This window comes from Podarcis tiliguerta (genome assembly GCF_965153285.1).
Source record: "Podarcis tiliguerta genome assembly, chromosome: 8".
Taxonomy (NCBI): domain Eukaryota; kingdom Metazoa; phylum Chordata; class Lepidosauria; order Squamata; family Lacertidae; genus Podarcis; species Podarcis tiliguerta.
The window spans coordinates 12,945,330-13,511,079 of record NC_139541.1 but is presented as its reverse complement, the minus strand read 5'-3'; the positions used below and the strand labels follow the sequence as shown (position 1 = coordinate 13,511,079).

General features: G+C 47.9%; 13 protein-coding genes, 8 long non-coding RNA genes and 1 pseudogene across 40 annotated transcripts; 10 read left to right on the top strand and 12 right to left on the bottom strand.

The window, feature by feature from the left end:
• Positions 1 to 5,076: 5,076 nt before the first annotated feature.
• NBL1 (NBL1, DAN family BMP antagonist) lies at positions 5,077 to 33,281 on the bottom strand. The gene is made up of 4 exons (XM_083454379.1): positions 32,371 to 33,281; positions 15,898 to 16,092; positions 8,447 to 8,558; positions 5,077 to 5,838 (listed from the first exon to the last, which is right to left on the bottom strand). The coding sequence occupies exons 2-4, from the start codon at positions 16,062 to 16,064 to the stop codon at positions 5,593 to 5,595; spliced, it is 525 nt and encodes a 174-aa protein (XP_083310505.1). The 5' UTR covers positions 16,065 to 16,092; positions 32,371 to 33,281; the 3' UTR covers positions 5,077 to 5,592.
• Positions 33,282 to 46,296: 13,015 nt separating this feature from the next.
• Positions 46,297 to 65,769, bottom strand: MICOS10 (mitochondrial contact site and cristae organizing system subunit 10). The gene is made up of 4 exons (XM_083454426.1): positions 65,634 to 65,769; positions 52,494 to 52,541; positions 50,017 to 50,126; positions 46,297 to 46,537 (listed from the first exon to the last, which is right to left on the bottom strand). Exons 1-4 carry the CDS (start codon positions 65,698 to 65,700, stop codon positions 46,529 to 46,531), a joined length of 234 nt encoding a protein of 77 aa, XP_083310552.1. The 5' UTR covers positions 65,701 to 65,769; the 3' UTR covers positions 46,297 to 46,528.
• A 2,490-nt stretch (positions 65,770 to 68,259) lies between these two features.
• LOC310683983 lies at positions 68,260 to 75,039 on the bottom strand. The gene is made up of 2 exons (XR_014514620.1): positions 74,979 to 75,039; positions 68,260 to 72,129 (listed from the first exon to the last, which is right to left on the bottom strand). It is a non-coding gene; the product is annotated as an uncharacterized lncRNA (long non-coding RNA).
• Positions 75,040 to 75,118: 79 nt separating this feature from the next.
• CAPZB (capping actin protein of muscle Z-line subunit beta) lies at positions 75,119 to 147,211 on the top strand. Of its 2 annotated transcripts, XM_083454279.1 has the most exons (10): positions 75,119 to 75,313; positions 101,302 to 101,391; positions 116,849 to 116,970; positions 121,625 to 121,738; positions 132,105 to 132,246; positions 133,099 to 133,215; positions 139,918 to 139,983; positions 143,365 to 143,441; positions 144,155 to 144,267; positions 146,168 to 147,211. In XM_083454279.1, exons 1-9 carry the CDS (start codon positions 75,311 to 75,313, stop codon positions 144,255 to 144,257), a joined length of 834 nt encoding a protein of 277 aa, XP_083310405.1. In that variant the 5' UTR covers positions 75,119 to 75,310; the 3' UTR covers positions 144,258 to 144,267; positions 146,168 to 147,211. The 2 variants fall into 2 exon arrangements, with proteins under 2 accessions (XP_083310405.1, XP_083310406.1); XM_083454280.1 differs by lacking the exon at positions 144,155 to 144,267 and having other exon boundaries at positions 75,133 to 75,313.
• On the top strand, positions 126,107 to 131,772 carry LOC310683980. Its single transcript, XR_014514617.1, has 2 exons — positions 126,107 to 128,154; positions 128,186 to 131,772. It is a non-coding gene; the product is annotated as an uncharacterized lncRNA (long non-coding RNA).
• Positions 147,212 to 149,701: 2,490 nt separating the features above from the next.
• Positions 149,702 to 166,074, bottom strand: SLC66A1 (solute carrier family 66 member 1). The gene is made up of 8 exons (XM_083454259.1): positions 165,906 to 166,074; positions 162,800 to 163,081; positions 160,994 to 161,123; positions 159,440 to 159,527; positions 156,416 to 156,573; positions 153,407 to 153,499; positions 150,970 to 151,155; positions 149,702 to 150,366 (listed from the first exon to the last, which is right to left on the bottom strand). Exons 2-8 carry the CDS (start codon positions 162,970 to 162,972, stop codon positions 150,268 to 150,270), a joined length of 927 nt encoding a protein of 308 aa, XP_083310385.1. The 5' UTR covers positions 162,973 to 163,081; positions 165,906 to 166,074; the 3' UTR covers positions 149,702 to 150,267.
• Positions 166,075 to 172,961: 6,887 nt separating this feature from the next.
• Positions 172,962 to 184,327, top strand: LOC310683798 (aflatoxin B1 aldehyde reductase member 4-like). The gene is made up of 7 exons (XM_083454185.1): positions 172,962 to 173,287; positions 176,475 to 176,662; positions 178,654 to 178,758; positions 180,032 to 180,128; positions 180,515 to 180,617; positions 181,750 to 181,879; positions 183,936 to 184,327. Exons 1-7 carry the CDS (start codon positions 172,993 to 172,995, stop codon positions 184,095 to 184,097), a joined length of 1,080 nt encoding a protein of 359 aa, XP_083310311.1. The 5' UTR covers positions 172,962 to 172,992; the 3' UTR covers positions 184,098 to 184,327.
• Positions 184,328 to 184,628: 301 nt separating this feature from the next.
• Positions 184,629 to 194,365, bottom strand: MRTO4 (MRT4 homolog, ribosome maturation factor). The gene is made up of 8 exons (XM_083454319.1): positions 194,170 to 194,365; positions 192,189 to 192,247; positions 191,756 to 191,859; positions 189,954 to 190,035; positions 189,250 to 189,317; positions 186,850 to 187,001; positions 186,110 to 186,186; positions 184,629 to 184,891 (listed from the first exon to the last, which is right to left on the bottom strand). The coding sequence occupies exons 1-8, from the start codon at positions 194,195 to 194,197 to the stop codon at positions 184,730 to 184,732; spliced, it is 732 nt and encodes a 243-aa protein (XP_083310445.1). The 5' UTR covers positions 194,198 to 194,365; the 3' UTR covers positions 184,629 to 184,729.
• An 897-nt stretch (positions 194,366 to 195,262) lies between these two features.
• EMC1 (ER membrane protein complex subunit 1) lies at positions 195,263 to 221,750 on the top strand. 2 transcript variants are annotated; one of them, XM_083453820.1, is made up of 22 exons: positions 195,263 to 195,521; positions 195,912 to 196,036; positions 196,787 to 196,852; positions 197,956 to 198,049; positions 199,259 to 199,387; positions 200,423 to 200,549; positions 202,131 to 202,280; positions 203,753 to 203,920; positions 204,940 to 205,011; positions 208,157 to 208,279; positions 209,301 to 209,397; positions 210,224 to 210,340; positions 211,259 to 211,458; positions 212,589 to 212,738; positions 213,555 to 213,716; positions 213,818 to 213,937; positions 214,824 to 214,961; positions 216,371 to 216,544; positions 217,403 to 217,613; positions 219,054 to 219,138; positions 220,155 to 220,284; positions 220,529 to 221,750. In XM_083453820.1, exons 1-22 carry the CDS (start codon positions 195,412 to 195,414, stop codon positions 220,706 to 220,708), a joined length of 2,928 nt encoding a protein of 975 aa, XP_083309946.1. In that variant the 5' UTR covers positions 195,263 to 195,411; the 3' UTR covers positions 220,709 to 221,750. The 2 variants fall into 2 exon arrangements, 1 of the variants encoding a protein (XP_083309946.1); XR_014514451.1 differs by having other exon boundaries at positions 195,336 to 195,521; positions 217,403 to 218,246; positions 218,624 to 219,138.
• A 1,172-nt stretch (positions 221,751 to 222,922) lies between these two features.
• On the top strand, positions 222,923 to 223,605 carry LOC310684019. The gene is made up of 2 exons (XR_014514658.1): positions 222,923 to 223,154; positions 223,192 to 223,605. It is a non-coding gene; the product is annotated as an uncharacterized lncRNA (long non-coding RNA).
• Positions 223,606 to 232,566: 8,961 nt separating this feature from the next.
• Positions 232,567 to 242,889, bottom strand: LOC310683919 (uncharacterized protein; the record flags this gene model as incomplete). Of its 2 annotated transcripts, XR_014514555.1 has the most annotated exons (5): positions 232,567 to 232,937; positions 233,249 to 233,364; positions 240,053 to 240,119; positions 240,417 to 240,559; positions 242,731 to 242,889. XR_014514555.1 is itself a non-coding variant. In XM_083454393.1 (4 exons), the coding sequence occupies 4 exons, from the start codon at positions 242,887 to 242,889 to the stop codon at positions 233,323 to 233,325; spliced, it is 411 nt and encodes a 136-aa protein (XP_083310519.1). In that variant the 3' UTR covers positions 233,097 to 233,322. The 2 variants fall into 2 exon arrangements, 1 of the variants encoding a protein (XP_083310519.1); XM_083454393.1 differs by lacking the exon at positions 232,567 to 232,937 and having other exon boundaries at positions 233,097 to 233,364.
• LOC310683933 (uncharacterized protein) lies at positions 233,363 to 235,391 on the bottom strand. Its single transcript, XM_083454420.1, has 3 exons — positions 235,103 to 235,391; positions 234,835 to 234,949; positions 233,363 to 233,971 (listed from the first exon to the last, which is right to left on the bottom strand). Exons 1-3 carry the CDS (start codon positions 235,180 to 235,182, stop codon positions 233,849 to 233,851), a joined length of 318 nt encoding a protein of 105 aa, XP_083310546.1. The 5' UTR covers positions 235,183 to 235,391; the 3' UTR covers positions 233,363 to 233,848.
• A 7,546-nt stretch (positions 242,890 to 250,435) lies between the features above and the next one.
• Positions 250,436 to 254,348, bottom strand: LOC310683994. The gene is made up of 3 exons (XR_014514632.1): positions 253,794 to 254,348; positions 252,135 to 252,601; positions 250,436 to 251,749 (listed from the first exon to the last, which is right to left on the bottom strand). It is a non-coding gene; the product is annotated as an uncharacterized lncRNA (long non-coding RNA).
• Positions 254,349 to 254,474: 126 nt separating this feature from the next.
• On the top strand, positions 254,475 to 408,847 carry UBR4 (ubiquitin protein ligase E3 component n-recognin 4). 14 transcript variants are annotated; one of them, XM_083453526.1, is made up of 107 exons: positions 254,475 to 254,727; positions 264,772 to 264,869; positions 265,133 to 265,236; positions 266,590 to 266,719; positions 267,065 to 267,201; positions 267,693 to 267,795; positions 268,262 to 268,403; positions 268,602 to 268,726; positions 269,806 to 269,930; positions 270,106 to 270,165; positions 271,225 to 271,415; positions 271,533 to 271,632; positions 271,727 to 271,864; positions 272,304 to 272,418; positions 272,926 to 273,113; positions 273,823 to 273,982; positions 275,114 to 275,202; positions 276,510 to 276,679; positions 277,580 to 277,862; positions 278,078 to 278,210; positions 279,594 to 279,673; positions 280,926 to 281,054; positions 282,372 to 282,554; positions 283,863 to 283,985; positions 284,995 to 285,224; positions 286,993 to 287,117; positions 287,379 to 287,476; positions 289,973 to 290,130; positions 290,953 to 291,162; positions 292,154 to 292,255; positions 293,215 to 293,315; positions 295,027 to 295,225; positions 296,399 to 296,587; positions 297,163 to 297,226; positions 298,440 to 298,631; positions 299,201 to 299,271; positions 299,463 to 299,610; positions 299,748 to 299,978; positions 300,908 to 301,078; positions 302,425 to 302,607; positions 303,891 to 304,049; positions 304,787 to 304,939; positions 305,390 to 305,617; positions 307,537 to 307,694; positions 308,321 to 308,492; positions 309,246 to 309,462; positions 312,050 to 312,213; positions 312,955 to 313,171; positions 314,639 to 314,855; positions 317,923 to 317,955; positions 321,978 to 322,041; positions 324,044 to 324,178; positions 328,657 to 328,831; positions 329,751 to 329,891; positions 330,722 to 330,843; positions 332,113 to 332,224; positions 333,432 to 333,562; positions 334,622 to 334,799; positions 335,628 to 335,732; positions 336,219 to 336,356; positions 338,097 to 338,271; positions 339,414 to 339,510; positions 340,631 to 340,738; positions 342,045 to 342,161; positions 344,783 to 344,992; positions 346,867 to 347,016; positions 348,379 to 348,606; positions 348,780 to 348,858; positions 349,529 to 349,771; positions 350,949 to 351,120; positions 351,770 to 351,914; positions 352,798 to 352,883; positions 353,422 to 353,509; positions 355,178 to 355,371; positions 357,210 to 357,449; positions 358,414 to 358,552; positions 358,642 to 358,767; positions 359,023 to 359,151; positions 360,975 to 361,318; positions 362,457 to 362,547; positions 364,289 to 364,373; positions 367,755 to 367,882; positions 369,759 to 369,888; positions 370,919 to 371,076; positions 371,788 to 371,897; positions 372,588 to 372,729; positions 374,082 to 374,163; positions 374,302 to 374,475; positions 375,580 to 375,701; positions 376,553 to 376,750; positions 377,659 to 377,739; positions 383,391 to 383,478; positions 385,308 to 385,453; positions 389,121 to 389,228; positions 389,486 to 389,605; positions 392,813 to 393,003; positions 393,910 to 394,083; positions 395,765 to 395,864; positions 397,837 to 398,055; positions 398,675 to 398,788; positions 401,113 to 401,255; positions 402,029 to 402,154; positions 402,414 to 402,608; positions 404,846 to 405,070; positions 407,010 to 407,100; positions 407,725 to 407,887; positions 408,420 to 408,847. In XM_083453526.1, exons 1-107 carry the CDS (start codon positions 254,567 to 254,569, stop codon positions 408,482 to 408,484), a joined length of 15,597 nt encoding a protein of 5,198 aa, XP_083309652.1. In that variant the 5' UTR covers positions 254,475 to 254,566; the 3' UTR covers positions 408,485 to 408,847. The 14 variants fall into 14 exon arrangements, with proteins under 14 accessions (XP_083309652.1, XP_083309665.1, XP_083309661.1 ...); XM_083453539.1 differs by having other exon boundaries at positions 254,476 to 254,727; positions 309,246 to 309,447; positions 336,225 to 336,356; positions 385,326 to 385,453; XM_083453535.1 differs by having other exon boundaries at positions 254,476 to 254,727; positions 309,246 to 309,447; positions 336,225 to 336,356.
• LOC310684023 lies at positions 399,474 to 401,105 on the bottom strand. Its single transcript, XR_014514662.1, has 2 exons — positions 400,931 to 401,105; positions 399,474 to 400,060 (listed from the first exon to the last, which is right to left on the bottom strand). It is a non-coding gene; the product is annotated as an uncharacterized lncRNA (long non-coding RNA).
• Positions 408,848 to 413,725: 4,878 nt separating the features above from the next.
• Positions 413,726 to 416,296, top strand: LOC310683968. The gene is made up of 2 exons (XR_014514602.1): positions 413,726 to 416,061; positions 416,101 to 416,296. It is a non-coding gene; the product is annotated as an uncharacterized lncRNA (long non-coding RNA).
• A 338-nt stretch (positions 416,297 to 416,634) lies between these two features.
• On the bottom strand, positions 416,635 to 434,290 carry LOC310683950. Of its 2 annotated transcripts, XR_014514579.1 has the most exons (5): positions 434,152 to 434,290; positions 422,918 to 423,159; positions 421,169 to 422,018; positions 419,867 to 420,438; positions 416,635 to 416,674 (listed from the first exon to the last, which is right to left on the bottom strand). It is a non-coding gene; the product is annotated as an uncharacterized lncRNA (long non-coding RNA). The 2 variants fall into 2 exon arrangements; XR_014514580.1 differs by lacking the exon at positions 416,635 to 416,674 and having other exon boundaries at positions 419,289 to 420,438.
• Positions 434,189 to 479,284, top strand: IFFO2 (intermediate filament family orphan 2; the record flags this gene model as incomplete). Of its 2 annotated transcripts, none has more annotated exons than XM_083454043.1 (9): positions 434,189 to 434,922; positions 458,498 to 458,558; positions 459,654 to 459,749; positions 462,014 to 462,154; positions 463,479 to 463,621; positions 467,259 to 467,379; positions 470,755 to 470,847; positions 471,563 to 471,693; positions 472,195 to 479,284. In XM_083454043.1, 9 exons carry the CDS (start codon positions 434,189 to 434,191, stop codon positions 472,298 to 472,300), a joined length of 1,626 nt encoding a protein of 541 aa, XP_083310169.1. In that variant the 3' UTR covers positions 472,301 to 479,284. The 2 variants fall into 2 exon arrangements, with proteins under 2 accessions (XP_083310169.1, XP_083310168.1); XM_083454042.1 differs by having other exon boundaries at positions 472,192 to 479,284.
• LOC310683884 (ras-related protein Rab-34-like) lies at positions 453,055 to 458,470 on the bottom strand (annotated as a pseudogene). Its single transcript has one exon. The product of its transcript is annotated as a ras-related protein Rab-34-like (transcript).
• Positions 472,996 to 555,727, bottom strand: LOC310683961. Its single transcript, XR_014514593.1, has 2 exons — positions 555,604 to 555,727; positions 472,996 to 473,459 (listed from the first exon to the last, which is right to left on the bottom strand). It is a non-coding gene; the product is annotated as an uncharacterized lncRNA (long non-coding RNA).
• ALDH4A1 (aldehyde dehydrogenase 4 family member A1) lies at positions 483,686 to 517,114 on the top strand. Its single transcript, XM_083454035.1, has 15 exons — positions 483,686 to 484,079; positions 487,410 to 487,503; positions 489,059 to 489,151; positions 490,131 to 490,178; positions 491,799 to 491,954; positions 493,946 to 494,095; positions 495,652 to 495,726; positions 497,708 to 497,895; positions 499,333 to 499,406; positions 500,884 to 501,080; positions 503,282 to 503,326; positions 511,640 to 511,792; positions 513,356 to 513,477; positions 514,358 to 514,476; positions 515,984 to 517,114. Exons 1-15 carry the CDS (start codon positions 484,039 to 484,041, stop codon positions 516,094 to 516,096), a joined length of 1,668 nt encoding a protein of 555 aa, XP_083310161.1. The 5' UTR covers positions 483,686 to 484,038; the 3' UTR covers positions 516,097 to 517,114.
• On the top strand, positions 526,233 to 536,732 carry TAS1R2 (taste 1 receptor member 2). Its single transcript, XM_083453414.1, has 5 exons — positions 526,233 to 526,503; positions 527,928 to 528,704; positions 530,147 to 530,359; positions 533,020 to 533,140; positions 535,331 to 536,732. Exons 1-5 carry the CDS (start codon positions 526,243 to 526,245, stop codon positions 536,257 to 536,259), a joined length of 2,301 nt encoding a protein of 766 aa, XP_083309540.1. The 5' UTR covers positions 526,233 to 526,242; the 3' UTR covers positions 536,260 to 536,732.
• Positions 555,728 to 565,750: the final 10,023 nt, after the last annotated feature.

The window sequence follows — 565,750 nt, the reverse complement described above, 5'->3', positions numbered from 1 at the left end:
AACATTGCCTACACGCGCCCCCCCAAAAAAAATCTGGAGGAGTTCCCCATTCCTTCATTAAAAGAAGGCAGAGTTGTGACCGGGGGTGGTGGAAGCGAAGGCAAGTGATGGTCTGGTTCAAGAATGGAGAACGTGCAGCCCTCCAGAATTTGCTGGGCTCCCGATCCCCGGAGCTCCAGCCAACATTGCCTTTGTTGTTGTTGTTGTTTAGTCGTTTAGTCGTGTCCGACTCTTTGTGACCCCATGGACCAGAGCGCGCCAGGCATTCCTGTCTTCAACTGCCTCCCGCAGTTTGGTCAAACTCATGCTGGTAGCTTAGAGAACACTGTCCAACCATCTCGTCCTCTGTCGTCTCCTTCTCCTTGTGCCCTCCATCTTTCCCAGCATCAGGGTCTTTTCCAGGGAGTCTTCTCTTCTCATGAGGTGGCCAAAGTATTGGAGCCTCAGCTTCAGGATCTGTCCTTCCAGTGAGCACTCAGGGCTGATTTCCTTCAGAATGGATAGGTTTGTTCTTCTTGCAGTCCATGGGACTCTCAAGAGTCTCCTCCAGCACCATAATTCAGAAGCACCAATTCTTTGGTGATCAGCCTTCTTTATGGTCCAGCTCTCACTTCCATACATCACTACTGGGAAAACCATAGCTTTAACTATACGGACCTTTGTTGGCAAGGTGATGTCTCTGCTTTTTAAGATGCTGGCTAGGTTTGTCATTGCCTAAAAAGGTAAAGGTACCCCTGCCCGTACGGGCCAGTCTTGCCAGACTCTAGGGTTCTGCGCTCATCTCACTCTATAGGCCGGGAGCCAGCGCTGTCCACAGACACCTCCGGGTCACGTGGCCAGCGTGACAAGCTGCATCTGGCGAGCCAGCGCAGCACACAGAACGCCGTTTACCTTCCCGCTGGTAAGCGGTCCCTATTTATCTACTTGCACTCGGAGGTGCTTTCGAACTGCTAGGTTGGCAGGCGCTGGGACCGAGCAACGGGAGCTCACCCCGCCGCGGGGATTCGAACCGCCGACCATGCGATCGGCAAGTCCTAGGCACTGAGGTTTTACGCACAGCGCCACCCGCGTCATTGCTTACCCACCCCCAAAAAAATATCTGGAGGAGTTCCACATTCCTTCATTAAAAGAAGGCAGAGTTGTGATGGGGAATAGCTAGGGGCAGCGAAGGCAAGTGATGGCCCAGCTCAGAAATGGGGACCTGTGCCTTCCATGCATTGTTGGGGCTCCAACTCACTCCAGACTCAGCCGGAATGGCCAACAGTCAGGCCTCGGGTTCTCCTATCCTGGCGTCGCAGGATGCAGCCTGGTCTGATCCGGCAAGGCCGTTAACGACGCTCTTACGAAACGAGCCTTGGCCCTTCTGCCGTTTTTATGGATGTTCTTGTCCTCCATTCAACCTGCGTTAACTCGCTCTCTCCTCGGATTTTTGCATCCTGCTCAAACCGCTCCAGGGCTGCCCCGGGGCTCTGGCCTCCCGTTTCCTGGAGAAGCAGACTCAGTGGCCTCTTGTAAATCTCTCCCTCCTTGCAGTAACTGAGAAACAAATCTGCCTGATCTAGAATCAGGCCTTTCCTGGCTGCAGGTGCCTGTTCGGCCACTGAGGTGCCAACCTTCCCCATTGGCAACCTCAAGCTCAAACTGCCTGTGCGTTAGGGATGGTGAAGCTGAGACCTTCCTGTTGTTCCCAAATCCTATTCCTGCTTCTCACTGGATCTGCTGCCTGAAGCTGCGGGGCGTTGGAGACCAGCAACGCCCTGAGGGCAGAGGTTCTCCTTCCCCGAACTAGACCAGTCGCTTGCCTTTATTGCCCCAGCTGCCTCTGCCACAACACTGGCCATCACTTGAGACTCCTTAGGTAAAGGTAAAGGGACCCCTGACCATTAGGTCCAGTCGCGACCGACTCTGGGGTTGCGGCGCTCATCTCGCTTTATTGGCCGAGGGAGCCGGTTTACAGCTTCCGGGCCACGTGGCCAGCATGACTAAGCAGCTTCTGGCGAACCAGAGCAGCGCACGGAAATGCCGTTTACCTTCCCGCCAGAGTGGTACCTATTTATCTACTTGCACTTTGACGTGCTTTCAAACTGCTAGGTTGGCAGGAGCAGGGACTGAGCAATGGGAGCTCACCCCGTCGAGGGGATTTGAACCTCTGACCTTCTGATCGGCAAGTCCTGGGCTCTGTGGTTTAACCCACAGCGCTTTAGGGTAGTGATAAAGTGGGATATCAAATCCAAACTCCCTTTCTTCTTCTTCTTCTTCTTCTTCTTCTTGCCTTTGTTCCCCCTCGCTACAGGCAACAGCAGTTCTGTTTCGCTGCTTGCAGCCTCCGGGAGCTCATGACGAGAACTTGTAGGAGCCAAGCAGGAGGAACCTCTTGGCTGCTCCGGAGGAGAGGAGTCCCGATTGTGTGTAGAAAGCCCTGCAGGATCAGGCCCTGAGTACAGGATCCTCTCCTCCAGCAGGTGCCCCATACAGGATCCAGTGACCATTGGGAGCCATAGCACATGCCTCCTTTTTTCCAGGACTGGGAGTCAAGGTGGCTTTCACATAAAACAGGAAAACTAACATAATCCTTAAAAAGTAATTCTACTCTAATAAAGATATATACATAGAAAGAACTATTAAAAAGAGCTGATAATCATCTCTCTTGGACTTGGTCCAAACCCACAGGGAGAAACTGAAATAGTATTATTATTATTATTATTATTATTATTATTATTAAATTTATATACCGCCGTATGCCCGCAGGTCTCAGGGCAGTTCACAAAATAAAATCACAATATAAAAACAGAAGATACACTATGACGAGGACTTGTAAACGGGTTCAACCTCTGGGAAAGACTTCTGCTTGAAACCTTAGAAAGGGCAGGGCCGCAGTAACTATTAGGCTAATGAAGCTGTAGCCTTAAGTCCTCATGATTTTTTAGGCCCTCAGTTCACGAGTTTAGCCATGAACTTGGTCCAGTCGCTCTTAGCCTTACCTTCTTTACAGGGTCGTCGTTTTGATGCCCGGGGGGCAGGGGGGAGAGAGAAAGGCAGAGAAATCCCTGTAACTCTGTGCTCTCTTGCACCCCCTGGAGACAGCTCCTGGCTACGCGCAGGTGTTTCGCAAGAGACACACCTTGACCTTAATCGGAAGAGATTCCTTCCATCAACATTAGTATCAACAAAATACTCCCTTTCCCATCCCACGGAGCTTCGCTAGTCCCAGAGTGCCACCTGGTGGCCATAGAGGGGGGGAAATGGGTTTGATTACATCCCAGATGCCTGTATGCCAATTAAAGTTTGGCAGGTAAACACAAGTTACCATATTTTTCGCTCTATAAGACGTACCAGACCACAAGACGCACCTAGTTTTTAGAGGAGGAAAACAAGAAAAAAAATATTCTGAATCCCAGAAGCCAGAACAGCAAGAGGGATCGCTGCACAGTGAAAGCAGCAATCCCTCTTGCTGTTCTGGCTTCTGGGATAGCTGCGCAGCCTGCATTCTCTCCGTAAGACACACACACATTTCCCCTTACTTTTTAGGAGGGAAAAAGTGAGTCTTATAGAGCAAAAAATACGGTAACTCCTCCCATTATGAGCCTACACCTCCCCTGGGGCATTTTCAGATCAGGAAGTGTGGGCAGCCAGGGAGGCTGCAGATCAGGAAACGTGCAGCTGGAGAGACCTCCTAATGACTGATGTTTAATGTATTTTTTATATTTTGTTGGAAGCCGCCCTGATAATAATAATAATAAGCTTGGATGATCGCCTCTCTCTTATGTGTCCAATTCTTCTGCCCCTTGTATGACACTATCTTAGACTCACGGAAGTTGTTGCACATGACCGACTTAAGTCTGTTACCCGCAGCGGGTCTACTCTGAGTAGGACTTAGAGGGAAGCAGCCCCACATAAATATTTGCTCTTGGATTTGCATTCTGAAAGGACTATATTTGTCTCGCTTGACAAAAGACCCGGAGTGAACGGTATGTGGATGTTGGATCTAATTTATTTAATTAAGAGGGATGAATAACACAACGATAAAGCTGGAAATATATATGACGTGTGTGTGTGTGTGTGTGAGAGAGAGAGAGATAGAGAGAGAGAGAGAGAGAGAGAGAGAGAAGCCATGAAGCGTGTTGTAGTCAGCAGAACAAGAGAGGCTGGGTGTATACAAAGGCAAGAGTTCGAATCTCACTCTAAACACTCAGTGATTAAGACGTTTAAAAATTCAAGGAAAGGTTGGGCAAGATGGCAGCCGCTTCATCCAATAATCTGACTCAGATTCAGATTATGTTAAATTCCCGTGGAAAGGGCTGTAGCTCGGTGGTAGTATCTGCTGTTGTAGGCAGAAGATCCCAGGTTCAAGCCCCAACACCTCCAAGTAAGTGTGGGAATGTCCTCTGCCTGAATTCCTGGAGAGCCGCTGCCGGTCAGTGTTGGCAATCCTAGGTTGGATGGACCAGTGGTCTGTCTTGGAATAAGACTACCTTCTGTGAACCTCCTCATTGATCCAGCCCTTTATCCATAACCATGAGAACTAGAATATTTAGGAAAACCAGGCCCCAGTGACAAGAGTGTCTGCTTTGCATTCAGAAAGTCCCTGGTTCAATCCCTGTCATCTCAGGTACAGCTGAAACCCTACTGAGCTGCTGCCGGTCAGCGTTGACAATATTGAGCTAGATCTGGCTCGCTAAAAATGGTCTAGAACCGACCCACCTGTTTCTTACCCCTCGCCCAGCGCTCTCCAATTAAATTTCCTTTGCTCCCTTCTATCTTCCGTTCATTAAAGTGCTGCTAGGAAGTCAAACAGGGGTAAGCAAAGTGGTGCCGTCCAGACTCCAGCTCCCAGCAGTCCCAGCCAGCATGGCCACTGTTCCAGAATGATGGGAGTTGGAGTCCAGCGACACCAGGAGCGACACGAGCTCGCCAGCCCCGCATTAAAAGAAGGCAGAGTTGTGATGGAGGTAGCCAGGGCCAGTGAAGGCAAGTGAGGGCAGAACTCAAACGTGCAAGAAATGTCTCGCTTCTGCTGCTAAAAAAGCACCAAAGGGGAGAGTCTCTTTTGTCAAAACGGGGTTTTTTTTTGGGGGGGGGGGGTTCCAGTCCGGCTCCTCCGAGATTGATCCTTGATTCCCCAGTGGCAGAACCGGACCCACGGCGTCTGTGGTTCCTACATTGCTAGTGGGTCCCATCCAAGTCTACAATTCTATATGTAGTCTTCACAGAGAAATGTCCTGATGGAAAGCCAGAAACCGAGAAGCCGTTTTGGATGTCTTTGTTTCGGGTGTCCGCCAGAGGAAAGGCCCCCAGAGACCTCTCTCTCATTTTGCCCCTCCCTCTTCCCTCCCCCCCCCCAAATATATTAGAGCAGTGTGCAATTTCGTCAGTGGCGCCCTCCCCCCCAACCACCCCCTCCCCCAATTCTCTCGCCGGTTGCCAGCTCGTCCCATTGGCCGCCCCCGGTGAAAGGTCCGCCTTCAGCTTGGCCTCTGCTTCCCCACGACCACGTTGTCAAGAGCAAAGCATGATGGGTATTTGAGAGGCGGGGGGGTAAGTCGTCAAGGCCTGGGCTGAAGGGGCAATTCACCCCCCCCCGAAGTTCGGAGGTCAGTCCTTGGCCTCCTCTTCATGGTGGTGGTGGTTGGAGGCCTCTTCTCCTGGGTGGTGGTGGCCGTAGGGGTGGGGGTGAGGACCCTCAGCCGGCAGGTTCTCGTCGCCGTTGACGTAGACGTTGAGGAGCGCCCCCTCTTGGCTCTGCTCCTTTCCACATGCCTGGCAGCTGCAATGGAGGATCTTCTCGACCAGTTTGTCCACCCTGGGGATGTCTTCATTGCTGGGGCAGTCCAGTGTCACCTGGGGGAAGGAGAAGACATCAGAACACACATGGGCCAATGGCCCATCCAGCCCAGCCTCCTGTTCTCACAGCAGTCAACCTGTAGGAACCCCTCAAGCAAGACCTGAACTCAAGACCCCTCTCCTCTCCTGGTATTCAGAAGCACTGCTGCCTCTTGCCGTACGTAGCTCTCAGGGCTAGCGGCCATCAGTGGCTGCCTCCTCCCGAAATTTGGCTCACGCTCTTTTTTCAGGGAGCCAACACAATCATCTAACATATAACACCAGTCCTGAAAGACCTACATTGGCTCCCAGGACGTTTCCGAGCACAATTCAAAGTGTTGGTGCTGACCTTGAAAGCCCTAAACAGCCTTGGCCCAGAAACCTGAAGGAGCGTCTCCACTCCCATCGTTCAGCCCGGACCCTGAGGTCCAGCTCCAAGGGCCTTCTGGTGGTTCCCTCATTGCGAGAAGTGAGGTTACAGGCATCTAGGCAGAGGACCTTCTCAGTGGTTGCACCCTCCCTGTGGAATGCCCTCCCATCAGATGTCAAGGGAATAAACAACTATCTGACTTTTAGAAGACATCTGAAGGCAGCCCTGTATAGAGAAGCTTTTAAATGTTTGATGTCTTACTGTGTTTTAATGTTTGATGTTTTATTGTATTTTAAATATTTTGTTGGAAGCCGCCCAGAGTGGCTGGGGAAACCCAGCCAGATGGGTGGGGTATAAATAATAATAATAATAATAATAATAATAATAATAATAATAATATATTATCATCATCTAAGAACATCATGAGCCCTGCTGTTGGGCCAGGTCAAAGTTTCATCTAGTCCAGCTTCCTAATCTAACAGGGACCAACAAGATGCCGCTTATGGGAAACCTGCAAACAGGATCTGACCATAAGAGCACGCTCGCCTTCCTGCTTTTTTGTAGCAACTGGTATTCAGAATAATTGCTGCCTCCAACCATACAAGCAGAGCATAGCGATCACAGTTAGTGAATTTCTCTAATCCTCTTTCTAAAGCCATTGCAGGTAGTACCCATCACAATGTCTTGTATGGACCTAAGGGCGAGGTCCAATAAGAAACTTAAGTCTGGCTACCAGATCAGTGGGCTACTTAGCCCTCATCCTGCACTGACATTGGCCAACCAGATGCAACAGCAACGTTCTTCCCACTTGTGATTCCCACTCTAGCCCCCTACTTGCTGCCCCACAGTGAATCCCCCCCTCCACACAAATATTCCATCTATATATTAATTGAAGAGGGGATGCTAATGGGTATTCAGCGAACAGCCCTTCTTGGACGATCGCCGCACAAATCCGCTCCACTTCCCAGTGGGGAGGAGTTGTGGTGGACCGTGTGGCCACCCACTCCCCACTGGGGGTGGGGGACTTTGTCTTCCGTTGCCTGGGGGATCCCAGCCACGTCAGAGCCCGGCCAGCCAATACGCTGGCCGGGGTGTGAGTGGCCAGAGCTGTTTAAACAGAGGAGCGAGCCAGAGGACTTCCTCTTTGGCTCACTACCTCAATCACCCTCCCTCCCTATTTTGCAGGTTAGGCAATGACCTTGCTATGGACTTCGGTTGGTCGCCTTGGTTGTCCGAGGGGCCTGGTAGGAATTTTTCCACTTGGCAAATTGGCAGTGGCCACTTGGTTTTCGCCTACCTCGTAGCAATCATCACAACTTTGTTAGGGTTGCGGTTAGGCACTGTTTGACCTTGTGGGGGGGAGGGGAGGTGTGGCCATCACCTGCCCCTCCATGCTTAAGGGTATTCCGTTAAAGGAATCCGGGGGTGTTGATCTAGTCCAGGGGTCTGCAACCTTTAAGACAAAAAGAGCCACTTGGACCCGTTTCTGAAGGGAAAAAAAACTGGGAGCCGCAAAACTCATCATTATAAAAATAACTTTTTTGTCACTTTTTTATTATTTCTTTGTTTGACCCCTCAGAATTACTCCTCCTCATAGAAATAAATGTTAAATTAACAAGTTATCTTTTTCTGTGTGTGTGTTCTTCACTCCCCTTCAAAATAGTGATCAGCGTACATGCCCCCTTTTAATGCAGTGACCAGCGTACATGCCCCTTACAATGTAGCATGTGGGCGGGCGGGAAGGTGACATCGGGACGGTGCGTGACTAACGCACGCACCGCCCCCATGCGATGTCACAGCCAGTATAGTGCCCGCCAAGTGGGGAGTGTCGGGGCGCACAATGCGCCTCCTCCCCTCGCTAGTATCCGCCCCAGAGCCGCAGCAAAGGTGTAAAAGAGCCACATGCGGCTCCGGAGCCGCAGGTTGCAGACCCCTGATCTAGTCTGAAGCCTGGCTGGGGGGCTAAGGCCTTGACACACCAGGTGGAGCTTGAGTTGGTTCACATCGACAGGGCTCCCCCTACTGGTGGCTTACCCTTACTGGACTTCCTGCACAATGGGCAGGAGTCAGATATAGTCAGGTCCAATCAATGCCTAAGCCAATACCGCTCACATTCTGTAATTTCAATAAAGTGGTGGCCAAAATTTGCCCAATAACATAAACCTAATATCTGTGTCCTTGTGTGAGTTATTTCCAACGGGGGGGTGGCAGCGAGGTCTCGACACGCCATTTTCCATCCTGAGCGGCATTACTTACCACTTCCCACATGGAGAGGGCTGGCATGCAGGAGTCGCAGTGCACCAGGGATTCAGTGGACTGTGGGAAGGTGTTGGGAACGCTGTAGCTGAAACACTGCCCCAAGCAGGCTCTGCGGACGAGAGGTGAAGATTAAAAAGGTAAAGGGACCCCTGACCATTAGGTCCAGCCATGACTGACTCTGGGGTTGCGGCGCTCATCTCGCTTTATTGGCCGAGGGAGCCGGCGTACAGCTTCCGGGTCATGTGGCCAGCATGACTAAGCCGCTTCTGGCGAACCAGAGCAGCACCATCACTTGCCTTCACTGCCCCTAGCTACCTCCATCACATCTCTGACTTCAGTTGTTTCTGGACTCCAACTCCCATCTACCCTCACCATTAGGCTTGCTGGTTTTTGACTGATGGAAGCTGAAGCCCAACAACAGCTCAAGGGCCATAGATTCCACATCCCTGTTTTACATCCCTGCTGCTGCATGAATGAAAACATAAGCAGAGGACTCTGAAACTCCCTCCTGCCAGCATCACTGGCATTGGTGAAACCTCTCCCGTAGGAATTTGAGGCATTTGCTTCTAGGCACAGGAAAAGGCTCTTTAATTCTCTCTTGACCACCATTGCACTGCCCTGAACTTAAGTGCACATAATGGAGAAGAAACAGGCATTTGGAGTCCTTCCCACTAGAAAATCCTGAGAGTCATCCACTTGGTTGCTAAGTCTGACCTTTAAGACATTGAACCGAAATGACTGAGAATTGTAAGTAAGCAACGAACTTTACTTTTCTTTCTTCTTCGCTCTCCACTCCCCTGCTTCCTACAATACTCTCTAAGGTGTATTAGGATACTTCCAATTATTGTGGATATTGCTTCTAATCTCCACTATGGGCCATGGCAAGCGGCCAAGGGACCTGGATGAGGCAATGCCTCCCCCGAGGCCCAAACAGTCCAAGATTGATACTTTTTTTCTTAACTGTAATAGAAACAATGAGGAAGTTAGCTACATGGTTGAAACTCACAATCGTTTTAATCCTTTAATTGACCTCGCAGCCGATATAGAAGTGGAGGGGGTGAACTCGAAGACAACGAATAATGCTAACGATAATGACAAAGAGGTGAGAGCCACCTCGAAGGGGGAGCCCGAGTTGGCCCTCGGCGATGGCATGGGACTCGATCATTTCCAATTAATAACCAGGACCCTGCGCTGCATCTTTAAGAGCATAAATGGGATCTCCATGCAGGTGGATAATCTCCACCAAAAGCTTGAGGCCCATTTGCTAGAGCTCCAGCTCAACCACACTCTGCCTCCGAGGGATTTAAAGAGACAGAGGTATACCTCCCTTATTAGACATGAAAGTGGTACTGGTGGTCACCTCCTAAAAACTCAATTGGACTCTCAATCTCTGATTTTACAACCAAACAAAATATGTCTAACTATACACAGCAGGGACCCCAGGTCCCCAAGGTGGAATAATTCGAGAGACGTCAAAGATCATCTGAGGCAACTCCTTCAGATTTGGCCTCCGCTAATAGACCTCAGTACAGTGAAACTTTTAAACTACCACCATCGGCTCCAAAAAGTATTGCTCTCCTTCCAGTCTCCAAAAATTCCCTCCATACTGGTTAGGCGTAAAGCGTTTCTGGCCACCTGGGGCATCTTCCCAACAAGAGTCTTTAATGACACCAGGATTAAACCTCTCTTCCGCAGCACCGTACAAAAAGGTAGCTGCCCGCCAGACAGGCGCAACTCAGTCTTGAAACTCAAGTTGTCCACCCGGGAACCTCACCCTCCCTCTCAGCCCAAGCTTCCTGGTTTATCTACTCCAGCAACAAAGAAGCATGACCAAAGCGGGCCCAGCCATCTGGATATCTCAGAGGAGAGGGACCTTATTTCATCCTATGGCGAGTTGCCATTAGTAGAACAGCAGGAAGTTATAAACAGGCTTGATACACTCAAGCAGCATCTTACACATGTACTTCAAGAGAAAATCTCCTCAAATCCTGGACATAGCAACCTATTAAATCAAAGGAAACCAGTTATGAAGGGGCTAACACCCCAGAAACCCCTGCCAAATACTGGGACTCCAATAACGGATGATTTGGCAGTCTGCCTGGCGGAAGCTCCTCATACACCGTCGCAACGCAGACCCCCTTCACCTCTACTAATAGATCTGCAATCAACTACCTCGTCCTCCGCCTTAAAGAGTAACGCGCCAAACACACCTCATCCTGGTAATCTGTCAATGTCCTATTCTTCTATGCCTGACCTGGAGTCTTCATTCAGTGCGGTCCAGTCAAATGACTCTATATCCTCGTCCTTTGCCAGTCAACCTCTTTTGGTAGAACCTCATTTATCCGCAACCTTTTCAAGCCAATATATAAACGTTAAGGAACCCACTGTGCAAAGAGACAACTCAGGTTTTACTGAAGACCCTGCTGGTCACATCAATCAACTCACCACCCCTTCGATACCTTCGGCAGTACCTCGCCTGGAGCTGTCTCAGACCCCTGGCAATGTCCTTCCCACCAGCAACCAGAGCAATTGACTAGCACATAGTCCCTCCTCAAATTGCTTTAATGTGCTATCCTGGAATGTGGCAGGATGGACGTCCAAACAGGATGACGGGGATATGAAAGAGTTTTTAGCGAAATTCCAGATTATGGGTATACAAGAGACCTGGTGCTTAGAATCTTCACCCCCCCCATCCCTACCGGGCTATGACGCCTTTGTGATTCCTGCGACCAAAACACACTTGTATGGGCGCCCTAGTGGAGGCCTGGTAACATTTGTTTCGCAGGAGCTTCAGCTTAATATCTCTCCTATCTTTTGGTTAGAGAGTAATTACATTCAAACTTTGCACATCACTAACAGCTCGCTTGGGGAATTCATATGTGTAAACTTGTACAATCCATCTACCTACTCCTCCTCTCATTCAAATCAGCTTTGGGAGGATTTAAGATTTATTCTAGATAAATCTGGGGCTGAATTTCCAAAGTCAGAGATCCTTATAATGGGGGACTTCAATGCCAGAATCGGAGCAGATATAAGCTTATTCACCGATAAGTCGCAATTATTCATAGAAGAGGAGTGGTTTCCTACGTGGAATTCACAGGACAAGACCATTAATAGGGCTGGCATCATACTGCTGGAGTTCACTATAAACTGTGGGCTGCACAGCTTGCACGGCACACCCAAAGACTGGTCCGGGGGATACTATACTTTTCTAGGATCTAGAGGGGCAAGTGTTATAGATTACATCTGGTCCTCCTCAGCATTTAATGATGAGGCATACTGTTTCAATGTGTTCAACAGAACCGAAAGTGACCACCTTCCAATTGCCATCTCCTTTCACCACACACAGCTGGGGCCTCCCAGCTCACCACACCCCCAGGATTCATTGACCTTGGCCCCCGGACGCAAGAAGTGGGACATCTACCTGGAGCAAGACATAAAAGTCCTCCTAAATTCCCCTGAGATCCTAGCCCTGAAAGCTCAGCTGTTAACAACGAATGTGAATCATTTCTCAATTTTCCAGCAAATTCTAGTCTACTTGCTCCCTTCGCTTACGAAACCTTCCCGTGCGATTCTATCCTGGAAGAATCAAACCTGGTTCGACCAAGAATGCAAACAGTGCAGAAGTAGGCTTAGATTTCTCCAGTCAGACATGAAATCAGACAGCACTCAGAGCAAAATCAGGGAGTTAGCCCAATTTCGTTCATACTATAAGAAGCTGCTCCAACATAAGAAATTGCTCTTTGCGAAAGAACGCTGGTCGGCTCTGTCAGTGGCCATTAAAACCCGTGACGACAAGAAATTTTGGAATTTAATTAATGCAGGTCTAAGACCCCCCTCATTCATTGTTAATAACATCACAGCAGCCAGCTGGCACTCTCACTTTGCTCAGCTGTATTCCACCTCAGATTCTGACGTAAATGTAGTCACCACCCTTCCAGCATCTGCCTTGCCCACCTGGGAGCCAGTCTCCCCAGAGAGATGTACTCAACTAATTAGCATGCTATCAGGGGATAAATCCCCGGGGGAGGATATGATACCACCTGAGGTATTCTTATCGAACCAGTCGTGGTGGGCCCCTATCTTAGCATCTCTCTTTACCACCATTAATGCTACTCTTAAGATTCCACCTAACTGGAAACAGAGCATAGTTATCCCAATACATAAAAAGGGGGACCCACAAGATCCGCGCAACTACCGACCTATCAGCCTGTTGGACATATCATACAAGGTTTACTCTAGATTCTTGCTAGAGAAATTAATTGAGTGGGCAGAAGAAACAAAGCTATTCCATCCGGAACAGGCTGGCTTCCGCAAAGGTCACAGCACATCTGGCCAATGTCTTGTTCTACTTACCCTGATTGATAAATACCTAAACAGGTTCAACTGCAAACTACACGCGGCTTTTGTGGACCTGACCTCCGCCTTTGACTCCATTCCCAGAGATAGGCTATGGCAGAAGCTTAGTCATACCAGCATAGATAAGAGACTCCTCCTCCTTCTTATGGAAATTCATAATGACATATCGGCCAGAGTAAAATTCGGCCCTCTGGGAGCTCTTTCTGATTCTTTTCCTCTGAATAAAGGGGTCAAACAGGGCTGCCTCTTGGCCCCTTTTCTATTCAATTTCTATATCAATGACATCGTCACAACTATGAAGGCCCTAAATCAATCTGCCCCCTCCTTACAACAGCTCAAGATCCCCATATTACTCTATGCGGACGACATGGTGATACTGTCATTAACCAAGCTGGGCTTAAACAACATGCTCAGAGGGCTCATGACATATTGTGATACCAACTCCCTTAAAATTAATTTCGCCAAAACCAAAATTCTTACTTTTGGCATGAAAACTCGGAAGTCACTCTGGAATTTTGAGGGCCATTCTATTGAACATTGTTCAGCATTCAAGTATTTGGGTATCATTTTTCAGCATGGGCTTAGCTGGTCAGCTCACCTAAATACAACCATCCTGGCTGCCCGCAGAACCATCAAAGCCTTGGAGAAATTCTACTATGCAAAAGGCGGCCAGCTGGTTCCACCAATCAGAAAAGCATTTATCAGCAAAGTCCTCCCGATGTTACTGTATGGGGTTGAAATCTGGGGGTGGAATTTAAAAACACTACAACGGCTGGAGATTCTACAAAACTCTTTTGCACGGAAGATACTGGGTCTCCCCAAGGGCTCGGTTGCAGCACAGTTAAGAACAGAACTGGGCCTCCCCTCCATTGTTGCGAGAGCCCACATTAGAATTATTAGCTTTTATTGTAAATTAATCAATGCCCCAGGTCCCCTACTAGCCAGGCAAGCCTTTTTAACGTGTTCTCAAAGCAATAAATGGTCCAAGGCCATGGTGACTATTACTGCACGCTACTCTCTCCCAAATCTTGACTCGCTGTCCTCTTGGGACAAACATAAAATCCGGGCCTGGATTCTTACAAGAGACGAGGCCATGGACCGGGCACAGTCCACCTCAGCTCGCCTCTCCATGTGGCTCCCTAAAGTGAAAGTGGTAAGATCACTTGCCAACTACTTGATAGACCTGACGGAGCCCAACTTGAGAAGAGCGTTTACTATGGCCCGCTTCCATTCTATACCCACGGCCTTCCTGCAGGGGATTTATTCTAAGACCCCTATTACCCAGCGTCTATGTCCATGCACAATGAATGAAGTAGAGGACTTCATACATTTCTTTTTCTACTGCCCTATTTATGAGCCAATAAGATCTAAGCTCCTCCTTTTGATCCCGTCCACCATTACATCTAAGGAAGACTGTTTGAAATCGCTTCTTGTGGACGCAAATCCCCAAATCTCACGTGGGGTGGCAATATTCATAGTGCAGGCTCTGAAACTCAGGGCTACTCTGACAGGGTAGCGTGCCCTAGACCTGGACCTGTTTTAATCTTTTTATTACTTTTAACTCAATATGCTGAGTCTGTTCTGGGGCCATTTTGTGCTTTATATATACCCGCATACTAGTTTTTGGGCGCTGGCTACTATATCTTTGCATTATTGTCTTTGGGTAACTTAAATGTCACTACGCCAGCCAAAACACCTGAATTTTGCTGGGTTGCTTGTCTCTAGTTTGTCTTTTTTCTTTTTTGTATTGTCTTATTTTGCTATGGCAGTTTGCTAATGCAATAAAGGTTTGATTGATTGATACATCCCTGCTATCTTGGGTTCTCAACATTTTTTACTTATTATTCTTTTGTTTCGAGCGTTTGATGTCATAAAATTTATATACTGCTTGACTGTAAAAACAACAACACCCACCTCAAAGCGATTTGCAAAAAGAATAAAACAATATTATCGGTAAAAACAGTTACTTACAACATTTTTAAAAATTAAATAAACTAAAAAACAGATTAGAATACATGTGGGTATTCTAGATATCTGGGTCGGCTTGCCTAAACAACAACAGCAACAAATTTTAGCAGCCACTGAAAGCAGTATAGAAAGTGAAAGAAAATAAAATTATTAAAGGTGCCTGTCTGATATCAATAGGCAGGGAGTTCCAAAGGCTGGGTGCTGCCACGTTAAAAAAATGAGTTCTTACAAATGTGGAACTATTAACAGTGCCATGTGTGCCACTTTTCATCACGGCGGAAAATTATAAATCGGTTTACAGCCACGATGCTTTTACTTGTGATACATTAACAGGAAGAGGCAGAAATTAATTTCCAGAGTCGTGCTGGCCAGAGCTGGTGGTGAAGGAACAGGTTTCTGTGCAGTCAGTTTGAAACTGACTCAAAGCCCCCCTTTTTCTTCTTTCTCCAAGAGAACATTTCTAAAATGCATTAACGAGCTGTTGAGCAAATGCATAACAAGAACACAGCTGTATAAACAAAGCTCTCTCCTTTATCAGTCACGGCAATGGATGACCTTGGCTGTTCCAGTGGAGTAGGGATGACATGTCTGGGTCTTATCTTACCACACACTGATGCACAGACCTAGTCCAGGAACAGCGCCAGAGGGTGTTCTTAGAGTTAGTGACCTCTTGCTCCAAGATAAGAGTATAGGAACAGGAATACACTTTTATGGTCAGAAGTACAGGAAGGAAAACCCTTTTATGGTGAAGAGTACCGGAGCAGGAACATCTGTGATGTCAACCTGCATGTACAAGCTGATGTGGCTGGATTCCTGGGGAAGGAGGGAGAGGGTGCCTGGAGGTTATATATACTGCATGAAATCTCTCATTTCTTTGGACTTGCTGTGGTCTGACCACGCAAGTGCCTTTCTGCTGTTCCGGAGAGCAGAAATAAAGAACTCTTTCTCTGAACCAACCCTCGGTGTCATTTGACTTCCTTCCTCCCGTCCGGGAGCAATGCTCACCCTACCAATTGGTAAAGTCCAATAAGGCTACAGTGGAAGTTGGGTGTGCGACACAGCTTGGGGAAGATGGCTATGGGAGATCTGGAGATGTTGGATCCATTGGCCCAGTACTGTACCTGTTCTGGATGGATTTGGACTCGCACCCACTGTGCCCAACGATCTGGGTGATGTTCTTCGCCTCGCACCAGGCGCTCTTGTCCGGAAAGAGGGCCAGCTTGCTAATGGGAGGAGGGGCTGCCAGGATCAAGGCCGGGACGAGGGTGGTCACCAGGAGCTTCAGCATCTTGGCCTTTTCCAATGAAATCCTAGAACTGGGGGAAAGGGGTTCAAGAAGGATAAGAAGCGTCAGAACACCAGAAGAATCGGCATTATATATGCATATCGTATCGTATTTTCTTGGAAGAAAAGCAATGACAAACCTGGACAGCATCTTAAAAAGTAGAGACATCACTTTGCCAACAAAGGTCTGTATAGTTAAAGCTATGGTTTTCCCAGTCGTGATGTATGGAAGTGAGAACTGGACCATCAAGAAGGCTGATCGCCGAAGAATTGATGCTTTCGAATTATGGTGCTGGAGGAGACTTTTGAGAGTCCCATGGACTGCTAGAAGATCAAACCGATCCATTCTGAAGGAAATCACCCCTGGAAGGACAGATCCTGAAGCTGAGGCTCCAATACTTTGGCCACCTCATGAGAAGAGAAGACTCCCTGGAAAAGACCCTGATGCTGGGAAAGATGGAGGGCACAAGGGGACGACAGAGGACGAGATGGCTGAACAGTGTTCTACCAGCATAAGTTGGACCAAACTGCGGGAGGCAGTGGAAGACAGGAGTGCCTGGCATGCTCTGGTCCAGGGGGTCACGAAGAGTTGGACACGACTAAACGACTAAACAACAACAATGAAGGACTTGATCGGGAGTCGACATGGGCGAGTGGGAATTGCTTGCTGGCGAGTGGATTAGGGGCATAAGAATAGAAGAAGAGTCCTGCTGATCTAGTCTAGCATCCTGTTCTCATAGGGCCCAACCAGATGCCTCTTCTGGGAAACCCGAGAGCAGGATTCAAACACAGAAGCAATTCTCCCCTGCTGGCAACTGGTGTTCGGAAGCATCTGTTATGCAGGGACAGGGCTGTAGCTCAGGGGCAGAGCATCTGATTTGCATACAGAAGGTCCCAGGTGCAGTCTCTGGCATCTCTAGAGACCCCCTGCCCCAAACCCCTGGAGAAACACCGCCAGTTAGTGTGTGCATGGGGCAGTTTTCCATGTTTCTAACAGAAAGCTGATATTTCAGAGTGTGGCCAGTAGGTGGAGCTCCAGGGCAAGACAAACTAGGAAGTTTGGGGTAAGAGGGTGGCCAACATAGGAGCCAACTCTTAGGGGTTGATGTCCCTTCACACCCCCCATAAAATATTTGAGGGGGCCGCCCCCCACTAAAAATTAATGAGCATTGCCATTCAAATAGTGTGCATGTGATGCATCTTGTGACCTTTTTTTAAAAAAATTAAAATATAACTTTATTGAATAATACAATCAATATTTAATAAAACAATAAAATTTCCAGACATATCTGAAAAAACACAATTATTTACATATTTGCCAAACATAAACTGTGAAAGAAGATAAAGAGTAAGAAGAAACGAAAAAAGGAAAATGCTGTTTTCCATAAACAGTAATTCCAGAATTACACTTACACACATTATAAAATACAAATCTTAATTAAAATATCTTAAAAGACTTCCACCACCTAAACCACACTTCTTCTGTTATTTAATTCTCCTTTACCTCTGCTCTTCACTTCCATCCCTTTAGATCCCTTAGGAACATCATGTGACCTATATGCAGGGTGGGGTTTACCTGCCCCCCTCAATATTTTATTCACGTTATTCAGTTTCAGGTTAAGAATGGACCTCCGGAATGAATTAAGTACTTAACCCGAGGTACCACTGTACAAGATATAGTAGACTTGGTAAACTCTCTGGCTCTCCTTGATTTTGCATGGTAACATCTCACACCATTTTCAACGTTTGCTCAGCTAACAAGACGTGTTTTTAAAAGGACTCGTTCATTATTTTTTTCTTGGCTTCACAAGCTCGTGCCCTTTAAAAAAACCAAACCAGCCACTTGCAAGTCTTTGCGTCGAGATGTCAAGCTGGGGTTCCCTGCACAGACTTGCCCCAAGAGGATTTCGTACTCCGCGTTGGCACGGGCAGAAAACCGGTCTCGGGTACACAAGCAAGATGCAACTGGGTACGCAAACAGACATGTATCGACACGGACTCTTGCCCAACCGCCCTTGTACGGCAGCCAAGGCGCAAAGCCATGAGCAGCCCTCAATCACCACCCTCCCAATCTTTCCCAGATCTCCCTTCCGTCTTGCGAGCTCAGACCCGCACGGACAGATGATGTAAGCAGGCCTGGAGCTTTCAGGGGAAAGAGGACAACATCGAAAGCAGCAACAACTACACCCAGGATGATCTGATGGAAATGTCGCCATACAGGCATTGGAAATGGCGTTGGGATTTTGCGCTAAGCGCATACCCTCCAACCTTTTTCTGATGAAAATAGCGACATCCTATTTTATTGTTGTTGTATTTATATTGTGCCCATCTGATTGGGTTGCCCCAGCCACTCTGGGCGGCTTCCAACATACAGTGGTACCTTGGGGTACATACGCTTCAGGTTACATATGCTTCAGGTTACAGACTCCGCTAACCCAGAAATAGTACCTCAGGTTAAGAACTTTGCTTCAGGATGAGAACAGAAATTGTGCTCTGGCAGTGCAGTGGCTGAAGGAGGCCTGATTAGCTAAATTGGTGCTTCAGGTTAAGAACAGTTTCAGGTTAAGTACGGACCTCCGGAACGAATTAAGTACTTAACCAGAGGTACCACTGTATATGGGACGTGGGTGGCTCTGTGGGTTAAACCACAGAGCTAGGACGTGCCGATCAGAAGGTCGGCGGTTCGAATCCCCGCAACGGGGTGAGCTCCCGTTGCTCGGTCCCAGCTCCTGCCAACCTAGCAGTTCAAAAGCACGTCAAAGTGCAAGTAGATAAATAGGTACCACTCCAGCGGGAAGGTAAACGGCATTTCCGTGCGCTGCTCTGATTCGCCAGAAGCAGCTTAGTCATGCTGGCCACATGACCTGGAAACTGTCGGCCAGTAAAACGAGATGAGCACCGCAACCCCAGAGTCGGCCACGACTGGACCTAATGGTCAGGGGTCCCTTTACCTTTACCTTACCACTGTATATATAAAACATAGTAAAACATTAATTTTTTTTTTTTTAATTCCCTATACAGGGCTGCCTTCAGACGTCTTCTAAAGGTTGTCTAGTTACTTATCTCCTTGACTTGGGGGTTGCATAACTCCACATCCTCCAACATTTCTCTGATGAAAATAGGGGCTGAAAGCGGGACATTCCAGGATCCGATCAAATCTGGGACTGTCCCTAGATTCAGGATCAATGTTAGAAACTGAGATAGAAAAGCTAGGAGCTAAATTGCACCTTAAACCTAGGTTACAGGAGCAACAACGGAATGTCTAGGCGAGCTTTTTTTTAATATCAAGAATACAAAGCTGAAAATGAACTGCAGCTGAAATCTTATATTCATTTTTCACATTGTCTAGTCCTCATCTGAAGACTGGGGGGGGGGGAGCTATACTTCCCCTGCCCACCCCCCTAATATTCTTAAGAGGATCTCTTCTCCAGTCTTCAGAGAGTAGCTGGAAGAGGAGTGGGGCAGGAAAAGGTCCTCTTTTCCTTCCACTCTGTAATAATAATAATAATAATAATAATAATAATAATAATAATAATAATAATATTTTATTTATATCCCGCCCTCCCCAGCCGAAGCCGGGCTCAGAGCGGCTAACAACAGTAAAAATAACACAGTTTACATAAAATCACAATCAATTAATCTGAAATCTTAGGCGCAGCACTGCTCCCAGAGCTCAGAAACTGCTCGCGCTAATGAAATTCCCGGTCGCGAAATGCGCCCAGAACAATGGGAGTTTCGAACGCTGTCCGGGATGCACCAAAAGTTTGTCTCGGGACAGATAAAATACAGGACTTCTTCAGGCCGCGGGTAGTTGGACTGTGGAACTCGCTGCAACAGGAAACGGTGACGGCCACCAACTTGGATGGCTTTAAAAGAGGATGAGGCGAATTCATGGAGGAAAGGACTATATCAGTGGCTACTGCTCTGTCTCGATGGACAGAGCAGTGATGCTTCTAAGTGACAGTTTCTAGAAGCCCTGGGAGGGTAGAGGGCTTTTATATTCAGTTCCTGCTTGAGAGCTTCTCAAAGACATCTGGTGGGCCACCATGAGAACAGGATTCTGGGCTAGATGGGCCCCTGGCCTGATCCTGTTGAAGACTCTGCTCATGCCCTTGAGCTTCTCCAGAAGGCCTTCTTTCCTAGCCCCAAGTGGAGGCCAGTCCAGTGGTACCTCGGGTTAGAGACGCTTCAGGTTACAGACTCTTCAGGTTACAGACTCCACTAACCTAGAAATAGTACCTCGGGTTAAGAACTTTACCTCAGGATGAGAACAGAAATAGCGCGGCGGCAGCGGGAGGCCCCATTAGCTAAAGTGGTTCCTCAGGTTAAGAACAGTTTCAGGTTAAGAACGAATTAATTTCGTAACCCGAGATACCACTGTCTTTAGGCTCAGATTTGGTGTGAAGGTTTCCTGTGCCGCTATCTCAGAGCTGCTAAAATATCCTCATTCTGAGGGCGTTTAATCCTGCAGGGAGTGTGGCGTCGTACATTATGCCACTTTAACTGTCATGGAGAATCCTGCGAATGGCAATTTCTGAACAGCGCTGATCTCACCAAGGGACAAACCCCAGCACCCAAACTACTCGCCAGAGTTGTGCAGGCACTAGTTATCTCCTTCTTGGACTACTGCAATGCGCTCTACGTGAGGCTACCTTTGAAGGTGACCCGGAAACTGCAACTAATCCAGAATGCGGCAGCTAGACTGGTGACTGGGAGCGGCCGCCGAGACCACATAACACTGGTCTTGAAAGACCTACATTGGCTCCCAGTACGTTTCTGAGCACAATTCAAAGTGTTGGTGCTGACCTTTAAAGCCCTAAACGGCCTCAGTCCAGTATATCTGAAGGAGCGTCTCCACCTCCATCGTTCTGCCCGGACGTTGAGGTCCAGCGCCGAGGGCCTTCTGGCAGTTCCCTCACTGTGAGAAGCAAAGCTACAGGGAACCAGGCAGAGGGCCTTTTCGGTAGTGGCACCGGCCCTGTGAAACGCCCTCCCACCAGATGTCAAGGAAATAAACAACTACCTGACTTTTAGAAGACATCAGGGAAGTTTTTAATGTGTGGCATTTTGATGTATTTTTAATCTTTGTTGGAAGCTGCCCAGAGTGGCTGGGGAAACCCAGCCAGATGGGCAGGGTACAAATAAATTATTATTATTATTATTATTATTATTATTATTATTATTATTATTATGGTTCCCAGGACTCTCCACGACTGTTAAAAGTGGTACAACAGGACTATAAACGCATTGTCTTTTGCCTCAGGATGTTTTGCTGCCTGAGGCAAAGGACAAGGTCCCCCTCCCCTCAATTTGACACCCAGAATGGCTGTTGGGGGGCAGTCCTCCATTTGAGGGCCTTTTGGGTCCCTTCCTACCCTACAATTCTCTGATTCTATGTCCTAAATAATGAAAACTTGACAGATGCCTTGATGTTGCTCATCAACAGTTAGCCACCAGCAAACCGGTCATAAATACTCCCTGTCGCGGTGAGATGTATTACATTTCCATTTAAAGGACAGATCTTCTTTCTAATCCTACATCGATATTTACAAATCAGCACGAGCAGATTTTATGCACAACAGTGCCCTCTTTTGTGCTTCAGGTTAAACATGTGCTGGACGGAACTGTTGTTGTTTAGTCGTGATCGACTCTTCGTGCCCCCTGGACCAGAGCACGCCAGGCACTCCTGTCTTCCACTGCCTCCCGCAGTTTGGTCCAACTTATGCTGGTAGAACACTGTCCAGCCATCTCGTCCTCTGTCGTCCCCTTGTGCCCTCCATCTTTCCCAGCATCAGGGTCTTTTCCAGGGAGTCTTCTCTTCTCATGAGGTGGCCAAAGTATTGGAGCCTCAGCTTCAGGATCTGTCCTTCCAGGGAGCACTCAGGGCTGATTTCCTTCAGAATGAGACTCCATGAGTCCATGAGACTCTCAAGAGTCTCCTCCAGCACCAGAATTCAAAAGCATCAATTCTTCGGCAATCGGCCTTCTTTGTGGTCCAGCTCTCACTTCTATACATCACTACTGGGAAAACAATGGCTTTTACTATACGGACCTTTGTTGGCAAGGTGATGTCTCTGCTTTTTAAGATGCTGTCTAGGTTTGTCATTCTTTTTCTCCCAAGAACTAGATAGTCTTAAAAGTGTCTGTGCAAAAGGCATAATCTCAGCGAGACGTTTTGCTTCTAGGGATGCTTCAGGAGAAAGCCAGGCTCTAAGCATCTCTCCAGCACTTCCCACGAACAACCTTTTAAAGGCGGTGCCATCAAATATTGATCAAATACTGGGGCTGCAGCTGGTAAGTGCCATGGATTTGCACGACGACCTGAAAGGATTTGGCAGGTAAAACACAATGGTGTTTAACGCACTGCAGTCTTTGACAGGCGACATGCAGCGGCATCTCACAGTATTCAAAGGGGCAACATGCAATGGCATTTAATATCGGGGAGGTGACAAGCAAATGCATTTAGTAAGTGACTGCACCTGATAGCTTAATGCTGGTAAATAAGAGGCAGCTAGAGTGCGTATTGGGGACGCGGGTGGCGCTGTGGGTTAAACCACAGAGCCTAGGGCTTGCCGATCAGAAGGTTGGCAGTTCGAATCCCCACGACGGGGTGAGCTCCCGTTGCTCAGTCCCTGCTCCTGCCAACCTAGCAGTTCGAAAGCACGTCAAAGTGCAAGTAGATAAATACTCCGGTGGGAAGGTAGACGGCATTTCCGTGCGCTGCTCTGGTTCGCCAGAAGCAGCTTAGTCATGCTAGCCACATGACCCGGAAGCTGTACGCCGGCTCCCTCGGCCAATAAAGCGAGATGAGCGCCGCAACCCCAGAGTCAGTCACGACTGGACCTAATGGTCAGTGGTCCCTTTACCTTTACCTTTAAGCATTTGAAAAATCTATTGAAACCAGACATTATAAGTTCATCTTAGGCTGGGTAGTTCTCAAGTCTCTGTGGCTTTGTTTAATGTTTTGTATTTTTCTCAGAAGGTTGATAAAGAATGTATAATTTACTATTCTGTGTATATTAATCGCCAGCATGTTGCATGAGTCACACTACTCATGCACTACTTTCCAGCAGAGTGTGTATTATACCAGATCACTTGCCTTTTGGACTAAACAGCCTTCCCCACACCTTGCTAAGACTCACACTACAAGAGTGACAGAAGGGGCAAAGCTGGGTTTCTAACAGACCTTATAAATTGCAGGAACGGAATCTCAAAACAAGAGATTAATCCAGATTAATTAACACAGGGTATGAGCACCACAGAAGCCGAGGATTAATTCCTCCCCCCAATTAAAAAAAAGTCACATTAGACTTCTTTTAATATGTCTACATATACTTGATTTTGCCGAACATCAGCAAATAAATCTCCATGCCATGCCTCAACCGGGTCCTTACGGGACGGAAATTCTTGACATCAGTCCCAGTTAATGTCGCCCTGCACAGCGTGAACCCAGCACGAAAACAAACCTTTTTAAAAAATAAAAATGTCAAAAAATAGATGGCCATCCATGCCCTCTGCTTTTATTTTTGTTTTAACTGCATTGATGAAGATGGAAGGAACCTAAATTTACATAGGCAATTGCCAAGAGACAATTGAAAGTTGCCTCCAACTAAGAATCAGAATGGGAAGAATTTTTATTTGAATCAGCCACTAGCACCAATTGCAATAAAATACAGTGTATTGAAGTTAGAGGTAAAAACTATGCAAAATACTTTCTGGAGGTTTACTAAGTTTTACTCAGAGTAGACACATTGAAGTTCATAGACCTCAGTTAGCCAGAGCCGTTCAATGGGTGTCTTCTATGTAGGATTAGCATTCGATGCAAACACCCAACAAATGTGCTCCTTATCAGAATTATTCCATTTCCACTCTTATGGAGCAAAGCTATGAAACACTTTTTAAAAGATGTGGGTGGAGATGAAAAATAAGTCACTATTGAGAATAGCACACAACACCACAAGAGACTTTTTGAAAATCAGGGGTCTCTGCGGCATTATAATGATGGCTAATCGCTTGCAAATTTTGGATGGTTTATAAAATGTAGACGCTGTCAGTGAAATTTGCAAAGAACCCACAACCAATCTTGCGTCTTCTCTTGCTTGAGGTTTTCCTGTTGTTGTTTTTCCCCCGTGCCACTTAATAAAGAGACCTGTGAAACTCCAAACCTTGCAGACTTTCCCATCACCTTAAATTGGCTCAGGAAAAGACAGTTTTATGGGCTGTAGAGGTTTAGGATAGACTTCATCGCCGCTGTGGAAGGGATTAGTGTGTGCCATTTGCGTAAACAGCAACCCCTGTAATCAGTTCTGGCAATGAAAGGTTGTACGTGCAAACAAGCATAGAACCATCAAATTGTAGAAGGGACTGCAAGGGTCATCTAGTCCAACCCTCTGCCATGAAGCAATCGTATATTCAGCTATTCTGTCACATTAAAAAAATAAAAATCAACCTACCTCGTAATCCTTCAAGCATACCAACTTGGGAAAGAGTTTTGCTGAAGCAAGTTAAGCTTTACAGTGGTAAAAGGTAAAGGTAAAGGTACCCCTGCCCGTACGGGCCAGTCGTGTCCGACTCTAGGGTTGTGCGCCCACCTCACTCAAGAGGCCGAGGGCCAGCGCTGTCTGGAGACACTTCCGGGTCACGTGGCCAGCGTGACAAAGCTGCATCTGGCGAGCCAGCGCAGCACACAGAACGCCGTTTACCTTCCCGCCAGTAAGCGGTCCCTATTTATCTACTTGCACCCAGGGGTGCTTTTGAACTGCTAGGTTGGCAGGCACTGGGACCAAGCAACGGGAGCGCACTCCGCTGCGGGGATTCGAACCGCCGACCATGCGATTGGCAAGTCCTAGGCTCTGAGGTTTTACCCACAGCGCCACCCGCGTTTACAGTGGTACCTCGGGTTAAGAACTTAATTCATTCTGGAGGTCCGTTTCTGAAACTGCGCTTAACCTGAGATACCACTTTAGCAGCTCTTCCCTCTTGCAATGCGAATTTGCAGCTCCCCACATATTCCCGGACTACAACTCCCATCATCTCCCCTCATTGTTGGCCATGCTGACTTAGGACCTGAAGGACCGCACTGGTTCTCCAGCCATGCCTGGGGATAAAGCCCTCAGAGATGGCTTGCTTGGACTGTGATACCTGGAGGTGCGGCTGGGTTCATGGTCCTCTGCGCTCTCAAAATCAACCCATCAGGCACCAGCGAAAGCTTATAGGCACACAATGCCCCAATGCCATCCTGCGGTTACTGCAGGGATCGCAGGATGAGAGGCCAACGTGGACCTTTGGCCCTCTCAGTCCGGCCTTCCCCCAAGCCGTGCCCCTCCTGGGGCCGTACCCCTTATCAACCCCGTTCCACAGTGGCGTAGCGTGGGTTGTCAGCACCCGGGGCAAGGCAAGTAATTTGCGCCCACCCCCCCCCCCCCGCTGCACTGTCCCTCCCCCAGATAGTCCCTCGCTCTGTCTCCGCACCGCACCGCACGCCTGGCACCCTCCCCTCCACAGTGGGTGGCGACCTGGTGGCTCGGATCGGATTCGCACAGCCAGCACTGCAGTGAGAGAGAGTGAGTGAGCCAGGTAGGGGCAGAGAGCTGCGAGTGCGAGCGCGCGCCCCCCCCCCAGATGTTGCGCCCAGTGCGGCCGGCCCCCCCTGCACCCCCCACGCTACGCCGCTGCCGTTCCCCACTCCCCCCACCTGCCTTTTCCCTGGCTGGGGTGTGTCTCTTGCCTCTTGCCCTACCACTGTCTCGCCAGAGTGGTCCATGCCCTGGTTATCTCCCACTTGGACAACTGCCATGTGCTCTACTATCTTTGAAGGTGATGGTGATGATGATGATGATGATGATTTATTTATACCCCGCCCATCTGGCTGGGCTTCCCCAGCCACTCTGGGCGACTTCCAACCAAATATTAAAGTACAGTAATACATCAAACATTAAAAGCTTCCCTAAACAGGGCTGCCTTCAGATGTCTTCTAAAAGTTTGGTAGTTGTTGTTCTCTTTGACATCTGGTGGGAGGGTGTTCCACAGGGCGGGTGCCACTACCGAGAAGGCCCTCTGCCTGGTTCCCTGTAACTTGGCTTCTTGCAGCGAGGGAACCGCCAGAAGGCCCTCGGCGCTGGACCTCAGTATCCGGGCTGGACGATGGGGGTGGAGACGCTCCTTCAGGTATACAGGACCGAGGCCGTTTAGGGCTTTAAAGGTCAGCACCAACACTTTGAATTGTGCTCAGAAACTTACTGGGAGCCAATGTACAGAAACCACAACTAATCCAGGATGTGGCAGCTAGACTGGCGACTGGAACCATTTAACACCAGTCCTACATGGTCTCCCAGTACGTTTCCGAGCACAATTCAAAGTGTTGGTGCTTGAAAGCCCGAAATGGCCTCGGTCCATCTCCACCCCCATCTGAGGTCCAGCGCCGAGGGCCTTCTGGCGGTTCCCTCACAGCGAGAAGTGAAGCTACAGGGAACCACGCAGAGGGCCTTCTCAGTAGTGGCACCTCCCTGTGGAACGCCCTCCCATCGGATGTCAAGGAAATAAACAACAATCTGACTTTTAAAAGACATCTGAAGACAGCCCTATTTTGGGAAGCTTCTCATGTCTGAGATGATGATGATGATGATGATGATGATGTTTTTGCTGAATTTTTGTCACCTAGAGTAGCTGGGGCAACCCAGTCAGATGGATGGGGTTTAAGAAATTTATTATTATTAATATTATGAGAGACCCGTATGTGCATGTGGATATATATAGGACCCTTGTGCTCTTAAGTGTGGTTGAAATATAGCCCAGTAAACAAAGGGAACAGTCATACCCATAGCTCCACCCACCTTTCCCTCTAGTCCCACCCACCTTCTGGATGTGGCCCCCAGAAATTCACCCAAGAGGGGATGTGGCTCTCAGGCTGAAAAATCCCCCACTCAGCCCCTGAGTCATGGGGGTGCAGAGATGGTGTGAATGAACTTAGCGCTTAGCTTATATTTTAATTGCTATTTTGTTAATTGCTATTTTGCATTGATTTGTTAACCCCGTGACTTGCTGTCATTGTGAGGTCTAGTTTATTTTTTAGTTGCTGTTTTGCTCAGATTGCAACTGCTTTATAGATAATTTGCGGATTATTTTATACAATGTATGCTGTATTCGCGAAGTGCTGGTATGTTTTATTATGCTACGGTTGTTTATTGGTTGTAAGCCGCTTTGAGATTCATTTGAACGAAAAGCGGCGTAAAGATACAATCAATCAAATCAAATCCATGTGTGCAAATCTAAGGCCAAATCTAAGTAGCATGGGGGGTGCAGGGGGGCAGGCCGCACCAGGCGCAACATCGGGGGGGGGGTGCTCGCACTCGCAGCTCTCTGCCCCTACCTGGCTCGCTCACTCTCTCTCACTGCAGTGCTGGCTGTGCGAATCCGATCCGAGCCGCCGGGTCGCCGCCCACTGTGGAGGGGGGGGTGCCAGGTGTGCGGTGCGGAGAGAGAGCGAGGGACTATCTGGGGGAGGGACAGTGCAGCGGAGGGCGCAAATTACTTGCCTTGCCCCGGGTTAGGGGGCGCAAATTACTTGCCTTGCCCCGGGTGCTGACAACCCGCGCTACGCCACTGGAACCGCTGGCCACCCACCCGTCCCACTCTCTTGGGATCAGCATCAAAGGAAGGAACAAGGAGAGATTTCTTGGGGTCATATAATGCTGAAGCCCAATGCCCCCAAAATTTAGCCCCCCTCCCCCAAGATGGTAAGAGATGACTGCGTGTCCCGGCCCCTTCTGGATAAAAGGGTCCCTCAATGAAGATGTCTTGCCCAAGGACACCCCAAATTCCGAGGCTGTCTCTTCTCCACCCAGCAAATGTGTGTGTGTGTGTGCTAGAGAAGAGGATACAATTTGGGCTGAACCAGACAGGTTGTCCCCCAGAAGTCCAGGAATATGATGAACGGGGTTTTGGGAAGCGATGCGGAGCAGCAAGAAATACATCAGAAATTAAAAGAAGGAGCTGTTCCAGTGAGATGTTGCTCTTGAGAACAATTGGATCCGAAATGCAGTTATATGGAAATACAGTGGTACCTCGGGTTACAGGCACTTCAGGTTACATACGCTTCAGGTTACAGACTCCGCTAACCCAGAAATAGTACCTCGGGTTAAGAACTTTGCTTCAGGATGAGAACAGAAATTGTGCTCTGGCAGCGCAGTGGCAGCAGGAGGCCCCATTAGCTAAAGTGATGCTTCAGGTTAAGAATAGTTTCAGGTTAAGAACGGACCTCCAGAACGAATTAAGTTCTTAATCCAAGGTACCACTATATACAGGTCCCCCATCTCTGCCCTAAAAATAAACTGAAAATCATTTCTAAGATGCAGAAAGGGATAAATCATGCGGGGGGGGGGGGCACAATCTTCCCTGCGAGGAAAAAAGAGGAAAGCATTTGACTTTCGCCTTTAAATTTTTTTTAGCAGGAAGGTGACTAAAGGAAAGAATAGATATTAGGGAGATTTTTCTGCTATTGTGAATAAAGAGAGCTTTTGCCCTCTCTCATAATACAAGAACTCAAAGCTACCGCCCAAGCCAAATCGGCGAGGTTAAGGGCAGATGCGAGAAAATCCTTGTTTGTGCGACACCAAATCAGCTGGTGGAACTCACTGCCACAAGATGCGCAGGTGGCTTTACAGACTTAGCTGGCTCTAAAGTCGGACTAGGCACCTTCATGGAGGAGAGAGAGGCTTACCAGCAAGGATTATACATGACCATTTAATTGAGCCTCAACACCTGGAGGCAGTCTATCTCCAAATGTCAAATACTGGAGGCATCTGACAAGCCACTATGGGGGGAAAGTTGAGGGTCTAGATCGGGGGGGGGGGGTAGTGATCTAGTCACTAGATGGATCTCTGGCCTGGATCCAGCAGGGATTTTTTCTATGTTCTTAAGAGGAAGCAACTCATATGACTTCACTGCACAGACTTTATAGCAAAGAAACACTTTTCTTTCTCATCTTCACTCGCGGTACAAGCCCATTATCTTACAAAGATGGAGTGTTGCCGGTACCCTGTTCATACTGGTAATTTGCCTGGGGTATGAACTGAACCCAGTAATGCTATGTTTTCGCGAAGTTTTTGATAGATAGCACAGTTACAGAATCTGACCTCACAAAATTAAGATCCTCAAAAGCCGGTTGTGTTGACCGGGTGTGTTTAAAAAATGGTTAGGCTGTGCTAGGGGGATTTTGTTCGACAATAAATATATGCAAACCCCAAGAACCGGCCATTGTGCGTGCTAAACCACCTTTCACAAAAGCTAGAAAGCCCAAATTAGGCGCAATGATTATCTCTGGGGGATGACTGAACCGAGGGAATGTTTTTGAAAATTCGGGAGTGATGTCTAAACCACCACCGCAACGTTCTACAACCTCATCGCTTTTCAATGGGGTTTCCCCACCGAAACTCCATCATAGGACCCAAATTTGGGGGGGTATTAAAATGGAGAAATACTTTGAAAGTTCCCTAGCCCTCAGGAATTTGGGGGAACTTTTAATTCACAACATTTTCGCTCTGATTCAAAGGGTGGGTGTTGATACAACTGAGGACAGATTTAGAAAGATAAAATCATCATCATCATCCCGCTGGGATTTTTCAGGGGAAACAGGAACTTCCCCAGCAAAGTCCTCTGGAAGGAATCTGGATGTATTTAGGAAAATATTGCCCCGGAGGTCAGAGGATGTGAAAAGATGTGAATACAAACTATATATTTTACGAGAAAGGTCAGAAGGCAGAAAGAGCCCTTCAAAGCCATCCTAGATTGCTTTTGTCAGTCAAACCCACTAAGAAAATCTATTACTGAGCAATTTGCGATGCCTTCAGATATGTGTTTTTCTACGGGGGTGCAAGCAAATGTCACTGGGTTTTTTTTAAACTGGTTTTGAAAGATCTTGTGGCAGCAAGACAGCAAATACTTCTAAGCATGCAGATTGGAACATATGCAACCTTTTAACTTTTCTTTGAAAATGGAAATCTTTTGTTTTCTCTTTGTTCAAGCTCTTCTCCCTCCCCTTTGCCCCCAACTCCCACCCCAAATGAATTAATTTCAGATTTCTTGGCTCAGTTATTCCCCCCCCCCCTTTTGAGGAAAAAAGAGAAGAAGAAAAACAGTTGGGGGAGAGAGAGAGAGACTTGATCAGAGAACGGGCACACACAAAAGAAATTTCCAAAATGCGATTCTTCACGGATTTGCTCCTTTCTTCGCAGGAGAGAGGAAAAGGTGGGAGGTGGAAATATTTTAATGACTCGAAAGCTATGCCCCCCCACCACACCCCGACTTCATCTGTAACTGATTTCTATTTGTGAGCTATTTCTCCTCTTTCAAACCATCAATCACAGCAGGGAAAAGGGGAGGAAAAGTCGGGATGGGGGGGAGAGAAGCGTAAAAATCTGGTCTTGATAAATGGAGAAAAAGAGAGAGACAGGTTTGCTTTCATTTCAGGCTCCCCCTGGAGGGTGGAGGAGAGGGGGGGGCTTTGCAAGGGTGTCTGATGGCTGCCACCTCTGCCTTTGCTGCTGGTAGCCTTGCAAATAAGGTAGCCTTGCAAATAAGTCCACAGAGATCACTAGCCTGCATGCCCGCCTGCCTTCCACACTTGAAATGGACAGGATGAAAAAGAAAGATAGAACACTATTCTTTTCCCTTTCACCAAGCCCCCCTCTCTGTGTGTGCCTCTTTCTCTCTCTAGCTGGTCGCCTAGGAGTGAGAGTTACTCACCCCAGAAGAGCAGGCTGAGTCACGGGCCTGGAAAGAGTTGTGTGGATTCCCAGAGATAGCTTCCCTCTGCGGCAACCAGAGGGACGGTTTGCGTGTTTGCCACAATTCAACACAGGACAAGGTGTGTGACAAAGTTCACCAGAGTTAGCCGGCTGGAGGAATTATAAACTCACTTAATGAAGGGAGCAGGGACGGGTGGATCGGTCCGTTTCAGTTTGTCGTTTTCAGAAAGGCCGCTGGATCAGACCAGTGGCTCATCTCGTTCAGGATCCTGTTCCCAGAGGTCAGCCTGTCACCTTTTTCCATATCAATTTGCCTTTTGGCGGGGGCCAGATGGGTGAAGTTTTCAATTTGCACCTGCAATTTAGCCTGCCACCAGTTTTGTCTAATGCGTGCATTTTTGCAAAGCAGTGCTCCCTAATACAATGCAAAATTGTATGTGATTTTTGCTAATAGAGGGATTTTACTAGACACTTTACCCTGGCCTGTGTTTTCTTCTCGTATGCGTCACTCAGCTGGAGAACCCCATTGCAAAATTTCAAAAAGCAATGAAATTGTCACCTGTCGTTCCACAAAGGATTTAATTCTTGTATCCTGCGCCTATTTTTCCTGCCACCCTGTGACTGTACTCTGTGTGTTGTTTATCAAATCAAATAAATGCATTCAAAGCGCAAACTCCGAAGGACGGACACATTTCGCTTGGCACCAGATTTTCTTGGAAAGCACAAATTTGCTAGTTTCACCTTTCAGTGCAGAATGAATCCTCCTGTTCCCTACTAAGGAAAAACTAGGGGATGGTTGGGTGTCAGCTGAAAAACAGTACAGAATCCACTGGAAAATATAATCTGCGGGTGCTTTGATATAGGCACATCGGCCACCAAGCAAAGGAAGATGCGGTACAGGTCATCACTGGTGGGTGGAGGAAAAGTGACGACCGCGTTCCACTTTTACTATATGTGTAGAAAGGTCCTGAAATGATGACCACCACCTACTTCCTTTCATATCTCTCCCTGTTCTAGCCTGACGGGGCAACTAAGCCACTCACACAACACCATCTGAGATGCATGAATCATGTTCATAAAGAAGCATCATGCCACAGATGTTCAAAAGCTGTTACGATAGGTTGGAAAACAGAGAACCTACATTATTAAAATCAGATGTGCGTTCTGGGTTTTTTTAAATGCCTTTTCATATCAACCTCAGAAGCACAGCACCAACAAAGTTCTACTCAGGAGTATACCCTTTGAAACTAATGGACCTACATTTGTCAATACCCATAGGGTCTTACTACGGAGTGCGACATGCTGGATACAACCCCACATTTTTATATTTTTTAAAAAGCAACAGTTGCTTTAATATCGATCTTTTTTCTTTATTTGTACGGCAAGTTTCACACACTGCATTAATGGTCGAAAATCTCCTGTCACTGAACCTGGCCAATGTCAGAATTGGCAAAACGTTCGGGTCACACAAGACACTTCATAAGTAAGCTAAATCTCAGCTACCCACAGGGAGCCAGAAGGGATACAAAATCATAGCAGAGAAGGCACCCAAAAATGGTTACTTACCATTAAATGGACTGGTCGGAGAGGTGTTCCATCAAAACGTCCTCTGATAATATTCTTGTCTCTTCTTTTTTTAAGGGGGGGGGCACTCAAAAATTAAAACACCTCATTATCCGGTAAAGTGTGGGCTCCGATTCCTAGCCTTTCTGTAAGCAAATTTCCTCCAGAGGTTTATTTCCAGTTCATCCCAAGCGTTTAAGGGAAACGCGGACGGGTATTTTTGCGGGGAGGCGGACAAGAAGACAATTCCTTGCAACCTGAACTTCAGCAAAACTTTTATCTCCTTCTCAGGAACGGAGGAAAAATAAATTATTTCCAAACCAGGCACTAGGATCAAAAAAGTCCGGGGGGGGGGGAACCCTCTAGTCCATTCAGAGTGACTTTTTTTCTCCCCCCTTGGTCAATAATTAAAAGTGTGGGGGGTGGAACTATTGAAAGCTTCACCACCACCCCTCCTCGAAAAAAAACCCCAAGTAAATCAGGGATCGGAGCAGAAAGAAGGCTAGGAAAAAGAGCGAGGAGGAACTCTTAAAAGCTGCTGCTGCTTTCAAAACAATATGCAGGCGTAATAATTATTTGGGGGGAGGCGGAAAAAGCCCAGTTATAATAAGTAGAGTTTTGCAGAGTGCGGCGCAGCTCCTGTGAAAGATCCAAGCTTCCTACAAATGCAAGAATTTCCAGCTCTGAAGAAGAAGAGGAGGAGGAGGGGGGAAAGAGGGGGGAGATTTGAACTTTCTCGGTGCTTTCTGGCTAGGCTCAAAAAAGGAAAGACAGCAGAGCTCTCCTCCTAGTAAATCAAACCCCCCCCCCCCCCGTCTCTCCTCCCTTTTTCTCCGGGTAAATCAACCAACCCCAGCCTTTGACTGCTCCCTGTTTTTTAAAAAAAGAAGAGGTGGTGTAGTTGTGGGAAGCAAATCCTCTCTGCTGCCTCTTCAGTGGAGCAAGATTATATTGTGAAAAGACAAGAATCAGCTAACCAGGACAAGGGGGGGAACGGGTGGCGATGGCTGGTGGTGATGGGAGATAGTGCCCTCACCCTGTTTTTCTTTTCTCTCTCTCTCTCTCAAGGGCGAGGTGGCTTTCCTGCTGTTGCAGCTCGCCCTGGAGACGGGCCAAGAAACTCCTGCAAAAGTGGCTGGGAAGGCAAAGGGGTCTGGACTCCACGGAAAACAAGAAATGAGGGAGGGAGAAATATGTGTGTGTGTGTAATTTCCTAGTCTTTTTTTTTTCTTTTCTTTTGAGGATGGGTTCTTTGGTCAGGGGGAGGCAAGGCTGGTAGAGCCTCCCTGGGCGGGGGCACTCTACCTGCCTTGCCGAACTATGGAACTCGGCTCCCAGAGGAGGTGACAACAGCCGGTGACTTGGGGTCAACTTTAAAAGACGATCGGGCAGATTCATGGGCAAGAAGGGGGCGATGGACGGCTATTAGCCACGATGGCTGTGCTCTGGGTGGGGGCAGCACATGCTTCTGAGTAGCAGATGCTAGAAACTGCAGGAAGGGTGCTCTGGTAATAATAATAATAATAATAATAATAATAATAATAATAATAATAATAATTTATTTATACCCTGCCCATCTGGCTTGGTTTCCCCAGCCACTCTGGGCGACTTCCAACAAAATATTAAAATACAATAACCTATTAAACATTAAAAGCTTCCCTAAACAGGGCTGCCTTCAGGTGTCTTCTGAAAGTTTGGTAGTTATTTTTCTCTTTGACATCTGGTGGGAGGGCATTCCACAGGGCAGGTGCCACTACCGAGAAGGCCCTCTGCCTGGTTCCCTGTAACTTGGATTCTCGCAGCAAGGGAACTGCCAGAAGGCCCTCGACACTGGACCTCAGTGTCCGGGCAGAACAATGGGGGTGGAGACACTCCTTCAGGTATACTGGGCTGAGGCCGTTTAGGGCTTTAAAGGTCAGCACCAACACTTTGAATTGTGCTCGGAAACGTACTGGGAGCCAATGTAGGTCTTTCAAGACCGGTGTTATGTGGTCTCGGCGGCCGCTCTCAGTCACCAGTCTAGCTGCCGCATTCTGGATTAGTTGTAGTTTCCAGGTCCCCTTCAAAGGTAGCCCCACATAGGGCGCATTGCAGTAGTCCAAGCGAGAGATAACTAGATGCTTGGATCCAGGATGCTGTGGTATTTTAAAGACATTACAGTACAGTAGTTGTTTACATTTTATTTTTAATTCTGATGCAATTCAATTTTTGAAAAAATGTTTGTCTTTTGTAGGTCTTTAGTCTTTTGTATTTTATCTGTCTTGCAAGCCATCTTGATCCCCCAGTTTGGGGGTAAACCAGAATAGTGACATTAATACTAATAACCCAGTCGGGCTCTTCTTACATTTCTTATCCCCAATAATGAGTAAAGGAAAACCTGCATGGGCAGAGGCCGTCTACTCCAAATGACAGGTGCGCTGGGGACAAATAACGAGGGAGGGATATTGCCCTCATTCCCCGCTGGTGAGCCTTCCAGAGGCACTTAGCCGAGCGCTGTCAGAAACAGTGTGCTAGAAAGAGTAGCTTCTTAAGTCTCCAGGTGTTCCTGGACTCCCAAGTCCCATCAGCCCCAGCTTGCATGGGCAGCGGTCAGTGATGACTGGAGCTGGGAGCCCAGTAGCATCTTGAGGTTCACAGGTTCCCACCGCCTTCCTTGAAAGATAGTAAGAGTTGTGATAGAGCTAGCGAGGGGCACTAAAGGCAAGTGATGGTCTAAATCAAGAATGGGGAACTAGCAGCCTTTCTGATGTTGCTAGACTCCAATTTCCATGAGCTCTAGCCCATCATAGCCAATGGTCTAGCAACATCTGGAGAGCCACAGGATCCCCATCCCGTCATTAAAAGATGGCAGAGTTGTGATCGAGGAAGCGAGGGGCACTAAAGGCAAGTGATTGTCCGCTTTAAGAATGGGAAACCGGAAGCTCTTCTGAAGTTGCTGAACTCCCAGTTTCCACAAGCTCCTGGAATCATGGTCCATGGTCCAGCAACAGGTTGATAACGACAGAGTTGTGATGCAGGAAGTGAGGGGCACTAAAGGCAAGTGATGGTCTAGTTCAATCATGGAGAACCTTCTGCCTTCGGGAGGTTGAACTCCGACTCCCCTGAGCTCCAGCCAACAGGCCAGCAACATCTGGAGGGCCACCAATTCCCCATCCTGTAACGATGGCAGAGTTGTGGTACAGCTAGCTAGGGGCTTTCACTTTCAGTGAAAGCTGGACCATAAAGAAGGCTGATTGCCGAAGAATTGATGCTTTTGAATTATGGTGCTGGAGGAGACTCTTGAGAGTCCCATGGACTGCAAGAAGATCCAACCTATCCATTCTGAAGGACATCAGCCCTGAGTGCTCACTGGAAGGACAGATCATGAAGATGAGGCTCCAATATTTTGGCCACCTCATGAGAAGAGAAGACTCCCTGGAAAAGACCCTAATGCTGGGAAAGATGGAGGGCACAAGGAGAAGGGGACGACAGAGGATGAGATGGCTGGACAGTGTTCTCGAAGCTACCAGCATGAGTTTGACCAAACTGTGGGAGGCAGTGGAAGACAGGAGTGCCTGGCGTGCTCTGGTCCAGGGGGTCACGAAGAGTCGGACACGACTAAACAACAACAGCTAGGGGCAGTAAAGGCAAGTGACGGTCTCTTTCAGTGACCTGCATCTCTCCTGAGGTCCCTGGAGACACCAACTCCATGTCCAGCCGGCATGGGCAACAGTCAGGGGTGACAGCGAGTCCCGTCAACATCTGGAGGGGTGCAAGTTGTCCAGCCTGGACAGAGGGAACACGGACCGAAGGGTTCTGTCAGAGCCTCGTCTTGCGCCATCTGCTTGGCAATTGGTTTTATCTGAGGCTCCGGCTCCCTGCGCCGCTGCCAGGGCTCTCTGAACATGTCAAGACGCAGCAGGGACCCGCGTGGGTGTGAGAGCTGGAAGGATTGGTACATGGGAGAACGAAAGGGGGGGAGAAGAGAAAGAAAATAAACTTTTTGTTGGGACTTGATCAGGGATCCGAAGGGCCTGACGGATAGAGGTTGCACACCTCGTTCTCAGAACGAACACCTGTGCAGGGAAAGAGGCAGCTGTGATGGGAGTGGTTTGAACATGGGAGAGCGGTGGATGTTTCGACAGGTGGGGGCATGAGCAGGCTGGCCGCTTCACCTCTTCACTCCCGGACACCCCCCTCGCTGAAGGTTTGTAAGCAGAGTTTGTGTGTTCACCTCCAAAGGATCCTTTAGCTATGAAGAACTTAATCCTTTAGGGTTAAGAACTTAATTTGTTCTGCAGGTCCGTTCTTTTTTTTATATATATATATAATATTTTATTAAGATTTTCACAAATTAACAAAGAAAAACAAACAAACAAAAAGAGAAAAAATACAAAAAAAAATGATTAAAAACAATTCCATCTTTCAAAGCATATCTTACATTAGCTTTTTTCTCGGACTTCCCCACACCTCCCCCCTTTGTATTCCAGTTCAATTGTTTGTTCAGCAAATCCTTTCCCTCTTTACCTTTATCTTAATTTTGGTCTTAATATTTTAACTTTACCTTTCCCTCTATTAACATTCCATTTTTTCCTAGTCTTTCAAACATTATTGCTAAAAACCCCTTAACTTCAATCCAACATCATTCCATCATTCATTATTGGAGGTCCGTTCTTAACCTGAAACTGTTCTTAACCTGAAGCACCACTTTAGCAAATGGGGCCTCCCGCTGCCACTGCCTGATTTCTGTTCTCATCCTGAAGCAAAGTTCTTAACCCGAGGTACTATTTCTGGGTTAGCGGAGTCTGTAACCTGAAGCGTCTGTAACCTGAGGCATCTGTAACCCGAGGTACCACTGTATTTATTCGTATTCTTCACAGCACACTTGTGGGCTTCCACTTGACACGACTGCTGTGGGATACTAGGCTGTTGGCACAATGCAGCAACCCAACCGCTTCTGGTCGAGAGATTCGCCAGGCAGATTTTAAACAGGCCTTCTTGTTTAAAAAGAGGCAGTGTGGTGTAGTGGTTAAGAGCAGTGGACTCGTAATCTGGTGAACTGGGTTCGCGTCTCCGCTCCTCCACATGCAGCTGCTGGGTGACCTTGGGCTAGTCACACTTTTCTGAAGTCTCTCAGCCTCACTCACCTCACAGAGTGTTTGTTGTGGGGGAGGAAGGGAAAGGAGAATGTTAGCCGCTTTGAGACTCCTTAAAGGCGGGATATCAAATCCAAACTCCTCCTCCTCTTCTTCTTCTTCTTCTTCTTCTTCTTCTTCTTCTTCTTCTTCTTCACCCAGTGCAACTATGGAACTCCCTCTCCTCAAGAGGTGGCGATGGCCTCCAGCTTGGATGGCTTTGAAAGAGGGTTGGGCAAATTCAGAGAGAACTACCAATGGCCAGCTGGCCACAAAGGCTATGCTTTGCCTCCATGGCTGGAAGCAGGAAATGATGCTGAAAGCCACAGGAGGGGAGGGGAGACTCGATTTCGGGTTCTGCAGGAGGGTTTCCCATAATGGGCATCTGTTTAAAGGGACCCCTGACCATTAGGTCCAGTCGTGGCCAACTCTGGGGTTGCAGTGCTCATCTCACTTTATCGGCCGAGGGAGCCGGCATACAGCTTCCGGGTCATGTGGCCAGCATGACTAAGCCGCTTCTGGCGAACCAGAGCAGTGCACGGAAACACCGTTTACCTTCCCGCCGGAGTGGTACCTATTTATCTACTTGCACTTGGACGTGCTTTCGGACTGCTAGGTTGGCAGGAGCAGGGACCGAGCAATGGGAGCTCACTCCATGGCAGGGATTCGAACCCCCGACCTTCTGATCAGCATGTCCTAGGCTTTGTGGTTTAACCCACAGCGCCACCCGCGTCTGGTTGGGTACTGTGAAAACAGGAGACTGGACTAGATGGGCCTTTCCATATGCTATTAACGCAGCCTGTCTGCCTGATCTCTCAGATGCTTCACTAGGCAGGTTCTTTGGCTGGATCATGTTTTTCCCAGCTTTGCCATTTTCTGGATGCGCACTCCCGCCTCCGTGGCATGAGGGAGCCTTGACAGCGGCTGCAGAAAGGCCTCCCCCCACCTCCCCCCGAAAAGCTGCTTTGGAAACATCTGGGCTCAGCGCACGATGTGGAATGTGCCTCAGCAGCGGGGTGCAAAAGCTGCTCTTCCTGAGGCCCCCCAAATGCAGCCTCCCACAGGTCAGAGCACAGGCAGCTGCTTCCTCCAACGCTGTCAACCTTTCTTTCGGGTGCCGGGGAGAGAAAGAGGGGGGGGGGACAGAGGTGTCCTTGCTGCACTCCTGTCCTTTGCCATTTTAGATTTTTTTTTGGGGGGGTGGGGAGGGAGACCAAGCTTGTAGATAAAATCCCAGGCTTGTGTGCGGCCCTTCCTTTGAAAATTAGATGCCTGCTTTAATTCCGTTGGGGATTTTATTTATTCTTTATCTATTCTTTACATTTTTTAAACGTTTATTTTTTTTATTTTTTTGTCGTTGTTGTTGTTTAGTTGTTCAGTCGTGTCTGACTCTTTGTGACCCCATGGACCAGAGCACGCCAGGCACTCCTGTCTTCCACTGCCACCCGCAGTTTGGTCAGATTCATGTTTGTAGCTTCGAGAACACTGTCTAACCATCTTGTCCTCTGTCGTCCCCTTCTCCTTGTGCCCTCCATCTTTCCCAACATCAGGGTCTTTTCCAGGGAGTCTTCTCTTCTCATGAGGTGGCCAAAGTATTGGAGCCTCAGCTTCACGATCTGTCCTTCCAGTGAGCACTCAGGGCTGATTTCCTTAAGAATGGATGCGTTTGATCTTCTTGCAATCCATGGGACTCTCAAGAGTCTCCTCCAGCACCATAATTCAAAAGCATCAATTCTTCGGCGATCAGCCTTCTTTATGGTCCAATTCTCACTTCCATACATCACTACTGGGAAAACCATAGCTTTTACTATACGGACCTTTGTTTTTTACAAACAACCAAAACACAAACAGTGAAACCAACTAGCCGGCTGATACATTGGGTATACATTATCAATAATAGCATATTCGAATCAACCATATGTACAATTTTATATACATTAACACTCCTCCATCCACAAGGTTTATTTAACTTTTAACATTTTAATTGCCCCAAATTGTTCAAACCTACCCAAATAATTCAATATCTTCTCAAACCAATCCTCCTCTTTCTCACTGACCTTAAACCCTTTCATTCTGTGTATCTTCAGTTAGATATTCTAAAGTTATAATATTATTCAGTCCCCCCCCCACTGGTTCACCCCTAGCTCTTCTGCATTTTTCCAATTACGCGCTATAACCTGTCTGGCTGCCGTTACCATCAATTTTACATTTATACCCCACCTTTCCTCCAAGAATCTTGAGTTGGAGTACACAGCTGCCCTTCCCACTCCCCTATTTCATTTAATAATAATGATAATAATTTATTATTTATACCCCGCACATCTGGCTGTTTTTCCCCGGCCACTCTGGGCGGCTTCCAACAGAACACTAAAATACAATAGCTTATTAAACATTAAAAGCTTCAGATGTCTTCTAAAAGTTTGGTAGTTATTTTTCTCTTTGACATCTTGTGGAAGGCGTTCCACAGGGTGGGAGCCACCACCAAGAAGGCCCTCTGCCCGGTTCCCTGTAACTTGGCTTCTCGCAGGAAAGGAACCGCCAGAAGGCCCTCGGTGCTGGACCTCAGTGTCCGGGCAGAACGATGGAGGTGGAAACTGGACCGAGGCCGTTTAGGGCTTTAAAGGTCATCACCAACACTTTGAATTGTGCTCGGAAACGTACTGGGAGCCAGTGTACGTCTTTCAAGACCAGTGTTATATGGTCTCGGTGGCTGCTCCCAGTCACCAGTCTAGCTGCTGCATTCTGGATTAATTGCAGTTTCCGGGTCACCTTCAAAGGTAGCCCCACATAGAGCGCATTGCAGTAGTCCAAGTGAGAGATAACTAGAGCATGCACCACTCTGGCCAGACAGTCTGCGGGCAGGTAGGCTCTCAGCCTGCGTACCAGATGGAGCTGGTAAACAGCTGCCCTGGACACAGAATTGACCTGTGCCTCCATGGACAACTGTGAGTCCTTCAAAGGTAGCCCCACATAGAGCGCATTGCAGTAGTCCAAGTGAGAGATAACTAGAGCATGCACCACTCTGGCCAGACAGTCTGCGGGCAGGTAGGCTCTCAGCCTGCGTACCAGATGGAGCTGGTAAACAGCTGCCCTGGACACAGAATTGACCTGTGCCTCCATGGACAACTGTGAGTCCAGAATGACTCCCAGGCTGTGCACCTGGTCCTTCAGGGGCAGTTACCTCATTCAGGAACAGGGACACAACAACCCTGCGCTGCGTGCCGCCTGTAGAGAGGTGTCTGTCAGGCCTGCATCAGATGGCTCCTAAAAGAAGGAGGGCATCGCTTTTCACGCAGAAGAGCTGTTTTGATAGGGAGATGCCCACAGATGAACTGTTAAAACCTGCTCTCCCTTCTTCTGCCCGCTCCCACCCGGCCAGTTTTGATCTGACTCACTTTGCAGGGAGTTCACACTGTGGGTGGCCCAGCAGAGGCCCCCCCCCCTGCCTGTGTCTGTCTCTCAGCGCATCGGAATGCGGCACATGCCTGCCCCGTTCCATGCTCCATGCGCCAAGGTTGGCATTGTGGCCGCCCTCTGGATGGAGAGATGTTTCCCCGCCCCTGATTCTCCCCCCTTCTTGCTAAATCCCTGCCATTTGGCAAGTCATGGCCAGGGCAAAGAGAACAGGGCGAGGCACCAGGGGAGGCCGGGGGCTGGCATGGATGCGGACGAGGCGTCCGTCATCGCTGCCGCCGGCTCGGAGAAAAGTTTTAATGTTTCCTTCCCGGCCTCAATCAGTTATGGCCCTTCTGCTGTCACCAGTTAATAACTGCCCTCCTGGCTCTGCGTATCAGGTCTGGCTGCCTCGAAAAGGATACTGTGGAGTCGGAAAGGGTTCAGAAAATTAGCAAGCAAAACGACCAAGGAGAGCAATTTCCCTGTGAGGAAAGGGACTTTTTAGCTTTGGGGGGCAAATCACAAGTGGCAACATGGAAAGTTTGTAACATGATGCATGGCCTTGGTAGGAAAACGTTTTTCTCCCTCTGTCTTAACACTTTTCAGTTGTTGGCATCTAAAATGAAACTGAATTCTGGAAGGATTCAAGATGATGATGATGATGATGATGATGATGATGATAATAATAATTTATTTGTACCCCGCCCATCTGGTTGGGTTTCCCCAGCCACTCTGGGCGGCTTCCAACAAAGATTAAAAATACATCAAAATGTCACACGTTAAAAACTTCCCTGAACAGGGCTGCCTTCAGATGTCTTCTAAATGTCAGGCAGTTGTTTATCTCTTTGACATCTGGTGGGAGGGCATTCCACAGGGCGGGCACCACTACCGAGAAGGCCCTATGCCTGGTTCCCTGTAGCTTTGCTTCTTACAGTGAGGGAACCGCCAGAAGGCCCTTGGAGCCCTCAGTGTCTGGGCAGAATGTTGGGGGTGGAGACGCTCCTTCAGGGATACTGGGCCGAGGCCGTTTAGGGCTTTCAAGGTCAGCACCAACACTTTGAATTGTGCTCGGAAACGTACTGGGAGCTAATGTAGGTCTTTCAGGACCGGTGGTATATGGTCTCGGCGACCGCTCCCAGTCACCAGTCTAGCTGCCACATTCTGGTTTAGTTGTAGTTTCCGGGTCCCCTTCAAAGGTAGTCCCACGTAGAGCGCATTGCAGTAGTCCAAGTGGGAGATAACCAGAGCATGCACCACTCTGGCAAGACAGTCCACAGGCAGGTAGGCTCTCAGCCTGCGTACCAGATGGAGCTGATAAACAGCTGCCCTGGACACAGAATTGACCTGCGCCTTCATGGACAGATAGATAAAGGGAAGTCCTTCACACAGAACATAATTAAACTGTGGAACTCACTCCCTCAGGAGACAGTGGTGACCACCAGTTGGAGGGCATTAAATGAGGATTAGGCAATTTAAGGTTATCAGAGGCTATTAGCGAAAATGACGTATGTTCTGCCTTCACTGTCAGAGGCCTCTGAATGCCCGTTTCTGGGAACTGCAGAGTGGCAGAGCACTGTTGCATTTAGACCTATTGAGGCATCTGGTTGGCCACTGTGAGATTAGGATGCTGAACTAGGTAAAGGGACCCCTGACCATTTGGTCCAGTCGTGGCCGACTCTGGGGTTGCGGCGCTCAACTCGCTTTATTGGCTGAGAGAGCCGGCGTACAGCTTCCGGGTCATGTGGCCAGCAGGACTAAGCCGCTTCTGGCGAACCAGAGCAGTGCACGGAAATGCCGTTTACCTTCCCACCGGAGTGGTACCTATTTATCTACTTGCACTTTGATGTGCTTTTGAACTGCTAGGTTGGCAGGAGCTGGGACCGAGCAACAGGAGCTCATCCTGTCGCGGGGATTCAAACCGCCAACCTTCTGATTGGCAAGTCCTAGGCTCTGTGGTTTAACCCACAGCGCCACCCTCGTCCCTAGGATGCTGAACTAGATAGGCCTTTTTTCTGTGACCCAGCAGGCTCATATTAAGCCTACCTCCAAATACATTGCCCTATGAAATCTCAAGTCCTTATTTCTTTTGCATTGATCCATGACCAAAATGCATTTAAAACTAGACTCACACCCCACCCCCAAACTGTTTTTTTAAAATAATAATTTGATTGCTGTCAATTAAAGGACACCTTCCGAGGTCAAATTTGTGCGCTCTGCTTTAAAGGCTGGGGGGGAGGAGTGCTATCAGTCTGCTTAAAAGCAAGGGGGCTGCTGGGAGAGAAGGAATCTGATTGCTTGCAGATGAAGCTATTTAGTAAACTCGGCATTCCTTTGGGCCCCGTAAAAAGAGAGTGCTGCCCTCCGCTCCGCCTTCCCATGCACGTTAATTGCTTTTGTTCCGACATCACAGCCCTGGTTGCATGCAGAGATGAGAACGTAGAGGGGATGCGGAGATACTCTGGCTCCCATTTGCGTTCCAAAAGGATGTTTTCCAAAGCCGGCAGCATCTGACGGAAAAACGCTGCGGTGGCGATAAAGGTAACAGAAACAGCCCTCCACGCAACAGACCTTTGGCACTGTGCTCAATGCAGGCAAGGTGCTCCTAAGCAAACTGAACAAATAATGCCTGAGTTTGGGGCAAGCTCATTCTTACATGTTTGGCAAATACTCACCGTGACCAACTCCCGCCCGGAAACCTATGTCCCCCCGCTGTGGAAGGACGGGTGGATCCAGAATTGAGCCTCCACAGTCACTTACGGAGACACCGTTAATACTGTGTTCATGGAAGACAATCTTACTTGGCCACAGGTGATCGCCAAAGACGACCACACACACATACAGAGTGGTTACAGATCTAGCATTTTTACATCTAGCTGTTGCTGGCCTGGACCCAATCCAAAACACAGGGCAGAGGAATGAGCATGGTGGAGTTCTTCCATGTTGGGGAGTGGGAATAGAGAAGAATCCTGCATCTAGAAAGCTAGCATGGCACCCCCTTCCTCTATGACAGGCTGCTTTTCCAGATGCAGGGCTTTCCACAAAGCCTATGGGATCATTCAGCTCGCCTGCCCATGTTCAACTTACTCCATAGTAGTAATCCAGAGACAAACCTCACGGCCCTGGGCAGCTGTGTGGTTAGGTTAGGTGCAAAGGAGGAGATCTAAGCATTTCCTCCAAGCCTCGGGGAAAGGGAATGACATCTCTCATTAGGGACTCAGGTTCGCTGGCGCTACAAAACTGCCCGAACGCTGCTAACCCTTGCCAGATCTGAATTGGGATCATAATGGCTGATTACAGAGGGGAGCGGCGCCAGGGTGGAGCTGTTCCCTATGTGCCCTGCCTGCGGGATTCCCTGGAGATAGGCACCCAGCAGGGCGCCTTGGGGAAGAAGCAGGATGTTGTGCTAGGCGGACTACCGGTCCGATCCTCAAAGGCTCCGCTTGCATTTTTACCCCAACTCTCTCTCTCTCTCTCTCTCTGCTGCAGGGGATTTGCACCCATCTTTCCTTCGCTCTCCAGATGGTAAAAACCAGAGAGATGGGCAAGCACTTCGTTGGAAGGGAATCATGGTTGCATTCTGGAGCTTGCTGAGGAATGCAAGGAATGGGGAAAGGCCGTGGCTTAGTGGCACAGCGCCAGCTCTGCAGGCAGAAGGTCCCAGGGTTCAAACCCTGGCATCTCCCTGCAGGGTTGGGAATGCCACCCCACCCTGCTGCCGTCTGAAACCCTGGGGAGCCACTGCCAGTCAGTGTAGACAGATTGATGAACCAAGGATCTGACTCAGCACAAGGAAAGCATCCGATGATCCTTCTCAACAAGCCATGATCAACTCAGCAGCACGTGAACCGGCCCTTCCCGAGACGGATCCACCAAAACGGCTTTCGTAGACGCAGAGGACCTCCACAGAAAGCAGATGCTCTCTGCAGCTGATCTGTGCTACTTCCATTCTGCCTCGGTCAGACCACACCTGGCGTCCTGTGCCCAGTTTTCTGGGTACCTCAATTTAAGGATATGGGCAAGCTGGAAAGTGTGCCAAAGAGAGCAACCAAGATGATCAAGGGTCTGGAAACTCAGCCTTATGAGGAACAGTTGAAGGAGCTGGGTATGTTCAGCCTGGGAAAGAGGAGAAGGAGCAGAGATATGACAGCCATCTTCCGATATCTCAAGGGCTGTCGCAGGACAGATGGAGCAAGCTTCTTTTCTCCTGCTCTGGAGGGTAGGACTCGAACCCACGGCTTCAAGTTACAAGAAAGGAGACTCTGAAATTCTATAATTCTCCTAAAGACAAAGTAATATTCTAGTGCTCATGGTTTTGAATAAAGGGCTAGTTTAAACAAGAAGCTGCCTTGCAGTGAGCCAGGCCCTTGGTTCATCTAGTCTATCCTAACCAGTAGCAGCTCTCCACGGTTTCAAATGGAAGACATTCCCAGCCCTACATGGGAGACGCTGCTGGGGATTGAACCTGGGACCTTCTGCATGCCAAGCAGGTGCTCTGCTACTAAGCTACGGCCCTCCCCTTAAGGCACAAATATATAGGCAGCTGCCTCATAGCAGTCGGACCCTCAACCCAACTAGCTTGGAACAGTCAATGCTGACAGGAGGCAGCAGCAGTAGCGACACTCCAGGGTTTGGCAGAGCTACGTCTCAGCCCTGTCTGCATGGCGGAGGCTGAAATCGGGTGCCTTTGGCATACGGAGTGGGTCAGAACATCAGAAGAGTTCTGCAGGAACCAGGCCAATGGCCCCTCTAGTCTGGCATCCTGCTCTCACAGTGCCCAACCGGATGGTGCCTACCTGAGGGTCTCCTGCTGGCTTTGAACACAAGAGCTCCCCTCCTGCGACTTCCAGCCACTGGAAGCAGCCTCTGAACGTGTCAGTTGCTGCAATCACAAGTCACAAGGGCCCTGCTCTTGAACTCAGCTCCTGCTTCCCACTTCAGGGAAAGTGACTGGCTGCTATGAGAACAGGATGCCGGATTAGGAGAGTGTTTGCCCTGATCCCATGTCCTCCTGTTATCTGGCACTGAGCTACAGGCCCCCATCTTCCTTCCCCATCAGTGCAAGACGCAGATGTCTCCAGCTAGACCCCACCCCCAGATCCTCTTCTATCTGCCTGCTCATTTATGAGTTTTGGTCTTTTTAAAGACAGTCGCTGCTGCTAAAGGACATCTCCAGACTACAGCAGAGATAAAGAGGGTGATCTATGGGGTGGGGCTGCTTTTCTTTAAACGCAAACTGTAAACTTCAGCGGGGGCTGATTGCAAGTGGGAGAGGAACAGAGGACAGCTGTCACGGGGGGGGGGGGGTGCCTTTCAAAGAGGAACTTAACCAGGTGGCCACAGCTGCTAGTTCAAACGGAAAAATAAGCCGTCCCACACATTCCCTTTCTACACAGAGCAGACGGCGCAGGAGGCAAGGGGGTGGACTCTCGTTTTTATTTCACTTTCCAGAACAGCACCTTCCCCTTTTTCGTTTCCAAAAGGGGGATTACAAAAAAAACGATATTCGGTTCCAGGTGTCGCGGGAAAAAAGAGCAACGGGCCGAACGCTTCCAAAGGCCGCTGCCTCAAGGCCGGGACGCTTCGACCTTCCCGGGGAATTGCCAAGGTGCCGCTGATCCTCTGGCAAAAGAGAGGCGTGGGACGGGCCTGCGTCACTGCTCCTGGTGGAAGGGGGGAAAAAGGCTTGCGGTTACTCATTTGGCCTTAGGGTTGCAGGTCTGTTCCTGCTGCAGAACTTTAACAGAAGAACATTAAGAGCCTGCTGGACCAGGCGAATGGCACAGCGGCCACCCAGACGCTTCCGTGGGAAACCCACAAGCAGAACCCAAGCACAAGAGCCCTCTCCCCATCTCTGGTTTCCAGCAACTGGTGTTTGGAAGCAGTGCTGCCTCCCATAGTGGAGGCAGCGCATAGCCATTGTGGCTAATAGCCATTGACAGCCCTCTCCTCCCCATGGATTTGTCCAATCCTCTCTCACAGCCATCCAAGAGTTACCTTTATATGAGAGGATCTCCCGCTCTGTAATAAATATTAATAATAATTTTTAATTTATACCCCACCCTCCTCCGCCAGAGCAGGGCTCAGGGCGGCTAACGCCAATAAAATTACATAATGGGGGGGGGGGGAGAGAAACCAATTTAAAATACAGGTTAAAAGCACAATTTAAAATGCAGCCTCATTTTAATAGTAGCCCATAGATCAAAACCATAAGGGGAGGGAAACATAAGGGTCAGACTGAGTCCAAACCAAAGGCCAGGCGGAACAGCTCTGTCTTGCAGGCCCTGCGGAAAGATGTCAAGTCCCGCAGGGCCCTGGTCTCTTGTGACCACAGCTATCCCCCTCCCCTTAGATCCCTGACATGAAGACTCCCTGGTCCCCAAGCACATAAGGGGAAATGGATCCCTGCGTCCAGAAAGTCTCAGCTTTAAGGAAAGGTGCTGTTGTGCTGCTGCTGCCTTTGCAAAGACATACTCAAAAGCCTACAGAGACAAATGCCTGGTGGCATTTCAGTAGAGCATGAGACTCTTAACCTCAGAGTCGTGGGTTTGACCCTCAGGTCGGGCAGGGGGTTCGACTAGATGACCCTCATGGTCACTTCCAACTCTACAATTCTATGATAAGAGCAAAAGAATACATTTTTTCTCCCTGCTCCCCCACAATTTGAAGAAAAAGAAGTGCTAATATATGTTTGTGTGTGTGTGACACAGAAACATAGAATTGTAGAGCTGGGATCCTTATCAACTCCTTCCTTCTGCTCCCTTATAGACAGTAATTAATTAATTTATTTTTTAGAAAGCAATAGGTTTTATGGAATGTAACAGACTCTGTAAACAGTGAATATAATATCTGAAGATCAAGAGAGTTTGTATTAGGTTGTTTGAGGGAGGGTGATGGAGGGGTTAATGAATTTCTATTCTTTAGCTCTCCGTTTGAATTGATTGTACCTGCAGTAATGAATTGTATTTCTATTTTTTACATAAAACAATTCCCCCCCAAAAAATACACCAAGCCCCAACATTAAGCGACGTAGAGTTGAGTGCACAGAGTCACAACTTGCCATACTAGAGGGCTTATTCATGCCCGAGGCTGTTCTGCGATTTGCTCCTCCATAAGAGAGGTTTTGTGCGTTTGTGGGAGGAAGGGAAACCACGAATAGAGTCTGTTATAAACTTTATACGGCCGTTTCGCAACATTGCGGGAAGCATGACGCAGTTTTGATGTGGACAGCTGAGTGGTCTGGAGGCCTCAATTCTTCGAGGGGGGGAGGAATGGTGAGGCTGCTAGATGGGTCTCTCCCCCTACCCCACTCCACCTATACCAGTCATCAAATTGGAATTAGCAACTTCTTCTCCCATCTGGAAGAAAGCCACAACCAATGCTTGCTGGGAGTTAAGTCATCAAACTAATTAGCACTGACAGTGTGCAAGGCCAGACAATTGAGGGCTGGACTGAGAGGTGGGCAGAATGTAGCTTAGAATCAACTGGCAGATCTCTGGGTAAATCTGCAATCGGAAGGCAGCAATGCTTCTGAATATCAGTTGATGGGAAACACATAAAGGTTGCATAAAGGTCCTGTTTGCAGAGGTATCTGGCTGGTCACTGAGAGAAGAGGATGCTAGACGAAAATGCTCTTCAGTTCTAGCAATAAGACTTTTGCACCAGGCTCTGGTTGGTAAATCTTGGGGTTCTAGCAAAAAAAAAAAAGGCAGGCAAGCACGAAGCTTGCCAATTTCCAAGAGGGAGGGAGGGAGGAGAAGCAATTGCCAAAGAAAATTCAAGGGAGAATTAGGTGGCAGGAAACCTGCAAGCAAGAAAGAGGCTAAGTTGGCTCAAGGGTGGTTTGGCTGAGAGGATGAAGAAAGAGAGAAGCAAAGGGAAAGGGGGTTTGGTAAATCAACAAGGGGGGGTGTAACCCCACTCTTGGCTGAGTAGGCCAGGAAGCTCTTGCAACCAAGCCCCATAGCTGTACTCTGGTTACATTTCCAGACTTATATCAGAAGAGACAGCACTTCAGAGCCCCCTAGCCAAAGAAAAGTGGCTGAACTAGATCTTACACGCTGGGGCTCAACTGAGACCAGGGTTTCCTGCTGCACCGTGGGAAAATGGCTGAATCAGAAACTGGGTTGTATCCAACTAAGTTAGAACAGGCTCACCGAAATGAATGAACCTAAATCAGGTCTGCCCATTAACTTCAGTGGGTCTGTTCTGAGCAGGGCTAGCACTGGATGCAACTCCCCAATCCACAACTTTCATAGTTCTAGTTGAGGGCTTAAATAGAGACCAGGGTTTCCTCACCCACTACAGGCGTGAAATTTATCCCCCAATTATTGCTGTTGCAAACGATCACGTTGACCACCTAGCACTCTTTTAAACTTTATGTATAATTGTCACAGACTTCTGCTCTCTTAATTTTCGTGACTGTTTGGTTCCACTGGTTACAATCGCCCCACCCCAAAGAGCCGTGTGCATTTCTGCCAAATGTGCAGAGCATTCGACTCCAGCATGTGAAAACCTTTGCTGCAAGACATCCATTTGTTTTCAAAAACAACAGTGACCCATGGCCCTTTTTTTAAGACGGCCGTCTGCTAGACCCACAAACCTCATACTCTCAACTGCACTGGTTGTTAAGTTAAAAGGGGGGGGGGGAATCTGGAAGGCTACCCGCTTTCCCCCGAGTTTAATATTTAATTTTAAAAATATTTATATGATTCTATGATTTGTATACTGCTGTGCCATAAAAAACATCAAAGTGGTTTAAAGCAATAAAAACACAGAACCATACAATAAAAACGTAAAGAAGTTAAAAACAGGGCATCAATTAACCACTGTGGAAACAAGTATTCTTGTTTGCCTGCATAGGCCTGGCAGAATAGAAAGGTTTTCAGCAGGCATTTAAAAGTTGGCACAGAAGGTGCCTGCTGTGCTTTTAGGAATTACTCCCTACCCCAGACCAAGCAAATATCTATAAGGTCACATTTTAAGCACATTTAAGAGACACTAAACTGTCATGGTTCCCCTAAAGAATTATGGGAAGCCTCCCGCAGTTTGGTCAAGCTCATGCTAGTAGCTTAGAGAATACTGACTTTTAATGTATTATGTGGATGCGACCGAAGAGAGGAGTTCTCAAAAGCAGACTCACCTTGACAAACCGCCCATGGAGAAGGTAAGGAGACCGGAAGTCATGCTGGCAGTTTGAATAAGCCATTCCTAAGCCCATTCCTGACCCGAGAGTGATGGGCCACGTCTTCCCTGGAACAAAAGAAGGTGGAAGGAAAGAGAAGGAGAGAAAGAGAGAGAACAGAGATGGAAGAAAAATGGGAATGTCACTATGAAATGTGGCCCGAATCAAGGTCCAGATAATTAGCAATGCTTCAACGAAACAAGAAATTCTGCAAGGGCATCAATGATAGCTGGTACAACAGCACAGTGAGAGGTTAAGGGACTGAACTCTGAATGGGGAAGTTCTTGGATCAAATTTGTTATGGGCCCACTGGTGGGTCTTAGGCAAGCAATTCTCAGGCTTAATTCTGAAACAGGGGGATATTACTGATAGGGATTTGCCTTATAGCAGAAATGGCCCTCCAGGCCTTGCTAAGTGGCCCCTGGAATTCTCCCCAGTTCTGTGCCCCATCAATAGCCCACTTGCCACTCTCCTTGAGTGCTTTTGCCTAGCTGGAATATGTCCTTGAACTGACTCTTGCTTGCCTGAATAGAGAGGCATTTGGGGAGGGAGGCTGCAGAAGCCTCAGGCTGGCCTACTAGATAAGAGATGAAAGCCATCAATTGCTTTGTCCACATTTGCATCTAAAGGTAAAGGTACCCCTGCCTGTACGGGCCAGTCGTGTCCGACTCTAGGGTTGTGCGCCCATCTCACTTAAGACGCCGGGGGCCAGCGCTGTCCGGAGACACTTCCAGGTAACGTGGCCAGCGTGACGAAGCTCCTCTGGCGAGCCAGCACCAGCGCAGCACACGGAAACGCCGTTTACCTTCCCGCTATAAAGTGGTACCTATTCATCTGCTTGCACTTAGGGGTGCTTTGGAACTGCTAGGTGGGCAGGAGCTGGGACCGAAAGACGGGAGCTCACCCCGCCGTGGGGATTTGAACCACCGACCGTACGATCAGCAAGTCCTAGGCGCTGAGGTTTTACCCACAGCGCCACCCGCGTCCCTACATTTGCACCTAGCCCTGCCCATTATTGACATGTGGTCCCCCCCCCCCCCCAGAAGACTGCCAGTGAGGGAATGGGGCACTTGGGCTGATAAAGGTTCCACACCCCCGCCCCGCAGGGCTATTGTAGGGATTGTAACTAGGTGGCACATGCAGACCACCATAACAAAATTATTATTTGTTTATTTCATTGATTGCATTGTATTTATATCCCACCTTTTTCTCCAAGGAGATCAAGGTGGCATACATGTCCCCCCCCCCCAATTTAATCCCCACAGCCAGTGTTTTAATCCCATAGTTTTAGGCACATTTTGCGACAGGGAATTTCATTAGCGGTAGCAGTTTCTGAGCGCCGGGCGCAGCGCTGAGCCTAAGATTTCAGATTACAACTGCAGAGTGGAAGGAAAGGAGGACCCTTTTCTTCCTCCCCACTTCCAGCTACTTTCCCTCCCCTGGTAAGGAAATAGGAGGAGGGAAGTGGCTCCAGTCACCTCTGGCTTGGCCCGCCTCCCACACACTGACAGCAGCCGACCCCTGACGGATTGCCCCCTCCAAAGGTGGCGAAGCAAGGGGAGGTTCCTCACCCTGGTTATAAAGAAATCCTCTTTCCACAGCTACCAGGTTGATCTTTTCAAGTGGCTCATCTCTGTTTGCAAATCCTAAAAACCTGCACCCCACCCTATCCCACAAAATGCATGGTGGAGTAAAACCTGTTTTAAAAATGGGTCACGGTGCTGGGCTTGGGGGTGGGGGTGGGGAACACGCAGATGGGCTCCACAGTGCTTGTTGTTTTTAAACAGAAGGAAGTTATTGCATAAATATATATTAAAAATGTTTATCAAGCTGCAAATGGCTGCTGGAAAGGGCTCTTCCCGTGCGCTCAAATCCCATCCTGATGTCAACAAGGCAGCTTTTATTTAGAGAAAGCAAATACCGCAGTACGTTGTGAGGAGGTTCTTTATTTAGAAGGGGCTACTAAACCTGCCTTTGAAACATAGGCTGCAAAACACACATAGAGTTACTAACACATCACTGGTCATCCCTAACACTGTGGCTGTGCTGGCGGGGGGCTCACAGGAGGTGGGGCTTCCAGCAACCGCTGGAGAGCCACCAGGTTGGGGAAATGGTTGAACTCGCCCAGTATTTCCAACTCTGGTCGGCAGTGGAGCTCCAGGATCTCAGGCACAGAAGTGTCTTCGTCATCAGCTGCCTACCTGATCTTTTTAACGGGAGGTGTTGGGGACTGAATCTGGGACCTTTTGCATGCAAACAAAGTGCTCTACTGCTAAGCTATGGGTCCCTGCTGCCCTGCCATCTTCATTGGCCGGCCAATATCCAAAAGCATAAAGGGAGGGATGGTGGCACAAGGTCCCCTCAGAATGGATGTCAGAAAGAGAAGAACCTAGGGCGGAAGAGGGGTATGCAGCTGGCGGCTACCCATCACTTACTTTTGAAGAAGATGACCGAGAAGACGACACCCAACCCAAAGCCAGCACCTGCAAGAGGAAGGAAAGAGTTAGCGGAGCCTGCCAGGCCTCCCCACATGGGGAAAATACTATTCGTTACAGGGCATAAGAAGATGCTGTCAGATGAGGCCAATAGCCCATCTAGTCCGGCATCCTGTTCTCACAGTGGCCAACCAGATGCTCCAGTAGGAAACACACAAGCAAGACTCAAATGCAACAGCCCTCTCCTCTCCCATGGTTTCCAGTGACTGGTATGCAGAACCACTGATGCCTCCAGCTGTGTAGGTAGAGCATAGCCATTGTGTCTAGGAACCATCAATAGCCTTAATCATCCGGAATCTGCCCAGTTCTCCAAGTTGGTGGCCATCACTGCCTCTCTCTTTCTTTCTTTTTTTTAAAAAGTGCACAAAAGCACAGCTACAGAAGGAAAAGGCTTATTAGCTTCTACTAGCAGAGACGGCAGGAACTGAAGCTGTGACCTTCCACATGCGAAGAAGGAGTGCCTGCCATTTTGCTACAGGCCTCCTAGGGATGCCTGATGCCAAATCGGGCCATTGGCCAAGCTAGCCCAGTCCTTGCTCTGCTTGCCAAAGGCTTCCCCAGGCCTTCTACCCAAGACTGAGCCATGGGACCTTCTACACACAGAGCATGTGTTCCTTCAGCCCTGAGCTGCGGTCCCTGGCAAGCTCTGGATTTAAACGTGGAGGCAGCGGACGGCCTTCAAAAATGTTCTCCAGATATTGATGGGCCCCCAAAATGTTCTGTGGGGCGCTAACTCAGCCCTGTGTCAACAGGATGGGGTTGCCTGGAAGGCCAGTTTATTCCCAAGTCAAGTGGCCCGGAGCCGTCTCGGAGGAAAACTGCTTCCTTTGCGGTCTCCCCGTCCTCTAGTGCTCATCGTGGCTTGGGAAGGTGGGAACCAAAGGGGGGCGCTTTGCTCTGCTTTTATTCCCTGTCTGCTTGTTTTCCTTGTAAGTGAGAGCTTTCATCTTTTATTGTTATGAAGTTAAAGGCTGGCCTGGAGGTGCTGGTCTTTAGTGGAAACAGCTGCCTGCTGCAGTCCCTTGATGTCCCCTCGGTCAGGTGGGAGGCCCTTCTGGAGCAGCGCCTTGCCCTCTTAAAAGGAAATTGAGCATGCAAGGCCCCAAACCGACATGGCTGGTTTATTGTTCATGGCAGCTGTAAAGCAAACACACTCTGCCCATGCTCTGGAACACTGTCCTGTCCCGAGGCTAAGCACTGGCACCCCCTCCTGCAGTAGAGTACCAAGCTCCATCTATATGTCAACGTTAGCCATAGATTTGGATTTGGAAGAAGATACCACAGAACAATACAGTGTGTGGATTTTGCAGGAAGTTCTTCCTGAGATTTTATTTAGATGGTATCTTACATAGCTTAGGTTAAGCTGAATCTATTACGGGAACTCATTTGTTTATCTTGGCAGCGGGGCACAGGGCAGACAAGATCTGAAATCATATTTAGATGGCGTGCCCCAGGATTGTGAGATGCTGCAAGTTGATTCCTGGCAGGATAGAAGAGATGGCAGGATATTATCCACCACAAAGATTATTAAGGAAAGCCCTGCTGGGTCAGGCAGTCCAGCATGACGTTTTCACCAGATGCCCCAAAGCAGCGGTTCTCAACCTGTGGGTCCCCAGATGTTGTTGGACTACAACTCCCATCATCCCTGAGCTCTGGCCTTGCTAGGGTGATGGGAGTTGTAGTTCAACAACATCTGGGGACCCACAGGTTGAGAAAGGCTGCCTCAAAAGGAAACCTGCAAGCTGGATTCCAGCACCAGAGCAGTCTCCCCTCCTGTAGTTTCCAGCAGAAGCATTGCTGCTTCCAACCATGGAGGCAGAGAATAGTCATCGCCTCCCTCATATTACAGAACATTTGACTGGTGTGATTGGATACTGCAACCAGTGTTACCACACAGCTAGAAGCATGTTTTTTGTGGGTTTGTAATTTTAAAATTAGAAAATAAATGTAATTTTAAAAAGATGCCCGGGGGGGGGGGGGCGGCAGGGCACACCTAGAGTTTGTAGTCAAGCAGGCATCAAGGCACGAATGACTATTAGCAACAACTGATGTCTCCCCACCCTACTCCAGCTTCCCCATGGAACAGCTGGTGTTGGGGGGTATGTGTGGAGAGGGTGTTTATGCTATTAAACCCAAATGACCATCTGCACAGATCCATCAAAAGCACAAACTGTTTGGCCTCCTTGACCCGTAGCTCAAACAAACTCCTTCCCTTGCTACACACTGCCTTTCCTTTATTTCTCGAGTACCATTGCTGGAAATCAGGCTGTTTAGAGAAAATAATTATTTCAACACGCAGAACTGGGGGAAGGGGGGGGGGACCGATGAGATGGGCGTTTGCTCAAACTGTCCAGCTCAGCAAGTCATGCTGCGGTCCAGGCTTAGACTTCCTGCTCAAGGATGGTTTCTCTCTCTCCCCCTCTGCCAACTTAAACAAGTTAGCTAATCAATGAGAAATGGTTTACATGGGAGATGAACTGTGCATCACGCGAACACCGACCTTTAAACAGTTGCTTCTGTTACCATTTTCCATCCTGTTAGGGGAAAAACCAATGTCCGATGATTGCCCGGAATACGATAACCACAGAGCTTGGGGGAGGGGACAACTAGATCATTCTAAGTAGATCAAACTGGGGCCCTCCAGATAGATGAGTTAGGAGTGAGCATAAGAGCCTGCAGAACACAGACATCATGGCTAGTAGCCATTGATAACCTTATCCTCCATGAATAGATTCAGAGCAAGATAGCATCTAAATAAAATCCTTGACCATGGGCTGTGTTGGGTGGGGCTGATGAGACCTGTAGCCCAGCAACATCTACAAGGGCACAGGGCTGGTGAAGGTTGGATCGGGTGAGGAAGATGTGCTGGATTCAATAAAGGGGCAGCTTCTTATGGGAATGGCCCCACAGCTCTGGGGCAGAGGCTGTGAGGGTCAGGGAATTTTGGTAGTTTTTCAAGAATGTCCTATCCAGCTTTCCATTGTAACCTGGAGGGCTGTAAAGACTGATGTCACATACCAAGGGTTATAATGGAGGGCACTGCCAGTCTTTATTGAGGAGAAAATGCGGCAAATGTTTCCCCTTCCCCTGTCTGCCCAACCAGCTGCTCAGTTCAAATAATTTCTCTCTAGGACAGTTTTGCCCTGCAATTCAACAGACACACACACACCCCAAATTCAAAGCACAAGCAGGAATTAAGATCTATGAAACTGTTGCTGTGGACAGTTCTTCATCCAACCAGGAGGTTGTTATGGTTCTGTGGTCATCTCCTTAATGTCGCCAAGAAAGCAAAGGGGAGTTTGAGTCAATCTTTCGAAGCCGTGTGTGTCCAACCCCACTGGGGGTTTTCCTAGACACAAACACTGCTGGAACAAATGAGTCTCATCCAAGTGAAGTCCCTAGAGGTGAAATGGCCAAGTTGCCAGTTTGGTTATGGACGGTACTGTACAAAGGGACCAGCAAAGAGGCAAAAAGCCACACCAGCCGATGGCTTTTGCCGTTTTGGGGCCTTGCATGCTCAATTTCCTTTTAAGAGGGCAAGGCGCTGCTCCAGAAGGGCCTCCCACCTGACCGAGGGGACATCGAGGGACTGCAGCAGGCAGCTGTTTCCACTAAAGACCGGCACCTCCAAGCCAGCCTTTAACTTCATAACAATAAAAGATGAAAGCTCTCACTTACAAGGAAAACAAACGGACAGGGGATAAAAGCCAAATATATTGCAGTCCCAGACCCCCTCCTGCTTCTCCCTCCCTCCCTCCCTCCCTCCAGAGCCAGGAAAGGCACAAGAGGAGGGGAAGACTCAAGGAAAGTGGTTTTCTTCTTTGAGATGTCTTCAGCCACTTGGCCTGGAGGAAATGGGCCTTCCGGGCAACCCCATCCAATTGACCCGGCACTGAGTTAGGGCCTCACACACCATTTGTGGGTCCCATCAATGCACGAGGAACGTTCCTGAACGAAACACGCTGAACTTTACCAACTTGGTGCTCTCCAGATGTTTTGGAGTACAATTCCCAGCCAGCACATTGGGAGAGCCTCAAATTGGATTTTGAAATCAGTTCAGCCTGGCTGTAACTTCTTTCCGCAATCCTTGGGGAGGCAAGAACTGTGCTTTTGTTCCCCACCCCATGCCAAATGCCAATCTTCTCTGCCACAGATTAATTTCACCTCCAAATTTTACTCTGTTGCACCATCCGTAAGTATTGCAAATGGAGCAATGACACAGAAAGATGAATTACATCCAAAGTTTTTCCCCAAACCAAAGGCACGTGCCACTGCCATATACAATGTCATTCCAATTTCATAAAAATTGGGTTTTTCCTTTAAGGCCTCTTGTCAATTCACCCCTTTCCTCCCACCTCTTCAAAAAATAAAAGATAGAAGACCCTTTTCCAATAGCTGCACTCCTGCCAAATGTCAGGTTTGAGGAGGCAATTACTCTACATTCTTTTAATATAAGAACTGGCCAAATGGACGTTATCACCTGTCCATATTTTAATGCAGACAAGTGAGATTTGCAACAAAATCATGCAATATCCTTCACCAAGGTGCTGCTACTCAGTGTTCTAGAAAGCCAGTTTTACCCTCTTTCAGTACACTCCACTCTGCATTTTCCCCACCATAATTTTTCCTTTACAACTGAAATTCAACATCCCTTGGCTGCTAAGTTTACTGCTTTGTACTGGGCTATTTGGGAGGAAGGTTGCCCCTTGGGGTTTCCTTTATAAAATATGTCTTGCACTTGTGTATTTATTGATGGCATTCATGATTCTCCCTCTCATTTAATCCCTGCAGCAACCCTGTGATGTAGTTTAAGCTGAGAGGCAGTGACTGGCCCTAAGGTCACACCCAGCGCGCTTCTTTGCCAGGTGGAAATTTGAACCCTGGTCTCTCAGGTCTTACTCCAACACTCTAACCACTGCAAATCTTGGGGTCCCCCCTGAGCATGCAGATATTTCTCTCTCTCTCTCCGCTACCATTTCTCTCTCTCTCCCCCCCCCCCCATCCCTGCATTTGCCACCAAAACTGGCTCTTCATACAGTTCTGATCAGCTTGACACTGATTTGGTCTTCCAAATCAGTCAAGTTCTGGAGACAGAAGGGCTGTTTGGAAGACTAATCCTAATCCCTCAGAGTCACCACGTATTTTCCAGTTTGGAGACTTATGCCAGCTAGTCAGAATTGGGTTTGAGAATGGAAGGAATACAGGGGCACAAGCAATTTCCCAGACTCTCTGCTCCAGCTTCAGACTTCAAAGCAACCCGCAGTATTATTTCACTCCCACAGAACCCATCCTCAAAGCTTTCCTTCTCCCCAGGCATCGGACCCCCACAGCTGCAGCTGTTGGGAAGCCAGACAACACCCCCCTTTATTGCCCCCCACTTATCCCACCGCTTATTAGATCAACAGATGCTGAATAAGACTTCTCCTAATTACCTTCCACCCACCTACAAGAAGAGAACAGATTGGTCTCTTAAGAGCCTAAGAAAAGCCTGCTGGCTCAGGCCAATGGCTCAATAATAATAATAATAATAATAATAATAATAATTTATACCCCGCCCATCTGGCTGGGCTTCCCCAGCCATTCTGGACGGCTTTCAACAAAATATTAAAATACAGTAATGCATCAAACATTAAAAACTTCCCTAAACGGGGCTGCCTTCAGATGTCCAGCATCCTGTTCTCAGTGGCCAACCCAAACGTGGAAGCTCCATTTAGCTAGGGTTGCCATATTTCAAAAAGTGAAAATCCTTTGCTCAAGGTTGTTTTCCCGGACATTTCCTTCTGAGTACTGCTTAAGGGGGCTGAATAATTCCAGATGTGTGGCAACCCTACATCTAGCTCTTATGATGTTAGGCCGTGAACCTGTCCAATGTGTATCTGAGTGGTTATCTCTGACTATAGAGGCAGAAAATCCCCTAAATTATAAACTGCAGGAAACTACAATCGAAGGTCAAGTTGATCACCTCCCCACCCTCAAAAGAAAATCCTTATAATTTAAAAAGCCGTATTTTGAAAGGAATAGTTAATAGTTTGAAGCATTTTATTCCAAGATGTCAAAACAAACAAAGGATTAGAGGCGAAAGGCACATGAGTGTCTTCTGGAGAGGAGCGGGCAATTTATGAACTTGCAGGCTGTTGCCAGTTCATGTACAGGCGTGGCTCTACATGACAACATGGCTTGCAAAGGAGTGGGTGCCCAGAAGGGAGCCATCAGATATGCCTTCCTGGAAAGGAGCAGTTTTCTCGAAGTCACTTGCCCAGCAACAAGTGGATTAAAGCGCCTTAGATCACTTCCTTCATTTAATTGTTTCAAAATCCACCACTATGACAACTTCAAAACAGGCAAACTTCACTGCTTTTGAAGGATGAGGAAGGGCTGTTTCAGCTTGCAGCTCCTTTTGTGGAAGTGGAGTGGAATTGTGCCCACCCCACCGAGGATGTGTTCAGCATACGTAACAGGGATGCCTTTCACATCACACTTCATCAGCAGAAGCTATCAAGTTCACTTCCCACCTCCAGTTATAACAGCAAAACAGGAGAGAGTTTTTCTCCAAGGCTCCTGAAAAGCTGAAACTTATTCTGGGTAGGAACTGGAGGCAAAGAGGGTTGTATCAAACAACAGAGTAGACTCATTGAAATTAATGGGCATAGCTTACCTAGGCCCATTCATTTCAATGGGTCCACTCCACTCTGAGTAGGATTAACATGAGATACAACCCAGAGTTTTCAGGCCAAATAAGGTTTTCAGTGTTAGCCCTACTCAGAGTCAGAGTAGACTCATTGAAATTAAAGCACTCAGGCCCACCAATTCCAGAGGGTCTACTGTGGGTAGGACTAAGATTGGACATAACTCTTTCCTTAAAAAAAAAAACCACAAAAACCCCCTCTGCAGGCACTTTGCACCTGCCCCAGTAGCAGCTTACCAGAAAGAGCAGCAAACGATACGGCAAATCAAGCACACACAACACTTTTTTCAGAGTTAGATGCCTGAAATTTAGATGTATCCCCATACAGAGAACAGTATACATCTGTAAAGCATGTTCTTGCGGATCATTTTATAAGAACATGTTTTACAGATGTATACCGTTCTATGTATGGGAATACAGATTTTCATAATGTATTTTCAGGATACTCTGGGGAAATCTTAAAAAATTGTTTCATTGCCTTGTTGCTTGTTTTCCTGAAGTTTTTGCAAGTCATGTTTTGCTTTAAAAAACAAAAAGAAAAAACATTTGTTGAATAAATATATTGAATTTTATTTATGAATGGCATTACATCTTAAGTATTTATCAGGCCTGCACGTTTGGATTCAGCAAAAAAGGAAATCAGAAAGTGTTCCCAGAGAATTATGTGGGCCCTGGTGGGTTTGGAATGCCACTGTCAACTAGGCAAAGCTCATTTATGCTTACCTCTGCAACTGCGGCCCTGGCTCTGTGCGTACATGTCATTAATTCCTGATACATGTGAAATAAGCATCACTGCTCCCTTTCACGCTCTGGGCCAAGTGCCTGTGCCTAAACACGACTCTGGCCCAGTTCAAGCAGGCGGTGAGAAACTCCCGCTGGGAAACCTCTGGCAGGGCTTCGGTTGGGAAAAATTGAGTCAATTGCCTTGCGCAATCCTCAGAACAAGGCGTGTGTTCAGTTCAAGCAAGAGCTGGGGGCATGCACGCCGACAGGGGATCTACATGCTCCTCTGTAGCAGTTTATTGTGAGGGCAGCCTGCAAACCTAAGATCTTTCCCCTGCTTATGTGCACAGGACATAAGAGGAGGCTGCAGGATCAGGCCAATGGTGCATCTAGTCCAGGCTCCTGTTCTCACAGCAGCCAAGCCAACGCCTGTGGGAAACCCTCAAGCAGGACAAGGGCAACAGCGTCAGATGCTGAATGGTTCCCTCACTGGCACAACAGGCCCCATCTCTCAATGGTTCCCTCATTATTGCAGCCTCACACAGAGGCAAGATCATCCGACTGTTTGCCACTTCTGTGGACTAATCAACCAGTATTCAGAAGTACTGATGTCTGTGACTGTGAAGGCAGAACATAACCATCATGGCTAGTTACTATAACAGATACTCTACCAGGTGAGACTACTGATCCACCCAGAACCAGGTTGGGCAAGCTTTGGCCCTGCAGATGTTGCTGAACTACATCTCCCAGCCTCAGCAAGGATGGCCAGCAGCCAAGGATGTAATGAGAGTTGTGGTTAAAAAGCATCTAGAACAGGCTTCCTCAAACTCGGCCCTCCAGATGTTTTGAGACTACAATTCCCATCATCCCTGACCACTGGTTCTGCTAGCTAGGGATCATGGAAGTTGTAGGCCAAAAAACATCTGGAGGGCTGACTTTGAGGAAGCTTGATCTAGAAGGCCAAAGGTTCCCCATCCTTGATATAAAACACCAGCAAGATAACACGTCTCTTTATGAAGATCTGCAAAAGGCTACTTCTTCCCAAGCTGTCTGTAGTAAAAACAGAAAAGAGGTGGGTGGGTAGCAAAGGGCAAACAAAGGCAAATGCAGTACTTAAGCTTGGTTACTGGTGGGGGTGAGGAGTAAGGTGTTAAACCAAATACCTTGTAGTAGGATGGACAGCTGCAGTACCAGCCACAAATAAGTCAAATGCTGACTTTTTAAATGGGACAGCTTCACATTGATGCAAGCTCTCACATTTCACAGAAGTCTTCATTACTCCATCTTACTGTGAACTCTGTGAAACCCAAGAGCTTAAACACACTCACATGTAACTCAGCAGCCTCGAAATTTGCTGTGCGCAAAGGAGCTCACCAAACCCACTTCTCAAGATGTAGAAGTATGCATATAAATGCAATAAATAAGCTCTTCTGCTTACCTGCTTAAGAAAGCTGGAGGGGCCAGACAGGTTGTCACCAACCAAGCATCCAGAGATCTCCAAATGGTCACAATTGGGCCTGTGCCAATCGCAAAATGAGCCTGGCACTTAGAGGATTTTGGGCACTGACCCACAGATACTTTGTTGTGTGATTATGCTTTGTTTTAAAGAAGTATGAATATGGAATTGCTCTAAGCTCTGACAATATCCATCATTACTTTGTAGATGGTTTATGAAAGGATTACAACAACTTCATGAAGGGGAAGTCTTATCAACCACTAAACTGCCCCTCCATCTTCCAACGCAATTTACCTATGACTGTCAGGTGCTAGGGACAAACATGGGCCACAGTTCAGTGGAAGAGCATGCGGTTCAATTCCCATCATCTCCAGGTAGGCTGGGAATGTCCCCTCTGAAATCTTGGAGAGCTGCTGTCAGTCAACATGGACAGCACTACCCTAGATAAAGCGGTTGCCTCAGTCAAAGGCAGCTTCCTATGTGTTCTAAAGGAAGGGCCATAGTTCAGTGGTGGGGTATCCGCTTTGCATTCAGAAGGTCCTGGGTTCAAATCTCCAGGAGGAATGGGAAAGAGTCCTGTCTGAGACCCAGATGTGACAGTCAGTGTACTGTGTACACTGTACCATCTAGTACAGTGTACTAGATGGACCAATGCTCTGTCTTGGAAGAAGGCAGATTTCTATCTTCCTAAGGATAGCCGATGCCTCCATACTCTCCTTGTGGGCTTTTTGGAGGCATCTAGTGGGCCACTGCTATGAACAGGATGATGGACCAGAGATGGTTTCTCTTTAGCCTGATCCGGCAAGATTCTACTTAGGTTGTTTATCAACCCAGAAACCTTCTTATCACATCCTCAATCCCTCTTACGAAGCATGAGACACCTGCTCATTTAAAATCAAATTAATACCTACCCAGAAGAAGCCAGAGGAGAAGAAAATTGCAACAGCAAGCACAAATCCGATTATTAACTCATTTGCAATTCAAACTGGATCATTGTTATTTCTTCTTGCTCTTCTTACCCACTCCACTTGCATGTAAACAAGTCTTATAACACAAAACTTAAAAGCACTTTCTCCCGGTATGGGAACGGGAGAGTTGGCTGCAAACAGAAACCTCAAAACCGCAGCCAACTCTGGGCGCAATATTACTGGGAACATGTTGCACAACTCTCATTTCAAAGGGGTTCATGCGAGGTTTTCAGTGTAGGAGTGCAGGAGGATCAAGACACATCGGGGGGCAGCCACCCTCCTACCTTGGGAAAGAGGGCAGAGTCCCAACCTCTTCTCACTAATGCTCATCAGTGACAACAAAAACAAATCAACTTAGTGACCCACAAAGCAAAACCAAGCCCGGATATGAGCACGCCAACGATTGGGCGAAGGACACATATTATATAGAATTTGTGGCTTCCAATGCAGATTGGCTGAGCTGAAATGATGGCATAGAATGTTCACAAACTTCCTAAGTGCTCAAGGAAGGGGAAATATTTTAATTTGGTTGGGATTAATATGATCACACAGGTCCTAAAGACAGTAATACCTTTGCAGGGCAGGTCAAAGACTGGAAAGAATCCCAAGAGGCAGCCAAGCTAAGAAAACCTTTTGACAAGATGGAGGTGATAGGAACCAGAGGCAAGAAGGGGCTGGTGGGGAATCAATTTTCCACATTAGTCTGAACTCATTCTCTGCTTGTACTAAGCTAGTAATTAAGTTCAGCTATTCCCAACTATTGCTTCCTTGTGTCTCAACACAGACCCACCCCTTCAGGTCTCCATTTCACAGCCATCAGTAGAGCCTGACTGCTGGATCAGGCCAAGGCCCAACTAGTACAGCATCCTGTTCTCACAGAGGCCTACCAAAGGCCTATAAGCAGGATACGAGAGCAACTGCCTTCTCTATCACCTACTGTGAGATGGGTTAGGCTAAATGCGATCCGCCCAAGGCAGAACTTCATAGCTGAGTTGGTATTTTAACCCAGATCTTCCCAGCAGAAATCCAAGATACACACAGTCTACTGTGCCAACATGGATCTCAGTTAGGCAGGTTCCTCCTCACATCACACCGCAGAAGAAATCCCAAACTCTCATCAACACCTCAGTCTCCTGCAAACTAAGTTCTACTCAGAGTAGGCCCCCTGAAATAAGTGAACTTGGTTAGTCACAGTTATTAATTTCAATGGGTTTACTCTAGTAGAACTCACATACAACCCATTCACATTGGATGTCGTCCCATTCCTGTGCCTCAGGTGGTCACCTTTTTGTTTGACAGATGTGCGTGTTTAACAGGTGTGGGTCAAGCAGAAACTCCATGGGGAAAACCTCTCCCCAATAGGTAGGTGTGTCCCCCAGATCAAACTTCACACTTGCGGTAAACTTGTTATTGTTAGGTGACCTTAGAAAAGCAACTCCCCTTTCACCCCCAAAACTGCAATATTGGGATAACACTGGACTACCTCACAGGCTTGTTGTAAAGCATTACAACAAGAGAATGTTAGGTGAAGCACTTTTTGAAATTCTGAAAGCTCTGTGAATGGTGACTACTAGGTAGCAAAATGATTTGTCACTGTGAGACAGGGGGTCTCTCTCTCATACATCACAAAGAATCCTCCAACTTTAGTCATACAGTGTATCCCCTGCAAAACCTTTGTCAAAGACAGCCTGGTTGTTCAGTATCAGAGGGGCTCAAATCCCCACTCAGTCATGAAGCTCACTGGGTGACCTTGGGCCAGTCACTGCCTCTCAGACTAACCTACCTCACACAAGGTTGTTGTGAGAATTAATGGGGGGTGGTATGTATGTCAATGTGAGCTCCTTGGAGAAAAAGATGGGATATAAATGCAATGCAACAAATAAAATAAATATAGGAAAGCCGGGGCACCACTGTGGTTGGAAGTGAACCCACCCCCTACCATCAATAACCTGCAATGGCCCCATCAACTAGGAATTGGGAGTGGTAGCTAAAATATAACACCACAGATCTACAGTTATTAGTTTTGATTTCACCTCTGCCAAGCCCAAGGGCAAACCAGGTGGCTTTAGGCAAATCACTCTCACAGCATTATCCGCACCCCCACCGTACAGGACTGATATAACAACTGCTGTGATGGTGTGTTCAAACGGCTAAATATTACAGAAACGATACATATATTGCTGTTATTTTGTAATTGAACGTTACCGCCCACTCTTGCAGGCGGCAGAAGCTCAAAGTCTTTCCCAGACTGGCTCACCTACAATCCTTTTATATGGATGTGCTGGGAATTGAACATGTGATGTCTGCCATGCAAAACAGGCGCTCAACCAATGAACTATGCCTCCACTAGACCTGTAAACACACCCTGACAGCATGATTCTTGTTACTGCTGAAGAAGACAATCCTTTTCAGTGTGCATTTTAGAAGTTTAACTGCAATGAAAGCTATTCAGCAGACAAAACACAATGAAACATTATTTGTGGCTCCACAGCTATTCAATTCCTACACACAAACTTTGACAGACTGTCTCCAGTGACAGGCCGCTGTATGGTCCAAGTGGAGCACATAGCTGCCAGGGTCAGCTCTACTATCCCACATTTCCCAGACAAAAATAGGGACACAGCACCATGGATCCCCATAATGCAGCTACAAACACTGGCAGTTCTATTCACAATATTTCTGAACACTCTTGTCTCCTCAAGGCAGCAGCAAACAACACAATATAGGGGGTTGCACCTTCTGAAGACTGGCTCCTGAGAGGTCAGCTGCAGGGTTTGGGTGGGCTTCAAAATTGCTTTGGGGAAAACTTTTGAAATGGATGTAAAAACTGGGGTCTGGCTTTTGCTGCCCAACTCCCCATGGGACTCGGAGTCCCCTAAGTCCATGATCGGTCAGAGAAGAATGAATGGAGGCAGGATCCGGTGGAAAGCAAGGCAGATATTTATTTTTCTTTTTAAGTGGGTTGCAATGTTTTGGGTGCATTGCAACTCTTTTAAAAATGCCTTTGAAAACTGCGTGCGTGCAGCACGACGATTTACTGGCAAGCCAGGCACCGACCCTCTAATCCTAAGGACATAGCTGCTAAATGCACAAGGCCTCACGCCAGGCGAGGATAACCTGAGATGCCTTAGAGCAATGGCTGCCCCTTCCTTGACCCAGGTCTTCCTTCCCCCTCAGCACCACACCGTAGACTCAGGGCGAGCCCCCTCCCGCTCCCTATTCCACAGCTCCCACCTTCGCCCCCTTACCCAGCTTGACGGCGGAGTCAGCCAAGCACCGGTCCCACTTCCTGCCCAAATCACCCTCCGACGCCATCTTGGCCACCGCCTCCTGCTCCCTCTGCGAGCTGCCACTCAGCCTTCCCGCCCGCCTCCTTAGGCGTAAGTCTCGCGAGAGGTACCGCTGCTGTAGCTGACAGCGGGCGGCTCTCGCGAGTGTCCAAAGAAGTTGAAGGGAGGGGGCGAAAGAGGTTTTCCGCTTCCGCGGCCTCCGCTTCCGCTGCCACACCCGGCAGAGCTGGCTCCCGTTGCCAAGGGTAACCTGGGGTAACCTTAGCAACCTGGGCCGGAGGCTTGACCTTGGGGCGGAAACCGGCTAGGCCCGAAAGAGAAAGGCTAGGACGAAGGACGCATCCTAGGCTGCAGGCCTCGCTTATTGTAATCTGCGGGCATCTTCCTCTCCAGAAGGCCCCGTGCCCTTCAGCGCGTCAGTTTTATTGTGTGATATTTGTTGTTGTTGTTTAGTCGTTCAGTCGTGTCCGACTCTTCGTGACCCCATGGACCAGAGCACGCCAGGCACTCCTGTCTTCCACTGCCACCCGCAGTTTGGTCAGATTCATTTTTGTAGCTTCGAGAACGCTGTCTAACCATCTCATCCTCTGTCGTCCCCTTCTCCTTGTGCCCTCAATCTTTCCCAACATCAGGGTCTTTTCCAGTGAGTCTTCTCTTCTCATGAGGTGGCCAAAGTATTGGAGCCTCAGCTTCATGATCTGTCCTTCCAGTGAGCACTCAGGGCTGATTTCCTTAAGAATGGATGCGTTTGATCTTCTTGCAGTCCATGGGACTCTCAAGAGTCTCCTCCAGCACCATAATTCAAAAGCGTCAATTCTTCGGCGATCAGCCTTCTTTATGGTCCAGCTCTCACTTCCATACATCACTACTGGGAAAACCATAGCTTTTACTATACGGACCTTTGTTGGCAAGGTGATGTCTCTACTTTTTAGAATGCTATCTAGCTTTGCCATTGCTTTCCTCCCAAGAAGCAGGCGTCTCTTAATTTCGTGGCTGCTGTCACCATCTGCAGTGATCATGGAACCCAAGAAAGTAAAATCTCTCCCTGCTTCCATTTCCTCCCCTTCTATTTGCCAGGGGGTGATGGAACCAGTGGCCATGATCTTCGTTTTTTTGATGTTGAGCTTCACACCATATTTTGCGCTCTCCTCTTTCACCCTCAATAAAAGGTTTTTTAATTCCTCCTCACTTTCTGCCATCAAGATTGTGTCATCTGCATATCTGAGGTTGTTGATATTTCTTCCAGCAATCTTAATTCCGGCTAGGGATTCATCCAGCCCAGCCTTTCGCATGATGAATTCTGCATATAAGTTAAATAAGCAGGGAGACAAAATACAGCCTTGTCGTACTCCTTTCCCAATTTTGAACCAATCAGTTGTTCCATATCCAGTTCTAACTGTAGCTTCTTGTCCCACATAGAGATTTCTCAGGAGACAGATGAGGTGATCAGGCACTCCCATTTCTTTAAGAACTTGCCATAGTTTGCTGTGATCGACACAGTCAAAGGCTTTTGCATAGTCAATGAAGCAGAAGTAGATGTCTTTCTGGAACTCTCTAGCTTTCTCCATAATCCAGCGCATGTTTGCAATTTGGTCTCTGGTTCCCCTGCCTCTTCTAAATCCAGCTTGCACTTCTGGGAGTTCTCGGTCCACATACTGCTTGAGCCTTCCTTGAAGAATTTTAAGCATAACCTTGCTAGCGTGTGAAATGAGTGCAATTGTGCGGTAGTTGGAGCATTCTTTAGCACTGCCCTTCTTTGGGATTGGGATGTAGACTGACCTTCTCCAATCATGGACCCCTTCATGGATCACTGCCTTGCCATGGCGAAGGGGCTTGAAGAACTCAGAGAAGCTATGAACTATGCCGAGCAGGGCACCCAAGATGAACAGGTCATAGTGGAGAGTTTTGACCAAACGTGATCCACCTGGAGTAGGAATCGGCAAGCCACTCCAGTATCCCTGCCAAGAAAACTCCATGGACAAAGACAACAGGTGTGATATTTACAAACCCCCTTTCCAAAGATATGAATGTAAATGCAGATCAAAAACAAACCCACCAAGTTACTTTGTTGTGCAAGGGCATAGGGTGGTTCTGGGTTCAACCCCCCCCCCAGCCGTGGAGCTCAATAGGTGAGGTAAGGCCAGCCACTTAGCCTACACTACCTCACAGGGTTGTTGTGAAGATTAAACAAATGTATGGGTGACAGGGGAGATTGTATGTTGCCCTGAGCTAGCTGGGGCTGGGGGGTTAAATAAAAAGATATACATTCAATTACATATTCCTGCTTTTTTCTGTTGCATATATATTCATATTTTAAATAAACAGTAAAAACAATATCCTTAGCTTCAGTTTGACATACATATGGCAGAGAAGAGTGATGTGCAAATTAAGCTGCAATTGTTGGTGTTAACGAAAAGGAAGTTACAAATATACAAAGAATGTTCTTACTTGTATCTCTGAAACGGTGGGGAGTGTGCGTGGATGGGTGGGGTGTAAATAATAAATTATGTTCATCATCATCATCATTATTATTGCCCTCCCCGCCTCTTGGTTTCGTATACATAATATAATACAATATAATATAATATATATTCATTCTTTATTTAATCAAAAGTATATATTCCAGTAACATATTAAAATAACAAAATTAAAAGGAAACTGCAACTGCATGATAATTAAAAATGAACACGCAAAATACAATTTGGGTCAGTGCATTCACAATGCACAATGAACTATTACTGCTATTGGAGGGTAATAACATGCCATTTAAAAAAAAATTGTAAATATCAAGACATTCTCAAGGTCTTATGCTATCCTCACTGGCTGCTGATGGTAGTAACCAATCAGACAAACACTGACCCACCAAGTCTGTACCTAGGGTTGCCACACCTTCAGGACTGACCTGCAGTCTCCAGGTTTGCCTGTCTCCTCCACAGCTCCCGCAGGTGGCAAGGGAAGGTCTTGAATATCCAGGTAGGTGAGAGAGCCTTTAAATTATGATGATGATAACTGTGGACACAACTTGCAAGCTTTAGCCTGGTTGGAGCCACCTACAAATTATGGCATAGGCTCTAATGGTGGGGGATTCTGCTCTTCTGCTCCCTCCCAACTCCCAATTAACCTCCGTCTCCAGGGCTTAGTGATGTGAGGAAGCGCAAAGGAAGAAAAACCAAGTTGGGCTCAAGGGGAGGATAGGGTTATGAGGGTGCATGCATGCCTGGCATGGGACTTGCCCCATGTGACATGGCAACACCGCTTGTACCACAGGACAGGACCATCACCATGTGGAACCTCGTGCCAATCTGGTTGCACCCTTTCCAGCACAGCCTACTCTCAGCTGGATTTGTGTGATGACATAACCGTGGTAATATACCAACAGTATACCAGTTTAAATGTATCTCTCAGTCTCACTGAGAATGATTTCATTCTTGAATATGTATCGTATTATCCCAAAGAACTTCTCTTCCCCCCACCCGTGGTCTCTGGCAGTCATCATGCATTAGATTCCCCAGGGTGCAAAATTCTATTTGAGAGGTATGGAAAACATCCCATCTAATTGTTTCCTAAGTCTGACTTTTTTCTTTTTTTGGTGAATTCCGTCTGCTGCTTTTTAATCCGGGAGTCGCCAGGCTATCAAAGAGCAGTCTGGAAGACGTTTTCCATTAGCAGCCTTGAATCCATTTCCCACCTCCTGGGAAAGAAAGTTGATGGCAGAGCAAAAAATGTATACAAGAGGTCATGGTCGTCCCCCCCCCCCCCCCGTTCAGTTGCCATGGACACACACCAGCAATTAAACCCATCCGATGCAATTGTGGATATTTATTATCAGATGACGCTGTTTCCAAATCCTCCCCGCCGCCATCTCATGACTTTTACAAGCACTTTTCATAATGCCGAGCCTGATAAATAAATAAGGAAAAAGGAGAGGAATTTTTAAGGGCAAGAGGGGAGTCAGGGGGGAACCAGGTTCATAGCATGATAGTGAGTAAGCTTTTAAAGAAGCCACATTCACAGTGCTTAGTAAATAACAAGTTAACCACTCTGTCACGTCCACACCATACATTTAAAGCACTCTTGTACCACTTTAACAGGAATGGCTTCCCCCAAATTATCCTGGGGACTGTAGAGCTGAGATTTGTTAGTAGGGTTCCTGTTTCCCTCACTGAGCGACAAATCCCAGAGTGGTTTAACCACCAGTCCCTCTTTCAAGGAACTCTGGTCCCAGTTAATAATCCATCTGATGACTTCTGCACTAGCTGCAGTTTCCAAACAGTCTTTGGGAGTAGCCCCATGTGCAGTAATTTAACCTACAGGCTACCAGGGCGCACTATGATCTAATGCCAGTGGGGCCTCAGAGACTGATCTTAAAGGACAGATGGGAAACCTTGTCATGCATGGATCTGACCTGTCCCATAGCTTAACATTTGGGGGTTACTGAGTTAAAGAGAGCTCTCCTTTGTTTAAGGCCAGTGGTTATGGCTTCTTTCCACATGCAGTGAATCTTTGGGAGATCTGCCGCAAACCCCACAGACTTTAAAAAACCCTTTTAAAGAAGAAATCCTGGCTCACTGTGATGAAATGCTTTCCAATGCTCATAAAGACAGCATCTCCCCCCTCCCCCGCCCCACCTTTCCTGTAACATAGAGAGAGGAAGTGCATGTGTGGGAATTGATTGTCACTGCCCATGCGATCCAAAAGACCCCTTATTGAATGCATATGGGGTGCCTTTGCGAACAGGTTGAGTGCTATCAAGCTAATTTCTTTGGCTAGGTTTGTTGGTATGCTTGTAACTTTGAGATGTAGTATCTAATAAGGTGCTTTATATGGAGCTAGACCATTGATGTGACTGCTTTTGGAGTACAGCGTACAGTTCTGGTCACCTCAAAAAGGATATTGCAGAGTTGGAAAAGATTCAGAAAAGGCAGCTCAAAATGATCAGGAGCAACTTCCCTACAAAGAACGGTTGCAGCATTTGGGACATTTTAGTTTAGAGAAAAAGCAACAGAATTAGTCATGACATGACATGGAGAAGGTGCATATAAGTTTTTGTCCCTCTCTCATAATGACAGAACTTGTAGACACTGCCTGGGATTCATCTTGGACCTCCATTCTCCTTTATAACAGAATACTTTAAAAAAAAAATCATAAGCCAAGCGTACGGGGTGGGAAATCTCTTAGGATTTTCTCTTTTGGCTCGATTCAGTCTGCCCCCCACCCCATGGAAGGTGGTACTCCATGTGTGTTCAAAAGGCCGTAGAGATTCCTGAATGCTTCGTTAGTCCACGTAGCATCATTTCCTTAATCATTATTTAGTACACATCCAGAGTTCAAGGCAAGGATGTTTTCCCCTCCTTTATGGCTCAGAGACAAGCACTGGGGTGGTGGTGGTGGAAGGCGGGGGTTTGTATTTGCTCTTAAGAAGAGGTATAAAAAGGATCAAACAGCTGCTTTTCGTTTTTGCCCCAAATATTTGCATTTAAGTTCACCGGCCAAAAAATGTTTGCGCTCTCCAGCCTCCGAGAGAACATGGTCTGAAATGAGGACCAGCTGCATGCACGTGGATGTTTATGGCAGGGCCCGTTTGGAAATGAGCACATTTGTTTGGTGGGAAAGAGGATGGAGTGAACGCCTAGGGCGATGCGTTGTAGGACGTGGGGTGGGGGAGACCTCTGCGTGGAGGGAATGAAAGCTTAAGGCTCACAGGGTGGTAAATGAGCACAGACAGCTGGATGAGGCTGAGTACCAAGTAATCAAGATCAGGAACGCAGAAAGCTCTTTTGCACATAAGAAGCTCTCCTAAACATAATAAGAGCCTGCTGGATCAGGCCAATTGCTCATCTAGGCATAGAATCATAAGAGTTTGGAGGGACCCTGAGGATCATCTAGTAGTCCAACCTCCTTTGCAGCTGTTCCTTACGGGGATCAAAACTGCAACCTGGGTGTTATCACCCAACTGAGCTATCCAGTAGATGTGCCTCTCCCACATCTTTTTCCATGGGCGTAGCCAGGATTTGGGTTGGGAGGGGGGCAGCCAAAGTTGTTGAGTTGTTCTTTTAGGAAATCAAAGTTGCGGGGGACAAGCTTCTGCTGGGGGGCAGGGATAATTGAATACTTTCAATGCTTTTCAATAATATTTGCTACACCCATGTTTTGTTCTCACAGTGGCCAACCTCTGGGAAATGGTCAGTTAGGATTAGAGCACAAGAGCACTCTCCCCTTCTGTGGTTTACAGCAACTGGTATTCCAGCAACTGTGGAGGCAGAGGACATAGGTATTATCCACTGACAGCCCTTTGAATATGTCTAATCCACTTTTACAACCATACAAACCAGTGGCCATCGCTGCCTCTTGTGGGAGTGAGTTCCATTGTTTAACTACGCGCTGCGTGAAGGAGAGCTTCCTTTTTTCCGTCTTGTATCTTCTGATATTCAGCTTCACTGTGTGTCCACCAGTTCTAGCGTTATGAGAGAGGGAGACAAGGTTCTCTGTACCTGCATTCCCCGTGCCATGCATCATTTTATGCTATCATGTCACCCCCTGCTTGCCTTTTCTCTAAACTAAAAAGATCTCAGGAGCCCACTTCACCGTAACACAAAGCAGGGCCTTCAGTGTCGCTGCTCCTCTGCTGTGGAACAGCAACCCTGCCAAGAAACCACAGGCGATCACTTTTTAAAAAAACAACTGAAGGCACTTCTGTTCCAACAGGCCTTCGCAGCTGGATAAACGGGTCTCTGCCACGGGTGTCTTCTTTATACTGTACGTATTGCTTTTAATGTTATCTGTGTTCATTCCAGCAGTTTTAAAGCTGTCTTTATTGCATTTTGAACGTCACCTTGAGATGTGTGTGTGGAAGGTAAGGAAAAAGAGAAGGTAATTCAGCGGTAAAGGATGATGGGAACAAGCATAGATTGTAGTGCAACAAACATCGGGGGGGGGGGGACTAATTTGTCTACCCTTGGTGTGGGTAGTAATGAGCTAGATGGATCAATGGTCTCCAGGGGTGAAACTAGGCTTTATTTCACCCGGGTCAAAGACCCAGTTTAGTACACCCACCCCTACGCATTTGCGTACTCACACACACAGGCTGGAGGTGTCACCAGGGGCAAAAAACCCAGCTAGCCCCCATGTAGCTATGGCTCTACCTGACTCTGTGCAAGGCTGTTTCTTATGAACAACATTCTTCTTTGATGCTGCGATTTAAACCATGCCCTTAATGTGTCGTTGCACATCAGCAACCTGGAAGATATCTGGAGGGCACCACCTTGGCTATCCTTGGTGTGGACAACAGTGAGCTACATGGCCTGACTTGGCGCAAAGCTGTTTCTTATGATCAACATTTTCCTCTGAAGCTGTGATTTAATCCATGCACCTATGCGCTGGTGCGCATCAGTAACCCGGAAGAAAGGGGGAAAGACTTGAACCGAGAACTGTCAGCATGCACCAGTAACGGGATTAATTTTAGGGAAACCTCTAGGTCAAAACAGAAGGCAGGCGCAGTGAGAGAGGGGGCAGGGTGAATCCATGGAACAATAGAGGAACAGAAAGGCTGTCCTCCATCCATAGCAGTGGGCATTTTACCAATTCCGCGAGAGCAGGCAGCCTTTCTGCTCCCAGCCACAAAGCAGCCTGCCGTAACACAATTCACAGTGAGATCAAAGCAGTTCTCCAGCCTGCAGGACCCGTGTGTTTGATGTGATGTCTGTGGAAAAACTGAAACAGTTCTCCCCCGGGGACATGCGGTTCCTGTTACAGCTCCAATATATCGGAATACCCCGTCCCATCCACGTCAAATACTGTACTGCAGCAGCTCTGATTCTGTTATCTGTCCAGGAAATGTCTTTAAATTCTGCTGAAAGTGCAACAGTTTCTACAGTGCTCGTCTCACTTCCTGGTTATGGGGAAAGCACATACAGTGGTACCTCGGGTTATATATGCTTTAGGTTACATACACTTCAGGTTACAGACTCCGCTAACCCAGAAATAGCATCTCGGGTTAGAACTTTGCTTCAGGATGAGAACAGAAATCGTGCTCCGGCGGTGTGGCAGCAGCAGGAGCCACATTAGCTAAAGTCGTGCTTCAGGATAAGAACGGACCCCCGGAACGAATTAAGTACTTAACCTGTGGTACCACTGTAATAGGAAGACAGGGTAGGGTGGTATATAGAGTTGCCAACGGAGCAAGGCAGAGGCTGGCTGCCCCACTCTCATGCCTTGATTTGCAGAAATCAGGTGCTGAAGCGCCATGAATATTGCAACTACAGTAGTCTAATTGTGAGGTTACTAATGTATGGACTGCTATGGCAAGCCTCTCTCTGCTGAGGAACAGTCATAGTGGACACATCAACCAAAGTTGGAATCGTGTATTCTGAGCTGCTGAGGTCACCTGGGCCTCTGACAAGTGATGGATCTAGGAGCACCCCAAAACTACGAAACTGCAGAAGGAGTGCAAGCCCTCATTGCTGGTAAACAACCCTATTAGGACTATATAAACAAAGGAAGTGGCCACATACTGAGTCAAACATTTGGTTCCTCTAGATCAGCATTGTTGAGTGGCAGCAGCTCTCCGGGGTTTGAGGCAGGGATGTTGCCAGCCCTACCTGGAGATGCTGGAGATCCAATCTTGGATGCTTTGCATGGAAAGCTGATGGCCTTCCATCAGGTCTCCTCCTTCTCAAGATTCACAGTTGTAATAGTACCACTCCTGCTTAAACCCACAGGTTTAGGATGTAGGAAAACTGAAGAAGGGCGTAGAATGTCTCTTTGGGGTGACCCAGCAGGCTCATATTATTATTTTGTTTTGAATTCCCCAAGGAATATAACAGCCATGACATTTAGGAAAAGAACCTCCAAGCTCAGGAGCAGTCTACCCTCTCTGAACCTCCTGTTGGGATCAAGCAGTGGGGGGAGGCACCCTTTGCTTTTAAACTCTGGGTAAATGTTGCAGATTAAGGGGAAGCAGGCTCTTCCCACCTTGAGTCAACCCCCCACCCGCACAATTTCATGCTTTCCCCTCTCTCTATTACCCACCAGTTGGTCTCTCCCTTCCCAAACCCTCCTCCCGCTCCAGCTAGCAAATGGTCTCTCCCTCCCAAGTCCTTCCTTTCTTGCTTTGGATTTCCCCTTCCCCTCTTCAGCATAATGGTCTCTCCCACGCCTTTGCGCTCACTCTCCCCCCTCATTAGCCCTCCCAATGGACTCTACCTCCCAAACCCTTCGTGTCCCCTTGTCCTGAGATCCCCCTCCCCTCTTTAAACCAAATGGTCCCTCCCACAACCTACGCCTGCTCCCCCTTTCCATTCATACCCAAAATGGTCTCTCCCACTCCTTCCCGCGCCGCGCGCCGCCTCCAGCTCCATACTTGGCGATGGCCGGCGAGCCGCCTTCTGGTTGGCTGACGAGCTGAGGGGCGGCGGCGGCGGTTCCTATTCTCGCGCGCTCGCGCGCCGCTGACCCGGATGCGCTACTGCTAGGCAACGGCGGAAGTGGCAAAAAGAAGAAGAAGAAGGGAGGCGGTGGAGGAGGGCTGCGGCCTGGCTCAGAATTCGGAGAGGCCGGACGGAGGGACTGAAGAGCCGCCGTCGTAGCCGCCCCCGCCCCCCCGCCACTGCTGAGAGGCCCCGTCCCGAGGAGGCATCATGGTAAGAAGACGGCGACTCCTGTGGGGAAGTGGGGAGCCGCTTCCTGTGAGGGAAAGGCCGGCCTGGGTCCTCTTGGGGGAGGGGCCACTGCTGAGGGGAGCGGGGGGGGCGGAGAATCCAGGTGTCACTGGGAGGGCTCAGGGGGGAGTTGTTGGTGCTCCCTGTCTGGGGTGAAAAGGGGACAGGCAGGGGTTACAGCTCGGGGGCGGGGGAGCCAGGTGGCTGCTGGTAGGGTAATCGGGGTGGTGGTGTCGAGGGGGTTATTTGTGCTTCTGGCCAGGATCAGGGTGGTGAGGCCGGGGGATAAAAGCCAGGACCCGATCTGGTTCTGGAGCAGGGCTGGGTGCGGGAGAGAAAAAGTTATTTGCACTCCCTGTCGGGTCCTGGAAGTGGGAAGGGAGGAAGGGCCGGTCTGAGGCCTCCTGGGGGAGCGGCCACTGTGGGGGGGGGGAGAGGGGACTGGGGAGGAAAGAAGACTCCAGGTGTCACTTTCGGCGGTTAACTGCGCTTCCTGTCAGGATCTGGGCTGGAGTAAAAAGTGGGGAGGCGTTGTAGATACGCTGGAGGGGGGAGTAGGAGGAGTCAGATGTGCATTTGTATTTTTGGGGAGATGAATCGGGTAGTGGTGGCTTGAGGAGAGTGATTTGTTCTTCCTGTCAGGGTCCGGGTTGGAGTAAAGAGAGGAAAGGGGCCGGGTGTGGCTCTGGGGGAGAGGCAAGGCCTGGGCGGGGGAAATGGGAAGAGGGTGTATCTGTCAAGAAGGGAAGTTCCTCCCCGTGTTGCTTTTTCTCCCCGCCCCACTGCATGCTGAATTGGTGGGGGTGGGGGAGAGAGAGAAAAGGACAGATAGAGGACTGTAGGGTGCAGCTTGTTTTTGTGGTGACACCATGTAGCCAAAGCTACATGTGAAGGTGGAAGGCCATGCAGGAGGCAGTGGTGGTGTTGAGGTCAAGAGGGCAAGTAGGATGGCAATGCCTGTGGTTGTGGGTTTATTAGCTGGTGAGAAAGAATAGTATAAGAGAGATGGGATTGGGGGGTGGAGCTGGTGTGAGATGCAGTGATTGTTGGGGAATACACCGAGTAGGCAATGTTAGAAACTCAGATACATAAGCTAGGTGCCAAATGGTGCCTTAAATCTAGGTTACAGTAGCCGCAACAGAATGTTTGCCAGCATGTTGAACTAGATGACACTTGGGGTCCCTTTCAACATTACAGTTCTACAATTCTATGATCTCAGCTACATTGCTTGACTATAGTTTGCTCTTAGAACAGTTCACTTGTCCCAGTATGCAAGAAGGTGAAACACACAACAGTGGAAAAGGTATTAACTATGGACTAAGGCAGAGGCTCTCCTGCCAACCTAGCAGTTCGAAAGCACGTCAGGTGCAAGTAGATAAATAGGTACTGCTCCAGCGCGAAGGTAAATGGTGTTCCCGTGCGGTGCTCTGGTTCGCCAGAAGCGGCTTTGTCATGCTGGCCACATGACCCGGAAGCTGTCTGCGGACAAACGGCGGCTCTCTCGGCCTATAGAGTGAGATGTGTGCCGCAACCCCAGAGTCGTCTGCGAGTAGACCTAATGGTCAGGAGTCCCTTTACCTTTAAGGCAGAGTCATGAGTTCCATTTGGGTGGCCTGCAGCACAGTGAAATATATCTGTCCTCAGCCCTGCACTGGTGATAGGGAACTAAGATGCCCAGCAAGGGATCCATGATTCACATGGCAACACAGAAGCACATGACACTGGCTCAATGGAGATTTCAGTCGCTACCTGGCACCCAGAAATCTCCACATAGTCACAATTCGACCACCTCCAATAGCAAAATGCACCTGGCTCCCAGGGTATTTTGAACACCTTGAGTAGGAGACAACTGGGGGTTTCCATGAGTGGGTGAAAAATAACAGTAAAAAAGAAAATTACCCATAGCCTCCTTTACATGATAACATGGTTGTAGACCTGGCTGTTAGGCAGTTGCTTGTAAATGGGAAGGACTTAACAATGTAGTTTTAAAGGGGCATCCTAATTCTTCTTGCACTTGGAGTTTTCCTGACCAGGACACTTGGAAATCGCTTCAGGTAGAGCATTGGCCTGGTGTCGGTGGAACTACAGCTTACCTGTAGAAAGTGGCAGTGTGCTCCAATTGTCTACGATGTCTCTTCACTATCTCATATCCCTTTCTTGGTCAACCTGGCACCCCCCAGATGTTTTGGACTACAGATTCCATTAGCTGTGCTGGCTGGGGCTGATGGGAGTTGTAGTCCAGAACATTTGTTGTGGAGTGGGGGGATGTTGACGAAGACTGTTGTATCTGCTGGGCTCGGTCGAAGGAGTTTTGGTGGGAAACACAGGCACGGCTTGTCTCATTGAGTCATAAAGGTGGGGCATTTCTGCAGCGACGCTGTGGTTTGGTAGCTGTCACTGTGGTCTCTAAGACAGTAGGAGGACCTTCCACTAGCAAACACCGTATGGCACTCAGCAAATGTCATGGCTTTCCTCTTTCAAAGGGAGCTGTTGTAGTGTGCATAATCTCCTGGAAACCTGAGGTGGTGATGGTGTGAACAGATTGCAGATTGGTACAAAAGTGTGCCAGCTCGTGCACAGGTCCCTTTGAATGACTGGGCAATCCATGTAGCAAATCTCTCTCAAGTTACTAATTCATTCTGTGTGATGGCTTGCTCTGCGCAATTAACTTAACTGTATGGCTGCCCTTACAGAGAGCAAAAAAGGGCTCTTTAATTAAGCTGCTTGCTAGTCTGCTATATGTGAAGTGGTCTTATACAGAGCCAGACCCATCTAGCTGAGTATTATTTATTCTGACTGGCAGCAGCTCTCCAAGATCTCAGGCTGAGAGTCTTGCCAGTGACTGACTTTAACTGAAGGCCTATTAACTCCTTTAACTGGAGATGCCAGGTGACAGGTCTTGAGCCTGATAACACCTGCGTACAAAGCAAATGTTCCTCCCTGAATTTGGGGATTAGGTTTGGTGGTATAGGAGGAAGGAGCCAGAACTTCCAGTTGCTGGAAACTGGATGTTTGTGGGCCTGCTGTTGGAACATCTAGTTGCCCCCTCTGAGAACAGGAGGCTGGACTAGCTGGGCAACTGATCTGATCCATAGGGCATCTTCTCTCCTGTTCTTATGTTCTGCTCATGGTTAGGTAACCAGCTGTCATTATCATTTTTTCAGTTATACGTAGCTTTTTGACGTGTCCAATACAGCTCACAACACAAACAGCTATGTAACAGCAAAAATATACATTGAAACATGTCAGTGCCTGAGTTGTGAGTAGACCTGTAGTCTGGAAAGTCTGTGTTAGGTGGAAAGATAAAACATCCTTTCCTGTCTCATATCTGCCAGATTTAGTTCAAGAAACAAGCCTGTTTCTGTTTCATATAATTTTGCACTAGTTCTGTTATCACCTGTCCTATATGAGTATACTTGGGCACACTGACTGACTTGTGGGGCTAACAAACCTGTTAGGGTATTTCCATATAATGTAAAAAATGCTATGCATTCATTCCACCCTGCTATCCTCAAAGCTGGGTATGTGCACATCAAAACATAAGAAATGCCCTTCTGTTAGATTAGGCCAAATGCCCACCTGTTCCAGCATCCTTTTCACTCAGTGGCCAGGCAGGTGCCTATGGACGTGAGTACAACAGTGCTCTCCCCCAACATGTGATTCTTAGAAACATTTTCAGAGGCATACTTACTCTGTCTCCCTCAGATGTGGGGGCATGAAGTATATAGTCATGCATAAAATAGTTATGCCTACTGATAGCACAAGCACTTGGAATTGTCTGGAAATGATGCGTTTTCATACCTAACAGTTGGCATTCGGGGCATAATGTTAACTTCATGATGCAGGGCAGATCTTTTGCACAGAACCCGGGGCTGTTGGTAGTTAATGAGGAAGTTGTCCTTTCACACACTTGCATCTTCCTTGGGATGGTGGCGGGCAGATTGTTCCGGGATCAGCCAAGTGTGTGCACTTATGCTTACAGAATTTCTGACTGCTGGGTACACATAACAGAGGTGTAGTGGTTAAGAGCGGTAGTCTCGTAATCTGGGGAACCGGGTTCGTGTCTCCGCTCCTCCACATGCAGCTGCTGGGTGACCTTGGGCCAGTCACACTTCTCTGAAGTCTCTCAGCCCCACTCACCTCACAGAGTGTTTGTTGGGGGGGAGGAAGGGAAAGGAGATTGTTAGCCGCTTTGAGACTCCTGAAGGGGAGTGAAAGGCGGGATATCAAATCCAAACTCTTCTTCTTCTTCTTCTTACCTGAGTTCTGTTTGTGCGAACTTACAGACATCCAGGCTACACAGGAACACTTGGCCATGTTAAGAAGGGTTGCAAGTTAAGTCAAACGTAGGCAGATGTTGAAATTTTACAGACCATCAAAATTTTAGGGGGGTGTCGTTTCATTTTGAGGAGCAGGTATGTCTGCCTAATGCACTTTTTAAAATAAAAAAAGTAAAGCTTCCTTTTGTGTGAATTGCTGGCGGCTCCCTACTGAACTTGCAGGAGAATCAAATGCCTGGGTAAACAGGAACGTTTTTAGTCATGAAAGTCAATAATGAGGGAGACAGACTTTCCTTGTTAGGCAGGGCATTCCACAAATGGGAAACCAACACTGAAAAGGCCATATCCTTGCTGACCACCAACTTTGGAAACCCCCTGTGGTGGTGTTACCAACAAGGCCTCTTCTGCTGTTTGTAGGGTTTGCAATTGTGAGAATCGGGAAGACATCTTTACTTGCATCCCCAGCCTTTTAGGGATTTGTATGCTAGGACTAATACCAATTGAGCCCAGTAGCTTGCTGACAGCTGGTGCAGTGCTTCCAGGACACATGGTCCATTGACCTGCCCTAGTTATTGGCTAGCAATCATGTTCTCTCCTAGCTGTGGCCTTTGGACCATCTTCAAGAGCAGCCCACATAGGAAGCATTACTGTAGTCCAGATGATAGGTCACCTAGCATGGACAACTGAGACCAGGCTGTCCCAATCTAGGAATGGCTGCAGCTGGTGAATCAGCCCAACCTAGTGGTAAGTACTCCTAGCCACAGGAGCCCCTTGAGACTCCAGTGACACATGGGAATTCAGTATTCCAAGAATACGAACCTGTGCCTTCAGGGGGACTGCAGCCCTGTAGGACAGGTCATAAACTTAATTCCATGACCAAGACATGGGAACCACCCATGCACAGTAACTCCATCTTATCAGGATTTAGCCTCAGTTTATTAGTCTCCATTCAGCCGTTCGCTGTCCCTAGATAACGGTCCAACACCTTCACAGCCTCTTCTGTCAGATGGAGAGAGAGAACTGTGTGTTGTGAGCATACTGGCCGCACTTCACTCTGAATCCCTGGGTGGTATTTCCCAGCTGTTTCATATAGATCTCTAAAGCCATATTGCTGAGCAACCAACTCCTAGTCCTACTTTCTGGGAGCGACCTTGAAGGTAGGAGCTGAACCACTGCAAGATAGTGTTTCCACCTCCCAGCTCTCTGTGTGGCTTCAGAAGAACACCATGGTCATTGGAATCAAAAGTTGCCGAGGGGCCAAGGAGAACCAACAGGGTTGCATTCCCCCTTGCTCTTCCCTAATAGAGGTCATCAGGGCGACCAAGTTTAGTAGGTCGCAAACACCCTTACAAGAAGAAGAAGAAGAGGAGGAGGAGGAGTTTGGATTTGATATCCCGCTTTATCACTACCCTAAGGAGTCTCAAAGAGGTCAACAATCTCCTTTCCCTTCCTCCCTCACAACAAACACTCTGTGAGGTGAGTGGGGCTGAGAGACTTCAGAGAAGTGTGATGAGCCCAAGGTCACCCAGCAGCTGCATGTGGAGGAGCGGGGAATCAAACCCGGTTCACCAGATTACGAGTCCACCGCTCCTAACCACTACACCACACTGGCTCTTACAAATGGCATATTGCAATATTTCTCTCATTGCACTGTATAGTGGTTTCTGGTAAGCTTGTTCCACACTCCTAACCACTACCTTTCTTTCTTTCTTTCTTTCTTTCTTTCTTTCTTTCTTTCTTTCTTTAACTGAGTGTGCTAAGTCTTGAGCATGACAGTTACCTGGTTTTGGCATGCACTTCTAGTAGAAGCAATACGGCATTCATTGCCCAGGCAGTAAAACTTAAGCATACAGTATAATGTGGCGCTTGTCTATTTTTAGAGTGCTTGATACTGTACTTGCCCATAGGAATGGCTCCTTTTGGAGGAGATGGGGGCTGTCAGCAGGCGTTGCTTCTGTTTCTCTCCTCCTCCCCAGCTGACTTGGCACCCTAGAAATGGAGAGTGAGGAAGTGTTCCAAGGAAGAGGCGCCAAGTCCCATGGGTGTTCTCTGCTCCTGTCTAGACCAAGAGTGTAGTTACCCTCGTGTGGCATATTCATTTTCTTCATTATTCTGCCCTTCATCAGGGTTTTTTTTAATAAAAAAAAGCTATTGATTTATTGCATTTATATCCCACCTTTTTCTCCAAGAAGGGTACATGGCTCTCCTTCTTCTTATATAATCCCCACAACAGCCCTGTTGGGTAGGTTAGGCTGAGAGGTAGTGACTGGCCCAAGGTCAGTGAGCTTCGTGGTCTAGTAGGGATTCAATCCGAGGTGTTCTAAATAAAGCAGGTGGCCATTCCACTTCTGCTTAAAAACTTCCAATGAAGGAGAATCCACCACCTTCCATTCCACTGCAATGTGCAGCTGTAGTCAAGTCTTGATGTTCACAGGCTGATAATAGTGGCAAAGACCATCTCTGACCAGGGGGGAGCTGCTGTTGGTGTGCTAGCCGGCGAAAAGCACTTTGTCCTGCGAATGCGCTGGCAGTGATTGTCACAGTTGCCTTGGTGCGTGTGAATTTTCAGTGCACAAAACATCTTCGTCTGTACCAGTTCTTCTCCAAAGTGTGTGCTGGAGTACAACAAAGCACCTCAAAGTTGTATTTGAGCATTCACAGCACTGCCTATAAAGAAGGCTGCTGCTGCAACTCTGTGTGAGTCTTTGCCTTAAGTGTACCGCTTCCCTTTGTTTGCCAGCTTTTAATTCCACAGAAATGTTTCCCATTGAGTGTTGGGGGGAGGGATAGTACCTCTGGTGGGGGACACATTGTGTGCTTGCAGAAGTACAAAAAAACTGCAAGGAGGGCTCAGTGAGGTAATAGCCCTCATCAGCTCTTTGTCCCCAAACCTAGTATTCATATATGCTAATAGCGAACTCATTCCCAGAATGTGGGTTGTGGATGTTGTTAGACTCATTAGCCTGCCCTTCGCCACAGGTGCCAGGGTGGGGTCAACAATGTAAAATATAATATTAAAAGCAGCACACAAGGTATTAGCAGCTTGAGGGAACTCTAAGTTCCCACATTTCCATCTGCAGTTATAACAGAAAAAGTAAAAACAAATGATAATTTAAAAATCTGATATTAATTATTAAACTGCATTAATATGAGCATTCCAAATAGGTATCTAAATGGAATTGATAGTTAAAAGCTATGTGTTCAGACCTGGAAAGGACAGTGAGATTTTAAAATGGCTGGATGACTGATGGTGAACATTTGTGCTTACACACAAGTCCCTTGGTCACTATAACGGCTTGCAGAACCCACCTTTCCTGGCTATTTGTTAGTTCCTATGCCACAGAAGCATCGGTGAAAATCAAGGATTTCCCAAGACAAAGTGAATATGAACAATATCTCCACAACACATGCCCAGCACATAATATGCCTCAAAAAGGCATTTTCAGTGTTACACTGCCAACATATATCTTAACTTACAAAATTCTTTTGGGAACCTTGTGTTTATGGGTCATGTCAAAGTGGGTGGTCAGGAATGCCTTTTACCACCTTAGGCTGGTCTTTCAGAAGATAGAACTACTGTGGTCACTCATGCTTCAGTAACAACCGGGTTGGGACTTCTGCTGCAATGTGTTTCACATGTGGCTATCATTTGGAAACCTCCACTGGCCTAGTATGTGGCTGCCAGAGTATTGGGCTGGGCAAAATGTACTGTGCATAAGAAGAACTTACCACTGGCCCATCTTGTCCAGCATCCTGTTCTCACAGTGGCCAACCAGATGCCCTTGTGAGAAACTCTCAAGCAGAATCTGGGCATAAGAGCCCTCTCTCCTCCTGTGGCTTCCAGCAACATTCAGAAGCATTTCTGCCTCTGTGGAGGCAGAGCATAACTCTGGTGGAAACACGCGTGTGACCTGTTCACTTGTGGTGCCACTGTTGTGGAATGCCCTCTTGAAAGAAGCCTGTCTGGCTCTGTTGCTGGTGCTCTTCTGTAGCAGCACTCTTGAAAGCTAAAGTTTGTTTTATTTTTTGTAAAGTCTTGGGTGGAAGCCTAGTTGGGTAATGAATTTTGCCTCCCTACAGTTTGGGTTCTTTGCTGACTCTCATAATGTGCAGTTCAAGGTGGCCCCTATAAGGAGTAGCAGTAAGTTGCAGAGAGCTCTCAGCATGTTCCTAGAACTTCTTTTGCAAGATTCAGTAAGGAGCATAAGGAAGAACTTCCTGACAGTAAGAGTTTTTTGACAGTGGAACAGACTCTCCTTCATGGGAGGTTTTTAAACAGAGATTGGATAGCCATCTGCCAGGGATTCTTTAGCTGTGATTCCTGTCTTGCAGGGGGTTGGACTAGATGACCCTTGGGATTCCTTCTAACCCTATAGTTCTATGATTTTATAAGCCTCTGCACAAGAGAATTCCTTGTCACCAATTGAAAAGTAGAGGGCACTTTTAAATTTGAATGTGGGTTCAAACCATGTCCCTACTGCAGACAGGCAAAGCCATTTTACGGCCCAGGGGCCCAGTCCATAGAATAGGAGCTGACAGAAAGCACTGTGAATCTGAAAGACTGTTATGCTTGTGAGCACAACTAACCCACTAACCACAATAATGACTGGTAAATAAGTCCTAAAATTTCAGAACTGAAGCTTGTACATTTGTCCCAAATTGGTAAGAAAAACTAAATCCTGAGGGAAGTGGGTGGTGTGGTGGTTTGAAACACTGAGTCAGGATTCAGAGAGCTGTAGTTACATCCATGTGGCCTTTGTACTTTGAGGTGGTCCCTGCTGCTTCCCTCCTGGGGGGGGGGGGGTTGTCCAACTTTCAACTTGAGGATGCTAATTAAGTGAGGAGGCTGCAGCAAACTGCACTTTAAAGCAGTGTCTGGGCATTCTGGAGAAATCGACCAATTCCGTCCAGCATGGTTGGTGTGCCCACCCACTTGAATCAGGGTTCTGAAACAAGGAACAAGTTTTGAACTTGGAGTGGTCCTTTGCTTTATGGAGCTCTTAACGCATTCCAGCTTTACAGATGTTTGTGGCATCGCTAGGGCTTCCAGATCCCTTCCTAGCTAGCCCTGTACTACTCTTCCTAGCCATAAAGCAGCTAGCTGCATGTGGTACCTCCAGCTTGTGCAATCAGCAGCACTCACCCAGGATGTGTGAAGCAGCTGCCTCCTAAGACAAATCTCCATTCTGTTATGCTGTGGACCGTAGCATATATTTTTTGCAAAGGAGAACCACTGTGCATGTGGACTAACCTTTCTGCTTGAATCATTTTGCAAGCATGGTACAATGTCTGAGCAAGCAAGATGTGTTTAAGAAAGATAGTGTGGGAACATGGTTTTTTTTGAGGATGGAAGCTCTCACGGTTCTAGTTAATGGGGTTAAGCTCAAGTACACCTCTGTGTGTGTTCAGTTGTACACATTCTCTCCAGGCTTTAAAGGGGTTTTCTGCGTGGTACATCCCAGGTTCCCCACCCTCGTTGCTCTTCTCTGTACCGTATGCCGTGTTGATGCTTGCCAAGCATGATTGACGACGGAACTGAACAATTTGCACTTGGTTTCCTAGTCAACGGGTTAGCGGAGTTCCTCTTGAAATGTTGGAAGAGGAAGCCAGATGTCTTGCTTTTTAAAAAGCAAGGAGTGCATGTGTGCGGAAATTAAGAATGGTCTGCTCAGTTAGGTCATGTGTGACAGACCCAGGGAGTCTTTTGGGGTCTTTGAGGTGTTCGCTGCATCTGATTTAGTGAGACTCCAGGTGCTTAAAAATGAATGAGGCCTTCCTCTGGCGCTCCCAGCAGTGTGACGTAGGGGTTAGAGTGTTGGACTAGGGCCAGGGTTCTAATCTTCACCTGGCCATGAAGCTCATGGGATGACCTCAAGCCATCCACTGCTTCTCAATCCAACCTACCTCACAGGATTGTTGTGGGGATTAAATGGGGAGAAAAGGGTGGGATATAATTGCAGAAAGAAACAGCTGCATGGGAAGAGTGGCTAAGCCAATGCCAACTGCTGCAGTCACACCCCCGCCCCAGTTGTGATAGTTGCTTGTTTTGAAAAGGAGGACTAGACCAATTCATAGTGCAAGGGACGTCTGCTAATAGGGATTGGCTCTGATGGCAAAGTGGAACTTCCATGTTCAGAGGCAGGCAGAGTGTATTGTTCCTCAGGGGAGGGACAGGGACACTACCTTGAGCCATTCTTCTCATTTATGTGCATTATCATGCATATGTGCCTTGAGCTGAGGCCTGGCATTGCCAACAGACTCGGGCAGAGTCCAGGCTCACCTTAATACCTACTGCTCATAGATGTTTGATACGGGATTCAGAACCCGAGGGAGGAATTGCTGTTCTTGTTCCATGGCAAACATTCTAATCTGGCTCCCCAGCCCATAACTTCCTCATTACTGTTTAGAAACTGCCTGCAAGTAACTTTTTAAAACCGCGCTGTAAATGAAACCTCCCTGATATTTCTCTAGGGTATCTGCTATCCTTACCCCCGCCCTGCCCCGACCCCCAACTCTTTCCTTCTTACGCGGACTGTGTTACTGAGCTTGAAACTGATCTCTAGCTACCTGCCTTCCCCAGTTTTATTTTTTGCACACTGGTGCATACCAGAAATAGAAAAGTATCTGGAGGACCAATGTCTGTGGCTTTTTAGCTGGGCTCTCTTGCTGCGTCTCCGCGCTGCAGGCGTCGGAAATATAACCCTAGGCTTTGAGGGGGGAAGTCGAGAAAAGCCAAGACATAAATGGAACTGCGGGAGCCAATGCCAGGCCAGAGAGCGCTGGTGGCAGTAATAAGGTTTTGGCAGGGCCTGGAGCTGGTCTCTTAATGCAGTGCCAGGGTGCAGCTGACAATAAGAGGATGGGCATACATTAGGCCTGCTGGCAACTGATGCCTTGGCAGCTCTCCACACACTTCTCCTTCATTTACTGGCATACTGGAGGGAGTTGGCATTTTGGGGCACTTGTTTGGGCAATTTTGGCTTACATTAGGCTTGTGAGAGCTCTCACTTCCACCCCCTTCCAAGTCTTCTGAACAATGGAGGCTGGTTCACTACCTTGTCAACCTCAGCCACTCCCCCCACCCCACCCGTGCACCTACCTTCCTTCTTTCTTACTTACAGTCTTTCCCCATCTCTCATAATACTAGAACTCATGAACATCCAATGTACAGTGGTACCTCTGGATGCGAACAGGATCCGTCCCGGAGCCCCGTTCACATCCTTAAGCGAACACAACCCACGTCTGTGCGGGTCGCAATTCGCTGCACATGCGCGTGACGTCATTTTGAGCGTTGTTGAGCGGCGAACCCCAGAAGTAATGCGTTCTGTTACTTCCGGGTCGCCGTGGAGCGCAACCCGAAAACGCTCAACCTGAAGCTACTTTAACCCGAGGTATGACTGTAGTTGAATGTTGGAGGATTCAGGGCAAACAAAAGGAATGACTTTGTCACAGCACTAAAATTCATGGGAGAACAAGGCTATAGGTGGCTACTAGTCATGATGGCTGTTCTCTGCCTCCACAACTTGGAGGCAGCATTGCTTCTGAATAAGATTTGATGGAAACTGCAGCAGGGCAGGGTTGCTGTTGTGCTCAGGTCTTGCTTTGGGGCTTCCCATTGGGGCATCTGGTTGGCCACTGTAAGATCAGGATGTTTGACTAGAAAGGCCAGTAGCCTGATCCAGCATCCAGACTCTTCTACTGTAACACCAGGCCTTACTTCACAGGGCAGAAACAAGATCTCAGGTTCAGTGTTGGCTCCTTGGGTTCAAGGCTGTTGTGTTTTAGCACACTGTAAGTCTTGGGCCTCTCTGTCTGTTTGCTTTTGGAGGGTTGGGCCAGTTAGGATTTTGTGATAAACTTCTTGGCAACTTCCCAGAACAAGCTTTGTTTCAAGCTAGCATTGCCTTTAGTTCTACTCTTCCCTTGCCCCCCTCTGAGTTTTGTTTTGCTTGCCTGCCAACAGAAGATCATATCAACGCCCCAGATGTAGATCTGTAAAATACCAGGTGGATGAGGGAAGAGGCACAGCAGCTGCTTCTAAAGTCCTTTTTAAAAAAGAAGAGGAGGGGGTCAATGTAGCTTGAGGACTGTATGTGGGATAGGTGCCAAATGAGGAGCCCAGAGGGGTCTGTTGCTACCCTGTGTTGAGAACAGAGCACGCTGGACCAATTCTCCTAGAGCGGGATTTAGAATAATGGGCTTTCTCTGTACTAGCATGGACTTTTTCCTCAACCAGAATAGCTTCCAACTTCCTTTCAGCGCAGGCGATCCAGTTTACACTGTGCTCTTCTTTTTTTGTGAGCAGATGGAAGTTTATAAATCTATTATTTTTATTTAGAGCATTACTATCCTCCTCTACAGCCAAAAGGGCTTTCAGAGTGGCTTAGGTGCATTCAATTAAAACAGGACAGTCCCTCCATGCTGACAGTCTAAAAGGAACACGACACACAAGGGAAAAGGTACAGGGAGGTAAGGGGGGGGGGGAGAATCAAACTCAGACCACCAGTTCGTAAGCTGCTGTTCTTATAATGACGAGCTGGCACAGTTTGGGGGCAGGAGATGCCTGATGGAGCTGGGCTTTTGGCAAAGCTGATGGAACGAGCCCTTCTTCCATTCTGTCTGATTGAGGCCTTCTAATGGAATGGCTGCCCTCAGATGACAGTTGAGGAAGAGGAGGCCTGATGGAGCTGGCCTGTCACACAGTTGGAGAAGTTCCTCTGTTGCCATGAACAGGGACCTGATGACAACATGCAATAGTGTGTGTGCGTGTGCCACTTCTGATGTAGCAGCACAGAATGCACAGGAGGTGCCTGACAGCCCCTGTTTGTGGTTTTAGATGTGTAGAGGTGTGAGGAGGAAAGGATTAGTGCAATGTCAGCTGCTGTTGTCACAGTGGCACAGAATCCGCTCTTACCAGCCTTGCAGATAAACTTACACAGTTGTTATTAGTTCCAGGGTATGAGTGCAAGAGTTTGCTCGCCTCGCATCCTGTTCTCACAGTGGCCCCAAAAGAAGCCAGCAAGCAGGTCCTGAATGCAACAACAGCACTCTTTCCCTGCTTGTGGCCAGCGGTATTGAATGGACTGGTGAAAACCTGATCCTTTCTCTGTGTGTGAACTCCCAAAGTGAGCTAGTATTCCTTTTAGCATTCCTCGTCCAAGTATAATCCCCAGCTTTTCCTTTTTCTTTTGAAAAAAGACTCAGTGTTTGGAAAACAAATTTATAGGGAGACTTCGTGAAGTTAATCCTGTTCTTGTAAACACATCCGCTCTGGCAGGTGGAAGCTCTGACAACAGAGCTTCCACCCTCGACAGCCATGGTGGTTAAAAGCTGTGAGTGGGAAGGGGAGGCGAGGCTGTCTCTGCCACAGCAGGGCTGAACTGGCTAATGTCTGCTGAAGTCTCTGGGCAGCCACCACTGCTACACTTATGGGTAGTATCGTAAATCTGTCCCAGGCTTTGTAAGAAAGCCAAGCCAACCAACCAACCAGAGGGGATACAAACTTCCTCTGTCCTGAGACTTGGCGGAAATGGTGGGGAGCATCCATATTTTCATTTTAGCTGCAAATCAAAACAGTCTCTCGTTCAGCTCTCCTTTGCGTGGGGAGTAAATGCACAAATCTCTATATTGCAGGATTTTGCTGCAAAACGAAATGGATTGCCTTGAGCCCCAGGTCTTGTACCTTAGCTGATGCGTACCCAGAAATAACATGCTTGTGTGTGTGCACGCGCGTGCGTAGGTGTTGTCAGTTTTCAGGCTTGCCATAGTGTGAAGCCAAACTCTAGGCTAGTGGTTCCCAAACTTTCTCAGGCCACTGCCCCCTTGGGTTCAGTGTCAGATATGTAAGCTAATCACCAAATGGCACCTTAAGCTTAGGTTACGGTCACCAGCACAGTGTTTAGGCACCATTCCCCCCCTCCCCCATGATGATGATGATTTTTCATTTCTATACCGCTTTATATATATATATATATATATATATATTAAAAAACTTGTTTTATAACACATTAAAACATCAAATAAAGCAATCCAGAATAAAGCAAATTCAAGCTTCAGGGAAAATATTTCAGATCCTTCTGTAAGTGACATTTGGCTTTCCCCATATTTATTTACCTACTTGATTTATACAGCTGCCTTGTAGAAGAAGTACAGTGGTGCCCCGCAAGACGAATGCCTCGCAAGACGGAAAACCCGCAAGATGAAAGGGTTTTCCGTCTGCAGAGGCGCTTCACAAGACGAATTTCCCTATGGGCTTGCTTCGCAAGACGAAATTTGACGAAAAAATTTGAGGGTTTTTTTTTGCTCCAAAACCCCTTTTTCTGAATCGCTAAGCTGCTAAAAGCATTTTAGCAGCAAAACCGCTAATCCCCCAAGCCTTAAAAAGCCGTTTTTAGCCCTTAAAGTGCCAATAGCGCTAATAGCGCTAATCCGTCAATGGGCTTGCTTCGCAAGACGAAAAAACCGCAAGACGAAAAGACTCGCGGAACGGATTCTTTTCGTCTTGCGAGGCACCACTGTAGTCTAGTGTAGTGGTTAGTGTGTCAAGCTAGGACCCTGAAGATCAGTGCTCAAACCTCCACTCATTCATGAAGCTCACTGGGTGACCTTGGGCCAGTCTCAGCCTAACCTACCTCATAGGGTCGTTGTAGGGTTTAACTGAGGAGGAGGTGAGTCATGTACTTCTTGTAGGAAAGGGTGGGATATAAATGCAGTAAGTAAGCTGTTCTACTTACCTGCTTAAGAAAGCTGGAGGGGGTAGCCAGATGAAGATGTCAGTCGCCAACCCGGCATCCAGAGATCTCCACATGGGAGTAATTGGATCAGTGCCAATTGCAAAAAAGCGCCTGGCACCTTGGGAATTTCTAACACTGCTTGGGTTCCATAAACTCATTCCCAGCACCCGCTGCCATACACTACAAAAAACATTATTCAGTATATTGGCTTGCACAGTCCGCTAAGGAACATAATTGACACAATAAAATTCAGAAGTGTATCAGTTAATTGCACGTTTATTCAAAGTCCAATTCAATAAAATGGGTGAACCTGATCTAGTAATACCAGTTTTTCAAGGTCATCAGCTTTTCACTCCCCTTGCCTCTTAGTGCCCATCTGGGTAATCCCACTGCACCCCCCCCCCCAGTAGTACTGTCCACTTTGGGAACCACTGGTATATATATCTTACACATCCAGGTAGTGTCTCTTACATGCTGGTTACAGCCAGACCAGACTATATGCTTTTTTTTAATGTTATGTTGGCTGCCTGTTAACTGTCACAGTAAGGGACAGAAACTTGGTTTGAAAGCTGAGATTCTTAAGAAGGTCGATTTAAGGCTTCTGCAGAAATGTGGCATGCGCACACACCATGTGTCTTGTTGGGGCTTATTTCTATGCAGCATCCCAGCCTGCATGTTGATGCCATTTCCTTCCTCTCTTTAGCGGCTGCTAAAATATCCTGGCTTCTGCAAAATGCAGTTGCTATGAATGCAAATTGCATGCAGTGGGGTTTCTTTTTTTTTTGTAGCATTCATTTGAAACACAGTATTTTAACTTGCTTTGCCTTGATTGAATGCTTTTACTGCAGCCAGTGGATCAAGCAACTATTTTCCCCTCTGCTTCTTATCTTTCAAGTTCCTAGATTATTTGTCTCTTTCCCTCCCCCCACCCCAATCAAATTTCAGCTTCTCTATACATACATTCCAGGAACATACCATAGCTGCTTTAATAAAATGCTGATATTTTGCTGTGAAAGTGTCTGGCACTGTATTTTGGGGGGTGGCTTGTGGTGAAAAGGGGAACATGCAAGAGGGAGCATAACACATAATTTTCAAGCTTCCTGCTTAATAAGCCAATTCGTTGAGTTCATGCTTGTCTACTGGTGCCGTTCTGAACCGGGCAGTGATAACCTTCTTTGGTCATGTTCCTTGCTTGGAATTCTACTCTGTCAGATATTTATCTGGACCATGGATAAAAGCAGTACCAAAATAAAGTATTTATCTTACTTTATTATTTTATTTAGAGCTTTGGTATCCTGCCCTTTGGCCAATTAAAACGAGAGAGACTTGCAGGCTTAAGATCGGAAAAGCACAACACAAAAGGGAAGAGGGGACAGGGAAGGCAGAGGAAGAAACCAAACTGGGGCATCAGTTTTTAAATAGTAATTTTCTTATAATGGCTAGCTGGCATAGAAACAATTCAGGGGGCAGTCGCTGACCTTTCAGCAAAGCTGATGAAAGAAGCCCTGCTTCCCATCCCTCCCTCTGAGGCATCCTGGTGGAATGCATTATGACCACAAACCTGTTCACTAGTGCCCTCTGACATGTTGCTTTCCAAACAAGAAGAGAGCATGTCTGTGTTCCAAGGTTTTTGCCGCCTAGAAATAGACATGAGGGAAACAGAGGATGGAAGGTAAGGGAGGCAGGAGTAAGCAGGGGAAGAAAGTATATATACACTATTTCAATTACATGTACTTAGCCTTAGTTAAAATATCTTGTTTAAGAAATGCCCATAAGCCATGTGCATAAAACAGGAAAACAATCGCTAGTGATATACAGATAAAATCAGTAGATTTTTTTTAAAAAATAACAAATATATGTAACTAAATTATAGGCTGGCTGAAATAAACTGAATTGCAGGCATCTAAAATAGCACAAGAAAGGAGCTTTGCTGAATATTAGTAGGCAGGGAATTCCGAAGACATCTCACAAGAACTAACCAACAGATGTGGGCAGGACTAGGGAGCGTCAGGCCCAAGGGCCATATGTGGTTCCCAAGGCTTCTCTGCCTGGTCCTTAGGGTTCTCCCCAGGGCATGCCACTCACTGACCACTGGCCTCTGTGAGCCAGCTTTTGCCTGGCTGGACTGTATCCTTAAAGCTGTGGTTATGCCAGTTGCTTGCTTCGATGGAGGCTGGAAATATGTGTGGAAACTTTCTGCTTTTATGTGGTTGGAGTGTAGTGTGTGCTCTACCAAAAGAAATCACATCCATTCTTCTGGCTATTTTTGCTTCTGACCACAGCCATCGCTGGCATGTGGCCCTTGGAGGGTTCCCCACGATAGAATGTGGCCCTCATTCTATGGGGTTATCAGGTTAAAAAAGGGTTTCCCGCTCATGCAGTAGGGATATTTGGACAGGTCTGTATGCAAGGTAGGTCATCACATAGCAGGCCTTCATAAACACACAAAATTGTGTTCATAGTACAAATACTGCAATCCATCCAACTGAGTCATAACCTGCTGCATGACCTTGGTGCTATCTTGCTGCTGCAGAGGCATAGGAAACCTTTTTCATTCTGTTTTGCCAGTAAGTAGTTGATGATTTGTTGGCTGGACTAAGTTACACCCCCCCCTAAGCTATGAGGGCAGAGACATGTTCAGGAAATGCCCCTGGCGAAAGCATTAATTGCTAGCCAAACATCTTAGTAAAATGCAGGGGAGAGATGCAGTTCCTCCCCCTGCTTAAGCTATTGATGTCACTTGTTCCTTCCTCCTGACGCCACGCTTATTGGGTAATGGATCCTTCTTTTTGGTCAAGTTTATAGTCCGTGGGTCTCCTTGGCACTGGATGAAAGCAGCCAAATTGCTCAGTTACGGTTAATGACAAGTTGTACAAATAATCAACATCCCTTCTATTATGCAGAAGATAAACAGAAACACAGAAGATGCAGGGTCAAAGAGAATGTCGTCCTCTCTACCAACCTCAGCCTGTCTAGAGTGAGCATGTAGCATAAAATTCTGGTCTGGGGCTGTGGGGAGATATTAGCTCTGGGGAGAATTTCTCTGTTTGGGTCAGCAGATTTTGGCCACTGCTGGGACGTCAAAGGTAACATTGTTCTTACGTTCCCTCTACAAGACAATGCACAAGCCATATTTCATCTGAAAGGGAAGTTCTAAAATCTACTGTCTTTTCTTAGAACCAACCAAAATGTCACAAAATAGTGAACAATTTGATTCAGCTTGGAGAACTCTTCAGGGTTTCAGAAAGTAAATGTTGGATTTGTTGTCAAATGTTATTTAGGAAGTTGTAGCATATTGTTAGGGACGCGGGTGGTGCTGTGGGTTAAAGCCTCAGCACCTAGGGCTTGCCGATCAAAAGATCGGCGGTTCAAATCCCCGCGGCGGGCTGCGCTCCCGTTGTTCGGTCCCAGCGCCTGCCAACCTAGCAGTTCGAAAGCACTCCCGGGTGCAAGTAGATAAATAGGGACCGCTTACTAGCGGGAAGGTAAACGGCGTTTCCGTGTGCGGCTCTGGCTCGCCAGAGCAGCGATGTCACGCTGGCCATGTGACCCAGAAGTGTCTCTGGACAGCGCTGGCCCCCGGCCTCTTAAGTGAGATGGGCGCACAACCCTAGAGTCTGTCAAGACTGGCCCGTACGGGCAGGGGTACCTTTACCTTTTTAGCATATTGCTATACCTTGTGTACACCCGTGTGTGTGTGTCCTCGGGCATACAGTTTACCCATCCTTTGTGCCTCCTGGGGTGTTCTCCAAAACTCAAACATCTGCATGCTTTTGTAGCAAGTTGACATCGATCTGGCAATAAAAATGGTGTTTGACTCTGTGACAGCCACAGCTTTAGACAGCAAGCGCTTTCACTGCTGTTATGTCCTTGAAGTTGTTTCTCTCCTTTGTAAAAAGAGAGAGAGAGAGAACTTTACACAGATGGCCCTGAATTTTTCAGTCTTGTAGGATTCACGGAAAGCAAAGCAAGAATGTATTAAGTAGAAGGGGATCGGCTAACAAAGCAGATGTCAGAGTGAAGATCCCAAGGAGTGAAAGCATCTTTGCAGGAGGTTTATTAAAGGAGATTTACCTTGGCTGAGGGTTCCCGTTAGCTCTAGGCTCTCAGATCTCTCCATCCTGGAGTGACTGGAATTGTAAAATAAGAAGTTCATTTAGAATTTCCCCTCTGCACTCCCCACTCCTGTCACGGCAGTTCGCTCCTGGGGTGAAGATGCGAGCAATGGAAAATTGCCCACATGCTCTGAAAATCCCAAAGCTTTGGAGATCTTGGCTTGCTTTGCAGCCCACACTGGGATTGGTATGCAGAGCTCCGCAGTTGCCTTTTTGTGGAGCAAAGGGTTGTGTTTTCTTATTCCCTGCACTCTGGGGCAGGAGGAAATGCCCCGACAGGCCACGGTGTTGGTGGGTAATGCAAGCATAAATCCAGTTCAGTTTCTGTTGGCAGGTGAGGGCGTGTTCAGAAACTCTGTGTGTGTGCTGGGCAGGGGAAAGGTCAAAATTATATATCAGAAGGCAATCCAAGAGTGAACCATAGTCAAGGCAGTTTTGTAATTGAAAGACAATTTGTGGTTTTCTCCATTCAGGGCTTCAGTGTGCCCTGAATGGCCAGATATGTGTGGTCATGAAGATTAGTAACTTTGGAGACTCACTTGCAAGACTGAGGAGATCCAAATTTTGCACCAACAACAGAAATTATTTCTGTTGAAATAATGCAAATTTGAGTAGTTTTGCTTGAGTTGCAGAACAGCTCCCCGCCGTGTCCCCATGGGCATAGTCATGGGCGATGGCACAGAGGTCCCTGAAGCCCAACTTCTTAACTCACCCTTCTTGCTTCAAATAATGAAATAAGAAATAATGGGGAAGAAAACTTACAGAAGAGTGCACATTGGATTGTATGCATTACTTGCCTTTTCTTCCTTGCCATTCAGCATTGTCACTGAACTGCCTTGTTCTTGTCTTGTGTTGATGCTTGATGAGCTAGAACTGGGAGGGGGGGAACACATTTTGCTAGACGCCAACTACCATCATCCTTTCTGACCACTGGCCATGCTCCCCGGGGCTGATGGGTGATAGGGTTCAAGAATCACATAGATGCCTGACCCCCAGGCTAGAAACTTGAAATGCTCTTGGGCCTGCCAATTGGAAGGTCCCAGCTTCTGCCAACCTAGCAGTTTGAAAGCATACCAGTGTGAGTAGATAAATAGGTACTGCTATGGCGGGAAGGTCAACAGTGTTTCTGTGCACTCTGGCTTCCGTCACGGTGTTCAGAAGCAGTTTAGTCATGCTTGCCACATGACCCGGAAGCTGTCTGTGGACAAGCACTGCCTCCCTCAGCATGAAAATGAGATGAGCGTCACACCCCATAGTCGCTTTTGACTGGAGTTAACCGTCCAGGGTTTCTTTTTATCTAGTTAGTTTAGACAGTCCTGAGCTAGATGGACCACTGAATGTGACTTGGTATAAGGCAGTTTCCTCTGTTCCTAAGATCTTTCTTCCAGAGATCTTAAGAGAGCTACTGCCAGTCAGTGTTTACAACTCTCAACTTGATGGACCAGCAACTTCCTATGTTCCTTAAATGTCTGTCTTCCTGAGATATGGGAGAGCTTCTGGCAGCCGAGGAACAATATTCAGCATCTCCAGTTATGTTCCAGAGTCTGTCCAGAGATCTGTGTAGGTGGCATGAGAATGCACTGTAGCCTTGGGCAGTCTTGAAGTTTAACTCACCTGTGATCCAGCCCTGTAGCACCACATCATTAATCTTTATGAGCGATGTGTAACACTTTTTCTACCAACCGAAATTCTGAGTCATAGGAAAGTGCTTAAGGAAGCAGCCAGTGAAGTTTGGTGTCTCCTTTCCCCTTCCACTCCTTTTTAAGCAATTCCAGCTGGCAATGGTGGGGCAAGCTGCTTCCTCTGGCGTTCTCACGATCCTGAAGCAGAGACCCTGACCTGGCAACTGTGTGCTCGCTTTCTGAAACTGTGTTGCAAGGAGCGTGGGGGGCAATGACAGTATGTGGCCAGAAGGATCCTCTTTCTGGGGTCAGCTGCTAGTTGCGTCTTCCTATGCCAACCTAAACAGTGTTTTGGTTTGGGTTTGTTTTTCCTTTCTGAGGGGATGAGCAGTGTTGTAAACAAAAATTGCCCTTTTCCCTTATAGGGTATCCAAGAGCCCATATAGAGTCCTTACATAGGTTCCCTATTGGTAGAAGAAAATAACAGAGGCCAACCAGAGAATATTGAGAAGCAAAGCAGCTAGTAAGCTTGATCTTTATTGATCTGTTGCAACAGGGTGCTCCCCTCACACGCAGGAAAGGAGGAGGACCCAGAAAAATAGTGTGCAAAGCTTTATAAAAACTTTTGAAATTGCCACCCTGTAGATCAAGACCACCCCCAGAAACATCATACATACATCACAGAAGGGGTGTAACCTAAGACCACCCCTCAGATACATCACACCTACATCACAGAAATTTTAATATTGTTTTTCTCCTGTTGTTGTTTATCTCCTTTCTGGCAGGTTACTTGATTGGATTTCCTGGGTAGCCTGGCCAGTCTTTTGTAATGATAAATACTTAGTTCCTGAGCCAGGTCACAGGCTCACACCCTATTCAAACAGACATATCCTTAAGACAGGATTTGTGAAGGAAAAGACAATGGGGAGGCTTTTCCATTTTGACCTTGCAGAGAAAAGATTTGGTCAGTTTAGGAATCAAAATGGTTCCACGTTGGCCTTCCTGTGCTGATCTATGTATGTGCTTGGTTGGTACACTTATGAACATTACCATATCTAAGACCATAAAATTCCTATCGCAGAAGGAAAGAGGGTAGAGCAGGGGTCAGCAACCTTTTTCAGCCGTGGGCCGGTCCACCGTCCCTCAGACCATGTGGTGGGCCGGACTATATTTTTAAAAAAATAATGAACAAATTCCTGTGCCCCACAAATAACCCAGAGATGCATTTTAAATAAAAGGACACATTCTACTCATGTAAAAACACACTGATATCCGGACCGTCCGTGGGCTGGATTGAGAAGGCGATGGGGCTGCATCCGGCTCCCGGGCCTTAGGTTGCCTACCCCTGAGGTAGAGCAAAATGCTTTTCTGCATCTGTGCTAAGTAAAAAGTCCAGGCTCCTGAATTTGGAATTGCTTCTACAGGTAGCTTGCTTGCATACAGGCCCTGGATTTTCATCTAGTTACGAAGAGTGACTCCGAACCAAGTGGTTCAAATGGTCTTCTAAGGCATGACCTGGAGGCTTGAACACTAGAGGGCAGGTGATGTGGTTTGTTTTCTTTGTCATGCAAGCCATAGTTTATTCTGATGTATGAAATGGGAAGCTGTGGCTTGCTCTTATCCTCCAAACCAGAACTGTAAACCATGGATCTGCTACGTTACGTTACATTACATTACATCTGCCTCCACAATTGGAGGCAGCAATGCTTCTGAATACCAGTTTCTGGAAGCTGCAGGAAGGAAGAGTGTTATTGTGCTTGAATCCAGCTTTGCATGTTTCCAACAGGCATCTGGCCGCTGTGATTACAGGATGCTTCACTATATGAGCCATTAGCCTGACCCAGGAAGGCTTTTCTTATGTTCTTTATATTCTTATTTTAACAAGTATTACCCCACTTTTCCTTCAAGGGCTTAAGAAAAGAGTAAGTGGTTCTCTTTAACCTCAGAACCATGTTATGAGGATAAAGGCTGAAAGGAAGTGACTGGCCCAAGGTCTCCCAGTGAGCTTCATGGCTAAGTGGGGATTTGAACCAGGTGTCCCAGGTTTTAGTCCAGCACTCTAATCACTACACCACACTTGGCTCCCTGGAGTTCTGGCCTGGAGTTTGCTGATTCAGACATTGTAAGCAGCTGCAGGTTGTGTAAAATAGGAAACTGAAAATGACGCTCGGGGTGGTGGGTGGGGAGAAACAAAAGCTTGTGGTTTGATGACAGCTGGGTTGAGGCAAACCTCCAGTATTTTCCCTTTTATTGTTCTTTATATTTACTAATTTATTTAGAAAAATTTTAATATCTTGCCAAAAAAAGGCTCCCAGAGTAGTTTATGCATCACTACAAAAAGCAGGCTGTCCGTGTCTTTAGGCTTACAATCCCAAAAGGCTTACAGCACAAAAGGAAAATGCACTGGGAGGGAGGAGGAAATAAACTCGGGGTAAAGTTCTTAGGTTCTAATGACCAGATGGATTTATTTATTTTTGAATTGTAGATAACTTTTTATTATATTTTTAATACTGACAGTATACAAGAAACTACAATGACCATTGTCAAATATCTGCTTATTGCTGTGAAAGGCTAGGACTCCTCTGTGGCATATTTCGTTTCTAGCATTTCAAACTGCCCTCCCAAAATTGCTAGCCTGATTTCCCGTCTGGTCCTCTGTCATTTTGTGGCACTTTGAGAATCACTCTGCAAGAGTTTTCCATAGCTTAGTGGTAGCGCATCTACTTTGCTTTCAGAAAGTCTCAGGTTTAATCTCTGGATAGGATTGGGAGACTCTTCCTGTCTGAAAACTCCAGGAGCTTCTGCCAGTCAGTGTCTGATTAAGTATAAAGGCAGATCCCACTGCTGCTGTGTTCCTGCTCACCTGCAGGCAATTCTTGCTCTTCATAGGTGAATTACTACTATAAGCCTGCCTTTTGCAGCAGTGAAATCCAGCTAACGGCACTCTTTCCCCCCTGCTTCTCCAAATATATTTTAAGACATTGAAGCAAGTACCGTCTAACAAGTTGCTACACCAAAGAGTGAAGAGGCGGGGGGAGGAAGAGGAGGAGGGGGAATTGTTTTTATATTTTATTCCACCTCTCCACCAGTCAGCTGAAGGTGGTTTTCATTAAAACATAATGAATATAAACATGTAAAGGATTTATGTCTGTGCCTGCTGATTAAAAATCTGAGGACTGGTAACTTGTTTTCAAGACAATTGCAACCTGTTCTGTACAGTTGGTCAAAAGTATCCCCCCACCCTCAACTTCAGGCGCCCCCATAGGGCCCACCTTCCGCCATGTCAGCATTTGTTTATTTGGCCTGTCTGTTTTGAGAGTGTGCAAGTGCTGCATGGTCAGGGGTGTGTGTGTGTGTGTGTGCGCGCGTGCGCGCATGTGTATGCGTGCGTGCTGTGACCTCTGAAGAATTCATACCTAAGAATCCGTTCCCAGGCTCCATCCATGGTTGGCATTTCCAACTCCTGCAAAGGAGGAAGCGCTGACACCGCTTGCTAATGACAGGTGGTGCACTGGGAGCCCTTGGCGCCACAAAACTGTGCTGAGGACAGTTTGCAGGCACATCTTTGGGGCTCTGTGTTCTTTCCTGTTGAAATGGGGGGGGGGTGGAGAAGTGCACAGCTCCCAGCCTTGCTGCTCCCTGCAAGTGTGTGCTGCCTCCCTCTCCCTGCCAACATCAACAGAAGTTGTCTTCCCTCTGGATGTACTCTTGCAGGATAAACTTACACTATTCTGTCACTGCCACAGGCCGTTTGCATCTGAAAACCAGTTACTGGGGTTCGGCAAATGGGAAGAGAGAGAGGTGCGCACATTGCACTTGGGTCCTGCTTGTGGGCTTTCCTTTGGGTCCAGTGATAGAAACTCAGATATAGAAGCTAGGCGCCAAATGGTTGCTTAAACCAGGGTTACAGTCACCAAAACGGAATGCCTAGTTGCCATTTTTGGCCAGGTGGCTCAAAAGGCGTGCACTCCAGATGGTGGAGGCATCTGGTGCCTGGGCATCTTCGTGGTCTCAAGTGTCCGATAGTCAGGTGCAAAATGTGCCTGAGAAATTTCAAACGCTGTTTGGGGCATCTGGGTGGGCTGCTGAATGCTGGTCTAGATTGACCTCTTTTGGCCTCATTCAGCTTCAAGTCTCTTCTTATGAGTAACTGAGAGGGAAGGCCATTGTCTTCATGCCCTGTGTATAAGCTTCAGGTGGGCACTGTTTTGGTTGCTGTGAGAACAAGATGCTGAACTAGATGGGCCTTTGTATTCCCTGTTGCTCCTAATGGCAACAGGTGTGTGTGTGTGTGTGTGTGTGTGTGTGTGTGTGTGTTTCTTGTACAGTGGTACCTCGGGTTACAGATGCTTACAGACTTTGTTAACCCAGAAATAGTACTTCAGGTTAAGAATTTTGCTTCTGGATGAGAACAGAAATCGCGCAGTGGCAGCGCGGCAGGCCCCATTAGCTAAAGTGGTACATCAGGTTAAGAACAGTTTCAGGTTAAGAACGGACCTCCAGAATGAATTCAGTTCCTAACCCGAGGTACCACTGTACTGTATCCTATTTCACTTGTTCACCTTTGCCTAGGTTGGAAGCTAAGCACTGTAGACTAAAAGAAAGAATAGATGTGGGATGGCACTATCCTGTTTAAGCCACTCGACCTCAAGTGGCTGGTGGTCACAAGTATGGCAAAGGGAGCACCTGGTTATTGTTGGTTTTTTTTGGGGGGGGGGCAATCTCTTCACTCCTACAGCTTGATCCTAAATTGCAAGATTGCTGCAGTTATCAGGAACCCAGAAAGTGGGAAGCCTTTGGGCAATAATTTGGTGATCCCTCAGGTAATAATTCCATCGCCATGCAGCTGTGCCAAGCGAGCCTCACTTCCAGTGTGCATTGAATGATTTCCTTTATGGTGCAAGATGTCCCAAGTTGTGAAAAACGTACTGACATGGTTTGCCATGTTGAGCAGCAATGCCGTGTGCTGGGGTCAAGGCTTAGCTAAGTGACAGAGCACCTGCTCTGCATGCAGAATGTATTGCGTTCACTCCCCAAAACAGTGTAGATAAAAAGGATCTTGGGCTGGGAATAAGATCTGTCCAAGATTCTGCAGTTCATCAAAGTAGGCAGTCCTGGGGCTTGGTTGGGTCAACACTCAGTCTGGCTTGGTACAAGGAAATTTCATGCTGTTCTCTGTGAGTGATTTAACATCCCCCTCTTCTGTTCCTCCTCCCACAGAGTGACCAGCAGCTGGATTGTGCCTTGGATTTGATGAGGCGTCTGCCTCCCCAGCAGATTGAGAAGAACCTCAGTGATCTGATTGATTTGGTGAGTATTGGGGTATCTTAAACTAGAGCGGAGTTATCATGTCCCCTGTTCATGCCAAACCGTTGTTTGCACCAATCAATTTAGATCCCGGTAAAGGCACATGGTAGACCAGCTTACCCCTGCCTGGGGCTCTCCAGATGTTTTGGGCTGCACCTCCCATCCTTGCGGCTAACAATTGGCCAGCTGGCTGGTGGGAGTCCTGGTACAACAATATCTGGAGGGTAGCAGGTTTCAGTAGAGAAACCATGGTTTAGAGTTGATTGTCTTCATTTTCCACCTGCTCCAGATTGCAGCAGGCAAATCAGTGTTCATAGCTGCTTGTCTGCTCTCACTTTCCATCTGCTTGGTGCACTTCTTTTTGGGAGCAGTGGACGCTGGAAGCAAGGCAGTGGCTCCAATTTTGGGTTCTCGCCTCAGACATTGTGGCAATTCTTTGTCTGCAAACCCCTTTCAAACAGTAGTTTGTGGTTCTGCTTTGCTAGCTGATTTTGTAGCTGAAATTTCCCAGCTCTGATATTGGGAGAATTGTAGTTGAGGACTTGTGTAAAGACTGCAGTGCCCTTAATATGACATCTGAATCAATCCTCTTGGTGTGAGACTGCTGCTGTTTTCAGGCGGTACACTGTGACCTCATCCAGAGGGTACACCTCTGTTCCTGTACCTGCTTCTGTAATTGGAGAAACGCCATAGCTCTGTGGTAGAGCATGTGCCAGGGCCCTGACTTGGCATAAAGCAGCATCTTATGTTAGGAGAGTCCCAAATTCTTATCTATTTTGTAGCTCAGTGGAAGACCATCCATTTTGCATGCAGAAGGTCCCTGGTTCAATCCCCAATGGCATCTCCAGGCAGGACTGGGAGAGACTCCCTACCTGAAACCCTGGAGAGCAACAGCCAGTCAGTGTGGTTTGACTCTGTATAAAGCAGTTTCCTGTGTTCCGAAGATCTCTCTTCCTTCCTGAGGTCTTGGAGAGCTGTTCCAGCCAGTGCAGCTTAAAATATGCCTTTGGAGTTTATCCGAAGATTAATTAATCCACGTTGGTGGCACAAAAAGGCATTGTGGTCCTGGACAGCCTTGAAATTAACTTACCTATGAGCAGGCGTTACAGGTGGTGTGTAATGTTTCTCCTTTGCATCTCCAGGCAGAGCTGCGAAAAGACCCTTGTCTGAGATCCTGGAGAGCTGCTGCCAGTCAGTGTAGGCAATGCCGAGCTAGATGGACCAACGATATGGCTCAGTGGAGGATAGAAGTTTATATAAAATTATGCATGGCATGGAGAATGTGGATAGAGAAAAGTCTTTCTCCCATTCTCATAACATTGGATGGCTTTAAAAACGGATGGGACCAATTCATGGAGGAGAGTAAGGCTATCAATGGCTACCAGCCACAATGGCTGGGCTGGGCCTCCACAGTTGGCAGCAGCGATGTTTCTGAATATTGGCTGCAGGAAACTGCAGGAGAAAGTGTCCTTGTACTTTGATCCTGCTTGCTGGTTTTCCACAGGCAACTGCTTGGCCACTGTGAGAACAGGAAGCTCGACTAGATGAGTCATTGACCTGACCAAACAGGCTCTTCTTTAGGGTCTTATAACAGCTTCCCATGTTTCTATAACTTCCTTGTTGCTTGCGGTGCTTAGGAAGGCCTGCATACCACACCTCTTACAAGTTAAGGGGGCCCACTGAGGACGTCTTACCTGAGGCACCCACCCACCCCGCATATCTGGGCCTGAACTGGTGGAATGCAAAGGTGGAAGCCTCATTTAAGCTGCTTAGTGATAAATCCCCCCCAAAGGTCCTTGCAGCTCCCGTTTGTCAAGCTGCATGAGGTGCCTTGCTCTGTACACAATTGTGCTGACAGAAGGGGAAATATCCAACTTGAACGTGAAACCGAAAGGGCACGGCCTGGCGGGAGGTGGGTAGAGCGTGGAGGCCCTTTCTGGGTCACTGCCCCTCATCAGCTCCCAAACGCTTCCTTGTTCATTAGCAGAGCGGCACGGCCGACCCCTCTCCCCGCCCCCCGTCACATCTGTTGTGGCTTCCTTGGGCTGCTGCTGCCGAGCCTGTAATTAGAGTTCATTAGAGCCCTTGTCAGTCACGGGCCTCTCCAAAGCACAGCCTGAAAGGAGCGGGGCCTGCGGGTGCCAGTAATCCGCCTTGGCAGGGAGCGCTCAGGCTTGGCATCTTAATTACCAATTATTTGGAAATGGGCAGCTTGGAGCAGCCGTTTGGGTGCTTTGCAAGGTTTTTAGAAGTTGCTTGTTGGTGAGGGGTTTTTAGAAGTTGCTTGTTGGTGGCTGCTTTATAGGATTGCAGTATGAGGATTGTTTCGGCAAGTACCGTATTTTTTGCACCATAACACTCACTTTTTTCCTCCTAAAAAGTAAGGGGAAATGTCTGTGCGTGTTATGCTGGGAATGCCTACGGGTGGCATGCCTACGGATTTTCCTCCTCTAAAAACTACGTGCGTGTTATGGTCGGGTGCGTGTTATAGAGCGAAAAATACGGTAGTCATTTTAACGGTTGTTCTTCATGCAGTACGTAGTTAAACTATGGAACTCACTCCTGCAGGAGGGAGTGATGAGCACCAACTTGGATGGCTTTAAAAGAGGAATGGACAGATTCAAATTGGAGGATAAGTCTAATAATGGCTACTTGCCATGATAGCTATTCTCTGCCTCTGCAACAATGCTTCTGAATGCCAGTTATTCTTGTGCTTGAATCCTACTTCCTGGGTTCATATAGACGTCTGGTCAGTACTGATTTGAAAGGTGTTGGTTTAAAAACAACAACAACAACATTGTTGAACACTATAATTTATTTATTGCATTGATATCCAACATTTTTCTCCATGGAGCTCGATGGCGTACATGGTTCTCCCCCTCCTCGTTTAATCCTCACAGCAACCCTGCAAGGTAGGTTAGGCTGAGAGGCGGTGACTGGCCCATGGTTGTTCTTCAAGCTTCATGGCCGACTGGGGGTTCAAGCCCTGGTCTCCACTGAATGACCACTGTGAGAACACTATGCTTGACGAAGTGAGCTCTTAGCCTGATCCTGCAGGGCTTTCCTTGTATTCTCAATAAGTAAGTAGAAAGGCAAGCAGAACTATAAAGCCTCAGCACGGCTTGACTTAAAGCCTTATCCTATCCAATGAGAGAAAGGTGCATGTGGGTGTAGATAAGAGAAAATCTGCATCACTTCATGGGTTGTAGAGGAGTCCTCTGCCACCAGCCAAGGGCCTAAAGACCACTTGAAGGCTCAACTCCCTGAAGGATCATCACAGCCAAGGAGGGAAAACCAACCTGGCTCCATCCTTTAGCTAGTGCTGCAACTGCTCCAGTGCTTAGCTTTTTTTCTTCCCTCCCCCTTTTTTCCCCTTTTGTGCCACGTCTCTTAGATTATGAACCCACATGCAGGTATGGTTAACCGTACAGAGCTTAGGAAACGTGTTGTGCCTTGCATGTTAATAATGTATGAGAGAGCTTTAGTGGTCACCATTCTGTTGTCACACTCTCTGGTGACCTGTGGACAAACTTGGCATGATGTGACAGATTTCTCTTTAAGCATTTGTTGGCTCTGATAAAAGCAAATAAGGTTTTTCTTGCTCGCTTGCTCTCTTCGAAAAACAAAAGCCCTGCCTTTAAACACACACAGTCTGGTAAAAATCTGGTAAAAAGAACTATTTTGATAAGATGGGAACTGCAGCAAGGTGGGGATCTAGAAACTTCCAGGGATCCACTTCTTACCTTGCCGCCACCCCCAGCAGAAGCGTAAGCATCAAAGCAACCCTGGGCTGTCCAGCTGCTCGAAAACTGATCATGTCTGAGTCATTTCTCCACAGTTTTTGTCCCAAGAAAGTTTTGTCTTGGAGACATGCCTGTTTCATGTTGTGTTTTTTAAAGGCAGCGTTTCCCCATAAAAGTCACACCATGATAATAACCATGTCATTGTCCCATCTCAAATGAGTTAAGCCCCCTAAGGCAGGGGTTAGGCAGGGAAGCTCCATCCTGTGGGTCAGATGTGGACCTCAATTTCTCTTTCTCCCTGGCCCTTAGGACTCTTCCCCAGGCCACACCCCTCACTGGCTTTCTCTCTCCCCTCCTGAGGTCCTTCCCACCCACCCACCTTTTTGTCCTTTTATTTTTATTCCCAAGGTTTAAACCTGGGGCCTTCTGCATTCAGAGCAGGCACACTTTGAAACCCTGACCTCTGGAAATCATCTCTCCCCCCCCCCTTTGACTTCTGGAACTTCAGCAGGCATTCTCCATGCCAACTTTCAATCATCTGTTCACCGCCATGAGGACTAGTACCTTGAGGCGTCTGTAAAACCTTGGCATTGAAAGTTTCGTGTAAGGCAGCAAGCTTGGTTCTGCACCCCAAGTCACATTCTGTGCCCCTAGGTACCCAGCATGTGCCTGAATGAAGTCCTCCTTCCTAGCTGGAGGTGAGCAGTTGCTGTCCACCCATTTTGTATGTGATTAGGCTGAAAGCGGCTATATACAGCCTTCGAAAGATAATAATTTGGCTGTGAAAACTTGGCCATTTTGTCCGTCTCCCACAGCAAGAGCTGACAAACTGCTGTGTGTTGGTGGTTGTGTGCATGCGTGTGCGGAACAAATGCAGGAACCCAGACCGTTGCTAGGAATCCTAGCAAGCTTGGAAAAACTGCCTCTTGTCCTGCCTGGCTTTCCTTGAGCACCTTGATGGGAAGAGACGCCCTGCTGACAGCAGCCGGGGGTTCAAAAGGGCGGCCTTTTATGAACTTGGCGTTCTTTCCAAAGGATGTTGAGCATGTCGGGCATGGTGTAGCCGGCCATTCCTAATGTTGAAAGCAGCTGTCGGGGATCCAACCTGGAGATTATTTTCATAAAAATCAGGGGACTTGGCACAATTAGCGCTGCGAGCCAGTTTTCCACCCAGCGAGCGCAGCTGTAAATAGAAATGCCTTCAGCTTAGAAGCTATTACCATTGGGGTATTCGAAACTTGTTTTAAGACACTCTTTTGTTTTAAAAAAACCCATCTACAGGCAGTCAAGGAAGGGCTCCGTTTAAATCAGGCTTCAAATGACCTTTAAGCAGCCACAGATCAGTGACTTCACTGAAATGGTTTTCATGTGGCACCTTAATCTGGTTAACACAGAGCGACTTTCACCAGCCCTTCCAGATGTTTTGGACTTCAACTCTCATGGTTTCTCCTGACTGGGGTCCTAATGGGAGTTGTAGTCTAAAACCCACCTGAAGGCTAGCATGCTGAACCTAAGAAGAGCCAATGGCCCATAAATTATTATGGTTACGTTTAATTACCCGCCCTTTGCTCTTAGGTCCCAGGGCAGGTTACAACGTTAAAACATTAAAAAACAGTTTAAAACAACATAAAAATAATGGTGGTTTAACAGTCAATCCCTCTTTCCAGAGTTCACTGGGAATTTCAGCTCCTAGCTACTCTCAGCACCTTTAACAAACTACAGTTCCCAGGATTCTTTGGGGGAAGCCATGATTGTCAAAGTGGCATCATAGGGCTTTAAAGATATAGTGTAAGTGTTGCCCTGGTCTTGAGATGTGTTTAACCTCTGAGTTCTGCTCTATGGAGGATTAAGCTAATTTATGTGTGAGAGAGATGCTCCAGAAGTTTTTGCCAGCTCAGTTTTGGATGCAGATGATACATAGACCTTTCCTTCTCCCTTTTCAGATCTTTTAGGCCAGTGTTGCTCAAACTTTTGGCTGCTACCACTCCCTTGCTTCCCTAAACTCATCTCGAGCCCACTACCCTACCCTATAAAAAGCATTATACAGAACAGCGGCTTGCACAACACACTGAGGACGATAATATCCCAATAAAACAGTAACAGTTAACAGCACATTTGTTCAAAGTGCAGTTAAGCTGTTTGGTTTATTTGCACAAAATGGATGAACTGAACCCAGTGATACCAGGTTTTCAAAGTCTGATAGTCGTTTACACCTCTAGGGGACCCCTGCCTCTTGGTGCTCCCCTAGGGAATCCCACAGCCCCCCATGGAGTGGTACCTCCCACTTTGGAAACCACGGTAGCCCATTGCTATCTTAGGAATCTTTCTGAGGCCTTGATGGATCAGCAAAAGTCATTGGATTGTATTTTATGTTAACCCTCCTTACAGCAGTCCCACTGAAATCAACGGATATGACTAACTTAGGCCCATTAACGTCCATGGATCTATTCTGAGTAGGACTAGCATTAGATGCATCCCATCATGTATGAGATCCTCTCTCCCCACCCCTCTGGTCCCATTATTTCTACGACAGTCCTTGGACTGGACCTGTTTTTCTGCTTCAAGAGGAAGCTTTTAAAAGCCTGCTGGATGACTCAATAGAATTATAACAAAAAATTTTATTAGATGTGGGCCTAGCATGGCTGGAATCCAGTCTGGGCTTGTCAAGTGGGGGGGGGGGGAGAGAGAAGGGCACCAGTTCAATTTGTCATTATGGAAGTGTTGGCTCCCTTCCGTTGGCTCCAAACATCTGAGTGGTTTTTGCCCTGACGTTGACCAACTCCGATTTCCGTGCCCCCCCCCTTCACTTCCATACGGGTGACATCAGTCCTGTAAGAATTCAAATGAGAACCAGAACTGTAAAGGCTTGAAATGCAATTAAATAATAAAACTTAAGTGATCACACTCCTTCCCTGCCAAGGAAATCTTTGCTTTGGAAGAAAGTGGCTTCGCGGTGGGCACCATTGTGGTACAAAATAAGGATGCTCCATTCTTGGGCCTTAACTCTAGTGCCAGTGTGGTGGAGTGGTTAGAGGACCTGGGAGAGAAGAGTTGGAATCCACACTCTGTTATGAAGTTCACTGGGTAACCTTGGGCCAGTCACTGCCTCTTAGCCTAACCTACCTCATAGGGTCATTGTAGGGATTAAATGGGGAGGGAGAGAACAATGTACACCACTTTGAGCTCCTTAGAGAAAAAGGTGGCATATAAATGCAATAAACAAACAAGCAAGAACCCAGCTTATGTCTTTGGACTATCCCATCATCCCCATGGCCCCAGTTATGTTTTTGCTTCCCACAATCCCTTTGGGGTCCTCTATTCCCATGGATTCCCCCTAATTCTGATGTTTAAGCTGAGAGTGCCAATCTCTTTCTTAGCTAGAAAAACACCTCTCACACATAAAGGGCAGTGTCAGCAGGCTCTGGAGAATCCCAGGTTCTGCAGAAGTGCACAAAATCTTTAGGAGGGGAAGGACTCAGGAGGGTTGGGAATCCCCCTAAAACAGTTCATGAGCTTCCTGTGTTCCTACAAAGCACTCTCAGGTGACCAGACTTCCAGTGTCTCTCTGGGGGCTACAACTTATTCTCCCCTGCAGTGACATTCAATAGCATAACTGACTTACAAAATTTGCTACGGTTGATATAAGAATACAGGAAAAGCCCTGCTTAGTTTGTGCAGTTAAAAAAGGTAAAGGTAAAGGACCCCTGACAGTTAAGTCCAGTCGCGTGACCTTAAACTCGGAACTTCGGTTCAGTGGTGGAGAATATTTTTTTCCCTTTCCAATTTCAGGGCCGCATTCCCTTCTACATAGTGATGGGCAGGGCCAAAGGCAAACGTGGGCAAAGCAATGAATGCAGATGTTATCTGTGCACAGGAAGGTAGTTTCTTCACAGACTTACATGCGCCCACCTCAGTCCCTCATCCAGACATGATGTTCCAGCCAGCCAATACCACTTGATGAGGGTGCAAAGCAGAGCCAATAAGGGGTGTCCCCTGGGGAAAGGGGTGTGGCTGTGGAGGAGGTGCAGGCTGAGAAGAGGTCCAGATAGAGCAGGTTGAACAGCTGCAATTTGGACCCCAGGACTTGGGTTCTCCACCCCAGCTTGACATGGTCCTATCACAGGGAAGCCCTGCTTGAGAACCTTGCTGGGTCCTCTTTCAAGTAGTGGCCAGACCGAGACCACTGGGGAAGCCCCCACCACCACAAATAGGGTATAAAGGCAGATTCATCTCTTGTGGATCTTTCTTGTACATTCGGCCATGGGTGGCTGCAATGTTGGATTTGACGTTGCCTGCCACCTCTTCAGAAACATTGCCTATTCTATAGTTGTTGGTTTAAACAATCCCTGTGGCGCTTTGCAGTTCAATAAGTTTTGAACCGTGGCGTTTGCTAGGAATGACTGCCAACTACTCAGGTATGTTGAAGAAAAGTAACTGTGTCCAAGGAACATTATTGGAATAATGTGGCACAAATCAATATGGTGTAATCCCCACTCAGCCATGAAGCCGCTGGGTGAGCAGCAGCCAGTCACTGTCTCTCATCTAACCTACCTTACAGGGTTGTTGTGGGTGTTAAATGAAGAGGGGGAGACCAGTGTACCCTGCCTTGCGTTCCTGGGAGAAAAAGGTGGGCTATAAATGCAATCAATCATTAAAGCCATAATGGATTCCTGTCTGGCACTTGCTCAAATGTGGCATTGTGAGGGTAAGAGACTATGGGATAAATTGGGGGAGAACTCACTTTTTATCTCTGCTTCAAAACTGGGGGGGAGCCCTTCCCAACCTCAGCTCTTCCCGCTCCTTCTGCCACCACCCCAACAATCACTGCAAGATGGGAATAACACAAGCCTATGCGGGTGGTGCGGTGGGTTAAACCACAGAGCCTAGGACTTGCCGATCAGAAGGTCGGCGGTTCGAATCCCCACGACGGGGTGAGCTCCCGTTGCTCGGTCCCTGCTCCTGCCAACCTAGCAGTTCGAAAGCACGTCAAAGTGCAAGTAGATAAATAGGTACCGCTCTGGCGGGAAGGTAAACGGCGTTTCCGTGCGCTGCTCTGGTTCGCCAGAAGCGGCTTAGTCATGCTGGTCACATGACCCGGAAGCTGGACGCCGGCTCCCTTGGCCAATAAAGCGAGATGAGTGCTGCAACCCCAGAGTCGTCCGTGACTGGACCTAATGGTCAGGGGTCCCTTTACCTTTACCTACCTTGCAGGACTGCAGTTAGGTTTCCTGTGGCAATGTATGTGCAGCGCATCGAACCAGAGCAGGGAACCCCAGCTGAAACTGAGAGTGAGAACAGCCCCTCTCCATCAAACCAATTCCTGAATAGCAGAATCCCTTTAAGAACTCGTTATCGGTGGTGTCATGATCTGGGCATCTTCTTCCACCCCATCCCAATAATCAATTAGCGATGGGGACAGAGAGGACTGTGGCCCTGACCCCAAGCAGGATGTGGTGAAGTGTCTGCCTTTCTCACTTTTGCTTTTTCTGTTCTCCTTTCCTTCCTAATCTGTCACCACCTTTGAGATCCTGAGCCTGCGGCTAGGCCCTCTGTGTGGCTGCAGTGTGTCTTTTAATTTTAGTATCGCACCTGGCCCTTTTAGGTGGTTTACAAATAATTATTATGTTTGAGCATGGCAAGGTGTTGGGGCTGGCTTCTACACAACAAGGACTTCACATTATTTCCACTTCAACACGGTCCAAAGCCTCGAGGGCAGCCACGAGTTGGAAGTGTAAAACTTTATGAATCAAAGCTGCACAAGAGCTGGATCGTATTGAGGGTCTGATCCAGCATCCTGTTTTTAAACCGTGGCCAGCTGGAAACTTAAAAAAATGCCACCCAAAGCCTTTGCTGTTAATCCATCCATCTTCTGAATGAATTTGTGTGTTGCATCAGGAGTAGTTAATCCTGCTGGGGAACAGACACGGTAATTTTTGATGTGACTTTCCTCTCCCCACACTCACCTCTAGGTATGTTCCTAATAAAGCAAAACTAATTTCAGAATGGGGAAATATCTGACATAGGATCATGGGTCATTCCAACTGTGCCTCTAGTCTAGCCTCCTGTTCTCACAGCAGCCAACAAGCTGGTTATGGGAATCCCAAAAGCAGGACCTGAGAACAGCTCTCTTCACTTGTCATTCCCAGCAAGTAGCATTCAGGGGCAGATGCCTCTAAATTCCTGGTTTACACACACACAAATCTACTTGTATGAAAATAAAATTTGACAGTTGATCTGGTACGTTCCCCATTTCAGCTCTAATCCCAGAGACCTTCTCTGATGCTACCTGACACCCACGTACACCTTTGCCTCAATGTGCCCAGTTTTTTGAGCTTTCAATAAGTCGGTCAGCATTCTGACTCCTGAGCAGGAAGCAAGAGTTTGGCCAGCTGCTCAGGGAGGTGTTTGGTTTCTGGCCGTGGACAGGTGGCCACTTGTCTCTTTGCTTGGAAAGGTAGTTTATTTTTAATTAAAACTTTGTCCCAGTACCTGGTTCACTGGTTCCAGCCAGATTAGCATTTCAGAAGGACAATGCCGTCCCTTGTTTGAAGCCCACTGTAAATGTAGCGTTCTTCTCCTTTTCAATTTGTTTCCCTCTTTGTCTGCGGCTAATCTCTCTGTCCCTTCAGGATGTTACCACTGTTTTGTAACTCCCTCCTTCCTCCCCCCCCCAACAAGTTGTCTCATTCATTCATTCATTCATTTGAAGGGACAAAAAAAGTCTGATCTTTTAAGAGAAATGTCTCTGGTATTTCAGGGTGGTCTAGGTCCAGATGTGCGCTACACGAACAGGTTGTAGGACCCGCCTGCGTGTTCAGCTAAGGGTCTGGAGAGCCTTAGCGAACTTTTATTTAATTTAATCTATTTATGGATCGCTTCCTATGAAACATCTCGAAGCAAATAACAGCAACAATAATTTATTACTTTAAGCAAGTTTATGGACTGCTTCACTGCTTAAATCCATCAGATTGGTGTACGTGGTAAAAATGGAATAAAACCACAGAAACACATGCTTCTAAGATTAATAAAGCCAATTTGACAGACAGAAAACCTTTCATGCAAACTCTAAAAACAATGAAACAATTTATATTAAAAATAATACCGCCAGTTGAAACAATTACTAAAACACCGCACCCGTAATATTTTTCCCCAGGGTATGTGAATGAAACAACCCAAATATATACCGTGTGATGTGTGTGCATGTTTAGTTTTTGTTTTCATTCAGTTGTGTTTATTTCTTCATTCTTGCATGTTACTGAAGTATGTGTTTTTGTTCAAAGAAAACAAAAAAGATTCAACGCGCAACATTTTCATGTATAAAAACAAGGAGAGATCAGCAAGGAGCGGCTGCTTGTGAGCTTCCTGGGAGCATTTGTGAACAAAAGAAACTTTCCTACCCTTGATCAGACCATTGGTCCACGTTGCCCAGTAATGTCTCCTCTGGCTGGCTGTGGCTCCCCCGGAGAACCACTGCCAGCCAGTGTAGACAAGACTGAACTAGATGGGCACAAAGGTCTCTGGACAGTATTAAGATTCCTTCCAGTAGCACCTTAGAGACCAACTAAGTTTGTTATGCACACAATAACAAACCTAGTTGGTCTCTAAGGTGCTACTGGAAGGATTTTTTTTGTTTCGACTACAGCAGACCAACTCGGCTACCTACCTGTAACTAATATTAAGATTCTCATTCCCAACTCTTCTAGCTGCTCCTTTCCAACTAGAGATGCTAGGAGGCTGATGCTTGTGGGGAGTAACTTCTACATGCCAAGCAGGTGCTCCACCACTGAGGCTCAGTCCCTCTGTTGTGATGTTTTCTGGGAAAGCACATTTCCTATGTGTTTGAGAGAGAAGTGTATGTGTGTGTGAGAGAGAAAGGAATTTGTTCTCTTAAGATGGTACCCTGCCACCTACAGCTCATAAACATCCTTATACTTAAACAAAACCAGTGGTATGTGATAAATCGGGAGTACTTTCATAGTAAAGGTAAAGGTACCCCTGCCCGTATGGGCCAGTCGTGGCCGACTCTAGGGTTGTGCGCTCATCTCACCCAAGAGGCCGGGGGCCAGCGCTGTCCGAGGACACTTCCGGGTCACATGGCCAGCGTGACGAAGCTGCACTGGTGAGCCAGCACCCGTGCCACACACGGAAATGCCATTTACCTTCCCGCTATAAAGCGGTGCCTATTTATCTACTTGCACTTAGGGGTGCTTTCGAATTGCTAGGTGGGCAGGAGCTGGGACCGAACGACGGGAGCTCACCCCGCCGCGGGGATTCGAACCCCCAACCTTACGATCAGCAAGTCCTAGGCACTGAGGTTTTACCCACAGTGCCACCTGTGTCCCTTACTTTCATAGTAAAGGTAAAGGTAAAGGTACCCCTGCCCGTACAGGCCAGTCTTGACAGACTCTAGGGTTGTGCGCCCATCTCACTCAAAGAGGCCAAGGGCCAGCACTGTCCGAAGACACTTCCGGGTCATGTGGCCAGCGTGACATCGCTGCTCTGGCGAGCCAGAGCCGCACACGGAAACGCCGTTTACCTTCCCGCTAGTAAGCGGTCCCTATTTATCTACTTGCACCCGGGGGTGCTTTCAAACTGCTAGGTTGGCAGGCGCTGGGACTGAACGACGGGAGCACACCCCGCCGCGGGGATTCGAACCGCCAACCTTTCAATCGGCAAGCCCTAGGCACTGAGGCTTTAACCCACAGCACCACCCGCGTCCCTTACTTTCATAGTAGGCAACATTTTAAAAAAATTAAACAAGTTTTCTAAGCGCAATTCTCACGTGTGTCACTTTTGTGGACTTACTTGAAAAAGACTTTTCAAAAATGTATGGTCTTATTTGCAGCTCACGCTGTTTTATGTTTAATTTGTACCACGGTGTTTTCTGCAGTGCCACCTCCCTTGAAAAAGCAGCACATGTCAGAGGAAAACGTATTTAAAAAACAGAAAAAGTTATCCAACATAGTAATGTTTGGCAGGGTGCCTGGAAAGTATATTAAACTCCACCCAGAGCATGAGTTAGTGGAAAAAATTAAGCTGCCGTTCACGGGGCAGCTTATTCTCTTAGCAGCTCTTGGATTTCCACTCAGTTATAAATATTTACCACTTTTTCAAGGTCTGTTCCCCCCGCCACCGCCGCTGCCCCCTTCAGCAGTTGCTTTACAGCCCTCGATTTGGCAAGAAGCAGAGATGTGACTAATAGGTGTATGTGCGCACATACATTTAACTTTGAGACCACACCTGTGGCCACAGTGCTGAAACCTGAATTGCTTTAGACAAAACTCTGGTGTTTGTGTGTGCATGCGTGTGTGTGTGTGCATGTGCACACACATGTATAAGGGCACACCAGTGCGCCGCAGTAGTGGAATTATCATCCAGTGTGATATTAGGCAGGACCCAACCCTGGATAATTTCAAAGGGGCCTTGAAAACTGTCTTTAAAACCTTGGTTTACAAAATTGCAGCTGGAAATCTCATTGTGTGGCCTGACCTTGGAGACTGTACTATTTATTAATTTTATTTGCTTCCATAAAGCTTACACACCACTTGATGGTTGTTGGATTTTTTGTTTGTTTTTTAAAGCCACCAAAAGGGTTGGTAGGTAGTGGGGCAGGCAGGGGGGTATTTAGTTAGTTTATTTCTTATAGTGGTTCAGGTTTTTTGTTGTCGTGGTTCTGTGTGTGCCTATGGGGTGAGGTAACTATAGTGCTATGGTGAATTTCATCAGCATGCATTATTCAACAGAAAACTTCCTCTGCTTATGTGTTTGCTTATACTTGAAAACCATATATATATAGATATATAGATATATAGATATATAGATATATAGTTCTAAACCCTCAAAGTGATTTACAAAAAAAGAAGATAAAACAAAATTATCTACAACAATTTAAGACTTTCAACAACTTAAAATAACAATAATGATTTTTTCAGATTTTTTTATCCTTTACCTATTTTGTTTTGTTTTATTTTTAATGGGAGCTGCCTTTGGAAGAACTTTTTATTATTCAAAGTTGCTATAGAAATCAAAGCCAATGTGGTGTCGTGGCTAGAGCAGGGGTAAGCAACCTAAGGCCCGGGGGCTGGATACGTCCCAATCGCCTTCTAAATCCGGCCCGTGGACAGTCCGGGAATCAGTATGTTTTTACATGATTAGAATGTTCTGTATTTAAAATGCATCTCTGGGTTATTTGTGGGGCATAGTTCATTCCCCCCCCCCAAAAAAAAGTTCATCCCCCCCCCCAAAAAAAATAGTCCGGCCCACCACATGGTCTGAGGGATGGTGGACCGGCCCACAGCTGAAAAATGTTGCTGACCCCTGGGCTAGAGTGTAGGACTAGAACCTGCTGGGAGACCAGGGTTCAAATCCCGCCCCCACTCCACCATGATGCTCTCACTGAGCGACCTTGGGCCAGTCATTGCCTCCCAGCCTAACCCACCTCACAGGGTTGTTGTGGGGATTAAATGAGGGGGAGAATTATGTACGCTACATGGTGCTCCGTGAAGAAAAAGGTGGAATATAAATGCAATGAACCAGTGGAGTTCATAGAATCATAGAGTTGGAAGAGACCACAAGGGCCATTGAGTCCAACCCCCTGCCAAGCAGGAAACACCATCAGAGCACTCCTGACATATGGTTGTCAAGCCTCTGCTTAAAGACCTCCAAAGAAGGAGACTCCACCACACTCCTTGGCAGCAAATTCCACTGTCAAACAGCTCTTACTGTCAGGAAGTTCTTCCTAATGTTTAGGTGGAATCTTCTTTCTTGTAGTTTGGATCCATTGCTCCGTGTCCGCTTCTCTGGAGCAGCAGAAAACAACCTTTCTCCCTCCTCTATGTGACATCCTTTTATATATTTGAACATGGCTATCATATCACCCCTTAACCTCCTCTTCTCCAGGCTAAACATGTCCAGCTCCCTTAGCCGTTCCTCATAAGGCATCGTTTCCAGGCCTTTGACCATTTTGGTTGCCCTCCTCTGGACACGTTCCAGTTTGTCAGTGTCCTTCTTGAACTGTGGTGCCCAGAACTGGACACAGTACTCCAGGTGGACACAGTACTCCAGTTGAGGTCTGAGTTAAGAGTAGGTGATGAGGTCCTTCTCCAGGGGACCCTTCTGGGTGGGGAAGAGCTGTCACTCAGTGCCTTACATGCAGAAAACCCCAGACTCGGTGCTTTTTTCTAGAAAAATAGCTGCCGGTACTCACCATGAAGTTGTTACAGTAAGTGCCACACTTTTTAACAACTACAAAAAAGAAGAGGTGCCGGTACTGCGAACCCTTGATTACTCCCTGAAAAAAAGCACCGCCCAGACTCAGTTCCAAGTAGCATCTCCAGGTAGGGCTGACAACATCCCCTGTCTGGAACTTTGGAGAGCCACTGCCGGTCAGTGTGGGCAGTATTGAGCTAGGTGGCTACATTCCCATGATCCTGCTGTGGGAAGTTAGGTGGACAGCGACAGGGCAATAGGCTCTTCTTGGTTAAATGGCCTTCCAGGGAGGCTCAGGTATGGAGATGCAGGATTGGGTCTTTGATAAGGGTCTAAACAAGCAAGTTTGCATGGAAAACGGTGTCCCTTCTGACATCCTGGTCACAGAGGCTGCTTTATAAAGGAGCTGCAATTCAGACATACATTTACAGGAGCTTGCTGAAGCACCCCTGCCTCACTTTTTGCATCTTGTGTCGCCCCCCCCCCCAACTTCCTGCTTCTGTTTACAGGTCCCCAGCCTCTGTGAAGATCTCCTGTCTTCTGTTGACCAGCCTTTGAAGATCGCTCGTGATAAAGTAGTGGGGAAGGACTACTTACTGTGCGACTACAACAGAGATGGAGACTCCTATAGGTGACTGCTTTGCTCCTCTGGGCAGGGAAACACTCCTTTACATTATCCATCAATTGACTCCCTCTCTTTTTATCCCTTTTGATCTCAGGCAGGTTATTAGGAAGTGGCAATCATCAAAAATTGGGGGGGGGGAGCGTCACAGAGTGCAAGTTTAAAAACAGACATAAACACATTTTGCTCACTGCTAGACTAACAGTGTGGATTTACAGAGTTCGATTCACAAAGATAGCAGTCTTGGAAGCTCTCTTAAACTGAGCCAGGCTCTTGAGTCCACCGAGTTCATTATTGTCTACACTAATTGGCTCTCCAGGATTTCAGGCCTGGTTCTTTCCCAGGCCTGGAAAAGAACTGGGAAGATTTTACCTGGAGATTTTAGGGAATGGAACTTGGAGTCCTCTGTCTGCCTCTACCAATGAGCTACAAATGGGTGTAGTTGGGGGAACCTTCTGGAGTTCTCTCCTAATGACCCAATTAAAGAAGATAATAACCCAGAGATGTTCACAACTTTTAAACTATCCAGTAGACTATAAAACGTGTGAGCTTTGTGAAGGAGGCACAGCTCAGTGGTAGAGCATCTGCCTAAAACCCTGGAAAGCCACTGTTAGTCACTGTGGACAGTATGAGCCAGATGACCTGGGTGACAGAACTATAAAGTAGCTTCCAGTTTTTCTGTTGATATCAGCCCTTGATTCAGAATCATGAGGACTAAGGTCTTTATTTGTAAGGAGAGGGCCATACCTCAATAGCAGAGCTCCTGCTTTGCATGTAAAATGTCCCGGTTTTAACCCCTGGCAACTCAAGGTAACACTGGGAACGTTTCTCTGGTTTGCAGATGGGTCCAGAAGGGTTTGCAACCCCCTGGATGAGGAATCGGTAGCACGTGCTATGTATTTTTGAAGCTTTGGGTGCTTTGAGCACCTTACCCTCATCTCAAGAATTCTTGCCCATTGTATCGCTTTTCCTGGGCAGCTGAGTACAGCTTCTGACATGCTGTTGCATTGCTCTTTGTGCTAGAGAATCCTGTATGGTGGATCCCTTGTAATGTCTAAGGCCTGGTTGCAGCTCCCACAAATAGACAGGGGATAACAGGCGTGGTGCAGTGGTTGGAGTGTCAGACTAGGACCTGGGAGAGACCCAAGATTTGAATCCCCACTCAGCCATGAAGCTCATCTTGGGGCTTGTCGGTGTCCCTCAGCCTTGAGCTCCTTGGAGAAAAAATGGGGGAAAGTGAGATATAAATGCAATAAAGGTAAAGGTAAAGGGACCCCTGACCGTCAGGTCCAGTCGTGACCGACTCTGGGGTTGCGGCACTCATCTCGCTTTATTGGCCACGGGAGCCGGCGTACAGCTTCCGGGTCATGTGGCCAGCATGACTAAGCCGCTTCTGGCGAACCAGAGCAGCGCACGGAAACGCCGTTTACCTTCCCGCTGGAGTGGTACCTATTTATCTACTTTCACTTTGACGTGCTTTCGAACTGCTAGGTTGGCAGGAGCAGGGACTGAGCAACAGGAGCTCGTCCCACCGTGGGGATTTGAACCGCCGACCTTCTGATCGGCAAGTCCTTGGCTCTGTGGTTTAACTCACAGCGCCACCCGCGTCCCTTATAAATGCAATAAATAATAATAATTAACCAGCCCAGTTCACCTCTGCTGCTACGGTTGGTGGGTAGCACCTGGGAGGCGCCAATGGCAGAGACACCCAGCAAACACAAGCTAACTTTTTTTATATAAAAAAAACAAAACAAGACCAAACTCCCAGCCCCCTCTCCTCCCCTCTGCACATCCCTATCTGGTGTTTGGTTGCTCTCCTTAAATAGGATCCTTATGGGGAAAAGATGCTGATGCCAGCAGCACCGTCTTGGAACCTGTTGGCTGCGGCAGAAACATTGCTCTTGCATGAAGCTCCATCGCTTTCAGCCAGGCGGGCTCCGTTCAGCTGCCTTCTTTCAAAACAGCCTCCCATCTAAGCCCGTAAATGCGTTTTGAGGGCTTGTCTGCTGTGAAAACATCATTTGAGGGAGTAATGTTATGAATTTCTCGTGGATGAAATTACTGCTGCAGCCAGCAATCTTTCTTACTTTCTCTCTCTCTCCCCCCACCAAAAAACCCCTTTTTAGAGGTGGTTTGGGATGTGCATGGTCCGCAGGCCAGGAAAGTGCTAAGTCGTGGCTGTGTGCTCTCGCTCTGAAATTCCATTCCTCGTGCTCTGCAGAAGAAATCTACTAACCGCAATTAAATCAAGCCCACCTTGCTTAAAAGTGGCTTGGAGGGGTAGGGGAGAAAGGAGATTGTTTGGGTTGGAGGCAGAAACCTTGAGCACTTGCTCAGCATTTACCTGCTGCAGAAATGGAGGGTACGGGTGTCAATGGCTGCTAACCATGATGGCTGTGCTCTGCTGTTGGGTTGAAATAACCGGCAGACGAGTTGTGGGTGTTCATGTGGGAGGCATCTCCCAGACCAAGTCTCGGAGATCCCTTTTATTGTATATTACCCCAATTGCTGCATATGTGCTTGGTGCTGATTGGTTACACGTGGGGTGCGTACTCTCTGCCTCCCCAGTCAGGGGCAGCAATGCTTCTGAATGCCAGTTGTTGGAAACCACAGGAGGAGAAAGGGCTCTTGTGCTCAGGTCTTGCTTGCTAGCGTCCCACAGGCAACTGTTCAGCCACTGTGAGAACAGGATTTCTGTGGGCCTGACCCAGCAGACTCCTCTTACGTTCTAATGATATAGGTAAGAGTTCCTAAATGGAAGAAGTTAGTTCTCCACCACCATCACTCCCAAGAGGTGATGGAAATTTCAAAGCTCGTACTTCTTGTGTATTTTTACTGCCACCTGCAAATGAGGCTACAAAGCTGCTAAAAGGTAAAGGGACCCCTGACCATTAAGTCCAGTCGCAGACGACTCTGGGGTTGCAGCGCTCATCTCGCTTTATTGGCCGAGGGAGCCGGCGTACAGCTTCCGGGTCATGTGGGCAGCATGACTAAGCCTCTTCTGGTGAACCAGAGAAGCACACGGAAACACTGTTTACCTTTCCGCCGGAGCGGTACCTATTTATCTACTTGCACTTTGAGGTGCTTTCGAACTGCTAGGTTGGCAGGAGCTTGGACCGAGCAACGGGAGCTCACCCCGTCGTGGGGATTCAAACCACCGACCTTCTGATTGGCAAGCCCTAGGTTCTGTGGTTTAACCCACAGTGCCACCCGCGTCCACACTAGCAAAGCTGCTAGTCCACACTTTTTTGCCTTTTTTATAATAAAAAAAAGAATATTTATAGTCTGCCTTTGGTCATAGCCTCGTGGTGGCTCTCAAAGCATGAGAAAACAGTTTTGCAACACAGAAGACATTATGAAAAACAGCTAAAATAACTCAAAGCCAATCTGGCACCAAAAGGGCTTTTAAGCTCTCTGCCTTGCTTGGATTTTAACTTGTGCAGGGTTAGGTTTAGGGTTAGCCACAAATGGCTGAAATTGTGCAACTTAAATGCACGTTAGGTGCCATTGTGCTGTGCTAGCAGAGCCTTTGCTTTAGACACCCAGCACCAGCCGCATGGTTGCTGGAGCTGTTGGGAGGGGCAGTTCAAAACATTTTCAGAGACCCATGCTAGAGATGGCACACCCATCATTCCCTGTTCTGAATATCAAGCACGGTCTGCACATTCAAAGCAATGAGGTAAGAGTTAGGTGGAAGAATGCTGGGGTGGAATGCTCCTTTGGACTGCAGTTGTGTTGCGTGTCAATTTTTTTTGCGTAAAAGATACTTATCTCATCAAGGGGAGAGGTTCTGCCATATTCCTCTGTGCCAGCTGTCCTCATTTCCTATTGCTAGGAAGAATTTGTTCCTTTATGTAATCTTTTGATATTTTGCCTTTCTCCCTAATTGGGATTCAGGACAGCTTCCAACATGGTAAAGCTTCATTATAAAAGCTAAGCTAGTTAACAATGGTTACAATACCTCAAAACACTCTTAGAGCCAGCAGTTAAAATCCAGTGTGCCTTGACAGCAGCCCAGTCGACAACATCACCTGCACCTCAGTTTCCAAAGGCCTGTCTAAACAGGACAGTCTTAGCCTGCTGGAGAAAGGATAACAAAGTGGGAGCCAGTCTGACCTCTCTTGGGAGGATTTTCCACAATATGGGAGCAGCTCCAGGAAAGGCCGTCTCTTGTCACCACCAGCCGTGCCTCTAATGTTGATGGGACCAAGAGAAAGGTGCTCACCCAAGGCTCTTAGAACCCGGGCAGGTTTATAGGGAGAGACACGATCTTGCAGGTAGTCTGGTCCCAAGTTCTTAATGTAGAGGAACTTTCAACAAAGCGACACAGGCATCACCCTGCAATCTGAAATAGTGCAGTTCATTCTGCCACTCTCCTCGCGTGTATAAACTATCCCTGACATTGTCTGGGTGGTATCTAGCTAAATTCTATTCAGAGCAGACCCATTGAAATCACTAGAGCTGAGTTTGTCGTGCCTGTTAATGGTAATGGGTCTGCTTTGAGTAGGAGTGCTGTGAGATACACCCCATAGGGACGGGGGCTCTGTTGCAAAATGAGTAATTAATAGCAACATCCATGCTTAATGGTCTGGGGGTGGGGGCTTCTGTTGATGCTTTGTGTGCTGAACAAGTTTGTTTACTCTCTGTCTTTCTCCTGCTGCAGATCGCCGTGGAGCAACAAATATGACCCTCCTCTGGAAGACGGTGCCATGCCATCCGCCCGCCTGCGGAAACTGGAGGTGGAAGCGAACAACGCCTTTGACCAGTACAGAGACTTGTATGTAGGCTTTTGCTATCATCTCTCTGGGTGTTTGTGTCCATTATCCTCTGGGCAAGAATGAATCCTTTTGATTTCTTTAAGATGGTGACTTAGCGGACAGCTCAGTCAGTAGAGCACAGGACCTTTAATCTCAGGGTTGTGGTTCAAGTCCCACATTGGGCGAAAAGATTCCTGCATTGCAAGCGGTTGGACTAGATGACTCTCATGGTCCCTTTCAACTAAAAAAAAAAGGGGGGGGGGAAAGATGGTGACTTACCACAGCAGTGGTAGCCAACATGGCTTTTCCAGATGTTGTTGAACTCCCATCAGCCCCAGTTACCATGGCCCAGTGATCAGGGATGGTGGTAGTTGGAGTCCAGCAGTATCAGGGTGGCACCAGACTCCCCATCCTTGTAGTGATGCAGAATAGTGATGCAGGTAGCTATGGGCAGTAAAGACAAGTGATGGTCTGGTTCAGGGATGGGGGAACCTGCAGCCCCGGAGATATTGTTCAGCTCCTTTCTGCCCCAGCCACCATTGCCAGTGATCAGGACTGATGGGAGTCATAGCCTATAGCGATATGGGGAGGCCACCATGTTGGTTTAGAGCATGAGATTTTTAGGAGCAAGTCGTACCTCCTTCCTGCCTCCCTGCTTGTTATCCCCTTTATTTTTGCAGCTTGCTTTGATAGAAGGATGTGGATTTTTCCATCGGAGGGAGTTTGTCTTCAGTCCCTCCTAAGGCACTGTTGTTGGCTCTCTCTCCACTTTGTGACGTTGCAGACGGGCTTAGATGAAAATCTAAACCAGCCCTTGAGTTTAACAGGAAGCAACCTGCTGCCACAGGTTTGGGAAGCGTTGGAATAACAAGCATGTAGTCTTCAGCAGCCAAGATGGAAAGAGATTTCTTCCCCCACCATCAGATTGGATCTTCCAGGTGGCAGCTTAGATTTGAAAAGGGTGCTTGCTTAGAAATGGGGGCATGCTAGATGCAAAACCCCATTCTCAACACGAAGGCAACCTCTTCTCTCATCCTCTGACAAAAGGGCATCCCGCTTTGATTTTTGAGATGATAGGCTGGCAAAGACTGGTGGGGGTGTAACTACAATTTATTATTTATTTGTATTCATATACAAATCACGCACACACACATACACCAGAGTCTGGCTTTCTGGTGTCCATGTGGGCCACTCTGGGCAACTGACAATGACTGACTGCATCACATAGTTTGGGTTGTTTTAAAAGAAATTGAACAAATTCATAGAGGAGGAGGAAGCTATCAGCATCTGCTAACCAGGATGGGTACTCGGGACTGTTCTCCTGCTCACGGGCAAGTGTTCACGCCTTGCCTCTTTCATAGCCACACGCCAACAACCTGCAATACCCAAAACATGTTTGTAAGCAGTATGGGAAAGAGCTCAGAGAGAGAGAGTTTTTGTCTGCCGCTCTGTTTAAGCTGGAGGGAGTAACAGGCTTATTACTAAAGAGTGACCACAAATGGGAGAATTTGGATTGTGAGAGCGAGACGTGTGCTTTCAAGGTCGGAAGTGGGAGCAGGATTCAAACAGAAATTCCAGATGGCCAGGTTCCTGCCTTCCCCCCCTCAATTTGATAATCTTGTAGGTTCCATGGCGAGGCCAGTGTCCTGGGTATTGTTTGCAACAAATGAGGTACTTGTTGGCAGCAGTGCTGTAATATTTGACTGGCTGAGGCCTTCTGCGGAAGATGCTTCTTTGTTGTCATTCAGGGTTTGTTAAACCTTGGAACTCATTCATGCAGGAGGCAGGGATGGTCTCCAACCTAGATGCCTCTAAAAGAGGATTGGACAAATTCATGGAGGAAAGGGCTGTTGGTGGCTACAACCTCGATGACTGTGCTCTGCCTCCATAATGTTTTTGAATACCGGTTTCTGGAAACCTCACAAGATGAAAGAGCTCTTGTACAGTGGTACCTTGGGTTAAGAACTTAATTCGTTCCGGAGGTCCGTTCTTAACCTGAAACTGTTCTTAACCTGAAGCACCACTTTAGCTAATGGGGCCTCCTGCTGTCGCCGCGCCATCACCACACAATTTCTGTTCTCCTCCTGAAGCAAAGTTCTTAACCCGAGGTGCTATTTCTGGGTTAGCGGAGTCTGTAACCTGAAGTGTCTGTAACCTGAAGCGTCTGTAACCTGAGGTACCACTGTACTTGGGTCCTCCTTGCAGCTTTCCCACGAGCACCAAGTCAGCCACTGTGAATAAATACCTGGTTTTAAATAGAAATACAGGAAGTTGCCTTATACTGAGTTGTACTGCTCAGTACTGCCACGACACTGACTGGCAGCTTGTTCTCCAGGGTTTCCGGCAGGGTCTCTCCCAGCCTACCTGGGGACTGAACCCGGGTCCTTCGGCACGCAGAGCAGATGCGCTCCCACTGAGCTGCAGCTCTTTCCGCTTAGTAATGCTTGCAGTTCTCTTCCCTTTTAAGTTAATGAGCCTGTCTTCTGCCACAGGAACACAAAGTGTGCGGAGCAGCTGTGGCTCTGGATGCATTTATCCGCTTTACTTTCCATGCCGTCGTCTTCCTGTGGGGTGGCGGGGAAAGGGGATTGAGCGGGCGGATGGATCCAATTGTGGAATGCAATCATCCCTGATTGTTTTGAAAGCAGGGGCCTTAGAAGCGAGCCGAGATCGTCTCCCTGGCAGGAAAGCTATTGATCTCTTGGCCGGTCCCAAAACAAATGCCTGTTGACGAGGCGTGACGGCTATTGGCCAGATGAGCAGAAACTGGTTTCCATCATCAACAAACGGCACTTGTCGCCTCCTGTTTTGTTTCAGTGCCTAGGTTTTTCGTTTAAAAAAAAAGTTCACATGAGACAGCGCCATATGTTCTCGTTGTCCTAGTGGTTCATAATCTTTGGTTCATGTATAGGAGCTTTCTTCATGCTTCAACATGCTACTACTAAGGTGGAGGTCCTAGGCGGCCCTCTAGATGTTGTCAGGTCCCAACTCCCTTCCCAGACTCAGCCAGCCTGGGTGATGGTCAAGGGGATGGTGGAAGGCAGAGTCCATCAACATATGGAAGGCCACAGGCTGCCGATCCCTGCAGGAAAAAAAGGAATACCGGAATACAGAGTGCCATAGTGCTTCCCATGGAAGGTAGAGCAAGCTAGTTTTCTGCTGCTCCGACCTGCTGCTCACTATACGACCCAAACCACTGAATTCAAATTACAGTGGTACCTCGGGTTAAGTACTTAATTCATTCCAGAGGTCAGTTCTTAACCTGAAACTGTTCTTAACCTGAAGCACCACTTTAGCTAATGGGGCCTCCTGCTGCCGTTGCGCCACCAGAGCACGATTTGTGTTCTCATCCTGAAGCAAAGTTCTTAACCCGAGGTACTATTTCTGGGCTAGCGGAGCCTGTAACCCGAAGCGTATGCAACCTGAAGCATATGTAACCCGAGGTACCACTGTACAAGAAAGGAGATTCCGACTAAACATTAGGAAGAGCTTTCTGATGGTAAGAGCTGTTTGACTGCCTGGGAAGGTTGCGGGCTCAGCTTCCTTGGAAGATTTTAAATCAAGAGGTTGAATGGTCATCTGCCAGGGATTCTTTAGCTGTGATTCTTGCGTTGTAGCGGGGTGGACTGGATGACCCTTGGGGATCCCTTCCAACTCAACAATTCTGTGAAACTGTAGCTGTAGTCTGGGGCGGGCAGTCGGTCTCTGCTTCCTTGCAGTGCAACGCCAAACACTCCCCCCCCCCCTTCCCTTTCCGCCTGCCGCGAGCTCTTTCCCCACCACCTCTCCGCCATCTGTCTCTGGATGTGAATCAAGCATGGCCAAACCTGAGAGACTCAACCAGCAAAGCCTTTTGAAGTGGGTTTATTGCCCTTGGATCATGGCTCCTAAACCCCTTGTGATGATCTACCTCCCCTGTCTCTGCTCGGGCACAATAATTTGCCACAGCTTTGGCAGCTGGGGCCCCGACGGATTGAATCCAGATGCCACAGCCCCGGAGAAAGTTGGGCTCCTTTCTCTCTCTCCCCGCCCCCCCCAAAATATTTTCTAGCCAGGTCTTTGCACAAGGGAGTCCAGAGCTGGGTTTGTGTTGCCTGCAACATTCTTCCTATTCAGCTTTTACTGACTTTTTAAAGTTAAGCAGCAACACATAAGCAGTGGTACCTCGGGTTACATACGCTTCAGGTTACATACGCTTCAGGTTACAGACTCCGCTAACCAAGAAATAGTACCTCGGGTTAAGAACTTTGCTTCAGGATGAGAACAGAAGTCGCACGGCAGCAGGGGAGGCCCCATTAGCTAAAGTGCTTCAGGTTAAGAACAGTTTCAGGTTAAGAACGGACCTCCAGAACAAATTAAGTACGTAACCAGAGGTACCACTGTACAATGAAAGAAGCTCCCCACAGCCAGCAGTAACTGCACTTAGCATTTGTGCTGCATCATTTTACACAAACCACACACACACACACACACACACACACACACACACTTGTTATTTACTGGTATTGGTGTGCACCCTCTGTTAAGAGCAGTAGTCTTCATTCCCCGCCCCCCGAACTGGGACCCTGCTTCTAACTCAAACATGCATTTGGGGAACTGTTTTTAAATTTTTCTTCGCTGTACATTTATACTGTAGAAGTGCTGCCGTTGCAAACCACGTAAAAATCCGCCTTAGACCGAGTTCTGAGGAACTTCGAATCTAAGATTCATTGAAGGGGGAGGTCAGGGAAGTCCAGGCAACAGTAATCTGACAAGTACTAAGCTGTTGCTTCAGTTGAATTGGGGCTGAGCATGAAAATTAAAAAATAGATATTGTGTGGAAGGAAATGGGAAGAGACTTAGCTAGCCAAATAAAAACCACAAAATGCCCCGCTCGTGGTAGGAGAGGCTCCATTGCCAAAATAAGTGTGTGTCAGATGCCCGCCTTGTGGCTTCCCGCCTTGTAAGCCCTGGCCGACTTTGGACGCAATGCTAAGCGCCCCTCTGTTGCGTCTGAATCCGCCCTTTGTTCTTCCAGGGCCGACTGCCTCCCTGTGCAGTCGGAGCTGCCCAGCTGCCGGCCAGATGTGCACTCTTTTAAGCGTACCTGGCATGGAGGACGTGCATACCTAACCGGATCGGTATGTTTGCTCGAGGGCTGCTTTTGCACCTGTGTGCCTGCTGGAAAGAATTTGCCGAATACCTGCGCCGGGACCCACAGGCTCTGTTTTGGGACGGATTTGCTTAAGTTGCGGGGGAGGTGAAGGAACAACTGGACCGAAGAGGCTTATTTTTCTCTCCCCTTCCTGCTTTTACCATCTGCGGAAAGCTCATGGTTGTGTGTGTGTGTGTGTGTGTGTACTGAACGTTACAGAATATATGGTGGTGTTTTGGGGACTCCTATCTAGGCTCTGCCCAGACCCAGCTTTTGCTTGGCAAAGTGGCTGTGCCATTTACCTTCAGATCAGGACAGCGGCACATGGTTTTAATATTTGCATCCTGGTTTTCTGCAATCATAGAAGGGACCATGAGGATCATCTGGTCCAAACCCCTGCAGTGGAGGAATCTTTTGCCCAATGTGGGGCTTGAACTCAAGATCCTGAGATAAAAAGTCTCATGCTATCATGAAATGAAGTAAATGGGATCAAAGCAGCTTACAGTAACAGCATTTATTGATTTTACTTATGTATTTATATCCCGCCTTTTTCTCCAGGGAGCACAAGGTGACATACAGTGGTACCTCGGGTTACATACGCTTCAGGTTACAGACTCCGCTAACCCAGAAATAGTGCTTCAGGTTAAGAACTTTGCTTCAGGATGAGAACAGAAATCTTGCTCCAGCGGCGCAGCGACAGCAGGCGGCCCCATTAGCTAAAGTGGTGCTTCAGGTTAAGAACAGTTTCAGGTTAAGTACGGACCTCTGGAACGAATTAAGTACCGTATTTTTTGCTCTATAAGACTCACTTTTTCCCTCCTAAAAAGTAAGGGGAAATGTGTGTGCGTCTTATGGAGCGAATGCAGGCTGCGCAGCTATCCCAGAAGCCAGAACAGCAAGAGGGATTGCTGTTTTCACTGCGCAGCGATCCCTCTTGCTGTTCTGGCTTCTGAGATTCAGAATATTTTTTTCTTGTTTTCCTCCTCCAAAAACTAGGTGAGCCTTGTGGTCTGGTGCGTCTTATAGAGTGAAAAATACGGTGCTTAACCTGAGGTACCACTGTACATGGTTTCCCCCTTCCTCATTTAATCTCCACAACAACCCTGTGAGGTAGGTTAGGCTGAGAGGCAGTGATTGGCCACAGGATCACCCAGGGAGCTTTATGGACAAGTGGGGATTTGAACCCTGGTTTCCCAGGTCCTGGTCTGACATGCTAATTCCACAACACTGGTTCTGTAGATCTCCTGGCCTTGGAAGATGACAAAGGCAATTAGGGAAGGAGATAAAGCAAGACGTAGAAAAGTAAACACTGTGTGGGAAAGGTGGGGGGCAGCACTTTTCTCCCTCTCTTGGCCTACTGGCAACTCCCCATTTGCACACGCTCAGCACACACGTGCTATTTTCGGCACTGGAAGGGGACAGGACGGGCTTGCACACCTCCCACTGACGCGCATGGTGCCTCAGAACACAACCCCCGTGTAAATGAGGAGTTTCCCTGCTGGATCAGGCCAGTGGCCCACCTGACCCAGCATTTTCGCACAGTGGCCAACCAGATGCCTGTGAGAAACCAAGCAGAATTCAAGCACAAGACCCCTCTCGCTTTCCTGTGGTTTCCAGCAACTGCTATTCAGAAGCATTATAAAGGTAAAGGGACCCCTGACTATTAGGTCCAGTCGTGGCCGACTGTGGGGTTGCGGCGCTCATTTCGCTTTATTGGCCGAGGGAGCCGGCGTACAGCTTCTGGGTCATGTGGCCAGCATGACTAAGCCGCTTCTGGCGAACCAGAGCAGCGCACAGAAATGCCGTTTACCTTCCCGCTGGAGCGATACCTATTTATCTACTTGCACTTTGAGGTGCTTTCGAACTGCTAGGTTGGCAGGAGCAGGGACCGAGCAACAGGAGCTCACCTCGTCGCAGGGATTCGAACCGCCGACCTTCTGATCGGCAAGTCCTAGGCTCTGTAGTTTAACCCACAGCACCACCCGCGTCCCTATTCAGAAGCAATCCTGTCTCCCAACTGTGGCAGCAGAAGATGGCAATTGTGGCTAGTAGGTAGCCCCTCTCCTCCATGAATTCAGCACTGGGAAAGAAAACCGGAGCCTTCCAACATTTGCAACGGCAGGAAAAAACCCCACCACACCGAGCCAGTGCCGGCACTCAGAGATCAGCGTGGTTCCAAGCCACAGAACAGCAACTTGGCTGGGTTTTTTTGCCTTGCCGGCCACATCCCCCCTGCCCAGCGGGGTGGACCTGAGGCACTAGCTCCAGTCAGCTCCAAACCAACTTGAAATAGCATGTTAGTATTTAAAACAATATTAATGCTAGATTTGATTCATTAAAGGTACAAAGGCCGTCCTGAGTGTTTCCATGTGTGCGCTTGTTAGTTCTGGCTGGAAGCATTCCCTCCGACGGCTTTATGTGGTCTCGGACAACGTTTTAGCACGTTCTTAAAATATGCCCGCAAAAACCTTTATGCAGAATCTCATAAATGTGAAGCGTGTAAAAATTAGAGCGCCTTTCTCTCTCTCTCTTTTTCTCCCCCCCCCCCCCCGTCCCGTTTCATGTCATTAGGATCAAAGTACAGATTTGTAAGGTATGGGGTATTCCTTGTAGTGGACCCCTTCGCCTCCTAATTAATGTCTCGTGCTCCGAACAACCTGGTAAAATGTGTAATTGCAACAAATGGAGAGGGCTGGTTTGGGAGGGAGGCCGTACACCAGTCTTTCCTAAATTTCTGAATAGATTTTGGTCGTGTGTGTTGTTTTCAGTTTGAAGTGGGAGACGGACTTCTTTCTTTCGTTCAACATGGCCTATTTGCGGGGTGGGGAAGAAAGCCTGCTCCTCTGTCGGGCTGTAGTTCAGCAATAGAGCCCATCCTTTGTGTACAGAAGGTCCTGATTTTGATACCTGAAGTCTCCAGGTATGGCTGGGGATGACCTCACCTGAAACCCTGGAGAGCCGCTGCCAGTCAGTATAGACAGTATTGGACTCAACAGACTTGCTGTCTGACACTGCAGAGGGCAAATCCCTATGTTTCTATTTAAATTTCCCCTTTATTCCGAACCATGAGGGCTAGAATCCTGCTTTATTTTTAGGGGGAAGTGGTAGAGCATCTGCCTTGCCTGCAGGTGGTCCAAAGATGATGGGGATGTTGTGAATGGCCTCTGCCTCAGTGCAGATATTCATTGTGCTGACAAGGAGCCTTTTTGCTATTTAACAATTATTCCGCTGAAGCTAACTGATCTGCAGTGGTGGTGGGCAGGCTACTTTGACCATTGCAAGCCACGCCTTAAAGTTTTGCTGGATTAGGCCAAGATGGCTTCATCCTGTCTAGCTCCCTGCAGTGGCCAGCCAGATGCTTCTGGGAAGGCCAGAAGCAGGAATATGAAGGCAACGGCCCCCCACATCATGAAATTATTACGCAGAGAGTGTCCCTTTAGGTTTCATGCTTGAGAACATTCAAAGAGCCCTTCTGGATTTGGACCCAGTTGGGATCCAGTATCCTGCGTCCCACACTTACCCTAACCAGATGATTCTAGGAAGCCCATAGGCGGAACTTGAGTGTCATAGCCCTCTCTTCCTGCCTTCCACAGATACTTCAGACTTGACCAGGCTTTGCACCAGCATCTGGCATCCCAAGGGATGCTGCCTGTGAACATAGAGGTTCAATTTCTCTATCATGGCCTAATAGCCATTGCTAGATCTGCCCTCCGCTTCCACAGCTTTTTAAATCCCTCTTCTTAAAGCCATCTAGCAGTCATTGCTGCAAATCCGACAAACTGCGTTGTGTAAAAAAAGGGGGCAGAAGGGGTCTTTGTTTTGTTTGACTTCGACCCATCCCCAGACAAACTCCCCGGTTCCAGGGTTTTATATACGAGAGGAAGGAAAAGTTAGTTTTCCAAAATGTGCATGAATTAGTATACCTCTATCTTCCCATTCCCCTACCCCAATTTGTTACTGTCCTCGGGAGCAACTTAGCAAACACCCGTTTGTGGGTGAATTCCGTGCTGCTTCGGTTTCTGCAGGGTCAGATTCAGACAACCCTTCAGTCCCGACACCCTCCGTTGTTTGCACTCAGGTTGCTTTGAATGGAGGTGTGGGTGCGTGTGGGTGTTTCTGTGAAGGCTTCAGCATGGGCCAGACAGAGCGCCCAGGAATTCTGTGGGCCAGACTTTGCCTGCAATGCTTAGGGCAGTGTGCAAGAGATACCAGCAAAGGTGTCGACTAGGTCAGCAGAAGGGCAGGTGTGAGAGGCTCACATACAAAGCAACTGAAGTGTAGCAGCTTTTGCAGAAAACAAAAACGAAAAAACCCTCCCAAACTTTTTGCAGGCACAAGAAAAATGGCATTCATAGTTCGAATCAGCTCTCTGAGTTCCACACTGGACGCCAGGTGGAGGAACATTTAAACCCAGTCATGGGACCTCTGTTCTGCAAAGGCTTTCGACTTGGTTGCAAATCTGCAATAAATCAAAATATCGCCTCTCTCTCTCCCCCCCCCCACACACAACGGAGGGCCTGCAGAGCCAGGCTGCCACGTACCTCTTGTTCCCTTTAGTCTTAATTAGGCAACCTCACTGTAAAAAGGTGGGCGGAGGGGAGCAAGAGAGTCTCCCAGCCCACACTGTTTAGCAGCGACGAGAGAAAAGAGAGCTTGGGAAGAACTGAGCTGTAAAAATGCTGGTTTTAAATTTCAGCTGTGCTCTCTAACAGCTTGTTGCCATTAATTGGAGTCGATGGCATTGTGCAGGTTTGAGTGGGATCCTGACAATGACAGAATGGAGGGAGTTGCCTTCCACTGCACAACTCTTTGCAGAAAAAGGTTCTCCAAGCCGTCCTACGGAGTCAAACTATGGTGGTGGGAGGTTTGCTGAGCACTGAAGCCCCTGCCCACTGGAATCCTTCCTTGCTAACCCCCCCCCCCAAAAAAAAGAATTATTGAGATTTCAGGAGGTACAGCTGCAGGAGGGCTAGAAACTTGCTTTAAAAAAGAAAAGAAAAATGAGATTTTTCAGGAAACTGCTTCACCTGGTCTGTCAATTTACTATCAATTCACACCAGACGCTTAGCTGTGCGGCTTTGGAGCTGATCTTTATATACATACATGCAAATGCATGCAGAGTGCACATACAAATATATACATACATAGATATTTATAATAAATGGTGATGGAGTGACGATGCTTTGCTCTGTTCTGCCCTGCTCTGCTGCTAACAAAGCTGATCAGCTGGTCTCTCTCTGTTTTGATTTCAGGTATTTCGAAGGGGGCGTTTCCTCCGTCTACCTCTGGGATCTGGATCACGGATTTGCTGGCGTGATTCTAATTAAGAAAGCTGGCGATGGATCAAAGAAGATCAAGGGGTGCTGGGATTCCATCCATGTGGTGGAAGTTCAGGTATGGCCTGGTCGGTTGGTCTCTCTCTCTCTCTGGCAACTGGCAGTTCCTGAGGAGGGGAGAGAAGTCCTTGTTAAATTCCAGGCGGCTAATGAGCGCAGGTGCTCAGCCAAACAATGCGATATTGTTTCAGGCTCATAAACTCCCCCTGCCACCGCTGCTCTTGATCTCCCCCTCACTGCCTCCCCTCTGCAAAAAAAACACACACCCTCCTATTAATATTGGAAAACGCTCCGAAGCCGTTTGGGGGGAAAGGTAAAAGTCAGATCAGCAAACCCAAAAGCTCTCTTAAAGCCCCGTGAATTGCTGCTGTTTCTCCCCACAGCTGTATTTCTATAATTTCAGCCTCCAGGTCTATTTTCCCAGTTGGATGGTTTAAAACAGGCCCTGGGTATTCTGGAGAGACATGCAGAATTTGGCTGGCTACAACTGAAAAAGATGCTCCCAGATCCCAATTTTTTAAAAAATATATATATAAATGTACCTTTTAAAAGCAGCTGCTTATTAAAAGCCACAGGTAGTTGTCCCAGCGACAGGCAACATCCTTCTGGGTCAGCAGATTGATGACTCCCGAGCGCAAAAGAAAAACACATCTTTTCTTGGTTCAGTAGAGCCAACTGAAAACCAAAGGCATTCTGGGGGCTTTCAGGAGATGGGCAGGATAGAGATGCTCTAGCCCATTGGGGGTGGGGGAGGTTGTTGACCCCTTGCAGCCTGCAGGGAAGAAAACAGATGGCGCACCAGCACCCGAGCAACCCTGACGTGGGGAGGGGGAAGAGACAGGCGGCTGGCTTTCATTGAATAGCTATCCATTTTCAAGAGAGGTAACTCTTTTTTCCCCCTTCCCTCCAGGAGAAATCCAGTGGCCGCACTGCCCATTACAAGCTGACCTCCACAGTGATGCTCTGGCTGCAGACGAACAAAACCGGCTCTGGCACTATGAACCTTGGGGGCAGCCTCACCAGACAGGTACAAGAGCATTCCTTCCTTCCTTCCTTCCTTCCTTCCTTCCTTCCTTCCTTCCTTCCTTCCTTTGTCGGCCGAGGGTCCCAGGTTCAGTCCCCATTATATCCAGGTGTGGCTAAGAGAGGCTCCTGGTCTGAAACCCTGGAGAATCGTGGCCGACGGGCCCTGTATAAGGCAGCTTCCAGTGCTACTGTGTCTTAAGTGCAGGGCTGTAGCTCAGTGGCAGAGCATTTGCCTGGCATGCAGAAGGTCCCAGGTTCAATCCCTGACCTCGCCTCCAAGGGTCTGGTTCAGTATAAGGCAGCTTCCTATGTCTTGAAGGAACAGGCGTAGCTCAGCAGTGGAGCACCTGCTTTGCATGCAGAAGGTCCCCGCTGCAACCTGCACTAGCATCTCCAGGTGTGGCTGAGAATATCTCCTGCCTTGAAACCCTGGAGAGCCACTGCCAGCCAGTGCAGACTGTACAGAGCTAGATGGATTATCGTATTTTTCTCTCCATAGGACGCACCGGCCCATAGGACGCACCAAGTTTTTTGGGGGGGAAATAAAGGGGAAAAAAATTATTTTCCCCCAGGCGCTTGTGGGGCCGGCAGCGGGGAGAAGCGCTCTTCTCCCCGCCTCCCACCTGCAGACTAGGTCCGGGGACAGCGGGAAGATGCGCTGCGCCTCCCAGCTGTCCCCGGAGCTTGCGGGGCTGGTGGCGGGGAGAAGCACGCGTCTCCCCACCATCAGCCTCCAAACCACATCGGGAGACAGTGGGATGGCGGCGTTCCGCCTCCCCGCTGTCCCCCGATCTTGTGGGGCTGGCGCTGTGGCTCTCCTGAAGCCTGGAGAGCGAGAGGGGTCGGTGCGCACCGATCCCTCTCGCTCTCCAGGCTTCAGCGAAAGCCTGCATTCGCCCCATAGGACGCACACACATTTCCCCTTCATTTTTGGAGGGGAAAAGTGCGTCCTGTAGGGCGAAAAATACGGTAACTCGGTATAACTTTCCCTCCCTTGCTGTTACTGGTAGGTACACAAGGAAAGTCCAGAGGGGTCTATCTGGTTGAGCCTCCTGTTGCCCACTCCTGGGTGCCCACTGAGAAGCCACTTCCCACTAACTTTTCCATATAAATTTTATGAAATTGATTAAATTCAGCCGCCTTCCTGCGCCGACAGGGGTTAGACATCATGGCAGCCACGCTTCTTTTGTATGGAAGTCTTAGGTAGCAGAGGTGAATTCTATGTCAGGGTGTGGGTTCTGCCTTTATTTACACACTTAGACACACACAGAGAGCATCCTTCCTTCCACAACGGAAGGCCCGGCCGTAAATCACTCCGGGCCTCACCGTAACGGGGAGAGCACTGTTCTGCCTACTCTCTGCTGTTGTATATTTTCACCAGGGTTTCATTTTCAAATTGAGACCCATCCCGCAGAGCTCCAGGTGTCATCCTCGGGTGAAGTGGAAGAGCAATGGTGGACTTTGTAGGGTGAGGTCATGGCAGGCGGAAAAGGGGGGTTGCGCCTTCCACCAGGGGGATCTGAAGTTGCAGCGCGTCACACGCTCTGTGCTCGGGCTCTCAGTGCCCCAGTTTCCTGATGCCGGTGGGCGGTAGGGGGAGAAACTCTCCCCCCGTTTGCCGAGCAAGAGAGTCAGGTTGAGATCCGCTGCCCCAGCCAGGGAATTCCTCCTGTTTCTCCATGTGAACATTCTGGCCTTTCCGTTCCTCTGGTGACTGGATAATAAGACAGTGGGGAGTAGGGGAGAATTGGGGAGGGGGCACAGCATGAGCCGACAGGGGGCAGGTCTCTAGCCCAGTCACAAGGTGGGTGAGTCACTCCCTCCCCTTTCTGAGGGCGGCAGCTGGAACAACCCAGTTGTGAGATAGTGGAAGAGGAAGTTCATAGCATGCTGTGGGAGGGAAAGAGGGAGGGAGAAATCTTGTTCCTTTTGCCCCCTCAGGTTTTTGCTAGTTGTATACTTTAAAAAATAAATACAAACGATAAACACAAACGGGATGGTTATGGGTTGTCTCCAGCTAAGTCCTGCTCAGCATAGGCTGTTGAAATTCAGGGACCTTTATGATCCTTGACGATTAGTTAACTTCCATTTTTAAAAAAACAACAACATAAAATGAGATTTTCAGGGTGTAGCTGTTTGCGCCCATTTACCATGCTCTGGGTTCTATCCTAGTGAACGCCAGTCCTACTCAGAGTAGGCCCATGATTGAGGTGGAAACGGGGATGCAAAGCAGGGCTGCCAAACAGAAGAGAGAGGTGGCTTCAGAAATGGGTCTGGAAAGGTAAAAAGGTAGCTTAGTTTTTGCCTGAGATGGGAAGAGGAAGCTCTAAGGGGTTGATGTTTAAGGAGTGGCAGGGAGGTTGGTGTGCTGAGCAAGCAGGGGCACACACCTTTGTGTTTGTGTGTACATACACATGGCTCCTTGGAACACCTGGGCTGCTCAGGAAATACAGGGGGAGATTCCTTTCAGTGGGGGCCCTTCAGAGCAGTGCCATAATATCTGCACCATACGTGAAAATTTATTTCCAGCTCCTGCGGCTCTTGCCAGCAGGGTGTCCAGGTGTGGGAAGTGGTTCTGTGTGAGAGTGTGTGCGTTTTTGCATGTAGAGAGCGGATTCTCCCAAGGTACTGTGGGCACCCTCCCTTCCCCCCCCCCCATGCTCACAGCAGGGCCCCACAACCTCGCCTTGCAGATTCTGCATTCTCTTCCAGTGCAAAAATCCTAAACAAAACGGAGGCCGTAATCTCTCCCCCCGCCATTCCCCAATTTCCCTTTTGTATGTCAAAAACGAACTCGGGCCAGCTAATTGGAGCTGGCGCCTTGCCACCGTGCAGGTCACATCTTGCCTCGGAGGCTCTGACTAAATTACACGCCCCGTCGGGCCCAGCAGACACACTTGGCTTGCGCTGGTCTCTCTCTCCCCCCCCCCCCGCCCCCTCGGGCTGGTTTTGCAAGCAGAGGGAGAAAGACCTGCAAGTGCCTCTCTCCTCCCTCTCCTCCACTCCCCCCTGCAAACTTCCCATCCCGTGGTTCTGGGGGAGCTCCAAACAGCTGGGCGAGAGTCTTCCAGGGACGATCAGAAGCCTCTTTTGAAACCCCTTGGTTGTCTTGACCAGAGAGTTCTTTTTTCTCAAAGGGCTTTGTCCAACACAGCATAAGAACATAAAAGAGCCCACTGGATCAGGGCCAGCAAGCCCGCCTAGTCCAGCATCCTCTTCTCACAGTGGCCAACCAGATGCCCCGATGCAAAGCCCACGAGCAGGATCTAAGCCCAGGAACCCTCTCCTGGTCCCCTGGTTTCCAGCAACCAGCATTCAGAAGTATTTGCTGCCTCCATGGCTAGTAGACACTCATAACACAGTCATACCTTGGAATGGAATCCATTCTGGAAGTCCGTTCAGCTTCCAAAAATAGTTCAGAAACTGGAACAACCACTTCGGGGTTTGCGGTGTTCGGGACCCAAAACGTTTGAGAACGAAGCTGTTCGAAAACCAAGGTATGACTCCATGAGTTTGCCCAATCCTCATTTAAAGCCATCCAGGTTGGTGGCGACTGCTGCCATCTGCAGGAATGAGTTTCATAGTTTGTCCCTGCGCAGCATGACAAAAGTGTCCTGAATCCAACATACAGCTTTATTGGATACCCCCAAGCTCTACAGTGGTACCTCGGGTTAAGTACTTAATTCGTTCCGGAGGTCCGTTCTTAACCTGAAACTGTTCTTAACCTGAAGCACCACTTTAGCTAATGGGGCATCCCGCTGCCGCCACACCGCCAGAGCACGATTTCTGTTCTCATCCTGAAGCAAAGTTCTTAACCCGAGGTATTATTTCTGGGTTAGCAGAGTCTGTAACCTGAAGCGTATGTAACCGGAGGTACCCCTGTAGTGTCATGGGGGGACAACCCAATCCACTTCCTCCATGCCGTGCATGATTTTATAATGAACTTTTTTCACGTCGCCTCTTAATTGCATTTGATCTACTGGAAACAAAACAGGCTGGTACCTGCCTGCATACCCACTTCTCACATGCAGGTGACCCCCAGATTCGCTGTTGCTTAGCTTAGGCTGTGTCTGAATCTACTCCTGCTGTTGCTGTTGCGTGCGTGCATGCGTTTATGAGTCTGAAATCATATTATCTTAGCGCCGATGCATTTCAGACAACGTTGCAATTATCATTAATCTTGTTTTCGTTTACTTGTGTGCCGCACCTTGATGGCTCCGGAAATGAGTCCGATAAAACTGCTGGTAATAAACCAAGAGGCAAAATTACGCAGTGATCTCACACCTCCTGAGTCATGCAAAATGACAGCTTTATGCAGAGTCAGCCCTTTGGGGCATCTAGCTCTGGCGAACCAGAGCAGCGCACGGAAACGCTGTTTACCTTCCCGCCAGAGCGGTACCTATTTATCTACTTGTATTTTGACGTGCTTTCGAACTGCTAGGTTGGCAGGAGCAGGGACCGAGCAATAGGAGCTCACCCTGTCACGGTGATTCGAACCGCCGACCTTCTGATCGGCAAGCCCTAGGCTCTGTGGTTTAACCCACAGCACCACCCGCGTCCCTCCCCCTACATTACCCTCCATAAAAAGCATTATTTGGAAAAGCGGTTTGCACAGCCCATGAAGGAAGAAAATACAGTGGTACCTCGGGTTAAGAACTTAATTCGTTCCGGAGGTCCGTACTTAACCTGAAACTGTTCTTAACCTGAAGCACCACTTTAGCTAATGGGGCCTGCTGCTGCGCCCCTGGAGCACGATTTCTGTTCTCATCCTGAAGCAAAGTTCTTAACCTGAAGCACTATTTCTGGGTTAGCGAGTCTGTAACCTGAAGCGTATGTAACCTGAAGCGTATGTAGCATGAGGTACCACTGTAACAATAAATTTCTGATTGGTGAACAATTATGAATTGCACACTTATTCAAAATCCAGTTTAAAACTGTTCAGTTTAATGAATGCAACAAAATGGATGACGTTGATCCAGCGATACCAGCTTTCCAAAGTCTGGTGGTCATTTATAGCTTCAGTGCCCCCTGTCTCTTAGCACCACTGTAGGTAATCCCACCTGCCCCCAGGGGGCAGTACTACCCATTGACTGGTGGTGGCTGCCCTGGTATTCAGACCAGGGTCTCTCCTAACTCTACCTGGAGATGTCAGGGATTGAACCTAGGACCTTCTATATGGAAAAGAGAAGTTCTACCACTGAGCTACAGCCCTTTCCTTAAGTAGTAGTTGTTGTTATTGTTGTTAATTCAATTTGTATACTGCTGTTCATCCATCCATCTGGTCTAGGGAACCGCCTACTAACAGGGCTGGGGAATACCTGACTTTCAACATTGCGATATATCAGCTGCTAAATACCACGATATGCTGATATATCACGATGCTGGAATGCCTACATTGGCTCCCAGTACGTTTCCGAGCACAATTCAAAGGGTTGGTGCTGACCTTTAAAGCCCTAAACAGCCTCGGTCCATTATATCTGAAGGAGTGTCTCCACCCCCATTGTTCTGCCCGGACAACTGAGGTCCAGCTCTGAGGGGCCTTCTGGCGGTTCCCTTTGCTGCGAGAAGTGAGGCTACAGGGAACCAGGCAGACATCCTTCTCGGTAGTGGCGCCTGCCCTGTGGAACGCCCTTCCATCCGATATCAAGGAAATACAGTGGTGCCCCGCAAGACGAATGCCTCGCAAGACGGAAAACCCGCAAGACGAAAGGGTTTTCCGTTTGCAGAGGCGCTTCGCAGGACGAATTTCCCTATGGGCTTGCTTCGCAAGACGAAAAATGACGAAAAATTTTGATTTTTTTTTTTTTTTTGCTCCAAACCCCCTTATTTTGAATCGCTAAGCTGCTAAAAGCATTTTAGCAGCAAAACCGCTAATCCCCCACCCCCTAAAAAGGCGTTTTTAGCCCTTAAATCGCCAATAGCGCTAATAGCGCTACTCTGTCAATGGGCTTGCTTCGCAAGACGAAAAAACCGCAAGACGAAAAGACCCACAGAACGGATTCTTTTCGTCTTGCGAGGCACCACTGTAAACAACTATCTGACTTTTAGAAGACATCTGAAGGCAGCCCTGTTTAGGGAAGGTTTTAATGTTTGATGTTTTATCGTGTTTTTAATATTCTGTTGGGAGCCGCCTAGAGTGGCTGGGGAAATCCAGCCAGATGGGCAGGGTATAAATAATAACGTTGTTGTTGTTGGTATAAATAATAATGTTGTTGTTGTGTTGTTGTTGTTGGTATAAATAATAACGTTGTTGTTGTTGGTATAAATAATGTTGTTGTTGGTATAAATAATAACGTTGCTGTTGTTGTTGTTGTTGTTGTTGTATATTGGCTGCTGCTTCCCACCTTAGGGGAGGAAGAAGCAGCCAAGATACATAGCCCAGCCCTACACAATGAGTGAGCCCCAATGCCTCTCAGGCTCACATTGAAGCCGGAAGAGCATTGGGGCTTTCTTGAACTGCTCAGCGTGCCGGGACTCAGAAGTGGCAGCCGTTTCACTCATGTTATACAGCCAAGTGAAGGCGCCACCGTTCTCTGGTCCTCAAGCCGGTCCTGGGCAATGCATCAAGCAGCCTTCCCTTTCTCTCCTCTATCCCCAGTGTTCTTCCTCCTTCCAGACTCCCAAACAGGTGAGCTCTAACCAGTGTAACCTCTGTGGTGTTGACTTCCCTCTTAACCAGATTTTTCTTCCTTCCCTGTTCCAGATGGAAAAAGACGAGACTGTGAGCGACTCCTCTCCACACATAGCCAACATTGGGCGCTTGGTAGAGGTAGGTCCTGACAAGGTGGGTGGGAAGGGAGTCAAGATTCAGGGTGCCCTCTTCTACCTTGTTGCCGACCCACCCACCCCAGTCTCCCAAGAAGCCGGGGCAGTTGAGTTGAGTCTTCATGTGGGGTGGAAAGCCCCCATTTCCTCCCTGGAGTTCATCCACCTTCTTACAACACTAGTCTTGCACCTAACAGCCCATGGGCCAAATCAGCCCAAATTTAACAATTTGCTTACCGCTCTCCTATATGGTGGCTAAATGGAACTTTTTGGCTTCAGTTAACGCATCTACAGCTAGAGCCCAGCCCCCTTGCTGGTTATTTTTGCATCTTGTGGAAACTTAAATTCTACCATTTTGTGTCCTTTATTTAAATTTTCGAGGTTGTAGCCAATTAAATTATACTTCAGGGTAGGTCTGAGGAAATGAACATTAGTCTTGAAGACTAGTAACTTCCATTTTTTAAAAAAAAGAAATGGGAGAGATTCTCAGGCTGCACTGGTTTGCAGCCAGATCCCACACTTTGGGTTGTATCTAACAAAGGTCATCTTGGAGTAGACCTGTTGAAATGAATGAACCTTAAGTTAGTCTTGAGGACTAGTAACTTCCATTTTCTAAAAAAGCAAGAAACGAGATCCTTAGAGTATGCCGCTTTGCACCCAGATACCACACTCTGGGTTGTATCCAGCTAAGTTCAACTCAGAGTTGACCTGCTGAAATTAAATTAACAGGGTGGGGGGAAGCTCTTGATGGCTACTAGCTATAAAGACTATGCTCTACATCAGGGGTCAGCAAGGTTTACCTCACCTGGGCCAGTTCACTCCCGCGGAGATCGCTCCGTGGGCTGGATCGCGCCTGCGCAGACACGATTTCCGGCATCTGCGCAGACGCGATTTTCGGCACCACGAAAGCGAGTCCCCGCTCCATGCTGTGCCGGTTTATTGCAGCGCGCGGGGACTCACCGAATGGGTGGCTCCGTTTTGGGGCAGCTCATGGGCCGTTTAAACGACCCCCATTGGGCCACTTGTGGCCCATGGGCTGCGGGTTGTCAACCCCTGCTCTACATGCAGAGTTGGAGGCAAAAGTGCTTCTCATCACCTCCGGAGGGGAGCGAGTGCTCTTGTGCTTAGATCCTGTTTTACAGGTATGATGAACTAGCACCCTCTTGGACTCTCTCCCTGGCATGCTAGTTCATCATACCTGTAAAACAGCCATGCCCTCCCTCCCTTCTTTCTCTCGAAATATATGGCTCCCACTGACTGCTGTTCTTTTAAAGGTCACACCGCCCGGCAAGTAGGCGCCTCTTTTCTCTCCAAAAATGTCAATGCACCCTGTTAACACCCTGACAAGAATGTCTGTTGGCTGTGTGTCCCTTGGCCTCATCCTGATTGCCAAGGCTAGGGCAGACTTGAAAGGGCAAATGAGACAGAGTGGGAGAGCATCTTGTTCATTTTGGGGAAGCGTTGCTTTTTGGCACTCCCAACTTTTTTGTTCCTTTTTTGCATTTAAAAAGATCAGGGGGGGAGTCAGGGTGGCACACTTGGCCAGGTTACACCCCCCCCCCTCCCATTTTACCTGCACAATTCCCCTCGGAGGCTGGTTAAGGAGAGAAAGAAAGGCTTGCCCGAGGCGTAAATGGCTCAGTGAAGACTCCAATCCAGGTTCCCTTGGTTCAGATTCAACACTGCTCATTATGCTGCTCTGCCTGCTTCTCTTTCTCCTGCCTATCACAGCCTTCAATACAGTGGTGCCCCGCAAGATGAATGCCTCGCAAGACGGAAAACCCGCAAGACGAAAGGGTTTTCCGTCTGCAGAGGCGCTTCGCAAGACGAATTTCCCTATGGGCTTGCTTCGCAAGACGAAAATTGACGAAAAATTTTGAGGGTTTTTTTTGCTCCAAAACCCCTTTTTCTGAATCGCTAAGCTGCTAAAAGCATTTTAGCAGCAAAACCGCTAATCCCTTAAGCCTTAAAAAGCCGTTTTTAGCCCTTAAAGTGCCAATAGCGCTAATAGCGCTAATCCGTCAATGGGCTTGCTTCGCAAGACAAAAAAACCGCAAGACGAAAAGACCCGCGGAACGGATTCTTTTCGTCTTGCGAGGCACCACTGTAGTTAAAAGATCCTTAGTCACCCCACCTGTTTGCTTGACTGTTGGGGATCCAGCTAGACTTAAACCCAACCTCATCTTTGAGGTTGTATAGGCCCCAACTGCACCATGCATTCCAAGCGGTCTCATGCCAATGCCCTGGTGTCCCCCAAGGAATTCTGGGAGCCTCTTAAAGGTGCTGAGAGTTGTTAGGAGACCTCCCCAATATTCCCCTCCCAGAGCTACAGTTCCCAGGGAAGAGGGCTTGATTGTTAAACCGCTCTGGGAATTGTAGCTCTGGGAGGGGAATAGGGGATCTCCTGACACCTCTCAGCACCCTTAACAGACTACAGCTCCCAGGATTCTTTGTGGAAAGCATCGCTGTTGAAAGTGGTACGATATTGCTTTAAATGTGTGGTGCAGATGGACCCACAATTCCTGACTTGAATTGCAGCGGGTGTTTGCTTGCATGGGTGCCTGCTGCCCTCTAGTGGCCGGGATTACAACATTCTGTCTCTTGTTTTAAAACCTTAATGTTTATTCCTACACAATTGTTTTTCAGTTCCCTTGCTTCTCTCTCATTTATTTTAAACATGCCACTTTGGGGTTTATTTTACTTGCTGAAGGCAATAAGCCCCATTAAGAACATCGTCTCCTCAAAATGATTCTGTGGTTTAAATTGGCCTTTTCCCCGTGCCAGTTTAAATCCTTTTGATTTCAGTACATCCATCCTGCCAGCCATTACTAGGCAAAAAGGAGGGTTTTATTTTTAAAATACAGTGGTACCTCGGGTTAAGAACTTAATTCGTTCCGGAGGTCCATTCTTAACCTGAAACTGTTCTTAACCTGAAGCACCACTTTAGCTAATGGGGCCTCCTGCTGCCGCTATGCCACCGCTGCACGATTTCTGTTCTCATCCTGAAGCAAAGTTCTTAACCTGAGGTACTATTTCTGGGTTAGCGGAGTCTGTAACCTGAAGAATCTGTAACCTGAAGTGTCTGTAACCCGAGGTACCACTGTACTTGGATGGGGGTGTGGGCTTCAATGTGTACCAATGGGGTGTCTGAGGGGGCGTCATGCTGCAACGCAGAGCAAAGCAGTCCTGTTTTTATGGGGAAAGGCGCAGCAAACATAACCTCGTTCCTTTTCACCTGAAAGCTTTTCACAGGTGTGTTCCTGTGATGGGTCATCTTCCAGGCCCTCTACCTTGCTTCTGCCACTTCCTCTAGGGGGAAAACTAGCACTTTGAACTGATTGTGGATTCTCTCTCCCCCCCCCCCCCTCCTCCACCCCATTTCTAGGACATGGAGAATAAAATCAGAAGTACGCTGAATGAGATTTATTTTGGGAAAACGAAGGACATTGTCAATGGACTGAGGTAAGGGATGGACTGCAACTTTGCGGTTGTTTTTGTTCTTCTCCCCTGCCTCCTTCCTCCACCCTCTTGACTCCCATGAATTATTACCATCATTAAAAAAAGGCATTTCTCTTTGAGGAATGTGTTGAACCGCAGCACATTTTAGCAATGCTATGCAGCCCTGGTTCCCTGCATTTCAAGCCCACTACAAGCACCAACTGGAATTTCACCTCTATCCTACTGTTCTACCGTTAAGAGTGCCCTGTTCTGTTAAATTCTTCTGAGCTAGTCTTAGGTTTCTGTTATCCCCACCCTCTCCCAGCTGCATTTCCCCAATTAAATTGCAACACCGATGTGGCAAAGGTTTCAGATAGCAGACTTCAAGGTAGCACAAAGAGCTTCCTCTGTGAAGAAGCACTCTGTGTGACTTGGCAGCTTGCTACTTTAGAAGCAGCTGCTTCCCAGGCACCCCCAAGCTGTGTGTCATCCGATTTCCAAACTTAAAGAAGCATCAGTTGACGATGAACTCCTTCCTCTCTGCCTTTGCTACCTGAAAGCAACGTCGTCTGTCTCCCCTTTCCTCCCACTCAATTATTTCTACCTGCCGTGTTCTCTCTCTCCTGCAACTCCAGCGCCCCCCATTCTGCTTCTGTTTCTCCAACTCTTCTGACCTGTTCTTTTACTTCCTCTGCTTCTCTTCCCTTTTTTCCATTTCCGCACCTGCTCCTCTCTAGATCTATTGATGCTATTCCCGACAACCAAAAGTATAAGCAGTTGCAGAGGGAGCTGTCCCAAGTCCTGACCCAACGCCAGATGTACATTCAGCCGGATAACTAAGCCGGCCCAGGTATTCCCCCTTGGCCTCCCTCCAGCCTGCAAAGTGCACCACTTGGCACTAAAACAGCACTTAACTTTGGCCGGGCGAATCCTGCCTTCCCTGAGCGCATGTTGGGGCACTCTCTGCCCTCACACAAACTAACCCCCTAACCTCTAACTTGAACCAGTTAGAACTTGCTAGGGCCCGTTGTCTCTCTCTCTCTCTCTCACTGTCCCTTTCTTCCAAAGGCTTGATTTGTTCTTACTTGCCCACTGTTTTGGAGTTTCTTGCACCTGGTATGTTAAAAATAAATTGTGTGTGTGTGTGATTTTGTTTATCAGTCTGTGCATGGGTGGGGAGAGAAACCATGCCATAAGGGCTGTGTGTACACCATGCAGAAACGCCAGCAAATTCTTTGTAAATGTAACAACACCATCCCTTCCTTTTTAAAAAAGTGGAATTTGGTAACTGTTAGAAATTCCACAGAAAACCCTATCAGTTGATTTGGGATGTGGGGCGGCAAGGAGCTGTGTGGGGTGCTGAAACTCCTTCAAGCCTCCCTTCCAAGATTTCAGCAGGCCTTGCTCACAAATGTTTGGGCTTCTCTTACCACTGCTGTGGACCAGAAACTTGGCTTTATAAAAGTTAAAATGAAGCCCGCTGTCCTGAATTCTGCATACACCACTTAAATTCATTTGGGGATTGTTTTTTATTCTTTTGGACTTTTGCAGAATACAAATTTAGTTGCAGGTTGCTGCTGAACTATTTCCCCTTTTTCTTGAGGTCTAGCCACTTGTTTTCACTCTTTCCCCCCATTTAAAATGGAAGCTGGATTCTGCAGCACCACAAATGGTGGCAATAATCCACAGAGCTTTGGGATTGAGGCAAAACAGGGAAAGGAGTAGAAAAGCCAAGGTCTGACTCATGGCCATTTCTTCCTTCCCCTGACTCTATCAGGAACAATACAATTCGCCGAAGAGTCCCAGCCCAAATCAAACACTGTGCAGTCTCATCCCCACTGTCTTAAAGGGAAAAAAGAATTGCTCTTCTGAATTCTAACTGCTTAGGCTGCATGGCAGTGACTAACCTCAGGCCGGCTTAACCTTCCACGAGTTGAGCTCCTAACATGCCACAGAAACCCCCTTGAGCCGTGTTGAAGAAGATGCCTTGCTTGTTTTGATGGCAGCTGGGGAGAAAATTTCCCTTCTCTTTCAGGAACACTGCGGAAAACGTGTGTGGGTTTGATTTTGTCTACTAAAGCAACAGACAGACAGATAGAACGGACTGAAGTAGTTTTCCAGTAGAGTTGTGGAAACCTAAGGAGGTGTGAAATAATGGCCAACTGCTCCTTCACTGCTAGGATATGGAGGGGATCAGTCTGCCGGCAGTGATGGTCCCATGGAACCTCCACATTCAGCATTAGTCTATCTGAGTAACAGGGGCATGACAGTAGATGAGAGGGCTGTTGCTTTCTCCCCCAGCCAGCATGGGCTCATGCAACCTACTAGCCTCTTCAGTCAGTCTGTCATGAAATTTATATACAGCTCAATTGCTAAACAACACCTCAGAGCAGTTTACAAAAAGGAAGGTTTACAAGGGAATTGCTTGGAAAAATTTGATCCTTCGGACTATGACTTTCAACTACTTTTTAAGACACTTGGCAGTCATTGCACAGTGATGTAAATTAATCCAGTATGCATACAGCAGCTGGGAAGAGGCCTCAAGAGATTTCAGAGAGATGTCACAATTAGCAAGGAACCTGTGGAATGCCAGAAGAGTTGTTTTCCAGAAAATGGAGCTCTTAGCAGGCTCATAACTATATAACGTATAAGTTTCTGCCTCTTCTCTCCCCAAAACGCAAATCCAAGGCCCCTTCCCAATCAGCCACTCTGCAATCTCCATTTTTAACCCTCTGGCTCTCTCCCTCCAGGTCTGTGCAGACTTTTGCGGACAAATCAAAGCAAGAAGCTCTGAAGATCGACCTGGTGGAGGCTTTGAAGAAGAAGCAGCAAAGCTAAAACGAAAACGAAGAAAACCCGCTCCGTTGACGATGCTAACGAGACATGCCATGCTCTCATTAGATTCCTTTTTCTTAGAGAACTTTTCCCCCTCTCCCTTTCTCCTCTCCCCCACCACCCGCCTGCCACTATTTTTTCTGTCTGCGTCTCCATCACATCATGCCCACGTACAAAGTGCTGTCTCAAGTCCCACCCCCTCCCTAACCCCACCCCGGATGAATAAAGCTGTATAAACTTTCATCAGAGTCTCTCTCTCTCTCTTGGCTTAATTTGCACCATATTTTTTTTAATTCTCAAGACTTTGCGGAGCGCATTTCTGTAGAGAGAAAAAGATCCACAGGAGGGGGTGGTGTTTATTTCGTTGACCTGATTTTTTTTTCCTGGCCCCCCACCATCTATATGCATAAAATCACCAGGCCATTCTGTTAGTCTTACCCCCCCTTCCCCTCCCTCCTTCCTTCCGTCCCCCTCCCCTCCCTCTGCTTTTTTCTTTTCATCTTTTGTTACATTGGTGTAAAAAATGTAAAACAAAACAAACAACAAAAAAACTTTATTATATACTGTGGTGTGTGAAAGAGGAAAACGAAAAACTGGAAAAGAAATTGTTCCATGTATGTTTGGGGGTGGGGGGCTGTGCGGGAGGGGGGGTGCAGAAGGCTGAAGTAAACTCTCTCCCACCCACCCCCTGACTTTTTGAGCTGTGAGGAATTTTGCTGAGTTGGTGATGGCTGCAAGATGTTCTTTCTTAATGGGGACAGTGAGGTGCTTTCTCTCTCCCCCGCCCCCAAATCCCTTCTCTTGTTTTGATTTCTATGGAATGCAGAAAATTTTTTAAACCCACCCCTCCCCGGTTATTTTTATTTTATTTGTAATGCTTAAATCGGAATCTACATCTTATACTTGAGCCTCCATACTTAAAAATAAAAAATAAAATAAACCACAAAAAAATGTGAAAACTTGCGTTGGGAAGTTCACAGTTTTTGCACGTTCCTCACAGGGGGTTTGTTTGACGTGTGGCGGTGCTTGTAACAAGTCAGTCAGTGAGATAGCCTGTCTAGCATGGTCAGGGAAACTGCACTCTCCCCAAAGGTTACTGGACTACAACTCCCATCGCCCCCCAGCTAGCGGGACCAGTGGTCAGGGATCATGGGAGTTGTAGTCCAACAACAGGTGGAGCTCCAAATTCGAAAAACACTGGGCTAGGTTGAAAGACTGGCCACATTCACACCATGCATTTAAAGTTCTACAATACCACTTTTAAACAGTCATGGCTGTAGTTTTGTTAAGGATGCTGAAAGTTGTGGGGGGGGGCACATTTTACCCTCTCAGAACTACAGTTCCCAAACTGGTTTAGCAGCCTGTACCTCCCCACAGGGAGCTCTGAGATTTGCAGTGCTGGGAGGGAAAGAGAGGTCTCTGTTAAAAGAGTGAAGAAAGTTCCTACTGTTTTGAGGTGTTTTCCTCCACAATTCGAATTAAACAACCTACCTACATTTTAAAGCAGCGAAGTATTTCCTGGGAAGAGTGATGGGCTAGCTTGAGTTGTTCTAGCGATCACCTACTTCTGTATTCACAACCAAAGTTTTCTAGTATCATTTTTGCAGTCAACATGTTATGGACATGGGTGGCGCTGTGGGTTAAACCACAGAGCCTTGGACTTGCCGATCAGAAGGTCGGCAGTTTGAAACCCCGTGACGGGGTGAGCTCCCGTTGCTCGGTCCCTGCTCCTGCCAACCTAGCAGTTCGAAAGCACGTCAAAGTGCAAGTAGATAAATAGGTATCACTCTGGCGGGAAGGTAAACGGCATTTCCGTGCACTGCTCTGGTTCGCCAGAAGTGGCTTAGTACTGCTGGCCACATGACCCGGAAGCTGTACATCGGATCCCTCGGCCAGCAAGGTGAGATGAGCGCCGCAACTTCAGAGTCGTTCGTGACTGGACCTAATGGTCAGGGATCCCTTTACCTTTTGTGGGGGACACACCCTCACCTTTCCAGAGTTTAGGCTGACTAAAACCCCCCCAGGAAACCTATCCTGTTCAAATCTCGACACTGAAGAGAGGAGTGGCCAAGATTAACAACGTAAGAGAATGATCTGCTGGCCCATCTAGTCCGTCAGCATGTCTAGGCAACACGATGACCATAGACATATGTTATAGAATTACAGTGGAGCCCCGCAAGACGAATGCCTCGCAAGACGGAGAACTCACAAGACGAAAGGGTTTTCCATTTGCAGAGGCGCTTCGCAAGACGAATTTCCCTATGGGCTTGCTTCGCAAGACGAAAAATGACGAAAAATTTTGAGGGTTTTTTTCTGCTCCAAAACCCCTTTTCCTGAAGCGCTAAGCTGCTAAAAGCATTTTAGCAGCAAAACCGCTAATCCCTTAAGCCTTAAAAACCCGTTTTTAGCCCTTAAACTGCCAATAGCGCTAATAGCGCTACTCCGCCAATGGGCTTGCTTCTCAAGACGAAAAAAACGCAAGACGAAAAGACTCGCGGAACGGATTCTTTTCGTCTTGCGAGGCACCACTGTATTTCAAACCATAAAAAGTACTAAATGAAATCTTTAGTCTCAAAGTCTCTGAAAATCTTTAAATGAAGCGAGGTACCAAACTGTGTACGATGAAAGGCAAGCTGTGAAGCTTTGTGTATTCAGCAAATATGATGTCCAACACTGAACACTGGTTCTGGATATTGACTACTGTTTTATAGAATTCTTTGTCAGCGTGGTGGGAGAATATAGAATTGCTAAATTTTGTACTCGTTATCGTGTGAAGGAATTCTATAAAGACTGTCTATTATGTATGTATATGGTCATCGTGTTGCCTAGACATTGCTGACGTTCTTTACAACACAGGGGTTTGTTTGGTTACTTACTGCTGGCCCATCTAGTCCAGCATCCTGTTTTCACAGTGGCCAACCAGATGCCCCAATGGAAAACCAGCCCTCTCCATTTCCAGCAGCTGCTATCCAGAAACACTACTGCCTCCATTATGGATAGCCCTCTTCTCTCTGAATTTGTCCAATACTCTCAAAGTCATCCAAGTTGGTGGCTGTGACTGCCACCTATGGGGGCAAGTTCCACACTTTACCATATTTTTTGCTCTATAAGACTCACTTTTTCCCTCCTAAAAAGTAAGGGGAAATGTGTGTGCGTCTTATGGAGCGAATGCAGGCTGCGCAGCTATCCCAGAAGCCAGAACAGCAAGAGGGATTGCTGCTTTCACTGCGTAGCGATCCCTCTTGCTGTTCTGGCTTCTGAGATTCAGAATATTTTTTTCTTGTTTTCCTCCTCCAAAAACTAGCTGCGTCTTGTGGTCTGGTGCATCTTATAGAACGAAAAATACGGTATGTGCTGGGTGAAGAATTTTACCTGCCCCGAATCTTCCAACATTGAGCTTCCTTGGCTGTCCACGGTTCTGTTTCGTCTTCTCCCAATGCATCCAGACATTATTAGAAAGTGGGAGTTAAGTTTATTTTCATATTTATCCATCTGTGCAAATAAAACGCTTATTCACAATGAATGCCCAACGTGTGTGCCACTGAACAAGACCTCTGCCCTTCACCCTCGATGGGTCTTGGCAGAATTCACCTGTGACTGTGTTTATGACGGCAAATAACTCTTTGAAGCCCAGAGATACAGCTTTACCCAATCCCCACTTGCAGTGATTTCCCTTTGATCCCATCCAAACCTCCTCATTAAATTACATTTGTCCTTATTTTGGATTGTGATTGTGAAGAGGGAGCTATGTGCACCTTGAGTTCCAAAAGACACTTAAAAATAAAAATAAAAATATGCACCATTTTCACTCCTCAGCTTACAACCTGTGAGATTAATTCCCCAACCCACCCTTTTAAATAGAAACATTGTCCGTTTAGAGGTAGTCAGCCCCAACCCCGAAATGGAGAAGGATCTGTTCAACAGTAAAGGATTAACTGTGTTGCATGCTCTCCAAAGTCCAGAGGAATGGAGGAGGCCTTCACAGCATCTTCATTCACTTAAAAATTGTGCCTTGTCAGCTCTCGGCAGGTTCCTCTTGAGCACCCAGGAGAGCCTCTCTCTCTTCAAGCGACGGTAGCCTCTTCCGACGGTAGGCAAGGAACTGAAACGAGATCTGAATTGGTGAAGTTAAGGACTGTTTCTGCAGCAGGAAGAGCCAATTTTAGTTTTTAATTGGGTGCCTCTTGATTTTACCGTTGGTCCACCTCAAATTAATCTGTGTAATCCTTTTATTTTTTAAAAAGACCCTTGCTACTTAAATGTGGTGTTGCAAAAAAAAAAAAAAGAGAAAAGAAATCAAGTCAGCAGCATATATCTTCCTATATAGATAGAAACGTAAGGCTGTCGTCACGCAGCCCCATTGCAATGCTTCATCACAATTCTGCATTTGCATGAAGACAAGGCAGAGGAGCAGAAGAGAATATGCAGCAGAGTAGACCCACTTGCTCTCACTTTCCTCCCAGGAGCTGAGCATAGGTGGACCCAATCCCGGTTTTACCCATGCTACCTGTTTGGTAGCTTAGGCCCAACATCGCTCAGCAAGCTTTGTTGAGTAAGCAGAGAGTTGATTCCCTGGGTAAATAATTAAAAGTTATGGCACTATAATGCATTGTCTATAGAATTCTCACATTGCATGGGATTTTGCCTCTGCAGAAACGTAAAAAAATCTGAACTCTGGGTGGGGGTGGGGGTGTCAGGGCAGAGAGATAAAGGATACAACGATGTCAAGAGCCAGGACTCCCAAACTGCCAATCAACCATGGGAGGTGGTGGATGACGTAGCTGCCTTCAGCTTGGCCCCGATCCGGGTTTTTCAGCAGGACGCTGAGTCCGTACAAAGTGTTCCCCAGCATCACCAGAGCGAAGAGAGAGTAAGATATGCCAACGGTCGATTTTCTCTTGAACTGCAAGGAAAGTTAAGAGGAATTGCAATTATCAAGGCAGACCTGTTTAATGTTTAATAGGTTATTTTATTTTAGTGTTCTGTTGGAAGCCGCCCAGAGTGGCTGGGGAAACCCAGCCAGATGGGTGGGGTATAAATAATAAATTTATTATTATTATTATCATCATCATCATCATCAGAGAGTCGGGAAGAATGGGGTGCAATTGCAGACATCTAAGGCAAACAACATCTAAGCCTCAGCGCCTAGGGTTTGCCGATCGAAAGGTCGGCGGTTCGAATCCCCGTGGCGGGGTGCGCTCCCGTTGCTCGGTCTCAGCGCCTGCCAACCTAGCAGTTCGAAAGCACCTCCGGGTGCAAGTAGATAAATAGGGACCGCTTACTGGCGGGAAGGTAAACAGCGTTTCCGTGTGCTGCGCTGGCTCACCAGATGCGGCTTTGTCACGCTGGCCACGTGACCCGGAAGTGTTTCCAGACAGCGCTGGCCCCCGGCCTCTTAAGTGAGATGGGCGCACAACCCTAGAGTCTGTCAAGACTGGCCCGTACGGGCAGGGGTACCTTTACCTTTACCTTTAAGGCAAACAACACAGATGCGTTTGGAATCGTGCAGACAGAAGCAGACTTCAGGCTTCTCAGATCTACATTGGTGTGTTTTTTTACTAGAATCCCAAATCCACGGCTGCTAGCCATGATGGCTATGCTCTGCCTGAAGGCAGTAAAGCTCTAGATACTGAATGCTGGGAATCACAAGAGCGATAGGCTCAGGTCCGGCTTGTGAGCTTCCCTTTGGGGCATCTGGGTGTCAGAACTGGAATAGATGAGCCATTGGTCTGATCCAGTACCCAGGCTGTACTTGCATTCTTCAGATCTACCAGGTGCAAAAGGTTTGTTTCTAGCAGCCAAACTGAGCTGAGCTCCTGATGGCCACTTGTGATCACTTCCCCACCCAGCCGCAGCCACTGGAGAAAATGAGCAAAGCCTGCTTTGGATCAGGTCAGACTATTCACCCATCTAGCCCCATACAGTCTACTCTGACTGGCAGCTGCTCTCCAGGGCCACAGGCCAGGGAAGGGCCTTTCCCCTCACCAGCAGCCCAACCTTTTTTGATTGGGGATGGAACCTCAGACCATGTGCAAGCAAAGCAGAATGCTCTGCCGTCTGCTAAAAAGAAAGTAAAATTCTATATTCCTGCCGCTAGGGAAAGTTTTCTTATATGCAACTGCTGCGGCCAGAATGATTACAGTGGGGCCTCGCAAGACGAAATTAATTCGTTCTGCGAGTTTTTTTGTCTTGCGAAGCACCACTGCGTATTGACGGTTTCCCGTAGGAATGTATAGGCGGTTTTTAAAAAAAGGCGCAAGACGTTTTCATCTTGCGAAGCAAGCCCATAGGGAAATCCGTCTTGCGAAGCAACTCAGAAAACGAAAAACTCTTTCGTCTTGCGAGTTTTTCGTCTTCCAAGGCATTCGTCTTGCGAGGTACCACTGTATAGCAAAAAAATTGGAAGTGGGGGGGGGGAACTCCCTAAATAAGAGAATGGCAAATAAAATTTTGTGAATATATAGAATCAGCAAGACTTACAGGAGTGGTAAGAAGCCAATCAGACCAAAAACTGATAGAGGAGTGGACTTGCGTGAAGGAATACATCAAAAAAAAATGGTTCTGCTATTAATATATCAATATGCAATGAATGAAACTTATAGAGTAAAAAAATAAGAAGAAATGGGTATAAGATGAGATAGTCAAAAATAATATAATACAGCGAAAAGAAGAAAAGGAAGCCACACACAGGTGGAGGAAAATCAAGATTTATGTTTGTTTGTCTGTTTTCTTTTTTTGTAATCTAAGTTGAGAGGTGTATGTATCTATGTATAATAAGTTGGTTTAGTGTTTTGTGTTTGTAAGTATTGCATTTATCAATAGAAGTTTTAAAAAAAGAAAGCAAAATTCTAGTCCTCATGGTTCAAAGAAAAGGGCCCATTTAAACAAAAGCAAAGTCAGCTGCCCTTATACTGAGTCAGACCACTGCTCCATTTAGCTCCAGATCTTCTCTGACTGGCAGCAGCCACCCAGGGCTTCAGACGTCCTGTCTCTCCTGGCCGTATCCGGAAATCCACTGGGAGTTGACCCAGGAATTTCGACATGCAGAGCAGTTGCTCTGCCACTGAGATACAGCAGCCTCCCTTCCTAAGCCAGCCTGAAAGAGCCGCTGGTACTGAAACAGACCCCGCCCCATTTCCTCCAGCGCAGCTTACATTCGTGTAGATCTGTGGGACCCGGGAAAGCAGGTAGAGAACAGATGAAACAGACCCGATAATGAAACCAATGATTTCTTGCTGGGTGAAAGGCTGCGGAAGGAAACGAGGCCGTTAAAAATAAATAAATGGTCCAAGGACAGAACAGCTTTAAAATTAATTCTGCCCAAACCAACCCCGCCGCCCTCTGGCTCCCCTCCTCTATTTTTTGAAAATATTTTTTATTCGTTTTTCAAGAATAAGGAAATATAGGCAGCTCTCAGTTTACAGTGGGGTTATTTTCCGGGAACAGCGTGTAAAGCCAAAACAGCCTGGGTCCATTGGCTGGTGGGATTGCCAACGCCTTTTCCCCCTGGTGCCCACCTCACCTAATTTTTTTAAATTATTTTGGCCAAGCTCAGAAAGCTGCTTTTTAATATGCTTGGGCTTTGGTTCTTATTTTGGGCTGTTGCGCTGGAGTTCTTTGTGTTTGAATTCTCCAACAACTTAAATAGCTTTGAGAAATTCATTTTTCCAGTCTGAGAGGACAGCTTTCGGCATCTCATTTTAACATTCTTAGGCTTCTTCTTGTGCACTGAACACTTTCCCTTTAAGGAAGTTTTCTTGGGGGCAAGTACAGTGGTGCCTCGCAAGACGAAAAGAATCCGTTCCGCGAGTCCCTTCGTCTTGCGCTTTTTTTCGTCTTGCGAAGCAAGCCCATTAGCGGATTAGCGCTATTAGCGGTTTAGCGGATCAGCTGATAAGCGGCTTAGCGGATCAGCTGTTAAGCGGCTTAGTGGCTTGGGAAAAAGGGGGGGAAAGGAAAAAACCCCCGCAGGAACTCGCAAGACATTTTTGTCTTGCGAAGCAAGCCCATAGGAAATTCGTTTTGCGAAGCACCTCCAAAACGGAAAACCCTTTCGTCTAGCGGGTTTTCCATCTTGCGGGGCACCACTGTAGTTTTTCCACCTGGCCTGGTTTAGTTCTAGTTGTTTTTCTATTTTCAGTGCCTGACTGGATTATATTTCCATTTGGCTGAATGTGCATCCGTTAAATGCACGCAAGTTACGAGTTAACTGTACGTAATTTGTTGTTGAATGAGGTGAGCTGGAGCAACTGCAATACACTATTATATTTCCCCCACTCAACAAGCAAGCATACACAAAACCATTATAACAAACTAATTAACCGAAACAAAACTTTTATGAAATTACATGCCCCCTCACCAACAGGCCCTTTGGTTCCAAGTGTCATAAGAATCTCCCGTTACTCCTCGGCAGGTAAGCGTGGCAAAGAAAGAACCGTTCACAAGCAAATCATACAGCTGGAAGGGACCCTGAGGGTCATCTATCCATGATCCATGCGACGGTCACCTCCAGGCTAGACTACTGTAATTCGCTCTATGTGGGGCTGCCCTTGAAGCTGTCCCAGAAACTCCAGCGGGTGCAGAATGCTGCAGCGAGGCTCCTCACGGGGTCTCTGCCATGGGAGCATATTCACCCAGTGCTTTTCAAGCTGCACTGGCTCCCGGTGGAGTACAGGGTCAGATTTAAGGTGCTGCTTTTGACCTTTAAAGCCCTTCACGGCCTAGGACCCTCGTACCTACGGAACTGCCTCTCCTGGTATGCCCCACGGAGGACCTTAAGGTCCATATATAGCAACACCCTACAGGTCCCGGGCCCTAAGGAAGTTAGATTAGCCTCAACCAGAGCCAGGGCTTTTTCAACACTGGCTCAGGCCTGGTGGAACGCTCTGCCTCATGAGACCAGGGCCCTGCAGGATCTGATTTCTTTCCACAGGGCCTTTAAGACAGAGTTGTTCTGCCTGGCCTTTGGCTTGGAGCCAATTTTATTCCCTCCCCCTCTTTCTTTTTCCTTTCTCCTCCTGTGATGAGGCTGCATTTTAATATTTTAATGTTTCAATATTTTAATGTATTTTAATCTTGTTTTTAAGTTGTATTCATTCAACTTGTCTTTATTATTGCTTGTTAGCCGCCCTGAGCCTGGCCTTGGCTGGGGAGGGCGAGGTATAAATTATTTTTTATTATTATTATTATTATTATTATTATTATTATTATTATTATTATCATCATTATCATTATCTAGTCCAACCCCCGGCAATGCAGGAATCTCAGCTAAAGCATCCATGACACGTGGCCATCCAACCTCTGCTTAAAATCCTCCAAGGAAGGAGAGTCCACCTGAGGGAGACAGTCCCACTACCAAATCTGCCAAAATAGTTCACTTCCAAGAGGCCCAACCCTTCAGGTGATGTAAAATAGGAGACGACTTAACAAAAGTGACGAAGTGATGCCACACTCTTGCAAAGTTCTCCTCTTGTCTCCTGTTTACTTTCAGTTTGCTCCTGTCTTTCTTTGTCTTTTTATAGGAGCAAAACAGCAGCCTGTAGGCCTGATCTTTATTGTTGCAAGAAGACATCAAACTACCATGTGGAAGAAGCAGAAAGAAGCCCCAAACAAAGAATGGCTCCCCTTTTTATAAAAGGTAAAGGACCCCTGACCATTAGGTCCAGTCGTGGCCGACTCTGGGGTTGCGGCGCTCATCTCGCTTTATTGGCCGAGGGAGCCGGCGTACAGCTTCCGGGTCATGTGGCCAGCATGACTAAGCCGCTTCTGGCGAACCAAAGCAGCGCACGGAAACGCCGTTTACCTTCCCGCTGCAGTGGTACCTATTTATCTACTTGCACTGGTGTGCTTTCGAACTGCTAGGTTGGCAGGAGCAGGAACTGAACAACGGCAGCTCACCCCGTCGCAGGGATTTGAACCGCCGACCTTCTGATCAGCAAGCCCTAAGCTCTGTGGTTTAGACCACAGCGCCACCCGCGTCCCCCCCTTTTTATAGGTTTTCCAAATTACCCATAACACCCTGAGTGAAACATCATACATTTGTCGTAACTATGTCATAAATTGGGAGGGGTTTCTTCCAGCAGAAACCTGAGCACCAGGCTCGCCCTGTGCCTCACATGACCTCCAGCTTCCGATCTTTAGGTGAAACAAACAAACAAGCATACCTCCCACCCAGGACGATCTTCTGCGGACGAGAGCAGCATCCTCCCTCTGAAGGACGCAGTGTCATCTCCGGGAAGAGAGGAAGGTCTGCCCAGGAAGGAGGTCACAGACACCGTTCCCACAACGAGGAATGCAAAAGTGGCATTGATTGAAGCGGAGACTGAGGAGGGAAAGAGAGAAGTTGGTTTAGGATAAGGCAGAAAACTGGCCAGAGTTTAGGATAAGCCAGAAAACTGACCGGGGGTGGGGGTGGCGTGTGAACAAGGGGATGAACTTATATGGCTTTAGTAGAAATGTTATAAGGATTTAAGTATAAATAGATTAATGGAATTTTAAAGGTAAAATAAGGTTAGAATGTGTTAGGATAATTATAGGACAGACAACAGAGGAAGATGGAAAGGAATTGCTGAAACATTTGACAGAAGTGGAATACAAAAAGGGAGGTGAGAGGAGGTCGGTGAAATAAGTGAATGAAACATAAGATACTGAAATTGTTTGAGTGTTTTAAATTGTTTTTGTTTGGTTTTGTTAGTTTAATGTGTTAGTGTTATGTAGTGTTTTTATATTGTATTGTACTGTCTTTTTCTTTTCATTTCTTTTTGTCTTTCTTTTTTGTTTTTATTTGGTTTTGTAGTGTGTAAATTGTTCAAAAGCAATAAATATTATTTTAAAAAAACCAAGGAGATGGGAAACCCCCTTAAAAAGTTTCCCGAAGTAATAATAATAATTTCATTATTTGTATCCTGCCGCTCTGGCTGGGTTGCCCCAGCCACTCTGGGACATATAAAAACATGGGTTTGCAATTGTTATTGCAAAACAATTTACATCTAACAACACAGACAAAGACAGTATCTCAATGACAACTAAATATTAGCTAACAACACATGGTCTTACACAGGGGTTGGCAACCTAAGGCCCGGGGGCTGGATGTGGCCCAATTGCCTTCTAAATCCGGCCCGCAGACGGTCCAGGAATCAGCGTGTTTTTACATGAGTGGAATGTGTGCTTTTATTTAAAATGCCATCTCTGGGTAATTCGTGGGGCATAGGCATTCATTCATGCCCCCCCAAAAAATACAGTCCAGCCTCCCACAAGGTCTGAGGGACAGTGGACCAGCCCCCTGCTGAAAAAGTTTGCTAACCCCTGTATAAAAACATAATAAAACGTCAAACATGAAAAAGTTCCCTATACAGGACTGCCTTCAGATGTCTTCTAAAAGTCAGATGGTTGTTTATTTTCCTTGACTTCTAATGGGAGGGCATTCCACAAGGCGGGCGCCACTACCAAGAAGGCCCTCTGCCTGGTTCCCCATAACCTCACTTCTCACAGTGAGGGAACCACCAGAAGGCCCTCGGAGCTTCTGCCTGACAATTTCCCCAACATTTCAGCAGTGTGGCGTAGTGGTTTGGAGCATCGGCCTAGGACCTGGGACAGCAGAGTTCGAATCCCCCACTCAGCTGCAAAGCTCGCTGGGGGAGCCCGTCACTGCCTCTTGGCCTATTCTAGCCCGCAGGGTTGTTTTCGTGAGGGCAAAATGGATCGGGGAGAACCATGTATGCCACTTGGAGGAAAGTTGGGGTATGAGAGACAGTGTGGCGTAGTGGTTAGCCTGTTTTGCCAGAACCTGGGAGAGAACAGGGTTCAAATTTGCCCCCTCAGTCATTAGGCTCACTGGGGGCCAGTGCCTGCCCTCTCAGTCTAACCTACCGCCCAGGATTGTTGTGGGGATTAAAGGTAAAGGTAAAGGTACCCCTGCCCGTACGGGCCAGTCTTGACAGACTCTAGGGTTGTGCGCCCATCTCACTCAAGAGGCCACGGGCCAGCGCTGTCCGCAGACACTTCCGGGTCACGTGGCCAGCGTGACATCGCTGCTCTGGCGAGCCAGAGCCGCACACGGAAACGCTGTTTACCTTCCCGCTAATAAGCGGTCCCTATTTATCTACTTGCACCCGGGAGTGCTTTCGAACTGCTAGGTTGGCAGGCGCTGGGACCGAACAACGGGAGCGCACCCCGCCGCGGGGATTCGAACCGCCGACCTTTCGATCAGCAAGCCCTAGGTGCTGAGGCTTTTACCCACAGCGCCACCCCCGTCCCTGTTGTGGGGATTACATGAGCTCAATAGAGGAAAAAAGTGCAATTAGTCAATAATAAACCATTATTAGTAATGTTTAGCCCTGCTGTGGCTTTTGGGGGTACACAGGGTTTCCCAGAATTATGGCATCAGTAACCGATTTTCCTTTAGGGGAACTGTCCCAAAATGACACCCGGCCACTGACCTTCAGCCTCACAGTGTTAAAATATCTCAAAAAAAGAGGAAGAGATAAATTCATTATCAGCAGCCGGGAAGTTGTTCACAGAGTTAACAAATCTACAGGAAGGATTGGTTAAAAAAAAAAGTTTGATGAAATTAACAAGATGGAGAGGCAAGTCCTTTGTTTTAAAGGGTGGGGAAAGATTTAAGGATTACGATTTAAGATTGACCCAGGGCTTCTAATTTATGAATCCTTGCCAAACTTTAGATTGTAGGTGTTTTGAGACAACAATCTGCCCTTTTGTTCTCTAAAGCATCACACAAACTGATGGCACTATACAAACTGACAACAGTTAAAATGTATAGGACAGGAACGTGGTTATGCAGTGGCAGGGTAGATGTTGAGCCCTGGAGCCAATTAAGTAAGCGTTAGAGCATGTACAGAGCGCACACCCACACCAGCTTGCATTCCACCCTGGAAGTCGGTGAGCATTGAGTAGAAAGGTTTAAAGGGTATTCCAGGAAAACTGCAACCCTGGCATTTTGGTTCGTTCTTAACCATAGGCAAAGTAGGGCAGAGAACTCTGCACATGCCCAGAGGTAAAAACTAGAATTAAGTTGCATGCCCCAAACCCTTAAATGGGGCCCCAACTTGTGTTGAAAGTATTTCCTGAGAGCAGGGCTAATTTTTTTGGTTTTTTTTAAAAAAGTTACAATTGTTTAATGTTTTGCAAAACCTGCTTTTCTTGGCCCGTGTTAGTGAGTTGAAACTTACAGGTTCTGTTCTGGTTCTTGACTTTGTAATATAGGTAGAGAGACATCATAAGCAGATCTGCCAGGACGTAATAGATGGCTGTGTATACCTGTAGCAGAGAAAGAGAGAAAGAAAGAGAAAGAGAAAAAGAGAGAGAGAGAGGGCTGTCAACAGCAACTCTGAATTTTAAAGAATTAAAATTCTGCACCCACAGGCTATACCGATTCGGCAAAGTGATCAAGTGTGGGGAAAAAGATTGCCCTAAACTGCAGTCACAAATCACATTCTTTCACTGAATTCATTTCCACAGAATCTCGGAATTGTAGAGTTTGAAGGGACCCCGAGGGTCAACTAGACCAAAACTGGGCAATGGCATGCCGCCTGCCCGTGACTTCCAAGCCTTCCCTGATCTCCTGCCCCCTTCCCCCTTTGTTGTGACAGACCGGGGGAGGCTCAGGAGTCGCAGGTGGGCGGCTGTTGCCCAGTTTTTTAAAAACTCTGCGCATTTATGTTTCGCAGGGTGCGAAAGAAGGGCTTTGCACCTTGCCTGGAAGAGAAACCGTGCGCCTTGCGCCCTTCCTGGGCAACGGCCACCCGTCCACGACTCCTGAGCCTCCCCCGATCTGTCAAAACAAAGGGGGAAGTGGGCAGGAGATCTGTACCGCCGGACGTCCCCGGTTCTCCTTCGGCAGTGGCGGCGGCAGTGAGCAGCTCCTGAAGCCAGCCAGAGCCAACTGCGCTACCAGACTGGCTCTGGGCTGCTGAGGCTGCCGTTGCCACGTTTCCCGGGGACAGATTTGCAAATATGGGGACATTCCGGGGACAGAATTTGTCCGGGGACAGATCTGCAAATCCGGGGACTGTCCCTGGTAACCTAGCCTATGCCTACCCTTTATCCTCTTGGGTCACCCTCCTCAGCACCCATTCCAGCTGGTCAATATTCTTAAACTGGGATGATGAGGATGATATTATTTATTCATTCATTCATTCATTCATACATACATACATACATACATACATACATACCCCGCCCATCTGGCTGAGTTTCCCCAGCCACTCTGGGCGGCTCACAATTGAGTGTTAAAAACAATACCGCGTTAAATATTAAAAACTTCCCTAAACAGGGCTGCCTTCAGATGTTTTTTAAATATAAGATAGCTGCTTATTTCCTTCACATCTGATGGGAGGGCGTTCCACAGGGCGGGCACCACTACCGAGAAGGCCCACTGCCTGGTTCCCTGTAACCTCACTTCTCGCAATGAGGGAGCCGCCAGAAGGCCCTCGGTGCTGGACCTAGGTGTCCGGGCTGAACAATGTGGGTGGAGACGCTCCTTCAGGTATACTGGGCCGAGGCCGTTTAGGGCTTTAAAGGTCAGCACCAACACTTTGAATTGTGCTCGGAAACGTACTGGGAGCCAATGCAGATCTGGATTAGATGCCCAGAACTGGACACAGGACTCCCAGGTGAGGTCTGACCAGGGCAGAACAGAGTGGTCCTATTTTAAACCACACAAAACATGGATGAGAGCATCCATTTCAGTTCAGTTCACTCTATTCCAGAAAGGCTCTTCTTACCTGTAGTGGTAGCTGGTCAGCCAAGAACGACCCAATCAGGTTTAAAGAGTCTCCTCCTAACCATCCCAACAGGAAGTAGACAGATAACGCCTGGTCCATAATCCCAGTTTTACAGGCCAGGTAGTATTGGCTGCAGAGGGGAGACATTTGAGGAAGAAGCAGTTAGAGTAGGCTTGCTGGTCAAGCTTTGCTTGGTCACCTAGGGCAAGCAAATTATATCTCCAGGTGACCAGATCCCCAGTCAAAAAAAAGGAAGATTGTAGAAGTCTGCATGTAGACACACACAGATACATATACACACACGGTTACAATATTGCTTTTTATATCTAGAGATAGTTCTGTGCTTCTGTTTTGCTACTTTGATATTAGTTAGTTTTATGGGTTTTATTTTACATTCACTTATTTAAAAGTGTGCATAAACTGCATGATATTTTTAAATCTCTAAAAAGTGTAGGATGCAAGAACAAGCAAGCAACATCGCTGAAACAAAAATGCAAGCTGTATACAGCAAAACATTTGTTTATTTTTTATTTTATTTGTCGATTTTATATTACCGCCCTATACCCGGAGGTCTCAGGGAGGTTCAGAGAATAAAATCAAAATATAAAACCACAAAATACATAAACAAAATAAAACAACAACAACCCAATAACCTCCACCCCACAAAAAACAACCCACCAAATTTTAAAAGGTCATAGGATGTCAATCAAATCAGCCTGTTTAATTAAGTTCTGGTGAGCAGAAAAGGAAAAAAAACCCCAAATAAAATTTCAGGGAATTCAGAGAAATAAAGACAGGGTCTTCAATCTTGGGTCAGGGAAAGCCTGGGCAAAAAGATAGACATGTATTTAAGAATGTAAGAAGAGCTGCTATATCAGGGCAAATGGGCCGCTTAGCCTGCAACCATTTTTCCACAGAGCGATCTTTCTCAAGACATCTGAAGCAAGTAACGATCGCTGCTTCACCTATGCACTTCATTTTAAATGATGTTTTCGCAACCTGCCCTGGATTCATTTGGTGAGTAATAAGTAGATATTCAAGGGACGCGAGTGGTCAAGGGACGCGGGTGGCGCTGTGGGTTAAAGCCTCAGCACCTAGGACTTGCCAATCGAAAGGTCGGCGGTTCGAATCCCCGCGGCGGGGTGCGCTCCCGTCGTTCGGTCCCAGCGCCTGCCAACCTAGCAGTTCGAAAGCACCCCGGGTTCAAGTAGATAAATAGGGACCGCTTACCAGCGGGAAGGTAAACGGCTTTCCGTGTGCTGCGCTGGCTCACCAGAGCAGCGATGTCACGCTGGCCACGTGACCCGGAGGTATCTGCGGACAGCGCTGGCTCCCAGCCTATAGAGTGAGATGAGCGCACAACCCTAGAGTCTGGCAAGACTGGCCCGTACGGGCAGGGGTACCTTTACCTTAAGTAGATATATTTCCTGGGCTTTACTTTAAGAGACAACGTAGGTGAGAACTGCAACGAAATGTTGCAGCGCAGGGCTCACTACCTTGCTCGAGATTCCAGCCAGCCACATGAGTTTCGTGTCTCATTTGGAGGGATTTTGCCATTGCCATTGCAAAAAAAGTGGAGAAAATGAAAGCTTGGAGTTTCCTAAGGGCAGCAGGAGACTTGCTCGAGCGGGAAGTGACTCACGCCTCAAAAAAAAAAAAAAAAATGTTGTGTCAGGGTTGGTTAGCAATGAGAAACTCGTCCGTCATTCCAGCAGTGGGTTGTTGAGTTCTTCAATTAGGAGATATGATCACTCAAGGCAACCAAAGAGGAAGCAACCGTTGTTGTTTTTGCTTTTTGTTACTTACGGGAAAGAAGCCGCAGCAAAGCAGAAGATGGAGAGCAAGCCCAGCACCACACTGGATATGTCCCAGCCGTCCTGGGCACATTCGTGGAATATCTCCCAAACCCACTGGGAGCCATTGGGGCAATCGGAAAAATTCATGCTCAGGGAACGGATCATTTGCAGATGAACCGGCATTGTGCGTATCTGAGCAAAGGCTCAATTTAGGGAATTTAGCGAAAGGGAGGCCGCAGAAGTCACACGAAACATAAGGCCAGGATTATTTGTCCATAGCTGAACCGTGAACCTGCCAAGGAAGAAAGGAAAAAAATAAGTGTCATAGGAACCAGTCTTTTAGCGTGGCTGCACTCTGAAACTCCCTGCTAATTGACATTGGTCAAATGTCTCAATTGTATTCTTCCTGACGCCTGCGAAAAACTTTTCCCTTTAGGTAAAGCCTTCTCAGGCACAAATTTTAATCCATAATTTTAACCTAGAATGCTAAACAAACATCTAGAGGGAATCAGCTTGGGGAAGGCTAGTTTAAAGAGTTGTATCCAACTAAGCAAGGGACGCGGGTGGCGCTGTGGGTTAAACCACAGAGCCTAGGGCACTGTCCCAAGCAGCTACTCTTGCAAAGCACTTTTTCTGGGATCTGGACAGCTGACATGAGGGCCATCAGCATTTTGCATACTGAAAAAAAAACAGCTCAAGGAAGAATCACACTTGTGAGCAGGGAACCCTTTCACAATCCCACAAGCAAAGAAAAAGAGAGAGGACTTTAGCCGGCAAGAATTGCCCACCCCAGCACATATTCTTGCTTTGCAGGCACAGAGAAATCGTCATTTCAGCACAAAATTTATTTTTCATTCTGACACACACACACACACACACAGAGATAGAGAGAGAGAGAGAGAGAGAGAGGGAGAAAGGGAGAGAGAGAGTTTGGTCTTCCAAAGCTGCATTCTTTTTTCTTCTTTTTTGCTAGCCAGACAAGAAAGTAAAAAGCTTTTTTTTAAAACAAAAAAACCTTTCTGACTGGAGTCCAAAGGCAAGATCAGATTCTGGAGCGCTTCACCTTGGTGTGTGTAAACAAGAGGGTGACAAACCACTTCAGTATTTACCACACTGTGACCTGGTTTGCTATCTGAATGTTTGTCTGAGAAGAAGTCCAGCGGAGTCTCGCCAGCCCCACATCCCTGGTCTGTTCTGGGTGAGGACAAAAGGCTGTTTTTCATTCTACAGATCCGGGTGGGAAAGAGGTCACAAAACCACCAGCCCTCATGGACAAAGATCACTTGGAGAATTTAGAGCAGGGGTCGGCAAACTTTTTCAGCAGGGGGCCGGTCCACTGTCCCTCAGACCTTGTGAGGGCCGGACTATATTTGGGGGGAGGGGGAATGAACGAATTCCTATGCCCCACAAATAACCTAGAGATGCATTTTAAATACAGTGGTACCTCAGGTTAAGAACTTAATTCATTCCAGAGGTCTGTTCTTAACCTGAGGTAACACTTTAGCTAATGGGGCCTCCCGCCGCCGCCACACGATTTCTGCTCTCATCCTGAAGCAAAGTTCTTAACCCGGGGTACTATTTCTGGGTTAGCGGAGTCTGTAACCTGAAGCATATGCAACCTAAAGCGTCTGTAACCTGAGGTACCACTGTAAAAGTGCACATTCTACTCATGTAAAAACACCAGGCAGACCCCACAAATAAGCCAGAGATGCATTTTAAATAAAAGGACACATTCTACTCATGTAAAAACACGCTGATTCCCAGACCGTCCGCAGGCCGGATTTAGAAGGCAATTGGGCCGGATCCGGGCCCCGGGCCTTAGTTTGCCTACCCATGATTTAGAGAGTATCCTGCTCGCTCATAGTAGCCAAGAAGGAATTGCCCCGAAGCGACATTGAGGGTTTGGCCTGATGGAAATCTGATGGGGGAAATCTACTCTGCTATAGCTAGGGGCCAGAACTTTTGGGTTAGCCTCTATTGATCACTGCAAGAACAGGGAGACTGTTTCAAAAAAATAAAGAGAGTTGCAAAAAAAAAAAAAAAAAAAAAAAGGAGGCAGAATCGCAACCACAATGACCTTCCCCAGGACAGATCTAGCAGGTGGAACACCAAGAAGCGAATTCCAAACTGGCTTTGAGCAAAGATGGAGGAATATACTCGGCACATGCCCAGAGTTACTCTCGTTTATCACTGCTTTCCACCTTTGCAGAGGTCTGGAAATGAGGAAGCCACTTGTACATAATTAGGTCTTGTAAAAAGAGGAGCAGTTGCAATGGGCCACGATTCATCTTCTCCCACCCATCAAAACACATTCGATATACCACCAAAGAGAATGAACAAAAAAAAATTTCTTCCCTACCAAACTCCACTTAATAATAAGGTTTTCCCCAGGCTGAATCATTACCTATTTTTTTTCAAGCCTGGGGTCAGTTCTGGGACACAGGAAGGCCTCTGAGAACAGGCAAAGTGGCTTTTTTTATTTTGTAAGAAAGGAGGAACCACACCCAAGGCCTTCGATGGGATGGGGGCTTGCTGATAAACAGCCTCCTGATAAACCTAAGCCCCAGGTGGTCTCCATTTCATTTGCAAGACAGTCATCGAGGAATAATGATAGATAGTAATAACTCAATCTTCTTGTGTGGCTGCACTGTGGAACTCCCTGCCCATTGAAATAGGAACCTTCACTCTCCTCTTTTTCGGTGCCGGCTAAAAACATTTTTTACGCCAGCCTCCCCAGATTATTACGATGCGAGTTTTAATCTTTTTAGTCTATTGCTATTTTACCTTAAATTATTGATGTTTTTTGTGCTAATTTTATCGATTTGCCTTTTGGAAACTGCTTTTGAGAAGGTTTTTTTAAAAAATAAAAATAAAAAAATCAAGCGGTATATAAAATTTATAAATATGTTGAACTTAGCATCACGAATTTTTATCATCCTGGCCTTTGGCTAGTACGATAAACCTACGGAGAAATTAAGCTGGGAAAGGAAAAGAGGGTTTTAAAAAAATAACTGCCCTGGTTTTGACCTCGGGGGAGGGAAACATCGTGCCCTACCCCCGGGTTAGGAACCCTGCTTCGCCTGGGGACAACCCCCAACCGCAATCATTCAACTCACTCTGATGCCCAAAGATGCTGAAGGCGCTTTAGCTCCTAGCCCTCGTCTGCGCGCCCCGGGGTGCCATTGCGCCCAAACCGGATTCGCTCCTCTTGGCGGCTGTTCAGACGCCGACTCGGAGCGCTGCTTTGTTTTGTTCTCAGCCCGACTCGGCCGCAGCTCCTCCCCTGCGGCGCCGGCGGGAGGGTTGGCGGATGCGGCCGAGTCAGCTGACGGCAGAGCCCGCCCCACCGAAGGGGGAGGAATCGGGGCCTCGCTCCGCCTCCCGGCCGGGGGGAACAAGGAGTCAGCCCCACGGAAGGCGCAGAGCCAGCCGCCCGCGTTTTGGAAGCGCCTCGGGGCGGAGCTCTGCGGTTTGGTTGTGGCGGCGCCTTAGAATGCAGTGGGACCTCGGGTTACAGACGCTGCAGGTTACATACTCCGCTAACCCAGAAATAGTACCTCGGGTTAAGAACTTTGCTTCAGGATGAGAACAGAAATCGCGCAGTGACGGCCCCATTAGCTAAAGTGGTGCTTCAGGTTCAGAACAGTTTCAGGTTAAGAACGGACCTCCGGAACGAATTAAGTTCTTAACCCGAGGTATCACTGTAATTGTAGAGTTGGTCAAGGGGACCCCTGAGGGTAATCTAGTCCAGCCCCCCCCCCCCCGCAATGCAGGAATCTCAACTAAAGCATCCCTGATAGACGGCCATCCAACTTCTGCTTAAAACCTTCCAGTGAAATCCCAAAAAACTTTACAACCATCTTTATGTATGCAACTACGGTGACTGGAATTTTACTAGCAAAAACCTGGAAAGGTGACTAATTCCTACAGAGGTAGACTGGCAGGTGAAGACGATACAATACTTGGAAATTGCGAAAAGGACTGGGAGAATAAGAGGAAACTCAAACCAGAAAGTGTGTAAGGAATGGATAACATTTAAAGAATATCTAAAACAATATTGTGAAAATGCTCTAGATTGAATCTTGAATATTAAGGGAAACTGTAAATGTAGAAGGGACGTGGGTGGTGCTGTGGGTTAAACCTCTTGGGCTTGCAGATCAGAAGGTTGGCAGTTCGAATCCCCACTACGGGGGAGCTCCCGTTGCTTGGTCCCTGCTCCTGCCAACCTAGCAGTTCAAAAGCACGTCAAAGTGCAAGTAGATAAATAGGTACCACTCCGGCGGGAAGCTAAACGGCGTTTCCGTGCGCTGCTCTGGTTCGCCAGAAGCAGCTTAGTCATGCTGGCCACAGGACCCGGAAGCTGTACGCTGGCTCCCTCGGCCAATAAAGCAAGATGAGCGCCGCAACCCCAAAGTCGTCCACGACTGGTCCTAATGGTCAGGGGTCCCTTTACCTCCCTCCTCCTTTAATCCCCACAACAACCCTGAGAGGTAGGTTAGGCTGCGAAAGACAGTCGCACCCAAGGTAGCACCCAAGCGAGTTCATAGCCCAGTGGGGAATTTGAACCCAGGTCTCCCAGACCTTAGCAGGACAGACTGACTGAAGGCGCTGCTTGAAACCAGCCCTTTTAAAACAGGCATACGAAACGACATGCTGCAGAATGGCATGCTCTAAAAAGACGTTGCAGGAATTTTGAGACGGCCCCTTACTTGGGAAGGGAAGGCGTGGCGTCGCGCGTGCTTTAAAAGGCTGTTTCCCAGCTGGTGGCGAGTTCGAGTCCAGCCGGAGGCAGATCGAGCTGTTGCTGCAGCCGCCGGGATGTCGGGGCTACGCCGGCAGAGCCGCGGCGTGCGCTCGGTGCTGGGCACCATGGAGTTCGGGCGCAGGGCAGACGCGGCGGCCAGCGGGGCGATGCTGCGCGCGTTCCTGGCCCGCGGGCACTGCGAGCTGGATACCGCGCATATTTATGCGGGGGGCGAGTCGGAGCGGATCCTGGGCGCCTGGTTGGCAGCTGAACCCAAGGCGGCAGGTGGGTCGGTTTAATGGGGGGCCAGAGACGAAGGCTGCTCTAGACGTCCAGTGGGTCAGGAACGGTTCCCCTGAGCGCATGCAGAGTGCCCCCCACACACAGAGCAGCGAGTAATCACCGGAGTCTGATCTAGATTCGAATCGAGTTCTATGCACACGCTCAGAAGGGCTGACTCTCACCACCTGCCTTGCATGCAAGCAGAAGGTCCCAATTCATGCTGCAGGTCTGTGTGCCTTGCCTGAAACCCTGGAGAGCAGTTGCTGCTGCCAGTCAGTGTAGACAATCCAGAGTTTGATGGACCAAGGGAGCCGAGTAAGGTAGTTTCCTAGGATCTGTTGTTGTCTTCTATCTAGTCCAGCCTGCAAAAAAATCAACAACCAGCAAGCAAGCAACCGTGCATTTGAGCATGTGTGGAGTGCATCTCTCCCCTTCTCCTACCCTCCACCCTTTCAATGCAGTCAAAGGTGATCCACCCTCATCCCTCCCCTCAATAAATCCCTGCCCCCCGTTAATCTAGATTCCAGAAATGGGGGAGATGGGGGCCTGCTGCTCTGCAAATATTCTCTGGCACCAGCCCCCTTCATCCCCAACCCGCCTGACTGGTGATCAGGAATAATGAGAGATCATAGTAAAGGTAAAGGTAAAGGGACCCCTGACCATTTGGTCCAGTCGTGGCTGACTCTGGGGTTGCGGCACTCATCTCGCTTTACTGGCTGAGGGAGCTGGCATACAGCTTCTGGGTCACATGGCAAACCAGAGCAGCACACAGAAACGCCGTTTACCTTCCTGCCGGAGTGGTACCTATTTATCTACTTGCACTTTGACGTGCTTTCGAACTGCTGGGTTGGCAGGAGCAGGGACTGAGCAACGGGAGCTCACCACGTCGCAGGGATTCGAACTGCCGACCTTCTGATCAGCAAGCCCTCGGCTCTGTGGTTTAACCCACAGCGCCACCCGCGTCCCAAATGAGAGATCATGGGGTGCTGCAAATGCAGGAGTTAAATTGTGAATTCAGTGACATCTGGAAGGCCATGGAAGAGTCCCATCTCTGGGTGTCCCTTTGCCAGGGAGCGCAGTAATTTAAATATGAACCTGTTGCCCCCCACCCCCAGTTCCAGTTAGATTCCTGCAGCAAGCAGGTGCATTAGCAGGACAGTCTTGCCCGCTTTCAACCTTTGCTCTTACTGTTCTTTCTTTCCAGGGTTGCTCATCTGGTTAATCAACAACCTGCAAATCAAAAGGACCATTTGCATTGTTACCTTTGGTCCAGCTGACAAAATCTCCTGTTAGTGCGGCAAAGGCTTGCCTAGGGGCTTGGGAAGCGAAGGCACTCTGCACATGCTCAGAGCTGGCTCATGCTGATCTGATGCTCACTTGTAATTATGGCCTTTGTCTAGGAAATGGAGGGGAAATGTACTTTTTTTCTTCCTTGTTAATTGCTATTTTACTGCTCATTTGCCCAGTATGGAGAGATCCTTTTGGGGCTCTTTGCCATCCCTGAACAATTTGGTAAACCTAACTCCAGGTCATTTATGAACGGGTTAAAAACAGCTAATGGACAGGATTGGTCAAATCCAGGATGGTTCTTAGAATTTGGGGATGGGTCTGCCTGCAGCTTTGAGCTATGAGATAGAACTCCCACAATCAGTGGCAGTATACCTGGGATCCCTTCCAACTTTACCATTATGTGACTGTGATCCAATATGGCAGGGTGAGGGGGGGGGGGACCTTTTTCTGCAGTCCAGGCAAGCGAGGAGTATTGCCAGACTTCAATGACACTTTCCAAACACCTGTTGTTGTTGTTTAGTCGTGTCCGCCTCTTCGTGACCCCCTGGACCAGAGCACGCCAGACACTCCTGTCTCCCACTGCCTCCCGCAGTTTGGGCAAACTCCTGTTAGTAGCTTCAAGAACACTGTCCAACCATCTTGTCCTCTTTCGTCCCCCTTCTCCTTGTGCCCTCCATCTTTCCCAACATCAGAGTCTTTTCCAGGGAGTCTTCTCTTCTCATGAGGTGGCCAAAGTATTGGAGCCTCAGCTTCAGGATCTGTCCTTCCAGTGAGCACTCAGGGCTGATTTCCTTCAGAATGGAGAGGTGTGATCTTCTTGCAGTCCATGGGACTCTCAAGAGTCTCCTCCAGCACTAGAATTCAAAAGCATCAATCCTTTGGCGATCAGCCTTCTTTATGGTCCAGCTCTCACTTCCATACATCACTACTGGGAAAAACATAGCTTTAACTATTCGGATCTTTGTTGGCAAGGTGATGTCGCTGCTTTTGAAGATGCTGTCTAGGTTTGTCATTGCTTTTCTCCCAAGAAGCAGGCGTCTTTTAATTTTGTGACTGCTGTCACCATCTGCAATGATCATGGAGCCCAAGACCTGAGGAGGGTTCAAAGCAAAGCCATTCAAATTTGTGGCTTGGGAACAGTCCCAAGGGCAAGATAGGCAGATCAGGATGGCTGCATGTAGTCCAAGGTCCTGGAGTTTCTGATAATTTCATACACCCTCCTTGCCTGTGTTTGGCAGGAGCTCAAGTTCGTTTTGTTCCCTTATCGCGTCCTTTTCTCCACCAGTCAAGGTAGCCTCCAAGTCACCTTCCTGAGTCACCTTGCCGACACTGTAGAACCCACAGCCAGCTTTTAGTAAGCTATTTTTTAAAAAACATATTTTTATTAATATTTACATGAAATTTCCAAAAAACATACAACATATTTTCTTGTCTTATTCAGTGTTTTGGACTTCCATCAACCACGTCTGAAGGTTTTTCAATCTTTATCACTTAACCTGCATTTCATTAATTTCACTATTACTTTTAATAGTCCTTCACTAATAATTCTCTTCATACTTTTCTCTGCAATATTTCACATAGTCCTCCTTATAAAACTTCTTGCAATCCTACTAGCATAATCTGTTGATTTGCAATTGCTTTTCAAATAGTTCATATATTTACCGGTACTCCAGTCCTCTGAGAATCTCTGATCCTGCAGGTTTCGAATCCTTCCTGTCATCTTGTCTAATTCTGCATAGTCCATTAATTTTGTCTGCCATTCCTCTTTCGTCGGTAATTCTTCTTGTTTCCATTTCTGTGCCAATAGTATTCTTGCTGGCATTATTGCATGTAAAAACAGTTTATTATCCTGTCTATTAATATCCTCCCCTACAATGCCAAGTAGAAATGCTTCTGGGTTGTTGTTTTTTATAAATGTATATTTCAACATCTTTTTCATCTCATTATATATCATTTCCCAGAAGCTTTTCACTTTCTTACATTCCCAGCTTTTAGTAAGCTCTTTGGGGCACAGACTGTTACAGTATTACGCTGAACAGTGATGGCAATTGAGGGCGATTGTAAAAACAGTGCCTCTGAGCATGCACAGAGCGTTTCCCCTCTCTGAAGGCTTCCCTCCTCCTTCTCATCATTAGGCCTTTTTTAAAAAGTCATTCCTAGCCCAATTTTCCTCCAGAGGAGTTCAAGCTAGGGGCTTGAATCCAATGCTAGTCCTACTCGGAGTAGACCGACCAAAGTTACTAGACACGGATAACTTAGGTCCATTCAGTTGGAAGCAGTAATGTTCCTAAATACCAGTCGCTGGAAACCACAGGAAGGGAGAGTGCTTTAGCACTGGAATCATGCGTTTGAGCATCCCATAATATCCACCGTGAGAACAGGATGCTGTCCTGTTGGCTTGATCCAACAGGCTTGGGGTCTTCCTGGATGCCCCTTGTTCGCCAGTGATTTTTGTGGTTGTTATCTATATATTTGCCAGTTTTAAAATACCACTTGACTGACGAAAACCTCTCTATAAACGGTTCATATCCAAACTATGCAAAACGTTTACTAAAAAGTGCCAGTAAAAATCTAAAGCTCAAGAAGAAACGGGCACAGAATCTATCCGCCTACTGATAAATTTATCAACCAGCAGTTTTAAAACAGGAACAACCAATGACATATTAAGCAAATGATTTGTTCCAAATTGAGTCTCGGCCAAGCCTACCTGGCAGGGCTGTTGCTCTGATTAAATGAGGAACGGCAGGGAGAAACATTGAGCTCCTTGGAGGAAAAGATGGGATGGAAATGCAGTAAATAAAACAAACCAACGAAGGTTAAAATGACATGGCAGGATTTGTTGTCGTTTAGTCGTGTCCGACTCTTCGTGACCCCCTGGACCAGAGCACGCCAGGCACTCCTGTCTTCCACTGCCTCCCGCAGTTTGGTCAGACTCATGCTGGTAGCTTCGAGAACACTATCCAACCATCTCGTCCTCTGTTGGCCCCTTCTCCTTGTGCCCTCCATCTTTCCCAACATCAGGGTCTTTTCCAGAGAGTCGTCTCTTCTCATGAGGTGGCCAAAGTATTGGAGCCTCAGCTTCAGGATCTGTCCTTCCAGTCAGCACTCAGGGCTGATTTCCTTCAGAATGGAGAGGTTTGATCTTCTTGCAGTCCATGGGACTCTCAAGAGTCTCCTCCAGCACCAGAATTCAAAAGCATCCATTCTTTGGCGATCAGCCTTCTTTATGGTCCAGCTCTCACTTCCATACATCACTACTGGGAAAACCATAGCTTTAACTATACGGACCTTTGTTGGCAAGGTGATGTCTCTACTTTTTAAGATGCTGTCTAGGTTTGTCATTGCTTTTCTCCCAAGAAGCAGGCATCTTTTAATTTCATGACTGCTGTCACCATCTGCAGTGATCATGGAGCCCAAGAAAGTGAAATCTCTCACTGCCTCCATTTCTTCCCCTTCTATTTGCCAGGACGTGATGGGCCCAGTGGTCGTGATCTTGGTTTTTTTGATGTTGAGCTTCAGACCATATTTTGCGCTCTCCTCTTTTACCCTCATTAAAAGGTTCTTTAATTCCTCCTCACTTTCTGCCATCAAGGTTGTGTCATCTGCATATCTGAGGTTGTTGATATTTCTTCCAGCAATCTTAAGTCTGGCTTGGGATTCATCCAGCCCAGTCTTTCGCATGATGAATTCTGCATATAAGTTAAATAAGCAGGGAGACAATATACAGCCTTGTCGTACTCCTTTCCCTGCATGGCAGGATAAGGGACGCGAATTTATCCGGCAAGGCTCTTCCTTCGCTTCTGGAATCAGGAAATTCGAGACGGTCCCTTCTCCTGGGAGGAGGTAGGAGTGGAAAAGAGGCGCTGACGCATGCGCAAACAGTGGTGATGCGATTGCCTTTGCCCAGGACCTGGTGGCGAGTTCGAGTTCTGCCCGAGGCAGATCGAGCTGCTGCAGCCGCCGGGATGTCGGGGCTACGCGGGCAGAGCCGCGGGGTGCGCTCGGTGCTGGGCACCGTGGAGTTCGGGCGCAGGGCAGACGCGGCAGCCAGCGGGGCCATGCTGCGCGCGTTCCTGGCCCGCGGGCACTGCGAGGTGGATACCGCGCATATGTACGCCGGGGGCGAGTCGGAGCGGATCCTGGGCGCCTGGCTGGCGGCTGAACCCAAGGCTGCGGCGGCAGGTAGGTAGGGCTGCTCTAGACGTCGTCGAGCCCAGCTGGCCGGCAACGGTTCATCTGAGCGCATGCAGAGTGCCTCGCACGCGTTGACAGGTAGCCGCGAACTCTCACCCGAGCTCAGTGGAGCTTCATCAGGATTCGAATCGAGTTCCGTTTTGCAGGCGCGCCTATAGGAGTCCTGGCTGGAAGGGGAGAGCGTCTGTCTTGCATCATGCAATTCAATTCCCACGGGCATCTCAGGGTTGGGCTGGGAATGCACCGTGCCTGAAACCCTGGAGAGCTGCTGCCGGTCAGTGTAGACGTAACTGGGCTCGGTGGACCAGTGGTCTGGCAGCTTCCTATGACACGCTGAGGTGGGGGGGGGGTGTCTGCTGCCTAGACCAGCCTGCAAAACAGCAACAACAACAGAGCAACTGTGCATTTGAGCATGCACCGAGTGCATTTCTCCTATCTCCCCACCCTTTCCATGCAGTCAAAACTGATCCAATTCCACCCCCACCCCCATTTTAAACCCATGCTCAACTGTCCTCATTCTTTGTCTTTCTTTGATAGTTTGGCCTTTCATTTTCTTAATTTTCATCGGTTGTTCCAGCAACATCTGGAAGGCCAGAGACATTGAAACATGGATTCCCCATCTCTGGGTGCAGCCTTGCCCACTGAAGCTCAAAAATGGACCAGTTGCTTCAACCACACCAGATCATTAATTAGGTTCCTCCACCAACCAGGCACATTAGCAACATGACCCCTGCATCTTTTGGTCTCTCTCTGCTCTTAAATTTATTGCCTCAGAGGGTTGATAATCTGGTTATTCAACAACTCAAAGGGCTGGAAATCAATCAAAAGGGCTGTCTTTATAACCCTTGCCTTTATTCCAGTGGTCAAAAGTCTCCGGGGAAGTTTGCAAAGATCCCTGATTATACTGAAAGCCTTCCCACCTAATCTGAAGGCCAGTTGAAGTTGCTAAGCAGCTTGAGAAGGGAAAGGAAATTTGAACATAGAATTATAGAAGCTGGAAGGGACCCTGAGGGTCATCTAGTCCAACCCCCCACAATGCAGGCATCTCAACTAAAGCAGCAGTGGCAGATGGCCATCCAACCTCTTCTTAAAAACCTCCAAGGAAGGAGAGCCCCCCACCGTCCAGGGGAGACCGTTCCACTGTCAAACAGCTCTTAACAGACAGAAAGTTTTCCCTGATGTTTAGTTAGACTCTCCCTACATAAAGCCACTAGTTCGAGTCCTGCCCTCCAGAGCAGGAGAAAACAAGCATGTTCCCTCTTCCATTTGACAGCCCTTTAGGTATTTGAAGATGGCTGTCGTATCCCCATCAGTCTCCTCTTTCCCAAGCTAAACATTCCCAGCTCCCTCAACCTTTACTCCTAAGGCTTGATTTCAGTTTCTCCCAAGTGTACTGCTGCTTATTAGGGCATAGGGGGTGAAAAAGCCTTTAACAACCCAAGGGCCACTTTTCCTTCTGTGCAGGCTTCCGGGGGCCAGATGCAAGGGATGGGCAGGGCCAGAGGGGGAAGTGGGCAGAGCAATGGATGCAAATTTTAGCTTTGGGCACTAGACTAGTTTCCTACACACACAATAACTGTCCGCCATCCAGTCAAGGAGGAGGCATGGTCAGAGTTCAAGGTCATGTTCCTGAGAGCAGGTCCGTTGGGGGTGTGGCCTGTGGGGAGGGGTGTGGCTTGGGGAGAGCCCTGGGGGGCCCAGATGGACAGACTTGCTGGGCTGTACTTGGCTCTGCCTGCCTTGTTAATATTTGTTTGCTCCTCATCCTGGTTTTGGGGACTCCTCTTTACAGAATGACGTGGGTGGCGCTGTGGGTTAAACCACAGAGCCTAGGGCTTGCCGATCAGAAGGTCAGCGGTTCAAGTCCCTGCGACGGGGTGAGCTCCCGTTGCTCAGTCCCTGCTCCTGCCAACCTAGCAGTTCGAAAGCATGTCAAAGTGCAAGTAGATAAATAGGTACCACTCCAGCGGGAAGGTAAACGGCGTTTCCGTGCACTGCTCTGGTTGGCCAGAAGTGGCTTAGTCATGCTGGCCACATGACCTAGAAGCTGTATGCCGGCTTCCTCAGCCAATAAAGCGAGATGAGTGTCGCCACCCCAGAGTCGGTCACGACTGGACCTAATGGTCAGGGGTCCCTTTACCTTTACAGAGTGCAGTCAGAGTTCCTTCCCTTCCCTGATCATACCTTCTTTGGCGATCACTCATAGCCTAGTAAGATTGTCTTCCATGAACACAGTTTTAAAAGTGAGTCCGTAAGTGACTGTGGAGGCCAATTCTGGATCCACATGTCCTTCCACAGTGGGGACATTGGTTTCTGGGTGGGAGTTGATCACAGTGTGGATTTGCCAAGCGTGCCTTCCTTTTAGCACGTTTCTCCCTTGCGTCCTGAATTCGAGCGTCTTCAAAGTCCACGACACCTTTGATAAAAGCTGTTCTCCAACTGGAGCGCTCACAGGCCGGTGTTTCCCAGTTGTAAGTGTTTATACTACATTTTTTTAGATTTCCCTTGAGAGGGTATTTAAACCTCTTTTGTTGACCACTGGCTTACACTTTCCATTTTTAAGTTCGGAATAGAGTAGTTGCTTTGGAAGACCATAATCAGGCATCCGCACCACATGAACAGTCCAACGAAGTTAATGTTGAAGAATCAATTGCTTCGATACTGGTGATCTTTGTTTCTTCCAGGACATTGGCATTAGTTTGCCTGTCTTCCCAAGTGAGGTGTAAAATTTTTCGGAGACACCGTTGATGGAATTTTTCAAGGAGTTGGAGATGGCGTTTATAAGTGGTCCATGTTTCACAAAAGGTCTGGGTTTGGGGTGGGTTTTTGGAAGACGCCTGTGTGTGAATTTGTTTTATGTGTGTAAATCAGTGCATGCTGACCAATGCACAGTCTTTGCAGTAAGGCTCTACAGTGGTACCTCGGGTTAAGAACTTAATTCGTTCTGGAGGTCAGTTCTTAACCTGAAACTGTTCCTAACCTGAAGCACCACTTTAGCTAATGGGGCCTCCTGCCGCCGCCACACGATTTCTGTTCTCATCCTGAAGCAAAGTTCTTAACCCGAGGTACTGTTTCTGGGTTAGTGGAGTCTGTAACCAGAAGTGTCTGTAACCTGAAGCATCTGAACCCAAGGTACCACTGTACTTCCCTGATCTACTCCTCTCTTCCCCACCAGTCAAGGTAGCCACCAAGGCAAATCCATTGGAGGGCAATACTCTGAAGGCTGATTGCATTCGCTCCCAACTGGAGACCTCCCTCCAGAGGCTGCAGGCAAAGAGTGTTGACCTCTTCTACCTCCATATGCCCGACCACAAGACCCCCCTGGAAGAGACGCTGAAGGCCTGCAATGAGCTACACAGAGAGGTGCAAAAACGGGGGTTTTCTGAGGGGGGCGGGAAACTGATTCTCATGACTGGGCGGCTCATTTGGGCCTCCCGGTTGGTGTTTGATGTGCTGCTTTTGTATCCCCCTTTCCTTCTAAAAGGGACGCAGGTGGCGCTGTGGGTTAAACCACAGAGCCTAAGATCAGAAGGTTGGCGGTTTGAATCCCCGCAACGGGGTGAGCTCCCGTTGCTCGGTCCCTGCTCCTGCCAACCTAGCAGTTCGAAAGCACCTCAAAGTGCAAGTAGATAAATAGGTACCACTCCGGCGGGACGGTAAACGGCGTTTGCGTGCGCTGCTCTGGTTCACCAGAAGCGGCTTAGTCCTGCTGGCCACATGACCCGGAAGCTGAATGCCGGCTCCCTCGGCCAGTAAAGCGAGATGAGCGCCGCAAACCCAGAGTCGGCCACGACTGGACCTAATGGTCCCTTTACCTTCTCCTTCTAAACAAATCGAGGTGCCTTCCAATCCCCGAGTTAAAATAACACACATGCAAGGCCTGCAATATTCCACACTGGTGTCTGGAATAGAGGAGTTTCAAAGGTCATGAGTTCCATTCGAACCGCCGTTCATTCAGCACAATCTGCCGTGCTTCCTTTCTGCTGCAGTTCGCCTTCTGCCAAATACAAACCTTGTTTGTCTCACTCTTGTCTGCTATCTGACCTAAAGTTGCATCGCTGTTTAAGTCACTTACATTTGCTCTGACATCAAGGAAACACCCAAACAGGGCAGGGGAGGGGGGAAGAACCCTTAATTAGATTTTATTAATTTATTTATTTGCATTTACATTCCACCTTTTTTCATCCCAAGGAGCTCCAGGTGGTGTACATTATGGCCATAAATTATGCACATTTAACTTGTCCTCATTGAGTTTTATTTGCATGGCAAAAAAAAAAAAAAAAAAAATTAAATTAGAAAGGGGCAGAAAGGGGATGGAGTCCCAGGAAAAATGAGTTTGGTTATCCTGCATGGTATTGAAATTAATGGGTTTTGACTTCATCATGACTTCACATGATTTTGTCTTTAGGTGCAATCCCTGGAGCGTAACCCCCATGCAGATTGTGGGCCTACTGTACATTGTTCTTACCGGCCCCCCGAATTAATTTAATTTAATCCAATCCAGTCTAATCCAATCCAATTTAGGTGAGGCTAAGAGGCAGTGAGAGATTTTACTTTCTTGGGCTCCATGATCACTGCAGGTGGTGACAGTAGTCACGAAATTAAAATACGCCTGCTTCTTGGGAGAAAAGCAATGACAAACCTAGACAGCATCTTAAAAAGCAGAGACATCACCTTGCCAACAAAGGTCCGTATAGTGAAAGCTGTGGTTTTCCCAGTTGTGATGTATGGAAGTGAGAGCTGGACCATAAAGAACGCCGATCGCCGAAGAATTGATGCTTTTGAATTCTGGTGCTGGAGGAGACTCTTGAGAGTCCCATGGACTGCAAGAAGATCCAACCTATCCATTCTGAAGGAAATCAGCCCTGAGTGCTGACTGGAAGGACAGATTGTGAAGCTGAGGCTCCAATACTTTGGCCACCTCATGAGAAGAGAAGACTCCCTGGAAAAGACCCTGATGTTGGGAAAGATGGAGGGCGCAAGGAGAAGGGGCCGACAGAGGACGAGATGGTTGGATAGTGTTCTCGAAGCTACCAGCATGAGTCTGATCAAACTGCGGGAGGCAGTGGAAGACAGGAGTGCCTGGTGTGCTCTGGTCCATGGGGTCACGAAGAGTCGGACACAACTAAACGACTAAACAACTAAACAACAAGAGGCAGTGACTGGTCTCCCACAGTCATCCATTCATGGCCGAGAGGGAATTTGAACCCTGGTCTCCATTGTCCCTAGTCCTCATTTAACCACCAGATCCTTTGGTCTGATCCAGCACCCAACCTCCTCTTCTGGTCTTAAGATCGTTTGTGAACATAAAGCTAAAAATACAGAGGCTTATTTGTTTTTTTTCCTTCCGACAGGGGAAGTTTAAGGAACTGGGTCTCTCCAACTATGCCTCGTGGCAGGTGGCGGAAATCTATGGCATCTGCAAGACCAACAACTGGGTGTTGCCAACAGTGTACCAGGTGAGAGCTGGGTGGACGAATGGAGGTCTTCTCCCCAAGTTGTTTGGTCAGGGCTGGGCAACCTGTGGCCCCTCCAAAGATGTCTGGACTCTCAGCTTCCATCACTCTTGACCATTGACCAAGCTGGTAATGGTTTAAGTCTGTGTATTAGAATCATAAGGGACACGGGTGGCGCTGTGGGTTAAACCACAGAGCCTAGGACTTGCCGATCAGAAGGTTGGCGGTTCGAATCCCCGCAACGGGGTGAGCTCCCGTTGCTCGGTCCCTGCTCCTGCCCACCTAGCAGTTCGAAAGCACGTCAAAGTGCAAGTAGATAAATGGGTACCACTCTGGCAGGAAGGTAAACGGCGTTTCCATGCACTGCTCTGGTTCGCCAGAAGCAGCTTAGTCATGCTGGCCACATGACCCGGAAGCTGTATGCCGGCTCCCTCGGCCAATAAAGCGAGATGAGCGCCGCATCCCCAGAGTCGGGCACGACTGGACCTAGTGGTCAGGGGTCCCTTTACCTCATTAGAATCATAGGATTGTAACATTGGAAAGTCCTGCACTGAGTCTACAAAGCCCAGCCCTTATACTCCAGCTCAGACACTGAGACCACCTGCAGAAGTGTTGCTGCTTTTTCTTTTTAATGTTTGGTGTTGCATTGTGTTTTTATTATTGGACAAGAAACCAAGCCTTGATTGGTCCTGTGGAATTCTCTGCCAGCCGGTGCCTTCTGTGCCAGCCTTTAAACACATGCTGAAAATGTATCTGTTCTGCCAGGCTTATGCAGGTAGTTTAGAATACATATTTCCATAATAGCTACTTTCCAATGTTTTTTTTTTAAAAAAAAACCCTACATGGTTTTTATTGGATGAACACCAACTGCTGGAAACTGAAAGAGGGGAGAGGGCTCTTGGGCTTGAATCTTGTTTGCAGGTGTCCCATTGGGGAACACTGGTGCCTGGTGATATTGGTGATTTCTTAGATTTCTATACTGCCCTTCATCCGAGGCTCATAGGGCAGTTTACAGTACGTATGAAAGCACAAAAATCCACAACATAATTGGAAAGAGAACAATTTCTCTCTCCCCTCCCTTCTCCCGATGTCAAGTGGCAGGGAGTTCCAAAGGTGCTGCCACAATAAATGACCAGTTTCTTACAAATGCAGAACGGATATTCGATGGCACCTGTAGTAGTGGCAGTTCCCCAGTGGGCAGAAGGGATTTTGCAACACAACGGTCTGCTCCAAGGCTACTTTATGAATTTTGTTTTTTACTGTCTTTTTCCCAAAGGGCATGTACAACGCTACGACGCGCCAAGTGGAGACCGAATTGCTGCCATGCCTCAGACATTTTGGGATTCGATTCTACGCATATAATCCGCTGGCTGGTACGGGTCTGGCAAGGAATGGCAGGGAATGGGGTGGTTTCAGTGGCTGCAAAACTTTAGGCACAAGGCGAAAATGTTTCTCTTCAATCAGGCTGATTAACAATCTATGTTTGGGGTATTTTTTGTGGGTATTTGTCTTGTTTTTGTTTTGTGTTCTCATTTTGTATTTTTTCTGTTGTGAACTGCCTTGGGATCTTCACACAAAATATGCATATTAATTAAATGCATCGTTGTTGCTGTTTTATGGGCAGAATGACAGACAAATCCAAAGAGGCACTGGAGTTTTATCAGTGGGGTGAGAAGGGAGTGGATTGACCTAAGTGAGGCACCTTCGCTTATAAGGTTCTAGTCCCTAACGTCTGGGCATTCACTTTCACCTCTTGCAGGAGGGCTCCTGACTGGGAAGTACAAGTACGAAGACAAAGACTCGAACCAGCAGCCAGCTAGCAGGTTTTTCGGCAACGACTGGGCCAAAATCTACAGGGACAGGTGGGTCTAAAGATGGCAAAAGGAGCTTGCATCTTGAAGGCAAGGGATGACTCAGTTCTGTTGATGTAGGAAGAGGCTAGCTTCTTGAACACGGGGGCAAGAAATTAAACTGCTAATGTTGGGAAGCAGTTCTTGTTTTTTGGAGGAAAGAGGTCAGAGCAATAAATACAGGGTTAAAGGTGAAGGGACCCCTGACCGTTAGGTCCAGTCGCAGACGACTCTGGGGTTGCGGCGCTCATCTTGCTTTATTGGCCAAGGGAGCCGGCGTACAGCTTCCGGGTCATGTGGCCAGCATGACTAATCCGCTTCTGGCGAACCAGAGCAGCGCACGGAAACGCCGTTTACCTTCCCGCCGGTGCGGTACCTATTTATTTACTTGCACTTTGACGTGCTTTCGAACTGCTAGGTTGGCAGGAGCAGGGTCCGAGCAACGGGAGCTCACCCCGTCGCGGGGATTCGAACCGCCGACCTTCTGATCAGCAAGCCCTAGGCTCTGTGATTTAACCCACAGCGCCACCCGCGTCCCTAATACGGGGTTAGGGGAGTGATTTTGTTAGCCATAGCACTAAATGGAACCTCTAGGCGCAGAGGCAGTCTACCTCTGAACACCAGGTGCTGCCTCCCCATCCTGCATGTGGACCAGATGGCGTGATACAATTTTAACTGCCATCTATTACTGCCATTTTGCTTTTGTATGTAAGATTCATTCAGATATACACATTTAAACATGCAGAATGTAAAAAGGTAAAGGTACCCCTGCCCGTACGGGCCAGTCTTGACAGACTCTAGGGTTGTGCGCCCATCTCACTCAAGAGGCCAGGGGCCAGCGCTGTCCGGAGACACTTCCGGGTCACGTGGCCAGTGTGACATCGCTGCTCTGGCGAGCCGTTTACCTTCCCGCTAGTAAGCGGTCCCTATTTATCTACTTGCACCCGGGAGTGCTTTCAAACTGCTAGGTTGGCAGGCGCTGGAACCGAACAGCAGGAACGCACCCCGCCGCGGGGATTCGAAATGCCGACCTTTCGATCGGCAAGCCCTAGGCGCTGAGGCTTTTACCCACAGCGCCACCTGTGTTCCTATGCAGAATGTAAATGACCTTAATTTTTATTTTTATTTTTAAACAACTCTGCAGATATTGGAAGAAGCATCATTTCCAGGGGGTGGACTTGGTCGAGAAAGCCCTCCACGATGCGTATGGCTCGAACACACCCAGCTTGACCTCAGCCGCCCTGCGCTGGATCTATCATCACTCAAAGCTGCAGGTAATGGTGAACTTTTCTGCCAGCCTGGTATGGTACGGGGAAGAAGTTTCTGTGTGTGTCTGAGGCCAGGTCTAAACTGTTCTACAGTGGTACCTCGGGTTACATACACTTCAGGTTACATACGCTTCAGGTTACAGACTCCGCTAACCCATAAATATTACCTCAGGTTAAGAACTTTGCTTCAGGATGAGAACAGAAATCGGTCAGCAGCGGCACAACAGCAGCAGGAGGCCCCATTAGCTAAAGTGGTACCTCAGGTTAAGAACAGTTTCTGGTTAAGAACGGACCTCCAGAACAAACTAAGTTCTTAACCAGAGGTACCACTGTATTCCTAAATCAATCAATCAATGACTTCTGGTAGGTGTAATATTCTGGAGGTGACATATGCTACTTACCGTATTTTTCGCCCTATTGGACGCACCGGCCCATAGGACGCACCTAGTTTTCAGGGCGGGAAATCAAGGAAAAAAATATGATTTCCCCCCCGCAGCTCTGGGAGCAGCGGACAGGCTGTACGCAGCCTGTGCGCTACTCCAAGACCTTCTCCCTGCTGTTGCGGGAGGTGGCGGAATTCCCCCACCTCCCGCAAAAGCTCACAGGAGCCGTGCGCAACTCCTACGGGCTTTTCGACCAGGAGGGAAAAGGGACGGACTCGGCCAGTCAGTCCCTTCTCCCTCCTCGGGGAAAAGCCCCCAAGAGGGGCGCTCTTCAAAGGGTGTGCGGCTCCTGCGGGCTCCTAGAAAAGCCCTTTAAAGAGCGCGCGGCTTTTGCCTGCTTTTGCGGGAGGTGGGGGAATTCCCCCATCTCCTGCAAAAGCCCACAGGAGGGAGAAGGGACGGACTCGGCCAGTCAGTCCCTTCTCCCTCCTCAGGGAAAAGCCCCCAAGAGCGGCGCGCTCTTTAAAGGCTGCGCGGCTCCTACGGGCTTTTCTACGAGGTGGGGGAATTCCCCCACCTCCTAGAAAAGCCAGCGGAAGCCGCGGAGCCCCTTTAAAGAGCGCACGGCTTTTGCCTGCTTTTGTGGGAGGTGGGGGAATTCCCCCATCTCCCGCAAAAGCCCACAGGATGGTTGGAGAGTAGCGGGATGGCGTCGCGCGCCTTCCTGCTGCCCCCCATCCTCTGGGGCTGGCGAGGGGGGAAGTGCTGCTTTCCCCCCCGCCAGCCTCAATGCCGGGATGGAGAGTAGCAGGAAGGCGTTGCGCGCCTTCCTGCTGCCCCCCATCCTCTGGGGCTGGCGAGGGGGGAAGCGCTGCTTTCCCCCCCGCCAGCCTCAATGCCGGGATGGAGAGTAGCAGGAAGGCGTTGCGCGCCTTCCTGCTGCCCCCCATCCTCTGGGGCTGGCGAGGGGGGAAGCGCTGCTTTCCCCCACGGCCAGCCTCAAAGAGCAGACTCTCCTGGCTTCAGCGGAAGCAACGCAAAGCCTCCGGAGCGCAGGCTTCGGAGGCTTCGCGTTGCTATCGCTGAAGCCAAGGAGCCTGCATTCGCCCCATAAGACGCACATACATTTCCCCTTCATTTTTGGAGGGGGAAATGTGCGTCTTATAGGGCGAAAAATACGGTATATCCCCTGCTCTCAATTTTTTATCCTCACAACCACCCTGCAAGATTCATCAAGGGGAAACCTGTATTATTATTATTATTATTATTATTATTATTATTATTATTATTATTATTATTATTACTTTATTTATTTATACTCCACCCATCTGGCTGGGTTTCCCCAGTCACTCTGAGCAGCTTCCAACAAAAGATTAAAAATACATTAAAACATCAGTCATTAAAAACTTCCCTAAACAGGGCTGTTCGACTTCCGAGGCGCGTTCGAAAACGGAAATCAATTACTTCTGGGTTTTCGGTATTCAAAAACCGAAATGTTCGGCTTCCGAGATGCTTGAAAACGGAGGTGCCACTGTATACCCCAAGTGTCCAAATTTGGCGTCCTTTTTTCATATAAAAAACCCAAACGTTCTTTTAATTTTGCTGTCAGCTTTGCCCTTCCTCGTAAGCCGAGTCTTCCAATGTTCACCTTTCCCCCTTCTTCCTCTTTTCCCCCCTAGGCTGACCTTGGCGATGCTGTGATCATTGGGATGTCCACCATGGATCAGTTGCAGGAGAATCTCAAGTGCAGTGAGGAGGGTCCCCTCCTGCCCGGCGTGGTCGAGGCCTTTGAGAAAGCTTGGCATCTCACAGCCCACGACTGCCCCAACTACTTCCGCTGAAGGCTTCTGCAGCCTCCGGGAGAAACGAGAGCACCCACCGGAGACCCCCACCCCTCTGAACTCCCATTTCCCCACAGACACCCCCTTCTGATTCAGAGATTCCTCCCTTTCCCTTGGAATAAACCCAAGCCAACACCTCCGTGGCCTTAGATCAAGAGAGCACTTTTCCCCGGCAACGCTTTCTGGGTCCCTGAAAGTGGCTTTCATCCTTCAAAATAAAAATATTGGTTTTAGCTCTCTTCTCTGCTTCCCCCCTCAGAAGTTGTGCACGTCAAGTAGATGCTTCTAACACTTTGGAACTCCCTGCCTGTTGATATCAGGCAGGTATCTTCGCTGTACCTTTTGGTGCCTGCTAAAACCAAGGTTTTCTGGCTGGCAGTCTTTTCCCAGCCCTACCTGGCGATTCCTTCGGGGACTGAACACCTGGGCCTTCTGCATACCAAGCAGCTGCTCTGCTAAGCTAGAGGAAACAGCTTGGGTTTATCCAAATTGGGGTTTTTTAAATGGTGTGTAAAGGAAACAGACCAAAAGTTCAAAAGTTCTTCATACAGGTTTATATCTATATATAAAAATACGATAAATAAAGTCCTTAGATGAGCAGTTTAGTCCTATAGGAACAGTCTTGCTCCTGCCTAGTTGTCATCCTCATCACAGTTATCCTTTTCCTCCTCTTCCTCCATCCCTTCTGTGACGTCCTCTGCCTCCTCGGCCAGCTGCTCAAAGTCTCCTGTCTCGGCATTCCACACGCTCCTGATCGTCACCTTGAACTCTGCCATCATGTACCCAAAGAGTTTCTGAAACGAAAGAGAAAAGTGATTGCCACGCCCAATGTCCTCAGCCACAGCTGCTTATGCCAAGAAACAAAACACACAAAACTGCCTTCTCTTTGTACCTAAATCTGTATCTTATTTGTCTAGCACAAGAGCTAAATTTCTGTAGTTGAGGAGTGAGGGTGGGCTTCTTCCCAGGTGTCCACTTCTGGGACTGTACCCAAACAATGAGGTCTAGCAACTTGAAACAAGTATGATGTGGTTCTGAACTGAGCCACTCTTCCTCTCCATGAGAAAAGGACAGAAGAGGGAGGAGACTAGACAGCGGAAGTAAAGGTAAAGGGACCCCTGACCATTAGGTCCAGTCGTGGCAGACTCTGGGGTTGCGGCGCTCATCTCGCTTTATTGGCCGAGGGAGCCGGCGTACAGCTTCCGGGTCATGTGGCCAGCATGACGAAGCCTCTTCTGGTGAACCAGAGCAGCGCACGGAAACGCCGTTTACCTTCCCGCCGGAGTGGTACCTATTTATCTACTTGCACTTTCATGTGCTTTTGAGCTGCTAGGTTGGCAGGAGCGGGGTCCGAACAACGGGAGCTCATCCTGTCGCGGGGATTCGAACCGCCGACCTTCTGATCAGCAAGTCCTAGGCTCTGTGGTTTAACCCACAGCGCCACCCGCGTCCCAGGCAGCGGAAGAGGTAGCAGTATTCATTATATTTACAGCCCAACTTTTTCTCCACGGGGCTCAGGGGGGCATACATGGTTCTCCCTCTGCCCTCATGTAATCTCCACAACAACCCTGTGAGGTAGGATTAGGCTGAGAGAAGACAGTGATTGGCCTGAGGTCACTTCCCTTATGCTTCACGGCCAAGTGGGGATTCGAACCCTAGTCTCCCAGTTCCTAGTCCAACGCTCTAACCCAGTGTTTCTCAAACCTGGGTCCCTGGCTGTTGTTGGACTACAACTCCCATCGTCCCCAACTAGCAAGACCAGTGGACAGGGATGATGGGAATTGTAGTCCAACTGCAGAGGTTTGAGGAAACACTGCTCTAACCACTACACCGTGCTGTCTCTCGCAGTAAAGCACCAAAGTCCGCAGGGATGAGATTCATTGACTCCAAGCTTTGACGCGTCGACCTGTAAGGAAGACTCCTTGCACAGCAGCAATCAAAGACACCCGCCCCCAGGCCTCGGAGATCCCTCGCTTGAGGGATCCACCCCGCGTTCTTTGCCACTTGCTCACCAGGATACGTGCTTGTTCAGGGGTCAGGATGCTCCCCTCTTTGCAGACCTCGTAATCGGAGATTAAGGTCACCACTCCTGCAAACAAGAGAGGAAGATTAAGAGGGGAGGTGGCCGGAATGAATTGGATTATAAAAGTCAGTTGGCCCATAACCTGGCCATAGAATCATAGAATCATAGAGTTGGAAGAGACCACAAGGGCCATCGAGTCCAACCCCCTGCCAAGCAGGAAACACCATCAGAGCACTCCTGACATATGGTTGTCAAGCCTCTGCTTAAAGACCTCCAAAGAAGGAGACTCCACCACACTCCTTGGCAGCAAATTCCACTGTCGAACAGCTCTTACTGTCAGGAAGTTCTTCCTAATGTTTAGGTGGAATCTTCTTTCTTGTAGTTTGGATCCATTGCTCCGTGTCTGCGTCTCTGGAGCAGCAGAAAACAACCTTTCTCCCTCCTCTATGTGACATCCTTTTATATATTTGAACATGGCTATCATATCACCCCTTAACCTCCTCTTCTCCAGGCTAAACATGCCCAGCTCCCTTAGCCGTTCCTCATAAGGCAGGAGCTCAGGAAGCACTGCTGGTACCAATCAGGGTTCCAGAAATGGGTGGAAGGCTGGCAGAGGATGTGGGGGAAAGGATTTTTTTTTTGCTTCCTTGCAGAGAAGGTGTTCGGAGCTATTCCAGCGCCGTTTCCCGCCGCTATCCCGGATTGTTAACTCCGGGACACATCGCCCACCTTTTTTCAGCGCCGTCGGGAGCCCCAGCTGCCGCAGCTGTGGCTCCATGGAGTGGGGAAACTGTTCTAAGGGCCCCATATCCAGATTGACGGTGAAGGTTGCTTTGTTCCCAGCTCGGGCGAAGTCGTTCTCTTTAAACTGCGAGAACCACCTGGGGAAGGGAAGGAAGCGACAAACCTATTAATCTTAGCTGTTTGCAAAACCTTGGAATCTGGATTTAATATTTATACGCCGCTTTTCTAAGGAAAGAACGCTCAAAGTGGCTTACTATACAAAAAAGAAGGAAACAGGCAAACAAAATAGAAAACATAAGAATGGCATACAATCATACCTCATGTTACATCTGCTTCAGGTTGCATGTTTTCAGATTGTGGACTGCCGAAACCCGGAAGTACCGGAATGGGTTACTTCCGGGTTTCGGCAGTCGTGCATGCGCAGAAGCACTAAATCATGCTTTGCGCATGCGCAGATGTGCCAAATTGCAACCCGTGCGTGCGCAGACAGGGTTGCAAACACTGTGGGTTGTGAACGTGCATCCTGCACGGATCACGTTCGCAACCCGAGCGTCCACTATACAGTGGTACCTCGGGTTAAGTACTTACCGTATTTTTTGCTCTATAAGACTCACTTTTCCCCTCCTAAAAATTAAGGGGAAATGTGTGTGCGTCGTATGGAGCAAATGCAGGCTGCGCAGCTATCCCAGAAGCCAGAACAGAAAGAGGAATTGCTGCTTTCGCTGCGCAGCGATCCCTCTTGCTGTTCTGGCTTCTGAGATTCAGAATATTTTTTTTCTTGTTTTCCTCCTCCAAAAATTAGGTGCGTCTTGTGGTCTGGTGCGCCTTATAGAGCGAAAAATACGGTACTTAATTCGTTCCGGAGGTCTGTTCTTAACCTGAAACTGTTCTTAACCTGAAGCACCACTTTAGCTAATGGGGCCTCCCGCTGCTGCCGCGCCGCCGGAGCACGATTTCTGTTCTCATCCTGAAGCAAAGTTCTCAACCTGAAGCACTATTTCTGGGTTAGCGGAGTCTGTAACCTGAAGCGTATGTAACCTGAGGTACCACTGTATCCATATTACAGTATCAAGAATTATGACATATTCCAGCTTCCTGTTCCTAGCTGTTTATAGAACATAAGGAGGACCCTGTTGCTGGATCCGGCCCACGGACATCTAGTCCAGCATTCTAGTCTCACAGGGGCTGAACAGTTGCCTGTGGGAAGCCAGCAAGCAAGACCTGAGTACCAGAGCCCTCGCCCCTGCTGTGATTTCCAGCAACTGGTATTCAGAAACATTGCTGCATCCGACTTGTGGAGGCAGAGCCGAGCCATCATGGCTAGTAGGCATTGATAGCCATCTCCTCCTACTCCATGAATTAGTCCAATCCTCTCTTAAAGCCACCTTAAAGTTGGTGGGCATCACTTCTCCTTGTGGGAGCGAGCTCTACATTTTAACTGTGTGCCATATGAAGTACTTTCTTAGGGCTTAGGACCCTCATATCTACGGGACCACCTCTCCTGGTACGCCCCACAGAGGACCTTAAGGTCCATGAATAACCATAGTTTAGAGGTCACGGACCCTAAGGAAGTCAGACTATCCTCCACCAGGGCCTTGTTGGGATACTGCCAGGGAGACAAAGTCCATCTTGACCTCCATGTCGTCTCTGGACATCCATCAATCTCCCGTAGACACGCAGAAATAGCTTGAAAAGGATCCAGAGCTCTTGTGTGAACTCTGCTGTGTGCAAGAGCTCTAGAATGTGGAAAGCTATTTCTGGAGCTTCTGTCGCTAATTGCTGATACTGCGTGTCTACGGGAGATCAATGGACGTCTGGAGATGACATGGAGGTCAAGATGGACTTTATCTCCCTTCTCAGTGATGGCTCTGACCTGGTGGAATGCTCTGTCCCATGAGACTAGGGCCCTTCGCGATTTAACCTCCTCCCGTCGGGCCTGTAAGACAGAGCTATTCCACCTGGCCCTTAATTTGAATTTACCCTGATCTTTTATTTCCCTTCTCTTCCCTCGCCCTCCCCTTTTATGAAGATTAACCGCTCTGAGACCCCACAGCTAATTCTCTCCTGGACTCCTCGCTGGCCCACGTAGGACTAATTCAGCCAGCTAGCCCTGGGGATTATAGATGGATTTCCCCTAAATTGATTTCTGAACTTTGAATTTTATTGTTATTCATGTTTTTATACTGTATTTTATGCTGCTTTTACAATTAAGTGTTTTAAAATTGTTGTTAGCCGCCCTAAGCCCGGTTTTTGAACTGGGAAGGGGAGGGTATAAATAAAAAAATATTCTATCTATCTATCCATCCATCCTGAGTCTTCCAATGTCCACAAGCAAAATGTTATCCCCTAACGTTATAGCGACAGAGACGACTCGGGAAGGCTTACTCTGAAACTTCCTCTTTGGTGCGATTGGTGAAGAGAAGTCCAACTTCTCCCCGCAGATGCTTACTGACCTGAAAAACAAAAGGAGAATGGAGATAAAAGAGAAATATTCACTGCGTGCCCCTAATTCGTCACACGCAGAATCTAAGTTGCTGAAGTCATGGATGAAGCTGTTTACACTCCAGACACCCCTGTAGAGGATTCCCTGTCCTGTGTGACTAGAATGTGGCCTTCCTGTAATCTCTTCCTGTGTTGCTTTCCTGTTGAATTCTTGGAGTCCTGCGTAGGTGCTGTTCCGGCACATTGCCTTCCAAACAACCCTGACACGGATAGCTCCAAGTCTCTAAGTGATGTCATGACCCTGCTATCTAACTATACACATCCCCTGTTTTTATCACCACAGACTAGAGGAATGTTAAGTGCACTCTATATAATCTCTGCGTACCACCCTATCAATCATAGATTACTATGTTCCTGTACCCTCTCTATCTAGTGATGTGTAATATCTGAATGTAACCCTCTCATATGTGTATGTAATAGTACAATGCCTTTACGTACCCCACGTGTAACCAATCAGCACCAAGCGCATATGCAGCAATGGGGGTAATATACAATAAAAGGGACTCTCTTAGACTGGGTCTGGGAGATGCCTCCCACATGAACACCCACGACTCGTCTGCCGGTTATTTCAACCCAAGACACCCCACCTGGTGTAAATTATCTTTGTATTCGTCGGCTGGGCTCCGCCCTAAGGCCACCATCATCACTTTGTTTTTCCCGAAGAATATCCTGCAAAAAAGGAAATCAATCGATCGAATCTACTGCAGGAGGAGACCCCAATATCAAACATTCCAAACCAACATGCTCTTACTCAACCAACACTTAGCTAATGCATTTTGGGAGTATATTTAAGTCAGCAATGCAGACAATAATCCATGGGTTAAGTAGATTTAAGGAGCAAATCACTGTGGGATGTAGCAGTCTCTTCTGCAAGGGCCAATGATCTCAAAAGCCTGCTCTGAGTAACTCAGGGCCTTTACTGTGGCTGCCCTTGTTCTGCAAAACAGCATCCTGGTCAAGATATAGTTGGCACCCTCTAGCAGGAATTTCCAGAAATGATTGAATACCTATTTGTTCCGACAAGCTTTCCAAGCTAGATGACTGGATGTCTCTACCATGGGTGACTATTCTGTATTGTATTACAGTATTTTTCGCTCTATAGGACGCACTTTTTCCCCTCCAAAAATTAAGGGGAAATGTGTGTGCGTCCTAGGGAACGAATGCAGGCTCCTTGGCTTCAGTGATAGCAACGCAAACCCTCCGAAGCACAGAGGGAGAGCTCCCTCCACGCTCCGGAGGCTTCGCGTTGCTATCACTGAAGCCTGGAGAGCGAGAGGGATCAGTGCGCACCGACCCCTCTTGCTCTCAAGGCTTCAGGGATAGCCGCCTGAAGCCTTCGGAGTGCAGCACGAGTTCCCGCTGCACTCCACAGGCTTCAGGTTCCTTTCGCTGAAGCCAGGAGAGCAAGACTCTCCTGGCTTCAGCAGAGAGGGAGAGCTGCGCAGCGCCCCTTCAGCCAAGCAGGAGGAGAAATGGAAGGGGCTCTGTTTCTCCTGCCGCTTCGCTGAAGGGGCGCTGACCAGAGAGGGGGAGAATTATTTTTTTCTTGTTCTCCCCCTCTAAAACAAGGTGCGTCCTATGGTCGGGTGCGTCCTATAGAGCGAAAAATACGGTACTTTTGCTTTAATCTCATTACTGTTGTGTTTAAACTGCTTTTATTCTACATTGTTGACTGTTGTGTAGGAAGTGACTAAGAAATGGATGATAATAATAATAATAATAATAATAATAATCCCCACCACCTCAGAGTCATGTCCTTTCCAGGATACTCCATTCCTCCACTACGACAGTTCCCCCAATCTTTTCAACAATTATCTTATGGCTGCTGAGCATGCACAGTCCTCCATCGTTCAGGGGGAGGTTTTCCCTGAAAGGTGTTTTTTCTTTCTTTCTAAGTTAGAATCATAGAGTTGGAAGAGACCATAAGGGCCATCGAGTCCAACCCCCTGCCAAGCAGGAAACACCATCAGAGCACTCCTGACATATGGTTGTCAAGCCTCTGCTTAAAGACCTCCAAAGAAGGAGACTCCACCACACTCCTTGGCAGCAAATTCCACTGTCAAACAGCTCTTACTGTCAGGAAGTTCTTCCTAATGTTCAGGTGGAATCTTCTTTCTTGTAGTTTGGATCCATTGCTCCGTGTCCGCTTCTCTGGAGCAGCAGAAAACAACCTTTCTCCCTCCTCTATGTGACATCCTTTTATATATTTGAACATGGCTATCATATCACCCCTTAACCTCCTCTTCTCCAGGCTAAACATGCCCAGCTCCCTTAGCCGTTCCTCATAAGGCATCGTTTCCAGGCCTTTGACCATTTTGGTTGTTAATCCAAACAGTTTTGCAAGCAGGTCAGAGAAAGAGTCACAGCCGACCCGACTTCTTCTTTTTACCTGCTGTGCTTCCAGGCATTCCGAATATCCTTCAGTTTGTTGTTTCTCATGTTGGCGATGGAAAAAATAAAGAGATACTTGTAGGTGTCCACACATTTCCGCAGCTGGAGGTGAAGAAGTTTAGAAGTCAGAATGTAAGAAGAATATATGCTCTAAATAGAAACAGCCTTCAAGATTCAGAAGGAAGGAAGTGACCTTTAACGTTTCTGTTTTTGGGGTGAGGTAGTTATGTTATCATTATGTTGCTTCTGCCATTTTATATTATGGACTCATTTTACTTTTTGTGCTTTCTGTTCTAAGACAGGGAGAAAAATAAAAAAAATCCTTCAAGACTCTGCATTTACGTGACTGTAAATTGCGACATAATCCCAAGCCCTTTCTCCAAAGCAATTTTTCACACGGGATCAGAGTCATAGTTTGCAATGTTGCTTACCTCTTCTATTAAGCTCTGTTTAACTTCTAATCCTTTTTTGGCTGTTTTTGTCAAGGAGACTGGAAGGAAGAAGAAAGAGATTCAGTTCCATATGGTACACCAGCTGGGCAGCCACAGGGAGAGCCTAGTTAAGGCAGTTTCCTGGGCAGACCTGGAGTTTGTGCAAACCTGATGTTTCGCTCAGTGTTATATTTGACTTATTGCTTTACTCTGCAGCAATTGTCACAGTTTTGGTAAGTTAGGCTATTATTGTTATCATCATCATCATTATATATTTATTTATTTATACATAGCGTTCTTCCCTGACAGGGACTTAAGGCGGACTGCAGATAGAAATAAGAACAGCTAAAAACATAGGGGGGTGGGGGGTGGGAAACAATAATTAAAGAACAATGAAGCATTAACAGAATTAAAACTATATGCAGTGGTACCTCAGGTTACATACGCTTCAGGTTGCAGACTCCGCTAACCCAGAAATAGTACCTCAGGTTAAGAACTTTGGTTCAGGATGAGAACAGAAATCGTGCTCCGGTGGCGTGGCGGCAGCAGGAGGCCCCATTAGCTAAAGTGGTACCTCAGGTTAAGAACAGTTTCAGGTTAAGAACGGACCTCCGGAAGGAATTAAGTACGTAACCAGAGGTAGAAGAAGAAGAAGAGTTTGGATTTGATATCCCGCCTTTCACTCCCTTTAAGGAGTCTCAAAGCGGCTAACATTCTCCTTTCCCTTCCTCCCCCACAACAAACACTCTGTGAGGTGAGTGGGGCTGAGAGACTTCAGAGAAGTGTGACTGGCCCAAAGTCACCCAGCAGCTGCATGTGGAGGAGCAGGGAATCGAACCCGGTTCACCAGATTACGAGACTACCGCTCTTAACCACTACACCACACTGGCTCCACAATGAGCTTGCTTGGCCATGTTCACAGAATGGAAGATGGCAGGATACTATGGGGAGCCAGCTTCCAGCACCAAACCCATTGACAGACAACATCAACTCCGCTGTGTGGGAATCCTTTGCAAAGGACACGCAGTGCCTGAAGACAGGCAGTCAGGCCGTGCATCCATAGCAGTGACCACGGGAGGAATGACTGCTGCGAGGAGTGCAGAGACGAAATGCCTGATGCATCTGTAGCAGCACAAGCAGGCGTTGTAACTCTCCAGTGGCTTCACCTCCACTGTCTCCTGAGACAGATGGACCCAAACAACAATACTATAGATCCGTGGTTCCCAAAGTGGGGCACATGCCCCACAGGGGGGCAATTTGATTTTTAAGGGGGGGGGCAATTCGAGAATGAGCTACTAACAGTTAATGGGGCCTCCTGCTGCTGCCGCGCTGCCAGAGCCTGATTTCTGTTCTTATCCTGAAGCAAAGTTCTTAATCTGAAGCACTATTTCTGGGTTAGCGGAGTCTGTAACCTAAAGCGTATGTAACCTGAAGTGTATGTAACCCGAGGTACCACTGTATAAGGGCAGGCACACCTTTGTTCTAGGGAGCACCCTGTTGCAACAGATCAATAAAGATCAGGCTTGCTAGCTTTGCTTCTCAGTATTCTCTGGTTGGCCTCTAATTTTCTCCTATTGATGGAGAACCTACAAAGGACCCTATAAGAGCTCTTGTGTCCCCCATAAGGGAATAAGGGCATATTTTGTTTATTACACAGGAATCTTTTGCCCAACATGGGACTCGAACCCACGACCCTGAGACTAAGTTGTCTCGCGCTCTACCGACTGAGCTGTCCCCTCAGTCTAATCCTAGCCTATGAGAACCATAAAGTCACGACAAAAGCAACACGGCACCAGCCCCCTCATTAATACAATAATAATGGACAATATTACGGCTATACAGTATAGGTATAGCTTCCAACGTTTTAATTATCACTCTTAGGCTACATAAAGCTCTGAACACTAAGCATACATAGGTTTGTGTGTGGGAAATACATAGGTGCGTAGGAAAACGCTCCTTGAGGACATGCGGCATCACTCACCCTTCTTGTCCCGCTTGGACTTGGGCATCTTGTCCAACACGTGGGTTCTGCGCCTTCTTCCTGCTGCTGCTCGGCGCGGGGGCTGATGGGAAGGACGTAGGCGACCAAAAAGACGCCCGACTCGCCAAGAGGAACCCTTCCCTCTCACCTCTCCGCAACCGCCGTCGAAGACGCCCGGCGACCTTCTCGGCTAATTAAACTGCGCTATAAGACGGGCTGAACGAGGCGCATCAGTTTTTTTGTAATCAGGCGATTTGGGTAGACAGTCCCGAGAGGGGTCCTCGCGCTGTCTCGGGTGGCTCCTCGTCATAGGCAGGACCCCGGGGCTGCTTCCGCTCAAGGCCTGACGGTCTCCGTCACATAGAGTTTGAAAGGAAGATACGCCCTGGAGGTTCAACTTCTGGGTTAACTTTGGACACCATCTCCACCAGCTTTCCACGCAGAAAGTTCCAGGTTAAATGCTTATCTGCGCCTTCGGGTCGCGCTGGTAATCCATGTTGCTGCTAATTAATAATGTTTTCAAACATTTCTACCCCACATCGGACCTAAATTAGCAGGAACTATTTTTTCTCCATTTCTTTATTTATACTTTTCCAATTCATACATTTCACTTATTTTATACATTTAACTCATTTTACCATCATTTTGACATTTCAAAACTTGACTTCCTTCCCCCTCTTTCTGCGGTTCCTTATATTTGCTTTTAATATCTTCTGCCTATCCAAATTAATTTACTCATTTATTCATTTTATTTAAATATATACTCTTACAAAACTGCAGATTATTACAACAACCCTGCCAATGTTTTTATCTGTTTATAATTTACCTGTAAATATTCAATAAACCATTTAAGTACATTCTTTTGTAAAAAAAAAAATGTTATCTTGATTTCTTATTGGGCAGGAACTATTCCCACATCCTTTATTGTTCGCTTTTGCTTCTGGGTGGCAGATACAGGTGTGGTTAAAAGAAGAAGAATTACAATGTTTATATATTTATCACATTCACCGCCCTCCCCGTGCGAAGGGAAGGGGGAAAAGTCTCAAGGGGCTTCGAAACCCCTGTCTCCAGACCTCTGGAGAGTCACTCTAATTCTTCTCCTTACATATCTCTATGGAGGCAGAAGGTCTAGGAGCTGCTCTCTATGGTCCCTGAAACTCTATGGTCCCGCGGTGCCCAATGGGATAGCGAGGGCCTCCTTCCCTCTCTTGACCCCCCCCCCCCGATTCTCCCCGGCCTGTCATGGCGGCGTCCTGGTTTCTGGGTCCTTTGCTGTCACTCCGGCTGTTTCTCCTGCTCTCGCCTGACCCAGCGGGCGCCGTTTACGAGGACCAAGTGGGCAAGTTTGACTGGTGGGTGACAGGCCGAACTGACCTCACCTGCGGAACTCCCCGCCACAGGAAGTGCTGATATGACGGAGGGGGGAGGTTTCTAATATCAGCTGATGGAGGGAAAGAGAACCCCTGAACTAGCCCCTGCTAGTTCAAACCCCCATAATTGATTGATTGCAGACCCTCCGTTCTTTGATGTTGCCTATTGTTAATATTTATGTATCCCACCTTTTTCCCTAACAGAGACTCAAAGTGGTTTACATAGTAAATCTGGATTATTTTGAAAGTTGCATGAAATTTTGCATTAAATGTTCGGTGCCTGACAGAACTGTCCACATTATTTCACTGCTTTCTGCTATGTGCTCTTCATTATTTTTAGAACAAAAACACACCCCTTTGTGTTTCTAATAGGAGACAGCAATATGTGGGAAAGCTTAAGTTTGCCTCCTTGGAAGCTTCGCAGGGCTCCAGGAAGCTCATTGTGGCCACCGAGAAGAATGTGATGGCGGCTCTGAACTCCAGGACAGGAGACATCTGTGAGTATCTCTTAGGCAGTGGACAGGACAGGGCCTGTTTATACCTATTGCTTTGATAGACGCATTGGTGATAACATCTGCATGAGGAGCAGAGGCTTGAGTGGATGTGCAACTCGGACTAAGGCAACTTCACATGTAGAGTATTTGCTTTGAGTGTGTTAGGCTAATGGTAACAGTACCACTCTATTCTGCCTTGGCCAGACCACATCTAGAACACAGTGTCTAGTTCTGGGCACCACAATTTAGGAAGGATATTGACACGCTGGGTTGTGTGCAGAGGAGAGCGATCAAGGGTCTGGAAACCAAGCCTTATGAGGAACGGTTGAAGGAGCCTGGGAAAGAGGAAACTGAGAGGGGATACGATAGCCATCTTCAGATATCTAAAGGGCTGTCAGATGGAAGAGGGAACATGCTTGTTTTCTCCTGCTCTGGAGGGTAGGACTCAAACCAATGGCTTCAAGTTACAAGAAAGGAAATTCTGACTAAACATCAGGAAGAACTTTGACAGGGGAACGGGTTCCCTTGGGAGGTTGTGGACTCTCCTTCCTTGGAGGTTTTTAAGCAGAGGTTGGGTGGCCATCTGTCAGGGATTCTTGAGTTGCGATTCCTGCATTTCAAAGGGTTGGACTACATGGCCCTTGCGTCCCATCAAACTCTGCAATTCTGGGAGGAATGGGTGCTATTAGACAAAATGGCCCAACCCTTGAAATGTAGCTTCCTCTGTTCATCGGACTCCTGTTTCTTTTTAAGTGTGGCGCCACGTGGACAAAGGAACTCCTGAAGGAGCGATAGATGCAATGCTGATCCATGGACAAGGTAAGTGAAGCATTTGTATTCTAGCTGAGTTATTAGGTCTGTACCGCTGGCCATAATATTTCTTAACGATCTCCCCTCCCAACAAATTCTGGTTCTTTGAGTGTTCCCATTTTACAGAAAGGAAGACTGAGAGTTCTTTCTTTTTTATTATTATTAAAGAATTTCTTGTTTTACAGAAGTAAGTGTAATGTCTCTCGTATTTTTTCCATGTAACGTTTTTACAAATCCGTTTCATTTGTTGAGACATTGGGGGAGAAAAAAAAGGGGGGGTGGAGGGAGGGAAGATGGGTGGGGGTGGGGTCGGGTGGCAATGTTTCTATTATGCTTAATGTATGTAAGGTTTGGTGTCAGCGTTGCTTGTGCTGTTCACTTGTGTTCCTTTGGTGGTGAGCGAGGTTGGGGTTGGCCTAGGGTGTGGTTGTTTGTTTGTGATTGGCTGTGGTGATCTTTGTTTTCGTGTGTTAGTGGGGTGGGTGGGTGTTTTGGATCAGGTTGGCCATACTGATTTGTATGCTGTTGGTAGATTATTGTCATTGTCTTGTTGGGCTGTGTTATGTGATATGGGGGAGCCATACCGGGGTAAAGTCGGGAAGCCTGAGAGTTGAGAGACAAAACTATGAGCCCAGCAAGTCCTTGGCTGTTTTACAATAGGGGCAGGGAGGCTTGTTTTTTTGCTTGAGGCCCGCATTCCCTACTGAGTTAAAAGCGGGCAGAGCAACAAGTGTGAATTTTACCTTAGCACAGTCTGGTTTCTACACACACACACACATATGCCTCTCTTTATCCTTGGTCTGGTCATGCAAGAACCATTATACGAGTCCAAGGACATATTGCAGTCATATAAAAACCTTCAAGGAGGGTGCTGAGCTGGTCCAGAAGAGGGTATGTCTTGGGGAGAGTCCTGTGTTCCTTGTCCCGTCCTATAGAGTTGAACACAAATGTATGAGATGGAGTGGCTGGAGGCCTTGCTTGTTCCAAAACAAATGAGGAAAGTCAGGTGCAGATCCACCACCCCTTTATTATGAAGGAGGGATATGCTTCTTCTGAGCTCTGTTTGCGGGTATTTATAATATACCGGCTGTTTTCACCACCCCATCGTATAGATGCCATCACTGTCTCCAACGGTGGTCGCCTCCTGCGCTCCTGGGAGACCAACATCGGGGGCTTGAACTGGGAGATATCGATGGATGCTGGCAGGTGAGAATTTTGGGTGGGTGGAATGTTGGGGAACTTGTTTGCAACCTTTTGGGGGTAATGGCAGATTTTTAAACACCATATGTAGGGTCTTGTTCTTGATCATGTTCTTCCTCTGCATTGTGAGTGTAGACAGAGGTTGATTCTCCCACGATTAAGAACTCTTTCCCTGGAAAATCTTCTGTAGACGTCGTGTTCTTTTCCTTGAGGGATGCTTCTTCCTATTTTATCGAAAGGGTTGCAGAAAGCTTTCTGACTTCAGCGTAAATCAGGTGTCGTATTTTGTCAGTTCCTTGGAAAAAAAGAAGTACATTTATAGAGACCTGCACTGGTTGCTGATTTGCTACCGGACCAAGTTCAAGTTGTTACTTTTAGTAAATAAAGCCCTGAGCGACTTGGGACCAGTTTGCTTGTGAGATCACCTTACCTTACCCCATACAAGCCCACTTGACCGCTCCAGAGAGAGAGAGAGAGAGTGAGTTTTGGATTTGATATCCCGCCTTTCACTCCCCTTCAGGAGTCTCAAAGCGGCTAACATTCTCCTTTCCCTTCCTCCCCCACAACAAACACTCTGTGAGGTGAGTGGGGCTGAGAGACTTCAAAGAAGTGTGACTGTCCCAAGGTCACCCAGCAGCTGCATGTGGAAGAGCGGAGACGCGAACCCGGTTCCCCAGATTACGAGACTACCGCTCTTAACCACTACACCACACTGGCTCCAATCTATGGAACTGGCACTTTTGCAGAAGCCACATAATACTTGTTCCACATTTTTTAGAAATTGCTCTTTTAGTGTGGCAGCACCCACACTGCGGAACTCCTTGTGATTAACATTAAGCAAACACCTTCACTCTTCTCTTTTTGGGGCCTGCTAAAAGCACTCTTGTTTAGGCTGGCCTATCCAGGCACATAGAACGCTGGTGCCTGTTTTAATCTGGCTTTTAACTTATTGTTGGTTTTAATTATTTTGGAACGCTTTCAATAGCTGTTTTTAACTGGCTTCCCTGCCCTTCCCTTATAATTCCATTCTTTTGTTCTTTTCATAAAGTGCTTTGAGGTTTGTTTCTGCAGTCAGGCATCGTATCGGTTTTGTGAAACAAAATGAATCTCATCCTCTAGTCATAATTGTTTTAGCTAGTTGTATGTTTTTAATTCTGCGGTGAGTTCTCTCGGTCTGTGGCTGTACTAAACCATTTGTGTGTCTGTCTGTTCAAGTTTTCAGATGGCTAGTTTGGTGGGACTTCAGGACATGGTGAAACACGTAGCCATCTTGAAGAAAAATGTGCTCTCCCTTCACTACCTCTCCAATGGCCATCAGAAGTGGTTAGAGCATTTGCCAGAAAGGTAGGAGGTGATCGTGAGCCGTGCTCGTCTCTGGTTCAGGGAGGGGCTGTAGCTCAGTGGTAGAGCACCTGCTCTGCATGCAGAATGGTCCCAGGTTCAATCCATCTCCTGGAAGGGTTGGGAAGTAATAGGCCCAAGTAGCGAAGTGCTCTGCCATACCCCCCCCAAATAAATACGCTCCCCCACAGGCAGAAAAACATTAGGTCATTGTCTTCATAGGAGGCAAACGGGGTCTGCAAATGGAGTGTTGCATGCTGCTTATTCAGGATTTAGATTCCTCAAGGGCCTTTAGGTTCTTCTTATGCACATTGGGATGGATCAGTTGAACAAGAACAAGTGGAACACGAAAACACAGGGGAAGGGCTGTAGCTGTGCATGCGGAAGGTCCCAGATTCATCTCCTGGTAGGCCTGGGAATGTCCTCCACCTGAAACACTGGATAGCTGCTGCTGGTCAGTGTAGGCAATGCTAGCTAGCCAGACCAGTGGTTTTGACTTGCTGTAAGACCCTTTCCTATATATTCCAGCTGCTCCATTCTCTTCCACCTCCTCCACCCTCCACCCTTTCTGTTTTATCTGCCTTCTGATCAGCTAATCGGTCAACTTTCCATGCTCACAGTCCTCATTGGTCTGATCTTGGGGCTCCCTTCTCCTCAACTTAAGTCCCCCCCTCTTTTTTTGGTACTTCTGCAAACCTTTGGGTGCCCCCCAGTCTGGTGATGTGCATATGGTGCTGTTTTGCCTGTGGAAGTAACATCTCCAGAGCCTGATCATTGGATATGAGTTGTCATTCCATGTAAATCTGAAGATTGTTACTGATGGTTGCACCTCCATGTTCAGGGGCAGCCTACCACTGATTTAAACAAGAGGCAGCTGCTCTTGTTATGCTTCCTCGGGACTGCTTTCCTGGTAGGCTGGAAGGTGACCACGTAGATCCTGGAGCCAGCCTGGAGCTTCCAAGCTCTACTTTCCCCCGTCCCCCAAAGACTTGTGGTGACAGCCAGATGACTTAATCAACTTCTGATATTCCTTGCTAGTGAGGTTGTCCAGTATCAGCTGGTGTATTCCCACGGGACTGGGTCGGTGCATGCAGTTGGAGTCAGTCCTCAAAGCCACTTCAGCATCGTAACCTTCAGCGTTGAGGATGGAGAGATCACAAGACAGGTAGGACAAGGTCTGGGCTCAGAATGGAATTTCTGTTTCCTTGCGAAAAGCTGGGTTTTTGCTTACTTTTTTCCCCAGGAGGGAGGATGGCATTTGGGAAATTTGCAGATTTAAGACTGTGATTCTGTGTGTGCTTACTTGAGGGTGAACTTGACTGACCCCTGTGAGAATTATTCCTGAGTAGCACTGCAGTGTTTAATCAATTGGGTTAGTAAACTGTAACTGTGCACTCCAGAGGTGATTGGACTCCCAGCTTCCATCCAATAAAGCGAGATGAGCGCCGCAACCCCAGAGTTAGTCACTACTGGACCTAATGGTCAGGGGTCCCTTTACCTTTAGCAGGGACGCGAGTGGCGCTGTAGGTTAAACCACAGAGCCAACTCCGCAATGGGGTGAGCTCCCGTTGCTTGGTCCCTGCTCCTGCCAACCTAGCAGTTCGAAAGCACCTCAAAGTGCAAGTAGATAAATAGGTACCATTCCAGCGGGAAGGTAAACGGCGTTTCCGTGCGCTGCTCTGGTTCGCCAGAAGCGGCTTAGTCATGCTGGCCACACGACCCGGAAGCTGTACGCCGGCTCCCTCGGCCAATAAAGCGAGATGAGTGCCGCAACCCCAGAGTCGGTCACGACTGGACCTAATAGTCAGGGGTCCCTTTACCTTTAGCACTGCAGTGTTTAATCAATTGGGTTAGTAAACTGTAACTGTGCACTCCAGAGGTGATTGGACTCCCAGCTTCCATCAACCCAGCCAGCACAGTTAGTGGTCAGGGATAACAGGGGTTGTAGTCCCAACAACATCCAGAGGAGCCACAGGCTCTCCATCCCTATATTAGAAGAAGGCAGAGGTAGCTGGGGACAGTAAAGGCAAGGGATGGAGGGAGGTAGCTGAGGGGCAGCAAAAGCAAGAGTTCAAGGACAAGGAACCTGCGGCCATCCATCTGCCTGTTGGACTCAGCCCCAGACAGTTTGACCAACTGTCAGGGATTATGGGAGCTGTAGCCCAGCATCATCTCAAGGGCACCGTGTTGGCTACCGCTGAATCATCACAAAACCTTTTGATTGACTAAAAAGGAAAAACAGCAACAGGTGCCCTTGATAAATTGGGCAGCATATTATATCAATACAGTGGTGCCTCGCAAGACGAAATTAATTCGTTCCGCAAGTCTCTTCGTCTAGCGGTTTTTTCGTCTTGCGAAGCAACCCTATTAGCGGATTAGCGCTATTAGCGGTTTAGCGGCTATTAAAGGCTATTAAAGGCTTAGCGGATTAGCGGATTAGCTGCTAAAAGGCTATTAGCGGTTTAGCGGCTTAGAAAAAGGGGATGGGGAGCGGAAAAAAATCTCAAGACTCGCAAGACATTTTCGTCTTGCGAAGCAAGCCCATAAGGAAATTCGTCCTGCGAAGTGCATTGAAAAACGGGAAAACCCTTTCGTCTAGCGGGTTTTCCGTCTTGCGAGGCATTCGTCTTGCGGGGCACCACTGTATTTAGACTCTTAATGAAAATGTCTCTGCTGTGTGTGGTGGTGAAGGGAGCTGCTGTTGGGGAGGCGAATCCAGTTTCTCAACACCTTTTTCCTTCTGCAGGTCAGGGTGGCAGCCCCCTGGGCAAGGACTCTGAATGGAGCTTGTGGTGTGGTCGGAGAGGGAGTCCTCTTGTGCGCCGACTCAGCCACTCACTCACTCTATGCCTTGTCCCTGGATTCTGGGGAAGAGGTGAAGCAGATTCCGCTGCAGGTGAGGGGTCTAGGAAGCAGGCTGGTAACTTCGGATGGGTTTGGCTTTCAACTTGGCATATCTGAAGGGTTACTAGCTATGGCAGCTATGTTCTCCTTCCCCTGTTGGAGGCAGTGTGCCTCCTCTGAATGCCAGTTAATAATCATAATACCTTTGATTTATTAATGGCCTTCTAAACCTTACTCTCAAGGCAGTTGACATACATGATACAGTCGTACTTCGGCTCCCAAACGCCTGGAGAGCTAAACGTTCCGGCTCCCAAATGATCGAAAACCGGAAGTGATTGTTCTGGTTTTCGAATGTTCTTTGGAAGCCGAACATCCAGCACTGCTTCCGATTGGCTGCAAGAAGCTCCTGCAGCCAATCGGAAGCCGCGCCTTGGTTCCTGAACCATTTTGGGAGTCAACTGGACTCCCAGAACGCATGCTGTTCGGGAGCCGAGGTTCCACTGTAGTTAAAAACAGATTTTGTTTTTGTTTAAAGATGCATTCAAAACAAGACAAAAAACTTAACAAGTGGTTACTCTTGATAAAGACCCATTTATTTAGCTGGGAAAACCTGTCAGGACAAAAATGTCCCCAGTTTCCCCCTGGAAAGCACATTTACGGGGAATCCCCAAGTTGGGAGATTGCTGCTGTGCTCACATTCTGTGCACAGAGTTTGGTGAGATCAGAGCACTGCATTGTGATGGCTTATTGGGCTAGATTCAGTTGTGCTCTTCCAATGGCTTTTGTAATGCAGCTAATTTTCCCGTCTTTTTGATGCCGCACCATCTGTGTCAGGGAACCTCTGTGGGAAGGTCAATAACATGGATAGCCTCCATGGAGGAGGAGAATGGCTATCAATGGCTGCAAACCACGACAGCTGTGCTCTACCCCTGTAGTCTGAGGCCTTTGAGTACCAACCAGTTGTTGGAAATCACAAGCCTTTCCATTCAGGCATCCTTTTAAGACTTCTGGTTGACCACTGCAAGAACTTAGATGAGTATTTGACCAGATCTAGCTTCAGGGCCCATGCTTTTACGTTATAGGATGTAGTGATAGCTGTCAGCTAGGATTAGGCAAATTCCCCTGTTGGAGTCCATACGCCTCTGAATCCCAGTTGCTGGGAATTGCACGTGGCAGAGTGCTGTCGTGCCCATATCCCGGTTGCTGGTTTCCCATTGAGGCAACTGGTGGGTAACTGAGAACAGGATGCTAGACCAGATGGGCCAGTGGTCTGATCCAATGTTCTCGCGTAGCAATGGACACCAATGTGGATTATACAAATCCGTGGGGAATAGGGCTATCAGTGGCTATATTCTCTCTCCACTGCCGCAGGCAAACAGGGAGAGTTGTTGTTGCGCTCTGGTCCTGCTTTCAATTCCCAGAGGCATCCTTTGGTTGACCACTGAATGCTACTGGGCTGTCCTCCTCCTCTTACGTCCCACGTCTGCCTGACTCGCCTTCTCTTCCTTCCCTCACCCTCCACAGTCCCTTGGTCTGGAGTTTGCCAGCGGCTTCCGGCCCCGCTTGCTTTCCTCTCAGCCCAATTCCGCCAGCGCTTCCCGCACCCAGTTCTTCCTGCAGCTGTCTCCAAGCCACTTTGCGCTGCTCCAGCATCGGAACGGCGTGCTGAGCCTCCTCCGGGATTTTCCGCAGGTAAAAGGAAATGGTCCCTATTATTATTATTATTTAAAAGGAAAAATGAAGAGGAGAAGCTGTTGCTGCAGTGCCAACACCTTGATGTTTTACCTCTTAAAAGCCAGTCCCCTTGAGGAATGTTACCAACTCTCTGCAGATGTACACTGAGAAAGGGCTGTAGCACAGTGTTTGTGATCTCTCCATAGATCAGGAATGAGGAACCTGTCGTCCTCCAGAGATTGTTGGACTCCAACTCCCATCAGCCCCTATAATTGGCCATGCTGGCAGGTGGGATGGTGGGAGTTGTAGTCCAGCAAGTTCTGGAGGATCACAAGCTTCACATCCCTACATTAAAAGAAGGCAGAGCTGTGATGGCAGTAACCCACCTGTAAACATAAGTGATGGTCTAGTTAGTGGGTGGGGAGCCTGTGGCGACCTAGAGGATGTTGGACTACAACTCCCATCAGGCCCAGGCAGCATGGCCGGTGGCCAGGGATGATGATGGAGCCCAGCAATGCATGGAAGGTGGCAGGTTTCCTCATCTCTGCTGCAGAAGGCTCCAGGACACCTCCTGTTTTAAAAAGATCAGGGGCAGTCGGTTTGAGAAGTTCTCCCGCTTAACTACAGACCATCTGCTTTGCATGCAGAAGGTCCCAGGCTCAATCTCTGATATCTCCAAGTAGGTCTGGGAATGTCCCGCTTTCTAAAACCCTGGAGGACCACTGCCAGCTAGTGCAGACAATACTGAACTAGATGGACCAGTGGGTCTGATTCAATATAAGGCACCTTGGGAACTCTGTCTCTGTAAGAGGAAGATCTGAGCAGGGTGAGCTGGTGATGTGACTCAGTGCAGGGATTTTTCAGTAGGCAGCCAGTCCTCCTGTAGTCTGATGTTCAAGCTCAGGTTTATTGCCTAAGCTCCTAGGCCAGGGTCACACAAGGGAACTTTTATCTAAGTGCACCTCTCACCCCACCAAGCACAGTGTTTCTTCCAGGAGCGTTTTCCTTATTCATTCTCTCACTGCTGCGTTTCTCAGGCTGTCCTCGTGACCTTCGCAACCACCAACGAGAAAACGGTAGCCGCGGTCCTCACCTGCAAGGCTGAAGTGGTAAGTTTGAGGGTGACATGTTGGGTGAAATCAGAAGCTTGGCTTGTCCCTGAAATGCCCTCCACTTTCTCAGGATCATGCTGGCTTTTGTTGCTGCAGTGTGATTACTTGTCTGCATTCAGGCAATCGTCTCTCTACTTTTAATAAGCTGAGATACAAACATTTTGGCAACTTCCCTTCTCTCTCGGTGTGAGCCAGCAAACAAATGGGGATCTCTTTAATTTAACTTACCCATTTTCTCTGAATCAGTAACTATAGTTAATAGCTCTGGGATGAGCCAGGATATGAAGTCAACTGCAAACCATGGTTTAGTGTCCTGGCTTGTTACAGAAGCTGTTAACCATAATTTCTCAGATTGCAGGAAACAGGAAAGGCAGCTGGACTACAGCCCTGGGCAGCACAAGCATGCTTACTTGGGCTGATGGGTACTGTAGCCTGAAACATCCGGAGGGCACCAAGTTGGGGAGGGCTGAACTATAGCTGACAGCTTCGTAGTTGGTTTGCTGGTTTGTGTGAAAGGAGGCAGCTACTCTTGTTTTATATCTTGGTTTGTTCATTCTTGTTAATGGTACCAAATAGTATGGGAAACAGCCCTACTAGAAAAATTAACTAATAAACTGAAACTGACACGGGGACAAACAGAAGAAGACGCCTTCACCCCGGTATGGCTCCCCTTTATCACATACACAGCCCAACAGGACAATGACAATAATCCACCAACAGCATACAAATCAATATGGCTAACCTGATCCAAAACACCCACCCACCTCACTCACACACGAAAACAAAGATCACCACAGCCAATCACAAGCAAACAATCACACCCTAGGCCAACCCCAACCTCTCTCACCACCAAAGGAACACAAGTGAACAACACAAACAACGCTGACCCCAAACTCTACATACATTAAACATAATAGAAACACCGCCACCCGACCCCACCCCCACCCATCTTCCCTCTCTCCACCCCCCCTTTCTTTTTTTTCTTCTCCCCCTAATGCCTCAACAACTGAAACGGATTTGTAAAAATGTTACATGGAAAAAAAATACGAGGCATTACACTTACTTCTGTAAAACAAGAAAATCCTTAATAAAATATTTTTTTTAAAAAAAGAATAAAATTGCAGAAGGCAATTGCCCACACTCTGAAATTAGGTCTTCTTGTGAGCCAAAATACTGGTGAGTGCAAAGAGGGCATTATTGCTTTGTTTTTTAAATAACAACAAATTAAGTAGTAGCTTAAATGGATGCTATTTATAGTGGTTTCAAATGCTCAGAGTGCTGCATGTGGATTATCTTGTGATCCACACAACAGCCATGTAAAGTAGGCCTGCATTATCATCCCCCTTACCAACTGCAACATGGCAGATGATAATGCGTCTGACGCTTGGAAGGATGTGAACACCCAGGCGCCAGAGCTAAGGTTGTGCAGTGGCTGAGAGGCTGAGCTATGGCTCGCAAAGTCCCCAGGTCAAATCTTGCCTGCCATGAACTCACCGCTCACCTCTGACCTCATGTCAGCTCACAATCTATGGTTTGAGAGAGGCCACCAAATCAGCATAACACAGCATGATTTGTCCTGACTGTGGTTTGTTGGTAAGTCTGTGTTCACCATCCATTGACAAGTTACGGTGAGAACTGTCCTTTTGCCTTAATGACCATGGAGACAGGAGTGAACTTCTGAAGCTGATGGAAAATGGAAGCAGGCAGCACTTCCTGTCCTAAGTTTGGAAGCTCAGAATAATGGTCTAGGTTCACATCTGTAGTAAGCAAAAACTATGATTTCAGGTGTAACAGGAAACCTTGGCCTTATGTTATGGCCTTATGACCATGAGGTAGCACAAGCCTTGGGTCTGCACACTTTCCCCTCTCCTTTCCCATCTGAAAGAAGAGGTTTTAGGGACGCGGGTGGCGCTGTGGGTTAAACCACAGAGCCTAGGACCTGCTGATCAGAAGGTCGGTGGTTCGAATCCCCACGACGGGGTGAGCTCCCGATGCTTGGTCACTGCTCCTGCCAAACTAGCAGTTCGAAAGCACGTCAAAGTGCAAGTAGATAAATAGGTACCGCTCCAGCGGGAAGGCAAATGTTGTTTCCGTGCACTGCTCTGGTTCGCCAGAAGTGACTTAGTCATGCTGGCCACATGACCTGGAAGCTGTATGCCGGCTCCCTCAGCCAGTAAAGCGAGATGAGCGCCGCAACCCCAGAGTCGGCCACGACTGGACCTAATGGTCAGGGGTCCCTTTACCTTTACTTTGGTTTCAGAGCCAAGGGCAGTTTGCCGTAGTAGTAGTAGTAGTAGTAATAATAATAATTTATTATTTATACCCCGCATATCTGGCTGGGTTTACCCAGCCACTCTGGGAGGCTCCCAACTGAATATTAAAAACACAATACAGCATTAAACATTAAAAACCTCCCTAAACAGGGCTGCCTTAAGATATCTTTTGAAAGTAAGATAGTTGCTTATTGCCTTGACATCTGTTGGGAGGATGTTCCACAGGGCAGGCGCCACTACCGAGAAGGCCCTCTGCCTGGTTCCCTGTAACCTCACTTCTCGCAGTGAGGGAACTGCCAGAAGGCCCTTGGAGCTGGACCTCAGTGTCCGGGCTGAGTGATGGGGGTGGAGACGCTCCTTCAGGTATACAGGACCGAGGCCGTTGTACACCAATGCAAGGACCTGTGGTTAGTTCCAACTGTGGCGAGTTAGAACAAATTAGGATCAAGCCATGCTTCAATACCTTTGTTTTTTAAAAAACTCAACTGAGTTAGAACAAACCACAGTTTCCTGAGTTTGTGCACAGTGGGGAGCTATTAATAATTATAAAAGCAGATGTTTTCAATCTTTCCTTGCATGCAAAGGAGGAGCAGGGAGAGCATGACCCTTTGATTCATGCAGGCTCGTTCTTGGGACAGGAAACCATGGTTTTCCATTATGTCTGAACCAGGTTTACCTTGCATTTGAAGTGTGCTGTTTAAAGTGCTAGGGTTTAAATGTATTTCGTGCACCCCACCCCACCGCAATTTTCACTCCTTGGGTCAGGTAGCTACTCTGTTGCTCGTGGTGACACTGCATGCATGACGGTGGCCTTAATATTAAATCCTACCCCCCCCCTTTCTTTTAATTTCTTCTGAATGACACTTAAGGAATCCTTATCCTGCCACAACCAGTCCTACGTAATTAACCTGTACTTGGCTGAAACTGGGCAGAGACTGCTGGATACCATTATCAGCTTCACCTTGGAGAAAACTTCTACGAGGCCAGAACAGGTATGGGGAGTGGTCTTGGGGAGAGAGCGGGAGCAGAGGGGCCTTGGTGGGTGTCTGAATTTTCTGTGCTGTCCACGGGCAACACAATGGGCGAGACTATATATATTAATCACAAATTGTATTTGGGGGGGGGGGGCAGCTCAGAGCAGACCCATTGAAATTAATGGACCTAAGTTCTCAATTCTCCTCAAAGTAGACTCGGTGAAATTATGAGCTACTTGAGCCCACTTAATTTTGACAGGTCTGCACTTAATTATTATTTATTTATTCATTATTTATGCCCCGCCCATCTGGCTGGGCTTCCCCAGCCACTCTGGGCGGCTTCCAACAAAATATTAAAATACAGTAATGCATCAAACATTAAAAGCTTCCCTAAAAACTTAAGTAAAACTTGGTTGGATTCAATCCAAGTTTCCCCTCCAAAATAAAGTTAATATGAACAACAGGCCTCAATCATATAACTACCCACACCAACACCAAGAATCTTAGCAGTCTTCTCAGAAAGTTCTAAGTTGCTTCCTTAATTGGTTGGACATTTTGCTAATCCTGCAAGCTGATGATGATGATGATGATGATAATAATAATAATTAATAATTAATAAATTTATTTATACCCTGCCCATCTGGCTGAGTTTCCCCAGCCACTCTGGGCAGCTTCCAATCAAGTGTTAAAAGCAATACAGCATTAAATATTAAAAACTTCCCTAAACAGGGCTGCCTTCAGATGTCTTTTAAAGAGAAGATAGCTGCCTATTTCCTTCACATCTGAAGGGAGGGCGTTCCACAGGGTGGGCACCACTACCGAGAAGGCCCTCTGTCTGGTTCCCTGTAACCTCACTTCTCGCAATGAGGGAACCGCCAGAAGGCCCTCGGCGCTGGATCTCAGTGTCTGGGCTGAATGATGGGGGTGGAGACACTCCTTCGGGTATACAGGACCGAGGCCGTTTAAGGCTTTAAAGTTCAGCACCATGATACCCTGATGCTCCATCCACCTGCCTACCCCTTCCCCCTTTTTCTTTCAGCTTTACATTCAGGTGTTTCTGAAGAAAGACGACTCCGTGGGCTACCGAGCCCTGGTGCAGACGGCGGATCACATGCTCTCCTTCCTTCAGCAACCAGGTGACCTTTCTGCTGTGTTGCACAGTTCATTTATTGCATTTATTCCCCACAGAGCTCAAGGGGGCATATGCAGTTCCCTCTCTCACTTAATCCCTGTGAGGTAGGTTAGGCTGAGAGGCAGGGGTGAGCTTCATGGCCCAGTCTCTTAGTTTGCTAGTCTGACATTCTAACCACTACCCCACACTGCAAGCTTTACCTTTCTGGCAAATGGACGACAGAGAGCTGGCTTTGCCAATGGCCTAAGAAAGAGAATTAGAAGCCCTGGCTGTCTTTCCAAGCAAGTGTTTCTAGGATTGCAGTCTAAGAGTTCCATCTGCCTCAGAGTAGACCTGTTGTAACCAATGGAGCTAAGTAAGATTCATTCATTTCCGCTAACACTGGATACACTGGATTCCGCTAACACAGGATACAGCCCCTCCTCCATATTTCCTTTTACGACCGCCTATGCACACGGGTGGCGCTGTGGGTTAAACCACAGAGCCTAGGACTTGCCATTCAGAAGGTCGGCGGTTCGAATCCCCACGACGGGGTGAGCTCCCGTTGCTCGGTCCCTGCTCCTGCCAACCTAGCAGTTCGAAAGCACGTCAAAGTGCAAGTAGATAAATAGGTACTGCTCCGGCGGGAAGGTAAACAGCGTTTCTGTGCGCTGCTTTGGTTCGCCAGAAGAGGCTTAGTCCTGCTGGCCACATGACCCGGAAGCTGTACGCCGGCTCCCTTGGCCAATAAAGCGAGATGAGCGCCGCAACCCCAGAGTCGGCCATGACTGGACCTAATGGTTAGGGGTCCCTTTACCTTTACCTATGCATCTCTTGTTTTTTCTCCGCAGGGAAAGTTTTGTGGAGCAGAGAAGAGTCTTTGGCTGAAGTGGTCAGCTTGCAGATGGTGGATCTTCCCCTGACAGGCGCGCAGGCAGAGCTGGAGGGTGAATTTGGGAAGAAAGCAGGTAAAGCCACAGGTGGTGTTTCTTTCCCTTTCCCAGTCCTGTCGAAACTCACAAGACCCTCCTGGTCAACAAGGCTGCTTGGTAGTGTTGCACAGGTGGGTTGCAATTTATTATTCACCCTTGACCCTAAAGGTAACAACAGTTAAAACACAACATTAAGAACAACTTTTAAAAAGATAAAATTACAAAAACAAGGTGGGTCCTAAAAATATTCATCTCATGTGTCAAAAGCTGGGGTAGGGGTGGTGTAAGGAGGTGCATCTTCAGCATTCTCCAAAAGCTGTGTAATGAAGGGGCCAAAATCATCTCTGCAGGGAAGGTTCCACAACTTAGTTGTTACAGCTCTGATACTGTGGCTTTTGTTCTTACTCCAGTGAGTACATTTCAAATATTTTCTGCTTTGTCTTTTTTGCTGTCATGGAACCAGCAATTCAAGGTAATTCTCCAGCTGTCTTTTTCACTTGCTTTTCTTGACAATCTTGCTTTGGAAAGGTGTGTGTGTGTGTGTGTGTGTGAGAGAGAGAGAGAGAGAGAGAGAGAGAGAGAGAGAGAGATCTGTGTCAATCTATGGGGCTCTATCTGTCTTCCATGAGCTTCCTTGGTCCTGTTGAGTTGTGCTTGCTGTCTGGACCACACGGCTCCACAAACATGCTCTCCTGCTTGCCAGCAGTGAGGAACTTTGTCCCCTGTCCAAGATTCCCTGTCCTTCTCCCAAGCTTGGAAGAGGATGAGGGATTTCACACAAGCTTCAAGCTTTCTTTATTAGAGAGGCTCAGAAATGTCAGGCAAGTTATGAGAACGCAAGAGTAATGCTGAATTGGTGCAGTGGCTCATCTGGTCATGCTACAGGCTCCTCCCTCTATATTAACCTCTGCTTAATTTTTGGGTGTGACACATTCTCTCTCTCTCCCTTTCCAGATGGTCTGCTGGGCATGTTCCTGAAGCGCCTGTCCTCTCAGCTCATCCTCCTCCAGGCCTGGACCGCTCACCTTTGGAAGATGTTTTACGATGCCCGCAAGCCCCGCAGCCAGATCAAGAACGAAGTCAACATTGACAACTTGGCCCGGGATGAGTTTAACCTGCAGAAGATGATTGTGGTGGTCACAGCTTCTGGAAAGGTGAGGAGTATGCTTGTGAGCCAGGAACTTAAGTTATATAAGAGAGCTCTGCTAGATCAAGGGTCAAGTCTTATCTGTAGTTCAGTGGCAGAGCGCCTGTTTTATAGGACTGGGAATGTCCCCTGCCTCTGGAAACTTTGGAGAACCGCTGCCAGCCAGTGTCAACAGAACTGACCTAGGTGGACTCAAGGGTCTGACTTTCGTATAAGGCAGCTTCCCATATTCCTATGTGTCCCACTATCGTCAACCAGATGCCATGGTGGGAAACTCACAAGCAAGGCATGAAGGCAATGGCCTCACGTTAAGAGGTGGTAGACTGCCACTGAACATGGAGGTTGTACTCCTGACTCTTGTGGCTAATGAGAACATTAGGAAGAGTCTCACTGGATCAGCTCAAAGGCAGCCACCCTCTTCCATCACACACAATATTTAAATCATAGGATTGTAGAGTTGGAAGGGACCCAAAGATTCATCTAGTCCATGGGTATGCAAACTAAGGCCTGGGGGCCAGATCCGGCCCAATCGCCTTCTAAATCCGGCCCGCGGACCGTCTGATTCTGAGACTGCCGTATTTTTTGCTCTATAAGACGCACCAGACCATAAGACACACCTAGTTTTTGGAGGAGAAAAACAAGAAAAAAAATATTCTGAATCTCAGAAGCCAGAACAACAAGAGAGATCACTGCGCAGCAAAAGCAGCAATCCCTCTTGCTGTTCTGGCTTCTGGGATAGCTGCGCAGCCTGCATTCACTCCATAAGAAGCACACATATTTCCCCTTACTTTTTAGGAGGGAAAAAGTGAGTCTTATAGAGCAAAAAATACGGTAAGTAAAATGTGTCCTTTTATTAAAGATGCATCTCTGGGTTATTTGTGGGGCATAGGAATTTGTTCATCCCCCCCCAAAAAAAATATAGTATGGCCCCCCACAAGGTCTGAGGGACAGTGGACCGGCCCCCTGCTGAAAAAGTTTGCTGACCCCAATCTAGTCCAACCCCTTACAATACAGGAATCATTTTCCATGCGGATCACCAAATGCTGTTGTGCCCACTTGCTGTTGTGTCAGCAAGCCTCTTTGCCATATGAACCCTTGCGGCTTGACCATTGTGTGGTCTTTGTGTTCTCTGTCCAGCTCTTTGGAATCGAAAGCAGCTCCGGGACCATCCTGTGGAAGCAGTACCTCCAGGATGTGCGGCCGGGCTCGTCCTTCAAGCTGATGGTCCAGAGGACGACTGCCCACTTCCCCCACCCTCCACAGTGCACCCTCCTGGTCAAGGACAAGGTCAGGACCCATGTCTGTGATGGCTGGTTTGGACTTGGGAGATATTGTAGGGGGAAAGTTCATCTGTGGGTAGCTAGCAAGGCCTGAGTTTGAAAACTAAATTGAAAATAGAATTGCCAGTATCATAATACCAGTATACAATGCTGTAGTGCAGCTGCATTTGCAATACCGTGTACAGTTCTGGTTGCCTCACCGCAAAAAGGATATCGCACAGTTGGAAAAGGTTCAGAAAAGGGCAACCCAAAATGTTGAAGGGGATGGAACGGCTCCCTTATGAAGAAAGGTTGCAGTGTTTGGGATGTCTTACTTTAGAGAAAAGGCAAAGAAAAGGCAACATGGTAGAAGTTTATAACAATTTTGCATGGCACGGAGACGGTGGATAGAGACATTTTTATCCCTCATATCACTGGAACTTGTGGGCGTCCAATGATGCTGATTGTGGGAAGATTCGGGAGAGAGAAATGAAAGTCTTCACGTAGCGCAGAGTTAAACTATGGAACATGTTCCCACAGGAGGCAGTGATGGCCAGCAACCTAGATGGCTTTAAAAGATTAGAGAAATTCAAGAAGGAGGAGAGGGCTGTCAGTGGCTACTAGCCACAATGGCTATGCTCTGCAGCCAGGAGGCAACCATGCTTCTGAATATTGGTTGCTGGAAAGCCACCGGAGGGGAGAGGGGTCTTGTGCTCAGATCCTGCTTCTTGCTTTGAGGCCACTATGAGAACAGGTTGCTGGGCTAGATGGGCCATTGACCTGGTCCAGCAGGCTCTTCTTGCGTTCTTATGAGTTTCCTGCCCCGTTCCTCTTCCTCTCCCAGGAGACCGGCAAGAGCTCCCTCTACGTCTTCAACCCCATCTTTGGCAGGTGGAGCCAGGTGGCCCCTCCAGTGCTGAGCCGCCCCATCCTCCAGTCCCTGCTGCTCCCCATCATGGACCAAGATTACGCCAAAGTTCTGCTTCTGATCGACGACGAGTTCAAGGTGCGCTCTGCCTCATCCTTCGGTTATGCGGAAAGCCTCTTGAAAAACCCTCACACTTTTTTGACCTGTCCTTCCTTCCTTCCTTCCTTTCTTCCTTCCAGGTGACAGTGTTCCCAGCGACAAGGAACGTCCTCCGGCAGCTTGAGGAAATTGCTCCGACCGTCTCTTTTTACTTGGCAGACACTGAACAGGGCAAGTTGATGGGACGGAGGCTGCAAAAGGTACTTAGCTCTCATTTCCCCCTTGTGAAGGTAAAGGTAAAGGGACCCCTGACCATTAGGTCCAGTTGTGGCCAACTCTGGGGTTGCGGTGCTCATCTGGCTTTACTGGCCGAGGGAGCTGGTGTACAGCTTCCGGGTCATGTGGCCAGCATGACTAAGCTGCTTCTGGCGAACCAGAGCAGCATGCGGAAACGCCGTTTACCTTCCCGCCAGAGCGGTACCTATTTATCTACTTGCACTTTGATGTGCTTTCAAACCACTAGGTGGGCAGGAGCAGGGACCGAGCAACGGGAGCTCACCCTGTTGCAGGGATTCGAACCGCGACCTTCCGATCGGCAAGTCCTAGGCTCTGTGGTTTAGACCACAGCACCACTTGCGTCCCTTTCCCCTTGTTAAGATGGCGTTAAATACTCTGTGTGTTGTTGTGGGCCTGTGCCCCCCATACCGCTCGCGTGTCCGTCAAGGTTTGCCAACTCAGAAGTGATGTCATCAGTGGGCGCTCTCCTGGGACTGCATCCCAGGGTCACGCATGCAGGCAGACTGGCTGCCTGCTGGTGGAGAGTGTGCTCCCTCCGGACCTCACTCCCCACTCCGCGATATCCCTACACTTACCCTGGAAGTGGAAGTTTGAACCAGCCCCAGTAAGCATGGAGATTGATGGTAGTTGTAGTTAATCAATTTCCAGAGGGCCAAAGATCCCCCACACCTGCTGCAGCGGGATGGGGCTCTGTATGCATTAAGCGTCTTGTGCATGGAAGTTGCATGCAAGCAAGGAATCGTGCTTTCAGTACATCTCAGACTGGGGGCCTTATATTGGGAGGACGGGACTTTCTAGGAATTGGCTTGACATTTTTTATATCCTGGGGTTCTTGGCCATATGTTGCAGGACCTGACAACGGAGGAGAGCTGGGAGATCAACATCCCCCCTGACGTGCAGCGGATCGTAACCATCAAGGGGAAGAGGGCCAATGAACATGTCCATTCCCAGGGCCGGGTGATGGGAGATCGCAGTGTCCTTTACAAGGTAGGAGAGGGCGTGCGAACGTCCAGTGGGTCAGACAGCATCACATGCCTTTGCAGTTCTTATAGGAAGAATAGAAAGATGCCTTATGGTGAGCCTGGTCATTATTCTATCTCTCTCAATATAGCCTACACTGATTGGCAGCAGCTCTCCAAGGTTTCAGGCAGGATTCTGTCCCAACTCTACTTCGAGATGCTGCCACGGAATGAACCTAGGGCCTTCTGTATGCAAAGCAAATGCTCTAATGCTGAACCTTGGCACTTCCTCGTAAAATAAACTTAAGAGCTTAGTCCTCATGATTCCTAATAAAGAGCTGATTTATCGTATTTTTTGCTCTATAAGACTCACTTTTTCCCTCCTAAAAAGTAAGGGGAAAAGTGTGTGTGTCTTATGGAGCGAATGCAGGCTGCGCAGCTATACCAGAAGCCAGAACAGCAAGAGGGATTGCTGCCTTCACTGCGCAGTGATCCCTCTTGCTGTTCTGGCTTCTGAGATTCAAAATATTTTTTTTCTTGTTTTCCTCCTCCAAAAAGTAGGTGCGTATTGTGGTCTGGTGCATCGTATAGAGCGAAAAATACGGTAAATAGAAGCATAGGAAATTTTCTTATATCTAGACAGATCCCTGGGTCCACCTGGCTCAATACTGTCTGGTTGGCAGCAGCTTTAATATTGAGCCATTGTAATTCCCCTAAACAAGAGCCTTGTCCTTGTGGTTCTTTAAAAAGCGAGCTGATTGAAACTGAAACATAGGGAACTCTCTTATACCAAATAAGACTGACCAGCTCAGTATTGGTAACACTGATTGGCAGCAGTTCTCCAGGGTTTCAGACAGGAGATTTTCCAAGCTGTACCTGGAGGATTGAACCTGAGACCTGGATGCAAAGCGGGTGCTTGAACACAGAGCCATGGCACTTCTGTTGGGATTACACTCCTCCCGAGCTGCAGATACGTGGATTGTTGCATGTCACATGTCTGTTTACATTCCAGCACCGATTGCTGGAGTCCTAGGGTGGAACTTCTGCTCTGTATTGCTTTTGTTTTCAATTTCTCTCCGAGAAGACGGCAAGGAGAGAAGACATGTTTTTCTTTGTCCTGATTTATGTATAATAAATGTGTAGCTTAGTATGTGTCCACGCCTCAAGCCTCACCTGTTGCGCAGTTTACACTGCTGAGAAATGTGTGCTCAAGGCTGCTCATGTTGAGTCACAGACGCACTTCGGAGGAGCAGAGGTCGATGGATCTCTGCAGCGGCAAGGCTGAGAGGGAGATGCTCCAGCTGGGGCCGAGCCAGCTGGCTTTTTGTCCCCTGATTCCGACAACTTCCCCATTTGAGTCACATTGTTTCATGCTGGGAAGGGGACACACAGGCTAGTAGGTCCTGTTTCAAGGTGTCAGCCTTTGTCTTGTTGCAGTCGTTGAACCCGAACCTGCTGGCGGTGGTGACGGAGAGCACGGACACCCACCCGGAGCGCACGTTCATCGGGATCCACTTGATTGATAGCGTCACTGGCCGGATCATCCACTCCTCGGTGCAGAAGAAGGCCAAGGGGCCAGTCCACATTGTCCACTCGGAGAACTGGGTGGTGGTAAGCAGTGTCCCCATGCCTTACCCTTTCATGCAGGTGGAATTTGTGAGACCATCATGAAGGAGTTGTGGAAGGAGAAAGGCCTTGCCTAGTGTGCCATTGCCTGGGAGTTTGGGGTTTTAGTTAGGATCAGCTGTTCTTAAAATACCATACAGTGGTACCTTGGTTCTCAAACTTAATCCATTCTGGAAGTCCGTTTCAAAACCTAAACATTCCAAATCCAAGGCACACTTTCCCATAGAAAGTAATGCAAAATGGATTAATCCGTTCCAGACTTTTAAAAACAACCCCTAAAACAGCAATTTAACATGAATTTTACTATCTAATGAGACCATTGATCCATAAAATGAAAGCAATAATCGATGTACTGTACTATAAAATAAATAAGACCGTATATGTAGATGATTAAAAATAAATAAATTCGTACCCGCACTGATGATAGTCATTGTTTGGATGGGGGGCTTTTATCCATTTCCACAGTCACACAATCAATCAGTAGCTGAACTGGATTCCATACAGTGACAAAAACAAATTAATTGAAAAAGCCTCAAAACCAAAAACGCAAATTAAATAGCGAAAACAAAAGCGCCAACTTAATCCGTTCCGGAAGTCTTTTGACTTCCAAAATGTTCAAAAACCAAGGCGCAGCTTCTGATTGGTGCAGGCGCCCCAGAAACAATATCCGACAGCTGCATCAGACGTTCAGCTTCTGAAAAATGTTCGAAAACCGGGTTTTCAGCATTTGAGAACCAAGGCATTTGAGAACCAAGGTACCATTGTATTAAAAGCAGTTTAGATTGATCATTATTAGTATTTTTATTCTTACATCTGAGCAAGCTTTCCCCTCTCCCACCGCAGTACCAGTACTGGAACGCCAAGGCCCGCCGCAATGAATTCACAGTTCTGGAGTTGTATGAGGGGACGGAGCAGTACAACGCCACGGCCTTCAGCTCCCTGGACCGCCCTCTCCTGCCCCAGGTCCTGCAGCAGTCCTACATTTTCCCCTCCGCCATCAGTGCTATGGAGGCCACCATCACAGAACGGGGGATCACCAGCCGCCACTTGCTCAGTTAAGGAGTGGGCCGGGTTTTGAGCTTTCTGATCAATCGGGATTTGAGAGTGTGGCCACCTTGAAGTGGTGAGGGAGCAGCCCCTTCCTTTCAGTTTCAGAACATACAGTGAAATGCTTTCCCATCAACTTCTACCAAAGGCCTAGTGGTTTGGAGTGGTGAGGAATTTGAAGACCCTTTACTATTTCTGCAGCAGGGTCTCTTGTCCCCAGTGTCCTAGAGCCACCCAGTCAGTATGAAATCGGCTTCTGAGCCACCGAGAAAGTGTCTCCTTACTTTTCATGCCGATTGGAGTGGAATGAGGCAAGTCAGCCACTGAATTTGGCTCCTAGGATCACTCTAGGAGGCGTGTGGGAAGAACACCAATGAGTTGTTCTCTATGCTCCAAAGCTAAGCATTTAGGAACATGGAGAACTTAAGTTGCTTCTATTTCCAGAGAATGGTGCACAAGTTCTGTTATGTACAATGGGTTTTCAAGGAAAATGTCGGACTTGTGTTCAACCGAGCAACTCCTCTGGAATCGCCTCCGACGTGATTAACGACCTGAGCCTCTGATACGGCTCCATTACGCAGAGTATCCAGCACAGGGAAGGATGAGAAATATGAGCTACATTCTAAGAGTTTTATTTCTAGTTAAAGGTAAAGGTAAAGTTACCCCTGCCCGTACGGGCCAGTCTTGACAGACTCTAGGGTTGTGCGTCCATCTCACTCAAGAGGCTGGGGGCCAGCGCTGTCTGGAGACACTTTCGGGTCACGTGGCCAGCGTGACATCACTGCTCTGGTGAGCCAGAGCCGCACACGGAAACGCCGTTTACCTTCCCGCTAGTAAGCGGTCCCTATTTATCTACTTGCACCCGGGAGTGCTTTCGAACTGCTAGGTTGGCAGGCGCTGGGACTGAACAACGGGAGCGCACCCCGCCGCAGGGATTCGAACCTCCGACCTTTCGATCGGCAAGCCCTAGGCGCTGAGGCTTTTACCCACAGCGCCACCCGCGTCCATTATTTCTAGTTACGCAGACAGAAAAGAAACATCCTCTCTCTGTGAAAGCAGAGAGCAACGGAAAAACAAAGGAACAGGAAACCAGTAACATCACATCCGTCTCCTGTCTTCCGTGAGACTTCCAACAGTCTGGAATGTCTCTGGAATGCAAAACAGAGTCTTGTGACTCTGAGAGCACTGCACAGTGGCAACACACAGAAAGTACAACTTAGATCACCCCAAAAGGAGATACAGGAGACCTCCAAATCATTTGCCCGTGAAAATAGTAATTCTAGCTGAAAGGCAACACATGGAGATCTGCACTGCAATGCATTCCTGATCATGATTACCGTATAATCTTAGAAAATTGTATAATCTAACACTTCTGTTGCTCAGGAATTTTGTGGCAATTGTTGAAATAACGTTTGCCGTGGTGTTTGTTTCATTTGTAACTCTGCAGTTGGACTTCCTTCTGGGGCGATCCTTTCACTCCCCAAGGCTCTGTTGGACCCGCGGCGGCCAGAAATCCCTACAGAGCAAACTAGGTAAGGAAATTGGGGTGGGTGTAACTCCTAGGCCTTTGGACAAGCCTTTGAGTGTGTGCAGCAGATTTTAGACAGGCAATCTAGTAGAAGGACTGTAGGAAACTAGGATTGGCCTCAGGTAGAAACCAGATAGGTCCTGTTCTGTGAAGCACTCTTCCTTCCCTCAACATTCACTTTTTGGTCTTTCTCTTGAAGTCCTTTTTATGCTGCCCCAAGCCAGACAGCTTGTCCATCAATAGTCCAGTGTGGTCTACTGTGATTGGATTCCACTCTCAAGGAATTCCTGCAGAAAAGAAAGGTCTTTCTCCCATTATCAGGATTGGGGAACCTGTGGCCCTCCAGCAATTACAGTGGTCTGGGATGATGGGAGTTGTAGTCCAGAAATATTTAGAAGGCCTCAACCTCCAATCATCATTATTGGTTCCACAACCCTGAAGTTCTAAACAGACCTTTTATCTATTTATTTTATTTAACAAAATTAAGGTACCACTTTATTGTGGTGAAACCTTTAAGCAGCTTACAAAGAAATATTAAAGTCATCAATAAAATGCAACATGAGAAGGGAGGGGGGCTTTGGGGAGGTTCCTTCATTTTTCATTTCTTTGTTTCCTTCCTTCTTTTTTAGTATACTGCCTTTCCATATTGTTGTATACAAGGCAATTTACCAACTGAAAAAACAACAAAATATACAGCATAGATCTCTCATCTTTTAACAATGTGATCCAATACAAATAGGTCACAATAGAAGTGACTTAAAATAAAGTAATATTCAGTAATCCATTAGAATATAATAATATGCAATAAAATTAACTTTCAAAATATTAGCAAATAATCGAACAGAAATTCACTCTCAACAATTTCAGTAAATTATAATCAATGAAAATAACAGCAAAGTTACAATATATAAAATACCACAATATTGTGGGGGGAGCCCCATGTAGCAGTCCAAATGAATCTTGTGGAGAGGTGACTGAGCCTGTTGCTTGGATGTCCTGCTCTTACTTGCCTTTTTCCAGGGAAGAAAACTTGATCCCGTATTCCCCAGACGTGCAGATCCATGCCGAGAGGTTCATCAACTACAACCAGACCATCTCCCGAATGAGAGGCATTTACACGGCCCCGTCAGGCCTTGAGTCTACATGTCTGGTGAGCCCTCTTAACTCCTCACTCGAACGATGCACTTTCTTCTACAAGGTGGTGATGATCACACGGGGCTTAGATCAGGGACAGGGAAACTCTGGCCTGTCGGTGGCACCGTACAAGAACAGGAATGGACTCCTTGGCCTGATTCAGTACCCCCTTGCACCAACTACATCCAAATATTTGCTTGAGGCAGGACTCGGCTGTCCTCGGCCTTTTGTCACTTCTATTTACTTAATTTCACCCGCAGGTCGTGGCGTACGGCCTGGACATCTACCAGACCCGAGTCTACCCCTCCAAGCAGTTTGACGTCCTGAAGGATGACTACGACTACGTCCTGATCAGCAGTGTCCTTTTCGGACTGGTCTTTGCCACCATGATCACCAAGAGGCTGGCTCAGGTGAAGCTCCTCAACCGGGCCTGGCGATAACCGGATTTGCAGAAGCAAACCTGCTGGGGCTGGGCAACAAAGACCCTGGTCCACAGGAGAGGGAGGATCTCAGCCACATTGTTGATTTGATAGCTGTTACCCTGATGGAACAAGATCTGTGGGGTCCTTTTTTTGTCTACACCTCGTCTGCTGGAATAGCTAAGCCCAGTTCCTCGTGGGAAATGAGAAACGTCAGGAACAAGAATATGCTACGAAACAAAAGACTATATAAAGTTTTTATTTTTTCCTTGGGAACTGGTCCAAGGTGGTCCGGGTGCTTTGTCTTGACTACCTTGTAATGTAACACAACTGATCCCATCTCTGAAGCACCTTTGCCATAAAAGTCAATTTCCGGGTCTTCAGCCTGCATCATCACATACATTTTACTTGGGAGTAGGGGAGGGAGTCCCCTGCCTTTCTTGACCCAACAGTTTCTGATCCACCCCTTACCCTCCCTGAAAACCCTTAACTCAAGAAAGCAGTTGGAAAAAGACTGGATTTGCAGTTGGGAGAAGAGGACAGTGGGAGCCAGCCTTCCTCAACCTGTCGCCTTCCAAATGTTAGACTCCAGCTTCCATCAGCCAGCATGGCCCAGTGGTCAGGGATAATGGGAGCTGTAGTTTGAATAACATCTGAGGGAGGGGTGGGGGAGATCAGGTTATGTTAGGGTGGCATAAGGGAATTTTGGAAGTATGCTAATTAAAATAGAGTTGACTACAGATCAGATCAGCTTGACATTTAATAGCTCAGGGAAGGGGCATTGGAGAAGATGTGACTATTATGGTCTAATATTCTGGTTGTTGCACTGATATTTCCTCCCATTTGATCTTGTGTTCCTGCTGCAAACACACATAATTGTTTGACTGTTTCCTGTGATGTTGATCTCTTTGCTCTAGGGCTTGCCATTTAAATTACACTGACTGGTGTAATGGTAAATGTGACTGGTAGGCTCTGAAAACATATCCTGCATTGGGGTGAATGGAAGTACTTGAAGCTAGGTTTCCTCCCTTGATAATATAAAATAAAAAAAGTTCTAAGTGAACCTTTTTGCTCTGCATGTTCTTTACCATGGGATGTATCAGATTGTCTTAATCAGAGTACATCCATAATGGTCATGGCCTACTTGGGTCCAGTAATTTCAGTGGGACTACTCCGAACAGGATTTAGATACAACCCCATGCGGGTTTTGTTTTTCCTTATGTGGGGCAGGAATGTTGATTTTCTGGTGCTGACTTGTGACTGAACTACACCTCCCATCGACCCCAGCAAGCATGGTCAATTACCAGGGATCAAAAAATCATAGAATTGTAGAGTCGGAAAGGACCCCAAGAGTCATCTAGTCCAACCACCTGCAATGCAGGAATCTCAACTAAAGCATCCAAGACAAATGACCATCCAACCTCTGCTTAAAAGCCTCCAATGAAGGAGAGTCCACCATCTTCCAAGGAAGTCCATTCCACTGTCGAACAGCTGTTAACTGTCAGGAAGTTCTTACTGATGTTTAGTCGGAATCTCCTTTCTTGTAACTTAAAGCCATTTGTTTGAGGATGATGGGAGTTTAGTTCGGCAACATTGGGAGGGCCAGAGGTTCCCCAGAGCTGGTCTAATAAGAAGAATCTAAACCTGCTTTCACTAGCCTAGTGCTCTCCAGACTACAATTCCTGCCACAACTTAAGGGCTGCCACAGAGAAGGTGCTCTTCACAAGCCGAGTCACACTCCCTGCATCTCTCCTGACAAGTGACATCAACAAATGCTACCACAGCAGTTCTGTTAACACGGCCTGAAGCCAGATTGGGATGGATCCAAGTAGTCTTTCCTTCAAACATGCCCCCAAAGCTGGGTGGCCACCAGAAGCGCAACCTTCTCTTTCTGTATGCTGGCACAACAATAATTTTTACTGTTGAAGAACTGAGATGCAGACAGGCTCATGCTTACCTCAGACCACTTATTCTGACCATTGTTAATTGTTGGCAAATACTTACATAGCAGCCAAACATGGCAAATCTCTTTTATTACTGAAACCAGCCTGGATTGTGCTGTGCAGAAGTGACTTCATGTTCCTCAATGTACAAATGGGGAGGTGGGGGGAAATGGCACCGTTTTCCACCCTGACAGCCCAAGATCCAGGCAACCCCTTAACCAACCCAAGAGTAAGCCAGCTCCTCAGTCTCCCCAGTGTCCTTATAGTGCTGTTATGTGCAGGAGAGATAAATTATTACTGGTTGAAGGCTTATAATTGAGACCAGGCTTCACCAACCTGTTGCCCTACAGATGTTGGACTACAACTCCCCATGGCTGTACAATAACGTGATTTATTTTGATGAAGAGGGTAAACCATATATGAAAGGATCTGTATTTGACTCTTCTAAATAATGAGAGAATAAATCACAAGATCTCATATATTTTCCAAAACTTACAAGTGAATACCCAAATTTGTTTTCCAATGTTATACCACCTAGCTCTGAAGATGAAAAGGAAGGAGTAGAGATCCCAACTCCTAGCAGAAGCAACATTGCAGGAGATTATGTCCAAAGGGAAATGCCAAACTTTGAATGCGATGAAAATACTGGTGCAGTTTCAGTGCTGGAAATCAGATGCTTATCTAGTAAAGGCATCCCACCAGTAAAGATTGTCCTACACTGCAAGGACAGTCCAACCCTATGAACCCTCTAACTGGGACGAAATTGAGCAGATGCCAAATGCGGAAGCTCATTTACGGAGAAAGGCTGCACAGGAAGAAATCGATGCACTACATCAAAATAAAGCATGGACACTTTCCCAGCTACCTACTGGAAAGAGGGCAATTGGGTGTCAGTGGGTTTTCAAAATTAAGGTTACACAGAGGGTGACTGTGCAGCAAACACTAAAAAATTTAAATCAACCACAGGCTACATTTGTATGTTTGCAAATGGACCTATTTCTTGGGGGAGCTATAAGCAAAATTGTATGACTCTTCCTTCTATGGAGTCTGAATATATAGCAGCTACAGAAGCCAGTAGAGAATTACAGTGGTTTGATCAACTAATGAAAGACTATGGTCTAGTGAGAGAAACCAATTCAACTAATGGAGAACAACCAGAGCTGTCTAGAGCTGATTCAGTGATAAATTTTGTGCAAGAACAAAGCATATCCAAAATGAAATATCATTTTATACATGAAGTTATACGGTTAGAACTTGTAAACTTTTCATATTGTTCTGCAAAGGAAATGATAGCAGATAGTCTAACAAAACCTCAGGCAAAAGAAAGTTTCAACTCTCTTCAAAACAAAATGGGACTGACACTGAGGTCCAGCGCCGAGGGCCTTCTGGCGGTTCCCTCATTGCGAGAAATGAGGTTACAGGGAACCAGACAGAGGGCCTTCTCGGTAGTGGCGCCCACCCTGTGGAACACCCTCCCTTCAGATGTGAAGGAAATAAGCAGCTATCCTATCTTTAAAAGACATCTGAAGGCAGCCCTGTTTAGGGAAGTTTTAAATATTTAATGCTGTTTTGTTTTTAACACTTGATTGGGAGCCTCCCGGAGTGGGTGGGGAGACTCAGCCAGATGGGCGGGGTATAAATAATAAATTATTATTAAATTATTATTATTCTTATGAAAATGTTTAAATGTAATAATGATTGTACATAGCATTTTGTCTGAGAAGGGGCTTGTGGGACGAAAGCATCCAAAATGCAAAGTAAACCGCCCTGAGCTTAATGCACCAAGAAATGTAGCCTTATGAGGCTTTGCCCTCGGGTGGGAAAAATATTGCGCCTGGGAAAAGGGAAGTGGGAGTCAACAGACACTCAAGGAATAGTTTCGGAGAAAAAGGTTTTATTTCTACCATCCATGAACTGGTAGAAGGAGCAAGTGTGATAGTCCACAAAAGCATGCACGAGTTCACAATCATGTGCACAAACATATATACCCATTCCAGATCCCTCCTCCTTTCTCCTCCCTCAGGAGTCCTGCCCCATGATGTGTTCCCCTGAGCATGTACAGAAAGCTGTCTTGGGACTATTGTGGACTCTTGGCAGGAAAGGGGGTCAGGGGGTTTCAGTGTGTTCCAGTTGTTTCATTCTTGTGCTTTGGCATGGTTCCCGAACAGAAAGCAAATTGCAATGTGGTTCTTTTGCAAGGCCAGAAGGCATGAGAAAGGCCTGAGAAACAATGGACTGTTCTCTACCTTTGTTACAGCAGAGCGGAATGTTTCTGATGCTTAGCTGCTGAGAAAATGATTTTGAGAAGCTTTGAGCCTGCTTTGGTGGGGGGTGACTTCGGGCCTAGGTGAGGTCACCTGTCCTCACCTTCCTTCAAGCTCTTTTGATGAACAATGGGAAAGGGAAGAAAAGAGAAAGAAGAGAAAAGAGAAGAAAAGAAAAGGAAGGAGAAAAGAAAGGGTTAATGCTCACAAGGCCTATAGCATTGTAAGTTTGAATTCTGTGATGTCATAGACCTTTGCCAGAGGCAGTTATGTCAGTTGAGACAGTTATTAACTGTAAGCCTTGAGTGCAGTCAGGGAAAAGGCAGGGAAGGGAAGGAGGGAGGGAGGAAGAAGAAAAAATCAAAATAAATAAGTGGGGTTATGTGTATGGCATGGCAAATTGGTGGTTGTCTGGGTGTCCAACATGCCTCCCCCCAGTTTGAGGAGACCTGAGGAGTTTCCCAAAAACATTTGGGGTGATGTGTCTGGTGGGGAATTCTAGCAATTTCCAGTGTTGTTTCAGTGGGGAAGATATCAAAGACTTTTCTTTGTGAACCCTCTAACTGGGAGGAAATTGAGCAGATGCCAAATGCTGAGGCTCATTTATGGAGAAATTGGTGCACTACACCAAAATAAAACATGGACATTCCCAGTTACCTAGGAAAGAAGCCAATTGGATGTCAGTGGGTTTTTTAAATTAAGCAAGGTTACACAGAGGCTGACTGTGCAGGCAACACTACATTTTTAAAATCAACCAGAGGTTACATTTGTATGTTTGCAAATGGACCTATTTCTTGGGGGAGCTATAAGCAAAATTGTATGACTCTTCCTTCTATGGAGTCTGAATATGTAGCAGCTACAGAAGCCGGTAGAGAATTAAAGTGGTTTGATCAACTAATGAAAGACTATGGTCTAGTGAGAGAGAAACCAATTCAACTAATGGAGGACAACCAGAGCTGTCTAGAGCTGACTCCAAGTGATAAATTTTGTGCAAGAACAAAGCATATCCAAAATGAAATACTGTTTTATACATGAAGTTATACGGGAAGAACTTGTAAACTTGTCATATTGTTCTCCAAAGGAAACGATAGCAGATACTCTTAACGAAACCTTAGGCAAAAAAAAGTTTCAACTCTCTTCAAAACAAAATGGGACTGACACTGAGATCCAGCATCGAGGGCCTTCTGGCGGCTCCCTCATTGCGAGAACTGAGGTTACAGGAAACCAGACAGAGGGCCTTCTCGGTGGTGGCGCCCGCCCTGTGGAACGTTCCGCCCTCCCTTCAGATGTGAAGGAAATAAGCAGCCATCCTATCTTTAAAAGACATCTGAAGGCAGCCCTGTTTAGGGAAGTTTTTAACATTTAATGCTCTATTGCAGGGGTTGGCAACCCGTGGCTCCGGAGCCGCATGTGGCTCTTTTACACCTCTGCCGCGGCTCCGGGGCAGATACTAGTGAGGGGAGGAGGCGCATTGTGCGCCCCAACACTCCCCACTGTGGCGTGCGCTGTACTGGCTGTGACATCGCATGGGGGCGGTGCGTGCGCTAGTCACGCACCGTCCCTACGTCACCTTCCTGCCCGCCCGCTACATTGTAAGGGGCATGTCCGCTGGTCACTGCGTTGAAAGGGGGCATGTATGCTGGTCACTGTTTTGAAGAGGAGTGAAGAACACACACAAAAAAGTAACTTGTTAATTTAACATTTATTTCTATGAGGAGGAGGAATTCTGAGGGGTCAAACAAAGAAATAATAAAAAGTGACAAAAAGGTTATTTTTATAAGGACGAGTTTTGCGGCTCCCAGTTTTTTTTCTTCGGAAACGGGTCCAAGTGGCTCTTTTTGTCTTAAAGGTTGCAGACCCCTGCTCTATTGTTTTTAACACTTGATTGGGAGCCGCCCAGAGTGGCTGGGGAGACTCAGCCAGATGGGCGGGGTATAAATAATAAATTATTATTAAATTATTATTATGAAAATGTTTAAAGGTAATAATGATTGTACTTGGCATTTTGTCCATGATGAGGACAGAAATGAAAATAGATATGGTGCTGAACAAAAGACAAATAACGGAGAAAGGGATAGCATGGATGTTATATAAACTGATGATAAGCGACAAAGAAAGAATGATAAGGATAATTCAGATTAAATGGGAGCAGGAAGGTATGATCCATCCAAACACGGCCCAAGAACTGATGAAGAATATAAACAATATTAAAATAGAAAAGTATAAAGAATGAAGTAGAAATTTTTTATTAAAATGGTATAGAACTCCGGCACAAATGGCGTATATAGTGAAAGGGTTTAGTCCCAAATGCTGGCATTGTGGTCAGGAAAAAGGACTATATTCACACATGTGGTGGGAATGTAATCTGGTTAAGGAATATTGGCAAAAGATTATAAAGGTAATTTCTGGATTATTTCAAATAAACGTAGTAGTTAATAGGGATTTGTTATTTTCGGGAATACTGGGAAATAACAAAGTAAAGAGTAATAAGCAAGAGTTGTACAAGATTATGATTCTAGCTGGAATGGCAGTTAATGCTTTGGGATGGAAAGAAAAGGCCAAATGGAATATGGAAAAATGGAATGATTGTTTTTGAATACGTACAATCAGAAATATTTGCACAGATAGTGGCAGAGGATAGATGGGAAAACAAATGCCAAAGAATCACAAATAAATGGGCTTTTTACAGGGACTGGATAGAAAGAGAGGAAGCCAACCCTAACATACAAGATCGAATGAACAGACTGTCTACATGGATAAAGATATGAAGAAAGAAGGCCTGACGGGGGTGGGGGGTGGAGTGGGGAAGGAGGGAGGGGGGGGAAAGAAAAAAAAAGGTAAACCGGATGGTATTTTGAATGGATTTTGTTATGTAAGCCCTTTTTCAGAAACCATGTATATTAATGCTATGTAGGTATGCATTGTAGTATGAATGAATTGTGTTTTGTATTCTTTGTTTATAGAATATATATAATAATGTTACGTTACTAAGCAAATTTAATAAAACAGTTAAAAAAAAAAAAAACTTAAAGCAGAGAGAACCATCTAATCTCCCCTCTGATGTGACGCTCCTTGAGTTACCAGTAGCCCAATTGCTACCTCTTGGGGATCATCCATACTGTTGTCCAATGTGGATATTAGGCCTTTTTTATAATTTTTATTTTCTTTAATAAAAACAAAACAAAACACATATAATATAACAATAATAAAAAAAGACATAGCATTTTGTCCGAGAAGGGGCTTGTGGGACGAAAGCATCCAAAACGCAGAGTAAAACGCCCTGAGATCTTTTGATGAACAGTGGGAAGGGGAAGGGAAGAAAAGAGAAAGAATAGAGAAGAGAAGGAAAGAAAAGGAAAGAGAAAAGAAAGGGTTAATGCTCACAAGGGCTACAGCATTGTAAGTTTGAATTCTGTGATGTCATAAACCTTTGCCAGAGGCAGTTATGTCAGTTGAGGCAGTTATTAACAGTAGGCCTTGAGTGCAGTCAGGGAAAAGGCAGGGAAGGGAAGGAAGGAGGAAGGAAGGAAGGAAGGAAGAAAAAAAATCAAAATAAGTGGGGTTATGTATATGGCATGGCAAACTGGTGGTCGTCTGGATGTCCAACATGCCCCCCCGCCCCCCATTGAGGAGACATGAGGCGTTTCCCTCAAAACCTCGGTCAACCTTGAGGTGAACTGTCAGTTCCCCTCAAAAACATTTGGGGTGATATGTCTGGTGGGGAATTCAAGCAATTTGCCAGTGTTGTTTCAGTGGGGAAGATTTCGAAGATTTTTCTCCTCAGAACACACTTTTCTCCTGAGAGCAGGCCGGGGTTTGAGCAGGCAGGAGGGCAGAGACATGGGAGTGTTCTTCCATCTGAGGAGTTTCCTGCTCTTTTCCCCACAGAAGGCGCTTGAATGCAAAGTTCAAATTATTTCCTCTAGATAACTGCCTCTCAAGGCCTGAAGGATCAGAGATGCATTTCCAACAGGGATAATACAGCGTGTTCATCAAATAAATATTTTTTTTAAAAAAATAATATTTATTAGGTTTTCCACAAATGCAACAACAAAATTACAAGAACACCAAAACCAAATACAACAAGATAGAAAAAAGAGAGGAAAAAAGATAAAAAGCAACAACCCAAAAATACCTAAAAAACACCCTCCCTCCACCCCACCAACACAAATAAATAAATAAATACAAATCCCCTCCCCTTATTTGTTCATCAAATAAATAAATACAAATCCCCTCAGGAGTTTTGTCATGTGGATTCAAAGGAGTTTTTATTTTGAGGGGCTTTTTCCCCCTGAGAGAAGGCCTTACTTATATTCATTTTGTGGAAGCTCTTCCAAGGGCATTTGGCTTTCCTAATGAGCCACAGTATGAAATTAAATTCACTACAGATTTACCTCATGAGTCCATCAAAGGGTGCGAAGGGTTTGCCTAGAGGAAACGGTTCTCAAACAACCCCACCTTAACCCAGACCACTTGAAAATTACTAAGGGTCTTGTGGAAGACCACTTAATGGTTTTCTTCTTCTGCCTGTTGTTTAGCACATGTGCCAGAAGCTGCGTACGAAATTCAAATTTTAATACATTTTGAAAAGCAATAGGAATATTTGTATTAAAAATACAATTAAAGATATAGCATTGTAAGTTTGAATTCCGTGATGTCATACACCTTTGCCAGAGGCAGTTATGTCAGTTGAGGCAGTTATTAACAGTAAGCCTTGAGTGCAGTCAGGGAAGAATAAAAAGGCATAGATACTGTTGGAAGATTCGGGACAGATAAAAGAAAGTCCTTTTTCATGCAGCACATTGTTAAACCATGGAACTCACTCCCACAGGAGGCAGAAGTAGCTATCAACTTAGATGGCTTTAAAAGATCAGACAAATCTGAGGAGGAGGAGAGGGCTACTACTTGCAAGTAGTCGTGATGGCTATGCTCTGCCCTCCACTGTTGGAGGCAGCAATGCTTCCAAATAACATTTACCAGAAACCATAGGAGTTGCTCTTCTCTTTCTTGAATTGTTTTTTCAAGGTGTATAAAATACATCTCTGTAGAGCAAATAATTGCATTGTATATCTGTGGTTTTACTGAACAATTTTATTTTAGAAAAAAAAAAGAAGAAGCTGGCTCTTATTTTCTATTCTTGTCTCCTCCCTCTCAGTTGTATCACTGGCTGATTACCAGATTTTGTGCAGTCTGTCTTCCGGGACTGCTGCTGAAAAAGGGAGATTTAGGTGTGTAAACACATATTGGGAAACAGGAGCACTTTTGCCATGGACTAAGCACTTGCTATGGAGTAAGCACTCCTCTCCTGACAAGTGTGGGGAACATTAATGTAAGACACTTTGGTTGCCCACTAAATTAGCACTGCTGTTGGTGGATAAATAGGGAAAAAATGAGACTTTTAATAACAAACAAATGCAACAAAACAACAAATGCAACATCAACATTTATTAGCACTGTGTAAGGATGGTCGTGAGGGCTGCAGCGCTCCACTTGTTCTATCCTGTTTTCCTATCAATAGCACTAGAGTTCTTGAACAGTGTTCCTGTCTGTACTTAAAGGTGTTTTGTTAGTAACCAGTATTTTAGAGATACTTGTAGTAACATCTCTTTATTTGACGGTGGTTATTAACAGAAGTGTGTTTTTTATATACAGTGGTGCCTCGCAAGACGAAATTAATTCGTTCTGCGAGTCTCTTCGTCTAGCGGTTTTTTCGTCTTGCGAAGCAACCCTATTAGCGGCTTAGCGGATTAGTGCTATTAGCGGTTTAGCGGCCATTAGCGGCTATTAAAGGTTTAAGGGATTAGCGGATTAGCTGCTAAAAGGCTATTAGCGGTTTAGCGGCTTAGAAAAAGGGGGTGGGGAGCGAAAAAAATCTCAAGACTCGCAATACATTTTCGTCTTGCAAAGCAAGCCCATAGGGAAATTCGTCCTGCGAAGCGCATCGAAAAACGGAAAACCCTTTCGTCTAGCGGGTTTTCCGTCTTGCGAGGCATTCGTCTTGTGGGGTACCACTGTATTTTCCTTTCACTCATGTCTTTAGGGAAGCCTGAAAGTGAATGCTGTTTCCTGCCCCCCCCATGTACCTACTGGCAAATGAAGTGTATTCCTAGTGGGTGGGGGTACACTCGTAGGTACTATGGCTCCGGACACTCTTCCCCTCTCTCATGAAGAGAAAGAAACTCTTTACTGATGAGATGGGATATTTTCCTTGCCCCCGCAAGGCACTTTTCCTATGGAGGTTTAGATAGGTTCTCTTTTTTAAACTAGTATAGCCTCTGTGCATGTATGGAGTGCATGATTTAGCAAATCTATTATACCACTTAAAGTGTTGCACCTCTTGGCTAAATTACCATTTGAAGAAAGGAAGGGAAGGGTAAAGGGTAGATTTAAAAAACAGGGTTAGAGTTAAATAAAAAACAGAAATTCAAGTTTTCACCAAAGTCAGTAATACAAGTTTGGTCAAATTAAATTTTTGCTAAAGCCTCAGCACTAACGGATCATGTTTCCTGCATTAAAAAGACATATCTGCAACCCTGGCAAATAAAATTGAGAGCTACATGCCTCCTTTATCTACAGGAGATTGGGGTACAGGTCTCTATAAAAATGTTTCAAAAATGTGGGTTATTACTTTTTTGTTTGGTCATTAGTGGAACAAACAGCTGTGAAATAGCCAGTCTGGAGTAGTTGTTCTTGGTTGGCCGATGCTACTCAGATGGAGTAGTTGTTCTTGGTTGGCCGATGCCAAAACCTCCTACCATATTCACTCACAGCTGTTGTGAATGGAAAAACAAGAGCAACCGTCAGATCCATTGGCTCAGGGATGGGCATTATTGCACTGAGGGGACCATTTGGTTCTCTGGGCAGTTTTGGGGGAGGGCAGCAGGGTGGTTTGCCTCCGAACCTGACTCCTCCAAAGGTGGTCAGGCGCCATAAGGAACTGCATGCCACAGACAAAGAAAATGGTTTGGTCTTCCCTGGTCTCCTGCACTCCAGAAGGATCCCCGTGTGATCTGGATCAGGCCCTTTGTGCCACTGCATATCTGCAGATGGCAAAAAGACCCCCGGACGTTTCACGGTCTATTGACCCTGTGCCACCACTGCGACTGCTTTCTTCGCTGCCACCACCCTGCTTCTCACGGGGACACACGGAGTCCAGACAGTTGTTAACATTAACAAATAATCAAGTTTATTTTTAAATGCAGGAACAAGCGTATGGTTACAATTTATTTTTCTCTTGTCAGTTTCCTAATCTTAGTTCCTAACTCCAAACTGTTTAATCCAACTATCTATCTGCCTCAACCTAACAATTCCTCTCACTCTCTCACAATACAACTTGACTAACCCACTGCCTGTTCCACCCTCTTCCTTCTCCAACATCCAAGCCTCCACTCCCAACTGACAAACCTCAACTCCCAACTCCCAAACCTCAACTGACCTTCAAAACCTCCCACTCTATCTTTTACTCCCACCTTGCATTCTCAATGGCCAATCACATCACACCCATTTTAACCCTTTCCTTGACCCATCTTAGGAGGCAAACGCCACAGACCGCTTCTGTCCAGAGTGGGGGAATCTGCACCAATCTCACAACTTTGCTGCCTCGCCAAGAGAAGAGAGGCCTGTCCCTGCCTCCTTAGCTTCCACTCTGTTGCTTTTCCTTTAAAAGTTCTTAATAATGGCTATGGTACCACTGCAAGAACCTCCCCCAAACCTCTGTCTGTTGCCACGAGGCAGCAAATCAGCTGGGGAAAAAGAGATTTGGAGAATGGCTCCTGACACTGTGGGGAGTGGGGTTCTCCAGCTACCTGGCCCCCACACTCGGGGAGAGAGTTACTTTCTGAGCAAGCCCTACAGATTCCCAACATCTCTCTTAGGCCAGTAGAAGCTTGAGTGCCCCACACCTGATACGGAACTGGAAGAGGTACTCTGCCACTTTCTCTGGGCGATGGCAAACTAAATGGAGAAAGTGCAGGTGTCTACTTTTCTGCCCTCCATTGTAGGGCCCTGGGTGATCTTGTAGAAGGCCTCCAGCAGCACCTCAACCTGTCAGAGAAGGAGAGGGTTACTGAGACGGTACAAGAAGCAGGGCTGCCATCCTAGACAGCGTGTTATTATTGCACTGAGGGGACCATTTGGTTCTCTGGGCAGTTTTGGGGGAGGGCAGCAGTGTGCTCAGCCTTCCTGCTTCTTTTTGGGTTCCAATGACAGAACTTGGGAGCTTGGGGAACTCCTGTGGAATATAAATACGCAGATCCATCTATGCAATTAGCATAAATTAGCTTGATTAGGCACACTCTCCTCTCTCATGTACACACGGTTGAGAGATGGCTGGGCCTTGTGTTGGACCAACTTACCCTGGTAAGAGAGTAGTAGGTACTGATGCACAATGCCGGACTGGCCCTCCAGTGCAACTGAGGACACAGAGCTCTTATGAGAAGTGCTCGGCCCCACGTTGTTCATTCCAGTGTCTCTGCAAAGGAAAGCCAAAGAGTGACTTAGGGTCTCACTCACAGTACCCAACGCTGGGATTCTCTTCAGAGCAGCGCCTCACTAGCCTCTGTCCCAACAAGGCTCTGAATCCTGCAGTCCAACTGAAGCTCGTCAACCCCCTCCTAGGTGGTCCTGAGCCGGCTGGCTTTTGGTACCGCTAGCTAGAGCCTCCTTGGAGCTAGAGGAATCCCAGAATGCAGCCAATTCCTGCCCAAAGAAGGCTTGCAATCTGCACCAATCAGCTGATCCATGCCAAGGGCAAAGCCCACTAGGATCAGCTGTACTATGGCCCAACTCCGTTCTCTAGATTGCTAATGCGCTCAGACGCCTGATTGTGTCCTGGGCACCTTGCAGGGTGGGCCTAGAAGGGGCAGCCTGAAGGCTTTTACATACCTGCATGTCTGCTATGCTTCCCTTCAGTAACTTACATATTCCTGAATATTCTGTAGGAGGTCGGAAAGATCTCATAGCGTCTTTCTTCGGACTAGCTTCCAGAGAGCGATCAACAGCTGTGGGAAGTGCTGGCACACAGCTGCCTTGTATTCCTCCATCTTGAGGATGGTGTGCAACAGGCTGGTGAAATTTTGCTGGAAGAGAGAGAGAGGTGCAAGTAACTTTCCCTGCATTACTTTGCCCTGAACTGGATTGTTCCCTCATGTTTTATGGGGCATCTCAGCATGTCATCATGAACAGAATAGCATGGACTGTATTTCTGTTCTTATAATCCCCCATTGCATCATGGAGGGGGTCATCCTAGCCCCTTTAGGAAGAAGCCATAGCTCAGTGGTAGAGCACTTGCCATGCCGCTGAAAGAAATACTTATTCCTTTATTCCCCTCTCTGACCATGACTCTCTTACAGAAGGTCCCAGGTTCAGTCCCTGGCAGGCTCTGCAAAGCGCTGCCTGAAATCCTGGAGAGTCACTGCCAGTTTGTCCTGACAATACTGAAGGAGATGGACCAAGTGTCTGACTCGGTATAAGGCAACTTCCTGTGGCCCAATAATCGGGCAGAAGAAATATTAAACCCTTGCCCTCGCCCACATAAAAAGGTCCTGACTCCAGATGTAAATAACCCGTCACCAACATTTGGGGTTGGGGAAACGGGGACTGGCCCCATTGGCCACGGAGAAGTCTGGGAGCAGAGTTGCAATTCTCCCTCAAGTAAATAGCAGAGCAGCTTTGATTGGGTGTTGCTTAGACATCTGGAAGAAGCCCCTTCCTTCACACATCTCTTTATTCCTTCCTTCCATCCCTTTATCATGGGGTAATAGATTCAGGTGTGTTTTGTTTCTGGCTTTTTCCTAAACGAAAGCTGGCCTTTTTCAAGATGTACTTTGCGTGTGTGTGGAATTCTGTGGCAACATCATCTTTTGGGGCTTTTCTTTTCTCTGCTCCCACTAAACTGCAGAATACAGAAAGCCCTAAATATTATGAGGTTCTTTGTCCTTACCACAGCACTGGAAGACTCCACCATGAGCCCCAGATGCAGTTGCTCAGTCATCAGATGGAGTAGTTGTTGTTGGTCAGCCGATGCCAAAACCTCCTTCCATATTCTCTGGCAGTCTCTGTGAATGCAAAAACAAGAGCAATGGTCAGATTCAAGTCTTCCGCTTGCTGCCATGCAACAGAAAGAGGAAATGGCAGCAAGGGCTTTCTGAGTAAGCCCTGCAGATTCCTAACCTTTCCCTTAGCCTAGTAGAACCTGGAGGGCTCCATACCCGAAGGGAAACTGGAGGAGATATTGAACCACTTTCGCCAGGTGGTGGTGCGACAAGATGGAGAAAGCGAAGATGGCCATGCTTCTGCCTTGCACTGTAGGTCCCTGGCTGATCTTATAGAAGGCCTCCAGCAGCACCTCAACCTGTCAGAGAAGGAGAGGGTTACTGAGACGGTACAAGAAGTAGGGCTGCCATCCTAGGCAGCGTGTGGGGTGTTCAGCCTTCCTGCTTCTTTTTTGGGGGGGTTCCAATGACAGGACCTGGGAACTTGGGGAACTCCATCTCCCCCTCTCTCATGTACACACGTGGGTGTAGAGACGGCTGTACCTTGTGCGAGACCAACTTACACTGGCAAGAGGGCAGCAATTATTGATGGGACAATTCTGGAACTGGTCCTCCAGTGGAATTGAGGAGACAGGGAGCTCTTATGAGGAGTGCTCAGCCTCACATCACTCGTTCCAGCTCGTTCTATGGTACCACTGCAAGAACATCCCCCAAACCTCTGTCTGTTGCCATGGGGCAGCAAATCAGCTGGGGAAAAAGAGATTTGGAGAATGGTTTCTGACACTGTGGGGAGTGGGGTTCTCCAGCTACCTGGCCCCCACACTCAGGGAGAGAGTTACTTTCTGAGCAAGCCCTACAGATTCCCAACATCTCTCTTAGGCCGGTAGAAGCTTGAGTGCCCCACACCCGATACGGAACTGGAAGAGGTACTCTGCCACTTTCTCTGGGCGATGGCAAACTAAATGCAGAAAGTGCAGGTGTCTACTTTTCTGCCCTCCATTGTAGGGCCCTGGGTGATCTTGTAGAAGGCCTCCAGCAACACCTCAACCTGTCAGAGAAGGAGAGGGTTACTGAGACGGTACAAGAAGCGGGGCTGCCATCCTAGGCAGCGTGTGGGTTGTTCAGCCTCCCTGCTGCTTCTTTTTGGGTTCCAATGACAGAACTTGGGAACTTGGGGAACTCCTGTGAAATATATATACGCAGATCCATCTATGCAATTAGCATCAATTAGCTTGATTAGGCACCCTCTCCCTCTCCTCCTCTCTCATGTACACACGGTTGAAAGATGGCTGTGCCTTGTGTTAGACCAACTTACCCTGGTAAGTGAATAGTAGGTATTGATGCACAATGCCGGACTGGACCTCCAGTGCAACTGAGGACACAGAGCTCTTATGAGAAGTGCTCGGCCCTACATTGTTCATTCCAGCATCTCTGCAAAGGAAAGCCAAAGAGTGAGTTAGGGTCTCACTCACAGTACCCAACGCTGGGATGCCCTTGAGAGCAGCTCCTCAGTGGCCCATGTCCCAACAAGGCTCTGAATCCTGCATGCCAACTGAAGCTGGTCAACCCCCTCCTAGGTGGTCCTGAGCCGGCTGGCTTTTGGTACTGCTAGCTAGAGCCTCCTTGGAGCTAGAGGAATCCCAGAATGCAGCCAATTCCTGCCCAAAGAAGGCTTGCAATCTGCACCAATCAGCTGATCCATGCCAAGGGCAAAGCCCACTAGGATCAGCTGTACTATGGCCCAACTCCGTTCTCTAGATTGCTAATGCGCTCAGACGCCTGATTGTCTCCTGGACACCTTGCAGGGTGGGCCTAGAAGGGGCAGCCTGAAGGCTTTGACATACCTGCATGTCTGCAATGCTTCCCTTCAGTAACTTACATATTCCTGAATATTCTGTAGGAGGTCGGAAAGATCTCATAGCGTCTTTCTTCGGACTAGCTTCCAGAGAGCGTTCAACAGCTGTGGGAAGTGCTGGCACACAGCTGCCTTGTATTCCTCCATCCTGACGATGGTGTGCAACAGGCTGGTGAAATTTTGCTGGAAGAGAGAGAGGTGCAAGTCACTTTCCCTGCATTACTGTGCCCTGAACTGGATTGTTCCCTCATGTTTTATGGGGCATCTCAGCATGGCATCATGAACAGAATAGCATGGACTGTATATCTGTTCTTATAATCCCCCATTGCAGCATGGAGGGGGGCATCCTAGCCCCTTTGGGAAGAAGCCATAGCTCAGTGGTAGAGCACTTGCTGTGCCGCTGAAATAAATAATCCTTTATTCCCCTCTCTGACCATGACTCTCTTACGACACCACAGAAGGTCCCAGGTTCAGTCCCTAGCAGGCTCTGCAAAGCGCTGCCTGAAATCCTGGAGAGTCACTGCCAGTTTATCCTGACAATACTGAAGGAGATGGACCAAGTGTCTGACTCAGTATAAGGCAACTTCCTGTGGCCCAATAATCGGGCCGAAGAAATATTAAACCCTTCCCCTCGCTCACACAAAAAGGTCCTGACTCCAGATGTAAATAACCTGTCACCAACATTTGGGGTTGGGGAAAGGGGGACTGGCCCCATGGCCATGGAGAAGTCTGGGAGCAGAGTTGCAATTCTCCCTCAAGTAAATAGCAGAGCAGCTTTGATTGGGTGTTGCTTAGACATCTGGAAGAAGCCCCTTCCTTCACACATCTCTTTATTCCTTCCTTCCATCCCTTTATCATGGGGTAATAGATTCAGGTGTGTTTTGTCTCTGGCTTTTTCCTAAACGAAAGCTGGCCTTTTTCAAGATGTACTTTGCGTGTGTGTGGAATTCTGTGGCAACATCATCTTTTGGGGCTTTTCTTTTCTCTGCTCCCACTAAACTGCAGAATACAGAAAGCCCTAAATATTATGAGGTTCTTTGTCCTTACCACAGCATTGGAAGACTCCACCAAGAGCCCCAGATGCAGTTGCTCAGTCATCATATGGAGTAGTTGTTGTTGGTTAGCCGATGCCAAAACCTCCTTCCATATTCTCTGGCAGTCCATGTGAATGCAAAACAAAGAGTAATGGTCAGATTCAAGTCTTCCGCTTGCTGCCATGCAACAGAAAGAGGAAATGGCAGCAAGGGCTTTCTGAGTAAGCCCTGCAGATTTCTAACCTTTCCCTTAGCCCAGTAGAACCTGGAGGGCTCCATACCCGAAGGGAAACTGGAGGAGATATTGAACCACATTTGCCAGGTGGTGGTGCGACAAGATGGAGAAAGCGAAGATGGCCATGCTTCTGCCTTGCACTGTAGGCCCCTGACTGATCTTATAGAAGGCCTCCAGCAGCACCTCAACCTGTCAGAGAAGGAGAGGGTTACTGAGATGGTACAAGAAGTAGGGCTGCCATCCTAGGCAGCGTGGGGGGGGGGTTCAGCCTTCCTGCTTCTTTTTTTGGGGTTCCAATGACAGGACCTGGGAACTTGGGGAACTCCCTCTCCCCCTCTCTCATGTACACATGTGGGTTGAGAGACGGCTGTACCTTGTGCGAGACCAACTTACACTGGCAAGAGGGCAGCAATTATTGATGGGACAATTCTGGAACTGGTCCTCCAGTGGAATTGAGGAGACAGGGAGCTCTTATGAGGAGTGCTCAGTCTCACATCGCTCGTTCCAGCTCGTTCTATGGTACCACTGCAAGAACCTCCCCCAAACCTCTGTCTGTTGCCATGAGGAAGTACATTAGCTGGGGAGGAAGAGATTTGGAGAATGGTTCCCGACACTGTGGGGAGTGGGGTTCTCCAGCTACCTGGCCCCCACACTCGGGGAGAGAGTTACTTTCTGAGCAAGCCCTACAGATTCCCAACATCTCTCTTAGGCTGGTAGAAGCTTGAGTGCCCCACACCCGATACGGAACTGGAAGAGGTACTCTGCCACTTTCTCTGGGCGATGGCAAACTAAATGGAGAAAGTGCAGGTGTCTACTTTTCTGCCCTCCATTGTAGGGCCCTGGCTGATCTTATAGAAGGCCTCCAGCAACACCTCAACCTGTCAGAGAAGGAGAGGGTTGATGAGATGGTACAAGAAGCAGGGCTGCCATCCTAGGCAGCGTGTGGGTTGTTCAGCCTTCCTGCTGCTTCTTTTTGGGTTCCAATGACAGAACTTGAGAACTTGGGGAACTCCTGCGGAATATATATACGCAGATCCATTTATGCAATTAGCATAAATTAGCTTGATTAGGCACACTCTCCCTCTCCTCCTCTCTCATGTACACACGGTTGAGAATGGCTGTGCCTTGTGTTAGACCAACTTACCCTGGTAAGAGAGTAGTAGGTACTGATGCACAATGCCGGACTGGTCCTCCAGTGCAACTGAGGACACAGAGCTCTTATGAGAAGTGCTCGGCCCCACATTCCAGCGTCTCTGCAAAGGAAAGCCAAAGAGTGAGTTAGGGTCTCACTCACAGTACCCAACGCTGGGATGCCCTTGAGAGCAGCTCCTCACTAGCCTCTGTCCCAACAAGGCTCTGAATCCTGCAGTCCAACTGAAGCTCGTCAACCCCCTCCTAGGTGGTCCTGAGCCGGCTGGGTTTTGGTACCACTGGCTAGAGCCTCCTTGGAGCTAGAGGAATCCCAGAATGCATCCAGTATTTCCTCTTCGCCATCTTTTCGCCAGCTATACACCCGTAGTTTCTTTAGCATCAGTGTTCATCAAGGCAAGGCTAATTTAATCTCTCCTACAGTTATACCTCCTTATCTCCAGTGCTTTGCCGCTGAACTGCTTGATAAATTCCTGTAGCAAGTGGGAAATGTCCAATGGGTTGAAGCTGCTCTCAACAGCAAGGTCACTGGCCAGAAAGCTTGTGGCCTCCAAGAGCTGCTCCGCACAGCTCTGTTCTCTAAATTGCTAATGCACTCAGATGCCTTATTGTCCCTAAGTGTTTTAATTATTTTAAGAATTTCATAGCGTACTGCTTATTTACAGTATTCATGGCCCATTGAATAGTAGAACTGAAACAGGGCTGCTTGTGTCAGAAAGGAAATGGCTGCATTCTCAATACCCCACTTTTGGTCCCTCAATTCCCTGGAAGTCCCCAGCAGCTTCCATTGCCTCCCATCCTTCAAAGAACCCAAGCAACAGCACCATAGAAATGAACCGGGGGGCATCTGAAAGTGATTGATAATTGGGGGGGGGGAATTAGCACAGCATTACCTTGGAGTAAGATCCTCCCTCCTTCCAGGCTGAATTCAGAGATTTCATCTTCGTTGAAATCAATTCCCTGTCCATGAGAATAGAGAGAAAAGAAACAGGAACGTCAGAATGTGGAGTCCCAGAATGCAACCAAGGCCCCCTGGGTACTGTGCATGTAAAGCAGTCTCACACCACTTTAAAGAGTCCTGGCTTCCCCCCCACGGACCATGGGAAATGTCCTTTGTTAAGGGTTCTGGGAGTTGTTAGGAGACCTCTCTCTCCCTCAAAGAGCTGCAATTCCTAGAGTGTGTAGCAGTCCATGGGTATGTTTTAGTGGGAAGAGGTTTAGGGAGTCTTGCAGGCAAGACATTCCTTCCAGTCTTACCTTCTTTGCGCTGCAGGATGGGCAGCAGATGGCAGAGGGTCTCTGCTGCCCACTGCCTGCACTCCATGTGTGGATCCAACATGTACAGGCAAGAAACAGCCACCAGTTGACCAAGGGGGGGATGCAGGAAGCACTACAGAAGTCTGAGAAGAGACCCAGAGAAGTTACTGCCAAGAGAAGCAACCCATTATTGATGGCAGTGCTTTGGCCCGCCAAACATTCTCAGAATATAATTATAATTATAATATGTATATCCCTCTTCCCCCCCCTGACTGGATTCCAGGCAACTTACAGATAAAAAAGAAGCACAAAAAATAGAAAAAACAATCATCAAAAAACAATTAAACATGGATAGAATTAAAAGTATAACTCCCAGTACGTTTCCGAGCACAATTCAAAGTGTTGGTGCTGACCTTTAAAGCTCTAAACAGCCTCGGTCCAGTATACCTGAAGGAGCATCTCCACCCCTATCGTTCAGCCCGGACACTGAGATCCAGTGCCGAGGGCCTTCTGGCGGTTCCCTCATTGCGATAAGTAAGCTTACAGGGAACCAGGCAGAGGGCCTTCTCGGTAGTGGCGCCTGCCTTGTGGAATGCCCTCCCAGCAGATGTAAAAGCAATAAACAACTATTTTACTTTTAAAAGACAACTGAAGGCAGCCCTCTTTAGGGAAGTTTTTAAGGTCTGATGCTGTATTGTTTTTAATATTCAGTTGGAAGCCACCTAGAGTGGCGGGGAAACCCAGCCAGATGGGCGGGGTATAAATAATAATATATTATTAATTATTATTATTATTATTATTATTATTATTATTAATCTCACTTTATCCTACATATAATTACAATGGAGGAGACCAGCCCTTTCATTCAAAGCAGTCAATTCCCCAAAGTCGGTTGGAATAAGAAAGTCTTCTCCTGCCAGTGGAAGGAGCCAGTCTCACTTCTCTAGCGAGGGAGTTCTGTTGTAAATAAAAATATGCCCTTTTCCCTTATGGGGTATCCAAGAGCCCATATAGAGTCCTTACATAGGTTCCCTATTGGTAGGAGAAAATAACAGAGGCCAACCAGCCACTGAGAAGGTCCTCTCATTCAGCCCCACCAAGTGTGCCTGGGAGGGAGGCAGGACCAAAGGCCACCCCCAAAAGGTTTGGACCCAGGCAGGTTCGTAGGAGAGAATGCGGTCTTTCAGATAGCTTGCGCCTGAGCTGTGTAGACTGCGGCCTAAAAGAACCCTCTGGACTCAGTCCAAAGGCTCATCTGGGCCATCCTTCTGTTCTCACAGTGGCCAACCAGATGCCTAGGAGTAGCCTGCAAGCAGGACCCGGGTGCAACAGGCCTCTTCCCAATTGCAAACTCCTGAGTACAGCCAATTCCTGCTCTTGAGAGCAGCTCCTCACTCGCCTCTGTCCCGATAAGGATCTGACTCCTGCAGTGCAGCTGAAGCTGGTCAACTCTCCTCTAGGTGGTCCTAGACAGGCTGGCTTTTGGTACCGCTAGCTAGAGCCTCCTTGGAGCTAGAGGAATCCCAGAATACATCCAATTCCTGCCCAAAGAAGGCTTGCAATCTGCACCAATCGGCTGATCCATGCCAAGGGCAAAGCCCACTAGGATTGAAGGAAGGTGAGGACAGGTGACCTCACCTAGGCCCGAAGTCACCCCCCACCAAAGCAGGCTCAAAGCTTCTCAAAATCATTTTCTCAGCGGCTAAGCATCAGAAACATTCCGCTCTGCTGTAACAAAGGTAAAGAACAGCCCATTGTTTCTCAGGCCTTTCTCATGCCTTCTGGCCTTGCTAAAGAACCACATTGCAACTTGCTTTCAGTCCAGGAACCATGCCAAAGCACAAGAATGAAACAACTGGAACACACTGAAACCCCCTCACCCCCTTTCCTGCCAAGAGTCCACAATAGTTCCAAGACAGCTTTCTGTACGTGCTCAGGGGAACACATTATGGGGCAGGACTCCTGAGGGAGGAGAAAGGAGGAGGGATCTGGAATGGGTATATATGCTTGTGCACATGACTGAACTCGTGCATGCTTTTGTGGACTATCACACTTGCTCCTTCTACCAGTTCATGGACGGTAGAAATAAAACCTTTTTCTCTGAAACTATTCCTTGAGTGTCTGTTGACTCCCACTTCCCTTTCCCAGGCACAATATTTTTCCCACCCGAGGGCAAAGCCTCATAAGGCTACAGGATCAGCTGCACTATGGTCCAACTCTGTTCTCTAGATTGCTAATGGCTCAGGCGCCTGATTGTGTCCTGGGCACCTTGCAGGGTAGGCCTAGAAGGGGCAGCCTGAAGGCTTTGACATACCTGCATGGCTGCAATGCTTCTCTTCAGTAACTCACATATTCCTGAATATTCTGTAGGAGGTTGAAAAGATCTCGTAGTGCCTTTCTTTGGACTAGCTTCTTCTAGCTCTTCATTCCGGTCCTTGCTGAAGCCTTTGGGAGCAACATCAGCCGCACCCATAGAAGGTGTGGTTGGGATGTTGAGAGGAGAGAGGAAGAGCACTTTTGTAAAAAGGTTTTGTATAAGAAACAGCTTCTGTTGAGGGGACACTTATACATGTTTAGTGGACCTTTGGAAAAATCAATAGCTTCTGGAACATAGTATATGACGAGCTTAAAAAAATATTTAAGTATACCTTTATGAAAAATACAGAAGCTTTTCTACTAGGGATAATGGACACAGGTATAGCAAGAGAAGATCTGAAAATATTCCTCTATGCCACAGGAGCGGCAAGGATCCTAATTGCTAAAAACTGGAAAAAAGAAACTGTGCCAGCAAAAAAAGGAATGGCAAGACAAACTGTTAGAGTATATTGAATTGGCTAGATTAACAGAGGCAATTCGAGATCACATGGGAGAAATGCATGGGGAAAATGCAGAGAACACTTCACAAAACAGTGCCCTAAAATGCATACCTGGACTTGTTTCAATTAATGTCTGCAGGAGACTTTGTGGATATTTAAGTTATAATTAGAAAAATCTTAATAATTACTCATAAAGGAAACAGCTTATTAGAAGTAAACAAGGAGGCCAGATACAGGATAAAGGAAGTCTTTTATTTGGTTGTTTGTATTGTTGTATGTTATGCTTAGTGTATGTTATGTTCACGTTTAATAAAGGTGGATTTCGGGGGGGGGGGTATGTTACATTGTAAATAAAATTCCCAGTAAAAAATTATATAAAAAAATAAACAGCTTCTGTTTGAAGTGTCACCAGGCCTAATTGTTTTTATTATTTTAAGAATTTCATAACATAACTGCTTATTTACAGTATTCATGGCCCACTGAATATCAGGCAAGTCCAACTCCCAAGAGACTGTGATCTATTCACATTATAAAAATGCTGGCTGTGTTCTACCGATTGTTATTGACAGGCAAAGTTGTTGGGGGGGGGGAGAGATCTACCTGTTGGACATGCCTGGAATAGTAGAACTGAAACAGGGCTGCTTGTGTCAGAAAGGAAATGGCTGCCTTCTCAAACCCCCAGTTGTAGTCCCTCAATTCCCTGGAAGTCCCAAGCAACTTCCATTGCCTCCTATCCTAAGAAGGAACACCGTAGAAATGGACTGGGGGGCTTCTGAAAGCAATTGATGCTGGGGAAGGAGATTGGCACAGCATTACCTTAGAGTAAGATCCTCCCTTCTTCCAGGCTGATTTCAGAGATTTCGTCTTCGTTGAAATTAATTCCCTGTCCATGAGAAAAGAGAGAAAAGAAACAGGAACCTCAGAATGTGAGGAATAGATCAGGCCCCCAGGCAGAGATGTCACATTTTTGACAATTTCTAAAGATGCTAATATTTACACTGGGAGGCGCATGGGATGGAGAACCTTTTCGCAAAATGGGGACAAGGAAGCATCTCAAAGCAAATTTCTGTTTGTGTGTTGATCTGGGAAGCACAGATAATGTATGTGTTATGTACTGAGTTGAATAGGATCCAAACTGCAGCAGTCTGATTGGTCCTAGAACAATAGGATTCAGAATGCAGCAGTCTGATTGGTCCTAGAACAATGCAGCAGTATGATTGGTTGGCAGGAACCACCCAATCATGCTCCAGATAGAAGTGAATCCACAATCTGATTGGCTTACAGTAGAATTCCGGAATTAGCCAATCATGTGCAGCCCATTGTGTAAATAATGTATATAAGCAGATACTTTGAGGGGACTTTCATTCATTCCTCCTCACCACTATGAGCTGAATAAAGAGCATGAAATCACTTTGCGACTCTGAGTATATTTCAGTATGTTTGCATTAAATGGAAACGGCATTCCTTCTTCTCTTCTAAAAACTTGCCCAAAGGTCAACACCTGGTGGTACCTGAAGTATACGCAGGTTCTAGCAAGACCCAAGGCAGTGATTCAGCTTAAAGGTTTTATTGCAGCCCCGGTTTTGAATAAACATTCACAAACCCTTTATTGTAATATATAGATAAATAATTTAAGGATCTCTACAATTTTATAACATGCAGATAGAAAGATGTGTTGAGAAACCAGAGAAAGGAGTTGAGGGAAGAAGTCCGGGGGTGGGGTGGGAGGTTGGGTTTTCTGTTTAGAGGGGGGAGGAGGGAGGGAAAAAATAATGTGGATGATGTATTTTTGTTAAAATTATTGTGTTGAAATTTCCAATAAAAAACAAACAAAAAAAAACCCCACAAAGGTTTTATTGTGGCCCCAGGAACAGACTGGAGGAAAGGGTCTAATTTCTAAACTCTTTAGACAGTCCCTGGCGACACCTGCCTAATGTAAGGTTACCAGACGTTTCTGGGGACAGTCCCCGGATTTATAGATCAGTCCCCATACAAAATCCATTGAAATGGAAAAAGAGTCCCTAGACTCATTGAAAAAAATCTGGTAACAACCTAATGCATGACTGGTTGCTTTGCACCAGGCAGTGAATCACAATGCAGGTTTGAGGTTCCTGGCCTGCCTTGTGATGCGGACTCAAGCTCAGAGCAGGAGACACTAAGGAACGTACCTAACAGGACCAGTATGCTATGTTCTAGAGCTAAGTCCACAGGAAATGCCAACGTTCACTTACTGCCAGGAGTTTTCCAGATGCCATCTTCTATACTGACGAAGCAAGGGTCACTACAGCAAACCTCTTCAAGGCTCTACACGCTGAGGATGCCAGAACCTCCACACACTTCATTGCTGGGCAACAACCCTTGGTGACATGGAATGCACGGCCACCGTGGCAAGATTCTCAGAGAGACAGTGTGTCATAGTAGACTTGGACCGGGGAAAGCAGGGTTAAAAGCCCCACTCAGCCAGGAGACTCCCTGGGTGACCTTGGGCTAGTCACTCACTTTCAGCCTAACTGGCCTCACCAAATTATTGTGAGGAAAAGACAGGGAGGAGAAATAGGGACCTTACCTTGAGAGAAAGGCAGGATATACATGTCATAAACCACCAGTTGTGAAAAGCTGACCTATACCAGCTGCACAGTATTTCTTCCACAGGATTTTGTACTTGATGGTTCCCTATGCTAGACTGAGAATATTCCTTCCAACTTGCCTGCATTTAGACACAGCCACAAGATTGAGAGTGAAGTCAATTTGGGTTTAAGCAAGACCCAAGGCTTAATGGCTTTACTGAGGCCTCAGAAACAGACTGGGGAAACAGGGAAAGGGTCTGATTTATATAAACTTCAGCCATCCCCTGGTAACACCCACCTAGCGCATGACTGGCTGCATTGTGATGTGGACTGAAGCTCAGAGGAGACAGAAAGCACCTGCTGAAGTCCCTGCAGGCAGCATTGAATACAACCCTGTGTTTTCAGCAGGGGCTGTTAAGTGCTGAAGGGACAAGAAGCTGGGTTTTTCTATTGTCCCCACCTCCCACAGGCAAGAAGACCCTTTTCAGTCCTGCTTCCCAGTGTGAACAGGATAGAAGATGTTGGCAAATATCTTTCTCTTTATTATTTACATTGGCTAAGCAGTCCCAATAGCCTGGTTCCTGCAGGTAAAATGTATTTTGAGAGACCTGACGGAGCATCTTCTATTCTTCACATGGGGAAGTGGCATGGGATGGTGAAAAAGGGCTGTAGTGAGCATCCCCATCTCTGGGTGGCAGGAGACTCCAGGGGTATCTGTGCTTACCCAGGGTTCTGCTTCCTTGGAATGAAGACAACATGTCTTTTGGCAAGCCTGAAAGTGAATGCTGTTTCCTGTTCTGCCCCCCCCCCCCCACTGGCAAATAAGGTGTTGTGATAGGAATTTTATGGTATTAGATATATGGTAATGTTCATATCTGCACATACATAGATCAACACAGGAAGACCAACCTGGAACCATTTTGATTCCTAAACTGACCAACTGACCAAATCCTTTCTCTGCAAGGTTAAACTGGAAAAGCCTCCCCATTGTCCCTTTCCTCACAAATCTTGTCTCAAGGATATGTCTGTTTAAATAAGGTGTGAGCCTGTGACCTGGCCCAGGAAATAAGTGTTTTACCACTACAAAAGAATGGCCAGGCACCCCAGGCAATCCAATCAAGTAACTTGCCAGACAGGAGATAAACTGTGACAGGAGAAAAACAACATTTAAATTTCTGTGATGTAAGTGGGATGTATCTGAGGGGTGGTCTTAGGTTACACCCCTTCTGTGATGTATGCATAATGTTTCTGGGGGTGGTCCTGATCTAGAGAATGGGAATTTCAAAAGTCTTTATAAGCCCTTGCACAGCAATTTTGGGGGTTCTCTTCCTTTCCTGCGTGTGAGGGGAGTACCCTGTTGCAACAGATCAATAAAGATCAAGCTTACTAGCTGCCTTGCTTCTCAATATTCTCTGGTTGGCCTCTGTTATTTTCTCCTACCAATAGGGAACCTATGTAAGGATTCTATATGGGCTCTTGGATACCCCATAAGGGAAAAGGGCATATTTTTATTTACAACAGTGTATCCACAAAAATTCTGGGCAATGCACGCCATATTTATTTTGGAGTGTTCCGTGTTTAATAACTTTTTTATTAACCATTGAGAAAAGAAGCAGGAAGACTCAACCTGGGATGGCAGAACCCCTTCAGACAGTCCTGCTTCCTTGTACAGTCTAAGTAACGGTAGGTAATAAATGAAAATCTGCCTTTATTCCCTTATGGGGGACACAAGAGCCCTTATAGAGTCCTTTGCAGGTTCTCCATTGGTAGGAGAAAATAACAGAGGCCAACCAGAGAATATTGAGAAGCAGAGCAGCTAGTAAGCCTGATCTTTATTGAACTGTTGCAACAGGATGCCACCTTCACATGCAGGAGGCGGGGGACCCCGTACCAAGGAGTGCCCGCCCTTATATAGACATTTTAAATTGCCCGCCCTGGAGTCCAAGACCACCCCTAGAAACATCATACATACATCACAGAAAGGGCGGGCTACAACAGAAATCTGAGTGCGTTGTTTACCTCCTGTCTGGCAGGTTACCTTTTAATGCTTACTTGATTGGATATCCTAGGGAGCCTGGCCAGTCTTTTGTAATGATAAATACTGCATTTTTCGCTCTATAACACACACCCAACCATAACACGCACATAGTTTTTAGAGGAGGAAAAAAAAAAATTCTAAATGAAACAGTGGATGTATGATTTTTGTGGTTCATGCTGTGGCCACAGACATGTGATCTGACAGTGAGTTTGGTGTAGCCCAATGCAAAAATACTGAGGATCCATGTGGATCCATGCTTTGCAACCACGTTTTTGCACCACCGCGGCCCCAGGCAACAGTGGGTGCGTGATTTTTTTGGTGCAAGATGTAGCCATGGACATGCTATGTGATCTGATGGTGAATTTGGGGTGATCCAGTGCAAAAATCCTGAGGATCTATGTGGATCCGTGCTTTGTAACCACGTTTTAAGTGGGGAGGGAAGGAAAAGCACTCAAGGGACAAGGAGCACGCGTAGGGTGTGTGGAGAAGGATGCTGCTAATAATGCAGGAGAGGGGATTAAGGGAAGAAGGAGCATGTGTGGGGTGGGTGGAGAAGGATGCTGCTAATAATGAAGAAGAAGGGGTATAAGGGGAGAAGGCTCCTCTCCTCTCCCGCTTTGCTCCTTTAAAGCAAGCAGGCTCTGCTTTTCTCCCTCCTCCTCGCTCATCCCCGGCTTAGCGAGCTGCAAAACTTTGCTGCTATTTAGCGAGCTGAGGGGAGGAGAGAGGGACAGAGAGCCTGCTTGCTTTAAAGGAACCAACCAGACAGGAGCCGCTTACACTGGTGTAAGCGGCTCCTCTCCTTTCCTGCTTTGCTCCTTTAAAGAAGCAGGCTCTCTGTCCCTCTCTCCTCCCCACACAGCGGCTCTTCTCCCACTTTGCTGTTTCAAAGCGAGCCACGGAGGAGGGAAGGAAGGGGAACCATGGATCCTCTGCTCACGACTGCAGCAGATCCGCCCCGCCACCCATAACACGCACAGACATTTCCCCTTACTTTCTAGGAGGAAAAAAGTGAGGGTTATGGTGCAAAAAATACGGTACTTAGTTCCTGAGCCAGGTCACAGGCTCACCCTATTCATACACAGACACACCCTTAAGACAGGATTTGTGAATGAAAAGACAATGGGGAGGCTTTTCCATTTTCCTTGACCTTGCAGAGAAATCATTTGGTCAGTTTGGGAGTCAAAATGGTTTCAGGGCTGTTTTCCTGTGTTGCTTCAGACATGTGGTTTATATATTTATGTACGTGTTTGCTTGGTACATTTATGAACACTATATATATGTGTGTGTGTGTGTATATATATGACCTTAAATTTTTTATTTCATAACCCTCTCCTTCTCTGACAGGTTGAGATGCTGCTGGAGGCCTTCTACAAGATCACCCAGGGGCCTACAGTAGAGGGCAGAAAAGTGGCCACCTGCCCTTTCTCCACCTTACCATCACCTGCAGAAAGTGGTTGAGTACCTCCTCCAATTTCCTATTGAGTATGGGGCACTCAAACTTCTACTGGACTAAGAGATGTTGGGAATCTGTGGGGTACACAAAGGAAGGGATGTACAGGAGGACAGAGGAAGAACACATTTAACAAAGCCCAAGGCTTGAGATGTCTGCAGGCAAGTCATGTCTTGTTGGGGCCAATCTGACCTTCTTCGCCCATAGCTGTACTTGGACAGAGCTGCAGCAAATGATCCAGCCGTCCTTCATCCCTGGCTGATGGAGCAGGAGAGAGCAGGCTTTACTTCAGCCCTGCAGTCCCAGAGCAAGTGCTGACTGAAGCCCCTTTTTCTATTGGCAGGGATGGAGATAAACAAGCACAATTATTATTGTTATTATTATTATTAATTTATTATTTGTACCCCGCCCATCTGGCTCAGTTTCCCCAGCCACTCTGGGCAGCTTTCAACAAAGATCAAAAATACATTAAAATGTCACACAATAAAAACTTCCCTGAACAGGGCTGCCTTCAGATGTCTTCTAAATGTCAGGTTAGCTTGTTTATCTCTTTGACATCTGGTGGGAGGGCGTTCCACAGGGCAGCCACCACCACCGAGAAGGCCCTCTGCCTGGTTCCCTGTAACTTTGCTTCTCACAGCGAGGGAACCGCCAGAAGGCCCTCGGCGCTGGACCTCAGCATCTGGGCAGAACGATGGGGGTGGAGACGCTCCTTCAGGTATACTGGGCCGAGACCGTTTAGGGCCTTAAAGGTCAGCACCAACACTTTGAATTGTGCTCGGAAACATACTGGGAGCCAGTGTAGGTCTTTCAAGACCGGTGTTATGTGGTCTCGGCGGCCGCCCCCAGTCACCAGTCTAGCTGCCGCATTCTGGATTACCGTATTTTTCGCTGTATAAGACGCAGCAGACCACAAGACGCACCTAGTTTTTGGAGGAGGAAAACAAGAAAAAAAAATATTCTGGATCTCAGAAGCCAGAACAGCAAGAGGGATCGCTGCGCAGTGAAAGCAGCAATCCCTCTTGCTGTTCTGGCTTCTGGGATAGCTGCGCAGCCTGCATTCGCTCCATAAGACGCACACACATTTCCCCTTACTTTTTAGGAGGGAAAAAGTGAGTCTTATAGAGCAAAAAATACGGTAATTGTAGTTTCCAGGTCACCTTCAAAGGTAGCCCCACGTAGAGCGTATTGCAGTAGTCCAAGCGGGATATAACTAGAACATGCACCACTCTGGCGAGACAGTCTGCGGGAAGGTAGGGTCTCAGCCTGCGTACCAGATGGAGCTGGTAGACAGCTGCCCTGGATACAGAATTGACCTGCACCTCCATGGACAGCTGTGAGTCCAAAATGAATCACAGGCTGCGCACCTGGTCCTTCAGGGGCACAGTTGCCCCATTGAGGACCAGTGAGTCCTCCACACCAGCCTGCCCCGTTCCCCAAGAACAGTACTTCTGTCTTGGCAGGATTCAACCTCAATCCATTAGCCATCCATTCTCCAACTGCCTCCAGGCACTCCCACAGGACATTCACCGCCTTCATTGGTTCTGATGTGAAAGAGAGGTAGAGTTGGGTATCATCTGCATACTGATGAACACCCAGCCCAAACCCCCTGATGCTCTCCCAGCGGCTTCATGTAGATGTTAAAAAGCATGGGGGAGAGGATGGAACCCTGAAGCACCCCACAATAGAGGGCCCAGGGGTCTGAACACTCATCCCCCACCACCATTGCACAATCTTATTATCTATTTCATGTATGAATCACTTCCTATGAAGACTCTTGTAGGCATTACACAGTACAATAAAAAGAACGTTCTGAAATACAGGTCAGTTTCTGAGGTGCTCGTAAGGAGTTCCTTGTTTTGAAGCTCTTAAGGCGCCATGCTTCCTCAGCAAAGGTGTAAACCTCAGGGGGTCTGTGGGGCTCCAATTTCCTGGGGTGGGGACTTATCTGGGCTCCACGGGCCACAGACACTGCCAGGTAAATGGACAGGCTCACCTGATGGGCTTGGTTGCAACACCGTTTTAGTAAGGGTTCCAATTTGTGTGAGAGCATTTTGAAAATTTATAGCCTTCCTCAAAGGGGCTATTGCCCCCACGAAGTGCCTTCATCCTGAAACACCACCTACTTTTTTTTGAGCGGCAAGACTGTAAGGCTGTGAGGATGTATGACACTAATATAAATACCATCTTGAACATCTTTTACAGGGACAATAATCATCTTATCATAGTTGCGGGGGGCAGCGTCACCATGAAAAACAACAACCAGGAGTCTGTGGGACTTTAAATGACTTTTTATTAGGGTGGAAGCTTCTGTGGGCCAAAGGCTACTTCCTGACATATCCTGAGGTCTGTAAGGACAACACTTAGGAAGAGGAGCTGACGGTCATACCACTCCGTAGCTCTGTGAGGGAAAAGGGTCTGCCAATAACTTTCAGCACCCTTAACAAAGGTTAATAATCCTGTAAGGTAAAGGTAAAGGTACCCCTGCCCGTTTGGGCCAGTCGTGTCCGACTCTAGGGTTGTGCGCCCATCTCACTTAAGAGGCCGGGGGCCAGCGCTGTCCGGAGACACTTCCGGGTCACGTGGCCAGCGTGACAAAGCTGCATCTGGCGAGCCAGCGCAGCACATGGAAACGCCGTTTACCTTCCCGCCAGTAAGCGGTCCCTATTTATCTACTTGCACCCAGGGGTGCTTTCGAACTGCTAGGTTGGCAGGCGCTGGGACCGAGCAACGGGAGCGCACCCCGCCGCGGGGATTTGAACCGCCGACCTTTCGATCAGCAAGTCCTAGGCACTGAGGCTTTTTACCCATAGCGCCACCCGCGTCCCTAATAATCCTGTACACAGGATTATTTGAGGGAACTCCATTACAATGAGGTATTCAATGTATAGTGCAGATGAGACTTCTGCTGTGTAATTCCTGGGTTACCTCTAGGGCTGGGTGATATATCTATATATCGTCCAAAACTGAAGTCCATTTTGTGATTCCGGTTTCATAATTTTTGACCTTGCATTATAGCAGGAATCATTGTGTGTGTGTGTGTTTATGTACTATGCAAAAATCACAATGTGGAAAAAACCATGAAGCCAGCCAATTCCTCTACACAGCTCCATCCTTATTTCAAACATCGTGATATATCAGTATATTGGAATGTTGTCTTGCCTGCAGGAGGTCCCAGGTTCAATCCCTGGCTGCTCTGCCGAGGGTTGGGCAAGATCCCTGCCCGAAATCCTGGCCAGCCAATTAGTGTAGGCAATACTGAAGGAGATGGACCAAAATTCTGGCTCTTAGAATCACACCTTGATGCAACGCTGAATAAATAAAGGATATGTATTCAATAATTATTAAAATGCGGTCTTGACTATGCTACCACTCAGTGGATTTGTAACTGGCTGACTGACCGGACCCAAAGGGTGCTCATCAATGGTTCCTCTTCATCCTGGAGAAGAGTGACTAGTGGGGTGCCACAGGGTTCTGTATTGGGCCCGGTCTTATTCAACATCTTTATCAACGACTTGGCTGATGGACTCAAGGGCATCCTGATCAAATTTGCAGATGACACCAAACTGGGAGGGGTGGCTAACACCCCAGAAGACAGGATCACACTTCAAAACGACCTTGACAGATTAGAGAACTGGGCCAAAACAAACAAGATGAATTTTAACAGGGAGAAATGTAAAGTATTGCACTTGGGCAAAAAAAATGAGAGGCACAAATACAAGATGGGTGCCACCTGGCTTGAGAGCAGTACATGTGAAAAGGATCTAGGAGTCTTGGTTGACCACAAACTTAACATGAGCCAACAGTGCGACGCGGCAGCTAAAAAAGCCAATGCAATTCTGGGCTGCATCAATAGGAGTATAGCATCTAGATCAAGGGAAGTTATAGTGCCACTGTATTCTGCTCTGGTCAGACCTCACCTGGAGTACTGTGTCCAGTTCTGGGCACCACAGTTCAAGAAGGACACTGACAAACTAGAACGTGTACAGAGGAGGGCAACCAAAATGGTCAAAGGCCTGGAAACAATGCCTTATGAGGATCGGCTAAGGGAGCTGGGCATGTTTAGCCTGGAGAAGAGGAGGTTAAGGGGTGATATGATAGCCATGTTCAAATATATAAAAGGATGTCACATAGAGGAGGGAGAAAGGTTGTTTTCTGCTGCTCCAGAGAAGCGGACACGGAGCAATGGATACAAACTACAAGAAAGAAGATTCCACCTAAACATTAGGAAGAACTTCCTGACAGTAAGAGCTGTCCGACAGTGGAATTTGCTGCCAAGGAGTGTGGTGGAGTCTCCTTCTTTGGAGGTCTTTAAGCAGAGGCTTGACAACCATATGTCAGGAGTGCTCTGATGGTGTTTCCTGCTTGGCAGGGGGTTGGACTCGATGGCCCTTGTGGTCTCTTCCAACTCTATGATTCTATGATTCTATGAAAATTAATATTTAATAAGCATAACCATATTTGCAAGTAAGCAATACAGTTCTATCAGATACTGATCCTTACCCCATGATTCTAGTTTATAATGCTATCCATGTCTCCTTAAAAATCATTTCCATTAAGTTCAAATGGTAAGCATGGGAGCCTTTGTCGAGAGCCTTTGCAGAGTCACATCTTAGGCTTCAAAGGCTGCAAATTTATGCATAATCTGCCAGGAATAAGCTGCACTGCACTCAGCAGGGTTTTACTTGGGGGACAAAAATAGGAACGCGCTGTCAAGTCACTAGTCCCTACGTAAAGCGGTCTTGTACTTAGCGCATGCGCACAACGCCATCGAGAGCGAAACTCGCTGACTCACGTTTCTGCGCATGCGTCCTTCCCAGACGCTAGAAAAGCAAAGAGCTAAGAGAAAGCAATGTGAATGACCGCGCCTCCAGTCACTACCGGTATTCGTTCGGTTAACTTGGAAACCATGCTGTGTTAGATTTGCTCCTCATAAATAGGAGGAGGGATTTGAAGCAGCTCTAGAGGCTCGGCAATCTCTATAAGCAACCCCCACATACTTTGCCTCGCCTGTCAGAAAGCAGAGAACTTCCGCTTTGCAATGCGAGTGGGACCTTCTAGCCACTCAGCTTCGAAAAAAACGGAAGTTTATATAAAACACTCCGCAACGCCTATCTCTAAGGCGAAGCTGCGTCTCTAAGCGGGGATTGGTCGTCGCAGCCACCGCCCCGTCGTCACTTCCGTCCTGGCCCGGAAGCGGTCCCCTGGCCTCTTCTTTCCTCGCCTCAGCAACTCAAACGCTTCTGGAACCTGAGCTGAGGAGAGTCGTCGTCAAGATGGCGGCGTCGGGGGGAGGCGGTAGCGCCGGTTCTTCCCCGACGGCAACGGCGGAGCGGGAGCCCGGCTGGGAGGTGGCGGTGCGGCCGCTCCTCTCCGCCTCCTACTCGGCCTTCGAGATGCGGGAGTTGCCGCAGCTGTTGGCCTCCGTCATTGAGAGGTAGGCGGGGCGTGGGGGCGTGGGCGGGGCTTCGGCCGGTGGTGGGCGTGGTCCGGCCAACACCTGTTCCCGCCCCTTTGGCGCTGAGCGGGAGTCGTGGCACGTGGAGAGTGACTTGCAATTGTTGCTGCTATAAAATGGGGTTGAAATTTACAGGTCTGGCAACCGACATTTCCATTTCCAGTTATGTCTCCTACCCACTGATATTGATGGACCCAGGTTGGTTGCTCACGTGCATTGAGCTCAGTGGATCAACTCTGAGCAGGCCTGACACTTGACGATTTGATCCTTTTTTTGGGGGGGAGGAGATATTTATTCTATTGGTGTTTTTTTTTATAGAGTAAATGTCTCCCCCCCCCCCAAGGATTTATTATATTATTACTTTTTATGAGGGACACGGGTGGCGTTGTGGGTTAAGCCACAGAGCCTAGGACTTGCCGATCAGAAGGTTGGCGGTTCAAATCCCTGCAACGGGTGAGCTCCCGTTGCTCGGTCCCTGCTCCTGCCAACCTAGCAGTCCGAAAGCACGTCAAAGTGCAAGTAGATAAATAGGTACCGCTCTGGCGGGAAGGTAAACGGCGTTTCCGTGCGCTGCTCTGGTTCGCCAGAAGCGGCTTAGTTATACTGCCCACATGACCCGGAAGCTGTACGCCGGCTCCCTCGGCCAATAAAGCGAGATGAGCGCCGCAACCCCAGAGTTGGCCACGACTGGCCCTAATGGTCAGCGGTCCCTTTACCTTTACTTTTTTATATACTGTCCTTCAAGAGACAACAGGATAGCTTACCACATAATACCCAAAATGCATGAAGTAGTAATAATAAAACAGGCGGAAAAGAAAAAAGGCATATGCTAGCATAGAATAAATGCTGATTTACTAGCATATATTATACCTGCATTTTTCATTATTGGGTGAGGGGAGAGTCAGCAGGGTGTAGTGTTAGTGAGTATCTGACTGGGGAGCTGGGAGAGGCAAATTCAGATTATTATTATTATAGCTCATTACCTGCTCTGCACTCTAAGGTCACTCTAAGGGTTAAAACAATTTAATATTAAAACGTATTTAATTCCCCCACTTATACACATGGTGGGACGCGGGTGGCGCTGTGGGTAAAACCTTAGCGCCTAGGACTTGCCAATCGCATGGTCGGCGGTTCAAATCCCCGCGGCGGGGTGCGCTCCCATCGTTCGGTCCCAGTGCCTGCCAACCTAGCAGTTCGAAAGCACCCCCGGGTGCAAGTAGATAAATAGGGACCGCTTACCAGCGGGAAGGTAAACGGTGTTCCGTGTGCTGCGCTGGCTCACCAGATGCAGCTTGTCACGCTGGCCACGTGACCCGGAAGTGTCTGCGGACAGCGCTGGCTCCCGGCCTATAGAGTGAGATGAGCGCACAACCCTAGAGTCTGGCAAGACTGGCCCGTACGGGCAGGGGTACCTTTACCTTTTATACACATGAGGCTTTCAGTGGTTAGCTTCGGCCAGCACCTGTCTTCACTACCTCACAGGATTGTTGTGTGGCTGAAATGGAGAAGGGAGACTGAAGAAAGAAACATAGGATTCACAACTGAGTTCCTCACAGGACAGTTGGCATATGCCGTATTTTTTGCTCTATAAGACTCACTTTTTCCCTCCTAAAAAGTAAGGGGAAATGTGTGTGCGTCTTATGGAGTGAATGCAGGCTGCGCAGCTATCCCAGAAGCCAGAACAGCAAGAGGGATTGCTGCTTTCGCTGCACAACGATCCCTCTTGTTGTTCTGGCTTCTGAGATTCAGAATATTTTTTTTCTTGTTTTCCTCCTCCAAAAACTAGGTGTGTCTTATGGTCTGGTGCGTCTTATAGAGCAAAAAATACGGTAATTATAAGATATAAATTCATAATCTATTATTTTGTGGTGCTTGGGGGCTAATTAAATTATGGGAAGCCGATTCCCATCAGCCCCAGCAGTGGTGGTCAAATAATAATAATAATAATAATAATACCCCGCCCTCCCCAGCCAAGGCCGGGCTCAGAGCGGCTTACAAGCAATAATAAAAACAAGATGAATGATTATAACTTAAAAACAAAAGTAAAATGCAACATTAAAATAATGGAACATTAAAATATTAAAATGTAGCCTCATCACAGGAGGAGAAGGAAAAGAAAAAGAAAGAGAGGGAGGGAATCAAATTGGCTCCAAGCCAAAGGCCAGGCGGAACAACTCTGTCTTACAGGCCCTGCGGAAAGAAATCAGATCCTGCAGGGCTCTGGTCTCATGAGGCAGAGTGTTCCACCAGGCTGGAGCCAGAGTTGAAAAGGCCCTGGCTCTGGTCGAGGCTAATCTAACTTCCTTAGGGCCTGGGACCACTAGGGTGTTGTTATTTATGGACCTTGAGTCTCTCTGTGGGGCATACCAGGAGAGGCGGTCCCATAGGTACGAGGGTCTTAGGCCTTGAAGGGTGTGAGTTGTAGTCCAACAGCAGCTTTGATGGCCACCTCTCTAGTAAATAATTGTTTTAATACTTTGCTTTATTGTAGGTATTGTAATGGAGGCCTTTAGTTCTGTAATTCCCATGGTGGTTTTACAAGAAAGCTTGTTATCAGAAAGGTAGCTGTGTTTGTGTTTTGTAGCACCAATTCAGGATTGCCCTTCGTGCCTCATAGGCATGGGCGTAGGTGGGGGGGCAGAGAGGGGCTGTTGCCCCCCTAAATAAATTAAAATCAATACAAAAACATACCTAACTGAGGTTCAGCCCATCCCCCAACAAAGGGCCTGCCCCCCCCAACCAAAAACTTGGCTACGCCCATACTCAGAGGGGTTGTGGTACCTGAAGTTTTTACGCTATAATGATCAACCTTAAAGTGCCTAAGGGGTATTTTTGTTGTTACTTATGATTGCTTCCAACTCAGTTTTATTCCTGTTAGACCCAATGAAGTTACTGGACCGAAGTTAGTCATGTCCATTAATTTCAGTGCGTTCACCCTGAGGAGGACTAACATTAGATATAACCCTAAGTTGAATATTAAATGTACATTAAAAATTGTCTGCCTCCAAAGCACTTCTCAGATTAAAAATGCAGAAACGCAGCAGTAGTAAAAAAATGACGTACAATTTGCGTTATTAAAGCAGCTTCAAGAGAGGAACATGAAACTGCTTGGTCAATTTCAGAAGAACAGCAAGATGTTAAAATTTTAAAATTCAGTGCTTTAGGGTTTTTTGTTTAAGTCTTGGTTGCTTTCCTAAAATACGAGAGAGAATGGGGACCACTTGAACCTCTGTCCAGGGGGAAGGGGGGGGATTCAATAATCTGGGCGCTGCTGTTGGATTAGCCTTGTTGTAGTTAAATTTACTGTTTGTTTTTAATGTTGCATGGGACATAAAATAGGATACACTAACAAAAGCAGCAGGACCATAACACAACAGTGCATATCAGTTGGTCAAAGAAGTGAAGGAGCCACGTCCACAGGGTCACACCCTAGACATGTTGGCATCTGTCTGTTTTGAGAGAGAATGGAGCGTGCCTTTGGGGGTGAAGTCAAGCCGCTAGAGAATCACAGCACCCACTGTGGCTGCAGAGACTGATAACTCATAAATGCTGCCTCCCATCATTATTTCTGCTCTGTTAGCAGCACTGAAATGACCTCTCCGGGGCACAAACCTAGGCAATGTATGGAGGTCCAGGGCTGCCCAGATGACAAGATCCCCCCCTCTCGGCTTCACTGATGTGGTCCAAAGGAAAACGCAGCAGTACATTTGGCACTAGCTTAGCTGCAGGAGCCTTGCTATTATTGAGAGGGTGCTTTCTAGTCATGAACAGTTAATCAACAACTGCAGAACAGATGGGGACAATAATAATCTTAATAGGAAGTTCTTTCACTTTTAATGAGCAGTACATCATAGCTCAGTTGGTAGAGCATGAGACTCTTAATTTCAGGGTTATGGGTTCTAGCCCCATATTGGGTGAAAGATGCCTGCACTGCAGGGGGTTGGGCTAGAATGTCCTCGTGGTTCCTTCCGATTCTTCAATTCTGTGGTTCAGTGATCATACTGATCCTTCCTGGGATCTAGTGAGATTTAGGGTAGCTGTCTTTTTCTGGTAGAGCTGCCATGCAGAAATTCAACCGATACAGCCTTCCCTCCAGCTGAGAGGTTTAGGGAGGTTTTAAAATGTCACAGTTGTTGATGTTCTGTCATGTGCAACTGTCAGAAGCATCCCAGCTTCTTCAGAATAAAGGTGTCACCTCTGTTCCGATTCGCACAATAGTTCTGAAATAATATTGCATTTATGTGAGTGCTACAAAGCCCTCTAAAACTATCACTGACCACAGTCTTTCCCTTTTATGTATTTTCTACCATGTTTGTTCTTACAATGCAGCTTTCAGTTGCGCTGCTTTTGTGTCTGCTGTATGGGTGTCATTTGGTGGTGGTTTTGTTTTGCCACTTAAACTGGTATCTTCCACAGTTGCTCGTGACTGCAGTAATAGGCTTCTCTTTAAGTCAGAGTGGGAAACCTTGGATCCTCAGACCAAATGCAGTAGCAACCCGCAAGTCCTCTCTCTGGTCTTCAGGACTCCTCCCAGGCCTCTCTTTCTCCTTTTCTGATGATTTTGACTGGTTGGAATGTGTCCTTGAATTGTAATAACAATGCTTTGTCTTTGCCTGGCTGGAGAGAAGTGTCTCTTTTGGTGTAGAAACCTCTGGTATTTGCATGGCTGGAATGCAGTACAGTATACTGCACAAAATTAAGAGTTGCATCCATTGCTTTGCATACTTTGAGCTTTGGTCCTGCCCACCACTGGCATGTAGTCCCTAGAAGGTACCTGAAAATGAACTTCTACCACTGCTTAAGTAAAGGATTTTCTAGATCAGCTAACTGATAAAAACAGAGGTGCTTCATAACTGGGAGGGGTGGCTAACACCCCAGAGGACAGGATCACACTTCAAAACGACCTTGACAGATTAGATAACTGGGCAAAAACAAACAAGATGAATTTTAACAGGGAGAAATGTAAAGTATTGCACTTGGGCAAAAAAATGAGAGGCCCAAATACAAGATGGGTGACACCTGGCTTGAGAGCAGTACATGTGAAAAGGATCTAGGAGTCTTGGTTGACCACAAACTTGACATGAGCCAACAGTGTGACGCGGCAGCTAAAAAAGCCAATGCAATTCTGGGCTGCATCAATAGGAGTATAGCATCTAGATCAAGGGAAGTAATAGTGCCACTTTATTCTGCTCTGGTCAGACCTCACCTGGAGTACTGTTTCCAGTTCTGGGCACCACAGTTCAAGAAGGACACTGACAAACTGGAACGTGTCCAGAGGAGGGCAACCAAAATGGTCAAAGGCCTTGAAACAATGCCTTATGAGGAACGGCTAAGGGAGCTGGGCATGTTTAGCCTGGAGAAGAGGAGGTTAAGGGGTGATATGATAGCCATGTTCAAATATATAAAAGGATGTCACATAGAGGAGGGAGGAAGGTTGTTTTCTGCTGCTCCAGAGAAGCGGACACGGAGCAATGGATCCAAACTACAAAAAAGAAGATTCTACCTAAACATCAGGAAGAACTTCCTGACAGTAAGAGCTGTTCGACAGTGGAATTTGCTGCCAAGGAGTGTGGTGGAGTCTCCTTCTTTGGAGGTCTTTAAGCAGAGGCTTGACAACCATATGTCAGGAGTGCTCTGATGGTGTTTCCTGTTTGGCAGGGGGTTGGACTCGATGGCCCTTGTGGTCTCTTCCAACTCTATGATTCTATGATTCTAATACAATGGATGTAGCATAAACCACATTAGAACAGTAGCAGGAACAAGCTGAGCACCCCCCCCCGGCAGAAAACAAACTATTCTGAAATGCCCTTCATCTTTCCTTGCATCAGGTTGTTTTTGTGCCTCTGTTGTGCAACTGTCTGCTTTGAACCCTCTGTTTTGCAGAATTGCACAAACTTCATCCAGCTCTGTGTGTGCATTAGTGTGTGTTCATGCTTTCAAAGTTCTGGGGAACTGCTGTGGGGCATTAACAAAGCAAACAGTGTGAAGCTCATTGAAGCAGCAGAGAGGGGGAAAACATGGAAGTGCAAAAGGGTGCTTTGACTCTTTTGGCTGTTTCTATTTGAGGCTCAGCTCCTGAGTTGTTTTGTTTTCCCATCGTCTGGATTCTTCAGAACTTTCCAAAACGATTTGAAAAGCGATGGAGTCAGTCTGATGGAGCATTCAGAAACTTCCTGTTACAGTTGTAAGAGCTTTTTTGGCCAGTTTTTGTAAGTGTGTGTCAGGTCCATATTATATGTTGGGACCCTCCTACTCAGTAATGGGTATCTGCTTTGGTTGGCCTGATGGGTGAACTCCATCCATTCTTCTCAGTCACTCTGTGGTTTTTGTTACCAATGACCATGGTATGTTCCTGAACTTGCTCTGTGAGATGGTTATTGGGGCCACTGTGTTACAGTGGTCCAGGCCCCACCTATGGGACTGTGTGTAGAAAGTAGCAATAATAATAATAATAATTCAAACCTAGGTCTCCCATGTCCTAGTCTGTTTAACATCTACATGAAGCTGTTGGGAGCTTTATACATAGGGCTGCCTCTGAAGACGATTCAGAAACTTCAGCTAGTGCAGAAGTGCTCACCGGGACAAGATGGTTTGCACATATTACACCGATCCTAGCCCAGTTGCACTGGCTACCAGCTAGTTCCAAGCCCAATTCAAAGTGCTGGTTTTGACCTATGGTGCATTAAATGGCTCAGGACCTCAGTATCTCAAGGTCCGCCTCTCTCCATATGAACCTACCTGGATCTCTGAGCACAATTCAAAATGTTGGTGTTGACCTTTAAAGCCCTAAACGGCCTCGGTCCAGTATACCTGAAGGAGCGTCTCCACCCCCATCGTTCAGCCCGGACACTGAGATCCAGCTCCGAGGGCCTTCTGGCAGTTCCCTCCCTGTGAGAAGCCAAGTTACAGGGAACCAGGCTGGGGGCCTTCTCGGTGGTGGTACCCGCCCTGTGGAATGCCCTCCCAACAGATGTCAAGGAAATAAACAACTATCTGACATATAGAAGACATCTGAAGGTAGTCATTGTTTTAGGGAAGTTTTTAATGGCTGATGTTTTAATGTATTTTTAATCTTTGTTGGAAGCTGTCCAGAGTGGCTGAGGAAACCCAGCCAGATGGGTGGGGTATAAATAATAATAATAATAAATAATAATTGTTTATTTATTTGTTTATCTGAGACCCTTCTTCATGTGCCTCCTCCTGGAAAAGTGAGCAGTGTTTTCCAAACTTGGGTCTCCAGCTGTTTTTGGACGACAATTCGCATCATCCCTAGTAGCAGGACGAGTGGTCAGGGATGATGGGAATTGTCGTCCAAAAACAGCTGGAGATCCAAGCTTGGGGAACACTTGTCTGGAGGTTGGCCACACAAGCACAGCCTTTGCTGTAGTGGCTCCCTGTTTATGGGATGCTCTCCCCAGGCAGGCTCGCCTGGCTAGATGGATCAGTAAGTCTAGCTCAGTCTAAGCAGCTTCCTCTGCTACTAAGTCAGACCATTGGTCCCTTTAACTCAGTATTGTCTACATTGACCAGCAGTGGATCTCCAGGGTCTCAGGCCAAGGGTCTTTGTTTAGCCATTCCTGAAAACACCAGGGATTAAACCTGGGACTTTAAGCAGGCAAGGCAGGTGCTCCAACACTGAGCTGTGGTCTCTTCCCATAATGTTTTCTTTCCAAGGTTTAAGTCCTCATAGTCCAGGGACATAGAAAGATGCCTTATACAGAGATAGGCCTAGCTCAGTACTCTCTAGTCTGACTAGCAGTGACTCCTGGCTTTCAGATGGAAGTCTCTCCCAGCCTTACCTGGAGTAGCTATATATAGTCCTGCCCCAGAGGCAGCTTTCTGTGGGGAGAGGTAATAGCTTGGTGGTAAATTGAAAGCTTTACAATATCTGCAGGAAGTCCAGTGTTCAATCTCCGGCTTTAAAATTATTTTAATTGCATTGTTTTAACCCAGAGCTTTCCAAACTGTGTGTTGTGACAGGTTAGTGTGTTGGCTGCAGTGTGTAGGTGTTTTGTGTGAACGCTCCCCACACCCCTCCCTGTGCTGGAAAGGGATTGCAGTAGTTTAATCTCCAGTTCACTAGTAAAACTGAATTACTGTGTCGCAAAAATGATGCATGTCTAAATTTGTGTGTCACCAACATGAAAAGTTTGGAAAGCTCTGTTTTAACCTTTCAATGGGCTCCTTTGCAGGGAAGGGTGGGATAGAAATATAATAAATAGTTCCAAAAAAGGATCAAGGCTAGCAGGGCTGGAGTGTGTGTGGCGGGGAAACTCTTCTCTCCCTGAGACTGGAGAGCTGATGCCAGCCAGAGCTGGCAGCACTGAGTTAGACGCTCGCCTAAGTCCCCTCCAGCTCTCAAAAGGTTAAGTCATAAAATATTGGGGTGGTTGGTGCTGCTGCTGCTGCTGCATCATCAACTTTGGTGCTACTTTTGAATGTGAAATTCTCTGGATATTTTTACTTGACATGCTGGTGGGATTCCCCCACTGGGTTAAAATTTTGATGAACGTTAGAGGAACTGCTAATTACTGTTTTTATGTTGATGTGATAGTTATACTTTTGAGAATGCGCTGTTGTTGTATTTACACTGTTAGATTTTTTATGTGTGAATCGATCCAGTTGTTACTCTTGTTGCAACAATTACATTACCCCCCCCCAAAAAAAACCCAACCCCTCAATTTTTTCGGAAAGCACATTCTTGTTGATATTGGGTTGGATTCAGGATAAGTAGATTTGCTAGTAGTTCCACTGTTGAGGGCAGTAATGTTTCTGAATCTGCTTCTTTGGCTATCCCTCATAGCAGAGTAAGATTGTCTTCCATGAACACGGTCTTAACAGTGAGTCTGTAAGTGACGGTGGAGACCAATTCTGGATCCACACGTTTTTCCACAGTGGGGACATAGGTTTCCGGGTGGGAGTTGATCACAACGGGGGTTTGCCAAGCATGCCTTCCTCTTAGCACACTTCTCCTTTTCGTCCTAAATTCGAGCATCTTCATAGTTCATGACACTTTGGGTAAAGGCTGTCCTCCAGTTGGAGCGCTCGCAGGCCAGTGTTTCCCAGTTGTTAGTGTTTATCCGACATTTTTAAAGATTTGCCTTAAGAGAGTCTTTAAACCCTCTTGTTGACCACCAGCATTATGCTTTCCATTTTTAAGTTTGGAATGGAGCAGTTCCTTTGGAAGACAGGCATCCGAACAACATGACCAGTCCAACGAAGTTGATGTTGAAAAATAATTGCTTCGAAACTGGTGATCACTGCTTTTTCCAGTACACTGGCATTAGTTCACATCCCAAGTGATGTGTAACATTTTTTGGAGGCTCTGAAAAATTTCTAAATACCAGACACTGAGCTGGTTTCTGAATACCAGTTGCTGGAAACCACAGGAGGGGAGACAGTGCTCTTGTGCTCAGGTCCTGTTTGCAAGTTTCCCTTGGGGGCATCTGTTTGGCCATAGTGAGAACAGGCTGCTCGACTAGATGGACCACTGGCCTTACCCAGCAGGCTCTTCATACGTCCTTATGGATACAACCTGTAATCTTTAACATACTCTATGCATATGGTCATGGGACGCGGGTGGCGCTGTGGGTAAAAGCCTCAGCGCCTAGGACTTGCCGATTGCATGGTCGGTGGTTCGAATCCCCGTGGCGGGGTGAGCTTCTGTCGTTCGGTCCCAGCTCCTGCCCACCTAGCAGTTCGAAAGCACAATTAAGTGCAAGTAGATAAATAGGTACCGCTTTCTAGCAGGAAGGTAAACGGCGTTCCGTGTGCTGCTCTGGTGCAGGTTCGCCGGAGCAGCTTCGTCACGCTGGCCACGTGACCCGGAAGTGTCTGCGGACAGCGCTGGCTCCCGGCCTCTAGAGTGAGATGAGCGCACAACCCTAGAGTTTGTCAAGACTGGCCTATATGGGCAGGGGTACCTTTACCTTTTATGCATATGGTCAAAGTTCAGGGCAGTCCCCGAGAGCATAGAAATAACTGGTTCATAATCCACTCTCTGTCTTCTTTCTCTCTCCGCAGTGAGTCTGAAATCTTGCACCATGACAAACAGTATGAACCTTTCTACTCGTCCTTTGTCGCCCTTGCGACGCACTACATCACCACAGTGTGTGGACTGGGTGAGTGTCCAGAGTGTGAGTTTTGATGTTCTGCTTGAGCCATCATGCCTTCTCTCCTTGTTCTTACCAACAGATGTCTCTTTTCCTTGATGGCTTGTAATTTATAAGGCAAACAGGGGGCTAGACAGGGAAGGGGAGGTTTGCAAACCAGAAATGAACTTCCAAGGTGGGGAGACAGATCAGCAAATGGTAAATCGGTTTCTGAGGTTTCTTTGTAGGGAACTAACGCCCCTTTGAGTGATCTGACATCTTTGGCTTTTTAGTACCTAGAAATCAGCTGCAGTCTGTGGCAGCTGCCTGCAAAGTCCTGATTGAATTTTCCCTGCTGCGACTTGAAAACCCAGATGAGGCTTGTGCCGTTTCACAGGTGAGAGGCCTTTTTCATAGTGTATGAGAATGTGTGTATGCATGGGTATAGTTTAATAGTAGAGCCTATGGTATGCATCCAGAAGTTTCCAAGGCTTGACTTAAACCAGGGGTACAGAGCTTCTATGCTCCCTTGCCTGCCCTGAATGTTGCTGGACTCGCAGCTCCCATCATCCTCAACCATCAGCCCTAGCCAGTATGGTAAGTAGTCTGGGATGGTGAGAGTTGCAGTCCAAAGCACCTGGAGGGCATCAAGTTGGCAAAGGCTGGTCCAGAGGAACACCTTGTCCACCAACCCCTTTGCATGCTGCATCTCAGCAGCCCAGAAGGAAGGCTCACCAATACGTGAACTGGGATTTTATTTAACGGGAGTTGCCAGGCATTGAACTGTTGGGGAAGGCTGGGGTAGAGAATATATGGGATTAGATGGTCCTGTTTCCTTACAGGGTAGAAAGTATTGCATATTGCAGCATGCCACAGAGTGCGTGCAGATTAGACCACACAGGTGGAATCACTGGAAAGACGCAAAGAGTGCTTTGCAAGGTTTAATAACAACTGCTCAAATGTACATCTTACAGTCATCCCTTCTGCACAGTGTCTGTAAACATCCACTCATTACACACAGAGTAAGGTACATACGGCACATTATATACCGTTCACAACTGCTGGTATATGCAATGTGTTAAAAAAAAAAAGAAACACTGTAATCACCTTATTCGGCTAATTATAATGACTTATCAGCACCTGCTACACAGCTGCAAAAACTAGGTCAGGATCTGCACCCTGGCTTTTAAAGTAATACACATCCTGTTGAACAATATTGAACCCCAATATTTAAACAAGATGTTCAACAGAAAGCTTGAAAGCCTTGCAAACGGCAGCATGATGACAGTCTTACATTTTTGGCATACAGAAAGATAGCCTTGATGACGTGGGTACCGCTAGGTCCATTTTCACTTATTCATCTTGTTTTTATTATTGCTTGTAAGCCGCTCTGAGCCCGGCCTTGGCTGGGGAGGGCAGGGTATAAATAAAAATTTATTATTATTATTATTATTATTATTATTATTATTATTATTATTATTACCTGTTAAGTTAAACTTGTGTTACGCCAGATGAATGTGTCTGTCATGGTTGCCTACTTTGTATTGCTTTTAAAATGCATTTTCTGTTGTTTTCTGTGCTGTTTTTATTATATTGTGTACGTCACCTTGAGATATATGTGGGAGATAATTAATAAATAATAGTAATAACCAGGGTACCATAAAAATTCTGCTACCCGTGTTTACTGAAGTACCACCAAAGCATGTCCTCACATCTGCCTTCACCTTTGAAGTTGGCTCTTTCTCTTTAGAAACACCTGATCCTGCTGATCAAGGGCCTGTGTACTGGCTGCAGCCGCCTTGACAGAACCGAAATCATCACATTCACAGCGATGATGAAGTCAGCCAAACTACCCCAGACAGTGAAGACCCTCTCTGATGGTGAGAACTGTGGTATGGTGGAGCAGGTTAGAGTGTTGGACAGTGACCTGTGAGGCTAGGGTTCAAATCCCCACTCAGCCACGTTACGCTGCATTAAGCTCTCTTGGCCATTTCTCATCCTTGCCTACCTTGCAAGGTTGTTGTGAGGATAAATCAGTTAGGGGCAGAGAGAAGCCTGAATGGTATCTTGAGCTCCTTGGAGGACAGGTGGGATATTAAATGAAATAAATAGGTAAACTTTGTTGTGAGCTCTCTAGTGCTGAATGTGACCAGACGATCACATTCAGCCTTTCTGTTCCTGAAGCAAGGGCTGAATTAATGTGTTTTCCTCTCTCCCTTCTGCAGTGGAGGATCAGAAAGAGCTGGCATCTCCAGTCAGCCCCGAACTGCGACAGAAGGAAGTGCAAATGAACTTCCTCAACCAGCTGACGTCTGTCTTTAATCCCAGAGTGGCAACCTCTCCAATCCTGCCACAGACTCAGGTGTGTATGGAAGCCTGGAGACTCCCTCTGTCCAGTGACAACAGTTCAAGTGAAAGGAGCTGGGGAAGAACTACAGCTTAGTGGTAGGGCACCTGCTATGCTTGCAGAAAGTGCTCGATTCACTCCCTGGTAGCATCCCTTGGTAGGGCTGGAAAAGACCGCTGGAGGGCCGCTGCCAGTCATTGGAGACAGGACTGAGCCAGTGGTCTGATTCAGTACAAGATAGCTTCCTATGTCTTCAGGCAGTGGTTCTCAAACTTTCCTCCTTGCAAGCCGCTTGAAAATTGCTGAAGGTTCTTGGCACACCGTTCTGCCAACTGCAATGTGCTGTGCTAGGTTTTGTCTGATTTTTTATTGTGTTTTCATTGCTTCTTTTATTTCCTGTATTTCCATTGCATAGAATTCAAATCGTAATACACTAAGATACAAAAGCACTATGTAAATGTGGAGCGGCACCATGGCTGGTGCCCATTTCTCCTTTTTCTCCTCAGGGGGAAGGTGAAAGTGACGACCAGGCGTCCACGGACCAAGCCTCTGCAGCCAAGACGAAGAGCATATTCATTGCTCAGAACGTGGCCAGCTTGCAAGAACTTGGTAGGGAAAGGATGCCTACAACTGCTATCACTTGTTTTCAAGCGAGCAATCTTAAAAGAAAGGAGGGGGGGGAGTAGGAAGTTGGGTTTCCCTAGCTGTATAACATTTCCATCGGCTGAGGCTGACTATTGTTGAACACCAGTTGCTAGAGGGTGGGCAGGGAAAGGGTTATTGCCTTCACACCCTACTAGTATTCCTCCTGAAGCTTTCTGATTGGGCACTGTGGGAAGAAACAGGAGGCAGGACGAGATGGATGGCGGGATGGCTCAGTTGATAGAGAATGAGACTCTTAATCACAGGTTCATGGGTTTGAGCCCCACTTTGGGTAAAAGATTCCTGTATTGCAGGAGGTGGAACTAGATGAGCCTTGTGGTCCCTTCCAACTCTACATTTCTATGAAAAGGAATTGGTCTGATCCAGCAGGGCTCTCTTTTTTTGTCACACTGCTTGCCTTTCTTCTTAACAGGTGGCTCTGAGAAGCTGCTGCGGGTCTGCCTGAACCTCCCTTACTTCCTGCGCTACATAAACCGCTTCCAGGATGCTGTGTCCGCTAATTCCTTTTTCATCATGCCAGCCACCGTAGCCGATGCCACTGCAGTTCGTAACGGGTAAAGAGAGCTCCCCTTTTTATGTTCTCTCCCCCCCCCCCCACCTTCCAGTCTATCACCCAGTCTGGGTTGGACGTTGCCAGATGGCCCTGGCTTACATCTGTTCAGTGCTGGGTTTCAGCACCAGCGGGCCACTGATTTCCCTGCCTTGGTGAATCCCAAGCTACCCTTCCAATGCTGTCCACCTTCTTTCTGCAGGTTCCATTCGCTGGTGATTGACGTGACCATGGCCTTGGATACTCTCTCCCTCCCTGTTCTGGAGCCTCTTACTCCCACAAGGCTGCAGGACGTCACTGTTCTGGCTCTTAGCTGCCTCTATGCAGGTGAGCACTTGCCTGACAGTAACATAATGAAACTGAACTTGGCACATACAGTGGTGCCCCACAAGACGAATGCCTCGCAAGACGAAAAACCCGCTAGACGAAAGGGTTTTCCATTTTTCAATGCGCTTCGCAGGACGAATTTCTCTATGGGCTTGCTTTGCAAGACGAAAATGTCTTGCGATTCTTGCGAATTTTTTTCGCTCCCCACCCCCTTTTTCTAAGGCACTAAGCTGCTAATAGCCTTTTAGCAGCTAATCCGCTAATCCCTTAAGCCTTTAATAGCCGCTAAACCGCTAATAGTGCTAATCCGCTAATAGGGTTGCTTTGCAAGACGAAAAAACTGCTAGACGAAGAGACTCCCGGAACGGATTCTTTTCGTCTTGCGAGGCACCACTGTATTGTCATTCTGATCTCAGAGTGAAAGGATGGACCTCTTCCTCTTGTCGGCTCTCCTTATGCCCCTCCTGTTCCAATTAAGTTTCCCCTTTGTTGAATTTTAGATTGCAAGCTTCTCTGGGCATGGGCCTACCCTCTTCTGCTTTGTCATGTGATGTGCACGTCAAATGGCGTTGCATCAACCGAATAGTAACAATGGATTGTACCTACTTAGTTCTACTCGGAGTAGACTCATTGAGTTTACCAAACATGATTGGGTTGATTAGTTTCATAGGGTAGGTATAACAATCCATTTAAATTAGTGGATGTGACTAACAGTTCCACTGCATCTATGCCAGCCTCATATCCTCCAGGTGTTTTGGACCACAAGTCGCAGCAGGGGCTGATGGGAGTTGTAGTCCAAAGCCTCCGGAGGGCAGTGGGCTGCTGAAGGCTGGTTTGTGCCGAGTCTAGTTTTGTTGAATACAACCCGGTTACGGTGCCTACCTGGTTTGTGCTTTGGAAACTTGTCTGTCAGTAGGAACTCTATAGAGAAGTACTGACAGTTAAAAAGAGGTTTCCTCAATTTGCGATTGGGGACACTTCTTCTTGCCCCCCTGCCCAGACTTACTATGGGATGTAGCTTACAGCGCTAGGCGAGGCTCTGCCTGACATCGAGATCCTCTCTTTCTCTCTCCACCCAGGTGTGAGTGTTGCGACCTGCATGGCCATCCTCCATGTAGGCAGCACCCAGCAGGTCCGAACTGGGTCCACAAGTTCAAAAGAAGAAGACTACGAAAATGATGCAGCCACCATTGTGCAGAAATGTGTAAGTGGGGTGGCTGGATGCTATGGGGAATCCTTCTTTGTGTGTGTCCACAAGAGAAGATACGGTGCTGAATTTGCAACTCAAAGGGGTTTTTTTGTGTTTTGTATGCATGCATGTATAAATGGCAGCTTTTCATATAAGTCCTGAAATCTCTTGTTTCCATCTATGTCTGCAGCTTGAAATCTACGATATGATTGGGCAGGCCATCAGCAACTCACGCCGTGCAGGTGGGGAGGTAAGGGCGATAACCTCCAAGCAGAACTCCTTTGTCTTGGCAACTTTGCCCCATATGGAAGGGATGGAATGAAACGTTATTTGTTTTTTCTGCAAGGTTTATTTGTAGGCACTTGATTGTAATAAGGCCTCAAAGCAGTTTATCAAAAGTAGTTGTAGTTTGTTTTTTATAAAACTTATTAGTTGCTTTTTGAAAAAATAACTCAAAGCAACTTACAATAAGTAACCTACATCAAAACCAGTGAAAAACATAACGGGGGGGGGGGGGAATCTTAAAACACATTCAGATTTTTAAAAAGCAGGATTAAAACATCCCACCCCACCCACTGAAAGAAAAGAGTGAAACAAAATAAGTATCATTTAAAAAGTAGTTTAAAACTATTACTTAAAACTGTAAAAAATACAGTGGTGCCTCGCAAGACGAAAAGAATCCGTTCCGTGAGTCTCTTCGTCTAGCGGTTTTTTGTCTTGCGAAGCAAGCCCATTAGCGGATTAGCGCTATTAGCGGTTTAGTGGCTATTAGCGGCTATTAAAGGCTTAAGGGATTAGCGGATTAGCTGCTAAAAGGCTATTAGCAGCTTAGTGCCTTAGAAAAAGGGGGTGGGGAGCGGAAAAAAACCCCAGGAATCGCAAGACAATTTCGTCTTGCAAAGCAAGCCCATAGAGAAATTCGTCCTGCGAAGCACCTCCAAAACGGAAAACCCTTTCGTCTAGCGGGTTTTCCGTCTTGCGAGGCATTCGTCTTGCGGGGCACCACTGTAATTAAAATGAATGATAAGCTGAAAACCAGAATAAAGCAACATTCTGCAAGTCTGGGTAGGCTTTGCCCAAACAAAAATGGTTTGAAAGCAGTACAGTGAAAGCACACGCCTAGTGTCAACAGGCAGGGAGTTCCGAAGTGTAGGTGCTGCTACACTAAAATATTGATTTCTTACAAACGTGGAATGAATATTGTGTGGCATCTGTAACAGTGCTCGTTTTGCAGATCAATGTGGTTGTGGAGTTAAACATGGGTTTGTATGTGTTCTCACTCTTTCCCCCCTCTTTCTTGGGATGGCAGCACTACCAGAACTTCCAGCTGCTTGGCGCCTGGTGTCTGCTGAACAGCCTGTTTCTCATCTTGAACCTCAGCCCCACAGCCCTGGCTGATAAGGGGAAGGAGAAAGATCCCCTGGCTGCCCTCCGGGTACGGGACATCATTGCTCGTTCCAAAGAGGGAGTGGGATCTCCCAAACTGGGGCCTGGAAAAGGGTAAGTTTGGTATCAGTCAAGAGAGTAACGTCAGGGACTCCCCCCCCCCCCCTTCCTGTATCTTAGATGGAAAAGCTCTTGGGTTCTTAAAATGCTTCCTTTTTCTCTTCTCCATAGGCACCAGGGTTTTGGTGTCCTGTCTGTTGTCCTTGCCAACCATGCCATTAAGCTGCTCACTTCCCTCTTCCAAGACCTGCAAGTTGAAGCTCTTCACAAGGTGAGAGAGAGAGACAACTCGGATCAGGGTTCTGATGGGTTTTTTGCTTTCCGAACATGACAAAATAACACAGCTTTGACCCTCCGCCCTCCAGGGCTGGGAGACCGATGGCCCCCCGGCTGTGCTGAACATCATGGCCCAGAGCACATCGATCCAGCGAATCCAGCGGTTGATCGACTCCGTGCCCCTCACCAACTTGCTCCTGACTTTGCTGTCGACCTCGTACAGAAAGGTATTTACGGGCCCCTTGGGCTTCCTTCAAACTGGAGGTCTAGAAACTCGCTCGATTTTTTTTTACATCATTTGTAAAAGTCATCTTTTACAGTGTGGTGTAGTGGTTAAGAGCAGTGGACTCATAATCTGGTGAACCGGGTTCGCATCTCCGCTCCTCCACATTCAGCTGCTGGGTGACCTTGGGCCAGTCACACTTCTCTGAAGTCTCTCAGCCCCACTCACCTCACAGAGTGTTTGTTGTGGGGGAGGAAGGGAAAGGAGATTGTTAGCCGCTTTGAGACTCCTTAGGGTAGTGATAAAGCGGGATATCAAATCCAACCCCCCCCCCCCCCATCTTTGAAATCTAAGCTTTCAAGAGCTAAGCTTTGCAGAAAGCAGCTGACCTGGTCTGGTCTTTCTCCTCCTTCCCACCCCACCCGGCTGACCCAAACTTTCAGGCTTGTGTTCTTCAGCGGCAACGAAAGGGCTCCATGAGCAGCGACGTGAGCGCTTCCACAGACTCCAACACTTACTATGAGGACGATTTCAGCAGCACCGAAGACAGCAGCCAGGGTGCGTGCAAAACAGGGGAGGCCTGGGGATTTGTGTTTCATGGTGGCAGCAATAGACGCGGTAAAGGTAAAGGTACCCCTGCCCGTATGGGCCAGTCTTGACAGACTCTAGGGTTGTGCACCCATCTCACTCAAGAGGCTGGGGGCCAGCGCTGTCCAGAGACACTTCCGGGTTACGTGGCCAGCGTGACATCGCTGCTCTGGCGAGCCAGAGCCGCACACGGAAACGCCGTTTACCTTCCCGCTAGTAAGCAGTCCCTATTTATCTACTTGCACCCGGGGGTGCTTTTGAACTGCTAGGTTGGCAGGTGCTGGGACCGAACAACGGGAGCGCACCCCGCTGCAGGGATTCGAACCGCCGACCTTTCGATCGGCAAGCCCTAGGCGCTGAGGCTTTTACCCACAGCGCCACCCGCATCCCAATAGACACAGTAGAGGATCCTTAATTGTATGTTACGCTCTTGTCTCTTAAACAATCTCTGTGTTTACTTTGGGTTTTTTTCCCTAGATGACGACAGCGAGCCCATCCTCGGGCAGTGGTTTGAGGAGACCATTTCTCCCAGCAAAGAGAAAGTGGCCCCTCCTCCGCCACCCCCGCCCCCACCCCTGGAGAGCTCCCCTCGAGTGAAGAGCCCCAACAAGCAGGCCGCCGGAGAAAACGGGAACATCTTGGCCAGTCGCAAAGATCCAGAACTGGTGTGTGGTGGGAACTTCCTAGGGTTGTGTCCAGCTGGTTTTGCTCAGAGTAGACCCATTGAAATCAGTGGCACATAGTTGAACCATGAGACTCATCCCCACAAGAGGCAGGGATGGCACCACCTTGGATAGATTCACGGAGGACCCAAAGATTATTCTGTTTCTTTGTTTTGAGACAAGTATACACAAACACTCACACCGGATACTGCAATTTGCAGTATGAAAGGTGCCCTTTACACAATGACTTTCAATAAGGAGTACATAGGGCAGGGAGGTGTGTATGGGGTCGGGGGGGGGGACAGTACTGATGACCATATTCAATACCTGTTGGCCTTTGGAAGCAAAAAACCCTGGGCCTTAATTTTTTAACACAAAAAGTGAATTTTTGGGATGTGACTGGGATTTGTGGGAAAGCACAGCTGATTACCATATTGGCCTGAATATAAGCCTCACTTTCCCCCACAATTCTGACTGTGAAAAGTTAAAGTGTGGCTTATATTCGCGACCATTTGAATACACGACCCTGTATGCAGCCAGGAGCCGTGAGGAATGGAGAGGAGCTTTTATTCCCCCCCCCCCCCCGCCTCTCCAATTTTAAAGGTGTGGTTTATATTCGGGCCAATACGGTATTATCCTCCTGGTTCCGTTCCAGTTTCTGTTTGGCTCATGCATCAATCTCTCCTGTCTCCTCTTTTCCTTTGGCTTCTAGTTCTTAAACCTGGCCTCCAATATCCTGAACTTTGTGACTTCCTCCATGCTGGACTCCAGGAATAATTTCATCCGCAACTACCTGAGCGTCTCGCTGACAGAGCAGCACATGGCCACGCTGGCCTGCATCATCAAGGAAGTGGACAAGGACGGGATCAAAGGTTGGGGTGCAAGCCCTTTCTCTACCCCCTGCCATTCTAGTCTAGTGTCTTTGCTTGAGACCCTGGAGGGGAAATTGAGCTAAGGCAACCTTAGGCCTTCACAGTCCTGCTTTGCATCCTCCTTGAATGGTTTTTTTCCTGGCTGGAATGTCTACTTGAGCTCTGATGATGTTTCTGGCTTGCCTGGACGGAAGGTAGAGGGGTGTGTGTGTGTAAAAACTAGCCATCTCCAGCAAAGTAAAATTTACCTTCATTGCCCCACCCATTTTTGCCTCTGGCCCCGCCCACCACTGGCATGTGCCCCCCCCCCCAGAAAGTTACCCGGAGGGGAATGTGGCCCTTGGGTTGAATAAAAGGTTTCCCCACCCCTGAACTCGATGGATCACTGGTCTTGACATGGTCCAGCCAGCTTCATATTTTCATAGGGCATGTCCCTAGCTGTCTCTGAACCTGGCAGATGTGATTTGATTATTGTAAGGGCAGAATTGTACACAAGCAGGAGACTTGCAGCTGCCCCTGGCAGTGGCAGCCCCGCGTCTCCTCTACTGCTGGAGAAAGAGGGACACAGAGGGGGTGGCCATCTTTGGTGGCGTCTTTCGTCACTTAAAAGTTCTGGCTGAAGATCAAAGATGGACAAGTGTACAGTGGTGCCCCACAAGACGAATGCCTCGCAAGACGGAAAACCCGCTAGACGTAAGGGTTTTCCGTTTTGGAGGTGCTTCGCAGGACGAATTTGCTATGGGCTTGCTTTGCAAGACAAAAATGTCTTGCGATTCCTGGGGGTTTTTTTCCGATCCCCACCCGCTTTTTCTAAGGCACTAAGCTGCTAATAGCCTTTTAGCAGCTAATCCGCTAATCCCTTAAGCCTTTAATAGCCGCTAAACCGCTAATAGCGCTAGTCCGCTAATCCGCTAATGGGCTTGCTTCGCAAGACGAAGAAACCACTAGACGAAGAGACTCACGGAACGGATTCTTTTCGTCTTGCGAGGCACCCCTGTAATTGTAAGCAAAGTGCAGCCTTCTGACACCACCTCAACCAAGAGGTTCCGTTTAGCTATGTCGGGTTTCTGTTTATTTTGTGTGAAGTGGTGGGATCCTGGGATAACCAGCTGACTCTGCCCTTTGTCATAGGTACCACAGAGGAGGAGGAATTTGCTGCTGCACTGTACCACTTCAACCACTCCTTGGTGACCTCGGACCTCCAGTCCCCCACTTTGCAAGTGAGTCTTGCATTGCTTGTGCGGTTAGTAATAAGAAGGACCTAGAGGGCCCCCCACCTCTTAGGAAAGCCAGGGCCAGCAGTTTAGAAATTAGCATGGGGGAATGGTGGGGTGGTGTTAATGTCTGAAAATTTGATGGCCAAGTTGAATCTAGAACAGAGTTGTGGAGCCATCTGTGGTCTTCCGGGAACCACTGGACTCCAGCACACAGCAGCTAGCATGGTCCAGTGGTCAAGGACAATGATAGAAGCTCAGTTGTATTGCATCTCCATTGCATGCAGAAGGTTACAGGTGCAATCCACAGCATCTTACAGATGCCATATAACACTCATTCCGTATTTGTAAGAACTGGGTCTTTTAGCATGGCAGCACCTACGTTTTGGAACTCACTGTTTCTTGATACTAGGCAGCTGCCTTCACCATACTCTTTTTGGCCCCTCCTAGAAACATTCTTGTTTAGACAAGCTTATCCAGTTGTTTAGAAAGCTGATGTGAGTTTTTAAAATCTGTTTTTAGGTCATTGTCATTTTAACTTTCTATAGTGTTAAACTATTGTTAGTTTTTCTTACTGATAGCTTGATTGTGTTACCTTTTTTGTAAACTGCTTTGAGGGTGGTGGTGGTGGTTGTTGTTGTTTGTTTTTAACAATTGAGGAGTGTATAAATTTTATGAAGTAAATAATAAAAAACAACAACCCTGGAGAGCCACTGTTGATCAGTACAGTGGTGCCCCGCAAGATGAATGCCTCGCAAGACGGAAAACCCGCTAGACGAAAGGGTTTTCCGTTTTGGAGGTGCTTCGCAAAACGAATTTGCTATGGGCTTGCTTCGCAAGACGAAAATGTCTTGCGATTCCTGGGGTTTTTTTTCCCCTCCCAGCCTTTTTCCCAAGTCCCTAAGCCGCTTAACAGCTGTTTGCTAAGCCGCTGAACAGCTGATCTAAGCCGCTTATCAGCTGATCTAAGCCGCTAATCCCTTTTAGGCTAATGCCTTTTAGCAGCTAATCCGCTAATCCCTTAAGCCTTTAATAGCCGCTAATAACCGCTAATAGCGCTAATCCGCTAATGGGCTTGCTTCGCAAGACGAAAAAAACCGCAAGACGAAGAGACTCGCGGAACGGATTCTTTTCGTCTTGCGAGGCACCACTGTATAGTCAACACTGAGCTAGATGGTCTGGCTCAGTAAAAGGGAGCTTCATACATCCTCCAAATTGGACCTCCGTGCTGATAATGGAGTCCCCTTTAGCAGCAATTGTTTAGATTTTATTGAAGGACTTCATGCAGGCACTTATTTCCCCCTTCTTGCCAGAGCACTCTCCTGCAGCAGCTGGGCGTGGCCCCTTTCTCCGAAGGCCCCTGGCCCCTTTACATCCACCCCCAGAGCTTGTCTGTCCTCTCTCGGCTCCTCCTCATCTGGCAGCACAAAGCGAGCACCCAAGGAGACCCTGACGTGCCCGAATGCCTGAAGGTTTGGGAGAGGTGAGCATGGGGGTAAAGGCGGCTAGCTCAGAGATGAAGGTGATGGACTATATGGAATTGGCGGAAATGACCGGCAGAATCCGAGACCAGGGAGAGGAGTTGGTGGAAGAAGTTTGGAAGAAGTTTAAAGACTATCTACAGAAATATTGTAAAATTAATGAATATTAGAATGATGTTGGATTGAGGTTAAGGGGTTTTTAGTAATAACGTCATGAAGGAATATGCAAAAACGGATTGTTAACGGGTGAAAATTTAAAGTTATAATAAGATCAAAGATAAGGATAAAGGTAAAGAGGGAAAGGATTTGCTGAATAAATAAATTGAACTGGAATACAAAGAGGGGAGGTGTGGGGAGGTCCGGGAAACAAGCAAATGCAAGATAAGTCATGAAAGATTGAACTGTTTTTAATTGTTATTTATTTATTTATTTATTTGTAATGTTTTGAAAATCTTAATAAAATATTATATATATATATATATATATATATATATATATATATATATATATATATATATATAAAAGAGCATGGGGGTAAAGGAGAGCTGTAGTCAAGGCCTTGCTGAATAAGAAACAACAGGTCTCATCAACTAGCATCTTCACCGGGATAATCCTCAACTTCCTCCCATGCCGCTGTGTCCCTTATATATGTTAAGATTGGAGTCCTACTTGTTAAAACACATTGGTAGACCTTAAAGTCCCTGCTTGGTAGTTCCACCGCCCTCAGACATTCGGGGGGGGGGTGGCATTCCAGGGGAGGGCAGCCCCAAAGCGATGGACTCTTCCGAAGTCAGGACCTTCCTTGTATAGCTTTTGTCCTTTGCCAGAGTTGTACCTGGTGCTGTTGAGCTCCTTGCTTTGCTGTGACCCGTTCCCTGCTTCTTCCCTTCCCCCCTTGGCAGGTTTGTGGGCACCCTGAAGCAGAATGCCATGCAGGGGACGCTCCCCGGCGACACCGAGGACCTGAACGTCGAGCACCTCCAGCTGCTCCTGCTGATCTTCCACAGCTTCTCCGAGAAAGGCCGCCGGTCGGTCTTGACTCTCTGCATCCAGACCATCCTGGAGCTGATGGCCAACCTGGATTCGCAGCTGAGCTGCGTCCCTCTTCTCCTGGCCCGCCTCCTCTTGGTCTTCGACTACCTGCTTCACCAATATTCAAAGGTTCCGGTGTACCTGTTCGAACAGGTGAGCCCTGTGGATGGGTGTTGCTCTGCTGCTGGGTGCTGCAGTCCTCAGGCCAGGGATTCTTTAACTGCGATTCCTGCATTGTGGCACGCGGGTTGGGCTAGATGACCGTTGGGCGTCCCTTCCAGCTCTATAGTTCTGTGATGAGCAGTCAACCAAACTGACGTTGTTCTTTGCTCCCCTCACATCTGTCCTCCCTCTGCTTGCCTTTTTAGGTGCAATACAACTTGCTCACCCCACCCATTGTTTGGGCTGGCGGGTCCCAGGATGGCAGTCGGCGAACCTCTTCTCCCCTCTACCACGGGTTCAAGGAAGTGGAAGAGAACTGGGCCAAGCACTGCTCATCAGGTGGGTCTCTTGAGTAAGCTGGTGGAGGTATGGTTTCCCTCGATGGTTAAAGGTAAAGGTAAAGGTACCCCTGCCCGTACGGGCCAGTCTTGACAGACTCTAGGGTTGTGCGCCTATCTCACTCAAGAGGCCGGGGGCCAGCGCTGTCCGGAGACACTTCCGGGTCACGTGGCCAGTGTGACGAAGCTGCTCTGGCGAGCCAGAGCTGCACACGGAAACGCCGTTTACCTTCCCGCTAGTAAGCGGTCCCTATTTATCTACTTGCCCCTGGGGGTGCTTTCGAACTGCTAGGTTGGCAGGCGCTGGGACCGAGCAACGGGAGAGCATCCCGCCGCGGGGATTCGAACCGCCGACCTTTCGATCGGCAAGCCCTAGGCGCTGAGGCTTTTACCCACAGCGCCACCCGCATCCCCCTCGATGGTTAGTGGCATTCAAAGAGTTCCAAGCTTATTTTAGGACTTTTCAAAATGCAGCAAATCTTCATAGAATCATAGAGTTGGAAGAGACCACAAGGGCCATCGAGTCCAACCCCCTGCCAAGCGGGAAACACCATCAGAGCACTCCTGACATATGGTTGTCAAGCCTCTGCTTACAGACCTCCAAAGAAGGAGACTCCACCACACTCCTTGGCAGCAAATTCCACTATCGAACAGCTCTTACTGTCAGGAAGTTCTTCCTAATGTTTAGGTGGAATCTTCTTTCTTGTAGTTTGGATCCATTGCTCCGTGTCCGCTTCTCTGGAGCAGCAGAAAGCAACCTTTCTCCCTCCTCTAAGTGACATCCTTTTATATATTTGAACATGGCTATCTCATATCACCCCTTAACCTCCTCTTCTCCAGGCTAAACATGCCCAGCTCCCTTAGCCGTTCCTCATAAGGCATCGTTTCCAGGCCTTATGTGTATCCAGAGGACTAGTTGCAAACAAGCAATACCATGTTTCGTGAAATCTATCCACCTCACGAGTTTTTCCTAAACATGAACAATCTAAGGGTTTTTTGTTTTAATTCACCGTGGTGATGGAGCTGATGAGTGTATCTTCTCTTCTCTTCAGCTGAAAAGCCTCCACATGAGTGGCTTTAAATACAATCAGTTTACAATCTTAAAAAAACAACCCACATGGGGAAAGGGGGCAGGCAAGAAAGGAACTTGGGCCACCATTTTTTAAGCAGTTGTTTTGATAAAGATCAGCTAGCCCAGTTCAGGAGGTGCCTGGTGGAGCTGAGCTTTGGCAAAGCTGACAGTGAGCCCTGCTTCCCATCTCCTATTGAGGCATTTGAAAGCCTAGCTGTCCTGGTTTCAAAGATCACTTACATCTGTGTTTCTGTGTTCCCTTGGAGGCAACTTAAAATAACCCGGTCCTTTGAATTGTTTTGTTTCTGCCAGATGCAGCCCCCCAACCCAGGTTCTACTGCATTCTCTCACCGGAAGCACCCGAGGACGATCTGAACCGCCTTGATAACACGGTAACTATAAGCATCTCCCACCCCGTAGGACTTGAATTTTGCTACAATGGGCAAGGCTTCCATGGTGATGTCCACCAGTGTTTGGCAGCTGGCTTGGGACCATCTGCGGGCCCCCGTTGATCATTGCACGTACAACGTACGAGACCTAAAGCTGTGTTCCCCAAACTTAGAATAACTGTTTTTTCTCTTTTGAGGGTGTGGTCTTAACCCATGTGCCCCAGTGCCCTCTGTCTGCATGCAGAGGATTGCAAGGCCAGCTGGCTAGTCCCAGCTGGGTTGTCTCCTTCCAGCTGTCCCGCTGCAAAGACCCATTGGCCTCTGCTCTGACGTACGTCAGCGACCCAGGCTTCAAAACCAGGGCACACTATGTCAGCAGAGCGAACTGCACACACAGAATAGGCTTGAGGCTTGTGGAAGCATACTACAACTACGGATTTATTAATCATAAATCAGGACAAAGAAACAAGTCGTCTCTCTCTTTGTATTTCAGAGAGACAGAGTCAAAAGCAAAAGCTACACAGTGGTACCTCAGGTTACATACGCTTCAGGTTACATACGCTTCAGGTTACAGACTCCGCTAACCCAGAAATAGTGCTTCAGGTTAAGAGCTTTGCTTCAGGATGAGAACAGAAATCGTGCTCCGGCAGTGTGGTGGCAGCGGGAGACCCCCATTAGCTAAAGTGGTGCTTCAGGTTAAGTACAGTTTCAGATTAAGAACGGACCTCTGGAACGAATTAAGTACTTAACCTGAGGTATGACTGTAAACATAATGGATGTTCCCAGCAAGCTGTGCTGGAATGTAAACAGACATGTGACACGCAACAGTTCCATGTCTGCTCCTTAAGGTGGAATGGAATATTCCCAACACCCTCTTCCCTATAAAAAAGCATTATTCAGAACAGTGTTTTGCACAATCTGCTAAGGAAGATAATAACACAATAAAATTCAAAACATTTACAGTTAATTAACAGTTAATTGCACATTTATTCAAAATCCAGTTCATTTAATTAATTCAACAAATAACTTGATCCATCAATATCAGCTTTTCAAAGTCTTTTTATACCTCCTGTGCCTCACTGCCTCCCCCTTGCCTCTCAGCTCTCCCCATTTCCTCCTCTGGGAACTGCTGACCTAAAGGAAGGCATTTTTCTTGTGGGGACGAACTTGTACTTTTAGCAGATCCTCTGAACCAGAGTGGTGAGTGGAGCAAAGCCATAGGGAAAGAGTTTGGACTCCTCTGCTTCTCTTTCAGGTGTGCGAGGTCTTGTTTGCGAAGGCCACAAAATACGATGACCTGTACTCAGCCCTCACCTCGCTGCTGGCTGCTGGCTCCCAGTTCGACACCCTCCGAAGAAAGGAGAACAAAAATGTCACCGCACTGGTAAGGGCGTCTCTGGCTCCTGAGCCAGACTTTGATGTGGCTGTTCTTCTGCTGCCGTCTCCAGATAAACTTGAATTTGTTACACTGGATGAATCTGGCAGGGAGCTCAGCTGCCGATCTGTCCTCTGAGTCTCTTGGCAGTGGTGGTTCATCTTTTGCACTGTGCAGCTTACAGGTGGGGCAGGCGGCAGCAATGTGGCTCAGTTGTGGGAGCTAGTGCGGCAATAAGCAAAGGTGGTCTTGCGTAGACAGTAGAGCCCTGTTTGAGACTGGTCATTGAACTGGCATGATGATGTGAGCCATCCTCACAGAAGGTTCTGGGTTCCCTCATTTGCCCAAGACATGAGATTTGTATGAGAGGGAAGGGTCATATACTATGGCTGCACATGTGTTCTGCTTGCAGAAAGTTTCTGGTTCAATCCCTGGCATTTCCGGAAGGTAGGGTTGGGAGAGACCTCTGCCTGTGAAACTTTGTAGAATCGCTGGCAGTTAGTATAGGCAAGGATGTTCTTGGCTGGACCGATGGGCCGACTCAATAGAAGGATGCTTCCTATGTCCCTCTGCAGGGCTTGCTATATCGATTAGGCTTAGAATCATAGAATCATAGAGTTGGAAGAGACCACAAGGGTCATCGAGTCCAACCCCATGCCGAGCAGGAAACACCATCAGGGCACTCCTGACATATGGTTGTCAAGCCTCTGCTTAAAGACCTCCAAAGAAGGAGACTCCACCACACTCCTTGGCAGCAAATTCCACTGTCGAACAGCTCTTACTGTCAGGAAGTTCTTCCTAATGTTTAGGTGGAATCTTCTTTCTTGTAGTTTGGATCCATTGCTCCGTGTCCGCTTCTCTGGAGCAGCAGAAAACAACCTTTCTCCCTCCTCTATGTGACATCCTTTTATATATTTGAACATTGCTATCATATCACCCCTTAACCTCCTCTTCTCCAGGCTAAACATGCCCAGCACCCTTAGCCGTTCCTCATAAGGCATCGTTTCCAGGCCTTTGACCATTTTGGTTGCCCTCCTCTGGACACGTTCCAGTTTGTCAGTGTCCTTCTTGAACTGTGGTGCCCAGAACTGGACACAGTACTCCAGGTGAGGTCTGACCAGAGCAGAATACAGTGGCACTATTACTTCCCTTGATCTAGATGCTATACTGCTATTGATGCAGCCCAGAATTGCATTGGCTTTTTTAGCTGCCGCGTCACACTGCTTCCTTGCCTTTGGCTTCCCTTTCAGTTTTAGTCCCTGAGGGTTGGACAGCTGTAACAGAACTGCAGCTGGCTAATTCTGTCTTGCTTCTTCTTTTGCTCAGGAGGCCTGTGCGCTTCAATACTACTTCTTGATCCTCTGGCGGATCCTGGGGATCTTGCCACCCTCCAAGAACTACATGAACCAGCTGGCGATGAACAGCCCTGAGATGAGCGAGTGTGACATCCTGCACACCTTGCGCTGGTCTTCCCGCCTGCGTATCCCCACCTACGTCAGCTGGATCAAGGTAGCTGCTCCGCTTGGCCTGAGAACTTCTGGTTTTGTAGGTCGTCTAGATGGAATCATCCCCATTTATCCCTGCTTGTCCACATCCAGTGATCCACTGTGTAGCATTGTTTTAATGGTTGTGTTCGCCACGTATTGCATTTTCCTTTCATTGTAAGTCTTTGAGACTTTTTTGGTTTATTGGAGTTGACACATATAAATAAATACAGCTAAACCATGGTTTGGGGACGCGGGTGGCGCTGTGGGTAAAACCACAGCGCCTAGGGCTTGCCGATCGTATGGTCGGCGGTTCGAATCCCCGCAGCGGGGTGAGCTCCCGTCTTTCGGTCCCAGCTGCTGCCCAGCTAGCAGTTCGAAAGCACCCCTAAGTGCAAGTAGATAAATAGGTACCGCTTTATAGCGGGAAGGTAAACGGCGTTCCGTGTGCTGCACTGGTGCCAGCTCGCCGGAGCAGCTTCGTCATGCTGGCCACGTGACCTGGAAGTGTCTCCGGACAGCGCTGGCCCCTGGCCTCTTAAGTGAGATAGGCACACAACCCTAGAGTCGGACACAACTGGCCCGTACGGGCAGGGGTACCTTTACCTTTACCCTAAACCATGGTTTACTGTTACACCAAGGCAGACTTGTACTTCCCTCCTGCAAGTGAGCTGTAAGAAGTCCTACTTTAGGATTGTGTACAGCTTAGCTGTTATCTCCAAAGTCAGAACTGTCATTAATTATAACTATGGTTTGCTGAAACAAGGCAGCTAAATAAACCATGGTTAGAAATAGGCTCCCAGCCTATAGCCTCTCAGAGTGGCTGGGGCAACCCATTCAGATGGGCGGGGTATAAATAAATTGTTGTTGTTGTTTTGGCAAACTGTAGTTAAGATTAGCCACAGCTTGTTGGATTTTGGTTGTTTCCTCAAGCTGCTGTTAAACAACAGCTAGTCAGTTACAAAACAATATTCTCCCTCCCCCAGCAACAGGATGAACACCTAAAATAGCCACTCCCCCCATACATGGGCAAAAAATATATTTCCCTGGTGCTTAAAAGTTGACAATGTTGGCACCAGCCAATCTTACATGTGGGAGACTGTTCCAGAGATGGAACAATAATAACACAATAATGCTTAAGCGTTTTGGTCAAACACAGCCACTCTCTGTTCTCATGTGCTGCTGAGACCCCGGAAGCTACCTGTTTGATTCACCATGGCGTGCACTTTTCATGAAATTACCTTTCAGCGTAAGAGATGCTTTAGGCCTGTTGCACTGAGGTCTCTTTCCCTCAGTGTATTATATCTTTTTGTTTTCTCCTCCTTTCGCTTAGGATCACCTTGTTAAGCAGGGCATGAAATCTGAACACGCCACTTCTCTCGTTGAGCTGACCTCGGTCAAGTGCAGCTGCGTGAAGTACGACGTGGAAATAGCAGAGGAGTACTTTGCCAGACAGGTGTGTGTTGAGGTGCATAGAACTAGTGGCAGCAGCTGAGTTTTTGTTACCTGCTCTGATGCAGTGCAGAGGGTAGTGAGAGGACTTAGATACACAAGAACGTATTGAGCATCCTGGATCAGTGCAATGGCCTGTGTATCCCAGCCTCATAGTGGCCAACCAGGTGCCTGTAGCAAACTTGCAAACAGGACCCAAGCGCAAGAGCACTTTTGCCCTCTGTGGTTTTCCAGCAGCATCCAGCTGTGGAGGCAGAACATAGCCACCATTCTAGGAGCCACTGATAACCATATCCTCTCTCGTTAATTGGTCCAATCCAAGCCAGTGTGGTGTAGTGGTTAAGAGCGGTAGTCTCGTAATCTGGGGAACCGGGTTCGCGTCTCCGCTCCTCCACATGCAGCTTCTGGGTGACCTTGGGCCAGTCACACTTCTCTGAAGTCTCTCAGCCCCACTCACCTCACAGAGTGTTTGTTGTGGGGGAGGAAGGGAAAGGAGAATGTTAGCTGCTTTGAGACTCCTTAAAGGGAGTAAAAGGCGGGATATCAAATCCAAACTCTTCTTCTTCTTCTTCTTCTTTTTTTAAAGCCATCCAAGTTGGCAGCCATCTCTGCTTCCTATGGGAGGGAGTTCTATTGTTTAACTATGCACTGGGTTAACAAGTCCTTTTGTCTGTCCTGAATCTTCCATGGAGGGTAACAATAATAATAGAACGACCTGGCAATATCCAGATGTTTCAGACATCTTTTTGAATAAAACTTGCCCAGCACAGCTGTTGGCACCCAGTTAGCAAAGACCAAGTTAGAATGTGACCCAGATTCCTGATCCTATCTTTCCTGTGAAACTCATTTGGGTGATTTCAGGCAAGTCTCTCTTAACCTAACGTGCTATTGCAGGGTTCTATTTTGAGAATAAAACAAGTTGGCTCCATTCAAGCCACCCTAAGCCTGCTAGGAGGGAAGGTTTGGGATCCAAAAGTTCCCAGTAAAAATAACTGCTGCCATTCTTTCCAAAGATCTCCTCGTTCTGTGGGATCGACTGCACCACCATCCTTAGGCTGCACGAGATCCCCAGCTTGCAGTCGATTTATACCCTGGACGCCGCCATTTCCAAGGTCCAGGTCTCCCTTGATGAGCACTTCTCCAAGCTGGCCGCTGAGACCGACCCCCACAAGTCGTCTGAGATCACGAAGAACTTGCTCCCGGCTACCTTGCAGCTGATCGACACCTATGCCACCTTCACCAGGTAAGTGGGCTGCACCGTATTCCTGGAAGGGTTGCATACCTCGGCCCAGTATACCTGAAGGAGCGTCTCCACCCCTATCGTTCTGCCTGGATACTGAGGTCCAGCGCCGACAGCCTTCTGGCGGTTCCCTCATTGTGAGAAGCAAAGCTACAGGGAACCAGGCAGAGGGCCTTCTCGGTAGTGGCACCCGCCCTGTGGAACGCCCTCCCACCAGATGTCAAAGAGATAAACAACTACCTGACATTTAGAAGACATCTGAAGGCAGTCCTCTTCAGGGAAGTTTTTAATGTGTGACATTTTAATGTACAGTGGTGCCTCGCAAGACGAAAAGAAACCGTTCCGTGAGTCTCTTCGTCTAGCGGTTTTTTCGTCTTGCGAAGCAAGCCCATTAGTGGATTAGTGCTATTAGCGGTTTAGCGGCTATTAGCAGCTATTAAAGGCTTAAGGGATTAGCGGATTAGCTGCTAAAAGGCTATTAGCTGCTTAGTGCCTTAGAAAAAGGGGGTGGGGAGCGAAAAAAAATCGCAGCAACTCGCAAGACATTTTCGTCTTGCGAAGCAAGCCCATAGGAAATTCGTCCTGCGAAGCACCTCCAAAACGGAAAACCCTTTCGTCTAGCGGGTTTTCCGTCTTGCGAGGCATTCGTCTTGCCGGGCACCACTGTATTTTTAAACTTTGTTGGAAGCTGCCCAGAGTGGCTGGGGAGACCCAGCCAGATGGGCGGGGTATGTATGTATGTATGTATGTATGTATGTATGTATGTATGTATAAATAAATAAATAAATAAATAAATAAATGGTAGTCTTAGAACAGGGGTTCTCCAACTTGGGTCGCCAGCTGGTTTTGGACTACAGTTCCCATCATCCCTGATCACTGGTCCCACTAGCTAGGGATGATTGGAGTTGTAGTTCAAAAACAGCTAGAGATCCAAGTTGGGGAAAACCTGCCTTAGAACATAAGAAGAGCCCTGCCTAATCGGCCCAAGGGCCCATCTACTCCAGCAACCTGTTCTCACAACAGCTAACCAGATGCCCATTAAGGGAAGCCCTTAAGGAAGTCCTGAATGCAGCAACCCACTCTTCACACCTGTGATTCCCAGCAGCTGGTATTCAGTAGTGTTACTGCCTCCAACAGTGGAGATGGACCATATCATTAGCCTTCATTTCATTTTTCATTTCACTTTTAATTTGTTTACCGCCTTTCTATATCGATACACGCGAGGCAGTTTACAAACCATAGACAAAAGTACAATTCGCAACAAAAAGCACATATCCTATGCCACTCTGATCCAGTGCAAATAAGTCATAATAAAAATATGACTTTAAAATAAGCAACTTACATCAAATAAAGTTATGTTCAACGATTTAGAATAAATCGTTTAGAATAAGATATTGCACTATAAAATTAACCCTTGGAATATCAGCAAATAACAGCGAAACAAAAATTCACTTTCAGCTATTACAGGAAATAATTACTAGACGATAATCAACAGCAAAGTCATAATACATAAAAGACAATGTTAAAAGATTGAACTCCTCCATGAATTTATCCGATCCTGTCTTAAAACCATCCAAGTTGGAGGTCATCATTGCCTCTTGTGGGAGGGAGTTCCACAGTTTGACTATGCCTGCTCTGAATCGTCCAGCTTTCAGCTTCTCCAGGTGGCCTGGAGTTCTAAGCATTTTGAGAGAGGGAGATATCTTTTTCAGAGACCCCCAAAAGTCCGAATCGGGAACTCCCAACCTCCCTTCCCCTCTCCCTGGTGCAGGTCTTACTTACTGCAGAGCCTCTCGGAAGAAGGCGCTTCTGAGAACAAGCCCACAGAGGAGAAGCTACAGGGCTACGCAGCCGTCCTGGCTATCGGCTCCAGCCGATGCAAATCCAACACTTTAGGTAAGCTGTTTCTTGCCCTCTTTCTCTGGTGTGGCTTCACTGCTGTGATTGCATTCCCAGATGATGTTACTGCTCCTCCGTACGTAGAGCACATGCATTCAAAATGTCCTGGATTCAATCTCCAGCATCTTCGCTTGGTTGGGGGAGGGGGCGAGCGGGCAGCTGAGCTTGGAGCCTCTCCAACTCCATGAAGTTCCTGGGTGGAGTTTGACTTCGTGCCCTGAAAGCGTGTCTCTTGTTTGCCGGTCTTCTGTGGAGCAGGGCCAGCCCTTGTCCAGAACTTGCCTTCAGCTGTGCAGTCTTTGTGCGAATCATGGAACAACATCCACACCAACGAATTCCCAAACATTGGCTCATGGGTAAGTCCAGTTTTATAAATATTATTATTATTGTTTATTTTCTGGCTGCAGTGGCAAAGGGCTAAGTATTCCGCCCCCCCATTTGCTACCCACGATGGGATGAGCTCCTGTTGCTCGATCCCTGCTCCTGCCAACCTAGCAGCTCGAAAGCACATCAAAGTGCAAGGAGATAAATAGGTACCGCTCTGGTGGGAAGGTAAACTGCGTTTCCGTGCGCTGCTCTGGTTCGCCAGAAGCGGCTTAGTCCTGCTGGCCACATGACCCGGAAGCTGTACGCCGGCTCCCTCGGCCAATAAAGCGAGATGAGCGCCACAACCCCAGAGTCGGCCACGACTGGACCTAACGGTCAGGGCTCCCTTTACCTTTATATACTGCCTTTTCCTCTAAGGAGCTCCAAGTGGTGTATACAGGTCTCCCCTTCCCCATTTCATCCTCACAACAGGTAGGTCGCTGAGAGATGGTGACTGGCCCAAGGTCACCCAGTGAGCTTCATGGCAGAGAGGTGATTTGAACCCTGGTCTCTCAGGTCCCAGTCCGACGATAACAACTCGGTTGTTAGGAAAAGGAAGCAGCTCACACTGGCTGCTTCACCTTCTCATATTTCCCTCTCCTTCCTTTTCCCCATTCAGTGGACCTTTGCAGTGGTGAGCTCTCTCCTCTCTGCCCACTAGATGGCAGGCTCATCTGCTGGTTTAATCTCCTCTTCTGCTTAACACTGTTGGGATACTGCGGGGGAGATGGGGGCATTTGGCAGGCCCCCAGCTGGCTCCAGCCACCGGCCGGCAGCCGGGCGATCTCCAGTTCCCGATGCAGCATCAGTTAGCGACACGAGCCTCAGATACGTTTAGAGACTTGGCACACTCTTATCAGCGGAGTGAATAAATCCTCACAACGGAAGTGGCGGACAGAGACATGTCTGAGCATTTTTTACAGCAATTTATTCAGCATAGTTCAGGAACAAAGGAAAATCATGTCTGCTTCCCTTCGTCTCCAAGCAAACAGCAGTAAAGCAAAACCAATAGACAAACAGAAGTTCCCAGCAGACTGTGCTGGAAGTAAACAGGCATGTGACACACAACAGTCATGCCTGTTCCCTTTTAAGGTGGAAAGGAACTATATCCTAACAAGCACATCTCTCAAGCTAGCTATGAGGTCTCTCTGTTCAAGAAAATCTTTTTTAAAAAATACATTAAAAAACAACAACTCAGCAGAGCACTACCAATTTACAGTGGTGCCTCGCAAGACGAAATTAATTCGTTCCGTGAGTCTCTTCGTCTAGCGGTTTTTTCGTCTTGCGAAGCAACCCTATTAGCGGATTAGCGGATTAGCGCTATTAGCGGTTTAGCTGCTATTAGCGGCTATTAAAGGCTTAAGGGATTAGCGGATTAGCTGCTAAAAGGCTATTAGCGCTTTAGCGGCTTAGAAGAAGGGGGTGGGGAGCGAAAAAAAATCTCAAGACTCGCAAGACATTTTCGTCTTGCAAAGCAAGCCCATAGGGAAATTCGTCCTGCGAACCGCATTGAAAAACGGAAAACCCTTTCGTCTAGCGGGTTTTCTGTCTTGCGAGGCATTCGTCTTGCGGGGCACCACTGTATTTATTTTAAAAAGCTAGCTATGAGGTCTCTCTCTCTAGGAGGTGAAGGGGGAAAAGGTGCTTAAAACTTAACTTGACCAGCCCCACAAAAGCAGCTGTGGGACAGCTATCCTTAAAGCAAAACCTTGCCTTATGGGGTGATAAGAACCATAAGATGAGCCTGCTGGATCAGGCCAGTGACCCATTTAGTGAAGTATCCTGTTTCACAGTGGCCAATCAGATGCCTCGATGGGGGAATCCCCCCGCCAGCAGAATCCACACACAAGACCCACCCTCCCTCCTGCAGTTTCCAGCAACTGGTATTCAGAAGCATCACTTTCTCTAATCATGGAGGCAGATTGTAGCCATTGCGGTGGAAGCCTTTTGTGTCTTCTTCATACAGCTGCAGCTGGTGGCCATAAAAGAAGCAGCTTTCTCACCTGTATTTTCACCCACCCAAATCTGGATTTTGAAACACTCCCTTGGGCTGTTTAGTTTAGGGCTGTAGCCAACTAAGTCCTACTCGGAGTAGACCCATTGAAATGAATGGACATGCCTGACTTAGGACCGTTCGTTTCAGTGGATCTCCTCTGCATAGCCCAATGCTGGGCACAACCCCTTAAATTTTATACACCCTGGGAGTCAAGTTTTCCGTGGTATTGTATTTATTTGCTGATTTTTAAAAAACAACGTTTTCTTGCATTTTTTACTCACTCTTAATTGTGCACTCTAAATAGCCCTGGAATAAACATTAAATGAAGAGGGTAATTTTGGAAATGTATTTAAAAAACAAAAGCAAATGAGTTGGAGCTAACTCAGTTAGACACTCTGAAATGAATGGACCTGAGAGAGGCATGTTAATTAATTTAGTGGGCCTACTGTGAGGAGGGACTAGCATTGGATGCTCTTTTGCTTGCTTCTAGCGCAACGCTTTTGCCAACGACACGATCCCAGCGGAGAGCTACATCAGCGCGGTGCAAGCCGCCCACCTCGGCACCCTCTGCAGCCAGAGCCTTCCCCTTGCAGCCTCCTTGAAGCGGACCCTCCTCTCCTTGGTCAGGCTCACTGGTGACCTCATTGTGTAAGCTGAAATGTGTTTGGTTCATGGACAGCCCCTCTTTCATCTGGACCAATGGGCATCACTTTGGGGTGGGCCATCTGTCTGTCTATCTGAGTGGCAGCAGCTCCCCAGACGGGACATTTCCTAGCCCTGCCTGGAGATACCATTGCAGATCCTCTTCTACTGAGCTAGGGCTCTTCCCTTAGACCAGCGGTTCTCAACCTGTGGGTCGCCAGATGTTGTTGGACTACAACTCCCATCATCCCTGAGCTCTGGCCTTGCTAGCTAGGGGTGATGGGAGTTGTAGTTCAACAACATCTGGCGACCCACAGGTTGAGAAAGGCTGCCTTAGACGAAGGAACACAGAACACTGCCTTGTACTAAGTAAGACCATTGGTCCCATCTAGTCAGTATTGTTTGCACAGACTAGGAAGAGTTTGGATTTGATATCCCGCCTTTCTCTCCCTTTAAGGAGTCTCAAAGCGGCTAACATTCTCCTTGCCCTTCCTCCCCCACAACAAACACTCTGTGAGGTGAGTGGGGCTGAGAGACTTCAAAGAAGTGTGACTAGCCCAAGGTCACCCAGCAGCTGCATGTGGAGGAGCGGAGACGCGAACCCGGTTCCCCAGATTACGAGACTACCGCTCTTAACCACTACACCACACTGTGGAGGCGCAGTTCCTCTAGGTTTTAGACAGGTGGTGTTCCCAGCCCTAGCTAGAGATCCGACTGGGGATTGAACTGGGGACCTTCTGCATGCAAAGCAGGTGCTCCTTTACTGAGCTATGGGCCCTTTCCTCATCAGCCTTTTGAGTGCCCTCTTTTCCCTCCCTCCACCTCCAGCTGGTCAGACGAACTGAACCCGCCCCAGGTCATCCGCACACTGCTTCCCCTTCTCCTGGAGACCAGCACGGAGAGCGTAGCGGAGATCAGCAGCAACTCCCTCGAGAGGATCCTGGGCCCAGCGGAATCGGACGAGTTCCTATCACGGGTCTATGAGAAATTGATCATGGGCTGTTACAACATCCTGGCCAATCACTCTGACCCCAACAGGTATGGATTCTTTCACAGCCTTGAACAATAAGAAGAGTCAGCTGGGCGAGGCCAGTGCCCCATCTAGTCCAGCATCCTGTTCTCATAGTTCTCAACCAGATGGCCCAGTGGGAAGCCGAAAAGCAGGAGTTGAGCACAAGAGCACACACCCCCTCCTGAGGTTTCCATCAACTATTACTCAGAAGCATTGCTGCCACCGACTGTGGGAGCAGAGCAGAGCCACCAGGCTAGTAGCCATCAAAAGCCATCTCCTTGGTCTTGTGTTCCATGAATTTGATTTGTCCTCTTTTAAAGTTGGTGGCTGTTGCTTAAATATATGCCCGGTTCTTTCCCTGGAGGCAACGCAATGTCCTCCATTGCTTGCATCCATTTCCAAAGCGCTTTTATACAGTTTCAGCAGAGCAGATCCCTTGTGCAGATAAATCCAAATGTAACATGTGTAGCTGTTTCTGTACAGCTGAACCGCAGAACTGGTCTTAGCTGGGTCTCTTCTGCAGGCTCCTTGTTCTGCTGATTCACTAAAAAGGTGGGGCCCTATTGCCCCTCTTCCCTCCGAGGGAATGCAGCTCATGAGATAAGAAGGCCTCAAAAGGCCTTGAGCACTTCTAAGCAACTAACATAGAATTGTAGAGTTGGGAAGGGACCCCACGGGTCTTCCAGTCCAACCCCCTGAAAGAAAACCTGCTGCGGCTTTAATCTAACATGGCTATCACACCCTCTCACAGGAGCGACTTCCGTAGTTTAACTCTGTGCTGTATAAAAGAGGACTTCTGGGTTTTCCACAGGCATTTGATTGGCAAATGTTGGACTAGATAGGCTGTTGGCCTGATTTTTAAGCTGAACTGCCCTGGATGCAGTGGGTTCCTCCCATTAACACAAGTGGATAACCAATGCTGCCCTCCCCACTGTTAAAAATGTGTCCCGTGCTTGGTAAGACTTAATCTCTAGGTAAAGTTCCCATCTCTGGAAAAACAATTTCCCCTTCCCTTAGTGGCCTTGATGAATCCATCTTGGAAGAATGTCTGCAGCATCTGGAAAAGCAACTGGAAAGCAGCCAGGCCCGGAAAGCGATGGAAGAGTTTTTTTCCGAGAGGTGAGCTTGGCCATCCACCTCCCTGTTACCTTCGCATTTCTGACATGCCCTTCTGCTCAGGTGCTGCCGAACTCCTGTCTCCTGTGCAGCTTGGCCAGGTGACCAAGGATGATGGGAGTTGTAGTTCAACAGGGGTCCCAGCTATGTCACCCTCTGCCAACTTGGTGCCCTTCAGATATTTTGAAGGACAACTCCCTGTATACACTGGGGCTGAATGGGAGTTGTCCCAAAACATCAGGAGGTTTATGGAGGCTGGGAGATGCGCTAAGAGCCTAAGCAAATGCCCATCTAGTTTTGAAAGGTGTCCAGACAGATGCCTCTAAGAAAAGTGTAAGTGGAGGAACGGAGGCCAAAGCGTTTCCCCCTGTTTATTTACTTTTTTACTTACTTATTAATAAAAATAGTTACAGACTGCTTTTCATAAGAGAAAACCAGAGTGGTTTACAAAAACCACATGAAAAACCATATATAAATCCTAAGATCAGAAATAAGCTGTTATGGAAAGATTCATTCTTAAGCACCTGCATAGGCCTGACAGAATAGAAAAGTTTTCAGCAGGCATGAAATGAAAGGGACCTGCACTGAAGACTCTGTATCATTGTTGTCAAATGAGCCCCTACAACTCTGGGAATGACCCAAGGATGCTCCCTGCAGGTGGTCTCGGCGACTGAGCTGGAATTTAAGGGCTCAGGCAGTCCCTGAGGCACTCTGGACCAAAGTTGGTCAGGGCTTTGTAAATTAATACAAGGACCTAAATCCCATATATCTGCTCTTCTAAGTTATGCTGTCTCCAAACATGGCGGTTCCATTTTGCCATCAATGGGGCTTAATGGCATGTAGCGTGGGGAGGACAGACTGCAAATTCCAACATTTTCTTAGGCTCGTGACACTTAACGTAAGTTGTGTGGCTCCCAGCCATCTTGTCTAATGCCTTCTATCCAATGTTCCTTTTGAACCAGTGGAGAACTGGTGCAGATCATGATGGCGACAGCCAACGAAAGCCTTTCGGCGAAGTTCTGCAACAGGGTCCTGAAGTTCTTCACCAAGCTCTTCCAGCTGAGTGAGTGGTCCTGCTCGGTCCTGCTTTGTGGCTATAGTTTTGACTTGTACATGAATAATAAACTCTTTGCTGCATTTAATGCTTGCTACATTGTGCAGAGGGACGCGGGTGGCGCTGTGGGTGAAAGCCTCAGCGCCTAGGGCTTGCCGATCGAAAGGTCGGCGGTTCGAATCCCCGCGGCGGGGTGCGCTCCCGTCGTTCGGTCCCAGCGCCTGCCAACTTGCAGTTCGAAAGCACCCCCGGGTGCAAGTAGATAAATAGGAACCGCTTACTAGCGGGAAGGTAAACTGTGTTTCCGTGTGCGGCTCTGGCTCGCCAGAGCAGCGATGTCACGCTGGCCACGTGACCCGGAAGTGTCTCCGGACAGCGCTGGCCCCCGGCCTCTTGAGTGAGATGGGTGCACAAGATGAGTCTGTCAAGACTGGCCCGTACAGGCAGGGGTACCTTTACCTTTACTTTGTGCAGAACGTTGGCGAGGTGCTTGCTTTAACACGGTTGCTGGTGCATGGGCCCGGTTCCATCTGAAACCTTCCCCTTCCCTCAGCTACTACTGAGGCTGTTGGACAGATGGAGGGGAGGGATGGAGGGAAGCTACCGCCAGCCCCAGTTGCGTCAGATCATGTGAAAAACCCTTATCTCCGTTCCTTCTTGTGGGATAACATCCTTCTCTTTTCCTCTCCCCTTTTGTTGCTGCCCAAATTCAAGGAACAAGGCAGCTGCTTCTGAATTTCTACAGCTCTCTTTTAGGGACACACTGTTGCTTAGCAAAAATCTCTTGAAACTGGGTCTGCAAAATAAGCTCGCAGACATCTACCAGATTTCCTCTGCAAACTCATCAGATAACTCACTTTGCTGCAAAATTCATAGAATCATAGAATCATAGAGTTGGAAGAGACCACAAGGGCCATCGAGTCCAACTCCCTGCCAAGCAGGAAACACCATCAGAGCACTCCTGAGATATGGTTGTCAAGCCTCTGCTTAAAGACCTCCAAAGAAGGAGACTCCACCACACTCCTTGGCAGCAAATTCCACTGTCAAACAGCTCTTACTGTCAGGAAGTTCTTCCTAATGATTAGGTGGAATCTTCTTTCTTGTAGTTTGGCTCCATTGCTCCGTGTCCGCTTCTCTGGAGCAGCAGAAAACAACCTTTCTCCCTCCTCTATATGACATCCTTTTATATATTTGAACATGACTATCATATCACCCCTTAACCTCCAGGTGATCTTATTCTGCAGTATTTGGCTAGAGCAGTGCTTCTCAAAATTGGGTCTCCAGCTATTGCTGGACTACATCGCCCACCATTGCTGAACACTGGTCCTTCTTGCCAGGGATGATAGGAGTTGTAGTCCAACGACAGCTGGTGGCTCCACTGGGATAGAGGGTTCTCTCTCTTTCTTTCTCCCCCACCCCCGGTAAAATAAATGCTGGTGAGCCCTTGGGGAAACTGCCTTAGGAGCAGAGGAGGCTGCCTGATACAGTGAGTCGGACTGTTGGACCATTTGTCTCACTATTGTCTGCAGTGGCTGGCAGCAGCTGTCCAGGCCTTCAGGCAGGGAGTCTTTCCCCAGCCTTTTCCCAAGGTGACGCGGATTGAAACTGGGATCTTCTCCATACAAAGCAGATGCTCTGCCCCCAAACTGTGACCTCTCTTGGCTTTCCGTGGAGGTTGCTGGTTGCTCAGTTCCACCTTCTTTTTCTCTGCCTCTTCTAGCTGAGAAGAGCCCCAACCCCAGCCTCCTGCGCCTGTGTGGCTCCTTGGCCCAGCTGGCATGCGTGGAGCCTGTGCGCCTCCAGGCCTGGCTGACCCGAATGACCACCTCACCCCCGAAAGAGTCTGACCAGCTGGAGGTGGTGCAGGAGAACAGGCAGCTGCTCCAGCTGCTGACAACCTACATTGTCCGAGAGAACAGGTAGGTGGGTTGGCCCCATCCAGGTGGGGAGCTTCTAGTTTTTAGCCACATGGGAAGCTGCTTTATATGGAATCAGACCATTGGTCTATCTAGCTCAGTACTCTCTGCACCAGTGGTTCCCAAAGTGGGCAATACTGCCCCCTGGGGATGGGGGTGGAATTACCTAGGAGGGCTCTAAGAGGCAGAGGAGTTGGTGATGCAAGACTCCTGCTAAGGGACTTTAAATCAGACATTGGGAAACTGGTGCCACATCCTCAGGCTTTGATCATTTAATGTTTATTGGATGGATTTTCCCCTAAATTGATTTTTGAATTTTGAATTTATTGTTATTCACACTTTTATACTGTATTTTATGCTGTTTTTGTTGTATCACAGTTGAGTGTTTTAAATTTGTTATTAGCTGCCCTGAGCCCAGTTTTCTAAACCAGGAAGGGCGGGGTATAAATAAAAAAATATTATTATTATTTATTATTAAGAAGTTAACCGCCAACAAAGTAGTTAGTAAGCGTCATATCAGAGGCTCTTGCAACTAGCAGACTTTGAAAAGCTGGTATAATAATAATAATAATAATAATAATAATAATAATAATAATTTATTATTTATACCCCGCCCATCTGGCTGGGTTTCCCCAGCCACTCTGGGCGGCTTCCAACTGAATATTAAAAACAATACAGCATCAGACATTAATGTATCACTGGATCAGGTTGGATTGATTAACCTGAATAGCTTTGATTGGATTTGGAATGAATGTGCAGATAATTGAGTTTCATTGTGTTACTACCTTCCATAGCAGGTCGTGCAAACCACTATTCTGAATGATGCTTTTTGTAGGGCAAGGGGTGCAGGGGATGGGTTCATGGAACCAAGGGGGTGCTGGGGCCTTGAAAACAGTTTGGGAACCAGTGATTCATACACTGGCTGGCAGTGGCTCTCCAGGGTTTCAGAGCAGATTCCCAGCTCTACCTGGAGATGCTGCCGGTGATCGGAGCCGGGACCGTCCGCATTCAAAGCAGCTGCTCTGCCGTTGAGCGGCTGCCCTCCCCCATAGCCTCCCGAACCCCTGTTTCGATTCAAGTGCTTACAAGCAGTAAGTTACAAGTGCTTCCCTGCAGTAAGTAAATGGGAATGACTTGATCTCGGTGTGATGGACCACTACTGTCTTGCCTTTCCAGCCAAGTTGGGGAAGGCGCCTGCACTGTCCTCCTGAGCACCCTGATCCCGATGGCCACGGAAATGCTGGCAAATGGTGATGGAACCGGCTTTCCTGAGCTGATGGTAGTCATGGCCACCCTGGCCAGCGCCGGTCAAGGGGCGGGGCACCTCCAGCTTCACAGTGCCGCCGTCGATTGGCTGAGCAGATGGTAAGAAGGGTGGCGGGAAGTGTCTTGTCTTTTGTGTCGGCCTCTCCCCCTCTCCTGAACAGAAATGGCTTAAGGTGGTTGGATGGTTTGTATTGAGATGCAAAGGCGTTTGCCTGTCCATAGCCTGGAGAGGTGAACTGAGCCACTGGGGCAGGGTGTGCCTTCTTTTCTTTCTTTCTTTCTTTCTTTCTTTCTTTCTTTCTCTCTTTCTCTCTTTCTCTCTTTTAATTTTCAAGACTTAATTATCATTATGAATAACGATCTGGTAGGAAATACATAAGAAGAAAATGGGGGGGGGGGGACGACAGCGGTAACAAAACAACAACCAGGGTTCCGTAGCCATTGCATCATAAAATAAAGTACATTGGCAAGAGACTATACTTTGAATTAGATGTTACGACCAAAACCGCCCTGACACAGAAAGAGTACAGAGCTAAGATTATGAATTCCGAATGATGCTGCCATATTTCATTGGAACTTGTCATCCCTGTGATTGGATTGGAGATCCAATATTCTAGGCCAATTTTCTGCCATCTTCCTCCGCCAACCACTCTTTTTATCTCACGCTGTTCTAGCAAGAAATACTTGTCTCAGAAGAACGTTGTTGAGAAAATGAATGCCAACGTCATGCATGGAAAGGTAACGCCTATCTTTGCTTAAGGGGTATGTGCAGTCAATTCCTTTGTGGTCTGTGTATGTTCAGGCAGCACCAAGGGGGAGCCAGGGAAGAAGGGGTGGAGGACAGGGCAATATGGAGCCTCCTTCCTGGACACAAGGGCAATCCTTCTCTGCATAGAGAATCTTGTGCTCGGTCTGTCATGGTGACTTGTGCCCAACAGTTGAGGGAAGCATTATGGTCTCTGGCAGTCTTCTCTGGGAGTCTACCCCGGTGGATGCAGTCCAGAGAAACCCAGCTTTGCTTGGTGCAGTTTAGTAGAATCGGCATGGGAGGTGTATCTGAATACTTGCCATGGCAGGGAGCTGCCTTATACAGTGGTGCCCCGCAAGACGAATGCCTCGCAAGAAGGAAAACCCGCTAGACGAAAGGGTTTTCCGTTTTGGAGGTGCTTCGCAGGACGAATATGCTATGGGCTTGCTTCGCAAGATGAAAATGCCTTGCGATTCCTGGGGTTTTTTCCCCCCTCCCAGCCTTTTTCCCAAGCCCCTAAGCCGCTTATCAGCTGTTCGCTAAGCTGTTTATCAGCTGATCTAAGCTGATCTAAGCCTTTTAGCAGCTAATCTGCTAATCCCTTAAGCCTTTAATAGCCGCTAATAGCCTTTTAGCAGCTAATCCGCTAATCCCTTAAGCCGCTAATAGCCGCTAAACCGCTAATAGCGCTAATCCGCTAATGGGCTTGCTTCGCAAGACGAAAAAAACCGCAAGACGAAGAGACTCGCGGAACGGATTCTTTTCGTCTTGCGAGGCACCACTGTACTGAGTTAGACCATTGGTCCACCTAGTTCAGTATGGTCCGCATTGACCGGCAGCAGCTCTCCAGGGTTTCAGGCAGGGGACATTTCCAGCCCTACGTGGAGATGCCTTTGTGTATTGAAGCCGGGACCTTCTGCTTGCAAAGAGGTGCTCTACCACTGAGCTATGGGCCATCCACAGTGGGCTGGTGGAGAAAAGACGACTTCTTGGAACAAGGGGCATATTCCAGCCAGGCAAAAGCACTTGGGGAGGGCATGCTCGGTGGAGAGTCCCAGGGGGCAGAACAGAGAGGTCCACAGGCCTGAGTCTCTCAGCAGAGTCCATGCTGCAGCCTGACTGTCACGTTGCAGCAGGATTTAGTAGAAAAGGCCTCTATCTGTGTGACTGAATGCCTCCTCCTCCTCCCCTTACCTCTTGCAGCACGTGACTATCCTGGAATGCACCTGCCATATCGTCTCCTACCTGGCTGATGTCACCAATGCCCTGAGCCAGACCGGCGGCCAGGGCCCCAGCCACCTCTCAGTCGATGGGGAGGAGCGGGCCATCGAGGTGGACTCGGACTGGGTGGAGGAGCTGGCTGTGGAGGAGGAGGACTCGCAAGCTGAAGACTCGGTAGGTGGCCGGAGACTCACTTGGCAAAGTGGTCTAGCAAAGTGGTGAGACCACTGTGTTCTACGAAAAGGTTTATGAAGAGAAAACACTAAATTGTAAAAGACCCCTTACATTTAAGGCTTCCTTTTTGGCCTTTGCGTGAGGCTAACTCGGATTGGTTGAATTTAAATTTAGAAGGGCTCTTAATCTTCCAAAACCAACAGATGTGATGGTAAAACTGTGCCCATACTGTACAATTTTCAAGTACCACATGCATGAATCCATGAATGAAGGCTGTTTCATATATATTTTTACAAGCATCTTGCAGTGCAGAAAAGTATGGCATTTGGGAGAAGGTGGCTCTGGTTTAGCCTTCTCCTGGAGTTTCTGCTTGTCTACATGCAGAGATTTCATCACTTTTTTAAAAAAATAAAGGAGCATTCAACCAAGTGAATTACCTACAGATCTGATACCTCTTCAGCTGGTTGTGAATACAAAGCCATTGTGTTGACACTGGTCTGAAGAAAGACTGTGTAGCTTTCCAGCTAAAAGTCCCTTTCCTCTCCTCTCTGGTGTGTGTGTGTGTGTAGGATGAGGACTCGCTCTGCAACAAACTTTGTACGTTTACCATCACTCAGAAAGAATTCATGAACCAACACTGGTGAGTCACCCTTGATTTCGAAATTTGAGTTGCGGGGCTTCTCTGTGGTCACCCGTTGTCTTGTGGCATTTGTCAGCCTGATAGCCCTGTCCTGGTGACCCAGGGTAGGGGGAAGTGCCCATTGCTGTGCTGGTTATCCAGCAGCCAGTCATCATGCAAACACAACCGAAATAAAAACCCTTTCTCTGCAGGTACCACTGCCACACCTGCAAGATGGTCGACGGCGTCGGGGTCTGCACCGTTTGTGCGAAGGTTTGCCACAAGGACCACGAGATCTCGTACGCCAAGTACGGCTCTTTCTTTTGCGACTGTGGGGCAAAGGAGGACGGCAGCTGCCTGGTACGCTTCTCTGGTGATCGGGGGTGTTGCGATCTGTGGGGTGTTGTTGGTGGCAGCCCAGGCGGCACGCCGCAGGGGTGAAGCCACGGGCCGTGTGTGAGCCTGACCACACGGAAATGCTGCTCCTGATTTTGCAGGCCTTGGTGAAGAGGACGCCCAGCAGCGGCATGAGCTCCACCATGAAGGAGTCTGCCTTCCAGAGCGAGACCCGTGTCCCTGAGAGCGTCGTCCGGCACTCCAGCACCTCCCCCACGGACAAATCCAAGACCTCCATCAACGACGGGCGGGGAGGGTCTGACGAGGAGAAGCCTAAGAAGAGCAGCCTGTGCCGGAACGTGGAGGGCTGCCGGGAACAGCTGCAGTCCCAGGTATGGCGCTGCTGGGCTGAAGGCCTCTCTCTGCAAGGGAGGAGCCTGGTGGCGCCATGGGGAAATTGGGGGGCACCTGCCCCTTGAGACATAGGAAACTCCATTAGGCTGTGTTAGGGCAATTGGTCCAACCAGTTCAGTATTGTCTACACTGACTGGCAGCAGCTCTCCAGGCTTTCAGGCAGGGAGTGTTTCCCCAGCCTTTCCTGGATTGAACCGCAGCCTTCTGCATGCAAAGCAGGCGCTCTGCCACTGAGCCTCCCCTAAATAAAGTAAGAGTCTAGTCCTCATGGTTCAGAATGAAGTTCTGAGTTAAATCGAAAACTGTCTGATACTGAGCCGGACCCTTAGTCCATCTAGCTCGCTGGCAGTGGCTCTCCAAGGTTTCAGCCAGGAGTCTTTCCTGGTTAGGGTCGGGGATTTAACCTGGGACCTTCAACATGCAAGGCAGATATTCTTACCATTGAACCATAAAGGTAAAGGGACCCCTGACCATTAGGTCCAGTCGTGGCCGACTCTGGGGTTCTGGCTCTCATCTCGCTTTATTTGCCAAGGGAGCCGGCGTACAGCTTCCGGGTTATGTGGCCAGCATGACTAAGCCGCTTCTGGCGAACCAGAGCAGCGCACGGAAATGCCGTCCACCTTCCCACCGGAGTATTTATCTACTTGCACTTTGACGTGCTTTCGAAGTGCTAGGTTGGCAGGAGCAGGGACCGAGCAACGGGAGCTCAGCCCGTTGCGGGGATTTGAACCGCCGACCTTCTGATCGGCAAGTCCTAGGCTCTGTGGTTTAACCCACAGTGCCACTCGCGTCCCCCACTGACCCATATCCCTTCCCTATTGTTTACTTGATTTGCTGCCAGAGCCCTTGTGAAGCAAGGAGGCCACTAAGGCTGTTTCCTTTTCTCTCCCCACCAATCTTGCTGCAGGCCAACTTCTCCTTTGCTCCTCTGGTGCTGGACATGCTGAACTTCCTCATGGAAGCCATCCAGGTCAACTTCCAGCAGGCCTCAGCCATGGGCAGCAGCAGCCGAGCCCAGCAGGCCCTCAGCGAGCTCCACACCTTGGACAAGACGGTGGAAATGACAGATCAGTTGATGGTAAGAACCTTGTGGTTTCCTTTGAAGCACACAGGCCCGCAGCTCCTCAATAGTCTTCCCTTCTCCAGAGGGACCCCAGGAGCCCATCCCCAGTGGCCAGCTCAGCTCCTTTCACTCCAATTGGCTCCAATCAGCAGGGGCCCTGCTGCAGAGATAGTAGCACGTCTTTGATCCCCACCCCACTCTGCCGACAGCACCAGACCACTACACATCTGAACACAGGAGGTGGGATTCACTCTTTCATGCTTTACATAAGAACATGAGAGCTGATCACAAGAGCACTCTCCCCTCTTGAGGTTTCCAGCAACTGGTATTTGAAAGCATTGCCGCTCCCTGCTGTGAGGCAGAGTATAGTCACCATGGCTAGTTGCCATCGGTACCCCTCTTCTCCATGAATTTGTCCAGTCCTCTTTCGGACCCGCCCAGGTTGGTGGCCACCTCTGCTTCCTATGGCAGCAGTTCCACAGTTTTAACTCTCTGCCACATGAATACAGTGGTGCCTCGCAAGACGAAATTAATTCGTTCCGCGAGTTTTTTCGTAGAGCGATTTTTTTCGTCTTGCGAAGCACCACAGCGGGGAGGGGTGGGGAGAAGCAGGGCAGCTGCCGCAGCCGGTCCTTGGACTCACCCGCACCAAGTGGCCACCGCGCGACGTGGCTGCTGGAGGGCGGCGGGGCTCAGGAGCGTGACTCCGGCTGCAACACTGGCTGCTGGCGGCAACGGCTCTCTCAGAGGAGTGCGTGAGGGCGGTGGGCAGCGGTGCGAGGCAGCCGGAAGGTCGGCCATCAGCCGGAAGGTCGGAGGGAGCTGGAGGAGCCGTCAGCAGGAAGGTGGGAGGGAGCCGGAGGAGCGGGGAAGCGAGCGTGCGTGCGTGCAGTGACCGTCGCCATGACAGGAGAGGCAGGGCTGTTTCGTCTAGCGAAGCAAGCCCTTAGAAAAATCCGTCTTGTGAAGCACCTCAGAAAACGAAAAATCCTTTCGTCTAGCGAGTTTTTCGTCTTCCAAGGCATTCGTCTTGTGGGGTACCACTGTAAGTCCTATTTTTTATCTGTTCCTCATCTCCCAGCGTTCAGCTTCATAGGCTGTTCGCAAATTCTAGTGTTCTGAGAGAGGGAGAAAAAACTTTTTGCTATCCACTTTACGCCTTGCTGCTTAAGGGCCCCCTCTGAAAGGCTCTGACTTCAGCCTTGGCAGGGCTCCAGACGCACTTCTGCCATAGCCGGGAGGAAGCAGACTTCATCGTTATGACTTCTGCCCAGTATTAAGCATGAACAGAGACTCTTCCTTCCTTTGGCGTGGGGCCGCTCACAGGCTTGGCCTCTTCTGTGCTCTTCCCACTTCCCCAGGTGCCAACTCTTGGCTCCCAAGAAGGTGCCTTTGAGAACGTCCGCATGAACTACAGTGGGGACCAGGGCCAGACCATCCGGCAGCTGATCAGCGCCCATGTACTGCGGCGAGTGGCCATGTGCGTGCTTTCCTCGCCTCATGGGCGCCGCCAGCATCTGGCCGTCAGCCATGAGAAGGGCAAGGTGAGTCTAGACGGAGCAGGGAAGCATCTACATTTGGGGCAGCCACCTGCAGTGTGTGTGTGCATTTTAAAAATCAATACGTTTTATTTCATCTTCCACATATGCATATTAAGCTACGAATGACGCTCGTCCTACCCAGAGTAGACCCGCTGAAATGAGGAAAACAAAATTAGTCCTGTCCATCAACTTCAGTGGGTCTGCTGTAAGGAGGACTAGTCTTTGATACTTCTCCATAAGCTGCTTCCATCAAACAGAGAGCCAGCATATGGTGTGGTGTTTAAGAGTGTTGGTCTAAGACAGGGGTCGGCAGCCTTTTTGGTCCACCGTCCCTCAGACCATGTGGTGGGCCGGACTATATTTTGAAGAAGAAAATGAATGAATTCCTATGCCCCACAAATAACCCAGAGATACACTTTAAATAAAAGGACACATTCTACTCAGGTAAAAACACCAGGCAGGCCCCACAAATAACCCAGAGATGCATTTTAAATAAAAGGACACATTCTACTCACGTAAAAACACACTGATTCCAGGACCGTCAGCAGGCCGGATTGAGAAGGCGATTGGGCCGCGTCCGGCCCACGGGCCTTAGGTTGTCTACCCCTCGTCTAGGACCTGGGAGATCAGAGTTCAAATCCCCAGTAAGCTGAGGCTTTCTGGGTGACCTTGGGCCAGTAATGGTCTCTTAGCCTAAACTACCTCGCATGGTTGTTGTGGGAATTGAATGAGGAGGTGGAGAACCAGCTATGGCACTTTGAGCTCCTGGAGAAAAGGTGAGATATAAATGCAATAAATAAATAACTAACTATTAAGTTCAAAATACGTTAGAGTATTAATAATCTTATGTTTGATTATATATATATGCAGAATAAAATAGCTTGTTGGTGCCATATATCATTACTTAGCAGTTCATCCTTCTACAGAAATAAAGAACTATCTGGTCTGTAAATGCACAAAGTCAGCTCCTTATCTTGAAATTCCCAGTTGTCTCTTTTTGTATTGAGTTACCAGGCTCCCATTTATCAGTAGCGTCTCACAAAAACATACTTTCCCCCTTTAACACAACTGTTTAGCTTAGCTATATTTTGACTGTTCTCATTGTTGCCTTACAAAGCTCTGTGCATTTTACATAGTCCTGTAGTGAGGTCTGGGAAACTTTCATGACCATAATGGTACCGTAGAGATGAAGCTGGCAATTCTGGGCTATTCGGTTCCCATTCAAGTGCCGAAGCGCCACACTCTCTCTGCAACGCCTCATGTTTGCATTTTGCTCTTAAATGCAGATCACGGTCTTGCAACTCTCGGCGTTGCTGAAGCAAGCCGACTCCAGCAAACGGAAACTGACCCTGACTCGCCTGGCGTCCGCCCCGGTTCCCTTCACTGTGCTGAGCCTGACGGGGAATCCTTGCAAGGAGGACTACCTGGCTGTGTGTGGGCTGAAGGTAAAAAGCATGGCAGCAGCCTCTGGGGCCGCAGCACCGCTGCCTCTCTTGGCATGACTATATTGGGTCCGTTCATTGCAGTGGGATAAAATATTTTCTCTCTCCATTTTAAAAAAAAGAAAACAAAAAAGCTACCTTGACATAGTAAAAGAGTGTAAACATAGGACAGCTTGGAAGAGATGCCTCATGTAGTGGTGGTTAGAACCTGGGGGTGGTTTGAACCAGGGGGGTTTGAACCGGGGAGAGATCTGGGTTCAAACCCCCACTTGGCCCTGAAGTTCACTTCTCAGCCTAACCTACCTCACAGGGTTGTTGTGGGAATTAATTAAGGAGAAGAACAACAGCCATGTGCGCCACCTTGAGCTCCTTATAGAAAAAGTGGGATAGAAATGCAATCCATCAATCATTTTCCAGTTTATGTACTGTATTTTTCGCTCTATAAGACGCACCAGATCACAAGACGCACCTAGTTTTTGGAGGAGGAAAACAAGAAAAAAAATATTCTGAATCTCAGAAGCCAGAGCAGCAAGAGGGATTGCTGCGCAGTGAAAGCAGCAATCCCTCTTGCTGTCCTGGCTTCTGGGATAGCTGCGCAGCCTACATTCTCTCCACATTTCCCCTTACTTTTTAGGAGGGAAAAAGTGAGTCTTAAAGAGCAAAAAAGACGGTATATTAACAACTTATGCATTCTCTCCAGCATTTAATCGGTTTATTTCAATTTCTCTCTCTCTTGACAGGACTGCCATGTGCTCACCTTCAGCAGCTCTGGATCTGTCTCGGACCACCTGGTCCTTCACCCCCAGCTGGCCACGGGCAACTTCATCATCAAAGCTGTGTGGCTGCCAGGCTCACAGACAGAGCTCGCCATCGTCACCGCGGATTTTGTGAAGGTGCAGTGAAGTTGGGAAACAGGTTGGGGGCAAAGGACGGGACCTTTTAGGGTCTGATCTAGAGAGGGTTGCCGTTGTGCTGTTCCTCAGCTGAGTATCCTGGACCCAAGCTGCTAAGGGCATTGTAAATTAATGCGATTTTTTTTTTAACCCGGCCCCATAACATGTGGGCAGACACTGCCAACTTTGGAGCAATGGAGTTATGTCCTGGTGGTAGTCTGTCCCCATCGACAGTCTAGCCCACAGCATTTTGACTCAGCTGGAGCCTGTTCTCATAGTGGCCAACCAGATGCCCCAAGGGAAACCCAGAAGTTAGACCTGAGCATTGCAGTGCTCTCCCCATTTGAGATTCCCAGCAATTGGCTTTTAGTCCATCAGCATGCATCTAGCTTCTGACTGTAGCCCTTTTTGTTGGCCCCAAACTACTGACTGTCCCTTCTGTTCCAACAGATTTATGACCTCTCAGTGGATGCCTTGAGCCCGACTTTCTACTTCCTGCTGCCCAGCTCTAAGATCAGGGACATTACTTTCCTGTTCAACGAAGAGGGCAAGAACATTGTGGTCATCATGTCGTCTGCCGGCTACATCTACACCCAGCTCATGGAGGAAGCCAGCAGCGCCCAGCATGGCCCTTTCTATGTCACCAATGTCCTAGAAATCTCACACGATGACCTGAAGGTAACACAGCACTGCATTTTATATTTCTGGTACCTGGATCGATGAAGGTTTCACAATACGACACCCCTAACTATGATCAAGTTAAAAAAGCACAGGTCCCTTGCGGGGCGCCACTTTCTACATCTCTCCATTTGGAGAACTGTCCATTTCTTCATATTTTTTGCTTCCTGCTACTTAACCAGTTCCTGATCCACAAGAAGAACTCTCCTGTTATTCCTTGACTGCTAAGCTTACTCAGGAGTCTTTGGTGAGGCACTTCTTTTTGAAGGTCCAAGTATACCATCTCTGCAGCTTGTTAACACTCTCAAAGAACTCAATAGGTTTGTGAGTCAGGGCTCTGCTTCAGCAAGGCTTGTTTTTCTACATACAGTGGTGCCTCGCAAGACGAAAAGAATCTGTTCCGCGAGTCTCTTCGTCTTGCGGTTTTTTTCGTCTTGCGAGGCAAGCCCATTAGCGGATTAGCGCTATTAGCGCTATTAGCACTATTAGCAGTTTAGCGGCTATTAGCGGCTATTAAAGGCTTAAGGGATTAGCGGATTAGCTGCTAAAAGGCTATTAGCGGCTATTAAAGGCTTAAGGGATTAGCAGATTAGCTGCTAAAAGGCTATTAGCGGCTTAGATCAGCTGATAAGCGGCTTAGATCAGCTGTTAAGCGGCTTAGCGATCAGCTGTTAAGCGGCTTAGCGATCAGCTGTTAAGCGGCTTAGCGAACAGCTGTTAAGTGGCTTAGGGGCTTGGGAAAAAAGGGGGGGAGGGGAAAAAGACCCCAGGAATCGCAAGACATTTTCATCTTGCGAAGCAAGCCCATAGCAAATTCGTTTTGCGAAGCACTTCCAAAACGGAAAACCCTTTCATCTAGCGGGTTTTCCGTCTTGCGATGCATTCGTCTTGCGGGGCACCACTGTACTTGGTTATTTTATCCTTATCAATACTTTCCACCAGTTTTTCCAGTTAAGCTAACAGGACTGCAATTCACAGCATTCACCCTCCCCCCCCCCCCAATGCCCTGATCCTGTTTCAGTCTCTTCCCCTTCTGGAACATGTCTCCTGGCATCCAGCAAAATGTGGCCGTGCGTTTAAGAGGGTATGTTCAGTATAGCAAGCGCAAATGGAAATTGAGCAGGAAGATCAACAGGTTATTGTGCATTCCTGAGAGGATATTTTCCTGCGTTGTCCCCAACCCAGCCCCACACAGAGTAGACCCATTTAAATTACTTGACCCAGTCGCTAAAAACTGCAGGAGGGGAAAGTGCTTTTGTGGTCAGGTCCTGCTTACGGGTTGGGGCATCTGGGTGGCCACTGTGAAAACAGGATGCCAGGCTAGATGGGCCACTGGCCTGATCCAGCAGTTTCCTAAGTTTTCATGCCTCTTCATTTCAGTGGATCTCCTCTAAAGTGGGACTCACATTCCTAGAATCAGAGAATTGTAGAGTTGGAGGGAACCCTGAGGATCATCTAATCCAGCGGTTCTCAACCTGTGGGTCCCCAGATGTTGTTGGACTACAACTCCCATCAACTCTGAGCTCTGGCCTTGCTAGCTAGCGGTGATGGGAGTTGTAGTTCAACAAATATCTGGGGACCCACAAGTTGAGAAAGGCTGATCTAGTGTGACTCCCTGCAATGCAGGAATGTAAAGCTGTCCCATTGGATTGGATGCAACCCTGAGAACTTTTGCTGGCGTTGCTGGCGCTTGCGGGGACTCCCTTGGCGACCCCTGGTCTTGCCACTGCATCACCCTTGACATCCCTTCCTCTCACAAGCAGTTTGGCCTCAGGAGGGCTCATGCACTTCCTCAAATGCCACTTCAAAGCAGTGTTTGGGTTAGGGAAAGCGTTTCCCAGTTTGCCTTTTTAGCCTTCACCGTCCCGAGTCGCATCCCGAGGTTTTCAGGTCCTGACATGCCTCTTTTCTCCCTGCAGGACAGCAACGGTCAGGTGGCCGGAGGCGGTGTTTCTGTCTACTATTCCCACGTCCTGCAGATGCTGTTCTTCAGCTACTGCCAAGGCAAGTCCTTTGCGGCCACCGTCAGCCGGGCCACACTGGAAGTGATGCGCCTCTTCCCCATCAACGTCAAAAGGTGAGGCCAGCTCCCCTACCTCCTGCTCCTGTGAAGTTTTGTGAGGTGGCTGTTGGAACACCTTTCTATACAGTAGGCTTGGAGCATAGGGACATAGGAAATTGCTTTCTACTGAGCCGGACCACTGGTCCCCCTAGCTCAGTACAGTCTGCACTGACTGGCAGCTGCTCTCCTTAGTTCCAGGCGGGGAACATTCCCAGAGATACCGAGGAGTGAGTCCATGGGGTTTTGAACCTGAGACTTCAGACATTCTTCCACCGAGCTATAACTCTTCCTTTAGAACACAGGAATGTAGGAAAATGTCCTCTGCATTGTCGACACTGATTGACAGCAGCTCTCCAGAGTTTCAGACATGGGACATTCCCAGCCGTACCAGGAGATGCTGCGAGATATTGAGCCTGGGACTTTCTGCTTGCAAGGCAGATGCTCTGCCGCTGAGCTAGGACCCTCATACCATAGCTGCCTTATACTGAGGCAGACCATCAAGTTCAGTATTGCCTACACTGACTGGCAGCGGCTCTCCCTAGTTTCAGGCAGGGAACATTCCCTGATATACTGAGGAGTGAGCCACCAGTCCACGGTTGCCTCTGCTTGTGATGCTAGACTGACTTTACCTACCCTTGCAGCTCCAACGGGGGCAGCAAGACCTCCCCAGCACTCTGCCAGTGGTCAGAGGTGATGAACCACCCTGGCCTGGTGTGCTGTGTGCAGCAGACGACCGGCGTCCCTCTGGTGGTGATGGTGAAGCCAGACACTTTCCTGATCCAGGAAATTAAAACCTTACCAGCTAAAGCAAAGGTCAGTTTATTTGCTTTTTTGTCTTCAGACTCCTCCTCCCTTTGGGCAGTTTCCATAGGTGACAGGGAAAGCAAAAGGGGAGGGGGTTCTCTCAAATCAGGGAGGAAGAAAAGAACAAGAGCACCCAGTAAACCGAGTAGAATTACAATGAATGGAAAATTGCACAGCCTGATAGCGTAAAAATGTAACATCAAATCGGCTTGCAGAGTAGCACCATGTTCCAAATGCTGTGTCTTAGCATAGGATTTTATTTGCCAAAGAATAACTTACCAGCTTGCTGGTGATTCTGTGAATCATGATTTTCTAGATGGGCTCCATCACATTGTATTTGACACTGTTTTTTTGTAATATTTATACGTTCAGGTAGTGCATATCTCTCAATTTCTTGCAATGGGTGGTGGACAGAGAAGCAGATCTAGCTGTCTTCTTACCTCCTCACCCCCCACGTCTGTTTTAAACTTACTGAGTTCCATATTTCATTAAGTAGTTTAAATGCATATGAAGATCTGCTGGGCTACGACTCCCTTTCATGCCTGACCACTGGCCGTGATGCCTGGGGTTGATGGGGAGCCACACAGATTCCCCACCCCAGGGATTCTGCATCTCTGAACTAGACCGTCACTTGCCTTTACTGCCCTTAGCTACCTTCTGTCACAATGCTGCCTTGCTTTTCTGCACATTGCTATACTGGTTTATGCTCACTGTTGGAAATGTAAGGAGCTGCCTACCTTTTGTGTATCTTTGGCCTTCCAGATCCAAGACATGGTGGCCATCCGGCACACGGCCTGCAATGAGCAGCAGCGGACCACCATGATCCTCCTGTGCGAGGACGGCAGCCTGCGGATCTACATGGCCAACGTGGAGAACACGTCCTACTGGCTCCAACCCTCCCTCCAGCCCAGTAGCGTCATCAGCATCATGAAGCCCGTCCGCAAGCGTAAAGCGGCGGCCATCAGTAAGTCGCTGCAAGGTCAGATTGGCTAGGGACTGTGAAGTGGTGCATACACTCTCTGCATTATGTTGTTTGGCTTACTTATCTGAATAATCTGATTTTTATTAATCATTACTACTACTTCTGTTATAATCACTATTGTTCCTTACTATGATTATGGGGTGGTTGTTTTTGTTTTCACTGCCATCGATACCCATGAATTTCATAAGCCTAATACTCTTCAGGAAATTGTATTATTCAGACGGACCATTTTGAACCCGAGATTCTTTGCACAAGCAGCCTTTATGGCTGTGTTTCTGGGTCTCATTGTTTGTCTAGCAGTCTTGTGTTTCTAGGTGGTAATACTGCATTGCAATATTTTATATGAAAATGTGGTTTGAGAATACTCAAAGAAATAAAAGCAAATGGAATAGAGACTTCCCCCTACCTTTAAAGGGGCCTGCAATCTAAAATTAAATTTAGCATAGAAGATTGAAGAGGAGGGAGAGATTAGGGATGAATGTTGGGGAAATGCTGTTACGTGTGTAGTTGGATTTGACTGGAGTTTGAGATGAGGCCCAAGGTTTTGAGCTTGCAATAAAGGGTGTAGAATCATAGAAGTGTACAGCTGAAAGGTTCCCTGAGGTCATTTATTTATTTGATTTATGTCCTGCTTTTCCTCCAAGGAGCTTGAGGTGGAGTACATTAGAATCATAGAATCATAGAGTTGGAAGAGACCACAAGGGCCATCGAGTCCAACCCCCTGCCAAGCAGGAAACACCATCAGAGCACTCCTGACATATGGTTGTCAAGCCTCTGCTTAAAGACCTCCAAAGAAGGAGACTCCACCACACTCCTTGGCAGCAAATTCCACTGTCAAACAGCTCTTACTGTCAGGAAGTTCTTCCTAATGTTTAGGTGGAATCTTCTTTCTTGTAGTTTGGATCCATTGCTCCGTGTCCGCTTCTCTGGAGCAGCAGAAAACAACCTTTCTCCCTCCTCTATGTGACATCCTTTTATATATTTGAACATGGCTATCATATCACCCCTTAACCTCCTCCTCTCCAGGCTAAACATGCCCAGCTCCCTTAGCCGTTCCTCATAAGGCATCGTTTCCAGGCCTTTGACCATTTTGGTTGCCCTCCTCTGGACACGTTCCAGTTTGTCAGTGTCCTTCTTGAACTGTGGTGCCCAGAACTGGACACAGTACTCCAGGTGAGGTCTGACCAGAGCAGAATACAGTGGCACTATTACTTCCCTTGATCTAGATGCTATACTCCTATTGATGCAGCCCAGAATTGCATTGGCTTTTTTAGCTGCCGCGTCACACTGTTGGCAATTAATTTTGCTCCTCCCCATTTTGTCCTCAACAGCCCTGTGAGGTAGGTTCAGCTAAGAGGCAGTGACTCTCCCAAGCCATCCAGTGGGCTTCAGGTAGTTTGAAGTCTGGTCTCCTGTTCTGACACTGCACAACATGCACTTTTCGCTGGTGCTCTGAGGAAGGTATCTCAGGCAGGACGAGAGAGGAGAGAGCATCATATAGATTCAAGCGACTTGTTGCAAGCATTGTTGCTTTACTCCCAACACGGTCAGCTATAGCTGGTGGTTAAGTATGATGGGGGTTGGGAAGTCCATCAACATCTGGAGGGCCACAGATGTTCCTCATCTCTCCCTTGGTGCAATTATTTTTGGGGTTATCTTGACTACCAGGATGGTGTTTGCAGGCCTTCCGGAACTTTCTCTGTTGTTCGAAATATGCATCCTGCTTGCTTGATTTTATTTTATTAGGTGGGCAGCAAAAATGTTTCTTCTATGGTTTTTAATACCTGTCTGTCCATCCTCTCTGTATACAATTGGCCTGCTACTTACGCGAGGGTTCGGTTCCAAGGGTCTGAGCCCAAAATGGCGCAAAATTTGGGTACCGCCTAAACTGGACTCTGGGTAGGTTGCAGGAGGGCCCTTCTCATGATCTTCGCAGAGAAAACCCACTGGGTGTGTGGGTGAGATGAAAATAAACGGAGAGTGGGGAATGACTGGTTTTCCTTGCTCTTCATTTATTTCCTCTCCCTGCTCCCCTCCCCCGTGTCGTGTTTCAATCACGTATGTAAAGTGAGTGAAAGTTGCAGGCCCAGTAAATATTTTTAAATGTATATTTTGCCTTTTGTCAATAAACCATAAGACGGTTTAAATACAGTATAGAACATAACAAACTACACACAAACACACACACATAACATAATACCCATACACCACAAAACATTGAAGCGGTTATATAAATACTACTCATAATAACAATCGATAAGCAGTAATACATAATAAACATAATGGATACATACTAAGCAGCAGTGTCAGATTATACACAGTGTCAGTCTAGTGATTCACTCCACAACTCAAACCCCTGTAAACTTGCAGAGTCTCACAACAGGAGCCCAAAAGTTTGAACTCTGCTCTTTTTGATTTTATATGATTTAGTGTTTTAAGCTTGATTCTGTGATGCAGTTTTGTGGAGCTGGTGGATTGCTTATTGTGAGTTTAGAGATTACTTTATAAATGAAGAGTTCTCCCTGATTTTAACTTTCAGTGTTTTTTATCTCTCTCCTACCCCCCCCCCCACTTCTTCCTCCAGCAACCCGCACCTCCACCCAGGTGAATTTCCCCATCGACTTCTTCGAGCACAACCAGCAGCTGACAGACGTGGAGTTTGGTGGTAATGACCTCCTGCAGGTCTACAACGCCCAGCAGATCAAGCATCGGCTCAACTCCACCGGCATGTATGTGGCCAACACCAAGGTGAGCATCCTTGCAAGGACCAGCCTTCTGAAAGGAGGAGGATCTTCTGGGCAGACAGGGAGGGTCACTAGTCCGAGATGGTGCTTGGAGTGGACTGGCAGTCATTTCTGGCCCATTTATTTACTTATTTCATATAATTTATACACCCCTTGTTTGTAAAATAAATCAATCTCAAAATGCTTCAGCAATAAGAAATAGAAAGCACAATAACTTAAGGCATTCAAAAGGTTAAAATACCAAAAGCAGGTAAAAACTTCCATCGACTTTGCAGATAAAAATGTTGTTTTTGGGAGATGCCAGGAAGAGTACAGCAATTGTGCCTGCCAGTTGTCAATAGGCAGAGATTTCCAAATTGTAGGTGCTACCACACTCAAAAATTGAGTTCTTACGGATTTGGGACAGTTGTTATGTGACACGTAGAGCCGTGCCAGTGCTGCTGATCGAAGCGTTCGAGTGGGCACATGTGGAGTAACACTATCTCATAGGTAAACTGGTCCCAGGTTGGTAAGGGCTTGGCCTGGCAGCAAATCAGCAACCAGTGCAGACCTCTGAACACAAGATGTTCTATGCTGACAAGGTTTCACTCCTGTCGGTGGTCATGCTGCAGCATTCTGCACTGACTGCAGCTTCTGGATCAAGCATGATGGAAGCCCCACGTAGAGTACATTGCAGTAATCTAGGCCTTTTGCACTCTCTATCCCCCCTCCGCCTTCATGCACGGTGCCTTCCCCTCTCCTGCAGCCTGGCGGCTTCACCATCGAAGTGACCAACAACAACAGCACCATGGTGATGACCGGCATGAGGGTCCAGATCGGGACTCAGGCCATCGAGCGAGCCCCCTCCTACCTGGAGATCTTTGGCCGCACTATGCAGCTGAACCTGAGCCGGCCACGGTGGTTTGACTTCCCTTTCACCCGAGAGGAGGCCCTGCAGGCAGACAAGAAGCTGACCATCTTCGGTAAGATTCCTGAGGGTGTTCCCCCCCCCCCCCCGTCCATGTTTTAAACTACAGTGGTACCCCGCAAGACGAATGCCTCGCAAGACGAAAGGGTTTTTCGTTTTCTGAGGTGCTTCGCAAGACGGATTTTCCTAAGGGCTTGCTTCGCTAGACGAAACGGCCCTGCCTCTCGTGTCATGGCGACGGTCACTGCACGCACACACACTCGCTTCCCCGCTCCGCCGGCTCCCTCCCACCTTCCGGCTGACGGTTAGTGCCTCGCGCTGCTGCCCACCCCCCTCGCGCGCTCCCCTCAGAGAGCCGTTGCCGCCAGCGCCTCTCTCTCCCTGGAGTCGCGCTCCTGAGCGCCGCTGCCCTCCAGCAGCCGCGTCGCACGGTGGCCACAAGGCGCGGTGAGTCTGAGGTACCGGCTGCGGCAGCTGTCCTGCTTCTCCCCACCCCTCCCCGCCGTTGTCAGTGTTTAAATGCAGTGGTGCTTCGCAAGACGAAAAAACTCGCACAACGAAAAATTAATTTCGTCTTGCGAGGCACCACTGTATTGACTTTTGGTCTGCAGTTTCTCTGGCGGACACCACCAAGTGAGAGATCTCAGTAATTTAGGCCTTTTGCAGCTTTTGATATACAGTTTTATGTTAAAATAAAGTATTTACAGTGTGAGGGGTGTTGCCTGTTTTCATTTTTAGCCCTGTCTATAAGAAAGCCATACCAAGCAGTTGCCAAAGAGTCTTTATGCTACAAGCCTTGGTCCACTTTTATTTTATTTGTCAATCCGCTCTACCCCCCCCCCCCCCGGTGTGCTATTTGCCATATTTTTGTTTATTGCATTTATACCTCATCTCCCAAGGGGCTCAAGGTGGCACACATGGTTCTCCCTCCCTCCTCATTTAATCCCCACAACAACCCTGTGAGGTTGGCTAGGCTGAGAGGCAGTGATTTGCCCAAGATTACCATAGCAATTGGGACATGGATGGCGCTGTGGGTTAAACCACAGAGCCTAGGACTTGCCGATCAGAAGGTCGGCGGTTCGAATCCCTGCGACGGGGTGAGCTCCCATTGCTCAGTCCCTGCTCCTGCCCACCTAGCAGTTCGAAAGCACGTAAAAGTGCAAGTAGATAAATAGGTACCGCTCCGGCGGGAAGGTAAACGGTGTTTCCGTGTGCTGCAGAAGCAGCTTAGTCATGCTGGCCACATGACCTGGAAGCTGTACGCCAGCTCCCTCGGCCAATAAAGCGAGATGAGCGCCGCAACCCCAGAGTCGGTCACTACTGGACCTAATGGTCAGGGGTCCCTTTACCTTTACCTTACCCCAGCAACTACCTCAGCTTCATGGCTGAGGGGGTGGGGGTGGGATTTGAGCCCTGATCTCTCAGCTCCTAGTCTGACACGCTAACTGCCACACCTTGCTGGCTCTCCCTGCCTTGCTTGAAAGGTACGGGAAAAAACCATGGTTCTTCTCCTCTCTTGTAGTCGGGGCGTCTGTGGATCCTGCCGGCGTCACCATGCTGGACGCAATCAAAATCTACGGCAAGACGAAGGAGCAGTTTGGCTGGCCCGATGAGCCCCCAGAGGATTTCCCGTCAGCCTCAGTCAGCAACGTCTGCCCCCCCAACCTGAATCAGAGCAACGGAACTGGAGACACAGAATCGGCTACTCCGGCAGCTGCTAGCGGCACTGTCCTCGAGAGGTAAATCTTCAGAACCGTCTGTTCCTTTTTCGACTTACCACCTATCCTGTCTTCCTGCAGGTACCGTTTATAACTCCAGGAACGTAGGAGCAGTTTTGTGGTCTAGAACCCCTTTGGATTCTATAATGGGGGGGGTGGTCAGGGCAGTGCTTTTGCTCTGATTAGGCTGGATCCTCATTTCCCCACCCTGCAGGCCAATGTTTAGGAAACGGGTGTGATTACTCTCATAATCAATCCTCTGGGGTCCTAATGATGCCGGGAGATTGAACCCACCCACTGTATTGGGGGGAGAACCCTTTGCTCATCAGCTGGTGGGCGTATGTGTGCTTAAATCTTTCTTTCTGTAAGGCTGAACTGCATGTAGGAGTTCCTTGCGTGGTTGTGGCGTGAGTGGACCAACCGAGCAAGGTTTAGCCCCCTCCCCAGCACTCAACAGCTGATGGGGATTAGATCTTGCTTTCTGCAGGAATCGACTGTGTATGCCACTTCCCTGCAGGGAACCATGCAGAGTTGAAACCCGCCCTTTGCTCTCCCTGTCAGTTGGTGACATCTGGTGACTGACAGGTGGGCGTGTTTTTTGGTCCTACAGGCCAAATCTGAACTCTTGGCTGGCCCAGATTGGGACATAGGCTGGAGGTTCCCCTCACTGCTGTAATGGCCATATTGTTGTGTGTTTGCACGTGCATTGAATGAGTGGTGGCAGGGAACTTTACAAGAGCCCCCACCCCAGTGTTAGTTCATCCCTTACGGCGCAGCATGTAAAGATCCTCTCCTGCTCCTCTGCCCTGGCAACCGAGAGGTTGTGGTGCCCAACATTCACCAGGCAAATTCTGCACATCACCGCAGAAACGTCTCTCCATCTCCTCCTCCCTTTCCTCATTTTTCAGTCAGTCGCTAGGGAGACCAGACTCTGCCATGCAGCTTTGAGGGAGAGGATGGGGATGAAAAGAAAGAACGAGGAATTAAAACTGTTGTCCCTAGAGGGCAGCAGTGCTCTAGGCTAGGGGTTTGGCAACATGGTGTCCTCAAGGACTTCATCTCCCATCATCCTCCCTGCCTGTTGGCCTGTGCTAGCTGGCTGAGACTGATGGGAGTTGCAGTCCACCAACCACTAGACAGCACCACTTGCTTTTGAGACTCAACTCCCTTGTTCTCTCTCTCTCTGTGATTAGGAGGGTGGAGATGGAAGGAGCAGCCAGTGGCAGGCATGGCAGGAGAGGACAGAGTTGGGGCGGCCATCTAGAGCCAAAAATATATACCGTATTTTTCTCTCTATAGGACGCACTTTTTCCCCTATAAAAATGAAGGGGAAATGTGTGTGCGTCCTATGGAGCGAATGCAGGCTCCTTGGCTTCAGCAAAAGCAATGCAAAGCCTCCAAAGCTCAGAGGGAGTGCTCCCTCCACGCTCTGGAGGCTTCGCGTTGCTTTCGCTGAAGCCTGGAGAGTGAGAGGGGTCGGTGCGCACTGACCCCTCTTGCTCTCCAGGCTTCAGGGATAGCCGCCTGAAGCCTTTGGAGCGCAGCGGGAACTCACACTGCGCTCCGCAGGCTTTGGGTTCCTTTTGCTGAAGCCAGGAGAGCAAGACTTCAGCAGAGAGGGAAAGCTGTGCAGCGCCCCTTCAGCGAAGCGGGAGGAGAAATGGAAGGGGCTCTGTTTCTCCTGCCGCTTCGCTGAAGGGGCACTGAGCAGAGAGGCGGAGAATTTTTTTTCTTGTTCTCCCCCTCTAAAACAAGGTGCGTCCTATAGAGCGAAAAATACGGTATATATTGGGCAGAGAAAATTCATCTGTGAGGCCAAACCAGCCTCAATGTGTGCATGTTGCTTATTTTTGCTAGAACCTGTGTGGCCTGCTAGCGTTGTGTGCTAAAAACAAGCATGGTGGTGTTGGGGGGTGGACAACAGGGTTGGTTTTGCCACCCAACTCCTCAAGGGCCTCTTGAGTCCCCTAAGTCCATGATTCGTCAGAGAAGAATGGAGGCAGGAAAGAGTAGAAGGAAAGCACGGAGCTGGACCTCTGTGTGATGGAGTCGGTGGGGGACAGGGGAAAGTAGGTGCGGAGCAAATGGATACCCTTTGCAGTTCCTGGAGAGCACCAAGGCAGCAAACCACCTCTTGGGTTTGGGAAACGTGTGAAGGACTCGTGGCTCAGAGTGTAGGATGGATACACACACTCAGTGCCGGACTCTGACATCCATTGACTAACTCCCATTCAGTGACTCCTGCCCAATCACTGACACGCTATCACTGACACATGGCTATTACAGGGTTGTGTATATGCTCTGCAGTTGTTGTATCTTAAAAATGTGAAATGATGCGCTAAGGAAAGCTCAGTTCTGTGAACCGCCAAAATAACTTAATTTCAGTCGTCTGCCAATATTTCCTCTGTTCTTCTGCAACTTTTGTTCTGCAAGCAATCTTTAGCCACTAAAAAATCTTGTTTAGCATCCAACCCCCCCAACCCCCAAACACAAACATTGCCTCTCAGTTTTTTGCAGCCGTTAACCTGCTGATGTTCAAGTGCATTTCCACACACATGAGGACTAGACACTCAAAGGAAAGCAACAATATGAAATCTTGAGATACCGAGGAAGCTAAGTTCTGCGATCTGTTTTGCTTATTGTAGGCCCTTCTGCACATCTGCAGAATTGCGGCTTACGCATGTCCCATAACTGTTAAACCCCATTGGAAATACGAGCAGTGTGTGAGGTGCCGTAGAATTTACCCTCGCCTTCTATAGCACAGAGCCTCACCTTTGGCTGGGGGTAGGGGATGCAGAGGGGAGGCTTGGGGGTGCCTCTCAGACTGGCCATTTCTTGCTCATTCTCTTCTCAGGCCTCCTCTTAATTCCTTTCAGCTAGTACAGTAACTCTTGCTTGAAATTGTTTCTGACCTTAGCCCCACTTTCATTTAATTTGCCTGTTTCTCTTCCCTCCCCCTTTAATTTTTTTTGGTATGGTTTGCTTAGGACGTGTTTCTTCGATATTTTTCCTGTGAGCTTCATATCTTTTTTTATTTATACGTGTATATACATATATATATTTTCCTTTTCCTTTGCTTCCCCCAAAGTTCTGAAACTGAGTCCTTAACCACCCTGGACCGGTTAGTATACTATCTTTTGTTTTCTCTCTCTCTCTCTCTGCACGAATGATTTTTTGCTTTATTTCTTGTGTGTGTAAGACAATAACAGCACATTGCTTTGATTTCTGCTGGTTGGTGTTTTCTTTTTTGAAAGCGTGTGTGCATAAAGCATAGATCATCTTGAAAAAGTGACCTTCATTCTGCTTTTTTTTACACTAGGACCTCTTGCATGGCAGATCAGCCAGCCAAGAAACCCAAGCAAAATTGAAATGAGCTGCTTGTCTCTTCTCCCGCTCGGCTTTCCCCCTCAATCTCTCTGCCCCTGCTCCTTTTGACTTCTGATTGGGAGAGATCTGCTAATCCTTGTCGGCAGCTATATGCATTTAATTATTTTTTAAAATATTACACGTTGCTCCCCTCCCCCCGCCCAGGAATAAAGCCTGTCTGAACCAGCCTTGCAACAGAGGCTTGAGGGACACATAACACTAAGCTATGGTTTGTTGAACAAAACTATGGTTTGTTCAGTTTAAACTATGGTTTGTTCAGCCTACGGTTAAGCTAAACTTTGGTTCATTAATCCATGGCTTGGTGTTACGTGTGAACCCAGCCCAGCAGTTTAATTCTGGCTTAACTATGGTTAAAGGTCACTCATTAACCGGGGATTGTAGTTGGTTTACAAACCTTAGTGAATGTTAACCGTAGCTTTGCATTACATGCAAACCCCAGACCTCCTACTTAACTGTTGGTAAGGAGTTGTAACTTCCACAAAGCTACAGAGCCATGAATGAAGAGCAGGGGGCAGGGGACCAAAGTGCTCTCAAGGTTTGGCTGCTCTTGCTGGTGCTTTCTAACTCTTCTGCGACGTTGCAACCTGAAGTTCAAGAAATCTGCCTGATGCCTCAGCTTCAGCTTGTCAACCATGGTTATTCCTAGCCATGGTTTAGCAATATGGGCAGGGCAAGCCCATAAAAGCTACATTTAAAAAAATATAAAATCAGTATTACATCTTCCCTCCAATAAAACCTGTTCAAACATTCCATAACCCAGCCTCCAATCATCAAATGGAACATAACTTACATGCAAGAAATCAGTCTTTGTTTCACTGTTTATGATCCTCAAGAAGCTTGGTGTGTGTGACCCAGGAGAGGGTCTTCCTCTGGGGGACCTACTCCCCACTGAGCTGTGCCTGGTGCCTTCCTTGTACAGCTTTCGGCGAATCCCGAGACGCCTCCATTTGCCCTTGCGTTTGACACTTGAGACGTGTGTGTTTTCGGGTTTTCCAATTTCTAATTTTTAAGTGGGTGTGTATCCGCCCTGAGACTTTCAGGTGAAGGGCGGGTCATAAACCTTAACAACAACAGTAATAATAGCACCCAGATATACCATTGGGGATTGAGCCTGGGACCTTCTGCATGCTAAGCAGGTGCTCTGCCACTGAGCCCCATCTCTGGCCACTTCAGCTAGCAGCTCCCTTGCCTGAACCTCTGGTCTGTCTCATCTTCACTCTCCCTCCTCCCTCCACCCCTCGCTTATCTCGTGCTGCTTCTGCATGGACCGAAGGAGCATACATTTTCGTGGGCAGGGCGGCCGTTCGGTTTGCAAGCTCTGGAGCAATGTGGCAACATGAAATAGAGCCACGAATGTAATCACTGTTTAAGAGTTTTCCCCATTGTGCAATCGGTTTGCGTAGCACAACGAAGAAGAGCGTGGGTCTGTGCTTCCAAGGAGCTTACAGTCTGAAAGCAGACACGGTGGAGATGGGAGAAGAAGGGGAGGATAATGCTGGCAAGGGGAAGGAGAGGCAGTCATATCGGTTACAAGTACTTGGGCTGCACCAAGGAAGCCGCTCCCCTTGTGGACTAGCATCTTGTCAAATCCTGAAAAGTCTGCTGCAGCGGTATTGGGGCTCGGCGTGGGGAGTTCCACCAGAACACTGAAAGAGCGTTGGTTGGATTAAGGGTTAAACTCAGTGTCAGTCCTGCTCAGAATAGACCCACTAAAATTAATGGGCATTGCCGACTGATTTCAGTGGGTCTGCTATGCATAGGACTTACTGTATTTTTCGCTCTATAAGACACACCAGACCACAAGACTTTTTGTTTATGGAGAGGAAAACAAGAAAAAAAATATTCTGAATGTCAGAAGCCAGAACAGCAAGAGGGATCGCTGGGCAGTGAAAGCAGCAATCCCTCTTGCTGTTCTGGCTTCTGGGATAGCTGCGCAGGCTGCATTCGCTCCATAAGACACACACACACATTTCCCCTTACTTTTTAGGAGGGAAAAAGTGAGTCTTATAGAGCAAAAAATACAGTAGTTGGATTACAATCCAGTCTCTCTCATTTGGTTATCTCCGCTCATTCATGAAACTCACTGGGTGACCTTGGGCCAGTCGCTGCCTCTCAGCCTAACCTACTTCACAGGGTTGTTGTGGGGATTAAATGAGGGGTGGGGAAAACCGCATATGCTCCTTAGAGGGAATAGGTGGCATATAAATGCGGTAAATAAATGTACCCATTCTTCTGACAGGAAGACAAAATAGGGAAGTATTATAATTGTGTGTGTTATAATTCTAGGGCCCAGGGCTTAAAGATTATTGTTATTTTCTTAAATGAAGTTGTTGCCCCCCAAAAGGGGGGGGTATGTGTTGAATATTTGTGTGCGGTGGCTGATGGAATCTCAGAAGCCACATTTGGGTTGAAGATCACTTCTGCCTCAGGTTTGTCAGAGCTGCATGAGCTTCCAGGAAGCTTGATTTAATTTTTCTTGGGAAGTGTTTCCGGTCCTCCTTGTCTTGATAAATTCTCAACCATTTTCTTCCCCACAACTAAAGGCATCCAGTGGTGCTAGTTTATCCTTGTTGTGGAGTTGCTCCTGGACCCCTGATTATTTTAGTTGTCCACTTTTGCACCCTTTCCCCCAGTTCTATGACATCCCCCTTTTTTCTCTCTTTTGAGATGGGGCAGCCAGAACTGCCTCCATAACTGCATTCTTTATTTGTCTTGCCAGCCTGACGTGTGGGAAGCTGCCTTACACTGAGTCAGACCCTTGGTCCATCTAGCTCAGTATTGCCTGGCACTGACTGGCAGCAATGGCTCTCCAGGATCTTAAGCAGGGTTTTCTCCCAGCCCTACCTGGAAATGCCTTGCAAAGCAGGTGCTCTACCACCGAGCTACCACCCTTCCCATAATGCAACGGGATGCTCTTTTTTTTTCGAGTTAAAAAATAAATAAATTGTGGAAGTGACGTTTCCTCTCTACAGGCAACCAGGTGTGTGATTGCTTGCATCCTGGAGAGATTTAAGGGTTTTTTTTTGCCAGAGATGTGCCAAATCTGGGCTTTTTTGAGTGCTGTTCCTCACTGTCTGCCGTCCAGGTTTGCTGAAAAAGATGTTGTAATATTCTGCATTTTTTGACGGGGGAGAGTGACCTCTTTGGGAACAGCAAAGGCCCCCTAAAGCCCCTCTGAGCTGCCTCTTTATATGGCTTTCCCTAACCCCCCTTCTCCGCAAAAGTACATGTCACGCCACCCCTTGATCTGCACCGCACGTGTGTGCGCTTCTCAGAGCAGAAGGGGGGGGGGGCGTGCTGATGAATCAGTCCTGTCAATGCCATCCAAGTTATCCCTGCTGCAGGCTGTGTAAGGAGAAACGTTCTTATCCTCTTTGGGGAGAGAAAAGCCTCTCTTTCTCCCCACCCTCCCCATGGATTTGCAGAAGCGGCCCTAAGTTTTTTCTCTGAGCGGGAGCCAGGTTTAACTCTCTGGTCTGCAGCACAATGAATGAGATATGCACGATGCCTGTGGCAGTCTTTTTTATTTTATTTTTTCATACATTTATCTTGCTGCGATTCCTTTCTCTCTTTTGGTGGCGCCGGCAAGGGACTTGGCATCTCTTAGCGCTCCCTGTCTCCCTCCCTCTCTCTCTTTCTGAGCCACCCAGAGCTGCTGCTTGCCATGAAGCAAAGAAATAAATAAATCTTAAGGAGTCTTGCCTTTCCCCACCCCCTGAAACCAGCTTTCTCCTTCGTTTTTTTTACCCCCTCCAGGCTAGTAGTCAGTTCTTTAGAAGCTCTGGAAAGCTGCTTTGCCGTCGGACCAGTCAACGAGAAGGCAAGTAACTTTTCTTGAGGTTTTGGGAACGTTGCGGGTTTAGCTTTGGGGCGGGGAGGGCGCGAGGCGGATGCACAGCAAAGGGGATCAGCCACCCTCTAAGCCCTGATCTCCCCTCCACCCACCCACCCCAAAAGTGTTCTTATTTGCTGATTTTACTTTGATGCCGCTGGAAGCGGAGATCTGTCAGGAAAGCTGCCTAGCCAAAAAAGAGAGAGGGAGAAAAGGGGTTTTTTGGAGCTGGGTTTGAAAGCCAGTGTTCAGTTCTCTGATCATTGCTAGCAGGGAGACATTTGTTCTTGCACCAGAGGGGTTGTTTTTTTTTGTGGGGGACGGTGGGCTTGTAGGAGACCTGGACTTGCTGGGTCAGACTTTACTGCTGCACTCCAAATGTCTGGTCTCCATCAGTGGCTCATTTGGGAGACTTTATAGCAAAGGGACGCGGGTGGCGCTGTGGGTTAAAGCCTCAGTGCCCAGGGCTTGCCGATCGAAAGGTCGGCGGTTCGAATCCCCGCGGCGGGGTGCGCTCCCGCTGTTCGGTCCCAGCGCCTGCCAACCTAGCAGTTCGAAAGCACCCCCCGGGTGCAAGTAGATAAATAGGGACCGCTTACTAGCGGGAAGGTAAACGGCGTTTCCGTGTGCGGCTCGCCAGAGCAGCGATGTCACGCTGGCCACGTGACCCGGAAGTGTCTTCGGACAGCGCTGGCCCTTGGCCTCTTTGAGTGAGATGGGCGCACAACCCTAGAGTCTGTCAAGACTGGCCCGTACGGGCAGGGGTACCTTTACCTTTACTATAGCAAAGGTGGAGGACCTTTTTGGCCCTGGGGGCCAGATCTTTATTTAATAACCTACAGGATAACCTTGACAGCCATTTGACCCCCCCGCCAACTCTGCAGTTCTGGGATAGGCGGGCCGGACCACCCACCTATCATCTCACTTGACAGCATTATGCCCTTTGGAGGAAGATAGTGACCAAGCAGGATTGATCTCCCCGCCCATCAGCTGGTGTTTTTTGTGCAAAGATCCCCCGAAGAACCAGTGTACATACCTGAGCTAAGCAGGATTGGACACCCACCCTCAGCAGATGGGCCAGGGGCATAGGCGTTGCTGGGGGGGGTAGCTCCCCTCCCCATCCTCAAAAAGTATTAAAAAGCATTAAAAATACTCAATTCTGCAGGGGTTGGTTATTCACACTAGTTCCCCATGGAGAACATGCGCAGCTGAACCAAGCAGGATTTAGCTCTCCCTCATGCCTGACTGCTGGGGTTACACCACCCCATTGACAAGTGGATATAACTTAAGGAAAACTGGAGCCTTCATGGGGCAGAGGCATCCACCCTGCTTTATTTGGTAGTTGACAAACACATTCAGGCCTTCCAGGGTCCCAAGGTACTGTATTTTTCGCTCTATAGGACACACCGGACCATAGGACGCACCTTGTTTTACAGGGGGAGAACAAGAAAATAATAATTCTCCCCCTCTCTGCTGAGCACCCCTTCAGCGAAGCGGCAGGAGAAACAGAGCCCCTTCCATTTCTCCTCCCACTTGGCTGAAGGGGCGCTGCGCAGCTCTCCCTCTCTGCTGAAGCCAGGAGAGCAAGACTCTTGCTCTCCTGGCTTCAATGAAGGGAACCTGAAGCCTTCGGAGCGCAGCGCAAGTTCCCACTGCGCTCCGAAGGCTTCAGGTTCCTTTCGCTGAAGCCGGAGGGAGCGCTCCCTCTGCGCTTCAGAGGCTTCACGTTGCTATCGCTGAAGCCAAGGAGCCTGCATTCGCTCCCTAGGATGCACACACATTTCCCTTTAATTTTTGGAGGGGAAAAGTGCATCCTATAGAGCGAAAAATACGGTAAGCTTCCAAAGAGCTGTGTTGTTGTTGTTTGTCTACAGCCAACTTTATGGGACTGTTTCCTCTTGTTTCCTGCCTTTCTGCCTGATGATGCTTTTGGGGGGAAACTCCCAACATCAGAGGCACCGCTAGCCCAGTTTCTGTGCCCCGCTTACAGGAGAAGAGCAAGGCTGCCGCTCAAGAGTTGGCTACCATGCTTCTGTCGACGCCAGCCCCCTCCAGCGTCCAGCAGCAGACCAAGAGCCTCCTGGCCAGCCTCCACACCAGCCGCTCGGCCTACCACAACCACAAGGTAAAGCTACAGAGCCATCTTTGTTCCCCTACCACACAAACCTTTGGGGTTCCATGTCCCAGGGGCCAATGGCTTTCCTGAGTTCCCCATCCTCGACAGATTTCTTTTTGGCTTTCTTGTGTTTCAGATAAACCCTTGCGCCTCCCTGTAGATGCTGCAGAGGGGTCTGGGTGGCTTTCAGGAGCTGTTCCCTTGAGGCCTCCCTGTCTGCAGCTGTGGAGAAGGGAGGGTCTGGTACATCAGGTTAAGTACTTAATTCGTTCCGGAGGTCCGTTCTTAACCTGAAACTGTTCTTAACCTGAAGCACCACTTTATCTAATGGGGTCTCCTGCTGCTGCGCCGCCGGAGCCCGATTTCTGTTCTCATCCTGAAGCAAAGTTCTTAACCTGAAGCACTATTTCTGGGTTAGCGAAGTCTGTAACCTGAAGCATATGTAACCTGAGGTACCGCTGTATGTTCCAAAACAGAGGTAGCCACTGCCCTGCTGCTGCTGAACTTACATCACCCAAACCAGTGACATCTGGGGCATAGCTGTCAATGTTTCCCTTTTTTTAAAGGGAAATTCCCTTATTCCGAATAGGATTCCTTGCAAGGAAAGGGGAAAGTGGACAGCTATGATCTGGGGGGGGGGGGGGGGAATACCACAATTGGCTGTCCCTGTCCTGGAACAACTCCCCGCAGATTCACACAAGTAGTAGTGGCAGGTGTGGAAGAAAACCAAGCCTTCACTTCGCGATTAGGACAACAGAGTTCAGGACAAGGCAATTGTGTTGGAGAAGAGACCCTCACCAGCATTACTCCTGTCTGAACTGATCAACGTGGCGTTCTTCTCTCATATACAATGCTTAACTGCTTTTGCAACGTTAACACGAGCTGGTTAATAAGAAAGCACAATAGACTAGCTTTGCAGGGAAAACAACAACAGGAAAACAGCACCACTGGTCAGAAACCCTCAAACATTCCTCGCTTCCTTCACCCTTTCTCTCCCACCCTCATGCTGACTCTCTTTTACACTGAGGGAGATGTGGCCTTAAGAGAGAAGCAGACTTGGGCTTATTACAGGCCCAGGTCCTTGAGACCCCAGACCTATCCATTTTGCTTCCACTAGCAGCCTCACTGAAGGGACGTGGGTGGCGCTGTGGGTTAAACCACAGAGCCTAGGACTTGCAGATCAGAAGGTCGGCGGTTCGAATCCCCGCAACGGGGTGAGCTCCTGTTGCTCGGTCCCTGCTCCTGCCCACCTAGCAGTTCGAAAACACATAAAAGTGCAAGTAGATAAATAGGTACCGCTCCGGCGGGAAGGTAAATGGTGTTTCCATGTGCTGCAGAAGCGGCTTAGTCATGCTGGCCACATGAGCTGGAAGCTGTATGCTGACTCCCTCAGCCAGTAAAGCGAGATGAGCACCACAACCCCAGAGTCGGCCACGACTGGACCTAATGGTCAGGGGTCCCTTTCCCTTTAGCAGCCTCACTGAGGTGCCCTCAAGCAGTTTGTGAGGAATTCCCAGGAATTCCCCCAGAAAACGTCTACTGATAATACAGCACTGATAATAACCAGAATGAAGGGGGCAGGGTGCTCCAGAGTGGATCCTGTTTCTGTGGGGAGGAAAAACAACAGCCGGGGGGGGGGGGGAGTCTCCTCCAGTGGACTCTTGTCTCTGGCCTTCCCTGTGGAGCGACTCGTGAACTGTTTCTGGTTAACATCCCCCTGCAGTTCAAGTCCACTGCTCAGAACGAGGTGGATGTTTGGTCTCTTGATCAGTCCAGGATTTGCTCCTGAGCCTACTCTATCTACTTTCTTTCTTTTTTAAAAAAATGATTAACAAACAAAAGTGCAAGCATAACAGGAAGAAAACAAAGAACCAGAGATTTAAGCCATAAAGCATCACACGCTGGAAGGCTGTGCAAAGTTACAGCTCAGCTCCAAAGGGATAATAAAGTATTAATGCATACAAAGATTCCTTTTACAAATAATAAAGATTTATAAAAATAGAAGTACCGTATTTTTCGCCCTATAGGACGCACTTTTTCCCCTCCAAAAAGGAAGGGGAAATGTGTGTGCGTCCTATGGGGCGAATGCAGGCTTTCGCTGAAGCCTGGAGAGTGAGGGGGGTCGGTGCGCACCGACCCCTCTCGCTCTCCAGGCTTCAAGAAGCTATCTGCTAGCCATGGGAGCTAGCAGAGACCTTGCCAGCACCCAGAAGCTTGGGGCGCGCTGAGCTCCGCACTCCCCAAGCTTCGGGATTGGCGCAGCGCTCCGCTAGCTGTGGGAAAGCCGCGCGGCTCTCCCACGGCTAGCGGAGACCTTGCCGGCACCCAGAAGCTTGGGGCGCGCTGAGCTCCGTACTCCCCAAGCTTCGGGATTGGCGCAGCGCTCCGCTAGCTGTGGGAAAGCCGCGCGGCTCTCCCACGGCTAGCAGAGACCTTGCCAGCACCCAGAAGCTTGGGGCGCGCTGAGCTCAACACGCCCCAAGCTTCGGGATTGGCGCAGCGCTCCGCTAGCCCTGGGAGAGCCGCGTGGCTCTCCCACGGCTAGCGGAGACCTTGCCGGCACCCAGAAGCTTGGGGCGCGCTGAGCTCCGCACGCCCCAAGCTTCGGGATTGGCGCTGCGCTCCGCTAGCCCTGGGAAAGCCGCGCGGCTCTCCCACGGCTAGTGGAGACCTTGCCGGCACCCAGAAGCTTGGGGCGCGCTGAGCTCCGCACGCCCCAAGCTTCGGGATTGGCGCTGCGCTCCGCTAGCCCTGGGAAAGCCGCGCGGCTCTTCCAGGGCTAGCGGAGACCTTGCCGGCACCCAGAAGCTTGGGGCGCGCTGAGCTCCGCACGCCCCAAGCTTTGGGATTGGCGCTGCGCTCCGCTAGCCCTGGGAAAGCCGCGCGGCTCTCCCACGGCTAGTGGAGACCTTGCCGGCACCCAGAAGCTTGGGGCGCGCTGAGCTCCGCACGCCCCAAGCTTCGGGATTGGCGCAGCGCTCCACTAGCCCTGGGAGAGCTGCGTGGCTCTCCCAGGGCTAGCGGAGACCTTGCCAGCACCCAGAAGCTTGGGGCGCGCTGAGCTCCGCACGCCCCAAGCTTCGGGATTAGCAAAGAGCTCTGCTAGCTGTGGGAAAGCTGCGCGGTGCTGCGCGGCTCTCCCACGGCTAGTGGAGACCTTGCCGGCACCCAGAAGCTTGGGGCGCGCTGAGCTCCGCACGCCCCAAGCTTCGGGATTGGCGCAGCGCTCCGCTAGCCCTGGGAGAGCCGCGCGGCTCTCCCACGGCTAGTGGAGACCTTGCCGGCACCCAGGAGCTTGGGGCGCGCTGAGCTCCGCACGCCCCAAGCTTCGGGATTGGCGCAGCGCTCCACTAGCCCTGGGAGAGCCGCGTGGCTCTCCCACGGCTAGTGGAGACCTTGCCGGCACCCAGGAGCTTGGGGCGCGCTGAGCTCAGCACGCCCCAAGCTTCAGGATTGGCGCAGCGCTCCGCTAGCCCTGGGAGAGCCGCGCGGCTCTCCCACGGCTAGTGGAGACCTTGCCGGCACCCAGGAGCTTGGGGTGCGCTGAGCTCCGCACGCCCCAAGCTTCGGGATTGGCGCAGCGCTCCGCTAGCCCTGGGAAAGCCGCGCGGCTCTTCCAGGGCTAGCGGAGACCTTGCCGGCACCCAGAAGCTTGGGGCGCGCTGAGCTCTCCATGCCCCAAGCTTCGGGATTAGCACAGCGCACCTGGGGGGGAAATAAAAATTTTTCCCTTTATTTCCCCCCCAAAAAACTAGGTGCGTCCTATGGGCCGGTGCGTCCTATGGGGCGAAAAATACGGTACTCTCCACCTGTGTGTTCCTTTATAGAGCCTTTATTCTCAATAATAAAGTCTTAAGTGAGCCATACATTTGCATATACTGGTGACACTGAATGACCGTGTGCCTCAAATAGTCATTTGAATGCTGCCTTTTAGATACTTTAAGTTTATGAGATACCTTTCCAAGAAGGGCAAACTGTTTTGGTTGGTTTTTTTAAAATAATAATAATAATGCTTTATTGATCATTTTCTACATATATACGACACGTAGTCATCTTCATTTTGATAAATCCGGTAATTATATCACAAGAGATACATACAGTTTCAACTTTGTGCTTTCTACATGAACCTATGACTTCCCACCCTCACCATGTTTCCTTTATATTAAACATCTTGCTTTACTTAACCATTGTTTATAAAAATTCTCTTTTCTCTTTGGATATCATTTTCCATCATGTGTATTATTTACAGAAATCACTCAAAGGCAACTACCGTGTTTAAGTTACAGCTGCTTTTCAAATAGTTTTTGAAGTTATCCCATTCTAGAATGAACTCCTGTCTGGATTTATCTCCTATTCTTTCTGAAAGGGAGGCTAATTCTGCATATTCTGTCAATTTGAGTAACCATTCGACTTTGGTGGGGAGTTTATCATTTTTCCAGTATGTCGCAATAAGCACTCTTCTTGGGCAAACTCTTCTCTCTTTGTAGGATCAGGCTCTGCTGAGCAAAGCCATCCAGTATCTGACGGCTTCAAGCAAAGAGGGGAAGGACCTTGACCCGGAAGTGTTCCAGAGGCTGGTCATCACTGCCCGCTCCATCGCCATCATGAGGCCCAATAACTTGGTCCACTTCACAGAGTCAAAGCTGCCTCAGCTGGAAGCAGGTGCATCAAGCTCCCTTCTGCTCCCCTTCCCTTTGCCATTTTTGTTCATGCGTTGGCTTCTCGTTCCTATTTCTGACCTTCGTGGTAGTAATGACTTGTATTTGTTCGGCTATAAACCATCACAAAGCAAAATTGCATTCAAAACCGAACCACAGATTTGGCTCCTAATTTTGTGGCAGAGAAACATGCAAGGTTGCCTAGCTTTCCTCACCCAATAGCGAAAAGCATGCTAGCTCATGTGGTGCAACAAAAATATTTCCTGTGGCTAAACTTGGGACAGATATTTTTCACAAGGATCTTGTATAAAGGGCTCTGGGTAACATAGTGAACATTGCTGTTTTACAAAGAGTACAGAAATGCCGTTCCAAGTGTAATTCTTACAGCAGCAATCCAGAAAGGCAGAGGGTATAACATCTTAAGTCTTAATTCATAGCGAATTGGTGAAGACTGTTATTCCAGCAGGCCTTTGAGAACTGACTGTTTTTAAGGAAGGGCCTTTCAAATAGTGCTATGCTGTTTTTACTGTTTGTATTTTAGTAGGTTTGGTTTTTTTACATTGTTTTAATTCCATTATAGTTTAATTACTGTTCTATATTTTTAGCTTTCTACATTCTGTCTGTGTTTGTTTTAGTTTTTGTACTGTGCTTTGAGTCCTGGCGCTGGGAAAAAGACACGGGATGTTGTTGTTGATGATGATAGTGATAATGATAATAAAAGCAATTTTTGTCAGAGCCAAAGTAGTTAACTCCAGATGGTTAGCATTCTGATAGTCTTAAGAGAGGAGCAACATATTTCTCGCTTGCTCCATGGGATGCTTTGGGTGGTCTGTTTTTGACATAGTTAAAACCAAACAAATCTGCAGCTAACTAACTAGCTAGCTAACTAACTCTCTTTCTTTTTCTTTTAAAACAACATTCAGAAGGAGGTGAAGAAGCTCAGGAGACCCAGAAGAATGCCGAAGGAGAAGGGTGCACTTTTATTACTCAGCTGGTCAACCATTTCTGGAAACTGCATGCCTCAAAGCCCAAGAACGCCTTCTTGGCCCCTGCTTGCTTGCCAGGTACTCCCTTTCTATCTTTAAAACTTGCTTGAGTCACTTGTTCCTGAGCTCACCTGCAGGGCGAGCGAACAAGGAACTCAGATAGAAATGCAGGAAGCCTCCTTACACCAAATCAACCAGTTTGGCCTGCCCAGGGGGTGTGGGGTGCCAAGAGGGGCAGCCAAAGAAGAGAAGTCAGGGGAAGGGAAACAGTTTTTGTCCCAAGGGCTGCAGCTCATTTTGAGGACTTTTCTGGGGAAGGGTGGGAAATGTCCAGAGGAAAGAAGTAGGTGTAGCAATGAATGTGAATGTTACCTTTGCCCAATAGACTGCCTTCCAGCTGGACAAAGGCAGAGGTTTCTGTGCAGACAGACAGACAGACACACATACACTTACGTCCTCCATCCATGCAAGCAAAGAGGCATTATCACGGTTCAAGCCAGGCAAAAGCACTTGCAGAGGGTGCGGAATGGGGTCAGTGAGTGGGCATGGCCTTGGGAAGAAGCCCAAGGGCCAGATGGAGAAGCCTGGGGTGCCATAGTTTCCTCCCTCTTGCTTCTGGTCCAGCATACAAATGCCCTGGGCTGTTGAAGGAGGCTTTGAGTGCTCCATCCTTCCTCTGCTAGCCCCCAACAGACTAGTGGAACAAAACTTCAGGCTAGTAACTTCCTTTGTGGGCTTTATTAACCAGGTGGAATTGGCTTGTGCCATCAGAGCAGCGACTGCAGCAGCTTTCCTCTCTTGTTCCTGTGGGCAAAAAAAAGTAAAAGATGCAAAACACCTCAACACCTCAACAGTCAAATTCTTAAAAACAAAAACAAAACCCCTCCTCCTTTCTTTCCCCGCCTTAGGCTTGACCCACGTGGAAGCCACCGTCAACGCTCTTGTGGACATAATCCATGGCTATTGCACCTGCGAGCTGGACTGCATCAACACGGCCTCCAAAATCTACATGCAGATGTTGCTGTGCCCGGTACAACTCTGAGCCGCTTTGGTTTGGGGGCAGGGTGGCGGGAGGAAAGGAGAGATACCTGCGTGCAGCCAAATCCGTTCACTCTGGCTCTTCTGAGGCTCCATCGCTCTGCAGAGAGACTGGAAACCCCTGGGCTTGAATAATAATTATTATTATTATTATTATTTATTTATACCCCACACATCTGGCTGAGGTTCCCCAGCCACTCTGGGCGGCTCCCAATCAAGTATTAAAAACAATACAGCGTTAAATATTAAAACGTTCCTGAACAGGGCTGCCTTCAGGTGTGTTTTAAAAATAGGATAGCTACTTATTTCCTTCACATCTGAAGGGAGGGTATTCCACAGGGTGGGCGCCACTACCGAGAAGGCCCTCTTGAAAGGCTCCTTCTGCCCTTTCATACGCTGCCTCCTGTTCATCATCTGCATGAGGCTGCTGGGAGCCGCCGTCTGGGGATTTGGGGCACGGCGTCATCTGATGACGTGTAGCATTCTCTCCCCCCTCTCACCTGAATCAGGAGAACCTCCACCAGAGAAGAACGCAGGAAATGGCCTTATGCAGAGTCAGGCCCTTTGTCCATGTAGCCTAGTGTTGTCCGTACTGACTGGCAGTGGTTTCAGGCTGGGTATCTCTCCCTTCCTTACCTGGATAAATGTGGGAGTTTTTCTCCCTTTCCTTAACAGTGAAGCAAGATTGTAGCCCTTGTAGCTGCAAATGAAGAGTAGAATTAAACAGGTGGAAATGAAGCTGCCTTATACTGAGTCAGACCATTGGCCCGTCTAGCTTAGTATTGCCTGCACTGGCCGGCAGCAACTCTCCTGTCTTCCAGGCAGGAGTCTCTCCCAGCCCTACCTGAAGATGCTGGTGATTGAACCTGTGACCTTTTGCATGCAAGGCAGGTGCTCTGCCGCTGAGCTACCGCTCCTTCTATCTATCGAGAGGGCCTATCCACATAACTCCTTTGTAGACGTAGCTCACAGGCTAGAGCATATCAAGCTGCCCTTAATGTTGTATTTTAAACGCTGGCAACCTGCCCTGGGACCTTATGGTGAAGGGTGGATAATGAATCGAATTATGATTATTAATGATGGCGGTGGTGCTTTTCGGGGGACATCAAGCAGCAGGTTTCATCTCCAGTCAAAAGAATTTTGGGAGCCGGTCTGGGGAAGATCCTAGCCAGAGATCATCGGTGCCATGCCGTTTCAACGGCTGCATGGAACTATGGCAGGGGAATGACACAGGCCGACTTTTGCTTTGCTTGCTATCCAGGATCCGGCCGTGAGCTTCTCCTGCAAGCAAGCTTTGATCCGTGTGTTGAGGCCCAGGAACAAGCGGAGGCACGTGACACTGCCCTCGTCTCCTCGGAGCAACACCCCGATGGGTAACTAGTACTTGGTTTTTGGCTAACACGGCTGTGCTGGATTAGTTCCCCTCTTGTGGGGCTTGTGCCATATGAAACCCTAGTTTTAAATCCCCCCGCAAGCTGACCTGCAGTCAGAATGTCAGAATTTTGGCACTAGGCAAGATCCCAAGAGAGCAACTGCGCATCCTACAGAGGAGCATGTGGTTGGGATTGAAGCTTCCTAATTTGTACCTCCTTTCCTACACCTGAAATTCCATAGCACAGGTGGAGAACCTTTTTATGTCCAAGGGCCGCAATCCATTCAGGCAACCTTCTGAGGGCCACATGCCAGTGGTGGGCAGGGCCAGATGCAAAAGTGGTTGGAGCAAAAATGTAAATCATGCATTTGTACAGTAGACTAGTTTCTAAACACACATAGTCCCCTCTCAACCCTCCATCCAGACAAGCAAGGGGAATATTCTCAGAGTTCAATGATGCATCTTGTTGTCTTGGTCCCACGGAAACCAGTTTTACAAAGTAGTTGACCGATGAATCCCATTGCCTTTCAATAGTAAAGGTAAAGGGACCCCTGACCATTAGGTCCAGTCGTGGCCGACTCTGGGGATGCGGCGCTCATCTCACTTTATTGGCCAAGGGAGCTGGCATACATCTTCCGGGTCATGTGTCCAGCATGACTAAGCCGCTTCTGGCGAACCAGAGCAGCACACGGAAACACAGTTTACCTTTCCGCCATAGCGGTACCTATTTATCTACTTGCACTGCATGCTTTCGAACTGCTAGGTTGGCAGGAGCAGGGACCGAGCAACGTGAGCTCATCCTGTTGCGGGGATTCGAACCGCCGTCCTTCTGATCGGCAAGTCCTAGGCTCTGTGGTTTAACCCACAGCGCCACCCACGTCCCTCTACTTTCAATAGAACTCGGTCACAAATAGCTTTAATTGGGTTGGGGCCAATGTGTTTAAAAGGTAGCAGGTAGAGAATGGTATGGTCATATGCAGAGGCCCACATTCTGCTCTCCCAGCCTGAGGCTGACATGCATAAGACTGTACCGCCCAGTGGGGGTTGTGGCTATGCAAGAGAGTCAGCTCACTTGGCGGGGGACCCGATTGCACACCCAAGGCCTCCAATCCCGGCTGCAGCACAACGCAGCAAAGCATTGTGGGATTTCTATGTGCCCGTGCCAATGTGCATTATATATGAGGCCGACAACACCCCTTCTGCCCCAGGAGATAAAGACGATTATGACGATGACGATGCGGAGGATAAGATGCAGAGCTCTGGGATCCCGAATGGCGAAGACATCCGGCAGGAGAGCCAGGAGCAAAGCGAGGTGGACCACGGGGACTTTGAGATGGTGGTGAGTCTCACCGGCTTCATTTCCAAAAGGGACTTGGTGGGTAGGCAATGTGATGCTGGACTTCAGCTCCCATCATTGACAGCCCCATTGGCTGTGCTGGTCAGGGTGGATGGGAGTCGTAGTCTCATCAACATCTAGAGAGCACTGCCTTGCCAACCCCCTAGACCAGACAGATCGTAGGAGGAGGCAGTGGTCCATCAGGTAAGCACAAAAATTGACCCTCCTTTAGGCTCAGCAACAAAGCTGTGTAGGCAGGGGATCAAGAACCTGTGGCCCTCCAGGGGTTGTTGGACTCCCAGCATCAGCCAGTATGATTCAAGGTCAGGGATTAAGGGAGATGGGAGTCTAGCAGCCCCTGGAGGGCCACAGATGGCTTTCGTCTCTGCAGTAGAACCTCCTACCCTCTCCCTCTCTGCTTTAGAATTTCTATAGGCTGCTTGAGTGCATAACATCAGACATTTTGTTGATCTGGTTTTCTTAAAAATTTAGTTATTCATTGTTTAACAAGGGGATGGACATCAAAAAGCCAGTAGACTCTGTGCAAAAAACACTGGCCTTTTAATGAAAACTATGTGTCCTGGCTGTACCTTGTAAGATATTTGTGTGTGTGTGTGTGTGTGTGTGTGTGTGTGTGTACTTGCCCAACAATTGGGTTCTGGAGGCTGCCCTGGCATCTATCTGTCTATCTAGCAAAGTGCAGAGGCAGCATACCAGATGCTGTAGACAAATATCTGAAGGACAGCTCTCAAGTAGAAGAAGCTGGAGCAGACTTACTCCCCCTTGGCTCCAGAAGGCAGGATTAAACATAGGACATGCTCAGAATGGGTTGCATCCTGCTAACTTCTATTCAACTTAAGCCCCTGATGGAAATTAAAGTTTGCTGTGGCCATAAATTCCAGTGAGTCTGATTTGAGTAGGCCTAGCATTGGGTACTCTTTTGTGCATCTCATGTGCATTTTCAACAGTAATTAACCAGATGGTTATTTTACAGCGCTGCTTTGTACTGTGCGTTGGGCAGAGGGTGCTATGGCATCAACCCCACTTCTCTTTCTCCCCTAGTCCGAGTCGATGGTGTTGGAGACAGCAGAGAACGTGAACAATGGCAACCCCTCTCCTCTGGAAGCCCTCTTGGCTGGGGCTGAGGGGTTTCCTCCCATGCTGGACATCCCCCCAGATGCCGACGATGAGACGATGGTGGAGCTTGCCATTGCCCTGAGTCTGCAACAAGACCAGCAAGGTGAGAAGCACCTGCGGGGAAGCGGCATGGAGGGAGAGGGTCAGGTTGCCCCCAGTTCAATAAAGCTGTGCTCTGCCTCCACTGTCAGAAGCAGTAACACTGAACACCAGTTGCTGGGAATCAGAAGTGGGGAGAGCTTCTATTGTACTCATGTCCTGCTTGCTGGTTTCCCTTTGTGGCATCTGGTTGGCCACTGAGAGCAGGATGCTGGACTAGGTGGGCCACTGGCCTGGTTTTGTAAGCTTTTATGTGTGTGGCTTAGGATGTTCCCAGTTTCGTTTTGTAATTTTAATATTGAAATTTGTTTTATACAGTGGTACCTCGGGATGCGAACGGGATCCGTTCTGGAGCCCCGTTCGCATCCAGAAGCAAACATAACTAGCGATGGCACGTCTGCGCATGCGCGTGTCGCTTTTCGCTGCTTCTGTGCATGTGCGTGGTGTCATTTTGAGTGTCTGCAAATGCGCGAGCGGCGAAACCTGGAAGTAACGCGCCCCGTTACTTCCAGGTTGCCGCGGTGCAACTCGAACGCGCTCAACATGAAGCATGTTCAACCTGAGGTTTGACTGTACTTAGTTGTGGATTGCTGCGAGCCCCTTTTTTTAAATCCGTGGGAAGAATTATAAATTTAATTAACCTTGTCACTTCCAAATTTACTGCTTGATGAAGGATTATTTGGAGGTGCCATTTGGGGAGAGCAGCATTCTTCCTCGAGGCCAAAGCATTTTCACTTGCTGTGTGAATGAAGGCACATCTCTGGGCATTTGCTTTTCTGGGGATGAGGATCTCCACCTTTTCAGAGGCATTTTTCTTCCTTCCCTCGCACAGGGAGCAGCAGCAGTGCACTTGGCCTTCAGAGCCTGGGGCTGTCCGGCCAAGCCCCCAGCTCTTCATCTCTCGACGCCGGGACCCTTTCGGACACGACGGCATCAGGTAACTGTTCACAGTGTAAAACCCCAAATGATACCTCCTGTTTCAGAGCGCAGACAATACCACTTGGAATTGCGTTTGTGCCTTTTAGCAACAGCTAAAGTCAAACCATCTTCCCATCTAGCCTGGAATTGCCTACTCTTACAGACAGCGATTCTCTGGGGTCTTTGGCAGAGAAGGGTATTTCCTGGTACCTGATAAACGGGGATTGACCTTCTTCCTGCATAGCAGATGCCCTTGCCACAGAGTTACAGCCCTTGCTCGTGTATCTATACGCTTGTATCAAAAATAATAAATATCTTAATAATCTGCTAATTGATCAATGAAGACCACTTTTTGAAAGCCGTTTTAAAAAATCCAATTGATTATTCTGCAGCCATAATGTTTGAAATCTACTAAGAGCTTTAAAAATCCTTATCGCAAGGCTTTTGTGTTGGAGTTGCTCAAAGACGGTGTTTTTACTTGTAACAGCCCTCCTTACTCTCTTAGCTCCAGCTTCTGACGACGAAGGCAGCACGGCAGCAACAGACGGGTCCACCTTGCGGACCTCCCCGGCTGACCACGGCGGCAGCGTGGGCTCCGAGAGCGGCGGCAGCGCGGTGGATTCGGTGGCTGGAGAGCACAGTGGTAATGCCCACGGTTAACTTGGCTTGGGCCCTGCCCCTCCCTTCACCTGGCAGCACATGTTGGAATAAAGATAGGAACCCGGGAAGCTGTCTTAACCCTGAGTCAGAGCATTGTTCCATCTAGCTTTTAGTTTTGTCGGCACTGACTGGCAGTGGCCTTCCAAGGCTTGGGGCAGGGCGCCTCTCTCAGCCTATCTGGAGATGGCAGTGGGGATTAAGGTAAAGGGACCCCTGACCATTAGGTCCAGTCATGGCCGACTCTGGGGTTGCGGCGCTCATCTCACTTTATTGGCCGAGGGAGCTGGCATACAGCTTCCGGGTCATGTGGCCAGCATGACTAAGCCACTTCTGGAGAACCAGAGCAGTGCACGGAAACGCCGTTTACCTTCCTGCTGGAGCGGTACCTATTTATCTACTTGCACTTTGATGTGCTTTTGAACTGCTAGGTTGGCAGGAGCAGGGACCGAGCAACGGGAGCTCACCCCGTCGCGGGGATTCGAACCGCCGATCTTCTGATCGGCAAGTCCTAGGCTCTGTGGTTTAACCCACAGCGCCACCCGCGTCCCCATTGAGGATTGAACCCGCATGCAAAGCAGATTTTCTTCCACTGAGCTAGGGGCCATTCCCCGATGCAATCCCTATGTTAGATGGAGTGCTTTCCTGGCCCATTTTGAATGTGTTTACTTCATTTTAGAATTTTAATACTTTTAACTAGAGGTGTTTTGTTTTTGAAAAAAATTGAACGTTCTGTTGTCACCTGCTCTGGGACCTTGTGGTGAAGGGCAGGTGAGGCATAAATAAATAAGCAACAGCTCTGCTGAATTGATCACCCAGTCCAGCATCTTGTAACCAAAATGCCACTGGGGCAGCCTACCATACCCTCTTAAAGGAGTTGCACTGGCTTCCAGCCACCTGCCAGCTTTCAAGTTTAGCTATTAACCTGTAACAGCCTTTGGCCAACTTGTTTTGCACTACAACTCCCATCAGCCCCATCAGGGGACCAGGTTGGCCAGAGTCTCACCTGTAAAGCTGTTAAGCAGCTTGGGCATAGGCTCCCTCAAGGAGCCCCTTTTCTTCCTGTTGCCCAGCAGAGGAAGCCCTACTTCTCTGGAAGTTTCGTCAGTGGCCACTAGGGGGAGGACCTTTTCTTGCAGTGGTGCCTATACTGTGAAGCTGCCTCCTCTCTCAGCCTCCTATGAACATGAACAACATTGAGGCATCTTTTAAAAAACACATCAGTTATTTGCTGGTGGTGGATCTTGGTTTCCCTCCCCCCCCCCCCCGATTTTAACTCTGCCCTAGTGTTTCCAGTTGCTTTTTCTTCCTGCATGCGAATGCTTTGGTACATATCTGGTAATATTCTTGTGCGCCAGCCTTCAGACGGGAAGCAAGAAACAGTGGGCTGTGCCCAACATTAGCCCCAAGCAGAGCAGTTGCTTTGAAGTGAACAGATGCAACTAACTTAGGCTTTCAGTAGACTTTCTCGATGTTGTTGGGTGCAACCCCTTTTTGCTGAATTGGAGCATTGTACAAAGTTAGAACTTGAGTCCCAGGGTACCAGCCAGGGAGTCCTTCCCAGCCCTCCCTGGAGATGGTGCCAGGGACTGAACCTGGGCCCTTCTGCATGCAGAGTAGGCGCTCCACCACTGAGCTGTGCCGCTCCCCCCAACAAATGTGCCTGTGTTTGGGGTCCCGGGAGTGCTTATCGCCTCTCCCCCTTGCCCTGCTCCTCTCTTTCCAGTGTCCGGCCGCAGCAGCGCCTACGGAGACACGACCGCCGAGGGCCACCCTGCTGGGCCAGGGAGCGTCAGCTCCAGCACGGGCGCCATCAGCACCACCACCGGGCAGCAGGAGGGCGAAGGGTCCGAAGGGGAAGGAGAAGGAGAGGCGGAAGGAGACGTCCACGCCAGCAACAGGTAAGGTCTCCCTCCTTTCTGGCTTATGGGGGAGTCTTGGGTCCCTGAGGCTAGAATGGGACTCCCTGCCCTCACCCTGCTCCACATTTTGAGGCATCTCTTCTCCCCCCCACCCCTGGCAGCGCATGCCGTTAAATAGATCCCTGCCAGATGAACCCACCGTTAACCTAGAAACTGTTGTGAGATGCAAATGAGAGTCAATCCAGAAGCTCCAAGTGATGTGAGCCAAAGGAAGTCTTGTATGTGTAGCGGGGAACCAGATCATCAGCTGGTCAGACTGGGAAACGGTGTCTCCCTCTCCCAAATGATGGAAACTGGCTCAGCAGCCCTTTAGAGATTGGTGGCACCCACCCATTTTCCACGGTCGTTGACTGTGCTGCCCGTAGAGCTGATAAGGAGGCCGTCAGGTTGGTAAAGGCCTTTCCCAAAGCACAACAGTGACGTCCTTCCTCCCAGCTGCAGCAGCACCTGGCATGCAAGAAAGCCATGCTTCCCTCCCATTTTTATGCGGGAAATGGGATACTTGTGGCCCCATTGAGCTTCCAGGATAAATGTTGCAAGACTGCAGTGTCCAATCAGGGAGGCTCCCAAGGATTTGTGGGAAGTGGTGGCGGCAGCTCAGGATGCTGCCCTTTTGTTTTTATGGCCCGTGTCCTTCTGCATGAAGCCTCCTCACCACCGCCTTTCTGGGAAAAGTTATTGATGTGGGCAATGAACCAGTTCCTGGTTTGTTTCTCACTAGTTTGCTGCTTTTGGGGTGTGTGTGTGTGTGTGTGTGTGTTACATTTGGCTCTTTGCCAGCATGTGAAGACTGCACTCGTACCGCATTGCTCTTATTTGGAGCAGGCTGATTTAAACCAGGGTTTTCCACACTTGGATCTCCAGCTGTTTTATGGACTACAGTTCCCATCATCCCTGACCACTGGTCCTGCTAACTAGGGATGATGGGAGTTGTAGTCATAGAACAGCTGGAGCCCCACGTTTGGGAAACCCTGATTTAAATGAATGAACGCGACTTGAGTCCTTTCATTTCATTGGGTCCACCCTTGAGTTAAAACTGAGTTGGCTACAACCCTGTGGGATATTGCTTGGCCACGCCTGCTGCTCTCAAATGCCTTCTCCTCTCCCCCTCTGATGTTCAGGCTGCACATGGTCCGTCTGATGCTGCTGGAGAGGCTGCTGCAGACCCTTCCCCAGCTGAGGAACGTGGGCGGGGTCCGTGCCATCCCTTACATGCAGGTAACATACAAAGTAGTCTCCCTCGCTGTTTGGATGAGAGTCATTGCTTAGGAATCTTTGTCATATTCCCTGGGTGGGGGACATCAGGCCCAGGGGTGGGGAACATCAGGCCCTTCAAGACTCTCTGTCTGCCCTTGGGATCTCTCTAGGCAACACAGAGGCCCTGCCTTGAACCCTCCCGCGATGTGCTTGCCTGGCTGGAAACATGTCTTTGGACTTCAATCATGCCTTGTTTGCCTGGATGGGAGCATGCAGAAGCCTAGCCTATTATAGTCATTGCTATGTCCACACTTCCCTCTGGCTCTGCCCAGCATGTGCCCCTTAGAAGCTTTCCCGGAACTGAGTACCCCTCACCTAGAACCTGGACTGTCCCATCATCTGCCAGGGGCCAGAAGGGGCTGCCCCCCATTAATAAAATACAGTCATACCTTGGGTTGAATACACTTCGAGTTGAGTGCGTTCGAGTTGCTCTCCGCGGCAACCCGGAAGTAACGGAGCGCGTTACTTCCAGGTTTCGCCGCTTGTGCATGTGCAGACGCCCAGAATGCGCAGACGCCCAAAATGATGTCATGCACAGAAGCGGCGAAAAGCGGTGCGCGTGTGCGCAGACGTGCCATCGCTAGTTACGTTTGCTTCTAGATGTGAACGGGGCTCCGGAACGGATCCCATTCGTATCTAGAGGTACCACTGTATAACAGTGCTTCCTTAGGGATACTGTAGTTTTCTCTGGTTCCAGCTGGCTACCGGAGTTGCTTTACCGTGTTGTTTGAAATGGAAAGTACAAATGAATTACATCGTTAACAGCCATTTTGAAACTGTGGTTTGTTCCAACCCCATTTGTAAACGCTGGTTTGTTGCTCACTACACAACTAGTGTTAGATACCACACTGCACTATGGTTAGCTCCAGGAAGGGAGAGAAAGGCTTTGCAGAGGATGGGGTGGGGGAGAAACCACAGCTGCGAGTTGGCAGCATCGCTGTCTGTCTGAGGTTCTCAGCAGCTGTCCAGCATGGATACCCAGCTTGTGTGCTCCCAAGGAATGTTAATAGCGGAAAAACCTCTGTCCCGGATGCCTGTGAGGTCCCACTTCTTTGTGCCTTATGAGCTTCTGTGTGCCCAGGTGATCCTGATGCTTACGACAGACCTGGACGGCGATGACGAGAAGGACAAGGGTGCCCTGGATAACCTCCTTGCCCAGCTCATCGCAGAACTGTGCATGGATAAAAAGGTACAGGGAGCTGAGTTGCCCTCCTCCCCCTCCTGATCTCCTTTTGGCCAGGAGGGAAGGCATATTGGGTTATTACTTCTTCTTCTGGTCAAGGCAGGAAAACAGATGCTTTAGGAATTAGGCTATTGCCCCCATGAGCCTCTCTTTGCTGCCTTTCTTTGAACACAGCTGCAATCGCCTTAGGCTGCCTGTGTGATTTTTTGCTGCCCTATTATCTTACCAGTAGTGAGTTTTTGTATTGTTCTTCACAGCTGATGGGAGTGGAAGTCCAAAATATCAGGAGGTGTGAAGGCTTGTATAAAGTAGGACTGGGCTTCCCTCCCAGTAGCTGAGCAGGGAATGTAGCAGCACCACTCTCATCGGCAGGCGGTCCCAAGCAGAGTATTATGGCAATGTGGGTGGGTTTTTTTTGGGGGGGGGGGTGCCAAGCAACCTCCCATTCAGCCATCTCCTCCCTTCCCTTGAAGCTTTTTAAAGCACAGACAGCACAAAGCAGGCTTGACAACCTGAGTCGCCCATGCCTGGCTTCTTTGGGTGGTGTTGGAGGCCAGCTGGTTTTGGCCCATGGGGCAGGGTGCCTAACTACTAGGAGATCTTCTGCTTTGCAGCCATAAAGCTGGGATTTATTTGAAGACTTCCCCTCCCCACTTCCCCCCCCCACAAAAAACCTGTTGATGTAAGTTGGTCACCTCTTTCTGAGCCGCAGAGTAGCCCCTCCACTAGTGAAACCATTTCAGGCCACTGACTGGATGGGCCACCACCAGCGCAGGGCAGCATCAAGTGCGCCTCCCTGCAGTGGAGGTGTGCGTATTGTGGACACAAGGCAGGATGTGAACCACCCTGAGACCTTCGGGTATAGAAATTAAATAAATAATAAGAATAATAGATAATAATGTGTATGGGACAGTCAGCCTTTGGACCAAATTGATGGCTGTTTGATTGGAATCTCTGGTAGTGCCCTGAGATATGCACTGTGGAGGGATGTCACATAGCAAGCTGCCTTATACTGAGTCAGAACGTTGGCTCATGCAGCTCAGTATTGTCTACACTGACCGGCAGCAGCCCTCCAGGGTTTCGGGCAGGAGGCGTTCCCAGCCGTACCTGGAGATGCTGCCGGGCATTGAACCTGGCACATTCTGCCTGCAAAGCAAATCGTGGGGCAGTTTGAGGCTTTCTGCATAATCTGTTTTATTTCACCCTGCAGTTCTTGAGACTTGGGCTGGATGGGGTGGGCTTGAGGTCTACTCCTGTGCATCTTCAGGGGCAACCAGTTCCTCTCACCTTCTCCCTTCCCCACCCTTCCCAGGACGTCTCCAAGAAAAACGAGCGCACTGCCCTGAACGAAGTCCACCTGGTGATCATGCGGCTGCTGAGCGTCTTCATGTCGCGAACGAAGTCAGGGTCCAAATCTTCCATTTGCGAGGTACAAAATCCCTTCCGCAGTTCTGGTCTTGCAAAATACTTGGTTACGTGAGGTTGGTAGAGGGACAATGTCTGCGTGTGGCAGATAGAACGGCCGGACCACCTCCGGAGATCAGCTCCCAAGCTCCCTTTTGCCCTTGAAAACCCCAGTTGGCAAAGAAGTGGTTAAAAGTGGGGATGGGGGACAGGGATTTGCAGATGTGATTATAGGGGAGCAGAGATGTTGCAGCACCAACGTTTCAAAGTCGCTAAGAGGATTCCATCCCTGTTTTGTTGTTAAAAGGTGCAGTAATAAGGCTTTTTTTCTGAAAAAGAGGGAGGAAAGCTGGGGGGCTTGGTGGGGGGAGAGCCGGCAAGCATGCAGGCAGAGGGAAGAAGATTAATAACAAAAGCGTAGAGGTTAAAAACGGAGACCGAAGTGCGTCGGATTTTAATGAGCTTATGAGCTGTGGGGTTTGTTTGGATTTAACCAGAGTTTCTGTAATGGTTTTATTTACACTTGCGTTTTCGCCAGTCCTTGTTTTGCCTGTGGTTCATCTGACCCAACAAAAAGAGGTGGGCTATATATATATATCTATTTAGTGCAGAAGTTTGCTGTTTAAGGACATGGGTGCAAGAGATTTCCCTTTTGCATACGGGAGGCTAAAACTCTCCTCGTCGAGGCCTTTACCTTCCTCCCACAACTGGCCAGATTCCAGAGAAATGGATCGGAATTCCAACTTCTTTAAAAAAAATGAAATTGTGTGTGTGTGTGTCTGAGAAGTATCTCGCTCCTCCTCCTAATCCTCAGCTCATTGCCCTCTGGCATGTGTGTCGAGGGGAGATTAGACTTAAGAACTGATTGCCTTTTTTTTTGTCCTCTCCTCCTTCCCCCCCATCCCTTTTGCTAAGCACTTGTTCAAAAGCCCCCCCCCCCGCCCCTCTCCATAAACACACCATCAATTGATGCTTTCTTTAAGAAATGATATCAATACATCACCCCACCGAAACTTGAAATCTAGCTGTCAAGTCCTCAGCAGCTATGAAAGGAAGCCCCAGGTGTCTCCTGACCTGCTTCCCTTCGAGCGATCCTAAGCCCCCATCCTAAGCCTGCTGAAATGAGTCTTCTCAAGCAGACGTATCTCTGTGCTGGCAACCATCTGGTCTCTAACAATTTTCTGGATCCTCCAACATTTACTTTGTCCTAGTTTCCATTGTTTCTACCCTACAAAGGTACTACTTTCTGCCCAACTCCTCTTCACTTCACCCCACTCTGAGCTATGGCCCTTGTGGGGAAAGGGTGGTCAGCCAAGACCAGAGGATGGGGTAGCCAGTGTGATGCCCTTCCAAGACATTGCTGGGTTCCCGTCATCCCTGACCATTGGCCATGCTTGCTGCTCGGGCTTCTGGGAGTTGTAGTCCAGCAAGTTCCGGAGGGGAACCCCATTAGGGATGCGATGCATTCCTCAGGATCACCCTCACTTGGGAGGAAACAGTGATCTGCCAGGAACGATACCCCTGTTGGGAAGCTATCTGTGATCCGATCCCTCTTTTGAAAAGGGCTGTAGCTCAGTGGTGGAGCATCTGCCTTGCATGCAGAAGGTCCCAGGTTCAAGCCTCGGCATCCCAAGGTAGGGCTAGCAGAGAAGCCTGAAGAGCCACTGCCAGTCAGTATAAAGGCAGCTTCCTAAGTTCCTAAGATAGTTAGGGAGCTGCTTTGTATGGAGTCAGGCCCTTGATCCATGCAGCCCAGCATGGTCTACACAAGGGGTCAGCAACCTTTTTCTGCCGTGGGCCGGTCCACCGTCCCTCAGACCATGTGATGGGCCGGACTATATTTTGGGGGTGGGGGGTGGAAATGAATGGATTCCTATGCCCCGCAAATAACCCAGAGAAGCATTTTAAATAAAAGCACACATTCTACTCATGTAAAAACATGCTGATTCCCGGACCGTCCGCGGTCCGAATTGAGAAGGTGATTGGGCCGCATCTGGCCCCTGGGCCTTAGGTTAACTACCCCTGGTCTACACTGACTGCCAGAGGCCAGTCCAGAATTTCAAGCAGAGAGGACATTCCTTGCCCTGCCTGGAGATGTTGGCAATGGAAGCTGGGATCTCAGTGGGCTGTACCACTGAGCTGCGGCCAGCTGTCAGTAATCAGACTGCTCGAGTGGGTTCAAAGGTAAAGTAAAGGTACCCCTGCCCATACGGGCCAGTCTTGACAGACTCTAGGGTTGTGTGCCCATCTCACTCAAGAGGCCGGGGGCCAGCGCTGTCCGGAGACACTTCCAGGTCACGTGGCCAGCGTGACAAAGCTGCTCTGGCGAGCCAGCACAGCACACGGAAACACTGTTTACCTTCCCGCTAGTAAGCAGTCCCTATTTATCTACTTGCACTTAAGAGTGCTTTCGAACTGCTAGGTTGGCAGGCGCTGGGACCGAACAACGGGAGCGCACCCCGCCGCGGGGATTCGAACCGCCGACCTTTCGATCGGCATGCCCTAGGCACTGAGGCTTTTACTCACAGCGTCAACCCCAAATTTGTCACTCGGGTCTGCAAACACCTACGAGGAAATAAGCTGTGAAGATTCAACACTCTCTCTCTCTCTCTCTCTCTCTCTCTCTCCCTCTCTCTCTCTTCTCAGTCCTCTTCCCTGATCTCCAGTGCCACCGCAGCCGCCCTGCTGAGCTCTGGCGCGGTGGACTACTGCCTGCATGTCTTGAAATCCCTCCTGGAGTACTGGAAGAACCAACAGAATGACGAGGAGCCTGTGGCCACCAGCCAGCTGCTGAAACCTCACACCACCTCCTCCCCACCAGACATGAGCCCCTTTTTCCTGCGCCAGTACGTCAAGGTGAGTTGCGGATCGAACTGGTGGGTCCAGCATCAGCAGCCGCTGCAGATTGGACACATCTGTCCAAGCCTCTCCCATTTCCACAGGGGAGCAGAATAAAGTCTTAACCGTGTTCCCGGGCATATTTTTCCCCAAGGATAATTCTGGGGAATTCCACCCCCCCACCTAAAAAAACACCAGGCAGAAAAATGGAAATCAAATACAGTGGTACCCCGGGTTACATACGCTTCAGGTTACAGAATCCGCTAACCCAGAAATATTACCTTGGATTAAGAACTTTGCTTCAGGATAAGAACAGAAATTGTGCTCCGGCGGCGCGGCAGCAGCAGGAGGCCCCATTAGCTAAAGTGGTGCTTCAGGTGAAGAACAGTTTCAGGTTAAGAACAGATCTCCAGAACGAGTAAAGTTCTTAACCTGAGGTACCACTGTAACTTAAATCTTCAACCCGACACCCTTTTATTTTACTTTATTCTAACTGTTGCAACACTGTCAGTTGTACAGAAGCGGAAAGACGTACAATGACTGAACAGGTATTTACGGTTTAAAATGCCGCGGGCCCAAACCTGTTGAGCTCCCTCCCAACTGAGATTTCACACACAGATGTGTTGAAAACCTGACTAAGACCTTCTTCTTGGTGTTCAGAGTCCTAAGGAAGTGTGGGGAGCGTATCACCCGCAGTCCCCTGCCTTGTCCCAACATCCCCCCTCACACTGAATGGGTGTGGCATGGTCTTAAGGTGAGCTCTGAAGGAAGGGGGAGGCTTCTTTCCAATAACTGACTGGCGAGGGCCCCTCCTGGCTCCTGGCAACCCTTGTGAACGACGTGGATTTGCCGGCTTAGTTCCTCGGCCACTGCAGCCGCCGTGGTGCCTCCTTTTATACTCAGCGCCTGGTGGTGGAGCTTTATTTTTTATTTCCTGCCCCGGCAAAGTATAATGGAATAAGCCGCATTAAACGTTAGGGTGCTCTTTGCTGGAAGAATAGAAGCTGTTGGGATTCTGAAGGCCTGTGGTGATGGTTGGTGCAGTTTTAAGCTCTTGCCTTTTCTTTCCTTTCTCTCAAAAGGGACCTGCTGTTTTCACATTACTCTTGTCAGTCAAGAGGTGTTCTTTTCTTTTTTTTTAAAAAAAAATTAGCCGGAGAAAGAGGCTGTGCTAAGGATTGGGGAGGATATAACGTGCAAGAGCTCTCTTGATTACCCGGCGATGCCACGTTGAACACAGTTTAGAACTCTGATCCGCGGAGGTGGGCAGCAGATGTAAAACGAAGGGGTGGCTTCTTCCAGCTAACAGCTTTAGTTCTGCCTCGAGAGATCTCTCTCCATTACCCATATTCGGACGAAAATATTATAAGGAAGGGAGAGTTGTGTACTCTCCCCACCAGCTCCCAGCTTGGGTACTTGATGTCTTGCAAATAGATTTGCTTTTGCTTCTTCTCAAGAGGTTCCAAACAGCTGGTGAAGGATGTAAAGCAATTGTTTATTTGAAAGCAAGACAGTGATGGGAGGTAAATTATCTATGCTCCGCCTCCACTAATAATAATAATAATAAGGCTCCTCTCAAGGCTCCTCAGTCCCAGCGGGGAGGGGCTCCCGGGGGCTGAGGCTGGTGAGAGGAGGCCAGAGGGGGGCGGGCCGGGCAGCCAAGCAACACAGTTGGAGCCTCCCTCCTCCCTAGCCGGGAGGGAGGGAGGGAGAGGAGCTGCTTCCTTTGAAACCCGGGAAATTTAAGGGACATCATCAATAAGGGACAGCAGCAGGACACGGCACTGGGATAAGGGTGTTTCCCGCCAAATAAGGGACGGTTGACAGCTATGCTAAGCAGCATGTGGCAGCTTCATAAATTAACTTCTGTTCTGAACGTTTCTCCCTTTCAGGGCCACGCTGCTGACGTCTTCGAAGCTTACACCCAACTCTTGACGGAGATGGTGCTGCGGTTGCCGTACCAAATCAAGAAGATCGCCGACACCAACTCCCGCATCCCGCCACCGGTCTTTGACCATTCCTGGTTCTACTTCCTCTCGGAGGTAGGTTGGCAGGAGATTGCAGACCTGAGGTTCAAGCCTTGGTGGAGGAAGCAGCCTTGAATCTTCACCTTCTGAGAACCACGTCCCAGCTACCCTTAGGGTGCTGTCTCTTACCCTGGCGGGTCCTCCTCATGTTGAGAGAGGCCATGTTTGAGCCGGTGATCTGGAATCCAGACAGGAGCAAAAAGAGTTTCAGAAACCATGTGCATTTCCGCTAGAAGATTCTGAGCTACAACTCAGATCAGCCCTCTCTGATCATGATGGCTCTGAGTGGCGCTGATGGGAGTTGAAGTCCGGCAAGTGTTGTGCACCAGGTTGGAGAAAGCCTGGTCTGTGTTTATATGCTAAAAGCAGGGCTTGACTTTACTAAACACGATCCTCCTTTGAAGAAGTGAGTGGAGGTGCGGTGGGGTAGATTGGTGAGAGCAGGTTGTGTAAGAGAGCCTGTGTTGTGATGGTTAAGAATGTCTGACTAGAACCTGAGAGACCAGGATTCAAATCTCCAATCGGGCATCAAGCTCCCTTTGGGCCATTCTAACCTACCTCTGCCGATAATGATAAATGAAAAGAAGGGAACCATGGACATATATATGTTTCATATATATTAATTTCATAAAATGTATATGTTGCTTGATTGTAAAAACTTCAAAAGTGGTTTAAAAAAAGTTTCTTGGAGTAAAGATGGTATCTTCCTCTTCTTCTTTAGATTTATATACCATCCTTCATCAAAAGATCTCAGGATAGTTCACAGGATAAAAACACAAGACAAAAACACAAATAAATAGTTTGTTGTTATTTATCAGATAAAATAATAATAATAGTAATACAGTGGTACCTCGGCTTACATACGCTTCAGGTTACATACGCTGCAGGTTACAGACTCCGCTAACCCAGAAATAGTACCTTGGGTTAAGAACTTTGCTTCAGGATGAGAACGGAAATTGCGCGGCGGCAGCAGCGGGAGGCCCCATTAGCTAAAGTGGTGCTTCAGGTTAAGAACGGTTTCAGGTTAAGAACGGACCTCCGGAACGAATTAAGTATGTAACCAGAGGTACCACTGTAATCTGGCCAAATGGGAAGGAAGATTCTTTAGGTGATGCCTGGTTGCTTCCATTGGAAAGGAAATTTCTAGACCTCAGTGCTGCCCAGAAAAACACTTGGATGAGAGGGCGATGGATCCAGCAGGCACTGGACTTCTCTGCTGTGTTATCAGCAGGCAGCACGGTGCTGTTACTGTTATTACAGAAGGCCCCTGAGAATCTCACTCTTCTCTTTGTGCCTGTGCACTTGCAGCACTTTCAACTATATAGGTTTTCTTACGGAAAGTCTGCACCCTTTTCTCTCTCTCCCCCCCCCCCCCAGTACCTGATGATCCAGCAGACGCCCTTTGTGAGGCGCCAGGTCCGCAAGCTCCTGCTCTTCATCTGCGGCTCCAAGGAGAAGTACCGCCAGCTGCGCGACCTGCACACACTAGATTCCCACGTCCGGGGGATCAAGAAGCTGCTAGAGGAGCAAGGGATCTTCCTGAGGGCCAGCGTGGTCACGGCCAGCTCGGGATCTGCTCTGCAGTACGACACGCTGATCAATTTGGTAAGGAAGCCTGCGCATGTCCTTTTGAGCTTGGATCAATGCAAAGGCCCAGTAGAGCGGAGGTGCAAAGCCAGAGCAGTGAGTCATGCAGAGACACAGCAAAAGACCCCCCCCTCCCTCCCTGGTTATGGTGTGTGGCTGTCATAAATGAGCTTCCTTCTGTGCCGTTTTAGATGGAGCATTTGAAAGCCTGTGCGGAAATCGCCACCCAGCGGACAGTGAACTGGCAGAAGTTCTGCATCAAGGATGACTGTGAGTTGCTTTCCTGTGAGGGTGTGGGATGGCACAAGGCGATTTGGGTGGAATTGTATGGGGATGAGGGTGGTAGTGCTAGAAAAGACCTACCAATCTAATCAACTAGATTCCTCCCCTTTTGAATAGTGAGATTTGATTGAAGAGGAAGGAAGGCTGAATTTTGTTTTAAAAAATTCTTCCATAAATTTTATACAGTGCTTGGTTGTAAAAAAACAAAACCCAAAGCAGTTTACAAAACAGATAAAACAATAAGATTATCGGTAAGAATTAAGAAAAGATTAAGATTTTTGGAAATAACAGCAGAATAGAATAAAATCACGTCACTAAATATCTGGGTAGGCTTTGTTTTTAGTTTTAGACGTATCAGGGAGAATCGCAGAGGGTTTTAGTCTTGCAGGAGGCAATGATCTCTGCTGCCTGCTTGCCACCCAACAGGCAAATCTATTGTCTGAAGAATATGCCACCCCCTTATCCCAAGTTTTTGTACTCTTTGCCAATGAGGTCTAGAAACTTGTTCTGCGGCGAAAGTGAATGGGTTGGTACTCATAGCTCCCGTGATCCCATTCAGCTAGATTTTGCTGCCTGTTTTCTTTTTAAAAGGGAGCTCTGATAGGGAAAGCCGAGAGGCCTTGTTTGTTGAGACAGTCCCTTTTTCTTCCTCCTCTAGCCGTCCTCTACTTCCTCCTGCAAGTCAGCTTCCTGGTTGACGAGGGCGTGTCCCCCGTCCTCCTGCAGCTCCTTTCCTGCGCCCTGTGCGGCAGCAAAGTCCTCTCGGCGGCATCTTCCTCCGGATCATCCGGTGCGTCAACCTCGACGCCTGCGGGCTCCGGGACCTCTGGGCAGCCAGCCGGGCAGAGCAAATCCTCCACTAAGAAAAGCAAGAAGGAAGAGAAAGAGAAAGACCGAGAAGGTGAGAGGAGTTGTGTGATATTGGCTGTCAGGTGCTGTGCGGTGGTTGCTCGTGAGTAACCAGGCAGGACTCCGACCTGTTTTTTACAGGTTTTATTGTGCAAACTATTTACAGTGCAGATACACAAGTTTCATGTCCGTCTTATTCGCTTGCAGAATCCGGGAGTAGCCTCTTCCGGCTTTCCCCCCAACATAAGAACTTTGTTGTTGTTGTTGTTTAGTCGTTTAGTCGTGTCTGACTCTTCGTGACCCCATGGACCAGAGCACGCCAGGCACTCCTGTCTTCCACTGCCTCCTGCAGTTTGGTCAAACACATGCTGGTAGCTTCGAGAACACTGTCCAACCATCTCGTCCTCTGTCGTCCCCTTCTCCTTGTGCCCTCCATCTTTCCCAACATCAGGGTCTTTTCCAGGGAGTCTTCTCTTCTCATGAGGTAGCCAAAGTATTGAAGCCTCAGGACTAATGCTTCTAGAACTGCCAGTCAAGAAACTGGTAGAATTCACAGGGTCAGGGCAAAAATCTGATCTGCCCAGTCCTCTGTCTCCGCTAACAGTGGCTTTTGCACACAAGGCAGGATGTTGCTAGCTAGCCTCTGTCTCCGGTATCGTGTAATTGGAGGAGTCCTGCCTTCTGAACAGGGAGCTTCCATTCAGTATAGATCCCTGTTTGTTAGCCGGTAGCCTCATCTGCTCATTCAACTAGAATATGCGGGCAGCAGAGGAACTGGACTGGACTGCCAAGAGCTGTACACACAATCATAGGAACATAGGAAGCTGTCTTCTACTGACCTGAACTGTTGGCCCATCTAGTCTTAGTATTGTCTACACTGACTGGCAGCAGCCCTCCAGGATTTCAAATAGGGTTTTCTCCCAGCCCTGCCTGGGGGTTGAACCTCTGATCTTCTGCATGCAAAGCAGGTGCTCTGCCACTGAGCTGTGGCCACAGCAATGCATGAAGCTGCCTTATACCAAGTAAGACCACTGGGCCATTTAGCTCTATATTGTCTACACAGACTGGCAGCAGCACCTCAAGGTTCCAGATGGGACATTTCTGTCCCTACCTGGATGCAAACAGCAGGTGCTCTACATTCTCTCCCCCGCCCCGAACTGTAGCCTAACGATACACCTGCCTAAGCAATCTCTACCTCCTCTTTTTTATTCCGATGCCCCATCTTCCAGGAGAGGGTTCATCGGGCAGCCAGGAAGACCAGCTGTGCACAGCCCTGGTGAACCAGCTGAATAAGTTTGCTGACAAGGAGACCCTGATTCAGTTCCTGCGTTGCTTCCTGCTGGAGTCCAACTCGTCCTCCGTCCGCTGGCAGGCCCACTGCCTGACGCTCCACATCTATAGGTGAGTCGTGAAACTGGCAGCTTACATTAAAAACAACAACGACACAGTAATAAAAGCAAACTGGTTGAAAACCGCAGTATCCTGCTTGTGGGTTTCCCTTTGTGGCATCTGGCTGGCCACTTTGAGAACAGAATGCAGTTGAAATGCACTTTGCCCTGACGGCAGCCCCGTGATCAGCATCGTTTCTGAACCGCACGTTTCCAAAGCCCTCCCTGAGCAGGAAGGAATGATAACAAGGAGGGAGCCTGTTTGACCTCTGTTGGGAGAGATTCCCACAATATGGGAGCAGCCCCAGAACAGATTCTCTCTCGTGTCTCCACCAGCCACGGCTCTGATGCTGGCGAGACTGAGAGAAGATGCTCATTCAAGGATCTTGGCACCCGGGTGGGGTTGTTCTAGACTTCAAGACAGGTGGCTGCATTTACCTGTTTGTTTGCTTATTTTTTAAAATACTGGACCAGGTAAAGAATGAGCAGTCTGAAATGGCTGAAGGGCTTCTAAGAAGGGCACAAGAGGGAGGGATGGGTTTGCATAAACAGCCCAGAGAAGAAATGTGTCCAGAGGGTGGGGGATAAGATCTTCAGCCATATGTGCAGTGGGGAGCAGGCCCCTTGGTTAACCCTCTCCTCCTCGCCCCCTTTCCCTTTAGAAACTCAAACAAGTCCCAGCAGGAGCTGCTGCTAGATCTCATGTGGTCAATCTGGCCGGAGCTGCCGGCTTACGGACGGAAGGCTGCCCAGTTTGTGGACCTCCTGGGCTACTTCTCCCTGAAGACGCAGCAGACAGAGAAGAAGGTAGGGGTGTCTTCATTGGGACGGCCAAAAGGGCTTTCTCTCACCATCCTCCTCCTTTATTCCTCAAGGATGTAAAAGAGCAGCCGCTGCATCTGTTGTGTGTGTGTGGGGGGGGTGCTTCTCAGTGTGCAAAGGAAGGACTGGAGCTAGCGTGGTGTCGTGGTTAAGAGTGGTGGACTCATAATCTGGGGAACCGGGTTCGTGTCTCCGCTCCTCCACATGCAGCTGCTGGGTGACCTTGGGCTAGTCATATTTCTCTGAAGTCTCTCAGCCCCACTCACCTCACAGAGTGTTTGTTGGGGGGGGGGGGAGGAAAAGGAGAATGTTAGCCGCTTTGAGACTCCTTAGGGTAGTGATAAAGTGGGATGTCAAATCCAAACTCTTCTTCTCTTCTTCTGAAGAAAGGAAAGCCCAGTTCTAGCCTCCGTCTTGACCAGGCAGGCTTTAGAACAGAAACCTGTCTCTCCGTAGGGCAGGGGACTCCTCAGGCCTGGGGGCTAAATGCAGCCTTCCAGGACTCAAGTATTTGGCCCTCGGGACTCTGCCTAGGCCACATTCTGGATGGCACCTGCTCTCCCTGGCTGCTATTGCCTGGCTGGAATGTGTCTTTGGACTGTAATGATGGTGCTCCTTGCTTACAAGGATGGAGGGAGAGGGGTGTGTTAATCTCTTGACTTTTGTGCGGTTGGAACGCAGGCCCCTATATATTTAAAGGCATATGTGGTATGTGCAAAGGATCGTCATCATTCTCGGGAGAATAAATTTTAAAATGGCAAAGAGTGAGCGTGGATAATTGGGAGCTCTCTATAACCAACTCTGGTTTCGGTCTTCGTATTCACTCCTGAATCCCCTTTGTGAGCTGTTTGTTAAACCTTTCTTTCAGTTAAAGGAATATTCCCAAAAAGCTGTTGAGATCTTGCGGATGCAAAACCACATCCTGACCAACCACCCCAACTCAAATATTTATAAGTGAGTGTCTCTGGTGTAAAATAAATACATATATTTCTTAATGTGTACAGGGCTGTGGTGCAACCCATCTCAGGAGTGGAGGGCAGCTGGAACTGGGGGAGGGGGAGGGGGAGGTGCTATTTCTTTGTCACTGAGCCATTTTCATTTCCTGCAGAAGAACAGTCTTGTTCTCCACCCACCTGCTTGTTTTCCTGTTATGTCACACTGCTTAAGACCCACATCACACAAGAGCCCTTTGTGCAGCTCAGGGCTTTCAGAAAGGACTATCAAGGGATAAGACTTAGCAGTGACTGTCAGCCAGCTCAGTGGATCTGCCAGGATCAAGAGCAGTGTACCTTCATATACCAGATGCTTGGAACAAACAGGAAGTGGGGGTGGGACTGTTGCTTTCACGTAGTACTCGAGGGCTTCCTAAAGGCATCTGATTGGCCACTGCACCAAACAGGGATGTTTGGCTTGACAGGTCATTTCCCAGTCCAGTAGGGCTCCTCCTTTGCCTGGGCAAATTTCTCAGATGTCCTTTTCCCTCCCCTTCCAGCACGCTGTCTGGTCTGGTGGAATTTGACGGCTACTATTTGGAGAGCGACCCCTGCCTTGTTTGCAACAACCCAGAAGTTCCATTCTGCGTAAGTAGCTGCTCCTCTCCATCAGTCCTGCCTTGAGGGTATCGGGGCGTCGATTCTGCCCAGCTTTGCTCAGTCTCCTTCTACGCACTTCCCTTTATGTTCTTTATTTATCACACACAGAAAGATAAATGGAAGTAACTGCTTTGCAAAACTTGAGTGCAGCATAACAGAGTCAAAACTGACTGATAGCACAAAGCACATAATAAACAAATGGAAATAAAAGGGATGAGCATGTTCCTTCTTATATTTTTTTTATCTGCACCAGGGTTCATGTTTAATTTACAAAGCTTGAACAACTTAGGTCCAGGCTACCTCAGGGTTCACCTGATCCCTCATAGCCCAGCTCAGTCACTGACATCATCTACAGGAGTGTCCCAGGCTGTTTCCTGAGTTGGTAAGGCTCATTTGACAGCAACAAGAAACCAAGCTTTTGACTGAGTCCTGTCCAACGCTCTGCCAATAGAGATTCAGCAGGTGCCTTCTGTCTCAACTCTTAAACGCCTGCTGAAAACTGTTCTGTTCCATTTGTCCTATGCAGAGAATCCACAAGGGTTTAATTGATGTCTGTTTTTCAACCTGTATAGCTTCTGAAAAGAAGTACAGTGGTGCCTCGCAAGACAAAAAGAATCCGTTCCGCGAGTCTTTTCGTCGTGCGGTTTTTTCGTCTTGTGAAGCAAGCCCATTAGCGGATTAGCGCTATTGGCAGTTTAAGGGCTATTAACGGCTTTTTAAGGCTTAAGGGATTAGCGGTTTAGCTGCTAAAAGACTATTACCAGCTTAGCGCTTCAGAAAAAGGGGTTGGGGAGCGGGAAAAAAACTCAAAAATTTTCGTCATTTTCGTCTTGCGAAGCGCCTCTGAAAACGGAAAACCATTTCGTCTTGCGGGTTTTCTGTCTTGCGAGGCATTCGTCTTGCGGGGCACCACTGTACAGTCAAACCTCATTTTGCGGACGGGATCTGTTCCGGAGGCCCACCCGCAAGCCGAAAATGACGCACGTCAAAACGCCGCATCTGCGCATGTGTGAAGCGCGATTTAACGCTTCTGCGCATGCGTGAGCGGTGAACCCAGATGTAACCCGTTCCGGTACTACTGGGTTTGCAACGGACATTTGCCTAAGTGGATACAAGCGGAGGTGGACGCAGAACGAGATTTGACTGTATTCTGTACCGTTTCCAACATTTCATTCTAGTTCAAATCAGAGTCCCAGATTTCAATGCCATGGTAGAGCTTTTGACTAATCACATTGCTGCCAAAAACTTTTAGGGAAGGTTCAATCAGCTGCCCTCCCTTAATATAACAGAACTTCATCAATGCCCCTGTGGTTTTCTGTGCTTTGACTTTCGCTGCCTCCATATGACACTTCCAAGACAAGGTTTCACTAAAGCGTTCGCCCAGGTATTTAACTGAGGGAGTTTGTTCCATAGCTTCCTGATGTCGCTTTTTAACTTCCTTGTGTTTTTGTTGTCTTACGTTTTTATTGCTGTAAACCGCTTTGATGTGTGTTTTTATGCGACAGAGCGGTATACAGATACTTTTGGAGATGAATAAGTAAAATAAATAAGATAATCCATTCCTGTTAATGTGTAACTGGCTGGAGCGTAGAGTGCTTTTTCCAGTTTGTTTATAGGTAAGTGATGCTTCTCTCCTCCTCCCCTCCTATTCTGCAGTACATCAAACTTTCTTCCATCAAAGTGGACACTCGTTACACCACCACCCAACAGGTGGTGAAGCTCATTGGCAGCCACACCATCAGCAAAGTGACCGTGAAGATCGGGGACCTGAAACGCACCAAGATGGTCCGGACTATCAACCTCTATTACAACAACCGGACAGTGCAGGCCATCGTGGAGCTCAAAAACAAGTAATTTCATTTTTTATTTATTTAAATGACTTTTGCCCCACTCCTTTCTGGATTCCCCCCCCCCCAAGTTCCCAGAATGGCTTGCAGAATGATTTTAAAAGAAAAGATAAAAGCCGCCCCTCTGCCCTCAGGCATGCAGTCTAAGAAACATGGCACAAAAGGGGGAGGAAGGGAGCAAGGAGGAAACAAGTGAGCCCCCAAAGGTGCTGACCGTTAATCAACAGGTTATTTTGTTGACCAGCTGGGTTAGAAAGCCGAGTTGTGATTGCCCATATGTGGGCAGCAATTAAGTTTCATGTATTTCATATGTCACGAAGAGAAGAGGATGCAGATTCTTCTTGACTTTCCATGTGGATTAGTGGGCATCTCAAGAATCCTCCTCGTTCCTTGCCCCCACTCCCCACCCCTTGCGAAAAGAGCACCCTTGCCAATAAGAAAAAGGACTATGTTCAAATTCCAGGGTGGTGGTGTATATATATTTATGTATAAATAGAACTAAGTGTTACATTTTGTTCCGTCCCATGAGGCATGAACATCTCCTTAATCCTAAACAGCCTTGCTGTGGATGGGGATAATGGCTTAGTCTCTGGCTCTGGCTCCCTATCATGTTGACACAGGCGGAGAAGAAGCGAATCCAAAGAGCCCAGTCCCTCAGTTCATCCTCTTTTAAAGGAGATTTTCAACGGAGGCCGCCGCGCTTAGCTTTGGCGTGGGATGGAGGATGCTGAACCTACTTGCCTTCCTTTAAATCACTGGCTCCCAAAGTGGGTGGTGGCGCTCCCTGGGGGGCAGGTAGTGACATCACCTGGGGTGGGGGGCGCTGAATGTGCAGAGGACCACTGGGCTTTGAAAAGCTGATATCCGTGGATCAAGTTAATCCATTTTGTTGAATTAACAAAGCTAAATAGTTTTGATTGGATTTTGAATAAATGTACAACTACAGTGGTGCCTCAGGTTACAGACGCGTCAGGTTACAGACGCTTCAGGTTACAGACTCCGCTAACCCAGAAATATTACCTCAGGTTAAGAACTTTGCTTCAGGATGAGAACAGAAATTGTGCTCCGGCGTTGCGGCGGCAGCGGGAGGCCCCATTAGCTAAAGTGGTGCTTCAGGTTAAGAACAGTTTCAGGTTAAGAACAGACCTCCAGAACGAATTAAGTACAGTGGTACCTCAGGTTAAGTACTTCATTCTAAAGCACCACTTTAGCCAATGGGGGCCTCCTGCTGTTGCCGCGCCGCCGGAGCATGATTTCTGTTCTCTTCCTGAAGCAAAGTTCTTAACCCGAGGTACTATTTCTGGGTTAGCGGAGTCTGTAACCTGAAGCATATGTAACCCGAGGTACCACTGTATTCTCTAAGTGGTACCTCAGGTTAAGTACTTAATTCGTTCCAGAGGTTCATTCTTAACCTGAAACTGTTCTTAACCTGAGGCACCACTTTAGCTAATGGGGCCTCCCACTGCCGCTGGAGCACGATTTCTGTTCTTATCCTGAAGCAAAGTTCTTAACCCAAGGTACTATTTCTGGGTTAGAGGAGTCTGTAACCTGAAGCGTATGTAACCTGAAGCGTATGTAACCCGAGGTACCACTGTAATTGTGCTCTTACCTTCCTTTTTGGGTCATGTGAGCCGCTCTTATGACTAACACTTTTTTATAGGGAAGGGCAGGGGGAACTGAGGGCGAGTTTATGGAAACCGGGGGGGGGGGGGGGGCGGTGAACAACTGAAAAGTTTGGGGACCACTGCTTTAAATGATTTTCCTCTTCCTTCTCCCCACTCTTGCCCTCCCCCCCCTTGTTCGTTCACTTGCTTTATTCCCCCCTCCTCCCACTTTTGTAGGCCAGCCCGCTGGCATAAGGCTAAGAAGGTCCAGCTCACCCCGGGCCAGACGGAGGTGAAGATCGACCTGCCGCTGCCCATCGTGGCTTCCAACCTGATGATTGAGTTTGCAGACTTCTATGAGAACTACCAGGCATCTACAGAGACCCTCCAGTGCCCCCGGTGCAGCGCTTCCGTCCCGGCCAACCCCGGGGTGTGTGGGAACTGCGGGGAGAACGTCTACCAGTGCCACAAGTGCAGGTGTGTAAAATTCCTCAGGGTTTCGGATGCGATGCAGCAAGTCGTCGTCGTCTTCTTTTAATTTTTTTTATTCAAAATTATAACAAGACATATTATCCAAAAACATATCGTCCTTGTCCCCCCCCATTTTTCCTCCCCCCCCCCCAAACCGCCCCCCAGCCCCCCCCCCCCCGACTTCCCTCAGTTCCAGTCTTTGGTTTCTCTAAGAATGCTGTTTTCTGCATGTTACAAAGTTGTATAGATCCTCAAACTATTTAGCTGAATATTATCAATAAAAAGTTTGTGAATGTTTATTCAAAACCTGCCAAGGAGTCCAGTTCGCTTTGTTGTGTCTTCAGATACAGTGGTACCTCGCAAGACGAATGCCTCGGAAGACAAAAAACTCACAAGACAAAAGAGTTTTTCTTTTTCTGAGTTGCTTCGCAAGACGGATTTCCCTATGGGCTTGCTTCGCAAGACGAAACGTCTTGCGCCTTTTTTTTAAAAGCGCCAATGCATTCCTATGGGAAACCGTCAATACACAGCGGTGCTTCGCAAGACGAAAAAACTCGCAGAACAAATTAATTTCGTCTTGCGAGGCACCACTGTACTTTGTAAAGGGTTCCCATTCATCCTTAAAGTCACAGTTATCCTTGTCCCGTAGCTTATATGTCAGTTTTGCCAGTTCTGCATAGACCATCAATTTGTCTTGCCATGATTCTTTAGTTGGGGTTTCTTCAGTCTTCCATCCTTGTGCTACCAGAACTCTCGCTGCCGTTGTCGCAGGTCTTCTTCTGTGTGTGAAACTCACTTTCACTTAGATACTGAGCTACAGTTTTCTCTCCCCACCCCAAAACTGCACCAGCGCCCCTCCTGCCTGAATATCCTCCCTGGCTTAGGAGGGTGAGCCTGTCGTGGACCAGCGGTTGAGTTTCTGTAACGTCAAAAGCCCTGCCAACTCGCCTTTTCTGCCTTTCCTTCCCAGGTCCATCAATTATGACGAGAAAGACCCCTTCCTCTGCAACGCCTGCGGGTTCTGCAAGTATGCTCGCTTTGACTTCATGCTGTATGCAAAGCCCTGCTGCGCAGTGGATCCAATCGAGAACGAAGAGGACAGGAAAAAGGTCAGGCGCACAAACGCTCACACGCATGCATGCCCTCTGAGCTACCCTAGTCAGAAATTATAACATAAATCCCATGTTTTGATTTGAAGGCGGTAACCAACATCAACAGCCTCCTGGATAAGGCGGACCGAGTGTACCACCAGCTCATGGGCCACAGGCCGCAGCTGGAAAACCTCCTCTGCAAAGTGAACGAGGCAGCACCGGAAAAGCCACAGGTATTCATCTTCCCTCTCTCCCTCCCTCTCTCTCTCCCTCCCTCCTCCTCCCTCCTTCCCTCCTTCCAGTGCTTTTATTTGCCATTGCTCTGTGAGGAAATCTCTAAATGCGCGCAGGCGTGGCAGGGGTGTGATTGTGGAACATTGCCTGGCCAGTTCAGTCGTGGGAGTGCTGCTTTCTCCCACCATCCCTTCGCCGTTTCCTTCCTCCGTCACAACCGGTTTTGACATCCCTCCCTCTTGTGGCATTTTCAGGATGACGCCGGCGGGAGCGGAGGAATCAGCTCCACCTCGGCCAGCGTCAACAGGTATATCCTGCAGCTGGCCCAGGAGTATTGCGGAGACTGCAAAAACTCTTTCGACGAGCTCTCCAAGATCATCCAGGTAAATAACCTCCATGCTGCTGGCAGTGCCAGCATATGAGTCAGGTCAGTCTGTGCCTGGGAAACCACAATTGAAAACAGAGCCCCCAAGATAGGCTCTCCTCTTCTGTGAGGTGCTGTTACCTGGTCTGTCTTCTGGTTTGGCACAGCCCAAGATGGCAGAAACCGTCTTAATGCCAAGTTTGGGACTCCCTTCCTTGAAGGATTGCTCACGCCCCACCTGTGCTCACACTACGATCTGCAGAACTGGCACTTTCACCACTTTTGTACAGTATTCATTCTACACTTGCAAAGAATCAGTTCTTTGGTGTGACAGCGCCTGCACTGTTGGACCTCCCTGCCCATTGCTAACCACACAAAGCACCTTTGCTGTACTGCTTTTGGTGTCTGCTTATATAAGCCAGCCTACCCAGACATGTATACTGGATACGTATTTTAGAGTGTTGTTTTATTTTATAATGTGCATTTTCTAACTGTTTAGTTTTGTTTCAGAATATCTTTTAGGCTAACTTGCTTTTATTGGTAATTTTTTGTATGCTTTTATGCGAACCATTTAGACTGTTAAGCGATATATAAATACTGTTGAATCAAGTAAAAAATGAACTAGAGGTTAGGCACATATTACTGCATTTAATGCTATTTTTTTCCTGTAGAAGTGGAGTTTCCAAAGGGAAGGTTTTTTGAGCATGCAAGGGAATGCTGCTTCCCAATCTGCCCCTTTTCTGCTCATAGTTGACCCTTCCTGAAGGTTTTTCCCCCTATATAAAAGGTGGCCTTTCTGGAGTTGCTTTTTAAAAACAAATACAAAACCTTGCATTTCTTATCCAGCTTGGCATCCAGTGTTCTTTCTGCGAAGTAGCTGATGTGGCTCAATGTGGCCACTAGGGGGCCTGTTGTGGCGTCAGCATAGTTTTCCATAAGCATAATTTTGGGGCAGACTTAGCTAGGGAAAAGATCTGAACTTCAAGCTTGCCCATATTCTCCCACTCAGCCACTTTGATCTGCGGAACAGGCACTGTTAACAGGCGCCACACCATACCCGTTCGCAATGGTAAGAAACCAATATTTCCATGTGGCAGCACCCACACTTGGGAATTCCCTGCCTATTGATATGAGGCTGGTGCCTTCATGGTACTCTTTTCAGTGCCTGCTAAAAATATCTATCCGCCTATCCAGATGCCTAAAGCATGTGGTTTTCTCTGGTTTTTAGCTTAATAGTGGATTCTAATTATCTCTTCGTAAGCCTTTTTTAACGGGATGCAGGTGGCGCTGTGGGTTAAACCACAAAGCCTAGGACTTGCCAATCGGAAGGTCAGCGGTTCGAATCCCCGCGAAGGGGTGAGCTCCCGTTGCTCGGTCCCTGCTCCTACCAACCTAGCAGTTCAAAAGCACGTCAAAGTGCAAGTAGATAAATAGGTACCGCTCCAGCGGGAATGTAAATGGCGTTCCTGTGCGCTGCTCTGGTTCGCCAGAAGTGGCTTAGTCATGCTGGCCACATGACCCGGAAGCTGGACGCCGGCTCCCTCGGCCAATAAAGCGAGATGAGCACCGCAACCTCAGAGTCAGCCACGACTGGACCTAATGGTCAGGGGTCCCTTTACCTTTACCTTTAAGTCCTTTTTACTGATGATTTCATTGTTTTATTCTTTTTTGTAAGCCATTTAGAGGTGTGGAAATGTTATGAAATAAAAGGGGAAAAGGAAAAGATAGGTGCCTGTCTAGCCAGTCTACTGCCCTGCCTGCAGGTCCTGATTAGCAACAAAGGCAGCAGGGCCGGGTCCCCCTGTCCTCCCTCTTACCCTCCCCTCCTTTGTCCACCCACAGAAAGTCTTTGCCTCCAGGAAGGAGCTCCTGGAGTACGACCTCCAGCAGAGAGAAGCGGCCAGCAAGTCCTCCTGCTCTGCCGTGCAGCCCACTTTCACCGCCAGCCAGTACCGGGCGCTCTCCGTCTTGGGCTGCGGCCACACCTCCTCCACCAAGTGCTACGGCTGCGCCTCGGCCGTCACCGAACACTGCATCACGCTGCTCCGCGCCCTGGCCACCAATGCCGCCATCCGCCACATCCTCGTCTCCCAGGGGCTCATCCGGGAGCTCTTTGACTACAACCTGCGCCGTGGCGCCGCCACCATGCGGGAAGAAGTCCGGCAGCTCATGTGCCTCCTCACCAGGTGCGGAGGAGGGTTTTAAAAAAAAATACTTTTTGATCAAATAATAAGAATATTTATTATTTATACCCCACTCATCTGGCTCGGTTTCTCCAGCCACTCTGGGCGGCTCCCAACAGTATATGAAAAACACAATAAAACATTAAAAACTTCCCTAAACGGGGCTGCCTTCAGATGTCTTCTAAAAGTCAGATAGTTAAAGAGGTGCCCCAATTTATCAGGCAGGATTCATGGGTTGTCTCCAACTAAGTCCTGATCAAGAGTAGGCCCACTGAAATGAATGGACCAGTTAGTAATGTTCCTTAATTTTGGCAGTTCTGTTGTTAGTAGAACTAAAATATACAGTGGTGCCTCGCAAGACGAAAAGAATCCGTTCCGCGAGTCTCTTCGTCATGCGAAGCAACCCCATTAGCGGATTAGCGCTATTAGCGGTTTAGCGGCTATTAAAGGCTTAAGGGATTAGCGGATTAGCTGCTAAAAGGCTATTAGCAGCTTGGTGCCTTAGAAAAAGGGGGTGGGGAGCGAAAAAAAATTGCAGGAACTCGCAAGACATTTTCGTCTTGCGAAGCAAGCCCATAGGAAATTCGTTCTGCGAAGCACCTCCAAAACGGAAAACCCTTTCGTCTAGCGGGTTTTCCATCTTGCGAGGCATTCGTCTTGCGGGGCACCACTGTATATGCCTTTCTTCATAATGTTCGGGGTATGTGTGTGTTGCTCCAGTTCCTTGGTAATTTTTCTTACGGATGGGACCCCATGCACTTCCTTTAGTGAACTAGCATTGGATGTCACAGGATATACACAAGCACACATGTAACGTTGACACAGACGCTTGTGAAAATAAGTGGGGTTTTTAGCGTACGCAGCCACCAACATAGGTGTGTCCTTTCCTCTGGAAACGAGGAAACCAACAACTCCTTTGCAAGGTCCCTCTGCAGCCTGAGCATTCCCAGCTGCCTGACCTAAACAAGGAATTCGAGACTCGAGTTCCACCTTGGAAGTACAGGCCAAGCAGACCAGTTACAACTTTTGCATGAGCCAGACAGTACAGGGAGGTCTTGACGACGTGTTGAGGGAGTCGGCTCAGCATGGAGCTTTTTAACTCTGTCTTTTCTTTTTATTCTGTGCCCGTCTTGAAAACAAGGGACAATCCGGAAGCCACTCAGCAGATGAACGACCTCATCATCAGCAAGGTGTCTGCGGCTCTGAAGGGTCACTGGGCGAACCCTGACCTGGTGAGGAGGGGGTTGGGGCTTTGGGTATTTGACCAGCCTCCCGTCCCTCCCTGGCTGCATCCAAATTGGCTATCATAGAATTGTAGAGTTGGAAGGGACTCTCAGGGGTCACCGAATCCAACCCCCTGCTCTGCAATGCAGGAATCGCAGCTGAAGAATCCCTGTCAGATGGCCATCCAACCTCTGTTTAAAAACCTCCAGTGAACTTGGTTGCAACATTTCTTTTCTTACCTTGCCGCTCCTTGCTATCTACAGGACCGCCTCTCTTGGTATGCCCCGCAGAGGACCTTAAGGTCAATGAATAACCATAGTTTAGAGGTCCCGGGCCCTAAGAAAGTCAGGCTATCCTCCACCAGGGCCAGGGCCTTTTCAGTGATGGCTCCGACCTGGTGGAATGCTCTGTCCCATGAGACTAGGGCCCTTCAGGATTTAACCTCCTTCCATCGGGCCTATAAGACAGAGCTATTCCACCTTGCTTTTAATTTGAATTCAGCCTGATCTTTTATTTCCCTTCTCTTCCCTCCCCCTCCCCTTTTATGAAGATCACCCGCTCTGAGACCCCACAGCTAATTCTCCCCTGGCCTCCTCGCTGGCCCAAGTAGGACCAATTCAGCCAGCTAGCCCTGGGGATTATCTAATTGATTTTTGAATTTTGAATTTTCTTGTTATTCATGTTTTTATACTGTATTTTATGCTGCTTTTATAATTAAGTATTTTTAAGTGTTTTAAATTTGTTGTTAGCCGCCCTGAGCCTGGTTTTTGAACTGGGAAGGGCGGGGTATAAATAAAACATTATTATTATTATTTATTATAAGAAGGGTTGTGTCCAGTGTCAGTCCTCTCCAGAGTTCGCCCGTTGAAATTCAACGACAGGACTAACTTGGACCCATGTATTTCAATGGGTGTAACAACCCTAGTGTAACAACAACTAGGGACGCGGGTGGCGCTGTGGGTAAAAGCCTCAGCGCCTAGGGCTTGCCGATCAAAAGGTCGGCGGTTCGAATCCCCGCGGCGGGGTGCGCTCCCGTCGTTCGGTCCCAGCGCCTGCCAACCTAGCAGTTCGAAAGCACTCCCGGGTGCAAGTAGATAAATAGGGACCGCTTACTAGCGGGAAGGTAAACAGCGTTTCCGTGTGCGGCTCTGGCTTGCCAGAGCAGCGATGTCACGCTGGCCACGTGACCTGGAAGTGTCTCCGGACAGCGCTGGCCCCCGGCCTCTTGAGTGAGATGGGCGCACAACCTTAGAGTCTGTCAAGACTGGCCCGTACGGGCAGGGGTACCTTTACCTTTACCTTTAACAACCCTAGTAGCTTAGGGTTGCACATGTACACAGCCCAGCCCTCTTACTATCCTCAGAACAACCTTGCAGGGTAGGCAAGGCTGACAAGAGCTCCTGGGCCAAGCAGGGATTGAAAGCCAGCTGCATCCTGCTACCCAATAGTAGCTTAGCGCTCTTGTATACCTCGTTTGTGCTCACATTAAGAAATGTTCCTGCAGTCCTCGGTTGCAATTTGAGACCTCTTAGCTGTGATTCCTACATTGCAGGGGATTGGACCGGACAATCTTTTACGTCCCTTCCAGCTCCACAGTTCTGTGGTTCCTCTTTGCTCCAATCCTTGTTTTCAAGTTCTGCCGAATTTCTTTTGTGGGGGAGGAGAGAACCAAAGTGGGACGGGGCAGCGATATCCTGGTCTGGCCTGCCTCTCAGCCCTGCCTTACTTCTTCTTCTTCCCCATCTCCAGGCCAGCAGCCTTCAGTATGAGATGCTGCTGCTGACAGACTCCATCTCCAAGGAAGACAGCTGCTGGGAGCTGAGGCTGCGCTGTGGTGAGTCTCTGCATTTGGCAAGCAAGATGTGGAGTATGCACAATAAATGGTGTTCTAAGGGGTATTCCCTTAAGTGGGTTCCCTTTCGTTAGGAGAAAACAACAGAGGCCAATCAGAATATATTGAGAAGCAAAGCAGCTAGTAAGTCTGATCTTTACTCAAGGAGCTGTTGCCCCAGGGTCCCCGCTCATCACATGCAGGAGGGAAGAGAACCCTGAACAATGGTGCACAAGCCCTTATATAGATTTTTGAAATTGCCTACTCTGTAGCCCAAGACCACCCCCAAAACATCATGCGTACATCACAGAAGTAGGCGGTCTCCAGCAGAACTCCTGTCTGCCAGGATACCCGATAATGGTCATTGATTGTTTTACCTGGGCAGTCTGGCCATTCTTTTGTGATGGTTAATACTTTAGCTCCTGACTCCAGGTCACAGGCTCACCCTATCCATACACAAATACGTCCTTAAGACAGGATTTGCAAGCAAAAAGACAATGGGAAGGCTTTCCCCATTTGCCTAACAGAGGAATATTTGAGGTCATTGGGAGAGTCAAGTGTGGTGTAGTGGTTAAGAGCGGTAGTCACGTAATCTGGGTAACCGGGTTCGCATCTCCGCTCCTCCACATGCAGCTGCTGGGTGACCTTGGGCCAGTTACACTTCTCTCAGCCCCACTCACCTCACAGAGTGTTTGTTGTGGGGGAGGAAGGGAAAGGAGAATGTTAGCCGCTTTGAGACTCCTTAAAGGGAGTGAAAGGCGGGATATCAAATCCAAACTCTTCTTCTTCTTCTTCTTCAAAATGGCTTCAGGATTGCTCTTCCATACTCTTTCAGACACATGGTTCATATATTTAGATATGTGTGCATTTATGAATATTTATTCTATATTTGATACCTTAAAATTCTTATAACAATGGCGAGGGTGGTCAACTCCATGTTTGGAAAGGGGGTTGACTGGTTAAGAAAAGAGGTGTCTTTCATCTCCTGGCCACCCTAACAAACAGTCCCCACTGCTGTGGAGTCATGAGGACATAAGAACCCATTGGATCAGGCCAGGGACCTATCTAGTCTGGCATCCTCTTCTTACAGTGGCCAATCGGGTGCCTCTTCTGGGAAGCCCAAAATCAGGACCCAAGAGCAACAGTAACACTCCCTTCCTGTGGTTTTCAGTAACTGGGATTCAGAAGTGTTCCTGCCTCCGACTAGCCATCATGGCTAGTAGCCATTAATAGAGCCATGAATTTGTCCAGTCCTCTTTTAAAGGCATCTAAGCTGATGGCCATCAATGCCTCTTGTGGGAGGGAGTTTCCACAGTTTGACTACGCACCGTGTGAAGAAATCCAGCTGCTTGGAGTTCTTAACCTGGACAGAAGAACCATTTGTTTTCTTCGCATGGGATTGCATTCATTGTCAGTCCTGCTTAGAGCAAACCCATTGAAATCCATGGATGCAAGTTAGCCATGTCCGTTAAGGGGTCTGCTCTGAATAGGATTAATACTGGATACAGCTCATTGTTTATATCCTGTACCTTCAAACCTAGTGTTGTTTCCACAACAGCCTACCAAGAATTAGAAGTACAAATCAGGGCGATGATTAAGACTAATGCATACAAACTTGTGTAGCAAACTATAAACAACAAACTATAGAACAGCAACAGGCGAGTTCAAAGCTGCTTGCTTAATACAGTGGTACCTTGGTTTAAGAACTTAATCCGTTCCGGAAGTCCGTTCTTAAACCAAAACGTTCTTAAACCAAGGCGTGCTTTCCCATAGCAGCGGGGGGCTCGATTTACAAATGGAACACACCCAACAGGAAGCGAAACATGTTCTGCTTCCAAGGCGAAGTTCACAAACCAAAACACCTACTTCCGGGTTTTCATGGTTCTTAATCCAAGTTGTTCATAAACGTAAGCTGTTCTTAAACCAAGGTACCACTGTATTATTGACATTTGCTGTTCCTAAAAGCCTCGGGGAAGAGCAGAGTTTTTGCCTGGGCCTGAATGACAGCAGCAAGGTCTCTAGGAGGGCATTTCACCAAAGGCAAGGAGCCACCACAGGAAAGTCTCTGTTTCTCCAGTGGCCACCTGCCACACTTCAGGCAGCAAGTGGCACCTGGAGGAAGGCTGCAGATCATGATGGGCAGCTGATGAGCAGTTTGATACAGGAGAAGGTGATCCAGTGGCATATCTGAGCCCTGGATCTGACCGTCCTCATCTCCAGGCCGCTCAATGCCTCTGTTACCGGAAAAATCCGAGGGCTCCCTTGGACAAAAAGTAAAGACACCAACCAGAGTAAATTGGAGCAAATCAGCAGCCTGTAGGCTTGGCCTTTATTGAACTGTTGCAGCAGGGTGTTCCCCTCACTTGCAGGAGAGAGGAAAAGACACAGAAAAATGGTGTGCAAGACCTTATAAAAACTTTTAAAATTCCCATCCTCTAGGTCAAGCCCACCCCCAGAAACATCATGCATACATTACAGAAAGGAGGGGTTGAGGGAGGAGTTGTGGTGGTAACCTGAGTGTCCTGTCCCCTGGCTGGTTCCCCTCTACCCCTCCCCATGAGTCATTCTCCGAAGACAAAAGGTAGTCGCAGTTTCCTGCCCCCTGAGGGAAGATCCGATCACTGTCCTCTGCCGAATCCACTCCCATATGCAAGTTCTTTGTGATCCTGATTGTCCTCTGTCTGGGATCATCAGGGTTGGCATAGCAACTGGGCAGGGCTCCTGTGGATGTGCTGGTATGGTGAAGGGATTATGGCGCCCTGTATCAAACCTTCCCCATTCTGTAGTCTTTCCCTCATGAAGTAAAATAAAAGTGGAACAGTGCAAATCTGATGTATGGTTGATTTTCTATGAATTTATAACAGAAGTGTAGCGTATGTAGTGTGTGTGAAGTTTGTACAAACTGAATGATGGGGGGGGGGGGGTTTCCTGCTACACCTCCAAGATGCTTCGTCTCCCCCTTTTGATGGGCAATGGCAAGGAGAAGCAGCCTGGATACGTGGGAAGGCTTTTGCTTTAACAGTTTACCCCAGGGGTCAGCAAACGTTTCCAGCAGGGGGCCGGTCCACTGTCCCTCGGACCTGGAGAGGGGGGCAGACTATATTTTGAAGGGAAAAAACGAACGAATTTCTATGCCCCACAAATAACCCAGAGATGCATTTTGAATAAAAGCACACCTTCGACTCATGTAAAAACGCTCTGATTCCCAGACCATCCACAGGCCGGATTGAGAAGGCGATTGGGCCGCATCCGGCCCCCAGGCCTTAGTTTGTCAACCCATGGATTACCCCGTAGCTGGTGGGTGTTCGAGAATGTGTCTTGCTGTTTCGTGCTGCCTTCTGTGATGCCTTTGCTTCTCCCCCTCCCGCTTGGCTCCCCCTCCAGCTCTCAGTCTCTTCCTGATGGCCGTGAACATCAAGACGCCGGTGGTGGTGGAGAACATCACTCTCATGTGCCTGCGCATCCTGCAGAAGCTGATCAAGCCCCCGGCTCCAACCAGCAAGAAGAACAAGGTAGCCTTCCCCCTGCAGCCCTTTTTGGGACTCTTGAGCCGTCTGGTTCATCGCTGGAATCCTGTTTAGAGTTTGGATTTGATATCCCGCTTTATCACTCCCCTTCAGGAGTCTCAAAGAGGCTAACATTCTCCTTTCCCTTCCTCCCCCACAACAAACACTCTGTGAGGTGAGTGGGGCTGAGAGACGTCAGAGAAGTGTGACTGGCCCAAGGTCACCCAGCAGCTGCATGTGGAGGAGCGGAGACGCGAACCCGGTTCCCCAGATTACGAGACTACTGCTCTAACCACTACACCACACTGGCTCTCGCCAGTGTGTTTCCACTTGAGCAAATCCTCCTAGGCAGAATGTGCTTCGGGAGACTCGTAGGGGGAAAACTTTTGTACATATTTTCTGATTTTGGATGTATGGGAGCATGTAGGGGTGGCAGAATGGGGGAACCAGAAGACTCCAGGGTGTGTTTTGAGCACAGCATTTATGAACTGTTGTATTTGTTATTTAACTGATTTTGGGGTGTGTTTTCTATATTATTTGCTCCGTTTTATTCTGTAAGCCAATTTGATTATTGGGTGGGTAGGAGTTGTTTGTTTTTGCAATAGGGTGGGGTATATGCTTCTTTAAAAAGGACTCAGAAGGAAATCTTCCTGTAGCTTAGTGGAAGAGCACATGCTTTCTAGGGTTTGGTCCCTAGAATTTCCAGAGAACTAGTGTGGTGTATTGATAAGAGTGTCAGACTAGAACCTGGGAGATCAGGGTTTAAATCCCCCCACTTGGCCACATGAAGGGACCCGGGTGGCGCTGTGGGTAAAAGCCTCAGCGCCTAGGACTTGCCGATCGCATGGTTGGCGGTTTGAATCCCCGCGGCGGGGTGCGCTCCTGCCGTTCGGTCCCAGCGCCTGCCAACCTAGCAGTTCGAAAGCACCCCCGGGTGCAAGTAGATAAATAGGGACTGCTTACTAGCGGGAAGGTAAACGGCGTTTCTGTGTGCGGCTCTGGCTCGCCAGAGCAGCGATGTCACACTGGCCACGTGACCCGGAAGTGTCTTCAGACAGCGCTGGCTCCCGGCCTCTTAAGTGAGATGGGCGCACAACCCCAGAGTCGGACACGACTGGCCCGTACGGGCAGGGGTACCTTTACCTTTACCTTACTTGGCCACATGAGGTTCACTGGGGGGCCTCGGCCCAGTCGCTGCTTCTCACAGCCTAGCCTACCTCACAGGGTTGTTGCGAGGATAAAATGGGATGCTCCCCCCCCCCCCAGCTGGTACTGGGCAAGATAGACGGACTTGGCATAACACCAAAATATAAAATCTGGCCAAATTTCACTTTGGTTCTGCACTGCATGTACGTATGAAGCAGTTGCTAAAACCCATTAGTAATTTAATTATCCTGTGCTTCAGGCACCGCTCAGTAGGAAACGGCCTTACACAGAGTCAGGCCATTGGTCTGTCTAGCTTAGTAAAATCTACGATGGGCTGGCAGTGTCTCTCTAGGGCAGCGGTTCTCAACCTGTGGGTCCCCGGATGTTGTTGGACTACAACTCCCATCATCCCTGAGCTCTGGCCTTGCTAGCTAGGGGTGATGGGAGTTGTAGTTCAACAACACCTGGGGACCCACAGGTTGAGAAAGGTTGCGCTAGGGTTTCAGGCAGGATCTGTTCTAGCCCCACCTGGAGATGCCAGGGGTGGAACCCAGGACCTTCTGCATGCGAAACACAGAGCTTTTGTGATGAAAGCATCTGTATCAACACACTGGTGCCAAGTCTTACTTTACATGGGGGTGACCCCACTCTAGATGCAAGACGTTCTCTGACTATCTGGCCTGTAGGTGACTGGTTCTGCTTCAGGCTGTCACAGCCTTTCCTTGTTCTTCTTTAGGACACCCCTGTGGACTCCTTGACCACCGTCAAGCCCTACAGCAATGAAATCCATGCTCAGGCCCAACTCTGGCTCAAGAGGGACCCCAAAGCTTCGTACGAGGCTTGGAAGAAATGCCTCCCTGCCAGAGGTACGTACTGTGCCCTGCAGAAGTAAGCGTAAGTGTCTGTGTGTGTGTGTGTGAGAGAGAGAGAGAGAGAGAGAGAGAGAGAGAGAGAGAGAGAGAGAGATCACACTCTTCTGCCCTTTGCACTCAAAGCATCATAGCATTGGAGAAAAGGTTCAGGGTCATGTAGGTGGACCCCCCTGCACTGATGCAGAAAGCCCACAACTTTTAAGACCCTCACCTTGGTTGCCACCCTTTTATGGACATATTTGTGTCGGCATCCGAGGGTCGAAAGCCAGCTGGCTAGCCCCCCCCAGCTGGATCGTCTCCTTCCAGCCGTGCCGCTCCGAAGATCCATCGACCTCTGGCTCCGACATAAATTAGTGACCCAAGCCTCCCATACTTGGGCACACTATACTTAGCAGTGTAAACTGCACAACAGAAAAGGCTGAGGCTTGTGAATACATACTACGAGCTACGGATTTACGAAACATAAATCAGGACAAAGAAACACGTCTCTTCTTGCCGTCTCCTCGGAGGGAGAGTCAAAGCAAAAGCAGTACAGCGGAATTTCCGCTTACGCCAGCAAACCGTGCTGGGATGTAAACAGATATGTGACACATAACAATCCCATGCCTGCAACTAAAGGTAGAACGGAAAGTCCCAACAACTTGATCTGCTCCTTAGGCGTTGGGAGCATTTGGCCCTCCAGATGTTACCAAACTACAACTCCCATCAGCCCCAGAAAGCATGACCTGTGGCCAGGGATAATGGGAGTTGCAGTTCAGCAACAACTGAAGGGCCATAAAGTTCCCCACACCTCCTGCACCTGTTGCTGCTTAATCCAGACTAATTTCCTTCCCAACGGAACTTCAGTTTGAGATCGGTTCCTACACTTCGCGCTGCATTTATGAACTTGAGAGGCTATCCCCGTGGAAAGTTCCCAGCCCTCGGGAAAGTTCTTACCCTGCCCCTGAGTAACAGAGGTAGCTCTTGGTACCCGGTTAGGGGACACCTCCGCTAACCTCCGCTCGAATCCCCGCCCTCGCTTTAGGCCTCGACGCCAATGGAAAGTCTCCCAGCAGGACGGAGCTTCGCCACCTTTACCTGACAGAAAAGTACACCTGGAAGTGGAAGCAGTTCATGAGCAGGCGGGGGAAGAGGACCTGCCCCCTGGATCTCAAGCTGGGACACAACAATTGGCTGCGGCAGGTATGGAGACCCCAAAGGCTCTAGCTTGCGCCATCTGATTAGAGCTGTTTCGCATCTGTCCCTCGGGAATGGCGTGACATTCCTCTGCAGTGGATGCAGGCTTTTTATCTCATGGGTATCTTGGGTCCTCGTAAGCTGCCTTCAGACCTAGGTAGTGAAATGTAGGGTAAAGGTAAAGGGACCCCTGACCATTAGGTCCAGTCGTGACCGACTCTGGGGTTGCGGCGCTCATCTCGCTTTATTGGCCAAGGGAGCCGGCGTACAGCTTCCGGGTCATGTGGCCAGCAGGACTAAGCTGCTTCTGGCGAACCAGAGCAGTGCACGGAAACACTGTTTACCTTCCCACTGGAGCGGTACCTATTTATCTACTTGCACTTTGACATGCTTTCGAACTGCTAGGTTGGCAGGAGCAGGGACCGAGCAACGGGAGCTCACCCCGTTGTGGGGATTCGAACTGCCAGCCTTCTGATCGGCAAGCCCTAGGCTCAGTGGTTTAGATCACAGCGCCACCCGCGTAGGGTATACAATCTTATAAATGTAGGGTATACACTCTTGAAATAGAGAAACCCAAATGTTTTTTACAGGTCTTCCATGTACACTGGGGTGGGGTTACCTCGGGCTCTGGGGCCAAATGTGGGTCATTGCAGCCAGGTGTCTCAACCCTACATGAGATGAGTCTCACGAATACCCCAATTTTCCTCTCCCGGGTAGGTCTTGTTCACGCCTGCAACCCAGGCTGCCCGGCAGGCCGCCTGCACCATCGTTGAAGCTCTGGCCACCATCCCCAGCCGGAAGCAGCAGGTCCTCAACCTGCTCACCAGGTACAGTGCCACAAGCTCCCTCTTCTTGGGGGATGGTAAAGGTAAAGAGACCCCTGACCATTAGGTCCAGTCGTGGCCAACTCTGGGGTTGCAGTGCTCATCTCACTTTATCGGCCGAGGGAGCCGGCATACAGCTTCCGGGTCATGTGGCCAGCATGACTAAGCCGCTTCTGGTGAACCAGAGCAGCTTACGGAAATGCCGTTTACCTTCCCGCCGGAGCAGTACCTATTTATCTACTTGCACTTTGACGAGCTTTCGAACTGCTAGGTTGGCAGGAGTAGGGACCGAGCAACGGGAGCTCACCCCGTCGCGGGGATTTGATCCGCCGACCTTCTGATCAGCAGGCCCTAGGCACAGTGGTTTAACCCACTGCACCACCCGCGTCCCACTTGGGGGACCATGGGATCATATAATTATAGAGTTGGGAAGAGGCCATGAGGGCCATCTAGTCCAACCACCTGCCATGCAGGGATATTTGACTCAAAGCAGGGCTTGAACCCACAACGCTGAGATTAAGAGGCTCATGCTCTAAGGATTTGAGAAGCCCTGCAGGTGCAAGGATCTCCCCACTGTCAGTTAAATAATTTCCACTCAATTTTGTATCAGTGTTTTGCTTCTCTGTTTACAAAGAAGTCCGTTCTCTTTTTTATATTTCCAACTCGCCAGTGTTTTCTCTGCCTTTCTCTTAGTTACCTGGATGAGTTGAGCATGGCTGGGGAATGTGCAGCAGAGTACCTGGCACTCTACCAGAAACTCATCAAGCCTGCCCGCTGGAAGGTCTACCTGGCGGCCAGGGGGGTCCTGCCTTACGTTGGAAACCTCATTACAAAGGTAAAGAAAGGTTTTCTAGCTGGAGCTTGCTGCCAAGAAGTCTGAGAACTGAGAGGTGGGAGGGAAAGCAGTTTTCATCTGCCCAGTGCATTCACGACAGGTGTGGGGTTTGAACGGGGCATTTGGCACTTCTTGATCTAAGCTGTGCTCTGTTACACAAGTGACCTGTGTCAATTCCCTTCCTCCCTCCAGTGACAAAACTTACCATCAGCATCTAACACCTTGCTTTCAGGATTTGTGCTGGCTGCCAGTCTGCTTCTGGGCCAAGTTCAAGGTGTTGGCACTCACATTTAAGGCCCTCTGTAGCTCAGGACCAGTTTCTTAAGAGATCACCTTATCTCTTATACATCCATCGGATCCTTGCAGTCTGTAGGAGAGTTTCTCCTGCAAGTTCCCAAGATCTCAGAAGCCCACAGTGTCGTAATTCGGAGCAGGGCTTTTAGTGTGGCTGCCCCTGTTCTGTGGAACATCATCCCTGCCGAGAGACAACACCCCCCCCCCAATCTATTCGCCCTTTCCAGAAATAATAGAATACGTTTTTGTTGTGACGGGCTTTCCCAGCTGAATCAATAAACGGGTCTTTTACTATGAGTGTCCACTTCTTGTCGTTTAAGTCTTTGTTGTTTCTCATCATTTTACCGTATTTTTCGCCCCATAGGACGTACTGGCCCATAGGACGCACCATGTTTTTTGGGGGGGAAATAAAGAAAAAAAATTTATTTCCCACCCAGGCGCTTGTGGGGCCGGCAGCGGGGAGAAGCGCTCTTCTCCCCGCCGCCCGCCTTCAGACCAGGTCCGGGGACAGCGGGGAGATGCGCTGCGCCTCCCAGCTGTTCCCAGAGCTTGTGGGGGCGGCAGCGGGGAGAAGCGCTCTTCTCCCCGCCGCCCGCCTTCAGACCAGGTCCGGGGACAGCGGGGAGACGCGCTGCGCCTCCCAGCTGTCCCCGGAGCTTGCGGGGCTGGGGGCGGGGTCTCCCTGCCATCAGCCTCCAAACCACTTCCGGAGACAGCGGGATGGCGGCGTTCCGCCTCCCTCTGTCCCCCGACCTTGTGGGGCTGGTGCTGGGGCTCTCCTGAAGCCTGGAGAGTGAGAGGGGTCGGTGCGCACCAACCCCTCTTGCTCTCCAGGCTTCAGCGAAAGCCTGCATTCGCCCCATAGGACGCACACACATTTCCCCTTCATTTTTGGAGGGGGAAAAGTGCGTCCTATAGGGCGAAAAATACGGTATATGTGAATTGCCTTGCAATGGTTTAAAAAGTGATTAATAATCCAGCGTCAATAGTAGGAATGATACACACACACACTCCCACACACATGGTGCCTTCATAACCTGTGCCTCTCTGCTTTTTAGGAAATTGCCCGTCTACTCGCCCTGGAGGAGGCCACGCTCAGCACTGACCTGCAGCAGGGATACGCTTTGAAGAGCATCACAGGTGATGCTCCTCCTCCCATCACCTCCTTTCTTGACTTGACGTGCCATTTCTGTGTGTGCTGGACTTCTGTCCCATTCTCTCTCTCTCTTCTCGGCGTCCCCACTTTGTAAACTGAGCCTTAATTCCTTGCTCCCCCAGGCCTCCTTTCCTCCTTTGTGGAGGTCGAGTCCATCAAACGGCACTTCAAGAGCCGCCTGGTGGGGACCGTGCTGAACGGCTACCTGTGCCTGAGGAAGTTGGTGGTGCAGCGGACCAAGCTGATTGATGAGACCCAGGACATGCTGCTGGAGATGCTGGAGGACATGACGACAGGTGGGGAGCGCGCCAGTGGGATGGGGAGCTTGCAAAACTCCTGGGACCAGAGGCTTTTTGGAGTCTGTTTCGTTTCGTTTTTATAAAAATATTTGTGCATATTCATGAAAAACATCAGAGGATTTTAAAACAGTTGTGCATAAAAGCTGAAAAATCAGAAGAGTCAGTGGAAGAAGATTGGAAGAAATTTAAAGACTATTTATAGAAACATTGCAAAATTGATGAATGTTAGAATGATGCTGGATTGAAGTTAAGTGGGTTTTTTAGCAGCAATGTTAAGGAATATGTAAAAATGGATTGTTAATGGGTGATAATTTAAAGCTATAATATATTAAGATAAAAGAGGAAGATAAAATTAAAGAGGGAAAGGATTTGCTGAATTAACCAACTGAATTGGAATACAAGAAGGGGAGGTGTGAGGAGGTCAGAGAAACAAGTAAATGAAAGATAAGTTATGGAAAGACTGATTTGTTTTTAACTGTTTTTATTTTGTATTTTCTCTCTCTTTTTATTTTTTTTCTATTTTCTCTAATTTTTGTAATATGTTGAAATGTTAATAAATATCTTAAAAAAAAAAAGGCTGAAAAATCAGAAACCATGTAAAGAGGTATTCTGCATTGCCTGCATAGACCTGGTTCAATAGAAAAGTTTTCAGCAGATGTTTAAAGGTCAGCACAGAAGCTGAATCTCCAGTGGCAGAGCATTCCACAGGACAGGGCTGATGGACCCTAAAGACTCTGTTCTAGTTGCTACCAAGTGAGCCTTGCCAACTCAGGGAATGGCCAGCGATGCTCCTGCAAATAATCTCAGGGGCTGAGGTGGGATATAAACGTTCAGGGCTTTGTCAGTTAATACAAGGACCCTGGACCTGGATGAGCAGCCAGTGCAGATGATTTAACGAGGGCGTCGCAGGCTGTCAGCCAGATTCCCCATCAGCAGTCTGGCTGCTGCATTCTGCACCGGCTGGAGCTTCTGAAGCAAGAGCAGCCCCACACCCGGCGCATTGCAGTAATCCAGCCTCAAGATTAACAATGCATGGATTTACACTAAGGAGATGAGTCAGGAAGCCCCCGTGAGACTTGACTCCATTGCTTTTCTCTGCAGGCACAGAATCGGAAACGAAGGCCTTCATGGCAGTGTGCATTGAAACGGCCAAGCGTTACAGCCTCGTTGACTACCGGACGCCCGTCTTCATTTTCGAGAGGCTCTGCAGCATTATCTATCCGGTAGGGGAGCTGACCTGTTTCTAGTCGTTAAGGAGGGACAGCTGGACCCAGCCATAATCCCAGGGGTGCCTCCCTCAGCTACGCAAACATCTACCCTACATTTTTTGGGTGGCGCAAGGATGTGGCTGGGAGCCTCCCGCTGCCACAGTAGCGAAGCACACAATAGCAATATTGGCACAACTGCAATGGACAATGATGCAGTTTCTAGAAATGTAGATTTGCGTATGGTAGCCAGGACAGTCTGTTTCCATAGCTGTCAACCTTCCCCTTTTTTGTGGGAAATTCCTTTATTCCAGCGCTGCTTCCCGCTGCTATCCCGGATTGTTAGATATCCAGTAGACTGTCCCCAGGACAGGTGAGGCTGCTGATCCCTTATTTTCAAATCCGAAAGTTTGACAGTTATGTGTTTCCCTAACTCCAAAGAGCTGATGCACAATATTCCTGCAGTGGAAACTTAAATTCCCAGCCCCCCAATATAAATAGGAGGCTTTATTTTTGGGAAATGTCTAAAAGGCAATGTCTCATGCAGAGGTGCAACAGGCAGGCAGCTCCAAGAGTAATTCTGTCCTGTAACCCACAACTGCATCTATATAGAATGATCTATTCCCACCCAATGCACTCCACAGGAACTGTGCTGAGGCAGGACCAGAATGGTAAGTCCAACAGAGATGCAACGGGCAGCCTCTCCTGTGGGTTTCAATACTTAGACACTTCCTTTAGGCACAGAGTTTGGGCCATGCTATCCCTTGCAGTGTTTTGCGTTTTGTCCCCTGCCAGCTGTGCAGAAGGGACCAGCCAAGTTTCAGGGCGGGAGACACGGGCTCATTTCCCACCCGTTGCCATTGTTTCAGGAGGAGAACGAGGTGACGGAGTTCTTTGTCACCCTGGAGAAGGACCCGCAGCAGGAAGACTTCCTCCAGGGGCGGATGCCTGGCAACCCCTACAGCAGCAATGAGCCGGGCATTGGGCCCCTGATGAGGGACATCAAGAACAAGATCTGCCAGGACTGCGACTTGGTGGCTCTGCTGGAGGACGACAGTGGGATGGAGGTGAGGATCGTTGCGGGGGGGGGGGGGCAGAGCACAGATGAGGAGCCCTCCAGATGTTGCCAGGGAGCTCTGAGGGCCGCATAAGAAAAGAGCTGAAAGCTCTTCTTTCAACTCTTTTTTTTAAAAAAAAAAATATTTATTAGAGGTTTAATAGTTACAGAAAAAAGAAGAAAGAAACAATAAAAATTTTAACAGAACAAAACAATACCTTACAATACATCGGGGAAAAACAAACAAAAAACAATACAGCAAAACAACAAGAAAAACAAAAACATTTAAAAACACATCCAATATTTCCATATCTTTACCTTTCATTTACTTGTTTCATCGACCTCCTCACACCTCCCTTTTTTGTGTTCTAGTTCAATTAGCTATTTCAGCAAATCCTTTCCATCTTTCTCAATTTGTTGTTCTATAATTTATCTTAACACAATCTAACCTTAAATTTTCCACTTTGGCCCATTAACAATCAGTTTTTGCTTAATTCTTTATAACATTTCTGCTAAAACCATATAACTTCATTCCAGCATTCTTCTAACATTCATTAATTTTGCAATATTTCTGTAAATATACTTTGAATTTTTTCCAATCTTCTTCCACCGACTCTTCTCCCTGGTCTCGGATTCTGCCAGTCATTTCTGCCAATTCCATGTAGTCCATCAGGCCTCATTCAGCTCTTGGACCTGACGCTCCCCACTTTGTGTGTCCACTGATCCTTTTTAAACTGGAGTTGCCAGTTTTGAACTGGGACCTTCTGCATCCGAAGCATGTGTCCTTCCGCTGAGCAATGGGCCCTCAAATGTTCCAGATGTCTAGGCACAAGCACACTTCAAAAGGAGTGACGGAAGGACCACTAGTATGCATTTTACCCATGAGTGAGCTGCTGTATCCTGTTTTCTTTCTTTCAGCTCTTGGTGAACAACAAGATCATCAGCCTTGACCTCCCAGTGGCCGAGGTGTACAAGAAAGTCTGGTGCCCAACCAATGAGGTACGGCTCTCCACACACACAAAATGCACAATCCTGTGGGGCTTTTATGGTGTCTTACGACCTCTTCTGGCTGCAAGTTGTTCATTGCCTCTGAAAAATAGTGACTTGGGATACAAAGCTCCAACCTCTGTCAACAGCCCCAAAGGCTTAGCTTGTTCCATGTGTTCAGGGATCCTTTTGCTGGGCCCCCCTTCTCAAGGGTCTCTCTCTCTCTCTCTCTCTCTCTCTCTCTCTCTCTCTCTCTCCTTGAGGAATGGGTCGTGAAATCTGTGTGTTTGCCTGCTAATCTCCTTCCCTCTCTGCTTTAGGCCTGTGTGTACAGCCCCTGGGCCACTGTGTCACCCAGAATTATTATTTACCGTATTTTTTGCACCATAACACTCACTTTTTTCCTCCTAGAAAGTAAGGGGAAATGTCTGTGCGTGTTATGAAAGGAATGCCTACGGGTGGCATGCCTACGGATTTTCCTCCTCTAAAAACTATGGGTGTGTTATGGTCGGGTGCGTGTTATAGAGCGAAAAATACGGTAACTCTTCTCACCACCCCTGGTTCTCCATTATCTTGATCCTGATGAACAGGCCTCATTCCTCTTTACAACTGAAACTGGTCTGGCATTGAGGCTACTTGCCCCCACCCAGATGCCAGGCAGACTTCGTTTCCAGACAGAAATTAACCACTGCCAGGATGCACCTTATATGTCTAGAAGGGTTTGTGGATCTGTGGGACAGTTGCATTGCAGCGGGGAAGGGCTGGGGAGGCTGCGTCCAGCCAGAAGAATACCTAGCAGGTGATTGCTGGTGTCTAAGAGGGCTGATAATATTTTGATGATCACAAATCAAAATTCGCAAGCAAACAAGTCAGTCTTTCCAGTTGACAGGTCAGCTGAGTGGACCTGGCTTTGCCCAGCCAGGTCAGAATTGCAGCATGAAATGACGAAGCGATGGAACTTCTTTATGTAGTATATGAGAACGGCGATGCATCGAGACGAAAAAGGGCCATGGGTTTATATATATGCTCGCAGAAATGCAAAACGCTCAGGACATTTTTGAAGGGAAGGAAACTTGATTCCCTCCCCCTGCAAAAGGGTTGGGGTGGAAATCAAGCATTTGATGTCTTTGCTTTGACTATCAGTGCCAAACTTTGGGTATTATCCTCCAGAAAGCCTCTAGGAATGAATATGTTAAAATACCCCTGCCTTGTCATCCGAGTTCAAAAGAATCTCATGTTTGTCGAGAAGCAGTTGGGAGATTAATGCATTCAGATGCATGGATCCGAATGGCCCTGTGTTTCCAACAGACTGACAGTTCCTGAATAGAGAGACCTGCATTTCAGAATTTAATATGAGTCTAGGTTTTTCACCGTGTGTGTGTGTGTGTGTGTGTGATGAATATTTCACAGATTGCTCTTAGCATTTCCCTCTCTCCAGCCTTTCATCCTCTCTTCCTTACGGGGCCTTATGTCAAGTTCCACTTCGTGTATTGTGTATCCCCCCCCCCCCGGTCATTATTACAAATTAATGCATTGATATGCCCCTTCCATGGCAAAATGGCAACTGATTTGTTTGTTGGGGGAAAGTCGATGACCTTTTCAAAGTAAAATTATGCTGGATGCAGAAAAGTCACCGAGAACTTGCTTTCACCCTGTTGGTTTCATGTATTTGGCTATTGAGTTTTTGGTGACACCCCACCCCCTGGTCCTCGCCACGTGCCAAAATTTAAGCTGCGATGTCCCCCCAAGTCTGTTGATAATGGAGAAACGCTGTAATTCTGTGTTTTAAGAATATGGCTTTCGGCAATGCTGGTAACCGGCTCTTGCCATCCCGCAAGCATGTTTAAGGCTTGTCCTGAAAGTTGCCGTGAGAAGAAAACAAACCTGATCCTTACTCAGAGGCTGAACAGAGATGAGGGTCTGTTAAAGACGTGGCTCCGGGAGCTTCGTTTTAAAAATGCATTTCATTTAATTAATATATACAGTGCCTCATAATGTGAAAGTAGCTTCTCTGGTAGGGTTGCCATATTCCCCAAAGTGAATATCTGGACAAAGGTGTTGAGCTCTCCCCAAAAAATTCATTTTAGGGCTTTTATTGGATTTTTAAATGATTTTTTAAAAAAATAAAAATAAAAATCTCCCTATTTTCCCTGGACATTTTGCCGATTCAGCAAAAATGGGCCCACACGCCATTTTGCAGCCTGATTCCCGGATGTGCATGGGAAAACCCGGACGTATGTCAGCCCTATTCTCTGGGCCTCACCCGAGCGCTTAGCACCTTAAAGCATTTGGCCCACCCAGCTAGCAGAGTAGAGCTTGCCCTCGCTTGGAGGTGCGAGAGTGGGAAATTTTATTTGTCTCTTGGTGCAGGTGAAAACTATACCAAAGTGTGTACAGAGACGCTCTTCGTTTTCCTCTCCTATTCCCTCCCCCCAAAATGCACCTTGGATCTAAGGGTTCCTAGCTGTGATATGGGAACCATTGGGGTAGTGGTTAGAATATCTGCCCAGGGCCTGGGAGAGACCAGGGTTCGAATCCCTGCTTGGCTGTGAAGCTCAGTGGGTGTGACCTTTGGGGGTCAGGCACTTCCTTCTCTGGGTCACAGGGTTGCCGTGGGGATTAACGGAGAAGAAGGGGAGATGCATGCACTCCTTGTAGAAAAAGGCGCGCTATAAATGCAGTCAGTCACTCAATAATAAATATGCCACCATCCTAGCAAGGCTCTCAGAGAGTCTGAGAGTTTGGACCCTGGACGAGAACCTGGAAGCTGTGTCAAAAGAAAAATGAATTGGTATTGATTTATGTTGTTGTTGTTGTTTAGTCGTTTAGTCGTGTCCGACTCTTCGTGACCCCCTGGACCAGAGCACGCCAGGCACTCCTGTCTTCCACTGCCTCCCGCAGTTTGGTCAGACTCATGTTGGTAGCTTCGAGAACACTGTCCAACCATCTCATCCTCTGTCATCCCCTTCTCCTTGTGCCCGCCATCTTTTCCAACATCAGGGTATTTTCCAGGGTGTCTTTTCTTCTCATGAGGTGGCCAAAGTATTGGAGCCTCAGCTTCAGGATCTGTCCTTCCAGTGAGCACTCAGGGCTGATTTCCTTCAGAATGGAGAGGTTTGATCTTCTTGCAGTCCATGGGACTCTCAAGAGTCTCCTCCAGCACCATAATTCAAAAGCATCAATTCTTCGGCGACCAGCCTTCTTTATGGTCCAGCTCTCACTTCCATACATCACTACTGGGAAAACCATGGCTTTAACTATACAGACCTACATTTTAGTAAAACTTCGTATTAATGGCAACGTTTCCATATGTAACTGTGCGTTTGCGTAATATTTCGGTTGCACTGTCTGTTGTGGCTTCGGCTTTTTCGTACGTTGCTCGGAGATCATTTTTTTCATATATTAACCGGTGTAGAAATCAAATAGCCAGTCATTCATGCCACGAAGGCTTGGGAGCCAGCCCCGCTCCAGATCCCTTTTCCAGGCTGTGCGTGACCGTCGCCTGTTGCGTCTCTGCCTGCGTGGCTTCCCAGGATTCCCGGCTGCCCTGCTGAAAAGGCCGGGGAGAGTTTTTGTCAGCGTTGCTGTCAGCGCCTGAGCAGCTTTCATCTTCTTCCCCTTTGTGACGGCCTCCGCCTCCCCCCCCCCCCCGCTTTCCTCCTCCTTCAGCTCCTTCTCTGGTTCCCTAGGAAATAGACAGGCTCACAAGGAGCTAACCTCGGGGCTGCATTTGTTTCCCTTGTCTCTTTTTCACCCGCTTTCCCTTTGTTCGTCTGCCATTTTACCAGAGCCCCCCGCGGTGCTAATTGCGGGTCTCTGGCACGGCCTTTGAGCCGATCTTCCCCCGAGGGTTTTCCCCGGCGCTTTCCGGAATCTTCTCTGACATTAAGCGCTGCTTATTCCACATTAGGCTTAGCTGCAGACTTCTTGACAGGTCCTCTTCTCTCCCTCTCTGCACCCCCCCAGTATCCCCACCCCCACCCCAAATAAGGCCTCCTTCTCCCAAAGCTGGGATCCCAAACATACACCCCCCCTTCCCTTTCTTCCCTGCTCTGTATTCAAACTTAAAACAGCATTAAAGTTCAGAAAGGGAGAGAGAGAGAGGGAGACAAACAGCCAAGGCTTCTGGCATGAAACAAGCTTCCTCCCCACAGGGAAAGTTGTAACAAGTCCCTTCTCTGCTTAGCCACTCTCCTAATACCCTGTTCAACTTAAAAGCTTATTAAACTGTCACTCTCTCTTCCTCTCTCTCTCTCTCACCCCCCCCCCATCCTCTTCACGTCAGCGAGGGAGATTTGCGTCTATTTAAAAAAAAGAAAAGCCAATCAAATTAACATATCTTCTCATTCCGTATATTTTATTCCAGCCTCCCTGTTCTCGAGCATATATCCCGAATGTTATATAGATACTGGTTTTAAGGGCAAAATATGGTGGAGTTAAAGGCTGGTTGCGGCAGGGACTTCCTGGGCAGCTGCTGAAAAGCTACACCTGTACATTCTTCCAACATGATGGTACCTACACCTTAGGAACTCCCTGCCTGTTGATGCCACCCACGTTCCTTCGCTGTGCCCTTTCCAGTGCCAGCCAAAAATATTTTTGCTTGGGCAAACACTCAGGCATGAAGAATGTCGACGTGCATTCTAATGTAGCTTTTAGCTTATTGTTAATTATTTTGTGACGGTTTACAGTAACTGCTTTTACTGATAATTTCATTGTTTGGGTCTGTTTGTAAATTGCTTTGAGCTTCGTTTTGCTTTTTACAAGCAAGTGGTACATCCATTTTATGAAATACAGTCGTACCTTGGAAGTCGAACGGAATCCGTTCTGGAAGTCTGTTTGACTTCCAAAACGTTCGGAAACCAAAGAGCGGCTTCTGATTGGCTGCAGGAAGCTCCTGCAGCCAATCAGAAGCCCCGTCAGACGTTTGGCTTCCAAGAATAGTTTGCAAAGCATAACACTCACTTCCGGGTTTGCAGCGTTCAGGAGCCAAAACCTTCAGGAACTAAGCTGTTTGAAAACCAAGGTACAATTGTAAATCTGTTTCTTGGGAGTCAGGCCTTTGACCCGTCAAGATGAGTACTGTCTACCCTGACTGGCAGCGTTTTTCCTGCTTGCTCTGTCTCTGCAGCTCTCTCTAGCTAACTAGATATGCCAGGGATTGGCCTGAGGCTGTAAAGAGGCAAGACGACTCAGGCTTCCCTAGCCATGAATTAACTCTGCTGCCACCCCGAATCTTGTTTCATTGCGGAGTGGGTCATAATCCTGCTTTTCCTCTGCCGTGCCCCTTTCCCCTCACTGAAAGCAAGCAGGAAGAGGGGGAGGAACTCCACTTTTGTTTCTCTGCATTGATTTATTCAGAGGACTGCTGGATCAAAGAGCTCTCTAAGGCATGTACATAATAAAATTGTAGGCGCCTCCTGGCAGAGACCCTAAAAAGGTCTGCATTAGGGAAGCTTACAGCTGGCCGCTGGCTCCCTTCGGAGACTTTTCAGAGTGTAGCCCAGAACCTCTTGACTATCCTGACGCTACTGACAGACACCCCACCCCCACCCCTTTTCCTGTGGGGTTAGCTCAGCCCTGGTTAAAAGGGGCTGTCCATTTAAGGCTTCTCTGGGGCTTGGCAAAGACTTTATTGTGGTTCCTCCCGGCTTCTTTCTCCGCAGGGGGAGCCCATGAGGATCATTTACCGCATGCGAGGCTTACTGGGCGACGCGACAGAAGAGTTCATTGAGTCGTTGGACTCCACTACAGGTACGGCGCTTGCTTCTCCCTCGTCGGAAGGGACCACCCGGACGTCTTCAGCTGTGGGGTCACAGCAGTTTGGCCAAAGACCTCCTGGCAGCGGGAGCTCTGTGGGGCTGAGGTTGCCTCCCTTGGAGAAAGTCACTTTTGCAGTCCAGCTGCTTTGAACACCTCTGACCTGGCACTGGTCTCAACAATCCTGGGTTGCATCCAGCCAAGTTCTACTCAGAACAGATCCATTGACGTGCGTGGAACCATAAGTCATGTCTGTTAGCCTCAGTGGATCTACTCTGTGCAGGACTTACATTGGATAGAATGCAGTGAACCTTTGGGGGAATGGAGTGGTAACCAATCTGTGCAACAGCCGCCACCCCCCCGGGAGGGAATTACCTGTGCAGGAGATCCATTGACTTCAGGTGTGGGGAACCTTTCTCCCCCACCCCCAATGTTCCTGAACTCCAAACTCGCCCAGTGAAGCTAAATGATTTAGGTTGGACAAAAGAAAGTACCGTATTTTTCGCCCTATAGGACGCACCGGCCCATAGGATGCACCTAGTTTTCAGGGGGGGAAATCAAGGGAAAAAATATGATTTCCCCCCCGCAGCTCTGGGAGCAGCGGGCAGGCTGCACGCAGCCTGTGCCCTACTCCAAGACCTTCTTCCTGCTTTTGCGGGAGGTGGTGGAATTCCCCCATCTCCCGCAAAAGCCCACAGGAGAGAGAAGGCACAGACTCTTGACAGTCAGTCCCTTCTCCCTCCTTGGGGAAAAGCCCCCAAGAGCTGTGTGCTCTTTAAAGGCTGCGCGGCTCTTGCGGGCTTTTCTGCGAGGTGGGGGAATTCCCCCATCTCCTAGAAAAGCCAGCAAAGCCGCGCAGCCCCTTTAAAGAGCGCCTGGCTTTTGCCTGCTTTTGCGGGAGGTGGGGGAATTCCCCCATCTCCCGCAAAAGCCCACAGGAGCGAGAAGGGACGGACGCCGCCAGTCAGTCCCTTCTCCCTCCTTGGGGAAAAGCCTGCTTTCCACCACTGCCGGCCTCCAAGCCGGGTTGGAGAGTAGCAGGAAGACGTTGCGCGCCTTCCCGCTGCCCCCCATCCTCTGGGGCTGGCGATGGGGGAAGCGCTGCTTTCCCCCACCGCCAGCCTCAAAGAGCAGACTCTCCTGGCTTCAGCAGAAGCAACGCGAAGCCTCCAGAGCGCAGGCTTCGGATTCGCGCTGCTATCGCTGAAGCCAAGGAGCCTGCATTCGCCCCATAAGACGCACACACATTTCCCCTTCATTTTTGGAGGGGGGGAAAGTGCGTCTTATAGGGCGAAAAATACGGTACATCTTCATTCAGTGCCTGGTTAAACTATGGAACTCACTTCCACAGGAGGCAGTGATGGGCAACCAACTTGGATAGCTTTAGAAGAGGATGGGACAAATTCACGGGAGGATAAGGCTGTCAGTGGCTTCTAGGCACGGTGAGGGCTTTGCTTTCAAATACCAGTTGCTGGAAACTGCAAGAGGAGAGAATTGCTTTTGTACTCAGGTCTTGCTTGTGAGTTTCCCATAATGGACATCTGGCTGGCCACTGTGAAAACAGGATTCTGGGTTAGGTGGGCCCCATTGGGCCTTATCCAGCAAGACTCGCGATCTTCATTTGCATCAGTCCTGGCAAGCATCCCTGGCCAGGGATGATGGGAGTTGCAGCTCAGCCACCTCCAAAGGGTTTCCCCCCACCTGTTCTTTGGTGGAAGGGGAAAAACATGGCCTGGCGCTGTCACCCTTTGAGTCCTCTCCCCGCAGTGGCTGGCGTGTGCTTCCTCCCAGCTTTGTTGATGCCATTGCCTCTCTCCTGTCAGCCTCTTTCTTTTCCACAGATGAAGAGGAGGATGAGGAAGAAGTGTACAAAATGGCGGGCGTGATGGCACAGTGCGGGGGGCTGGGCTGCATGCTGAACCGCTTGACCGGCATCAAGGATTTCAAGCAAGGCCGACACCTCCTGACGGTGAGTGTCCCCCCCCCCCAATCGCTCCCTCTTTCTGCGTGTGTTTGTGGCCCTTTTCAGGTTCATCGACAAAGGACTGAATGGGAGAACCATTCGACAGGCTTTCTCACGGTCATCTGTTCAGTCATGGTGAGAACAGGGCGCTGGACCAGGGCGCAATTGGCCTGATTCAGCAGGCTCTTCTTGGGTCCTTGTATTCTTTTGCTCACGAGAGCGCTGTGGCGGTCACACAGGGCCCCCGGACGTTTGACGGTGTATTGATCCCTGTGCCACCACTGTGATTGCTTTCTTCGCTGCCACCAACCCGTTTCTCACGGGGACACACGGAGTCCAGTCAGTTGTTAACGTTAACAAATACCGTATTTTTTGCTCTATAAGACTCACTTTTTCCCTCCTAAAAGGTAAGGGGAAATGTGTGTGCGTCTTATGGAGCGAATGAAGGCTGCCAAGCTATCCCAGAAGCCAGAACAGCAAGAGGGATCGCTGCTTTCACTGCGTAGCAATCCCTCTTGCTGTTCTGGCTTCTGAGATTCAGAATATTTTTTTTCTGGTTTTCCTCCTCCAAAAACTAGGTGCGTCTTGTGGTCTGGTGCGTCTTATAGAGCGAAAAATACGGTAATCAAGTTTATTTTATAGGCATGAACAAGCTTATGGTTTCAGTTAATTTTTCTTGGCAGTTTCTTAATCTTAGTTCCTTAACTTCATTCGTTCCTAACAACTTCAAACTGATTATCCCAACTAACTATCTGGCTCCACCTAACAGTTCCTCTCACTCTTTCACCACACAACTCGACCAACCCACAGACTTACATCCTCTCTCTTCCTTCTTCAGTGTGGTGTAGTGGTTAAGAGCGGTAGTCTCGTAATCTGGTGAACCGGGTTCACGTCTCCGCTCCTCCACATGCAGCTGCTGGGTGACCTTGGGCCAGTCACACTTCTCTGAAGTCTCTCAGCCCCACTCACCTCCCAGAGTGTTTGTTGTGGGGGAGGAAGGGAAAGGAGAATGTTAGCCACTTTGAGACTCCTTAAAGGGAGTGAAAGGCGGGATATCAAATCCAAACACTACTTCTTCTTCAACTCCCAACTCTCAACTGACTTTCACACACTCCAACTCTAACCCTAACTCCTATCAGTTTCAGATGCCAATCACATCGCACTCATTTTAACCCTTTCCTTATGACCCACCTAGGAGGCAAACGCCACTAGCACTCCCCCCAATTTTCTTTATTATTTACTTATTCGTAACAATTGCACACCGCCCTTCACCCATAGATCTCAAGGTGGTTCACAGCATAAAAAAAGAGAAGAAATACCAGCCATCTGACCAGCTACCTGCCTGTCGTTCATTAGAGCCGGTGCTCTAGTGCATAGGTGTCAAACACAAGGCCCGTGGGCCGAATCCGGCCCGCCAGACCTCGTCATGTGGCCCGTGTAGCCGCCAGCCCGGCCTGCCCGCTTCCTCCTGCGAGGCGGCGCGCTGTGGGCGGGGATGGGGGGCTGGAAGGCGGGCGGTGGAGAAAGCGAAGGCGCTCCCTTCCCGCGCCGTTACTCGGCCGGCCTGAGAGAAAATTTCTGAGGCGGCGGCAGCCTTCGCCCAGGGTCGGGGGGGCCATGGCGGGACTTTGCCCTCCCGGTGTCCTGGAGCATCTGGAGCTGGGGCAGCTGCGGGACCCGCTGGGCGGCGGCGGCAGAGTCGTCGTCGGCGCTTCTTCTCCTTCTCCTCCTCCTTCGTCTTGCTCGCCGTCGCCGCCGCTCTCGTCTTGCTCGAGGCAGGCCTGGAGCCGGGACAACCCGGGCTTCGAGCCCGAGGAGGAGGCGGGCGAAGCGGCCAGGGCGGCTGGCGGAGCGCAGATGGGCGTGGTGGAGTGGGGCCGAGGAGGGGCACCTTCGCCCTCAGAGCCCGACGCCCGGGAGGGCCTGCCGAGAGCGGAGGCGCAGGCGGCGCGACGAAAAGGAGGAAGGCGGAGGGGAAGGCGAAGTCCAGCGGCCTTGCTCCGCTGGAGGCGCCCCGACGCCGCGTTTCCCTCATGAGGAGACGGGCGAGGAGGTCGCCGAGCAGCAGCCGCCGCCGCCTCGCCGCCTCACCTGGGCCAAAGGGATGGTGCACCGCCTGCGAGGTGAGTCGCCGCCCGGCCGGGCCCTTCTGTCGCCCTTCCCAGCTCGCATCTCTCCTGTTTCACCTTACTACTTTTATGTTACTCACAAGTCTTCTGCTCTGAAGACAGATTCAAATAATCCGTTCAGCTCCTCTGCAATCTCCTTTCCCACCTTCAGCACACCTTTGATTCCCTCGTTGGCCAAAGGCTCTACCACAGACATGTCCAAAGTCCGTTTCGGGGGCCTAATCCGGCCCCTTCAGCAGTTTATGGGGTAAAATCATCAAAAAACCCCTCAACAACTTCAACCCTAAAAAAAGCGCAACAACTTTGGTTGGCCCTCACGGCCCTTCACTTCACCAAATCTGGCCCTCCTTGACCCCTTGAAAAAAGTTTGGTTACCACTGCTCTAGCGGTTAGTGTGTTTGTTGGACTGTGATTTGGGACACCAGAGTTTGAATCCCCTGTCAGTCATGAAGTTCATTGGGGTGACCTGGAGCTGGTCCCCATCTCTTGGCTTCATCTATCTCACAGGGTTGTTGTGAAAACAGCTCAGTGGCAGAGCCCCTCTTTTGCATGCAGAACTTCCCAGCAGCATCTCCGGGGAGGGGCTCCCTGCCTGGAACCCTGTGGAGCTGCTGCCAATCTAGACACAATACTGAGCCAGATGGGCCAGTGGCCTGACTCTGTATAAGGCAGCTTCCTATGTCTTTGCATAGAGCTGTAGTGTTGGAATGGACCCCAGGGGTCATCTGGTCCAATTCCCTGCAATGCAAGAATCTTGCCCACATCCATCCCTGGGGCCGCCTTGAGAACTTAAGCATCAGCCCCCCCCCCCCATTTCGACCTATAAAATCTTTAAACAGCTCAGGACCGCAATACCTCTTTCCATATGAATCTACCTGAGATCATCTTCTGAGGCCCTCCTTTGTGTGCCTCCTCCTCAAAAGGTCCGGAGGGTGGCAACATGAGAACAGGGCCTTCTCTGCAGTGGCTCCCCATCTGCGGAATGCTCTCCCCAAGGAAGTTCACCTGGCGCCTTCATTATATACCTTTAAGTGCCAGGCAAAAATGTTCCTTTTTAACCAGGCCTTTGGTTGATCCGATTTACATCCTATGCCCTTTTAAAATGTTTTTGTGGTGGTGGGGGAGGCCAATGGGTGGTTGTTTTTATTTTTATTAGGTATTTTGTGGTTTTATATCTTGATTTTATTCTGTGAACTGCCCTGAGCCCCCCCCTCCCCGGGTATAGGACGGTATATAAATTCAATAAAAAATAAAAATAATAATCATCTGATGCCACAAGCCAAGACGGTGATGATGAGGGGCACAACTTTGCCTTAGCTGGCATTGCCTGCATTTCCTCCCCTTGACCAGAAGGTGGTGCAGGGAGCCAGTGCCTGATCTCCAGGGCTCCCAGCAATGAGAACCCAGAGCACTCAAGAGATGCGAGCGAGCCAGGGGGGCACAAAGTGAGGAGCGGGTTCCTGCATTGGGGTTGACGCTGGTCCTAAAATCTGTGAAGGCCACTTGCCTCGGCTCTAGGTTCTCCCGTTTCCCCCTCTACACAGGTGCTGCTGAAACTCTTCAGCTACTGTGTCAAAGTGAAGGTTAACCGCCAGCAGCTGGTGAAGCTGGAGATGAACACACTCAACGTCATGCTGGGGACCCTCAACCTGGTAAGGCAGAGCCTCCTGCCACCGGGAGATGTGGGGAAAATACGGGGTGGCTGGGCTCCCTCTCTGTTCCCGGAGCCGCCTTCCCACTCCATGGCCACATCAAGAGCGGTTTTTGTAATTGTTCAGCCACGCTGCCCTCCCTTACCTGTGTGTTACGCCACGCTGGCCTGGGAGTGGGAGGCTGGCACCAGTTGGGCGGCTTCTTGGAGGGCCGGGGCACGGGCTGCTGTGACGCTTGTCGCCACCCTTCTCCTCAGGCTCTGGTGGCCGAGCAGGAGAGCAAAGACAGCGGAGGGGCAGCTGTGGCCGAGCAGGTGCTCAGCATCATGGAGATCATCCTGGATGAGTCCAACGCAGAGCCACTAAGTGAGGACAAGGTGAGTGTTTGCACGTGGGAGGAGTGGGGGCGAGGGGAAGGTTTGCGGTTTCTGCATCCAGGGAGCAGATTTCATCCCCCCCCCCCTTGATCCTCTTCCCTGTTGTTTTAGTTTTGTATGCTCCTTGGTGGCAGAGGCCTGCCTTCATAGCAGTATTTGCTTGTATTTCGCCCGTCTCTCTTCAGGAAACTCTTGAATCGCCACAGACACAGGCGGCATTGCCCAAATCAGGGATAGAGAGCCAGTGGGCCTCCAAATGTTTTTGGGTTGCAGTTCTCATCATCCCTGGGCTGCTGGGATTTCGGGTCCCAAGAACATCTGGAGGGTCACAGCTGACTCCCCACTCCTAGAATCATAGAATCATAGAGCTGGAAGAGACCACAAGGGCCATCGAGTCCAACTCCCTGCCAAGCAGGAAACACCATCAGAGCACTCCTGACATATGGTTGTCAAGCCTCTGCTTAAAGACCTCCAAAGAAGGAGACTCCACCACACTCCTTGGCAGCAAATTCCACTGTCAAACAGCTCTTACTGTCAGGAAGTTCTTCCTAATGTTTAGGTGGAATCTTCTTTCTTGTAGTTTGGATCCATTGCTCCGTGTCCGCTTCTCTGGAGCAGCAGAAAACAACCTTTCTCCCTCCTCTATGTGACATCCTTTTATATATTTGAACATGGCTATCATATCACCCCTTAACCTCCTCTTCTCCAGGCTAAACATGCCCAGCTCCCTTAGCCGTTCCTCAAAAGGCATCGTTTCCAGGCCTTTGACCATTTTGGTTGCCCTCCTCTGGACACGTTCCTGGTCTAAATAACAATTTCTTCATGGCTCTCTTGAGCAGCATACAGAGACAGGTGGAATTAGCATTGCTGTGGGCAGTTGTGGGTTGGAGTCGAGGGAAATTCCAGCAAGGGCCCAGGGGCCCCCACAGTCCACAGGATCCAGGAAGCTGTTCCGGTACAAGCAGGAGGTGCAAATTACAAAATCTGTACAATTGCAAGACATGTTTTTGTAAGGACCCTTCCAATGCAATCTCTCATGCCCTCCCTGCCCCACCTCTCCATTCCAAAAGCTCTTACTATTCCACTATCAGTTCCATTATTATTATTATTCCTCTGGTGGGGATCACTAATAGCTGAGAGCTGCTCCTGTCTTTCTGGGCTGGGGGTTAAGAAGGGATCTGACCCTGAGGGGGTTTTAATGGCAGTCGCAGGAAGTCTGGCATCCGTCGGCCTTCGGGTAGATTGACAGAGCTGTTCTGTTATTGGCCTCCTGGGAAAGAGCTTTAGAGTGCCATTTCTCCAATTCCTTTGTGGTGCCAGAAAACTGCTTCTGTTCCTCCCACGAGGACATATGTTTCGGAAACGATGGAAGGATCTGCAGTGGAGAGCTTTTTCATTGACCCTGCATGAGTGCCTGCTCTCAGGGTTCCTTCCAAAGGGGATCCTGTTGTGTCTCTGCATCATCTGTAATCGGACCCTATAGTCACTCCCTTGAGGAGGCTATGCAGCTGCTATGCAGTGTTGCCCTTCAAAGGGGGGTCTGGAAATCAGTGTATTCTAGCCAAATAAAAACATACAGCGTCATGCAGAGTGCTAAGATTTATTGCAGTCTGCAAAAAGCATAAAATGGCCCAGAAGAATTCTCCAAATTCTGGACCTAGGGCTTAGGTTACAAAGACACTTTATAATATTTTCCCATCCATGATTCCCTCGTGCCCAATCTTTTCCAAGGCTCCAATTGGTCATCTGAGCACATGGACAGCTCATGAACACCTCATGCTTTTCATTTTCTAAGAAATGTGCTTTTACCTACTATACAATATCATAACCGCACATTGCTTTAAAACAAAGGTATAAATCCACCCATTCTTCTGCCTCCTGCAAGATGTTGCATTTTTAGTACTCTGTTACGTGGAGCATCTAGTCTTTTCAAAGACACCTTGCCTCTCTGTTATGCAAAATTGATTAAGACTGAAAGGCCCAGCAGAGGCAGAAATACAGGTTATAATTCGTTTAATGGGGCTGCAGAAAGGAAAAAAGAAAATAGTTTTCCCTTTGGAGGTGAGAAACAACTGAAACTTAATTTCTCAGTTCTACACGCGGACAACATTTTGATAAGTGTGAGGAGCAATTACATTAGACCTAAGTATAAAAACAAACCCATCTCTGCCAGCTAGTGTGTCTGCTTTCTTTCACTATTAATTAGCGAGCAAACGTGGCTTCAGGCTAGTTGACCTTCTTGCAATCTTTCAACACCTGGCAATATTAGAATCATTTTGCAAAGCAAGCCAGCTTCTTATATGTGGGAAGAAACATAGGGCTTATATTTTCAATAAAAAGTAAAAAAAAGCATGAAGAAACAAGGGGTCATTGGGGCTACTCTGGAAGGAAGGTGGCGAGCCAACCTTTAGATAAATGAGAGCGATTGGAAGACGTGTTCAGAACACAGAGGTCCAATAGTTCTTGACCTTCCCTTTGACCATACTAGCACGGTCAGTAGCAGGGGTTAGAAACTAGAAGTCCCCTGGGTCAGAGCTGACCCTCTGGAGCAGGCACACTTATGGTTGAGCCATGGGCCCAACCCTTCTCAGAGTTAGCCATCTGGGGATATTGCTGGCTGACCAGGGTCTTCAGGTCACAATAGCTGGGCCTGACTTCAGCCTCTGACCCTCTTCAGCAGCACTCAAGGGGGGGTTGGACTGTATCTTGCCATGAGCTGAAGGACATCCAGGAACTCCCTAGCGAGGCTGGAGGTTTGGCACTCTCTTTTTCCAAAAAATGATGCCGTAGAGATACTAGGCCTCCTCTTGTTGCCTGCCTAAATGGATTTTTTTTTTCAGCCTGCTGTGTTCATTGGAACACGTGCTTTGTTGCTAATAAATTGGTTTCAGGGAGCGTTTCTTACAGAGACTTGATGGTGAATCATCCAAATGAATCCAGGACAGGACAAAAAGCCTAAGAGAGTTGGCTTTGCCGGATCAGGGAGTGGTCAAGGGGGTTATCGGAGGGGTGTTGTCCTGAAGGCGTTGAGAATAGAGGGAAGAGGAGCAGAAACAGAGGAAGAGGGAATTTGCAGGGAGGTTGAGAGATTGCGAGGGGCGGATTTGAGAAGCTGCCCTGCAAATGAGGTGTGGGGCAGGGAGAAGGGCGTCCCAAGGCAGATAGACTCCGGGTGTCTTGACTGACGGGCCATTTCCCCCTCCGCAGGGCAACCTCCTCCTCACGGGAGACAAGGACCAGCTGGTGATGCTGCTGGACCAGATCAACAGCACCTTCGTCCGCTCCAACCCTAGTGTCCTGCAGGGCCTGCTCCGCATCATCCCTTACCTGTCCTTTGGGGAGATGGAGAAGATGCAGATCCTGGTCGATCGCTTCAAGCCCTACTGCAGCTTCGACAAGTATGCCTCCCTGGGAACCCTGAACCGAACTCTCCTGCCCTCTCCTGTTCCTTGAGTTTTTTAAGTGTGCAAAATAAATTGGGGTGCTGCTGGTTTGCAAGGGCTCTGCTTGTCAGAGGTGCAGCTCTGCTTAAATCTCTGGTTCCAGGCTGGCCTCAAAGCTCCCAAGACTCTGCGCAGCCTAGCACAGAATCCCCCCAACGGAGTGCCCTTCAGATATTTTGGACTACGCCATCCAGGCTGGGGTGGGGACACTGTAGCCCCAAACTCTGAAGGGCCACCAGGCTGGTCTTAAACAGTTGGGTTGTGTACAGGAGTCTCTGTATATTACACACAAAAAAGGTGTGTTTTGTGCATTATACAAAGATAGGAAATGTGCTTAATTTTGACTTCCTCTACTTGTCGTTAAGGGTGGGCGAGGGCATTGAAGCCCCTCCCCAAAACCACTGGCTATCTTTGCATAATTTCAAGCATAGCTTCACCCTCTTGAGAACTAGAAACTTGGCACCCCTCCCTCCTTTTTGACAAAAGCCAATGCTCTCAGGAGTCTGAATGATTGCACCAGTTGTATCACAATGGTTCTCCAGTGTCCTTTTGCTGTGTTTTTAATGCGCATTTCATGGATATTGCAACAATTAATGCTAGAAAACAGTGAGCAAAAGACTATTTCAATTTCCTGTTAATATTTGAGTTGCTTTGGGTTGCCTCTCGGACCAACAAGTGGCATAGAAATAAAACAGGGACGAGAGTCCTTTTTACAAGCTCAGCTCTGCAAAAAGCAGCCCCAGAGGCTAGAATCAGAGGGTGCAGATGGTTTGGGACTTAGCTTTATTTAGAGCGGAGAATCTCAGCCCGGATTGGCCCCCTGACAGCCTTTGTGAGTCCCTCGCCTCTTTTCTCCTCCAGGTACGATGAGGAGCACAGTGGGGACGACAAGGTCTTCCTGGACTGTTTCTGCAAAATAGCAGCGGGCATCAAGAACAACACGAATGGGCACCTCCTGAAAGACCTCATCCTCCAGAGGGGGATCACGCAGAACGCCCTCGACTACATGAAGAAGCACATCCCCAGTGCCAAGAAGTGAGAGTCGTGAGGGAGGAGGGAGGCGATTTCTGGGTGGCGGTTCACTGGGATAAGCCCCCTCTGCGTTGGGGCATTGCCCTTTCCTTGGGGGTGGCCTGAGTGCGCCCAGTTTGCTGCTCCCTTGCAGAGCTAATGTGAGGAAAGAAAATCCCAAGCTATGCCTTCCTTTAAGAAAACAAAATATTAATATTAATAATAATAATAATAATAATAATAATAATAATAATAATAATAATAATATCTTTATTGTCATTGCCCCCTTCGGGAACAACAAAATTACTTGACTGCTCCATAAAAACACTAATTAAACAATACAGTATAATACAGCAAGGGAGATTAGATGACTTTCAAAGTCCGGGCTTCCCATTCAGGGCCGAGATCGCTCTGGAGAAGAAGCTGTTCTTAAGACGGCTCGTTCTTGTCGTCATCGTCCTGTATCTCCGTCCCGACGGCAAGAGCTCGAAGAGACAGTGACCAGGATGCTATGGATCTTTTACTATGTCCAGTGCCTTCCTATGGCACCTTGTGGCATAAATCTGCTCTAAGGTGGAGAGTGGGCAGCCAACAATGCTCTCTGCTGCCTTAACCAACCCTGCACAACCCCATCCTGTCCTGGGTAGTACAGCTTCCCTACCACACACATAAGCCATAAGTGAGCACGCTCTCAATGGCACAGTGATAGAAGGCAAGCAGCAGTTTCTGCGGAAGATGGTTTTTCCTTAGTATTCTCAAAAAATACAGTCTCTGCTGCGCCTTCTTCACAAGCCCCCTTGTGTTGACACTCCAGGACAGATCCTCTTGTAATTCAATGCCCAAAAATCTGAACGTTGTTACCCTCTCCACACAGACCCCATCAATCAAAAGTGGCTGGACATTGCTCTTCTGTCTCCTGAAGTCCACCACAAGTTCCTTTGTCTTCCTTGTATTTATGAGCAAATTGTTAGCTCTGCACCACTCTGTCAGCCGCTCCACCTCATCTCCACCCAAAATATTGGGGTTTAGGTGGTAGGGAAATCTCTCAGCCTTGAGGCTACTGGGAGCTGCTGCTGCCAGTCAGAGCAGAGAACACTGGGCTAGGTGGACCCAGTTCTGGATAAGGCAGCACTAAAGGTTACCTGGGCCCTTAACAGCTTCCTGAACCCTTGACACACTGTGCTGGCTCCCAGGGAAGCAGCTGCAGGTCTCTGTCTCACCCACAACCCCTGGCCAAGTCATTTTCTTGGGGTGTTTGGAGCTCAGCCACATGAAGCATGATTTCGGGCAAAAGGACACCACTCTGGAAATTGAGGTGGTTCTTTTTGGGAGTGTCTGAATTGCCTTAATTTGGGGAGTGGGTGGCATGAGTGTGTGAGCCACACAGCGGGGCTGGGGTGGAGTAATCCAGGTCTTGATGTTGACAGCTGCTGTAGTAGTTAAGAGCGGTAGTCTCGTAATCTAGGGAACCGGGTTCGCATCTCCGCTCCTCCACATGCAGCTGCTGGGTGACCTTGGGCCAGTCACACTTCTCTGAAGTCTCTCAGCCCCACTCACCTCACAGAGTGTTTGTTGTGGGGGAGGAAGGGAAAGGAGAATGTTAGCCGCTTTCAGACTCCTTCAGGTAGGGATAAAGCGGGATATCAAATCCAAACTCTTCTTCTTCTTTTCAAGCGCTTTCTCTTTTCCAATCTTCTCTCTGCAGTTTGGATGCCGATGTATGGAAGAAATTCCTCTCCCGGCCGGCCCTTCCTTTCATCCTCCGGCTGCTCCGAGGTCTCGCCACGCAGCACCCCCCAACACAGGTGAAAGAGAGGTCTTCTACCTCCCCCCACCCCCCGGCCCATGAGTCTAATCTGGTCTCCATGTACATCAGGTTTAGGCGTATACATGGTGCCTGATCCTAGGGGCTGATTCCAGGCACAGCTGCCTTCTCCTAAGTGTGAGACAAAGGCAAAGGGCTCTTTAAGCCCAGCCCCTACAGAGGCATTTTGGACCTCAGGTGTTTGTGTGTGTGTGTGTTGCTTGTGCCTAGGGTGGGAATGATCCAGCAATAGCGGAGCTACATCAGTTCACCAAAGGGGCAGAAGGAAAACATCCCAAAGTGTGCTACAGAACAGTGGTTCCCAAATGGTGGTCCACCAGAGTCATTTGAATGCATTGCAGTGTGTCTTGGAATTCTATTTTTTTAAAAATAATATTTATTGCTTTTTGAACAATTTACACACTACAAAACCAAATAAAAACAGAAAATAGAACAATACAATACAATATAAAGACACTACATAACACTAGACACATTAAACTAACAAAACCAAACAAAAACAATTCAAAACACTCAAACAATTTCAGTATCTTCTCTTTCATTCACTTATTTCACCGACCTCCTCACACCCCCCTTTTTCCACTTCTGTCAAATGTTTCAGCAATTCCTTTCCATCTTCCTCTGTTATCTGTCCTATAATTATCCTAGCACATTCTAACCTTATTTTACCTTTAAAATTCCATTAATCTATTTATACTTAAATCCTTATAGCATTTCTACTAAAGCCATATAACTTCATTCCAAGAGTCTTTTAACATTCATTAATTTTACAATATTTCTGTAAATAATCTTTAAACTTTTTCCAGTCTTCTTCCACTGACTCCTCTCCCTGGTCTCGGATTCTGCCAGTCATTTCCGCCAGTGTGTCTTGGAATTCTAATTGTAATACAGTAAGATTTTATTGCAGGGGGTTGGTCTCCAGGACCCTTCCAATTCTGTGATTCTAGCAATACAATATATATGAAATAAAAGCAGCAACAGTACAATTGAACATCACACAGCCACTAGTGCAGCACACTGCAGTTACTACAACAGGCAGAAGAAAACAATTGTCTGGTCCGCCAAGATCCTCAGCAGTTTTCAGGTGGTCGGGCAGGGGGCAGAAGTTTGGGAACTTCTGCTTTAGAATAGTCTTCTTCCGGTAAACGAGATGCTCTTGAAGAAGAGTGATATGGTTTTGAAAGGGGAAAATTTGAAGTGTTCCATTGGTGCTTCTGCAAGGTGTTGCAGGGGCTTCTGCCACATTCCTGTCTATCTTGGCTGGTGTAACTGGAACGCTCTGCATGTCATATGCAAACTTAGGCCAGTTTCATCGATCCATTACTTGGTTGCTTAAAATTCACTTTGCTCTTGAACTTCAGTGGTGTTAATTGGATAGTATCCCTGGAGGGAGGCGGGTGGCGCTGTGGGTAAAAGCCTCAGCGCCTAGGGCTTGCCGATCGAAAGGTCGGCAGTTCGAATCCCCGCGGCGGGGTGCGCTCCCCTCGTTCGGTCCCAGCGCCTGCCAACCTAGCAGTTCGAAAGCACTCCCGGGTGCAAGTAGATAAATAGGGACCGCTTACTAGCGGGAAGGTAAACGGCGTTTCCGTGTGCGGCTCTGGCTCGCCAGAGCAGCGATGTCAAGCTGGCCACGTGACCCGGAGGTGTCTCCGGACAGCGCTGGCCTCCGGCCTCTTAAGTGAGATGGGCACACAACCTTAGAGTCTGTCAAGACTGGCCTGTACGGGCAGGGGTACCTTTACCTTTTATCCCTGGAGGTCTGGGTGCCTTTTTGTACTATACTGGGCTTGAAAGACAGACAAATTTTTAAGAGCAAAGCTGTATCCGGTGTAGAGGGGGGGGAAGAGCATAGGAGCATAGGATTTCCTTTTCAGGTTCCACAGCTCAGGGCCAAGGCTGACTCCTCCTCCTGTCCTCTTTGCCCACTGCATTAACGTCTGCTCCCCGAACAGGTGCTCATTGGGACCGACTCGATCACGAACCTGCACAAGCTGGAGCAAGTCTCCAGTGATGAAGGGATTGGGACGCTGGCCGAGAATCTCCTGGAGGCCCTGCGGGAGCACCCAGAGGTCAACAAGAAGATTGACGCCGCCCGGAGAGAGACGCGAGCGGAGAAGAAGCGCATGGCCATGGCGATGCGCCAGAAAGCGTTGGGCACCCTTGGCATGACGGTAAGAGCAGAAGCAGAGCCAGCTGCATTCGGCCCGGTACCCATCTAGCAGAGCATCCTGTTCTCACAATGACCAGCCAGATGCCACGATAGGGAGCTGGGATTCGGAAACATGACTGCCTCCAACTTTGGAGGCCAATCACAGCCATTGTGGCAGCCATCCGAAGCCCTTTGTCCAATCCTCTCTTGAAGCCTTTTAAGTTGGTGGCCACCACTGTCTCCTGTGGCAGAGAGTTCCGCAGTTTAACTCTGCACAGCATGAAGAAGTCCTTTCTTTAATCTGTCCTGAGTCTTCCAATGTTCAGCTCCATTCTAGCAATGGCTGGCTCTTTGGGTGGTGCTATTTAATCCAGCCGGACCAGTGGCTGTTCAGGTCCCACTTGTTAGGGGAGATTTAAGCGGATAGGCAGGAGGGCAACCCAGTTCTAGCCAAGAGAAACCGCGGTTGTTTTATCACGGCCATAGCAGCAACCATAAGGTCAAGGACACATTTTCCAATGCGGAACTTTCCATGCCTTGTGATGGCCCTCTTCCTCCAACCCACACGACCATTTTTCATTCCCCTGCTCCCCCAAACCCGGCTCTTCTCCTCGATAACCTTGCTGTGCTGGATCTTTCAGACCAACGAGAAGGGCCAGGTGGTGACAAAGACAGCGCTGCTGAAGCAGATGGAGGAGCTGATCGAGGAGCCGGGCCTCACCTGTTGCATCTGCAGGGAGGGCTACAAGTTCCAGGTAGGCCTTGGGGGTGAAGTGGGGAGTCGGAGCCTGGCAATTTCACCCAGTCACGCTGTTTCATGCATATGCATATGTCTGCATATGCACATTTCATTGCAGCCGTATTTCCAAGGTGCTGGGCAGCTGAGCGACATCCAGAGTCGTGCAGGTCTACACTGAATTGCTGGGTGTTGGACCAGATGACCCTTTGGGGCCATTGCAAGTCTACAATTATGTGACTCTCTACCAGAGGTTCCCAAACTCATTTGCCCTACAGCCTCCTTTTCAGGAAAAAGAAAAATCTCAGTGCCCCCCTAGAAATCTGTCTTCTTTAAGTGAACAAACATAAAGATGCGGTGACAAATTTGCGTTCTTTTATGTATCTACTGTAATTTTTGCTCTATAAGGCTCACTTTTTCCCTCCTAAAAAGTAAGGGGAAATGTGTGTGCATCTTATGGAGCGAATGCAGGCTGCGCAGCTATACCAGAAGCCAGAACAGCAAGAGGGATTGCTGCTTTCACTGCACAGGATCCCTCTTGCTGTTCTGGCTTCTGAGATCCAGAATATTTTTTTTCTTGTTTTCCTCCTCCAAAAATTAGGTGCGTCTGGTGCATCTTATAGAGCGAAAAATACGGTATATTTCTACCAATGTCCTACAACATAGTAAAGAAAGATGTTGTTGTAGATAAGACATGCTGAAGCTTGAAATTATCAAATTGTTTATTAAAATCAACTATGGTGACATTCACATCACACACAGAATATTTAGATAACAAAGGATAATATTAAAATGAAAATTACAAATAACATTAAAAGTGATCCTAGTGAGAAAGATGAACTGGGGTGGATCTAGACACAGGTTAAAAACACTATAAATAAGTCAGAAATTAAATCGTTACAACAAAAGAAAAATAAAGCCTATGTAAAAATCCATATAAATTCCTATTTGCTCTCTGGTGTTACATGTTTATAACACATCCAAAACATATTATTGTGATGAATGTGGCTGAGTCCCTGGTGCGCCATTAGGCAGGCAAGCTGCGACCCACTTCCTGGGCCTGAGTGAAGCTGAAAAGGGTTCACCCATGCCCAGGAAAACCCCTCTCCTCCAGTACGACTGTCGGATCCAGGGGAAGCGCTGTCGCCATCCCACAGCAGTGCCCAGCCTGATGGGAAGTGCCATTACAGAGCAGATGAAACATATACGAATGGGTTTTTCAAAACGTTCTTCTTTTTATGCTTCAACTGCCCTCTTATTTTTATTCACTGCCCCCCAGTTGCACCTGAGGCTACTACTGCCCCCCCCCCCCAATTGTTCCTTTGTGTAGTGTGGTGTAGTGGTTAAGAGCGGTAGTCTCGTAATCTGGGGAACCGGGTTCGCGTCTCCGCTCCTCCACATGCAGCTGCTGGGTGACCTTGGGCTAGTCACACTTCTTTGAAGTCTCTCAGCCCCACTCACCTCACAGAGTGTTTGTTGTGGGGGAGGAAGGGAAAGGAGAATGTTAGCCGCTTTGAGATTCCTTAAAGGGAGTGAAAGGCGGGATATCAAATCCAAACTCTTCTTCTTCTTAAAAAAATAATATTTTTTTATTGATTTTAACATATAAATTATAAAATATACCACAAAATTTTTCACTTATACAATCTTTTTAGACTTCCATCAGCACCTCTGATGATCCACCGTTTTAACCACCTCTTATACATTTCTTAACCTTATTTTGCCTTTACATCTCTTAACAAATCATCCTTCCCCTTCTCCATTTTTGCAATACTTCCAATAATACGCCTCACAAAACTTCTTGCAACCCTACAAATGTCGTCTGATCCTCACAAATACTTTTCAAATAGTCCGTAAATTTACTCCAGTCTTCCGTGAATTTCTGGTCCCGCCGGTTTCAAATCCTTCCTGTTAGTTTATCTAGTTCTGCATAGTCCATTAACTTCATCCTCCATTCTTCAGTCGTCGGTAATTCTTCTTGCTTCCATTTTGGGGCCAATAATATTCTTGCTGCTGTTATTGCATATAAAAAGAGCTTACAGTCCTTTCTATTTATATCGCTCCCCACAATGCCCAGTAAAAATGCTTCTGGTTTCTTTAGAAATGTATATTTCAACATTTTTTTCATCTCATTATATACCAGCTCCCAGAAGCATTTCACCTGCCCCCCCTCCCCCGATTGTTCCAGCTCCCCCAGGGGAATGGATCGCCCACTTTGCAAAACACTGCTCTATAGACATTCCAAGGCCAAAGAGAAAACGGCAGCTGTTTCTGTGCAGCTTTTCCACATTTGAAGCTTGGTGCCTTGGCTTTTCCGCCGCAGCTTCTGTTTTCTCCCCACAGCCGACAAAGGTCCTGGGCATCTACACCTTCACCAAGCGAGTCGCCCTGGAGGAGTTTGAGAACAAGCCTCGGAAGCAGCAGGGCTACAGCACCGTTTCGCACTTTAACATTGTCCACTACGACTGTCACCTGGCAGCTGTGAGGTGGGTCTGTGTTTCCCTCTGGGCCTGAGAGCTCCTTGGCATCTTGGCCGCAAAGCCGTGCCTGATCTGCTGGGGGTTCGGTTTAGCCTGGGGAGGAATCCCATCAGCTGCAGCTTTGGTAATGAGCTAACCAACAATACTTTAAGGTATGCCCTAGTTCAGGGGTCTGCAACCTTTCAGACAAAAAGAGCCACTTGGACCCGTTTCCGAAGAAAACAAAACTGGGAGCCGCAAAACTTGTCATGATAAAAATAACTTTTTTGTCACTTTTTAAAATTATTTCTTTGTTTGACCCCTCAGAAATACTCCTCCTCATAGAAATAAACGTTAAATTAACAAGTTACCTTTTTGTGTGTGTTCTTCACTCCCCTTCAAAACAGTGACCAGCGTACATGCCCCTTACAATGTAGCGGGCAGGCGGGAAGGTGACGACGGGACGGTGCGTGACTAACGCATGCACCGCCCCCATGCGATGTCACAGCCAGTACAGCGCCCGCCACAGTGGGGAGTGTTGGGGCGCACAATGCGCCTCCTCCCCTCGCTAGTATCCGCCCCGGAGCCGCGGCCAAGGTGTAAAAGAGCCACATGCGGCTCCGGAGCCGCGGGTTGCAGACCCCTGCCCTAGTTGGTAAGCTGCAGGGTTTGTGGTCAGTGTGTGTGTAATATTTAAGGCTTCGGGACTGCGGCAGTCACCAGCTTTGCTCTACAGGGAAGAGGTTTGCAGGGAAAGGGACTTTCGCTGACTGATAACGGCCTTGCTTTTACTCCTGCAGGTTGGCACGTGGGCGCGAGGAATGGGAGAGTGCGGCCCTGCAGAATGCCAACACCAAATGCAACGGCCTCTTGCCGGTGTGGGGGCCCCATGTCCCAGAATCGGCCTTTGCCACCTGCTTAGCCAGGTGAGTCTGAGGAGCTGCCCTTTTGCCCGCTGTTCTGTCGGGGTCAGCAGTCTCTTGCTGCAAGTGCCCTCTTCCCACCAGCTTGTAGGGGGAGAGGGTCTGATTTCTTGGACTGTACCATCCTAACACAACCTTTTCAGAACTGTATTTGTATTTTGCCCTTTCCTTAACCCTCCAGCTTCTCTTGGAAAGCCAAGAGGCTTTCCGGGGCCTCTTGTGAGATCTGCAGCCTAACCTGGTGTTGGTTTCCTTCCCGTAGGCACAACACCTACCTTCAAGAATGCACAGGGCAGCGGGAGCCCACCTACCAGCTCAATGTGCATGACACCAAGCTGCTGTTCCTCCGGTTCGCCATGGAGCAGTCATTCAGCGTGGACACGGGCGGCGGAGGGCGGGAGAGCAACGTCCACCTCATCCCCTACATCATTCACACGGTGCTTTATGTCCTCAACACGTCAGTACCTTTTATCTGTCTTCTCTCTCTCTCTCTCTGCGTGTCTGTACATTTGTCCCCTGAGCCAACCTCCCTTGGTGGAGTAGGGTGTCGTGAGACAGGTTGCTGCTTTGAATTGCTCCGCAGATGGAGCAATAGATTTCGAGGTTTTGTTGCTCACCCCTCCCGAAGGAAGTAGGGAAGTAAACCACAGAGCCCAGGGCTTGTCGATCAGAACGTTGGCGGTTTGAATCCCTGCGACGGGGTGAGCTCCTGTTGTTTGGTCCCAGCTCCTGCCAGCCTAGCAGTTTGAAAGCACACTAGTGCAAGTAGATAAATAGGTACCACTCCAGCGAGAAGGTAAACAGTGTTTCCGTGCACTGCTCTGGTTCGCCAGAAGCGGCTTAGTGATGCTGGCCACATGACCCAGAAAAACTGTCTGTGGACGAACACTGGCTCCTTCGGCCTATAGAGCGAGGTGAGCGCCGCAACCCCAGAGTCGTCCACGACTGGACCTAACGGTCAGGGGTACCTTTACCTTTACCTTCCAAAGGAAGCTTAGCGGCCTGCACTGGCCTGAGCCCCATCTGTGGATCAGGCAGGAGGGAGTGACCCATCTGGGGAATACCGTCCATCCGCTGAGGAGAAGACACCTTCAGATTAAATCCAGTGGTCCTTCCTGTAGTGTGATCCTTGTGTTGTTTGGGTATATAGGCTTCTCCACACAGGGTAGGACTCGCATCTGGTGCCCTGTTTCTGGCCCCGCCCCATGCTACTGGCACGTAGCCTCTGCGAGTTTGCCCAGAAAGGAATGTGGCTGTGAGGTCAAAAACAGTTTGCCACCCTGTTCTTTGGCGCGATGCTAATGTATGTGCTTAAACTCTTTTGGGTCCAGAGCTCATTGTGAGAATGAATGGTTTGTGTGCCTGAGACCTCAGTCATTCAGGGCTGGGGAATGGAGAGGTCTTGGGAGAGCTGCTGGTCAGGAGCAGGGCCAGCCCAAGACATGTTGGCACCCAAGGCAAAGCAAAAAAAAGGCAGGTGTCCCCTGTCAGGAAAGAAGGGGCGAATGAGTGAAGATCTGCTTTAGGAACCGGGGGAGGAGACTATTGGCAGAGAGGTCGCTGTGGAGCTGCTGCAACTATTGCTGCCACTGCAGCAGCAATGAGTAATGCATTCGTTGGAGGCTGGATCTGTTGCCCCTTGTGGATCTTGCTACCCAAGGCCGTCACTGCACTTTGCCTTAGGGGTGGATTGGTCCTGGGGAAGAGACTATGCCAGGGGTCGGCAAGGTTTACCTCGGCTGGGCCAGTTCACTCCAGCGGAGATCCCTCTGTGGGCCGGATCGTGTACGTGCAATTTCTGGCGTCTGCACAGATGCGATTTCGGTGCATCAGAAGCGCATCCCTGCACCGTGCTGGTTTAGCGCAGCGCGCAGGGACTTGCCGTGCTGGCGGCTTGTGGGCTGGTTAATCGACCCCTGTGGGCCGCTTGTGACCCATGGGCCTTAGGTTGCTGACCCCTGGAGTATGCTAAGGGGACCTGTGTTCAGGTGTTGATACATATGAAGGTAGATCTTGGCTTAGCCTGTGAAATGGAATGATATCTGGTTGGATGGGGGAAGGAAAGTATGGGGGCATTTTGTTCTGCTTTTTGGCTCATTAAAGGTAAAGGTAAAGGTACCCCTGCCCGTACGGGCCAGTCTTGACAGACTCTAGGGTTGTGCGCCCATCTCACTCAAAGAGGCCGGGGGCCAGCGCTGTCTGGAGACACTTCCGGGTCACGTGGCCAGCGTGACATCACTGCTCTGGCGAGCCAGAGCCGCACACGGAATGCCGTTTACCTTCCCGCTAGTAAGCGGTCCCTATTTATCTACTTGCACCCGAGAGTGCTTTCGAACTGCTAGGTTGGCAGGCACTGGGACCGAATAACGGGAGTGCACCCTGCCACGGGGATTCGAACCGCCGACCTTTCGATCGGCAAGCCCTAGGCGCTGAGGCTTTAACCCACAGCGCCACCCGCGTCCCTTGGCTCATTGGCTTGGTGTAAGTTCTTGACACTAGAGGGAAAGCCTCAACAATATATTGTTGGGCTGTCTAGCCCTAAAGTAGGAGGCCGCTGTTCTGCAGGCTTCTGGTAGGCCAGTGTGAGAACAGGATGCTGGACAGACCGATCTGGCAAGCTCTTCTTACGTTGAAGGGTTTCTTCTTCCCCCTGCTGTTCAAAGTGCATCACTTCTGTCTCTGCTTGACTTTCAGAACACGAGCGACTTCTCGAGAAGAGAAGAACCTGCAGAGCTTCCTGGAGCAGCCCAAGGAGAAGTGGGTGGAGAGTGCCTTCGAGGTGGACGGGCCCCATTATTACATCGTCATGGCGCTTCACATCCTGCCCCCGGAGAGGTGGAAGGCGATGCGCATCGACATTCTCAAGCGGCTGCTGGTGATCTCACACGCTCGGGTGGTGTCGCCAGGGGGAGCAAGCAGGTATGGGGCTGTCCACACCCATCCACACACCCCTTTCCCTCTCCTCTCTGTGCTGCAGAGAAAGCAGCCGGTTCCTTCCCTTCCCACTCCCAGGGAGTGGTCCCATAGGGTTACAAAGGCATGCTTGTTGGATTGGGACCCTTGGACATGACTTGGCTACACAGCCTTTGCCTTCTGCATTAGAAGGCTGGTTTTGGTGATCAAACAAAATTTTCTTCTTAAAAACCAGCATCTTTTTTTTTTTTTAAAAAAAAGCTGAATTTCCAATAGTTCCTGGAAGAGTCGAGAACAACACGCAAGGTTTTGATGGATGCTGTTGGATACTCTCTTTCCCTATGTTGGTTCAGGTCTCGGCGCCCTCTTCAGGCACACAGGAGAATTAGATGTAGTTGACATTGACTCTAAGTGAGCTGGGCCTGCTGAAAATCCCGGGAGGAGCTTGACCTCTTCTCCTTCCTCCTCTCTTTGTCTGGGCCCACAGAGCTGTTTCTGTTTGCCTGCATTAAGTCTGTGGCTCAGTGCCTCCCCACACCTGGTTGCATTCTCATATATATATATATAAAAGGCATCAGTAAAACAAAAGGAGTTCTATATATCATGAACAAACCTGAGTAGCATACAAAACAATTTAAAATGCTAGACCTACTCGGAGTAGATCCATTGAACTTGATTGGATACGACTTTCAGAGCCTAGGAAAGCTTGGCTAAACATAATAGGGTGGTCTACAGCTAGGTTCTACCCAAGAGTAGATGCAGTGAAATTAATGACTCTAAATTAGTCGCGCCCATTGCTTTCAGTAGGTTGGCTCTGAGTAGGCTTAGCACTAGATAGATCTTGAGGGGCATGTAAAGGTCACTGCTGTCCCTGTCTCACAAATTACTCAAGGGAGGACACTGCAGGGGACGGGTGCTGTCACCAAGAAGGCCCAAGGGGTGGCCCTCTGGTCATTTGAAATGGCTCCAGGCTGTCTGTGTCCTCTGCTTCTGATCTCTTGTCTGTAAGAAGGAGAAAATATGTGCTGTGTATGCCTTGATCCCAGGGTCTAACCCTTTGGACCATGCCATGGCTGGATCAGCTATGTTACAGGAGAGTAAATTGAGGTGTGGGTCTTTGGAGGAGTCTCTGCCGGCCCCTTGGCTTGAAGTGTTTCCTTGCAGCTTCCTGAGAGCAGGTGTTCAGGGGTCATGATGGGAAGGGCGTGCATTTTGGATGCTCTGTAATATGCGCCCAAGTGGTCTTGTAGCCTTCGGGGAGGGGCTGCAGACTCCGGCATCGATTGGCTCTGCACATTTCCTGCTGCTGTAAGGGAAATCTGGCGTTTGATTCATGCCCGTTCTGGGGAAGTAGCTTTAGCCTCCCAGGGGAAGCACTTTCCACAGGGACCAGCAGCCTGCAGTTCTCAAGCAGCCCGAGGCCTTGGAGCCCTGACGGAAGCAGAGGTAGTTTGATGGCCCCTCTCGCTTTGTAGCATTGACCTGCCCTTAACAAACATTCTGAGAGCGGAGCCGGGAATCTCCTTGCAACATGACTGTGGTGATTTAGGGGGCAGGGGATGCTTAACTACATGGTCTTAAGTCCTGGAGAAAATGCTTTCCCCCCTCTTTTTGGGGGGGGGGGGGATGGAAACGAGATTGCAGGAATTTCAGCAACAGTGCCAGGCCCCACGTTGCACAACACTTTGCAGTTGTGCCTGCGGCCGTAGTTGTAAATCGCTTTGCTGGGGAGAACAGTGGAGCGTCCCCGTCTCTCTGTGTGTTCCTTCCCTCCCTCCCTTCCTCCCTCCAGCGCCTGGCTGAGCTTGCCCCACGCATTTTCCCACATGTATTATGGATGGGCTTCTGGCTGTCGCCGCAGCCGGGGCTATTCATCAGCTGAGCTTCAGGCAGCAAAGAAAAGTGTAGCAATTAACTGCGAGGCTTGATCTTATTTTCCTAACAGGCTAACGGATAAAGCAGTGAAGGACTACTCTGCCTATCGCTCCGGCCTCCTCTTCTGGGCCCTCGTTGATCTCATTTACAACATGTTCAAAGTAAGCGAGCTTGGAACGAACTTGGTGCATTTCTTCTTCTTTTAGCAATGCTCCTCAAACCAGTGGCCTGCTTTTCTCTAGGGGGCCGGCACCATCTGTTGTGCGCAGCTCCCAGGCTGAGGAATGTTGGGGGAATCCTAGTTCAGGGTGATCTAAAAGCTGAACGAAGGCATTTTACATCAGTGTTCCAGGTTCTTTCACTCTCCCCAGTTTCCACAATTTTTATCAGGTCTGGAGAGGTGCAGCATGTACCACCCATCTTCTTAAAAGTCTCAGTAGACGAGATTATTGGCATCCTCTGAATAAGAATAAAAGAAGACCACAGCATAGGGACTCCCAGTTCAGTCTACTGTTGCCAACTGCAGATAGCCAGATGCTCCCGGGAAGAGCCCACAAGACAACAGACTTTCTCCAGGAGCTGGCATTCAAAGGAATACTGCTCTTGAAGCTGGAGGATCTATCTAGGCATTATTGGCTTATAACTTCTTGCTAGGCCCTTCTGTCAAAAGGGTTTTTCCCCGCCTTAGGTCCGATTCCCCATTTTAAAGCCGTGTTTGCCTACTTCCTCTTTGTCCTCCATTCTCAAGCTTCTAACCCTCCCTTCTCCTCCTCTTTCCCATCCAGAAGGTGCCTACGAGTAACACAGAGGGGGGCTGGTCCTACTCTCTGGCAGAATACATCCGCCACAATGACATGCCCATCTACGAGGCCGCAGACAAGGCTCTGAAGACTTTCCAGGAGGAGTTTATGCCTGTGGAGACCTTTTCAGAATTTCTGGACGTGGCTGGTTAGTTGCTCTGGAAAGCTCTACGTGTGTTTTATAATAACGCTGTATGCTGACATGCTGCCTTTGAGTGATGGGAACTGATTCAGATGTAACCGAGATGTTTCCCACAGGGATAAAAACTCCAGGGAACGTGTTCACATGGGTAGCAGGGTTGGGAAAGGTTTGGGGAGCCTTTGCCAGTCAAGAATACAATTTGCTGGGTTAGATGGGTCAGGACTGACTTGGTATAAAACAGCTTCCTGCGATTCTGCATCTTGTGAACCAAAAGTGATTTGGATAGTATAGCAGTGGGTAAGTGAGGGGACAGTGAACTTGCAGACCTTTCCTGTGGGTCAGCAGTTTGGCTACCAGCTATTCCTGGTTTTGGGGACTGAAGCTGTTAAAGTGTGTGGAGGAGGCACCAATCTTCTCCATTAGTTCCTATCCTCCCCTGGCCTCATTACTTGCTTGCCAGAATTGGTGGCAAAGGAAGATGCTTCTAGGAATTGGTTTGCCAAATGTGCACAGCTGACGTGCCCTTTCCTGCTTTCAGGACTGTTGTCAGAAATCAGCGATCCCGATGGCTTCCTCAAGGATCTCCTCAACTCCATCCCCTGAGCCCCGAGCGGCTACACGAAGAGACCACAATCAGCTTGCCTCCCTGCTGTTCCTCTGTATCCTGCCCAACCAGCCCGCAAAGAATGTTGCAGTTACTTTATCTCCAAGCCTCTTGTCCCCCGTCCCCCCCACCTCGCCCCCTGCCTTGACCCCAATCTTGGAGTGATGTTGGATTTTCAGCTTGTTTTCTCCCCTGTCCACCACCGCCGGTCCACCCCTGTGCTTCTCAATGTTCTGCCTTGCGTGCTCCGAGCCAGTGAAGGAACGTGCAAGGACTTGAATAACCCAAGCCGGCCCCAGTCAGTTCTACTGCTTCTTTGTGTGTGTGACCATTTTACCAGTCAATAAATAAGTTAAATACAACCCTGGTGGGAATGAGTTTTGCCTGCTTTGTGTTTACCGCTTCCTAAGGGTTGGGTTTCCTGCCATCTGTTCACTGGAAATCTTGATGTACTGACCCTTAGAAAAGTGTCTGTGTACAAAATACTTCTGCTTCATGCAAACTGTAGCTCTTGTGGTTTAACATTTTTAGCGCATGCATGTGCAGAGGCGTGTTCTGTCGTCACCCCCTGGGACGTTCTCACGGTCCCCTGCCAGACCCCTGGAAGTCGCCAGGTCAGATGTTTGACTACTGAAATCAGACCTCCCTTAAAAGTCCTTACAGAACCTACAGCCTGCACCTACTAAGTTTTATCAAGAGCAAAAGGACTTTCCCTCTATATCCTTGTTTGAGTATATCCCCGCAGGAATAACCTAGACCAGAACAGAGATAGTTAATGCTTGGAACAATTTAATGCTTTTATGCAGGGAAAAAATTCCAAGAGTTTGACTATTGTGACAACATAATTGTCTCTCCTCCTTAATATCCGTCCTACGCTTTTGTTATCCCTCGTTATCATCTCGTTTTCTGCCTCTCAACTGTCCTACTCAGCCTGATGCACTTCACCTGTCACTCACTTGTAACTCCGCCCAGCATTCCACCACACTCCCCAGCCGTCCAGCATTATTCCTCCCTCTTCCAAGTTCCACATATGAGCAGAGTTTGGAGTGCATGATCCCCCCTGGCTTTCCTCCTTCCTGCTCCCCTAAGAGACATGAATAGTCTTCTATAGAAGTGGCCCATGAGCTGCAAGCTTTTGAACCAAGGTGTTCTTCACAAGTACACAAATAACCATTCGGAGAAATCTCATTATGTGATTTGCCAATGATAATGTTGGGTGCGGGCAGATAAGGGTAGGCGGAGGTGCCCTTTCCTGACTCGCTGCTCCCTGGAAGGTTTCTGGAGGCGCCCGTTCCAGTTCTAGTTTCCTCATCCCACCCACCCCCCACCTCCAAATGAAATTAATTAGCTGCCCTGCAAGGCTCTATCTTGGCCTGAAGGAAAGCATGGCATGAAGGAGGAGAGCTGGGATTTTGATACAGTTCATTGTAGGGATGCTGTGATGTGGTGAGCTCCGATCCTGGCAAGGGCAGCTGTTTTGAAGCCCATTTTACCTGAGCTGGTTAGCACCAGGCATACAACCACGTGTAATCAGCAAAAGATGAACCCTGTGTGACGCAAGGAGATTTCAATCTAAATTCAGCCACTGGAGGAAGGGATAGCCAGGAGGATCTCTGGATCAATAAAAGCACAGCCCTACAGCCTACCTTGGAGATTCAGGTGTTCTGGACCATGACTCCCATCATGCTTTGTTCTACAACATGCTGCTACATTCCATGCTGGAGGTGGAGGGAAGGCATTGCCCCTTTGCTTCTACCTCTTGACCTGACTCGGGCCTTCCCCAGCTTGGTGCCCTCCCATCAGCCCCAGCATCCTACGGCCATGTTGGCTGGGGTTAATGGGAGTCATAGTTGAAAACATCTGGAGGGTTGACAAAAGCTGCTCTACAGGTACATTGGGCTGGGTTGCTATGGGAGGGTGAGAACTAAGGAATGAAGCCCAAAGGCTTAATGGAAGAGAGGGATTTGAAAGAATGGGTGCTGGAAAGAAGTTTCAAGCATAAGGGGCAGTGGAGACTTGGAGCCTACAGAAATTGAACCTCCAGGGCAGGGCCACTTCTTTGCTAGCCCTACTCAGAGCAAAACCCTAGTCATGTCTATTAACTTCAGTGGGTCTACTCTGATTAGAACTAGCACAGGATGCAGCCTGCAATCTGTCCCCACGCCTGCTGGCCAACTTTGACTAGCAGGTGGGTTGTCCTGCCCACCTATTGCCTGACATGACCTTAAAACCCCCAGGCTGCCGCTTTGTGTCCTTCACAACATGTTGAGTGGATCCCCCTCTCACAGCCAGGGACAACCCCATCTGCTCCTCACAGGACAGAGAGCATGCATGACTTTGTCCCAAAGGTATCCTGGAAACAATCCTCGTCTGCTTTCATTTTGGGGTGCCCAACTTTTTGTTGCTGCTGAATTGGTTTGACCTAGAGCAAGGGGAAAGCCTAGCCAACGTCAGCCTTGCTCAGCTGCCCTCAACCACCGTCCTACTATGGTGCCTTTGACAGGATGTTTTCTATCTTTTACTTGCACAGGCAGATCTCTGTCTAATATCCCGTGACCCTTTCTACCAGTGGAGGAGAGAAGCTCTGTTCAGCCAGCCACTGTGGGAATGTTGGAGCCCTTCCCTGAGCACGGGGCCTGGCACTCGCTTTCCTCGGCTGCCTGCAAACTCCTTGGCAGGTCTGCTGGGATGGATCCTTGATGTGGTTTTGGCAGAGCCGGCAGGGAGATCTTAAGAGCGCTCTCCTGGCTTGTTAAACAAACTTTCACATGGCTGTGTGGCATACCGGTCACGTTTCTATCTTGCCCCGTGCGCAGGATTGCCTCGCCTGGTGCAATGGATGCATCACCCTGGGAGGAGGGCAGGCTCTTCTGTTGCAACTGATCCATGCTGGTTGGCGCCTGTGGGTTTTGCTGGGATCTGCTGCTACTTAGCCATCAGGGTGGAGGTCGACATCTCTCTCTAAACACAAGGTGCAGGCAGGTGTGTGAATTAGATGTAGCCTTTCCTCTCTTTCTCTCCTGTCTGTTCCAGGAGGAGGGAAGACTGCAAAGACTACCCGTCTCTTCTCTGCTGTCTAGATGTGCGGAGGGGGATGGCATTGTTGAGCAGCTACACATTGTCTTTGTTGGTTTCCTCTTCCTGAGTTGTTTCTGCATAGGAATGCAGGAAGCTGCATTATATACCGAGTCAATTGGTCTATCTAGCTCAGTATTGTTCAGAACGGCACCTGGGACTGTGTGCAAAGCATGTGCTCTGCTACTGAGCTATGGCCCTTTCCCTAAAAATAAAGTAAGATTCTGGTTCTCATTGTTCTGAATAAAGGGCTGAATTAAATGACATAAGAAGCTGTCTTATACACAGCAGCTGCAGTGTGTGTGTGGTGTTTTATTTTTTGGGGGGGGCTATTGGCAGCATGGTGCTGAGGGCCTGCTGAAGTCTGGCCCTGCACAAACAAGTTCTTTTGTGGGGTCAGTTAAAGGCATAAGGGGCAGGAAGGGAGAAAGGGTGGGTGTTGATGTGTTTCATAATGAAACAGGAAAAGCCAGGTCACAAAATGCTTTCCCCCTGGAAATTGGGAAGGGGCTTTGACTGCACATCAAATGGCTTGGGCCAAACCTTGCTGGGAACATTTTGTCATACGTAGTGCAGTGTCTATTCTGGGAACAGGACGGTCCTTTTCTCCCAAGTCCATTCTGAAGAGAGTGTAAAATAGGCACTCACTTGCTAGACCCACCAAACACATGGTGTATTACTGGATTTTTTTCTGAATGGTGCCTTCATAGGCACGCAATTGACGAGCGCTGCCTTGGGGCTCTCGGAAGTTTTTCCGCCCCCACTGCTGACCATGAGATGGCTGCTTTGGGAACAAAAACCCAGGCCAGGGTTGTGTTTCTGCAACTGTAGCAAAGGGTACCCTTGATGTTGTAGTGGCTGTAAGATAAATTGGCCCAGACCTTGAGGCGCCTCTTTCGAAAGGCCTGGTGGTGAAGGCTTTTGGTGGCAAACTATGTACCCCATTTGTGTGTGGGGGGGTTTACTTTTAATAGCCTCTATTAACAATTTTAAGAGCAGTCCCAGTTTGTAAACTTGCCTGTCATTGTCTTAATCCAGGGATTTAAAGAAAAACAAGCTCTGCGAGCCAAGCAGTTAAAACAGGGGAAAAACAGAGATTCACGGCAGGACCAGATATAACAAGTTGTAAAACAGTTTCGCCTGCTTGGTCAATATTTGCAGTGACAAAGCGCTTCGCCCATTTATATTTCAACCGGTATGATAAGCGCAGGGCTATGTGTCTGCGCACGTAATGAAGGGCTTACAGCAGATGTGTATTGCCAGCTGTGTAGGTTGTTCCCAGTTGGGGAATAATTGGCAGTACCATCCATGTACAAATGCCAGCAGAGTTGTTTATTCTCCTGTCGTGTCCCCTTTGCTCTTAGAAACGCTGTCTCGAGTCATCCCCTATTTCTTTGCCTCCAGCAACTTCTTCTTTTCCATCAGATGCCTGTTTGGGATCATCTCTCCAAACCCTGGGAAATGTTGTTGTTGCCTTAAAACAGTGCCATCTTAGAATCATAGAGTTGGAAGAGACCACAAGGGCCATCGAGTCCAACCCCCTGCCAAGCAGGAAACACCATCAGAGCACTCCTGACATATGGTTGTCAAGCCTCTGCTTAAAGACCTCCAAAGAAGAAGACTCCACCACACTCCTGGGCAGCAAATTCCACTGTCAAACAGCTCTTACTGTCAGGAAGTTCTTCCTGATGTTTAGGTGGAATGTTCTTTCTTGTAGTTTGGATCCATTGCTCCGTGTCCGCTTCTCTGGAGCAGCAGAAAACAACCTTTCTCCCTCCTCTATGTGACATCCTTTTATATATTTGAACATGGCTATCATATCACCCCTTAACCTCCTCTTCTCCAGGCTAAACATGCCCAGCTCCCTTAGCCGTTCCTCCTAAGGCATCGTTTCCAGGCCTTTGACCATTTTGGTTGCCCTCCTCTGGACACGTTCCAGTTTGTCAGTGTCCTTCTTGAACTGTGGTGCCCAGAACTGGACACAGTACTCCAGGTGAGGTCTGACCAGAGCAGAGTACAGTGGCACTATTACTTCCCTTGATCTAGATGCTATACTCCTATTGATGCAGCCCAGAATTGCATTGGCTTTTTTAGCTGCCGCGTCACACTGTTGGCTCATGTCAAGTTTGTGGTCAACCAAGACTCCTAGATCCTTTTCACATCTGCACCAATTCAAATGCCTCAAAGGAATCACAAGCTCTTTCCGGCTCAGCTCACATTTGAGGAACGCACGGCACCGTCAGGAGGATTTTATACACAGGTCTCGCTTCAGACGATATTGGATTTAGACCCTCAGCAGCCAGCATGGCCCAGGATGAGGACGAGTTGGGATCTAACAGGATCTGCAGGGCCTCACAGGTTCCACATCCCTGCTCTATCACCTTTGGCCCAGCCACCAGTGCGGCAGATGCAGAAGTGCAGCCACACCCCTTCCGAGATCATGCAACAAACTTCTCATGATAAATAATAGCAATTTGGCATGCATTGCAGCAATCACTGCAGAGTTCTATGTGTTGCCTCTCAGCTAGATCAACTATTTTCTGGACACGTATGTGGGCAAATTATTTCGAGTGCTCCAATATCTTCCTTCAGAGTGGCTTAAAATGTGTTTTCCTTGAAGTTCCACTGTATGTAACAGAACTTGTGCACTGCCTTCTTGTGTTTTCAGGGTTACGAAATGCTTAGCTTTGGAGGATACAGAACAATTCCTCAATGTTCTTCTCCAGCGTGATCCTAGGAGCTGAACCTCAATGGCTGATATACCTCATTTCACGCTGGCTCCAGTGGGGACTCCAGGAGGAGATTCCTTCTCAATGACAAAAGAGCTGCCCTTTCATATCTTCTGCTGATAAGAGCTGCTGATTCATAACCTCTAGGATGCAGGAGACAGGGACCTTTCCGCAGAAATTGTAATGGGTAGTGGATCCCCCACAACCCTGGACCACTACGCCACTGGGCCCGATCCAAATGTAGTATGTGTGTGCTGCCTTGTTCTGGATACACTCATGAGTTAACAGAATATTCAGACAGCAGTGTCGTTAAGGGGTAGGAAAAGTCTGGTAAGGACACAAAAGACTGTTGGGTCAGATCAAAGCTCCATCTAGTTCAGCATCCTTTTCCTAACAGTAAAGTTGAAGGGACCCGTGACCATTAGGTCCAGTTGCGGATGACTCTTGGGTTGGGGCGCTCATCTCGCTTTACTGGCCAAGGGAGCTGGCCTACAGCTTCCATGTCATGTGGCCAGCATGACTAAGCTGCTTCTGGCAAACCAGAGCAGTGCACAGAAACGCTGTTTACCTTCCCGCTGGAGTGGTACCTATTTATCTACTTGCACTTTGATGTGCTTTCAAACTGCTAGGTTGGCAGGAGCAGGGACCGAGCAACGGGAGCTCACCCCGTCGCGGGGATTCAAACCGCCGACCTTCTGATCAGCAAGCCCTAGGCTCTGTGGATTAGACCACAGCACCACCCGTGTCTCTTCTTTCCTAACAGTATCCATTTTAAAATGCTTTTTTTAAATTGAAGGTTTTTTTGATACAGCAAGATAAAAAGAAATTGGGGGCAGGGAGAAAAGAAAGAAGGCTTCTGATTCTCTTCCTGTCAGTTACATAAAATGAACCGTTCAAAATATTTGCTCCATAACAACATCCAACTGTTCCACTTTCCATAAACCAGTATTTTTCCAACCAACAGGAGCCAATCAGATGCCTCCAGGAGGCCCACAAGCAGGGCACCAAGGCAGCTGCTTCTGTTCCCTGGCAACTGGCACTCAGGGACAAGTTGCCTCTGAATCTTGAACAATGGAACCAATGCTATCTATTAGTGTATTCTGAAATAGGCTCAGCACCATCCTGCTGTATCAGGTCAAGGCTCCCTCTTAATCCAGTGTTCCAATGACTGGCTGCCTGGGGCTGGTGGGAGTTGTAGGGTGAGAGAATCAGACTGGAGAAACCTGGTTTAGAAGATCCAGTTGGCACCTGTACAAGAGAATGGATGTTGGGGAAATGAAACTTTTGGGAGGTGATGTTAGACCAGAACAAGTGAAGGGAGGTGGATATTGAGAGAAACTAGGAAATGGTACTGGAAAGGGCCACTGTAGAGGTGGAGAGTAGGACACAGTGTGATTTGAGTAACGAGAATCTGGATCCAGATTCACAGCACAGCCACGTGAGGTTCATTCATTACTGGGTGTTGTCTAGGGTAGGAGTTGCTTTCTCTTTGCCAGGATTTACTCCATGGGCTTGCTGGATGGAACTCCCTGTTGGCATCTTGTGAATGAGGCTGAGATATAAAGATGATTACTGCAAATAGCCCATCTGGCTTTAGGTAGGGTAGAAAGCATGGCCGGCCCGACCATGAGGCAGACTGAGGCAGCTGCCTCAGGTGGTGAAATCCAAGGGTGTGCCCCTGCTGCTGGAGAAGTGAGGAGAAGCAGATGCGTTGTCTTCTGGGTTCTGGTGAGATCTTGTGAGAGCCCCATGAAATTGTGCAGAGGCCTCATGTGACCTTCCTGAGACCCTGGCGAGTGAGCCTTCAGCAGGTGGGGAACATGCAGGTTGGGAGCCTCAGATGGCGAAATGGGACAGGCTGTCCCTGGTAAAGTGTGTGACAGAGCGCCACTAAAAAGCAACAGCCACGATTCCTGGAGGAATGTTTTGAGGAGTATATGGAAAAACATTACTCTAAAAAGAGTATGTTGATATGAATGGATTAAGTATGTAAAGTGTAAGCGAGAACAATAATTAGAAATGGCTGTAAGAGATGTGGCACTGTGGGTAAAAGCCTCAGCGCCTAGGGCTTGCTGATCGAAAGGTCGGCGGTTCGAATCCCCGCAGCGGGGTGCGCTCCCGTTGTTCAGTCCCAGCGCCTGCCAACCTAGCAGTTCAAAAGCACTCCCGGGTGCAAGTAGATAAATAGGGACCGCTTACTAGCGGGAAGGTAAACGGCGTTTCCGTGTCACAGGGGTATGTAGGGTTTATGTTTGCAGGGCAGGGGGTACATGACTTTTCTTTAGTTTAATTTTGTATTAGCATTTGTTTACTTTACTTTTATTTTCTGTGTCATTTATTAAGAAAGAAAGAAAGAAAGAAGCAAGCAACAGCCACAATTCCTTTCTACAAATAATAAATTATTATTATTATTATTATTATTATTATTGGTGTCCTATTCAGAATTCACAATGTGAAAGAACTGCAGCCGTCTTTTCCCCCAGTCTTTAGGGCCCAGATTCAGTTTGTGCAGTTGGACGGCGCCTTTTACCCCACTCAGTGTTTACCATCTAGAACCACTTTGTTGCCAGGTGGGAGCGGCAGTTCTGGCAATTCACGTGGCCTTTGCACCAACCTGGATGAGAGAAGGCGCCTTGATCTGCCTTCCCATCCAAGCCAAGCGATGTCGTTCCCCCTGCTTTCTGACTCTTGTTTTTGGGCACGTGAGCAATTGCTTCATTCTTGCCCCCGGCACTAATGTGCAGAGTAAGAACGTTTCAACTCCTGGAGAGACTCATGGATAAACATGTAGAATGTTGACCAAGATGGATCAAAGATAGTGGATTGAAGACTGAAAACAGGAAGCCACCTTACACCAAGCCAGACCATTGGTTCATCTAATTCAGTACTGCTGATACTGACGGACGGCAGCTCTCCAGGGTTTTCAACAAAGGTGCTTCCCAGCCCTACCATTGGATGCCAATGGGGATAGAAACTGGAACCTTCTGCATGCAAAACACATGCTTCACTACTGAACTATGGCCCTTGTCAGGATACTGAAGGATGCAGTCCCAGCTAGAGCTGCCAGCTCCCAAATTTTGGAGGAGTTCAAGAAGAAACAATCAAGCAGCCTCCCCCCCAGTTGCAAAATGAGTCTTTTTTTCTCTCCAGGCCTTACGAGATGAGCTGTTCACTCTTCCTGGAAGCATTGGGGGAAGCCAACTCTTTGCTGACAGGTTATGGCCACAGATGGTGACAGCAGCCACAAAATTAAAAGACGCCTGCTTCTTGGGAGAAAAGCAATGACAAACCTAGACAGCATCTTAAAAAGCAGAGACATCACCTTGCCAACAAAGGTCCGTATAGTTAAAGCCATGGTTTTCCCAGTTGTGATGTATGGAAGTGAGAGCTGGACCATAAAGAAGGCTGATCGCCGAAGAATGGATGCTTTTGAATTATGGTGCTGGAGGAGACTCTTGAGAGTCCCATGGACTGCAAGCAGATCAAACCTCTCCATTCTGAAGGAAATTAGCCCTGAGTGCTCACTGGAAGGACAGATCCTGAAGCTGAGGCTCCAGTGCTTTGGGCACCTCATGAGCAGAGAAGACTCTCTGGAAAAGAGCCTGATGTTGGGAAAGATGGAGGGCACAAGGAGAAGGGGACGATAGAGGACGAGATGGTTGGACAGTGTTCTTGAAGCTACCAACATGAGTTTGACCAAACTGCGGGAGGCAGTGGAAGACAGGAGTGCCTGGCGTGCTCTGGTCCATGGGGTCACGAAGCGTCGGACACAGCTAAACAACTAAACAACAAATGGCCACAGATCCTGCCCCACTTCGAGGCAGTGTTTGTTGCAGACCTTCATGCTATCATTCAGCAGTGCCCCGTTGACAGGTTGGATGCCAGACCACATTCTTTCCCCCCTATGTATGCCACCTTGAGCTTCTTGGAGGAAAGGTGGGGTATATAAATGAATCAATTCTGACTGCTGTTGTTTCTGAACATCACATTTCAGGTGTCTCTGAATGCTGTCTGGAGTCATTCTGTTTCCTAGTGGGCATGTAGTCAATCTGTCCCCAGCCTGATGTAGAGAGAAGAGCTCTCTCACTCACCACACACACACACACATTAGCCATCCTCTGCGATGGAACTGTGATGTAAGGGTACCGTAGTTTTCCGTCTATAAGACGCCCCCATGGATAAGATGCCCCCTATTTTTGGGGACTACAATTTAAGAAAATGGGGGCAGATGGCCCCTATGTATAAGATGCCCACAAATTCTGGACATTATTTTTTAGGGGGAAAACCTAGTCTTATACATGGAAAAATATGGTAAATAAAAGCATTGCATGTATCTGCTTATCCCACCTAAGCTGTTGTTGTTGCCATCCGTCTATGTCAAGAGGCAATGGAGTATGCCTCTGGGGGGTGAAGTCAAACCACTGTGCTAACAGCACCAAAGGGACCTCCTCAAGGTGCAAGCCTGGGCAGTGTGTATGGAAATCCTGAGCTGCCCAGAAGACAAGACACCCCTTCCCTCAGGCCTGTCATTGGTCACGGACGCGGGTGGCGCTGTGGGTAAAAAGCCTCAGCGCCTAGGGCTTGCCGATCGAAAGGTCGGCGGTTCGAATCCCCGCGGCGGGGTGCGCTCCCGTTGTTCGGTCCCAGCGCCTGCCAACCTAGCAGTTCAAAAGCACTCCCGGGTGCAAGTAGATAAATAGGGACCGCTTACTAGCGGGAAGGTAAACGGCCTTTCCGTGTGCGGCTCTGGCTCGCCAGAGCAGCTTCGTCATGCTGGCCACGTGACCCGGAAGTGTCTCCGGACAGCGCTGGCCCCCGGCCTCTTGAGTGAGATGGGCGCACAACCCTAGAGTCTGTCAAGACTGGCCTGTACAGGCAGGGGTACCTTAATGGAGTGTGCCTCTGGGGGGTGAAGTCAAACCACTGTGTTAACACGCACCAAAGTGACCTTTATTAAGACAAGTGTTGAAGTCAGACGTATTCGCATGGAACCGCTTGATTAATCTACGTACACTTTGCGTTTTATTTATACGCGGCCTGCTGTAAGAGAAGCAGGGCACAGGAGTGAGATGGGCAAGCCTTCCACCTCCAGCAGCAAGAGCCAACACAGAGGTGTTGTCTGGATCTCTCTTCAGGAGTGTATGAAATTTTGTGCATATACAAGTGCTTGTGGTCAGAAAGGTGTGTCGTGGGCGAGGAGGTGGTGGTGGAAGGGCTTGGTGCTAAACTCCTAAGAGGGATGCTTTCCGTCGATGCAGCAAAGTTCTGCGTCAGTTTTCTTGTATCATCATCGCAGCTGTGCCTGGGAGTGATCCTTCTGAGGTGCAAGCGGCCAACGGCTGGGAAACCGGGTTTTGCTCCAGCTCATTAAGCTCTTTGCGGAAGGCGCCACGGAGACAGCCTTGAAGTGAGGCTTCAACACCCAGTTGCTCTAATGACATCTGCCCTTGACTGAACTGAGAAAGAGGGAGGGAAGAGACTAGTCCCCTGTGAACTGATGTACATCAGGCTGAAAGATTGGGCCGAGGTCATTCTTGCTTGTATGCTTTTCTGTTCCTCTTTTCGCAAATTATAAACTTTCCTCAGTAAAGTCTGACCAGGATCTTCTCTCTCTCTGGACTCCCATTCGCATTATTCAACTGACTTTGCTAACAACCCCAACTACGGACATCTTATGGGGCTGCCATCTCCGGCTTCTGAGGTTTCAACAACAATGGCTCACATGCTTTCAAGCCGATTTTCACAGCTGTGTCGCCCAGACCAGAATCTTTGGGTTTAAAAAGTTTTCAGAAGCTGAATTCTGTGTCCAACACCCCTTTCTGTGAACTTTCTGCACTACTATGGAATCGCAGTTACACAAGCTGGGCTGCTCGTTAACTTGACCCCTAAGTATTCCCCCCCCCCCCCAATAGCGGCTAAGGCCTATCCTTCATGCTGCAATGGTGTTGCCTCCACTTTCTGCGCTTCTGTGGGCATGATTCTGACAGCACGTCTCTTCTTGAAGTTTGAGCTGCAGAGAGTCACATCAGTTCTGTTCTGGGTGAGGCAATGCTCACAGATGCTGAAAACCAGCCAATGGAGGTGGTGGAGCTTCTCTCTCTCATTCTGAAACCTTGTAGTTGTCCCTAAGATTTCTTATTAGCTCACTCCTATAAAAAATTAACAAGATGGCCTTTTATCTGTTTGGAGCCTCTGTTTGTGCAAGTTCCCAGGTGCATGCCCGGAACTGTAACCGTGGTGTGCGGTGAAATTTTTCACAGGGGAACAGTTAGGGCCTGAGGCGCAAACTTGCGAGGGTGATTGGGGAGCGGGGATGCCACACATGTCCCGATGTCACACATGTGAGCATTGCACCTCCCTCCCTAAGCCAGGCAGAAGCTGCCCAGGCTTTGGGAAGGAGGTGCCAGGAAAACATTTAGGGGGCTAGCCTAGTCCCCTTAGTCCACTGACCGCACACCACTGAACTGTCATCTGGTGTGCTTTTTCTAAAGAGGTTCTTCATAGTTGTTCCTCTCTGGACCACCTCGTCCTCCCATCTCCTGGCGAGGCTCTGATTTCTGCAGAAATTCTGCTAAACCAACAGCAACTGGAAACACACACACAAACACACATACGAATGTGTTGCAGAGAGTCTATACAACTCTCATGTGCCTAATAACGTGGAATCCTCCCCTCCCCTCTTAGGAAGCCCCAAGGGGTGGGTGTGGTGGAGGGTTGCTGAATGACTTATCTGAGGATTTCCATGTGGCTTTAAATGTTCTCCCACTATCCCAAGAGGTGTGGGAGATGAAAGAATGGTTATGTAAGAGCCCATTTTGCCCTCCATTAGTTTCTTAAGGAATTTAAGTCTGCTCCTCCCCTCCAGGCCCAGATTCCTACCTGAAGTAGTTAAGTAAAGTTTGCTACAAATCAATATCCTCTTCCTTCTGACACAGGCTTTGCAAACCCAGCGCCCTCCAGATGTTTCAGACCACAACTCCTGCCAGTCCATGATGCTGGGGCTGATGGGTGTCCTAGTCCAACATCTAGCGAGGCAAGAACCAGTTTGGCAGAGGCTGTTCTCAAAAGTTCTCCTCCCTCTCTCCTAACACTAGAATTCGTGGACAGCCAACAAAGTTGCATGTTGGGACAGAGAAAAGAAAGGATGACTTCATGAAGCAGACAGCTGACCTGCCGATGGGTCACCAACTTGGATGGCTTTAAGAGAGTAATGGACAAATTCATGGAGGAGAGGCCTTTTGATGGCTGCTAAGCATGATGGCTCTGTTCTGCCTCCACTGTTAGAAGGGGAGAGCGCTGTGGTTTCCCACAGGTATCTGGTTGGTCGCAGTGAGAACAGGATGCGGGGCTAGATGGGCCATTGGCCTGATTCAGCTGTCTCTTCTAATGTTCCTAAACACGAAGGAGACGGTGGAGATTTCTGGCAGAAACCAGTTTTTGAAACCCCCAAACATGGAGATTTTTTAGGGGCACACAACAAGCGCTATTGAGAGTGAATGGGAGCTCCACAACAGCACAATGTGCCAATTTCACTCCGAGGTTCCACCCTTGGCTTTCAAAATCTCAGTGAGGACTCAGTAACACTAGATGGTGTTTTATTTTTCACAAATCTTGTTCTCCGATTCAGACTGCAGTTCCAACTCCGTGAAGTATTCTCGATGGTTCATGTTGTTGCCTTTCTAGTCTGGTGGGATGTTCTGATCTGTGCTTGTTGATCTGCCGAGCTTTGCTAGCAAAAGAGATGATGAGGAGCTGAATAGACACCAGAGAAGCCGCATTGCTCACATCTAAGGTGTGTAGGCAGATAGGATTGTAGTCAGGAGCCGTGTAGCCGGTGAGATCCAGCACAGTTCCCTTGGTGACCTTTGCAAATGAGTTGCTGCTCCAACAAGCTTTGATTGAGCCAGCTCAGCTCCTGGGCAGTATAACAGATGATAACTTGACTCGACAGCTTACTTGGGAGGTCTGTTTGTGAGTCCTTAGAGGTGAGCTATGTTGCTGCTCTGGTTTGATACAATTCTTCAGTGTCTTGGCAGTGTCTGGAACATAGGAAGCTGCCTTATACTGGAACATTAGTCCATCTAGTTCAGTACTGTCTGCTTTGACTGGCAGCAGCTCTCCAGGGTCTCAGGCAGGGGTCTCTTCCAGTTCCACTTGGAGATGCTGCCTGGATGTGCCAAGCATGTGCTCTGAGCTATGCCCCCCCCCCCCCGCTTTTATCTAGGTAGCTCAGCTCCTGTGCAATTTGCCTGAACTTGACAACTCAGCTTTGGAAACCGCAAAATAAAACTGAGTCAGAACAGATGCAAAACTTTTGGGAGATCAGCTTTAAGATCAGATGGGTCTCAGGCTCTAGTTGGAATAGTTAGCAGAACTGAATTAGTACTTTAAATTGGGAAAAATTAAGAGCACGGTTTATTGGAAAATAGAATCATAGAGTTGTAGAGTTGGAAGGGACATTAAGGATGATCTAGTCCAATGCTGTGCAATGAAGGAACCACAGCTAAATAACCCCTGAAGAGGGCCATCCAAATATTCTAGTACAAGACCTGTTGAAACAACTCAGAGCCAGACAAAATAATGTGGGTCTCAAATGGACAAACCATATATAAACCTGGCTGTGCTTACCTAGGCATTTTAATGTTCCAGGAGAATTTGTTTTCCTCTCTGGCCTTCCAGGAATTAGGTTCAGCCCCACATCTGTTAGTTAATCCACCCCAAGCCTAGGGTGGGGCAGTGTCTTTTTCTGGATTACTACAGCAAAATCTCTGGACTTGTGTCAGCTGTTTTCCCCAGTTCTTTTTCTTCCCTTTATTTGCATCTGGGCATATCAAAGGGATGGGGTTGCTTCCAAAGATGTCTTTTGATGCCTGCAAAAAAAAAAAAAAAGTAATTAAGATCTCAGCCTTATTGGGGCAGGTGAGGTTGCAACACGCCTCTGACAAAAACATGCTGAAGGAGGCCTAATAGGGTGCTCCTGTTTAATAGGATGAACCACAGACACATGTGGGAAAATTGCACCAACTTGTTCAATGGGCATCTGTGCTTGTGTTTTGGTTAACCAGACAGCACAGTTGGGCAGCTAGAAATTGCCCTCCCCACCCACTGCCCACTGCCTTTTCCAAATTTGCTTTGCAACGAAACAGAGACAGAAGCACAGGGGCTTCAGAGGGGAGCCACAGAGGGGAACACAGCTACAGCCCCTGCTTTGCATGCAGATGTTCCCAAGTTCAACCCTCAGTGGCATCACCCTGCCTATAATCCCTCAAATCTGCAGGTGGTCTGTGTGGACAGGGCTGAGCTAGATTGACCCTATGGCCTGGCTCCGCATAAGGCAGCTTCCCATGCTTTTGGTTAAATCATCCATTTACTGAGAACCATGAGGACTAGGATCTTGCTTTATTTTTAGGGCATGGACCACAGCTCAGTAGTAGAGCACCTGTCTTGCACACAGAAAGTCCTAGGTTTGGTCGCAAGCATTGTCTCCACGTAGTGCTGGAAGACAACCCTGACTTTAACCTTAGTGTGTTGCTGTGAGTTGGCATACACAATACTGAGCTAGATGGACACAAAGGAAGGGCTGTAGCTCCGATGCAGAATGCCTGCTCTCTGTCCAAAAAGGGAAAGACTCCTGTCTGAAATCCTGAAGAGCTGTTGCCGTCTTACCCTCACAATTCTCTCCCCTCCAACCATCAATCTTCACTGGACTCTTTTGGGAAGAGGGGTGCTGCTCGGCTCCCCGCTGCCTCAAAAAGTTTGCTTCGTATGTCTGCATACCTTGAGGTTTCTCCAAGCATGAACATACCTCTCTCTGATGTGCAAGCCTGACTGCTCTGGCTAAATGAGGCCAAGGACCTGGAGAATTGGGATTGCTATTTGTACATGGGGCATCTGCATTCTTGCAGCTTAACATATATTGTTTTAAACTTTACAGTGAGCCTTTAACATAGGGAAATATTACCACTCCATTGCTGAGGCAATGACTGCATGGTTTCCCTGATGTCCACTTGATAAGGGGTGGTTTGAACTGGGTATTGGCTGGTTTGCGGCTCAGCTTCTCAGCTGCTAGGCTACAACAGCTCACACCAAATTCAGGTTTGCACACCTGCACCAAACTTAAGAAAATAAGGACAGCCTGCTGCATCAGGGCAATGGCCCATCTAGTCCAGCATCCTCTTCTTACAGGGGCCAACCAGATGCCCCAAAGGAAAACCAGCAAGCAAGATTCAAGCACAAGAGTCCTCTCTCCTCCTATGGCTTTCAGCAACTGGTATTCAGAAGCATTCTTGCCTCTGACCATGGAGGCAAAGCATAGCCATCATAGCTTGTGTCAGGAGTAAATCACACAGGGTAAGTGAAGTTACCGTATTTTTCGCTCCATAGGACGCACTTTTTACCTCTTAAAAACTAAGGGGGAAAGTCTGTGCGTCCTATGGAGCGAATGCAGGGGGGAGGCAGGCAGGAAAAGCCCTCAAGAGCCATACACAAGCTTCATGTGGCTCTTGCGGGCTTTTCCCCAGGAGGGAGAAGGGACTGACGTGGCCAGTCAGTCCCTTCTCCCTCCTCGTAGAAAAGCCCTCCTTAAAGGGTGCGCGGCTCCTGAGGGCTTTTGCGGGAGGTGGGGGAACTGCCATAGCCACGTGCAGCCTCTCCAGCCGGGAGAGGCTGCGCAAGGCTAAAGAGGAAGCCAAGGAAGTGAGAGGGATGGATTGCCCTCGCTGCCTTGGCTTCTTTGCTCTATGGGGCTGGGGGGGAAACCCGGGAAGCTCTGGGAGCCTGTCCGCTGCTCTTTGGGGCTGGGGGGGGGATAATATTTTTTTCCTTGATTTCCCCCTCTAAAAACTAGGTGTGTCTTGTGGTCCGGTGTGTCCTATAGAGCAAAAAATATGGTAACTCTTTATTACAAGAAACAGTCAGCTCAGGAGCGCCAGGTCTAATGGACACAGCAACTCTTCTCTGTAGGTCTTGACCCTGTGATGCAGTTGTGAAAGCTTCCCATAGCTGCCTAAATTTCCTCCTCTCCTGGGTCATTCCCAAGCAATCTGAGACTCCACCAATGCTCCTGGCCTCTCCACCTCCCTCTTCATACCTCTCCTGGTTCTGGGAGACCAGCGGGGAGGGGAGCTTCTTGCAGCAGGGCAGGGGGGAATGCCCTGGATTCTTCACCAGTTGGGCTCATCTCTGCTCCTTGGCCTCCCTCCTCTCCTGCTTCCGCCTCTTCTTAGGCTTCTGTACTTCTCTGTGCCACAGACTCTACCTGCTCACTAAACTCTGTTGCCTCTTCAGCTTCTGACACCTCCCAGGCTTCTCCCTCTGTCTATTCAACAGGATGGGGGTGTGGTGTGAAAGTACTTCAAATTTCTTCAGATAGGTTTGAGCTGTAGGGCTGTCAGGCACGATGAGGACAGTCTTTCCTTCTCCAGATGTTTTAGACCCACAACTCCCATCAGCCCCCAGCCAGCACAACTGAATTTTTGGTCCAAAACATCTGGAGGTCACCAGGTTGGGGAAGACTGCAGTGGTGCAATGAAGAAGATCCCTATCTTAATCATGACTCTTCCTGTGGAATGGGAACGGGAAGAAATGGGGTGCTGGGTGTGGGATGGCATTTCTTACTCCACCCTTGGCCATCGCCCTAAAAGCACACTTGAGATCTTAGGAAATGCTGTTATGAAGGAGACACCCCAGAATTTAGCTGACTCAACTTTTGCTGATGCAGCGCCTTTTTTAAAAAACACGCTTGCTTTGGGTTATTCTGGATCATGGTGTCTCCCTCTGGCCTGACGTAGAGCAATTTTTTCAGATGATGATGAGCGGGCGAGGTTTGCCTTAGACATCAAGCTGTCCATCAACCTGTCCAGTAAAGTTAGTGAGGAAATGGCTGCTGTCCTTGTCTCAGTCTGTACCTGTTCTGACATATCTGTATAGCTGTGGTGTAAGGGATAACACCTTCTGCCACCACCCATCTAGTTGTTGGTTTATGAATTTCAGAGGAAGCATCCAAGCATGTCTCACCCATTCCTAATTAGAGCACAGTCTTCTAAGGTCGGCGGTTCGAATCCCCACAACGGGGTGAGCTCCCGTTGCTCGGTCCCTGCTCCTGCCAACCTAGCAGTTTGAAAGCACGTCAAAGTGCAAGTAGATAAACAGGTACCGCTCCGGCGGGAAGGTAAACCGTGTTTCCGTGCGCTGCTCTGGTTTGCCAGAAGCGGCTTAGTCATGCTGGCCACATGACCCGGAAGCTGTACGCCGGCTCCCTCGGCCAATAAAGCGAGATGAGCGCCGCAACCCCAGAGTCAGTCATAACTGGACCTAATGGTCAGGGGTCCCTTTACCTTTACTTCTAAGGATCTAGAAGAGTCGTCTAGTTCTTTTACCATTTATTTGTATGGTACTGCTGCTGTTGTGTCCCAGCTTAGATCAGGTCACAACTTGGTAGTGGGTCATGACTCACCACTTAGGCACCAGGAACCTTGTAGATCCCTATACACTGCCTGGCTAAAACTCTGGAGGTCTGGAGTCTGATAAGTGCTTGGATGGGTGCCTGCCTCTGAACCACATGCACATCATCTTCGGTTCCAAGGATAGGATAAGAAACAAATGTAATAAAGACCTAGTTGAAATGTAAGAGAACCAAGGTGACCCAGAAGCTTTCTGGACAGCTTTGGGTCAAGTTGCTAGCTCCGGCTGGCAGAGTGAGTATCGCTTGCACAGAGTTGGCCCCTTCATCCATGCAACTCTGCCATACAACCACAGCCGTCCACCTAAAATGAGCACTGGAAACTGCTTGATATTTAGATTCATTGGTCCACCTAGCTCAGTATTGTCTGTGTTGAGTGGCAGTGGTGATCTGTCCCAGTCCTACCTGGAGGTGCTGCCAGGGATTGAACCTGGGACCTTCTGAATGCAAGGCAGATGCTCTACCACTGAGCTATGGCTCTCCCCTTCAAAACATAGGCATATAGGGAGGTGCCTTTGACCATGTCATACCTAGCTCAGTATTGTCTACACTAGGGGTAAAATACTGGTGCCCTCCAGGAGCTGTTGGACTCCAATTCCCATCATTTAGGCACCAGTCTAATAAATGAATGAGGCAAAAAACATTCATATTCCCCTTTTGGCTAATGAAACAGTCTATGGCCTTTTAAACTGGGGGAGTTTGGTATTGTTGGGTATTGTTTCCGTTTCTTTGGGGGGGGGAGCTGTCTTTATTAAAGCTTGAAAAAAACAAAGAAAAAGCAATATAGAAATGTTAACATCAAATACCAAGCATTTTAAACATAAAAACTAAAAGGAAGAAAATAAGGAAAAAGAATTAGGGACGCGGGTGGCGCTGTGGGTAAAAGCCTCAGTGCCTAGGGCTTGCCGATCGAAAGGTCGGCGGTTCGAATCCCCGCGGCGGGGTGCGCTCCCGTTGCCCGGTCCCAGCGCCTGCCAACCTAGCAGTTCGAAAGCATCTCCAGGTGCAAGTAGATAAATAGGGACCGCTTACTGGCGGGAAGGTAAACGGCGTTTCCGTGTGCTGCACTGGCTCGCCAGATGCGGCTTTGTCACGCTGGCCACGTGACCCGGAAGTGTCTCCAGACAGCGCTGGCCCCCGGCCTCTTAAGTGAGATGGGCGCACAACCCTAGAGTCTGTCAAGACTGGCCCGTATGGGCAGGGGTACCTTTACCTTTTTTAAGGAAAAAGAAAATACTTCTGATTCACCATCAGCTTTATAGACTTATGCAAACCGCTTGCTCCATAATAGCATTCAACTCTTCTACTTTTCATAAACCAACCAAACCCAGATATCACAAGCTCATTTTCCTTTCCATAAGGGGTTTCCGATCAATAATAAATGTCAACAATGATTTTTCTCTAACTAAACACATCAGCTGTGCCATCTCAGCCAAATTCATTAATTTCAATAACCAACCTTCCATAGTAGGCAATAACTGTTTTGAACAATTAAAGCACACTATAGAAATAAAGCACATCTTTGGCCCTCCAGATGTTACTGGACTACAACTCCCATCCTCTCTGACCAGCTGGAGCTCATGGGGAATCTTCACACAGGGGCATTCTGCTCTACTGTCTATGCATGGGCGTAGCCAAGGGGGCGGGGAGGGGCAGCTGCGCCCCCCATCAATAAAAATCCATAGGAAACTAAGGTTCTGCCCCCCCCAACAAAAGGTCTGTTCCCCCCCCAAAAAAATCCTGGCTATGCCCATGTCCTTATGAGAGAAGTAGAAGCTTTTCCAAGATTATGTTCTGCCATCTGTAGTAGCTTTAACTGTTCTTCATGCAAGCGATCTGAGGCCAGTTAATCAGGTGGACTTTTTTAGTTGCTGAAAAGATTTTAAAAACCATTAGCCAACAAACCAGCTCTCAGCACTGCATTCCTGGTTATCACTCTCAGCATTTGCTTTCTCTAGAGTCTTAAATCTTATCTCTGCAAGTCCTGGCCAAATCCTGTAGAGCTTGCTCACATATTGTTTGTTGTGTTGGTAGCCAGATTATCCATGAGTCAAGCTGCCAGTGATGTCATTTGTTATCTCTGCCTCTGCGAAAGAGCCAGGTACAGTCCCACCAGCAAATTCTCTTGTTCTTGGTCCAGAATTATGGGCGATGCTTCCAGGAAATACCAAAGCCCTATCCCTTATATGGTGAGGCTGGATCACCTGTGTGACTCATCCACCTTTCCTTCTTCCCACCTTGACAGTTTGAAAAAAGGCTCTGAGAAGAACACAAGAGGCGCCGCCTTTTAGAATTGATGTTATAAAGTCACCGCTTTTGAGGCTGTGGGCTCTGAGTCACCACAACTGATGAAGTCATATTGGTGCTCTTCCTCAGAACATGCAAGTTCTTGTCCATTGCCCATGCTGGACCACTCCTGTCTGGGCATTGCATTCCTTTCTGCTTTGCCACACATTTTTTTCTCCAAGTAAGGTCACAGGAGCTGCCGGGCCCGGATCGTTAGGAACCCCTGAACCGTTTGCTTTTGACAAATTAGACACAAGAGGTGTAGCCTGGAATTAATGGCTGAAATGAATCCATTATCCTCTTGTTCTGGAACCTGATTTCCCACGCCCTGACTCTGCTTCTCGTGGAAGAGCGTTCCCGTATTATTGATATTCCTATGCAATCTGAACTGATTTCACGACAATTAAAATCCAACACAAATAATTTGAGTGCAACAGAAATGTTGTTGGATGCATGGATGTTCCAGTATGCAGGCATGACAGACCTCTCCTCCCTCTAATGGGCTCAGTAAATGTCATTTGTGAGGTGGCATTCAGCTGGAACTAGCGACTCGCACATTGAACCTCACCCGTGACTGTCGTCAGGCTACATCTCTGCAGCTTACGTCAAATTTTACAGTACAGTTAGATGCAATAATTGCCACGATGTGGGGGAACCACACAAATCCCTTGAGCACAGCACTCTCCAGTACCCCAGGAAAACTCACACATAGTATTAGGTCACTGGAAGTGTCCTGCCTCTCAATGCAGAGATTCCACTCTTACCTTTCACCGCTAATTACCAGACCTTGGTACACTTACCAAATGTATTTCTGAAACGTCCTTATTGCACTGGCCATCCCAGCAGCAATTAACACCCATCAATTATATGTTAAAGATCATACCTCCTACAGTTGGAGTTTGGAAGTCAGTCTCTTGGTATTTTACCAAGTCTTTGTGGGCAAAGTGAATGGAATCAGCCTGTTTTGTTTCTTAATTAGAGAGTTTACTGCTTGAACTTGAGGGTTACTTAGTCCTTGAAAACCAGGAAGGAAAAGGTAACAATGGGGGACATCATTATTACTATCTGTGATTGGTGAGAAACAGCAGTTCTCAGCCACAAAAGTATAATGGAATTGCTTTAGGGACATCCTGAATAATTATGGCAACCCCACAGAAGTCAAAGACTGAAAGAGTCCCTTCTAACCTCTATAAGCTCAACAACAGCACATCTGATCTACGACCGGATGGATCCTTTCGCAAGACAAAGCTTTCAGTTTCTCCAAAGTCACTCGGACTTCAGTGGAAGGAATTGCTTCCGAGAGTTATTAATTGAAATTCAATCACTTCGTCAGGGGATGAAATGAGACCATAATGCAATTAGGCAGTGGCTTAAAATGCTAACCAGATGAAAGGTCTCTATTGTCTCCTACTCTGTGTCATCCTTTTGAATTGAACCTACCAACTGAGAGCTTGGCTGAGGCAATCTTGATCCATTTGGATTCTGTACTTTTTCACATAAAAAGGACTCATAGATGGGAGATGGAGACAAAAAAGCCAGGCCTCAGCCTCCAAACCTGTTTGCAGTTCCAGGATTTTGGCAGCCTATGCATTTGCTTCTCTTGTCATTGTCTGGGATTAACTTTCCTCATGCTGAGATGTGGCAGGCAGCCTCCTTTGAGGGCAGATGACTCTAGTCTGTCTGGGTGTTTGATGGATAAAACAATTGCATCTAACACAGATATGTGGTCAAAACTATCTCCTTCCACAGTGGCTGACTGGATTGAGACATCATGCAGAGATGCAACCAGTGGCCTGTTCTCTGGGCGGGTGCTTTGGGTTTCCAAAGAACCTTTAATTCTTTAACACTTTCCAGAAGTTCTCTAAAGGCAACTCTAGGATGGAAGATCACATGTTAAATCATTTAACTGCCAGCAGTTCAGTGCACAAGAAGGATACTGCCCCCACCCTGGCCCCCAGCCCACTGTCAAACCACAAAACACGGCATTGCTGGAGAAAACAGGGCACCCTAATTTCTCCATACAGGAAGAACGTACGCCTCTATGTAATACCTCTTTCTCTCATCTGGATTAACACACCCACCCAGTGCAATTATTTCAGCAAGCAGACAGAACAACAATGATGGAAGCTTCCTTGCCTGAGGTATGCTGAGAACGCACAAGGCACACACTGCCTCTCCACCTGAAAGAAAGTGCTACGCCTTAAAGTAGCCAAACCCCAAATGCCTCCCAGACAATTCATGCTTTGCTTCTTCAAACCAGATGACCAAAATAAGGCCCCAAGTTCAAGTGGAAGATCACAGACTTCGTAGTATGAGATGGCGAGCCCTGAAAGGAATGTGGAAATGGGGGCCAGCATGAAAGTCACCTGTGCTTCAGTTTCTCTTGGCTTCCTGACCACTTCCCCAAGCTCTTTTGCCTTTCCATAGCATAGAAAACTTCCCGAAACAAGATCCTGCTTCGTTTTTCTTTTCTTTCGCTCAAACTGATCTTCCACTTTCCTTACTTCTGTACACTGCTTGGTTGCACCTTCACCAAACTCAACCAATGGCTGCAGATGGCGCAGGGGCTGTTACAGTGCCTAGATGAGAAGCAAAGGGTTGATTGACAAGTTCATACTGCTGGGATGGTCTCTTCCTTAAGAATTGAGGATTGCAGTGGTGTTTTCCAAAACTATTAATTTATGAGTTGTATTGGCATTTATAGAAATAGAAATTGAGGCAAATGAGGCTATTATGACTGGAGCTATAACCAAATAACGTTGGTGAGGAAACATACTTGTGTGTTTGCTGCAGGAAAAATGAACCGTGTGGATTTTAATTAGAATTAAAGCCTGTTAATGGTCAGATAAACTCTGCCAGTGTCTCTGCAGTGAACCATACAAGCTTTGATGTGCTTTTAAGCAGAAGCAAAACAAGTGCCTTCTTCAGAGCCCCCCTTCTTAATGTCCCGTGTGAACAACACAATGCCCAAGTTGTCCAGCTCCCTAGTACGTCAGCAGTGGCGGCTGCGGGAGGCTTTGGTGAAGCCAGCAAAGAAGGCAGCCTCTCCATTTGAACACAATGCTCCTTCTGTGCAGCTGGAGGGAGAGAGGAGAGGGGGGCAACGAATGTGGTAGCGAACAGCCTGGAGGCTGGGTGGTGAATCTCCACTCTGATGAAAGCAGACTTTTTTTTACTGTAGTCCAGGCCTTCAAGCGCAGCCTGCCCACAGTCACCTGGTCATGTTTGGTGACTTGCAGGGGCTTGGGATAAAATGGAAAACAGCACCCTTGATTTGCTGCCTGCTTGGATATGCAAAAACAGGGGCTTCTCACAACATCTAGCATACCCCAATGCGTACCTGGTGGCTGTATTTGACTCAGAGAGTACTCAGCTAACCTGTATCAGTGTTAACATCTAAAGCATAGGACCTGCACCAAAGAGGCATCATGTCTCTAAATATCAGTTGCTGGGAATCACAGGTGGGCAGAGTGCTGTTGTGCTCATATCCTGATTGCAGGCTTCCCAAAGGTATCTAGTTGGCCAATGTGAGAACAGGATGCTGGACTAGATGGGTCAATGGCCTGATCCAGCAGGCTCTTAGTTCTTTTCCAGTTCAAAAATTTATTGTTGTTAGCTGCTCCGAGCCGGGTCCGGCTGGGGAGGGCGGGATATAAATAAAATTTTATTATTATTATTCCAGGCTACAGCTAGAACAGCTTGTGACCCAAGAGAGCTCCACCTCTCTTCCCCAGTGCCCCCTCCAACACTGCAAAGCATTCTGAGACTGCAAGCCACTTTCGCAGCATGACCTCTCTTAGCAGTCTGCTGCATTAAAAGAGAGAACTATACCCAGCTTCAAGGTCACGCTAACTACTGATTTGGTGAGCTGGTGTAGATCAGTGTGGGGAATGCTGGTGGGCTACAACACCCACCAGCCACATGATGAATGGCTAGGGATGATGGAAGTTGCAGTTCAGCACCACGTGGAAAACCCCAGGTTCCCCACACTGAGTGTAGCTGAACAGTAAGCCTGAAACGTATGCACATTTAACTACTGTGTATTCAGCTTTATGCGCAGGGTATATATATATATATATATATATATGTAAAAGGGGGAGGAAAGAGGGCACGGTTCCAGGAAAAATGACCTTGGCAATCCAGCCGGCCATGCAACCCAATGAGTTTTAACTATATGTGATTTTGGCTTACGTTGAACTGCCATGCGCAGTTAAAACAAAAAACGTCCCCGAGCATACTCAGAGTTCATGCACCTCAGCACCACTGAGCAGCCACGATGTGAATCCCGGACGAACTTGACCCCCTTGACTCTTTTAATTCAACGTAGAAACCCACCGCACGGAGCACGTGTCCAACACACGCAGATTCGTGGGCGTGGTTAGAGCGGGCGACGCCGGCGGCGACGTGGGCGTGGCCCACGTGGAGCAACGCCTGAGCTCAAGCCGCGCAAGGAGGGGGGCGTGGCCAGCAGGAGCACGCCGGAGGACCGCAACGCGGAGGGAAGGGAGTGGGAGGAGTCTGAGGCGCGGCTCGATGCTGAGGAGGGATGCTGCATAAAAGAATGAGAGGCGTGGCCAAGACAGGCGTATAGAAAAGAGATCGGGAGGAGAGGGCGTGGCTAAGAGACAGAAGGGGCGGGCTCAAGCTATAGGAAAGGGACTAGAGAAAAAAAGGAGGCGTTGCGGAGTGGGCGGGTCCTTCTCCGCGCAGTCCCCACCCCACCAGCCAACCCCAAGCCGCTCAGTGGCCGCCTTTTGGGTTAGTTAGCCGGCGAGCACTGCAGAGGCGGCAGCAGCATCGGCGGCGCCGGCGCATCTTCCTCTTCTTCTTCCCCCCTCCCCCCTTATCGAGTCCATTTTCACCTCGGCGCGAGGAGGAAGCTGCGAGGATGGCCGTTTCGAACGTTCGGGCGTTTGAATTCCACGGCGGCGGCGGCCGTTACCGATCCAACGGCCGGATCCCAACGGCCGACGGCGAATAATTCAAACGATAAGAATGAAATAACTTCTGATTGTTTTTTTTAATTTGCATATTAAAAACAATATCAGGGAAAGCGACCTCCCGTGTGGTAAGAGGAATAGATATATAGATATTTAAAAGAAACATTTTTTTTTACCTCAGTGAAGGATAAAGGGAGGGCGACGCCGCTTAAAATGATGCTCAACTCGATGCTGTTCGGCGAGATGGCGGCGCGGGCTTTCCCGGCGTCGGCGGGGCCGGCCTCCTCGTCGGGGGTCGGGGGCGAGATGGACGACGGCGTCGGCGGGGCCCCGCCGGTGACGGCGGCGCTGCGGAACGACCTGGGCTCCAACATCCACCTCCTGAAGGGGCTCAACGTGCGCTTCCGCTGCTTCCTGGCCAAGGTGCACGAGCTGGAGCGGCGGAACCGGCTGCTGGAGAAGCAGCTGCAGGCGCAGCAGCTGAGCGAGCGCGAGCGGCGCCTCCACTACAAGCGCTTCCCGAGGCACCAGGCCGTGCAGACGGACCCCGTGCCGCCCTCCATGCCCCCTTACGTGCCGTCCGCGGCGGCGGCGGCGGCCGGGCCTCCTCCTCCTCACCCGCCTCCTCCGTCGTCGGCTTCATTCTCCTCGTTCCCGCCGGCATCGGCTCCCGCCTCGCAGCTGCCTCACTCGCACTCGCACCCGCCGTCACACCACTCCTCCTCCTCCTCGCAGCAGCACTACAGCCGCTTGCCCGGCACCATCTGGAGCTACACGCAGGTGAGGCGGACGGGCGGAGGCGGCCTGGAGACCCTGCAAGGGCCCGGCGTCTCCTGGGTGCACCCGGACGGCGTCGGCGTCCAGATCGACACCATCACGCCCGAGATCCGCGCCCTCTACAACGTCCTGGCCAAAGTCAAGCGGGAGAGGGACGACTACAAGAGGAGGTGGGTGGAAGGCCGCCGCGGGAATGGGCTCGGCTTGGGGGGGGGGGGAGTGACACGTGGATATTGGGGGGCGGGGCGGGGCCGGAGAGGACCCCGACTCGCGAATTGGCAATCTTTGTGTGTATGGGATTGACACGTGAATCATGGGGTAGCTGCGGCACGTGAATGGTCTGTGTGTATCGAAATGACGCGTGGATTATGGGGTGAGTGGGACATGTTAATGGTTTGGGGGGGGGATAACACGTTAATTGTGTCTGTATGTATGGGAATGATGTGTGTGGGAATGGTCTGTGTTGTGTGGGAGTGGATTATTCAATCAGTGGGACATGTATGTGGTTGGCCTGTGGGGGGTGACCTGTAAGTATTACAATAAATAACAAGATGAAAAAATAATTCCAGTGGCACCTTAAAGATCAACTAAATATAAGCTTCCAAGGTATGAGCTTTTGTGTGTAATACACACTTCGTCAGAATTTACACACCAAAGCTCATGAGGATTGTGGGAAGTTGGTTGGCATAGGACTCTTGATTTGGGGTGGGGGAGAGTGTCCTAAGTAGTCTTTCCTATGGGGAGCACTTGTGGCACCTGAGGAAATGGGGCACATATGGGAGAGAGTGTGGTGTTGTTAGTGGAGATATTTGGGTATATCCCTGCTAAGTCTTAAGAGTAGACCCACCAAGATTAATGGATCTAAGCTTTGGTTATTTAGAAGAATTTAGAAACTGCCTAGAATTTGAAAAAAAAAAAAGTGGCATAACAGTCTTAAACCCCCCCACTACTTTTCATCATTTAATCAAAAACAAAACCAGACACCTAAAACAGGGGCCAGTTTCATTGGAAAGCTCTGGCAAGCCTTCACAAGACATCTGAAGCAGCTGTGATTCTTCTATGGGTATGACCAGTGCTGCAATCTTTTACTGTATTTCTGACAGAGAGATGGGTAATTTGTAGCCCTTCAGATGTTGCTAGACCACAGCTATCAGGATCCCTGACTATTAGGCTTGCTGGCTGCTGGGAGGTGGAGTCCAGCAACATCTGGAGGGCAGAAGGTTGGCTAATATCCATCCTTTTACATTTCCATCTTATGATTTAGTTATACTTTGTATTAAAAAAAATGCATTTCCCTTTTATGTCTATTGGCTCACTCATTTACTGTTTGTATGATTGGAAATGATTGCATGGGTACATTTCCTATAGATCAGAGATGGAAAATCTATGCCCTTCCAGATGTGGTGGAATTTCAGCTCCCATAGTCATCCCTAAACTCTGGCCATGTTGGCTGGGACTAATGGAAGTTGGAATCCAACAGCACCTAGAGGACCACACAGGTTCCACATCACTCATAAGCTCCACTTAATGGCATTTTCTGTAGTATGAAAACTCAACAGAACTTCAAAAACATAAAGCAGCAACATTAACAATCATTTAAAAATATAGGCTACTTAAAGCAGTATCATAAAGTTCCTGTACTCATAGAAAACCTATCCATCTTAAAATAGCTCTCTCTCTCTTGTTAAAGAGAAGGCCACATAAAGTAAATGGAGTTTTAACTGTCAAAGGTTCTTTTTAAAGGGATGTTTGCTTGCAGTTGTTGTAAAATGTCAGCTGGATAGATGGAGTTTAGGAAGAAACAGCTCCTTTGGCCTTCCTAAACAATTGTAGTTCATCCGGAAGGTTAATTTCATCTGTATTATTAGAAGCACAATTCTATGCACGTTTACTCAGAGCTAAGTCCTGTATGTTGGGGCTTATTCTTGGGTAAGTGCATAGGATTGGGACTTTGATATAGTTAACCTTTCCTTTGGTACATTTATAGTGAAAGTAGTAGAGAGGGCCTCTTGCCCCCTTGACCAATGGATCTAGCTCTCTGGAGTCTTTGGAGGGGGTTTGGATAGTATATTTCTTTCTTTACTTAGCTTCCAACTCTGCCTTTCCTCTGATAGGCCCAAGACTGTTTAGCAAATCAGCATTAGATGGATTTAGGTGGTGGTGGGGATAATGATGTAGGAATATTAACCTTCCTTTTGCCCCCCCCCCCACCTGTCCCAGACGTTGGAAGCTATTTGCAGGGGGAGAAGGGTCAAGGTGAAATGCAGTGGAGGGAGATAGGAGAGAAGAGAAAAGGTGGGTGGGTGGATGGAAGAGGGATAGAAAGATACAGCTGGGGAATGGAATGAATGAAACTGAAGGGCTGAATAAGAGTGGGAGTAGAGGGATGTGGAGAAGAGGAAGTGAAGAAAGGGAAACACTGAGTAAGAAGGGGAGGAGAAAATGGATGGAGGATGACAGAGGAAGTGAAGGTACTGGAAGGGTAGTGGGAATTGGGGAAGAGAGGGAAATAAGTCAGGGATGACAGATTGTAGTGTAGGAGAGAAGAAGTGGGGGTGGAGAGCAGGGCAGTAGGGACATGGGGATGAATGAAAAGGGGGGGAGGGAATAGAGACTGTTAGGAATGCATGGGGGGAGGGAGAGGACTGAAATATGCTGGAAAGGAGTACACAAATAGAGTAGGGAGGCCAGCTTGGAATGGAGCAGAAAGAGAGGGGGTGGTAAAGAAAGAAAAGGACATTGTAATAAAGGTACAGTCACAAATATTGCCAGAAGTTCACTTAGACTGAAGCCACCAGATGCTTCTGTATAACTTCAACCCATTGTCTATCCCAGTACCTGATATTCAGAAGTATGTTTGCAGAGTAGGAATTGGATATTCAAATTAATAAATAAGGAGGATTTCTGGGGGGAGGGAAGGAGGAGAGAGAGAGGAGGGAATCTGCAATTGGGGAAGAGGATAAATAAGGGGGAGGGGAAGATAGGCCACTATCAGGCAATTACAAAATTTGGGATGGGGGCAGGAGTGAGTGAGAGCAGGATATAAGTAATAAATAGTACATCAGTTCTTACTCTCCAGAGCTCAAAGAGTTAGGCAAAGATTCGCTGTTTACCATAGATAACAGTGAAGGGGGGAATCCTGGTCCTTCTGGCAGAAAGTCATATTTATAATGCAGTGCTTAAAGACTTATCCTTGTCAGGGCTTTGTGTTTCTTAGCTTATCTTGGTAGAGTTGAGGGGTATGGGGAGAGTTGATAATGGGCTGGAGGGGAGGGGGTTTGATGCGACATAGAATGAGGGCCTCTGAGATGACAGATGGCAGCCGGGATTTTGGTATGTAAATCTCTACTCCTTCCCAACCCAGTAGGAAGTGGGGGCAGCACATCAGGTGGGGGAAGGGGATCTAAAGGGGGAGATGATGTACATGGGTGGGAACAGCACTTCCCATTCCACCCACGCACATGCCAATAGAGCAGGAAGTGAGTTCTTGGGGGAACTGGAGAGGGAGGGTGTGAGTTTTGAATAAAGTGAGATAAAAAAGGAAGTGGTTGTTGGAATACAATTTTTACCTTCTTTTAGGACAAGAGACAGTGGTGACAGATGGGCCCTGGGGTAGACTTCATGATGATAAGTGGTGGAATGAGGTGCTGTATTACGCATGAAAAGGGAAAATAGTTAGCTGATTAGTTCAGTGGGCTCCCTAGTTGTGCAAGAAATAGACAGTGGTTTTTGTCTTACACTTTCCTCCTTCAGTATAAAGTCTGAGACTGATGGAGGATGAAGAGGAGTGAAAGGGATTGTGAGGTGGCTTCATGGGGAGCATATGGTGGTACTGTGCAGAGCAGGATACAGTTGTCAAATTTAAATACTGTGATACTGCATGTTCCAGTGCAGAGTGGGAGTTGAGTTTATGACCCTTGACAGAGGAGTAATTTTCATTAGGTGGGTACTTTGCATGATGTGTCAATTAGGGCATTGGAAAAGGCCTATGTTCGGTACAGGATGGCAGCGTGAATGGTCAGGGACTCTCTGTGCAGTACTGGTTTTCTGACTGTCACTGTAGGAAAAGGTGAGGGGGTGGAGAGAGAGAGAGAGAGAACTGCAGCAGATAAAATGGGTATTTTAGGTTATGGATTGGATAATATGTACCTGTGTCCTCATGTCAAAGAAAGAGGGGTTAAAATTATTTGTAAGATGACACACCATAGAATTAGGGTTTGGGTTGTAGAGAAGGAAACATACAAAAGACTCTCTGCCTAATCTACTCAAGGGAAAAGATGAAATCGAGCAAATCGAGCATTTCTTGAACTCTGGTAGACAAGGTTGTGGGTGGGTTCCTGCCCGGTTAGGAAGATACCTCTGGCAAGGACATTATAGAGACATCTGCTTTTTTGCTCTGTGTTTACAATTTGGTAGCAAAAGCTGGTTGGGGATTTCTCCTTGATGAGCCTGCTTTTTGGCTCCTGTGTATGAGCTCAGTGGTGCAGTATTTAGACTGAGAACACTGCAGAGGAAGGGATTGCATCCAAACAAAGCTGTTTGAATATAATGCTTGCCTTAAAAAAAAAAGAAAAAAGCACCTGTGCGGTCTCATTTCCTATAAACTCAAAGTAGATTTGAGCATATTGAGTTGCCTCTTTAGTATGCTGACTTTCTCCCCTGTTATATGGTATGTGTGTTGTGTAGGTGTAAATAGGAATGTAGGAAGATGGCTATTTGAATAGGTAACTGCCTTGAGAAAGCTGCAGGATGCAACCTTCCTTAAGCTAGACCTTCTGTTGCCTTTATAAACTGGGTGTAAGCGTTCTCTTTTTAATTGGTAGACACCCACTCTTTTTTAGGGCCCGGCTATTCTGCCTGTCTTTATCGTCATACTTCATGTTGGACTGGAACTTGTGATTTTCCTCATAATACTTTTGAAATATTCTGTAGATACAATGTAATCATGACTTTAAAAATTGAGAAGGAAATGTTATGGTCAGTCTTGGCTCCCACTTCCACACTGTACTGTTTCTAGGTACAGTCAGCAAACAGGCTTCCTCTTGGTCCCTGTTCTGTATATTTCATATGAAATTTACTCTATAATGTGGAGTAATGGTGGCATACATTACCTTTAAAAGTTGGCTGGAACTCTTAACTATCAAATACTTCTGAGATACATTAATGCTGAATTTAGAGAAGAATGAATATTTGAAGATGTTGACCTTTGGGTTTGTAAACAGCAATAAAAAGATTTTTGTCATTATTACGGCTTTTATTTATAGATGATAACAAAATAATTAAAAAGAACATAATAATCTTTTCTGTTTTTCGTTATTTTAAGGGCTCACTCTCCAGCACTATTTTTTAAAATAACGCTCATAGTTTTGCTACTTTTAAAGAAACTGTGTCCTTGCTCTTAATGCTCTGACTCTTTATTTTGAAGTTGCTTACCCAAGTCTTGTTTGGGTATTTAAACTCTTTACTGTTACTATGCGAAGCAGATGGCATTGTAAATGTATGTTATTTATTCATGGTTTTGATAGCTTACTGTGGATGTTCTAAAAGGTATTGCAACACGTAAGTGATCCTGATGGTGCTGTTGTGGGTAAGAGCCCATGGAAATGTCATAAGGCGGTACAGCATATATTGGCTATCTTTTTACAGCAGAACAAATAATCTAACATAGGACTGTTTCTGAAGCTGGTCCTACTCTGAGTAAACCCATTGAAGTTGATAGAAATGTCCTACTAAGGTCCATTAGTTTCAGTGGATCTTCTCTGAGTAAAACTTATTGGATACAACCCAAAAAGTGAAAAGTCCTGAATTTCCTCTGTCGTCAATTGGAGAATTCAACTGTAGATACAATTGCTGACGCTCTCCTCCCCCTGGTGTGTAATTCTGTAAGCTGTATATGGTCCCTCTTTTAAGTAGCAAATTCACAGAGGTTTGTTACCGATCACTTCTCTTAAAACATTTTAATTATATTTTTATTGTGTTCTTTCTTCATGGCACTTAGGGCAGTGTGTGCGCCCTCTTTTGTTCACAGCAACCCTGTGGACTAGACTAGGCTAAGAGATGGTGAGTTTCATGCCTGAGTAGAGGCTGAATATGGTCCAACACTATATTAGTAGTAGTAGTAGTAGTAGTAGTATCACCCTGCCCGACTGACTGGATTGCCCTAGGCTACTCCATACTGCCTCTCAGCGGTGGGTAAGAATGATCATCAGTCACTGAATTTTTAAAAATGTGCTAGAGAAATAATTCCTTCTCTTCCCTCCCTTCTTCAGTGTGTATGTGGGTGTCCACAGGATACACAGTTTTTGTGGACTCAGTTTGCATTGCTGGCTGCTTGTGTGCGATTGGGCATAAGGAAACATGGCTGGCATGGTATTAGGGGATAGGAGAGCAATAAATTCATTGTAACTCAAGGCCCAGAACAAATACATGGATATTACAATAATTTATTTCCGTGGGAAGTCTGACATGCCACTCTAAGACTTCAGTTGTTTTAAGTGAAAAACCACTGAAATCTCAAAGAGAATGTATGAGTTCAGGTTCATAGTTGTTGGTTTTTTAAGCAGAAGTTGACAAATGAGAATACAAGTTATTATTGTAACTTCTACGCTCCCATTTTCTTGTTCCTGCAAAATAGTATCCTCCACAAATAAATCCATGAGTGGCACACTGATACATGAAATTTGTAAATGAGGCTATGGTGGATTAAGAATCTATGTGACTACAGTTCTCAACTGAAAAAGGAGAAATAAAGACATTACAGTCTTTGCAAGTGGTTTGAAGGGAAACTGGCATCCCAATCCATACACATATGCAACTGATCCAGGGAACCAGTCCTGTAATCACACTTGGTTGTCAGCTGGTGTATGCATGTTTACTCATAAGTAAGCCAGTTGAAACTTGTTTAGGATTGCAGCTCTTGGTCCACATTAGATTTTTTGCTGTGGTATCTACTAACTTGTAGAAGAACCATTAGCTGATGTGTTTTTCATCTGCTTCATATCATAAAGATTGTACTGACTGTATGGTGTTAGGAATACCATGTGCTTTGAACAAAAGGGAAATAAGACATTTCTTGGACCAGGTAGTTAGCTTAAACTTTCATGTTTTTGGGTCAGAGTAATGCTCTGTGAGGTCTAATAGTAAAAAACACACACCCCACACTCCCCCCATATTACTATCATCTCACGGCTTGTTTTCTTTTTGATGATTATGACACTTGCTCTAAAATCTGATATTTATTTTTTGCATTACAAAAGTCAGTCTTCGCTCAGACTTATTGTTTCTATTGTAGCATTTGGTCTGAAATGTTTAGGGTGTGTCTGTTTAAAGATGCTTAGATTTTTATCTCTGGTGGTGCAGTATATGTTGATAAATATTGCAATAAGATCTTGGTGTGTGGTTTGAATTAATAACTCTGTGTGGCCAGCTAAAGACTGCCTAGTTAGTGAAAATCCCTCATAGAGTCTTCAGTATTCTCATTTCTGAAGAGGTCTTTTCTTCGCAGAAAGCCTATTGATCAGTCTGTCTGGAACTTTAGTTCCAGCACTTGAATGGATTTGTATATTATGGTTCCAAAATTGTCTTTAATTGGTCCAGACATTGAGTGTTTATCAGGCAGTTGGGCCTTCTTGTGACTGTGGAGAGAAAACTAACTTGTTAATATTGGTTGAGCTGGAAATAATTGCTTTTCCTCAGGTTGCACTTTGATTTGGCAGATTAATAAAGTCCAGTTGAGGATAGGGATTATTCCAAATTTTCTGCAGCTGGGGAGGGGAAAGGTTATCATTGCCAAAGGGAAAGCGTGACAAAACTAACAAACTTTTGTTTTCCAAATCTAAGGAACTTAAGCACATTTTTATTAAAAGCAATCTGTGAGGAATGTCTAAATCAACTTTTAAGTTAAAATATCACTGTAACAAGATGCAAATGTTATACTAGCAAAGGCCAATCAAAAACAAATGATTTTTGATATGGGAAGGAATTCCAGTGAAATTATAATTCTCTCCTGACCATGTTCCTTGTGCTACCTTGCTATGGCTTCATTGCATTTCTGATGTTTTTTGGTGTGGGTTTTTCTTAATGAGAAAATGTCTAATCACTATAGTTTCCAAGAGTTCTTTTTTGTTTTCTTTTTCAAAGGTGATACCAGAGAATGAGGAGTTTGTACTAATGAATAGCTTTGATGTAGAAAGTTGGTATTGCCAACTGTTTGATTGGTGTCAGTTTTTAAATACAGGGCAGAGCGAATTCTAAAGTTTTAGGTGCAAGTTTTCTAACAGTAGAGCTATAAATACTACAATCTTGGATGCATTTTGTTTTTTTCACTGGGAATCTCCGCACACATGTGTGCCAGCCATTTTGCTGGTATACACACGATTCTATCTTTCAAGAAACTTTGAATTATTAAGGTGCTATCCAGTGCAGGTAATCAAAGTAGACCCATTGAAATCAATGGACTTAATTTCAGTGGGAATATTGTTGGCTGTTACCCATAGTATTTTTATATTTAAGATTCATCCTGATTTAGAGATGGGAAGGGGGAGCAAATGCAGTGAGTATGGCCTTTAAAATGAGGTAGCTGGATAGGCAGCTTGATATGTGCTCTTCTCATTTGGTTGTGGTATTTCCATCACAGTGAATGCTAGGTGAGCTGCTGCCTTGTGAGCCATAGGCTAAGGCTTAAATACTGATGCTGGATCAATAGAATTGAGAATAAATGGGCAATAAATCTCATGCCGTAAAACTGCTTCTGATAATTCTTTGGCTGTTTTCACTGAGTCAGTCTAATTTCTCCTTATCTAACATTCTTGTGCTTATCTCTGCTAGGGTTGTAATCAGAAGTCACAAACGTATTGCTGTTAATTATGTGAAAGTGTGTTGAGGTGATCACCAAGGCCAGCTTTCCTCAGCCTGTTGCTCTCCTGGTGTTTTGAACTACAGCTCACATCAGTTCCAACCAGCATGGCCAATGGTTAGAGTTGATGGGCGTTGTAGTTCAAAACATCTGGAGGGAATTAATTTGGAGAAGGCTAAGCAAGACTCTCTAAGGGTTATGAAAAGAATTGTGCCACTTAACCATGTAGATAAGATTTGGGGTTGTATCCAGAATTCACCATACTCTGAATAGATTCACGGAAAATAATGGACATTCCCACTGATTTCAGTGAGTCTTCTCTGACTTTGTTGTTGGCATCCATCTGCTTTGGGAAACAATGGAGTGGAATCGGAACTGTTGGAGCAGGCTTCCTCAACCTCTGCCTTCCAGATGTTTTTGGCCTGCAACTCCCATGATCCCTAGCTAGCAGGACCAGTGGTTAGGGATGATGGGAATTGTAGTCTCAAAACATCTGGAGGGCCGAGGTTGAGGAAGCCTGTGTTGGAGGGTCGCAGTGCCTACTGTGACTGTAGAAACTGATGCGGGAGAGATATGTTTTGTTTTGTTGCAGATTAGGGCATCTGGTTGTGCTGCTGCAGAATTTAGCTAAATAAAAAGCTTGGTTTTTCTCCCCCATACAAAATCCTCATAATACATACTAGTTAGTAGTTTAAGCTTTCATGGAGTCTTTACATTTCTGAAGTGTCTGGTATATCTTGCCATTTGAGTGTTTTGACTACTAATCTTCAAGGAAGTTCTACTTTATATTTCCTTTTCTTTTAAGTAGCTCTGCAGCACCAGCCTCTTAAATCCAACTCAAATAGTATCTGAAGACATGAGCAGGGACGACTTGGGTGAAAATAGAAACCTAGACACAAGATATTTCTAGCTCTTCATTATGTGTAATCATAGGCTTAAATGGCTGTAGAAAGCAGTCCAAGTGCTGGACTGTCTGTAGCTAAAGTAAGAATGAGGCTGATGTAAAGCTCAGCAGCTGCTTTTTTAAAAAACTGCAGTTCAGGCTTTGTGGGGACACTGCCAGGATTTTGCCTTTTGACTCCTGTGCAGCTTTTATTTTTCCCCAGGGCTGTTGACTAATCTTAGGGCTGTGGTTTTAAAAGTTGAGAATGTGAAGATTTGTAATTTGGATTGTGTTTAATATATGGCAAAGCTACAGATCTGTGAAAAGGAATGAAGATGGCTGTTGCCATTGCTTAAAATCTGAATGCAAGACATTTTGAAAAATGATCAATATTTTTGTATTTTTCCATAGGATCTAGTGTAGAGTGCTCCATCAAACATTTTTCTAGTGTGGGTAGCTGCCCAGCCAGTAAATAAAATGAGGAATATTTTAATGCTCTTGAAAGGTTTGACTCATTGGCCACACAACCAGTAGAGCTCAATGTTATGCTTCAGTGCTTAAACAAAACTCCGGCTATAACAGGTTTCAGATTTCTTTTGTCTTTAGTTGCCTTACTAAAGTCCTACTGAGTGCTGTTTCCACTAGCCTAGTTTCCATTGCTATTTTTTAACCTCTCTTTCAGTGTTTAATATTTGAAATGTGTGTGCAGGTAGATCTGCAGCCTAGTAATGTACCAATTATTTCTTAGGTTCTGTTAATGGCAGATGGATGCTGGCTTCTAGAGGCTTTTTTCCCCTGTCAGAAGATCTACGAGCTGTACCACCAAACTGGAAGAAATTATATAGAAGTGTTTCTTTTTTATTTCCTTGATCCTCATTGAGCACAAAATTATTTAGATATCAAAGGCTGCAATCTTATACAGGATTACCTGGAAGTAAGTCCTATTCAACACAGTAGGATTTGCTTCTGAGTAAGCAAATGTGTGATTGCACTGTAAATATTAATTGAGGTGTGGGGGTGTAAATATATATCGTTTCTTCTGTCTAAACGGGATGGTGATCCAGAAGAGGGATATGTGCATTCTCTGGAGAGAATAGCACATACAACCAGTCAATGCTATGGAGTTCAGGTTTTGCTGTGCAGGTTCCAAGGACCGAGTGACCAGCCACTCAAACCTTACAGCAGCTTGTCTCCGGTATTGGAACTGCTGAAATGAAATAAAGACGTGAAGTCCCAATTCCACATGTTTTGATGGGTGAGTGGGTAGATTTTTCAGTCTCTTGCAGCCTTGTGGCACCTTAAGCACATTTCTTTGGATCCTGACCACAAAATGCTCAGCAAAATCCAGTAACTGGCAAGCTTTATCCTCCATAGTCCCTCACTTGACTGTTTTTCTTCATTTTAAAGTATGTGAGAAGACTTCCATTTTAATCTCAGAGGAGAAGAATAATTCTATGCCATGGATGTAGAGTTGTTTCATCTACAGCCTATTACATCAGTCCCGTCCCTAAATCTCCTTTGCAAACAAGAACGTTAGAGCAGCAGAGAGAATGGTATTCTGTCTCCATTAATGATGTGCTTTGCTTGTTAATAACACAGATCTGCACTCTGGTTGCCTTATTGTGTGAAACTGAATCATAGATGGTGCATTTTAAGTATGGGCATGTCTGGCAAAGGGTAATCTGCACTCATGTGGCAAATATTCATTCACTGGCTGCTGTAATCCTGCCAGGATTCACATAGTCTGCTTTATCCAGCCATAATTACTTGGAATACAATATTAACCCACACTAGTGATAGAAATGTAATCTTATCTTGAATGTTTCTTAGTATTTTTTCCTTTGAAAAGTCGCTCAGAATCAGCTACCACAGTTCAGGAGCAAAGCACAGAGATATAATGTTGATATCTTCCTCCATATTGCACAGAGATATAATGTTGATATTCCTCTTGCCTCCATATTGGAAGTCTATGGTTCGTTGGAAATGAACATCGATGTATGGGGCTGTGCTGTAAGTTTGTTTAATGTCTAACACTGTGTGAACGAAATGATAATTTCTATGTGTTCAATAATTGTCATGAGGGGCAAAAAAATTAGTAGCTACTAGGAACTGCACACTTAGATGAATTTAGATGTAGGCTTAGAGGGAGACATTGGAGTGGGTATATTGTTATATAGATGCTGCAAATGATAGGCTGGAATAACTGTTGTGCACTACAAATGCTCTTTTTATAATATTTTGTGAAGGGTTTTTGTTTACCTGCAGCATGTGGGGCTGGTTATACTTTTTCTTAAAAAATGAAAATAAAAACCTTTATGAGTGTAGAAATAAATTTGTGGAATTGGCTGTTTGAAAATCTGAATTGCCATTTGCTACTGCAGTTTTCTCACGCACATTGCTGGTTTCAGGTGTATCAACTGGCTTTATTTCCAGTGTGCTTTCCATCTGCTCTCAACTTTGTATTGCATAGATGCTTTAGGAGGCTGGATAGATTTATAACTTCCCTTGATTGCTTTACTTCCTGTTGACTTTGCCTTGCATGTGATTTAAAGAGGATGCAAACGCATGACCCAGTCTAGCACTGTAGTAATTGCGCATTGCTCTATTGAGGAGTGAATGATGAAGTTATAGCATCTACCAGTGTGTTCCATGCAACCAGTTCTTTTTATTAAAGTGAACATTGTTGGGGCTGTAATACTTCCAATGCTATAACTCTTGCAACTCCATGCACTTGCAGAGATTACTAAATAGCTACTGCACTGGCTGACATAAAGCCACCAACAGTGGAACTGGTACAGAGAATAAGGCTGTAATACTGCACCTACTTACCTGAGAGTTAGCTCCGCTGAACAAACATATATAGGATTCTGCTATATGTATGGGAGAGGAGGAGTCTTAGCATTAGTGGGGTCCCATTTCAACTGCCTCCCCATTGGTGGTTCATCTGTTCAAATCCTTCTAACCCTTGTCCAATATATTGGGGCAGGAATATGAAAGAACTGCTTTCTTATTATACAGCTATTACTTCAAGAGAATACACTGCCCTGGAGATCTAAGTTAGGACAATTCTATCAATAATAACTTGAAGAGAGTGCTCAAGACCATGCACATCCAGTCATCCTGCTTGGAGGGAAATCCAGTGTAGGAAAGTTTATTTGAGTAGATAAAGGTTTTTGAGCCTGTGCCACTTAGGGAGGTGAACTCCCAGCATCCTGGAAACCAGATTGCAACCATCTTCTCCCACAAAAGCTTATGGCATTGGTACCCTGGCACTTCTGTGATGTACCAAAATAAATTCGTTCAGTTTTCAAAAGCAAGCATGTCATTGCTGTTTGTAAAGCTTCTGATCAAATTGTGATACACCTGAAATTCTTCTTTGAGGAAACTATATTTCATTAAACATGGCTGTGTCAATTAGAGTGATACTCTAGTCCTGATTCTTATCTGAAATTTTGCTTGCAAAATTCTGTGGTGGAGAGTAACAATACGTTTACTTGAAATACAACAGCCGTACGGTTATCTTATTGCAGTGTATATCAGTATCAGTTTGGTAGCTAGAATGAAGATGAAAGAAACACCAGTAATAGTTGTGCAGCTTCACTCTCACTGGATCTTCTAAAACACCGCCAAGTATAAAGGCCTAAATCTGAAGTTCTTAAAATGTACAATATTCGTCTCTCAAATGGGTAGTATTCTGCTTGTGGCTGTTCAAAAACCAAAATGCACCATCATTAATGTTTAGGTGCTTGTAAGCTCTTTGTGTTGCTAGCCACTTTTATTGAAAGGAAGTAGACATTTTTTTTCTAAACTGAAAATTAGCAGTTTTAATGCAAAGATATCCTGTAATCTTTTTTTTTAAAAAAAATCCTGTAATGTTTACAAGAGTAATGCAGTATACGTTGCTTTTTGTTCAAACAAATATCCAAGTTGCATTTGGTGAGTTGATCAAAAAGTTTTTTAATGTGCCTTCACCATGCATACACCTACGTTGTTTCTTAGCCTTCATTATCATCGTGTGTGTGTGTGTGTAAAAATTTCATCATATTTCTTTCACCATAGTAAAATGTTGCTTAAAATTCAGTAGACATTTGAGTATTAATGTAATGCAGCTAGTCTGACAGGTAGTTTACAATGTGGCGATATAGATATTGCTTAGGCAAGAAAATGCTCTCCAAAACATGAGTTCTGTATTTAATTATCTTGCACCCTGGAGCTCTTTTCAGCAAGCTAATCCTCTGCTCTTCAGATTGCCAAAATAATTACCTCTTTCAAAAGTGAGCCAAAAGAATTCTGTTTTTACCTCCAGTTATAATAACTGCAGTTACTACAAAAAGCAAAGAATGACTTTCTCTCTTTTTTTTACCACAGATGTTTCATAAGCCTTGCTGCTAATTGTTTTTCCAGTAGGACTTAGATCATATGAAAGCAGTTAACATTCAGTTTGCTAAGGGATATTTTTGGAATAAAAATTTACCACATAAATTAGTCTGCAGAAAGGAGAGCTTACTGCAACTTTTGAACTAGTTTTGGTCAGATAGAGAATGGCATTCCTTTCGACGTATCCATGTAGGGTAGACTGACTCTGTAGAAGGAGGCTCTTGCAGAAGAGCTGGCACACTGGCTGACATGGGCATCACACTGTTCAGTGGGGAGGAATGTGATATATGCACAAGAATAGTCTTCTCTAGAAACTTGTTTACTCCCCTGTAAGCATATTTGAGTTGTAAGTGAATCATTCTTGTGACTGGTGTCTTAAGCAGATAGACATTATTGCCTGACACTGAGGAACTCTTAATATACAATAAGACGTTTCAGTGTATGATAGTTAAAACAAACAAGAATGAAATAAGAAATACAATGTATCTGTATCTCTAGTTGAAATCTGTGTGATATGAATTTCTTCTTAAATGTGAGCAGAGCAGTTTATGGCTTTTTACTATTATTCCATATAATGATTCTAGGTAAACCCCTCAGATTTTTACTGACTAGGAATAGCTGCTATGTACTGCAGGATGTGGTTTTGAATAATTCCCCAAGCTGCTGTGGAGCTGGTTTCCCTGTTGTCTTTTATTTTCCTCTCTGAATTGGTTCCTTTCTGCTGAATCTGGAGATCAGTAATACAAAGGCCTTTGTGGCTTTCGTCCCAGTTATAAACTGCTACAGTCTGCCCTTCAGAAAACGTCAGGAAGGTGATTCAGAAGCATTTGTTCAGTCTTGGCAACTTGGAAGAAAACGTATTGTAGAAAACTTGCTACATTCACTTTTCCTTTTTCAAGCTACTAACTTTCCTGTTGCTTCATCTAAGCCTACAAAACATGTGTCCTATTTACCAAGGCATGTTTCAGTGTAATTTTAAGGAGTAGCTCTTTTGAAGGATTCCCCTATTTTTTAGGATGGCCTTAAAAATAAGGTTGTTTCTGATCCAGCCTTTGAGGTGGTTCTCTTTAGTATAGTTTTATGTCTGGAGAGTGCTATAAATAGTTCATGATGCTTAGAGAAATGTTCTGCAACCTTGGCTCCCCAGATGTTGCTAAACCACAGCTCCCATCATCCCTGACAGTTGACTAAATTGTTATGGGAATCTCCATATATCACCTAAATCATGGGCAAACTAAGGCCTGGGGGCCGGATCCGGCCCAATTGCCTTCTAAATCCGGCCCGCGGACAGTCCAGGAATCAGCGTGTTTTTACATGAGTAGAATGTGGCCATTTATTTAAAATGCATTTCTGGGTTATTTGTGGGGCCTGCCTGGTGTTCTTAGAATGTGTGCTATTATTTAAAATGCATCTCTGGGTTATTCCCCCCCCCCCCAAAAAAAAATAGTCCGGCCCCCAACAAAGTCTGAGGGACAGTGGACCAGCCCCCTGCTGAAAAAGTTTGCTGACCCCTGACCTAAATTATATGGATGCCATACCATCAGAGTTGTATGGCAGGGATGAGGACCCTGTGGTTCTCTTGATGACAGTGGACTCCCATCAACCCCAGCCAACATAGTCAGTGTTCAGTGATTATGGGAGCTGTGGTCCAAAAATATTTAGCGTGTCACTAGTTCTCAATCCCTTCTATTCAGGTAAGGCTGAAAAATTGTGGCATTGATTAATGTTCAGAATACTAATTTTAAATTCTGCAGTTTACAATGTGTGTTGCGAATAGCATGTGATCAGGCTGCTTGGTTAGAAGGACTCTGAGCTGTTGAGCACGTGGAGCAGGCTAGGACAGAGATATCCCAGCTCTTATTTCAGTGAAGTTCCTTTGCTTTAAGCAAAGAAAATCTTTGCAATGGTAGCTGGAGCATAGCATGCATACAGATCTTACCACAATAGATTGAAATGTATTTATTTGCAAGTTCTGCACAAGAGCTGCTTGAGGAGGTGTTGCCCTGCTGAAATTAACGACAGAACTTTGAAGAATGCGGTCAAAACCACAACCCAACACATTCCTCTCAGCTCTTTGTAAACTTAAGCATGGAGGAGTTTTGCTATTACAAAGCTTGGAACAAATACAACTTTGCTCTTTGTTACAGTGCAGAGTGTTTATTGTGGCTCCAACAACAAGTTGTTGCTTCCCCCCCTTCAGGTGAATTTAATCACCATGCATAATTGTTCAGTGCTTACAAGGTACTAGCTCACCAGGCATTATCATTGTTCTGACATGTGCATACCAGATCTATGAAATCTCTTGCTAACATTTTCCACCATCAGGAGTATTTCCATTTTGGGGCATAATTAATGAGAACAGGTACAGAAGCCAACTTGATGGGACTGTTTGCTCAAGTCTCCTGCATATAGAAACTTGGTACTTGGTAGCATCATATCAAAAACTAAGAGAAGAGACAGTGTAGTTCACAGGTAGATTAGTTCATTCTGTGCAGAAAGTTTGAGGGTCTGTCACTGGCAGCATCATTCTCCAGGTAGAGCTGGGAAGGACAGGGAACCCTGGAGAGCAGCTGCCTGCCAGTGTTGACAGTATAGAATGTTGTTTTTGTTAAAATTAGTATACTGAACTTCATCCATCGTTTGAGGAAATAATGCTCTAAGTTGCAACCCCTGAGCAGCTTTAGCCAGCTTTTAATGGAATTGGATATTTCCATTAAATTAAAACATTCTTCACAGAGCTGTTCAGTATCCATTCAATTTTGTGTTTCAGTAAGCATCTTACTAGAAATATAAACACAGAATTGCTAAAATGCATGCAGTTATTCTGGTTACTTGTCTATTTGTCATCTTCTTGCTCCCTCCTCAGCATTGCCTACCAAGTGCTGACTATTATCAATGATTTGAAAAGCTCTTGTCTGTGGTATACTTGTCTCTGCTGTTAATGGTTTAAAGGAGCACCTAATGGCATACAGTGTATTTAGAGAAGCTAACTCAAAACACTGCATCTTTATTAATTGAATTCTGCACCAAGGCAAGCTGGTATAAACATCAAAAATTACCTAGATGGAGGGTACTAATTTTCCACAATTCTGTTTTATCTTAGTTATAAGCGTCATTTTTGCATCGTATTAATTCGTGGAACTAGTACATCAAATGTTGCCTTTTGACATTTTTTTTAATGGCATTGACGTGGATGAGAGATGTAGTTTCCCTCAAATGACGATTTCCAATCGGACGTCCTTGGCAGTTGCCACAGTGATGTAACCAGCAACTAAAAACCATTAATGCCAGCCCTGGTGATTGGGAAATGACTCTTTAGATGGATATAGGGAGAAAGAGATTAGCATGCATGTTGCTACAGACCCACACATGAGTAATTTCAAAGTAAACTGGTTGTGTTTGAGCATGAGGAACATAAAATCTCTTGCCAGCATTAGCAAACAGTACGGCACACCCTGCCAGTCAGGTGCACCTTGGGAAAACATGGCCATCAAGAGATCTGAAGCGATTTAAGACAAGCAGCGTTGCCATGGGGCAGCAAGTGGAAAAACGTGTCTCCAGCCCGTGACTGTGGGGCAAGGGGGTACCACCCAGGGTGCAATTACCTGGGCCTGGCACTCGCTGTTCTTTGTTCTTCATCCTTTTGTCTAATGCTGGCGGGGCTCATGACAGAATACCTTAGATGCTTCTCATCGAAGAGATGAGCAAACTAGGTGTAACCCTCATGCCCAGATGAAAAGCTGACATCTATTATTACACTCTCTCATCCTTGGCTCTCACCAAATGAAGAATTCCTTTCAACACCTAGGTGTGCATGTATGTTCGATCATCCCTTGAAATTATCACTTCACATTGGAACTGTGGAATTCTGCCACTAGTATGTTGATTAAAGCATGCACCTGATAATCACAATTATTTCCATGGAAGCTTGAGAACCAACCTCTCTATTGGTTCATATTAGGAGCAAACATGGCCTGCCCTCCTTTCTTCACAATGTTCTTTAGCTCTCCATGTGCAGTTAAGAGGCATTTTAAAATTATACCCAATAATTGTTTAATGGTTTGTCTCCCTGGGAGGGGTGATTTTCAGTCTGTGACTGTGACATAATCCTCATCCTATCAAGCTTGTTGGTTTGGTGTCTGTTTGGTTTGGCAGCAAAATGGGATCACTCTCTGGGAAGGTCATGGGTCTTCCAGTCTAGCCCCCTGCGATGCAGGAATCGCACATTGCTCACCTGCTCTTTGCGTGAAGAAGATCTCAAGCTCAGTCCCTAGCAGCATGTCCAACTGGGGCTGGGAAGATCCTCTACCTGAAATCCTGGGCAGCCTCTGCTGCCAGTCAGTGTAGACAGTACTGGACTAGATGGACCAATGGTTTGACTTGGTACAAAGCAGCTTGTGATGGTCCTATACGAGACAACCTGGAGTTATTTGTTCTGTTCTTTAAAAAAACACACACACACTAAAAAACAACACTTTCCTTTAGTATAGAAATAAGTTCAGTGCAAATGTTCAGGCCAATGCAACTTCTTCCCCGTCTGTACAGTTTGCATCACTAGCAGCATTTGACTCTCCACCACTTATCAGTCAGGTACAGGTCTCACTCGTCACTGTGGATCCACTTGGCATCACCAATCCTGAGTGTGTTGCTCCTCTCCAGCTCTGCCACCACACTGCCCTTGAAGGTCAGTTCTGCCACCAGGAAAAAGAACTCGCCACACGTTCTCATCTGTGAGTGAGGAGACAGTCCAGTATTCAACCTCCATTTCTTTTGTCACCTTGAGGGTATCCCTCTTGATGAAGCTGTACTTCACTGGAGAGCTAAGATCCTTCCTGAGAATGACGTTGGAAGGGTTTTTCTCCTTCAGGGCATCAACCATTGACTGCCTGGTATGGCCCAGGGAGGCCATGTCATTCAGGTTGAAGATGATGATTATAGGTTGAGCCCCGTGATAGTAGGTGGAGGCGATGCATTTGAAGCACTCCTGGCCAGCTGTGTCCCACAGCTGCAGGCACCTCAAAATGCTCCATCTCTAAGTCCACCCCAAAGGTGATTTTGTAGTTATTGTCAATAGTGTCTCTGCAGACTGATTGATCAAGCGGTTCTTCCCCACAGAGGTCGCCAACCACAATGATCTTGGAAACTAAACCCCACGGTCCCTGTCCACTGGGCCTAGCACATCCCAACCACTTTGGAGTGGAAGGAGGTCAGCCCCTTTGGTGAAGCACTGTGGCAGTTCAGCAATGATGTGGTTTCTTCTGATGGGGGCAAGGATGTTCCTCATTGGGACATGAGGTTTGACTACAGAGCTCTCCAGTATTCCCACCTGGACTGAACTTTGTGCCTTCTGAATGCAAAGCAGCTGCTCTGTCAGAGCTACTCCCAAAATATCAAAGCTTGTTTTTCAAATCCTCCATCAGACAGGGAGGGAGCAGATATCCCAGCAGACCTCAACACCTCTCCTGGATGGGGGCAAGAGGAGGAGGGAGGGGTGCCTTTTTTCAGAGGGTAGAGGGCAATTGAAATTTCCTGGGGCCCAACAGGAAAGGAAGGTGTGGACCCAGAATCATTGTAGGCATTGGTATCCCCCACTGTAATGCAAGTGTTAAACCAAATGGTTCAAACTAATGCAAAAGGAAGTGAGTATTTATGGAAACTCCCGATCAAGATAAACATTTACATAATGACCACCTTTTAAAATTCCTTCTGTCACTGTTCATATTTCTTTAGAAGTCAGTTCAATTCATGAATATTATTTCTAAGGCTGAAGTACGTAGTTAAACTCTTGACTCTTCTCTATAGCCAACACTGCTTTCATCAGTTCGGTGTGGTTTGCCTTGTTGCCTTGCTGTGTAATACTGTAACTGTTTTTATGCTACCTCTAGAAAGTATTTCCCTCCTCCCAGCCTGTCAAAGAAGCATATGACATTGGAGGTAGTTTGAGGTCTGGGGCTGCAGTGATGGAATAAGTGAGGAATGCCCTATTGCCTATGGAAACAGAGGGCTGGATTCCTAGCTTCAGCTTGACTGGTCCATCATTTCCCAGTAACTATAACAATGAGCCATGTGAATGTTGAGAGTAGTCAAAACACACAGCTGCCCTTAGAGAGAGAGGGGAGCTTAGATCATGCTCGGCGTTTACATGTTTTGGAATTGATACCTTATTTAAAAATAATCCCAGTAGCCTGTGACGTGGCTGCTAATGGCATTTTTGCAGTCTGTAAATTCTGGCTGGCAAAATTTGCTCCAGCGCTGAATGTCCTGCCTTGATTGCAGCTGGACATTGTGGGAACTGAGGTCTGAGCCAAGAAAATTTTGAACCTAGGAAGAGCAGCTGTCTGCAGCATAAGTGTGAGAACTGCTGTCCTTTGGGCTGCCTTCCCAGACACCTTGCAGTCTCACCGGCTGGAAGTGGGCCTACCAATAGAAGGACAGGCTCCTATGTTCTTACTGCCAGAGGGATGCTAATGAAGTAGTCAGGCATTTTCCTCTGCTTTGTTGGAAGGGGGAAGGTGACGTGTGTGATCAAGAATGGCTGCCTCAGCATCTCCTTAGGCTACTTCACAGCAGCCCCACTTATATGCTGGCCTCTCAGGTTGCTTCAGAGCTTGAGCATATCTTAAGGACAGCTGAAACATGCTGCACCAGCATCTTAAAGCTCTCTTGGCAATGAATGAGGCCTTATAGGAATGGCTAAAGAGCATAGCAGTCAGCTGCAAGCATTTCCTCCATCACTACCTCTATATTGCTTGTGATGCTTCTAACAGCAACAGTGGTGGATTGTTTCAGAATCCTTTTTAACAATATTTGTTTGTAAATAGGATCTGTATGTCATGACTCTAGCCTTGCCTATTTTAACATATTAATCTGAATGGAGCAAGGCTGGTGGGTTGCTTTAATTTCTGTTCTTGTGTCAGACGCAAGACTGCAGGAGTTGGTTTACACCAGGGAGACGAGACACTTTGGTTTTTAAATGTGTTCACACAGGGCTAGTATGAAATTAATCAGTGTCATGGGAGAAACAGTCAAAGCCAAGAACAAAAAGGGATTTTGGTTATGACTTCCATTGGGGAAACCTTACGTGCCATTAGTGAAATGTAGCGGCTGGCTCTTCTTCAGAGAGAGTCATTGGCAGATAAAAATTGCCTATCTGGCTCAGCTAGCCTTGCAACTGAAAGCAGGGGGTGGGGTGGGGTTGGATTGTTCTTTACATGTGTACATTCACATAGCATGCATATGACTCCATCACTGTATGCCAGGGGCGCAGAACCTTTTTCAGCCCATTCTCTCCTGGAAAACCTTTTTAGGGGCCACATGAGAAGGGTTGGCAAGGGCAATGTATTTCTTCACCCTTACATTTCCCTCTCTATCCTCCATTCAAGCAAGCCAGAGGCAGCATCAGAGTTTAAGGACATACTCCAGCCAGGCAAAAACATTCAAGGAGGGTACAAGGACAGTCTGGCAATGGGTGCAGCTTGGGAGGGTGTGGGGCCTTGGGACCAGACAGAGGCCTGGAGGGTTGCATCCAGCCTCTGGGCCTGAGGTTCCTCTGTGTCACCAGGAAAGCATGTTGTTAAATCAGTTAAACTGGGATTGGGTCCTTCCACCGCATGAAGCAAATTAACTAGGTTTAAACAAAGATAATGAAACTTTTCACAGCTCCACTTGTGTGATTGTGGTTAGCAAACACCCTGCAGACTACGAGAGGACAGTGATTTGTCATAACTTTATGACACTTGTTTAGAATGACTCATGTACTGGGGAAGGACCCACCTAACATTTTGCTTTTGCTTTTTATTTTTTTTAAAAATACCAGTTTGTCTGTCTCTTGCTCTTCCTTGTAGTTCAAGAAGTTGAAACCAAGGAAGATAAGCAGCAACTGATACTATCAGTTTAAGTACTGGAGGTACAACATCCTACCTGGCACGTAAAATTGTAATGATCTCATCAATATTCCTTGTGTAAATGATTTGGAAAAATAACTCAACTATTTATCTCTAAATCTGTTGTCTAGAATGGCAACTTTTTTTTTTTTTGCCTCCAAGTATATTTCCTGCAGGTCAGAAGATAGATGCAGATTTGGAAAAGCATCACTGCTTGTGTATAAATACCCTGGTAACCAGTAACTTGTGTGCAAGCAGGGTCACTAGAGTTGAAGTCTAAAAACACATGTGTTAAAAACAAACCCCAGCACCAATATTTTAAACGGCTGGTGTTGAAAAGCAAGGTTAGAAATATCTTTCTGCTCAAGTGTGCAGTTGCTTATTAGGGAGACTTCACCTCATGCCAGTAGATCTGCCCTGCAGACACAAAAGTAAAGATGGCCATTGTGGGTTGCACATAATGCTTGTGGTTCACAAGAGTTTCTCCTCCCGCTTCAGGAAAACGACACATTCAGGTGCAGTTTGTCAAGGATTAGGGTGGAAAATGACAGCCTAACAGCTGCCTTTGTTGTCCCCTTTTGAAATGATCCCCTTGGCATGTGGCTGTGTTCTAAATGCAGCCCTTAAGGGTGTGTGTGTTACGACTTGTAAAATGTTGGTTCTGCACAGAAGCTGCTTTTGGAAAGAGTTCAGTGGGATGTGGTTGAAATGGTAAGTAAACACAAACATCACCAGATTGTTTTGGAAATGGGAATGTTGGCAAATCATTGTATGAATCTGTCAGCAAACGACACAGGAACAGTTCTCAAACTTTTGTAGTTTTGATGAAGTGTTGTGGGTAGATCTTGTGTTTTCTGTTCTTCCACCAATGTAACCTTGTTAATGTTAGCCAATTGGATAAGTAAACAAGTGTAATTTCATACCGTGCTTTTAATTAGACTGTTGGGAGTATTTTAATCATCCTTGCGTTGATGCTTTTTTCCAGACATCTAATGGCAGTCGTCAATCATAGTTTCGTAACCAAGCTTTCAAGTTCTCCAGCACTTCTGCTGAGGGATTTGTGGAGCGAAAGGTCTCTGCAAACGTGACCTGATGCATTCCTGAGGCTTACTTAAGGGAAGCTTTCTGCAGAATGTTTTATCTGATGGAGTCAGCAGTAGCTCCTAGTGCCTTGGGCTGCCACTGTGCTTGTAGGAGGAGGCAGGCTTTGGCTTCACCTATGAAGTTGTAGTTGTTAAAAGAGTGTCCTTTATTATGAGATATGATCATTTGGAGGTTAACATGTTTTTACTGAACCAAAGTATTCCTGGCAAGTTTTTCCAGTAAGTGAGATTCAGTACTGTATTTAAATTCTGGGGTAGGGCATGCATTCGCCCTAACCTAGGCCAGCCTTCTCCAACTTTGTGCCCTCCAGATGTTTGGATCACAACTCCCATCAGTCCCAGCATCTTACGCCCATGCTGACTAGGGCTTATGGAAGGGTTTATGGAAGTTGTGGACCAAAACATCTAAAGGACCTCAAGTTGGAGAAGGCTGGCTTTAGACAGTATGTAACAATCTGTGACCAGCAAGGAAAACTGGACCCCATACAGGACTATCCAAGGCCAGGACAACTGCTTGTCAGATCTTTCAATTTGAAATTGGGTTCAGAGCTCGTAAGGCTCTCTCCAACTTGGGCTGTGCTTTTTTAGAGTGCCATTGTCACATACTTCTCTCTTATCTCTAATTCACAACTCTTCTTTTTTCAGATGGGAGGAGGAACTGGCAAAGCGAATGAATCTGGAATCAATGGTAGAGACTCTCCAAGAGGTAGGTTTCGGAGAGCACCTAAATGTATGTTTCTTCAAAGGTGGATAGGGCCATTTCTTATTTTTATTGGTACTCAGCTGGCTTCATGAGCTGCCTGTGGCCTGGGGTTAGGGACTGCCTGGAATTAATGACCAGGTGTGTGTATCACTTCATTTGTAAAAAATCAGACCCTAAATGGGATACTAGTTCACAGCTGCTCTTCTGTAAATTGTACTACAGGATAATAAAGAACTCTGATTTTATTTTTTTATAAAGAGGACTTCGATTCCTGGTATCCAGCGGCACTTCAGCAATAGAAGTACAGCTTCGTTATTCTAAAGGATGTAGGCCCCAAATATCTGAAAAACTGTCTTCATCTCTGCTAGCCTTCTCAGGTGTTAAGAACTGTGGGGTGTGACAGGGGTTCTTGATAACTCCACCATCCTCAGTGGTAGTCTGAGATAGGGCTTTCTCTGTGGTGGCCCCTAAATTGTAGAACTCCTTCCCCACAGAGGTGCATCTAAGTATCTTAATTGTACAGCTTTTGTCGTATGCTGAAGATGCATATCATAATCCAAGTATTTGATCATTAAGACATTTTGTTTTGTGAGACCCACCTCTTTTACTGAATTTATATTGTTCTGTTGCATTTTGAACAGTTTTATAATTGTAATAATTTGATTTGTTTTTCTATTGTATTTTCAATTGTTGTAACTCACTCTAGGGTGTTACGGTGAAGGATGCATTGGAAATCTGATAAATCAATAAAGCTGGCAGTCCAGAGGTGTGGGTTACATAATGGCATAGCTTTTCATTAGCAGCTAAGATGGTCACAGCTATTTATGTAGATCTAATTCACATTGTTAACCTTCCAACATCCAGAGATAGTGTTTATTACAGTATTTGAGGCATCTGAGATAGCACTGTGAGGACCCAGAGGGCCACATGTCGTTTTCCACTCCATGGCTTACCTGGGAGTTAGTGAGGCTGATCCACAAGATAGGAGCAAACTGAAATTAGCTTCCTGATCTGTATTTGATTCTTTCTTTAGAGCTTTGTGTCTGAACTTGTGCCTTTCCTTCTGCACCACATTTATTTGTACCATTTGTCCTCTAGGAGGCACAAGAAGCCGAAGCCCTCCAAGAAGAGTTAAATGAGAAGATTGAGAGACTGAAAGCTGAACTTGTTGTCTTCAAGGGTCTGATGAGTGATGTAAGTACCCTGGCAGGCTGAGTTGCACCAGGTTTAAAGGGGGGGAGTCATCTTCATAGCTTCATTAATGAAAAAGTTATGATTTCAGTAAGTGCTGCTTGCAGTTAGTATTATGGCTGCCTTGTATGATCTAATGCATCAGACCAATTCCCTTGTCCTCTCCCTGCTTCCTGTCTGGTCTGTGTAGATGCATTTAACTTGCTGCTTATCACACAACCCTGAGTGTTCCCCGATGGCTTCACACCAGCTAGAAGTGCTGGGTACTTCCCCCCACCCTTCCAGTGCTGCAACCTCTGGAAATAATGTTCTTTAAAGGGTTTAGGCTTTCCCATTATGTGCAGGTTTCAAGAAGCACCATGCAGGTGCCAATGCTAAAAATACTCCTTTCAGTTTCATATAACCAAAATGATTTCAGAAACTCCAGTTCAGATCTACTTTGCTGGGTCACTTAGTTTCAAGCCTGCCATTTTAGCATATTGAGTAAACTGTGTGCATATTTAGAACTGTGAATGCCATTTTAGGGAGTCGTTTCAGGGAGCAGTTTCCTGCTTTGGAAACTTGAATTGTCAAAAGTGTGACCTGACAATCAGAACAGGTAGAAAGCATGACAAGCCTCATTTATGTGACAACTATTTAGCTGATGTAGGGAACTGAGTGCTCAAAGATTCTAGTTCACATGAAGAAAAGCCACACTTTTCGCTTTAAGGCCTTGCTCACATTTATCTCCTGGCTCAACAGCAGAGCTACCCCAGCCCTCCTCTTTTCTCTCTCTCTCCACTCCCCTCTGTAGTATTGTTTTCAGTTAGGAACTTCAAACATTGCTCTGGGACATATCAGAAGCATGTTGCCCTGTCTCCTTATAAAAACCGTGGGCGGGGGGGGGGGGGAGAGAACCTGTTGCTGCATATTGTGGTTCTGAAAGTCAGACTCCAAAGAAAATGTCAATGGACACAAGTATTTGCAGTCTGCTTTTTATGAGGGAAATCCATTCTTTCGGCCAAGTGTGGATGTGTCATTGTGCTCCACAAAGTGGCTCTAGGGCAGCAGAACTGTAAAAAGGTTGGCAGGATCTCAGTTGAGTTTACATACCTTGTAACTTTCATGATGTAAACATGCAGGGCATAATTCTTTTATCTTTGTAATTTATAGGTGGCGCAGTTATGGACTGTTAAAACTTAATAGTTTAAAATAAATACCCTTAGTGTGTGCAGAGAGCAGCAGTCCAGCCAGAGCACAGTCTTAACTAAGGGTGAGGGAATACAGAAAAATGTACATCTTGTGTAGATAGCAGAAGCTGCAGAATTTCATGGAGAGTAGTGCAAGATAAGAAATGATTGCTTAAGAGACATTTTCATAGTGGAAGGGTATGAGGTATAAAACATTGTCCTTATCAGTATTGTATGTGGAATAAATATTTCGCTTTGGTCAGATTTGGATTTTTTATTTTTTTTAAGAAACTAGATGCTTTTCTCTAGAAAGACGTGTGTGTTGATTTTTAAGGGTTATGTAGTGCAAAAAGCACAGTTACAGAATATTTGGGAAATGCTCCTCCATTTATAGCCACTGAATTTCATACATTTCTGTGCTGCTCTTCCTTCTAAAGGAGCTCAGAACTGCAAATAATGAGCAGCAAAACAATATATATACACAAACAAACCTAGGAAGTGAAAATCTGAACAAGATTAGAAAATTTGGAAGGTCCCTTTTCTCCTAGAATTAAATATTTTAGGTTGTAGTTTTTTTAAATGCTCATTACTTTCTGGGGGCATATATCATGTGCCAGGTTTCATCTTGTAAGTTCTTGAAAGATGTTGGAATTCAATGATATCATTGTCCTGTAAGAGAAACTATTTTTAGTGTGAAGTAGCTAGGTGAATTTTCTGACATGAAGTACTATCTACCTTTCTACATAAAACAGAACCTGCATCCCACACATCATGTGAGGGACTTCTGGAATAGGTTTTTCCATGTACATTCCATAAAATAAATATCATTGCAAATGTTAGGCTTTGGGTTGACAGTTTGTTTAAACCGTAACCTTCCTTGAACATTTGCCTTTGTTAGAAATCAGTGTTCAACTTGCAGTGACTTGACTACCTACCCCAAATGCTCCTGTCCCTTGGATGTTTAGCATGCCTGGAAACCAGGCAGCATTTAATATGGAGGCTGGCGTGAACTGCATTGATGGAGATACTGTAGGTCATCTCCTTCTTATCTTCTGAACTGTATTAATGGAAGATAATCCACTGCTGTCCTTCCTGCAGCCTATGACAGACCTGGACACAAAGATCCAAGAAAAAGCCATGAAGGTGGACATGGACATCTGCCGACGAATCGATATCACAGCCAAACTGTGTGATGTAGCGCAGCAGCGCAACTCTGAAGACGTTTCCAAGATATTCCAGGTGATTAGGCTCCGTCCTGTCCTGTGGAGAACATGGCTGTGCCAGAGAGAGATGGAGCTGTGTTTTGGATTCGGAGTTGCTGTTCAGGATTCCCACTATAAATCATGGGACCAGCTGACAAGCCTCTGTAGAGAACACCCCAGTTTCATGTGCTCTGTTCCCATGTTGGGAATAATCTAACTGAAGCAGGGAGTTGTGTTCTTGCATCTACAAAGGTCTGCACAGGTGTCACCAGGCCTTGGGTCTCACACAGCAACATTAAGACCTCAATCTCTTGAGAAGTCTTCAGATAAATCATAAGAGCAAGCTTGTGTGTCTGCTGGTCCTCTTGAGACACCACAAAAATGCATTACGATGTCCCACTTGGCTTTTATGTTCCTTATAAAATAAAAATCAGATAATTTTTTCTGACCCTGTGAGAACTCTAGGAGAAAACAAACAGTTAGCTGTCATGAAGGAGAGCATTGCAAGTGTGTAGGCAGCTGTGAAAACCTCCATCCACAAGTAAGTTTTGGTCCAGGGAGTAGGAGACAGGCCATCACCACAGGGCACCCTGCCCCTCCTCTTAGTATTTATGCCCCTGATTATTCTGCTATCCATTATTAAATCCCAAGGAGCACACTGTCCCATACAACCTTAAACTAATAAAACAAAATTCATAAAACCATCCCAGAGTCGTACTAAGGAATCAGTTCACTCATATATGCTTACCGATTATAACTCTGTTTGTTAGCTGTGATCCACTTTTGTTGATGGTGGATGGATATTTGAAATGAAATTTCTTTGTGTTTCCAAGCTCCTTCCTCCAATTTCATTCTGTTTTCCTGTCAAAACTGGTGCCTGACTAGCTCTTCTTCTAGGTGGAAGATGGTGCAGGACTCGGGGTTCTTCTTCCTAGCTGTATGGCACAGCCTAGTCCCCCCTTGTCACTGTTAGCTGAGGCCAGGCAGGGGACCGCCAAGGGGTGCCTGTTGCTCTCCAGCTTGTCACCTTGAGCATCTCCAACCGCTTGTGCGTCATCCTCCTAGCCTTCGCATGGCCGACTGTAGCCCAAATGGCTGTGCCACTGAGGCATGGCCTGTCTAGCAGCTTGCTTTTTTGCCGCGTGCTGTCTCAATCTGCTTCCCTGTGCTGTGTGTTCTGCCACCTGTAACACTTGCGATTTAATGAATCTGTGTCAGCTGTCACTTGCTCACTCAAACCATTGGAAGTGGGGTGGGGGTGGCTGATGGCTCACAATGTTTTCCCCCACCTCATACCTCTCCTTTATCTCTGCCCCTTCTTGGCGCAACAGCTCTAGTCACTGCCCTTCTCTCCAATTCAGGTGGCTTCCAAGAAGAAAGAGCGGAAACTCGTGTCGGATGATGACCTCTCTGAGCAGGATCCAGACAATGCCCGATTTTCGGATGATGAAGTCAGTTGTTCTCTGAACATCACGGATGAAATGAAGAGGATGTTTAATCAGCTGTGAGTATTTCAGAGGCTGGGGAATGTCTTTGCATCCTTTTGGCTGTGGCCCTTTGAAGGGGGGAGATGACACCAAAATGTGGCTTCGAGGTAGTTTCTGTTCTTCACTGAGGCAAGTAGGATTTTGTAGCTTTTAATCATGCAAATCAGAGAACTCGCATAGATCTGCTTGTTTTGCATAATTTTGTTTCTGCTGGAAGAACATAAGAGTAACCTTGCCAGAGCAGACCAAGTGCCCATCTATTCCAGCATCCTGCTTCTCTTGTTGGCTAGCCAGTTGCCTCTGGGAAAATCCACAAGCAATACTCAAAGCCAGGAATCCCTAGCCAATTTGTCCCCCAGGAACTGGTAACTAGAGGGCCACTGCTTCCAGAACCTGGAGGTTCCAGATAGCTGTCCTAGCTAATACCTGTTGCTAGACCTATCCTCCATGATTATATCTAATCTTTTAAAGCACAGATGGGGAACCAAGTGCTTTCCAGATGTTGGACTCCAGCTCCCATCAGCCCCAGTCATCATAGAAAGATGGGAGTGGTAGTTCAACCACATCTGGAGGACATCAGGTTCCCTAGCTCTGTTCTAAATACAGCTAAGATAGAGTCTTCATATCACAGGGAGGGTAACAAGGAGTGCAGGGCACTCAAGCCTGTCCGCTGGAAATATTAGCTTTTCACTCCCTGCCACATCTTGAGATCTCGGTGGTAATTGCCTACACACTTCCAGTTGTATGCTTTGCAGTCATCATGGCCAGAAACAGCTTGGTTTTCAAAAAGAAAATGAAAAGGGTGGGGATCTGTATGCAGAATTTCAGATACCTGAAAATACAGGTATCTGAAATTCTGCATATAGATCCCCTGAGCAAGACTTGCTGACAGGAGGGCCTGCAGCCTTTTGCTGTAAGTGCAACCCTAACGCAGGGGCATCACAACACACACTTTGGGACAGCCTACATTGCACTGCATGCCCTGCTGTCTAAGCAACCCTTCTTATCCAGTGGGAGGGAAGCTTGCTGAAAATGAGCTAGGCAGGATTGGCTAGCTTATACATACCGTTACTGGAATCCATCATGACTTCACCCAGCAGTCCTCTTCTTAAATGCCAATAAAAGATAAGAGTCTTCGTCACTCAGAAATTATGTCCCCAAGTGAAACTCTTGCTTAGTAGTCATAATGCTGGTCTTTATGGCTGTTTTTATAGAGCCAATGCTTTTAAACACTTTGCCTCTTTCAAGAAGCAGAATTTCCAGGCCATTGTGCGTATGCACTCTCCCTCAGAAGGATCTGCAGTTAGCAGCTCTCATTCATTCCATGCGCCTTATGTAGGAGCCCCACCCCTGTGGTATGTTTTTGGGACATGGGATTTGTTCCAGCTCTTATTTTGAATGGCATGAGCCAACATCAGCTTTTGCTGCGCACCTTTACTCTTAAAATGCTACATGCCTGGACTATGGCAGTGATGGAGTACAACCCCTGCGTCTGCAAGCCCACCCAGGAATCCTGCAGTTTATTTTGAATGTGGCTTACTGAGGGCTGATTCTTTGGGACACTCTGCAAGTAATGTTTTGGGTTTAAACACTGTGGACAGGGTTGACAGTTCTGACTATACACTTAATAGACCAGTCGATTGCATTGTTGGAAGTGAAAAGAGATCCCTTCTAAAACCCCTAAGGAACAACAACTGCATTAGTGCTGTGTCTTTTCGTAAGAGGGTTCAAATTATTCAGATTATACAAATAGCCATGGTTGCAAAATAAATGCAGCTGAAGGCAAGCAGTAGTTTTAAACAGGGAGGCTTGGCCGATTTTAGAAGCTGGCATGTGCTCCCACGCTGCCTCTTCCAGTCCATTGCCAAGTTTTGAATCCATTCGTCATAAGATGAAGTGTTGACCTCGACTTCCTGCTTTATATATGCTCTGCTGGGAAGGAAATGAACTCAGGAGACAAAAATGTCTGCCATTGTGGAGCTCAGCAGAGTAGCCACAAGATTCCAGGAGGATGGGATCAAGCAGCCCCCTCTCAGGCAATTCTTTAAAAGAAGCCAGTGTAAAATCTTTTCAAAGTTTCATCCTGGTAGTTTTTAGCTGAAAATTCAGGCATCACTGCCTTGTGACCTTGACTAGATGTAACTTCTCAAGCCTGATTGTGTTCCTTCGGCTAGCCCAAATTGGTCCCATAAAAGGCATCAGTTTTGATGTGATGTGTTCCCTGGAACTGCCTTAGTAATGTTTGCTTACTTAATGATCAGAGCTGTTGCATTACTTCATTTGTACGGCATTTAACTGCTTACAGGTCTGTAGTTTAAAGGTCCTTGCAAAGCACCTGCTTTACTGCAGAAGTCACTACATTCACTTCTTGGCATCCCCAGGTAGAACTGGGAAAAGAGTCTTGCTTGGTACGGTGTAGAACTCCTGCCACCCATCTATTCAGACAGTACTGATCTAAGTAGATCGACAGTCAGACTGTGTATAAAACCGCTTCCAATTTAGACATCAGAGCTAAATGAGCTTCTGGGACTCCTCATTCGCTGTGCAGCTCCCACATTCAGCTCTATCCCCTGGAGATTTCAAAATTGGGTGCAGAGAATCTAGGGAGGGGGCAGGATTAGTGATGAAACCACCAGGGGCCCCCAGTTTCTAGTAATGGTTGTTGTACGTCAGGGGTTGGCAAACTAAGGCCCGCGGGCCGGATCAGGCCCAATTGCCTTCAGGATCTGGCCTGCAGACTGTCCGTGGATTGGTGTGGGGATTCTGTTCGTTCGGGCTGCGCCATCCCCCCCCCCGCGTGCCATTCCATTTCCCCCCCCCTCACTCACACACACTGCGGCGGCGCCTCCTCCCTCCCTCCCTCCTGGCTTCTCCTCGCCCTGCCTAGAGGAGGAAGGGGGCTGGGCTGAGCTGGCTGAGCACCATTTTAAGCAGCCCCTCTCCGGAGCCAGCCCTTTTGCGCCACTCATCTTCCCTCCTCTGCTGCCGCCCTGGTGCTCCTGTGGGCCAGAGAGCGGAGCGGATGAGCTCACATTGCCTACCCACGAGAAGCAGCAGTGGCCAGGGAAGGTAAGTGCAGCGGCTGTGTGGGGGGGGGGGTGAGGAGGAGGACTACTTGCCCCCCCCCCGTGCCAGTCCGCCACAAGGTCTGAGGGACAGTGGACCGGCCTGCGGCTAAAACTTTTTGCCGTCCCCTGTTGTATGGCATATGAAACTAAAGCAGCACAGAGCAATGATCATAGGTGGTTAGTGAAACTGCCCATCCTTTCACTGCTTTAAAGCATGACTTTTTAATTACATGTGTACGTCTTGGGCATTTTGTATCTTTTGTTAGTGGTGGGCAGAAATCTTTTCAATTCGGACACTAGAACCATTGTGTAAAGCTCTGGACTGTTGTTTTGATGTGCAGCACCACCTGGAGGGGAACAGCTGAACTGTCACACTAAGATTAGCTTGGAATTTCAAGTCTGTCTATCCTGCAGCAGAATAAAAGGCAGATGCGGAGCCTCTTTTCAGCAGAGGGCGAGATAGCCACATCAAAATCCTGTGCCTTTATGTGTGTGTTCTAGCGCTAATACCGTCTCCTAAGCTTGTTTTGAAGAAGGATTACAAGGATTTTTAATGAAAATATATGTATATGTATTTCCCTGTCAGGCGTGAAACCTTCGATTTTGATGATGACTGTGACAGTTTGACGTGGGAGGAGAATGAGGATACTTTGCTCCTCTGGGAAGACTTCACCAACTGTAACCCATCAATCGAGCTCCAGGGAGAGGTGAGTTTTGGATCTGGGCTCTTTGTGAGATGGGTCTCTAGCTTCTTCAGAAGTAAGGTTGTGACTGATTTCTGGAAGGGTTTTAAAAAGTAATGATTTTTTATTATCAATAACATAAATCCAAATTTTCAAAAGCCTCCATTGTGTTAGAATTTGGCACATCCTCTCTGCTGGAGAATAAAAATGGCCACTTTTGCAAAGATTGGTTTACTTGCTGCTGTATAATTGACAGGCGATTGTTTTTGGTCGGCACCTGAAGTTGTGTTGTTGAGGCTCCTTTGATTGTGCAGGAAAAAACCAACATGGAGTTTAAAGCTTTGTCATAGTGTTGGCTACATTTTTATATTTTCTCCACCCACCTTCAGCTCCCCACCATCTCAACACACATGTACTGTATTACCATATTTTTCGCTCTATAGGACGCACCGGACCATAGGAGGGGGGAGAACAGGAAATATTTTTTTTTATTGTTCTTCCCCTCTAAAACAAGGTGTGTTCAAGGTGCATTCACCCAAAGCCTCCGGAGCGCAGCGGGAGTTCCCTCTGGGCTCCGGAGGCTTCAGGTTCCTTTTGACCTGCTCTTTGGGGCTGGTGGGGGGAAGCGCTGCTTTCCCCCACCGCCAGCCTCAAAGACCAGGTCGGGGAGACCTCCCCAGGAGCGTGGGGAGCATTTGCCGACACACCTACACATTGCAGCAGACACACTAACTTGTCACAACACACAGTTTGGAAAGCTCTGTCTTAGTCTAACACTCTACTGCACCACACAGGCCTATTATATTGTATTTTTATGTTGTGAACCTGCCCTGAGATCTGCGTACGAGGGTCAGTATAGAAATTTAATTAATTAATTAATTAATTAATAATACTCATTACATTGGGCCTACTCAGAGCAGACCCTTGGAAATTAATGGAACCCAGGTTTGTCATGGCTACCAAGTTAAATGGGTCTAGCATTGGCTACAACTCCAGAAACTAATGTGGTTTTCTGCTGGGGATTCTTAAGTTTTGTGCTGTGTTTCTGGAATCACATGGCAGTGCTTTTTCATGCGGAGCCTCCTGTTACCGCATGATCTGGTGGCTTGAACCTTCCATCACATGCTCTTTCTGTAGGCAGTGGCTGTTTGTAAATGATGTTTGTGACTGGTTGCCAGGCACTCAAGGTCTCATTAAATGATAATGGTGGTGTTTGTAAAAAAGAAAATGGGGAGGAGGGGAGGCAACTCTTAACTTATCTCTCTTCAACTATAGTAACATGGGGCTATGAGGTCATATAGGACTCAAGAGCACTATTGTGATTTTAAGAATCTTTATTTTTACTATGTTAAATTATTACAAGTGGCTGACAATTTCTGGAACATAGCATAAATTTCTTAAACTGATAGGCACTTGGTGATTCTGTAGAAATTGATTTTGATTTGTCCCATATTGGAGAAATAAAGCTGAAGTCGCTTAAACATTGGAGCAAAGTGAGAAGGGACTTCACAGGAAGCTGGCCAAGCTTTGGAATTAAAAATGTAGGCTTGTTGTATATCTGATAATATTTTAACAATTTTTTTTTAAGCCAACAACAGAGAGATTGAAACACAGGAAACATAGCAGCACAGGAAGTTAGTCACAAAGGAAGCAGGCTAGGCGCAGTTAGCAAAGTCTTACTAGTTTTTAATGAATGGGACTTTGATTTAGCTGACATATATCAGAAACACTAAGCTAAAATGAGAGGACGGGAATGATGGAGTGGCCTAGACATCTTTCTCCAAGGGCATCAAGTCAACTGGTTTGCAAATTCTCTTTTTAGGATGCCTGGTTCAGAAGAGCCTTGAGCTGCTTATTCCATTGGTGCTTGCTGAACTGTTTGGGTAGAGCAACAGAATCCTGCCCCTGTTGCCCAATAAAGTCTGTAGGGAAAAGTTTCTGTGTTTAATGGGTGTAATAATAATAATAATAATAATAATAATATTTATATATATATATATATATATATATATATATATATATATATATATACACACATCCCCCGCCCATCTGGCTGGGCTTCCCCAGCCACTCTGGGCGGCTTCCCAAAAAATATTAAAATACTGTAATACATCAAACATTAAAAGCTTCCCTAAACAGGGCTGCCTTCAGATGTCTTCTAAAAGTCTGGTAGTTGTTCTCTTTGACGTCTGGTGGGAGGGCGTTCCACAGGGAGGGCGCCACTACCGAGGAGACCCTCTGCCTGTAACTTAGCTTCTCACAGTGAGGGAACCGCCAGAAGGCCCTCGGTGCTGGACCTCAGTGTCCGGGTAGAACGATGGGGGTGGAGACGCTCCTTCAGATATACTGGACCGAGGCCGTTTAGGGCTTTAACACTTTAAATTGTGCTCGGAAACGTACTGGGAGACGTACTGCTCGGAAACCTTTCTGATGTCCCTTTCTGATGATGCATTTGAGCCTTGAGTGCCTTGACACTGGGAGAGCTCTGACCTTTCATGGTCAGATTCTCAGTGTACCTCCATTCCTCCCTTTCTCAGTAACATGATAGAGGGTGGTGATGGTGGGAGGTAGGAAGCTTTATCTCCTTGGCTAGAAAGCCACTGCAGCAGCCACATCTCCTCAGCAATCCACCTTATACTGACTGCCAGGAGCGCATGCTAAGTTGTTCCTTTCCATTTTGTGAACTGTGGTGGTGTGCACAGTGAGAGATTACACCAAAGTGCTACAGTTGCAAAATGTGGCATACGTTTGTGAAGGCGCCTTTCTAGTGAGCTGCAACTGCCAGGGCGATAAAGCAGTTTTAGTGATGGGCTGGAATTAAGTGACAGATTATTTGCATATAACCATGTGCCTGAGTGTTAGAAGTATAGCTATCAGTGGAGTATTACAGAGTTCAGGCCTAGCATGCTGCAGCTCTAAAGGTTTTAAGAGGCTTAAATCCCTTCTAACTGAAAATTACACAACGAAAGGGTAGATTTGCCTTGTAGATCGAGATCGGGAATAAAAGGCTAATTGACTCAGGGAGCTGAGCACAGAGTGCTGCAACTCCCTCTCTCCAGGCCTCTAGCTCCCCAGACGGAGCCAGAACTGAACCATTTTTCTGCACTGCAGGCTTCTGTCTGTAAAGCTCTGCTAGGCTGAATTCTGTCAAGTGGACACTATCTTAGAACAGATGATCTTGAATGTTACCATAATACACTAAATACACTAAATGCATGGAGAAGGTCCTAGGTTCAATCTGGAGCATCTCCAGGTAGGGCCTGAAATCTTGGAGAGCCACTGCAAGTCATTGTAGACAATACTGAGCTGGATAGGATCTACAGTATTACCTGGCTCTTTGGCTGGTTCTGGGTGACAGAATTCCTTGCTCACCTCTTCCTGATTTTCTTTATTTTATAGCAAGAGGAAAACTTGGGCAACTTGATCCATGAAACCGAATCTTTCTTCAAAACGAGGGACAAAGAATACCAAGAAACGATAGGACAGATTGAGGTAAGGAACGAGGAGCCTAAGAATTGTTTGTCTGTGTGGCCTTGTTGTGTTTAATTAACAGCAGCAAATGATTAAATCTGATGAGCAGCCACAGGCTGGTCATGGATCAAAATGGTCAGGCTTTCGCCTTATTGCTGAGGGGTAACTTTCGAGGCAGTTACCTTCTCCATCTCTTTTTGCTAATGAGGGCTTTGCGTGGTTGAATTGGACATGAGAAGAGAAATAAGGTGGGCAAGGTTTTCTGGGGTGGGCAGAATGACAGAAGGTAATAGGAAATAAAGGTTCTAGTCACAGTTAGGTAGCCGTGTTGGTCTGCCGTAGTCAAAACAAAATAAAAAAAATCCTTCCAGTAGCACCTTAGGGACCAACTAAGTTAGTTATTGGTATGAGCTTTCATGTGCATGCACACTTCTTCAGATTGCCAAAACAGGGAAGAGTTGGGTGCAGCTTGAGAGGGCTTGTGTATGTTATTGGTGAAGAGATACTTCTTTGCCTTGAATCTTTTGGAATTTATGTACCGGTATATCATAAGCTCAGAACTTTGTCAAGAAAAATGAGGAGGTAGCTTATTGCCTCCTTTATAAATAGTGACGCTCACTTCCATTAGCAGCCTAGCTAGTGGTAATAAATTGACATTCCATCAAAATGGGCAGGGAGGGCACAAGGTAGTTCTCATTCTTTGCATGACTTGACTTGGCCCTCTCCTTCTGTGCAGCTTGAGCTTGCCACGGCCAAGAGTGACATGAATCGCCACCTCCACGAGTACATGGAAATGTGCAGCATGAAACGGGGCCTGGATGTGCAAATGGAGACTTGCCGGCGGCTCATTAAAGGCTCTGCCGAAAGGTAACACAGAACCCACACCTGATAACTTTTATTTGCCCAAGTGGGATGGTGATGGAGAGCTTTCGTTCAGAGGTATTGGGAGGGACTCAATAATCTAAGACTAGCTGTTCTGAGGTGTCTGGTTTCGCTGAAAGTACCAAACACAGCAAGCCCCAAGATGTAACTGTTTACCTTGAAAATCCAGTTTAACAGCAATACTGTTTAAGTACGACAGATACTTCATGGCACCCAGTGGTCCAGAGCACTAGGGTGCTGTCTGCTCCATTTGTCATCTCACCTTTTGCAATGTCTGCGAAGGGTTTTACATGTCGCTATAAAACTGTTGATGCCTGGAATGCAGCAAACATATTGCCCTTTGCATTCTGGGGAGCCAGTACTTCCCTACTTTACATCCATGTAAGTTGAACATGCTTTTGCCGCTGTTTAACATGGAAAGACGGCTTATTAAGAGGATGGACCTAACCACACTCTTCCTCTCTCTCCCCTTTTCTTTGTCAGCAGAAATTCCCCGTCTCCCAGTTCGGTAGCCAGCAGCGACTCAGGAAACACGGATGAAATTCAGGATGAATTTGACAGAGAAGCAGACGTTGAGCCCATGGTCAGCTGATAAATAACCAGAAGGTTCTGGCGCAAGGAGAGAAGAAAAAGAAAACCCAGAAAAAGAAGAGATTTCACAAATGCAGAGAGATCAGAGACTTCAAAGCCCCTAGCCTTGGGGGTGCCAAGGACTTGATCTAGTATTTTTTCCCACCCCATCCAAGGATTTGGTGCTGTAAAAAAACATTTATACTGTTCTACAAATGACAGATGTGGAGTTCTGTAAGAAAAAGTATGTGTATATGGTATTTTAATTGTGCCTTTGCCCCAAGCTGAGCCACTTTGAGCTCCACTGGAATATCATAGTGCTTTTTATATAAAAATGATGATTCTAAATAAGCTTCTGGTAGCAGAAGAATGAATTGGTATGGAAGTTTAGCACTGGACTGAAGTGCTGGGCAAATTGGCAGAGCAGGCCCCGTGGCAACTAAGTAGCAAATATCACACCATTGAGCAGCAATGAGGACAAGTGTCTTGCGTGCACAGGATTGAAAGTGTCCTCCCCTCCCAATCTTAGCCCTTTAATGACACCTGCTCTTGGCTCATGCAGTTAGAAGGGATGTGAATTGTGGCTTGAGAGAATCCTTTCAGAGACCTGCACAACACCTTTTCTGCTGAGGTCCAGAACTCTATTAGAAGCTTGGTGGCAAGGCAAGAATAGCAAAAGTCTGATGGGGTGGGAATAACACTGTTTTTTAATTACTATGCAAAAACAAGCAAGCAAAGCGTTCGCCTTATTTGTATGGAATGTTAGGTCACTGCTGGGCTTCTCTGTCTCCTGTTGGGAAGGAAGCTGAGCATTCACTTTGCACACCTTTACTTGTTTGTGGAGCTTGTTTTGGCCAAGGGAGCTTCCTACTGCTGCATCTGCTCCCAGTGATCCTTTGGTTCCAAACTTTCTCCCTTCCCTCCCTCTTTTCTTCACCCTCCCCCTTCATTTGTACTTTAGCCATCAAATGATTTCCTCTCCAAAAGTTACTGTTGAGGAAGGACTGCATTTTTGTGCTGCTCTCGGAAGCTTGGAGCGTGATAGCTTTCCACACCATCCTCAGAATCAGTGTTAACTAAATTATAGGGTGAGTGGCATTACCTTTCCCAAGACCCCTTAGCAAGGAACACAGCTTTAGATGTCTTGAAGCATGTCGGGTGCTGCACCTGTACAGTGGTACCTCGGGTAAAGTACTTGATTCGTTCCAGAGGTCCGTTCTTAACCTGAAACTGTTCTTAACCTGAAGCACCATTTTAGCTAATGGGGCCTCCTGCTGCCGCCGTGCCGCCGCAGCACGATTTCTGTTCTCATCCTGAAGCAAAGTTCTTAACCCGAGGTACTATTTCTGGGTTAGCGGAGTCTGTAACCTGAAGCGTATGTAACCCGAGGTACCACTGTATTTCAGGTACACTGAAAATAAGTATTACAAGATGTGGATTTTTTAAAAAAAAATCAAGAGTACAGTATTGTATTGTCTGACACTAAGGTATAACTGTCACGTGCTTTGCTTTTCTGAAAAGGCAAGTGAGACTAGCCCCCCCACTCCATCCTTTGGTGGCTTAAACACAAGCACCTGACGTTTTTTGCCAGATAGTCAGCTGGGGTTGGTGCCATGAACCAGCATCTTCTTGGTCCAGATCACTTGCTGTTATCCAGAACAAAAGAGTAGCTCTTTGCCAACATGGTATCATTTTATGCTGCCCAGATTTGGTGGCACAATCACCCTTCTGGCAAAGCTGCTGTGGGTGGGTGGGTGTCAGATATTTATCTCTCCTGAAAAATGCTTCTTAATGATACAAAATGCCTAGAAGACGAAACCTCTCCCCTCACGCCTACAGATCAACCGCTAGTAAAAGCTGTTGTGTGGCTGATGGGCTCCTTCCCCCTCTGTCTCCGGAGTGCTTTCTTGTCCAATTGGCTGCTGCTTTGGGTTGCTGAAGGTGATGGCTGGCGCCTAGGCAGATGAACATGTCTGTCATGTGTGAGAGACACTCCTGGGTGGGGAAGTATTTGGCTTCAGAAGGGGAGCTTTACTATATTCCCATCCATGCAAAAAAAAGGGGGGGGGGAGTGGGAGATGCAATATAAAAAGGGACACTTTGTGTTCGTCCTGATTTGCTGCTTGAAACTCAAGTTTGCTGCTTCTGGTTAGTAGCTTTATGCCCCATTGCTTAGCGACCCTTAAAAAGCTTGTTTTTGCAACTTTTGGTCAAGCGCTTCATCGCTTTCTCTCTCTGCTTTGGAAAAGGAATCTCATTCCTAAGCCCTTATTCTTTTCACCCCCATTTCTATCCAAAGCTGTACCCTTTTCTGACTGTGAGTTTTGCAGCTTTTTTGGGGGGGGGTGGAGGGGAGACCAGCAGCCCTGTCCTTTCCAAAGGGTTGGGCCTTGGCACTTTCATAAATAGCATCTCAGGGTCCCGAAGCCAGCATTGAATGTTGGCTCTTTCGCTCTGCAGTTTCTCCAGACACTGGGAGACCCGTCTACCCAATCTGGCAGCTCCTGAGTGCAGGTTGTATGCGTACCTGCTAAACTTCAGTTGCCCAGAAATTGTAGGATTTACTATTTCTGAAACTGAGAATTTGAGCGGTTTTTACTTAAGGCCATCCAACTTCGTTGCTGCTAATCTTCTTTGGGGGGAGGGGTGTGTTTTAAACTTTAAGAGCATGTGTCAATGTGTTTGCTTTTAATGGCTGGCATGCTCAAGGTAGAGTGTAGTGGGTAGGCATGGACAGGGGAAACTGGTTCTTGTATGGTTGTAGAAGTGGGTAGGGGAATGAGGTTTCACTGGTCAACACGGAGGGCATCAACAAAATGGTTCATTTTGTAATGACTAGGTGGGTACTCAAGTAAGCAATTATTATTCTTTGTATGTGTTAGAGGTAGGTGGGGATTACCTGTGTAAGAATAATGATAGAACAGAATAGTAGTGGTTAAGGTGGTGGTTGGTATCTTTTTTATCATATGCAACCTGCATTTAAGAATTTCTCTTCACATTTTGAATATGAGGTTTTATTATATCTGAGGGGGCATCAGGGTGAGTTCGCGAATGGATCAGTCCCTTAACAGTACAGTTTCCTTCATATTGCATTTCTTTCAGCCAGTGCTGCTGGCTTTAGTAGACAGTGGCACCTCTAGATTTGCATTTAGTCTTGTCCGTCCGTAGCAACCAGATTTAAAGCTTGTCAGGAAAAAAAATGTGAAAATGCTGGACGTGAATTGTAATGACTTCGTCCCCCCCCCTTTCTGTAAAGCTGTAAATACTTTATTTTCTATTCTTGAGGCAGTGTCATATTGACACTTTTTAAAAAAATGAATTACAATTGGGTGGGAGTGGGGGTGGGAATCTTATTTTCTTGTGGGTTTTTAAGGGATTTTTTAAGCCGGCTAATTTCCTTTACTTGTTAGTGAGAGGATGAAGATCTGTCAAGATTCCTAAGCAAACTAGGTTTGTAAAAAGAAAAAGTGAATTCAATAGACGGGCCTTGTGCCTGCTTTATGGATGCATGTTGTTGTTGTTTTAGAAAAAATGTCCAAAGAACAATAATGTTGAATTATTCCCAGTGTTTTATTACTACATCTTGGCTCAGGCAGTGAACAAGTATGCAAAGCTGCTTTGAAGATGAATGCCAAGGACAAAAAGGAAAACCACCCTCTAATGAAATTCACTTAGCTTAAATGTGTACTCTTCAAAGGGGATGCTGTATTTTTAAAGGTGTTAAGTTCAGACATCATAACCGTTGTTTGGCAGCATTTGGGGGAAGCCATGTAACAAACTGCAATAGCTGAAAAACATGCTCACCATCCTTCAGTCGGGACTCTCCAAGGTTTTTGCCTCTCACTAGAGGGAAAACAGAGAGCAAACGTCCTGTCCTGTCAGTCGCTCCACATGCATTATTCAAGAAACAAACCCTTCTAGATTTCCCCATGTGGGAACTGAAATAGAGGTAAGGATGTGGCATTATTATTATTATTATTATTATTATTATTATTATTATTATTATTCAATCTGAATTATTTGTGTGCTTGTGTGTACACAAATGTACACAAACACACACATACACACAAAGAAATGGGTCAAAATCAGTTTTCTGCATAACATGAAGTAACACTCAAATCTCAAGAGGCTTTATCTAATGCTAGTTCTGCATGAAGATAATGGACATGAACTCAGTGGGTCTACTGAGAGCCAGCGTGGTGTAGTGGTTAGGAGTGGTAGTCTTGTAATCTGGGGAACCGGGTTCGCGTTTCCGCTCCTCCACATGCAGCTGCTGGGTGACCTTGGGCCAGTCACACTTCTTTGAAGTCTCTCAGCCCCACTCACCTCACAGGGTGTTTGTTGTGGGGGAGGAAGGGAAAGGAGAATGTTAGCTTTGAGACTCCTTAAAGGGAGTGAAAGGCGGGATATCAAATCCAAACTCCTCCTCCTCTTCTTCTACTCTGAGTAAAACTGATTTGGCGCCAACCCAAAGGATTCCTGTACTCAGCACCATTCCTGGCTAGCTCACATACTCAAAATGTATCAGAAGGGTGGTTGTAGCAAATTTGAATCTGAATGATGGGAACCTTGGGGGGGGGGCGCTTTATCCTCTCACCACTTCATTTTTGAGTTGGCCAAGGTCGATTGTACTCACAAAAAGGATTCAGAGTTTTAGGAAGGTTGTACCTGACTTAGCACTTTGCTACCTATTGCAGCTTGGCTTGGTGGTCAAAAACAGCAAAGTTCAATTTCCCAAATTTTCACAGTAGCAAAAATATAACTAGCTGATTTGCCCAGCCAGTACTCTGGATGGAAGATTAATAATAGCGAAGATGTTGTCTGCCTTTGTTTCCAACAATATCTGCAGCAACAAGCAGATAGTTTCTGGAAGGTGCTTCTGCCTGCAAAAATGATTGTATGGATTTCCCTCCATAGCCCTAGGCATGCTCCTGGTGTATGCAGGAGTCATTCTGCCTTGTATTGGCTCCTCCATCCCTTAAAACACATTGAGCATAAATTGATGAGAGAGCCATTCTAGCCTTTGCAACATTCATGTCATGTGTCCGTGCCAGAGTTTCCACAACAGATCACTTGATCGTTGTGTCTCTCTCAGAAGCAGACTAGAAGAGGATGCAGGTTTCAAAACACAGTCATGCTGCTGCAGACTGTTTGCTGCTCCAGATGGTCAATAGCACAAACTCAACTTTCCCCTCCTGGTAGGTTTTCAGACCAGTTTTCCAGATAATTCATAGATGATTCAAGCTTCTGTCGGCCAAGCTCTGTGCGTTCATCCTTTGCTGACTCTGACTCTTTGTGAGAGATGTAGAAAAGGAAAGGCCTTGATCCATCTTGGCAGGAGAGCCAAGGCAAGACCACTTTTTAAGCAGCCTGCTTTAAAGATGGCGATTCTCAGCATTTGTGTCTGGTTTGGAGATTTCAGCCATCCTTTGTTATATAGCCTCTCCTGTTCTGAAGAAGTGGAGACACAAACGTTTGGGTTGGTGTTTTTGCTATTTTCAAAGAGCTTATTAGCATTTCACACCCTTCATAGCTCCAACAGGCTTGTAGGTAACCTGTCATGTGTATAATTAGTTGCAGATAAAAAGCTGTACCAAAGCAGAGGCCTTATTTTTTTCCACCTTAGGCCCCTAAATGAGTGACATAGGGGATGTGTTGTGAGAAGACAGGCGGACTACTAAAAACTTCTGTAAGCTGGTAACTTTTTTGTGAATGTATCTTGCAGAGCTGCTTTTAGAAATCCACAAACTGCACTTTATTAGGCAAGGTAAGTTCTAAAATGGAGGCCCTGTTGATCTTGGCAGGTGGTGTCATAGGAATTGCATGGTGCAAAATAGCTGCTCGGCTGGCTGTCTTGCAGAAACTTAGGTACAAGGGCTTGGGTATTCTTGGTTTGCTTGTTGGTTTTTTGTTTGCAACTGATGGCTGATGTTCCTCCAGCAAAGGGACCACAAGGCCCCTCTGTCCCCTTGCAAATTCTGAATTTGCACTGTTGCCTAAAAAATAATAATGCAGCAGAGAAGTTTGTGAGTAGTAATGTGGGCATAGATTGTTTTATGACTTCCGCTATAAGGAATGTATAAGCTATAAGAAATTTATAACGACCTCCAAATGCTGGTATCCTGTGGTTTTTTATTTTATTTTTTTAAGGTGGCTCAATTTTGGGGCCAAAAAGGGTAATTTGGATTAACCCCGCTGCTGCCGCCTTTCTCTTTATGACTGAAGTTGCTGAAGTATTTCCTTTCCAACCGCAAAAAAACCTGACTACTTAACGAGTGTGGGATGGGGAAAGAAACTGTTTACTGTGTTGTTGTACATATTGTGCTTTATATTCTGTATATTAGCATTTTAAGGGAGTGGGGATAACCAGATGTAATGTATTTCTGCTCTAATTGGGAGAAAGGTCCAAGGGTTAACCATTTCTTAAGCTTACTCCAGAAGCACATGCCTCCCGCCACCCATCAAAGTGGGATTTCCCTGTTCCTCATCTGTAGCACAGCCTCACATGAGCCTGTGTTTCATTGATGGTTCAGAAACTTTCATTTTGGATAGGGCACCCAAAAATTGTGTGAGCATCCTGGCACTTCCATGCTCCAAGCGGATTGTTGCCATGCATTCATGAGTGCCAAAAAGCTCCCACCTTACACATCCAATCTGATGTCCCAAAGCACTGTGGGGACTTTTCCTCTTTTGGAAAAGGAAGCACACCCACGAATCCCGTCCATCTCTGCTTGAACCTCCCTGTGCTGCTGGTCCTGCTTCTAGGAGAGGAGCTCTGAAACATGGTTCATCCTTCATTTCTCAAGTTCTTTCTAGCAAATGTTTTGGTTTTGAATAATCTCTCTCCTCCCCTTCCCTTCCCTTTCTTTCACATACCAAACGGGCTTCTCTGTGAATCAGGGATGTACCTGAAGCTTGTTGGTGGGGAAAACGGGTTCTGGTAATTCTTTGTTTAAAAGGAAAAAAAAACCCTTACAATAAACGCCAAACTTCCTGGTTATTGAAAGTTTCGTGTGTGTCTATCTTTTTCTGCGGGGCTGGGCAGCAGAATGGGTGGGGCAGTGGATGTGACTACCCCCTTTTGTTACATTTCATCCAGGCAGAAATCAGGTTTGCATGTCCCTCTCATACACACACCCTCCTTTTTCCAGGCAGAAGCTCTCAGGTAAAGGTAAAAAGGTAAAGGGACCCCTGACCATTTGGTCCAGTCGTGGCCAACTCTGGGGTTGCGGAGCTCATCTCGCTTTATTAGCTGAGGGAGCCGGCGTACAGCTTCCGGGTCATGTGGCCAGCATGACTAAGCCGCTTCTGGCGAACCAGAGCAGCGCACGGAAATGCTGTTTACCTTCCCGCCGGAGCGGTACCTATTTATCTACTTGCACTTTGACGTGCTTCCCAACTGCTAGGGTGGCAGGAGCAGGGACCGAGCAACGGCAGCTCACCCCGTCACGGGGATTCGAACTGCCCACCTTCTGATCGGCAAGTCCTAGTCTCTTTGATTTAACCCATAGCACCACCCGCGTCCAAAAGCTCTCAAGGAAGTGGCTATAGAGCAGGGTTGGAGTTGGGGGATGGTTTGGCTTGAGGCTTGGATCTCATTCAGCTCCTGGACCTGAGGTTCCCCACCCTTAATTTAGCCCAATGAAGACTGAGCATGCTGAGAACACTGAGTGCCTGTTTGGGGAGTAGGGAGCAGAAAGTTGGGGGATGGAATGGAGTGTCCTGGAAGACTGTAAGGCTGGCAAGAACCTGGAATGGAGTGTTCCACACTGCAAGTAGTAGCAAGCCCATGCTGCTGCTACAGAACAAGGCTGTAGTTAATCTTCTGTGTTGCACAACCTGGTGCCTTGTAAGTGTTTTGGACTAATTCTCCCATCAGCCCCAACCAGTGCTGATGGGAATTACAGTTCAAAGCACCAGGAGGGCACCAGGTTGGTAGTGACTGATCCGCACCAACTCTTTCCAACTTAAGTGAAGCCTGTGAAGACCTGCCCCTTATGAGCTCAGGATCCTGCAAAAATTCTCCCTCAAGCTTCTTGTAAGGTAAAAAGGTAAAGGACCCCTGGATGGTTAAGTCAAGCCCAAGGAGACTAAGGGGTTGTGGCGCTCATCTCACTTTCAGGCCAAGCGAGCTGGCTTTTGTCCACAGACAGCTTTCCGGGTCACAAAACACCATGATGGAAGCCAGAGCGCACGGAAACGCCATTTACCTTCCCGCTGCAGCGGTACCTATTTATCTACTTGCACTAGTGTGCTTTCAAACTTCTAGACTGGCAGAAGCTGGGACAGAGGAACGGGAGCTCACCCTGTTGCACGGATTTGAACTGCGACCTTCCGATCAGCAAGCCCAAGAGGCCACAGTGCCACCCGCGTCAAGCCTCTTGTATTCAGTCCCTCACTGTGGCATCAGGCTTTTTTCTTTTCTTTAAGTGAAACTTGCATATAACTTTCTCCTGGTACTTCCAGCAGGCCCATTGATCATGCGGTGTTCTGTTACCCCTGTTTTCTACTTATAGCCTTAGAATGCTAATAATAGCTCACTTCAAGGTAATGCTGATAATGGTCTGTCTGGATAGATCTGTGTGCCGAGAGCACCTTTTCTTGTTGCTCAGCCTCTACTACCTCATTTAAAACAGAATTAGTTTTTTTAAAAAAACACATTTCTTGAAAATATTATTACCTGCCCTTTGCCAACAGGTCCCCAGGGTGGGCTAGAACAACCTTAAAATTCAGCATTAAACGTAAAGGGACCCCTGACCGTTAGGTCCAGTTGTGGACAACTCCGGGGTTGCAAGCGCTCATCTCGCTTTACTGGCCGAGGGAGCCGGCGTACAGCTTCCGGGTCATGGGGCCAGCATGACTAAGCCACTTCTGGCGAACCAGAGCAGTGCACGGAAATGCCGTTTACCTTCCCACTGGAGCGGTACCTCTTTATCTACTTGCACTTTGACATGCTTTTGTACTACTAGGTTGGCAGGAGCAGGGACCGAGCAACGGGAGCTCACCCCTTCGCAGGGATTCGAACCGCCGACCTTCTGATCGGCAAGTCCTAGGCTCTGTGGTTTAGACCACAGCGCCACCCGCGCCCCTAATTCAGCATTAACAATGGTTAAAACAAATAATGGGCTGTGTTCCGAAAACACATCTCATGTGTCAAAAGGCCAGGGCAAAGAAATGTGTCTTCAGAGTACAACAAAAGCTGCATAATGAAAGTACCTGATGGACCTCTGTGGAGTTCCACAATTCAGAAGGTGCCACCGAGAATGCCCTCTCCTGGGCTGGCCACCCCCCTGAGCTTCTGAGGGCAGAGGAACTACCAAGAGGGGCCCCCTCTGCTGATTTCAGCACCCAGAAGGCTCTGTAGGGAAGGAGGTGGCCTTTTAGGTGTTTGCAGCCTGGGTCTAGGGCTTTAAAGACCCAGGGTACTATTGGAGGGTTTGGAATTTTTAACATGCTTTTGTTCTGGGCTCCTCACCTTCTTGTAAGGGGGGGGGGGACTCTGTTGCAAGAGGCCAATAAAGATCAACAGCTTGCCTTGCTTTCTCCATTTGTATCTCTGACTGATATCAGATCAGACCTCAGGGGACCCGAAGTCCCTTGATGGGGAGTTGGGCTGCAAAAGCCAACCCCAGTTTTATTGCAAGAGGCACGCTGCCAACAATGGCAGAGAAGGTAGAACATAGCCATCACCACTAGCAGCCCTGCTTGTGATTCCCAGCAACTAATATTTCAAGGCCCCTGGCACCTTTCTTAACAGAAGGTAGAACCTGCCCATGATGACTCAAGAGCTCTTGACCCAACTGCACTGTAGTTGCTGAAGATCACAGGAAGAGAGAAGGCTCTCAGGCTTCCCTTTGGGCATCTATCTGGTTGGCCACAGTGAGAACAGGATGCTGGATTGGATGGGCCTTTGGCCTGATCCAGCAGGGCTCTTTTTATGTTCTTCAGCAATACCAGGCAGATATCCCACAGAGAAAGCACTTCTCTCTATCAGTGGTTCTCAACCCCAGATGTTTTTGGCCTACAACTCCCATGATCCCTAGCTCACAGGTCCAGTGGTCAGGGATGATGGCAGTTGTAGGCCAAAAACATCTGAGGACTCAAGGTTGAAAAAGGCTGCATGGGTAGTGAAATAAAAAATTTAAGGTCTTATATATATATAATAAATGTTCATAAATGTACCAACCAAGCGCATACATAGATGTGTGGACCACATGTCTGGAGCAGCACAGGAGGACTGCCCTGAAACCATTTTCAAATGTGTTTTCTGCAAGGTGGGAGGAGGTGGGGGAGCCTCCCCATTGTCTTTTTGTTCACAAACCCTGTCTTAAGGGTATGTTTGTGTATGAATAGGGTGAGCCTGTGACCTGGCTCAGGAACTAAGTATTTGTCATTACAAAAGACTGGCCAGGCTCCCCAGGGTATCCAATCAAGTAAGCATTAACAGGAAGTAAACCACACACACAGATTTCTGCTGTAGACCACCCTTTCTGTGATGTAGGTATGATGTATCTGGGGGTGGTGGTCTTGAGCAACACCCCTTCTGTGGTGTAGGTATGATGTTTCTGGGCGTGGTCTTGGACTCCAAGGCGGGCAATATAAATTGTCTATATAAGGGTGGACACACCTTTGTTCTGGGTCCTCCTCCTTCTGCGTGTGAAGGGGGCACCTTGTTACAACAGTTCAATAAAGATCAGGCTTACTAGCTGCTTTGCTTCTCAATATTCTCTGGTTGGCCTCTGTTATGTTCTTCGACCGATGAAGAACCTGCAAAGGACTCTGTAAGGGCTCTTGTGTCCCCCATAAGGGAATAAGGGCAGATTTACGTTTATTACAGTAAGCAAACTAAGGCCCAGGGGCCGGATCCGGGCCAATCGCCTTCTAAATCCGGCCCGTGGACAGTCCGGGAATCAGTGTGTTTTTACATGAGTAGAATGTGTGCTTTTACTAGAAATGCATCTCTGGGTTATTTGTGGGGCATGGGAATTCGTTCATATTCCCCCTCTCCCAAATATAGTCCGGCCCTCCACAATGTCTGAGGGACGGTGGACCAGCCCCCTGCTGAAAAGGCTTGCTGACCCCTGCTCTAGATGCATCTTCGTAGCACGGACAGCTGCACCAGTTGCATTTCTGCCTGTGGTCCGGCTGCCGCAGACTAAGGGGAAATGCTTGCCTGGGTCTGGGGCCGATATCCAACTCTTTGTGAATGCATTGGAAATGCTGCAAGATTCCTTAGTTTGCCCCCCACATTTCCACACCCACTTTCTTAGCTGATTCCCCCTTTAAGACATATTTGCTGCGTTTCCCTTTTACTTCTCTCATTTAAAGGTTGCAACTTGAAGCCGGCGTCTGATTGGTCGGAACTCTGCGGTGCCGCCTTCTGGTTGGTTCCCGCGGCTCCCTCCCCGTTTTCCGAAGAGCATTGGGTTAGCCTACTTGCCTTTCTTTGGGGGGGGGCAAAGGAAGAATCTAAATATAGATACTTTCAGCTGGGGATATTTGAGGCTGAACTCTGCTGAGAAAATATAGATAGCAATAAATGCTTTTCGGAGCTATGTTTTGTAGCAATGCGTAATGGGTTGTTCTTCTCTGGGGGGGGGGTAATGCAGATATCCTCCCCCGCATTGCTAAGAGAATGGTCCATTCCAAATTAAGGAACAAGGAGGGGTTACCCCTTTCCATGCGTGCTTTGCTCCCAGTTTGGGATTCCTTTTTGCAAAGCCTCTAAAGAGGGCGATATATACTGTGTATATCCGTAGGATGTTGCTTCCACTGTTACAGAGAACGCTACCCAGAGTGGGGTGAGTTTGGATTATTGGGGGCGAGGGGGAGACTATTTGGGGAGGGGGGGCAAATCTTCTCTTTCCTGTCTTGAATCCCGATTTTCCAAGTGTGGGGCAGTCAGGCTGAAACCACCCCATCGCAGACTGTGCGTAGTAGTAGTTTATTTATACCCCGCCAATCTGGCTGGGTTTCCCCAGTCACTCTGGGCGGCTTCCAACAAAACACTAAAATACAATAACCTATTAAACATTAAAAGCTTCCCTAAACAGGGCTGCCTTCAGATGTCTTCTAAAAGTTTGTTAGTTGTTGTTCTCTTTGACATCTGGTGGGAGGGCGTTCCACAGGGCAGGTGCCACTACTGAGAAGGCCCTCTGTCTGGTTCCCTGTAACTTGGCTTCTTGCAGCGAGGGAACCGCCAGAAGGCCCTTGGAGCTGGATCTCAGTGTCCGGGCAGAACGATGGAGGTGGAGACGCTCCTTCAGGGATACTGGACCGAGGCCGTTTAGGGCTTTAAAGGTCAGCACCAGCACTTTGAATTGTGCTCGGAAACGTACTGGGAGCCAGTGTAGGTCTTTCAAGACTAGTGTTATATGGTCTCGGCGGCTGCTCCCAGTCACCAGTCTAGCTGTCGCATTCTGGATTAGTTGTAGTTTCCTGGCTGGCTTTTATATTGGGTATTGCAGAGCCCCTCTTATAGAAGTCTGAAAGTGACCCACCCCCATTTTGAAAGGAAGGTCTTCTTGCCACTATCTGATCATCCTTCGGGATGGTGGTGGGGAGCCTGGAGCCCTTAGTTCTAGGGGTATCTCTGGAGTAACCTCCTTCCTTGCCTGCAAAAGTACCCCTCCAGTAAACGAAGATCAAAACTGGGCAGGCCCTTCTATTTTTTTGGGGGAGGTAGGGAACCTCCTAGTAGCCTCCCCAGGAATTACTTTTCTATTCATTCCTCAATGAATAGCCCCCTTCTACTGATTCCTGACGTAAGGGCCCCTTCCAGAGTTTGTCTGCAAGCCTAACTTCACTTAACCTGTGAGTTACGCTCCATTCAATTCAATGGGACATTTATGTATGCATGGTTAGGATTTCAGCCATGATCTCTTTCTGTCTCCTGGATCTTACTCTCTTGTGCTGTTTTAAGGATTTGCAATTTCAAACTGTCAGTAAACATATTGCTGGGTGGTAGCAGGGGATTGAGAGCTGTATTTATTGAGCTGTATCTAACATTAACCCTCCTTTGAGTAAACACATTAAACTTAATGGACATTGGCAAACTTGAGACCATTAATTTCAGTAGGTCTAATCTGGGTAAAACTAACCCATAGTATTTATCTCCCGGGACAGGCACCCGTTTCCCTCTCTTTTTATCTCCAGAAGCCTTTCGCTTTCTGAGACTTTGACCATGCCCGAAAAGAGCAATTTCCCCAAATTCAGATAACCTGGAAAAAAACAGACCTGGGGAGGGGTTGTTAGGTGTGTTTCCCTCTTTCCCTAGGCAGTCAAAGATTTTGCAAGGAGCTTCAAGGCAAGAACTTTGACAAAGGTTGGGTGGCCGCTCTGATGAAATTTTCTGGCCTGTCGTCAGCAAGTGGAATTTTTTCTTTCTCCCCCCCACCCCCAGCAAAAGAACTTCAGTGGGAGGTTAAAAGATGATTCGAGCTCTTAAAAATTAAACTGCAGGAGGAGAACTTCTGCATTTTTGCCCTTCAGAGTGCTTGCCTTAACTTTATTTGGAAAAGAATTATTTATAGGCTTTAAATTAAAATGCTGATCCCAGGCTTTACTGCTAAATTCATTATTATTGATAATTACCCAACCACCCTAAGGCAATCAGGTCCTTGAGGTGGTAAAAACAATACATTTTTTTTAAAAGACACACTTGGTGTTTTTTTTATATAAAAAAAATCAGACTGAAATAAAAATGAAATAAAATATTTAAAAAGATAGCAACAGGGCGATAATTCCCATTCAGCTTTGGCAGACTTGGCCAAATGGAAACATCACAATTTTGGTGTGGTCTTACCAACTCAAATCATTTGTCCATTTAGTTCAGTGCTGTCTACTCTGACTGGCAGCCGCTCTCCAGGGTTTCAGGCAGGGGCAATCCCAGCCCTAGCTAGAGATGCTAGTTATTGAATCTGGGATCTTCTACTATGCCCCTTTCAGATGCAGCTGAACTACAACTCCCACTGCTGCTGGCTATGCTTGCTGGGTCTGCCGGGAGTTGTAGTTCAGCAACATTCAGAGGGCCTTAATTCTTAAGTCTCTCTCTTGCCTCCCGTTGACATAGAGTCCTGGTAATTCCAACAGTCCTGTTATCTCTATCTGCCTCGCACCTTTCCTTTCCTTATCATAGCTAATGAGGGCTTGGATTTTATCAGCACTTGCATGAGATAACAGACCAGCAAAGCCACCATCTTAGGAAAGCAAACACGCGCAGCCGGTCTGCTTTCCCCATGTCTCTTCAACCGCACTTGCCCTAAAGTTCTTAAAGAAAATTCGAGCTGGCTCGCTGGCCCGGTGCGGAGAAGAATGTCAAACTTTGCACCAAGACGCACAGGTCCAGCTACAGCATGCTGAGCAAACTGTTGAACTTTGGACTGAAGGCCAAAACGTTGGGCAGGCTGCGTTGGCAATGGCAGCCTCCCTGTAGCAAGATCTTTTGCTAGCGCTGTTCATAGCTGTCAACTGTCCCTTATTTGGCGGGGAAGTCCCTTATCCCAGCGCTGTGTCCCGCTGCTGTCCTTTATTGATGATGTCCCTTAAATTTCCCGGGTTTCAAAGGAAGCAGCTCCTCTCCCTCCCTCCCTGCCGGACAGGGAGGAGGGAGGCTCCAAGTGTGTTGCTTGGCAGCGTTGCTCACCCAATAAGGAGCCTAAGAACGACTGGGGGGGTGGAGCTTGCATGCCTTGTGCCGATCAAATCGGCCGCGTTGCCTGGGGACTCGCCTTTGCTCAGCGCTTCCCAGCGGAGAGGTGACAGTGGTTTTCCTTGCTGCATCCCCTTTGCCGGGTTGCTGCGCTGTGGGAACCACCGCTTGAGGCTTCGTTTGGCTTCTGGCTGGGCTTTCTGCCTTTGGCTCGGAGGGGTTCAGAAGCTGAACATACCTGTGCTCTGAAAACCCCTTATTTTGGCTGCTGATCCCGTATTTTCGAGGCTGCTGGTTCCTTGTTTTCAAATCTGTAAGTTGACAGCTATGGCGCTGTTGTGGATGTCATTCTGTAGCCGTCATCTGCCACCGGCTTCCTGTAAAAGAACCCAGCAGCTTAATAGGGGGTAATTCCCAAAGGGACCCAGAACTAACATTTCTCCCTTTTCTTTCTCCCTTCTCCCGCCTGCCCCCCTACCAGGCTGCGATGGCAGCACCGAGCCACTGCAGAGGTGGCCAACGAACCCATTTTGGCATTCAAGTCTGGCAGCCCCGAACGAGCAGCTCTGCAGAAGGTACTGCATAGAGGAGATATACGCACTTTGGCCATCGTTGAACTTGACCGTCACTTGCCTTTACTGCCCCTCGCTGTCTCCGTCACAACTCTGCCTCTTTTAATGCCGGAATGGGGAAGCCTTGGCCCTCCAGATGTTGCTGCCACGGCTGATGGGAATTGGGAGTCTAGCAACATCTGGAAGGCCCCATCCCTAAACGAGACCATCACTTGCCTTTACTGCCCCCAGCTACCGTATTTTTCCATGTATAACACGCCCCCGTGTATAAGACTAAAAATTGGGGACTAAAAATTGAGAAAATGGGGGGAGATTGCCAGTTGCTGAACTTTTTGGGGGGGAATTGCCTAGACTTGTTGAAAATTGCTCACCCGCAGGACTGCCACAACCAATCGCACACACATCCACAAAGCCACCAATCATCTGCACACTCACCGAAAGCAAGCGCCAATTGCCCACCCAATTGGCACAGCAACCAGTAGCCAGCGGACCTTGACGCACCCACCAATAAGACGCAAAAACGCCACTGGCAATTACCTAGTCGCGGCAGCCAACAATCGCCCGTCCCAACTCTCCACTATCCGTGTATAAGATAAACCCCAATTTTTTGCACAATTTTAAAATAAAAGACCTTCACCCTATACACGGAAAAATACGGTACTTCCATCAGCTACTGTTTTCCTTGTGCATTTTTTCCTTGTTTATACCTACTGCCTTGGGTTATGGGGCTTTTCATGCCAAAGCATTTTTACTGTTATGCCGACTTAGGTACCCTAATTTGAAGCATCCTCTCATGCTGTTTTGGAAGAAGTTAAAGATAAAGGTATCCCTGACCATTAGGTCCAGTCATGGACGACTCTGGGGTTGTGTGCTCATCTCGCTCTATAGGTCGAGGGAGCCGGCGTACAGCTTCCAGGTCATGTGGCCAGCATGACTAAGCCGCTTCTGGCGAACCAGAGCAGCGCACGGAAACGCCGTTTACCTTCTTTGCCGGAGTGGTACCTATTTATCTACTTGCACTTTGACGTGCTTTCGAACTGCTAGGTTGGCAGGAGCAGGGACCGAGCAACGGGAGCCCACCCCGTTGCAGGGATTCGAACTGCAGACCTTCTGATTGGCAAGCCCAAGGCTCTGTGGTTTAGACCACAGAGTCACCCGCGTCCCTTTGGAAGAAGTTACATAACCCTTAATCTGACTGATACATGTATGGGTCTGAGTGACAGACGTCTTTGTTACATATCTTTAGGCACCAGGCAGAAACATTCCCCCCCCAGGCCTTTGGCTACTTCAACCATCTATGGCCTTTTAAACTGTGTTATTGTTTTTGTTTGTTACTATATTATGTATTTTTATGTTGTAAATTACTCTGTGATCCTTGGATAAAGGGCAGTATAGAAATTTAATTAATAATTGTAGTTGTAATAATAATAATAATTTTACTGCAGAGATGGGGAATGAAGCCATGGCTTCCAGATATTGCTGAACTACAGTTCCCATCCGGTGTTAGAAACTCAGATATATAAGCTGGGCACCAAATGGCTCTTAACTCTTTCTGTAGGCTCTAAATGATTTGAAAGGCAAGACCGAATCCATCCCATGTGTCGTCGGAGGAGAGGAGGTGTGGACGGCCGATGTGAGGTATCAAGTCTCGGTGAGTTCCGTCGGCAAACTTCCGCTTACATTTGTATTTTGTTAGTGGCCTGACATAGCCCTGTGATGAATTTCCCCTCCACTTCCCAAAACCACTAAGCTGTCGAGATTTTGCTTTTAGATTTTGTTTGGGAAGGATACCCTCTCTGTCTTTGGAGCCTGTGGTGATGTAGCTGTTTGAGTGTCAGGCTAGGACCTGGGAGACCCGGGTTCAAATCCTGACTCAGCCGTAAAGCTCTCTGCGGGGACCCTGGGGGCCAGTTGCTGCTTTTGCCTATCTCGCAGGGTTGTTGCTGGGTTTAAGTGAGGGCAGGGAGGAACTATGTACATCCCTTGAGCTCCCTGGAGAAAAAGGCGGGATATAAATCTAATGAAAGAAAATCTTGTTGGGATTAGTTGCTACCTGGGTAGCCCTTGATGTGAGCTTGAAATACTCCTTGAAATATATTCTGGAATGCCAATGGGCTTTATTGCTAGCTAAGACTACTGCTATCCTATATAAACTTAGGTAAAAGTAAAGGGACCCCTGACCATTAGGTCCAGTCGTGGCCGACTCTGGGGTTGTGGCGCTCATCTCACTTTATTGGCCGAGGGAGCCGGCGTACAGCTTCCGGGTCATGTGGCCAGCATGACTAAGCCGCTTCTGGCGAACCAGAGCAGCACACGGAAACGCCGTTTACCTTCCCGCCGGAGCAGTACCTATTTATCTAATTGCACTTTGACGTGCTTTCGAACTGCTAGGTTGGCAGGAGCAGGGACTGAGCAACGGGAGCTCACCCCGTCGCGGGGATTTGAACCGCCAACCTTCTGATTGGCAAGTCCTAGGCTCTGTGGTTTAACCCACAGTGCCACCCGTGTCCCTGTATAAACTTACCTGGGAGTAAATCCTGTTGAACCTTGGGAGACGGGGCTGGTTTCTGAGTAGACGGGCAGAACGCTACTATAAGGACCTCCAAAAATACCTTTCTTTTCTTTTTCAGCCTTTCAACCATTCCCACAAAGTGGCCAAATACTGCTACGCAGATAAGGTGAGCAGCGCCTGCATCGGAAGCCGTGTCTAGAGGCAGATGTGCTGCTTGGGCACGGATAATTTCCTGGTGGCAGAAATGGGATTGCCTGCATGCTCTACCTGTTGAGCTACAGTTCCTCTCTTACTTCCCACGGCGGCCAATCAGATGCCTCTGGTTGGCCCACCAGCAGGGTGCAAAACTCCCCAACGTCCAGTACTCAGATGAATGCTGCTGTCCTGTGGCAGGGAGTGTCGCCGGTGCTGTGTGCATCGAATGGCGGAGGAAGTTATTCTCTCTTTCTATTCTCTTCAAACTGGATTTAATAATAATACAGTGGTGCCCCGCAAGACGAATGCCTCGCAAGACGGAAAACCCGCAAGACGAAAGGGTTTTCCGTCTGCAGAGGCGCTTCGCAAGACGAATTTCCCTATGGGCTTGCTTCGCAAGACGAAAAATGACGAAAAAATGTGAATTTTTTTTCCGCTCCAAAACCCCTTTTCCTGAAGCGCTAAGCTGCTAAAAGCATTTTAGCAGCAAAACCGCTAATCCCCCAAGCCTTAAAAAGCCGTTTTTAGCCCTTAAATTGTCAATAGCGCTAATCGGTCAATGGGCTTGCTTCGCAAGACGAAAAAACCGCAAGACGAAAAGACCCGCGGAACGGATTCTTTTCGTCTTGCGAGGCACCACTGTAATAAATTTTATTTATATCCCGCCCTCCCCAGCCGAAGCCGGGCTCAGGGCGGCTAACAACAATAAAATAGTACAACATTCTAAAATCATTTCATTATAAAATTAATTCAACTCTAATCGATGGCAACCATTAGGCTAAAGTTCTGTGAAGATTGCCAAGGGAGGGAGTCAGGCTGTGCCCTGACCAAAGGCCTGGTGGAACAGCTCTGTCTTGCAGGCCCTGCGGAAAGATGTCAAGTCCCGCTGGGCCCTAGTCTCTTGTGACAGAGCGTTCCACCAGATCGGAGCCACAGCTGAAAAAGCCCTGGCTCTAGCTGAGGCCAGCCTTACCTCTCTGTGGCCTGGGACCTTCAGGATGTTTTTGTCTGAAGACCGTAAGTTCCTCTGTGGGACATAACAGGAGAGGCAGTCCCGTAGGTACAAGGGTCCTAGGCCGTATAGGGCTTTGAAGGTTAAAACCATCACCTTAAACCTGATCCTGTACTCCACTGGGAGCCAGTGCAGCTGGTATAGCACCGGATGAATGTGATCTCGCAGCGAGGACCCCGTAAGGAGTCTCGCGGCGGTATTCTGCACCCGCTGGAGTTTCTGGGTCAGTCTCAAGGGCAGCCCCACGTAGAGCGAGTTACAATAATCCAGTCTGGAGGTGACGGTCGCGTGGATCACAGTGGCTAGGTCAGGGTGAGAGAGGTAAGGAGCCAACTGCTTAGCTTGGCGGAGATGAAAAAATGCCGCCTTTGTAATAGCTGCAATCTGCGCCTCCATGGAAAGGGAGGTGTCGAAGATTACACCCAAACTCTTAACGGATGGTGCTGGCACTAATTGCGCCCCCACAAGAGATGGAAATTGCACCCCCAAAACCCATATCGTCCCTTCCCAGCCAAAGGACCTCTGTCTTCAATTTATTAATTCTTATAAACCTCCCCTGTCGTCTTTTCTGCCAACCAGGACTTGCTGAACAAGGCCATCAACGCCGCTGTGGCTGCCCGAAGGGAATGGGACCTACGGCCTGTCCAGGACCGTGCAGAGATCTTTTTCAAAGCGGCCAACCTGCTGAGCGGTCCCAGGAGAGCGGAAATCCTGGCCAAGACCATGGTGGGACAGGTGTGTGGTGTGTCGCGGGTCTAAAACCCTAGCAGGCTGTGCAAGGGATTATGGGAGATGTTTCTCTGCTTAGGACCCTCCTCTGCATTCCCGCGTGCTGTGTTGAGTTAGAAACAAAAATCTGAAAGAAGAAGCAATATCATTTGTTTATTTATTTTTACTAAAATATTATATACAGTGGTACCTCTGGTTACGTACCTAATTCGATCTGGAGGTCTGTTCTTAACCTGAAACTGTTCTTAACCTGAAGCACCACTTTAGCTAATGGGGCCTCCCACTGCTGCCACGCCACTGGAGCACGATTTCTGTTCTCATCCTGAAGCAAAGTTCTTAACCTGAAGCACTATTTCTGGGTTAGCGGAGTCTGTAACCTGAAGCCTATGTAACCCAAGGTACCACTGTATTATGAGAGAGGGCAAAAGCTCTTTTTATTCACGATGGCAGAAAATCTCCGTAATATCTATCTATCCTTTCCTTTAGTCACCTTCCTGCTTAAAAAAAATTAAAGGCGAAAATCAAATGCTTTCTCTTTTTTCCTCGCAGGGAAGATTGTGGCCCCTCCTGCATGATTTGCCCCTTTCTGTATCTTAAAAATGATTTTCAGTTTATTTTTAGGGCAGAGAACCTGTATACAGTAGTCCCTTGGATTAAGAACTTAATTCGTTCTGTAGGTCCGTTCTTAACCTGAAACTGTTCTTAACCTGAAGCACCACTTTAGCTAATGGGGCCTCCTGCTTCCACCGCCGCGTGATTTCTCTACTCATCCTGAAGCAAAGTTCTTAACCCGAGGTACTATTTCTGGGCTAGCGGAGTTTGTAACCTGAAGCTTCTGTAACCTGAAGCGTATGTAACCCAAGGTACCACTGTACAGACTCCGCTAATCCAGAAATAGTACTTCAGGTTAAGAACTTTGCTTCAGGATGAGAACAGAAATCGTGTTCCGGTGGCACAGCAGCAGCAGGAAGCCCCATTAGCTAAAGTGGTGCTTCAGGTTAATAACAGTTTCAGGTTAAGAACGGACCTCCGGAACGAATTAAGTACTTAACCCGAGGTACCACTGTACTGCTTGATTGCAGGGGGTTGACCCTTGGCAGTCCCTTCCAACTCTACAGTCCTTGGATTGTATGATTGCAAAAGAAAAGAAACCCAATCTTTTAGCACCTAGACTTTGGAACTCCCTGCCTCTTGACACCGGGCAAGCATCTTCACCATACACTTTCTGCTGAAAATGTTTTTGATTAGGCAAAGCCGATCTAGGCACGTGGAATCCTTGCGAGGGTTTTGACCCGATTTTCAACTCCTTGTTAATTTTTGTTATTTAACACTGGTCTTGAAAGACCTACATTGGCTCCCAGTACGTTTCCGAGCACAATTCAAAGTGTTGGTGCTGACCTTTAAAGCCCTAAACAGCCTCGGCCCAGTATATCTGAAGGAGCGTCTCCACCCCCATCGTTCAGCCCGGACACTGAGATCCAGCTCCAAGGGCCTTCTGGCGGTTCCCTCACTTCGAGAGGCCAAGTTACAGGGAACCAGGCAGAGGGCCTTCTCGGTAGTGGCGCCCGCCCTGTGGAACGCCCTCCCACCAGATGTCAAAGCGATAAACAACTACCTGACATTCAGAAGGCATCTGAAGGCAGCCATGTTCAGGGAAGTTTTTAATATGTGACATTTTAGTGTATTATTCATCTTTGTTGGAAGCCGCCCAGAGTGGCTGGGGAAACCCAGCCAGATGGGCGGGGTACAAATAAATTATTATTATTATTATTATTATTATTATTATTATTATTTTCCAGTGTTTCAAATGTTTGATTTTAACTTTTCTTTTTAAAGTAATAATTTCATTGTTCTGCTCATTTTTTTTTACGAACGCTGAAGAAGTATTATGTGGTAGCTCTGCGTTAAGGGGAGGGAAGCAGAGGCCCATGTGGATAAGGGACCGAACATGAATTTGGAAGAATGGCAACTTATAAAGTTTTGTTTGTTTAAACCAGGCAAAGACCGTCATCCAGGCAGAGATTGACGCGGCCGCGGAGCTCATCGACTTCTTCCGTTTCAATGCCAAATACGCCGTGGAGCTAGAGGAGCAACAGCCGCTCAGCGTTCCCCCCAGTACCAACAGCATGATCTATCGGGGGCTGGAGGTGGGGCACAAAGGTTGTTCCCCCCTGGGGTGGGGTACCCTCTATGCGACAGTCAGGATAGAGGCAATTGTGACTGGGGGGGGGGGGGAGGGGGTTGGACCAGAAAATCCTTGAGGGTTCCTTCCAACTCTGTAATTCTATGATCATAAAGACAACAATCCATGGAGGCGCAGGTCAATTCTGTGTCCAGGGCAACTGTTTACCAGCTCCATCTGGTATGCAGGCCCTATCTGCCCGCAGACTGTCTCGCCAGAGTGGTGCATGCTCTAATTATCTTTTGCTTGGACTACTGCAATGCGCACTACGTGGGGCTACCTTTGAAGGTGATCCGGAAACTGCAATTAATCCAGAATGCGGCAGCTAGACTGGTGACTGGGAGTGGTCACCGAAACCACATAACACCGGTCCTGAAAGATCTACACTGGCTCCCAGTACGTTTCCGAGCACAATTCAAAGTGTTGGTGCTGACCTTTAAAGCCCTAAATGGCCTCAGCCCAGTATACCTGAAGAAGCATCTCCACCTCCATCGTTCAGTCCGGACACTGAGGTCCAGCGCCGAGGGCCTTTTGGCGGTTCCCTCGCTGCGAGAAGCCAAGTTACAGGGAACCAGGCAGAGGGCCTTCTCGTTACTGGCACCCGCCCTGTGGAATGCCCTCCCATCAGATGTCAAGGAAATAAACAACTATCTCACTTTTAGAAGGCATCTGAAGGCAGCCATGTTTAGGGAAGCGTTTAATGTTTAACAGACCACTGTATTTTAATCTTTTGTTGGAAGCCTCCCAGAGTGGCTGGGGAAACCCAGCAAGATGGGCGGGGTATAAATACAGTGGTGCCTCGCAAGACGAAAAGAATCCGTTCCGCGAGTCTCTTCGTCTAGCGGTTTTTTCGTCTTGCGAAGCAACCCTATTAGCGGTTTAGCGGATTAGCGCTATTAGCGGTTTAGCGGCTATTAGCGGCTATTAAAGGCTTAAGGGATTAGCGGATTAGCTGCTAAAAGGCTATTAGCAGCTTAGCGCCTTAGAAAAAGGGGGTGGGGAGCGGAAAAAAATCTCAAGAATCGCAAGACATTTTCGTCTTGCGAAGCAAGCCCATAGGGAAATTCGTCCTGCGAAGCACATTGAAAAATGGAAAACCCTTTCGTCTAGCGGGTTTTCCGTCTTGCGAGGCATTCGTCTTGTGGGGCACCACCGTAATAAATTATTATTATTATTATTATTATTATTATTATTATTATTATGTGCTTTCCTAAATGGCGTTCGCCCCCCCAACGTCTGACCATCTTATTAGTCCCGCCCACCCACCTTTTCTGACTTCTGCATGGTTTCAAGCTCACCTGTGCACAATGAGGGCTAGAAGCTTTGTAGGGCTGTGTTTTTTTTTTTTTAATGAAAGCGAAGTTTCTCAAGGAGCTGCAGCCCTGTGCATATTTTAAAAAAATAGATGCTACAGACGCTTTGTGGGCTCATTCGCTCGCGCCTCCCCCCCCCCCCCGAGAAACTCTTCCGTGGCTGCTTATTCCACGGTCCTAATTTATCCTTTTTTCCCTACTCCTGCAGGGTTTCATTGCTGCCGTGTCCCCCTTCAACTTCACCGCCATCGGAGGGAACCTGGCAGGAGCTCCTGCTTTGATGGTGAGTAATCGGGGGGGGGGGGGGGGCTGGGCGGCTCTTTGGTGTTCCGTCCTCCCCCCACCAGCCAGTGGCAGGGGGAGTTTTGGGGAGAAGAGTTTCTCCCCACTCCGTGCATCACGTATTTCTACACCCGGCCCTGTGCTTTTTGAACACCAGGGGGGGTCCCTCCCGCTGCCCGCTGAGCTGAGCATCTCACAGGGAAAGCGTTCCGGTTCTTAAACCTCACCCTCCCTCCCCTCGCCATCCTCTGGACATTTTTTTTAAAAAGGACTTTTTTAAAAACTAGGAAACTTCCTCAAAGTTTCCTGAGACAAGCAGGAGAGTCGGTTAGGGACAAAAGCAGCAATCCAATCTCTCAAATTCAAGAACATAAGAATTTAGGAATACTGTATTTTTCGCTCCATAGGGTGCACCTGACCATAAGGCACACCTACTTTTTTTGGGGGGGGGATTCCACAAAAAAATACCCCCCACCCAAAATACCTGTTTTGGGGGCTGGGGGTGGGGAGTGCTCAGGCTTCCCCTGCCCCCAGCCCCAGCCCCAAAAACAGGTCGGGTCCTGGAGCTTGTGGGGCTGGGGGAGGGGGGAGCCCAAGCTTCCCCCGCCCTCAGCCCCAAAAACAGGTTGGGGGGAAGCAGGGGGGCTGCGTGCAGCTTCCCCGCTTCTCCCGGAGCTTGCGGGGCTGGAGGGGGAAGCCTGGGTCCCCCCCGCCCGACCCCAGGGGCCACACATTCGCTGCATAAGACGCACAGACATTTCCCCTTAGATTTTAAGGGGGGAAGTGCGTCTTATGGAGCGAAAAATATGGTAATCAGGCCACTGTCCCAACTAGTCCCTCAAGCGCAAGGGCCTTCTCCCCTCCTGTAGTTTTCCGCAAAAAGAGAGGTTGGTAGCCATCACTGCCTCCTGTGGCAGGCAGTTCCATAGTTTATACGCTGCATGAAGAAGTTATTTCTTTTATCTTCCAATGTTCGGCTGCGTTGGAGGAGTTCTAGTGTTATGAGAGAGGGAGAAATATTTTCTCTCTCCGCTTTCTCCATGCCACGCACAAATTTGTAAACTTCTATCATGCCCCCTCTTCCTTGCTTTTTCTCAAAGCCATGAAAGGTTACATCATTTGGGACTTTTTAGTTTAGAGCAGGGTTTCCCAAACTTGGGTCTCCAGCTGTTTTTGGACTACAATTCCCATCATCCATGACCACTGGTCCTGCTAGACATGGATGATGGGAGTTGTAGTCCAAAAACAGCTGGAGAGCCAAGTTTGGGAAACCCTGCTCTAAACTAAAAAGTCCCAAATGATGTAACCTTTCATCGCAGGGGAGTCTCTCCTCCCCCTCGATCGCTATGCCCTGTTCTGAATCTTTTGAAACTCTACAGTGTCCTTTTTGAGGTGAGGCTCAACCTGGGAAAGCCTTTTGTAGCTGCAGGGCTCATCCCTGCCATCTTCAGTTAGGCTTTAGATGTCCTCTTTGTGAAGCCCTGGGAGCCGCTGCCAGTCAGTGTAGACAATACTGAGCTATATGTGCCAATTGGTCTGATAAGGCAGCTTCCTGTTCAGTGTTCAGCCTGCTGAGCGAGACCACCTATTCTTGTCTCTCCTACTGCTTGTCTCTGAGCGACTGGCATTTGGAGATAGACTGCCCCTGTACACGAAGACTCCATTCCATGCCACTGTGGCTATTTAACAAGTTCCAAAGGCCCAAAGTCAAGCCAGCCTCCTGCTTCCCACGCCAGCTGACCAGACGCCTCTGGGAAGCCCATAATCAGGGCACGAAGGCAACAGCCCTCTGCCCTTATTTCTGCAAAGCAGCTGGCATTCTCAGGTACACTGCCCTTAAACTTGGAGGTTCCATTTAACTGTCCTAACTAAATACCAATTGCATTGCAGGCAGGTGGACTAGAATCCCTTCCAGCTCTACAATTCTATGATTCTGTGACAAATCTGATTTGCTTTGTGGCCTTTGCATTCTCCCCTTCCAGGGGAATGTGGTCCTCTGGAAGCCTAGCGACACAGCCATGCTTTCCAGCTATGCCGTCTACAAGATCCTTTTGGAAGCGGGGCTCCCGCCCAACGTCATCCAGTTCGTCCCGGCCGATGGCCCCGTTTTTGGCGATACAGTGACCGCCTCGGAGCACTTTTGTGGACTCAACTTCACCGGCAGTGTACCGTGAGTTAGGAGGGGTGGGAGACCTCCTGTTTGTAGGCTGCCACCGATTTGAAGTTGTATTTACAGGTTGTTCTATTTCCTGTTCATAGGCTGCCACTTCCTGGAAGTCCTGTTTACGGGTTGCTCAGCTTCCTGTTTACAATCTTCCACTTCCTGGAGGTCATATTTGTGGGCAGCTCAGCTTCCTATTTATAGGCTGCCACTTACTGGAAGAGTTGTTTACCGGGATGCTCAACTTCCTGTTTACACACTGACACTTCCTGGAAGTTGTATTTGCAAGCTTCTCAGCTTCCTGTTTATAGACTGATACTTCCTGCAAGATGAATTTGCAGCATGCTTGACTTCCTGTTTATAGGTACCACTTCCTGGAAGAGTTGTTTACGTGTAAACAGCTTCCTGCTTACACACTGACACTTCCTGGAAGTTGTATTTGCAAGTTTCTCAACTTCCTGCTTATTGGCTGATACTTCCTGGAAGGTGTGTTTACGGGTTGCTCAGCTTCCTGTTTATAGGTTGGCACTTCCTGTCCGTGGCAGAGTGCAGGAGAGGCAAAGCCAGAAGTACTTCATTTCGTTCTCTCTCTCTCTCCCCCCCTCTTTTTTTTCTTTTTGATTTCAAGTGTGACCAAACTCTTGCTTTTCAAAACAATAAAAATGCTAATGCTGTCACACCAGGAGTCCCACACTCCGGCGCTAATTTATGAGCTCCCCACCTTTTAAGGAGCAGGGGCGCATCCGAGCGTGGCGCTCGTTCAGAGGTTTAGAGGAGGCTGGCGCTTTTAATAGCCTCGCAGTCTTCTGAGAGCCAGAGATTGCAGGAGAGGGGGGTCAGGCCGGGGTGGAAATGGCAGCTCCCGCTCGCCCCAGAAAACAGCAAATTGTAATGGGAGGGAGAGAGAGAATCTGCTGATGCAGCCTCTGCCAGAAATTAAGCGGCTGGCTGGTGGCAAACCGAGAATTTGGTGCCCCGAGAATTGTAGAATTGTTAGAGATGGAAGGGACTCCACAGGGACATCTAGTCCAGCCCCCTAGAGATTGAACCCAGGATCACATACAATATTTTTAGGGGCAGGCTTGACAGATCGAAACAGAGATTATGTGTGTGTGTAACATCACTGTTCATACGAATATCGGAAGAGCCTGAGTTCTGAAATTCTGCATCATGAGAGCCAGTGTGGTGTAGTGGTTAAGAGCGGTAGACTCGTAATCTGGTGAACCGGGTTCGATTCCCTGCTCCTCCACATGCAGCTGCTGGGTGACCTTGGGCTAGTCACACTTCTCTGAAGTCTCTCAGCCCCACTCACCTCACAGAGTGTTTGTTGTGGGGGAGGAAGGGAAAGGAGAATGTTAGCCGCTTTGAGACTCCTTCGCGTAGTGATAAAGCGGGATATCAAATCCAAACTCTTCTTCTTCTTCTTTTTCCTTCCCTCCTTTCCAGAACCTTCAAGCGCCTCTGGAAGCAGGTCTCCGAGAACCTGGATCGGTACCGCACCTTCCCACGGCTTGCTGGGGGTAAGTTTCTGATGTGGGTGATGCCGCCCCAATTCTCCACGGAGGCTGGAAAGACTTGAGTTTTTCCTTGTATGAGTTGCTGTTATTTACTCCTTTGCTCCAAGGAACTTAGAACACAGCCTGCTAGATCAGGACACATGGCTCATGTTGCCCAGAATCCTGTCCTCACAGTGCCCAAGCCGATGCCTCAGATCCTGAGGCCAAGCAGGATCTGAGCCCTAGAGCCCTCTCCCCATCCTGCCACGTTTAGCAACTGGTATTCAGAAGCATAGCTGCCTCCAGCTGTAGCCATTGTGGTTGTTAGTCTCTCAGTGAATGCATGAACTGCTCAGGAAGTATGGAAATAAACCGATCTGCGCTGTGCGATCTGCAGCGAACCTTCGGAACTCCCTGCTGCAGGACCTGAGCAGAACAGCAACTCTCCCCACCCCTCAAGCCTCTTAGGAGAGAGCACCCTTGTGCTTGAGCTTTGCTTGTGGGCTTCCTGTAATGGGCATCTGTTTGGCCGCTGTGAGTACAGGATGCTGAGCTCGATGGCTTGATCCAGCTGGGGGCTTCTTATATTCCTCCGGGAGGCATGTGGATTGAAGGCTGAAATTCAGGTGATGGTTTGCCCAGAGACTCCGAGTTGCCTTCTGCCATGTTTCATTCATTCATTATACAACTGTACAGTGGATGCTCGGGTTGTGAACATGATCCGTGCGGGATGCACGTTCACAACCCGCAGCGGCATGTCTGCGCACACGTGGGTTGCGATTCGGTGCTTCTGCGCATGCGTAAAGCACGATTTAGCGCTTCTGCGCATGCGTGACCGCCGAAACCCAGAAGTCACCCGTTCCGGTACTTCTGGGTTTCGGCAGCCTGTAACCTGTATGACTGTACCTTGGTTTTCGAACATCTTAGTTATTGAACGTTTTGTCTCCCGAACCCCGCAAACCCAGAAGTGACTGTTCTGGCTTGCGAACTATTTTTGGAAGCCGAACGTCCGGCGGGGCTTCCGATTGGCTGCAGGAGCTTCCTGCAGCCAACCGGAAACCACGCTTTGGTTTCTGAACATTTTGGAAGTCGAACGGACTTCTGGAACGGACTCCGTTCGACTTCCAAGGTACGACTGTATTTCAGTGCTGCTTTTCACTCGCCTGAGCCGCAAAGCGGTTTTGCATACGGTAATAACATAGCAGAGCGTCACGACCGCAACATAAATTATATAAAAAACAAGCAGCAATTCAGTGTTTGATTGGGGGGTGTGTGTGAGAGAGAGAGGATTTCGGCTCCCAGAAACTGCAGGAGAGTGTCACCGCTGGACTAGGGTCATGCTCAGGGTACCAGTCTGGCCGCTCTGAGAAGAGGAAGCTGGGCCAGGGTCCTGATCCAGCCGCAGGTCTCTTCTGACATTCTCACGGAGCCCGGAAGACGACGCCATGCTGCCGCTCAACTCCCGTGCCAAAGTCTCCCTTCTCTCTCCCCCTCTGCGCAGAGTGCGGCGGCAAGAACTTCCACTTCGTCCACTCCTCGGCGGACGTGCCCAGCGTGGTGAGCGGGACCCTGCGATCGGCCTTCGAGTACGGCGGGCAGAAGTGCTCGGCCTGCTCCCGCCTCTACGCCCCCGACTCTCTGTGGCCCCGCATCAAAGCCGCGCTCCTGGAAGAGCACCGGAAGATCAAAGTGGGCGATGTGAGTGGGAAGGCTCCTCTCCCGCTGAAGGGGCTTTGCGGCTCAGCGGGTGGCTGATGGGATTAGAGGCTGCACTTGGCTGGCTGCTAATTCCCATTGAAGGCACCTCTTTATCCCCTGCTTTCCCCCTCCCCGCTTTCGGGACCATCCCTGCCCCCTCCCCACAATGCCTGACACCCCCTTTCCCTACAGAACTCTCTCCTTCGTCCTTAGTACAGTGGTACCTCGGGTTACATACGCTTCAGGTTACAGACTCCGCTAACCCAGAAATAGTACCTTGGGTTAAGTACTTTGCTTCAGGATGAGAACAGAAATTGTGCTCCGGCAGCGCGGAGGCAGCAGGAGGCCCCATTAGCTATAGTGGTGCTTCAGGTTAAGAACAGTTTCAGGTTAAGAACGGACCTCCGGAACGAATTAAGTACTTAAGCCGAGGTACCACTGTACTTTCTCTCTCTCTCTCTGGCAATTAGAAATTAACTCGTTGCCTACACAGGCAAGGGTTGGTTGCACGGAACAGACTAATTAAAAAAACCCAAACCACTGCCTTTTGCCGCCACCCCCTTTTTTCTTCAGAGAGCTATTGATGGCTACTAGCCATGGTGGCGGGACGCGGGTGGCGCTGTGGGTTAAACCACAGAGCCTAGGACTTGCCGATCAGAAGGTCGGCGGTTCGAATCCCCGTGACGGGGTGAGCTCCCGCTGCTTGATCCCTGCTCCTGCCAACCTAGCAGTTTGAAAGCACATCAAAGTGCAAGTAGATAAATAGGTACCGCTCCGGTGGGAAGGTAAACGGCGTTTCCGTGCGCTGCTCTGGTTCGCCAGAAGCGGCTTAGTCATGCTGGCCACATGACCCGGAAGCTGTACACCGGCTCCCTCGGCCAGTAAAGCGAGATGAGCGCCGCAACCCCAGAGTCGGCCACGACTGGACCTAATGGTCAGGGCTACCTTACTAGCCATGGTGGCAGTTCTTTGGCTCCACAGTCAGAGGCCGAGATGCTTCCGAGTCCCAGTTTCTGGAAAACACAGGAGGAGAGAGAGGGCCCTTTTTCTTAGATCCCGCTTGCAGGTTTCTCCTTTGGGGCAGCTGGGCTACTTGGCCCATTGGCCTGGGTCAAGGCTGCAGGGCGGATCGCAACGTCAGAGCACAATATTGCAAGCGGTCACAGTCACAAAAACAGGAGGGGTCCCCAAAACATGCGGTGGCTCCCCTTCCAGCCATAGATGGCGAGGGTTGAACCTAGATCCCTTCCCCAACCAAATCTCGTGCTCTGTTATTCATGTCTTCATTGAGAACATTCACAGAGTGCTGGGAACTGTGGGGAAGAACAACTCTCAGCACCCATAACAGACGACAGCTCCCTGAATTCTTTGGGGAAAGCATTGATGATAGTAGCTTCTGTACCTAAAGACACTGAACTACTGAACTACATTTGGCAATTAATTACCGTATTTTTTGCTCTATAAAACTCACTTTTTCCCTCCTAAAAAGTAAGGGGAAATGTGTGTGTGTCTTATGGAGCGAATGCAGGCTGCACAGCTATCCTAGAAGCCAGAACAGCAAGAGGGATTGTTGCTTTCACTGTACAGCAATCCCTCTTGCTGTTCTGGCTTCTGAGATTCAGAATATTTTTTTTCTTGTTTCCCTCCTCCAAAAACTAGGTGCGTCTTGTGGTCTGGTGCGTCTTATAGAGCGAAAAATACAGTACATTAGTTTCGGCCATTGCAGATAGCCAGATTAATAGTTTTTAGTGGGACTTGGAACTGTACTGCGATGGAAACAGCGCTGATCGCAACAAAACCCCCCATCTGCACTGAAAATTTGAAGCATTATCATGTCACTTTAAACATCCATGGCTTCCTCCAAAGGATTCTGGGAAATGTAGTTTGTTAAGGCTGCTGAGAGTTGTTAGGAGGTTCCCCCATTCCACTCCCAGAGTTACAATTTCCAAAGCAGTTTAGCAATCAGTCCCTCTTCCCAGGGAATAACTCGGGAGGGGAAGAGGGATTTCAGACCACCTTCAGCACCTTTAACAAACTACAGTTCCCAGAATCCTTCAGAGGAAGCCAAAGTGGTGTTGAAATGGTATCACAGTACCTTCAACGTAAGACATGAATGCAGCCCTCGCTTTGGTGGGAGATGGGCAGAACAGAAACCAAGAGGCACCTCACATTTTTTCTCCCTCGTTTGGTTTTCTCCCCAGCCGACAGATTTCGAGACGTTCTTCTCTGCTGTCATCGACCACAAGGTAACGGGCTTCATTCGTATCTCTTTTCCGCTCGCTCCAGTATTTCTGTACGGTGAAATCGGGATTTCTCTATGGAAATTCCGTCTCTGTGCCCCCTATGCTGGTTTTGTTCATTTATCCTTGCAGGCTTTTAGGGTGCTGTAGGGTTGATCTCATTGGCCCAGTAGACTCTGTCCTAAGCTAGTGATTCCCTGCCTTGCTTTTGTATGGCGACCAGACCAGGGGTTGGCCCTGCCTGTCTTTTGCTCTAGCGCCACCTGCTGTTTGGCTCCCTGCCTTCTGCCCTACTGGGCCCAGTGGGCGCCAACCGCCATCACTAATGGAGAATTGTATGGCCAAGCTGGGATTCTTGCTTATTTTGAGCATTCTAGATTATGGTTTCTGTAAAATCCATTTTGTGTCTTAGCTGCTGGTAGCCGCCACCCCAGGGCTTTTTTGGAGAAAGATTGGGATGCAACAAATTTAGCAGCAACAACAACACATATGCACACTCCTTATCCTTTGGCCACTGCTTGCCCAGCCTTTTGCAGACCGAGGGCCACATTCCCTTCTAGGCAGGCTTTCGGGGGCCACGTGTTATGGTGGGTGGGGCAGAGGCAAAAGCGGGAGGGGCAATAAAGGTAAATTTTGCCTTTGTGCAATAGGGTTCTTTCAGGGCCGGATTTAGGTTTGATGAAGCCCTAAGCTACTGAAGGTAATGGGGCCTTTTATACGTCCTGCTGTCAACAACAAATTGTCGCTGGTTTTTGTGTTGAATATATGCTATATGGTAATTTATAGACCTACACAACTGTTGCTGTATATAGGTTTTATTTTATTTATTTTTTTATCTTATATTTTGGAAATGTACATCCAGTTTTTCCCCCCTCTAAATTTTTTTGGGGCCCCCCAAGAGAGTGGGGCCCTAAGCTCTAGCTTGTTTAGCTTATACGTAAATCCGGCACTGGGTACTTTAATAAAACAGTCGCATGTCCTTCTCTATGCCCCCACCCAAGGAAGGAAGAGGCATTTTCAGAGTTCAAGGGAAGCACTTCCCAACCAGGCTAAGAGACTCTAGTGGGGTGCAAAGCAGGACGAGTGAGGGGTGTGGCCTCAGAGGAGGGGGTGTGGCCTGGCGAGAGTCCTAGAGGCTGGACAGAGAGGCTTTGAGGACCTCAAATCAGCCCCTGGGCCTGAGACTCCCCATAAAGCAACTAGCAAAGTTAATTAGTAAATAAACTTTTCTAGTTGCTTTATCTTGCCCAAGGCAACCCAGAGCAACTTACAACTACACCCCTGCAACATAAATGCATTAAAATCAAGGTGGGGATGGGGAAATGCGTCTCACCCACTTCTCAAAAGCCACAGATAGAGGTGGAAGGACTGGTTGAAGAGGAACGTTTTGGCCTGGTGCCTAAAGGTGTATAATGAAGGTGCCAGGCGAGCCTCCCTGGGGAGAGCATTCCACAGATGGGGAGCCACTGCAGAGAAGGCCCCGTTCTTGTGTTGCCACCGTCCAGACTTCTCACAGAAGAGGCACATGAAGAAGGGCACAGGGTCCAGGTCAGTTTTATGGGGAGCGTCTGTCCTTGAGGTATTGCGGTCCTGAGGCGAAAGCAGCACTTCGAAAGCAGCACTTTGGATTGGGCCCGGAAACAAATTGGCAAGCAGCACAGTCGGGCCAGAATTGGTGCAATATGCTCATGCCGTCTTGCTCCAGTGAGCAACCTGGCCACCAAATTCTGGACCAGCTTGAAGGCTCCGAACCATCCTCAGATGCAATTGCAGTAATCTAACCTAGAGGTCTTTGTCCATGGAGTTTTCTTGGCAGGGATACTGGAGTGGCTTGCCGGTTCCTGCTCCAGGTAGATCACATTTGGTCAAAACTCTCCACTATGACCTGTCCATCTTGGGTGGCCCTGCACGGCATAGTTCATAGCTTTTCTGAGTTATTCAAGCTTCTTCGCCACGGCAAGGCAGTGATCCATGAAGGGGCAGTGACGAAATTAAAAGACGCTTGCTTCTTGGGAGAAAAGCAATGACAAACCTAGACAGCATCTTAAAAAGCAGAGACATCACCTTGCCGACAAAGGTCCATATAGTTAAAGCTATGGTTTTCCCAGTAGTGATGTATGGAAGTGAGAGCTGGACCATAAAGAAGGCCGATCGCCGAAGAATTGATGCTTTTGAATTATGGTGCTGGAGGAGACTCTTGAGAGTCCCATGGACTGCAAGAAGATCAAACCTCTCCATTCTGAAGGAAATCAGCCCTGAGTGCTCACTGGAAGGACAGATCCTGAAGCTGAGGCTCCAGTACTTTGGTCACCTCATGAGAAGAGAAGACTCCCTGGAAAAGACCCTGATGTTGGGAAAGATGGAGGGCACAAGGAGAAGGGGACGACAGAGGACGAGATGGTTGGACAGTGTTCTCGAAGCTACCAGCATGAGTTTGACCAAACTGCGGGAGGCAGTGGAAGACAGGAGTGCCTGGCGTGCTCTGGTCCAGGGGGTCACGAAGAGGCGGACACAACTAAACAACAACAACAACCTAGAGGTTACCAGAGCATAGACTACAGTGGTTAGTCTATCCCTGTCCAGACAGGGGTTCAAAAGACGTTCATGGCTATGGCAGATTTTTGCCCTTCTGCAATGCAGGTTGCTGCTTAGTCCTGGAAAACCTAGCAGAAAACTAGTTCACACATGTGCATAGATTCATGGCTTAATTCCCACAGCAACTAGCGGGGCTTTCAGTGTTTCCACAGGCCCACATATAGAACCTTTTTGTTTCATTGTGTAGTGTTCTGTGGGTGGTGTCGGTTGATGTAAACCAGCCCCTAAAAATTGAGGGTCCCAGCTGGAAGGAGTGAGTAGGCTCAATGAGTAGGGCACCTGCTCTGCAACTCTTGCCTGAAACCCTTGAAAGTGATTACTGCCAGTCAGTGTAGACAATACCAAGCTACCGTATTTTTCGCTCTATAGGACGTATTTCCCCCCCTCCAAAAATGAAGGGGAAATGTGTGTGCGTCCTATGGAGCGAATGCAGGCTTTCGCTGAAGCCTGGAGAGCGAGAGGGGTTGGTGCGCACTGACCCCTCTCGCTCTCCAGGCGCTTCAGGCAGCTATGTGCAAGCCTTCGGAGCGCGGTGGGAGTTCCCGCCGGGCTCCAAAGGCTTGCGGATAGCAGCCTGAAGCCCGGGGAGTGCAGCACCAACTCCTGGTGCCCTCCCCGGGCTTCAGGCAGCTATCCGCAAGCCTTCGGAGTGCGCCCCCAGCCCCGCAAGCTCCGGGAGCGGCAGCAAGGCTGCATGCAACCTTGCCGCCACTCCTGGACCTGTTCTGGGGTTGGGGGAAGCTCGGGCTCCCCCAGCCCCGTGGCTGAAAACGAAGCCAAGACAGCAAGCAGGATGGATCCTGCCTGCTGTCTTGGCTTCTGCCAAAGCCGTGCGCTGGAGAGGTTGCGTGTGGCTAAAGAGGGAGCCACCCTAAAAACTAGGTGCGCCCTATGGTCCGGTGCGCCCTATGGAACGAAAAATACGGTAGACGGACCAACAGCTTTCCCCCCAATGTGTGTCTATGTGTGCGCAGAAAACTGAGATAGACAGACCAGCCTAGACGTTACTCTCTCTTCCTCCCCACCAGTCTTTACCTGTGCACTTTCCCTGAGAAGGCGAGGAAAACCTGGCCTCAGTTTTCTCTGGCATAAACAGCGATCAATCGTTTTCCATGTTAAGGCGAAGGAAGGAATTGAAAACGAAATTGCCAGTATCAGGATGCCATTATCGAAATCTTTGGTCTTGACACATTTGGAATGCAAAGCATGGTGCTGATAACGGCAAGGTTGCAGGTTCGATCCCCTTATGGGACAGCTGCATATTCCTGCATTGCAGGGGGTTGGTCTAGATGACCGTCAGGGGCCCTTCCAACTGTAGAATTCTATGAATGTTCTGTGTCCAGTTCTGGGAGCCTCCCCTCAAAAAGGATACTGTCGATTCGGGAAAGGTGCAGAAGCCGAAATGATCAAGGTGGAAATGGAATGACTCTGTTATGAAGAAATGTTGCAGTCTTTGGGACTTTTTAGTTTAGGTAAAAGGCAAGTTAGAGGCAACTTGGCAGAAGTTTATAAATTTCTGCATGGCGGAAGTGGACAGAGAAACGTTTTTCTTCCTTGTGCACCTCCACTGAAGCTGAATGTTGGAACATTGATGAAGAAAGGAAGTCGTCTTTTGTGCAGCGCGTGGTTAGGCTGTGGAACTCCCCCCCACTGGATACAGTGATGGCAATCGCTGTGGATTGGACAAATTCACAGAGGAGAGCGTTCTCGATGGCTACTAGCCACAGCGGCTCGGCTCTGCCCTCCACAGTCGGAGGCAGTGATGCTTCTGTGGACATCAGTTGCTGGAAACCACCAGAGGCGACAAGGCCCTTGTGGTCAGACGCTGCTTGTGGGTTTCCCTTTGAGGCCTCTGGTCAGCCACTGTGAGAACAGGACGCTGGACTGGATGGGCCATTGGTCTGATCCAGCGGGGGGTTCTTATGATCCTGAAGGAAGCAGGGCCCTTAATGAAACTCACAAAGCCCCCACCCTCTTGACTCCCTCCAACTGCAGCCAAATTGGGGCCCTCCCTCTTTGCCCACCTCCTGACTCAACACTATTTGTTCTGCATCATATCTCTGTGAGTTGCCCTTCAGCCGAACGTCTCCCAGGATAATCCTCAACGAAACTCCGGAGTGCATCAGTTGCATTGCAGGCAGTGTGGTGTAGTGGTTATGGCGTTGGGCTAGGACCCGAGAGACCAGGGTTCGAATTCACCCACACCCCACTTGGCCATGAAACTCGCTTGGGGGTCCTGGGGCAGCCTAAATTACCTCACAGGTTTGCTGAGGGGATTAGAGGAGGAGAACGACGTCGGCTGCCTTGAGCTCCTCGGGAGAAAAAGGTGGGATAGAAAGGAACCAAAAAAGGCCCAAATTAGCAAACCCGTTTCCTCCTTCCACCTAGGGATGTAGCTCTGGCCTCCTGATCCTTCTCGGACCCACAGCCCTTCCCTGTCCCGCTTTCCATGGCTCCCTGTCCCACCCCCCTCCCCAGTCTCTGGGTCCTGCCTGGCGTTACCCCCACCTCGGTTCCTTCCTCACCCCCCCTCGCTCTGCTATCTCCACCTCCCAGGAGCTGAGCTTCCTCCATTCCTGCCTTTTCTGCTGAGCGAATCCCTGCTGAGATTACGGCTGAGCCGGCAAATGCTTTCTTTAAAGACGTATTTTCACAGCTTAGGAGCAGGCATCTGTCAATAATGATAACCCCACCGCTGCCATCGCCTCCTCCTCCTCCTCTTCGCTCCCCGCCCTCACGTTCCCCTGCTTCGCTCCGTCTAGGCACATTTCCCCCTTCCCGTAGCCGAAGACTTTCCCTTTGAAGTCCTTTCCTTCTCCTGTTGAATCGGGCTAATCTCTCGTCACACCCAAAGGGGTTGGGAAGAGGCACCACTGACCACGGGGAACTATCTTTGGGGCACGTTTCTCGTTTCCCAGAATCCTCCTCTTCTTTCCTTTGCTTGGCCCTCCTAGGAAAGTCAGGGGCGGCCAGCCCACCTTGGCAAGGGAGTGGAGCCCCGCTTGAGGGCACGACAGTGGTACCTCGGGTTACATATGCTTCAGGTTACATACGCTTCAGGTTACGGACTTCGCTAACCCATAAATTTTACCTCAGGTTAAGAACTTTGCTTCAGGATGAGAACAGAAGTCGTGCTCCAGCGGTGCAGTGGCAGCAGGAGGCCCCATTAGCTAAAGTGGTACCTCACCTTGAGGGCATTACAGTGGTACCTCGGGTTACATACGCTTCAGGTTACATACGCTTCAGGTTACAGACTCCGCTAACCCATAAATATTACCTCAGGTTAAGAACTTTGCTTCAGGATGAGAACAGAAGTCGTGCTCCGGCGGTGCAGTGGCAGCAGGAGGCCCCATTAGCTAAAGTGGTGCCTCAGCTTGAGGGCATTACATTGGTACCTCGGGTTACATACGCTTCAGGTTACATACGCTTCAGGTTACAGACTCCACTAACCCATAAATATTACCTCAGGTTAAGAACTTTGCTTCAGGGTGAGAACAGAAATCGGTCAGCGGCGGCACAACAGCAGCAGGAGGCCCCATTAGCTAAAGTGGTACCTCAGGTTAAGAACAGTTTCAGGTTAAGAACGGACCTCCTAAGCGAATTAAGTTCTTAACCCGAGGTACCACGGTATAACCTCTGAGCGCTTTACGGAAACAAACAAAACGATGAAATCAGCAAGTATCCGAAAACTTCCGAAAGAATTAAAACTGGAGGTCAGCCGAAGAACGCGTGGATAGGCAAAAAAAATATGTTTCTGGTGGGCGGCGAAAAGGGTGCTGTGAGTTTTGGCACGTTCTGGACTTCAAAAGGCGGGGAGTTCCAAAGATCCAAAGATCCTCACCGCAGTGTATAACGGGCACCTGTAACAGTGGCAGTTTTGCAGAATTTGGCAGTTGAGTGGGTGTCTGTTAGGGCAACCCTGCAAGCAAATGAGTCCCAAGCTGTTAGTTAAGGGCTTTATATGGTGATTCTCGATTTGCAGCGGAGAACAACTCTGAGGTCGACACAGTAGAGTGCTGTCGGAGTGCTTGTACCGATCACCCAAATGCAGGCGGTTTTGTGAATGTGATCTGGGTGGGTGCAGGGCTTGGGCCTTCCTTCACAAACCCTCCATTCTGGTGGTCGCACCCAAATTTTGTAGGGCGGGGATGGAAACGGAAACTGCCTGTGTCATAATGCCATTATACAAACCTGTGGTGCAAATGCATCTGGAATATTGTCTGTTGTTCTGGTCGCCTCCCTTCAAAAGGGATATTATAGAGTTGGAAAAGATTCAGAAAAGGAGAAGCAAAATAATCAAAGGGGGGGGGTGTGCGTGTGTGGAGTGACCCCTATGAAGAAAGGTTGCAGTGTTTGGGACTTTTTGATTTAGAGTGGTGTTTTCCCAAACTTAGGGACGCGGGTGGCGCTGTGGGTTAAAGCCTCAGCACCTAGGGCTTGCCGATCGAAAGGTCGGCGGTTCGAATCCCCGCGGCGGGGTGCGCTCCCGTTGTTCGGTCCCAGCGTCTGCCAACCTAGCAGTTCAAAAGCACTCTTAAGTGCAAGTAGATAAATGGGGACCGCTCACTAGCGGGAAGGTAAACGGCGTTTCCGTGTGCGGCTCTGGCTCGCCAGAGCAGCGTTGTCACGCTGGCCACGTGACCCGGAAGTGTCTTCAGACAGCGCTGGCCCCCGGCCTCTTTGAGTGAGATGGGCGCACAACCCTAGAGTCTGTCAAGACTGCCCATACGGGCAGGGGTACCTTTACCTTTTCCCAATCTTGGGTCTCCGGCTGTTTTTGGACTACAATTCCCATCATCCATGACCGCTGGTCCGGCTAACTAGGGATGATGGGAGTTGTAGTCCAAAACAAACAGCTGGAGGCCCAACTGGTTTAGAGAAATGGTGAATAAGAGGCGACCCGATAGAAGCTTATAAATTTATGGGTGGCACGGAGAAAGTGGCTAGAGAAAGGTTTTTTTCTCCCTCTCAAAATAACACTAGAACTCGTAGGATATGGTAATTCAGGACGGATAAAATATATTCTTTATGCAGCACATTGTTAAACTACGGAACTCCCTGCCACAGGAGGCAGTGATGGCCACCAGCTTGTGTGGCTTTAAAAGATGATTGGACAAATTCATGGAGGAGGAGGAGACTATTGATGGCTGCTAGCCACAGGCAGCAGCCTGGGACGCGGGTGGCGCTGTGGGTAAATGCCTCAGCGCCTAGGGCTTGCCGATTGAAAGGTCGGTGGTTCGAATCCCCGCGGCGGGGTGCGCTCCCATTGTTCGGTCCCAGCGCCTGCCAACCTAGCAGTTCGAAAGCACTCTTAAGTGCAAGTAGATAAATAGGGACCGCTTACTAGCGGGAAGGTAAACGGCGTTTCCGTGTGCGGCTCTGGCTCGCCAGAGCAGCGATGTCACACTGGCCACGTGACCCGGAAGTGTCTTCGGACAGCGCTGGCCCTCGGCCTCTTTGAGTGAGATGGGCGCACAACCCTAGAGTCTGTCAAGACTGGCCCGTACGGGCAGGGGTACCTTTACCTTTACCTAGCCACAGGCAGCCATGCTTCTGAATGCTAGTTTCTGGAAACAGTGGGAAGGGGAAGAGGGTTCTTGTGACCAGATCCATGCTTGCTGGTTTCCTCTTCTGCCACCGTGAGAACAGGATGGTGGACTTGATGGCTCGTTGGCCTGGTCCGGAAGGTTCTCTTTATGCTCTTATGTCCTTCTTCTCTTCCAGTCTTTTGAGCGCATCAAGAAGTGGCTTGGCCACGCCGAGACGTCGTCGAATCTCAGCATCCTGGCCGGAGGCGGGTGCGACGATAAGGTTGGGTATTTTGTCCAGCCGTGTATTATTGAGACGAAGGACCCAAAAGACCCCATCATGCAAGAGGTGAGTCTTCAAAGGGGCCAGCGTTTCTTGCCAGGGGAACATTGAGCGTCCTCTGTGGCTCACATATACATTTCGTGTGAAGCCGGAAAGCGAGGCCAGGTGTAGCTAGGAAGTCACAAGATCCAACTTGGATGGCTTTGAAAGGGGATTGGAAAAATTCGGGGTCTGTGTGTGTGTGTGTTTGCATAATAAATAATAAAATTTTATCTATATCCCGCCCTCCCCAGCCGAAGCTGTGGCTAACAACAATAAAATAATACAACATTCTAAAATCATTTCATTCTAAAATCAGTTCAAATCAAATAATAATATAATTTTATTATTTATTATTTATTTATGGCTGTGCTCTGCCTCCACAGTCAGAAGCAGCAATGTTCCTGAATACTGGTTGCTGGAAATTGCAAGAAGGGATTGGGGGCTGGGTTCAGGTCTCGCTTGTGGGTTTCATCAGGCTGGCCACTGAGAGAACAGGACGCTAGACTAGATGAGGCATGGGCCTGATCCAGCTGGCTGCTAAAGCAAAAATTGCCAACAGTATTTGTGTGTGTCCCCCCCCCCCCCACAAACACAGCTTCCAAGGTGGGTACCATGGATGAAGGCATTTACCCTACTCTAGAAAGGAAAAGAGACGCAGGTGGCGCTGTGGGTTAAACCACAGAGCCTAGGGCTTGCTGATCAGAAGGTTGGCAGTTTGAATCCCTGCAACAGGGTGAGCTCCCGTTGCTCGGTCCCTGCTCCTGCCAACCTAGCAGTTCGAAAGCACGCCAGTGCAAGTAGATAAATAGTTACCGCTCCAGCGGGAAAGTAAACAGTGTTTCCGTGCGCTGCTCTGGTTCGCCAGAAGCGGCTTAGTCATGCTGGTCACATGACCCAGAAGCTGTACGCCGGCTCCTTCGGCCAATAAAGTGAGATGAGCGCCGCAACCCCAGAGTCGGCCACGACTGGACCTAATGGTCAGGGGTCCATTTACCTTAGAAAGGAAAAAGCCTTTGATCTGTTAAGACTGGAGGCAGAAACATTTTATGTTGGATCTCACGTTCTACTCTGGAAAAAAACCAGAGGTCATTGAACTCCAGGTCCCATCAGCTTCATCCAGTAGGGACAATGGTCAGGGATGATGGGAGTTGTAGTCCAGCAGCATCCAGAGATCAATAGATCGCTCATCTTCACTATATGATGTGATGGAGGTAGCTGGGGGGCAGTGAAGGCAAGCAATGGAGGCATTTAGGGGCAGTAAAGGTAAAAGTGACAGCCCGGTTCAGGGATTGGGAACAACTTGCAACTCTTTTTGTGTTGTTGGGGCTCCAGCTCCCATCAGCTTTAGCCAAGCTTGGCCAGTGGTCTGGGACAACGCTGGGAGTTGGGGTCCTACTCGGAGTAGACCCATTATGCGGCATCCAGCTAAGTTCGACTCTAGGTGTTATCTAAGCTGAATGTTGGAAGCTTTGGGGCAGATCCTGAAGAACTGCAGAGGCTTAGACACTCACACCAATGCTGTTCTCAGAGATGAATCTCTTGTCTCTTATCTTTTGCTCCCTATCTCCTCCCTCCCCCCCAATTCAGGAAATTTTCGGGCCCATCCTGACGGTATATGTTTACCCAGAGAGTCAGTACAAAGACGTCCTTCAGCTGATTGACAACACTTCTCCGTATGGCCTCACGGGGGCAGTGTTTGCCCAAGATAAGTAAGTACTGAAGTCCACCCCCCCACCCCCCCCACAGGGTCTCATCCTGACCACAATTGCCAGCATAGTACAAATCAGGTGGTGCGAGCAAGTCAAGAGAGTGAATGGAGTGAATGCAGGCTGCGCAGCTATTCCAGAAGCCAGAACAGCAAGAGGGATTGCTGCTTTTGCTGCGCAGCGATCCCTCTTGCTGTTCTGGCTTCTGACATTCAGAATATTTTTTTTTCTTGTTTTCCTCCTCCAAAAACTAGGTGCATCTTGTGGTCTGGTGCGTCTTATAGAGCGAAAAATACAGTAATTTTAGATAGGTATGGGTTTTGATTCTGAGCCGTCTTTCCAAGACAAGGACCCACTTTTATTACCGTATTTTTCGCTCTATAAGACGCACCAGACCACAAGAGGCACCTAGTTTTTGGAGGAGGAAAACAAGAAAAAATATATTCTGAATCCCAGAAGCCAGAACAGCAAGAGGGATCGCTGTGCAGTGAAAGCAGCAATCCCTCTTGCTGTTCTGGCTTCAGGGATAGTTGCACAGCCTGCATTCGCTCCATAAGACGCACACACATTTCCCCTTACTTTTTAGGAGGGAAAAAGTGAGTCTTATAGAGCAAAAAATACGGTATTTCATTGGGTTGGTACCCCACTTTTTCCCCTCCGAAGAGAGCGCGGTGTGCATGGTTCTGTCCGTGCTCCTCATTTCACCCCCACAACGACCCTACGAGGTAGGTTAGGCTGAGAGAGGCACTGACTGCCCCCCGCCAAGGGCACATCCATTGATTCCATCCCTGGTCTTCTGGGTTGCCTGTGTGACCTGTCGCGCAGGTGTGGCCTCGTGCTGTCTTAACATGACCCCCCCCCCCCGTTTCTATGTCTCTTTCAGAGCCGTCATTGACGAAGCGTCAAAGGTCCTGAGGAACGCAGCTGGCAACTTCTACATCAACGACAAGTCAACTGGCTCCGTCGTGGCGCAGCAGCCATTTGGCGGATCCCGGGCCTCAGGTGTGCAAGAGCGAAAGTTGGGTGGGGTTTTGCACTGGGTGGGGCAGCGCAGCACCTTCTGCCTTGCTCCTCTGTTTTAGTCACCTTTAAAGCCCTAAACGGCCTCAGTCCAGTATACCTGAAGGAGTGCCTCCACCCCCATCGTTCTGCCCGGACACTGAGGTCCAGCACTGAGGGCCTTCTGGCGGTTCCCTCGTTGCGAGAAGCCAAGTAACAGGGAACCAGACAAAGGGCCTTTTCGGTAGTGGCGCCTGCCTTGTGGAACCCCCTCCCACCAGATGTCAAAGAGATAAACAACTACCAGATTTTTAGAAGACATCTGAAGGCAGCCCTGTTTACGGAAGCTTTTAATGTTTAATAGGTTATTGTATTTTAATATTCTGTTGGATGCCACCCTGGGTGGCTGGGGAAACCCAGCCAGATGGGTGGGGTATTATTAATAATAATAATAATAATAATTGCATTTAAGCAGAGATTGGATGGCCATCTGTCATGGAATTGGCCTACGTGAGCCCTTGGAATCCCTTGCAATTCTACGATCATCTTCTTTCCTAAAAGGAGCTCAAAGTGGCATGTCAAGTGCTCCCCCTCATTTTATCCTCACAACAACGACCCTGTGGGGTAGGCTAGGCTGAGGGACAGCGGCTGTCCCCCAAGGTCTCCCGGGGGGGGGGGATTCTTCGTGTTGCCAAATGGGGTGATTTGAACCCTGGTCCCTCCCAGGTCTGACACTCTAAACCAGGAGTGGCCAACTCCCGATAGACTGCGATCTACTTTCAGAATTAAAATCTGGCAATGATCTACCCCTGCTTTTGTGGGGGTTCAGGTCAAAGTTGTTGAACTTTTCTTAGGGAGCTTTTTCCGTTTTTTTTGGGGGGGGTGTTAGAGGCAAGGGTCAAAGGGAAAAAGTCACTCACAATAATATTGCTTTGAGTGATAACAGCCACAGAGGGAAAGCTCTGTCTTCCCTTCCTCTGATCAGACAACAGTGGAGGGCAGGGCAGGAGTCAGTTTCAATGATGCTGAGGAAAGGGAGCCAGAGATCAAACAGCGATCTACCAAGACCTCGCAGGGATCTACCAGTAGATCGCAATCGAGCTGTTGGACATCCCTGCTCTATACCATGTTGGCTGCCCAAAAGGAATTAACAGGGAGTGCCAAGAGGAAATGTAATAGTGCCTACTTCCAAATCCCAAGATTTATTTATTGAATATCTTGGTGTGTTGGTTTTTTTTTAAAAAAAGCATTTCAAAAATGCGCATCAGAGCGATTTACAGCAATGAAAACAGAACCGTGCAAGAAAACCACAGAAAAAGTTAAAAATGCAAAGAGGTAAAGACCAATTAAAAGGCAGGCGAAAGAAGAAGAAAACGGTGTTAGCAGTAGAAAATTCCTAACATGAAATAAGTAGGCACAATGAGGTCTAGCAGCTTGCTTTGCTTGTTTTGGGGGGGGAAAGGGAAATTGTTCTCAGATTGCCATTTGCATTTCCCTCCTTTGGAAACAGGAACGAACGACAAGCCTGGGAGCCCCCACTACATCCTGCGCTGGACGTCCCCCCAAGCCGTCAAAGAAACCCACACACCCCTGGGGGACTGGAAGTATCCGTACATGCAGTGATGCAGCTCTCAACGGTGCCTTTATCTTGGAGCCGCAGTTGGGTTACTGACCCACCGCACTGTGGATCTGTTAAAGTAGTGGCAATCTCTTATAATGCACAGGTGTATTTAGGAACTGATTCCCCCTCCCCAAATCCCTTGGGGAACCTTATTTCCTGTTTTGGAGGAAACATTGAGGCTCAGTGCAATGTTAGCCTTTGGAATAACCTTTAATTATTAATATTATTTTAATCTTTAAAAAGCTCTCTTCATTTCAACACATTTTAAACCTTGGTAGGATTCCAGATATGCTGATCTAAGCCCTCTTGATCCGAGTCTCTAAAAAGTTTGCATCATTCTGTTTTCCCACCTTAAACCGTTCCCTTCTCCCACCTGGGCAGAGGAATACAGTTTCTCTGCCAAACGCAACTTCGTTAAAATGCTGGTTCATAGGGGCATTTGCTTATCTGAGCAGACCCTCTGAGCTCAGAGTTGTGGGTTGGAAAAAGAGGGTTCAATCCCCCAAAAGACCTCTGGGTTTCAGACTGAGCATGGATCATATCAGCAGCGAGCATTGCAAGCTTGCTGACTGCTGACCTGTGTGACCTGTTACTTCCAACCCCTGTGGGGTTTTGTGGGTTTTTTGGATAGAATCTCCAAAACCCAAGTTCCCATTGGCCAGTATTATTTGGACAACAATGCCTCTTTCTTTATAAACCTCACCTGCTGTAGATTTGATCACTCAAGTGGGGCTAGGCAAAGGTGGTTTTTATTTTTTTTTAAGGATGCCTATTTTTGCAGCCCAGATATTTTTATCCGGATTCCGGCATCAGCTTTCCAAATGAAATAAAACCAGGTCAAAAGAAGGTTACTTTGGAGGGGAAAGTTAAAATGGAATGATTGGTTTGTGGGCGGCTAACATGCAATATGTTTAACAGCTCAACGCGGCTGTTAAATTCAGTGTTAATAATAATGTAATAGGGTGTATATTTGTACGTGCCTTTGGAACAAAGAGAGCTTAGTAAATCTGATTAAGATTTTATGCGTTTTCGGACTTGGCTTATTAACATACATTTACTTAGGGAAGGGGTGGGGAAGTCTTATGGGACCGCTGAGTTGCCTGATGGGAAGTTTTGAGATCCTGAGGGCCAGATACAGAGGTCTGGAGGGCCACACATTGCCATTGGGCCTGAGGATTTCAATTCATGTGACATGCACACGCTTGAGTTTGCTCAGCTTATCTGGATCAGGGGGTTAGAGGCAACTTTCCTCCGGTGTAGGAACCCAGCTCTTGGGGATACCACAAATGGAAATCTGTGGGTAAAAGCCTCTTAGCGTTGGGTTGAATGAGGCCACGTGTCATACTGTTAATGGAAAAATCCGAGGGCTCCCTTGGAGAAAAACAAAGACACCAACCAGGATAACTTGGAGCAAAACAGCAGCCTGTAGGCTTGGCTTTTATTGAATACTGTCGCAACAGGACTCCCACCTGCAACAAGATGAAGCAAAATGGAAGTCCAGAACAAAAGAAGACCTCAACTTTTATTAGTTACTAATCCCGCAAACTACACCCCTAAGACTACATCACAAAAAGCAGGGGTTGAGGGAGGAATTGTGGAGGTAATCTGAGTATCTTGTCACCTGGCTGGTTCCTCCTCTCCCCCTTCCCATGAGTCATTTCCAGAGGACAAAAGGGAGTTGGCAGTTTCCTGCCCCCAGAGGGAAGAGCTGATCATTGTCCTTTGTTCCAGTCCATGTTCCACTCCCATATACAAGTCCTTTGTGACCTGGATGGTCTTCTGTCTGGGACCATCAAGGTTGTCATGTCAACTGGGTAGGGCTCCTGTGTATGTGCTGGTATGGTTAAGGGATTATGGCCATCATGTATCAAACCATCCCCTTTTGATAGTCCTTCCTTCATGGAGTAAAATAAAAGTGGATTGGTGTAAATCCGATGTATGGTTGATTTACTATGCATTTATAACAGAAACGTCACGTATGTTGTGTGTGTGTGTCGTGTTTGTACAAACTGAATGATTGGGGGGGGGGTTCCTGCAACAATACAAAATGCCGTGTGACTTTGTGGACTCTTGTGTGACGTCAGCAGCTGCAGAGGTGAGCTAAACGCATTTGCTTGGGAAATAGAGGCCCCACGTGCTGTGATCCTGCCGCCGGGACACCATTTTGTTCCACTAAAGTCTCGAAAACGCAACTGGAACCACTTAATGAATTCTACAGGCATCTCGTCGATTAACGGTGTAAATAGGCCTCTTCGTCTTCAGACAAGGCGCACATCCCTTACGCTTAAAATTAATTTCCCATAAATTGCAACCGCAGCATTACCTTGCTTGGGCGCGCTCTGCCACAGGACCCTAAGGTTCTAGTCCAGTTTGTGCCCTGGAAATCCATTTGGTAACTACTCAGTTGCGAAGATGTGTAGCAAGCCACTTTGAGTTTACTTTTCATGAAACAAAACAAGACTAAAGAATGCAAATAATAATAATAGTAATAATAATAATAATAATAATAATAATAATAATAATAATAATAATACAGTGGTACCTGGGACGCGGGTGGCGCTGTGGGTTAAACCACAGAGCCTAGGACTTGCCGATCAGAAGGTTGGCAGTTCAAATCCCCACGACGGGGTGAGCTCCCGTTGCTCGGTCCCAGCTCCTGGCAACCTAGCAGTTCGAAAGCACGTCAAAGTGCAAGTAGATAAATAGGTACCGCTCCAGCAGGAAGGTAAACGGCGTTTCCGTGTGCTGCTCTGGTTCGCCAGAAGCAGCTTAGTCATGCTAGCCACAGACCCGGAGGTTGTACGCCAGCTCCCTCGGCTAATAAAGCGAGATGAGCGCCACACACCTGGAATCGGCCACGATTGGACCGAATGATCAGGGGTCCCTTTACCTTTACCTCGGGTTACAAACACCTCGGATTACAGACGCTTCAGGTTACAAACTCCGCTAACCTGGAAGTAGCACCTCGGGTTGCCCCAGGAGGAGAACAGGAATCACGTGCCGGCGGCAGCGGGAGGCCCCCATTAGCTAAAGTGGTACCTCAGGTTAAGAACAGTTTCAGGTTAAGAACGGACCTCTGGAATAAATTAAGTTCGTAACCCGAGGTACCACTGTAAATGATAAAAATTAGCCTGTACTGACTGCTAACAACTTTTTAGGGGTTCAGACTGAAACATATACAAACTGTTTGATTTACCACTGAGCTACAGCCCACTTGCTGAGCCCGGGCCATTGGTCCATCTAACTCTGTACTGCCTACTCTGACTGGCAGCAGCTCTCCCCAAACCCTGCGTCCTGAGATTCTTTTTAACCAGGCAATGCCTGGGAGGGGTTTCTGCCTTCGGTGTGTCTGTCGGCTGCAGCTTTTGGACTCCTCTGTTCCAGGTTTGAGTTCAGATAATTCAGGGCAGGGAAATGTATGCAAACCAGCCAGATTGCTGAGCCCTCTGTAACATCCACCAACTGACTCATCTTATTCGGCATGACTTTTCATCAGGTGTCCTTCCTGCCCCCAGAAGCCAATCGTAATTGGGATGCTGGGAAAATCAGGTGTTCATGTTCTGTAAGCAAGATTCCGGGCGAGGGAAGGTCATCTAGATTATTTCTTCTATTTCGCCAGGCCAGTGAAAGCCCAAGTGCCCTGCAGTCTTGGGCAAAAAAGGTTGATGTGTCTCTGTAGAGCAGGTTTTCCCAAACTTGGGCCTCCAGCTGTTTTGGGACTACAATTCCCATCATCCCTGACCACTGGTCCTGCTAGCTAGGGATGATGGGAGTTGTAGTCCACAACAGCTGGAGACCTAAGTCGGGGAATCCCTGGGCTAGATGGCCATTCCAACTCTACAGTTTTATGACAATGCACCATAGGTAAAGGGTAAAGGGACCCCTGACCATTAGGTCCAGTCGTGGCCGACTCTGGGGTTGTGGCACTCATCTCGCTTTATCGGCCGAGGGAGCCGGCGTACAGCTTCCGGGTCATGTGGCCAGCATGACCAAGGCGCTTCTGGCGAATCAGAGCAGCACACGGAAACGCCGTTTACCTTCCCACTGGAGTGGTACCTATTTATCTACTTGCACTTCGACGTGCTTTCAAACTGCTAGGTGGGCAGGAGCAGGGACCGAGCAACGGGAGCTCACCCCGTCACGGGTATTCGAACCGCCAACCTTCTGATCGGCAAGTCCTAGGCTCTGTGGGTTAACCCACAGTGCCACGCGGGTCACAATGCACCATAACACATAGCAACTGAGGATTGTAGCCGCAAATAGCTCTTTCCTCCATGAATTTGTCCCAATCCTCTTTTTTAAAGCCAATCAAGTTGATGGCCATCACTGCCTCCTAATCCCTGCTGCAGAACTTGCTCTTCTGTCCCACCTTTCTTCCTCCAAGGAGCTCAAGGTGGCTTTTGCTCCCCCCTCATTTCATCCCACAACAACCCTGCGAGGTGGGTATACTTCTGAATACCAGTTGCTGGAAACCTCAGGAGAGGGGGCGGTCTTTTGCTTGAATCCTGCTTGCAGACTGTCCATTGGGAGGCATCTGGGCAGCCACTGTGAAAGGACAGTGCTGGACTTGATGGGCCATTGGCCTGATCCAGCAGACTCTTCTTATGATGATCTGGACAGTCTCCCGCTTGGACTACTGCAATGCGCTCTACGTGGGGCTACCTTTGAAGGTGACTCAGAAAATACAATTAATCCATAATGCGGCAGCAAGACTGGTGACTGGGAGCGACCGCCGAGACCATATACAGTGGTACCTCAGGTTACATACGCTTCAGGTTACAGACTCCGCTAACCCAGAAATAGTACCTCGGGTTAAGAACTTTGCTTCAGGATGAGAACAGAAATCGTGCTCTGGCAGCGCGGCGGCAGCAGGAGGCCCCATTAGATAAAGTGGTGCTTCAGGTTAAGAACAGTTTCAGGTTAAGAACGGACCTCTGGAACAAATTAGGCACTTAACCTGAGGTACCACTGTACCACCGGTCCTGAAAGACCTACATTGGCTCCCAGTTTCCGAGCACAACTCAAAGTTTTGGTGCTGACCTTTAAAGCCCTAAATGGCCTTAGCCCAGTATACCTGAAGGAGTGTCTCCATGCCCATCGTCCAGCCTGAGACTGAGGTCCAGCGCCGAGGGCCTTCTGGTGGTTCCCTTGTAGCTAGATGTGAGGTTACAGGGAACCAGGCAGAGGGCCTTCTTGGTAGTGGCACCCACCCTGTGGAACGCCCTCCCATCAGATGTCAAGGAAATAAACAACTATCATACTTTTCGAAGACATCTGAAGGCAGCCCTGTTTAGGGAAGTGTTTAATGTTTAATTATGATGCTGTATTATGTTTTTAATATTGGAAGCCGCCCAGAGTGGCTGAGGAAACCCAGTCAGATGGGCGGGATATAAATAAATAAATAAATTAACAACCACCACCACAACAGAAAGTTGCCCCTGCCCTCGTCCTCCAAAGAACGCCGGGGTCCCCGGATCAAGATCGCTGTCGTGCTCTCAAAATGCAACCTTCCACAGCTTTGACAGAGCAGTTGGCCTGTTCTTGTAAGGTTAAATGCAAACAGGCTACTTATGCAAATCCAAAGCACAGGGTTATTTGCCTGAGCGAACCCTGAGCTTTGCATGAAAAAAGGGGGAGAGGAGTTTTCTAGCATGGTGCAAATCTGGAAGGTAAGAGGGCTGAGAGGTTGTTGTTTTTTGGTTTATGATCCCCTGACATAAACCATTTTTGAGTCAGCTTTGCCTTTAAATGTGAACAGAAGTCCATTTCTTTCTTTTAATTTTATTGATTTGTTAAGCCCTCACCGTTCCAAAGTACAGGCAACAAAGAGGAAGAAAACAAAGAATCTGATATTTAAACCATAAAGAAGCACATCCTGGAAGGGCAAAAATGGAAAGATACGGCACAGCTCCAAAGAGATCATGAAGTATTAAATCGTACAAAGATTCCGCTTACAAATAATAAAGAAATAAAAGTATTCTCCACCTGTGTGTTCCTTTATTATTGAGAATAAAGGCTCTGTATAGTCTTAAAAAAATTATTAGTGCTGATAGAGAAAAATACAAAACTTAATACTGAGTACCTTCCCCTCCTTTTTTTGTCCAGACTAAGACTTTGATCTAAATACAATAAAAACATAAGGGGGGGGGGAGCAATCAAGAAAGAGCGCAAGAGAAATAAGGAAATAGAATGGTTAAAGGAGAGAAAGAAATAACATTCAGAAGGTAAGACTTCGAATTCTTCGTTTGCCATATGCAAACAACATTCACTTCATTCGCTCAATACCTAACAAATCCACTTTCTAGAAACAAACATAATCGTCAGTCTTCAAATCCAAAGTCATTATTTTTCTTCTTCACACAAAGTCTACGGGAGGCTTCCAGTTGTCAACAAATGTGAACAGTGACTTTTCTTTGGTTAAACATGTCCTTTTCGCCATCTCGGCTAAGTCCTGAACCGGACCATCTCTTGCCTTCACTGCCCCTAGCTTTTAAGGCAGGGCTGGGGAAACTCTGGGCCTCCTGCTGTTGAAGGACTCTGACACCCATCATCCTGGACCATTGAATGAGCTGCCAGGGGCTGATGGGAATTGGAGTCCAGTAACATCTGCAGGTGCCGCTGTGGGTTAAGGTCCTATAGAGCCTAGGACTTGCCGATAAGAAGGTCCGTGGTTCGAATCCCCGTGACGGGGTGAGCTCCCGTTGCTCGGTCTCTGCTCCTGCCAACCTAGCAACTCAAAAGCACGTCAGTGCAAGTAGATAAATAGGTACTGCTCCGGCGGGAAGGTAAACGGCGTTTCTGTGCGCTGCTCTGGTTCACCAGAAGCGGCTTAGTCATGCTGGCCACATGACCTGGAAGCTGTACGCTGGCTCCCTCGACCAATAAAGCGAGATGAGCGCCGCAACCCCAGAGTCGGTCACGACTGGAACTAATGGTCAGGGGTCCCTTTACCTTTACCTTTAACAGCTGCAGGGGGCCACCTTGGCCAAACCTGAAAAATATAAAGCGGTCAGCACATTGCAGCAAAATGACTGAGGCCTATGTTTTCACTTGAGCCATTGAGTCCAATGCCCAGGTCATGGTTCCCTACTCCATGCATAAAGGTAAAGGGATGCCTGACCGTTAGGTCCAGTCGTGGTCGACTCTGGGGTTGCAGCGCTCATCTCGCTTTATTGGCCGAGGGAGCCGGCATGACTAAGCCGCTTCTGGTGAACCAGAGCAGTGCACGGAAATGCCGTTTACCTTCCCGCCGGAGTGGTACCTATTTATCTACAGTGGTACCTCGGGCTACATACGCTTCAGGTTACAGACACTTCAGGTTACAGACTCCACTAACCCAGAAATAGTACCTCGGGTTAAGAACTTCAGGATGAGAACAGAAATCGTGCTCTGGCAATTAGTTAAAGTGGTGCTTCAGGTTAAGAACAGTTTCAGGTTCTTATCCCGAGGTACCACTATACTTGCACTTTGATGTACTTTCGAACTGCTAGGTTGGCAGGAGCAGGGACCGAGCAACGGGAGCTTACCCCGTCACGGGGATTTGAACCGCCGACCTTCTGATTGGCAAGCCCTAGGCTCTGTGGTTTAGACCACAGCACCACCCGTGTCCGGCCCACCCCATGCAGAAATGCATGCAAATGAGCTGGTCCTTACCTGCCTCCTATGCAAAGGAGCTAGCGAAAGGCTCTGGCAGGTGGCAAGGGGAAGGTCAGAGACATCTCATCCATCTTCTGGCTGGACAGCTGCCGATATGAGGGTGCCATAAAAGTTCCCCATCATGCGCTTCACCGGACTGGTGACGGCCTGCGTTGGTGCCTTGGTGGCTGCCGCAGCCTCTGTAACCACACCCGCTTCCCATTTCCACCTGGCAGGAGATTACATCCTAGGGGGTCTCTTCTCCTTGCACGCAGAAGCTGTGGGCAGGCCCCACCTCAGCCCCGCGCAGGAGGTCCCCATCTGCAAAATGTATGTACCGGGTATCAGAAATGGGGGAGGGCCAGGGCCGGATTTAGGTCTGATGAGGCCCAAAGCTAGTGAAGGTAATGGGGTCCTTTATATATCCAGCTGTTCTTTGTCAACAACAAATGGTCGCTGTTTTTTTGTGTTGAATATACAGTAAAGTAAAGGTAAAGGGACCCCTGACCATTAGGTCCAGCCGTGGCCGACTCTGGGGTTGCGTTGCGGCGCTCATCTCGCTTTAATGGCCGAGGGAGCCGGCGTACAGCTTCCGGGTCATGTGGCCAGCAGGACTAAGCCGCTTCTGGCAAACCAGAGCATCGCACGGAAACGTCGTTTACCTTCCTGCCAGAGAGGTGCCTATTTATCTACTTGCACTTTGACGTGCTTTTGAACTGCTAGGTTGGCAAAACAGGGACCGAGCAATGGGAGCTCACCCCGTCGCGGGGATTCGAACCGCTGACCTTCTGATCGGCAAGTCCTAGGCTCTGTGGTTTAACCCACAGCGCCTCCCGCGTCCCCGTTGAATATATGCTATATGGTAATTTATGGACCAAATAGGTGTCTTAAGCCATTTGCCAATGTTGCCATGCAACCAGTACATGCAGAATGTAGGCACCCTGTATACAGAAATGAGCAAACCAGTGATATTTTAGGGAGCAGGCTAGCAGGCGGGGCCCATTACTTACATCACAGGAGCCTACGCAACACAAAACACTGTTGCTGTATGTAGGTTTTATTTGTTTTTTGTCTTATATTTTGGAAATGTACTTCCAGGTTTTTTTCCCTTTAATTTTTTTGCCCCCCCCCCAAGAGAGTGGGGCCCTAAGCTATAGCTTGTTTAGCTTATACGTAAATCTGGCACTGGGGAGGGCAGGTCATTTTAGGAGAACTGAAATGAGATTGCAAGTGTGGGGTGGAATCCTAGAAGTGTCGCCCAAGAGTTATCTAGTCCAAACCCCTGCAATTCAGGATTCACAGCTACACAATCTCTGGCAGGTGGCTATCCAATCTCTGCTTAAAAACCACTGGTGAAATAGAGTCCACTACCTTCCAGGGGAGTCCATTCCACTGTTGGAATAATAATAATAATAATAATAATAATAATAATAATAATAATAATAATAATATTTTATTTATATCCGCGCACCCCAGCTGAAGCCGGGCTCAGAGTGGCTAACAACAATAAAAGTAACACAGCATTCTAAAATCAATTCATTTTAAAATCAATTCAAAATCAAATTAATGGAACAGCTCTTTCTACCGTATATTTTTCTTCCTGGTCTTTTGTTGGAATCTCCTTCCTTGTGAAGCTGTTGGTTCGGGCCCTGCTCTCCAGAGCAGGAGGAAACAAGCTTGCTTCATTCTCCATGCAGCTTATCCTTTAGATATTTGAAGGTATCTCCGCTCAGCTTCCTCTTTCCCATGCTAAACATACCCAGCTCCTTCGACCGTTCCTCATCAGGCTTGGCTTCCCTTGATCATACTGGCCACTCTCCTCTGCACACGTTCCAGCTCGTCAATTTCCTTCTTAAATTGTGGTGTCCAGAAGTGGACATAGGACTCCAGGTGTGGAATATGCATCTGGATAGGCTTGCCTGAAGGCCAGGAGAGCTGCTGCCAGTCAGTGCAGGCAGCTAGACCATGGGTCTGATGGCTTCTGATCATAGCTGTGAACTTACAGATTTGAAAATAAGGGGCCAGCAGCCTCGAAAATAAGGGATCAGCAGCCAAAATAAGGGATCAACAATTACTTTGATAAAATACATATTTTGTTGTGTGCAAATGGTTTTAGATACCTATTAGGTCCTGTAAATTACCATATAGCATATATTCAACATACAAAAACAGCAAAAATTTGTTGTTGACAAAGCACAACTGGACATAGAAAGGGCCCCATTACCTTCAGTAGCTTATTTAAGGGACATCATCAAGAAGGGACAGCCGTGGGACATGGCCCTGGGGATAAGGGACTGTCCCGCCAAATAAGGGACGCTTGACAGCTATGCTTCTGACGTTCTTGTGTTTCGCATTTTTTAACGATGCTTGTTGAAATCCTTTTAAAGAAGAGCAGGCGAGTCAACCGGAGCTTTGCCCGGTCTCCCCGGTCCAGAGCTGGCCCTCAGTGCATCGCCTCTCACCCCTCTCCCAGGTACAATCTGAAAGTCGTGAGCTACAGCTACCTCCAGGCTATGCGCTTCGTGGTAGAAGAGATCAACAAAGCCAGTGCCCTCCTGCCAGGGGTGCGGCTGGGCTACGAGATGGTGGACGTCTGCTACCTCACCAACACCATCCATCCGATCTTGTACTTTCTCTCCAACAACCGCTCCCTGTTGGATATCGAGGCCAACTACACGCAGTACCGTCCGAGGGTGGTAGCCGTCATCGGGCCAGACTCGTCTCAGGCAGCGGTGACAGCCGCTTTCCTCTTGAGCCAGTTCCTCGTCCCACAGGTAAAGTTGGTGGCCCTCCTCGGCAGGAGCAGGGAACTGCGGGCCCCAGGGGTGGAATGTGGCCCCTCACACCTCAACCTCTGGCCCTTGGAAGCCTCCCAAGGCCACGCCTCCTCTCCACAAGCCACGCCTCTGGCTGGCCCGGAGTCATTCTCTCAGTATTTTTGCCTGGCTGGCATTATGTATATCCTCCAAAAATTCACCAATGAAAATAGGGATGTCCTGTATAATAATAATAATAATAATAATAATAATAATAATAATAATAACCGCCCATGTGACTGGGTTTCCCCAGCCACTCTAATTTGCACATATTACCGGCTTACTTAGCTTTGACTTGCCTCCCCCCCCCCATATGGTTCATTTCATTTTTCCTTTACTGCTGCATATCCTAACTACCGTATTTTTTGCTCTATAAGACCCACTTTTTCCCTCCTAAAAAGTAAGGGGAAATGTGTGTGCGTCTTATGGAGCGAATGCAGGCTGCACAGCTATCCCATAAGCCAGAACAGCAAGAGGGATTGCTGCTTTCACTGCGCAGTGATCCCTCTTGCTGTTCTGGCTTCTGAGATTCAGAATATTTTTTTTCTTGTTTTCCTCCTCCAAAAACTAGGTGCGTCTTGTGGTCTGGTGCATCTTATAGAGTGAAAAATACTGTATTACTTATTCTTTCTTTTCCAGTTGTCCCCTCCACCTGTAGTCCAACTGCTCAGTTTATTCCAACCTTGCTAACGTTTTAAGTTATTTACAATAATTTTTCAAGTATTCCGCAATTCCCACCCTCCACTCTTCTTTAAAAATTCTTTCTTCCTAATCTCTCATTCTGCTAGTTTAAACTAGCAGTTTCTACACATTCCATCAGTTTCATCTGCTAGTCCTGCTTTGCTGGTGCTGTGCCCTCCTGTGATGTTCTCTTCTTTGGTCGTCCTGAGGGTGACTCGCCTCTACTTCATAGCTGCCAACTGTTCCTTATTTGGTGGGAAAGTCCCTTATCCCAGCGCCGTGTCCCGCTGCTGTCCCTTATTGATGATGTCCCTTAAATTTCCCGGGTTTCAAAGGAAGCATCTCCTCTCCTTCCCTGCCTGCCGGTCAGGGAGGAGGGAGGCTCCAACTGTGTTGCTTGGCAGCGTTGCTCACCCAATAAGGAGTCTAAGAACGACTGGGGGTGGAGCTTGCATGCCTTCTGCCGTGTTGCCTGGGGACTCGCCTTTGCTCAGCACTTCCCAGCAGAGAGGTGACGGTAGTTTTCCTTGCTGCGTCCCCTTTGCCGGGTTGCTGCGCTGTGGGAACCACTGCTTGAGGCTTCGTTTGGCTGCTGGTTGACTAAAATCCCTTATTTTGGCTGCCGATCCCTTATTTTCGAGGCTGCTGGTCCCTTATTTTCAAATCCGTAAGTTGACAGCTATGCTCTCCTTCCGCTCCAGATCACCTACAGCGCCACCACCGAGTACCTGGGCAACCCCAAGGTCTTCCCGGCGGCTTTCCGCACCATCCCAAGCGCCGAACAGCAGATCGCTGTCATGGTTCAACTCCTGCAACACTTCAAGTGGAACTGGTTCATTGTCCTCTCCAGCGACGACGACTACGGCCAACAAAACCTGCAGCTGTTGCGAGCCCAGGCCACCCGAGGCTGCATTGCCTTCCAGGAGACCATCCCGGTCCAGGGAAAGGATCCCCACGATTTGGGCAACAGCACAGAGGAGTGGATCAGCAGGATTGTGACCAAGATCAGCAGGAGCACGGCCAAAGTGGTGATCATCCTAAGCCTAGAACTGCCTCTCCCCACGTTCTTCAGAGAGGTCATCCGCCAGGAGATGACGGACGTCGTGTGGATCGCCGCAGAGGCCTGGTCCATCGACCCGACCACCCACGGCGTCGCCAACCTCTCGAGTGTGGGCACCATCTTTGGCGTGGCCGTGCAGGAAGTGCCCGTCCCGGGGATGGATGACTTCCGCGTCAGGGGTCCGTCCCACCTCGGGGAAGGTGGCGAAGGCCAGGCCGCCTCTGGCGTGGTAATGTGCAACCAGGAATGCGACGACTGTCTGGCGGAGGCTTGCTCCTACGACAAGAGCCTCCGGGGCACAGGGGACCGCATCAACTTCAACGTCTACTCGGCGGTTTACGTGGTCGCGCACGCCTTGCACCAGCTGCTAAGATGCAGCGCCACGCGATGTGACCGGCGGGAGATTTATCCGTGGGAGGTGAACTCCCGCATCAATGCCACATGGCTGGGGAGGGAGGGAATGTACCGTATTTTTTGCTCTATAAGACTCACTTTTTCCCTCCTAAAAAGTAAGGGGAAATGTGTGTCCATCTTATGGAGTGAATGCAGGCTGTGCAGCTATCCCAGAAGCCAGAACATGAAGAGGGATCGCTGCTTTCGCTGCGCAGCAATCCCTCTTGCTGTTCTGGCTTCTGAGATTCAGATTTTTTTTTTCTTGTTTTCCTCCTCCAAAAACTAGGTGCGTCTTGTGGTCTGGTGCATCTTATAGAGCGAAAAATACGGTATTCATGGAGGGCTGACCAAAGGCGGGAGGCTGCAAGACACGGTTGTTTATGGTTGGACAGAGAAAATGAGGCCAGGGAGCCAGCTGAGGCCCTCCAGACCTCCGTATCTGGCCTCTGGGGATCCTTACGGGCTGTGCCCCATCCCAAAACCACACCCCCGCCCCAGGGCCCTGCCCCCTCACTGGCCCTGACTTGCCCAGTGAGTGGAGGATAGAGAGGGATGATGAACACGAGTGTAGAAATTTGCCTACCAAAGGAAAATTTGAACCAAATTTTGCCTCTGGTTCCTCAAGTGACTAGGGCTGGGCGATTATCTGGTTTTCAACAATGCCATATGTCACCAGGTAAACATTGCGACATAACCGATATATCACGGTGTCTGAAATAAGGATGGAGCTATGTACTGTAGAGGCATCGGCTGGCTTTACAGTTTCCCCCCCACGCTGTGATTTTTTGTACACAAACACAAAGACGCATCATGATTCACAATATATTCCCAGGTTAAAGATTACAAAACTGGTATCGTGATATGGAGTTGAAACCAGTTTTGGATGATATACCTTGCCCAGTCCTAACACACACCGTGATTTACAATATATTCCCAGGTAAAAAATTACAAAGCTGATATCATGATAATGGACTTGAAACCAGTTTTGGACGATATATCGCCCAGCCCTACCAATGACCCCAGTAAGGAGACCCAGGAGGAAATGCAGCCTTCCACCTACAAATAATAATAAAAAAAACCCTTTCCAACAGTCTGCCATCATTCCAGGGCCACTGGGCACAATCTGTTGGGTCAACTGCTGGAATGACCCCATGTGGGTGGTGGCTTTTTTGGGTTCAGCTGACTGCTGAACATTGAAACTAGAGGGAGAGATAGAGCCTGGGCAGGGATTGGCCCTTTGGGGTCAGCTGACAGAATGCTAAGGTGGGCGCCTGGTACTGCAGCACAGAGGGCGCCCTTGAGGTAACCAAAAAATGACATTGGGTGTTTCTATGGGGGTCACTCGCTTGCTGCATCTGCGAGAGTAGATTCAGGGAGGGCGGTGGTGGTTGTAGTGTGGTTTTGAGGCCTGAGCTCAAAATGGCTCGGCGTTGCCGCACAAACAGTACCTCTCTCCTCGTGTCGTAGCTGCTGAAGGAGATGCACAAGGTGAACTTCACCCTGCTGAGGACCGTGATCAACTTTGACCAGAAAGGAGACCCACCGAACGGTTTCGAGGTCATACAGTGGCAATGGAACGTTCCCGGCCAGCCTTTCAAGAAGATTGCTTCCTATAATTCGTTGCAGGGAAGGCTGGACATCAATGAAAAAATCATCACCTGGCACACCGCAAACAACACAGTGAGTAGCATCTCAAGGGACTTCCATGGCTGCCCTGTGCCAGACAGCCCATTCCACCTCTGAGGTCTTTCTCCTGTTGTGGAATGAACCCATTGGGTACTTACTAGATACAAGGGTCTTCTTAGTGGTGGTGGGAACTTCCATCGAGACCTGGCGTTGTATCTCAAGGTTGGTGGGTGGGACATCTGTGGCCAGGTGTTGTTGGGCTCCAATTCCCATCAGTCCCAGCCAGCATGGCCAATGGTCAGGGATGATGATGGGACCTAGAGTCCAGCAACCCATGGGAGGGAGGCAGCAACAGGCAGAGTTGTGGTGGAGGTAGCCTGGGGCAATAAAGACAAGTGATTGCCTAATTCAGAGATGGGCACCTTGTGGTCCTTCAGAAGTCCTTGGACTACAACTCCCATCAATCCCAGTGTGGATGGCCAGTAGCCAGGGATGATGCTGGGAGCTGTGGTTGAACAACCTTTGGAGGGCCACAGGTTCCACCCACCTCTGACTGAGAACTTCAAATGTCAAAAATGGGGATTTCAGGGAGTTTGGGTAAGCTAGCGGAGCTTTTGTTCTAACTGAAGCTTGTGGACAGTTTTCAAGGACTGCACCCACCAACCCCTGACCCCCCAAATTGCAACAGTCTAATCTGGAAGGGTCCAGGCCACAAATGACCATGGACTAGGGTTGCCATATTTCAAAGTTTCAAAAAAAATTGAGCTTTTTTAGCTTTTTTTAAAGGACGTTTGCAAAAATCTACCCTTCCGACATGGGTTGACGTGCGTCCGGGTTTTCCCAGACATTACAGCGATTTCTGCCTGGATAGTATTTCCGACTAGCTATGTCAGGGAAATTCTGGAGATGTGGACAATATTGACCGTCACTTTCTGGGGAAGGTCCACAGCTCGATACCTGCTTGGAGATCTGAGGCTCAACCCCCAACAGAGCCATCAGAATAGTCTCCTACCCAAAACCCTAAGGAAGCTGCCTGAAGATCATTGCTCCACTCAGCTCAATACTTCCTGCACTGACCGGCAGAGTTCACCTGGGTTCCAGGCAGGGAGTCCTTCCCGGCCCTACCTGGAAGTGCCAGCGATTGAACCGCAGTCTTTCTGCATGCAAGGCAGGAGCTCTGCAACTCAGCTCCGGTCCTTCCCTATAATTTACCAATATGCTTTAGGGTGAATGCAAACAAGTCCATAGAAATCTCAGTTCCCCCCTTCTGATAGATATCTGCACCAGGCGGGTCCCACAACTTGTTTACATTGGCTCAAGACTGCCACCTTGTGCCTGTTTGGAGGTTAACTCCTTGAGGCGTCCCTGTATAGAGCTTTGTCTTTGAAAGACAGATATAATAATCGCCGCTGCTTTTTTTTGGTCATTTTGAAAATGTCTACAGTACATGTAAAGGGGATGAAATTGGGCACAGAGCTGACGAAGGATGCCAGGGCTGATGAGAGCTGTAGTCGCAGGTATTTTGAGGGTACCAGGTGGATGAAGGCTGTTTCAAGACATAGAATTGTAGATTTGGAAGGGCCATCTAGGACCATCTAGTCCAAACCCCTGCAATACAGGAATCTTTTGCCCAACGTGGGACTTGAACTCACAACCCTGAGATTAAGAGTTTCATGCTTTACCTGCTGAGCTATTGGGAAAAGGGTCCTTACAAACAGGTGGAGGTGTTCTGTTAGGTACCGATGTCCGAATCCCCACAGAGCTTTGTAAGTGAAGAAACACCTTGGATTGGACCTGGAGTTGAACTGGAAGCCAGTGGAAGATTGCCAGGCCTAATGTGATGTTCCAAACACTAGGTAAAGGTAAAGGACCCCTGGACGGTTGTCCAGTCAAAGGCAACTATGGGGTTGCAGTGCTCATCTCGCTTTCAGGCTGAGGGAGCTGGAATTTGTCCACAGACAGCTTTCCGGGTCATGAGGCGAGTATGACTTAACCGCTTCTGGCACAACAGAACACCTTGATGGAAGCCATAGTGCACGGAAATGCCGTTTTTGTTTTTTTGGGCAGTACGCTTTGTTTATGAATAAGGTGGCATATAAACAGTTTCTCCTATTTATGCTATAGTATGGTTTAGAAGAACATACAATAGTTAAGATACAACACACCCAAGAATTTTATATATTTATCAGATTTATATACCGCATTTTGTCACCTGATCTCAGGGTTGTTCACAGGATAAACAGACAAGATAAAAAACACAAGTCAATAGTTAAAACAAAAACAAAAACACACAATAACCCCCCACTCCAAAAACGCATTTAAAATGCTGTAAAATATTAATCAGCCTTATAAGACAAAGAAACAAAAATACAAATACAAAATACAAATTAATATATAACACTTAAGAATTTTATTTTATTTTATTGCTATAATTGTATCCGTAGTCGTATGGTGTGCACATGATAAGAAAGCTTAACATTTTTGTTTGTCTCATTTTTGTTCATTTCACCACACACACTGCAGTGTTTCCTTTTGCAAGCAGGTTGCACAATGTCCTTCTTCTATTTTCTCTCTCCTTTCTTTCTTTCTTTCTTTCTTACTTCTGTAAATCCTCACTTTCTTCATAATGTTAAAACGTCAATACACACACACACACAGTATGTATATAAATGGTGAGCAAATCACGTATAATTCTCACGCTCTCTCCTTTGCAGGCGCCTCAGTCCATCTGCTCAGAGCAATGCGAGGCAGGACATAAGAAAAAATTGATCGGGATGCTCACCTGCTGTTTTGAGTGTGTGCAGTGTGAGGCCGGGACCTTTCTCAACAGCAGCAGTAAGTTTCTGAATACCACTTGCTGGAAACCACAGGAAGCAAGAGCTGCTGTTGTGTGTAGGTCCTATTTGCAGGTTTCCTTTTGGCAGCGCATCTGGGTGGCTGCTGTGAGAACAGGATGCTAGAGTGTACGAGTCCCCATCTAACAATAACAATAACAATAACAATAATTTATTATTTGTACCCCGCCCATCTGGCTGGGTTTCCCCAGCCACTCTGGGCAGCTTCCAGCAAAATATTAAAATACAATAATTTATCAAATATTAAAGGCTTCCCCAAACAGGGCTGCCTTCAGATGTCTTCTAAAAGTCAGATTGTTGTTTATTTCCTTGACATCTGATGGGAGGGCGTTCCACAGGGCAGGCGCCAATACCAAGAAGGCCCTCTGCCTGGTTCCCCGTAACCTCACCTCACAGGGAGGGAACCACCAGAAGGCCCTCAGAGCTGGACCTCTGTGTCCGGGCTGAATGATGGGGTTGGAGATGCTCCTTCAGCTATACTGGGCCGAGGCCGTTTAGGGCTTTCAAGGTCAGCACCAACACTTTGAATTGTGCCCAGAAACGTACTGGGAGCCAATGTAGGTCTTTCAGGACCGGCGTTATGTGGTCTCAGTGGCTGCTCCCAGTCACCAGTCTAGCTGCCGCATTCTGGATTAGTTGTAGTGCAGGTCACCTTCATCCGACCTGATTCAGGAGGGCTCTTCTTATGATCTTATGTCTACCATCAGAGTTTGTGTGGGTGGTAGATATGGGGAAAAGCCTGCCACCCACTCTGCTTTTAGCTTAGAGAAAAGGCAAGTCAGTGATGTTAGCGGTCTATAAAATGATGCGTGGCCTGGGGAAAGCAGGCGGAAAAAATGGTTTTCCTCCCTCTCTCATAACACTAGATGGCAGTGCCAGCTTAGCCCCACGAATGTGTGTGCCCGGAACCACAGGTGCCATGCAGCATACATGGCCCTGGCACTGAAATTTGTGGGTGCCTGGCCCTTTTGTGGGTAATTTTGTGGGTGCCCAGGGAGTTGGCGCCTATGACACTTGAAACTGTGACTTGTAAGAAACCGAGGGCATTTTGGGAAATGATATATGGTGAGATAAAAAAGATGTTCAAAGTGATAATACAAAAAACAACAACCCTGAAGCTTTTCTCTTAGGGAGTAGAGGGTCCAGGGCTGCATTAAAGTCTTTGTAGACCATTGGCACACTTATAATTGTAACGCCCTCTGCCCATCCCTCCAATATTAGATCTACAGATAAATATGTACATTTTATAGGCACCATAGTCATAGATCCAAGTACACGAGAATTCTGCTACAACCTGCCCAGTTGCAGTTGTGAGAGAAGGAGACCCATGGCTTTTCAGCTCTGTGAGCAAGTAAGAAGATCTCTCCTGGTGGAGCTCTAAACATTTAGCATGCCTAATGGAATAACCAGACCCAGCCAGAGGATCTACAACGGAAGCTAAAGCTTCTTAAACAGGGGTCAGCAAACTTTTTCAGCAGGGGGCCGGTCCACTGTCCCTCAGACCATGTGGTGGGCCGGACTATATTTTTGGGGGGAGAAATGAACAAATTCCTATGCCCCGCAAATAACCGAGAGCTGCATTTTAAATAAAAGCACACATTCTACTCATGTAAAAACAGCAGGCAGGGCCCACAAATAACCCAGAGATGGATTTTAAATAAAAGGACACATTCTACGCATGTAAAAACATGCTGATTCCCGGACCGTCCACGGGCCAGATTGAGAAGGTGATTGGGCCGCATCTGGCCCACGGGCCTTAGGTTGCCTACCCCTGTCTTAACAAACAAATGCAAATGCAGAATAATAATAATAATCAGGGAATTTCTGCGTTCGGAGAGCATCCTCTTTAGTATTGAAACAAACATGACACAACATAAATCTGCTTCAAGACTGAGAGGAAAATTCATTGCAAACAACTAAACAGAATATCCTCCCAAAGCCACAGAGTGAAATATGACGAAGGAAGGTCAGGTAGATAAATTCTACCTTTTAAAATGGTTTATAATTGGGCCAAAGAGGGTCAGTTCACTTTTCCCAATCACCACCCACCCACCAACCAACCTTTTTGTTGGACAAAGCAATCCCATTAAATTTCCAGCCCCTGATATAGTGACAACTGAACTTTGACTGATTATGTGTGTCTGTGGTGTGTGTCCTTTTTGGTTGGCAGACAGTTTCACCTGCCAGGAGTGTCCGCTGGACATGTGGTCGGAACCCGGCAAAGAAGAGTGCTTCACGAAAGAGCTGCTCTACATCCACTGGGGCGGCGCCATCTCCATCGTCCTCCTTTCTCTCTCGGCCCTCGGCCTCCTGGCGACATTGTGGACCTTGGCCCTCTTCACCCGCCACTCTGCCACGCCGGTGGTGAAGTCTGCCGGGGGCCGCCTCTGCTTCCTGATGATCGCCTCCCTGGCTGCTGGTTTCTGCAGCGCCCTCTTCTTCGTGGGCCGGCCGACGGAGCTGGTTTGCTTCGGCCGCCAAACGGTCTTCAGCCTCTGCTTCACCACCTGCATTGCTTGCATCACCGTCCGCTCCTTCCAGATCATCTGCGTCTTCAAGATGGCCGCCCAGCTGCCTCGGGCCTACGATGCCTGGCGGAAGTACGACGGGCAGAGGGTCTTTGTCGCCGTCGTCTTGGTCATCAAGGTCTTCATCGTAGCGCTCAATATCTACTTCAACAAGCCGGTACCCTTCCGAACCCGGGTGAGCAGCGACCCGGCCATACTCATCTTGATGTGCAACCAGGACTACCGCGCCACCACGGTCTTCAACAATGCCTTTGACATGAGTTTGTGTTTCCTTTGCTTTTGCTTTGCCTACATGGGGAAGGCCTTGCCGAAGAGCTACAACGAAGCCAAAAACATCACCTTGTGCATGACGGGCTATTTTGGCTCCTGGGTGGCCCTCTTCCTTGTCATGTCCATTTTCGAAGGGTTCGTGGTGATTGTCTTTGAAGCGGCCACCGTCCTGTACAACTTGTTCAGTATCTGCGTGGGCTACTTTGGCCCCAAATGTTACATCCTTTTCTTTCACCCGGAGCGCAATACGACCGCCTTCTTCCAGGACGCCATTCAAAGCTACACCATGAGGCAGGAGTAATCCCAGAGCCTCGTGGAATGAAATGGACACCTGTTGATTTGTACATTGCTGCTCGGAGAGAAGGTTGTGTGGCGAGTTCCCGCCCCCCCCCAGTGGAAATAAAGACACGTGACACAATTATTAAGGTTAATGGGCTAAATAAGGCCACAACTTTATTGGTTACAGGTGATGAGCGGTATTGGCTCAGGCATTGGTCCTAACCGACTATCTGGCTTCAGCCTGTCTGCTTGAAGTCCGGGAAGGGTTAACCACCAGTAGGGGGAGTCCTGCTGATGCACATCAACTAGGAACTCCCCCAGGGTCACCGCTCGGGGGCGTGCCTTAGGCCCTCACCTCCATAGGCTTCAGACAGGACCACGCCCCCCGGAATCCTTTATCGGACTATCCTTCAATATACAGGGCAGGTGATGCCGTTACCTCCCCTCTTCCATCTACAGAGCAATACCAATGCCTAACCGCAAATACCCAGAAAGTTGTGATGATTTGCTACGAGGTAGGCGAAAACCAAGTGGCTGGTGCCAATTTCACAAGTGGAAAAATTCCTACCAGGCCCCTTAACGACGACCAACGAAGGTCCATAGCAAGGTCAAGGAACAAAAACCTTAAAGGGCGGGAGGGTGGGAAAAGCAGGAACAGCTGATAGGCGGGAAAAGAGGGAGATCTTGCGTTAACTAGGGCAGGCCACGCCCCCAGAGCCGGCCGATTGGCTGGCCAGGGAGTGACGCAGCTGGGGATTCCCCCAATCTCGTGGGGGCTGGGGCTGTGACGCCCGCAACCTGCAGGGCGGAAGTGGCTTTCCCTCACTCTTCCTTCCTTGTCACTGGGGTTCTTTGGTGAAGCTGATTCTGGATGAGCAAATGGAAAGGACATCTTCACACAGAGTAGGGTTAAACCTGTGGAACTCACTGCTGTAAGATGCGGCCATCCACTCGGGGTTATAGAATAATAGAACCATGGAATTCAAGGGTTGTCTAGTCTCCAAACTTGGCCCTCCAGATGTTTTGGGACTACAATTCCCATCATCCCTGACCACTGGTCCTGTTAGCTAGGGATGATGGGAGTTGTAGTCCCAAAACATCTGGAGGGCAAGTTTGGGGGATGCCTGCTGTAGATGGAATCCTTTAAATCAGCCTTTCTCAACCTGTGGGTCCCCAGATGTTGTTGAACTGCAACTCCCATCACCCCTAGCTAGCAAGGCCAGAGCTCAGAGATGATGGGAGTTGTAGTCCAACAACATCTGGGAACCCGCTGGTTGAGAAAGGCTGATTTAAATGTTTCATTATGTTTTTATATACGTTGGAAGACTCCTAGGGCGGCTGGGACAAAACAGTCAGATGGGTGGGATGCAGATAAAAAAACTACTCTTATCAATATGGAATAGGATGTCCCTATTTTCATCAGAGAAATGTTGGAGGGTATGTTTGGCCCCTGTGAAAGCAGGATGCTGGACCGGGTGGGCCATTGGCCTGATCCAGTATCCAGTTTCTTCTCCTCTCCCTAACCACAGCACCAGGTCCATGCCAGGCTTTAGAATTGTGAAAACACCAGCACATACTGCTTTATTACCAAAGTTCACGGCGAATAAAGTCCAATCCCTATGTGGAATCTGAGTCTTTTATAAAGCCGGCCTACTTACTGTTTGATTCTCTTGAAAAGCTCTGATTTCCCCCCTCTTTTTTCTGCCAACGCCTTCCTCTCTGGGTCTCCTCTATCTTCAGACCAGTCTAAGCCAACCAGCTCAGAGACAGAGAGGCCCATAGCTAACGTTCTCAGATGCTCTTTCTGTAAGTTGGGGCAGAGCATCAAGAGGATTTCCCCCCCTCCCTCTCTCTCTCAGCCCGAACTCTGAATTTTCATGGCTTCAGTACCTTCAAATCAGCTCTTTAATGCTATTGAAACACCTCTTTTTTTTTGGAAGATGATAAACGCAACTCTGAGTGTGTGAAAGTTGGAGGGGGAAGTTAGCGGGAAAGAAGAGAGAAAAGGGATTTTGAGTGTTCCCTGCTAGCACACTGGCAAGCTTTCAACTCTCTTGTCCACCTATTTCAATTTGTCTTCTTCAGGACAGCAGGACAACCAGAGCTGGTCTTTCAGGCAAGAAGACCAGGACTCCGCTCAGTAAAACGACTCACACAACAAATTTGGGATCCTTCTGGGGTATGGTTACCAGATTTTTTTCAACGAATCCGGGGACACTTTATTTTTTTTTAAGCTGAATAGCAACAGGGACCCCTTCATGGATGTTCCCCTGATTTGGGGAAAGATGGAGGGCACAAGGAGGAGATGACGACAGAGGACGAGATGGTTGGACAGTGTTCTCGAAGCTACCAGCATGAGTTTGTTCAAACTGCAGGAGGCAGTGGAAGACAGGAGTGCCTGGCGTGCTCTGGTCCGTGGGGTCACGAAGAGTGAGGGACTATCTGGGGGAGGGACAGTGCAGCAGGGGGGGGGGCGCAAATTACTTGCCTTGCCCCGGGTTAGGGGGCGCAATTACTTGCCTTGCCCCGGGTGCTGACAACCCACGCTACGCCACTGTTTGGAAGACAACTGTTTTGCACCCCACTTCCCTCTGATTGATGCAAGCTGCCCATTTGGACTGGGTGGTGTTCAAAGGAAAATAAAAGTGGCAGATCAAAGTGGGAGGTCCGGGACGAGTCGTATCTCAGACAGAGACACATCACTCCTCTCATCTAATCTCTTCTTATCTCCTATACCCCATAAGGTACCAGGACACCCCCCAAAAAATTTGAGCTTTTTTAAAAGTATTGGCCATCATAAATAAATCATATATAAAATTTTAAAATTTACAAAAACGTGATTTTTTAATTGACTAGCTTAAGATCCAGGACAAAGCGCTGCCTTTCGGAAATCACCCCCCCGGACATCAATTCTGCCTTTGAAATCCCAGTAATGTCTGGGGAAATCCGGATGTACGGCAGCCCTATTATTTCACCAATCTACTTCCACCTCGGCCATGGTGAACAGGACGTTTGGGCTGGTTGCGGAATTTCACCTGCTTTAATTGTCTTTGAAGGGTTTGACCCCTGCTCCAGACTGCAGCCTTACCTGGAAGCATCATCCCATTGCTTCTGGGTCGCACCAGAACACCCCAGCTGTAGGTGGAGGAGGGTGCCTGTCACATCTCTGGATGAGTTGCCGAGAACGGCGACTCGTACAGAGACAGACGAGGGAGGACCCTTTGCCCAGCTCTAGCAGTCCCCCTTTAATTTTTGGGTGTTAAGAACAGAGTGTGCCTCCTGTTTCAGCCCAGGCAAAAGCGTCTTGTCTCTCTCTCTCTCTCCCCCTTTTTGCGGGGAAACACTGAGATAACGTATCAGTCCATCTGCTTTTGGTTAGCAGCTCAGTGTGAGGCTAATTGGCAAATCAAACTGTCTGACGTCCCCCCTTGTTAGATAAGTAGTTATTATTACAGGCCGGATGATGATGTGTGACACTTCTTGGACAGAACCCAAAGTTGGGGTTTCTACTTCTCCTGGCCCCCCCCCCCCACTCCCACCAACCTTCCGCTCTCCTGTCTGTGTTGCTCAAGGTGGTAACTCAAACCACATGGGATGCCTGCCGGAGAAAGTGGATGGATCAGCGGGTGGGTGTCCATGGTGCCAGTGTGCGTCAAAGCACCTTGAAGCGCTCAGGGTTCACAGCCGGTGCTCCTGTCATGCGTTTGACACCACGGCAGGCTTTTTACAGGTGGTCTGAAGCTGAGATGGACAAATTTGCCCATTCCACTTTCCTGTCTCCCCTTCCCAAATCTTACTCAGGGGAACCTAATTGAAATCAACGGTCCTCAGTCGGGATAATGAACTCCGGTAGGTCTACTCTTGAGTAAAGGTAAAGGTAAAGGGACCCCTGACCATTAGGTCCAGTCGTGGCCGACTCTGGGGTTGCGGCACTCATCTCGCTTTACTGGCTGAGGGAGCCGGCATGCAGCTTCCGGCTCATGTGGCCAACATGACTAAGCCGCTTCTGGCGAACCAGAGCAGCACATGGAAACACCGTTTACCTTCCCGCCGGAGTGGTACCTATTTATCTACTTGCACTTTGAGGTGCTTTCAAACTGCTAGGTTGGCAGGAGCAGGGTCTGAGCAACAGGAACTCACCCCGTCGCGGGGATTCGAACTGCCGACTTTCTGATTAGCAAGTCCTAGGCTCTGTGGTTTAACCCACAGCACCACCTTTGTCCCCTACTCTTGAGTAGCATTGCATACAATCCTTAAGTTTTATTTTTTTGCCTTGATACCCTTTTCTCCACAAAGCTTGAGGTAGTCTACACAATTCTCCCCCTCCTCATTTAATCACCACAACAACCCTGTGAGGTAGGTTAGGGAGGCAGTGACTGGAGCAAGCTCATCAAGTGAGCTTTGTGGTCAAGTGGGGGGTTTAAACCCTGGACTCCCAGGTCTTGGTCTGATGCTCTAACCATTACACAACATTGTCTCCCTTTGCCATTTTCCTCCTCCTTAATATCAATGTTGCTAATAATAGGCAAATCTATCCAGACATGTAGACGCTGACAGATGTTTTAACCTGCTTTTTATCTGAACTGTTAACAAATTTGAATTTTTATCCAACTTGCTCAGGGCATGTCCATTGAGATGAATGGACCTAATTTAGTCATTTCAATGGGTCTGCTTTGAGTATGGCTATCATTGGCTACAACTGAGGGTGCTTAAACCTCTTTACTGACAATTTCGCTGCTTTTTTTGGTATACTGCTCAGAAGTTCTGTTTACAATCAAGCAGAATATAAATATAGTTAATTAAAATGAGTAAAACCAGTAGTGATGTATGGAAGTGAGAGCTAGACCATAAAGAAGGCTGATCGCTGAAGAATTGATGCTTTTGAATTATGGTGCTGGAGGAGACTCTTGAGAGTCCCATGGACTGCAAGAAGATCAAACCTCTCCATTCTGAAGGAAATCAGCCCTGAGCGCTCACTGGAAGGACAGATCCTGAAGCTGAGGCTCCAAGACTTTGGCCACCTCATGAGAAGCGAAGACACCCTGGAAAAGACCCTGATGTTGGGAAAGATTGAGGGCACAAGGAGAAGGGGACGACAGAGGACGAGATGGTTGGACAGTGTTCTCGAAGCTACCAGCATGAGTTTGACCAACCTGCGGGAGGCAGTGGAAGACAGGAGTGCCTGGCATGCTCTGGTCCATGGGGTCACGAAGAGTCAGACATGATTAAACGACTAAACAACAACAACAAAACGAGTAAATTACGAATCACCATATACATATACATCTCAAGGTGATCTGCAGAGTTGCTGCAAACACCGTTAAACTTTTAAAAAAATAGTTTTGAAGAACAATACCCCCTCCAAAAAGTCCAGGTAGCATGTGCCTGTCATATCTCAACTGGGATGCTGTTTCTGGGGCCACCACACTGAAGGTCCTGATTCAAGTTTCTGGGGAGCAGGGGCTTCAGATATTTTGGGGGCATCAAGGAGAGATCAATAATACGAGAACCTGTGGCTATCCAACAAATGAATAAAAAGAGGACCTACCCAATTCACGCTGACACAAAAAACCTCCCACATATATCAATTCTGAGAAAAGGAAAAATAATTTGCAACTTTAACACTCACCCTCTCCCCAGCTCTTTCTCTCTCTCAACCCCTATGCTAGATACAACATTGTCTTGCATTGAACATCACTAAGAGACTCTATGATCTAAAAGAGAGAGAGATTGCACGTTCTTTTGTAATTCAAAGAAGTCCTTAATTTTTTTTAATAAAAAGAACAGAAAAAATAAAGGACTTCTTCACAGAGCACATAGTTAAGCGATGAAACTCACTTCTGCAGAGAGGCAGAGATGGGCCACCCAGCTTCAGAAAGGATTCGAGAAATTCATGGAGGGCAAGGCCATCTGAACCTGTTGAGCTTGCTGATCAGAAGGTTGGCAGTTCGAATCCCCGCGACGGGGTGAGTTCCCGTTGCTCTGTCCCAGCCCCTGCCAACCTAACAGTTCGAAAGCACAAAGTGCAAGTAGATAAATAGGTACCATTGCAGCGCGAAGGTAAACGGCATTTCCGTGTGCACTGGTTTCTGTCACGGTGTCTCCTTGCGCCAGAAGCGGTTTAGTCCTGCTGGCCACATGACCCAGAAAGCTGTCTGTGGACAAACGCCGGTTCCCTCAGCCTGAAAGCGAGATGAGCGCTACATCCCCATAGCCGCCTTGGTGGCCGCTATGAGAATGGGGTGCTGGGCTGGATGGCTGGGGCTGATGATCTGATCCTGCAAGCTGTTCTTAGGTTCTTATTCTCCTGCAGAACCCAGAGACCTACTGCGTATATAAGGTGAAAAAGTGCTCTCTCAAAACCTGCTCCCCCCACCAGCATTGAGACAATACGCCATCCTCAAATGGCAGGAGCCCCCCCTCAATCATCTAATAAATAATCCGCTGCAATTATTCATACAGTACATACAGTGGTATCTCAGGTTAAGTACTTAATTCGTTCCGGAGGTCCGTACTTAACCTGAAACTGTTCTTAACCTGAAGCACCACTTTAGCTAATGGGGCCTCCTGCTGCTGCTGCGCCGCCGGAGCACAATATCTGTTCTCATCCTGAAGCAAAGTTCTTAACCTGAAGCAATATTTCTGGGTTAGCGAAGTCTGTAACCTGAAGCATACGTAACCTGAGGCGTATGTAACCCGAGGTACCACTGTAGTTCAATGGGCTTTTAGATTTGTCTTACTGTGTTTTTAACTTCTGGTTTTTTTTTTTTTAAATTGGTTGCCTTCACTGAGGACTTTAATATTCTGTGAAATTTCAGGCATGCCCCACCCCCTCAACCAGACCCTGGAATGTGCTTGCTTTGAACACCGCCTCCCCCAGCCGCAATCTTTCCCCTTTGCTCCAGGTGGGGTGTGTGTGTGTGAAATACTCTGGAATGGAAGATTGTTTTGGATGCAATGTGTAATTACGGCCATCTGACAGTAGATGGTGCTCTTTCCACTCCTCCTCTTCCTCCTCCAGGTTGGTTTCTAAATCTTCACTTGCCTTAGAGAGGCTCCATTGCGGTGACTACAGGGACAAAGGATGTTTTGGGGGTCCTCTGCAAAGAAAAGCCCCAAGAGCCATATGATGAGGAGTGCCACAGTGCTCAAAGCAGAGGAGAGATTAAAAAAAAAAATCTCCCCTCTCTCCAACTCTGGCCATAGAGCAACACTCAGTGCTATTTTTTCTAGAACAAGAGGTATCAGAGAATTTTCCCCTTGTCCTCTTAGAATGGCAACAGCGCCCACCTAAGAGGCACTGGAGCTGAGCTCTGTTGAACTCCAGCTGAAAAGCAACACCCTAGTGACACTTGGGTATCATTAGCTTATTCATGACAGGCATCCTTCTGGCAACCATTACAACAGCCCCGAAGTGTAGAACACTGCCATTATTCTTGTTTTCCTGGCGAGAGAGATAGAATTGCATGGTTAGACACCGCAAATGAGTTCCTGTGCGGAATTCAGTGTAAAACAAAACAAAACAAAAAACTCCCTTCCATTTGCAGGCTGACTAATTGGGCAATTCCTCCCAATATTATCCAGACTAAATTCTCCAACTGTTTTGGGAAGGGCAGGGGAAAAGAGTCTCAATTCTTATTTTTATTTATTTTTAACTGTTTTGGGAAGGGCAGGGGGAAAGAGTTTCAATTCTTTTTTTTTTTTTTAAAGTGCAATTGATTTGACAGCTATGACCATTCTTGGACCAGGAAAGCCTGGTCACAGTAGTTTTTTATTTTTATATTATTTTTATTTTACTGTTTTGTTTTGTTTTGTTTCATTTATTATTAATTTGATTTATATACTGCCCTTCGTCATAGGATCTCAGGCCGATTCGCAGAATACAATTCAGGATGAAAACAAGTAAATAAGTAAAGCAAAAACAAGAAGTAAAATAAAACGGGCAAAACAATACCCGTCCCCCGTCCCCCAATTCATGCACTAGATTGCTGCAGTGTGTTCTGTGTGGGGCTTCCCTTGCCGTTAACCCAGAAGGTGTAGCACAATTTCTGATGCGGTTGAAACCGTCTCCACCCCCACTCCCCCACCATTCACCCAATCTAGGAATAGGTCCCTCAGATATCCAAAAACAAACATGTCTGCCATCGTGTGGAATGAAGTTTGTGGGCCGGGCATGCCTGTTCGCAGGAGAAACTGCACATTGATGAATGTTAGAAGAATACTGGAATGAAGTTATAAGGTTTTAGCAGAAATGTTATAAAGATTTAAGCAAAAACTGATTGTTAATGGGTTAAAGTGGAAAATTTAAAGTTAGATTGTGTTAAGATAAATTATAGAACAAAAAATTGAGAAAGAGGGAAAGGATTTGCTGAATTAGCTAACTTGAACTAGAATACAAAAAAGGGAGGTGTGAGGAAGTTGAGGAAACAAGTAAATGAAAGATAAAGATATGGAAATTGGATGTGTTTTTAAATGTTTTTGTTTTTTCTTGTTGTCTTGATGTATTGTTTTTTCTTTCTATTTTTGATGTACTGTTTGTTACTTTTTTATTGTTTTTCCCCCTCTCATATTTCCCCCCCCCCTGTAACTATAAAACCACTAATAAATATTATTATAAAAAAAAAGAAACAGTGCACATTGAAATCCGTTTGCCTACACAAAACGGGCCCATGGGTGGCCCATTTGTGGCCTTCTGGGATTTGCGGCTCTGAAACGGCCGCGCCGGGTGGGCAAAGGAGACTGGCGATGATGCCAGCCCTGTGTCTCCCACCAGAAGGACGATCTGAAGCTTCTCTCATCTGCTAGCATGGAGGTTGGGGTTTTTTTTGGGTGTGTGTATGTGTGTGTGTGGAGAAATCTCAGTTGGTGGCTGTGAGGAGTGTGTGTTTTGTGGTGATGGTGGGGAGAGGGGGGGGGGAGAAGAGGGAATGTACCTACCCCCACATTTCTCAGGGTACTCCAGGGAGGACTTGTCTGAAAGCTCGTGATTTGGAGCCAGGAAAATTTGAGAACCGCAACAGGTGAAGGGGACTGGCGCCGTTCGCCCCTGGATTCCATGGCTGAGATCGCGCCTCTTATTGGTCTCTGGGGAAAGCCCCCAAGAGATAAATTATTTGCGAGTGTCTGAAGCCAGCAAGGTTGGTTCACATGGCAGAATATATGGCAGAATTATATATATATAATTTTTCTTTTTTTCTTTTTCAAAAGGAGGGAAGAGGGAGGAGAAGAGGCATTTTGACAGCCAAACCAACCGCAGGAAAGTTGGCTCGGGGTTGCTTGGGATTTAAGAAGGAAATGCCATGTTGGGCAAGCCTCTGTGGTTCCCTCACTGGATGTTTTCTGCCACGCCAGCTGCACGGTTTCTGCCCCCCGCCCCCAGTCGGTGGTGAACTGGATTTTAGAGGCTCCTTGTGTGGTTCGGATGATACATCTTCCTCGAACGCTGCCAGTGCCAATGCTACACAAAGGAGGAAGCTGTGCCCCCAGGCCTTTGCCTCCGAGCAAGAACGCTGCATTTTTGGGGTGACCAAGGGGCGACTCCCTTCCATGGAAAGAGGGGGACCTCAACTCAGGGACACATCTCTCCAAACGATGAGCTAGAATCATAGGAGCAAATTCCTAGGGGCCGAGGGGGCTTCCCCCCCCCCAGGAAAACATTTGAAAGGGTGAGCTCCCCCCAAAAAGTTAATGGGTGTTGCCATTCAAATGGTATGCATGCAGGACGTCATGTGATCGATTTTGTGGAGCAGGACTCACCTGGGCCCCTCTGATATTTACTGTATTTTTTCCTCTTTAAGGCTCACTTTTTCCCTCCTAAAAAGTAAGGGGAAATGTGTGTGCGCCTTATGGAGCGAATGCAGGCTGCGCAGCTATCCCAGAAGCCAGAACAGCAAGAGGGATTGCTGCTTTCACTGAGCAGCGATCCCTCTTGCTGTTCTGGCTTCTGAGATTCAGAATATTTTTTCCCTTGTTTTCCTCCTCCAAAAACTAGGTGCCTCTTGTGGTCTGGTGCATCTTATAGAGTGAAAAATACGGTGCCCAGAATACAGGAGAGTCTTTTGAGGGTTGTTTTTTATTATTATTATTATTATTATTATTATTATTATTATTATCACCACGTATTATTCAGAGGAGCTAAAGCTCCCTCTCTCCTCCATGTTATCTTCACAACAACCCTGTGAGGTAGATTTGGCTGAGAGTTAGGGACTGGCCCAAAGTTGCCCGGTGAGCTTTGGGGTTGAGTGGGAGATTTGAACACTCTCTTTCCTAGGTCCTATAGTCTAGCACTCTAACCCATGGGTAGGCAAACTAAGGCCCAGGGGCTGGATCCGGCCCAATCGCCTTCTAAATCCAGCCCACGGACGGTCCAGGAACCAGCGTGCTTTTACATGAGTAGAATGTGTCCTTTTATTTAAAATGCATCTCTGGGTTATTTGTGGGACATAGGAATTCGTTCATCCACTGAGGGACAGTGGACCGGCCCCCTGCTGAAAAAGTTTGCCGACCCCTGCAGTCTAACCGCTACAAAAACCGCTGCTCTAACCACACAATTTGTGTTTGGTTCACTCATTGTCCCCTTCCCTATCCCAAGAAACAGGACTAAAGGGCCGTTGTGTGAAAAATCCCAGAACACTGGCTTCTAAGGATGCAGTCCTGGCCAATTTGGGCATGATTCGTCTTGATGTCTGCCTGCCTATCATCTATCTATCATCTATCTATCTATCATCTATCATCTATCATCTATCATCTATCTGTCTGTCTGTCTATCATCTATCTATCTATCTATCTATCTATCTATCTATCTATCTATCTATATCTATCTATCTATCTATCATCATCTATCTATCTATCTATCTATCTATCATCTATCTATCTATCTATCATCTGTCTATCATCTATCTATCTCTATCTATCATCTATATCTATCTATCTATCTATCTATCTATCTATCTATCTATCTATCATCTATCTATCATCTATCTATCTATCTATCTATCTATCTATCTATCTATCTATCTATCTATCTATCATCTATCATCTATCTATATCTATCTGTCTATCTATCTGTCTATCTGTCTGTCTATCTGTCTGTCTATCTATCATCTATCTATCTATCTATCTATCTATCTATCTATCATCATCTACAGCTTTGTTTTCAGCTGGAAATCATCAAAACTCACTTCCTGTACCTCTAATGCCATTGTCATTACAAGAGAATATGGTGAATTCCAGCATCTCTTTTTCTGGAAAAAAATCTCTCTCTCTCTCTCTCTCTCTCTCTCTCTCTCTCTCTCTCTCTCTCTCCAGCAGTTTAATACTTAACACCATTATATGCATCAGGTCTGCGGGCCAGATGTGGCCCTCAGGACATTTTGACCTGGCCCTTGGGCCGTGCCCCTTCTTCCCAGTCTACACCTGCTCCCCACTCACTGCTCCTGCTCCTCCAGGCTGCAATCTGTCCTTCAACTGCGAAAACACACCTTGCTTACCCTGACGGCAGATAGAAAAATGAGTATGTGGGGAATACAAAACTTTGGGTTTTTATGTGGCCAGGAGGTTCATCCTGCACAAAAAGCACGAGTCACGTATCTTACCCCACACCCACTCGGGCTTGTGGTCATGCCCAGCCCTGACCCATAGCCTGCAGAATCTTGCCCAGTTTTGCAGCTCACAGTTTTACATCGAAGGGGGGGGGGGGGGAGAGAGCAGTCTTTACCAGGGATTGCTTCAATTCCCCTCCCCTCCTCACCCTGTTCGTATATGAGTATTTAAAATGTATCTGAAGTTTCATCTCTGTTACTTCCATTACCCGGAGAGATAAGAAATCTCTCTGTATGTGTGTGGAAAGCTTCTGGAAAGTTATTTTGCAAAACACCCGCATTCTGTCCCCCTTCTTTTTGATATCCGATATTAATATAATCAGAGTTTTGAACCAGCTGCTTCCACGCTTCTGCAACCTTCCCCCATCTTCTTTCTCTCTCTCTCTCCCCCTCACCCCGCCCTTAGTTATTTTTTCACAGCGTTGTGGTTTAAAATCGCAAAGATGTCATTTGGGTGCCTGCCTTCTGGGGCCAACTGGGCGACATCAACCCCACAATCCACTTGCTTTCTGTTTTCCCGCAGGGCCACCCGAAACCACTTGATTGATGCGAGAATCAGCTCTTCTGATTCTTGGCACATATGCCCACCTTGTCTTCCCCATTCCTGTTTCAAAATTCCAGGCCAACAAAGCTCTAAGATGGTTTCCCTCACACCTGAATCATTTCTGTTCCACAAGTTTTGGCAATGTGTGTGTGTGTGTGTGTGTGTATTTCATTTTTCTCAACTCCAGAGGGCTGAGAGAATGGGGTCAATAGCCAGAGATCCCTATAGGGATGTGTATATGTGTCGATTTGGTTTCACCAAGTTCCTTGTTTTTCCAGTCTTAAATTTAGTCTTCCTACAACCAATTGTATTTAAAAAGAGAGAGAAAATGCCACAAAACTTTGTCAGCATTTTAGTGTGAATTTCTCCTAATCAACATTCAAATTACAGTGGTACCTCAGATTAAGAACTTAATTCGTTCTGGAAGTCCTTTCTTAACCTGAAACTGTTCTTAACCTGAAGCACCACTTTAGCTAATGGGGCCTCCCACTGCCTCTTTGCCACTGCACGATTTCTGTTCTCATCCTGAAGCAAAGTTCTTAACCCGAGGTACTATTTCTGGGTTAGCGGAGTCTGTAACCTGAAGCGTCTGTAACCTGAAGCGTCTGTAACCCGAGGTACCACTGTACAGGAAAGCAGATTCTGACTGAACATCAGAAAGAAATATCTGGCAGTAAGAGCAGTTTGACAGTGGAATTGACTCCCTCAGAAGATGGTGGACTCTCCTTCTTTGGAGGTTTTTAAGCAGAGGTTGGGTGGCCATCTGTCAGGGATTCGTCAGCTGTGATCCCTGCTTTTCAGGGGGGTGGACTAGATGGCCCTTGGGTGCCTTCCAACTCTGCAGTTCCATGGTTCTGTGATTCTCTATTTTTTTTGTATTTGGTTTTCTCTAAAACACACATTTTTGCAAAGCAGCTGCTCCAACATAATGCATTCTGCATGCATTTAATGCCATTTTTGCACCATTGTCTTTTTCCTACTATATGCAAATGTATGCACACCCCAGTATATGCGTCCCCCCCCCCACTTGGCTAGAGAACTTCATTGTGAAATTTGGTGAAGTGTGAATTTTGACGGGTGGCTCTTTCGGTGAGCTTATTTTGATTTCATTTAATATCTGCATTCGGCTTTCGCACTGACAACGCTGAGCTCATGATAATGACAGTGTTAGGAATTAGAACACATCGCGAACATTACTGCAACCAATTCAAAACCAATCTGTCAAACAATTAATACAATTCAGTGATGCAAAAATATCAGAAATGTCTGCTTTTTCATCTTCAAATAAATCCACTGCTTCCCTGTTGATTTTGGAGAACTGTCTTTTGGGAAGTATGTATGTATAACTTTATACACTGCTTGTTTTAAACACCCCCATCAAAGTGCCTTAGATCCCATAGCCTGAGGTCCCGCACTGTTAAATAGGCCATTTTCAGCAATTTTAAGGAGTCTATCCTGAGCTTGGCTCAGTTGGATATCGCCAAATGGTCTTAAGTTATTTCCGCGAGTCATAAATGCTTCCCAGCCAATCAGCAATCTGAGCTGGTTAGCTGGTGACCAAGGACCAATCACCTGCCTAGGAGACAAGCGCCATGCAAATTAGTGACATGGTTGCCGCAGCGCCACCTACTGGCTCGAGCCTGCAATTAGAAGGGAGCAGCCTGCCAAGGGATTTTTTTTTCTAACCCTCCCTGCATTCCTGACCTCTGAGCATATCCAGAGTAGCATTCCTTTCACTCGCAGCCCAAACTCATCCTGTTCATTTTATGGTATTGCGGTGGTGGTGAAGATGGGGGTGTAAGTTATTTCTTTTGAAAGCCATCTTAATATCCTGGTGGCGTTTCACCAGTGCCACCCGCGAGAGTTTTCTGAGCTCTCAGGGACCGCGGTGGGGAGACAGAGTGGAAAGAGAGAATTTAACAGGTCCACTTCAGCCGCGATAAAATCTTAATTGGTTTTGTTCATTCATTATTGCCCATTAAAGGAGGCTGTGTAAACGCAAACGGGGAAAACATGATAAACACAGCGGTGTGAGATTTTTTTTCAAAAGCATGAATGATCTGGCACAAAATGAGAAGAACAACCGGCGAGATGAGGAAGGGTGGGTGGTGGGAGCAAGAGTTGAGAAATTACACACACACACACACACACACACACACACACACACACCAGGTTTTGCTAAGATTATAGCAAGAATGTTTTGCCTTGCATTAAAGATTTAGGAACAGAGAAAGCTGCTTAATCCCGAGTTCAGACCATTAGGTCCATCTAACCCATGTGCTCTTTTGTTGAGCTCTGGTCTTTCCCCCTGCAGTTTAAGAGCCTAGTCCTCATGATTCTGAATAAAGGGCTGATTTCAACAGAAGCACAGGGAATATTTTGAGACCAAGCTGGACAATAGGTCCCTCCAGCTTGGGGACTGAGTCTGGGACCTTTTGAACCTTTATCACAGCGCTGTGGCCAGTCGCTTATGAATGGGCAGCTTCCAACAAAATATTAAAATACACTAATGCATCAAACATTAAAAGCTTCCCTAAACAGGGCTGCCTTCAGATGTCTTCTAAAAGTCTGGTAGTTGTTCTTCTCTTTGACATCTGGTGGGAGGGCGTTCCACAGGGTGGGCGCCACTACCAAGAAGGCCCTCTGCCTGGTTCCCTGTAACTTGGCTTCTCGCAGTGAGGGAACCACCAGAAGGCCCTCAGCGCTGGACCTCAGTGTCTGGGTAGGATGATGGGGGTGGAGACGCTCTTTCAGATATACTGGACTGAGCACTGTATATTCAGAATTATTATTACATTTGCATGCATATCTCACCTCTCCTGCAAGAAGCTCATGGTTTCCCCAATTTAATCTCCGCAACCACCCTGTGAGGTAGGTTAGGCTGGGCGATGACAGTGACTGCCCCCCCCCCGGTCACCCAGTGAACTCCATGCCCAAGTGGGGATTCTCACCCCGGTCTCCCTGATCCTAGACTGACACTCTAACCACTACACCATACTGCCTCACAGAAGAACCAGCCTAATGCCTTCAGCAACAAAACGTGTGCATTTGGTGTTAATAGCCAGCATTCAATTAATAAACATTTTTTTTCTTGCCAGCTGTTTTCTTATTGCCCACTCCCACCCCCTGACATATTTTTTTTTTTTTGGGGGGGTGTCTTATTGCATCTGACAGAAAGCCACGGACGAAGTCGAACCCTAGCTCGCTTCCAAGTTTCAAAGACTCGGTTCCCAGTTCGTGAGGAATGGGGCAAGGATCGTTCAGGCTGGAATAGCTCTGTCTTAGGGAGAGGGAAAATAACAATGGACTAAAAGTGGTGGAGCATTTCCTAAGAGGGAAGGCGATGGTGCCGAACTGACGTATGTTGCCAAAGAATGTATTCAACATCCCCCCCCCCCCCGCTTGCGGGCCATAATCCCATGGCGGTAATGAACCGTCTGGAGACAGCTGTTTGACTTCCGATCACCCCCTGACTTCACAGGCCAGCTATGAATTCCAGGAACAAGCTGTGGCAAGCATCATCCATCGATACCTACCTACCTATTATGCTCTCCTTCTCTCTCTCCTATCTATTAATACCTATCTCTCTTTTATAGTGGGTGGGTGTTGTTGTTGTTGTTGTTGTTGTTGTTATTATGGCTTTTATTAGCTGGACACTCTCCAGAACTCAGTTCTGGCACCTCTCTGGCGGCATCCATTCTCAGAGAACAACAGAGGCGTTCATGATGAATTCTGGCACCTCTTTTAATTAATTTAATTAATTTCGTCTTGCGAGGCACCACTGTATATATATATATACAGTGGTGCCTCGCAAGACGAAATTAATTCGTTCTGCGAGTTTTTTCGTTCTGCGAGTTTTTTCGTTTTGCGAAGCACCACTGTGTATTGACGGTTTCCCATAGGAATGCATTGGCGGTTTTAAAAAAAAGGCGCAAGACGTTTCGTCTTGTGAAACAAGCCCATAGGGAAATCCGTCTTGCGAAGCAACTCAGAAAATGAAAAACTCTTTAGTCTTGCGAGTTTTTCGTCTTCCGAGGCATTCGTCTTGCGAGGTACCACTGTATATAGAAAAATAGCACTGGAGATGGGGCATTAGTTATGGAAATGGAAGATGCCATTGTTAGCCCCAGAACCTACCCAGTTTGGATAGAGGGGTAAGTACAGATAAGATGAAGCTGGCATAAAGAAAGGGACATCCTTTACACAACACAGAGTCAATTAGGGCTGCCAACGTCCGGGTTTCCCTGGATGTTACTGGGTTTTCATAGGTGGGATTGGGAATTTCCAAAAGGTTATTACTTTCTGAAATATGGTAACCCTGGTAAACTATGGAACTCACTGCCACAGGAGGAAGCCGTGGTCACCATCTTGAATGGCTTTTTGAAAAGTTTGGAGGCAGCAGTGCATCCTAAGGCCAGTTTCTGGAAACTACAGGAGGGGAGAATGCTGTTTCACACTAAGGTCCTGCTTTCAGGTTTCCCAAAAGAGGCATGGTTTGGTCGTCCACTGTGAGAACAAGATGCTAGACTAGATGGTCCCTCGGCCTCATCCAGCAGCCAGGCTCTCCTTATGTTTTTACGTGATGCAGGAGAAATTAGATCCAATTGACGAACTGTGGCACTGCTGTCCTTTGAAATTCGCACTCCTCTGAATTTTGCAATGGAGGTCTCTCTTCATGTAATGTGTATAAAAAACACATTAAAAACCCGGTACCATTGTACTGTGGAGAGTGTATTAACCTATGGTCTCTGTGTGTCGTTTGGGAGCTGCATGGTCAGGGAAGAAACAATGCTGTGCAAGGTTGTAAAGACTGCGGAAAGAATAATTGGGTGCACTCTTCCCACCTTGGATCAAATCTATGCTTCCAGGTACCATAAGAAAGCTGCAGAGATAGTGCAGGATAGTGCGCACCCCGGAAATAATCTCTTTCAGCTTCTGCCTTCTGGAAGAAGGTACAGGGTTATAAAGACTAGGACTAGCCGTCTGAGAAACAGTTTCTACCCAAACGCGATTTTGGTTTTAAACGCAGTGTAAGATAGTCTCTATGTGAGTATATTGTATTCAGTTATGGGGTTTCAGAGTTTTTAGGGGCTAACCAGGCCGGGATAGTTGGGATAGTAGGCTTGTTGGTTTTTGAATGTCTGATGTAGATTTTTTCAATTTCGTTGTTCTGTATGAGACAATGACAATAAATATTATCGTATCGTAAAGCATGCATGGAGATGCGTATATCAGCAAAAATAAGATACAGTGGAACCTCGGGTTACGTACCATCCTCCTTATGAATGCTTCGGGTAATGAGCTCCACTAACCCGGAAGTAGATGTCCCTGGTTCTGTGATCTATGCCGCAATGGGAAACCCTCAAGCAGTGACCAGGTCCAACAGGCCCAGTACGTTTCCGAGCACAATTCAAAGTATTGGTGCTGACCTTTAAAGCCCTAAACGACCTCGGTCCAGTATACCTGAAGGAGCGTCTCCACCTCCATCGTTCTGCCCGGACGTTGAGGTCCAACTCCGAGGGCCTTCTGGCGTTCCCTCCCTGCGAGAAGCCAAGTTACAGGGAACCAGGCAGAGGGCCTTCTCGGTAGTGGCACCTGCCCTGTGGAATGCCCTCCCACCAAGTGTCAAAGAGAAAAACAACTACCAGACTTTTAGAAGACATCTGAAGGCAGCCCTGTTTAGGGAAGCTTTTAATGTTTAACAGGTATTTTGTTCTGTTGGAATCTGCCCAGAGTGGCTGGGGAAACCCAGCCAGATGGGTGGGGTATAAGTAAATTATTATTATTATTATTATTATTATTATTATTATTATTTCATGACTCTTTCTACAAACACACCCTGAACCCTGTTTCCGCACACCCCTTGCCTTCTTTCCCCTCCCTGTGGGCTCTCACTGCCACCAGCTTATGTGTCTCCCAACTTAGACCTTGGCGTGACTTATTTTGCCAGTATGCAGTGGGCAGGGGCGAAACTAGGCTTCATTTGTACTTCAAGGATGCCGGGTTTGTTTTCGGCCAACTCTTTCAGCTCAGGAGGTGAGCAACTGGGTCAGAAATCCCTCTCATCCCTTCTTGGCTCAGGCCTTCCTTTCCCATTGCAACACCCCCTCACCATGTTCTTGTGGTCAAAAGGCTGTTTTTTCTTCCCTCCACTCAGACATCCACTGTGGTTTTTAAAAGGTGTTGTTTCCTAGGAGCTAGAGGCCCCCAGGGGATGAGTGGAGGTCTTCTGATTCCAAGCAGTTCATCAGCCAAGGGTTGATGACACACACAATCCTGCGATTTGCTGGATCTCATTTGGCTACACAGCTCAGATCCACTTGTGAGCTGATGGGCACCTTGCCACACAGCTCAGCTCACAAGAGTTCATGCCCCTATTGTAGGGATGGCGAACCCTATGATGTGGCCCTCCAGGTGGCAGACTGCAACCCCAATACTCCCCATAAGCCCTGGCCACAGGAGACCGACAGCATTTGCAGGACTACAAGTCTGCAACCTGTGCCTTGGTTGAACGCTCTGTCACAAGAGACGAGGGCCCTGCGGGACTTGACATCTTTCCACAGGGCCTGCAAGACAGAGCTGTTCCACCAGACCTTTAGCCAAGGCATAGTCTGACCCCCTCCTTCGGTAATCCTCACAGAACTCTAGCCCAATGGTTGCCATTAATTTGATTCTGAATTGATTTTTGAATGAATTGATTTTAGAATCAATTAATTGATTACGATTTTATGTAAACTGTGTTACTTTTAATGCTGTTAGCCACTCTGAGCCCGGCTTCGGCTGTGGAGGGCGGGATATAAATAAAATTTTATTATTTAAATATTATTATTATTATTATTATTATTATTATTATTATTAGTGTGTTTATTGACATTTGTGGGTGGGTGTGCATGTGTCGTCCCCCCAGTCAAACAGCTTCATAGGTTTTTGAAACCATATACCCCTTGCTTGGATTTGCCCAGAGTGTCAGATTAGGGCCAGGGAGACCCGAGTTCGAATTCCTGCTCAAGCCATGAAGCTCAGGGGGTGACCTTGGGCCAACCCCTGCCTCTCGGCCTATCCAACCTCACAAAGTTATTGTGAGGATTAAATCAGGAGGAGAGATGCATGTATGTGGGATGTAAATAATAATAATAATAATAATAGCCATTATTCCAAAAGCTAGCCAGCTTGAGAGTTAGATGTGTTTTGGACATGCAATCAATAACTACTACAGTGGTACCTCGGGTTAAGTACTTAATTCGTTCTGGAGGTCCGTTCTTAACCTGAAACTGTTCTTAACCTGAAGCACCACTTTAGCTAATGGGACCTCCTGCTGCCGCCGCACCGCCAGAGCACGATTTCTGTTCTCATCCTGAAGCAAAATTCTTAACCCGAGGTACTATTTCTCCGGGTTAGCAGAGTCTGGAACCTGAAGCGTATGTAACCTGAAGCGTATATAACCTGAGGTACTGCTGTACAACAACTACTACTACTACTACTACTACTATTGATTTCACTTCCAAAACACATCCGACTCTCAAGCTGGCTGGCTTTCAGAATAATGGCAATCCTGTTTGCCTTTAGACTTAGCAACAAAGAGAACATAAGAATATTATAAGGACGCTGCTGGATCAGGCCCAGGGGGGCCTACATAATCCACCATTCTGTTCTCACAGTGGCTGACAAAACCCACAAGGAGGATTTGAGCTGAAGAGCCCTGTCCCCTCCTGTGGCTCACGGCAGCTGTCATTCTGTTGCTGCCTCTGACTGTGGCTAGAAGCCATCGATAGCCCTCTCTTGCATGGACTGGTCTAATATAAGGACACTATAAGAGGAATTGCTGGTCATCCCCCCCCCCCTTCCTGATCTACTTGTGTGCTGGATAACATTGACTTTAGATATATCTATCTACATTCTCCATCGTTTCGCTTGCTTCTGCGGGCCCCTCGATCGGTGGCATTTGCAAGCCAACAGCGGATTAGAGATGAATAATAAATCCGCGGGGGGAATAAATTGAATGCGCAACACGGAAATGAGTTGGGAACGTCGCCGGGGCTATCGGAAGATAGGAGCTGGCTGATGAAATCAGTATACAGGAAAGGATGCGTTCCCTTCTCACGACCTCTTTAGGGTTTTCCCTGGGCCATTTACGACCCCCTACCTGTCTATCTGAAGGTCATGGGGATTCAAAATAAGTCAGCTTGGTTGCTCCTTCTGCCGTAGGTTGCCCAGGGGCAAAATCCAGGTGGGAACCTTAATGGAACTCTGGGGTGGGATGTGGCCCCCACGCCTCTCATTTTGGCCCTTGGGACTTTCCCCAGACTCTTGCTGACCCTGCTTTGCATGCTCCTCAAATGTTTTCTTGCCTAGCTGGGAGGCATCCATAAACTCCGATAATGTCTCTTGCTTGCAGTGGATGAAGGACCGAGGAGGAATCCCTGTCACAATTTGCCTCTGGCCATTGCCCATCACAGCCACGTGGCCCCTCGAATGTCGCTCAGAAGGCAAAGGCGGCCCTCAGTCTACAAAAACGTTTCCCATCTCTCGTCTGAGTCCGTTCCCCCAAACCATTAGCATGCACGCAGCACGCGGAGAATAAAAAATAAATCGCTCAGATACGAAGGAAAAACTAGGACCGTAAGAGCTAAAGACAATCCTTTCTTTCGCCTTTAATCTGTTTTAGAATTTTAACTTTCTGTATGTTTTAAAGTATCACATTTCCCCCCTTGGTTTTATCGTTGTATCTTTTTGTAAACTGCTTTGAGGTTTTCTTTTGTAGAATCAACTGCTATATACATTTTATGAAATAAAGAAAAAAGCACGTTTTGTTTTAAACTGATTTTTTAAAAAAATGATGCACCTGTTTTAACTTGTGTATATATATATATATATATATATATATATATATGCCAGTGTGTGTGTGTGTCTTTGTGTGTGTGTGTCTCCATGAAAATCTCTCTGAGATTCCTGAAAGGAAGCGATTCGTAAATGGGAATACGCAAATAAATGCCTTACGGAGACAGATGGTTTTCTTGATGTGTTAGCCCTGATGTGAAATACTGCCTTCACTTTGTGCGATGATAGACCGTACTCTAGTTCTGCTCTCATTGTTGTTTCTATAGGTGTATGGAAAAGCAATCATACATATATATATCTACGGTATGTTTTGCCTGATGCACGAGGCACAACTTCTGCAAAGGCCTGCGTGTGTTTGCATGTGTGCGAAGCTGAGCCCAGCCACTTGACTTGTTGTGACATTTGCCCTAGGGCAGACACCTTCCCTTCCTTCTAGAACATTCTTTCCAGGCCGTGGGGAATTCCTGCCTCCTTTGATTCATGCCTGGGGGCTGGTGATAATTCCTTTGCGGCACCTGTGCAGAAAGCTCACCCAGCAGCACTTTCTCTCTCTCTCTGTCTCTCTGCTGCTGCTGCTCTAAATTCCCAGCGCTCTGGCTCTCTCTCTCTCTGTGTTTTTGGGGGGCTATGATTCCCCCCCTTCTGCTTTCCTGCCTCCAGTTGCCAGCATGGCTCAGCAGCTGTGCAGGGCGCTGGGGGGGGGGGAGTTAGGAGAGAGGTCTCCAACTTTCTCACCCAGGCTGGGCGAATCCTTTGCTAACCTCTCAACTCCCCTCCTCCCCAAACTCTGTAACCTCCACCTCCTCACTTTCTGTGCAAAACATGGGAAGGGGGGGGGGAGCTTTGGCAAGACTTCAGGCTTCTACGCCTTCACCCCGGTGGGGGCGGCAGGCAGCTGGGAAGCCGTTGCCCGGCCTGGGAAAATACTCGGCAGCTCGCATTTTTTCCCTGAGATCCTGAAATCTGAGTGGCCAGCAATCTTCTCCCTCTTTCTCCCACAAGCACACATTTCTCTCCCTCTCTCTCTCTCTCTCTCTCTCTCTCTCTCTCTCTCTCTCACACACACACACACACACTTGCACCTCTCTGTCTTTCTCTCACACACAACTTTACACAATTCTTTCTCACGCAGAAACAGGTCCTTTCTTCCACACACACTCTCTCATACAAACACACATTTATTTCCCTCATGCATGCAATCTCTGATGCACTCTCTTACATGCACACTTCTTTCATGCGTGCCAACATTTCTCTGATGAAAATAAAAAGGTAAAGGTACCCCTGCCTGTACGGGCCAGTCTTGACAGACTCTAGGGTTGTGCGCCCATCTCACTCAAAGAGGCCGAGGGCCAGCGCTGTCCGAAGACACTTCCGGGTCACATGGCCAGCGTGACATCGCTGCTCTGGCGAGCCAGAGCCGCACACGGAAACGCCGTTTACCTTCCCGCTAGTAAGCGGTCCCTATTTATCTACTTGCACCCGGGAGTGCTTTCGAACTGCTAGGTTGGCAGGCGCTGGGACCGATCAGCGGGAGCGCACCCCACCGCGGGGATTCGAACCGCCAACCTTTCGATCGGCAAGCCCTAGGCGCTGAGGCTTTTACCCACAGCGCCACCCGCGTCCCATCTGATGAAAATAGGGGCGTCCTATTCCATCATCATCATCATCTACTAATTATTTATACCCTGCCCATCTGACTGGGTCGCCCCAAGCTACTTTGGGTGGCTTCCAATGAATAAAAAGCATAATAAAACATTAAACATAATTTTTAAAAAATATCTTCCATATACAGGGCTGCCTTCAGGTGTCTTCTAAAGGTTGATCAAAATAGGGACATTCCGGGATCCAATCCGAAACCAGGATGGCTTCTGTAAATCTGGGACTGTCCTTGGAAAATAGGGACACTTGGAAAATAGTCTGTTGTTTCTCACATACACACTCACTCACACATTCTTATGCATTCCCTCCCTCCCTCCCCCCCCCTCTCTCTCTCACACACACACACCTTTTCCAACTGTTGTAAATGGCCCTCCCCTTTTTCCTAGCAGGGGGTGCCTTTCAAAGGCCCTGTGCACAGAGTTGGTCTGAAATGTTTTCTTTGCCTCCCTTACAGTTGACTCTTTCTACCCTGCAATCAGGTAAAGATAAAGGTAAAGGAACCCTGGGCTGTTAAGTCCAGTTGTGGAGCTCATCTCGCTTTCAGGCCGAGGGAGCCGGCGTTTGCCCACAAACAGCTTTCTGGGTCATGCGGCCAGCAGGACTAAACCGCTTCTGGCACAATGGGACACCGTGACGGAAACCAGAGTGCATGAAAATGCTGTTTACCTTTCTGCCATAGTGGTACCTATTTATCTACTTGCACTGGCGTGCTTTCGAACTGCTAGGTTGGCAGGAGCTGGGACAGAGCAGCGGGAGCTCACCCCGTCATGGGGATTCGAACCGCCAACCTTCTGATTAGCAAGCCCAAGAAGCTCAGTGGTCCCACCTACATGTGGGTCACACACAGAAGTGGGTTTCCTTCTCCTTCCAAGGGTGCTATGATCTCTTCCCCCAGGATCTAAACTGTAAGCTCTGTGGGACCAGGGACTTACACCAGGCAATCCTGTCAAGCGCTTCTCTGGCGTGTATTGAAGGGGGTTCTTCTCTGGCATTTTATCATTATTTATTATTTTCATTATTATTTCTATTTCTATGCCGCCTTTCCCCCAGACCGGAGCTCAAGGAGGGCTACTCAAATTTAAACAACACAGATAAAATCCAAACAGCTGTAAACATATGAAGGATAACTGTTAAAAATAACCAAACTCAAATAGAATTAGGACTAACCCCCCCAAATTGATTAAACTACAGATAATAAAAGCAGCACAGCACTCTTTCCTTAAAAAAAAATTCAGTTCCCTATTGGAATGAGACAGTTTTTGCCTGCCAGTTAGAAGGAAAACAAGGAGGGAGCCAGTCTAGCCTCTCTAGGAAGCGAGTTCCAAAGTCACCTGGGAGCAGCCACCACCAAGAAGGCCCTGTCCTCCGTCCCCACTGCAGGACCAAGAAAAAGGCCTTCCCAAAGATTCTGAAGCCTGGGCAGATAAGTTAATAAAGATGCTTGCTGTTGGTGGTGTGTGTTAGAGCCTACATAAATTCACTTTGAAGTTGGAAGGGTGTTTTGGAAGAAAGGCACAATATCCAGAACACAAGAGGTCCCGATTTTTTACCCTTATTTGATACAGTTCCCTCACTTTCATCTGAATCTCCTTCAATCGGGGCATGATGGAAAGGAACAGATCCCACGTGTGTGGGATCCTTGACGATACCATCCTTGACGAAATCCCCCTCCCGCTTTCCCTCTGTCCTCTCCGAATGCCCCCGCCCATTGCACATTTTCCCTGGCAAGCAAGAGCTTGCTCTGATCTAAGATCCCTCTTCTGGGAACAAAACATCTGTCTGCGTGGCAGCGAAAGGACAGGCACAAACCCTTCTCCCACACAGTCCAGCTGGCAGAACAGGCTGGGCTGGGAGGGGGGCAGTGTGGGGCTGCTTGGCACGTCCCCGCTGCGGGTGGGATTAACGAAATGCCTCCTTCCAGTCCGCTCCGAGCTGCGGTTGGAAATGTGCCAAGGCGGACCATCTTTGGAGAAAGTTTGTGCAATGCGCCGGACTGTTTGGCCTTTAGGAATCGACCGGTGGTTTTTGTGTGTGTGTGTTTTGATGAAAAAGCTTTTAACAGTGGTATTCTGTTTTTATATTCTACATTTTAACAGATCAGGGTTATTTACATTTTCTAAAAAATCCTGTTACTTTTGCAAACGATGGTTTCCTATGATTTTTAGGTTTTGTTGTATTTCATCTGTGTTGTTTTAATTTGTTTGAAGCCATCTTGGGTTCTGGCCTAGGAAAAAGGAGGGGCTATAAATAAATCCATATATACGTATTTAAATTCATTTGACAATTGTTAGCTATATCAATGCTTTTTTCTGGGGGTACTCAGGAGTATGCAGTACAAGAAACTGCCCCCCCCGACTCCAAATGTTAAAAGTGTGGCCCTCACTGTAACAACCTTTTTTCCTTAAAATAAAAATAAAAATCACTGACAATATTTAACAAAACCGCCTCAGCATTATGGTTATTTTCAGTTCAGATAATATTATTCTGCAAGAAAACATGACTTAACATAAGAATATAATATTTCTTTGGGAAAATCCCTCCAAAGCTACTTGGGTTTGCTTTCGTAGGAGGTAATTATTTTCTTGACGATACTGTATAAGGGGCAGCCAGTTCTCCCACAAAAGAGCCAGTGTGGTTTAGTGGTTAGAGAGCCAGACTAGGACCTTGGAGAGCAGGGTTCAACTCCCCACTCAGCCACGAAAATCATTGGGTGGCTTTGGGTGCCAGTCGCTGCCTCTCAGCCTCACCTACCTCACAGGGTTGTTGTGAGGATAAAATGGGACGGTAGAGGACCATGTATTTGAGCTCACTGGAAGAAAGATGGGGTAGAAATGGGACAATTAAATACAGTGGTACCTCGGGTTACAGACGCTTCAGGTTACAGACGGACTCCGCTAACCCAGAAATAGTACCTCAGGTTAAGAATTTTACTTCAGGATGAGAACAGAAATCACGCGGTGGCAGCTGGAGGCCCCATTAGCTGAAGTGGTACCTCAGGTTAAGAACAGTTTCAGGTTAAGAACAGACCTCCGGAATGAATTATGTTCTTAACCTGAGGTACCACTGTACACAGATCCAAGATTCACTTGCAAATCTCACTCTTAGATAAGATATTAGTTTTGACATTATATCCAAATGCCAAACTTTATGTAGTTAGTGTTTCCAAGAAGGGAGACATGTGACTTTTCAGTTTTCAAAGCACAACCTTCCCTCAAAAGGATCATGGGAACTGTAGTTTCTATAAGAACATACCGTATTTTTCGCTCTATAACACGCACCTGACCATAAAACGCACGTAGTTTTTAGAGGAGGAAAATCCGTAGGCATGCCACCCGTAGGCATTCTCTCCATAACACGCACAGACATTTCCCCTTACTTTCTAGGAGGAAAAAAGTGAGTGCTATGGTGCAAAAAATACGGTAATAAGAACCCCCTGGATGCGGCCAATGGCCCGTCCAGTCCCTGCACCCTGTTCTCACAAGGCCAAGAAAGATGCCTGTGGGAAAGCTCTGTCCATGACCCAAAGAATCCTGGGAACTGTAGTTTCCTCCTTTGTTGTTGTTTAGTCGTGTCCGACTCTTCGTGATCCCATGGACCAGAGCACGCCAGGCCTCCCGCAGTTTGGTCAAACTCATGCTGGTAGCTTCGAGAACACTGTCCAACTATCTCCTCCTCTGTCGTCCCCTTCTCCTTGTGCCCTCCATCTTTCCCAACATCAGGGTCTTTTCCAGGGAGTCTTCTCTTCTCATGAGGTGGCCAAAGTATTGGAACCTCAGCTTCACAATCTGTCCTTCCAGGGAGCACTCAGGGCTGATTTCCTTCAGAATGGATCGGTTTGATCTTCTTGCAGTCCATGGGACTCTCAAGAGTCTCCTCCAGCACCAGAATTCAAAAGCATCCATTCTTTGGCGATCAGCCTTCTTTATGGTCCAGCTCTCACTTCCATACATCACTACTGGGAAAACCATAGCTTTAACTATATGGACCTTTGCCGGCAAGGTGATGTCTCTGCTTTTTAAGATGCTGTTTAGGTTTATCATTGCTTTTCTCCCAAGAAGCAAGCGTCTTTTAATTTCGTCACTGCCCCTTCATGGATCACTGCCTTGCCGCGGCGAAGAAGCTTGAATAACTCAGAGAAGCTATGAGCTATGCCGTGCAGGGCCACCCAAGATGGACAGGTCATAGTGGAGAGTTTTGACCAAACGTGATCCACCTGGAGCAGGAACCGGCATGCCACTCCAGTATCCCTCCAGCACCATAATTCAAAAGCATCAATTCTTCGGCGATCAGCCTTCTTTATGGTCCAGCTCTCACTTCCATACATCACTACTGGGAAAACCATAGCTTTAACTATTCGGACCTTTGATGGCAAGGTGATGTCTCTGCTTTTTAAGATGCTGAGTGGGTTTGTCATTGCTTTTCTCCCAAGAAGCAGGCTTCTTTTAATTTCGTGGCTGCTGTCACCATCTGCAGTGATCATGGAGCCCAAGAAAGTAAAATCTCTCACTGCCTCCATTTCAGAGCTACAATTCCCAATACCCTTAACAAACTACACCTCCCAGGCTTCTTTGGAAAGGGGTTGGGAGCCCTGTGCTTTAAATGTATGGTGTGTATTCAGATTGCAGCTCCCTGCTGTTTCCTTCTCAGTTAAGGAGGTGCTAATTTTGTTCTGGGCTGTGGAAACCTTAGCTCTGTGACGTCAACATTGCTTTTGGAAAGATAAATCACGGAGAAATGGATCCCTGTTTGTCTTCACACCTTCCAGCTAATTGAATTTATACCCCACAGAACGATAAACAGTAGCGAGCAGCCTTCCTCCTGAACCCAGCGAAAGTTTCAATAGGTCGCATGGAAAACTTTTTTTAAAAAAAGTATTATGTTTCCTAGGGAGCAGGTGGTGATTGGGATGAGAGAAAAGAGTTGGGCGCAGAGGGGGCCTTGTTTGTGGGTGAGGGAGGTGGTGTGGTGATAAAAGGTCACCAATCTTACCCTCCCGGGTTTCTTTTCTGAGCAGGGAAAGTCTTCGATCGGCTGAGTTGGGATCACACAAGATCTCAGCTTGATTGTAAAACAAAACAAAACAAAACAAAACAAACAAAACAAAACAAAACAAAACAAAACAAAACAACAAAACACACCCTTAAAACAGTTTACAAAGAGACTGTCAGTTAAAAACCGCCAAAAAACCACAACTCTTGTTTATAATCAAAAGATAAAAATCAGCAACAAACCAAAAACAGATTAAAACATGCATCAACATTAGGTATATATAGCTAGGGATGCGGGTGGCGCTGTGGTCTAAACCACTGAGCCTCTTGGGCTTGCTGATCAGAAGGCTGGTGGTTTGAATCCCTGCGACGGGGTGAGCTCCCGTTGCTCCAGTGGTTCTCAACCTGTGGGTCCTCAGATGTTGTTGGTCTACAACTCCCATTATCCCTGAGCTCTGGCCTTGCTAGCTAGGGGTGATGGGAGTTGTAGTTCAACAACATCTGGGGACCCACAGGTTGAGAAAGGCTGTGTTGCTCTGTCCCAACTCCTGCCACTCTAGCAGTTTGAAAGCACACCAGTGCAAGTAGATAAATAAGTACCGCTGTGGTGGGAAGGTAAATGGCATTTCCGTGCACCATGGCTTCCATCATGGTGTTCCATTGCTCCAGAAGCGGTTTAGTCCTGCTGGCCACATGACCCAGAAAGCTGTCTCTGGACAAATGCCAGCTCCCTCAGCCTGAAAGCGAGATGAGCGCTGCAACCCCATAGTTGCCTTTGACTGGACTTAACTGTCCAGGGATCCTTTATCTTTACCTTTATATCTCTATCTATCTATCTATCTATCTATCTATCTATCTATCTATCATCTAGCAATATATATGTTTTGTTTTATATCGGTCAATAAAGCGAGATGAGCGCCGCAACCCCAGAGTCGGTCACGACTGGACCTAATGGTCAGGGGTCCCTTTACTTTTACCTTTACTTGTTCCCTGTTACTCATTTGCAGGGCACTTTTCACTCCAGGATTTCTTCCCCTGCCAGGTTCCCTCTGCTCTCTGACTGCCCACCTTTACTTATTTACGGGAGAAGGCAAGATGACCTAGGTCCTGAGCAAAAGACCACTCTCCCCAATTGGGATTCCCAGCAACAGGTGTTATTCAGAGACATTGTGCCTCTCATCCTGCAAGCCACCATGACTAGCAGCCATTTATCAGCTTATCCTAAAAAATAAAAACAAAAACTTAGATGCAAGATAAAAAAATATAGGCCCCTCCACGGGTGGCACTGTGGGTTAAACCACAGAGCCTAGGACTTGCCGATCAGAAGGTCGGAGGTTTAAATTCCCACGATGGGGTGATCTCCTGTTGCTCGGTCCCTGCTCCTGCCAACCTAGCATTTCAAAAGCATGTCAACGTGCAAGTAGATAAATAGGTACCGCTCCGGCGGGGACGTAAACGGCGTTTCTGTGCGCTGCTCTGGTTCGCCAGAAGCGGCTTAGTCATGCTGGCCACATGACCCGGAAGCTGTACGCCGGCTCCCTCTGCCAGTAAAGCGAGATGAGCGCAACAACCCCAGAGTCGGTCACGACTGGACCTAATGGTCAGGGGTCCATTTACCTTTACCTTAGTTCGGCATTCTGCTTCTCACACTGACCACCCAGATGCCGATTATGGGAAACCTGCAAAAAGGACCTGCTAAATATTGCAATCTGGTGCAGAAACGCAGAGAGTGAAGGAGGAGAAACGGAGAGAAGTCAAAATTGAAATATTCGCCCATCGCTAGCCAGAGATACTAAGGAAAAGATGTAGAGTGGTGATGAGGAAATCTTTCAAACCACTTCCAACTCTCCTAAAAATTATTGTCCCATCTGCCCATCCTTCCAC

What these genes read in the sequence shown, in the direction of transcription:
- CAPZB (XM_083454279.1), top strand. An exon ending in TTTGACCAGTACAGAGACTT is followed by an intron (nt 121,739 to 132,104) that starts GTATGTAGGCTT and finishes TTTTGATTTCAG; the next exon opens with GTATTTCGAAGGGGGCGTTT. An exon ending in GACATTGTCAATGGACTGAG is followed by an intron (nt 143,442 to 144,154) that starts GTAAGGGATGGA and finishes GCTCCTCTCTAG; the next exon opens with ATCTATTGATGCTATTCCCG.
- LOC310683798 (XM_083454185.1), top strand. Translation starts at nt 172,993, where the DNA reads ATGCGATTGCCTTTGCCCAGGACCTGGTGGCGAGTTCGAGTTCTGCCC. An exon ending in GCAATGAGCTACACAGAGAG is followed by an intron (nt 176,663 to 178,653) that starts GTGCAAAAACGG and finishes TCCTTCCGACAG; the next exon opens with GGGAAGTTTAAGGAACTGGG. An exon ending in CGCATATAATCCGCTGGCTG is followed by an intron (nt 180,129 to 180,514) that starts GTACGGGTCTGG and finishes CACCTCTTGCAG; the next exon opens with GAGGGCTCCTGACTGGGAAG.
- NBL1 (XM_083454379.1), bottom strand. Translation starts at nt 16,064, where the DNA reads ATGCTGAAGCTCCTGGTGACCACCCTCGTCCCGGCCTTGATCCTGGCA. An exon ending in TCCAAATCCATCCAGAACAG is followed by an intron (nt 8,559 to 15,897) that starts GTACAGTACTGG and finishes TCTCGTCCGCAG; the next exon opens with AGCCTGCTTGGGGCAGTGTT. An exon ending in CCCTCTCCATGTGGGAAGTG is followed by an intron (nt 5,839 to 8,446) that starts GTAAGTAATGCC and finishes TCCTTCCCCCAG; the next exon opens with GTGACACTGGACTGCCCCAG.
- ALDH4A1 (XM_083454035.1), top strand. Translation starts at nt 484,039, where the DNA reads ATGTTGCTTCCACTGTTACAGAGAACGCTACCCAGAGTGGG. An exon ending in AGAACGCTACCCAGAGTGGG is followed by an intron (nt 484,080 to 487,409) that starts GTGAGTTTGGAT and finishes CCCCCCTACCAG; the next exon opens with GCTGCGATGGCAGCACCGAG. An exon ending in CAGGAGCTCCTGCTTTGATG is followed by an intron (nt 495,727 to 497,707) that starts GTGAGTAATCGG and finishes CTCCCCTTCCAG; the next exon opens with GGGAATGTGGTCCTCTGGAA.
- LOC310683933 (XM_083454420.1), bottom strand. Translation starts at nt 235,182, where the DNA reads ATGGCCATCTTCGCTTTCTCCATCTTGTCGCACCACCACCTGGCGAAA. An exon ending in CTCCTCCAGTTTCCCTTCGG is followed by an intron (nt 234,950 to 235,102) that starts GTATGGAGCCCT and finishes TTGCATTCACAG; the next exon opens with AGACTGCCAGAGAATATGGA. An exon ending in TGGAGTCTTCCAGTGCTGTG is followed by an intron (nt 233,972 to 234,834) that starts GTAAGGACAAAG and finishes TCTCTCTTCCAG; the next exon opens with CAAAATTTCACCAGCCTGTT.
- EMC1 (XM_083453820.1), top strand. Translation starts at nt 195,412, where the DNA reads ATGGCGGCGTCCTGGTTTCTGGGTCCTTTGCTGTCACTCCGGCTGTTT. An exon ending in TGAATTTGGGAAGAAAGCAG is followed by an intron (nt 210,341 to 211,258) that starts GTAAAGCCACAG and finishes CTCCCTTTCCAG; the next exon opens with ATGGTCTGCTGGGCATGTTC. An exon ending in ATCCCTACAGAGCAAACTAG is followed by an intron (nt 219,139 to 220,154) that starts GTAAGGAAATTG and finishes GCCTTTTTCCAG; the next exon opens with GGAAGAAAACTTGATCCCGT.
- UBR4 (XM_083453526.1), top strand. Translation starts at nt 254,567, where the DNA reads ATGGCGGCGTCGGGGGGAGGCGGTAGCGCCGGTTCTTCCCCGACGGCA. An exon ending in AGGCTTGTGCCGTTTCACAG is followed by an intron (nt 265,237 to 266,589) that starts GTGAGAGGCCTT and finishes CTTTCTCTTTAG; the next exon opens with AAACACCTGATCCTGCTGAT. An exon ending in AAACTGGGGCCTGGAAAAGG is followed by an intron (nt 271,416 to 271,532) that starts GTAAGTTTGGTA and finishes TCTTCTCCATAG; the next exon opens with GCACCAGGGTTTTGGTGTCC.
- MRTO4 (XM_083454319.1), bottom strand. Translation starts at nt 194,197, where the DNA reads ATGCCCAAGTCCAAGCGGGACAAGAAGG. An exon ending in AATGCCTGGAAGCACAGCAG is followed by an intron (nt 190,036 to 191,755) that starts GTAAAAAGAAGA and finishes CCTTTTTTGCAG; the next exon opens with GATATTCTTCGGGAAAAACA. An exon ending in ACCAAAGAGGAAGTTTCAGA is followed by an intron (nt 187,002 to 189,249) that starts GTAAGCCTTCCC and finishes TCCCTTCCCCAG; the next exon opens with GTGGTTCTCGCAGTTTAAAG.
- SLC66A1 (XM_083454259.1), bottom strand. Translation starts at nt 162,972, where the DNA reads ATGCCGGTTCATCTGCAAATGATCCGTTCCCTGAGCATGAATTTTTCC. An exon ending in CAAGAACCAGAACAGAACCT is followed by an intron (nt 156,574 to 159,439) that starts GTAAGTTTCAAC and finishes TTCCCTCCTCAG; the next exon opens with TCTCCGCTTCAATCAATGCC. An exon ending in TCCTGGCTCTTGACATCGTT is followed by an intron (nt 150,367 to 150,969) that starts GTATCCTTTATC and finishes TCACCAATTCAG; the next exon opens with ATCTCGTTTCAGTTCCTTGC.
- MICOS10 (XM_083454426.1), bottom strand. Translation starts at nt 65,700, where the DNA reads ATGGCGTCGGAGGGTGATTTGGGCAGGAAGTGGGACCGGTGCTTGGCT. An exon ending in TGACTCCGCCGTCAAGCTGG is followed by an intron (nt 52,542 to 65,633) that starts GTAAGGGGGCGA and finishes TTCCTCTTGCAG; the next exon opens with GTGCTGGCTTTGGGTTGGGT. An exon ending in CTCGGTCATCTTCTTCAAAA is followed by an intron (nt 50,127 to 52,493) that starts GTAAGTGATGGG and finishes CTTTTGTTCCAG; the next exon opens with GGAAGACGTGGCCCATCACT.
- TAS1R2 (XM_083453414.1), top strand. Translation starts at nt 526,243, where the DNA reads ATGCGCTTCGTGGTAGAAGAGATCAACAAAGCCAGTGCCCTCCTGCCA. An exon ending in GGGAGATTTATCCGTGGGAG is followed by an intron (nt 528,705 to 530,146) that starts GTGAACTCCCGC and finishes CTCGTGTCGTAG; the next exon opens with CTGCTGAAGGAGATGCACAA. An exon ending in GACCTTTCTCAACAGCAGCA is followed by an intron (nt 533,141 to 535,330) that starts GTAAGTTTCTGA and finishes TTTGGTTGGCAG; the next exon opens with ACAGTTTCACCTGCCAGGAG.